General features: G+C 43.6%; 10 protein-coding genes across 20 annotated transcripts; 6 read left to right on the plus strand and 4 right to left on the minus strand.

Annotated features, from left to right (window-relative positions):
• The first annotated feature begins 504 nt into the window (after positions 1-504).
• On the plus strand, positions 505-16,598 carry KLHL21 (kelch like family member 21). Of its 2 annotated transcripts, XM_033921370.1 has the most exons (5): positions 512-1,365; positions 3,176-3,636; positions 8,921-9,326; positions 10,709-10,781; positions 11,472-12,925. In XM_033921370.1, the coding sequence occupies exons 1-5, from the start codon at positions 797-799 to the stop codon at positions 11,781-11,783; spliced, it is 1,821 nt and encodes a 606-aa protein (XP_033777261.1). In that variant the 5' UTR covers positions 512-796; the 3' UTR covers positions 11,784-12,925. The 2 variants fall into 2 exon arrangements, with proteins under 2 accessions (XP_033777262.1, XP_033777261.1); XM_033921371.1 differs by lacking the exons at positions 10,709-10,781; positions 11,472-12,925 and adding an exon at positions 14,848-16,598 and having other exon boundaries at positions 505-1,365.
• Positions 16,599-20,144: 3,546 nt separating this feature from the next.
• Positions 20,145-63,351, minus strand: ZBTB48 (zinc finger and BTB domain containing 48). 2 transcript variants are annotated; one of them, XM_033921368.1, is made up of 11 exons: positions 63,233-63,351; positions 56,862-57,527; positions 45,051-45,331; positions 43,431-43,542; positions 40,727-40,819; positions 32,073-32,159; positions 30,106-30,260; positions 26,847-26,983; positions 25,661-25,825; positions 23,765-23,853; positions 20,145-21,066 (listed from the first exon to the last, which is right to left on the minus strand). In XM_033921368.1, exons 2-11 carry the CDS (start codon positions 57,522-57,524, stop codon positions 20,782-20,784), a joined length of 2,067 nt encoding a protein of 688 aa, XP_033777259.1. In that variant the 5' UTR covers positions 57,525-57,527; positions 63,233-63,351; the 3' UTR covers positions 20,145-20,781. The 2 variants fall into 2 exon arrangements, with proteins under 2 accessions (XP_033777259.1, XP_033777260.1); XM_033921369.1 differs by lacking the exon at positions 63,233-63,351 and adding an exon at positions 62,899-63,168.
• A 7,496-nt stretch (positions 63,352-70,847) lies between these two features.
• On the minus strand, positions 70,848-77,210 carry LOC117348744 (transcription factor HES-5-like). The gene is made up of 3 exons (XM_033921175.1): positions 77,104-77,210; positions 76,356-76,536; positions 70,848-71,430 (listed from the first exon to the last, which is right to left on the minus strand). Exons 1-3 carry the CDS (start codon positions 77,167-77,169, stop codon positions 71,159-71,161), a joined length of 519 nt encoding a protein of 172 aa, XP_033777066.1. The 5' UTR covers positions 77,170-77,210; the 3' UTR covers positions 70,848-71,158.
• A 7,145-nt stretch (positions 77,211-84,355) lies between these two features.
• On the minus strand, positions 84,356-117,732 carry LOC117349156 (transcription factor HES-5-like). Its single transcript, XM_033922255.1, has 3 exons — positions 117,670-117,732; positions 117,365-117,545; positions 84,356-85,148 (listed from the first exon to the last, which is right to left on the minus strand). The coding sequence occupies exons 1-3, from the start codon at positions 117,730-117,732 to the stop codon at positions 84,916-84,918; spliced, it is 477 nt and encodes a 158-aa protein (XP_033778146.1). The 3' UTR covers positions 84,356-84,915.
• Positions 105,946-107,036, plus strand: LOC117349155 (transcription factor HES-5-like). Its single transcript, XM_033922253.1, has 3 exons — positions 105,946-106,008; positions 106,133-106,313; positions 106,691-107,036. The coding sequence occupies exons 1-3, from the start codon at positions 105,946-105,948 to the stop codon at positions 106,921-106,923; spliced, it is 477 nt and encodes a 158-aa protein (XP_033778144.1). The 3' UTR covers positions 106,924-107,036.
• A 6,826-nt stretch (positions 117,733-124,558) lies between the features above and the next one.
• Positions 124,559-134,119, plus strand: LOC117349226 (transcription factor HES-5-like). The gene is made up of 4 exons (XM_033922422.1): positions 124,559-124,594; positions 126,367-126,420; positions 131,028-131,208; positions 133,180-134,119. The coding sequence occupies exons 1-4, from the start codon at positions 124,559-124,561 to the stop codon at positions 133,428-133,430; spliced, it is 522 nt and encodes a 173-aa protein (XP_033778313.1). The 3' UTR covers positions 133,431-134,119.
• Positions 134,120-151,365: 17,246 nt separating this feature from the next.
• TAS1R1 (taste 1 receptor member 1) lies at positions 151,366-169,521 on the minus strand. 4 transcript variants are annotated; one of them, XM_033921681.1, is made up of 7 exons: positions 169,290-169,521; positions 165,654-165,850; positions 163,722-164,025; positions 160,283-161,026; positions 158,591-158,803; positions 156,907-157,027; positions 151,366-155,170 (listed from the first exon to the last, which is right to left on the minus strand). In XM_033921681.1, the coding sequence occupies exons 1-7, from the start codon at positions 169,332-169,334 to the stop codon at positions 154,239-154,241; spliced, it is 2,556 nt and encodes an 851-aa protein (XP_033777572.1). In that variant the 5' UTR covers positions 169,335-169,521; the 3' UTR covers positions 151,366-154,238. The 4 variants fall into 4 exon arrangements, with proteins under 4 accessions (XP_033777572.1, XP_033777574.1, XP_033777575.1 ...); XM_033921683.1 differs by having other exon boundaries at positions 151,367-155,170; positions 165,654-165,765; XM_033921682.1 differs by having other exon boundaries at positions 151,368-155,170; positions 165,654-165,746.
• Positions 169,522-169,876: 355 nt separating this feature from the next.
• NOL9 (nucleolar protein 9) lies at positions 169,877-204,627 on the plus strand. 3 transcript variants are annotated; one of them, XM_033921687.1, is made up of 12 exons: positions 169,877-170,276; positions 172,825-173,044; positions 173,667-173,797; positions 176,047-176,185; positions 178,201-178,297; positions 181,033-181,130; positions 186,921-187,082; positions 190,251-190,551; positions 195,600-195,711; positions 196,303-196,480; positions 199,953-200,086; positions 204,393-204,627. In XM_033921687.1, exons 1-12 carry the CDS (start codon positions 169,914-169,916, stop codon positions 204,510-204,512), a joined length of 2,055 nt encoding a protein of 684 aa, XP_033777578.1. In that variant the 5' UTR covers positions 169,877-169,913; the 3' UTR covers positions 204,513-204,627. The 3 variants fall into 3 exon arrangements, with proteins under 3 accessions (XP_033777578.1, XP_033777577.1, XP_033777579.1); XM_033921686.1 differs by lacking the exon at positions 204,393-204,627 and adding an exon at positions 200,518-201,122; XM_033921688.1 differs by lacking the exons at positions 169,877-170,276; positions 204,393-204,627 and adding an exon at positions 200,518-201,122 and having other exon boundaries at positions 172,906-173,044; positions 173,671-173,797.
• A 5,320-nt stretch (positions 204,628-209,947) lies between these two features.
• PLEKHG5 (pleckstrin homology and RhoGEF domain containing G5) lies at positions 209,948-462,149 on the plus strand. Of its 4 annotated transcripts, none has more exons than XM_033922899.1 (22): positions 209,948-210,574; positions 271,946-272,022; positions 335,036-335,165; positions 336,486-336,588; positions 346,568-346,628; positions 350,110-350,201; positions 357,593-357,729; positions 375,030-375,193; positions 427,307-427,489; positions 436,786-436,956; positions 439,162-439,257; positions 440,848-440,898; positions 442,686-442,835; positions 443,936-444,046; positions 448,457-448,606; positions 449,178-449,315; positions 450,918-451,037; positions 452,992-453,124; positions 453,235-453,350; positions 455,559-455,713; positions 457,769-458,830; positions 461,130-462,149. In XM_033922899.1, the coding sequence occupies exons 1-22, from the start codon at positions 210,514-210,516 to the stop codon at positions 461,137-461,139; spliced, it is 3,471 nt and encodes a 1,156-aa protein (XP_033778790.1). In that variant the 5' UTR covers positions 209,948-210,513; the 3' UTR covers positions 461,140-462,149. The 4 variants fall into 4 exon arrangements, with proteins under 4 accessions (XP_033778790.1, XP_033778793.1, XP_033778794.1 ...); XM_033922902.1 differs by lacking the exon at positions 209,948-210,574 and adding an exon at positions 264,035-264,166; XM_033922903.1 differs by lacking the exons at positions 209,948-210,574; positions 271,946-272,022 and adding an exon at positions 294,743-294,838.
• A 26,388-nt stretch (positions 462,150-488,537) lies between these two features.
• On the plus strand, positions 488,538-499,800 carry TNFRSF25 (TNF receptor superfamily member 25). The gene is made up of 6 exons (XM_033921514.1): positions 488,538-488,656; positions 490,379-490,446; positions 495,409-495,525; positions 496,943-496,971; positions 497,802-497,958; positions 499,398-499,800. The coding sequence occupies exons 3-6, from the start codon at positions 495,420-495,422 to the stop codon at positions 499,673-499,675; spliced, it is 570 nt and encodes a 189-aa protein (XP_033777405.1). The 5' UTR covers positions 488,538-488,656; positions 490,379-490,446; positions 495,409-495,419; the 3' UTR covers positions 499,676-499,800.
• The last annotated feature ends 11,721 nt before the right edge of the window (positions 499,801-511,521 follow it).

Below are 511,521 nucleotides of genomic sequence, written 5' to 3' on the forward strand. Positions count from 1 at the left end.
CTGCCATATTAACTGTCATATATATTTTTTCTTTTAAAAGGCACCAAATGGCAGAATGTGTCCACGTGCAGTTTCTTGGGCTACGGTCAAAAGAATATAATTATTTTTTTTGTTACGTAGCTCATAGCTCTGTCGCTTTAAGTCTGGGCTCCTTCACTCCCCCCCCCCTCCTCTGTGACTCTATCCGTGCTTTATTAGTGATTTGTGACGTAAACAGGCTTTTCACCACCAGCCTGTCTGCAGCTAGCGGCGACCACGTGGCTCACGGGTTATTTATAACAGGCATGTTGGCGCTGCTATCCATCGTCCTTCAGAGGCAGAGCAGGGAGCAGTTAGGGGAGGGGCCTTGTTCGCCTGAGCCAATCAGAGCCCTAGGCTTCCCTTCCGTGTGCATACAGGGAGGGGCCTAAGGCCCTGATTGGCTCAGGCGTTTAAGGCCTCCCTCCCAGTTGTCGCAGGGAAGGTGGGGGGGGGGTCTTCCTTTTCCGGATGCTTCCTGGGAGGGGCCTAAGGCCGTGATTGGCTCAGGCGTTTAAAACATCCCCTCCTTTTTGCCGAACTTCGACTAAAAGGTACGGAATGGGTGGTTGTCGGCCCAGTAGACCAGTAGGGGGCGGCCCACTCAACCACCAGGTAGGGACTCGGCGGTATACGTGTGTTTTACGTGCGTGACACAGCGCGAGGACACTTTTTTTTTTTTTTTTAAATTGTCAATTGTATCCCGCCTTGACAGATGTCGTAGGGCAGCCTTTCGCCTTTGCTCGCCCTCGAGTCTGTTTCTCTCATTTTCCGGACGATGGACGCGCCCTCGCCGCCGAGCCCCGGGCAGCTCGCGCAGCCCTTCTTCGACGCCTCGCACGCGCTGCACCTGCTGCGCGGCCTGAGCGAGCTGCGCGCCGAGCGCAAGTTCTTCGACATGACGGTGTCGGCGGGCGGCCGCGACTTCCCCTGCCACCGGGCCGTGCTGGCGGCCGCCAGCCGCTACTTCCGCGCCATGTTCGCGGGCGAGCTGCGCGAGAGCCAGGCCGAGCGCGTGGAGCTGCACGACGTGGCGGCGCCCACCCTCGCGCTCCTGCTCGACTTCTGCTACACGGGCCGCGTGACGGTGACGCAGGAGAACGTGGAGCTGCTGCTGCAGGCGGCCGACCTCTTGCAGTTCCCGTCGGTCAAGGAGGCCTGCTGCGCCTACCTGGAGCAGCAGCTCGACGTCGCCAACTGCCTGGAGATCCAGGACTTCGCCGAGGCCTACGCCTGCCGCGGGCTGGCCGAGAACACCAAGCGCTTCATCCTCGCGCACATCGTGGAGCTGGCCCGCTGCAAGGAGTTCGAGAAGCTGCCCAGGAAGCGCATCCTGGAATACGTCAGGTAAACAAATCCGGTGTGCGCTGCGGTTTTTCACCAGGTTTAATATAAAAAGCAATAAAAATGGTATAGAGCTGCATGATCGTAGGATCTAGTAAATATATACAGTATGTAGCAATTCACCCCAAGAAGGGCATCCTAGAATACGCGTCCGGATCTAATAGAGCTGCATGATCGTAGGATCTAGTAAATATATACAGTATGTAGCAATTCACCCCAAGAAGGGCATCCTGGAATACACGTCCGGATCTAATAGAGCTGCATGATCGTAGGATCTAGTAAATATATACAGTATGTAGCAATTCACCCCAAGAAGGGCATCCTGGAATACGCGTCCGGATCTAATAGAGCTGCATGATCGTAGGATCTAGTAAATATATACAGTATGTAGCAATTCACCCCAAGAAGGGCATCCTGGAATACGCGTCCGGATCTAATAGAGCTGCATGATCGTAGGATCTAGTAAATATATACAGTATGTAGCAATTCACCCCAAGAAGGGCATCCTGGAATACACGTCCGGATCTAATAGAGCTGCATGATCGTAGGATCTAGTAAATATATACAGTATGTAGCAATTCACCCCAAGAAGGGCATCCTGGAATACGCATCCGGATCTAATAGAGCTGCATGATCGTAGGATCTAGTAAATATATACAGTATGTAGCAATTCACCCCAAGAAGGGCATCCTGGAATACGCGTCCGGATCTAATAGAGCTGCATGATAGTAGGATCTAGTAAATATATACAGTATGTAGCAATTCATCCCAAGAAGGGCATCCTGGAATACGCGTCCGGATCTAATATAAAAAGCAATAAAAATGGTATAGAGCTGCATGATCGTAGGATCTAGTAAATATATACAGTATGTAGCAATTCACCCCAAGAAGGGCATCCTGGAATACACGTCCGGATCTAATAGAGCTGCATGATCGTAGGATCTAGTAAATATATACAGTATGTAGCAATTCATCCCAAGAAGGGCATCCTGGAATACGCGTCCGGATCTAATATAAAAAGCAATAAAAATGGTATAGAGCTGCATGATCGTAGGATCTAGTAAACATAAATGTAGCAATTCACCCCACATCCTGGAATACGTCAGGTAAACGCATCCGGATCCAATATAAAAATGGTATATAGTTGCATGATCTTTGGATCTAATAAACATATATGTCGCAATTCACCCCAAGAAGTGCATCTATCTGTCCTGCTGCCAGGGGTGGGTGTCCAGAGGTTGTCCTAGCATGGCGGGAGAGAGTGGGCATCTCTCCTGCTGTGATCTTTGATTTGTTTTTGTTTTTTAGTAAGCGGGTGTATTCTGCCCATGTGCGGATCACTACCACCAGCGACTCATATAAATTTAGTGAACATCCGTGAACTTCATTTGCATGTGGGAGTTTTCTGAGAGTGACTTGCCTTTTTGAAATCATTACAATAGCGACCTCAATAGCCAGTCAGATTTTATTGTGAAGTTTTGATAATCTTTCCCTTAGTGATGGATTAGTGATTCTATCAAATAATGAGAACAATGGTTCAAGAATGCTTTTTGAATTGCTATTTAACCTCTCAAGTTGGACCAGTCACTATGAGCGCGTGTCTCATTTTATTCAGCTTCAAAAAATGTTTTGCTTCTTTCCCATTCTTTATCTACTATGCAGGGTTGTTGGTGGAAAATACCACCTCCAGAATGCATGCTAGAGGATTACTTGCATGTTTCTTCAGTGATGCCTAATTTAGAAAGCATGTTAGGTGCCTCTGGGTGACGGGCATAATGTAAATTCAGGTGACTGTTGTTGTTATCATCATCAGTGATGATCGTCTGTGTGTGGATAAGGAGGAGACAGCCTACCAGATTGTACTGCGCTGGGTAAAAGCCGATTTGAAGAGAAGACAGCACTTCTGGCCAGAGCTCTTTGAACACGTCCGCCTGCCCTTCATTCGCCGTTTCTACCTGCTGGCTCATGTGGAGAGTGACCCAATAGTGTATTACTGCCCACCCTGCCTCAAACTCATCAGTGAGGCTCGTATCTTCCAGTCTTGTGAGTATGATCGCCATGACTATCCCTGTGAGCGTATGAGACCTCGCCCATCAACTGGACTGGCTGAAATTCTGGTTGTGATTGGTGGCTGTGACCAGGACTGTGATGAGCTGGTCACTGTGGATTGTTACAATACCCACACAGGACAGTGGAGATACTTGGCCGAGTTCCCAGATCATCTTGGTGGAGGCTACAGCATTGCTGCTTTGGGAAATGACATTTATGTCACTGGTACGTGTAGTCTAAGGTAACACATTTTGGGAAGTAAAACTTTCACGTTTGTTCAGAAATAAATCAGAATTAGTGAAAAAATGGTGACACTGGATATATTTAAGAGTTAGTGGTGTAGAAATGGAAAAGTCTAATGTATAAATATTACATCAAATTATTGAGTTACATATGTGGTATTGCACTGCCTCAAAAAAAAAAAAAACCAAACAAACCAAAAAGGAAAAAGTAGGCAATTGGTGAAACCGAAGTAGGAGTGGACAATGGAGTTCCAACCAAAACTTATGTAGATGGTCATTTATTCAAGAGACAGAAACAAAACACTGTTAATTGCTGTTTGTTTCCAACAATGGTCTGTTGCCAGAAAAGTGCATTTGGATTTTGTATGATAGCATTGTTTTTCTCTTTGCATTTGTCAATAACTTTGTGACACCCCCCCCCCCCCCAAGGCAGGTGGCCACTTAGCGAAACATGGTCCATGTCATGTCTTTTTACAAATGTTGGTGTCTGTCTGAATAAGAGCATCTACCTACACTTTGGCTGGAACTCTGGTCCACTGGTTTACACTTCATATATTGTATCATCTGAACGGTTTTCTACTTGCATTTTCAGAGTTGTTCAGTAGATCATTATGTAACATGAGGAGATCAAAGCAAAAATAGCCTTTTAATAGGTAATGGCCAATCTACACACCCCTTGTCCATATTTGGTGGTAAATGACCTGTTAAAAGTCAGAGTAATAGGAAAGGACCATGCAATTCAACAGTAGGCAACCAGGGTCATCGAGGGCCATAACCCAGTTGGGTTTTCCAGATTTCCACCATGAATAGTCATGAGCAGTACATGCAAATCAATTCTGTGCATGTTCACTATAGAAATCTTGAGAACCTGACCGGGTTGTGGCCCTCAGACTGGTTGCCCACTCTTGCATTCATAAATCCTTATCCTTTGATGATTTTTTTTTTTTTTTCCCCCCTGCTGATAGAATTGGGATGACTGGAATTTTAATTTATGAACATTGTATAAGTAACTAGAGTTGGCATGTAGTGCACTTATTAACGTGTTAACATTTTATAACTCCCATTTGTTGTTCAGCACGGCTTTAAGGCATCTCTTCTCCCACCTCCCCACATTTACATTAACAGGCCTGGCTCTTCATAGGGTTGCCAGCAGAGGCAGCAATTCTCACACCTTGTCTGTTCTGCCTCGCCTCTCCCCACCGCGGCTTCCTATTTTGCCTGTGCTTGCTGTGATCAGTTGTATAATTTTTTAAAAATCTGTTTGTTTTCTACTATTCATATGGATACAAACATAATGTATACAGTAGATACCAAATTAATGTAATTAGACCGAGGCCTATAGTTCTATGACCTTGGCTCTGAAATCACAAGATACAAAAATAACTGCCCAGTATATTTATCTCTTACAAGTACTCCCCTCATCTTTCATCTCACCCCTTCTTCCCTTGAGATCTTCAAGAACAAGGAACAACCATTCTAGATTTAGCTTGTTACTTATTCAGTATTAGGCTTCTTGCCATGGGGGATATTCAAAAAGTCCTTTTGTTTCTTATTAGAATAATATGCAAATCTCAACTCCCAGCACATCAGTCCATGAAGCTTATTTCTCCAGTACCAATAAGATGAAGGAATCGCACTCGGCCAACATTTTTTCCCCACAATATAACATTTTGCTGAAAAGCATCTCTGAATTCACTTTTATCAAAGAAAATTTGGAGAACATCATGTTTACTAGGGAGAAAGGAATAGAATGTCAGAGTGCATTCTGCAAAAAGGATGCTGTTTCTTCCAAAAAAAAGTTGTATTGTGTCTCAGATTCCCAAATCCAATGTATGAAAGAGTTCTCTGTGACTGTACACGTCATACAGAACTGTGTATGTATACAGCCGGCATAGAATGCTTGTTTTGAGGAGAAGTATGCCCATAATTGTTCTGCAATGGCATTAATATTTCCTTCCTTATTGGACTACCCCAGGGGTAGGCAATTCCGGTCCTCGAGAGCCGGAGCCAGGTCAGGTTTTCAGGATATCCACAGTGAATATGCACGAGATGGATTTGCATGCACTGCTTCCTTGAGATGCAAATCTATCTCATGCATATTTATTGTGGATATCCTGAAAACCTGACCTGGCTCCGGCTCTCGAGGACCGGAATTGCCTACCCAAATCTCCCTCTCCCAGGAGTCTTATTATTTCATAGTTTTTAAAATAATGTAGATTGCTCAGTTGCCTGTGAAATGTGAGACTGTTGCTTAATTTCCGGGTCCACCCCCTAAAAATGCTATGAATCCTATGACCAAATTCTTGTGATACGACATGTGGGAAGAGATGCTATATTGTACTTTTCCCTGTTTTAATTTAAGAACTAACTAAACTAAACTAAGCCTTAAGTTTATATACCGCATCATCTCCACGGAAGTGGAGCTCAACACGGTTTACAAAGCTTAAAAATACAAGAAGAGAGGGGAGAGAGAATTTACAAGAGCATACGAAAAGAGGGGAAGTAAACAGGAGAAGAGATGTTATATATTAGAGAAAAGCCAGGTTTTCAGTTGTTTTCGGAACAGTTGGAGGGAGCCCAGGTTCCGCAGCGGGATAGTGAGATCGTTCCAAAGGCCCGTGATTTTGGAGAGGAGGGATCAAATTTATATACTGCAAATCTACAATTCTTTGCGGGTTACGACTTGCATACATAAAACACATTGACAAATGACATGACATATTTCTTATAACATACAAATATAAAATCAGTAATTCCATATAAATGAACCAAGCAATTTAATATCACAGAAACTTGATTACTACTGTGCAGAGCTAGAATGGGCAACCCCAGAGGCAAATCTCACGTTCTCCATTATTGGCAGCAGTATACGAACATGAGGCCAATTTAAAAAAAATTTTAATCTCACAATTACCATTTTTTTTTTTTAAATCGTTGCCCACCCCTATAAATAGCACATTTTATAATATGCTCAAGGTGACGTACACTTCTCCCTCGTCATTCGCAGGGGATACGGGCAGAGCCGGACCGCGAATGCCGAAAAACCGCGATTATCCACCTCTGCCGCCTTCCCGGCCTTACCTGGTGGTCTAGAGGGCTTTCGGGGCAGGAGCAATCTTCCTACGCTGCTGCCCCGTGCAGATCGCCATGAGGAAATGGCTGTAGGGAGTTCCCGACGTAGTCTCGAGAAACTACGGGAACTCCCAGCAGCCATTTCCTCGTGGCGATCTGCACGGGGCAGGAGCGTAGGAAGATCGCTCCTGCCCCGAAAGCCCTCTAGACCACCAGGTAAGGCCGGGAAGGCGGCAGGGAAGGAAAAAATATGGGGTTTTAAAAAGTTTTAGACTTTTTAAAATTTATTTTCCCCCTCGCCAGAAAAAAATCGCGATTATCTGAAACCGCAAATGGAGAAACCGCGAATGGGGAGGGGGAAGTGTACAGCTAGCTCTTTATTAGCGTAACAGGGAAGAATGGTGAAGAGACTTATTGCTTTCCTTAGTGCAGCATGTTTGGTAATGGACATACACTCCCTTACCACTGTTTCTTGATGACGCCTACCCAACTTCTTTTCAGTTTTTGGCGGCATTCTCCTCTGCTGCTTTGGCTCAGAATTCAAAATTTGAACCTTGACTGTACAAATTTGATATTTCAATATTGGGACGCAGAAGAAGAGGCTGTGGCTTGACACATCCATTCGCCTTTCCTTCCACTTGTGATCAGTGGGGAGGGTGTAGATAAGTGCATAGGAGTTGCAGCAATGGGGGGGGGAAGAAGGAGTATGTAAGAGTAAAGAGTCTTCTGCAGATGTTGTCTACTTTTCTGCAGCCCCTTCAGGAGCTGCCCATATGGCCAGACTGGAAAACATAGGTGCCAAGTCTCCATGGCAACCCGGCACCTGGGGGTTTGCATTTGCATGGCTCGGCGTTGATCCGGGTTTGTTTATTTTTGGAAGTCGAGATGACTATTCCTGGTCCCTATTTTGCAAATCTTGTGGTGTAGCTGACTGATCTGGCATGCTCTTCTGCCTGTGGTTGGGTCATACTGTTCTGTGTTATTAATAGGTTTGGAAGCAAAAACCTGAAGAGCACAAAATAGTCAAATGTTTCATGTCTTAATTCTTAAATGCTGATCCTTAGGCTAGACCAGCATAAGCCGTCATGTTTTGCTGCTGATAGCAGATAGAAACAGAATCAAAAATGATATCGCTGATGGAACCAGAGTGCAAGCGTTTTCTTTATTCTTGTTACCTTCTCCCTTCACTTGGGGGGGGGGGTGTGAAATTATGAGGTGTTAGTCGTTACGTTATTTCTATTGAGACTGGCGGGTATCATTATGTAGATGTGGTCTGTTCCATTGTTACTTTGTATTTGGTGCTTTTAATTAAATGCCTCTTTGGAAGAGGAGAAAGCCCTCGCTGCAAAGTTGTTTCAAATGTAGACACATTTTTAGATTGATTCCTCGGCAAATTATAGAAAGTGTTTGGTTGTAACTTTTTGCTGCTAAATATTGTGCAACCAGTTGAGTTTAGGGAGTGATATAGGTATTGGGTAATTTTTGTTCTTTACATAAATGACATAACTTAAGAACTTTTTAATCAGGTTACCTTTGTCTAATTTTGTTTTAAAGATCAGAAACATTTGGTGACTTATGAGTATGCTATAAGGGAAATCGGGGTGGGGGGAGGGAGGGAGGGGGGCAACAACCTTTTTCACATCATTGTAAGTAGAGGCTTCTTGAATTTCTGTTTGCTCAGGGATTCATTGAAACATAGTTTTGACCAAGGGTACGTAAACATTTCCATACATCTGTACATTTGCTAATCTTAACTTTTTAACCCTTTCAGGACCAAGGGACATATTTGTCCCATAACTTTAAAATCCTATAAATTTTGATTGGGATAGTCTACAGTTCTAAATTTGATATGTACGGATTCCATAGGATACTGCCTTTATGTAAACAAACTGGTTCCGACATTCATTCATTAGCGTCGTTGCCAGATTGACGAGAAGATTCACTTGCCACACTGTCCATAAGCCAGAAGTGTGATTTTTTTTTTAAAAAAATGATATTTCACAAAAAAAATCAATTTTTTGGCATCTGCAAGCCCTTTTTACCATAAAAATGTCATCAAAACCACAAAAATTGGCCTACGATCCTTATGGTCTTGAAAGGGTTAAAGACATCTGTAGTTTCTGGTAATGGTGGGGGGGAAAAACTATTTTCCAGGAGTTTAAGGCTAACAGTGTTACTGAAATGCTCTCTCCTAGGTGGGTCTGATGGTTCCAGACTCTACGATTACGTATGGAGGTACAACTCCAGTGTGAATGAGTGGACAGAGGTGTCTCCGATGCTGAAACCCAGGGAGTATCACAGCTCAACAGTTTTAAAAGGCTTGCTTTACGTTATAGGCTCAGACAGCACAGAACGCTATGATCACACTATAGATGCCTGGGAGGCATTGCAGCCTATGTTATACCCAATGGACAACTGCTCGACTACGTCTTGTCGAGGGAAGCTGTATGCCATTGGCTCCCTTGAAGGCAAGGACACCATGGTTATACAGCGTTATGATCCAGGGACTGACTTATGGTCACTCTTGAACTGTGGACACTTGCCACCTTGGTCTTTTGCACCAAAAGCTGTAACACTCAATGGGCTCATATATTTTATAAGGTAAGAAATGGTTTATATGAATTTTTTTTTTTTAAATTACATGCCTTGGACAGTACAAAAAAGTCAGAGGTATGGTGTACCAACTAGACTCTTACTATGTAAAATACTTAACCCTCACCCCCCAAAAATAAATTTTAAAAATTGCTATTTCTTAATTTACAAAATTAGGATTGATCAACCTCAAAATAGCAATTTCTGGGGGTCAGGCTCTTTATTCAAGGTTCGAATATGTCAAATGAAAATACGTAATACTCTTATTGTGAGGGTGAGAGTTGTTACATTTTTACTGACTTTGACTCCACCTAAAATCTCTTCTTGATTTTCCAAAGTGGGAACAGTATTAATCTGTCGACAAATTAGACGTATGTGCAGAAGAATTCTAAGTGGTGTTCTAGACAGCATTCTTCCCCTTATCTGCCTGCCCATGTTAGTGAACATACTACATATGTCTGATTTTGCAAGAGTTTAGTCTTCTACTTAAAGCAGACAAAACCCCTCGAGTCTACCCAGCTTTTAAATCGAACTGCTATTTTGAAATGCACATCAACTCCTTCGTTTGTGACTAAGCAGCCATGTCAAGGTTCACAATATCAGCAATGGTAATTGGTGCACCCTGAGGTTGTGGGTTCAAACCCATGCTACTTCTTGTGACCTTGGGCAAGTCACTTAATCCCCTCATTGCCCCAGGTATATTAGATTGTGAGCCTGCTGGGACAGACAGGGAAAAAAAATGCTTGAGTACCTGAATAAATTAATATAAACCGTTCTGAACCTCTCCTTGGAGAAACAGTATAGAAAATCAAATGAATAAATACAATTTTGGTAAGTCACCTAAAATCAGCCCCCGTGGAGAAGATTTTGCAGGGCTGTGAATTTTATTTAGTATTTGAGCTACAGCATAGAAACTCATGGGGGTAAGGACAAGGCATAGTATTTTGAAGGCGTGGCTGATTTCTTTTGGTCTATACTTGTACATATGTTCTGCAATTACTGTACGTGGCATGCATATTTAAGGTTAAGGTGCTAATTTTCAAAGCACCTGGACTTACAAAGTTCCATGAGTTTCTCTACCAGTTGACATTGTGCTTTAGATTGCAGCAAATAAATAGTGTTATAGTAATTAGTATTTACTTCTAAAATATTTAACTCTTTTACAAACCAAATTTAATATTTTTAAAAATGTCAGTGGTACATGTGGTTTTTAGTAATATAATTTGGCTTAAAGAAAGTTGGAAATATCGTGGAGAGATTTAATTCAGTGATTTTAGTATATTTTTCTGTTAGCTGGACTTGGAATTGCTCAATATTAACAAACCTAATGTTGCAGCTCTTTTCCTATCGGTTTATCTGATTCATGTGTTAATTATTTACATTTTCATTAGGGATGATTCTGCTGAAGTGGATGTGTATAATCCAAGAAAGAACGAGTGGGACAAAATCCCTTCTATGACTCAGGTAGGTGGGTATTTGGGTTGTGTTCAGCCTTTTATTGAGTGATGGGTAACTTTTGATTTAAAGGGAGGAAGCGGAGCAGCTGAATAATACCATGGAATAATTTAAAAACAACTGCCTCGCATACAATTGGTTACCATAGAATAAACTTCTTTCTGTAAAGACAAAACGCCTTGATTTAGTCATAAGAACTTTTAATAGAGGATTCCCAGACATTTTCATGCCAAGTGGCATAAATGAAACTTCTGACCTTCACCCAGAGATTGGTAGAAAACTGGAACACTCTTCCGGAGTCTGTCATAGGGGAAAACACCCTCCAGGGACTCAAGACAAAATTAGACAAGTTCCCGGTGAACAAGAGGGTACGCTGGTAGGGCTAGCCTTAGTTAGGGCGCTGGTCTTTGAGCCAGACTGCTGGGCATGATGGACCACTGGTCTGACCCAGCAGCAGCAATTCTTATATTCTTATGACCTTTCATTTGCTTTTAAATGTACTATATAAGAGACTGTATCTAACTATTCATGTTACCGAAACTGTTTCTTCTTCCTTTCTATGTAAGATTATATAGTTTTCTTTATCCATGGTTCTTGCTCCTAGCCATCTATCTTATGCTCTATGATTCATTGCAGTACCAGAAAAACAGCAAGTGGGAAGTGCATATTGACAAGAAAGTGTGTTGTGTTTCATTTTAGGTTCACGTTGGTGGCAGTCTAGCAGCCCTTGGTGGGAAACTATATGTCTCTGGAGGCTACGATAATGCCTATGAACTTTCAGATGTGGTGGAAGTGTATGACCCAGAAACAAGGACTTGGAACATCGTGGGGCGTCTTCCGCAGCCCTCATTTTGGCACGGCAGCGTTAGCATATTTCGACAGTTCATGCCACATACGCAGTACGGATTTGATAGTACTGGCCTGGATAATGCAAATAACGAAAGAAATGCTATTCACCTTAACAGGCATGACCACAATTTTCATAATCGCAACCTCAACGAATTGTACTGACTGGGTAAAACCAACCCGAAGGCTCAAGCTAATTGTCACTGAACTGGTGAAATGTTACCAGGTTGGGAGAACATTTAGAAAATGACATTGGTGTTTGCCAAGAGATGGGAAAAACATCTCTTGGTAAATAGAGATGCTGTTCTCGTGATAGCTTGACATAACTGCTTCAAATTGGAGGATCTGTAATACTGCATGAGGAGATATTAAACCCCCCCACAAACCTTTAAATTAAGGGCAAGTATTACTGTTACAAATTTAATTGTATTCTAGCTAGAATTTTTAAATGGAGCACTGAGCTATGTATCATATACACGTTTGAAAATTGATACATTCACTTTTGCCCTATCATGCATGTAAGGTTTAGTTTAATAACAGCAAAACATAATTAATTTGCCCATCTTGAGGGTAAGAGAAGGCATTTTAACTTGGTAGGAGAGGTAGAACTGATAATGTCAGTTATCCTGTGAGTTGTATAGGTGGGAGTGCTTATGGATTTGCAGTGGCACTCATTTTTAAACTTATGGGGGGGGGAGGATCTCGAAAATGAACGTGTGCACGTTTTTGCTGTTTGAACACCATCGGAACTAGCTATGGGGAAGCACACACACATTTTGTCTACCATGTTTCACATGAGTTGTCTTTTTGCTTTTTCTTTGTTAGTGACCTGTGTGTTCGTGTGTTTGTTTTTGTTGTTTTTTTTTAAGCGTGCAATTACTCTTATTTTAGGACGTAGTGTAGCCGCTCTCTAATACGTACTAGTTTCAGCACCGTGCCACAAACACTCTTCGGGTATTGTTGTGACTAAATAGGATTAGAGCACATGGTTAATAGTGAAGTTAAATACCAGAAACCTATATGCCACTTTCTTATATATGGAGTTAAGAAGCTAAAAATGCTTTTGCACTCCTAAGCGGCCATTCATACCGTGTTTCCCTGAATATAAGCCCTAGCATGATTTTCAGGGTAAGTCTTAATCTAAGCCCTACCCCCTGAATTCGCCAGCAGCAGTGCCTCCGCCGCGCAGCCGAACCCCTGCTGACTCTCCCATCTTTCCATCTCTTCCTCCACTCCGAACCTCTCCAAGTTTAAGTTTATTAGGATTTTATATACCGCCTATCAAGGTTATCTAAGCGGTTTTTACAATCAGGTACTCAAGCATTTTTCCCTTTCTGTCCCGGTGGGCTCACAATCTATCTAACGTACCTGGGGCTATGGAGGATTAAGTGACTTGCCCAGGAACACAAGGAGCAGCGCGGGGTTTGAACCCACAACCCCAGGGCGCTGAGGCTGTAGCTCCAACCACTGCGCCACACACTCCTCAAGCGTGAGACCTACTACCTCTCTCCACAGGGAAGTGTCAGCAGAACTCTAAAGAGGCTGCTTTGCGGCCTTCTCCTACCGGGGCATTCTCTCTGCTGCATCACTGATAATGCCACCAGCAATGCGGCGCATGGAGGCCCTGGCGGGAGAGGGCCGCAAAGCAGCCTGTTTAGAGTGAAGAGAGGTAGTAGTTCTCGCAGTCATAGGGTCTGTGGGGTTCGGACTGAGAGAGAGAGGGAAAGATGGGAGAGTCAGCAGGGGTTCGGTTGCAGCTGCACGGGAGGGAGGGATAGAAAGATGCTGTGCACAGTGCAAGGGTTCTATTGCACATGGGAATAGGAGAGAGGGAGGGATAAAAATATGCTGCAGAGGGAAGGCACAAGGGGATGGGTGAGGGGAGGAAAAATGCTGCACAGATGGGGGAGAGAAAGGAAAGAGGGAGAATTGGGGTGGAGGAAAGGAAAGGAGATATGATCATTGTATATGAAAAAAATAAGACCTATTGCATTTCTGGGACCCAAAATTAATATAAGACATTTTTGGGGAAAGATAGTAGTTGGGCACTTAGGTAACTTTTCACCATGTGGCCTCTTCAAAAGATAATAGCCTTAATTTGTACCTTGCCTTAAAGGTAAGGTGGGATGAAATATGTTACAGATCTATCTTTTTTAGAGGGTGGGTGGGAAGAAGCATGCAGATCCTTTCCCCTTGGTTTTCATACTTGTAGGAAAGTGCTTCTAAACATACTGTACATTAGATAACAATTTTAAAGGTTTACTTTGTACAGACAAGAAGAGTAAAAATAAACTAAAATATTTTGGTACATATGAAATCTGCTTTTGTTTTTTTAAAAAAAGATTTCATCCTGTTTTGGAAAAGCCCTTTGCAGAAGGCTGGACTTGATATTTCTAAATGTGACGATCAATAAAATAGTTCATCATGCCGTAGAATGCAGTATATAACAGCCTTATTAGACCACTTGTATTCAACATTAAAATTGGTTTATGGATTGTCAAATATTGTTGGCTAAAATAGAGAACTATTTTAGGTGCTTTTTTGCATTGCTGGTGTAAAAAGGCTATTAAACACTCTTTTTCAGGCTATATCTTTGGGTAGTGTCTTTTTTTTTTTTTCCCCTCCCACTAAGACTACTATTTGACAGCTAAGTACCTAGCAAATGTTTCATCTCTGACAGTTCTGGATTGAATCCTGTTCATATTTATTTGCTGTGGTTTAGGCATTTTGAAACGGCATCTGCTATCAAAGCCTTTAATCTGAATTTGGTTCGGTCGAATGGTGTTTTGGTATATTTAGAAAATTCCCTAAAAACAAAAAAATGTTTCCAGTGCAATAGTTGAGACGTTCTATTTCTTTATTCAGTTTTCTATACCATTCTTCCAGGGGAGCTTGGAACGGTTCACATGCATTTATTCAGGTACTCGAGCATTTTTCCCTGTCTGTCCTGGTAGACTCACAATGGAGGGGGAATGGGACTTGCCCAGGGTCATAAGGAGCAGTGGGGGTTTGAACCCACAACCTCAGGGTGCTGAAGCTGTAACTTTAACCGCTGCACTACACTCTCTGCCCACAAGTAGGTTATCTCCCAAAGGTTGTGAACCATCTGTAGAAGGAATCCACAAATTTTTTTTTTCTCTGACCCTCCTTTACTTCACGGAGCGCTGTACTGCCAGCTGTAGTTTTTCCTTTCTGCACGAGAGTCTGAAGGAGTGTTTTTTCTGCTTAGAGGCAAGCCCGCATTGACCAGAACCGGCTCTGGGCCGAAGAAGCAGGGGCGATCAGAGGCAAGCAGCTGACCCAGGAGCACAGCCCTCAGCTGTGGACGCAGCTCCAGTGCCAACTTCATGCACAGACCTTACTTGGTGGCCTAGCGGTGACACAGGGCAGGAGCAAACTTCCTACACGCCTGCCCTGCTTTGTGAGTTCATGTGTGAATTTTCCTTATTCGCGGGCTGGCTGGCTCTACCCCTAATTCCCGTGAATATGGAGGGAGGAGTGTTACCTCTCTTCCTCCAGCCTCTGCAGTGGCAAAATACAAAGGAGGCAATCTTTACATGGGCGCCTCCTGTTAGATGCCACGTGGAGAAAAGCTTATTCTATAACAGCATCTGGGCACCAAAATGTAGGCACTTGCAGTTACATCAGCCATAGATTTGGTCTAATTGTAGATCCCTAAATATGGCAAGGGTGTGCATGTAACTTACATTATTCTGTAAATTGTGTGCATAAGTACAACAGCACTCATGCCCCTGACCCACCCCATCCCACCCCTGTGACTCTTCCCTTCCATTTATGCACTCTGCCTCTAACAAAATAGCACTTTATCACTTATGGGCCTAAGTATAGCTTCCCAATGAAAATACTAGTATTCTGTATATTTATGCTTGCAAGTGATAACTATGGATACTCAATTATAGAATTGGCCTTCAAGTCTCTTTGCAGCAATTCTGTAGCAAACTTACCTGAATGTGAAAGGTCCTTGTCTTACTGTATGACTCAATTCAGCACCTGAATGAATGACCTGATATTCTATTGTAGAATTTTCTCATATAAAATAGAATTTATGCTTCCACCAATGGGAGAAAGCAGTCCAGGTCCTGATGCAACAAAGCAACCTCCTATTATGATCTCAGTGCTATGATGCTTGAGAGTTGTGATGAGGTTATTTTTAATAAGGCAATGTATATAGTTTTCACAAAAATAAACATTTCTTATTGTGACTATAAGCTACACATTTTAACTCACTTGTTGAGAGAATATTACAGAAATCCTGTGTGTCATCCTGATGCTCTCTGTCAGACCTGTTAGACAAGCATGTCCTGTTTAGAGACAATAGTTCCTTCCTATCTTCCCATGAACACCGTTCCTGTTTATTTTTTCCTGATCATTAATGCATGAAGCCTCATATCAGTTGCATCACATGACATCTGCAGGTCTTTATTCTGGGTTTCTTAGATGATCTTCCATTGCTGTTGGGATGCTCTTGATATGATAGCTCTTGGGTAGAGTAAGTGTAGTCTTCATATCTTTCTATCTGCAGGCACTGCTTGATAGGTGCTAGATGGAGTAGCCTAATGGGGACAGCAGTGAAGCCAAGGTTCAAATCTCAGTGATACTCTAATGATCTTGTTTTGAAAAACACCTGGGACTGATTGTACACAGCAGATCCATTAATTTCTAGTCAAAGAGATTGAACAGGAGGTAGTTTTTAAAGTCATGATGGAAGCTATGTAAACATAATCATTTTATAGTTCATTTTCCAATGAGAAATATTTGTGACTATGAGCTGTAGCTTGTAAACTAGATTTGAGGCAGTCTCTTGGAATTGGAAGGCCCAGATCCATTGCCTAGCATGGTCACAAGGGCTCTTAGTCATAGTCCAATACGAAATCCTGAAGAAAAATGCGATGCCTAAGTGGCACTGATTGCTGAGCTTCAAGGCTAAGCGCCTCAACCATTCCACACGATTCTCAGCCAATGCAGTAGAAGGTACCGTGTGCAGAATGATACAATTGCCAAAAGGCAAATAAGTCCATTGTAGGCAAAGCGTACTCTGCACAAAGTGAAAGGGCTTCAATGTACTATCATCCACCACTACTACTATTACAACTTATATAGCGCTGAAAGGCATATGCAGTGCTGTACATTTTGACATTGATAGACTGTCCCTGCTCTGAAGAGCTTACAGTCTAACTTGGACAGACCGACATGACATATAGGGTTGGAGATGCAGAACCGAGTTAGGAGTTGAAAGCACTCTCAAAGAGGTGGGCTTTTAATTGGGCCTTGAACACTGTCACGAGATGGAGCCTACCGTAGGAATTCAGGTAGCTTGTTCCAAGCATACATTGCAGCAAGGCAGAAGGGGACGGAGTCTTGAGTTGGCAGCCGAAGAGAAGGGCATAGAAAGGAGGGACTTACCAGCTGAGCGGAGCTCACAGGGAGGGGGAGATGTGAGGAGCAGCTGAGTGAATGCACCAGCTGGCTACAAGGGACCTGAAAGGAACACAGGGAAGATGGAATCAGCCAGCAGCCTCAAACAGAGAAGGAGGGCACAGGAAGATTGTTCCTGCTTTGTGCACCGGAGGTTTGTATGTCCAATTTCAGGAGGCAGAAGGGATTTCTCCTATCCCACCCACTGTGATGGAGGGGGGACAGGGTATAGAGCCTGGCAGGGCACTTGAATATTAAGCCCCTATCTTATAGTCAACCATTTGAATATTAAGCCCCTATCTTATAGTCAACCATTTTTCCTCCTTTTTGGGGGGGAAAAATGAGGGTCTTGTCTTCTATTTGGATTGACTTATATTCAAGTATATACAGTAATTAAAATGCTCACACAAACATCCTCCATAGGTAACTGTTGCAGTACGAATAATCTGAGCTTATTTTCCCTTCCTGTCTCAGTGGCTTAAAAAAAAAAAAATTCAAATCATACAGTTCTGCCAGGAAAGATGCCAAAACCATACTCTGGTCTTATTAGAAGTTTGATTTCACAAAAAGCTCCATACTCTCTACACTATTAAGTATGTTTCAGTGGACTTAATAAATTCAGTAAGGCCCTGTAGTATAAATTACATTGAGTGATGGAAAAACCTTCATCTCCCAGTTCCTATTGAAACTGTAAGGCCAGGGAATTTTTATACTTATAAAATATTTACTTTAAAGGTATCTTAGTTGAAAGTCATGGAACTATAAAATGTTTATGTTGGAATGTTTGCTCTACAGCTTTCAAAAATGCACATCTCAATGTTCGCATCAGACTTCTGCTTTTAAAGGGTGAACAGGAAATAGAGAATTGCCCTTTAAAAGGCAAGAAATCCTAACTTAGGCATTTGTATTAGCATACATATGTATATGTATAAATGCAAAAATGCAGCCTAAGTGTGATTCTGCAAATACCCACTTAGCTTTAATTGTGGGCATTTGCTGGGGCACAGAATAGGCAGAACACTCACTTACACCCATAACTTACAGAATACTTTTTAGTTATGCAGGTATCTGGATCTAGGCCTGGTGCAATTGTAAGCATTTAAATGATAGGTATATTAATACCAGATTAGGTTAGTATTCGATAATGGTCCCTATTACACGCTCGCTTAGAAGCTATTCGATCTGCCTTTTATCTAGCACCTTCCCTCTGGAACTCATGACCCCAAGCACCTTCATCAGGAAATGTCCTATCCAAAATTTAAAAGCGGTCTAAAAACTCATCTTGTTTTCAAGTGCATATGATGCATAAGTAACCAATCGTTCAACATATCCTAGCTATTACTAACTGCAGCATCTTTCTGCTTTGGTTTTCCCCTCTCCTTTTTACTTGTATTTCTTCCATTTCCTACTTTTAATTATGTTTTTATTGTACACTGCCTTGCTGTACTTTGCAAAAGGCAGTATATTAAGATAAATAGACCCTACGTATGCACCTAACTTACAGAATACTGTAAGTTACATGTATCCAAGCTGCTTTAAGGAGCCCGCAGTTATATAAATGTTAGCTGTGCTGATTCCAGGTTACACTAGTATTGTATAATGGAACCTAGGTGCTCAAATAGAAAGGCTGCTATCCCATCCTCAGCATGCTTAAATGGAGGTGTCCAGATGTAGAACTGTCTCTCCCATAGTAGCCTGGCCCAAGGTCAGTGGAGAAGCAGGATTTGACCTGGCATAAGAGCTCCCGAGACTGATTTATTCAAGTAGTTAAGACATACTTCCTCTCAAGCTTAACTCTTATGTGTAAATTGAAAATAACAATTTCAGAGATGATGCCATCAACCTAGCACATTAAAAATGCAAGTGCAATCCAATTTTAAAAATATCTAAGATTTCATTGGTGTTGCTTTACAATTGCCAGAGCCAACACCATCCTTACATGCAATCTTTCCCTTATCCTGTTTCAACAGTTCCACAGACTGACAATATATTTAATTTAACCTCACTGACAAGACAATCATAAGGCTGAGTTTATTTAGAAAAGACAGTATAAATAACATTATAATCAGCTATCATGCTAAGCTTGGAAAATGACACGTTCTTTGTCACGCTCTTATTCAAAATCCATCTAAAATTTTACTGGTCAATATTTAAACCCAGAAGTCAGATTTAAAAAAAACCAACAAAAAACAACCAACATCCATGGTCAATTTCCAAGTGATTCAACTGGCCAGGAAAGCCTCCTGCCTGGTAAAATCATTTGTTTCTGCCTAACAGATGATATTCAGTAGTAAGTTAACTGGACAGAGTTGCTGAAAACGTATATTAAGTGCCCCTGAATTATCTGGTTAGTGCTGGGGCGGTCGCAGGGTCCAGTCAATCCTTAATTGGTTAGTGGCAATATTCAGATTGCTAACCAGATAAATAAGCAAATAAAGTTAGAACAGTAAAAAAAGAGTGTCTTAACTTTAGCTAATGGGCACCAGTCAGAATACTGGCTGGTGCCCGCTTAACTTCTAGATAGCAGCTTCAGGTTTACTGTATCCCCCGTCCTCATGAAGACCCCATCTGGCCTACTTCATAGATCTCTTGTTGTCAATTGGGGGGGGGGGGTCCTATGAGCTAGAGATCATGGCAGCCATTTTGTGCAGGGGTGTAGGATCCTACTAGACCAGGGATCTCAAAGTCCCTCCTTGAGGGCTGCAATCCAGTTGGGTTTTCAGGATTTCCCCAATGAATATGCATGAGATCTGTGTGCATGCACTGCTTTCAGTGCATATTCATTGGAGAAATCCTGAAAACCCAACTGGATTGCGGCCCTCAAGGAGGGACTTTGAGATCCCTGTACTAGACCATCAGGAATCTACTGGGGGTGCTCAATCAGGCCTTCATGGTCAAGGATGGGAGTGAGGATGAAATTGGACATGGTGAGGACATCTGCATCCCCTTAGAGTCCACATAAGCTCTGGCCATCCAATGTATAATTAGCTCTAGCTATCCAATGCTGGTCCCTGGATATTGAATAGCTAATTCTGCCTGCAGCGGTTAGCATTTAATATAGGCAGTGGAACGTTTTTTGTTGGGGGGGGGAGGCAAAAGCTCCGCCCTAGATCTCTTTCTCTGGTTTCCCCACCCACTCTCATTTTAAACCTTCAGGTAGTGGCACCAAGTGAGCCTGCCGCTGAAGCCTTCATTCTGCAGGCTCACTTGTCACTACCCACAGATTTAATATGAGAGTGGCTAGGGATTTGGGGGGGAGGCCATGGCCCCCTGTGGCTGCCCCCGTTCTGACTCCCATGGGGTTTAAACAACACTAATCGCTACAGGCTGAATATTGGCCAGTTCATGAATATTCCATGCCACCACTTCTATATATAATGGCGCTGAATATACATAAACAACCCCTATGGGTAAGGGGACTAGTCGGTAACATGCAGTCGCTATTATGATAGTTAAGTGGACTGATTTAAGATTGTCCTGTTGACTAATTTAGGACAGTGGCTGACTATAATATCGCAAACTATGCACAACAGCCATGCCCTCCTCCAGGACTGTCCAGACAGTGCCGGCGTCTTCTGTAAGAATTTTCAGCCGCACTATCATTATAGTGCTCTGAAAGTTCACTGATAGATGGTTTAAACGGTCACCACTAAATGAAGAAGTCCTTTTCACCAGTGATCTGACCAATATTATTCGGACGTGTACAGATGGGCTGCCTTGAAGCACATCAGTTAGTTGAAATGGTGGTTGCTGTGACGATTAGAGACGGTTCCATAACATCAGAAAAGGCTGCATTGGTACAGATTCTCTGGTCTGGGAGCTCTTCAGGCACAGAGGTGGCACTGAGAGATTCAACTATGACTTCGGCAGAGCCCACGTCCAGTTCGGGCTGAGTCTGTACTGACACAAACACAACCTTTTCGTCCTCGATAATCAGATTCCGTAACTTCCTTTGGCGAGGAGTGTAGTTTTCCACTCGGTCATGTATCTCTTTGTGACGCCTCAAATGTGCCTTGAGAATAAAATACACAGTTTATTTCACTGCGATAGAGAACAGTTCAGTCCATTCAGTAGTGAGCTTCAGTGCATATTATAACAGTTGAGGTCTAGGCCTTACTCTAACTGTTAAAGCTTTGTATTAAACACTCAAACCATTTATTAGTCATCATTTTAAGGATATTGCAGCTGAAATGTCCAGTTCCCCTATTAGATGGATCTACTTGCACTATAAAGGAGATGAGTGAAAGGAAATATGCATGACTGAGAGAAGATTGTAAGCTAAGTGATTGCATCACAGCATTTTTACAAAACCTTCACTGGCTACGAGTACAATGCTAGATTTGTCTCACTTGCAAAGCCCTTAAGTAAATGGGCTAGAGTAGTAGAAGAAAACAATCACCCTCAATGCACATCCATGGTCGCTGTAGGTCCTCGTAATGAAAATCCCTAATCATGCCCTCTCCAAAAGAAACCACACAATGTGACAGATACCAGCGGGCTTTTGTACAAAAACTGCCGCACACTGGAACACATTGCCAGAGATTCCCCTAAGGCAAAATTATCTCTACTTCAGGAAACAAAAGAAAACCTGGTTCTTCTCCCAAGCCTTTAATGGAAGACAATTAACTAGGTAGTAGAGCATGATACGGGAATAAATTTCCCCCCGTCCCCACGGGAACTCATTTTCCCGTCCTGTCCGGCGAGTTCTTTTCCTGTCCCTGGCCCATTCCTGCAAGCTATGTTCTCATCTGCACAAGCCTCAAACACTTTCAGATTATAAGTAGGAACATTCTAGAGCTCAGATTGTGATGTCATAATGCCTCAGTCCACCAATGCCTAAGCTCCGTCTTCATCTGCACAAGCCTCAAACACTTTAAAATCATAAGTAGCAACATTCTAGAGCTCAGATTGTGATGTCATAATGCCTCATTCCACCAATGCCTAAGCTCCGTCCTCATCTGCACAAGCCTCAAACACTTTAAAATCATAAGTGTTTGAGGTTTGTGCGGTTAAGGCAGAGCTTATAGGAATGGGGCAGGGACAAATTTGTCCCCGTGTCATTCTCTACACTGTCCTGGAGTACCCCCTTGCCAGTCAGGTTTTCAAGATTTGCGCAATGAATATGCATGAAAGACATTTGCATATAGTGGAAGCAGTGTATGCAAATCAAGTTTATGCAAATTCAATGTAGATATCCTGAAAACATGACTGGCAAGGAGGTACTCCAGGACCGAGTTGAAAAACACTGCTCTACACTGCACCACTCTAGAAATCAAAATGTAGTTAAAGTGAGCTAGGCATAGGACAATGAAGCCATTGTGACATCACTGATGAGGTTGGCTCTTAGGCATTGGTAGAATGAGGCATTATGATGTCACAACAGCAGCTCTGGTTATCAGAGGCTGAAACTTTTCACACTATTTATGTATTCAATTTTCTATACTGTTCTCCCAAGTAGAGCATGACACATGGACAAATTTATCCCCATTTTCTCATCCCGTTTAATGCTTTTCCTGTCCTCCTCTGCACAAGCCTCAAACACTTTAAAATCATAAGTGTTTGAGGCTTGTGCGGTTAAGGCACAGCTTACAGGAATGGGACGGGGACAAATTTGTCCTCGTGTCATTCTCTACTAGGTAGCCACACACACAAGGACTAGCATCAGTTGAACATACTACAACAGGACTTTCTTACCACACATACTCTAGTTGAGAGAGAGAGAGTGATATGTTGAACATGGGGATGTATGAGAGGGAGGGAGAGATACACAACAGGTGGAAAGCAAACTTTGTGCCCACCCACTTTGGGCTCAGGCCTACCCAAAATTGGCTGTCTGGCTATGCCACTGAAGGAGGAAGGGATGCCACACATGCTGGATGAAAGGGGAGGTGGGAGGACAAGCACTCTGGATGTAGGAGGAGAGAGGAGGCAGAGTCTGGATACAAGGGAGAGAGGAGGACAGACATTGGATGGAAGGGGAGGGGGGGACAGGTATGGATGAAGGAGAAGCATCTTTTCTGACTTCATGTGTACTCTCTCTTCTAATTAGTCATTCTTATTCCTATTTAAATACCTATTACTCAATCGTATCAGTCTGTTTGTTCCATTGTTGCTATCAGCTTTATTGTGTATTTGTTGACATTGTAAATAGCATACTAGGCTATAATGTGTAGTGTTATTTGCATATAGGTTACACTGCTTTTGGTGACTTTCTTCAAAAAGGTGGTACATACAGCCTAAAAGAAACAATTCAAAATAAATAACCTTAAAAAAATTGTCAAGGAAATGTAACAATTTCTGAAAATTCTAACACCAATAACGATAGTGTCTGTGTGTATGCTCATAGTACAGGCACATGGAACCTATGGCCCGGTCAGTATACTTCAAATATAATTGGAAGGATCCTATTATCTATAGGTCAAGTCGTTCTCCAAAACCCATTTTAATTTTGGGCATCTAGTTCCCTCAGTTATGAATTCTCTCCGTTTATGGCTGCATGCAAACTTATCACGAATATTCCATAAACATGATCCTTGAGAACTGGGAGAGAATCCCACTGATCTAGGACCATCAGAGAAGAGGATAAACGCTCTAAGACCCAGTTTATCTTTTGTTACATATGGCATATCTTTCCTAGAAAGATGGAACTTTTTATACTGCTTTCTGAAAATCTCAAGGTTGGATAATTATTTAGAAAATCACCTCCTTACCTGCCTTGTGAACTTGTACCCACATTCCGTGCACTCAAACTTCCTCACACCTTTGTGCCTCCTCACGTGGACACGCAGTTGCTCAACAGCTAAGGAGAGAGATTAAAATAAACACACACTATAGATTGTAATACACAGATTTCATGACAGTCAGAATGGGCATTCACTGATTATTTTTTGGGACATATTAGCATTTGATATCATTAACCATGTCAATTTATCATCCAGATTTCAGGCAATTTGAACTGGCCAATCAATTATAAAGTTTCTCTCCGGCTTTAGTTACTAGGTAAGGAAAAAGAACAAAGTTTTAAAGTGGAAAATAAGCTCTGGAGGTAGTCTTGTGAGACTGGAAGACTGGGCATCAAAACGGCAGATGATGTTTAATGTGAGCAAGTGCAAAGTGATGCACGTGTGAAAGAGGAACCCGAACTATAGCTATGTGATGCTGGGTTCCATGTTAGGAGTCACTGTCCAGGAAAAGGATCCAGGTGTCATTGTTGAGGATACTTTGAAACCCTCGGCTCAATGTGTGGCGGCTGCAAAGAAAGCAAATAGAATGTTAGGAATTATCGGGAAAGGAATGGAAAAGAAAGATGAAAATGTTATAATGCCCTTGTATAGCTCTATGGTACGGCCGCACCTCGAATACTGTGTGCAGTTCTGGTCGCCGTATCTGAAAAAAGATATAGAGGAATTAGAAAAGGTACAGAGGAGGGCAACAAAAATGATAAAAGGGATGGGACGACTTCCCTATGAGGAAAGGCTAAAGCAGCATTTTTACTGAGCCACTAACTAAGTCTGACCAGGTTTAACTCTCTCATAGCTACCACAGGTGCTTGCTGGCAGGCGAACAGAGGTACTGTGGGTGTGTCACATTAGAAGCTGATGGTTTAGGACAGGGGTGCACAATACGTCAATCATGATCGACCAGTAGATCACGAAGGCAAAGTGAGTCGATCGCGGAGCCCATCCCGGGCTCCGTGATAGACTTGCGTTGCCTTCACAATCTACCAGGCTGATAAGCCTTCCTCTCCCCGATGTCAATTCTGCCGTCGGAGAGGAAGTTCCAGGCCAGCCAATCGCTGCCTGGCTGGCCTGAACTTCCTCTCCGATGGCAGAATTGATGCTTCTGCAGGGAGCGGCGGTGCTGGCTTGGGGGCCTGTTCCCAGATGGCGGCGAGGGCAGGGAGAAAGAAAGAAAGGGGGCAGGCAGGGAGACAGAAGGAAAGAAGGGAAACAAAAGAAAGGGGACATGAAGAGAGAAAAAAAGAAAGGGAGGCAGGGAGAGAGGAAGAAAAAGTTTGGGGAGGGAATGAGGTTTGGAGGATTGGAAGCATACAGGCTGAAAGAAGGGAAGAAATATTGGATGCACAGTCAGAAGAAGAAAGTGCAACCAGAGACTCATGAAATCGCCAGACAAAGGTAGGAAAAATGATTTTATTTTCAATTTAGTGATCAAAATGTGTCCGTTTTGAGAATTTATATCTGCTGTCTATATTTTGCACTATGGCCCCCTTTTACTAAACTTCAATAGCGATTTTTAGTGCAGGGAGCCTATGAGCGTTGAGAGCAGCGTGGGGCATTCAGCGCAGCTCCCTGCACTAAAAACTGCTATCGTGGTTTAGTAAAAAGGGAGGGGGGATATATTTGTCTATTTTTGTATGGTTGTTACCGAGGTGACAATGCATAGAGTCATCTGCCTTGACCTCTTTGGAAAAAAAACCCAGAATATAAATAATTAACATTTTCTCTGCGTACAGTGTACTTTGTGGGGTTTTTAAAAAAATTTTATTGTTGGTAGATCATTTTGACTTGGTCATTTTAAAAGTAGCTGACAAGCTCAAAAAGTGTGGGCACCCCTGGTTTAGGGCATGCTATTTTGCATGGACATACCTTTGAAGGATTTTCCACAGATCTGGCAGAAGTGTGGTCTCCCTTCCTGATGTCTGCTGGCGACATGCCTTAGGAGAGGCCCTCTTTCAGTAAACCTCTGATTGCAGAACTCACAGCTGAAAGGACGCTCCCCTGTATGTGTCCTGTTGTGCTTATCCAAACTTGCTGCACAGAAAGAAGGAATTGTTATTCCCCCATTAGTAACCTCTCAGCTATTGCTCACCGGCTTGCTCTCATAAAAAAATACACATCAATGTTAATTTTCTAAATACTGACTCACATAAAACTTTTTTTTTATTTTCAGCAGTGAAGTATTTAAATTTTTGAAGTTCTTGGCCTTGTAGAAAATTGAAAGCCAGTGTAGAAAAAGTGCATTAGCCAGCTTGCATTAGTGCCCCATATTAATCACATTCAAATTAGTTTTTCATAAGTTTACGCATATTAAAGCAATGTGTTAACAGACATTACTGCAAAAACTTAAGTCTGTGTCCCTCAGATTAAGGGCTCCTTTTATCAAGGTGCGGTAGGCGGTTAACGAGCGGAATATCGAGCGTTCAACCGCCTGCCGCGCTAGTCGCTAACGCCTCCATTGACGAGGCGTTAGTTTTTAGGCTTACCGCGGGGGTTAGCACGTGATGAAATGTCAGACGCGTTAACCCCCGTAGCACGCCTTGACAAAAGGAGCCCTAAGTTTTTCCTTAATGGAATTGTGTTTAAAAAGACATTAAAATGCAGTTGCAATAATGATGTTGCATGAATTTATTTATAAAACTAAATTCTTGCAACATCATTACTGCAACTGCATTATTTTCCTCTCTTCTTGGCCAACAAATTGTCATTCAACATGGTGAACAATTAAATAATAAAAGTACATAAAACATAAGATCAAAATTTAAAATCTGGAAAACAAATATTTGGTGCCTTCCTAAAGGCCAAATATGATGGTCTTTTCCTAATCTTTCCATTCTTGAATAGCCCATCATCGGAAAGTTTTCATTCCCCTGCATTTACTCTATGCATTGGCTTTTCATGCCTCAGTGGGGCAGCTCAGGGGCCAGACAGAGAAGACCCTTGGAGTGTTGGACATTTATGTACATGCATACCCTGCTGGTTACTGACAAGACAGCCACCACTCTTATGTTTTGTACGTTTTATAAGTAGACGTTTAAGGACAATATTGCTGTACCTTGAGTTCTAAAAGTTTTGCCACACAGGTGACACTGAAAAGGCTTCTCTCCAGTGTGGGTCCTTAAGTGCATATTCAGGTTGGCTTTCTGAGTGAATGCATGATGGCAAAACTCACATACAAATGGGCGTTCGTTTCTGCAAGAATGAAAACAACATATGGATCAATCTTCACCGGTGGCAGTCACTGTATTTTTTTTTTTAATACAGTTTACAAAATATATGTATATTCAGCAACACTACACGAAGCGTCACAGCCTTCAGCAAAAGTGAAAAATGGTGATGGCTAACTATATATCTTAGGCATCAGGATGATGCGTGCTATTATCATTATAGAATACTAAGTTCACAGTTGCATGTCTAAGTGCAAGCACCTATGCTAGCTCAAAGGCTGGTGTAAATGCTTAAGCCTAACTATAGGTAGTAGCTACTGGTATTCTATAAGCCACGCACATAAATGCTAGGCATGCCCCTGACCAACCCATGCCTCCCCCAGCAGTGGATTTTGCTCATGTAATTTGCAGAATCCTGACTAAGCACAGCTGCGTGCATACAGGGAATTCTATAAATGGCACCTAAAAAGTTAGGCGTTAATTCCATGCCCAAATTTCAGTACAGCGATGCATTCCAATGGCTGCCAGGCACTGAAATGGCAGATCAGCATGGAAATACACTTAAGCGCCCAGTTATAGGATAGTGCCTAATTATTTGCATGCCACTGCAAGGGGGTAATTTCCCATGGGAGGGGCATGGGCAGGTCAAGGATGGTCAGAAAAACTGCACGCAGTATTTAGTAGACAGCAGATATATGCCCAATTTGCACCTGATTTCAATTGGTGTTAGTCCTTGTGCCCAAAGCCGGGCACAGAATTCAGCAACCAACAGAATTCTATAAAGAGCGCTCCGCCAAGTGCGTCCTTTATAAATAGTGCTGGGCACCATTTACTGAATCTGGTCATAACCTCTAATTAGCACCAATTGAAAGCCAATAATGGGCAGTTCATGCCAATTAACAGCTAATTATCATTAAGTTACATGCACAACTGACACTATGCTATAACTTGTGTGTGCAGCTTCGTGCACTAACCCCTCTTTTACAAAACCGTAGCTTGGTTTTTTAGTGCTGGCCATGTTGGAGCCTTTACCGCCGCTAAAAATCACGCTATGGTTTTGTAAAAGGGGGGTTAAGTGTAAAATCATGCTCACGAGTTTATAGAATGAGGGGGATAGTGATGATATTCAGCCGATATACATAAGGCTAAGCAGTTTAATTTAGGGTTGTTTTAGCATGCCTACAGCTAAATGCACAATGACTGGATATCACCCCTGTGCTATAAATTTAGTTGGTGTTACCGCGCTTGTTCCCTCGAGGCAAGTGGTTAGAGCAGGAGTGTCAAAGTCCCTCGTTGAGGGCCGCAATCCAGTCGGGTTTTCAGGATTTCCCCAATGAATATGCATGAGATCTATTTGCATGCACTGCTTTCAATGCATATTCATTGGGGAAATCCTGAAAACCCGACTGGATTGCGGCCCTCGAGGAGGGACTTTGAGACCCCTGGGTTAGAGCGATGTTCACAGGCACTGCCCGTGTAGCATAAACCTCAGCCAAACTGAAGGGAAACCAGTAGGTTTCACACTATGGCAACTATTAATGGGGGATAAATAACGAACTTCTGATGGTACTGCATGCTTGAACGGAAGGAGGAAACCCACCTAAGATAATAAGCCATTCAAATCTATAAAAGAACTTTAGCATTAGGAAGCCACTTGTAATTGAAAGGTGTAAAAAAAAAAAAAACCCTTTTAAAAAAGCTTTGGAGATCTTCCCAAAAATAAAATTCAAGAAATTGTTCTAATAATAGATTCAATGAACTAATCCACCCACATGAGAATTTTCATTGTGGCCTCATAATGGCTGTACAGGTCAGAGTCTGGATTAATGAGAAGTATTACAACAGTCTCATCCAAGGGACAATGCTACAATTTAAAAGACAGCAGAAAGTGGGAGAACAAAAATTATAAGAAGGAACAATGAAATTAGAAAATTTAATAGATAACTAAGCAGCAGATTGTAGAAAGAACGTCCAACTCGGAATAAGGACGTGCATTTCTTATGTATTTTAGAACAGGATCTGAGACATACAGCCTATTTCAAATTACATGAGAGAGAGATATCCAGCATGAATATTCATTTTACAGAGTGAACTGATCAAATTATGAATGGGGCAAAACAAGGGACATGGGCATCAGTGTACAGCATAGAACAGGGGTAGGCAATTCTGGTCTTCGAGAGCCACAGGCAGGTCAGGTATTCAGGATATCCACAATGAATATACTGTACACGAGATAGATCTGCATCTTGAGGAGGCGGTGCATGCAAATCCATCTCACATACAGTATATTCATTGTGGATATCCTGAAAACCTGGCCTGCCTGTGGTTCTCGAGGCCCAGAATTGCCTACTCCTGGCATAGAACAATCAAGTCGTAAAATGGCTACAGACATCCATGTGGAGGATTAGCTTAATGGTTAGAGCAGACTGCTAAGAACCAGGGTAGGGAACCAAAGGACCCCCTTTTTATAAATTCTGAGCCCTTCAGAAACAAATTCTGAGCCCTTCAGAAACAGCACATGTTGTAACTTCCTTTACTCCCTCTAGTGGAAAACTGCTTGATTGCAGCATCTTTCTGTAACCTTGATATGCCAGATCTAAATAAAGACATCTTTTTTTTTTGACATGGACGTCCCTTTCCTTTCTGAAATCAGACAGACATCCATATTTTGGTCCCTCCTTTGTCCTATACCGTGCCCCCTTGCTATATGGATGTACTGCAGTTTTTATTCCAATTACAAGATCCTGATTTCTTTTAATCTCTACTGGCCCAAGAATAGGGCAACTTAACTCCCTGTTTTGACTAGCTTAAATCCCAAGCTCAGCTTGGCAGAGCTTAAATTTATTACTTGAATGGGGCAGCATGATTCAGCTTTATGTCCTGAAAGCTCCACTATACATTAACTTGAGCCATCCTTATATTTAAGTGAATTAAGACGGAATCATTTTTCTTCTCTCTTGCACGGGTCCCTCTAAAGTCTTCTCATCTACTCAGAAATGACTAACTATGTTTACAGTGCTACATATTCCTGGCTGCACTACACAAATATCATCATTGTTATTAACAACATCACCACCACCAATTCATCTTGGACAAGTCGCTCTGTGAAGCTGCTGCTGGGAGGCCCAGGACAGTCATGACACAAACCTGTGTTTTGCTTTGATGTGCATCTGTACCCCATTCCGGCTCGATGCCCGGTGGCCACACTCTTCGCACACAAACAGCTTCTCGCCACGATGCTTGAATGCCTCATGCAGACGGAGCTCAGTCCGAGAAAGGAAACACTTTTCACACGTTGCGCACTGTGGAACAAGAGCAAGTCTTTAAAAGGCAAAGCATGCTCAGTCTCTTACCACCCTCCAATTCACAGTTCCCAGAATACCAGCCTAAGGAAATCTAGATGAAAAAGAGATTCGTCCCATCCTGCAATCCAGACTCTTGCAAACTTGATCCTGAAGACCAGGCTTACATTTGTATTCGAGAATGACACAGTGACAAAATCCATCACCGTTCCTGTCCCTGCAGATAACTGTGGGAAACCATCTCCATGTTATTCTTTAAGGAGAGAGGGAAGAATCAGTGTACGAATGGGCACAACCACAGACCCTCAGGCCTTGCATTGAAGAAAGCTGGTGTAGAAGGACTGAGGTTGAAATAGACACTAAAGAATGACAGTCTCTGGTATCCAGAGCAGATATTGTGATGTCATAATACCTCATTCCACCAATGCCTAAGAGCCAACCTCATCAGTGATGTCATAATGGCTTCATTATCCTATACTTGGCTCACATAAGAATCAAAGTATGAATGGTCACAGCCACTGACCCTTAAGCCTTGCATTGAAGAATGCTGGTGTAGAAGAACCGAGGTTGAGATAGACACTAAAGAATGACACAGGATTGTTTCCCTGCGGGGACAGGAATGGTGATGGATTATGTCACTGTGTCATTCTCTAATTTTAATTTCTTCCTATGTTTGTGGAGGTGGAGAGTTGTTAATCCTTTGTATCCATAAATGATTAACTTGTGGCAACAAGGGACATGAAAAGGTTAACATGAACCCCTCACAGGAGCATTAGATTCTCAGAGTCCCTAAGGGAATCAGTTTCAGTAGAAAGACTTTATGCCAGTTCTGGTTTCTACTGATAATCTCCTTCCTGGTGCATTTTGGTACCTGCACTGCTAATTTCCAGTGTTAAACATAGGACTAGAAATAATGGGGATGGGAGTTCAAAAACAAGCAATGCCATCATCTCCCTTTCAATAAACAAATCATTAAAGTCATTTCACTGGCTCCCTATCTGCCATCGAATACAGTTCAAGGAACGTTAAGAATAGCATTACCCTTCAGTGGAGCTATGGAACCTGGAGAGCAGGTTCATGCTCTATGATTCAAGTTCATTTCAGAGCAGAAGTAGTTGGAACAGCATCACATCTTTTCATAGTTACACAAAATTCAGCCTAAAAGAAAGACCTTTACCCTTTTGTAAGGATGGGCCTATGCTGTTTTCATGCATGCCTCTTATTCAGTAGCGAATGCTCCCGACGCTCTTCTACTTGGGGTCACTCTAGAACAGGGGTGGGCAACTCCATGGCATCTATTTGCATGCACTGTTTTCAATGCATATTCATTGGGGAAATCCTGAAAACCTGACTGGATTCCGGCCCTCGAGGACCGGAGTTGCCCACCCCTGCTCTAGAAAGAGATTGGCGAGAGCAGAGGCCAAACGAATTTTAGGTTTCATGAACCGGCCTAAAATTCAGATTCTGTCTGTTCCTTTTCAGCTGAAACTGATATTGTGCTGTGTAGCCTACAGCCCCAATTCCCTCCCTTGCCTCAGTCTACCATAGTGGCGAGTTAGTGCAATAATGATCCCCAGTCACTCCTGCCCATGCCAGCTCCGCTGTCAAAATGGCAGCCAGGACATCCCATAGCAGTCTTGCAAGACTGCTGCTGGAAGTCCTGGTAGCCATTTTGACATTGGCATCCGAGTGGGCAAGATCAACTGGGCATCATTCTTCTGTGACACATGCTAGTAAACAAGCAATTCTGCATGCCAAAAGATCCTAATTATGTTTTATACAACCCAAAAAAGACTTCTGTCTGATCCTTACTGCATGAGGCTTTGGAGCTCCGTGTAATTTTATCATGTGGTTCTGGAGGTCTTTTCTCTGCATGAACTGCTGCGAACAGGAGGAGCACTGGAATAAGAGTACACAGGCCTGTTACCATTGGATAACTTTTCCACCGTCTTATTAAATGCAAGATAAAATCATGATCTTGTGGTGCGTATTGTTGGACATCAAATAAATACAAGATTAGAAAGTACTCAGAATACCATATTTCCCTAACGATTCTATAAGCCACAGAAAATGCTGATTTATGTTTTAAAACTGTTAGATAAGCTGCCCCATGTTATTAGCCGTGGCGTTACTGGAGTAGCTGTACCTTTTAAATCATCCTCCTCTCGGTACCTTTTTAAATCACCCTTAAATACCTCCTTTGCTGGATGGCTGCTAACTGACTCCTCAAATCTCGCAGCTAGCGGTGCAGGGCAGGAACAATCTTTTCGACATCCAGCCTGGCCCCGCGACGCTTCCTGAATTGCTGCCGTCAGTTCTCGCGGGACTCACGAGAACTGATGGCAGCCATTCAGGAAGCGGTGCTGGGCCAGGCTGGATGCCGAAAAGATCGCTCCTGCCCTGCACCAGCTGCAAAAACGCCATTCAGGAAGTGGCGCGGGGCCAGGCTGGATGCCGAAAAGATCGTTCCTGCCCTGCACCGCTAGCTGCGAGATTTGAGGAGGCAGCCAGCAGCCCTCTTGAATTCAGACAGTCTCTGTCTCCACCGTAGCAACCTGTGGCCTACCACTGAATTTTTATGTGGCCCCTGAGACCATGGGAAATGTAAACAGAAAATATCATTAACCAGAGTTTTGATGATTTTAAATACTGTATTTCACAAATATTTTCAGACTAGCCACTTTAGCAGTTTGTTTCTGTCGTTGTCAGTTACATTTTTACTTATGTATTTATTTACCACTGGTGGTCTATGGAGCTCTGTGCATTTCCAGTTCTGACATTATGTAATATTCTGGCCTGTTAAGGGTAGAACCGACATTCCTGTGCTCTTCTGTGTACAAAGTTTCCCCTCTCCTCTCATGTAGTGGCTGAGCATATCAACTAATTGCTGCAGCAAAGAGAAAGCACGCTAAACTAAAACTTGAGGGTCCTTTTACTAAGGCACGCTAGTGCGTCCTAGCGTACGCTAAATGCTAACACGCACCGACGCTTCCATAGGATATAATGGACGCACTAGCGCGCCTTAGTAAGAGGACCCCTTAGCTTTGTATACCGGGTCATCAACCAAATAAGGAGCTTGACTCTGTTAACAATAATTTAAAAAGAAGATACAAAAAAAGAAGGAGAAAGGAAACGAAGTCAAAGGAAACAAAAAAAAACAAAACAACTAATGCGGATGGTTTCCAAAATAATTTGCAAACAAAATAGTTTTTAAGTTTTACGAAAGAACTGAAAAGAGCCAGGACCCCTTAAGATAAAAGGCACACATCCAGGAAGATGAACAACCAGCATGAAGAAGGAAAATATATATGTTTGTTTTTTGGGGGGAGAGGGGTTCAGAGAAAAGAATTCAAAATTAAAATGGGGTAAAATAAATCTTACAAAGGGCAGCACAAAATCTATTCAGTTAGAAGCAAAGACAGAGATTATGAGAAGCAAAGACAGATTATGAGAAGCAAAGACAGAATATGAGAAGCAAAGACAGAATATGAGAAGCAAAGACAGAATATGAGAAGCAAAGACAGAATATGAGAAGCAAAGACAGAATATGAGAAGCAAAGACAGATTATGAGAAGCAAAGACAGAATATGAGAAGCAAAGACAGAATATGAGAAGCAAAGACAGAATATGAGAAGCAAAGGCAGAATATGAGAAGCAAAGACAGAATATGAGAAGCAAAGACAGAATATGAGAAGCAAAGACAGAATATGAGAAGCAAAGACAGAATATGAGAAGCAAAGACAGAATATGAGAAGCAAAGACAGAATATGAGAAGCAAAGACAGAATATGAGAAGCAAAGACAGATTATGAGAAGCAAAGACAGAATATGAGAAGCAAAGACAGATTATGAGAAGCAAAGACAGAATATGAGAAGCAAAGACAGAATATGAGAAGCAAAGACAGAATATGAGAAGCAAAGACAGAATATGAGAAGCAAAGACAGAATATGAGAAGCAAAGACAGAATATGAGAAGCAAAGACAGATTATGAGAAGCAAAGACAGAATATGAGAAGCAAAGACAGAATATGAGAAGCAAAGACAGAATATGAGAAGCAAAGACAGAATATGAGAAGCAAAGACAGAATATGAGAAGCAAAGACAGAATATGAGAAGCAAAGACAGATTATGAGAAGCAAAGACAGAATATGAGAAGCAAAGACAGATTATGAGAAGCAAAGACAGATTATGAGAAGCAAAGGCAGAATATGAGAAGCAAAGACAGATTATGAGAAGCAAAGACAGATTATGAGAAGCAAAGACAGATTATGAGAAGCAAAGACAGAATATGAGAAGCAAAGACAGAATATGAGAAGCAAAGACAGATTATGAGAAGCAAAGACAGAATATGAGAAGCAAAGACAGATTATGAGAAGCAAAGACAGAATATGAGAAGCAAAGACAGAATATGAGAAGCAAAGACAGAATATGAGAAGCAAAGACAGAATATGAGAAGCAAAGACAGAATATGAGAAGCAAAGACAGAATATGAGAAGCAAAGACAGATTATGAGAAGCAAAGACAGAATATGAGAAGCAAAGACAGAATATGAGAAGCAAAGACAGAATATGAGAAGCAAAGACAGAATATGAGAAGCAAAGACAGATTATGAGAAGCAAAGGCAGAATATGAGAAGCAAAGGCAGAATATGAGAAGCAAAGACAGATTATGAGAAGCAAAGACAGAATATGAGAAGCAAAGACAGATTATGAGAAGCAAAGACAGAATATGAGAAGCAAAGACAGATTATGAGAAGCAAAGACAGAATATGAGAAGCAAAGACAGATTATGAGAAGCAAAGACAGATTATGAGAAGCAAAGGCAGAATATGAGAAGCAAAGACAGATTATGAGAAGCAAAGACAGATTATGAGAAGCAAAGACAGATTATGAGAAGCAAAGACAGAATATGAGAAGCAAAGACAGAATATGAGAAGCAAAGACAGATTATGAGAAGCAAAGACAGAATATGAGAAGCAAAGACAGATTATGAGAAGCAAAGACAGAATATGAGAAGCAAAGACAGAATATGAGAAGCAAAGACAGAATATGAGAAGCAAAGACAGAATATGAGAAGCAAAGACAGAATATGAGAAGCAAAGACAGAATATGAGAAGCAAAGACAGAATATGAGAAGCAAAGACAGAATATGAGAAGCAAAGACAGAATATGAGAAGCAAAGACAGAATATGAGAAGCAAAGACAGATTATGAGAAGCAAAGGCAGAATATGAGAAGCAAAGGCAGAATATGAGAAGCAAAGACAGAATATGAGAAGCAAAGACAGAATATGAGAAGCAAAGACAGAATATGAGAAGCAAAGACAGAATATGAGAAGCAAAGACAGATTATGAGAAGCAAAGACAGATTATGAGAAGCAAAGACAGAATATGAGAAGCAAAGGCAGAATATGAGAAGCAAAGACAGAATATGAGAAGCAAAGACAGAATATGAGAAGCAAAGACAGAATATGAGAAGCAAAGACAGAATATGAGAAGCAAAGACAGAATATGAGAAGCAAAGGCAGAATATGAGAAGCAAAGACAGATTATGAGAAGCAAAGACAGAATATGAGAAGCAAAGACAGATTATGAGAAGCAAAGACAGAATATGAGAAGCAAAGACAGAATATGAGAAGCAAAGACAGAATATGAGAAGCAAAGACAGATTATGAGAAGCAAAGACAGAATATGAGAAGCAAAGACAGATTATGAGAAGCAAAGACAGAATATGAGAAGCAAAGACAGAATATGAGAAGCAAAGACAGAATATGAGAAGCAAAGACAGAATATGAGAAGCAAAGACAGAATATGAGAAGCAAAGACAGAATATGAGAAGCAAAGACAGATTATGAGAAGCAAAGACAGAATATGAGAAGCAAAGACAGAATATGAGAAGCAAAGACAGAATATGAGAAGCAAAGACAGAATATGAGAAGCAAAGACAGATTATGAGAAGCAAAGACAGATTATGAGAAGCAAAGACAGAATATGAGAAGCAAAGGCAGAATATGAGAAGCAAAGACAGAATATGAGAAGCAAAGACAGAATATGAGAAGCAAAGACAGAATATGAGAAGCAAAGACAGAATATGAGAAGCAAAGACAGATTATGAGAAGCAAAGACAGAATATGAGAAGCAAAGACAGATTATGAGAAGCAAAGACAGATTATGAGAAGCAAAGGCAGAATATGAGAAGCAAAGACAGATTATGAGAAGCAAAGACAGATTATGAGAAGCAAAGACAGAATATGAGAAGCAAAGACAGAATATGAGAAGCAAAGACAGAATATGAGAAGCAAAGACAGATTATGAGAAGCAAAGACAGATTATGAGAAGCAAAGGCAGAATATGAGAAGCAAAGACAGAATATGAGAAGCAAAGACAGATTATGAGAAGCAAAGACAGAATATGAGAAGCAAAGACAGAATATGAGAAGCAAAGACAGAATATGAGAAGCAAAGACAGATTATGAGAAGCAAAGACAGATTATGAGAAGCAAAGGCAGAATATGAGAAGCAAAGGCAGAATATGAGAAGCAAAGACAGAATATGAGAAGCAAAGACAGAATATGAGAAGCAAAGACAGAATATGAGAAGCAAAGACAGATTATGAGAAGCAAAGACAGATTATGAGAAGCAAAGACAGAATATGAGAAGCAAAGGCAGAATATGAGAAGCAAAGACAGAATATGAGAAGCAAAGACAGAATATGAGAAGCAAAGACAGAATATGAGAAGCAAAGACAGAATATGAGAAGCAAAGACAGATTATGAGAAGCAAAGACAGAATATGAGAAGCAAAGACAGATTATGAGAAGCAAAGACAGAATATGAGAAGCAAAGACAGAATATGAGAAGCAAAGACAGAATATGAGAAGCAAAGGCAGAATATGAGAAGCAAAGACAGAATATGAGAAGCAAAGGCAGAATATGAGAAGCAAAGACAGAATATGAGAAGCAAAGACAGAATATGAGAAGCAAAGACAGAATATGAGAAGCAAAGACAGAATATGAGAAGCAAAGACAGAATATGAGAAGCAAAGACAGAATATGAGAAGCAAAGACAGATTATGAGAAGCAAAGACAGATTATGAGAAGCAAAGACAGAATATGAGAAGCAAAGACAGAATATGAGAAGCAAAGACAGAATATGAGAAGCAAAGACAGAATATGAGAAGCAAAGACAGAATATGAGAAGCAAAGACAGAATATGAGAAGCAAAGGCAGAATATGAGAAGCAAAGACAGAATATGAGAAGCAAAGACAGAATATGAGAAGCAAAGACAGAATATGAGAAGCAAAGACAGAATATGAGAAGCAAAGACAGAATATGAGAAGCAAAGACAGAATATGAGAAGCAAAGACAGAATATGAGAAGCAAAGACAGAATATGAGAAGCAAAGACAGAATATGAGAAGCAAAGACAGATTATGAGAAGCAAAGACAGAATATGAGAAGCAAAGACAGAATATGAGAAGCAAAGACAGAATATGAGAAGCAAAGACAGAATATGAGAAGCAAAGACAGAATATGAGAAGCAAAGACAGATTATGAGAAGCAAAGACAGAATATGAGAAGCAAAGGCAGAATATGAGAAGCAAAGACAGAATATGAGAAGCAAAGACAGATTATGAGAAGCAAAGACAGAATATGAGAAGCAAAGACAGATTATGAGAAGCAAAGACAGAATATGAGAAGCAAAGACAGAATATGAGAAGCAAAGACAGAATATGAGAAGCAAAGGCAGAATATGAGAAGCAAAGACAGAATATGAGAAGCAAAGACAGATTATGAGAAGCAAAGACAGAATATGAGAAGCAAAGACAGATTATGAGAAGCAAAGACAGAATATGAGAAGCAAAGGCAGAATATGAGAAGCAAAGACAGAATATGAGAAGCAAAGACAGATTATGAGAAGCAAAGACAGAATATGAGAAGCAAAGACAGATTATGAGAAGCAAAGACAGAATATGAGAAGCAAAGACAGAATATGAGAAGCAAAGACAGAATATGAGAAGCAAAGACAGAATATGAGAAGCAAAGACAGATTATGAGAAGCAAAGACAGATTATGAGAAGCAAAGACAGAATATGAGAAGCAAAGACAGAATATGAGAAGCAAAGACAGAATATGAGAAGCAAAGACAGAATATGAGAAGCAAAGGCAGAATATGAGAAGCAAAGACAGAATATGAGAAGCAAAGACAGAATATGAGAAGCAAAGACAGAATATGAGAAGCAAAGACAGAATATGAGAAGCAAAGACAGAATATGAGAAGCAAAGACAGAATATGAGAAGCAAAGACAGAATATGAGAAGCAAAGACAGAATATGAGAAGCAAAGACAGATTATGAGAAGCAAAGACAGATTATGAGAAGCAAAGACAGAATATGAGAAGCAAAGACAGAATATGAGAAGCAAAGACAGAATATGAGAAGCAAAGACAGAATATGAGAAGCAAAGGCAGAATATGAGAAGCAAAGACAGAATATGAGAAGCAAAGACAGAATATGAGAAGCAAAGACAGAATATGAGAAGCAAAGACAGAATATGAGAAGCAAAGGCAGAATATGAGAAGCAAAGACAGAATATGAGAAGCAAAGACAGAATATGAGAAGCAAAGACAGATTATGAGAAGCAAAGACAGATTATGAGAAGCAAAGACAGAATATGAGAAGCAAAGACAGAATATGAGAAGCAAAGACAGAATATGAGAAGCAAAGACAGAATATGAGAAGCAAAGGCAGAATATGAGAAGCAAAGACAGAATATGAGAAGCAAAGACAGAATATGAGAAGCAAAGACAGAATATGAGAAGCAAAGACAGAATATGAGAAGCAAAGACAGAATATGAGAAGCAAAGACAGAATATGAGAAGCAAAGACAGATTATGAGAAGCAAAGACAGATTATGAGAAGCAAAGACAGATTATGAGAAGCAAAGACAGAATATGAGAAGCAAAGACAGAATATGAGAAGCAAAGACAGAATATGAGAAGCAAAGACAGAATATGAGAAGCAAAGACAGAATATGAGAAGCAAAGACAGAATATGAGAAGCAAAGACAGATTATGAGAAGCAAAGACAGATTATGAGAAGCAAAGACAGATTATGAGAAGCAAAGACAGAATATGAGAAGCAAAGACAGAATATGAGAAGCAAAGACAGAATATGAGAAGCAAAGACAGAATATGAGAAGCAAAGACAGAATATGAGAAGCAAAGACAGAATATGAGAAGCAAAGACAGAATATGAGAAGCAAAGACAGAATATGAGAAGCAAAGACAGATTATGAGAAGCAAAGACAGATTATGAGAAGCAAAGACAGAATATGAGAAGCAAAGACAGATTATGAGAAGCAAAGACAGAATATGAGAAGCAAAGACAGAATATGAGAAGCAAAGACAGATTATGAGAAGCAAAGACAGAATATGAGAAGCAAAGACAGAATATGAGAAGCAAAGACAGAATATGAGAAGCAAAGACAGAATATGAGAAGCAAAGACAGAATATGAGAAGCAAAGACAGATTATGAGAAGGGTGCTTATTTTCTCTTGTGAAAAGGAAGTTCTGGCAGCTCTTATAGAAAAACTATGAGACCTGGATCCTAATTTCCTAAGTAGCAAATCACAGCATGTTGGCACTGTCATCTTAAAATAGGGACACTGGATCATCTAACATACTATTGTCCCTTAATTCTCAGCTTCTGGAAGACAATATGGGTTACAATTAATAAGATATTGGAATCTTCTATTCCGATGTCGTATGATATCGTTTTATTCGGAAGTATGTTAAAATCTAAGGGCTCCTTTTACTAAGGTGCACTAGCGTTTTTAGTACACGCACGAAATTACCGCGCGCTACGCTTCTAGAACTAACGCCAGCTCAACGCTGGTGTTAAGGTCTAGTGAGCGCTATTCCGCACGTTAAAGCCCTAACGCGGCTTCGTAAAAGGAGCCCTAAGTCTCCAATTTCGGCAGCTAAGAATAGATTACTTCTCGTGATGACTGGGATAGCTTTACAAATGAGCACAAAAACCTGGAAGATTTGGGATAAACTGAATCGTGTTTTTTGGTGGTAATCCTTGTGCTTATTTTATCGTTAAGAACTTACGAATTTGGGAATAATTGGTCATAATAAAAACTTTAATGTGATTTGGGGCCCATTAGCAAATTTTGTAACCAATCAATAGTACAAGTTACACATCCTTAACAGAGTTTCATGCACATCCAGGATGGGAGGGAGGGAGGGAAAAGCTATTTTTAATATTACTTGTCAGTAATTAGTGCTATTTAACTGTATCATTTGTTATATTTTCTGATGCACTCTATGTATGTGTAAAAATGAATAAAGAATTATTGAAAAAAATAAAAACCACAGCATGCCAGTGAGCAGGCCCTAGTACAGAGGGGAAGAATATTTCTTCCTCGCAAGACTCGTTTCTGTACGATTTCACTTTCTTGTACTCACTTTGTAAGGCATTTCTCCCGTATGCAACACCATATGCACCCGTAACTCCATCTTCTTCTTAAATTTCTCATGACACAGTGAACAAGTAAAGACCTGCAGTGCAGTAAAGTTAAACCATATGTAATCATATCTTTCAACCACAACCTCTTGTGTGAAATTAAAAACAGCTAATTTTGTTAGTGTTAGACATACTGGAGAACAGAAAGTAAATAGCTAAAAAAATGTTAAGTTCATTTGAGCCATATAGGGCTTATCATAACTGTTCTGGCGAATTCTCAAAAGCCAAGTAAGTTTCAGAATATTCACGGTGAATATGCATGTACTAAAGATTTGGTGAATGCAAATGTCTTTCATGCATACATGAGGATCCTGAATGGCTTGTCACCAGAACAAGTTTGGAAAGCATAGTAATATTTTATTCAATTTTCTATACCGTTCTCCCAGGGGAGCTCTGAACGGTTTACATGAAGTTTCAAGTTTCAAGTTTATTTTAGATTTGTTGAATCGCTTATTTAAATTTACTAAGCGATTTACAAAACAAAAAAAATAATACAAATAATAGGTTAGTTAAACTTTAATACAATGTTAAAAATAAAATTAAAATTATACAGACTAACGGACACATAGGGAAAGAAGGGTAAAATTACATTTGTATAAAAAAACAAAAGGATTTGAAGGTAAAAAAACATGAGGTAAGGGAAAGAAAAGAGGGAAAAGATAAGTTGAGGAAGGATTAGGAAAATTGGTTTCATACGTTATATGCGTCTTTAAAAAGGAAACTTTTTAAGCTACTTTTAAACTGCTTTAAATCTTTTTCTATTCTAAGATACTGGGGCAAGTTATTCCATAATTGTGGGGCTATGACAGAAAAAATATCAGTACGACGAGTTCCAATAATTTTTAGTGAAGGAACTGTTAGAAGATTTTGGTTGGTTGATCTTAATGTGCGAGGAGTACAATATGGGATAAGTAGTCTGTTGATAAATAGAGGTTCGTTTGAGATCAATGTTTTAAAAACTAAAAGTAGTATTTTAAAGGTAATACGATGAGAGATAGGGAGCCAATGAGATTCAATAAAAAGTGGTGTGACATGGTCAAATTTTTTACAATTATGTATTAATTTGATTGCTGTGTTTTGGACTATCTGGAGACGTTTTTTCTCTTTCTGAGAGATATTAAATAGTAAAGCATTACAATAATCCAGTTTTGAAATAATGAGTGAGTGAATAAGTATGTTTAATGATTTAGGCTCTAAAAATTTAGCAATTGATCTGATCATACGCAATCTAAAAAAAGATATTCTAATTGTATTTGTAATATGGTCATGAAAAGTTAATCCATCATCAATTGTGACTCCTAATATTTTTAGGGAGCTTACTAGGTTTATTTGTGCATTATCTAAAATAAACGAAGAATTTAGGTGTATATCTTTTTTCCAAGGGAAAAAGAGTGCTTTGGATTTTTGAACATTTAAGGCTAACATGTTTGAGTTTAGCCATGAATTTATTCAGGTACTTGAGCAGTTTTCCCTATCTGTCCCGGCAGGCTCACAATCTATCTAATGTACCGGGGGCAATGGGGAGATTAAGTGACTTGCCCAGGGTCGCTTGAACCACTGCTCCATACTCTCCCCCTAGTCTTGTGCTCTTTTCTTCTGTGGCCATACGCCCACAGGTACTCTAATATATGTGCTCTAGTCTTCTACTGAGACAATAGGATGAGAAATTCCAATGTGCAGTGGGCTGTAGTTCTCACACTGAAATACCGAGGTTCAACACCTGCAGTCCTGCATGCCGCAATGGCATTGCAGTAGTCAAGTTTGGAGAGGATGATGGATTGGACGAGGACGGTGAAATGTTTTTGGCGAAAGTAGGATCTTACTTTCCTCAGCATGTGGAGGCTGAAAAAGCATGATTTTGCCAAGGAGTTGAGGTGGTCGTTGAGGGAGAGAGGAGTCAATAATGATGCCAAGGACCTTTCTTGAGAACTCAAGGTGTAGAGCAGCGCCTGTGATAAGTGCGAAGAGGGTGGGCACTGGTGTTCTAACTTTGGGCCGAGCCAGAGTAATTTTGTTTTTGATTCATTCAGTTTCATCTGCACCGAGAGGGACCAGGAGTTGAATCTCATTATGCAAGATGTAATGTTCTCGTGGAGGTTAGTGAGGTTCTGGTCCGTTTCAAGGAGGACAAGGATGTCATCAGCGTATGTGTAGATTGTTTCAAGGGGGGAAAGTTGGAGGAGCTTCAGGGAGGACATGTAGATGTTAAAGAGAATAGGGGATAGGGATGATCCCTGAGGGACACCGCAAGATGGTGTCCAAGGAACGGAAATGGTGCCTTTTGTGTTGACAGTGTAGGAGCGAGAGCGAAGGAAGTTTGAGATATGTAGAACTGAACTTGGGGAATAAAAAATTTGTGTATGCAATTACATCTGCATCCAACGATTAGCACTACAGGCCCTTAGGAGCATAAACGCATTTATTTTACAAGAATTCCACTCCTTCCCCTTATTAGGTCAGTAGGAGAACCCAAAGCCCTGGAGGAAAAGGACTATTCAAAATGGTTCACCATACTACAACACTTTGTGCCAGGCAGAGGAGGATGTGGGTGGAGTGGTATAAAAGGGCATCTGAACACGGTCCTCGTGAAAGTTGGCTGCCACACAGCTTGTTCTCTTTTCCAGGAATGTGCTCCAAGACATGTACCTGTTCTGATCTACTCAAACAGTTTCGGGCTTCGTGCTCCAGCAGGTTGTCTTTTCTAAAATAACACTTCCCACATTTGGAACATCTGAAGGGTTTCTCTCCTGTGTGCTTCCTGAAATTGACATCAAAGTAACATTCAATTAAGCAAGACTTTCTTGGCCAGCAAAATCCACATGGGCAGAGTTATATAGCTCCCCATAATTATTCCAGCCCTATATATCAAAGTATGATTTCAGAAACACTGGTGACCAGCTAAAACACAAGCATTCAATACAGAAGCTACATCTCAAGTAGTTATCCCAGAAAAGGGAAATTTAAATATCTACACATAAAAATGTGTTAAACTAATAATTTCAGAATTGCCATTCTACATAAAAAATAAAAAAAACTACCATTCACCAGCAGGTTATAAGGCAGGGGTGTCAAAGTCCCTCCTCGAGGGCCGCAATCCAGTCAGGTTTTCAGGATTTCCTCAATGAATATGCATGAGATCTATTAGCATACAATGAAAGCAGTGCATGCAAATAGATCTCATGCATATTCATTGGGGAAATCCTGAAAGTCCGACTGGATTGCGGCCCTCGAGGAGAGACTTTGACACCCCTGCTATATGGGATATGTGATGATCAGACAAAAAACAAATTTATTTATAATTGCAAATCCATGTAATAAAAAAAGAGAAGAACATGGGTACTTAGAATATGTAATAGTGAACATTCACATGATCATTGCTTGATGCTTCTTATGATTTAAAGTTCAGGGTTTTAAGTTCTACTAGTCATATGTTCGTACTGGAGAGAAAAAATTAATCTTAGGTTGTGATACCTTTTAAAGGACTACTGTAACAGAAAACAAAGATATTGCAGTCCAAGAACTTCCAAGACCTCCCCGTCTAAAGAGCTGACATCCAAAAAGGCCTCCTGAGGTTTTGAAAGCTCACAGAATACAGCATCTTTAGATATCACAACCTGCCAAGACTCCTGTATTTGAGCAAACAAACCATTATTAAAATTACAAAGGGGAAAACTTCTTGCATCCAAACCTACTGAAATAGATTCAAGGCCGGAGCAGTATGAAAGATATCCAGACGTTTAAATGTGCCAATGTACCTGTGCAAAGCAATAAGTGCAACTGAACAGGGGCTCATTTTATATACTGAAATGCCTCTCGATAGCACTTTTGAAATAAAGGATTCAGCTGTGCTTTGCTGAACTTTGGCGCTTATCATTTTTTTGCATGTATGATTTTTGACTTTACTTACATTAATCAGGAACACAGTATAGCTTAGAACAGTGGTCTCAAACTCAAACCCTTTGCAGGGCCACATTTTGGATTTGGCGGTACTTGGAGGGCCGCAGAAAAAAATAGTTAATGTCTTATTAAAGAAATGATAATTTTGCATGAGGTAAAACTCTTTATAGTTTATAAATCTTTCCTTTTGCTAAGTCTTAATAATAATATTGTAATTTATAGCTAAAGAGACATATGATCAAGAAACTGTTTTATTTTACTTTTGTGATTATGATAAACATACCGAGGGCCTCAAAATAGTACCTGGCGGGCCGCATGTGGCCCCCGGGCCGCAAGTCTGAGACCACTGGCTTAGAATGAATGTTTTACCTGTTGTGCACTTTCAGATAATATTTGCTGAGGAATTTCTTGTGACACGTGGGACACTCCACTGGCATGTTCACACCTTTGCGATTCATAAGATTATTATCCTCCAGTGATCTAAGGCCAGAGGAAGGCTCCAGACGAGATGGCTTTTTCACGAGACACAGTCTCCTTTTGGTGCCAACCTTCTTTTTATGAGGAATGTAGTCTTCGTCTGTTTGTTGATTAATGTTTCCATAAGTTTCCACTGAAACAGCATCTTGCAGCTCGACAACTTGTATCTCCCACTGTAGCGGAACAGGGACCCAATTACCTAAAGTCACTGCACACTTTCACTGGGAGCTCTATTGATCATTAAATATTACACTGTTGCAGTTAAATTCTTCAGTCTAAGTTGCCCTTTCAGGCATAATTGGTTAAATTCTCTGAACAAAAAATAATGACCGCTAAGATAAATGTATGTAATATTGAGTACAGGCAATTTATATTAAGGGAACTAGAATACAATGAGATAACATTTCAAGATGTAATGGAATGCTCAACACAACCCCCTAATCAAGGGCTTAGCCAAAACTCCATTTCTGGGGCTCCCAAGGGTAGCCTGAGGGGGCCTGGTATTTTCTTCCCGTTCCCCTTCCCACTGATGCCACAATAGAATACAAAACCTTGGTTTGCGAGCATAATTAGTTCCATAAACGTGCTTGTAATCGAAAACACTCATATATCAAAGTGAATTATATATAATAAAACCCTAAGCGCACATGCGCACTTAGGATTTCGTGTTCCCTGCCACTGTGGTGTGTGATCCGTGGCAGCCAACCCAGCGGCAGGGAACATTCTGGCCACTCCCCTCTTCCCGCACTCACTCACCCTGGAAGCCAGGCAAGCTCTCTCCCTGCCCGCATCCTCGGCAGGGAACACACCTCGGCCCTCACTCGCCGCTGCTGCTGATCCTCCTGTAAAGAGCAGCCTGCGATGGTGGCCGGCTTTAGCGAACCTCGCAGGCCACTCTCCAGCCTCGGTAGCACGTTCCCTCTGACGCACGGGAACGCATGTGAGAGGATCGCGGGATTGCAGTGTGAGAGGAGCCGCCGCCGGCACTTTTAAAACTTGAAACAAAAACCTTCGGCCGCAGCAGGCCAGCCCATGGGAAGGGAAGGGGAAGGGGCCGAATGGAGCAGGCCAGATCGCATTAAGAGAAGGGAGGGGCCGAACGGAGCAGGACAGCTCACGGTAAGAGAAGGGAATTGCTTCACAGGGACCTGGAGGGGAAGGGAAATACCTCTGCTGCTTCTGCAAAAGAAAGTTGGGGGGGAGTGGGGGGGGGAAATGCTGCTACTACTTCACAGGGACCTGGCAGGGAAGGGAAATACCGCTGCTGCTTCTGCAAAGGAAAGTGAGGGGGGGGGGGAGACAGAAAGAAATACAGACAGACAAAGGAGGCCAGGGAGAGAGACAGACAGAAATAAAGACAGACAAGGGACCAGAGAGACAGACAGACAGGCAAAGGGTGCCAGGGAGGGAGAGACAGAAAGAAAGGAAGAAAGAGACAGGAGAAAGAGAGAGAGACATAAATAAAGAAAGACAGACAGGCATAATGTAACGGGCTTAAACACTAGTAAGAAATAATGGAAACTCGAGACGATTCGTTCCACAACCAAAAAACTTTAATACAAAATACTGTATGTACTTGTATTGCAAGACCTCGCTCATTTAGAACAGTCACTAAACTCCTGCAGCGTCAGAGAGAGAAGAACCACCGGCTCAGTTGTGATGATGTGACGTGTGTTTACTGTACGTACTTGTATTGCAAGACCTTGCTCGTTTATCAAGTTAAAATTTAATAAAATGTTTTTGCTTGTCTTGCAAAACACTTGCATACCAAGTTGCTTGCAATCCAAGGCTTTACTGTATTACCTTTGCAGGACAGGATGCCAAGTCCAAGAGTTCTGCCTGTGCTCAACAAGCAGCACTTAATTCAGCCTGTGCACTTCGGCCACTAATGCTCAGTTCAGTCTGAGCGTGTGCCGAAGAACCAGCATTGGCAGCCAAAGCATGCCTGCTCAATTGAGTGTTGCTCGTTCAGCACAGGTGGGATTTGTGCAGATGTAATCGGTTGGTGGGGCGTGGCATTCTTGCTAGTCATAAAAGCAGAGGGGGCTCAGGCCTTCAAGATCTTCCCTGGGGATACACCACTGCCCCTAATTACATAAACCTGTGCGTACAACTTGACACTTAATGCACAAAGTTGCGTCCACGAGATATAGAATAGTGTAACAATTAAGTTAGGCACATTAGTTTTATCAATAGTCGGCTATAATTGGCGCTAATTTTCAGTTCCATGTTAACCACTCTTAGTTAGTATTCTAAAAGGTGGGTGTGCAAAATCCATGGGTGGATCAAGGGTGTGCCTAACACTTATGCGTGGAGGTTATAAAATAGTCACTTACCACCTAACTAACAGCAGTTAAGTATGAGTAATTTACACTAGCTGCAGAATAACTACAGAATTTGCACTTAAAGTGTGCATCATCCCAATGCCTAACTTTCTCTGTCTTATACACACGAAACATAATCACAGCATGTCCTAAAGTTAATTAGTGCCTAATCAATAGTTCATATAGCTACCAGTGAATAAACCACTTTTCTTTATTTTTGTAAACTGTTATCGTACAGCAAAGAAACTGTGCCTTCACCCATTAATGGAAAACGTGTTAGTTCTCTGGGATAGAAGTGCAACCTCCAGAGGCATCCTGGGGTAAATAACAGGAATCACATGGCATTCAATTGAAGCATTGCTTCACATTCCAGGATTAAATAAATCAGACACACATAATAAATGCTGATTCCTCAGCAGAGCTACAGTTGAAAACATGGACTCTTTGGGGGTAGAAGGTGGGAAGGGAAATGACCAATAATTGTTAAATTTGCTATAAAAAATTGGTCCAGACTCAGTCATCAAACAGGTCAATTCTAGATTTATGCCCATCAGAAAGTCCCAGTGAAACCACCAGTTCCGAATTGGATCAACTTTTATGTATTTTTTTTTCTCTCCAACAGTTTTAGAACCAAGTTTTCAAATAGAAAAACAGACCCACCTAGTAAAACCTGTACTTTAGACCAAATTATTCATCTACCTAGTTGAGATTCTTCCACTTTGTATAGAATAAGATATAAATTTCCATATGCAATACAAAACTAGTTTCCCTCCTTCCACCCTCTCTCCCAACTTTCCTTCCACTATCACCCTCTTAAGTCAGTCCCAAGCATAGGGAATAGGATAGAGAATGACACAGTGACAAAATTCATCACCGTTCCCGTCCCCGCGGATAATAATCCCATGTCATTTTCTAGTGTCTATTTCAACCTCGGTCCTTCTACACCAGCATTCTTCAAAGCAAAGCTTGCGGGTCAGTGGTTGTGGCCATTCATACTCTGATTCTTATGTGAACCAAGGATAATGAAGCCATTGTGACATCACTGATGTGATTGGCTCTTAGGCACTGGTGGAATGAGGCATTATGACATCACAATATCTGTTCTGGATATCAGAGACTCATTCTGTAGTGTCTGTTTCAACCTCGGTCCTTCTACACCAGCATTCTTCAAAGCAAAGCTTGCGGGTCAGTGGTTGTGCCCAATTATACTCTGATTCTTTCCTCTCTCCTTAAAGAATGGCATGAAGATGGTTTCCCGTGGTTATCCGCGGGGATGGTAATGGTGATGAATTTTGTCACCGTGTCATTCTCTAGAATAGGATGAAGTTAAGAGGTGATAGGCTCCGGAGTAATCAGAGGAAATATTTTTTTATAGAAAGGGTGGTAGATGCGTGGAACAGTCTCCCAGAAGAGGTGGTGGAGACAGAGACTGTGTGCTGAATTAAAGAGGGCCGTGCAAAGGCACGAGGGATCTCTCAGAGAGAGAAAAAGATAATGGTTATTGCGGATGGGCAGACTAGACGGGCTATTTGGCCTTTTTTCTGCCATCTTGTGTGCAATTTCAGGTTTTGTCATCTTCAATCTTAATTCTTCCAGAACTGTTACAGGTCAGTCTGACTGACCTCTGTGGCAGATAAATGCATGGAAACACTGCTAAAAACACATGATAGTAAAGTGTCAGCTGAATCTGATTAACATCTTTGACTGGGTGCGAGAGAGTTGGATCAATGGATAGACTAGATATTGATGTCCTCAGCTTTCAGAAAAGCAACTGACACAGTTTCCTGTAGGCAATTTATAAATAAACTGAGCACCATTGGTGTGTATTAGAACGTAGTTAAGTGGGAAGTAACAAAGGGCAGTGCTAAGTGATGTTCACTCTGAGGATAAGGGCATTGGTCCTTGGTCTGTTCAAATTAATATTTTTGTAGTAATAGTGCAGAAGGATTATCTGGTAAGGTTTGCCTATTTGCAGATATCACCAAAATCTGAAATAGAGTAGACACCCTGGAAGGTATTGGTAACATGAGACCTAGTGAAACTTGAAGAATGGTCTAGTTATTTTCCAACTAAAATTTAATGCTAAAACATGCAGGGACATTTAATTGGGCTGCAAAAATCCAAGGGAAAGAGACTTGGGAGTACTTGCAGACAAGTCAATGAAGCTATTAGCGTAATGGGCTGCAGCAGCGAAAAGGGCGAACAGAATGCTAGGAATGATTAAGAAGGGGATCAAACACAGATTGGAGAAGATTATCGTGCCGCTGTACTGGGCCATGTGCGCCCCCACCTGGAATACTGCGTCCAACACTGGTCGCCGTATATGAAAAAGGACATACTACTACTCCAAAGGGTCCAGAGAAGAGCGACAAAAATGGTTAAGGGACTGGAGGAGCTGCCGTACAATGAGAGGCTAGAGAAACTGGGCCTCTTCTCCCTTGAAAAGAGGAGACTGAGAGGAGACATGATCAAGACATTCAAGATATTGAAGGGAATTGACTTAGTAGAGAAAGAAAGATTGTTCACCCTCTCTCTAAGGTGGAGAGAACAAGAGGGCACTCTCTAAAGTTAAAAGGGGATAGATTCCGTACCAACGTAAGGAAGTTCTTCTTCACCCAGAGAGTGGTAGAAATCTGGAACGCTCTTCCAGAGGCTGTTATAGGTGAAAGCACCCTCCAGAGATTCATGAAAAGGTTAGACAAGTTCTTGCTGAACCAGAATGTACGTAGGTAAGGCTAGACTCAAATAGGGCACTGGTCTTTGACCTAGGGGCTGCTGCGTGAGCAGACTGCTGGGCACGATGGACCACTGGTCTGACCCAGCAGCAGCAATTCTTATGTTGTGTGCATGAAAGAAGAGTGGAACTTGAGGGTGATCATATTTGGCAATCTTAAGGTAATCAACTAGGTAGAAAGAGTGATGGTAAAAACCAGAAGGATGCTTAGATGTATAAGGAGAGGACTGGCCGGCAGGAGAGCTATATCTTCAAAAATATATATATATATATAAAAACAGAATAGAGAAAGTCCAGGGCAATGGTTCTCAACCCAATCCTCAGGACATACCTAAACAGCAAATATTTAAGATAAATACAGTAAATATGCACGAGACAGATTTGGATTCAGTGGAATTAGCACTGGGTGTGTGTGTCTCAATGACTGGGTTGTGAACCCCTGGATCTAGTGCTTTTCCTCATAAAGCTTATGGGGGACAGACATAAAAGTCTCAATATGTGTATTCTGGAAGAGAGAGAGAAGATAAATGAATTAGAGGCAGGCCTATTTTACTTTAAAGGAATCTCTGGAAGGAGGGGACAGACTCAGGAGTAATCTAAGGAAAGATGTCTCTATGATAGGGTGATGAATGCATGGAATGGTTTCCTAATGGAGGTGGTAGAAATGAGGATTGTACCTGAATTCAAGAAAGCAGGGGACAAGCATAGAGGATCTCTAAGAGAGAAGAGATTGTAGAGCTCAGTAAGTAAGCAGCATTGATGGGGGCATGGTGATACTTAATTACACCATAGACTGGATGGACCATTTGGGTCTTTATCTGCCGTCATTTACTATGTTACATAGTTAGTCACAGACACTTAGGGATAGATTCACAAAGCAAACCGATCGTGTACCGATCGGTTTGCGACCCGATTTCCCTCCGATCTGATTCACTAACCTCTCTTGCAATCTGCTTCCGATCCATGTATGTAAATTAGGCAGGGATGCAATTCACTAAACAGAAGAAGGAAGACCGATTGAGCTTGCTGATCCAAAGTGACCAGTCGCTTCATTTCTTACCAACTCTCCTGCCTTAAAACCATGGGCTGGCAATTCTTCCTTTTTTATATATTCTGTAAATCGCATTGCCAGCCCGTGGTTTTAACCCACCCCCATGGCCCACAAAAGGCAGGAGGGATGCCGGCAGCTTCTCCTGTCACTACTGTCAGGGTCTGTGCGTGCTCCAGGATCGCTCTCTAGTGATCCATGCTGTGGGTGGGGGGGGGCGTGTCAATGATCGTCCCCATTTGCAAGCAGGCCTTTTGTGAATTTGTTGGCCTGCATGCAATTGGGAACGGATAGGAGACAGAATCGGGGGTTAGTGAATCTAGCCCTTAATCACTGTGACACAATGATACTGACATACAGAGCTTCATTTTAGACAGTTCATAGAAGCAGGAATTGAGACGTACAGTCAGTGTGTCTCAAGTTTCACCAGTATTTTAGAACAGAATCTGCTAACGTAGAGCCTCTTCTAAAATATAGGAGAAATGGATGTTTATGTGCAAGGACTGTGCGGCATAAACATCCATTTTAGAAAAATAAATGTGCTCAATATCAACAGATTCAAAGCCACCACATAATTGAGTTATCTTTGCAACCCTGGAAACATAACCTGATGCTGTCACAGTGACCAGTTTCTTTTGCCAGTTTAACATTTAGGGGCATTAAAGGGGCAATCCCTCTAATCCCTTCAGTAACAGCCATTTCTCAAATCTTAAATGTGCGTGCTAACTATGTGTAACTTCTGGCGTCAATCTTTAAGGACAAAAATTTTGTCCTCTTCTGAAACGGAGAATAAATGTCTATGAACTAGTCACGTCCTTGTACCATCCAAGACATGCCCAGCCCATGCCTCCCTTGCCATTTGCAAGCACTTGGGTTTGATACAGGCATATCCCAGCAATACATATTTAAGTGAATAGGGCTTATAAACTGAGGGCCTTTAATCACTGCAACACTTTATATCATAATAATAAAAGCTTTGAAAACAGCGTGATCCCTGCCGCTGTGGTGTGTGATCCGTGGCCGTGTTCCATTTTAGAACCCGGCGGCAGGGAACATTCTGGCCACTCCCCTCCTCCCGCCCTCACTCACCAACCGCTGGAGGAAGCCGGCCATATTCGGCGGCTTGAGGAGGCGGTGCGGAGTGGTGCTGGCGGCGACTGCCGGGAGGAGGGCTTCGTGCCACTGAGGGTAGGGCGCTGCTCCAGTGAGGATCGTGGCCGGCCCTACTAAACTTCGCAGGCCGCACAGCACCTCAGTAGAACGTTTCCTCTGACGTATGCGATCGCGTCAGAGGGAACGCACTTCTGAGGGGCAGAGCAGCCTACAAGGTTCGCAAAAGCCGGCCGCGATGCTCACAACGCTGCATACTGGACCGGGGAAACAGGTAAGGGGTGCTGCTGGAGCAGGGAAGAGGTGCTACTGGGCCGGGAGAGTAAGGAAGAGGGACGGGGAGCAGGGAAGAGGTGCTATTGGACCGGGGGAGCAAGGAAGAGGTGCTACTGGGCCGGGGGAGAAGGGTGCTGGGTGGGGGGTAAAATTGGTTTGGAGCTGGGGCTGAAAATAGGGGACATGTGAGGAAGGAGGCTTTACTAGCACTCGTTAATGTAACGGGCTTAAACACTAGTATCATAATAGTGAATCACAGAATCATATGAAAGTAATTAAAATCAATAAGTCACCCAAACTACAGTCCTAATTAGATACCATTGCTAACATACAACATAAAGGCCCTCTTTTATGAAGCTGTTAGGCTTATTTTTATTTTTAAATCGCCGGCCGCAATGGTATTAGCTTCGACACTCATAGGAATTCTATAAGCATCAGCGCTTTTACCGCTGTGGCCAGCGATAAAAAAGCCCAACGTGGTTTCTTAAAAAAAGGGGGGGGGGGGAATGAAGAATCAGCCATCAAAAGATTATTTTTGCCTGAAGCTGGGCTGGTAACTTGATTAAAATAATATAAGCACTGTCCAGAGGTTATAGGCAGTTTTTTGCTGTTTTATCTTGTTTTGTACTTGTTTTAAAATTTTTATCATGATTATGTATGTGATTTTGTTTCTCGCCTAGATTTGTGGATAGGCAGGTTAAAATTATTTTAAATAAAATAAATAGGCTCAGATCAAATTCTGGCACTTTTTTAACCAAGGCAAAAACCAAGCACCTAGAAAATGATTGTGATAAAGAGTGAGAACTTTGCTTTTTTCTAATTGCTGAAAATAATTAAATTCATGTTAAATCTTAGCACAATGCGACCCTCTGACACTTTATCATGGACATTTATTCACTGCAAAACTTTATCACGTGATAATGTAAAACCTAACAGTCACAGAATCGTATGACAAGTAATTATAATCATGCAGTGTCACACCTTAGCACGAAACAAGTTTGAATAGAATTAAGTGTATGACAGATATGCAATTGTACACAAATACAGTAAATCTTTCACAGCTGAGTAGAGCTGGACTGCATTTGTGATATGCTGCTTTACATCATAGCGGTTTTTTTTCAATCCAGCTATCTGTGAGACAGCATTCTGCGAGGTCTGTGCTTGCATGTCCTACTTGAGTCCAGGAAGCAAACTCCAAATTGTTGGGCAATGGCATTGAAACATGGATTGCAAACTGAAATGCAAGCCTTCTGCTACATTTGTTGTCCTGGCTAGGCCTTTAACAGCCAGTTTATAATGGTTTTATGTTTCAATCGGATGGATAGCAGGACAAAAGTTACACCCTTGACCAGCATGATGACATCCTCGTACATAGGTGTGTTCAAAATAGGATAAGTGTGCTGGCATTTTCTCATGCTCTGGCATGTTTTCAGACAGAGGGTTGAATGCCTCGGCCATGTTGTCAGGGGGCACCATTGCAAGGGCAAACAGGGAATGAACAACAACATGTAACTGGTTGAATGCTTTAATGCAGGTGAAAGAAATAGCCCAGAACGACATTTGGGTATACTTGACTAAATACAGATCTTGCTGCTGCTTCAAAATCAAGTAAAGTTAATTCAGGGACCAAGATTTTCACTTGCGTTGATAACTGGCATGTTGTTTGTTTTCAACTATGCAATCCAGAGCAGCTAGAATAATTCCTGGACTAGTTCAAAATGTTTTATAGCTGAAAGAACAACGATGAGACAGACTTTGAATGAACCACAAGCTATCCCCAATTTCACTCTAGCCAAACCATCAAGTAGTTCATTACATCCGAGAATTATCAAAACGGTCCTCACCTGAAGGGTCTGGGCCAGAATCAAACAGAATCACGTCTGCGAACTGCTGTGGGATGATAAACGACGTCTCACTAGGTATATGTGGTAAATCAAAACCGCAGATCCTCTGCGAGGTACGGCGACTTCTTTCCAAAGTTCTTTTCAAAGACAGAGGTTTTGGTAAAGCCATCATAACATCATTGCTCAAGCTAATGGTAACAGCATCAACGGCAACAGTAGATGTCATGGATAAGTCAGCTATTTTATCCTTCATGGTAAAAACAGCCTGACGAGCAGCGATACCAACAGGATTACACTCGTGATTATGTTTCGTGCCTGTCTGACCAACGACTCTGTCTCCGCAAGTCTTCAGCCGGGCTTGGCATTTGCAGCTCTGGTAAAGTCGACACCGCCATTGTGTGCCTCCATTTACATAATCGCGATGTTTTATATATTCAAAGCTTTTGTAGATAACAGTCTGTTTCCCTCTTGATGATTTGCCAAATAACACTTTATGATCCATCACCTATATCAAAATGAATATGGTTTAGAAGTGCAACGATGGACTAACGTTTCTTGAAGCATTCACCACTATTGGGTTATACTTGATGTGATACATAGTCGCGTGATTAAGTATGGTAGCGATTAAACGTCCTTATGATTGAGTGTCACAGTGATTAAATGCCTGAACACCCCAGTGGGCTCCTCCTGGCTGCTTAAATTGCTTGTGCAAGGCCATCTGCTGATATTCGGCGGCACTTAACTGGTTAGTGCCACCGAGTATCAGCATTGACCACTAAACCGAAAGCTGGCTATTTTGCGGGCAGTTTTCAGCGCTTAACCACCTAAGTTAAATGGTCAAATCAGACCACATAAAACACAGTTCTATCTTTATGCAGCATTTCTTAGGCCCAAATATCACACTAACCACATAAACCTGGATATTGAATGGCCTTACCCAAAAGTAGCCTGGCAGTGAATATCTGGGGATGCTGCTGCCAGCTGATTATCTACCCCTGTATGGCCTAACATTTTCTCTGTTTCTGTTATTTGCCCTTTTCCAAATTTTCAATAATCCTCATAGCCACAAACATTAGAGGCACTGCCATCCAAATATACAGTATATCCAGCCTCCCCTTGCTCAGTGAGGTTTGGGTTATAATTGTGACTTCTTGAGAAGTTACTTACTCTTTTCAGCAGCACTAAGACTAGGGAACACACCATGAAACTTAACTAGCATCGCATTTAGTCAATGCACAATTAAACTATGGAAATTTGCTGATACAAAATGCATAATAAAACTAATGTTAACAAGACGTATGGGGAGATTTCTAGAAGGCAGGTCTATTAATCATTATTTAGCAGAAAGTCTTAGGTATCTCTACCTTCCCACTCTCAGGTCATGACACTGGCCTCATCTGCACAAGTCTCGAATAATTTTACTTAAGCTTGTGCAGATGAGGACAGAGCTTGCAGGAATGGGGCAGGGACAGAACTTGTGAGGACAGGATGGGAATAGAGATAGATCCCGCAGGGACGGGAACAAATCTGCCCCCATGTCATTTTCTACTAGTGCCTCACGTTCTTCTCCAGTGATCCAGCATCTGCCCCTTTCTGAGCCCCCTTGTCTCTTCCTGATGTACCCCTGAGGTGTCACCAGTGATAACAGCAATTCAGATTTGCTGCCTGTGCCAGCCCTGCAGGCTTCCCTCTACTGCTTCCCAACCTCACGGCTGTTATTTCCCGTTTTCCTCAATGGCAAGGTGTGGCAGAGGGAAGCCTGCACAGATCAACACAGGCAGCGCATATGAATTCCTGCTGCTACTGGTAATTCCTTGGAGGTACACCAGAGAGGGAGTTGCCAGTCCGAGGGGGGGGGGATGCAAATATGTTGATTTAGAAGAGAAGAAGAAGGGAAGAGATATTGGATGTGGGTATGAAGGGGAAGGTACAAAAAACAACCTTTTTAAGGAATCTTCTTGAAAGCCCAACGCAGTCATACTACTGCTGTTTTGGGTTATAACCAGGGCTGTGGAGTCGGAATTGGTGAAAATGTACCAACTCCAGCTTCAAAATAAAAACTTACATTATAATATATGATAAATTTATAATTTTATACATATGCATCTTTGACATGGATCTAAAGTACTGGTAAATAAAAGTTATATTTACCGGTGCTTATGATTCAAAACAAAAAATTTAAAGCCTCTCATTACTAAGAGTCAGAGGTGGAGTCAAAGTTTGACAGCAGAAAGATAGAGAGAGGAGTTAGAATTGAAGGTTTGGTGTACTGATTACACAGCCCCGGTTGTAATGTGTCAAGCTTTTCAAGAAGAATTTGTTTAACAAAAACATTTTTTTCTTATACAACAAACATGGCAAGATCACCTCATTGCCGACCCCCTTGTCATCTGTTCCTTCTTTTTTTTGTTCATTTCTCGGTTCTTTTACTTCCTGGCTGTTCTGCACCTCCTCTGACATTTTGAACACTGGTGTTTTGACAGCTAACCTTCTGATATTTTTCAGTTGACCAGGGGCATCCATAGTCGTGCCCTGGTTTTGTTTCATCCTTCTGGCGCAATGATCATACGCAGCTTCCTGGGTAGAACTCAGTTCCCACCCTGCTTTCACACCTTCTTCATCATCTGACTCCACTGGCTCCTTCAAACAGTTTTCATTTTGTCTACCAGCATCCAAGTTTTTCAGAATAAACTTTTGGCAAAAGTCCACTGCTTCTGAGATACATAATTCCTTTGCTGCAAACAACACCTTCTTTACATTTTCATCTGTAACACTTAGGTTACCAGTGTAGAGAAAGTCTAAGAGGAGCTCTATAACCTCAGAAAAGTCTTCATGAAGAGTGACACTGATAGATGTCCCATCTCCGTACATACTTTGGAAGAACTGGCTAGAGCAAGCCAGAATGCTCCAGTGAGCTTTGAAAATAAGACCGCCTACTTCCAAGGTGGCATCACAGTATCTACCTTCCTCTCTCTGCTTGTTGAGTGCCTGGAGAACTTTGACACTGTGCTGGATGAATGTACTCTCCATGTTCTGTAAACAGAAAAACACTAAAATCAATTCTACTGGAAAACCTAAAAGACTCTATATTTAAAAAAAAAAAAAATCTACTGAAACCGTAATGCACTCTGGCAAGGCTTCAACATTTAAAAATATATATATATATACTTTGTTTGCCTTTAAAAAAAAAAAAAGGTGTGGGTCTGGGAATCATATGTATGCAGACAGTCCCTGAGTTACAGACACCTGATTTAAATATGACTTGTATTAAAAACACAATCGCAGCTTCATTTGATTTCACTGAGCAGTATTTTCAGTGGCATAGACTCCTACATTTCTCCTGTAGTAGATTCAGGAAAGATGCATGGCCACATTAAGAACAGTGTGTGGTTGTGCATGCTGGTAGGGACAGTTGGCCCTTTTGTCAGCTAGAAGCAGAGGTAAGCCAGCAAGAATCTTAAAATCTACAAGTTCTGAGTTACATACAAATCCAACTTAAGAACAGCTTTAAAAACGTAACTCGTTCTTAACCCGGAGACTGCCTGTACTTCCAGCCAGGGTTGCAAAATTGGGTAAGTTATATTCACTAATGCTTAGGATCCAGAACAAAAATTTTAGGGCTCCTTTTACAAAGCCATGGAAGCGATTCCCCCATGGTAAATGCACCGAAGTCCATTCAGTTCCCATGGGCTTCAGTTCATTTACCACGGAAGAATCACTACCACAGTTTTGTAAAAGAGGACCTCAAAGCCTAATGTCAGCAGAAGTTGGAGTCAGATAGTAGAAAAATAGAGGCATCGAAGATCTGATGTACTGACTCCACAGCCCTGCTTTTAGCCTTCATTCTATCATTCTCCTTGCTACGACATGTAGCTAAATGCCATAGATAAATAAACAAGGTTGGTGAAATACGGAATGTGCAGGTTACAGCATACCATGTAGTGGTTAGTTATTTCACTAGTTTCTTGTTATCTTGTTGTCATGTGTAGTAGTGGTCTCAAACTCGCGGCCCGCCAGGTACTATTTTGAGGCCCTCGGTATGTTTATCATAATCGCAAAAGTAAAATAAAACAGTTTCTTGATCATATGTCTCTTTAGCTATAAATTACAATATTATCATTAAGACTTAGCCAAAAGGAAAGATTTATAAAATATAAAGAGTTTTACCTCATGCAAAAATATCATTTCTTTAATAAGACATTATTTTTTCTGAGGGCCTCCATGTACCTACAAATCCAAAATGTGGCCCTGCAAAGGGTTTGAGTTGGAGACCACTGATGTGTAGGGTTTCATTCAGTCAGCCTCAAAATTGAAGGAACTTTATAGGAAACTCTAGTAAGATAGAACAGAGCCTTCAAAAATTGTAGTTTACTAGCACTCAATGTACATTCATATGGAAGCCAATGTGCTAAGCATATTTTCTCTTAAACATATGAAGAATAATTTTATAATGGGTTGCCTAGCTTGTGAGGTCAAGCCGGCTCGCATTTTATCAAGGCATATGAATGTCTAAGATGTAGTTTATGTTTATTTAAGATTTGATATACCGTTCCTGCATTTTACTGACCTAAGCAGTTTACAAAGTATCAAACAAGGTACTTGAGAAAAACTACCCTATCTGTCCCTAAGATGTAGTCCATAGTCAGTATCATATGCACAAAAAGTGGGAGAAAGGCCAAATGACAATGGGCATGGTTAAAAGGTGAGGTAAAAGAAGCTATTGAAACCAAAGTTAACACCTTTCAAAAAAAGGATCCAAATGAGGAAGATGGAAAAAGCATAAGAACAAGCAAGCTAGATGCAAACCGCTGATAAAGAGGCAAAAATTCAATACAAATTTTTTTTCAAGGTACTGTATATTAGAAGCAAATAAGGGAGTCAATTGGACCATTATATCATCAAGGAAATAAAAGGAGCATTCAGGAAGGATAAGGTGGGAAAACTAAAGAAATTATTTGCTTCAGTCTTTATTGAGGATGTAAGGGAGCTACTTGTGCCAGAAATAGCATTTAAGGCTGTTGATATGAGCAACTGAAAGAAATCTTGGTGAACCTGGAAGATATACGACTACAAATTTATAATTAAAGATCAGAAAATCACCTGGACTGGATGGTATACACCTCAGGATACTTAACTCAAAAATAAAACTGCAGATCTACCACTGGTGATCTGTAATCTGTCACAGTCTCTTGCATTACCATCTTTATCAACAATTAAATTGATGTCAATACAGAAGTGGGCCTTCCGTTAGGTGGGACCTGTACTGTGGAATTCATTAGCCATTAAGATATCTGAACTGCCCGGCTATTACAGCTTTTGTAAGGCAGTCAAGACTTGAGCCCTCTTTTACTAAGGTGCGCTATGCAATTAGCATGCGCTAAATGCTAACGCATGCATGTTAGTCTATGGACGCATTAGCGTTTAGCTTGCGCTAATTGGATAGCGCACCTTAGTAAAAGAGGGGGGGGGGTTGGTTGTTCCAGGCAGTGTTTGGCTAAGGAGACAGTCGTTTGGTTGGTCAGGATGTTTGGTAGGCAGCTGACTGATGTATTAGTTAGAGTATATTTATTTTTATTTGTTTTATTGAAAACCGTTATGATGCATTTGGTGAAGGGTGGTATATCAAACTAACTAAATCAAATCATTAAAATTGCCCAAGGCACATAAAAATTGGAAGGTGGCCAATGTAATGCCAGTTTTAAAAAGGGTTCCAGGTGTGATCCAGAAAAACTACAGATTGGTAAGCTCAACATCATAGCTATGAAAAATAATAAAAATTATTATAAGGAACACAATTACTAACACATAGACAAACTTGTTTTAATATGACAGAGTGAACATGGATTCAGCCAAGGAATGTCTTTGTCTCACAAATCTGCTACTTTTTTTTAAGGTGTGAATAAACCTATTGATAAAGGTAAACCAACTGATGAAGTGTATCTAAATTTTCCAAAAAACATTTGAGCAAGACCATCATGAGAGACTCTAAGAAAATTAAAAAGCCATGGGATAAGACTCAATGTTCTGCTGTGGATTGGGAGTTGGTTAAATGACCAGTTCTCTCGTTGAAGGAGTTGAATAGTAGAGTGCTACAAGGATCTGTACTAGGGCTAGTGCTATTAACATTTTAAAAGATATGGGAATGATGAGCGAGGTGATCAAATCTGCAGATATCACAAAAGTATTCAGAATTAAATCACATGTGGACTTTGAGAAATTGTGGAGGACTTTGGGAAGCTAGAAGACTGGGCATCCATGCTAAGTGATGCACATTGGGAAGAATAGTCAAATGGAATTTTGTACTCGATTAATCCTACTATAATTCTAGGAGTTATTTTAAATCAAAATCTCACAATGAATTCAAATACAGATGCTTTAGTAAGGAAAAGTTTCAATATGTATGGAAATTATGGACTATTAGACCATATTTTGATGTTTCTTTTTGGTACAGTCATTAATTCTAAGTATTTTGGATTACTGTAATTATAGTTTACTTAGCGGGTTATCAGAAAATCATAGACTCCGCATTATACAAAACATGGCAGTCTGATTAATTTTCAATCTGAAAAAATCAGATCATGTCACACCTTATTACCAAAGACTACATTGGTTACCAAGTGAGGGCAGAGTCAGATTTAACCGTGTAAACCGTGTCGAGCTCCATCTGCGGAGATGATGCGATATATAAACCCAAGATTTAGATTAGATTAGATTAAGTTTGGTTGTATATGCTATAAAGTCTTACATGGTTTAGCATCTGATTATCTTGTAGATCATATTTTATTCAATAATTTACAACACCCAAGATGTAATTTGTTTGCTTTTCCATTGGTAAAGGGTCATTTATACAAAAGCTATTTTCAATGACTCCTAACTTTTCAGGCAGCTTCTTGTGATAAAGAGTTTGTAAATCTTTTAGTTACTCTATCTCTTCTTATCAGCAGTTCAGGAAATTGTTGAAAACCTACTTATGAGAAATTTTTGTAATTTCTAGGTCATTTGTTTTTACTGTTTCAATTTTCTTTTGTAAACCGCAGTATATAAATAAAATTTTATGCTATGTTATAGCTACATGAAGATAAAGATCTACATTAGGAGTCAACACTAAGAAAAAGGATATAGGTGTTATTTTGAACAATACATTGAAATCTTCTGCTTAGCTGTGGCAGTGGCCAAAAAAAAGCTAATAGAATGCTGGTCTTTATTCTCTATTCCTTTCCTAATAAGTCCCATCATAGCACTTCTGCATCACGCCTTCAGTATTGTGTGCTATTCTGTTCACATTTCTAAAAGATGCAGTGGATGTGGAAAAGGTAGAAAAAAAGGCAACCAAAATGTTAAGGGGATGAACCAAGTTTATTTAAAACTTTCTATCCCATATTTCAGTGTAAAAAAAGCCCAAAGTGGCTTACAATTCTAAAAATCAAGGAAAAGGTAGAAGGAAGTGTCGATACCAAAACAATAACATTAACTCATATGAGGAAAAGCAAAAGAGGTTAGGGCTCTTCAGCTTGGAGAATAGGTGAGCATGAATCAATTTTCAAAAAAGTACAGAGGACACCATGCAGTTACTGTACATAGTAGTACATTTAAAACACATGGAAAAAAAACTATTGCTCTGGAGCCAAGCAATAAAAGCAGTTAATGTAGCAAGGCTTAAAAAAAAAAATACGGACTAATTCCTGGAGGAAAAGTCTATAAACATTATTAATATAAATCTGGGAAAGGCAAAAATGTATCCCAGGATTTAGCATAGCTTTTTACTACTTTTGGGGACTCTGTTAGGTACCTATGACCTGGACTGACTTTCATTGGAAACAGGATATTGGGTTAGACCAACCTTTGGTCTGAGCCAGTAAGGCAACTCTTACATTCTTATGAAATGCTGTGCACAATGAACAGGCACTTACTTGTGTATTTTATGGATGGTACATAAATTGTGACCATGCCCCCAAACATGCCTACTACAAAGTCACCTACTGGGATATGTGCTTAAAAATTGTTTTAGGATCATACTGTACATAGTAAAAAGTGCCCCCTTCAAATGAGGGGGGGAAAAAACCCTTTGCGCCTAAAACTCTTGATTTCTGAAGTTGCCTTGGCTTTTAGTCTTTTTTTAACCTTACTTTTACCTGATCACTGCCCTGTTGATCTTAACTATTTTTTTTCTGTTCTTAATTGCCATACTGGGAGAGGTCCATCAAGCCCAATATCCTGTTTCCAACAGTGGCCAACCCAGGTCCCACGGACCTAGCTAGATCCCAAGTAACAAAGCAGATCCTATGCTGCTTATCCTAGGAATAAGCAGTGGATTTCCCCCAAGTCCATCTTAATAATGGCCTATGGACTTCTCTTTTAGGAAATAATCCAAAACATTTTTTAAACCCTTTTAAGCTGATTTCACCAAAGCCTTTTTCTCCTGGTCCTGTATGTGCCTTCACTAGCTTGTAAGCCCACGGGAACAGGGACTCTTCTGTATTCGGAGCAGAAGCATTATCTCTGCCTCATGATACACTTAACCCCCCCCCCCTTCGCGCAGAATCCCTTTTTGCAGAAATACACGCATTCAACAGTTTCCCCCCCCCCCCCGAACATCCCATTTCACGCGCATTCGGGGATTGGGGGGGAAAAAAGGAGGGGGGACGACGACCCGTTACGCTCCCTTCCTCTGCCGTCTCTCGCGCTCTTTTCTCCCGTCCGCAGCCCGGCACCTCTACCTCAACCTTCCTCTCCCCTACCTTTAAATTGAAGCCTAAGGTCGGCCGCCACCGGCCGCGCCGACTTCCTTCTCCAGCGTCCCGCCCCCTCCTCTGACGCAACTTCCTGCTTCCGGCAGAGATGTTGCGTCGGAGGAAGGCGGGGGGAAGGAAAGCGGGTGAGCGCGAGAGCGTGGGGGGGGGGGGGGGGGGAGAGTTTGAGGCGAATATTCCAAACCGAGGTGGCGCGTGCGAGTTGTTGTTTTCCCGCCTTTCCTCGCCTCGAGCGTTGATATGCCTTGGGCTGGCCTCGACCTCCTTGAGTCCCATTGTTGGAGTTGTGCTTGGGAGGAAGGGCGCGCAGGTCCTGTCCTTTCATTTTCACAGAGGCCTTTTGTGCAGTCTTTTCCCTCATTTCACCTCCCCAGCCCCGAATGGGGCAGAAAATGTTCCTTCCCACTACCCCAGGGGTGTCCAATGTTGGTCCTCGAGGGCCGCAATTCAGTCGGGTTTTCAGGATTTCCCCAATGAATATGCATGAGATCTATTAGCATACAATGAAAGCAGTGCATGCAAATAGACCTCATGTATATTCATTGGGGAAATCCTGAAAATCCGACTGGACTGCGGCCCTCGAGGACCGACATTGGACACCCCTGCACTACCCTGTTTCCCTGAAAATAAGACCTATCCCTAGCATGATTTTTAATGATGCTCCTAATATAAGCCCTATCCCAAAAATAAGCCCTAGTTAAGATCGACCCCCCCCCAAAGCCCCTCCTCCCAAATGTCCCCGACTCCATCCCTGACACTAGTGCTGCCCGAGTCACCAAAAAAAAAATCAGACTTGTCAATTCAGTGACCGGGGGCCCCCCGAGACCTGACATACCTCCGCTCTGAGGCTTCCTAAAGCAGCAGCGGTGGCAGGGCTCTGAATGGGCTGCTTGGCAGCCTTTCCCACCGGGGCCTTCCTTCTGCCGCATCACTGATGACATTATCAGTGATGCGGCAGAGGGAAGGCCCCGGTGAGGAAGACCTCAAAGCTGCCTGCTCAGAGCGGAGTTATGTCAGTCTCACGGTGGGTGAGTGGGGCTCTGCTGCACAGGGGGGATGGGAGAGAGGGATAGAAAGATGCACATGGAGGACTCGGAGAAAGAAAAGAGGAAGAACTGGGGTGGAGGAGAGCAAAGGAGAGATGATTGTTGTACATGGAAAAAAAAAATAAGACATCCCCCCAAAATAAGCCCTAATGTGTTTTTTGGACCCAAAATTAGTGTAAGACACTATTATTTTTTGGGAAACACAGTAGGTGTACAGTGTTCCCTCTAAGGACCCAGTTTATGTTGGCAACAGTTTTTTTTTCCTGTGAGCAAAAATGTTCCTTTACACTACACCAGAGAGAAATCAATGCATGTCCACTTATGCAGTGCCAAATATAAAGATAGCAAGCGTAAATTGCTAAAAACGGACATATTCCAACCAGTACATTACAAATCAACAAATGGAAATAAAACAAAAAAGGAAAATGCTAACCATTTTATTGAACTAAATATATTTTTCAATTGGCTTTCAGAAGCTAAAACCTCCTTACTCAGGTTAGGACAGTATGGGGCTCATAAAACTAAAACCCGCTGAGTCAGCACTTTCACATAGACAGGATGTCCAAGTGCCGATAAACCGACTTTCTGGACATGTAGCGGGACTTCTTATGCCTCTGAATGCCACTGTGCACCCAGAGCTGAAAGGGGTGTGTCTGGAGTAGTGGTCAGGGCAGTCAGTATTTGGGCGGGATGTGGGCCGACTTAGACGTCCTGCAGGGATAATTGAATGTTTTCTAGACATCCTGGATGAACCTTAGACGTGAGTTAGACAATGTGAAAACAGGTATAACTGGGGAATGCACTAAAGTCAGCAATCGTCGCTAGAACTGTTTTCACAGCTTTAGAGACAATCACTGTTACTAACCCGATTCACAAAACTGCCCACCGTGTGTTTTTCCCCTCGATCGCCCATTTTCCGATCCAGCCATGCAAAATAGCCAAGCGATTGATGCACTAACATCGCATGGCTGTTTTGCATGGGGTCTTAGTGATCGTAAAAACGGATTGTTCTAGACCTGTCGGTAACTGTATTACCTACACCTCAGAAAACTTGGGTCTTCATAATTGAATCCACCCCAAACCACAATTAAACGGTATTGTGATTGTCCATTAACCCCTATTTTTGTGGTAACTGTTACCGACAGGTCTGCCTGTTGTTGTTTTTTCAAAGACACAGATATTTTGCATGTATTACACAAGCAAAATATCTGTCCAATAAAAAAAGAAAAAAGTCCCCCACCGCCACTGATGGCCCTCCCCAATGACCCCTGACAAAGAGGCCCCCCAGCCACTGTCCTCCCCCCTGAGCCCATAAGCTCTGGTGGTTTCCATATGCCAAATTAGTCCCAAATATTCAGTGCTGGTGCCTGGACTTTTGAAAAAAGTGCTGACTGCTGCATTCATCCACAAACTCCAAAGAATTTTTAGAGTTTTGTAAATCCAACATATTTTTATATCCCATCCTCCGAGGAGAACTCAGAACGGGTTACAGGTTTACATACATATTAATGGTTACTGCGTATGGGCAGACTGGACAGGCCATTTGGCCTTTATCTGCCATCATGTTTCTATGTATTTATACAAAGTGATGACAAACATGACATGGCAGAACATTGTCTGACAAAAATGGCAAAACATAGTTAACAAAGCACGGTAAAACATAACATGACAAAAGCATTGTATGGTGAGACATAGCATGGCAAACCTAGTACTACAAGCGAAGCTGACCTAGTATGCAAAGTGGAGACTATACATTACACTACCGGAGGTGACTTGGTAGGGTGGAGCATTATACAATGGGCAATATAAAGTGCGACAGTTCATGGTATGGTAGGCGAAGCACCTCAGCTTTTGCGACTTGAGACAGCAGAGGGACGGTGTCCTTTTTTTGTAAGGTTTGGGAAATTTGGGTCGGTGCACTCTCTTAGAGCAGTGGTCTCAAACTCGCGGCCCAGGGGCCACATGCGCCCACCAGGTACTATTTTGAGGCCCTCAGTATGTTTATCATAATCACAAAAGTCAAATAAAACAGTTTCTTGATCAAATGTCTCTTTAGCTATAAATGACAATATTATTAAGACTCAGCCAAAAAGGAAAGATTTATAAACTATAAAGAGTTTTACCTCATGCAAAAATATCATTTCTTTAATAAGACATTAACTATTTTTTCTGAGGCCCTCCAAATACCTACAAATCCAAAATGTGGCCCTGCAAAGGGTTTGAGTTTGAGACCACTGTCTTAGAGGGTCAGGGAAGAGGTGGGATGGTAGTGCTTTCCTGAAGTTCAGTAGACCTAACTATCTTATGTGGGTGGGTAGTTTATTCCAGAGGTGTGGTAGGTAGTGCGAGTAAGATTTTTTTCAGGTGATCACAAGGCAGAGGGCGTGCCTAAAAGTTACTTAAGTTACAAGATATGTTTGTATTAACCAATATTTTTAATTCTTTGTTATTTAATGAGCAGAGAACATAATGTTATATTTCTAGTCATGGATGGTTCCCTGCAGTGCAGTAATGTACCACATGATGGTGCTCAAAGCCTGTTCTGTGAGCAAGGTGATGCACCCTGCTCTGAAAGTGGAAATGGGGCACATGCTTTTATGTTACTGAGATTTTAAACAGAACGATTTCATTTTATGATGTTTGTGTTCATTTTTGGAGCAGAAATTTCTGGTTATGACAAGATTATAAGAATTTATATATACTGTATTGACTACATCGTTAAATATAGATAGAGTTTTTCATTTGGGGCAATTTCTCCAAATGGGTTCGTTTTGTGCAATCATGACAGGAATGAACCTCACTCCTACGCCAGGGTATGTGTTGTATGAACTCAGTCTCTCAAATGCTTGTTGTAAAACTTGCATCTTGACAAAGAGAGCTTCCCTCTGTAGTCTGTAAGATGCAATATGTATATAGACAAGCTTTCCAGGTGTGTTTGGAAATTCTCTTTGATCAAGCCTGTGACTCCCAAAACAATGGGAAATAATCCTGTATCTTTCTGCCACATCTTCTTGGCTTCCAGACTGCATTTCTTGATACCTGAGGATCTTCTCTCTCTCCATGTGCTTCACAGAAAAATTGCTTGTGATTGACATATCTGTGATTAATGCTGTTCTATTTATTTATTCAATTTTCTATACTGTTCTCCCAGGGGTGCTCAGAACAGTTGACATGAATTTTTCCCTATCTGTCCTAGTTCGCTCACAATCTATCTAATGTACCTGGGACAATGGGATTAAAGCAGGGATCTCAAAGTCCCTCCTTGAGGGCCGCAATCCAGTCGGGTTTTCAGGATTTCCCCAGTGAATATGCATGAGATCTATTTGCATGCATTGCTTTCATTGTATGCTAATAGATCTCATGCATATTCTTTGGGGAAATCCTGAAAACCCGACTGGATTGCGGCCCTCGAGGAGGGACTTTGAGACCCCTGGATTAAAGTGACTTGCCCAAGGTCACAAGGCGCAGTGTGGGTTTGAATCCACAACCTCAGGGGGCTGAATCTATAGGTTTAAACCTGCACCACACTCCCCCCCTAATGGTTTTCTCTTTTACCACTATGTCCAGTTTTTGTGCATCCTGCTTTTTACTGGTCAGGATGGGAATGTTCCACTTTTATTTTCACTTTTATTTTTATGATACAATTTCCACACGTTTTTCAGTATTAATTTAAATCCTGATTATCAGTAGTAATTCTTTTTACACACATTTGTGTTTACAATAAAGTTTATAGTAATGACGTTTGACGAACGATGTCCTGTTCCGCTGAAACTGCAGTTGTGTCTCTGCCTCTTTGACTTGCTAGCGGCACCATGGATTCTCTCTCGGGCTCACTCTCCTCTCTTGCCGCATTTGGACATTTCAAGTTAGAATTGGCTCTTGAAGAAGGGTATCATCCTGTAACTGGGCACAGTTGAGCCTTTGTGCCTGGCGGGACCACTTATAGAAACTACTCACCATAAGTAGAATTGTCAAGCAATTGAGGATCTCCTGAGATAAGAACTTGAAATCGCTAGTTTGAGCACTTTTTGAATTGGTGGATCGTAATTATTGCATTAGATAGTTTTACATTGATTATAGTGTAAACTTTTTGAGTGAATTGCACTATTATTTAAAAAGCGCATGATGTATACCCATGATGGTGCTAAAGAGGTGTGAGAAATAGCCCCTTACACAGTATAAGCCTGTAACTCGGGTTTCCGACATAATAGCTTTTACCAAAGCACTGAGGTTACATAAAAATATAAATTTAATGCTTAAAATAAATTAGCACATGGGGTATTTCCCCTAATAGTAAGCATTTTTGTGATCCACCAATTTCAAAAAGATTTAGAGGGGAACTTGTTATTTCTATCCATTTATTACCCCCTGGGACATTTTATATTTATGTGAAATTTTCTATAGGAAATGTGGCATGATGTGAGTTAGTTGACCATAGGCACTAACCAGTGGCAGGGTAGCATCACAATGCACTCTGATCTCTGTATGGCATAGTGTGCTACTCCAGTTCTCAACACAATACATAAGTTTCACCAAGACATCTGCACCAAATTTCAAATCTCAGTGCCTGTGAATGAAGGGCTTCTGCATTTTGTGGGCTAGTCCGTATGAGTTATTTTAGCTTGCTGAGTCCCAGCAAGAAGTAGGTTATGGGAATAAATGAGACCACTAAACTCATTTTGCTGAAAAGTTAAATTGTGCTTTGAACCCAGGTCTTACCTAGAGCCTGCTCTACAACTAGGCAGACTAGAGCTGCAGAATTCAGAGGGTGGTAGCGGTGCAGTTCGGGTGTGGCAAAGCAGCTGTACTTTAAAACAGCTCATGCAGTTTGGAGTGTTTCAGCATCTGATCGAGCTCCATGCCCTCTCCAACAGGAAGGTTGCATTGGAGGAGGCAGAACACAGCAGGCCTGGAGAATGGGCTGATGCTCAAGACCCAGCACTATGCATACTGCTTTTGGAACTGCAGGACTCCCTGGTGGATATGGAGCATGGCGGTGGCAGCAGTGAACATGGACACGGATGAAGGGAGGAAGCAGGCTGTGGAAGGTGAAGGAAGAGGGGGAGGGAGATCCTGGGGAGGGGAGATGCTAGGCACTTAGCAGAGTGGAAAAGGAAGGGAATGGGAGATGCTGTACACCTTTGGAGGGAGATTAGGGAAGGGCGGTGGTGAACACAGGAGGGGGAGGAAGGGAAGGGAAGATGGCATGCTGTACAGGTGAAGGGGGTAGAGAATGAGAGATGTTGGATATCTGTGGGGGTGGTAAGGAAAAGAGATGTTGGACTATAGGGGAGGTAACCAAGGGAAAGGGAGATGCCAAACTATGGATATGGGAGGTGAAAGATGCTGAGCAAGGGGAACTAGGGTCTTGATCTACCCTTGGGGTAGGGGGGGTGCATGACTGAAGATTCACCTAGGGCATCAGATACACTTGAATCACCCCTGGCCATCCAGAGCATTGATTGGAAGGCAAGGTAATGTCTCTTTCAGGTATCTGAATTCATGCCTTCAAAGATAATATGTAGAAATTAAAAGAAATTAAAACAAACTATGAAAAAGGTATCATCTGGATTATTTTGGTTTTGTTTTATTTCTTTTGATTTCTACATATTATCTTTAAGAGTTGGCTAACAGGGCTGCCACACCATGCCTTCAAATCAAACTGCTTTTGTGTCTAAGCTAAATGACAGTTCTTCAGTTGCTAAAGGCCTAATTATCCCTGCTATTTGTATAAAGGCTCAAAATGTTTGGGGAATTTTATCCCTAAGTACGGAATAAAACGCTATGTAGACAGTCACAGGATAAAGTCTTTGTTAGAGGTGGTATCAGTGGACCTGGGGATTTTTCAAATGTGCCAGTGCCCAATGTGGTATATTAATGTAGGCTTCTATGTCGAAGTATATGCTTACTGCCTTCTTTTGTGGCACAAAGCAATCAAATCTTGTTTTCAGCAAGAGCAACCGTAAACAAATCAAAGGTGAGTTTCATTTGTGTTGAAAGTAGAAGCTCTTCTAAAGGAGTGCTGCCCCTGATCCAATTGTTCCTGCTCGGATTTCCATTGTTCAGTGGAACTCAATCCCCAGATGCATGCGTGGGTCTCCTGCTTGCCAGACTTTCCCACACTTTACAGCCTTTCTTTAAACTCGAGAGGCAATAGACTTGTGCCTCACTACAAGATGGGCTTAATGGCCTGAGGACAATAGCATCCCCACGAGGCAGGTGGTTAAGGGCTCTTCAGCAGGGTGGGTGGGGCGTGAAATACAGCAGTAAAGTGTGGGAAAGAAAACCATAATGCCCTCCTCCCACCACTTGCTTCCACCCCCAGCCATGTGCGTGGCCACGTTCCAGAGGAACCTTGATCCTTTCCCAAGCTGAGAGATACCCAAACTAGCTCTGATGATATTAGAAAGCAGAAAAGAGCTGCCAATTAAGTTGTTTTTCTCTTCTTTCAGCATTTCCTAATATAATATCTGTATTCCTATTAAACAAAGTTCTTCATAACAATCCCCTCTAGAAACATCCCCCCACCCTTCACCCCACCACTCTAACTTGCCCTCACTCCTCCAGCAAACCAACAAAGCCAAATTCAAAAATGTTAATCCTCAGGCTTAGGCCCTTTCCTGCCCTATCTTCATAATTTTCAAGTGCAGTATATTTTTTGGACCTAGCTCCTCTCAAATAGGGTTGCCAGATTTTCCTTTCAATCAGATATGGGGAAAAACTAATTTAAGAGCTACTTGATATCTCTTTTCAAATATATAAGATCAATAAAAGCAACCTGATCTATTTTCATTAAAGCTGTTCCATCCCTTGTACTCATGGGTTCTTATATGCCAGTTTCAGCTCATAGTTCAGATATCATATAGCTCTACCAGGGTCTCCAAAGCTCCTTGCTGCTGCTATTGTTGTTGCTCTGGGTGCTTTGGCTTAGGGTACTCTGATGGGGTGAAGAAGGCAGTGGAGGAATAACATTCTTCAGGCCGTGAATCGCATGGCCAACTCTTCGGAAATGATTGTACATTTTCACTTGTGTTTCCTTCTCTAACTTATGTGCAGCCAGAAAGTTGACAGTCTCATAGAGACACATGGCATAGCCTTGATTATACCTATTTTGGAGGCTTTTCTGGAAGTACAATGTATCTGGGGGGAAAAAAAAATAAAGCAGATTATTTACAAATCATAATACAATCATGGAAATATTGGCTAAATAGGTAAAGTTTAAACTGAGTTTAAGCAGCAGTATCAGCTATAATCTTCAAAATATCAACTTTTGCTTTATTGCAACCTGTTATTTCTAGGTCATTCACCTTTGTATTATTAATAAGTTTCTATGTATTATATTTTCACTTTGACTTGAGTAAATGAAGTATATTTGTTATTACCACAGCTTTTGTGCTTGCAGATCTTCCCTGAATCCATAGCTTAAGCTGTTTATGGTGCAGGGATGAGAGATTTAGATTTGTTAGGAACTGGGCAACATTCTGGGATAGTAGAGCCTATTCCGAAAGGATGGACTCCACCTTAACTAGGATAGAGATAGAACAGCTTTTAAACTAAGTTGGTGGGGAGGGAAGCTGTCAGTCTCCCAGGAGCAGATGGTTCGATGTGGAGTATCCTTGAAGGATGCTAATGAAACAGAACATTTAGGGAATCCCAATAGAGACTCAAGAGCAATGTAAGGAAATTCTTCTTTATGGAGAGGGTGATGGATGCCTGGAATGCACTCCCGAGAGAGGTGGTGGAGATGAAAACGGTGATGGAGTTCAAAAAAGTGTGGGATGAACACAGAGTATCTAGAATCAGAAAATAATAGTAAATATTGAAGAACTAAGGCCAGTACTGGGCAGACTGCACGGTCTGTGTCTATATATGGCCGTTTGGTGGAGGATGGGCTGGGGAGGGCTTCAGTGGCTGGGAGGGTGTAGATGGACTGGAGTGAGCTTCAGTAGTTGGAACCTAAGAACAGTACCGGGCAGAGCTTTGGATTCTTGCCCAGAAATAGCTAAAAAGAAGAACCAAAAAAAACCAAACAAATTTTTAGATTGAATCAGGTTGGGCAGACTAGATGGACTCTTCGGGTCTTTATCTGCCGTCATCTACTATGTTACTAGAGAGGTTTCAAGAATGATGAAAGAAAACCAGGAGTGTTTAGGGGGAAAGCAGAATATAAGTCACAAATTATCTTTGTGAACTTCTAAACAGTCTGTAGATGCAAGGTAAAAACACAATTTGAAGTGTCTGTATACAATGCTAGAAGCCTAAAAAAATAAGATGGGAGTGGTAGAGTATATAGCACTGAATGATAAGGTAGATATAATAGGCATTTCAGAGACCTGGTGGAAGGTGGACAATCAATGGGACACTGCGTTATCTGGGTACAAATTATATCACAATGACAGAGGGAGTAGGTATCCCTCCTGCTGAGGGACTTTGCGGGGGGATTCCCTGCCACAGGTACTCAGCTGATCACAGCAGGGTGATTCCCTTACCACGATCAGCTCAGCGGCTGCATCTATTTGAAATGTAGACCAGCATTTTACTGGCCTATATTTCCGGCATCTGTCGCAGCCCTAGGGAAACCATTTCAAGGTGTCAAGGTTTATTAAAATGTCTTATACCGCTCAGTCCAAAATTCAAAGCGGTGTATAATAAAATACATAATTAGCATACATTAATACAAAACAAGTTTAAAAACAAAATAAGTGATGTTACAGGGGATTGATTAGTAAAAACTAAAAACATGTACATCAGACAAACAAAAAATAGAAACAAGAGGGAAACAAGGGAAGAACTGCAATTTGTATAGGAAAGAACAATAGGAAAAATAGGATCAAATTGGAGGGGAGTTGCGCTATATGTTAAAGAGGGAATTGAGTCACACAAAATAAACATTCTGCCTGCGGCATAGATAGCAGTGTAGAATCCATATGGATAGAAATTCCATGTGTGAAGGGAAGGAATATGCAAGTAGGGTTATACTACCATCCCCCGGGACAGAAAGAGCAGACAGATGAAGAAATGTTTTCAGATAATAGGAACGCTGGTAAATTGGGTAACTACAATAATGGGTGATTTCAACGACTCCAATATTTATTTATTCATTCAATTTTCTATACTGTTCTCCTAGGGGAGCTCAGAACGTTTACATTCATTTATTCAGGTACTCAAGATACAGAAAGGGTGGTAGATGCATGGAACAGTCTCCCGGAAGAGGTGGTGGAGACAGAGACTGTGTCTGAATTCAAAGGGCCTGGAATAGGCACGTGGGATCTCTCGGAGAGAGGAAGAGATAATGGTTTCTGCGGATGGGCAGACTGGATGGGCCATTTGTTTCTATAACCATAAAGTTCTATGACCTCACAATGCAGGTGTAAAGAACCTTAGCCAATAGGAAGAGGAGATGCAAATGTTAAGAGCCTTAGCCAATAGGGAGAGGAGGAGATAGTGGACGCTGCGGATGGACAGACTGCCATCATGTTTCTGTGTTTTCCCTGTCTGTCCATATTGACTGGATAAATGTTATATCAGGGAGTGCTAGGGACATGAAATTCCTAGACGTAATAAATGACTATTTTTTGGAGCAACTGGTCCAGGAATCTACAAGAGAGGGGAGATGTTTTAGATTTAGGGCTCCTTTTATTAAGCTGCGCTAGCGGGGTCAAAGCGCACGACTTTTCATCACGTGCTAACCCCCGTGCTGGCCTAAAAACTACAGCCTGCTCAAGAGGAGGCGGTAGCGGCTAGTGCTGCCAGCGGTTTAGCGCATGGCAAAAGGAGCCCTTAGCCCTTAGTGGAATGCAGGGCGTAGTACGAGAGATAACAGTGTTGGGTCCGCTGGGAAACAGTGGTCAGAACAGTGGTCAGAACAAGATCAAATCTGAGCTAATATCTGGAGTGTAGTCACTAAGGGATCCTTTTGCTAACGCGTCCATTATATCCTATGGAAGCGTTAGCGTTAGCGTTTAGCGTGCATTAAAATTGCTAGCGCGCTTTAGTAAAAGGACCCATAAAGAAATCTACTGCAGCAGCCTTTAATTTTCGAAAGGGCAACTATGATAAAATGTGGAAAATGGTTAAAACTCCCCACAGCCATTTCCTAATGGCTATCTGCACGGGGCAGGAGCGTAGGAAGATCGCTCCTGCCCCGAAAACCAGCTAGACCATCAGGTAAGGCCAGGATGCCGGGGGGAAGACAAAAATATGGGGTTTTTTTTCCCTCCTCCCCCCCCCCCCCAAAAAAAAATCATGATTAGGTGAAATCGCGAGTAGGGAAACCGCCAATGGGGAGGGGGAAGTGTAATCCAAATCATAGTTCCCTTATGCTAGGGTCCCACCTTAGGAGTCAACATCCAAGAAAAATATCTTGGTGCCCTTGTAGACACTACACTAAAATCTTTATCCCAGTGTAAGGCTGCAGCAAAAAAAAAAAAGAGCAAACAGGATGAACTGTCATGCCAGCAAACTTGCTAGGGACTTGCCCGGCACTTGCTCTCTCCCTCTATGTGTTATCTTCCTTCTATCATTGACAGTTTCAGTTTGGTTAACAGTTTAGAAAACAAATAGCATGGCAGCTCCCATGGGTTTATTGTTCTATTCAGCTTTAGTGAATTAATTAAAATTGTTGAAATAAATTCTGATGTTCTTTTAAGTTTTATTTGTTGTGCAGAAGGTGTGCAGAAGAAGGGGTAGTCTTATACGGTGAGTATATAACAAACTCTATATTTTAACTGTAAAAGTTTGGGGGTCGTCTTATACGCCCAGTCGTCTTATACGCCGGCAAATACGGTACCTCTGTATCACTCCATGGTGTGATCTCACCTTGAGTACTGTGCACAGTTCTGCTTGCCGTATGTCAAAATAGATACAGTTCAAAGAAGAGCGACCAAAACGATAAAGGGGATGGAAGTCCCTTCATATGAGGAAAGACTAAAGAGGTTAGGGCCCTTCAGCTTGGAAAAGAGATGATTGAGGTCTACATAATTCTGAGTGGTATAGAACGGGTAAAAGTGGATCGATTTTTCACTCTTTCAAAAAGCACAAAGACCAGGGGACACTCAATGAAATTACTTAGAAATACTTTAAAAAGAAATAGATGGAAATATTTTTCACTCAAAGAATAGTTAAGCCCTGGAAAGCATTTATTAAATTTATTATTTAAAAAATTTATTTACCGCATACAACTATGCTAGAGGATGTGGTAACTGCAGTTAGAGTAGCTGGTTTTAAGAAAGGTTTGGACAAGTTCCTGGAGGAAAAGTCCATAGCATGCTATTGAGGCAAACATGGGGGAAGCCACTTCTTGCCCTAAATCAGTAGCATGGAATCTTGCTACTGTTTGGGTTTCTTCCAGGTACTGTGACTTGGACTGGCCACTGTTGGAAACAGGAAACTGGGATAGATGGACATTAGTCTGATCCAGTATGGCTGTTCTTATGTTATGCTCTTATATTTTTAACATTCTCAGTGAGATTCTTGTGTAGAAGGTCAGTGGAAGCTTCCTGACGCCCATCCAGAGGCGAAGCTAGGTGGGGTGCAAGGGGAGCAGCTGCTCCCCCAAAAGGATTTTTGAATGAAATGGTGCCTGTACAAATTGGGCCTGTAGCTTCGCACCAGCACTTGTGAAATAAAAGGTGTGCTCCCCTGACATCAAAACCTGGCTACAGTTCTGCTTCCAGCCTCATATTGTGTGAGCGGATAGTGTGGCTGGTTTTAAGAAGGGTTTGGACAATTTCCTGGAGGAAAAGTCCATTGACTGTTATTGAGAAAGACATGGGGGAAGCCACCGCTTGCCCTGGATCAGTAGCATGGAATGTTTCTACTCTTTGGGGTTCTAGAATGTTGCTACTCTTTGAGATTCTGGAATGTTGCTGCTCCTTGGGGTTCCGGAATCTTTTGTTACTCTTTGGGATTCCGGAACCTTGCTATTCTTTAGTTTTCTGAATGGAATGTTGCTACTCTTTGGGTTTTGGCCAGGCACTAGTGACCTGGATTGGCCACCGTGAGGACCGGTAAGGCTGTTCTTATGTTCTTATGAGTGTTCAATCTTGCCCTTCGTGTTCACTCACTCTTTGTCAGATGCTGCCTCTGCTTTCTCAAGTACCTCACAGTCATCTCCAGGACGTCTGCTTTCTCCAGCTTGGAGTGAGGTTGATGAACGTTGAACTCTTTCTCCAATAACAGCCTCAGTTGCTCAATGCTGTGGTTGATGCGATCCCTCCTCATCTTCTCAACAACTGGCTTTCGCGTCTGCTGGAGAAATTTTCACCATTAAGACGTTTTTGAAAACTCGGCCTTTTTCAACCGTCTTTTTATTCGTTTCGTTGAATTTAGTTGAGCAGTTCTGGTGGAGCTAATTTCCTATTGTGTCATGTTATCTTTTATATTCATTTTTTTTTTTTGGGTGGGGGGGGGGGGTGAAGAATTTCCTGTCCTATTGTGTTTTGTCTTAGGTGCTGTTTTATGAATTTTTATTTCATGACTGGAATAATTTTAGACTGTAAACCACTTTGATATATTATGGTTGTAAGGTGGTATATTCAATTTTATGAAATAAATAAAGAAAATAAATATTGCACCAGGTAATGATAGATAAAAGATTGCTATACAGTTATGGAATAGTCTCACTATTTCATTTTAAATTCTGCTATTCTTGTTATAGATATGGCATGATGGTCCTGGAGACAGGACTGTGGAACAAGAGACCACTTACGGTCCCTTCCAGCTCTGTTATAGCACATTCTAGAAGTAAATACAGTATATGTTCTGATGCCGTATCATATTCACTTTGATGTTTATCATTGTAAAATAAAGTACCTTGCTTTTGTGCTGTGTTGATTGCAGGCCATTGTCAATATCCAGGAAACCACTGCCGTTTGACATGGTCGCCAGTTGGCGCTACGTGGCGCGATGTGGAATGTCTGTGGTGCAGACGGAAGAGCACTGCCAACACTCACCTGCATTTATTCACGCCCAAGGATTAGGACTCTCTCTTGACGCCGTTTCCCATACTTGTGAACCAATCAGGGGAGGAGGATAGACAATGGGAGCGCGTGCCTGTGTGAGTTGAGATTTGCCTTGGGGGGTTGCTGTCTGCTCTCCTGAGGAGCAGGTGGGCTGGGTGGAGTTAGGCACGGCGTCCGACCGTGGGAATGCTCAGATCTGAAGAAACCCTGCTGCTGCAGGCCTGGCTCCGTTCCAAGGGCACCTGCTTTCCTCTCCGTAGTTACAGCATATGAACCCGGATCTTCACCAGCTCACAATGTGATGTATACAAAGGAATTTGCCACAGGAGTTTTTTGCACCTCAGTGATCGACCGTCCTTTATTGCTATGACAACTATGAAGATAAGTACCTGGCTGTATGTGATTAATAAATGGACAAAAAAGTCACTACCCTGTGAACTGCCACTGTAAACAAAAAATTAATCAAATGAGCCTCAGACACACTAACTGAATATATAATTACAAGTCAGGTACTTTTAACCAATAATAATTTATTAATAATAATAATTTATTTTTGTATACCTCTATACCAAAGGTTCGAAGCGGTTCACAACAGAGAAAAAAAGTATATACAGTCAATGTAGATAAAATACATATTAAAACCATCAATTAAAACTGGAATACATCAGTTGAAAAGCAAGGATGAGTTAAACAGTAACACAACTAAGATGTAAACATGTCAAACAGGCGTGTCTAATGATTTTTCTAAAATCGGAATAAGAAGTAAGCCTCTAATATTGGTTTTCCAAGCCACGTATTCAATTTAGCGGCCTGGAATGAGAAATTCTGTCAAAAAAACTTCTTATATTGACAGGATTTTATAGAATTAAATAGATTTATTCTACGTGTTACTCTTATTAGAATAGTTGAAAGAAAGATGAGAAGCAAGATAATCTGGGAGCATCCCCAAAACTGCTTTATAACAAATACAGGAAAACTTGAACAGAACTCTGGACTCTACTGGCAACCAGTGAAGGTTTTTGATAAAAGGGGGTAATATGCACCCATTTTTTTAGTCCAAAAATGAAGTGAACCGCAGTGTTCTGGATCAGTCTCGGTTTTTTGAGTATTTTTTGTAAGCCCCAAAAAGTTCCACATGAAAGGCTTCTCGGGAAACTACAAAGCCTTGGAATAGAGGGAGATATACTAAGATGGATAGGCAAATGGCTAGAGAACAGAAAACAGAGAGTGGGCATAAATGGGAAGTTCTCAGACTGGGAGAAAGTGACTAGCGGTGTACCCCAGGGCTCGGTACTTGGGCCCATCTTATTTAATATTTTCATCAATGACCTCGATCCAGTGGGATCATAAAGTTTGCTGATGATACAAAGCTATGCCGGGCAATCAGATTGCAGAAGGATAGCGAGGTACTCCAGAGTGACTTGTGTCAGTTAGAGAAATGGGCGGAAAAATGGCAGATGAAGTTTAATGTGGAAAAGTGCAAAGTAATGCATTTAGGCAGAAAGAACAAGGAACACGAGTATAGAATGTCAGGTGGAACTCTGGGTAAGAGCGAACAAGAAAAGGACCTGGGTGTACTGATAGATAGGACCCTGAAACCGTCGGCACAATGCGCGGCAGTGGCAAAGAAAGCAAATAGAATGTTAGGCATGATAAAGAAAGGAATCATGAGTAGATCAGAGAAAGTTATAATGTCGCTTTATAGGGCAATGGTCAGACCCCACTTGGAATACTGTGTCCAACATTGGTCTCCCAACCTAAAGAAGGATATAAAACTGCTGGAGAGGGTGCAGAGACGAGCAACGAAGCTAATAAATGGTATGGAGAACTTGGAATACGAGGAACGACTTAAGAAACTGGGACTGTTCTCCCTTGAGAAGAGGAGACTGCGAGGGGACACGATTGAGACTTTCAAAATACTGAAAGGCATCGACAAAATAGAGCAGTGAAAAAAATTATTTACAATGTCCAACGTGACACGGACAAGAGGACATGGACTGAAGCTAAGGGGGGACAAGACCAGGACAAATGTCAGGAAGTTCTGCTTCACGCAGCGAGTGGTGGACACCTGGAATGCTCTCCCAGAAGAGGTTACAATGTCCAATGTGACACGGACAAGAGGACATGGACTGAAGCTAAGGGGGGACAAGTCCAGGACAAATGTCAGGAAGTTCTGCTTCACGCAGTGAGTGGTGGACACCTGGAATGCTCTCCCAGAGGAGGTTACAATGTCCAATGTGACATGGACAAGAGGACATGGACTGAAGCTAAGGGGGGACAAGTCCAGGACAAATGTCAGGAAGTTCTGCTTCACGCAGCGAGTGGTGGACACCTGGAATGCTCTCCCAGAAGAGGTTACAATGTCCAATGTGACACGGACAAGAGGACATGGACTGAAGCTAAGGGGGGACAAGTCCAGGACAAATGTCAGGAAGTTCTGCTTCACGCAGTGAGTGGTGGACACCTGGAATGCTCTCCCAGAGGAGGTTACAATGTCCAATGTGACACGGACAAGAGGACATGGACTGAAGCTAAGGGGGGACAAGTCCAGGACAAATGTCAGGAAGTTCTGCTTCACGCAGCGAGTGGTGGACACCTGGAATGCTCTCCCAGAGGAGGTTATTGCGGAATCCAACGTTCTAGGATTTAAGGGTAAACTAGATGCACATCTCCTTACGAGAGGCATAGAGGGATATGGGTGACTAAAATTACGCCAGGTGTACACCTGGCTGGGCTTCCGCGTGTGCGGATCACTGGACTCTATGGACTGTAGGTCTGATCTAGAGGTGGCAGTTCTTATGTTCTTATATAATATTACAATATTCTAAAATACACAATAAGGCAACATGTCCTTAATCATTGGCTCCTCTTACATGTTGGGTGGGGGATTCAGTAAAAAAAACAAACCTCAGACACAGTCTGCGAAAAACCTGACCCCCCACCCAACTGTAGAGTAAGATATAATAGCCAGGGTACAGTCACACAGCAGTGTGCCACAAAATTAAACACAAAAGTGCACAAAATACAATTTTTTTAGTCCAAAAATGAGGCGAACTGCAGTGTTCTGGATCAGTCTCAGTTTTTTGAGTATTTTTTTGTAAGCCCCTAAATATATAATATTACAGTAGGTTTTGGAGGGCTCACACTTTCCAACACAAGTGAACTAGTTAGTGGGATATGGGCCTTGGTTCCCTTCTCTGCATTCCACTGCATCAACCACTAGGTTACTCCAGAGACCTGTTTGCTATTCTAAGAGGTCTGTCATAGAGGCTGGTATGATGACATCTTTGGGGGGTTAGGAGGGGGGTCAGTAACCACTGGGGGAGTAAGGTGGAGGGGGCATGTCTTCATGGCTGCAGAATCCATCTGGTCAGTTTGACCACCTTTTTGGCACGTATTCATTATTGAAATAGGTCTAGTCTCAAACGCCCAAGTTTCGTCCTGTATTATTGAAGGACAATGTCCATAAGTCCACCCTAATCCCACCCAAAACATACCCCCTCGACTACATACCCCCTTGAGATTTAAGCACACTGCAGACAAACAGCATAGAAAACTGTCTAAAATATGTGTTTTGAAAATGGCAATATGGATGTTTTAGCAAACAAAACGTCCAAATGCAACTTTATGTGTGTGTGGGGGGGGGGGGTTCCAATATTTTGCTCTTTTTGAAAATGAGCCCCCACCATGTGTTCATTTTGCCGAAAGGCTATTTGGACTTCTATCAGCATGCCGGAATGTTCTATGCAGGGCCTGCAGGTACTCCTGGAACTCCATTCTCACGCTGGATAGCACACAATGCTGAGAGTGGCATCGGAAAGATGAATCCTTGTTTGCATTCTCAGATCCGGCTGAGGCACATGGGCCTTTGGCTTCATGCCATTTTCCCACATTCTCTATATTGGTCATTTCCATAAGAAGAACGGAAGCATGGCTCTCTGCAGTGCATGGTTACTCCCTCGCCAGTTATTGCTTAGAAGCCAGTGTGGATGCAATATAGGCTAAGTCTGTGACTATGGGAAATTCAGCCACAGCCCAGATGCCAAGTGACATTTTTGGCCAGTTCTGGTTTTGAACATACATCCCAAAGCAGTGTGGGGTTTGTAGTGCCCTGATTCTGCCCAAAGAAATCAGTGCTGCAAGTTCCTTAATACACCCATGGATTAGGAGGGCCACCTCCTAATCCCTATACTCTCTGTAAAGACTCTTTGACCATAACCCCAAAATTACCCTGTAAAATGCACGCACTAGATTCTAGTGTCTTTCCTGATAGAACTACTGCTATTAATTATTTCTATAGCTCTACCAGACACACGCAACGCTGCACAGAGTCACAAAGAAGACAGTCCCTGCTCAAAAGAGCATACAATCTAAACAGCCAAGACAGACAAACAGGATGTCATGGATACAGTTAAGGGGAACAGTTAATCAGCTGGCTGGGCTGGAGGGCAGAGGAGAGTACAGGACAATCAAGCCATTGTGACATCACTGATGAGATTAGCTCTTATTGGTGGAATGAGGCATTATGACATCACAATCTCGGCTCTGCTTCCCACAGCCAAACAGGATGTCATGGATACAGTTAAGGGGAACGATTAATCAGCTGCCTGGACTGGAGGATTGAAAGCTATATCAAAAAAGTGTTAAATACACACACTAGACTCTAGTGTCTTTCCTAGTAGAAGCCCCTGGCACTGTGGCAGAGATGACAAGTTAACTAGTTCCAGGCTAAATATGGGTGCCGGTCCTCTGTTACTCATGGTATGTCTACAGAAAAATATTTGAAGGTTAAGCTAGACAGGGAACTAATTCCCCTGAAACTAGTTAAGTTGTCATCTCTACCACAGTGCCAGGGGCTTCTACCAGGAAAGACACTAGAATCTAGTGCAGGGGTGTCAAAGTCCCTCCTCGAGGACCACAATCCAGTCGGGTTTTCAGGATTTCCCCAATGAATATGCGTGAGATCTATTAGCATACAATGAAAGCAGTGCATGCAAATAGATCTCATGCATATTCATTGGGGAAATCCTGAAAACCCGACTGGATTGCGGCCCTCGAGGAGGGACTTTGACATCCCTGATCTAGTGCGTGTATTTTACAGAGTGAATTTTGGGGCTATGGTCAAAGAGTTTTTAAAGAAAGTATAGGGATTAGGAGGTGGCCCTCTTAATCCATGACCCAAATTAAACTTTATGTAAAATGTTACTTCACAATATGACAATATTTTCTAATTCGACAGTGTGCCCCAGCAGAATCATCTTTAAGAATTTTGGGAGTGGTGCTGGATAATGCATTATCATTCAAAACACCAGTGAACTTATTAACAAAAAAACATTTTTTTCTTGATATTGAAACAACTCCATCGAAGATGCATGTGTATAATAGTAATGTAATGTCATGTGTGAGCATTTTAAATAAGTAATGCATCTTTTCAATCTGCCTCTAGAGCAGGGGTGTCAAAGTCCCTCCTCGAGGGCCGCAATCCAGTCGGGTTTTCAGGATTTCCCCAATGAATATGCGTAAGATCTATTAGCATACAATGAAAGCAGTGCATGCAAATAGATCTCATGCATATTCATTGGGGAAATCCTGAAAACCTGACTGGATTGCGGCCCTCGAGGAGGGACTTTGACACCCCTGCTCTAGAGCTTGAAAAAAGAAGGCATACAAGGGGGCTGCTGAAAAGTGCTCAGCCCAACCAAGAAGAGAACCATGTGGAGCCATGAAACTTACAAGTTATTCCACACTTTTCTTGACACTTTTCGTTTCAGTGAGGCAAATGCATATAGTAAATAGGCACAAATGAAGGGAAACCAAGCCATTGTGACATCACCGATGAGGTTGGCTCTTAGGCATTGGTGGAATGAGGCATTATGACATCACAATACGAGGGGCCGCTGAAAAGTTCTCAGCCCAACCAAGAAGAAAATGATGTGGAGCTTTGAAACTTACAAGTTATTCCACACTTTTCATGGAATAAGTTGTAAGTTTCATTTTGTTTTCAGCGGCCCCGTGTAGTAGATAGTATGAATAGACAGACTGGTTAGGCAAGATGGTTTTTATCTGCCATCATGTTTTATATTTCTCTGTTTCAGAAATATCATCCTCCACCATTAATGGGAAAATTTTAATAAAATACCTGCGATTTTCTATGTCAGAAATATCATCACCGTTTCAATGTTTACTTGCACATTGGTGAAACCCATAAAGACAAAATATGATGGAAGGAGTCATATGGGCTGATGTCTGCATCACAGCCCATAATATTGGCCGAATTAATCCAACAGAATCGCAACCATATTTGAACGTTTAACCTCTCAACAGAATAGAACTGGATCACATTATTCACTGTAATAATGATGCTTTATTACCTTCAGACAGCCAACATAATTCTTACAAATATTGCAGAACAAACAGTAAAACACCATTTTCTTAATAAGAAAAATGCCATAGCATACATAGTATGTACTTATTAAACCCCCAAACATACATGAGGGTTATTCTCATCTTAGGGCTGATTCACTAAAATGTTTCTCCCATTCAGTGTCTATGACAATAAAGTTTAGTGAAATGGTCCTGATGTAGGCAATGACAGTCAATCTAAATGTAACCAGAGAAGTCTCAATATAGTGGTCTCAATCTAACTATACATATTCTTTAAGACAATGTTACCAACGCGGTTCTGGAGTTTTGTAGAGACGTGCTGTCGTTTTAAAGCAACAGGGAAGTAACAGTTACGTACGCTGTTTCATTTTCCATCCCATATGACACCCCCCCAAAAAGGCAAGTTATCATTTTGCTTCTGTTGTTTCAGTTCAGTGTCTGCCCCCATAATAGTACTAATTGCACCTTGCACATCCCGTGCCTCATCTGGAAGCCTTCCCTCCGACGTTGCAACGTCAGAGAGACGGCTTCCGGTTCAGGTGCAGGATGCCCGTAGGAGCCACTGCCCGTGGCTTTGTGCACTGAATCAGTTAGGGAAAGAGAGCTGGCTCGAAGATAATGCCGCATCGATCGCACCTTGGACCGGCAGTTGAAGAACTCTGTTTTGGGCCTGATGCACGTGCTGGCCCTGTGGACCGGCAGGAAATTTCTGCGGACCGGCACTGGTCCATGGACCGGTGGTTGAAGAACACTGATCTACATAACCATGTCGCAGTACATTTTGAAAAACCAGCTTATTACAAATAAGCTACAATAAAAACAATTCAATTAAAATATACACGCAACAAACTGCATACTCTTATTTCCCTGAAATACAGGATGCATACTGTGCCATCCTATCTGGCTAGTATAGCAACATATTGACATTACGTTGTAATAATATGCATTTCACTAAACTCCCTTACATAAAGGAGACTTAGGGCCTCTTTTACAAAGGTACATTAGGGCCTTAATGTGCGGGATAGCGCGCGCTAAATTGCCACGTGCGCTAGACCTTAACGCCAGCATTGAGCTGGCGTTAGCTCTAGAAGCGTAGTGCGGGTTTCGCTCACGCTAAAATCCCACGTGTGCTAAAAACGCTAGCGCACCTTAGTAAACGGAGTCCTTAGTAAGCCACGTTATATCTGAGCTGTCCTGAGGACAGAAGCCAAAATTCATATTGCGCATTGGGAGGTGAGACGAGGTGCGCGCAGAAGTCCTTGCTCCGACTGTCTCTTCCTCACCAGGGTCTCCACAAGCTCTCGCTGCTGGGCTGAGCTGCCTGCTTTCGGACGGGGTGGCACGTTGCAAGCTCGGGGTGATCCTGGCCCTCTGCCGCAGCCGGAGACCTCTGGAGCGCGCTCAGTAGCCTCAGCTGAGTCTCTGTCTCTGCGCCCAGGGAGAGAAAGTGAAGGGAGTCCTGCAGGCACCTGCAATAGCCTTCTCTGTAGCCCATACTGCCAGATGTTACAGCTGTTAGGAAGGAGAAAAATGAGCAATTTAGACTCATGACCCTGTTTCTTGGTATACAGAATATTATAGAGACCCAAGGAGGCTATCCTGGACTCTCTTTTAAGACAATTTTAAAAACATATCTATTTCAAGACGCATTTGATATATGATACGATATACTCAAATTTGATTCACGATACGATATACTCAAATTTTTACATTTTACAATAATTCACAAAATTTTACCTTACCCCTTTATTTCCTACTGTTTTCTCCCTTCTATGTAAATTCTAACAAACAACAAAATTGTAACTTTCCCCTTTCTCCCTACTCACTCACGTTTGTCTAAAAATTGTCTGTCTAATGTCTGACTTATTTAAATTTTATGTAATACCAACATCTGATGGTTTTTAAATTGTACATCGCTTAGATATTGTAATAAGCGATTCATCAAATGTGATGAAACTTGAAACTTGACTCTGATTCAGTACTGCTGGGTACTCACACTTTGCTGCCTCCTGCTGGTGCGATCTTAGGAAGCCGACTGCCATTTCCAGGATGTCGGCTTTCTCTGGTTTGGAGGGGAGCTGATGCCTTTTAAATTGTTTTTCCACTAACCGCCTGAGCTCCTCTATGCTGCTGTTGATACGATCTCTCCTCAGTTTCTCCACTACGGGCTTCCTCCACTATAAAGAAATATCAATTCTTTAAAGATAGACCATAACACCTCTTTTTCAGTTTTAAATACTTGCTTTTTTTTTTTGTATCAGGCCTAAGGAAATTACAATCCGTCATGGTATGTGGTTTTCTGTCTTAGGCACTAATAGTTTGGTTTGCTTCAGAAGCGATAGAGCAGTGTCTCTCAAACTGTGTGCCAAGGCACAGTGGTGTGCCCTGAAGAGCTTCCAGGTGTGCCAGGAGAGATTCCAGAATTGTACTTTATTTAAAAAAAATTCCCTTCATCAGTATACACTAGAATAGATGGCATGTACTTCGCATATACAAGAGTCTGTCAATGTTATGAGCGTCTGTGTGCGTGAGGATACAATCGCCCAGACAAGCATCATTCTACCACGTGATTGGTCCTTGAAAACTAATGCCAAGTAATTTTATTTTTAATGCAGTAGTTATCCTAATGAGCAGCAAAGCAATTAAGGCTTTATTACCATTTGGATCTTCTTATCTTTGAAAACTTGGATTTTCAGCTCTGACAGAAATTAAATTAAAAAAAATGTCTAAGTCCCCTTTTGGCCTAAGGCCTTAAACATTGAAAGTGGAAGCAGGGAAAATGTCCATAATCAAAAAAAACGTCCAAAAGGAGGTTTTTTTTTATAATGGCCTGCCTCTACGTTCAGCTGTTTAATCGCCCAGAACACGGCGGAGAAGCCAGTCCTTCGCTTAAAAGCTGGATTCTGTAACCGGTGTCTGTCAAAAACAACACCGGTTACAGAATCCACACCCCCCCCCAACGACATCGGGGCAAGAGGGAGCCCAAGCCCTCTTGCCCCACGGCACCCCCGAACTCCCCGACGACATTGGGGTAAGAGGGAGTCCAAGCCCTCCTGTCCCGTGATCCCCAACCCCCCACCCCCGATTATGTTCGGAGCAGGAGGGAGTCCAAGCCCTCCTGCCCCACGGCCCTCCCCGATTACGTTTGGGGCAAGAGGGAGCCCAAGCCCTCTTGCCCCGGCGGCACCCTAACTCCCCGATTATGTTCGGGGCAAGAGAGAGCCCAAGCCCTCTTTCCCCAGCGGCACCCCTACTCCCCGATTACGTTCGGGGCAGGAGGGAGCCCAAGCCCTCCTACCCCGGGCACTCCCGAACTCCCCGACGACATCGGAGCAGGAGGGAGCCCAAGCCCTCCTGGCCTCTCGCCCCCCGCCCCCTACAAGATCGGATAGGAGGGAGCCCAACCCCTCCTTCCCAAGCGGACCCCCTACCCCCCACTACAATACGGGCAGGAGGGATCCTAGGCCCTCCTGCCCTCGACACAACCCCCCCAACAACCGCCCCCCAAACCCCCAATCGCCCCCCCGCCGACCTGCAATCCCCCCCGCCGACCCCCCCCCGACCCCCCACCCCCACCCTCCTTCCCTGTACCTCAAAACGTTGGTCAGATGGATGGGTGCCAAGCTCGCCCGTCCGGCAGGCCAGCTGGCTCCGGAATGGGGCCCGATTGGCCCAGGCGGCTGAAACCCCGCGGGAGTAGCGCAGTGCATTCAGCACACTGGCCTGCACTAAAAATCGCCTCCGTGGTTTTGTACAAGGGGGGTTTAGTTTCACCCTTGTTACAATTACCCATACATAGCTTTAAAATCTTTAAATAAATAACTCTCAGTTTTTAATCTTTTGTTGGTTTTTGCAATTTTGCAATTTCAATTATAATGTGCCGCAAAAAACATTTGCGCCATTTAGCATGCAGGGACCTTAAAAAAAAAAAAAGTTTGAGAGAGACTGCGACAAAGCATTATTTAAGGTCACAAGGAGAATGACTGGGAGAAGCAGGGACTGGAAGTCTGGCTTCAAAAGTTTTCAGTCTATGGCTCATTATAAATCACTAGTCCACGGTCACTGATTTCTATGCTTTAGGCAGCCAAAGTGGATATCGGTCAATTTTGCATTCTGTTTCCTGAAAATTTTTGCAGTTGACGTAGGCTAAGATAAATAATCCTTTTCAAGATTCGGATTATGAGGGCTGATTAGCCCAAGATTTCTCGGTCACTGATCCAACATGGCTCTTTTACTAATGCGCCCATTGGTGCCAGTGTTGGAATAGTATTCATTTTTTTTTTTTTAAGTAAGCATTTACAAATAGATTTTAAAGAAATTCTATGAATCAAAAGACTAGATAAAAACAATGCAGCCTACCTTTCTTATCCGCTTTCCCTTATCCTCAGTATATTGATATTTTGCGAGGATTTTGGTGGGAGTCATCCTTCCGATCAGTGAGAATCAAGCAGGGCTGATCGATGTCTGATGAAAGGACAAACCCCCCACCCCCCCTATTTATACTCCTCCAGCCTCATACTAAAGTGTGGGTCTCTTGCTCAAAGCTGTTTCCCACACTCGGCGACCAATCAGATCCGTTCCCAAAACAAGTGAAGTGTGGCCCATTAAGCTGTGACAGGGCAGCGGAGCATCTGGAGGCTGCCGCACAATAGAAAGACACTGGGAAGAGAGGAGGGGGGAGAAGGAGCAGAATGTGGGAAAGATTTGTCCCGGGGGGGGGGGGCAGAAAAAAGGGAGTTTCAATGGATTTTGTTCAGGGATAGCGGAGCGGGTATGAGGGGTGGAAAAGAGAGAGAGTGTGTGTGTGTGTGTGTGGGGGGGGGGGGTTCTGTGCCAACACTTAGCAGTAGTGATCGGATGCCCTGAAACTCGCACGGACATCTGTGAGCTCCAACACGTGTCTCAAACCGCACATAGAGGCTGCAGTACCTGAACTCATCACGTGCTGTTGATTAAGGCCAGGGCGTCCAGATCAGAGGTGCTCATTCATTTTTAAAGGAGTTGAAGGGGAGTGAAGTAAAAACCTCCCACATGAAAAACTACCACACTGACAACCAAGTGTGCCAATGACACTGTAACCCTACTTATTCCATGTCGCCCATCCAGATCCCTCCGTTCTGCAGCTCACAATCTCCTTAACATTCCATCCTTAAAATATATTAATACTTTAAGATCCAGTAATTTTGCCGTGCAGCACCTTCCCTTTGGAATTCCATTCCCAACTATATTAGGGAAGAAACTTCCGTAGGCCCTTTCAAGATTAAGGGCTCCTTTCGCAAAGGTGCGTTAGGGCTTTAACGCACGGAATAGCGTGCGCTAAAATGCCACGCGCACTAGCCGTTTCCGCCGCATCATGAGCAGGTGGTAGTTTTTCGGGTAGCACGCGCTAAAAACGCTAGCGCCCCTTTGTAAAAGGAGCCCTAAGTTGAAGACTTTCCTTTTCATAGACGCTTTTGAGACATAACTGCCCTCGTTAGGGCAACAATTTCTTCGTTATTTTTCAGGTCTACCCTTTCCTTATTGTTCAAGGTTCAAGGTTTATTAATATTTGATTTATCGCTAAATCTATTTACAAAGCGATGTACATAACTAAAAGAGTAAAATATAAAGATACAAATAAAAACTCAGTAACAACAGTTTTAAAACAAGACAAACTTGAATTGGGAGGAAAAATGGGGAAAAGATTACATCTGTTATATATAGAAAAACAAATACGGGAAAAAACATAAGGAAACAGGGCTAAGTAGAAGATTAAAAAATTAAAAAAAATTTTTTTTAATAATGAGTATTAAAAACATCTTTAAAAAGGTAGGTTTTCAAAATTTTTTTAAAAGAATGGAGATCTCTTTCGTTTGTGATATGGTGTGGTAAAGAGTTCCACAATTGTGGACCCATTACAGAAAACATGTCTGCTCTTCTTGTTCCTATTGCTTTTAGAGAGGGTATCACCAATAAGTTTTGGGAAGATGATCTAAGTGAGCGAACGGGGTTGTAAGGGATTAACATCCTTGATATAAACAGAGGTTCGTTATGAATTAGGGTTTTAAAAATGAGCAACATAACCTTATATAAAATTCGGTGGCTAATAGGAAGCCAGTGAGCGTCGATAAATAGAGGCGTGACGTGATCAAATTTCTTTGCATTATAAATTAATTTAATGGCAGTGTTTTGAATGATTTGAAGACGTTGCTTTTCTTTTTGAGAGATGTTGTTCTTCCCTTATTTGTTCTTTCCTTTAACGACTGTAGTTCTCCCCTTCTTCCTCGTGTTACTTTTGTTTGTCTGGTGTATGCACATTTGTTTTTACTGACAAATCCCCCGTAATGATATGTTCTGTTTTTAATCAATTGTTTTTATGTTGTTGTATGCTGACAATGAATTTTATTGTACACCGCTTTGAATTTCAGATTAATGTTCAATAATTTTTACTGAGTTTTAAAAATAAAATATACATAACAAAAATCTTACAAAGACTGCCTTGTTTTTATTATTAAAACCAGGAGTAATTTCAGTGGGGGGGAAAGTTTTTTCTTAGATTTCCCTGTAAATGTATTGTTCTTTATGGTTTAGATAAATATGTTTTCTTTGATCCAATGCATCTAACAAATTTTGTGGCTTTGAAACGTCTTGAGAAAGAAGGAACAACTGACTCATGATTAGAATACTCCATCCGACTTCAGCCACTTTCGTCTTATTTGTTAATGGTTATTTTTTCCTTTTCTTAATTGGTAATGTCACTCTTTGAAAGTCTTGGATCCAATAATTGGGGACTATAGATTGCTTAAGTGTAAGAGAATATGTTATATGTCTTATTATTATTATGTTCATGATTACAATCTTACTGTACAAGATATAATGCTTGATAATTTTTTTGTAAAATGATAAATAATAAATTAAAAATTAAAAAAAATCTTACAAAGAATATCATCTCAACTCAGTTAATATATTGTAGATATGTAAATTCAAAGAAATCAACAATCAATTATCATCACAATACAAACACGATAAAGCATCTCCCAACACTCCCTCCTCCCTTCCCATCCCCCCTTCCCCCTCCACCCATCCCATTTCCAAATATTACTAATAAATAGTGCTTCACTTTCTGATTACAAATGTAATGAGTTCACTACAAAACTGCGTGCTCTGACTGATAATTGCTGTATATAAGGTTCCCAGGTTGTCCCAAATTTACCCTGTTTTTTATAAGATGGGGAGGTCGCCCTAGCTTCCATAATCATAAGAGCATGAAATGCTGCCCTCCAATGCCAAAATGAGGGCGGACTTTCTTCCAACCAATGTGGTAAAATACATTTTTGACCTATACTAAAGGATTTACGAAATAATTCCCTAACCCCTTTCTTAAAAATCCTGTCCCATTGAAGAAATAATACCATCTGGGGGGAAGGAACCACATTTCTAAAAATAATTGATCCAAGAAAAACACAAACAGCATTCCAAAATTTCTGAATTTTAGGACACATCCAAAAAGCATGACCCAATTTCAGATTAAGCGGTATAACAAATTTTTAATAAACCTTGAATCGCTCAGCCCCTCCTTACCTTGTAATGTAATGTACTGTAATTTATTTCTTATATACCGCTACATCCGTTAGGTTCTAAGCGGTTTACAGAAAATATACATTAAGATTAGAAATAAGAAAGGTACTTGAAAAATTCCCTTACTGTCCCGAAGGCTCACAATCTAACTAAAGTACCTGGAGGGTAATAGAGAAGTGAAAAGTAGAGTTAGAGGAAAAATAAAAATAAAATAAACATTTTAACAAGACAGCATTGATCTAAATACCTGTACTTTGGAAGGTAGAAGAGAGGAGAGAAAGGAATAGAAGCAGAAGGGGGAGCCGTTGAACTTGTGTCAGCAGTCTCGCTCTTTTAATCCCCACCTTGTGCCACCAATCAATTTCTTCTTTCTTTCAATGCCCCCCAACTGTACTTTATATCACCAGTCTCTGTTTCTCAGCCCCATTTGTGCCATCGGTATCTGTGACTGCTGATCTCTTTCAACTCCCCCATCAGCCCATCTCTCTCTCTCCTAATCCTTGTGGCCAATCTCTCTCTCAACCCTACCCTGTCTCATCGCCTCCTCTAATTAAAACAAATCCTGAGGTGAAGACAAATCTTCCCCATGTGCGGCCTTTAATGCTCCCATCTCATACACAAGATTAATATCCCATAGAATCCCTCTCACTATACAGAATTATCCATCCCTCAGAGTCTCCCAGCATACACATTTTATAGTCCCAGAAGACTCCCTCAAGCTCATGGTCCATTCCTCCTCCCCCCCCATCCCCCTCCGTTCTCATTCATATGATGTTATCTAAAGCCTCATGGTTAGAGCAGTGGGCTGAGAACCAGGGAAGCCAGATTCAAATCCAACCACCACTTTATGTGATCTTGGGTAAGTCATTTAGTCCTCCGTCACCTCAGGTACAAAGTTAGGTTGTTAAGTCCTCCAGGGAAAATACCTAGTGTACCTAATATAACTCACTTTGAGCTAGTACAAAAAAAAAAAAAAAAAAAATCATGACCTCAATCCAAAAATATTCCCATTCCCTGGTGAGTCTCTCCTGCCATTCTGACCTTCCTACATTCTCAACCACACTCCCCACAACTCAGGGTTCATAACTCCACAGGCTGAAAGGCTAGCATATCTCCATTCTTCTCTGCCCTTTGGGCAGCCGGCAATTGACATATCCTCACGTCGTCTGCTCCCAGGTCTGCTCTGTCGTGTGTTGGCAACACCGAACTCTATGGGATAGGTCGCTCCACAATGGTTCCCAAATCAGCTGATATGTATTCCAACAAGCAGAGTTTTGCCATCTTGCCTTGCAACGTTCTAAAACCATGACTAAATATACCCCCCCCCCCATTTTATTAAGCCACGGTACTTTAATGCAGAAAGGGTGGTAGATGCATGGAACAGTCTCCCAGTAGAGGTGGTGGAGACAGCGACTGTCTGATTTCAAGGTTAGCAGGAGGAGTTGTTCCTGCAGTACTTAGGCCACTGAGCTACAAATTGTGAGAATTCTTGGGATGTGAGTTCAAATCCTGTTGTCCCCATCTCCCTAGGAGTGCCTCAGTTTAGTGTGGAGATGAATGGCAATGCTTTTCCAACTGTTATCTAATGAGAACCTGTGACATGCTGGCAGGGTTTCACCCGCATCTGTCTGCACGCATGTTATTCTTTAGTGTCTATATCAACCTCGGTCCTTCTACATCGGCATTCTTCAATGCAAGGCCTGAGGGTCAGTGGCTGGGCCCATTCATACTCTGATTTTTATGTGAGCCAAGTATAGGATAATGAAGCCATTGTGACATCACTGAGGAGGTTGGCTCTTAGGCATTGGTGGAATGAAGCTTTATGACATCACAATATCTACTCTGGATACCAGAGACTGTCATTCTTTAGTGTCTATTTCAACCTCAGTCCTTCTACATGAGCATTCTTCAATGCAAGGCTTGAGGGTCACTGGCTGTGCCCATTCTTACTCTGATTCTACCCTCTTTCCTTAAAGAATAACATAGAGATGGTTTCCTACAGTTATCCATGGAGACGGGGATGGTGATGAAAATGTTATTTTACATTATGGAAGCTCCGTACTATCAGGCCTTACTTCATTTCGATTATTAGTTCAGTCACTTATTCTGGGAATACTGGACTATTGCAATATCGTGCATTTGGGTGGCCTTCAAAAAAAATTTTTATCGACTCAGATTGATACAAAACACCGTAGTACGTTTAATCTTTAGACTAAAAAAAGGCAGATCATTTAACTTTTTATTATAGAGAGCTACACTGGCTTCCTTTCGAGGCCAGAGTGTTGTCTAAGTTTGGATGTTTAGGTTACAAGGTAGTGCATGGCATGGCTCCAGGGCACCTAGTTGATCATTTTAACTTCTCTAGCTTTCGACGTTCCTCACGTATATCAACAATATTTGATTTTCCATCAACCAGGGAATGTCGTTATAAAAGATTTCATTATAGATTATTAGTGCAATCACTTGTTTTAGGAATATTGGATTACTGTAATACAGTGGCGTACCTAGGGGGGGGCGGGGGGGGGGGGCGGGCCGCCCCGGGTACCAGCCCTGAGGGGGTGTTCCCGGCCTTGCCGCTCAGTCCCCCCCCACGCCCGAAGGACCGCTCGCCCCACTGACCTTCCAGCACACCTATGAAGCAGCCCGCAGCAGGATCGCGACGTCAGCAATCCCTCAGCTGCTTGGGCGCTGCTTCCTGCGCCGCGGTCCAGTCCCTCCTCTGACGTCAGAGGAGGGGGCGGGACCGCGACGCAGGAAGCAGCTCCTAAGTAGCGCAAATATAGCTGACGTCGCGATCCTGCTGCGGCTGCTTCATAGGTAGTGCGGGGAGGCCAGGGGGGCGAATGGTCCTTCGGGGTGGGTCGGGGATCTGACCCAGTTCTAATACCTCTCCGTCTCCGTGCCGACCGACCCCCTCAAGGACCGACCCTTGGAAACATGTTTTCAGGCTTGGAATCCAGTTAAAAGGCAATAGACGCTCTGTCTATACCTGGGACCAAACTGAAAGAAATTTGTCCAGCCCTGGCAAGTTCAAACCCAACTCAAACCAAATTCTGCACTCCTGGGGAAGGGGGAGGTTTTGCTTCTGAGAAAGTGCTCCTTAGTACATCAGAATCTCTGTCTGCTTCTTGGCACCAGCACTGGAGAAATAATGAGACGCCCTACTTTCTTTCTGCATGTGAAGCCATCTGGAGGGGGGGGGGTGTGTTTGTGAGTACCAGAAGGCACTGCGAGGAAGGAACGGGGTATATTAGTAGATCTGTGTGTGATGGAGGGCACTAGGGCCAGCAGGAGTGAGGTACATAGTTAGAGCTGTAGAGGGGGGGGGGGGGGAGAAGGAGGGTGTCCCTATTGCAAGGGAGGAGTGAGGTTTTCCCTCGCCTTTTCTTCAGTCCTAAAGTTCACATTTTCTGGCTTTGGCTGCCTTCAGCAGTCATGCGACCGGGTAACAAAGCCCCCCTGACCCTGCACGCTGTCTGATTCGGCTGCTGTTGAACAGTTTGCGTGCCGGAACCCTTCTCAGGCTGAGTGGAATTTGGGTTATGAGCTGCAGGGAGTGGTTGTGAATTTCTCCGTGAGAACCTTGTGCATCCTCCTCCAGCTTGAGTCCGCACTAGACGTCCCCACGTAGACGTCCGCAATAGACGTCCCCACGTAGACGTCCGCAATAGACGTCCCCACTAGACGTCCGCAATAGACGTCCCCACTAGACGCCCGCACTAGACGTCCGCAATAGACGTCCGCACTAGACGTCCGCACTAGACGTCCCCACTAGACGCCCGCACTAGACGTCCCCACTAGACGTCCGCAATAGACGTCCCCACTAGACGCCCGCAATAGACGTCCCCACTAGACGTCCGCAATAGACGTCCCCACTAGACGTCCGCAATAGACGTCCCCACTAGACGTCCGCAATAGACGTCCGCACTAGACGTCCCCACTAGACGCCCGCACTAGACGTCCCCACTAGACGTCCGCAATAGACGTCCCCACTAGACGCCCGCAATAGACGTCCCCACTAGACGTCCGCAATAGACGTCCGCAATAGACGTCCCCACTAGACGTCCGCAATAGACGTCCCCACTAGACGTCCGCAATAGACGTCCGCAATAGACGTCCGCACTAGACGTCCCCACGTAGACGTCCGCACTAGACGCCCGCACTAGACGTCTAGTGCGGACGTCTACGTGGGGACGTCTAGTGCGGACGTCTACGTGGGGACGTCTAGTGCGGACGTCTAGTGCGGACGTCTACGTGGGGACGTCTAGTGCGGACGTCTACGTGGGGACGTCTAGTGCGGGCGTCTACGTGCGGACGTCTACGCGTGCGCGTCCTCGTGCGCGCGTCTTACATTCAGCACCAAGTGGCAGAAACCTAAACCCCAAACTCAGATAAATGCATTCCCAGGCCTTGTTCTCCCCTCCTCCAGGTCAGATTGCTGTTGAAAGCTGAGGCAACAGGAAATACGTCAGCCTCGGGGAGGATCGGAACTCAAGCTGGAGGACGTCACGGTTCTCACACAAGCACAAGGTTCTCACGGAGAAATTCACAACCACTCCCTGCAGCTCATAACCCAAATTCCACTCAGCCTGAGAAGGGTTCCGGCACGCAAACTGTTCAACAGCAGCCGAATCAGACAGCGTGCAGGGTCAGGGGGCTTTGTTACCCGGTCGCATGACTGCTGAAGGCAGCCAAAGCCAGAAAATGTGAACTTTAGGACTGAAGAAAAGGCGAGGGAAAACCTCACTCCTCCCTTGCAATAGGGACACCCTCCTTCTCCCCCCCCCCCCCCTCTACAGCTCTAACTATGTACCTCACTCCTGCTGGCCCTAGTGCCCTCCATCACACACAGATCTACTAATATACCCCGTTCCTTCCTCGCAGTGCCTTCTGGTACTCACAAACACCCCCCCCCCCCTCCAGATGGCTTCACATGCAGAAAGAAAGTAGGGCGTCTCATTATTTCTCCAGTGCTGGTGCCAAGAAGCAGACAGAGATTCTGATGTACTAAGGAGCACTTTCTCAGAAGCAAAACCTCCCCCTTCCCCAGGAGTGCAGAATTTGGTTTGAGTTGGGTTTGAACTTGCCAGGGCTGGACAAATTTCTTTCAGTTTGGTCCCAGGTATAGACAGAGCGTCTATTGCCTTTTAACTGGATTCCAAGCCTGAAAACATGTTTCCAAGGGTCGGTCCTTGAGGGGGTCGGTCGGCACGGAGACGGAGAGGTATTAGAACTGGGTCAGATCCCTGAAGAAGCTCATTCTCCTTCTATCAGTTTGGTTCGGTGCAGTGGCGTACCTAGGGGGGTGCGGGGGGGGCGGGCCGCCCCGGGTACCAGCCCTGAGGGGGTGTTCCCGGCCTTGCCGCTCAGTCCCCCCCCACGCCCGAAGGACCGCTCGCCCCACTGACCTTCCAGCACACCTATGAAGCAGCCCGCAGCAGGATCGCGACGTCAGCAATCCCTCAGCTGCTTGGGCGCTGCTTCCTGCGCCGCGGTCCCGTCCCTCCTCTGACGTCAGAGGAGGGGGCGGGACCGCGACGCAGGAAGCAGCTCCTAAGTAGCGCAAATATAGCTGACGTCGCGATCCTGCTGCGGCTGCTTCATAGGTAGTGCGGGGAGGCCAGGGGGGCGAATGGTCCTTCGGGGTGGGTCGGGGCATCAGGCCTTCAGGGTGGGGCGGGCGGGCGGGCAGGCAGACTTTCAAGGGGGAGGGGGGTGACAGGCAGGCAGGCAGGCCTTCAAGGGGGGGTGCAGGTCTTCGGGGGGGGGGGTGCAGACCTTCAAGGGGGTGCAGGCCTTCAAGGGGGGGACAGGCAGGCAGGCCTTCAAGGGGGGGACAGGCCTACAAGGGGGGGGGACAGGCCTACAAGGGGGTGCAGGCCTACAAGGGGGGGGACAGGCCTTCAAGGGGGGACAGGCCTTCAGGGGGGGTGCATGCCTTCAGGGGGGGTGCCGACCTTCAAGGGGTGCAGGCCTTCAAGGGGGTGCAGGCCTTTGGGGGGGGTGCCAACCTTCAAGGGGGGGTGCAGGCCTTCAAGGGGGGGGGCAGGCCTTCAAGGGGGGACAAGCAGGCAGGCCTTCAAGGGGGGGACAGGCCTACAAGGGGGTGCAGGCCTTTGGGGGGGTGCCAACCTTCAAGGGGGGGACAGGCCTTCAAGGGGGGACAAGCAGGCAGGCCTTCAAGGGGGGGTCAGGCCTTCAAGGGGGGGACAGGCCTACAAGGGGGTGGGACAGGCAGACCTTTAAGGGGGGACAGGCCTACAAGGGGGTGGGACAGGCAGACCTTTAAGGGGGGATAGGCCTTCAAGGGGGGGACAGGCCTTCGGGGGTGCAGGCCTTCGGGGTGGGTGCAGGCCTTCGGGGTGGGTGCAGGCATTCGGGGTGGGTGCAGGCCTTCGGGATGGGTGCAGGCCTTCAGGGAGGGACAGACCGGGTGGGGGGTACAATCCTTCGGGGAGGGTGCAGGCCTTCAGGGGTGGGGTTTAGGCCTTCAGAGGGGGACAGACCTTCGGGTGGGAGGTAAAGTCCTTCGGGGGGTGCAGGTCTTCAGGGGTGGGGTGTAGTCCTTCGGAGGGGGGACAGACCTTCGGGGGAGGGGGGTCCTGGTGTAAAAGTACACAGAGGGAGAGAGGGAAGGGGGGGTTCAAAGATACGTGCATATGCCAGACTTTGGGGGTTAGAAATAATGGGTCTAAAAACAGAGGAGTGGGAGAGAGATGGTGCATAATGGGATTTAGGGAGGGAAGGAACAGAAAGGGAGAGAACTTGGAAACAGGGGATGGTGTGGAGGGGGGATAGAGATACTGGATAGGAGGATAGTTGGGAACAGAAAGGGAGAGATGGTGGATCCTGGGGTGGTGGGGAGTTGAGAAAAGGTGAATCTGTGGATGGAGACAAAAAAAAGGAAAGATGCCAGATCTCCGGGAGAGGGAAGGGAAACGGAAGGGGAGAACAGAGATGGCAGACGGATGGTTAGCACGGAGAAAGGAGACCCTGGCAAGCAAGACAACAAGAGCCTGGGACCAACAAGATTTGAATATTGATCAGAGAACAAAAGGTAGAAAAAATAATTTTATTTTCTGTTTTGTGATTACAATATGTTAGATTTGAAAAGTGTACATGAGACAGCTTGAAATGGGAACTTTTCTATTTTTGTGAATGGCAAGGCTGAGTTCAGTTAAAATATATGCTTTATAAGAAAATATAATAATGTGTTTTATAAAGTTTATAAGCATTGCTGGCATACTCGGTGAGGTGTTCCTAGTGTTGGTGGTGGTGGTAGCATGTCAGTGTGTTGAGAGGAAGAGGTAGTCTGGGAAATTCTGCTGAGCAAACTCTGGGCCCATTTCCACCCCCAGTTAGTCCACTCCACTCAACTGGTTCACACACTGAGTGGGTCTTTGGGTGTTATTTCTGGGTAGTTGTTTTAGAATCTCTTCCAGTGGTTTGTCAGTATCTCCTTCTGGTCCAAGGAAGGAAACTTTGTCAACCTTAGCATTGACCTTCAGAATATGTTTGTAACAGCGCTGCTTGTGTGGCATTAGGCTATGTAGTGATCGAAAGAAAAAAACAGACCTTTGCACATTTTTGCACTATATGGTGGGTGTATGAGGAGATTCATTTCCTGCACAGTTAAGTCCATGTGAAGTTACCTTGTGCTGTATTTGACATCTAGCAAGGTCTCTGTTTGGAAGGAAAGATCTAAGCTTAAAAATGAAGTGGCCAGAAGTTATGTTAAAAGTAGATAGCGTAGCTGGTTTTAAGAAAGGTTTGGACAAATTCCTGGAGGAAAAGTCCATTGTCTGTTATTAAGACATGGGGGAAGCGTCTGCTTGCCCTGGATTGGTGCACTCAGTTGTTCCCACTTGGAGAACCTATTGACTTTTACTGCTTTTCTGTGTGGCTTTAACATTTTTGCTATTCAGTATACCTAAACTATTATTCAGTAGAAAAAATTTGTTTGTTCAATCAAATCCTGTGTGGACATTGGACTTCTATGAGTGAATGTTCTGCTTGATTGAACAAACTAAATTTTTTCTACTGAATAATAGTCTAGGTACAATGAAAGTAAATAGCAAAAATGTTTGAGTAGATAATTAAGGAAATCTTTTTCATATTGCTTGCTTATGGACTGGGAAAAAAGACTGTTCAAGCAAATGTCTCCAGAACTGCTTTAATGGAAAAATGTGATTTTTTTTTTTTAAAGTACTTTGTGAAATTTATTGTTGTTGTGAAATTTATTGTTATACTTTGTTTAAACTTAAAAAGCGGTGTCATTAACAGTGAATCTAATCGAAAAATCGATTCAACAGGGTGAATCGGATCGAATGAAATATTTTTCTCTGAATCGGGCAGCACTATTGGCTACCATGAGAATGGGCTACTGGGCATGATGGACCATTGGTGTGACCCAGTTAGGCTATTCTTATGTTATGTTCTCATCTGTAGGGGCCTTTGTTTTCACTTCTTATTTTAATGTATTTTTTTCCTGGGAACTTATCAGTGTTTTTTTATAATGGGAACAAAAATGGAAGAGAATTAATGTGTGTGGAATGGGGGGGGGTAACTAATTTCTTCAGCTAAATAATTCAATCCACTTCAAACAGACATAGGAGAACTCACGCACCATTCACACACCCTCCAACCAAAAACGTCAAAAGAAAAAAAACTGTTCGACAACCTCCTAGCCATTCGAGCTGCAACACTTGACCCCCAACTCTACAACCTATTGACCTCGACCACAAACTACAAAACCTTAAAAAAAGAAATAAAAACCCTTCTATTAAAAAAACACATAAAACCAAACTAACATAATCAGAACTGTCCCAAGCATCACCTGCAACTACTCCATATGTACTTCTGATGTCATGACAATTCAGACATAATTTATGTTATGTTATGTTTGGAATAATGGTTACATAAATGAGGTTCAATAAAAGAAAATTTTCTGTGGGAGCATTTGTTGGAACTTCTGTTATCCTGATTTCTTCTATCTGTGGGCTTTCTTTAGCTAACCTACTTATCTGGGGCTTTCCACTTCTGCAGCTGCCCTTTTCACGGTCCACTTTGCGCTTGCACTCTCTGGGGAGGGGGGGTTGGGTCTGGGCTTGGTGGGGTAGGTGTGTCTGGTAGTTTTGTCTGGGTGGTGGCTGGGTGTTTCTTGGGTGCTTGTTGTGCGGATTGGTGTGTCTGGTGAGCGGTCTGGGTGTTGTTGCTTGTGGGGGTTTTTTTCATTATAAAATATGGCTGAGGGTCTAGTCCGGCTTATTATTCTTGTGGGTTCTGGGGTGGGATTTGTTTGCTTGCCCCAAGTTTTGGCCTTTTGTTGTGTATTGCTATGCCTCTCATTGGCAATTTTCTCTTGGGAGAGGCTTGTTCATGCTTGTTGTTGCTGTTACTCTCATTCTGTGTTCTTTTTGATAATGTATAAGTTTCTGTACAGACCATGGTTGCTTGTCTGGACCTTTTGCCATTCTCAATAAAAATACTTTGAAAAAAAAAAGAGAAAATTTTCACTGCCTGTTTCTATTCTGACCATTTATTCCATTTCATGGTTATTGCAAAAAAAAAAAAAAAAAAATTTTACATGAGGGGGGGGGGGGGGTGTCAAAAAATGATGGGCCCCGGGTGCCACATACCCTAGGTACGCCACTGCTGTAATATTGTACATTTGGGCAGTTTTTGAAAAAAATTACCATCGATTGTGAGTGATACAAAATACTGCTGTGCACCTTATTTTTAGATTGAAAAAGGCAGATCACATAATTCCATATTAAGATTTTACAACAGATTGCTTTCAAATCAAGCAGCTATCCTGGACTCTGTTCTCCGTGGACTATTTTTTACTTCTACATCATATATGAATTTGAGAAAATAATTAAAATCTTATTTGGATGATAGATTTTTATAATTGATCATTTCTTTTTATAATTCACCGACAGATGTCCAGATGTGACAGATGTTAATTGACTGTTAACCGCAAGGATCCATATGGTTTTGCGGTATACAAATGTTTTGCTATGATATGTTATGTTCGTATCAAGCAGCCACTTGGGACTCTGCCTTTTGCCGATAATTTTCCACTTCCACGTCTTATGTGAACTTCGGAAAACTGTTAAAAACTTATTTATATGATAAATTCTTATAACTGTTAACTTACGTGATATTCAATTTATAATTCACTATTTGATGTTCAGCTTCCTTTGTGCAAATTGGAAACCGCAAGGATTCACATGGTTTCGCGGTATAGAAATGTAATGTAACGTTCTGTTTTGCCACCCTGCCATTCTCTACTATATACTTCTCTGGTCACATGCTAATGCGTGAGTTTTCATTTCAAAGCTGTTTCCCACACTCGGTGACCAATCAGACCCATTCCCAAAACAAGAGAAGTGTGGCAGGGTGGCAGAGCATCTGGAGGCTGCAGCACAATAGAAAGATACTCTGGGGAAGATGCTCAATGGATCTTGTCAATAAATTGCTTTCCTCTGGCAGCTGCTACAACAAACTCCATATTGATTTGTATTGTTTGATGGTACGGGAAAACTAGCTCAAATCAGGGGCATACTTCCAGTGTGATCCTTGCTATCATGGACTTTTTTTTTTTTTTTTTTCGTGTATTACAGTATACAGCATTTATTGTTCAACTGTACAAAAATATTATTTAAAAAAAGCTGAAATAGGTTTAACAATCATATTCCCACTTGACAGCTTTAAATTTTTAGTGAGGCATTTATTTACATAGACTCAAATTCTCAAACCGGCACCAATTTTTTAGGTACCGGTAGGCAACCAAACTCAGTTAAACAGCGTTTTTTTAAACTGAGTTTTAAGGCATCTACTGGCGCCCAAAAAAAATCAGTGCCGGAATCATACCTACAGCAGTACATAAGTACATTTCTAGTACCTACCTTTGCTGGAGACGCAATTCTGTACCCGGTGCTGACACGTGATTGACACAGGATCGGCGGCCGCTAAACACAGCGCCGGTTACAGAATCTGGGCCATAGTCTCAAAGCAAGCAAAGAAAGGAAAACTTTGTACATAAAATAATTCCCACCTCATGTGATTTTCTTTAATCTGTGGTTCTTGATTCTCCATTGATTCTCAGACTTTTCAATTAGCAATGTGAATTCATTAGAAACAACAGGAATATCAATGATATTTTCCTTCTAGTTCTCTTCTCATTTTTGTTTTTGTTTCCGAAACAACCAGTAAGAGATGCCGCTCGCACGGACGAAGAGCCAAAGGGGTATGGGGGGCAGAGAGGAGGAGAGGTGCCGGTGCTCCCATCGAGACAGTGCCAGGGCGGTCTGCCCCCCCTCCCCCATCTCTCCATCACACCAGTGGCTGGACTCAGGGTCAGCACAGTTGTCAGAGTGAAACTAAGAGCTCCTTTTGCAATGCTGCGGTAGTGGTTATAGCGCGCACGTGGCGCGTGCTACATTGCTGCGTGCGCTAGACGCTAATGCCAGCATTGAGCTGGCGTTAGTTCTAGCCACATAGCGCGGGTTTAGCGCGCACTAAAATTCTACGTGCGCTAAAAACGCTATTGCAGCTTTGTAAAAGGAGCCCTAAATGTTTTTCGAGCAGGTAAATTACAATCTTGGTCAGGTGAAATTATGTCTCAAGCCTCAACTTAGGACATTAGTTAAGACCTACTTGTCTGACAGATTCATCGCCTAACTTTTGAGCATAATGTTGAATCTCTGTATTTTAATGAAATTTTTGTACTTTTATGCAATCATTGCGCTTTTACACTTTTTTATGAAATTGTACCATTCACCGATTGTCGGGTCTTTTTTTTTTTTTTTTTTTTTCAATCTTTATTCATTTTCAAATCTTGCACCAAGTGTACAATATTCAAACCGAAAATTCATACAAATCACTTGACATTCTTAACAAATATAGTATATATAAATATATATATATATATATAGTAATGAAAAAAATAAAAAACCCACTAATCACAAAAGTAGTAAGTATAAACCCTGAAATCACGCGTGAAGAGGGAATTTATCTCAAAACGGTATAACCCATGAACCAGCGTGGGTTGAGAATGTACAGTTCTGTAGTTGTAAAGGACATTTTTAACTGAGTTTCAAGGCTTCTCATAAAATCAGCCGCCAAAATCGCACCTCAGTGAGCGCGTTAGGACGCCTAACGCCACTATAGGGGTGGCTAATGCCGGAAGTGGCATTAGGTGGCCTAAAGCCCCTACGGAGACACAGTTCACATCAAAGATAGATGCCGGAAATTTAGACCTTGAAAACTGTGGCCTACATTTATGGCGCCTATCTTTTCTGGAGGCGCCATTCTAGGGTACTTTCCCCCTCTTTTACTAAGGTGCGCTATGCTTTTTAGTGCGCGCAAAACACACGCTAAACACTAATGCGTGCAAGTTATCCTATGGACGCATTAGCGGTTAGCGCACACGTTGATTTAGCACATGCTAAAACACGCGCTAAAAAGCTTAGCGCACCTTAGTAAAAGAGTGCCTTTGTGTGTCTAAGCAGTGATGTAGTAAGAGGAGGAGGGGGGGTGCGGTCTGTCCCGGGCACTATCTTGGTGGGAGTGCCAACACCCATCCTCTTCTACACCCCCCCACTCCTCCCGACCCCCCACCCTGCCGCACGCACGTGCCTCTTCTCTTCCCTCGCACCTCTTTAATTTCCCCGGTGCGAGCAGCAGCGTCAACTTGCTGCCCCCCCCCGTCGGTGTCGGCTCTTTCTGATGTCATTTCTGGGTCCCGCGCCAGGGAAGCGACGTCAGAGGGAGAGCGGACGCCACGCGGGCAGCGAGTTCGTGATGCTGCTCGTGCCAGGATAGATAAGGTTCAGGGGAAGGGAGGAGGGGCACAGGCGTGCCAGTTGGGATTGGGATGGAGCGGGGGTGCTGGAGAAAAAGGTGGAGGAGGGGCGCCACTCTCACCCTCGCTAAGCCACTGTAAGTCTAAGTGCTTTCAAAATGAGCCCCGGAGGGTCCAAATTCTTTTCTTAGCCTTAACTTAGAAACCAACTGGTTTGGCAGCCACTGTTTCTAGAAGTTGGAGTGACAGGGCAATCACTTAACTGTCCCTTAATGAAGTCCAAGCCATTGGGAATCAAGTCTAGAAAAATGATGTTTATTGAGTGAAGGTGTGAATGACTAGAAAGTCCAATTAATATTAGCCCAATATTTAAAATGGCTACATACCCACGCTGCTCCTTGTGACCCTGGGCAAGTCACTCAATCCCCCCATTGCCCCCAGGCACATTAGATAGAATTGTGAACCCACCAGAACAGACAGGGAAAAACGCTTGAGTACCTGAATATATTTATGTAAACCATTCTGAGCTTCCTTTGGAGAATAGTAAAGAAAATTGAATAAATAAATAGTGTGAAAAGTTTTAGCCTTCTGATAACCAGAGCTGGTATTGTGACATCATAATGCTTCATTCCACCAATGAGCCAACCTCATCAGTGATGTCACAATGGCTTGATTGCCCTTTACTTGGCTCACTTTTGCTACATTTTGATTTCTAGTGACACAGTGGTTAAAGCTACAGCCACAGCACCCTGAGGTTGTGGGTTCAAACCCACACTGCTCCTTGTGACCTTGAACAAGTCACTTAATCCCCCCCATTGCCCTAGGTACATTAGATAGACTGTGAACCCACAGGAACAGACAGGGAAAAATGCTTGAGTACCTGAATACATTTTGTAAACTGTTCTGTACTCCTCTGGGAGAACAGTATAGAATATTGAATAAATAAATAGTGTGAAAGGTTTCAGCCTCTGGTAACCAGAGCTGGTATTGTGACATCATAATGCCTCATTCCACCAGTGCCTAAGAGCCAACCTCATCAGTGATGTCACAATGGCTTCACTGTCCTATACTCAGCTCACTTTTACCACATTTTGAAAACCGTTCTGAATTCCCGGGGGGGGGGGGGAGGGGGAGGAATGGTTTAGAAAAATACATAAATAAGTCATTTTATAAAAATGGTCATATGCATAATTGCATTTGTATAACTTACAGGTGTACAAATTAAGCGACAGCTGGAAAGCAGGGTTGGGGCAGGTCAGTTGAAAATGTATATAGAGTACAGCGAAATGCAGCCACGTTCCATACATTTTACCTATAAGTTAGGCCAGCACAGAAGTAGTGGTGCAGAACGTTTAAATATCCTATAAATTCCACCAGCTCATTTTACAGCCACTCACTTTCAACCCTGCATAATTTATTTGGCATTGCAGCTCGGGAGTAAATCCCAGGCCTGGCTTCCAGAAACTTCCTCCTAATGACAGTAGGAAGGGTGGGGGTCGAGGCGTCACTTCTCTTTGATGTCCACATGCGACATCTCACGAGCTTGTGTTTAGCACACTTTCACACCGGAGGGCCTCCCTTATGCCTGCTGCTGGCGGTGGCCACTGGCTCGGATCAGAAGGCTCCAGGCAGGTAAAACCTTTACAAAACCAGTGGAGCATCATTTTCCCACATTCCGCTGTCTCTTCTCCCACACTGTCCTTCTATTGTGCGGCAGACTCCAGATGCTCCACTGCCCTGTCACAGCTTAAAGGGCCACACGTCTCTTGTTTGGGGAACGGAGCTGATTGGTCGCCGAGTGTGGGAAATAGCTTTGAGCTAGAGACCCACACTTTAGGATGAGGCTGGAGGAGTATAAATAGGAGACAGGTGGGTCCCTTCATCAGACACTGATCACTTGGGTTTTACTTGCTCCAGTTCTTACATACTGCAACTCTTCGAGAGATGGCGGGTCGCAAGAGCTCAGCTCGGGATTCCGAGAGCAGCACAGAGAGAGCAATTAAAAAGGTAAGATCTGCCCTTTGGCTCCTTCCCTTGGTGCATCGTGTCAGAGAGATGCCCGACTGTCACTCGCAGCTCCTGGTTTTCAACTTTGGGGGGGTCTCATGGCTTCTTTTGTGTCTCTTTGCAGCTGAGGAAGCCGGCCGTGGAGAAGCTGAGGAGGGATCGCATCAACCACAGCATCGAACAGCTCAGGCTGTTGCTGGAGACGGAGCTCCGGAGACATCAGCTCCCTTCCAAGCCAGAGAAAGCCGACATCCTAGAAATGGCAGTGAGCTACCTGAGGCGGCGCCAGCAGGGGGCAGCAAAGAGTAAGTGCTCGGCGGTACTGAGTTAAAGTCCCAAATAAGCTCCAAATAATCTTTCCCTGGTATATTTAGGAGTCAGATGTACTAAAAATCTTACTTAATTTGGTCCTTTAGTAACTCTAGCCCCTGGTTATTTAATGTACAGCGCTGCTTACATCTGATACCGCTATAGAAATAATAAATAGTAATAATAGTCGTTATTTAAGGCATTATTTAAGAGCCAGCAGCACTAAGATGAAGCCCGGGATATTCTCTGTCCCCGTTTTTTTTCAGTAGCATAGATACGGGGCAATTAACATTTCTAGTCTTTCCCATCTACCCTTCTCTATGCTCTAACATGTGCAGGGCACTAAGTATCCTTTTCTTTTCCTTCCTAACAGCTGTAACATCTGGCAGTATGGGCTACAGAGAAGGCTATTGCAGGTGCCTGCAGGACTCCCTTCACTTTCTCTCCCTGGGCGCAGAGACAGAGACTCAGCTGAGGCTACTGAGCGAGCTCCAGAGGTCTCAGGCTGCGGCAGAGGGCCAGGATCACCCCGAGCTTGCAACGTGCCACCCCGTCCGAAAGCAGGCAGCTCAGCACAGCAGCAAGAGCTTGTGGAGACCCTGGTGAGGGGAGGGCATGTGGAGGTAGAGAGAACGGGGGCTTCTGTTCAAACCTTGGCCTCCCTCTCCCCACCCCTCAGTGCCGAACATGAATTCATAACTTCTGAATTCTGTGCTTTTTCCATGACACTTTTGTGGTCAAATGTATTTCATTTAAAGGAATTATTGATATATATATATATACTAATATCCTTATAGGATGAGCATTTTGTATTACAATATTTGATGTAAACTGCAAATCAGTGGGTGCAGTTCAAATATTTATGTATGCTGTTTGAAATCCATATAACATTGGATTTCACTGTGTTATGCTCCTGGGCAGACATGTTTTACAATATTTGTAACCTATTAGATGATAAATGCATTGAAAAGAGATGTACACCTAGTGTGAGATGGCAGTGCCAGTTTTTTTTTTAATGGAAATATAACTTCTGGGAAGCAGAACCTTATGTCTTTTATAACTCATTCAAGGGTTAAGAAAGCTTCGGCATTTTGTGTTTCATTTGCCTTGTACTTTGCAAAGAGAATGACACGGGGACAATTTTGTCGCTGTCCCTGCCCCATTCCTATAAGCTCTGCCCTAACCACAGAAGCCTCGAACACTTATGATTTTAAATTGTATGAGGCTTGTATAGATGAGGGCAGAGCTGGCAGGAATGGGGCAGGGATGGCACGGGAAAATGAGTTCCTGCGGGGACGGGGAAAATTTTGTCCCCGTGTCATTCTCTACTTTGCATTACCTATCGCTGGATAAGACACAAAATAAAATACCTGAAATGAGTGACTTTTTGATGCTGTGTTTTCCCTTTAAAGATAAGTTTTCAGAGTACAGTATAATTTCTTCATTGGTTATGTGTCTCTTTGCAGTGCTGGGTATGTCTGGCATGTCCTATATAAATTAAGATCATGTAGATATTTTTTTTTCATGTGCCGACTGTTCTACAGTATTTGTAGGATAAAAGAATCTATTTGCTATATTACCACTATATGAACACTGCAATGATTGGGTGGTGAGGCGGAGCAATCAGCCTTCATGTCTCTGAGCAGAGTTCTAAGTAAAGAATAAGTCTCTTGAATGCACAAATTACATTGCTTAATGATTCAGCAGTGACTTTATTTTGTTTCACTGACCACTTCAGTCACTCTACAATACCAACAGTTTGAACTGGTCACCCCTGTATATATTTTGTATATTACCATACAAGGCATCGTGATTTTGTTTTTAATAAAAGAAAGAAAGAAAATCTTTGGGTCTGATTGCCTAAAGAGACATTTATTCTTAATTATTGATAGCACTTGCTATAATCTGCCCTGTTAGCTATGACATCAAAGCAGGGTACTTAAAAAAAAAAAAAGTCCTATGTCTGAGGTGGGGGGGAAGCTCGGTGAATCCATCTTTGCCTTGTCTAAGATCCTCATTGTACTGTATCTGCTTTTAACGCATTTTCCTTATAAAAAACCAGGGAAGAGAAGTCTAATGGTTTAGAAGAGCCCAACTGAAATCCCACCGCAGCTTCTTCTGATCTCTTAACTTAAGATTGTGAGCCCTCCAGGGACATAAAAGTGCTTACTGCTTTGCTAACGTTTGGGCTTGCAGGTGTTATATAAAATAAAGAAATAAAAAAAAAAACCAGTATAAAACAATCATTAAGATTCTGAGTTTGTAAAAGGGCAAGCAAGCTTTGTTTTGTTACCTGGTCACTTGCTGGTTTCAAACATTTGTTATTTTTCTACCCTTCTTCGCTTGTGAATGACAATAAATATAAACAGATTTGAAATTCATTATTTTATTTATTTATTTCGTTTCATCTCCAGTCCTCCCAGAAGAACTCAGAACGGGTTACAAGTTGACATTCATCGGTCCTCTTTTGCTAAGGTGCACTAATCATTTTAGCGCACGCTAAACGCTAACGCGTGCATGTTAGTCTAGGGACGCGTTAGCGTTTGGCGCACCTTAGCAAAAGAGAGGGGGGGATAATAAAGTGTATTTCTATAAAGTGATGGCAGGACCTTGACACGGATGGCGAAAATATAGTCAACAAAGCATGGTAAAACACAGGGGGTCCTTTTATTAAGGCGCACTAACCGATGTAGCATGCACTAAAGATTAGCGCGCGCTAAATGCTATAAGAACATAAGAACCGCCATCTCCGGATCAGACCTTCGGTCCATCGAATCCGGCGATCCGCACACGCGGAGGCCCAACCAGGTGTACACCTGGCGTAATTTTAGTCACCCATATCCCTCTATGCCTCTCGAGATTATGTATAGAATGTTGCTACTCCTTGGGATTCTAGAATCTTGTTACTCTCTGGGATTCCGGAATCTTGCTATTCATCCTATATAATAAAAAGCTAGCCGCGCATGCGCACTCATACTGCTTGCTTCCAAGATCTCTGATCTGTGAGATGTAGTTCCGTGGCCGCAGGAGTGCGCATGCGCGAGTCCCCAGCACTTACCTAGAAAAGAATGGCTGCCAGCGTTGGACTCCCTCATGAGCCGCACCAGCGGTGTCGGCTCCTCTCATGAGCCGCACCAGCGTCGGAGAAGGCTTCCGATGCTGATGGGGATCGTGAGGAGCCGCAGCGATACTTGCCCGGATTAGGCCAGACCAGGGGCCGGGCAGGGACGCGCCAAAGAGACTCCAGCCACGAGCCATTTGAGGGAGGGAAACAGACTGAAAAAAAAAAAGGTAAGAAGCTTGGCTTGCCTGCGGGAAACTCGATAAGGGAAGGGGGGGCCCTTTGAGCAGGCTAGACCGCGGGAGGGAAGGGGGAGGGACCAAAAGGAGCCACATCTGGTAAGAGTAGGGAAGGGAGGTGGGTGAAAATGCTGCTACTGCTGCACAGGGACCTGGAGGGGAAGGGAGAGGGTCAGAAAGACAGAGAAAGGGGGCCAGGGAGAGAGACACAAAGACAGGCAGACATATATTCTAGCACCCGTTAATGTAACGGGCTTAATGACTAGTAAGAACATAAGAATCGCCATCTCCGGATCAGACCTTTGGTCCATCAAGTCCGGCGATCCGCACACGCGGAGGCCCTGCCAGGTGTACACCTGGTGTAATTTTTAGTCAATCAAAAAGATAATTAAAAAAAAGAAAAATTAACCACAGATAAACAGATCCACGAAAGGTTAATCAAAGTAGAGAGAAAAAAAACCATGTAAATAAATGATTTAATTACTACCAAAATGAAGGAAAGAATCTCAGAATTGCCACCCCAAGGATCATAATGCTATCATCCATATAAGGAATTGTGGCTAGGGTTTCTTTCATAGATCCAAAACCTTCATGTATTAACTTGACTTATTCCGTCATTCATTTCCGTCATTTATAAATGAATGACGGAATAAGTCAAGTTAATACATGAAGGTTTTGGATCTATGAAAGAAACCCTAGCCACAATTCCTTATATGGATGATAGCATTATGATCCTTGGGGTGGCAATTCTGAGATTCTTTCCTTCATTTTGGTAGTAATTAAATCATTTATTTACATGGTAATTTTTAGTCACCCATATCCTTCTATGCCTCTCGTAAGGAGATGTGCATCTAGTTTGCTTTTGAATCCTAGGACGGTGGATTCCGCAATAACCTCCTCTGGGACAGCATTCCAGGTGTCCACCACTCGTTGCGTGAAGCAGAACTTCCTGATATTTCTCCTGGACTTGTCCCCCCTTAGCTTCAGTCCATGTCCTCTTGTCCGTGTCACATTGGACATTGTAACCTCCTCTGGAAGAGCATTCCAGGTGTCCACCACTCGTTACGTGAAGCAGAACTTCCTGATATTTGTCCTGGACTTGTCCCCCCTTAGCTTCAGTCCATGTCCTCTTGTCCGTGTCACATTGGACACTGTAAATAATTTTTTTTTCCTGCTCTATTTTGTCGATTCCTTTCAGTATTTTGAAAATCTCGATCATATCCCCTCACAGTCTCCTTTTCTCAAGGAAGAACAATCCCAGTCTCTTAAGTCGTTCCTCGTATTCCAAGTTCTCCATAGGTTGGGAGACCAATGTTGGACGCAGTATTCCAAGTGGGGTCTGACCATTGCCCTATAAAGCGGCATTATAACTTTCTCCGATCTACTCTTTATCATGCCTAACATTCTATTTGCTTTCTTTGCCGCTGCCGCACATTGTGCCGACGGTTTCTGATGGCATCCATTATACTCTATGGGCGCCTTAGAATTTACCGTGTGCTAATCTTTAGCACACGCTAAATCGGTTAGCGCACCTTAATAAAAGGATGCCATAGTTTGACAAACATACCCCCCTCCTTTTTAAGAAAACCACGCAAGAGGTGTTTAGCACTGTCTGGCGTGCTGAATGCTCTGCACTGTTCCAACACTCCGTAAGAACTCTATGACCATCGGAGCAGCGCAGAGCATTTGGCGTGCCAGCCGGCGCTATTAACCACATGTGCGGTTTTGCAAAAGGGAGATAGTATTACAGGTTTGATGCTTATTGGCTCTTCTAATTCGGTATTATGGGGGTATTGAAAAAGGGGATAATTTTGTTTGAGGAGGTCAGAGAGGGGGGGGGTCAGGAACGGGGTAGAGCCTGTTGAAGAGGGATTAGAAAAGGGAGTATTTGTGTTTGGGGTGATCAGAAGGGGGTGCTTCGAAAGAGAGGTACTTGTGTTCAGGAGAATCTGAAGGGAAGGGGGCTGATAAGAAGGGAGTGAACCACCACTGTTCTGGTTTTTAAAGTCTTCTAAAAAGCTGGCTTTTTAAGGACGCTTTTAACTGAATCATTTCAAAGGATACTTTACAGAGGACTAGTAGTGCTGGTAAGCAGAAATTAAGTGGGTAACCTCCCCCAACCTCTTCTTTCGTTACTTAACCATTTTTATTTGTTTTTATGAATTGTATTTAATCCTTTAATTTTTTTCCCTCCCTTTTTCACATGTAAACTGTTTAGTTTAAGTATTATGACTTATGGGGGTTTTTTTTAAACCCAATTTTATAACTAAGTGTAAATCGCATTGGATTTGGATTTTGCGATCAAATCAAATATCTGTAATAATAATATGCTAAGCGCGCATGCGCACTCTAATCCCGTGTTCCCTGAGTCCTGATCTGTCGGGATGTGGCCGGCAGAGTGCGCATGCGCGCTAAGGCGCATGAGGGAGGAGGCCACGGCGGCTTGAGGAGAAAGGCAGTGCGGAGCGGCGGCTGCCGGGAGGAGGCCGCGGCAGCTTGAGGCAAAAGGCTCTAAATGCTCTACCGGGTTGCAGAGACTCCGCCCCCGCGCAATGCCCCTTCCCCCTTCTGCCGAGGCTTCGCAGAGCCTCACCAGGGCAGAGCGGCCCTGGTGAGGGCAGATGCTAAAGGAGGTAAGGAATGCTGATGGACAGGGGAAAAGGTGCTGATTGATGGGGGGCAGAAAAAGGAAGGGAGACGTACTGCTGGATAGGGGGAGCAGGGATGCACAGGGGAAGAGGTGCTGATGGACGGGGGGCAGAAAAAGAAAGGAAGACGTACTGCTGGATAGGGGGAGCAGGGATGCACAGGGGAAGAGGTGCTGATAGACATGGGGGCAGAAAAAGGAAGGGAGGCGTACTGCTGGACAGGGGGAGCAGCAAAGAGGTGATGATAGGGGGAGGTAAAACAAAGGGAGAAGGGCTGCTGCTGGATAAGGGGAGCATTGAAGGAGTAGTGGTGACACAGGGGAGGTAAAAGGAAGGGAGAATGGACAGGGGGAGCAGACAAGGGGTGGTGGTGGACAGCCAAGGAAAAAAAAAAAAAGAAAGACAGAAATACAGAAAGCGGCTAAGGAGAGAGAAAAAGAAATAAAGACAGACACACACACATATATTCTAGCACCCGTTAATGTAACGGACTATAAGACTAGTTTTAAATAAACTTGAAACGATCTTTTTTTGACTGCTGGTAATGCAGGTGCAGGTAATGCCACTTCTTGAGGTGGGATTAGCAATCATGATCATCCTGTCCCCACCCATCAGAAAGCCTCCCCTCCACAATCAGCACCCACTTTCCAATGACCCCTCTTCCAGTCAGATCCCCTCCCAGGTATCCCACCCCCCCATATTGGCCCCAACACATACTGTAAAGATGGCAGATAACTCCGTTTTCTCTGCATTAACCGAATAACTAGTTGAAGGAAACGCCTTCAAAAGTTAATGCGCAGGCTTTGCTGTATTATCACATACTAGCTGATGCCTCGGCGTTGCACGGGTATTTAATTATAGCAATAACACTGTAAATGGATTCAAATAAAGATACTTTATAGTGGTGAATGAAATTATTTTTTTACAGCTTAATAAAAAGTACAATATTCAAATTATAATGTGAAATATTTGACAAAATGAATACAATACAACTAACGCAAAACGTGATTATAAACAACATTTTTAGTTTCACCTCCTGGAGCAAGAACATATAAATTCTTGGGTGAAGCCACCCTTGAGCAAGCAACATAGAGTTGTGGGCCACGAGACCCCCAGAACATATCACCCCAGGTAGTGAGGGATCTGCATACCAAGTTTCGTTCAAATCAGTCAAGCCGTTTTTGAATTACTGTGAGAATGGCAGCTTTTTACATTTTTTCCATTGACATGAATGGGTGAAATCTGATTTTATGTTTGTAGCTCCACCCATGTGTGCAGGTGGGCCGCGAGACCCCCAGAACATATCACCCCAGGTAGTGAGGGATCTGCATACCAAGTTTCGTTCAAATCGGTCAAGCCGTTTTTGAATTACAGTGAGAAAGGCAGCTTTTTACATTTTTTCCATTGACATGAATGGGTGAAATCTGATTTTCTGTTTGTAGCTCCGCCCACGTGTGCAGGTGGGCCGCGAGACCCCCAGAACATATCACCCCAGGTAGTGAGGGATCTGCATACCAAGTTTCGTTCAAATCGGTCAAGCCGTTTTTGCGTGATCGCGGCACATACACACACACATACATACCTCCGATTTTATATATATAGATTAAATATGGCCCTTATTAACTCAGGGTAACTACAAAACCTTACTGCAAGTTAGAAAGTGGGTTCTATAATTCACCGATATCCCATGCCCTGAGTATTCCCTTTGAACATACACATCCAAGATGGGGGGGGGGGATAATTTTTGTTTTCTTATAATTGAAGATAATTGTTGGATATTTGGGGGTGGGGGGTGGGATATTTGATTTGAATTAGTTTCTGATAGAATATTAAGTGATCTTAAAGTGTAAAATGTTTTTATCTTGTATTGCACTTACTGAAAGTTTTCAAAATGAATAAAGAATTTACAAAAAAATAAAAAAGAGTTCTAATAAAATGATTTAATAGTAATGCACTCTTTTTGAGGGGTTGCTGAAAAGTTCTCAGCCCACCCAAGAAGAGAAACACGTGGAGCCACGAAACTTACAAGTTACCGCACACTTTTCCTGACGCTTTTCGTTTCATTTCATATCATATCATTGAAGCGACAAGTGTCAAGAAAAGTGTGGAATAACTTGTAACTTTCAAGGCTCCGCCCGTTTCTCTTCTTGGCTGGGCTGTGAGGTCTCTTCAAAGGGCCCCTCGTACACTCGATGAACACAACTGCCCTGACACGTGAAGAAGGAACCCATGTGATCGGCAATGTTCACGCAAAACTAATTTCTGAATCAATATTGCGCTTGGCTTTTGAAAGGTCTCACAGCCTGCAAATAAGTTAAATTTCTCCTCAATACAGTCCATTTAACTGGCTTTGAACAGTAAGATGGCACAGAGCAGCAAACTTCCCTGCTGTCTGCATTATTGCAGAGAAATATTTTCATTAAAGTCTGTGTTGAATATTTTTGGAAATCTGAAGTATATGTGAACATATTGTCAACTATATTAAATATTTAATGCCTCATCAGATTAATTTTACAGGACAGATAGGCATACTGCTACCGGAAGTGCTGAAGGGGCTGAGTTAATGTGGCTCATTTCTTTTGGACAGCTTCCAGGGATGGGGGGGGGGGAAGGGGTGAGAAAAAGAGACTAAACAGTGTTTTCAGATATTATTCAGTCTTTTGTGCTGAGAGAATTGACTTCTCTGGACACCTGGCATATCCCTTCCTTAGCGGAGCAAGGATGTGGTAAGAGCGGAGAGCATAGCTGGTTTTAAGAAAGGTTTGGACAAGTTCCTGGAGGAAAAGTCCATAGTTTGTTATTGAGAAAGACACAGGGGAAGCCACTGCTTGCCCTGGATCGGTAGCATGGAATGTTGCTACTCTTTGGGGTTCCGGAATCTTTTGTTACTCTTTGGGATTCCAGAATCTTTCTATTCTTTAGGATTCTGAATGGAATATTGCTACTCCTTGGGTTTTGGCCAGGTACTAGTGACCAGGATTGGCCACCGTGAGAACGGGCTACTTAGCTTGATGGACCATTGGTCTGACCCAGTAAGGCTAGTCTTATGTTCCCTCCCCCCAACATACATAAGAACAAGACAGAGAAACAGTTTATTTAAAATATACTTTAATTTGCTTTTGTGGCTGACAAAGCATTTGTTTTATAAATTTACACTCTTTTTTATGACACAGCTTGAAACTAAAACAAAGGAATCCCCTCACAGAGGGCAGACATTACAACAATAAAGCACATTAATATAATTGATACCAAACAATTGTCTTTATTTAATAAAGATTGTGTTTCATAGAACAGAATAAGGAAAAGGACCTTTGAAAATAAAGCCCTCCATCTGACAGAAAACCATCTCAACTCAATAGCAGAACATCTGGAGATAATATCTCCCACTAATATTCGAATCAACATGATTCCCTACTGGAACAACATTTCTACAAATATTGTAGAATAATCAGATATCTTTGCTCAAAGAGGAACAATCGCTCGATTCCAGTGCCTTCAGAAAAGGATTTAGGCACAAGATATGGGAAGTCCCTTATCGAGTTCTTTTTAATGGTATTTTATATACTTTTCATTTAAGATAAACGCATGCCATATGAGGGGCCGCTGAAAAATTCTCAGCCCAATCGAGAAGAGAATGATGTGGAGCCACGAAACTTGCAAATTAGTCCACACTTTTCGTTTCAATGAGGCAAATGCATCTAGTACATGGGCACAAGTATAAGGAAACCAAGCCATTGTGACATCACCAATGAGGTCGGCTCTTAGGCATTGGTGGAATGAGGCATTATGACATCACAATACGAGGGGCCGCTGAAAAGTTCTCAGCCCAACCAAGTAGAGCCATGAAACTTACAAGTTATTTCACGCTTTTCTTGACACTTTCCGTTTCAGTGATAAGAAATGAAACGAAAAGTGTTGTTCTCTTCTCGGGCTGAGAACTTTTCAGCAACCCCTGGCATGAACAGGTGAAAGAGTAAATCATTTTTGATGTCTCTAGAGCAAAGGTGAATATTAGACCTTCTCAGAAGGCAGCAAAAACACAGGACAATTGTTGTCTGACATTGGTGACCATTCACTTGCATGTGAACAGTATTACACCTAACACATCCACTCCGGCTTTTAACCAGGTGAACTCTTGCAAATGTTGCAAAACTGCCATGTTATAAACATGCTAACCTTTAAATAAATAAAAAATTATGTTCCAATTGAAATTACTTATTCCATTCACAGAAACCGATCTGTGAATTGTACACATAAACTGCCTCCCTTCTGTAAGGACTTAACAGATATGAAAACCTTTAAATAATCTCCTTTAAAGCAGAACATGAAGGTGCTTTGATTAGTGAACCTTCTTGAACTGAATTGGTTTATAAAAAAATATATATAAGTATATTGAAAGATGTCCAGAATACAGAAGTAAGAATTCATATCCAGCACCAGGAGGTGAGCCGAGGTGTGCGCAGAAGTCCTTGCTCCGACTGTCTCTTCCTCACCAGGGTCTCCACAAGCTCTCGCTGCTGGGCTGAGCTGCCTGCTTTCGGACGGGGTGGCACGTTGCAAGCTCAGGGTGATCCTGGCCCTCTGCCGCAGCCTGAGACCTCTGGAGCTCGCTCAGTAGCCTCAGCTGAGTCTCTGTCTCTGCGCCCAGGGAGAGAAAGTGAAGGGAGTCCTGCAGGCACCTGCAATAGCCTTCTCTGGAGCCCATACTGCCAGATGTTACAGCTGTTAGGAAGGAAAAGAAAAGGATACTTAGTGCCCTGCACATGTTAGAGCATAGAGAAGGGTAGATGGGGAAGACTAGAAATGTTAATTGCCCCGTATCTATGCTACTGAAAAAAAAACGGGGACAGAGAATATCCCGGGCTTCATCTTAGTGCTGCTGGCTCTTAAATAATGCCTTAAATAACTCTGTTACTACTATTTATTATTTCTATAGCGGTATCAGATGTAAGCAGCGCTGTACATTAAATAACCAGGGGCTAGAGTTACTAAAGGACCAAATTAAGTAAGATTTTTAGTACATCTGACTCCTAAATATACCAGGGAAAGATTATTTGGAGCTTATTCGGGACTTTAACTCAGTACAGCCGAGCACTTACTCTTTGCTGCCCCCTGCTGGCGCCGCCTCAGGTAGCTCACTGCCATTTCTAGGATGTCGGCTTTCTCTGGCTTGGAAGGGAGCTGATGTCTCCGGAGCTCCGTCTCCAGCAAGAGCCTGAGCTGTTCGATGCTGTGGTTGATGCGATCCCTCCTCAGCTTCTCCACGGCCGGCTTCCTCAGCTGCAAAGAGACACAAAAGAAGCCATGAGACCCCCCCAAAGTTGAAAACCAGGAGCTGCGAGCGACAGTCGGGCATCTCTCTGACACGATGCACCAAGGGAAGGAGCCAAAGGGCAGCTCTTACCTTTTTAATTGCTCTCTCTGTGCTGCTCTCGGAATCCCGAGCTGAGCTCTTGCGACCCGCCATCTCTCGAAGAGTTGCAGTATGTAAGAACTGGAGCAAGTAAAACCCAAGTGATCAGTGTCTGATGGAGGGACCCCCGTCCCCTATTTATACTCCTCCAGCCGCATACTAAAGTGTGGGTCTCTTGCTCAAAGCTGTTTCCCACACTCGGCGACCAATCAGATCAGTTCCCCAAACAAGAGAAGTGTGTCCCATTAAGCTGTGACAGGGCAGCGGAGCATCTGGAGGCTGCCGCACAATAGAAGGCCACTGTGGGAAAGCTTCTTCCTTAATGGCCTAGTCCAATAAAAATGGGGATTAATTGCTTTCCACCGGCCTCTGGTATAATAATGGAATCAATAAGCCCATCTTCAAAAGTTACAGATTCTCCCATGAAATAATACCACTAAAATAGAACAGAATTTTTTAAAAAATATTTATTTATTTGGATTTAGCTCAATGCACCGATTTGTTGCATTAACGAAGAATTTGTACATTTGAGCATCCGATGAAACCGTTTATGAGCAAACCAAAACGTTCTAAGACAAATGCCGTAACACAGTATTTCAGGAAAGTATCTCTATACATTTTATAAACTTCATAGCACATCTGGAGAAATCTGAGGTGCCACTCAGTTCTCTCACGCTTACTAACGTTAATAGTGAGTTGACAGTGCTTGGACTAGACAATCTAGGCTTCAAACATGGACTAACCATGCCCTAAGATGTAATATACAGTCAAAGTTCGGTTTGTGAGTGTTTTGCAAGACGAGTAAAACACTCCGGCAAAATTTAACTCGCAAAATGAGCAGTCAGATACCTCTGGGAGCGTGTCCTTGTTGCGAGGTTACGGGATCTGAAGAAGGTACTGGTGAGCGAGCGTGCCTTCCTCCGGAGATGGGACGGTGAACATGTTCGCTCGAGGCGGGGCTATTTCTGTGCAGCTCGCACGCCTGTATGTTAATTTGTGTGTGTGTGCGTATGGCGCTCCAGGAGGCAGGGTCGTCAGGCGTGGCGATCCCTGGGGAAGCGGGGTCTACGTGTGCGTACTGGTGCGGCTGGAACTGGTGGTGTTTACATTTCTGCAGGTAATGGGGTGTGCACTGGGACGCTGCGGAGCTGCGAGGCCCTCCTCCACCACCACCATTATAGGCTTGGGAAAGCATGGCGAACACCGCCTGCCGGTTCGCTGCTTTTGCTCCACAGAGCAATGCCACGCCGGCTTCTTGCGTCTCGAAGGCGACGGCAGTGAGCTGCAGCGGTACCGAGCCCTGCTCCGGCAGCTGCTAAGACAGGAGCAGCAGTACCAGGGAACCACCCAGGCTGCGGTTCTTCTCCTCTTCTTCCTCCTCCTCCTCCTCCTCTGACGGCTCGGCATCTTTCTCCTTTTTATTTTATGCATTTGTTCGCAGGAGGAGGATTTTACTAAACAAGCTAACATCGTGTATCATAAATTCTGTGATAGGGGGTATCCGAAAAAAATAGTTAAAAAGGCATGGAAAAGAGCCAGGAGTTGTCATCGACCCTGGCTCCTCCTTCCCGGAACCCAAGACCAGGAATCCCAAATAGCTTGCATCTTACCTTATAACTCAATGAGTAGTTCGATAAAACAAATAATATTAAAACATTGGTCAGTATTACAAGTTCACCCTGGATTGAAAGATTAATCCCAAATTTGCGTTTAAAAGATCTAGCAATTTGGGGGAACAACTTAAATACCGTCAACCTGATATAAACCATAGGTATTTATTACCGCATCGCAAATGTGGTCACTGAACACTTGAGCAACATACGTTATGCCCGAGTCACCGCCCCTTTGGTACTCCATTGGTTACAGGAGTCCCATACAATTGATTCATTACGGTATACAGTTTTGATACACATAACAAATTTCCAGGGTGATTTAAGCAAGCTTTTACACTACAAGGAGCAACGTTTCATATTTAATTGGAAAACTTTTACTGATTACATTACATTCCATTACATTAGGGATTTCTATTCCGCCTGTGCCTTACGGTTCTAGGCGGATTACAATAAAGATGATATCTGGGCATTTCCAGTAGAATTACATTACAGGAGAAGAGTTAATTACAGGTAATAGTGAAGAATTACAGTACATTCAATATACAGGGTTAAATGTGGAAGTTGAATGGACATTGTTGTGAAAGTCTTAGTTCTGGGTCAGAGGGAGTCCTTCCGGTTAGGGGGGTATATAGACTATTTAAGAGGTTTTTAGTAGAGAGAGTATCCGGCATTGTTCATTCTCCCCAGGCATTGCAAACCGAGAAACAGGTATGAATGTAAGTTTTCAATGTATGTTAGAGGTTCTAGATTATTTGTAATGCACCTTAGTAATTTGAGAAGTATGTCAAAATTATTGGAATGATAACATGGTTTTAAAAACTTTGTTAGTAATTTAAGTTTTGTAATTTGTTTATGCTCCTAGTACCCCTCCTGACGAAGACAAGTCCGAAACTCGAGTCGGGGGGGTAGAAGAATGCTAAAGGAGATATGTTTGTAGCACTATAGCACTTTTTGCACAACTTCACTTTCTATTTATGTCCAGTGGTTATGTTCAATATCCAACCCGAGAAGAGATTCCAGATAAGCAAAATATCTCTGTGTTTCAGGATCTGGTAGGAGGTTGATAGCAGGGTAGCAAAGTTTACGAAAGCCCCATTTTAACCACTGCAGCATGTTATTATTATAGCACCAATGGTTATATGGACTGAGCACTTTATTAATTTATAAGGACATTCAATACAACATTGTTTTTAAGAAAGAGTATTTAATAAAGCTGAGATTTTTAGAAATATACATTTACATTATCCAGCAGTATAAGTGATAATTGCCATTTTGTGATATATGTAAGTGGTATATAGAAATAAATAAACTTCTTGATAGCCGGGGCAGTTGTTAAACACCTTTTTAGCAGTGCTGGATCAATGAGTCACAAGAGTGATAGTGATTTTCAAAATTTTAGTTTTATTAAAAGCAAAGTGGATTGAATTGTAGAGCAATAATGTTGTTAGGATAAAAACTTTAATGGACGTTGTATTCATTATGGTTGTGGTACTTTTCATTTTGACTCAAAAATTCTTACAAGAATAGTGGAAAGTCGCACGCTTTGTTCATTTTTCCGTCAGTCGAAGGATGCAAAAGCAAGAAATACCTTGACCACACGCTGGCCTATCAAGCAGCACCTTACGACAAAGATTTTCGACATTTAATACGCCAAAAGAACCAGAAGTCCAACTTCGTCTGCAGTGAAAAAACAGACCAGAGCAAACAAACCAAAACTGCAGACTTGTACACGGTGCAGGCAAATTTTATTTTGACAAATAAATCTTAACTAAAAACCTTTTACCAGACGGGGGACCCAACACGGTCCGTGTTTCGGACAACCTTCATCAGGGGTCCATGGTAATAAAGGTAAAAAGAAAAATATCACAAAAAGAAGCCTGGAAAAATAGCGTTTGGTAGCACACCAGTGAATCTCCGAAATGCACTACAAGTTCGTCACAGTAACTGTGATATTTTTCTTTTTACCTTTATTACCATGGACCCCTGATGAAGGTTGTCCGAAACACGGACCGTGTTGGGTCCCCTGTCTGGTAAAAGGTTTTTAGTTAAGATTTATTTGTCAAAATAAAATTTGCCTGCACCGTGTACAAGTCTGCAGTTTTGGTTTGTTTGCTCTCGACATTTAATACGTACACCTTTTTCGTATGAACGATTTAGAAAACAACCGAAAACTTTTCTCTTTTTCAAAATTTCTTACGAATAATTTAGAACATAATTGAAAACGTTCTTCTTTCCAAAATCTCTGATCCTATATTTTCTATTGTATGCTTTTGATAAAAGTTTGTAAACCGCAGAGAACTTTTCTTGGTGATGCGGTCTAGAAGTCCGGTGTTATGTTATGATTATGATTTTTGGGTGGGGAGGGGAGCTTGGGATACCGAATTAATTTGAGGGGACAGATGGGCGTGGCTTAATGTTCACTGGTACCTTTGCACCAGTCCTCTACAAGCAGCTGTTCTACAACCATGTAGGGAAAAAGAACCCAATGTTCAGCTACAAAATGGGGGGATCACTGCTAGGGGTAAGTAACCTTGAAAGAGACCTGGGAGTGATGGTAGACAGTCACATCTTTGAAGGCGTCGGCACAGTGCGCCACAGCCTCAAGAAAAGCAAACAAAATGTTGGGTATCATTAAGAAGGGTATCACGACCAGGACAAAGGAGATCATCCTGCCACTGTATCGTGCAATGGTGCGACCGCATCTGGAGTACTGTGTCCAGTACTGGTCGCCGTACCTCAAGAAGGACATGGCGGTACTTGAGGGAGTCCAGAGAAGAGCAACTAAACTGATAAGGGGTATGGAAAACCTCTCATATACTGACAGACTGAAAAAGCTGGGGCTGTTCTCCCTGGAAAAGCGGAGACTTAGAGGAGACATGATAGAAACCTTCAAGATCCTGAAGGGTATAGAAAAGGTAGACAGGGACAGATTTTTCAGATTATGGGGAACCACAAGTACAAGGGGGCACTCGGAGAAATTGAAAGGGGACAGGTTTAGAACAAACGCTAGGAAGTTCTTTTTCATCCAGAGGGTGGTGGATACATGGAACGCGCTTCCGGAAGCTGTGATAGGCCGGAGCACTTACAGGGCTTCAAAGAAGGTTTGGATAGGTTCCTAGAGGACAAAGGGATTGAGGGGTACAGATAGGAGTAGAGGTAGGTTATAGAAATAGTCAGGGACCACTGCTCAGGCAATGGGCCTGATGGGCCGCCGCGGGAGTGGACCGCTGAGCGAGATGGACCTCTGGTCTGCCTCAGCGAAGGCAACTTCTTATGTTCTTAATTTCCAACTCACAGTACTAGAGATGCTTTTTTGGTTCTTCACTGACTGGTTCATATACTGTACATTATCTATTTGTCTTTCTGACTGTCTGCCTCTAGGGCTAAAACAAGCCTGATTTTCACTGCAATCCAAATATGCAAATCAGCCAGTTCATGCAATAACCGTGTGCACCTAGATGGAGAAAATAAACATGGCATCTGTTTGAGACCCTTGAGGAACAGAGTTGAAGTTCCCCGGGTGAATTCCCATTCACCTTTTCCGTCAACCCCAGCTCGGTATTCTCTCATTCTCTGCCCCCACTCTGTTCATCTGTCCCTTCCAGTAGTCTGCAGATTGCTGATAACTGATTGATCTGTCTCTGATAAAGTCTAATCTCCTTCTCTGCAGTTCATACTTCTGCCTGCTGGATGTGGGTCTCTGACTGGCGGGTGTTTCCCAGGCTCCAGAGCCAGTCAGGGTTAGTCACGGACAATAGACAATCAATGACCTGACACGGGAACAGCTGCAGAGAACCTGGTACAATGGGGGACTAACATACCCAGATGTTAGAAAGCTCTAGACATGCAAGATTTTTGAATCCATGCTGTAAATTTCGTACAGTCCTACTCTGACCCCTTAGCATGATCTGCCTCTGCGACTGCTGTTTGGGTTTTTATTTTCTATGGGTGAAGAACTCATGTGCCCTTCAGCTTCTGCTGATTTCAACTCTTTTTCCTTATACAGTAAAGCCTTGGTTTGCAAGCAAAATTAGTTCCAAAAACTTGCTTGCAATCCAAAACACTTGCATATCAAAGCAAATTTCCCCATAAGAAATAATGGAAACTCCACAACCCAAAAACTTGAATACAAAATACTGTATGTACTCGTATTGCAAGACCTCGCTCGTTTAGAACAGTCACTGCACTCCCGCAGCGTCAGAGAGAGAACCATCGGCTCAGTTGTGATGATGTGACGCGTGTATACTGTATGTACTCGTATTGCAAGACCTCGCTCGTTTAGAACAGTCACTGCACTCCCGCAGCGTCAGAGTGAGAAGAACCATCGGCTCAGTTGTGATGATGTGACGCGTGTATACTGTATGCACTCGTATTGCAAGACCTCGCTTGTTTAGAACAGTCACTACACTGCAGCGTCAGAGAGAGAAGAACCGTCAGCTCAGTTGTGATGATGTGACGCGTGTATACTGTATGCACTCGTATTGCAAGACCTCGCTTGTTTAGAACAGTCACTACACTGCAGCGTCAGAGAGAGAAGAACCGTCAGCTCAGTTGTGATGATGTGACGCGTGTATACTGTATGTACTCGTATTGCAAGACCTTGCTTGTTTATCAAGTTAAAATTTAATAAAATATTTTGCTTGTCTTGCAAAACACTTGCATACCAAGTTACTTGCAGTTCAAGGTTTTATTGTACTTGTAATTTGGTACTACTAAAGGGGATGGGACTTGATCTACCGCTTTTTCTGTGTGGTTGCAATCAAAACGGTTTACATATTTTGGACAGGTACTTATTTTGTGCCTGGGACAATGACGTGTTAAGTGACTTGCCCAGAGTCACAAGGAGCTGCAGTGGGAATTGAACTCACAACCTCAGGGTGCGGAGGCAGATGCATTAGTTTACAAACCACAACGTTGTTATCCTCTAAAAATGCCTAACCTAGGCACCCGTGACTCTGTCCCTCACCCTCGCATTAATAGTACTTTACTGGCATAAAATTAAGAACTAGTAATTAAAACTATGATGATGATGATGATGATAATAATAATAATCATAATATGAAGGAGCACTGAAAATTTCTCATCCCAACCAACAAAGTTGGGGCTGTCTCCCTCGAGGGCTATAAATGTAGTCCAGCAGTGGGGGATGGGGGTCTCTTCAAAATTTTTTGACAACGTTAGTCCTCAGTGTATATGCCCAGAAATAAGAAGGTGTGGACAAGATTTGCCTCTTTGCGGATGATACCAAAATCTGCAATAGAGTAGACATGCTGGATGGTGTGAATAACTTGAAGAAGGACCTGGTAATGCTTGAAGAATGGTCTGAAATTTGGCAGCTAAAAGTTAATGCTATGACATGCAAGGTCATGCATTTGGGCTTCAAAAACCCAAGGGAAAGGTATAGGGCTGTTCTCCCTGGAGAAGAGGAGACTTAGAGGGGACATGATAGAAACCTTCAAAATCCTAAAGGGCATAGAGAAAGTGAATAAGGACAGATTCTTCAAACTGTGGGGAGTCACAAGCACTAGAGGTCACTCGGAGAAATTGAAAGGGGACAGGTTTAGAACAAATGCTAGGAAGTTCTTTTTTACCCAGAGGGTGGTGGACACATGGAACGCGCTTCCGGAGGATGTGATAGGCCAGAACTCTGTACAGGGGTTCAAGGAGGGTTTGGATAGGTTCCTGGAGGATAAGGGGATAGAGGGGTACAGATAGAACTTGAGGTAGGTTATAGAAGTGGTCAGAAACCACTTCACAGGTCGCGGACCTGATGGGCCGCCGCGGGAGCGGACCGCTGGGCGAGATGGACCTCTGGTCTGACCCGGTGGAGGCAACTTCTTATGTTTGTTCTTATATTTAGGGGGTGAAGAACTTATGTGTACGACAGAAGAGCGGGTCTTGGGTGTGATTGTATGTGATAATCTTAAAGTGGCCAAACAGGTTGAAAAAGTGACAGCGAAAGCTAGAAGGATGCTAGGTTGCATAGGGAGAGGTATGCCCAGTAGGAAAAAGGAGGTATTGATGCCCCTGTATAAGACTCTGGAGAGACCTCATTTAGAATATTGTGTACAATTCCGGAGGCCACACCTTCAAAAAGATATAAAAAGGATGGAGTCGGTCCAGAGGAAGGCTACTAAAATGGTATGTGGTCTTCATCATAAGGTGTATGGGGACAAACTTAAAGATCTCAATCTGTATACTTTGGAGGAAAGGCGAGAGAGGGGAGATATGATAGAGACATTTAAATACCTACGTAATGTAAATGTGCATGAGTCGAGTCTCTTTCATTTGAAAGGAAACTCTGCAATGAGAGGGCATAGGTTGAAGTTAAGAGGTGATAGGCTCCGGAGTAATCAAAGGAAATACTTTTTTACAGGAAGGGTGGTAGATGTATGGAACAGTCTCCTGGAAGAGTTGGTGGAGACAGAGACTATGTTTGAATTCAAGAGGGCCTGGGATATGCACGTGGGATCTCTCAGCGAGAGAAAAAGGTAACGGTTACTGCGGATGGGCAGACTGGATGGGCCATTTGGCTTTTATCTGCCATCATGTATCTATGTTGAGTTTGGACTTGAATGAAGTTAAGGATGATTCTTGTCTGAGTATGGCTGGCATTGCGTTCCACAGTATAGGAGCCATAACGGAGAATATAGATTTACATTCCGACGCCTATGTTTGAATGAAGTAGTTGAGCTGACTGAGGTGTGGGCAAGGCTGTTTGACTTTTTCACCTTAGTCAATAGTGATGCCACGCTCCCTGCACTTCTGCTTTCCCTAAGAATATTAGGACCAGGATTGGAACGGACTCTTTGGGATGGCCTGGGGTAAGATAGCAATCCTAAGATGTGAGAGGGTAACGCTGAGTCTGTCCTTTATGGCTACGAGTTTCCTAGTAGTTCTAAGCAATGCAGAGTCGGCCTGCTCCTCAGCCTCCAGCCTCCATAGTTTTTCATTCATCGTACCAGTCTATCTGCCATCCATACCCCCTGTTTAAACTGTCCGCTTTTGGGAACAGGAAATGCCCTTCCACCCACCAGCTACACCTTGTATTGATCTTTGCATTTTTCTCATATAGGAACCGCTCTCATATATAGCCACATACAATGATGATGATGACATGAAGAAATCCGTGAGTGTGTGATTGCCATTCAGCAGAGCACAAGGACTTCAAAGAGCCTTCAGACTTCTTTTCTTTCTTTGTAAACCTAATAGCTGCTTGAAGAGATACTGGGTCACACGGGCACTGGTCTTCAGGGAGCAATGAGGGAAGTGTGCTGTTGGCACCAGTCTGGGAGCTGAAGTTTCTCCGAGTTTCCCACACTGTCAGCCTGGCCCAGTTCATTCAAGCAATCGACAAAGGAAGTGTGCCATACTATAGGCTTCATTAGCCATGGGGCTTTGACTGCCTTCTATGTTAAGCTGAAAGCCGATTCCCTTTGTAGACCATCTGGACAGCAGTTTCTCCCCGCCCGGAGTGAAAGGTGCTCTGGGGTGATCTCAGAAGCTGAGAATTTGTGAGGAGAGAGGAAAAAAGGGGGGGGGGGGGGGGAAATCATAGGTGAAGAAATCTGCTAAAATGGAGCCATCAGTACTGCCGTTTGTTTCAAATTTCAGTTTAAACTATCATATCCAGGATGGAAAATCATTCAATATCCATAAACAAAATTTATAATTTGCATTTTTTTAAAAATCGAATGATCTAGAGCAGTGTTCTTCAACCTCCGGTCCATGGACCAGTGCCGGTCCACAGAAATTTCCTGCCGGTCCACAAGGCCAACACGTGTATCAGGCCCAAAACAGTGTTCTTCAACCGCCGGTCCACGGTGCGATCGATGCGGCGTTATCTTCGAGCCAGCTCCCTCTTCCTAACTGATTCAGTGCACAAAGCCACGGGCAGCGGCTCCTACGGGCATCCTGCGCCTGAACCGGAAGCCTTCTCTCTGATGTTGCAACGTCAGAGGGAAGGCTTCCAGATGAGGCAAAGGACGTGCAAGGTGCAATTAGTACTATTATGGGGGCGGGGTCTGGAGTGGAGATTGGGTAGAGATGGGCGGGGTCCGGCCCATGACTTAGCCCAGTGTTCTTCAACCGCCGGTCCATGGACCGATGCCGGTCCACAGAATCATTTTTTTATTTCTGCCGGTTCATAGGTGTAAAAAGGTTGAAAAACACTGATCTAGAGAGGTCGGAAACTGAGACTCAGGTACCAGGCACATTATTAGTATAGTTCGCTATTGATTTAGATAGGGAATAAGAACATAAGAACATAAGCGTTGCCTCTGCCGGGTCAGACCAGGGGTCCATCGTGCCCGGCAGTCCGCTCCCGCGGCGGCACCCCAGGTCCATGACCTGAAAGTGTTCCCTACCTAACTTAAAATACCCATACCCTGTTCACTCAATGTCCTGTAAGGTAAATCTCTATTTGTACCCTGTTATCCCTTTCGCTTCCAGGAAGTCATCCAGTCCCTTTTTGAACCCCAGAATTGTACTCTGTCCTATCACCTCTCCGGGAAGCGCGTTCCAGGTGTCCACCACCCTCTGAGTGAAGAAGAACTTCCTTGCATTCGTTATGAATCTGTCTCCTCTCAGTTTTTCTGAATGACCTCTTGTTTTAGTTGTCCCTGCTAGTCTAAAGAATCTGTCCCTCTCCACCTTCTCTATGCCTTTCATGATTTTATAAGAATGGATGTTATAAGAATGGATGTTAAAAATGTTCTTCAAATATAAAGATGTTCCCTTTTTGTCTAATATTATAAGAATGTACCCAGATGTTTCACGTCCGACACAGAAGAGAAGGAAACAGTTTCTTATATTGAGACCTAAGGTGGTTCAATTGGGGGCGACCTTTTTCTGAGGTACCCTTGTACATGTGTGATGATTTACAAAGAGAACAGATATGTTTTTTATGAACCGCAGCAGTTATCTAAATTTATTGCTTCTCAAGACAATAAGTAATAATTAATTCTGATTCTCACTCCGTTTAGATAAGGGGTTGTTCTATGGCAGTTGAGCCGCCTTTTGGTTTTCCTAGTTATATAATTTGTTAGTTAAATTTCAGCAATTTCAGCTGTGTCGCCAATTGATTGTGGACTAACTATATTGTGTATTTAAAAATTTTTTTTCCTGAATTATGTGGATTCAGTGATAATTTCTAATTTCATGATATTTTTTTCTTGTGTTTTGATTTTGATTGTCAAAATTATAAAACCAATAAAAAAATATAAATATAAAATCGAATGATGACCAAAATGATTTATAGCATTATTACAATGCAAGTCCCTTTCCCAAAAGAGCTTACACCTGTAAATTACCACATAATTATTTTAATTATTTTTCAATCTAATATGGGGGCCCTTTTACTAAGGGCTAACTGATAAGTGCGTGCTAAATGCTAACACGTCCATAGAATATAATAAAAGAACCCCATATTTAATAAACCATTTTCCCGGATTCGCCAGGAAACGCTCAAACCAATTGACAGCACAATATCAAAAATGAAATTGCCAAAAATATAATATGTCAGATAAACCCAAGACAAACTATAATACTGTATGAAGCCAGATCATAATGGAATATCCCCCCTTTTATCAAGCTGCGCTAGAGGTGTTTAGCGCAGGCCAACGAGGTAAGTGCTCCGACGCTCATAGGAATTCTACGAGAATCAGAGCATTTACCGCTCCGGCTGCTTTTAAAAGGAGCCCTATGTTAGGTATTGTAGCTGATATGGTAGCATTTTATAGGATAGCATGTATAGAATATTATTACATAATCTAGAGTGTTGTGAATATATACTCCACAGACCAGCGTACTAAGGGGTATGTCTACTAAAGTGTGCTAGCAAATGGGCTTAGCATGGATAGCGTGGGACTTTCCTGTGTGCTAAGCCCATTTCAAGCATGCCCAAGATACTGTGTGCACCTGGTAGCACTATAGAAATAATAAATCTTTGCTGTATCTAACATGCGCTAACAAATTAGTGCCCCATTTTATCCCTAGGGGCGTCAGAGCATTTACTATTGGGCTTCGTAAAAGAGGCCTGGTGTGCTTTATTTATTTATTTTTTTAAATCTTTATTGATTTTCAAACTTCGACAGTACAATACAATTAATTGAACATATAATACTGCATAAAACGCACTATTAACTACACAAGCAATACATAAAACAATCATTTTCTCCCATCCTCCTCCCAATTATTCATACAATATTATAATTAGGTAATTTTAATCCTCAAAATACATTTCCCTCCCCCCACCCACCCTGGATGTGTAAGGAAATCTAAGACAAGGAGAGATACATGACCCTTATTGAGAGGTAACAAATGTAGTCAATGGGCTCCACACTTTATTAAATGAATTACTAAACCCCCCAACATTCCGCATTCATTCTCTCATATTTATATGTGGTACACACATTTGCCCACCAAAATGTATAATTTATTCTTGTCGTGGCTCTTCCAGTTATGTGTGACTATTCCCGTCATGATCAAGAAAAGACGGCTGCTTTAAATTTCATGCAACTCATAGGTATACATTTGACTGTGCAGCGCTGAGGGCATGCTAATTGTTTTCATGCACTAAATCCATTAACACCCCTTAGTGAATAATACAGATATAACATGATATAAACCTTACCATTTTGTTAACAGTATAACAATAGTACCATGAGCAAATGTAAGCATCAATGAGGTAAATTGAAGATGACAAATTGAATCCTAGTAATAGGATTAGTATGAAACATGATTTATTTTTGTTATATGTCCCATTAAACATCAACAAAACCATAACATGCAATTATTAAAAATGTTAAAAAAATCTCCCAATTTTTTATTTTATTTTATTTTTAATAATTGCATGTTATGGTTTTGTTGATGTTTAATGGGACATATAACAAAATGGGAGAAAATGATTGTTTTATGTATACTTGTATAGTTAATAGTGCGTTTTCTGCAGTATTTTATGTTCAATGAATTGTATTACACTGTCAAAGTTTGAAAATCAATAAATATTTTTTAAAAAATCAACAAAAGTAACAACAGATTTCTCCAAATGTATTTTGTCTAGGAAGTATCCTGGTTTTTTAAATAAAATCTGTCTATAGCTCCCCAGGTTGCAACTGTGAACTATTTCACACAGCTGTTCCCCAGCTGTGCAATAAATCCCTACATCTAAGCATCTACACGCACCCGCGGTTTGTTCCCAGCGTCTTATGTGTCATTCCCAACGGCTTGCATATTGTAACTCCACACTCCACCTGTTCTTTAACACAGAGAGGGCGTCTTCTCTAACCTCCCTCCCCCCACCTCCCCGCCCTTCACCCAAAGGCAGGCAACAGCCAGTGTAGCTACTTGTAATTGAATCTCCCGGTATTGTTTCTGGAATCTCAGCCATTGGATGCTGAGTGTGGGAAAGTGTTGTAACCTGGGACTCACAGATACAGCCGCTGATAAGGAAGAAATAAATAGAAGGGGGAGGGGGGAGTCTTCTCAGTCACTGCATGAAGAGCTGAAAGAGGTTCAGATGGACAGCACATCCCCGCTAACTAAAATGGGCCCCGCAAGCATCGTTGAGGGTTCCAGGAACAAGTCATTGGCAACCACAGAGAGAAAAAGAGTAGGTGCTTCTTGGAGAGATTCTTTTATAGAAAGCTCGTTAACAGAGACAGCTTTTTATTACCTCTGCTTAAAATGTGCATGGCAACGCATAATTTGCTTTTCCCCTTTCTTTTGTGGTGACAGCTTAGAAAGCCAGCGGTGGAAAAGCTGAGGAGGGATCGGATCAATGACAGTATTAAAACACTGAGGACGCTGCTGGAGAAGGAGGTGCAAACACACCAGCCCAGCTCCAAGCTGGAGAAAGCTGACGTCTTGGAAATGACAGTCAGCTACCTGAGGGAACAGCGTGGGATCCAGCATCACGGTAAGCTTTTTGAGTGGACAAATTTTAAGGTTCCATTCACAAAGCCGGCATAGCGGCTGCTGCTGGAGCAATCGTACAATGCCCAAAGAAATTGAATGGGCGTTGGAGCGTTGGCCACTACCATAGTTTTGTAAAAAGGGTGGGGGAGTAGTTTGGTTTCATTTTTCTAGTGAATCAAATGATTTCCCCCCCCCATTTTTAGTAAGCTGCGGTAGAGGTTTCTACCAAGACCCAGGGCGCTAAATTGTCCAACGTTGCTCTGATGATCATAGAAATTCTTAGAGCATCGGAACATGTGGAGGGGCATAATCAAAAGAAATATCTAAGTCCCCTTTTGGCCAGGCCCCTCCCCGGTGCACCCACAATGCACCAGGAAGGGGTCAGTACATGGTTTGACAGGGGTTCGGGGGTGAAGGGGGTTCGAGGGGGGATGTTGTGTCTGGCAGGAGGGATTGGGCACCCTCCTGCCTTTGATTGTGCGGGTGTTCCGGGGTGGGGGGTGTTATGTCCAGCAAGAGGGATTGGGCACCCTCCTGCCTGTGATTGTGCGGGTGTTCCGGGGTGGGGGGTGTTATGTCCAGCAAGAGGGATTGGGCACCCTCCTGCCTGTGATTGTGCGGGTGTTCCGGGGTGGGGGGTGTTAAGTCCAGCAAGAGGGATTGGGCACTCTCTTGCTGGGGAAGATTTGGGGGACCACAGCAGGAAGGATTGGGCATCTCTCCTGTCAAAGAAGATTTGGGGGGGGGGTCTCGGGGATCGCGGCAGGAGTTCAATTCCTTCTGACTTTGGACAAGTCACTTAACCCTCCATTATCCCCCTTAATGGAGTTCAGTTCCTACCACAACTCCTTCTGACTTTGGACAAGTCACTTAACCCTCCATTATCCCAGGTACAACTTAGATTATAGGCCCACTAGTCTTGCTTGCCTGCTTGATTAGATTGTAAGCTCTACTGAGCAGGGACTGTTTCTTGAATGTTTTAATCTACAGTGCTGTGTATATCTAGCAGTCCTGTATAAATGATCAGTAGTAGTAAATTAGCATGTGACGACTTTTACTAAGATCCCAGGCAAGCCCAAGGCAAACATAAACAGTGGCTGGGTAAAACCTCTCTGAAGCCAGAAAGGGCATCTGAGGATACGTTTTCACTTTTGTCTAAAAGCAAAGAGCCATTGAGGTAATGGAAACTTATACAATGGAATGGATTCTATGAGAGCTTCTGTGGACCTTAGTAAGGAAATCATTCTGATCATTGGTTCTCAACCCCGTCCTCAGGACACACCTAGCTAGTCGGGAGTTCAGGAGATCCCTGATAAATACAGTATGCCTGAGATAGGCTTGTATAGAATTGGAATACACTTCTCCCTCCATATTCGCGGGGGTTAGGTGCAGAGCCAACCCGCGAATAACTTTTAGGGCCGGCTCTGATTCACCCTAGCCATCCTCCTGCCTCCTGGACCTCTTCACACTGTACCTAGTGGCCTAGTGGTGAAGCGGGGCAGGAGCAATCTTCCTACGCTCCTGCCCCGTGCAGAGCTGTCAAGAAAAGTGACTGCCGTGAGTTCCCATGGTCTCACGAGACTACAGTGGAAACTCACGGCAGCCATTTTTTTGTTGACAGCTTTGCACGGGGCAGAAGCGTAGGAAGATCGCTCCTGCCCCGCTTCACCACTAGGCTGCCAGGTACGGTGTGGAGAGGTCCAGGAGGCAGGGGTGGGTCTGGGTTTAGAAACTCGGAATAACCAAAGTTGCGAGTCCTAAACCCGCGAACTTGGAGGGAGACGTGCATATTTTTATTTTGCAGATTTATCTCCTGCTTGTGGATATCCTGAAACCCCGATTGGAGAGGTGTGTACCAAGGATTGGGTTGACAGCCCCCTGGTCAAAACTACGGAAGTGTTTTTTTTTTAACAGTGTATGAATCTCATGTAAAAGCAATGACCCTAACTTTCTTCTGTTTGTTTCTTCTTAGCATCTGCTTTTGATCCAAAGAGCCCCCCACAGGACTATAGCAAGGGCTACGATTGGTGCCTCCAGCAGACCCTCCGATTCCTGGCTGTCTCCAAGCAGGGGAAGGTCACCAGCACCAAACTACTGAAGCATCTTAGCAGGTCCCAGGGCCCACGTCAGATTCTGCATGACTTTGCTGGCCACCCACCTCACCAGATCACCACTGAGCATCCGGGCGAAAATAGCTCCAGGTCATTCTGGAGGCCTTGGTGAAAGGAAGAACAGGTATCAAATGGACATCATCTCAATGGAAAGAGAGGGCTGGGAAGGTGGGGGAGGGCACACATTTGCCCTTCCGTCCTCTTTTCTTCTGGTTTTACTTCATGTTGAAGTGTTTTCCGGTGCTCACCATTCAACCTATGTGTACAGGCTAAATCCTTATGCCACATGCCTTAATGTCTCAGTAATAGGGATATGCTGTTGCTTTTAAATGAAAGGTGATTCACTATTAAATAATAATCACAAGAGTTACTAGCCATACAAAAGAATTTATACTCGTATATGTCAGGGTAAACTTAACAAATATTGGCAGGAAAACGCCTCAGAATGATATGGAGTAATTAATTATCTGTTTAATGCAACCGTATTTCAATCATGGGCAAAAACAACCTTCCAAAAAAAAGTATCCGAAACCGGACAAAATTGCACAGTTCTTCTTCGCAAAACAAAAGGCTCCTTTTACAAAGGTGCGCTAGCGTTTTTAGTGCACGCACCGGATTAGCACACGCTAGCTGAAAAATTACCGCCTGCTTAAAAGGAGGCGGTGGCGGCTAGCGCGCGGGGCAGTTTAGCGCACGCATTAAGGCCCTAACGCACCTGTGTAAAAGGAGCCCAAAGATAACGTACCTGAATATCAATGTGTGTATTCCACCCGCTCCCAATGGTGGCTAGCGTTTTGGCAATCTGCGTCAGGGAAAGAGGGGTTGCAGTTTCAGCGTCAGTCCTCAAGGGTGTGCAATTTAGTAAAGTTTTCAGGATTTCCCCAATGGTCTTATGCATATTTATTGGGGAAATCCTGAAAAATCTGATTGGTTTGCAAACCTTGAGGACTGAGGTTGTTCACCCCTGAACAAGACGCTTTTACACTGGTTGGTTCTCAGATTGTTTCTGAGCCAGTATAAATTCTTTTGTAAGGTAAATCACTATGACATTTTATTGTTTCATTTCCTGTCATTTCCTACCCAAAAGAGTATAATCAAAATGTGGCTCCATATCTATGTTTTAACAAAAGCTGAAATAATACAGTTTGCATTAAAATGCAGAAAGAAAAGGGGGCAAAAATTGTAAATAAAAAAAGTTTTTCATGCATGTCCTGATCCTACCGCCTGCCAAATGCTGTTCTTATAGATATTGATATCATTGTTTGTTCCCTGACACACAGAACCAGTCCTGGTTTTGCTCCTTTGCATGCAGGAAAATGTAGTTCAACCTTTCTAAAGCAAGGGGTCCTCACTCAGCCAAGTCCTTGGGACACACCAGGTCAGTTAGGTTTTCAGGACACTTACAATGCATACATAGTGCATGCACAGATTGCATGCACTACTTTCATTCTATGCAGATCTACCCCATACATATTCATTAGGGATATCCTAAAAACTGGGATGAAAACCACTGTTCTAGAGGGAGAGTGGAAAAGTGTGGATAAATGAGACCCAAATATTTCTGCCTGCAAAGGGATAAACCAGGACCAGATCAGTCTGCTGAGTGAAGGGTGGGTGGATCCAGCTGGTACCCTAAGGGAAATTAATGACTTCCCACTGCACATTGCGAAGTCTCTTCTGTGATGTAATCACATTATTTATTAATTTCTTGCAAAGTGTGTTTCACAGCAGGCTGTATAAATATTAATTTAATAAATAAACATCATTTACGGCCTCAAAGTTTTTCTCTGTTTACTGTGGGAAGGCACAATGGGGTCCTTTTACTAAGGCGCGTTAGCCGTTTTAGCGTGCCTTAGTGAAAGGTCCCCCAAATGTGTTGCAGGTTTTTACTGCCTTTTGCATATTGCAAATAAATCTCTAGGAGGTTGGCAGAGAGTGGCTAAGTAACTTTTTTTTTTTTTTTTTGTATTTAAGTATTTTTATTGATTTCAATATTATATCAAGTAAACTTGTACAGAAAGCAAATTTAACCAAAGCAAATTACAATCATATAAATCCATACTTAACAATGTTAAGCAATGCAAGAAAAACTATTATGGTAAAATTAGCTCAAGTCCTCATTAGATCCAAGAATTAATTGTGAGAACATACAGAAACAATCCAAAAAGTAATGCTATTCCTATAGATCAGGAAGGAAGTTACTATTTTCTTTTAGAGCTCAAACTTGAGTTTTCTCCTTGTCCAGGCGGGACATCGCCAGAAAATGAGTCAAATGTTGAAGCTCAAAGAATACATATTTAGTTGAGTGATAATGGACAGTGCACTTACAAGGGTATCTCAAATAAAATGTAGCCCCCAATGAGATGGCACCCGGTTTCAAAGAAGGAAATCATGTCTACGGTTTTGCGTTTCCCTTATAACATCAGGGAACATTTGAATTTTACAGCCAAAAAATTCCTTTTGTTTATTCTTTAGAAATAGTCTCAATAACCAAGATTTATCAATAGAAAGAGCCAAAGTGGCTACTAATGTTGCAGGTGTTATCACTTCCTTATCTGACTTCTCCAGAATCTCTGTAATATTCAATACTTGTCCTTCAGTAGACTCAGGTTGCTGTTGATGTGGAGTTTTGCTGGGGAGATAATAAACTTGGACGAATGGTGGAAGATTACCTTCCGGAACTTCCAAAATTTCTAATAAATATCTCCTGAGCATATCTCTAGGTGTTACCATAGTTATTCTTGGAAAGTTTATCAATCTCAAATTATTACTACGTGCCTGATTTTCTAATGACTCCACTTTTCTTCTAAGATTCAAGTTGTCTTTAATTATAGCTTCCTGGAGTTGTTTTATTGAAACCATATCCTGCTGGGTTTTTTCAAGTAAACTATTAGAAGAAGTCATATCCAATTTTAATTTTTCTAATTCTTCTGAATGGTGGATAAGTTTATGTTCAATCTGTTGGAAATTGGGACTACGGTAATTACCTTCCTAAAATTTGCTACTAGGTCCCAAAGGGCTTCTGCGGTCACCTCAGCAGGTCTATCCCAAAAAGTAACTTGTATTGTAGTTTGGTTTGTTCTGGTTTCTGTTCCTTCTGGTTCAATCCTCCTCCTGGTGTTGTAGATCCCACAGAGTCTTCCCTGGAGGTTGCCCGAACCGGGATCTCCATTTCCAAGCTTCCCCAGTGTTAATTTGTCTGCCTCTGGGGAAAGTAATACCCCTTCTTCTGGGGTTTCCTGACCCCTGGGTGAGCTGGCCAACTGTGGTGGAGGAGGCGGTGCTCTAATATCTGGTGTCTGGTCCAAGAGGAGTCCCGTCGGTTTCACTCACACCCGGGATCCTCAGCGGGCTAGTATTTGGATTTGCAGCAGCAGCTCCCTGCATCCTCTGAAGAAGTTCTTCAATGTTGCCGAGGGACGGCAACTCGGAGCGCCGCGAGGCGCCAGCAGTGCTCCTGCCTCTTCTCTTCAGCATCGCATCACGGAAACAGGTACGAGCAGGCCGGGAACTGCAGTCGGACAGCCAAAAATCATGTAACTAGAAGAGCTTCGATCGGCGGCGTGTACCCGATCACTTAGGCAGCGGCCATCTTGGATCCATTTCTCTGGCTAAGTAACTTTAGTTTTTTATATTTGTTTACTTTAAAATCACAAAGAAAACAAATTCCAAAACAACCACTGACCAATCAAAGGAACAACAGTGAACTTCCAAATGGTCAATCCAAACAGTAGGATTCCTTCCTCTCCTTTTCTGATATGTGACTCTTCACCAAATAGGATCATCAATCCTGAGCACAAAATAAATTGAAAATCTTCTTGGTTCCAAATATCACCTTTAAATCAGTCTCAGTAATTCAGAATCCCAATCCTTGCACCATGTGGTATTACATTCCAAATGGGCTCCTACACTTTCCGATAACATCTTCATCTGTCTGGACATTGTCTACCAACTCTCGTTTCTCCATGATAATGAGTTTGTACAATAAATTCTAGCATTGAATTAGGTTTGGAGTGTTTTGTTGTCTTCACTGAATCAAAATGCATTTTAATAATAATAATAACTTTATTCTTTTATACTGCCATAACCAAAAGTTCTAGGCGGTTTACACTAAAAAGAGCTGGACAATAATACAGTAAAAAATGCAAATATTTGTAAAATAGAATTTCAATATTAAAACTCACTAAGTAATAAACTTGTCGAACAAAGTGGTCTTAATTAATTTCCAAAAACTGCAATAGGATAACATAGCTTGCTGAATACATTTACCTAACCAAGATTGTTGCCTACCAGCTTGAAATGCCAGGGTCCTATCTAAGAAGGTCTTATATCTACACCCATTAATTTCTGGATAAGCAAATAAGTAGAAGTTTCTAGTTTCTCTTGATGGTCTATGCAACACAAAATGAGGAAAAAGGTAAGCTGGAGACAATCCCGATATCAGCTTAAAGCAGATACAGGAAAATTTGAATAATACTCTTGCCTCCAAAGGCAGCCAATGAAGTAAACAATAATATGGACTAATACGGTCGTTCTTTTTTTAAACCAAAATAATCATAAAGTTTTCTGTCACTTGTTCGTAGCTTGATCTAATGTCTCAAAACCTCCAAACAAATACATTTTTTGGAGACAATGATGCTTGTAAGTGTAGCATCCAACTAATGTAAACAGTTATATCCTCCCCAAGAGACTGCCTTCACAACATGACCAAAAGAACTGCAGTCTATACGAGGAGCCACTGAAAAGTTCTCAGCTCAACTAAGAAGAGAATGATGTGGAGCCCTGAAACTTACAAATTATTCCACACTTTTCATTTCAATGAGGCAAATGCATCTAGTAAATGGGTACAAGTAGAGGGAAACCAAGCCATTGTGACATCACCGATGAGGTTGGCTCTTAGGCATTGGGGGAATGAGGCATTATGACATCACAATACAAGGGGCCGTTGCTAAGTTCTCAGCCCAACCAAGAAGAGAATGATGTGGAGCCATTACACGTACACGTTATTCCACACTTTTCTTGACGCTTTTCATTTCATATCATTGAAAGGAAAAGTGTGGAATAACGTGTACGTTTCAAGGCTACACATCATGCTCTTCTTAGTTGGGCTGAGAACTTTTCTGCGGCCCCTTGTAATACCCATCTTTTCTACCTGACGCAGGGATATAAGTGCCTGAAAGAAAAATGTGTAGTTCTATCTTGAAGAGCAGCACTAAACACTTTTGCTGGTGGCTTTGAACTAAGGACATACAAGTTATCTGGTTCTATAGGGCCACCCAGTTCCCTAGACCAAGCCTCTGCCCAGTAATTAACCATTCAACTTGAGTAAACCCATGGTCAAATTTTATACCAAAATGAAATCTTGGGGGTTCCTCTACTCCCTGTAAATTTTCTTCCATTACCCCAATAGCCTCTTCCTTAAGAGGCACCAGCAGAAGACAAAAGATTTAATGGACTACCTGAATGCAAGCAAATCTATTAATTTCCTGGTAATATAAAGGGCCACTGAAAAGTTCTCAGCCCAACCAAGAAGAGAATGATGTGGAGCCATGAAACTTACAAATTATTCCACACTTTTCATTTCAATGAGGCAAATGCATCTAGTAAATGGGTACAAGTAGAGGGACACCAAGAACATTGTGACATCACCGATGAGGTTGGCTCTTAGGCATTGGGGGAATGAGACATTATGACATCACAATACGAGGGGCCGCAGAAAAGTTCTCAGTCCACCCAAGAAGAGAATGATGTGGAGCCATGAAACATACAAGTTATTCCACACTTTTCCTGACACTTTTCGTGCACAGATATGATGTGATGAAGTTGCACGCTTGCGCGTTATGTCATCATGTCGCATCCATGCATGCTCGGAGGCCCTCCGAACGCAGTCCCAAGCTCTAGCAGAGATGGGGGCCTTTCAAAATGCGGACAAACTGACAGGTTTTCCAAAATCCATCCGGACAGCCCTCTAAAAAGACAACATGTCCAGGTAAATCCGTGCATCTGGTAACCCTACCCCCGTTGGTACATTTTCCTTCCTAAGCAAAAGGTGCGTGTGTGTGTTTCAATAGGGGTGATGGGAGAGAAAGCACAGCAAAACTGGACTGGCAACATGAACGTATTTTGATTTCCTGTCCTTTGATCTCTGCCTGCCTGGAAGCACGCCTCTGTTAAATGTTTTGTGCATGTGTGTTCGTGTGTGTGGCAAATGTTTCATTTGCCAGTGGCATGCAAATGGTCTCTAGCATCAGGCTGTGCCTGGTTTTTTTTTTTTTTTTTCTAAAGCAGGAGCACTTTCCCAGCCCTTGTGCCATTCATGGTCTAGGATGGCTTCCCCGCTCTTTCATCCCATCCACCCTCCACCTGCTCATCCGGAGGGAGCCTTATTGTCCTGGACTCACTCAGAGGCAATTTACTGCACAGTAATTGAAGTCTCTCATTGTTGTCCTGAACCATGAATTACTCGTGCCGCGTGGGAAACACCAAAAAGCCAGAGCCTCACCGGGGCTTGGACTCAGGAAATAAACCAGCATCAGAGGAAGAGCCTGTATAGTACTGCTTTCAGAAAAGGACACTTCAGAGCAGCTGTTCTGAGATGATCGTAGCAGGAAAATAGTCTCTTCGGGACAAGAGGATGAGAACAACCAAAGGGCTATTCTGTATTTCCTGGGCAAAGGGGCACAGCTGGGAGGGAGAAGAAGGCGGAATCCTTACTGAAGTACTACAGAACAGAAATAATTCTGCTATTCCAAGGCTAGAAGGATGCCTCGTAAGATATTTATCTTTTCAAAAGGACCAGTATAAAAGAGTATACTTATGGAGATGTCCATCCGTGCAGGACATTAGCTACAGAGAATTAAGAATATGCATTTGTTTTGAAATAAAAGAGAAAAAAATTGCTCAGAAAAGGCCTATTTCATTTCAAGAGGAAAAGGGAAAAATGACAACATCCATTTATTTTCTGTCATTTTGCAACAAGACATAAAACTTCCACCCTTCCCCCTGAAATTATATGAAACATGGCTCGGGTGCACACTGCTACAGATAATTTGGCTCTTGGGTTGGCTTCTCAATGTTCACAGAATTTCTTTAACTAGACTGCTACTTCCAGCTGACATTTATTTATATATGTCTAAACAATCAAGAGACAGTCCCTGCTCAGTAGAGCTTACAATTTTATCAAGCAGACAAACAGGATATCTGTGGTGACTCACTGCAAATTGTCACTTCAGGAAAAAGCTAAAGACATAGGGCTCCTTTTACGAAGGCGTGTTAGTGGCGTGCGTAACAGCGCACGCTAAACTGCTGGCCGCGCTAGCTGCTACCGCCTCCTCTTGAGCAGGCGGTAGTTTTGGGGCTAGCGCGGGGGTTAGCGCGTGATGAAAAGTCACGCGCTTCGTAAAAGGAGCCCATAGAGTACCTTTTCCCTTGTAATTACTAAACACTTTTCGAACTCTTCATCCCTAACCCCTCAATGCTATTTCTAACCTGAGCGCGTTAGATTCGCTTATCTCTAACCTAGAGTCGCTAATGTAAAGCCCTCTTTGCTGGGAGCTGCATTGATTCCATGGAGAAACCCGTGGGATACAAGAAATTGTATTGTATTGTAGTTTACTGTATAAGTAGGGGGATAGGGAGTTTCTCCGAGAGGGAATGATGAAACAGGCATTGGGTGTTTTACAAGTGAGTAGGAGTCATGAGTTAAAAGCAATCTCAAAAAAAAAAAAAAAAAAAAGTAGGCTTTTAGCCTAGATTTCAGCGCTATGAAAAACAGAGCTTGAAGTCATCATTTGATTTAAACGACAGCTGCTATGGTTATTTTAAACTTATACAAGGGGGCTGCTGAAACAACACAGTCTCAATCAAGAGCTGTACACTTAGTCCAGCCAGTGGCGTAGTAAGGAGGGTGCTGGAGGGGGCGGGGCAGTCCGCCCCGGGCGCCATCTTGATAGGGTTACAGCACCGGTCCTTCTCTCCGTTCCCCACCCCCCACTGTCACTTCCTTTCCACGTACCTCTGTAACGTTCCTAGCAGCGAGCTGCAACCCCTAACCTGCTGTCATGCCCGCGTCGGCTCTTCTTCTGACATCACTTCCTGGACCCGCGCTAAGCATGATTCTCCATAGTGCGCCTAACTTAGCACTATAGAGTAAGGGGGGGGGGGAGGTAATCCGCCCTGGATGCTGTCTTGGTGGGGGCTTAAACACCCATCCTCCTTTCTGCTCTCTTGCTCCTTCCTGACCCCCCCTCCCCCCCGCCATGCGTGTGTGTCCCTTCCCTCTTTAATTTTCCCGGCACGAGAAGCATCACAAACTTGCTGCCCGCATCAGTGTCAGCCCTCTCTGATGCCACTTCCGAGTCCCGAGCCTAGAAAGTGATGTCAGAAGGAGAGATGACGCAATGGGAAGGGAAGGAGTGGGGGTGGAGAAGAGGGCGGGGGGGGGGGGGCCACCACCCCCTCGTTACGCCACTGCTAGTTAATGATGATTTTTTTTTGGGTGGACTATATAGAATTTGGGTACACCATCAATAGCACCCTGACAATTGCGCTCCTTCAAATGCACGCACCGACAAGTGTGCGCATGAAGGGAGCGGAATTGTCGAGATGGAACTGTATGTGTAGTGGGGGGAGGGATTGCGGCAATGTTGTAATTCAGAGCGCATCGGCATTGAACACTCCCCCTGAGCGTGTCGTTGTAAAGGTTCCCCCCCCCCCACACACACCCCAAAACGGGAAGGCGTAGGGGCGGCGCGCATTTGTTCCTGCGCGCAAATGTCGGGGCGGAATTGTCAGTGCGCCGATGTCCTGCACGCATTTTACGGGTCACCTAGAATTTACCCCTAAGTACAAAATTATGGCACGTTTATAAAATTGGGGGGTTAACGACCAGACTCGGGTTCACGTGTACTGGATTCTGAAGGAATCCCCCATTCCTAGGCTGTTACTTCTGGGATCCGGAAGGTTCGCCCCCAACATTTCGCCCCCAGCAATTCGCCCCTCACATTTCGCCCCCCACATTTCGCCCCCAGGTATGTTTTGCCCCCGGAACTTTTGCCCCCACACATTTCGCCCCCCGGATGTTTTGCCCCCACACATTTCGCCCCCGCACATTTCGCCCCCGCACATTTCGCCCCTGAGCGTTTTTCCCCTAGTATGTATGTATGTGTGACTGCTACATCAATACCTGACCTAGATTTTAATGTTTGTGATGTATTCTGATTATAGTCGCCAGTGCTAAATTCGGCCATTTCGCCCCCGCACATTTCGCCCCTGAGCATTGGCCAATCTGGCGCCAAAATTGGCCAATGACTTTGCAAAATTCTACAGAGGTTGATCCCAGAAGCTCTACACTTCTATAAATATAACGGGTTCTTGCCTCTTGGTCATTTAGTCCTTACGATTTTCGAATTGGCGCTTGATTAATTGATCTGTGTAGTGATTTTTTTATTTATGGATTCAGTTCTTTCAAAGCGTGGCAAGAAGAAGCTAGTTTACGAAAGAAGCTAGTTGGATTATGTGTACTACATCAATAATATGTCTCAAAATGATGAATGATTAAGATTAAAATGATGAAAAAATAAAATAAAAAAAGGTAAAATGATTAAGTAGGTATTTTTTACCTGATTTTTGTCAGAGAAGTCACTGGTCCACCGGGACCAAACCGGATTTTTCAGAATTTGAGAGGACCAAAATACATAATTTACTTTTTTTGCTTTATTTTATCATGTTAAAATGGTGATTTGTTTCAAAAATCGAAAATTTGGGGGAGATGTCTCCTTTATCCCCAGAGCGAAGTCATTGATTTCTGTGATGTTTATCATTTATCAATGTGTGGGGGCGAAATGTGTGGGGGCAAAACATCTGGGGGGCGAAATGTGTGGGGGTGAAAGTTCCGGGGGCAAAACATACCTGGGGGCGAAATGTGGGGGGCGAAATGTGAGGGGCGAATTGCTGGGGGCGAAATGTTGGGGGCGAAACTTCCATGAACCGTTACTTCTCCCCTAGCCAAGGGTTAAAAATGGGACACATTGCTCCAGATAGTTTTACATGAAGCCCCCATCTGAAGCCAGTTCTTATTGAACTGGAAGCACAAGGGGTCAGGAAGAAACGAACAAATACTGTGAAACAATGGAGACAGTAAAGGTAAGAGGCGGTGACCGAGAATGACACCTTCAAGAATACAATGCCGTACTTCCAATGGATGTCTGTCTATCTGTTTATGTCGAAATGTTTTTCTTATTAAACACAGGGAACAACGTCCTCTGTTGATTCACACAACATATTAAACATTTCCTGTTTTGTTTGAACAATTAACAGATGCTACATTTCAGTCCAAGTCACACAGACATTTTGTATCAATGAGTCTAACTTCATAGGAATAAATGTATCCACATCACCACATCTCCCTACCCCGTCCCTTGCATCCCACTTTTCCACCCATAAGCCTGATATTCTCAAGCAGAGAATGACACGGTGACAGAAACAAAAGCACAATCCAAATGGGTCTGCAGTGAAGCACAATCAAAACAAAAGTATAAGATGCACGCTAGGTTTATTAAATTAAATATATATTGCGGCTAATGTCACCACCTTGAAACAAACCAGGGGGATCTGACACGGTCCGTGGTACGGTTAACACTCTTTCATCAGGGGTCCTAACGAATGAAAATTAAAATAACCAAAATCATAAAGTAAATTAGTGCATAAGGTCACAAAACAGAACAGATAAACAACAACCATGAGTGGTCAAATATGCATACGCATATCAAAAAGACATTCAAATGAGTGTGGTGCATAATTCGTTCCAGAAGTATGCTCGTAAACCAAATTACTCGTATATCAAAGCGAGTTTCCCCCACAGGAAGTAAGGGAAACTCGCTTGATTCGTTCCAACCCCTCCCCACCCCACCCCCAAGGCCAGCGGTGCTGCTCCCCCCCCACCCCTGAGAACCAGCATCACTCCCCCCCCCTGCCAGCCCGAACAAAAGCCTTACCCCATCTGGCACCGGCACGCAGCCATAGGACGAGCCGGTGCTGGTGAACAAAGATCCTTCCTGTTACCTGGGCCTTGAGCACCTGCGCATGCTCAAGGCCTTCTGGCTCTCGCTCTACATGTGTTAGAGCAGAGGTAGGGAACTCCGGTCCTCGAGAGCCGTATGCCAGTCGGGTTTTCAGGATTTCCCCAATGAATATGCATTGAAAGAAGAGCATGCAAATAGATCTCATGCAGATTCATTGGGGAAATCCTGAAAACCCGACTGGAATACGGCTCTCGAGGACCGGAGTTCCCTACCCTTGTGTTAGAGGGTTCCAAAAGGGCTTCCAGATGTGGAAATTTCTGCTCCATAACAGTGTTCAGGTCTTCCACTCACAAACATTCCTACTTATTTATCACTGCCAGCCTATTTATTTTCTATGCTGTCTCTCCTGATGTGGTCCCAAAAATGTTTACAATAAAACTCAGCTCAGTCCAGCTGCCGCCCATTTAACAACCAGGCTCAAGACGTCCACCAGCCCCCGCTGAGATGATTTTTTTCAACAGCTATCAGAGGCCTCCTTTAAGATCTAGAATGTTATATGGGTGCTGATAGATTGTCCATGAAAATCTGCATCTTTTATTTATTTAATCCCATATGTTTCATATACCGTCAATTACACATAAGTGTCGCTGAGTGTTTCGCAGTCAAAATGCAGAAGAAAGGAAAAAGAACATACACTAACAAGAAATAGGAGGAATAGAGGAAAAAATACCCAAAATGCTAAATAGAACTCTCCATTAATAAATATTGAAGATGCCAAAGTGCTTGTTCAAAACGAAAGAAAAAGCCTCAGGTACCGGTGAGTATAATACAATAGGCACACAAAACTTTTGTAAATTGAACATAACCTATGATGTGGAGATGGTGGAGTCCTTTTGCATTAGACTCACCGGTACCTGAGGCTTTTTACTAAGCAGCGGTAGAGGTTTCTACCACAGCCCAGAGCGCTAAATGCTCTGACACTCGTAGAATTCCTATAAGCGTCAGTGCTTTGCCTTAACCGAACACTTATGATTTTAAAGTGCTCGAGGCTTGTGCAGATGAGGACGGAGCTTAGGCATTGGTGGAATGAGGCATTATGACATCACAATCTGAGCTCTAGAATGTTGCTACTTATGATTTTAAAGTGTTGGAGGCTTGTGCAGATGAGGACGGAGCTTAGGCATTGGTGGAATGAGGCATTATGACATCACAATCTGAGCTCTAGAATGTTGCTACTTATGATTTTAAAGTGCTCGAGGCTTGTGCAGATGAGGACGGAGCTTAGGCATTGGTGGAATGAGGCATTATGACATCACAATCTCAGCTCTAGAATATTGCTACTTATGATTTTAAAGTGTTGGAGGCTTGTGCAGATGAGGATGGAGCTTAGGCATTGGTGGAATGAGGCATTATGACATCACAATCTGAGCTCTAGAATGTTGCTACTTATGGTTTTAAAGTGTTTGAGGCTTATGCAGATGAGGGCGGAGCTTAGGCATTGGTGGAATGAGGCATTATGACATCACACTCTGAGAATGTTGCTACTTATGATTTTAAAGTGTTTGAGGCTTGTGCAGATGGGAACAGAGCTTTCAGGAATGGGGCAGGGACAGGAAAAGAACTCGCGGGGATGGGACGGGGATGGGAAAAAATTTGTCCTCGTGTCATTCTCTAGTAGGTATATAGTGGAGGAAGAAGTGAGAGAGAGGCGCTGCTGCTGAAAAGCATTAAACTGGTAGGAGCTGGGAACTCTTTAGTCTTCCCACACTGCCTCTCCAGTCCTGAGAGAAAAGAAGTGTGCCCAGCCACATGCTGGATTTGTGAGGCTGCTTAGTTTGGCTGGTTTTGAATCCAGCTGTCGGCAGGTCATCTGGGCAGCAGCTGCTCCGAAAGACCGTCTGGGATCTGAGAAAGTCTTTCTTGCACCATTGGCTGGACGAAGAGGCTGCACTTTTCCTGTGACCTTGGTTCCCACACTCCTTACGAAAAGTATTCCGGCTATACACAGCTGGCAAGCCTGCAGCTGTTTCACAGTGCAGCACCTCTGGAACCACAGCTGCTGCCAGATTCATTGCTTTAAACTGCCAAACCTTCATAGCAGTGACAATCAGTATAATTACTATTTTAGCCTCCTCAGCTAAAATTGCACAAATTTGGTGACACGGTTCTTTTCAATTCAATTCAATTTGTGCTTTGCATCCGTGCTAAGGGCCGTTGTCATCGTTTGTATGTTTACCAAAAGGATTGGGAAACATGCGTGGCATTTTATAAGGCAAATAATTGATTATTAATCCCCTCTTCTACTAAACCGCGCTAGTGGTTTTAGCATGGGGAGCCGCGCTGCTCTCGGCGCTCATAGAGTTCTTATGAGTGTCGGGAGCAGCGCGGGTCATTCAGTGTGGCTAGCGCGGTTTAGTAGAAGAGGCCCTAAGTCTTATGAGGCTTCCCATGTCTGCTTCTGACCTTCCTTTTATCTAAAATCCGAGTCTCCTGTCAGCCATAAGAATATTCGTATTGGGTCAGATCAATGGTCCATAGCCTATAGGCAGCAAAATGCTTTGCTGTTGGGGGGGGGGGGAGTTCTGCCCCAGACCTGCCCCCATAATAACAGAACTAAATATAGGACCATAAACTAAAAGTACTAATATGCACAAATGAAACCCTTAGATGTCAGATTCATGCAGTACAATGCCAGAGAAATAGAAAGAAATTCATGTCCTCCTATACAGAGCAAAATAAAGCCAACAGATGTAAATTTTCAATACCAACATAATTCAAACACTAAAATGAAAATAAAATCATTGTCCAAAATCTTTGTTGTCTGGTGATTTTATTACTCTAATCATCTTGTTCTGCTTTCCTCTATCTGTGTCTCTGTTTTCAGGCCTCGTTTCCATTTGCTATTTCTTTTCTTTTCTCTTCTCCTTCCTTCTTCAGTGCCAAACCAACACAAGGCAGGAAGTGATCTTTCACATTCCATTTTCTTCCATTTTTCTGCCTCCTTCTCACATCTATCTAGCTTTCCCTCCCTTCATGTGCAGTCTGTCTCCCCTTTTCCTTTCCTTACCCTTCCCTCCATGTGAAGTACATCTCCCCTCTCTCCCTTATATGTAGCCTTTCACCCTCTCTCTTCCCTTCCATTCCATTCATGTGCTTTTCCCTCCCCCCCCTCTCTCTCTCTCTCTCTACCCTCCCATCCAAATACAGCATTTCCCCCTCTCCCTTCCATCCTATCCAAGAGCAGTGTTTTTTTTATCGCTCTCCCTTCCTTGCCCTCCTATCCAAGTACAGCATATTCCCTCTCCCTTCTCTTCATATTCAACCTTTCCCACTATCCCTTACAAACAAATTCCAGGCCTACACAGAAAATCTGGGCATAGTCTCAGCTCTGAAATGTTGCTACTGTTTGGATTTCTGCCAGGTACTTGGGACCTGGGTTGGCCACTGTTTGAAACAGGATACTGGGCTTGATGGACCTTTGGTCTGTGTCGGTACATCTATTCTTATGTTCTTACGTGAGTCAAGTATAAGACAATCAAGCCTTTGTGACATCACTGATGAGGTTGGCTCTTAGGCATTGGTGGAATGAGGCATTATGACATCACAGCTCTGGAATGTTGCTACTCTTTGGGTTTCTGCCAGGTAATTGGGACCTGGATTGGCCACTGTTGGAAACAGGATTCTGGGCTTGATGGACCTTTAGTCTGTCCCAATATGACAACTCTTAAATTCTTATGGGTTAAGCAGAGAGAGAAGATCGGTACAGATTGAAAAGACTACTAGTACTACCACTTATCATTTCTCTAGCACTACCAGATATGCAGCGCTGTACATGTAAGCACTCAAGAGACAGTCCTTGCTTAGTAGAGCTTACAATCTATCTAATTAAGAAGACAAACAGGACTAGTAGGGGACTAGGGAGTTTCTCGGAGAGGGAATGCTAAAACAGGAGTTAAAAGCAATCTCAGAAAAGTGGGCTTTTAGCCTAGATTTGAATTCTACCAGAGAGGGAGCTTGATGTATGGACTCAGGCAGTCTGTTCCAGGCTTAAGGTGCAGCAAGAGAGAAGGGATGGAGCCTGGCATTGGCAATAGAGAAAAAGGGTACAGATAGAAGAGACTTACCCGATGAGTGGAATTCCTGAGGAAGAGTATAGGGAGAGATAGGAGAGAGATTGCAGAGCTGCAGAGTGAATGCACTTGTAAGTCAATAAGAGACACCAGTGGAGGTAGGAAGAGAGACAGATGCTGTTCCAGTGACAACTAGTCTTTAATCATACAGAATGGTGGATGCTGCTCTGGCCACCTTATTGGGTAGACTGGATGGACCATGTGGATCTTTATCTGTCATCATTTACTGTGGTTCTGCGTTATCATGGGGGCAGGGGTGGGGTGAAGAAGGAAGGGAGCAGAGAGGGGAGAATCTGGACATGGGGAGGGATAAAACAGAGAACAAATGCTGACTGTAGGGGACAGGAACACAGAGGGACAGTGCTGGACACATTGGGGGGGGGATTATTAATATGAGGAGAGAATAGAGACACTAGAGGGTAGATGCTAAATATGCGGAAAGTTTAGAGACAGGGACACAGAGAGGAACACGCTAGACAGGACAGATAAGAGATGCAGAGGAAAGGTGGCAGGTGGACATCGAGAGAGAAAAAAATATCAAAAGGACAGGAGACCTTGGAAGGAGAGTTAAGAAATAGGAAGAAGAAAAAAAAAAAAGCAGAAAAGAGACACTGGGAGTAGAGCAATGTCCAGATTTTCTGTATAGGCCTGGAATTTGTTCGGAAGGGATAGTGGGAAAGGCTGTACATGAATATACTTTTGCTAATTCATCTGTTGAAATCAAAACATTCCCTCTGACCTTAATGATCTAGGAGGCTAGTAAAGTTTCAACAATTGTGTCAAGTACTACGGGAAGTTATAGTGAATAACTTTAAAAGTCAGAACCAAGACCTTGAAGACAATGCGAAATTTAATAGGCAACCAGTGATGTAACATGTTCGAACCTGCTTCTGGTGTATGTATGGTGCCAACTCAGTAGCTTGAAAGCCTCTACCGACACCTAGTGGCGCATACCTCAATTACAGGTGTGTATGCATGCAGATTTTAAAAAAAAACAACCAAGCATATAAGACACCTAATGGCAGTAATGGGCATGTTCAATCCTCAAAAGACTACCAACCTCTCTGGTTTTCTAGACATTCACAGGAGCATATATATCATACATATTCCTTGTAGTGATGTACATTAATTTAAAATGGCATTTCCCATATTATTTCATGGTGGGGTTTTGCCCAAGATGACAGGAAAAAAGATGAATGCTCATTTTCCCCCTATGTTGTACATACAGAGAAAAAAAATGAGGCCTCTTACTTAGTTTCAAAGTGGGCCACGTAGCACTGATTTCATGCGCAGAACCACACTGCTTTGGCAGAACCAGGACTAGCCAAAAAGTCTCTCTCCTGAAATGGGGTAACTTAGAAGTTCTGCTAAAAAGCACAGCATGAGAAGCTGAGACCTGCTGGGAGTCTCTGGCAAGTGACCTAGGCTAGCAGAGTGCCACAGACACCACACAGAGGTATGCTCAGAGCTGAATGTCCTTCCTGGGCTGATTAGATCACCATGCTTAAGGTTAACAGATGCCTGGCACTTTGCACGCATGCGCAGATGCCCTCCAGATGTGGTTTTGGGGGGCTGGGGTTGGGGGGGCAGAACGGGGAAGGGCTGTGGGCAGCATGGGATGGGGCCAGGGCAGAAAAGGGCAGGGGCACACAGCCTCTTTTTTTGGAGAAAAAAAATATGGTAACCCTACGCTGGGTTATCCACTGACCTGGATATTCAGTGGAACATAGCTGGTCAAAAGCTGTTCCTAGTAGGTCAAATAGCGTTGAATGTTATATAAATAACTCAGTCTTCTTCTTTCAAATTTCATCAGCTGACATGAGAAGTAGAGAATGACACGGTGACAAAATTAATCACTGTTCCCGTCCCCGCGGATAACCATGGAAAATAAACCCATGTCATTTTCTAGTGTCTATTTCAGCCTCGGTCCTTCTACACCAGCATTCTTCAAAGCAAAGCTTGCGGGTCATTGGCTGAGCCCATTCATACTCTGATTCTTATGGAAGCCATTGTGACATCACTGATGTGATTGGCTCTTAGGCACTGGTGGAATGAGACATTATGACATCACAATCTCTGCTCTGGAATGTTGCTATTCAACCTCAGTCCTTCTACACCAGCATTCTTCAAAGCAAAGCTTTTGGGTCAGTGGTTGTGGCCATTCATACTCTGATTCTTATGGGAGCCAAGGATAATGAAGCCATTGTGACATCACTGATGTGATTGGTTCTTAGGCACTGGTGGAATGAGGCATTATGACATCACAATATTTGCTCTGGATACCAGAGAGTGTCATTCTGTAGTGTCTGTTTCAACCTCAGTCTTTCTACAAAAGCATTCTTCAAAGCAAAGCTTGTGGGTCAGTGGTTGTGGCCATTCATACTTTGATTCTTCCCTCTCTCCTTAAAGAATGACATGAAGATGGTTTCCCGCGGTTATCTGCGGGGACGGGAACGGTGATGAATTTTGTCACCGTGTCATTCTCTAATGAGAAGCACACAAGTTAGTTGGAGAGGTGATGTGATTGATCTGATGTTTAGGGCAACAGGCGGAGACTTGAGGCCAAGTCTTGTTTCTGTCATTCTGGCCTTTTCACTTTATCTCTCTGTGTTTTAGACACCCTCTTCCCAAATAAACTCTTATGGATTGCGACTTGACCCACCACATTAGATTTATTGTTGGGTGCCAGGCACATATGCAAAATATAGAAAAGAAACAAGCTTTCAAAGAGCACATTTTTGGAAAAATGTAGAGGACCATTTTGCTCCAAAGAACGAGAACACCAAAAGAAGAGACAGAATAAAAAGGTAGAAAGAGTTAAAGAAGGGAATGGCACATACAGGTGACACAGGACATATTAAACATTCATGCACTATGTAAACATGTTTACACTGCAGACATTTTTTGCATGTTCTTTTAATATTTACCTTGGGTGACACAAGGTGAGTCGGCACATGCGTCATGCTTAAATCTTTTTATTAGCATATAATGACAAATAAAGATCTTACATCATTGGTGCTTTACTAACTGAGAAGCAGCATATGAACCCTTCCCTATAATCATCGGTCTTATAAAAACAAAACAAAACCCTCTTTGTATTATATAAATATCATTTCAAACTGAAAAAGGCATAACTTCTTAAAATAAGTCCTTTTTTTCATTTTTGAAGCATATTTATTCCTTTTAAGTCTGAAATGATATTTATATAATATGAAGAGGGTTTTGTTTTTTTTTAGACTAATGATTATATGGCTGTCCCATTCAATTGATCTGCTTTGGCTGTTTGAAATGATTCAAAGGGAGTCTGAGGTCTTTTTTTTTCCTCTTAAGGTATACCATTTTACAACCAATATATAAAGTCAGTGATATTCCAAATATCAAATATATGATTGTTCAAGATTGGGATTTCTATTAATCTACTTTGGGTGTTTATCTACTAAATTGTAGTTATACATGCAACTGCGCTTGGTCATAATTCTATAAGCTTAGCACGGAAATCCTTTAGTGCATAACTGCTAGGGGGCTGTGGATAGGGGAGAGGCATGGGCAGGATAGGGACATACCCAGCACTTATATGCTAAGTTATAAAATATGACTCTTTCAACCTAATTTCAAGATTTACAATGTTTATGGTATTAATCTTCTTTCACCATCTTCCAACTTTCATATTTCTTATAGTGCCAAACATCTCAGAAACACCCCTCCTCCGTCATCAGGGATCCACACACAGCCGCTATCAACCATCCCCCAGTTGATAGCGGCTATGTGTGGATCCCTGACGAAGCGGAAGCGAAACATGTCGGGTCCAACCGCTTAGTCACCAATTAAGATAAGTACAACATAAAACGTTTTAATAAAAAGTTTAATTAAAATGTGCAAATTTAGTTGTAAAATAGAAAATAGAACATAGAAAATTAAGCCTGGACCAGTGAGGAGGTAACTCCCCGAAAAAATTCTACCTATAATGGGATGGAGGAGGGGTGTTTCTGAGGTCTTTGGCACTATAAGAAATATGAAAGATGGTGAAAGAAGATTAATACCATAAACACTGTAAATCTTGGAATGAGGTTGAAAGAGTCTGATTAGAGTTCCAAGATATTAATATTGGCCTTATATGCTAACTTATAAAACATGAGCACAACTGGAACATTTAGGGCTCCTTTTATCAAGGTACGCTAAGGGGGTTAGCGCGCCGGACATTTCATCACTAATGCCAAAATACTAATGCCTCGTCAATGGAGACATTAGCGACTAGCGCAGCAGGCGGTTTAACGCGTGGTATTCCGCGCGTTAAACCCCTACCGCACCTTGTTAAAAAGAGCCCTAAGTCATGGCCATTTAGACCAGCCATTGACGTGCTCCCTCTTTTACTAAGGTGCGCTAAACACGTGCCAAATGCTAACATGCGCATGTTATCCTATGGACACATTAGCGTTTAGCGCGTGCGTTGATTTAGCACGCACTAAAATGCTTAGTGTGGCGCCGAGATCCAAGATGGCTGCTGTAACTCTGCTGCAGCGAGGACGCCGCTGAGTTTCAATCTTACCTTTAACAATATGCCGAAGAGACGGGGCAAGAACGCTGGTGGTGCCTCCCGGCGATCGACTTTTCGGTGGCAATCGATGACCTTCTTCGGCGTCTTCAAAAGGAGCAAGAAATGCCGAGAGCCAGCCTGCTTGGGACACCGCCGGGGAATAGTGCGGCGGTGAAAACCTCAGGGCTCGATGTCACTCTAAGCCCCAACGTCAGGACGCCACCCCTCCAACCGTTGCCATAGGTAGCTAGCTCTCCATGGGACCAGAATGCACCCAAAGAGGTAGCTCTCTTGTTCCGGGAGGCCAGTGCATTGGAGGGCTTGCCGTCTGAAACATCCCAGAGTGACATGCTCGCTCCGGTAGGACCTGCGACCGGGACAACTGAGGTTGGGGGAGCACAAGACTTCATTGAGGTAAATCAAATTCCAGAACAGTCTCCTACAGCACAAGTACTTTTTTTTCTCCTACTAAATCCTCTGAGGTCACCCTTGCAGCATTATGGGATTTGGTAGGGAAGTTAGGAGACTCTTTAAATCCTCAAATTAAAATTCTGAATAAAGAACTTAAAGAACAGAAAGGAGAAACAAAATTGATAAAACAAGATATATATCTCAGTTAAAAATAGAGTCACAAAATACTTTTAATAAACGCCTTATCACATGCTTTTTGCATTTTTGGACTTTTTAATATGTTTTTTATACATGTTTCTGTATTCGCTCAGGTACTGTGTGCTTTTATTCCACTGTTTTCTGCTTGTAAATACCAACTTACATTAGTATTCTATAATGGCAATTACCCCTTAAACTCCCCCGTCCTTCTCCCATCCCCCCTCCATCCTGAACCTTTACTTAAATTGCTGTATAGTCCATTCTTAACCTGTACCTAAATTGCTGTATAATCCCCGTACTTGAACTACTGTATAATCTTTGTACTGTCCAAATATACACCACTGTGAATGTTTGCTTTTAGGCCGTTCTGAGCTATTGGGAGAACGGGATATAAATCGAAATAAATAAATAATTACCGATACACAATATGCACTTAGCATGCAACATCCCAGTACCTAATTTAGGTGGGTTGTACTGGATTATCCCATAATGCTCCTGAATACCCAGCCCCTATTTCTAAACCCTTAGCAGTTGCCCAATAAAATACAAACCAGAGCCTCATAGCCACATAAAAGGGTTCCGAGGACTGAGCTAACCTGACTGCTAATGTTGCTATGGTCCTGCTCTTAATTACAGCTCTTCTTTTTGGTATAGTTTTGGATCGATGTCTGGAAATGCTCTGTGGTGTTCAGGTCTCTTCTGAGAAGAATGACATAGCATTTTGGTACAAAGTAGCCTATGAGGATCCCAAATATACTGGCCAAGATGGCCAGGATGTTGACTGCTGTGATGTATTTACCCTTGTAGACTATATAGGTTGTGAAGAATGCAATCCAGGAGAAGAAATAGATCAGCAGGCTGAAGGTGATGCACTTTGCCTCGTTGTAATTTTCTGGCAAATCCTTCCCCACGTAGCAAAACACAAAGCAACATGTGCTGAGCAAACCCATGTAGACAATCTCGAGCACTGCCGCCGCGGAGAGGCTCTCTGAGCATGCCAAAATAATCTGACTGTCGAAATTATCCGAGACCTCAGTGGGAACAGATGGCTGGCTGCTGATCCAAATGACAGAAATGATAATCTGAATGGCTGAACTCGTGAATATAAAAATGATCGGCCCGTTCTTTTTCACCCAGAAATCATTGAACATGGGGAATTTGGCTGCCAGCTTGAAAATGGAGACCACCTGGAATGACCTCACAAGCAAGCAGGAGAGGCAAACTGTGTAGCTAATGGCAAAAACAGGCTGTCTTAGCATGCACCTCATCTTAGTGGGCACCCCGAAGTAGAAGAATAAGGTACAACATGCACAGACCAAGGATCCCAACACGGTGAAACACATCTTTCCACCTGCAGATTTAACTACTGGTGTATTGAGGTTCAACACAAAGATTAACACAATGGCCATGGCCAACAGGAAGAGGACAATGATGGCAGACAGAAGTGCCAGGGCTACTGGCTCAGTCCAGTAAAGGTATTCAATGGTTTTGTTAAAGCAGGTTTCACTCTTTGGTGGGGACCACTCATGTGTCATGCAGGGCTGGCACTCATACACGTCTGCAAAGGAAATAAACAGAAAAATATATTTGCTTATAACATAGAAGAATCTGATGCTAACACAACCACATCCCTAAATACTAACATGAAACAGAGAACCATGGAGGACAGTTGAAAAATATGTGTCTGAGGTCAGCAATGGCAACAGGCCTGTCTACGGTAGTATGTCACTGTTGCATTTATAGTTCAACTGGAAAATGTTTGCTCCGAAACTATTTTGGTAATGAATTGTTTTGTAATGTATTTTTAAGAAATAAAATTATAATGCACTGTTGAATCTGCTGCCGTGCAAAATCCAAGCGGCTGTGTCAGTCCTGAAGAAAAACAGGCACTTGGCAGGTTCTGAGACTTTTTAAGATACGTATCAGCATAGAGGTTATGTAATGATACTAGCTGAGGCCACAGTTGTTGCAGGAAGGCTGAAGAAAGGAATCACAGACCATGCATCCACTTAGTGATGCTATTCAAATCACCACTTAACCCCTCCTGCAATGTTACATTATTGCTGTAGCACAGAATTTCCAAGTTTCCACTTTGTTGTTGCATCTGAAGAATGGATCTGTGTGGTCTCCAAAGCTCTTTCAGAACACACTGCCTTTGGCTAATCCTTAGGTAAGTCCCATGATAGGCATCAAACTCTGCACAGAATTTGGATGCATTTTAGTGCCTTCCTGCAGAGGGTGTATGCTGAACTTCACAGAAATTCTAGTCGCCCTATATAATCATGTAAGCAGTAAACCATCAAAGATTGAAATCAGTGTCCTGGGGGTTGCAATTTTAACATATGCCAAGAAAAGTAGTTAATACGGCACAGATTCGGAGATAAAGTTTTGCATCGTGATAAAGGAGGAAATATTTTTTCACTCAAAGAATAGTTAAGCTGTGGAATTCATTGCCAAAGGACGTGGCAGCTGAGTTTAGAAAAGATTTGGACAAGTTCCTGAAGGAAAAGTCCATAGTCTGTTATGGAAGCAGATATGGAGGAACCCACTGCTTGACCAGGGTTTGATCTTGGAAGCCAACCAGGATAGTGCCTGATTAGTACCTGGATGGGTGACCACCTGGAAAGAATATCGTCCGTTCAGGATGTGGACTTGAAATAAGAGGTTTTAAGAGGTCCTATGGTTATAAGAGGTCCTATGAACTGAATTTTCATGTTTTATGATATATGAACCTCCTACCGTAGTTGAAAAATTGTTCTGGGTGAGGTTGATGTGTGTTGTTTTATGAAAGTTGGAAAGAAAGTTTCAGGTGTTAGTTCTCTGAACATATGAGGTTTAGTGAGTTATCAGCATTGATTTGCTATTGAATTATAAGAGTGGTATAATGATAGTCCATTAACTCCTATTTTGTCAACACTATTTGCCAGGTATTTGTGACCTGGATTGGCTACTGTTGGGAAGAGGATACTGGGCTTGATGGACCATTGGTCTGACACAGTTGACTATTCTTATGCTCTTATGATTTTTGATGATATGGTCAAATCTTTTCTGTGCATGACCAGGGGGTGGGGCTTATATACCAGGCCCAGTAGGTACAAGACAACAATGTTTTTTTTTGGGGGGGGTTGCCCCTGTAATGCATGAATGCTCAACTTTCTAATCTTAGGGCCTTCCCACCCATGATCACCGATGTTGGGCTTACATGAATTCATTCCACAAAATTACAAGTGAAATGTGATGTTGGAAGGAGGCAACATTGTGGGAAGGTTCTATGGAACCAGTGCTCATACTTACTAGTTTTATTTAGGAAAGTCATCTTTGGACATGGTTTACACGCAAAACAGCATTGGTGGACACTAGTTTTCAGCCTCTTCTCTCCTGCTTCACACTCCTTAGAACAAACTGACACAGGAACCTAAAAAAACAGATGACAACACATGTCTCCCCAGTTAAAGACAACTTTGTCACTGGGACCTGGTGTCTACAAACAGAGGCAGAATGGACCTGCATGTGAACAATGCATGTAGGATGTATGTTATTCTCTGCTCTGCAGTTATATGCATAGACGGGGCACTGGAAAATCATTTATTTGAGAAAGTGGGATCAAACCAACCAACCCTTGCTCCTAGTTCCTAAACTCCCTAGTTTCTGATGTCATGTGGGGAAAAGGTTGGGTGGGCTATGGCCCTGGTGGCTTAGCTCATTCCACTGCAGTTCCTTATTATGTAGACACGCATCTTTTGGCAATTACACGCATAATTACCGATATAGAATATGCACTTAGCATGCAACATCCCAGTACCTAATTTAGGTGGGTTATCCCTATAATGCTCTTGAATACCCAGCCCCTATTTCTAAACCCTTAGCAGTTGCCCAATAAGGGCTATATAGATGGCGACAGTAGAAGGCATCATCTTTCCCTTTCCGGTCGTTCTCTCTCTAATTGTACTCTTTTCTTAAAATATTGCAGTTCCTACCTTTCTTTCCATTTGTTCCCGTTTATCTTTGAGTATGTTACGTATATTTTAATTGCCAACTGCAAACCCTATTTTTATTGTACACCGCTCAGAAGTCTGATTGAGTGGTATAAATTTTTTTTTTAATAAACCTAAACCTAGACAAAGGAAGAATCGAATATAATTTTAAAAGACATTTGAAAGCACATTTCTTTCAATTGGCCTTCTTAAATTGAAGGAATAAGTCTGGGTCTGCAGTTTGTCTGTATTTTGCTTATTTTTTATTAAAATTTTAATTTGTGTTAATTAACTATTTTTATTATTGCTAAATTGATTGCTTTAAAGATTATGGATTTAGAAAAAAACAAAATAAAACCTTTTCCTTTTCTATTTTGAATGGAGTTCTTTTCGAAGTTGTTTTGAATTATATACATTGTAAACCACTTGGATCCTTTTTTGGCTTTATTTAGCGGTATATAAAGTTTTTAATAAACATAAACAAACTAATCTGGCCCTGTAGAAATAATCTGAGCCAGCGGGAAAATTCAAATCAAACAATTTGTAAAAACAATAATAATTGTTGGTGAAGGTGTATCCTCAGTGTGACCGTGCAAGCTATCGGATCCACAGACCAAACCGTGCTCCAGGCTTAAACTGATGTGGCAGGCTATATCGCAAGCCATGCCTCACACCATCATATGCTTACATCAAGTGTAAATTAATAAGTGCACAAAACAAAAGTGCCCTGTATATAATAATAATAATAATTATTATTTTTTTTATATTGTCTTTGTTAGCAATTGCAAAGGGAACATATCTCATTTACTTGTTTCCAATTTGCTCAGATTAAGTATAAGAACTGGCAGAAAGTATAGAACTTATCCCCATTGGGTCTTTGAATAAGGTTCCTTATTATGTGACACAGAAGGGTCCAGTGCAAAGGAAGAGATTGCTTCCTCTCTGTTTGCTGATGCCTGGAACTAACTTCAGGATAAAGGTATATTCAGTAACAATTTCTTTACCTTGTTGTCCTCTGTGTGCCATTTCAGATCATCTCTAATGATGTCCAATCGTCTTTGATTTTGACGAAATGATCCAATCACAACACTAGACCAGCTCTCCCTTATCCTCTCCCACATAGCTATGTCATATCCAGTACCAGGATTCCCTTCTTTATCAAAGTATATGGTCTGATTGTGAAGAGTAAAACTGATGTTCCTTATTCTTTCCAGAAGCTGGAAAATGCAAACATAGAATTTGTTTTACTGGAGACTAAATAGCTTATGCAGTGACACAATAGGTAGGGTAACTGGGGAGATTGTGCAGGATAAGAAATCCGTAGTTGTCCGCTATGTCTGCCTTGATAGGAAAAACCAACACATATGACACAAAATTGTCCTTCCTCACCTCTGTTCTCTATATGCACTCGTAAATCTTTCTGGTTCTCATGGAACTGGCAGTGGCTTATATAGGGTAGGAGAAACTGAACGTGTCATAAGAACATAAGAGTTGTCCTACTGGGTCAAACCAGTGGCCCATCCAGCCCAATATCCCGTTTCCAACAGCGGCCACAAGTACCTGGGAGAGACCCACAAAGAAGTTATTTAACCTCTGGGATAAGCAGTGGCTTTTTCCAGGTCTACCTTAATAACAATTTATAGACATTTCCTCCAGGAATCTGTCCAAACCTTTCTTAAACCCAGCTGTGGTAACTGTTTTTATCACTTGCTCTGGCAATGAGTTCCAGAGTGTAACTCTATAATGAATGAAAAAAATATTTTCTCCTATTTGTTTGAAACGTGCTACTATGAAACTTCACGGATTGTCCTCTAGTCTCTGTCTTATTTGTCTATGAGTGAAAACCTTCAATGTGGCCTACTTGTTTGCTGGCACCTAGAGAATGGCATGGGGAAGGGGACCTGAGATAAACTGTGGTAAACTGCAGTAAATCCACGGGAATGGAAGAAAAACCAGCAAGTTTACCGTGAGTGTGGGAGCAAAGCTTTTTATTGCCCCATGGAAACGGTAAAAAGCCTTGCAACCACGGTACAAAATGTGATTGCCACAAGTTGAATCCTCTTTGCCTTCCTCCTCACTTCCCCTCACTCACATGCTTATCAGTACCTTAGGTGCTTCAGTGACTACAGAAAAAAATTCATGAAAAACCGGACATTATATCACATAAGGAAGGCCCTGGAGCAGGCCTGTAAAGTTTTTTCTTTGGTCATTGAAGCTCCTAAGGTACAAATAGGCAGAAGTAGGGAGAGAGGCATAAAGGGGCCAACCTATGGGTACAGGAGTCACAGGTTTTTTTGTTGCTTTTTTTAACCAAGGGGGGAGGGTTTGCTGGGGGTGTTGAACCTGTGAGGGGGGCGGTTCTTGGGTTGCTGAACCCGTGGTGGGGGAGGATTCTGACTGGCTCCAGAGCTTGACACAGGAGGGTATATGGACACAGAAGAAAGATGGCTAGACATGGGGAAGATTAAGAACACAGAAGAGAGATGATGAACATGGGAAAAAATACATACACAGCTGGATGGAAGAAGGATGGTGAACATGGAGAAAGAAGAAATGTGAAACAGTCAGGAGACCCTGGTGAGTGAGTTATGAGAAGACAGAAGAAAACAGAAATTAGAGCCTGAGACCAACATGATTTGAAGAATAAAATGACAAGACAATAAAAGGTAGAAAAAATACTTGTAAATTTCACCTACCTGCCATGGATAAAATGTATCCCGGCTGCATGCTCCTGACTTGCAGCCAAGTAGTTCATGCAGGGCATATGCCACGGCGTAGACCGCAGTGTACACATTGAATGAGACCTGGCGGTCAAAGTCACTCGGTGTGGGCAAGCTCTGAGGGCTGAATGACCGACACTTATGGCAGATCTGACAACAGTTCTCCACTTGGCTGCTGCTGTTCTTTCCTGAATAGATGCTCTCAAACTCCCTCAGACCTGGCAGTTCAACTTGTTTCATTGAAATGCCCATCACTGTGCCTATTTTTTCAATATTCGGTATGTTGGAAATCCATGGTGACAATAACCAGTCCTCTGTGCCAAGCCATACCATCTGAGTGACATTGTGTTGTATAACAGCTTCAAAAAATACTTTAGCCACACGCTTGGTGGAAAAAACCACCACAACTCGAACTCCTGTCTGCGTCAGGCTGTGAACAATCTTTTTCACTTCTTCTGCTCCTTTCTCATTGGTACCGTCAGGAATGATGGCTTGGTAAGGTACGCAGATCGCATTTTCTGTTGCCAGGTCATAGAGGCCCTGCAGCCCCTGTCTGCCATAGTCGTCATCACTCCCCACAATCGCTATCCAAGTCCAATTAAAGGATTGCAGCAGAAGAACCAGCACTTCCACCTGCAGCCTGTCATTTGGAATAGTTCGGAGGAAGGACGGATAAAGCCTTTTTAAACTCAGTGCTTCATTTGTGGCTTCATAACTTATCTGTTAGGGTTAATAACATTGTATGGATTATGCAATATAGACCATGCTACAGTCCACAGAATAGGCAGCAAGAAGAGAGAAGATAGGAAAAAAACTTAGTAAATTAATAAACTCAATAAATTGGCACAATTTAGGTGCTCCAATGCAACCTGCTTTGTGCCAACTCTATAATAGCATCTTGGTGTGAATCTCTTATTTATTCTTTAGTTACTTCTAAAATCGACTATCGTAACATCATTTAAACTGGGTTGCCATCGGTATCTATTAAAAATGACAAATCATACAAAATACTGCTATTAGAATTTTCATCAATGCTTGTAGATATGATCATATTTCTCCATTTTTTAAAGAGTATCATTGGCTTACAATTAAATATCATTTGAAGCATAAGGCTTTAACTTTAGCTTTTAAAGTGTTACAATCAGGTCAGCCTGATTATTTGGCGAAATTATTAGTCCCATATAAGCCAACCCGTAATCTGCGTTCAGTATCTGCTCATCACTTGTCCTTACCTTCGGTTCATCTAGTTAGGTTAGCATCAACTCATAAGTCTGTTTTCTTTGTCTCTGTTCCTACTTTATGGAATTCTCTTCCAAATGAGATACGCTGTGAACTTTCTTCAAAATTTAAGTCTCTTTTGAAGACCCATCTTTTTGTTTTAGCTTTTCCTTCGCCTACATAGTCTGGAGTCTGATTTGAGGCAACTAATTGACTATTTTACTGCTTTTTTACATTTTATAGCATTTTAAAGCATTTTATAAGTCAGGTGCTTATCTCAGAGACACGCCCATGACTGGCCCATACTCTGCCCAGGGCAGGATTAACCAATAGGCCAATTAGGCATGTGCCTAGGGCCCGAAATGGTCAGGAGGGCCCGATGAAGGAGGGCATCAACATTGTTTTTTTCCAAACGGCGATGGACCCCTCCAGCATCGATAGTAAAATAGTAATAGTAAAATAACCCCCCCCCTCACTATTGAACTTGTAAATTTAAGGGAAACAATTTCATCTAAACAGTACAATATTTTGTTAATGGCTCCCACACATCTTGAAATTTCCTGAAACATCCCCGCTGTATTACAAAAAAATCTCTCCATTTTATAAACATGACATAAAGAATTCCACCAGAAATTATAATTTAATCTACTCCAATCTTTCCAATTATCTGTAATTTGTTGAATGGCAACACCAGTCATTATGAGTAATAATTTATTATTGTTTGTAGAAATCTGACTTTTTGCTCTCATTGCCATACCAAATAGCACAGTATCATAGGATAATGCCACTGGGTTATCTAATAAACAATTAATTTGGTCCCAAATTGATTACTGGCAAATTCTATATAGGTGGCGCTTTGTGTGATTCTATAAAGTGTGCCTGTTTATAGAATCGCGCTTAGCACTGTATTAGATGTTACAGATTTTTTAGGCACACTTTATAGAATCAGACCCTAAGCAATTTTGGCATTTATGTTATAGAACAGCACATAGAACTTATGTGCATAATTGCCAATTATTGTAAAAACTTTAATTCTATAACTTACACACATTATTGGCACCTATAGACTCCAATTTATAGAATTGCTCTTCACTCGATCAGCATTTGGACTAAAATGTTAAGCAGATGACTCCACTTGTGCGTTAGTGATGCGATAGTTAACCAATATGAATTCTTGACCATCAGCCCAAACAAGCCAACCTTTCCTTGAAAATTCACTAGATGCTATAGCATGCGGGTGCCCCTTAATTAAAGAAAAAAGAAACGTCTTTAGAAATTGAAATCACTGCTATATGTCATAAAAGTGAGCCAGGTACGGGACAATCAAGTCACTGTGACATCACTGATGAGGCTGGCTCTTAAGACATTGGCGGAATGGGGCATTATGACATCACAATATCAGCTCTGGTTATCTGAGACCTGGGTTACCATTAAGTCGTGTTATTTTACTACTAATCTGTGCTATTTTAGCACAGGTCCCATTTTATGCAATGAGACCTAGTTACTAATAACTGAGGTTAACAGTAATATATCAGTCTTAATGGTAACCCAGGTTGATAACATCCCCAAGATCCATTTAAAAATTGCCACTTCTGTGTGTTACATTGGACATTTTCCCCGGCCTCAACTGTTTGTGATCTACTTGTGGAAATGCTTCTAAAATAACTACCATTATCTGGTTTCAGTTTTATTTTTAGGTGCTGAGAAAAATCAGAGCCAGCAGCTTCTGGGGTAAATGTTGTGGGGGGGAGGGAGGTGGGGAGGGGGAGGCAAACAGCAGCTATAGTCAGAGCAAAATATAAGATAGTCACACAAACTTAGAGCTATCAGTGCCTAATTATAATGTATAATACCCAATCCTTTGTATTTATAGATCTTATAGATCTGGCAGGGATAACATTAGGGTGATCATGTTTGTTGAGTTTATCAAATTTAGGGTGATATTTTCACTCTTTTACTTTTACACGAGTGTTTGAGCTCTGTGGACTTTTTTGTTCTCTTCAAGATGTAGGAAATTAAATTCATGCAGGAAATGGGGGTAAAAAATGCCACTATTAAAAAAAAAAAAAAAAAAAAGAACCAGAATGAGCCAATGGCCTTGCAGAGTTTCTGTATATAGCGGGATCCTGATTTCGTCTGCTGTTCCTTATGCCTGGCCCATGCCCTTTATGAACTTTACCCAAACTGAACATCTTACCTGTGGTACGAGAAAAAGACCAAGTATGCTTGCTGTGGTGAAAGCAAGGTCACTGCTCTCAGGTCCTATCACAGCTATAGCTTTGGGCCGATAGCTGGTGAAATTGTTTTGCATCTTTACATAGGGGAATGCCTGCTGGGAGACAAAATCCAGTGTTGCATGCAAATTAGCAGATTCTGAACAGGTGTCATAGATCTCGTATCCCAAGGTCACATTTGGGAGAAGGTGGCTGGAGTTGTTTATTTCTTCAATGCTAAATCTCATAGCCTGGATTAAGTGATAGCCTGGATCGCTGAAGTCAAATCTACCAGAACAAAAGGCAAAAAAAGCTGATAAATGTAATTCATGGTAGAGCACAACTGTCAAATAGAAAAGCTACTCACAGCCATAACACTGTGGAACAGAAACAGAGCAGGACTGGACAAAAATTATATCACAGCGCTGTCCGCCTCATATTTGACCTGAAAAAATGGGACCATATCACCCCTTTCTACCACAAACTCCACTGGCTCCCTCTAGAATCCAGAATCATGTTCAAATTCGCCTGTTTCTGCTACAAAACAATATTTGGTTTATCCCCAAGCTACATCACCCCCCACTTCACCCTCAACCATAACTATAAGAACTCCTGCAAAATTCAACTCTTCGCCTACCCCTCCCTAAAACTATGCCACTCAAAAAAATTCCTTGACAAAACCTATGCCTTTCAAGCCGCCAAACTAAACCCCTGGCTAGCCCAAATGGTCCTCAAGGCCTACAACTACCTCGACTTTAGAAAACTACTCAAAACTCACCTTTTTCGAGACCAAGACCCTTAATGCCCCTTTTCTACCCTCCTCCTCCCCCCTTCTGATCTTCCCCCCCCGTCCCCCTCCTCTTCCCCCTACTTCTCTCCCTGCGGTTCGAAACTCTACATTCAATTTGATATGTAACCTTTTGTAACTACTCTCTCCTTGCTGTTTGCAACTCTATGATCAACTGGATATGTAACCATTTGTAATCTCTGTTTAACTAATGTGAACCGCCTAGAACTTTTCGGGGTATGGCGGTATACAAAAATAAAGTTGTTATTATTATTATTATAGTATACAGAAAACAGGTTGGGGCCATCAGATGGCTACAGGTCAACATAAACCAGACTGTACCAACCCTACTGTGATCCTAGTGCGTCCAAGAAAAGCAGGGCAACAACTGACGACTAGCTGATAGGGAGTTTTAAACTTACATCCCAAAACAGTGTGAGATTTGTGGTCCCTGATTTAACACATTCAAATCAGTGCTGCAGGTCCCATAATGAATCAGGATGAGGTTGGCAGAAATCAAGGACTGACCTAAAATTTTCCTTCCGGAACTGGGTAACCTGGAAGTTCTGTGATTAGCAGCCTATGCTAGTTGAATACATTCTTCCTTCTTCATGAAGACTAAGAATGATGAACAGACAGTAATCTGGTCATACTACACAGACCCCCCTCCCATGGTCATTATCACCTTTCACATTCTATATTTAAATGAGCAGCTTGTAGTAATTTGATTGCATCTAGGGGTTAGTTGCAATGATGTGCTGCCAATCTCTTATTGAGATGTTGTCTCAGCTATCCTTCAACAGATGAGACACTTTGTTTTCATAGAAATAATTGAGTGTGGATCCCTTAGAAACCCCTGGATATCCTCAGTTAGATAAAATGTTCTTTTAGTTCAGCTTTGATCTCTTTAATTTGGAAGGAGGTTGCAAGTTTAAAAAAATGCAGTGGTCGGTCAAGCATGGAACCTTCACCCTAACCAACCCAAGTGCAATTTCTGTTGATGAAAATGGTCAAATTGTCACACTTCTATTTAAAATCAGATGTTTCATGCCTGGCTTGATGTGTTTTTTGGTCAATAAAAAACTATTTCTCCTCATCTAACTCAGCTCACATGCAGTTTCTCGCTTACCGCTCAAATGCATCTACTTCAGGAGAGGATATGAAGTGCATGGTTTCACTGTGAACTGAGAAGGCTCCAGCGATGATGTAGTCTCCAGGAACACTAAATACAGAAGAATGATCTGAAGTTTGACCAAGAGAAGCCACATCCAGGACAGCAAAAGTGTACCAAAAGAAAATCAGTTCTTTAGAAAACAGCATGTCTTTCTGTAAAATGAAATCAAATCTTTACAATAAGCCTGGTGGCAAAGCAATCCTGGTCTTTTGTTTGTTATGTATATAGTTCCAAGTTAAATTTTTTGTACAAGCAATTTGCATGGACCTTAAATGCCCTGCTGATGTACAGAGGCTCCCACAGACAAGCAGTGATGTATCTGTACTCATGAAATGCTTCAAACCTTTGGGAAGCGTGACATGCTTTCAAACCTCAACCTGCTGAAGCCAAATAAGGTGCCGAGATATTTAAAATAGGGAAAACAGATCTCCAAAAAGCTTCCTGCAAGCAAATATGTAAGAGGAAACCTGACATGACTTTAATTTTTTGGGGTCACATATTCTTCTTATTTTTTTATGGTGGTGGATTATGTGCTGTGCTTTTTAATTTTATATAGCAAAACCAAGTTCTCAACGCGAATATCTTAAATAAACCATAATATATGGATATGCAGGCAAAATAATGGCACCTTTCCAAATTTGGGGGGTGGAATAGTCTTAACTCCAGTTCCTAAAAATTTAAAACTCGCCCCCCCCTCCTTTACTAACGCATAGCGTGGGTTTTAGCGCCAGCAGCGGCGTTAACTGCTCCGACATAGGAATTCCATGAGCGTCGGAGCAGTTACTGCCACTGCCGGCGCTAAAACCTGCGCTACACGCTAGTAAAGGTGGGAGTTGGTTTACCTGAGGTTAGTAATTATCACCTGGTTGCATCAGTTCCACTATTTGTTAAACTTATGGAGGGCTATATTATGAAACAACTTAATAGCTAACTTCAACATTTTAACATTCTTCACACTTCCCAATCAGGGTTTTGAAAAAAAAACAACCCAAAAACCCAACCATTGTACGGAAACAGTGGTCTCAAAATTAATTGCATATTGTAAAGAAGTGTTGTGTATGGGCCATTGTACTATAGTGATCAAAGCAGTGCTCTTGACTTAGTGGATTTTGATCGGCTGAGAGAGATTATAAATCATTTTGGAATCGATGGTTAGTTTTCTATAAGGTTTCAGGGTTTTCTGACTGAACAGCATTATACTGTTAAAAAGGATAAATTTTCAGATAGTTAGAGTCCGTTGAGTGAGGAACCACAGGGTTCCATACTTTCTCCTTCATTATTCAATATACTTATGCAATCTTTAGAAACATGACAGGGATTGGACGGTCCAGGGATTCAAACAGGGATTGGACGGATTCCTGAGGGATAAAGGGATCATGGGATACTGAAGGAGGAGCTGGGATGTAACACAAGTATAGAAAGTTAACCAGGAAATGAGTATAAACCAACCAGGTCGTGCATGTGCAAGACCGGAGGGCTAGGGCTTCGATAGGAAGGCAGGACTTAAATGGGAAGCCAAGGTGGCAAGGGAGCCCCTTCTGATGATTCTGACAGGTCGTGACCTGTTTGGGCCGCCGCGGGAGCGGACTGCTGGGCAGGATGGACCTGTGGTCTGACCCGGCGGAGGCACTGCTTATGTTCTTATGACGGCAGATAAAGGCCAAATGGCCCATCTAGTCTGCCCATCCGCAGTAACCATTATCTCTTTCTCTCTCTGAGAGATCACAAGTGCCTGTCCCAGGCCCTCTTGAATTCAGACACAGACTCTGTTTCCACCACCTCTTCCAGGAGACTGTTCCAAGCATCTACCACCCTTTCTGTAAAAAAAAAGTATATTTCCTCCGGATTACTCCGGAGCCTATCACCTCTGCCCTCTCATAGGAGTTTACCTATGGTATTGCTCTCTGATGCTCGGTTTTCCACAGGCTACGGTACTATTTTTTTTTTGTTTGCGGTTTTATTTGATCCCTTACCAACCTAGGATCCCCTGATGAAGGCGTTTAAATTCTAAATACAGGGACTTAAGCTGTCATGCCTCTAGAACGCCTCCCATTTCACCAGCTTTTTTCCGCGCTAACCAGGCATTTTCAATGGCGCTAACAGGTTAAATGCTGCTAGAAAATGACCAGTTAGCCACCAATGTGAGTTACTACTACTTTTATTTCTGTAGCACTACCAGACATACACAGCACTGTAGAGTCACAAAAACTAAAAGTCCCTGCTCGAAAGAGCTTACAATCTAAACAGCCAAGACAGACAAACAGGATGTCATGGATACAGTTAAGGGGAACAGTTAATCAGTTATGACTGATGACCTGAAAAAGCATCTGGTAATCCCATGGCAATATTTTTATTTATTTTTAATTATCACCTATCAATGGAGGTTGTCTAAGTGATTTACATGCATTTTTCCCCTATCTATCCTGGCGGGCTCACAATCTGTTTAATATACCTGGGGCAATGGAGGATTGGGTGAATTGCCCAGGGTCACAAAGAGCAGTGTTGGAATTGAACCCACAACCTCAGGGTGATAAGGCTGTAGCTCTCACCACTAGGCCACTTTCCTTTGCTCCTTTGAATAATAATAATAATAACTTTATTCTTCTATACCGCCACAATCTTGCGACTTCTAGGCGGTTTACAGTCAAGAGAGCTGGACATTCAGCGAATTACAATATGCAGATAGTCAGAGGAAATACAGAGAGCAGATACTTTAAAAAAGCACGGATATAGAAATACAATTTGTTGAGCAAGAGTATAAGATATACAGTTTGGTAGGCAATGTCCGAGAGGACCTGTTTGGAATAAGCCGCACATTTCAGAAAATACAGCGAAAAATTACGATACGATAAAGATAACAGTTTATATGTATCACAGTACCGTGAAATTCAAGTGGGCTAAGGGGGTAGAGGGGATAAGGGTAGGAGGTCAGGGAGGAGAGAGAGGGGAGAGCGGGTCAATTGTTTAGGTATTTCAGGAACAGGTATGTTTTTAGGCGCTTCCTAAATTCCCCGTAGGTAGTGGGCGAAAGCAGTTGATCTAGGTCTTTACCCCATAAGGCTGCTTGATGAGAGAAAAGGTGTTCGTGGTGTTTTTTCAATTTGCAACCTCTAACTGGAGGGGAAATTAATTTTGAATGTGTGTTTCTCTTGCGTTTGAATAATGCCCTGTTTCAGCACCAGCCCAACCATAGGTAGTTACCTAACCCCTTCCCCCGTTTTTACAAAACCGTAGAGAAGCTTTTAGCACCAGCCGCAGCGATAACAGCACAGACGCTCAAAGAATTCCTATGAGCATCAGAGCTGTTACCACCGCGGCTGGCACTAAACAGCGCGCTATGGATTTGTAAAAAGGGGGGGGGGGGGGATAAGTCAGCAGCTTCTGTGGGGCACAGCAAAATAGAGACCCTGAAAGCCATAGGCTCAAAAAAACATCAATGTAGTATAATTTTGTTGATCCATCTCAGTTGAAAATTTTCTTATAAGATAAACCTAAAGTAGATAAATTACCTGAGATTATTAGAGATTGATAAGAAGTGATAAAGTAAAGAAAGGAATATAGTTGTGTCTGTCAGATTATAATTTAAATTACCTTGTAATTATGTGATTTATCAGATGATGTCAGTCCCAATAACATGGACTTGGATTTGAATTTATTTTCTTTGATGTAATAATTATTTTGTTTACATTGCTGTGTATTCCTATTTTTATTTGTTGAAGCAAAAGAATAAATTTATAAATAAAAACAAAAAAAACCCCATCAATGCATATTTTTACTTGCACAAAGGGTAACGCAGTTTCAAATAGCCTCTTTACCTCAGCAAATTACTTTTATTTGTGTGTGTCATATACACATACGTTTACCGCCCTTTTACAAAAGTCTAGCGCGGTTTTTAGGGGGGGGGGGGGGAGAGACAGATTAAGAATCTAAGGGCTCCTTTTACGAAGGTGCGCTAGTGTTTTTAGCACGCGCTAACCCCGCGCTACACAGAAAACGCCAGCTCTATGGAGGCGATAGCGTCTAGCCTAGCGCACCTTCGTAACAGAAGCCCTTAAAGTTAACTGGAAGAAATTTGGGGCAGAGGATTAAGCCAGGGCGTCTAATGCCCTCGCTCTGATCCTGCCTCTTTCCACACAGAAAAGCCGCCAAAGCCTCTCGGCGGACCGTTTTCAAGTTCTCGCGAGAGTTCGTCATCTTCTACGTAGTGTAGAGGGGATGGCTCTCGCGAGATTCGTGACGGCCTCGCGCGGGGCCGCGGGAGCGTGGGGCTCGATGAAGTGGCGCTCGTTTCATCTGGGGCCGCGGTCTCGGCTCGGGATCGGGCCGCGTCGGCTAGCGCGGCTCCGGGAGCTGACGGCCGAGGGCCTTCGCCGGCGGCGCGCTGCGGCCTGCCGGTCGTCACAGGACGTGGATTGGGAGTCGTGGCGCGGCTACGCCGAGGCCCTCGCCACAGCGAACGAGGCGAGCGCGGCCGAGAAGCCGAAGAGCGAAGGAGAAGGCGTCGGCGACGAGGCCCATCACCTGACCGCCCTACAGGCCCCCAATGGCAGCGCGGTGGTACTTCTGACGCCTACGCAGGTCAGCGCGGCCGGCTCCATTTGCTAGGAAAGGGCAGAAGAACGCAGAGCGCGGGATAGGGTTGCCCCAGGGAATGCTGGGTGTTGTAGTCCCTGCCTTGCAAGTTGTTTTCATACTGGATCAGGTTAATTATGGAGAATAGCCTGTTAGAGCAGAGAGCTGAGACCCAAAGGAGCCCAGTTCAAATAGCACTGCAGCACTTTGACCTTGGGCAAGTGGCTTTGGGGCCCCTTTTAAAAAAAAAACCCCCACTGGTTTAGGTGCTAATCCAGGGGTCTCAAAGTCCCTCCTTGAGGGCCGCAATCCAGTCGGGTTTTCAGGATTTCCCCAATGAATATGCATGAGATCTATGTGCATGCACTGCTATCAATGCATATTCATTGGAGAAATCCTGAAAACCTGACTGGATTGTGGCCCTCAAGAAGGGACTTTGAGATCTCTGTGCTAATGCAAGACAATTGTGCCAAAATGTGCAGTGTCAGCTTTGACACCTGCATGCTTTTTAGTGCATGGTAATTCTTAATTTATTATTATTATTATTATTTTTTTTTGAGTGAGTGTCCTGCACTAACTAGTTAACTCTGCCAACTGGTGCTGGTGAGTGTTCTTGCAATAATGCTAACAGTAGTGCATAATTATATATTGAAAAAAAGAAAAATAGCCCCTTTTAACTGTTGTGGGGAAAAATGGCCTAAGCATGCAGGAAAGAACTGTGGAAGGCCATTTCTAATGCGATTTGCTTGCCATTCTGGACAGTAGCGTGTTCTCTCCATGCCCACGAGAGCTGTGCAGAAGTCATTCACTCCAGGTTTTCAACTCCACCTCCTTCTCCAAAGAGCTCTGCTGCCCCCTTCAGTTTTTCCTTTTGCATGTGAGCTGGAAGGTATCTTTCTGACATAACATAACATACTATAAAATAACTCTTTATTTATATATCGCGAAAGCCTTTCAGTTCAATGCGGTTTACAGGAAAAGTGGCTGAAGAGAGTCAGTGAACTACAACGATCAAAAGAGTACAGAAAATGTGTATAGAACATAAATAAGGAGGCTAAACAGGGTTTTATAAGGATAAATAGGGAGATAAGGATAAATAGTAAAGATCATAATCTTAGAGCAACAACTAGAATAGAGAGTTAATTTAAGCTGGGTTGTGTTGTTTGGGGAAGAGGTGCGTTTTTAGAAGCTTTCTGAAATGCATGTAAGAGGTTGATGTTCTGACCAGTTGACTCCAGGATCTTTGGAGACTGCTTGGTAGGGTAGGAGTCTGTTGATGAATCTCTTGTGGGTGCAGCCTTTACCATATATATTCAAATATAAACTGAGATTTTTGGGGCTCCCGGTTTATATTTGGACCAACGTCCAGTGCACACCGGCCCCCCCCTCCCAGACTTATTGCAGGCTCCGCCTGGCCGCCAGACTCTGCATCCTGTCCATCTTACCTCCTGTGCCACCGAAATCCCTAGTGGTTCAGAGGTGTAGCGGGCAGAAATGAGCTTTCCGTGCTCCTGCCCTCTGCTAACCTGGTCGATCGCTACCGCGAGTTCCAGTTTCAGCCGCTGAGCATTACCAAGTGGTAGTGTGCTTTGGCACTGCTTCTCGGCGCTGAGCAGCTTCCTGAATGGCTCCTGTGAATTTTTGCAAGAATTTGCGGGAGCCATTCAGGAAGCCGCTTAGCGATTTTGTAAAAAGGGGGGGGGGGGATGAAATTAGTACTGATAGACCACAAAATATATTTATTTGAAGTTTGAACAAAGATAAAATTAAGTAAAAAATGATAAATTTATAATATGTTAGTTTTTATTTTGCATCTGGATTTGGTACATTTTTACTGACTCCAGTTCCACCCAGAATTGCTTGTGACTCTGCCCCTGCCTCCACCTTCATAGTCCTGGTTATGGGGACAATTTTATAACAGTGAGCTTGCTTGATAAAAGAATGTAAGAGCCCACTTTTCATTTACTGAATGCTAGCATAACCAGGCACATATGTGCTTAGAAATTAGGCCCTAGTGCTTATGCCAGCCCTAGGGTTGGTATAAAATGCAAGAGATTATATTTACTATCTTCACTGCATGCAAATCTAATTTTTCTTGAGAACATTCACTGTAAATGTCCTGAAACCCTGACTGGCTAGGTGTGTCCTGAGGTCCAAGTTGCGAACCACTGCTATGAACTGCATAACAACGTAAAACACACCCCTCTCCAGTACTTCCAAAACATGAATAGTGGCATGCCTGGTGGCTCAGCAACAGTGCTATGGAAGCAGCTTTTACAGCCTCTGGTGACACAGACAGAGAACTTCTATAAAACAGGCACCAATATTTTGCATACAATGAAGAGAGAAGCTTGGATGGAGTATAAGAAGCCCCGCTTATACAATACTAAGTGATGTGCACATGACCAGCATTTAAACACAAGCATTATATATCTTGGGTGTCCTGAAAACCTGACTAACTAGGTTGAGAACCCCTGGTTTACAGCATTTCATAATCATTTAATTTCTTGTTGGTTGTTAATTTAATGCAGTGTTTCTTTAAACTTTGTTTCAGAAATTGACCTTCACTGGGAAATGCCAGTTGATCTGTCTATATGGGTGTGTGCAAGTGTCTGGTTTCATTATAAGCCAGGGTCGGCAAGAATGTAATTTATTTTCTCCCCACACTCACTCTGCATTGACAATTGAAGCAGTGAGTCACAAGCAGTCTGATAAAACAAAAAAGGACTCGCGGACAGAGGCCAGAGCTGTTTTGAAACAGTGTCTTCCACTGGGTAAGAAATGTAATAAAAGGCAACACCTACATTAACAGCCATCCTAGTTAAGTCAGAGATTACACTTTCAATCATTTCTCTCTCTTTTTTTTTTTTAAATACATTTTCCATCTCTCGGACTAAGTTCTATTCTGTTCAGAATTTACTGGGACAAAGAGTAGAGTGACTGTTTCTGTAAAATTGACATGTACTGACTAATACAAGGAGTGAAACTTTGATCACTCAGACACCTGTTTAATTTTTCATCCCTATTGCTAGTAAAACAACCCCCCATCCCCCCCCCACACACACAGAGAAGGCATTGAGGTCTGGATATCTCTTTATCCCATTCGATCAAATTTATTCTTACCACAAGAAGAGCAATCAATGGCAGTTTTTGTAGTATATAATATGTTTCTTTGCTGTTTACTTATATGGCATATTTTTGGTTTTATATGAAAATGGATACATTTACAAGAAAAAAAAATATTTTATGGACTGATTGGTAAGCGTTGCTAAAAATGGTCAGCCCTAATGTTCAGATTCTGAATGTTTTGAAGTTTTAAAAAAATGCCTGTTACTTTTCAGAAAATTATGCACAAAGTGTTGATTTAGATTGGATTCATTTGGTAATATGTTGCAGCTAGCAGGCGCACCCTGATGAAGAAGTTCTCACCTGCATGTTCCATCATTCTCTTGACCGGTCTGAATGAAACAGTCAGCAATTTCATTCTTAGTCATCAAGACTATGCAGGTCTTTTCACTACCAAACAGGTACTGTTTCCTAAAATACTTTGCCTTTTAAAATGTAATTTTCAAAGAACTCCCCCCCCCCCTTTTACAAAACCGCAATAACGTTTTTTAGCGCAGGCCGGTGCGCTGAATGCTCTTCACTTCTCCTGACACTCATAGGAACTCTGAGTGTCGGGAACAGCGCAGAGCATTCAGCGTGCCGACCTGTGCTAAAAAACGCTATCACGGTTTTGTAAAAGAGAGGTTTGTCATGTGTTCAGAAAGTGTGCCAAAAAAATCTTTAATGACACAAAAGAAATAATTGCTTAAATCCAGAGTTACAATAATTTGAATCCTCTGAACTGGTTATGCTACTCCATTCAATATTAAATATATCTCAAACAAACATCACTATTATAATCATATAAAAAAATCAAGGAACAGAAGATTCAAAACAAGTTCTTAAAATATTGAAACATGATAACAAAATGTCATTTTCTTTTATTTTTCCTCCAAAGATATTGTCTTTTTCATAAAAGCCCTACAAAAAAGTGACCAACAAAAGTTGTAACAATAGGACTAAAACTATTCTGAAAAACGAATCTGAATATTTTGCTGCAATAGTTTATTGCTCACAGCTCCACCTAGTCTATAGCATTTTCTATTCCGCTTCAGCCTAGCTGGTGGCTTAATCCAAAATAATTTCTTCAGAAAGGATCCACAAAGAAACATTGCTTTTCTTTATTAAAACAAACAAAACAACCTTGCCCTTCAATTTCCAATATACAGTCAAACCTTGGATAGCAAGTAACGTGGTTTGTGAGTGTTTTGCAAGATGAGCAAAACATTTGATTAAATTTTAACTCGAGCACGTATATGCATGTCAAGTCATCAGAACCTACAGTAGAAGCATGCACATCTTACGTTGAGCGCAGCTAAACATAATAGAAGCGTCACGCCCAATTTACCCATAGCTAAAGCGCTCACAGCATGCAGTATTTTGAATTAGTTTTTGGGTTGTGGAACGAATCGTCCGAGTTTCCATTATTTCCTGTGGGGAAATTTGCTTTGCTATACGAGTGTTTTGGATTACGAGCATGCTCGCAAACCAAGGTTTTACTGTACCTTGTGCAGATAACATTTGCTACTTATATATGTATTGTTTACAATGCAGCAGAAATAACAGGAAACAGTTACTCAAGTACAAAAATTTCGGAACTCGGAGCATGAGTTTTTAACCGCCAATGATACATTAATGGCGTTTTTTTGTTTTTATTTCCTCGTAATGCTGAACAACACTTAGGGCTTCTTTTACGAAGCCGCGATAGCGGCTTGTAATCACGCGCTACCCCCGCTCTAGCCGGAAAACTGCCGCCTGCTCAAGATAAGGCGGTAGCGGCTAGTGCAGCCGTCGGTTTAGCACACGCTATTACGCGCGTTTAACCGCTACCACGCTTTCGTAAAAGGAACCCTTAATTTATGTAGGAAAAACCACTCAGGACAGGGACATAAAATGGCATAAATGACCCCTGCTGAATTACACTTCCCCCTCCATATTTGCGGTTTCGATGTTCGTGGTTTTAATTATCTGCTTTATTTTTCCAAGCCCCCCCACCCGAGAATTGCTCATTGGCATTGAAAAAAAAACTGGCCCTAGGACTTGAAGGGAGGCGATCAGAGGCGGCTGGGGGGGGGGATCGGAGGCAGAGGGAGGCAATCAGAGGGGGGGGGGGGCGCGATTGGAGCATGGACCTTATCTGGTGGTCTAGCGGTATCGCGGGGCAGGAGCTATCTTCCTACACTCCTGTTGTAGTCTCGTGAGACCACGGGAATTCAGCAGCACGGCTCTGCACGGGGCAGGAGTGTAGGAAGATTGCTCCTGCTCCGCGTCACTGCTAGACCACCAGGAAAGGTCCGGGATGGGGGGGTCAGAGCAGGCCAAAAGTTATTCGCGATTTTTCCCTATTCACGGGCAGGCTGTGCCCTTCACCCCCACGAATAGGGAGGGAGAAGTGTAGTCTGTACATTTTTGAGACTTGTGGACACATGAAAAAGTTGGCTGTTTGAAACAGTCAATTACGTAGCATAGTCATCCTGCACAAATCCCACATTTTGTAATGTAATTTTAAGTGATATCACAATCTGGTGTTCCATAATGGTAAAGGATGAAGTGAAAAGTTTCAATATTTTCCAGCATAGCTTACCAAATAAAAGGTGTCACCATTTAATGGATAAAGGTGTTGTGTTGTAGCTGAGTCATTTCCACTACAAATATATTTTCTTTTGTACAGAAAGAAAAGCGTTTTTGTATAAAACCAAGCGAGCCTGCTCTAACTGCTATTGGCATAGCGCAGCTTAAGACACAGTGTGGCCATGTCATGTCAGAAAGCAGCCAGTTAGCCACAAAAGAATTGGTTCAAGCCTGTGTGGGTGAGTTGCTTATTCTGCTTTTATGCAAAAAAACAGTGGAATAAAAACACACAGGGACTAGTATAAAAGTCCAAAAATAACAAAAAGCAGATGATAAAATGTTTGTTAGAAATCCAAGAATAAATAGGCTGCACTCAGTTGTAGGCAATGAAATATTAGGGAAATGGATCGGGACTTGTATACTGCCTTTTTGTAGTTTTACAACCACACTCAAAGCGGTTTACTTACAGGTACTTCAAGCATTTTCCTTATGGGGGGGGGCTCACTATCTAATGTACCTGGGGCATTTTCCATGCTATCTGTTAGGAATTCTTGGTTAAATGACACTTATTAATTTGTTTGTTCTTATTGATAAGGCACAGGAAAAATATATCACACTTACTGAATTGTCACATGTTTTTGATTTGTGAATTTTTTTGTAAAAGTTAATAAACTTCTTGTAGTAAAAAAAAAATATGAGCACACCTAGAGCAACCTTCGTTTTAAGCATGTTGTTTTTTGACTTCAGTGTGCATGATGTTTGGTGATCTTGTTCTGTAGTGAGCTACTTAAATGTGTGCTTTCTGCCCCAGGACTACCTTTCCATTATAAATTGGAGGAACATAAGAATATAAGAATTGCTGCTGCTGGGTCAGACCAGTGGTCCATCGTGCTCAGCAGTCCGCTCACACTGTGGCCCCTAGGTCAAAGACCAGTGCTCTAAATGAGTCCAGCCTCACCTGCGTACGTTCCAGTTTAGCAGGAACTTGTCCAACTTTGTCTTGAATTCCTGGAGGGTGTTTTCCCCTATAACAGACTCCGGAAGAGCATTCCAGTTTTCCACCACTCTCTGGGTGGTGAAGAATTTCCTTACATTTCTATGGACTCTATCCCTTTTCAACTTTAGAGAGTGCCCTCTCATTCTTCCTACCTTGGAGAGGGTGAACAATCAGTCTTTATCTGCTATTCCCTTCAGTATTTTGAATTTTCGATCATGTCCCTTCTCGGTCTTCTCTTTTCGAGGGAGAAGAGGCCCAGTTTCTCTAATCTCTCGCTGTACGGCAACTCCTCCAACCTCTTCACCATTTTAGTCGCTCTTCTCTGGACCCTTTCGAGTAGTACCGTGTCCTTCATGTATGGCGATCAGTGCTGGACGCAGTACTCCAGGTGAGGGTGCACCATGGCTCGGTACAGCGGCAAGATAACCTTCTCCGATCTGTTCGTGATCCCCTTCTTTATCATTCCTAGCACTCTGTTTGCCCTTTTTGCCGCCGCCGCACATTGCACGACAGCTTCATCGATTTATCGATCAAAACTCCCAAGTCTGTTTCCTGAGAGGTCTCTCCAAGTTCCGCCCCGGACATCCTGTATTCGTGCATGAGATTTGTTGCATAATGGTTAGAGCTAGGGCCTCATCACCCTGAGGGTGTGGATTCAAACCCTGCGCTGCTCCTTGTGTCCCTGGGTAAGCCATTCAATCATCCATTGCCCCAGGTACATTATTAGATAGACTGGGACAGACAGGGAAAATGCTTGAGTACCTGATTGTAAAGTGCTAAATATATCTTGTCCAAGCAGTATAGCAAATCCCAATCCCCAAACGTACACATTTTTTTAAAGGTTTTCCCTACGAGTCTTCATTCGTAGCTAACTAGCATTTGTCCTTGGGATTTTTTTTTAAATTCCATTTCCCCAAGACATTGGATTGGCATTGGCATTAACCTGACCTAGAATTCTACAGCATTTCATAGATATTGTTAAGCAGTGACAGTGTTGCAGTGAATTCTGTCTTCCTAGCTCCTGCTGGCCCAAAAAGATTGGAGCCATATCTGGGACATGAGAACCAACTTAGGGAATTTAGAAGTGATTTTTTTTTTTTTTCAAGACCCTGCTAAAAAATTTCAGCAGAATGTGTAATTTCTTTTAAATAAAATGGGAGCCTCTGTGTAGAAGAGGGCAGATAAAATCATCATGGACTTAATAACATTGGTTTGAAAATTTGCAAAAGCCACATTAAACTTTTTTTTTTTTTCTAGAGGAGAATGATGGTTACCCAGTGATCTTAGTATGTGGACCAAAGAACGTTGGAAAGTCAACATTTAATAGACATCTTATTAATGGACTTCTAAATCAGTGAGTACAATTCCAAATTTGTCATCTTTAAAAAAAAAATAAAATTGTCAATCATATGTTTTTAGTCAATGAGATTTGTATTCTACTAAATGAGGCAGTAGTTCTTGCTTTAAACATTTAAATATGTAGATATTAGGATGTTTTGTGGATTTTTAGTATTCTTGTAGTTATTCTTGAACAACTGATAGTTTTAAGTCTAGGGAAGACAATTTTTTTAAAGGGTTTTACCTGGGTAAAATTGGAGATTGAATTACCCTCACCCTGCATTGGTAAAAGGAGCATGACAGCGTGTAATGGATAGAGGTTTCCATTTGTAGTCTTTGCGTATGACTTGTGGCATAAACTGCTTCTCTGCAAAGCCTATTGTAGTTGAATTACTCATGGTCCCAACTGTCCTTGACTTTTCAGATGGATGTTGTAGGGAAATTTACCTTTGAAAATTTACTCATAGGCTTATGAATTCAAAGTAAGCCCCACATATATTCTGAAAATTGTCTCTAAGTGCCCTATTTCCGGCTGATGAAATACTTACAAGCTTCTTACTAGCAATACAAGCCTAAAATTTCTTCCTTTCAGCACTGAGGCTTGGATTCCCTAACTTGCACCGATATTTTTAGGTGCATAATAAAAGTACCATTGAAATGACGTTTTTAACCGAGTTTCAAAGTGCCTATTGACGCTGTAATTGCACCTCCCTAGGTGCAAAGGCCGCCCAACGCCACAGTGGGTTAAGCAAACACTTGAAGTTGGCGTTAGGCAGCCCAAAATGCCTACGGAGGTGCAAATCACATCATAGGTAGGCGCTGGAAATGTAGGCCAGGAAAACTGTGGCCTCCATTTCTGACGCCTACCTTTGCTGGAGGTGCGATTCTGTACCCAACACCGTTGTGTGATTAACACGCGATGAGCTTCGGTTACAGAATCCAGGCCTGAGTGACCAGATGAATGAGGAGCTAAATTAAGGAGAGGTGATCAGATCACCGTATCTTATTTGTTTGATTACCAGGTTTTATGGAGCTCTTTATTCTGTTCCCTTTGTCATAAACACAATGGCCCTGATTCTCCAAAAGTGCGTCCCGATTTTAGGCAGCTGTAGACGTCCTACAGCTGTCTAATCAGCCAATCGGGATGCATGTTTTTAAAAAAAAAAATGCTCCCCAGGCAGGCCGCCCGGGAGAGGCGTCCTATACTAAAAGCCGATTCTGTAACCGGCGTCTTTAGAGAATCGGGTTAACTTAGACGCGGCCGCTATACTTATGGCAGCAAGGGATCTCCCTGCTGCAATATGTATAGCGGCCGCGGTTGTTGCGGCCGCCTGTCCCATCACCGACAGGAGAATGCCTAACTCCTCCTGTCGGAACCCCGAGCCCCTCCCCCCCAAACTCGTAATCGCCGACAGGAGGATGCCCAACTCCTCCTGTCGGAACCCCGGAACCCCCTCCCCCCCAAACTCGTAATCGCCGACAGGAGGATGCCCAACTCCTCCTGTCGGAACCCCGGAACCCCCTCCCCCCCCCAAACTCGTAATCGCCGACAGGAGGATGCCCAACTCTTCCTGCTGGAAAGCCCAACGACCCCCCGCCCCAACTAATCTCCCTCCCCCAACTAACCTTTCAATGTTGGTCAGCTGGACGGGTCTTGCTGCCGTCCAGCCGACGGGTCTGCCTCGTGGAAATGAGACGGCACGCCCCTTCCCGACCCATCCCCGCTAAATCTAAGGCCTGATTGGCCCAGGCTAGGCACCTTGGCCAATCAGGCCTTAGGATTAGTGGGGATGGGCGGACCCGCTATGCCTAAGGCCTGAATGGTCCAGGCTTCTACAGCCTGGGCCAATCAGGCCTTAGATTTAGCGGGGATGGGCCAGGAAGGGGCGTGCCATATCATTTCCACGAGGCAGACCCGTCGGCTGGACGGCAGCAAGACCCGTCCAGCTGACCAACATTGAAAAGCACTACTGTGTATAATTTGACCACGTGACACCCTACTACCGGCAGCTACATTGGCTGCCGATGAAGGCACGCGTAAAGTTCAAATTTGCCTGTTTCTGCTTTAAAGCATTACACGGACTTGCCCCCAAATACATTACTGACCTTTTCTCCTTCTCAACCAACAGACACAAGAGAAGTTCACATTCCAACTTAGATTCCCCCCCAGTGAGAGGTTGCAAACTGAAAAAACACCATGAATGCCTTCTCTCACACCAAGCAGCATCATGGGGTAAAGACCTAGAACAATTACTTTCACCCTCTACTTAAGAGGAATTTAGGAAACGTCTAAAAACACACCTGTTCCTAAAACATCTTGACAACTGATCCACTTATCTCTTTCCTCTCAATAGCGACCTACTGTCCTTTTGATCACTTTTCTCCTCAACAATTAATTTCCTGTCTAATTACTTCTCTTTCCTCTTCCCCTCTTGAAGTCAGTCAATTTGTACTTTTGCTTAATCTTTTGTAAACCGCATAGAACTTCACGGTATTGCGGTATATAAGCTGTTATTATTATTATTATTATAGCACTATAGAAACTTGATGGTATGTTCTTTTTTAATTTTCTTGATTTTCACATTCCTGCTTGGACAGGGACCCTGTCATTCTCGCATCCAGTGTTGTGCATAGTGACAAAAGGGTAAAGAACAAAATAAAATTTTCAGATGAGGTGATGTCTATTCATGAAACTTTGAGTCAGCAAGTTTAAATTTAGGTTTAATTGCTATCTCTTGTTTTGTGTTTTAGAATTCCATGTGTTGAGTATTTGGAACTTGATCTGGGGCAAACTGAATTTACACCACCTGGCTGTATTTCATTCTTGAACATTACAGAGCCACTTCTTGGTATGTAATTTATCTGTTTTGGCTCCTGATCACCTGTTTGGTCATTTTTTGCCATAATTTACTTACCTCAAAATGTTCAAACATTGATCTCAACTGACCATTTCATATTAAAATAAAGTGGAAGGCTAACTAGGCCTTCAAGCATGTTCCTCTATCCCATACCTAAGATTAAAACCCTTAACAGATGACACATTCGGTTTAAAAATAATTTTTCTTTCACCTGTATTCATGATCTAAATGTGTCGCATGTTACCATCTCTTGTGTTGTTGAGGAACCAGAAAGAGAGAGAGAGACACAAAAGCAAAATAGTTTAATCACTTTGTGTAATGATGTGAACATATACAGCTATTGGTGAGTTTTTGATTACTTTCCAAAAGGCATTTTCCTTGTAAATTAAAACTTAATTTTATAGACCGGGTCATCAACCAAAAGGAGCTCGACTCGGTTTACAGTAATGTAATGCATAATACATAAACTTGGCAAAGGAAAGTAGACTAGAGTAGTTAGTTTACCGCGCATGCTGCTATAATCTCCTCCCGCCACTCCCGCTTACTCCCTCTTCTGGCCTGCGAACCGGCATCTCCTCCCCGCTCGCGTCACCCCCCCTCCCCCGCGATCCTACATCCCCCCAGCACCGCAAAGACATTGATCGCTTACCCGATTGGGCACCAGCACCAGCACCAATGCACAGGACGTGCCAGTGCCAGTGCCCGAAGATCCTCCCTCGTTGGGCTGGGCGGTGCGAAGGAGATCCTCCCTCTTCCCTGTGCCAGGCTGGACTGGGCTTTGAGCATTTGCGCATGCTCAAAGCCTTCTGGTCTCGCTCTCTCTGAGATTCTCAGAATCTCGGAGAGAGCGAGACCAGAAGGCTTTGAGCATGCGCAAATGCTCAAAGCCCAGTCCAGCCCGGCACAGGGAAGAGGGAGGATCTCCCTTGCACAGCCCAGCCCAACGAGGGAGGATCTTCGGGCACTGGCACTGGCACGTCCTGTGCATTGGTGCTGGTGCTGGTGCCCAATCGGGTAAGTGACCGATGTTTTTGCGATGCTGGGGGGGATGTAGGATCACGGGGGAGGGGGGGTGACGCGAGCGGGGGGGGAGGATGCCAGTTCGCAGGGGGGATGCCGGATCGCACTGAAAAAAAAAAATTTGTACACACATATAACGCGCATGGTTATACTCTGTTTGTAAAATCGTGTATAACGCGCGCGTTATATGCGTGAAAATACGGTACTTATTTCTATAGTGCTGCCAGATGTACGCAGCACTACTCAGGACAGATAGGGGTTAGGGAATTTTGCAGAGGGAATGATAAAACAGACGTTGGTACGTTACAAGTGAATAAGAGTTAGGAATTAAAAGCTGCCTCGAAAAAGTGGGCTTTTAGCCTAGATTTAACCACCGCCAGAGATGCAGCTTGACGTACTGACTCAGGCAGTCTGTTCAGACATATGGTGTAGCAAGACAGAAGGGATGGAAAAAGTGATTTGATTATCAGGAGGAAAAGCATTATAAGAATAGCCTTACTGGGTCAGACCAATGGTCCATCAAAGCTCATCCTCATGGTGGCCAATCCATCCCCCAGTACATAAATTAAGAGGTTGAAGTATCATAAAAATTGCATTGGTTTCAGTAAAGAGACTACTGCAATATTATATACCTAGGATCCTTTAAAAAAAAAAAAACAACATCAAACGCCTAAGAATCATTCAGAATGCTGCAGTGTGCCTCATCTACAACCTCAAAAAATCAGATCATGTAAGCCCTTATTACAAAAAAACTACACTGGCTGCTGATGGAAGCAAGGAACATCTTCAAATTTGCTTGCCTCTGCTTCAAAACTTTAACAGGCTCGTCTTCAATCTACCTATCGGATCACTTTGAATGTTCAGGCCTCACCCACACTCGTAATACCCACCAGTTTACCTTCCCGTCCCTAAAGGGCTGTGTCTACAAGAGGTTCCTCGATAGATCCCTGCCATTCCAAGCAGGCAAATGGAATAAATGTCTTACCACTTTCATCTCTAGCTCACCCTCCTACCAAACTTTCAGGAAATCAATCAAATCCTATCTCTTTGACAAATTCCTCCGACTCCCTCCCCCCTCCCCCTCCCACGCCTTGTAACCCTGCCTTGTATCTCCGACATACCTCCGGATTCCCTGACCACTTCCTACTCGCTAAGCTATGCTGACTGACTTATTTGTAACATCACTGTATATGTACAGTCTCTTACTCTGTTACCGCTCTGAACTGTTATGGTACTGCGGTATACAAAAATAAAGTTATTATTATTATTATTATAACATGGATGTTATTTCAAGTCCATGTGATATAATCATTTACTTCAAAACCTCCTTCCTAACCATCCCTTTAATGTTTATTTAATACCAAAACTCAAACTAAAAACTAACTAAGGGTTCAAATATGTCTCTTATTCGACCTGATTTGGAGCATTTCCGCTATCAGCCTTCATCGGGGGACAATATTGTTGCTGTGCCATAAGTCTGACGACATTGCTGGCGTTGCATTTGAATTGAAGTGGTTTATTAATCAGTACTAAAGAGAAGTCAGTTATTGACGTGTAAAAATTTCTTAAACAAGGTACTATACAAATTATCCTTTATACCCCCTTTTTTTAATCAAAAACCCAAAGAGTAGCAACATTCTATTCAGAATCCTAAAGAATAGCAAGATTCTGGAATTCCAAAGAGTAGCAGCATTCCATTCTAATGTAATGTAATGTAATTTATTTATTATATACCGCTAAACTCCGTTAGGATTCTAAGCGGTTTACAGAAAAATAGACAATAGGGTGCATTAAAATTATAAGTAAAATAGGTACTTAGAAATTCCCTTACTGTCCCAAAGGCTCACAATCTAACTAAAGTACCTGGAAAAAATGACAATTAGTAGAGTAATGAACAAATAAAATAGAGAATAGATGAGAAAAATAAGAAAATAAACATTCTAATAAGATTACAATGATCTAAAGGACTTTGAAAGGTTGAAAAAAGAGGGGAGATAAGAATAGATGCAGAGGGAGAACCGTTGAAGCAATAGAATTCTGGAGAAATTTAAATGAAATTTGAATGATAAAATAAAACAAAATAAGTGGTAAAACAATAAGTGAAATTAAAAAATATATCATAAACTAAAAAGAAGTGAAAATAAAATCAAAACAGTCAAAACTGAAGTCCAGCTTGAAAGGGTCCCCCGAGCCAACCGTTGGTCCGATGGCCGGACTGCAGCCCTCCTCCGTCTGCTCTCCCCTGCTGGAATGGGGGAGGAGCGAAGACAGTGTCGGGTGCCCCGCTGGAAATGGCCCCCAAGCCGACCGTTGGTCCGATGGCCGGACTGCAGCCCTCCTCCGTTGGCTCTCCCCTGCTGGCATGGGGGAGGAGCGAAGACAGTGTCGGGTGCCCCGCTGGAACGGGCCCCCGAGCCGACCGTTGGTCCGATGGCCGGACTGCAGCCCTCCTCCGTCAGCTCTCCCCTGCTGGAATGGGCAAGCAGTAGCTTCCCCCACGTCTTTCTCAATAACAGACAATGGACTTTTCCTCCAGGAACTTGTCCAAATTTTTCATAAGTTCAAGAATTGCACTTCATTCAGCGCTATCAATGGCTCATTTATAATCATAGACCTCATAAGCCTCGCCAACCCACTATTATTAGTTTCAATTTTTTTCTAGGACCTCAGCGATGCCACCCAGTAGTGACTCAAGAGTTTCAGGGTCGCCAGTGAATTTACACATCAAATCTCCACCGATCCCCTACAGTATTTCCCATATAATTTTACACTTGGTTTTCTTTTAAAAATTCTATCACAGGTTCAAATAAATATCTTAGATAATCTGAAATTAATAAATAGAAACTTCTTTATTGTCCCTCCAGACCAGCACAGAAACTGATGGGTTATAATGCTCCTTGACCAGCAGGTGGAGACTGAGACACAAACATTTGGCTGTAGTATAAGTGGGCTGTGCAGTCCCAAGTACAATCAGTCTGTTCTTAGTCTCCAGCAGGTGGAGGTGGTAAACTTGTCCAGTATTTCTCTTGTTTAGTGTAGGGCTGTTGGATGTTGTTTAATTTGGCCTTTTTGTCCCTGGTTGTGTCGAATTGAGCTTGGTGAACCCTTCGGAGGTCTGTCCGACCTTAGGGAGTGTCACACTCGACTGGTTGAGTCTCTCCCTCTATTTACCCCACCTACCCAAATTTTTAATTTAGAGGTGCCTCAGCTATAAGCCTTGCCACCAAATACAGGCAAGACATATAGCTTAGAGCAGGGTATACGCGGGTCGCTCGTTGGGGGTACGTGGGCTGTCCGCCGACCGCCTGTCTGCCCGCTTGCTACCCGCTACATTTAATTACAGCCTCACTAGTGCCGCAACTACAGGAAGGGAAGGGCCAGGCACGTGCACCGATTGCATGCTGCCGGCCCACAAGCCTTCCCCCTGACATCATTCTGACATCAGAGAGAAGGTCTGGGCCAGCGGGAAGAGCTACAGGAGCTTATCCTTCAGGTTTCGTTGGCTTTGAGGATGACGCAAAGGACCCCCCCTGCTTGTGGTGGACCCCCTGCTTTGGGGGATCCAGTCGGCATCATGTTCTTTTCCTATGCATTAGGATATTCAGGATGTGATGACTTGTGCAATGGAAGCTGTATCTTTTCGTTTGGCGTGGTCTATGGCTTGGCTTTATCCCATTCTAGATGGGGATAGGGACACCTTTTAAGTCTCCTGTGGTTGATGCGGTGGTCTCGGCTATAGCATGTAGACATACGGTGCTGTTGAAGGTGGTTCGGGCTTGCGGGATAGCGAGTTAGTCTCTTCCTAAGCAGAGTTTTGACATAGCTGCCTTGGTTCTTGTTCTAATCAATATCCAACTTCTCTGTTAGTTGCTGTTCTTCTGGGAGTGATGTTGCTGTCTATAGTTCAGTTACTAGTTTCTTAGTTCTGCTTGGCTATTCGTCAGACTGATTGTACTTGGGACTGCACAGCTTACTCGTACTACAGCCAAAAGTTTGTGTCTCAGTCTCCACCCATCAGTTTCTGTGCCGGTCTGGAGGGACTAAAAGAAAGAAAATTAGCAGGTAAGAACTGAATTTCTCCTTAGCTTTTTAAAGTCCAGTATAGGACAGTTTGGACATGATTCATGTTTCAGAACTCTGCTGTATCAAGGTTTGTCTCCTGTATGCTTCTCTGCCGTCTTTCAGAATTCATCATTTGTGGTGTAAAGAAGATATTTATTTAAACCTGTGATACAATGTTATTTAAAAGAAAACCCAGTGAAAAATTTTATGAGAAGTACTATAGGGAATCCGTGAAGATTCGATGTGTAAATCCCTGGTGACAGTGAAACTATGAGTCACCATTGGGTGGCATTGCTGAGGTCCCAGAAAAAAAATCTGAAACTAATAATAGTAGTTTGTGTGTCTTATGATATCTTTTGCTGTTTTTGAACTAACTCCTGAAAGCTATTATTTATTAGCCAGCATAAGTTGATTTCACTTATAATCATAGGCATAAAAACCTTCTGAAGCAAATGAAACTTATAATACCAGCTCAAAACTTTAATGAAACATTTTTGTAATAAGAAGAAATTTAGATAATTTACTTACCCCTACTTTTACAAAACCATAGTGGTAATAGCTCCTATGCTTTTAGAATTCATATGAGCGTTGGAGCTGTTACTGCGACAGCCGGCACTAAAAACCGTGTTCCGGTTGACAGCATGCATGCCCTTTTAACAATTGGTGAAGTCCATTCTGTGGGTTTTGTTTCATTTTCAGGTCCACCTTTTATGCACCAAAGAGAGCCTCATAAAATGATTTACTATGGGGAAGCCTCATGCGAACATGACTTGGAGAGATACATTGAAACTGTGAAATACATCTTGTGTTTCTGTAAGAGAGATGCTCCTCTTGTGGTTAATACCATGGGATGGGTGAAAGGTAATTGTAATTATTTTATTTTTCAAAGTTAGAAAAAAAGCAGCATCGTCGTAAGTCTGTGGTTATCAAGTGCGGCAATAGAAATTTTTAGTTTTGAAGTATAGATTTAATTAACAAATTACTACTATTTAACCATTTATTTTTTTGATTTAACTTTGTTTTCCTCAGTGATCTATCTAGCTGTTTAAACTTGTCACATCGCTTGCCTCTGTTTTCATTGACAGTATCATTGAGTTGGGGTTAAGTTACCATACAAAGTAGCTGTGCACAGAAAGGTTGGCTGTTAACACAACATAATTTAAAATCCAAACATGGTTGGAAAGGACTGCAACACTGGGATTGGGGTAGTTATTTAAGTCTAATATACAAATACCAAATAGCAGTGAGCAGTGGCTCACTCTGGTGTGACTTGAAATGACCTCACATCACTTTGTCCAACTAGCCATTATCTGCCGGATACTATAAACAAATGTTACAACAAATAACCATTTGGGGCCATTGACAAATTACTGTAATGAATAGATAACCATTTTCTATTGAAAGTATATTTGCAAATGGGGGGAGGAGGGTGGATTATAGTTTACTGTGGGTTTAATCAAAAGAAAAGAATACAGTCAAACCTCGGTTTGCGAGTAACCCGGTTTGCGAATGTTTTGCAAGACAAGCAAAACATTGTCGCAAAACATGGCTCACAAACCGAGTGTTGACTCAATTTGCGAGCAACCCCCCCCCCCCCCAATAACCGGCATCGCTCCCCCCCGCTTACAAAGGCCCCCCCGCTCGAACCGGCACCCCCCGCCCGAACATCTTAAACTTACCCTCCCGTCTGGCACCGGCACGCAGCCCACAGGACGTGCCGGTGCCGCTAGAAGATCTTCCTGCTTCTGCCGGCCTTGAGCATGCATCTGTGCATGCTCAAGGACTTCTAATTCTCCCTCCTCCTCTTCAAAACCCTCATGACAGAAGAGGTAGAAATCGCAAAAGCCTCAAATACCTCAGACTTCTGCTCCTCAGAAACCAATTCAGTCTTTTTGACATGTTTCTAGAGAGCATAGCCACAATACCCCCATCTCAGCCACCTCCCCAACCCATCGGAGGCCAACTTCTCTTATATCATCAATGCTGGACTCTCATTACCACAAACAGCTGGGTCCTGAAAGTCATTCAGGAGGGTTGCTCTCTTCATTTTATCACCATTCCTCCAAACAACCCTCCAAGAGAGTCCTCTTTCACATCTCAACAACCATTCTTCCTTCTTCAGGAAATTGAAGCTCTGCGTCAACTAAATGCCATAGAAGTAGTACCCAATTTCCAGAAAACTCAGGGATTCTACTCAAGGTATTTTCTAATTCCAAAGAAGACGGAAGGTCTTCGTCCCATTCTTGACCTCCAGGCCCTCAACAAATATTTAGCCAAAGAAATGTTTTGCATGTTATCCCTGGGAACCCTTTACCTACATCTAGTATGAAATGATTGGCCCAAATACACATATACATACACCCAGAACACAGTAAGTTTTTTTTTCGTTTTTGTGTGGATCATCAGCATTTCTAGTACAAAGTTCTGCCATTTGGCCTTGCTTCATCTCCAAGAGTATTCACAAAGTGCCTGGTGGTGATAGCAGCAACCCTCTATACCCACGGGTTTCAAGTATTTCTGTATCTGGACAATTGGTTGATTAAAGCTGCATCACCTCACATAGTGCATTCAGCAACTCAAGTGACCATCACTTTCTTCCAGCTTCTTTCCACATGGTTAGTGGCCTGTATTTCCTTCTGCTATGCTCAGGCTGGACTGTAGTTCAAGGGACGAATTACATCAAACAAAGTCCAAGCTATGGCAGCATCAGTGGCTTTTTTTTTTTTTTTTTTTAAGATATTTGCAAAGTAGCTACTTGGTCCTCAATTCACACATTACACATTTACATCTCACTGCTGTCTAGAATCCTATTCCAGACAAGATGGTTGTTTTGGCCAAGCAGTTGTACAGAATTTATTTTCTTCCTAATGGCCAGCTCTCCCCCCATCCCATTCCGTAAGCTAGGGAGTCCCACATGTGTTAATATGCTGCCTGCTTGTCCTAGGATAAAGCACAGTTACTTACCCTAACAGGTGTTATCTGGGGACAGCAGGCAGATATTCTCACAACTCTCCCACCTCCCCTAGTTGGCTTCTTAGCTTGTTTTCGAAACTGAGGAACCGTGAGCTGATGTCAGGTGGGAAGGCACTCACGCATACACAGTGTGGGCAGTCTCGAAGCTTCTTGAGAAATTTAAAGTGACAGCATACTTTTGGCACAGTCTGTACTAGGCTCCATGGATGACATCACCCACATTTGAAAATATCTGCCTGCTGTCCTCTTATAACATCTGTTACAGTAAGTAACGGTGCTTTACGGCCAACAGTTACATGTGAGCAATTCACCAGCCTTTGACATGGCATGAAACGACACTTACACTAGTATTCTATAATGGCAATTCCATGTGGAACTACTATTAGATTTCACACTTAGGCCCTGATTCTTAAACGGCACCTAAAACATAGGTGCCTGTCGACCTTCAGTTAGGCACCGTTTATAGAATCACACCTAAAGTGGACTTAGGCACTTCCGATTTATGTCGGTGTTTTCTTGGCCTAAATACTGGACTAGACACCTACCTAAAAGTCATAAGTGCCTACCACCCAATTAATTTTAATTCCTAAGTATGAACTGCTAATTGTTCATTATTGGTGCCGATTAAGCTTATTAAATAACCCCCCTCCCCCTTTTATTAAGCTGCAGTAGAAGTTTCAACCGCGGCCTGGAGCACTAAATGCTCTAATGCTCATAGAATACTTATGAGAGTCAGAGCATTTAGCATTCCGGGCCATGGTAGAAACCTATTGCGGCTTAGTAAAAGAGGGCCTAAGTTAGGTGCCTAGGTCAGCTGGACATGCTGATCTGGGTGCCTGACTTTAGGCATCTTTTATCAGGGTCTTAAATTTTGGGGCTCCTAAATTTTGGGGCTCTTACTTGAATCTACACTAAACGCGTTTTTTATTCTTGACTAGTGGGTTGTTATTTTTTGTCATCTGAATTATAAGAACCTTACGCTTATAGCTTAGAAAGCAGTCACTAGTTGCACTGATGAATATGTAGCTTTAAGTATCTTTATTTTTATTTTTTAAGGTTTTGGACTGATGCTGTTGATCGATATAATCCGGCTGCTTTCACCCAGTCACATTGTTCAGCTTTCTGTTAAAGACACTGAAGACTTGGTACCGCTCACCCCAGAATATGTTCAGACTGCCACTGGTTTGCATACCAAAGGCAAACTGCAGGTTAAACACAAGAACCTGGGGATGTTGGGAGCAGAGGATCCAGAGCAACAGGAGGAAGAAAAAGAGGATCTTTGTTTTCAGAAGTTTACAGGCCATAAGCTGCTTTGTGTTCAGTGCGACTTTCATGGTGTAGGAGATCCTGGTAGTGTGTAAGTGTTTAAGGCTCCAGCAAAAACTTATCTTTTAATTTAATTTAATTTAATACAGAATTTATATACCGCTAAATCACCACACTGGCTTTGAAGCAGTTCTGTTAGTGCTTTTCTTTTATATTAATGTACTTCTTACAGGTGCATTTCTACTTACATATTTGTGCCTACATTGACTGGTGGGATTAAAGTTGACAAAAACCTGCTGAAAATAGAGTAATATATTGCATTATGGCAGAAAAGACCATCCAGCTCTTCGTCTATGCAGTTATATAGGAACAAGAATAGCTTGGCTGTTTCGAGAATCTCTCCTCTTATCAGGACACTTTGTCATTGTTTTAATTTGCACTGTACCCTCGTGGGCAGATGGACATACAAGAGTCTCCTCCCCTTCAACTTTAGTTTGAAACGGTTTTTATTGATTTTCAAAACCATCACATCAACAATATCAACCCAAAGAGAACAGTACAGAAATATCAAGCCCTAGATCTTATATAACAGCCAAAGTCCACGTCTCATCAATAACCCAACCCCATCCCACCCCCCAGCAATCTTCTCAAGATCGGCAGAACTCTCCACCCACCCACTCATTCATAAGTCATTCAACAAGCAGCTATGACTTCGGGGATGCAAACTATTCAAATATGGCTCCCTCACCCACAAAAACAGTGCTTTCTGCTTGAGAGCCTCGAGCATCTGTAGCTTTCCAACTAGCCAGGGTGTGCACAGCTGCCCTCCACTCCTCTCCTTTAACTTTAATCTGTACTCAGCTTCCCCTCTTCTCATGTGGTCACATGGGTTTCTAATAATTTGAATAGCTCTCAGAACTAATATGTCTATTGCCGGAACATTCAGTCTCCAAAGTCCCCTACGTAGCTTGCTAGACAGATCCAGTAACACTAATGCCTGTTTTCTACTAGGACTTCTAGTTATTGAAAGTCTAGCAGACAGACCCATCTACTTAATTGCCTGTATTTTCACTAGTTCTTCTACCTTATATCATACCCACTTTGCCATTCATTCTGGGAGCTCTGATACTTGTCTTTGAATCATTACCATAGGGCATTTTTAACATTTAACGTGTATGGCTAGGATTTTTCTTCTGCTGTCTATGCAGTGGAGTAAGAGCTTGTGCCTGAGGTCTTGTAATTGGAGCCAAGTGGGTCTTGTGTGCAAGATGAGGCACTGAAGGACTGTGGTCTTAACTGAGAGGTATAATATAAATAGTTGCACTTAAGTCCTTATCAGTCTGAGAGTCTAGGAAGTGAACAATTATGTATGAATCTCTTTGAAAATATTTTTCTCTCTCAATTATTGTTGATTCATCCATCATGCTGACTGAGCTGGGCAGGATGAGATAATTTTTCTCCTTTGATTCTTGTCTGTTGTGCACCTGGATTTCATTTACATTTTGTTTTCTTTAAAGCAGCATTTCAACATTGCTTCTTCCTACCCCTCTGTTACAGTGGAAAAATGAACCAATTTACTGGCATCCAGAAAGGGAAATAGTATAAAGCTCAGCCCAGTCCTCGGGACTCATCTAGTCCCATTGTGTTCTCAAAATATCTACAATGATTATGCATGGATAGATTTGCATACACTGCCTCAAGTACATTCAAATCTAACTTGGGCATATTCATTTTGGTTATCATGAAAACCTGATAGGACTTGGTGAGCCCCAAGGATTGAGTTGGGAATGGCTGGTATAACTGCTTTAAAGTCAGTCAAATGGCTTTAGCATGGGCTTACCACCTCCCTGCATTTCCTGCTGGTGATTTGTGTACAGCTCTAGAAGCAACATTCCATTCCAGACCAACACAGAACGGATGGGATTATGTTCCTCTGCCAGCAGGTGGAGACTGAGAAATAATGACTTTCAGCAGTACTACAAGTGGGTTGTGCAGTCCCATCTACAATCAGTTTGTTCTCAGGTGGAGGTGGTAAACCGTTGTTGCCTTTCCTTTCGTCTTTTCATGTCAACCAGTCTGCTGTTCTTCTGGTCTTGGGTAGTTGGGAAGGCTCTTTGGAGTAGAGACAGTTTGCAAATTGGATGTCCGTACGGTCCTTTGCTCTTATGTTCAGTGGACCCAGGAGTTCCATCAGATGGATTGTCTTTTTGTCCTCTTAGTGGGCCCTTGTAAAGGGGGCGGTGCTTCCAAGGGTATGATTGCACGCTGGATCAAGGATGCGCGCTGAATCAAGGAGGCTGTCGCTTGGCATACCTTCTTCAAAAGAAACCTGTTCTGCATTTTTTCAAAGCTCATTCCACTCAGGGTCAGGCAGCCTCTTGGGCTGAGAGTTCTCTTGTGCCTCTGGTGGATATTTGTAAAGTTGCGGTTTGGTCTTCTAGCCATTCTTTTGTTCGCCACTACCGTGTGGATGTTCAGGCACATTGGGATGTGGTATTTGGTGATTGTGTGCTGGTGATGGCTCTTCAGGGGTCCCACCCATGATGGGTACTGCTTTGGTATGTTCCATCTGTTCTGTGCCGGTCTGGAGGGACGCTAAAGAAGGAGAAATTAGGTTCTTACCTGCTAATTTTCTTTCTTCTAGTCCCTCCAGACCAGCACAGACCCCATCCTTTTGTTTTATTCGGTCTTTTTCACAGAGCAAGGTTTTTTCTGTGGTATTGTTTTGTCTTGGTTGTTGGGGAGTATAATAAGAGCAGTGACATTTGGTTTGTCTGGTTTAGGTGGCAAACTGGGGATGTTTTGGGAAGGTTTTTGTTCTAATCAGTATCCAACAGTCTTTCCTGGTCCGATCCAGACATTTCCTTTGTTTTCTTCATGTGAGCATGAAGTCGGTATGTTTCTTGTTCAGCCTAGTTAGTTTTCTGCTTGGCTATTCGTCAGACTTTAGATGGTACTACACAGTCCACTTGTACTACTGCCAGAAGTCATGTCTGTCTCCACCTGATGGCAGAGGAACGTAAACCCATCCGTTCTATGATGGAGGGACTAAAAGAAAGAAAATTAGCAGGTAAGAACCTAATTTCTTCTTGGCTGGCTTGGGCACCAAACTACTTCCCTGTATATTAGTGACTTTTTAAAGAATCTTTTTAGAAATACAGTATTCATTAGGTTAAACAAGTGGCTACTGTATCTAGTATCAAAAAGAAAAATAGAAAAGATGTTTGCTGACATCTTAAGTACAAATTTGAATTGAAAGTGTTACTCTTGTTTATAAAAACACTTGGCTGTGTATGTTGGAAACACAGCTTGTGTAATTTATTTATTTAATTCATTTTCTATCCTCCCCAAAGAGCTCAGAACCAGTTACAGGTTAACATACATAATATACAGCTGGGTTACAATTTGCTGTAGTTATAGTACAAGTTTTTTGGGGAAGGTTTTGGTACAAGTTTTTATCCTAACTTGACATACCAAGGATCTTCAATTGTGGAGACCGAATGGATCATTTTGGGTTTTATCCCAGGACAAGCAGGCAGCATATTCTCAACATGTGGGTGACGTCACCGATGGAGCCCCCTAGTGGACATTTTCGCAAGCAGACTTGCTCGAAGACCTTCAGGCTTGCAATTGGCCCGCGCATGCGCGCGTGCCCCTCCCGCCCTGCCTAGAGCATGCGTCTCCTCAGTTCAGTGTTTTCCGTGGAGCCAGAAGCACTGCTCCCTTACTTCACGCGTTCTCTTTGTCCCTCTTGCACCGCGGCTTATTTGGTTTGTTTCCTTTGAGTCGCTGTGCTCGCGTCTTTTATTTTCTTTATTTTCATGAAAGGACTTTTCCACGTTCATCCGCCCCTCAGACCTCCTCCGGTGGTTTGGGATCTTAACGTGGTCCTTGCCCAATTGATGAAACCACCGTTCGAGCCGCTAGCGCGGGCTCATTTAAAGTATCTTACTTGGAAGGTTGTGTTTCTTATTGCTCTCACTTCTGCCTGTCGGGTCAGTGAGCTTCAAGCCTTGGTAGCGGACCCACCTTTCACTGTCTTCCATCACGATAAGGTGGTCTTCTGTACCCATCCTAAGTTCTTGCCTAAGATTGTTTCTGATTTTCACATCAACCAATCCATCATTCTTCCTGTGTTTTTTCCGAAGCCCCATTCTCACCCTGGTGAAGTGGCTCTGCATTCTTTTGATTGTAAGCGTGCGCTGGCCTTCTATTTGAAGCGCACCGCTCCTCATCGTTCTGTTCCCCAGCTGTTCCTCTCTTTTGATCCTAATCGCTTGGGTCGCTCGGTTTCTAAGCGGACCATTTCTAACTGGTTGGCCGCTTGTATCTCTTTCTGTTACGCTCAGGCTGGTCTCTCCCTGATGGGTTGAGTCACAGGCCACAAGGTCCGAGCGATGGCGTCTGTTGCTTTCCTCCGCTCCACTCCCATTGAGGAAATTTGTAAGGCTGCCACTTGGTCCTCGGTTCATATGTTCACCTCACATTACTGTCTGGATGCTTTCTCCAGGCGTGATGGCCATTTCGGCCAATCTGTTTTGCAAAATCTTTTCTCTTGAATTTGCCAACTCTCCCTCCATCCCCTTTTTAGTAAGCTTGGAGGTCTCCCACATGTTGAGAATATGCTGCCTGCTTGTCCTGGGATAAAGCACAGTTACTTACCATAACATGTGTTATCCAGGGACAGCAGGCAGATATTCTCGCAACCCACCCACCTCCCCATGGTTGGCTTCTTTGCTTGCTATCTGAACTGAGGACATGCTGAGGAGACGCATGCCCTAGGCAGGGCGGGAGGGGCATGCGCGGGCCAATCGCAAGCCTGAAGGTCTTCGAGCAAGTCTGCTTGCGAAAACGTCCGCTAAGGGGCTCCGTCGGTGACGTCACCAACATGTTGAGAATATCTGCCTGCTGTCCCTGGATAACACCTGTTACGGTAAGTAACCGTGCTTTATCTGCTATCATTCACTTTGGTATTTTATTAGAGAATAGTCATAGAATGAACATTGCTACAAAATATCTGGACTCCCACTGGTCAGGGTTCAGAGAGTCTTCTCTAAACATGCCCTTGCTGTTTCTTTGTGATTATCTGGAGCCGTTTGAACCTTTTTTTTTTTGCCTGTTACTGTTCTTTCTTTCCAGGCGCTGTCATAGCAACATTCTGAGAGATTTGGCAATTTTGGGTTATCTTAGTAAGATGCAGCCTGTGGAACTGGATCAGTTAGTGCCTGTAAACAGTTTGATACCCTACCAGGTGAGGGGGAGAGGGGAAATAGCCTATTTGTTTGACCTGGACATAGGTAGCACTTGATAGTTCAGACAATTAGAGGCAAAAGAGCTCTTTGCCATTGCATGCACAAGACATTTACAGTTTTATTACCTTCTGATTTTCTTGTTGTGGTAGATTTTTTTTTTTTTGAGTCATTGTTTTTGAGTGGCTGCCAGGTAACAATATAGTTAGGAGCCTTTTCAGTCTAGTATCCAGCTTAATCTTCTTTTCTATAGTGATGAATTTACATTCCATGCTTCCTGCTGTGTCTTCCCAGACCCTATTATACCTGCTGAATTATGAAAACCCCTCATGCTGTTCACACTTAATAAGGGTTGGTTCCCCAGAATTATTGTTAAAAATACCGTATTCTTCTATATATTTCCTTGATCATCTTTAATTCAGGATAAGTAGCTGTACAAGTCAACTTTCAGATTAATTTTGTAAGTTACTGTTCTAGTTAAAACAAAACAAGCCAAAATCTTTTTGTTTGATAAATCAAGTGACTAATGGTTTCTGCTTTTGAAGAAAGCAGTGAAAACAGCAGACTGATGGTTTGTGGTTTATTTTTCATAGGTACCTTTTCATGCAGTTGCACTATGGACCATTCACTCAGATGTTGCTCCCGCTCACATCATGTACACAATGAATGCCAGCTGGGTGGGTCTCTGCAGGGTACTAGAGGACTTCAAGCATCATTCGGAGGGACCAATTTTACTTACACAGACACCAATCTGTGATTGTTTGGGATTTGGTGAGTCTGAACCACTTCTAGTTTAAAGCCAGTTCCACTGTTGTAATATAAGAAATGAGCAGCCATATAATTCCTTATAGTCTCAAGAAATACATGGTACGCAGAAAAGGTTTGTGCAGGGTTTATTCAATATTGCCAAGGAAAACAGGTGATTTGGTGTAGGTATACTCTACACCTCTGCTATATGAAGAATTCTTATAGAGCTTTAGGGCCAGATTTAAGAAATGGATAAAAGTACCAAAACCATCAAAGTCTGTTTCTTTGTACAGTTTTGAAATACAGTATTATCTAGAACAGTGGTTCCCAACCCTATCCTGGAGGACTACCAGCCAGTCAGGTTTTCAGGATAGCCCTAATGAATATGTATGTGGCAGATTTGCTTACTTGTCACCTCCATTATATGCAAGAACATAAGAATTGCCGCTGCTGGGTCAGACCAGTGGTCCATCGTGCCCTGCAGTTCACTCACGCGGCGGCCCTTAGGTCAAAGACCAGTGCCCTAACTGAGACTAGCCTTACCTGCGTACATTCCGGTTCAGCAGGAACTTGTCTAACTTTGTCTTGAATCCCTGAAGGGTGTTTTCCCCTGTAACAGCCTCCGGAAGAGCGTTCCAGTTTTCTACCACTCTGGGTGAAGAAGAACTTCCTTACGTTTGTACAGAATCTATCCCCTTTTAACTTTAGAGAGTTCCCTCTTGTTCTCACTTCCTTGGAGAGGGTGAACAACCTGTCTTTATCTACTAAGTCTATTCTCTTCAGTATCTTGAATGTGTCTATCATGTCCTCTCTCAGTCTCCTCTTTTCGAGGGAGAAGAGTCCCAGTTTCTCTAATCTCTCGCTGTACGGCAACTCCTCCAACCTCTTCACCATTTTAGTTGCTCTTCTCTGGACCCTTTCTAGTAGAACCATGTCCTTCTTCATGTACGGTGACTAGTGCTGGATGCAGTATTCCAGGTGAGGGCGTACCATGCACATTAGGGCTATTTCAAAAACCCAACTGGCTGGTGGTCCTCCAGGACAGGGTTGGGAACCAGTGATCTAGAATTCTTGCAGATTGATTAAAAAGAAGTCACTTTATTCTGAAAAATCTTTAAACATTTTATGAAAACAGAGCCTAGCTGTAAAATAATGAATAGAAACCATAAAATCTTATTTTTCTGTGAAGATGATTAACAGTACAGTTAATCTGAATTCACGGTGGATGTGTTCCAGGTATAGGCGCAAATATGGAAAAACCGTGAATAACTTTTCAATATGTTATTCGCGGTTTTGGGGGAAATTACATCATTATCTCATCGCTTTGAAAATATGACAAAGCGATCAATCAAAAATTTAATAAACTTGATTATTGCTATTGAAACAGTTAAGCAATTCTGCTTTTTCTTTATCAGCTTCTAAATATTCCTCCCCTTCACCTTTGAGTCTCAAAATGCCACTTTTGCACTTTTTCCTATCTCTAATATATCTTTAAAAAAAAGTCTTGTTTTCCCGTGTCAGATATTTTTTCTTCCATTTGCATCTTTGCTTTCCTGACTACATGACCAGCCTCTCTTAACTTTTCCAGCTATTTCTGCCTGTCCTCCTCTTTCTGCGATGTTTTGTAGTTTACCTGGGGCAATGGTGGGTTAAGTGACTTGCCCAGAGTCTCGCAAGGAGCTGCAATGGAAATTGAACCCAGGTTTTCAGGCCACTGTACTAACCATTAGCTGCATCTCCATTCACCATGTAAAGCCATAAACGTTCTTTTGCAAACAGTCCATGTGTACAGCTGGACCATAACCCACATAAAAAAGAGATTTTTCAAGTTTGATTGTGCAGAAGGCTTCCCCTTCTATAAAAGCAAAAGATACATTTTTGACATTCAAGACGCAATTAAAGGCATATTATTTTTCTCTGGCATTCTGCTCATAGTTCTTTAGATTTCTCTACTTCATTATCTCTGCACAGACAGCTCACTCTTGAGACTTTAAGACACAGCCTCAGGCATACTACTTCTTTTCTCTGGCATTCTGCTTATACGCAGTAGGCGCAGGCAGCAATCGTAAATGATTATATTTTTGGTCTTTCCTTATACAGTGGTACCTTGGTTTACGAGCATAATTCGTTCCAGAAGCATGCTCGTAAACCAAAATACTCGTATATCAAAGCGAGTTTCCCTATAGGAACTAAGGGAAACTCGCTTGATTCGTTCCCACCCACCCCCATCCCCCGAGGCCAGTGGCGTTGCTCTACCCCCCCCCAAGAACCGGCATTGCTCCCCCCGCTCATGAAGGCCCCCCCTGCGTGATCCGCCATCCCCTCCCCACTCGTTCCCCCCCCCCCCGGTGATCCGGCACCCTCCCCTCCCCCCCCCCCCCGTGATCCGGCACCTTCTGCTCACGTCGCAATCCCTCCCCGCCGCGATCCGGCATCAAAAAGGCTGCCACCCACCCGATCACATTTCTTACCCCACATTTGGCATCGGCACCAACGCACAGGACATGCCAGTGCCTGAAGATCTGCCTCCTTCTGCACTGTGGAGAGATCGGGAACACGAAGGCCTTGAGCATGCGCAGATGCTCAAGGCCCAGCGCAGAAGGAGGCAGATCTTCGGGCACCGGCATGTCCTGTGCGTTGGTGCCAGTGCTGGTGCCAAATGTGGGGTAAGAAATGTGATCGTGTAGGTGGGTGGCTGCCTTTTTGATGCCGGATTGCGGTGGGAAGGGGGTGCAACGCGAGCGGAGGGTGCCGGATCGCAGGGGGGAGGGTGCTGGATCACGGGGGGGGGGGCCGCTCATAAATCAAGGCACGCTTGGTTTCCGAGGTGCCGATTTTGCAAATGTTTTGCTCGTCTTGCAAAACACTCGGAAACCGGTGCACTCGCAAACCGAGGTACCTATGTATGTTCTCACCCTGTCCCTATTCCACTACTCAAATGTAACTCACCCTACTTTCCTTTCCTAATGTTTCAAGACATATCTGTCCAGTTGGTATATCGTTTATTTGTTTGTGTTAGTTCCCCTCCACCTTCCTTTTTTTATTGTAAACCCCTTAGATTTTAACCTTTGTTTTATATTTGTGGTATATCAAATAAATTGAACTTGAACTATTTAAAATCTTGAATACATTTTAAAAAAGTTATTTTGAGGAAAGTTTTTGATGGGTATAAAACATGGAAAAGACATTCAAAAATTGTTCTGGCCACTCTGGAGAAGTGGAAGAATAACCTTGATAAAATCACCAATGCTTTTCAGTATTTTGATATGTGTGCAGGCTGAATATTCTGAAGGAATGAGCTTGCTTTTGCATTCTCCAAAGAGAAACGGAGAACATGACAGAAGACAAAGACCATGTGGCCCATTCAGCCTGCCCATCTGTACTTCTGCAGGAAGTTTCCTTTTGAAAAAAAGATTTGCAGTTGTCCTTAAGCTTTTTTCACCTTTCTGTGGTTTCTTTATTAGGATGTTTCCTGAACTTTGACTATGTTTTCCAGGAATTGTTAGAGGGATTGATATGGAAAAAAAGATGTACCACATACTGACTCCAGTACCACCAGAAAAGCTGAGACTGGTTAATTGCTTACTGATAGGGAGTATTGGCATTCCACACAGTATCTTAAAAAACCAGGTAAGAAAAACATTTTTTTCCCTTATTGTCGATGCTGGACCCAAGTAGAGATATTCATTACCTTTTTTCCACCATCTTTCCTTTTGAGGCTTTTTTTTTTTTTCTATAACTAAAGGCTCCTTTTACGAAGCTGCGTTAGCGGTTTAACGCGCGTACTAGCGCGTGCTAATTTGCCGGCTGCGCTAGCCACTACCGCCTCCTCTTGAGCAGGCGGTAGTTTTTCAGCTAGCGCTGGGGTTAGCGCGTGATAAAACGTCACCGTGCGATAAAGCCGCTAACGCGGCTTCGTAAAAGAAGCCCTAAATCTGTTATGTACCAATTTTTTGCATGTTTGTTTGCCTTTTTTTTTGTATTGCTCATGTTAAAATAGTCAAGGCCAATCTTTAATTCACTTTTTAAATACTTTTCCCCCCTTCCTTGGTGCATTCAAGCATGGGATTAAAGGAGAAATACCGTATGTCACCTCTACCTACAACTTTGATATTTCGGGAGCTGGAAAGATTAAAATGAACAAGCAGCTGAAGAGGAGAGAGCACCATAAGCTGTACTGATTCATTTCAACGTTTCTTTCTGAGGAAGTGGGAAAATTCTATTCCATTTTCCCAGAATGTGTTCTGTTTTCTCTTCTCTCTCTCCAGAAGAATGGAATATTGAAAAGGACTAATGGTTTTTCTTTATTGACTTTAACATACACATATATACCACATACAATATCAAATTTGTGAAGCTAGGTGCCATAGTACACAGACTGATCGAAATGACTTGTCTTGGCAGCCATTTATAAAATGTTTGACCAGTGTCCACATTGTCAGGGTTCCTGTTTCTCTGTTGCATTTTTCTGCGGCCACTGCTTCAAACTTTATACATGGTGCAGACAGTTTTCCGCTGTATAACAAAAGCCAACACAGTATTGTCTTTCCAGTGTTGGAAAATAAACTTTTGTTTTCTTAAAAAAAAAAGTCATACAAAAGATTGAATTAGCATAAACATAAATTGTTTCGCCTATTAGTGCTGCTGCTGACAAGTTTTCATTTTTCATGCTAATTTAACCTTTTTGTAAGTTTAACATTTGTTTGAAATATGTAAGTATAATTCTTTGTCCAGAGCATGAAGAACTGAAATCTTCTGAATGCTGGAACATTTTTTTTATCTGATTTTTTTTTTAATATTGTTGATGAATAAATTTTCTGTTTTTAATCCAAGACTATTCTCGTGTGTGTTCAGTATCCTCATGAGAGGTTATTATGATGAACAGCAAGAGGGCATATTAGGTTTATCCTCTGAGTCATGTGTCCATGCTGACTAGGAATTTTTGTTAGCTAAATGGGCCACAATTAGCCTTCAGACTGATGGCCTCTGCCACATGGTATATTTCTAATGACAGATCTTTAGTCCGCTCTTAAAAATCAATGCTTGACATATCCAATAACATTCCATAACCTTTTTATAGGGCCATCAGAGGTGAGATTCTCAAGGAAAGAGCGATGAGAATACTGTTTCACCAGACATTCATCAGTCCAGTTTTCAATGTATATCATTTAAGTCTTCTCTGTGAAACTTCAGTCTGTCCATTCTGCTCTGTGGCAGTACCACAGACCCTACTTAGGGGCCTGTTTACTAAAGTGCAGTAAAGTTGTGCACTTACTGTGCTCTAATAGCAAAAATTAACAGGTAGAGTCATCTTCCACAAAACTGTGCTCCTAAGTCTTGACCATCACTTTATTTTATGTGCTGAACAAATGATATTCTGCTTTACTTGGTGTCCATTTCCTACCAGGTAACCGAATCCCTTTTTAGACTGTCCTCCAAATCCTGAGTGGAGTAGAATTGGGTACAAGTGGATTGATTTTTCACTCCGTCAAAAATTACAAAAGACTAGGGGGACACTTGATGAAGTTACAGGGGAATACTTTTAAAACCAATAGGAGGAAATTTTTTTTTTTTCACTCAGAATAGTTAAGCTCTGGAACGCATTGCCAGAGGATATGGTAAGAGCGGATAGCGTAGCTGGTTTTAAGAAAGGTTTGGACAAATTCCTGGAGGAAAAGTCCATAGTTTGTTATTGAGAAAGACATGGGGGAAGCCACTGCTTGCCCTGGATCGGTAGCATGGAATATTGCTACTCCTTGGGATTTGACCAGGTACTAGTGACCTTGATTGGCCATCATGAGAACGGGCTACTGGGCTTGATGGACCATTGATGGACCGTCTCGTCTTCTGTTCCACTTTTACATGCCGAATGAGTGATATGTTATTTTCCTGCCTATAGATTGACATTCTTTTCCTTCTCTGTCAAATCTGTTTCTTAGTTTGTAAACCGCTTAGACCTGTCCAGTACAGAATTTGCGGTATAACAAAAATAAATGTAAATGGTAAGTGTAGTGGGGGTTGCTCAGTATGTTTCCTGTAGTAACCCCGCATTGTTTTGCAGTTAGCTTGGATGCATTTAACCGCCTCCTTATAAGAACAAAAGTGCTGCCATACTGGGACAGATGAAGCTCAGTACCCTATTTCCAACAGTAGCAAATCAAGGTCAAGATCCCAAAGAATAAAACAGTACCTGCCCTAAATATTTATATAGTTAATATGCAAATTTTAAGAATTCCCCTGACCCACCTAAGAACATAAGTTGCCATACTGGGACAGACCAAAGATCCATCAAACCCAGTATCCTATTTCCAGCCGTGGCCAAGCTAGGTCACAAGTGCTTGGCAAGATGTCAAAGGAGTACACTCCTCCCTCCTCATTTGCGGTTTCGGCACCCGAGGTTTTGACTATTCGTGTTTTTTTGTGTTGGGATCCCCCACACACACACCTAATGAATCGACCTTACCTGGTGCTATGGTGGTGGTGCGGGGCGGGAGCGATCTTCCTACACTCCTGCCCTGTGCATAGCTGACATAATAAAATGGCTGCTGTGGGTTCCCATGGTCTCACAAGAAATCTGCCTCTGTATTCTTTCACGAAAACTTGATGATATCAAGTGGCTAGGACTTGAGCAGGAATTGATGGCACCTAACAATTTCCAAGTCCATCTTAATTTGATAATGGCTCCTATGACCACGCCCCTTTTTGGATTACATGCTATGAGATTTTCTTTATCGAATACTGTATAGCAAGATGTGTGCACATATTCAAATTGGTTCCAATTAGCGCCCGGTTATTGGCACTATGGCTCGGCCAATTTAGTTGAGTAAACATCTTGAATCGGTGTCCAATTTCTATGAGGCGCCTAAATCATCTGGTAAGTGCCTAAGTCAACAGGCATGATTCTCTAAATAGTAGGCGCCTATTCCTAGGTACCTACCACCAAGTAGGTGAACTTATGGGCAAATCGGGGGTGTTTCTGAAAGGTGTTGGCTAGGTGTCCTTTGGTGCCAGTAGGTGCCTACATTAGACATCTATTTAGTCCAAGAAAACCTTGACTTAAATAATGGCGCCTAAGCACAGTTTAGGCATCACTAGGCAATATTCTGTTTTATGCTTATATCTGTAGGGATGCTGGTCTGATAGTTCTGAACCAGGGCAAGGTCAACACACTGATCTATGGCCCTGGGTAAGGATCTGAGGCCCTGTGAAGGAATTATGAATCATTCCTCATTCCCTCTCTTCCCCTTATATGCCACGTAGCCATTCTTAAGCAAAGGAACATATTAGCACCTTGTGTGTTTACTGTGTTCCATTCCTACATATATCTATGTTTGTTGATTAAAGACTTGGCATCTTGTACACCATTCCTGCAGTTCTCCCTTTTGTTCATTGTTCGACACATCACTGCAGTTCCGTTAGATTTTTTGCTCGTTTGCCTTGCACTGTATTGTGCATATGGATTGAGGGGGTTGGGCAACCGTGATCCTCTGCGGTCACAGCCCAATTTTTTTTGAAGATTTCCACAATGAATATGCATGAGATTGATTTGCATGTAGCACTTCCATTGCAGACAAATAGATCTCATGCATATTTATTGTGGAAATCTTGAAAACCTGGGTGGGTTGTGGTCCTCGAGGACGGTGGTTGCCCATTATATGCTGTAGATCCCCCCCCCCTCCCCCAAAACAATTCTGTGGTTAAATTTTTTCTTTAATGTCTTTGGAAAGGTTGATTATAGCTAAACTACAGGGTTTGTTACTTATAAAAATATTACTTCATCTGCCTCAGACTGGTTTCATTGGAAACTCTGATGAAGGCATTACTTAGTAAGCATTACAGTGTGGTCTTTTCAAGACAACAAGCTAACAAGAAGGGGAAAGAAGAATTTTGCCTCAAAAATAGTTTTTTACTATTTGGCGTGCTTTTGCCTCCACAGATGCTGTCCCGCACTAAGACGGTTTCTATATTGCCTACCGACTTATGCTCTCATCATCCATGTGTCCATTCATCCCCTGACGAAGGCATCTACGGATGCCGAAACTGGGATCCTAGTTAGGACAATTTATTCTAGACCAAGTTTTAACCCTTATCAAGATGGACATTATGCTTTAGCCTTTATCATCTTTAAGTGACTTTTTATTATTGACACAATAAAGTAACTGTTTGGTTGATTTTCTGACATCTCATTTGCCTCTCTTTGCTGTGTTGTAGTGTGCTTTTTCATCAGAGTTCCCCTAGTAGCATGTACCCATTTCCAAAAATGTCTGAAAAAAACTGATAGCACAGGCTGAGTTTTGAACAGGAAGCGGGAGCGGACTGCTGGGCACGATGGACCTGTGGTCTGACTCGGCAGAGGCGATTTCTTATGTTCTTAATACAGGTGATGGATGATGATTGCTGGTTTCCAGAACTACCCTAGGTAAAAATAATAAACGTACTTAGCAGAAAACTTGTCAGTCTCCTGTACATTTTCAGTATTTCCTGTCTGTTGTTTAAGAATTTTTTTTTTCAGTAATGGACTTGTTCCTTTATAATGAATTCTTTGTGGTTCCTGGACTGATGCCATGGGCTAGTGGATATGACAAACTATCAAATAATCATGGTGAAAGCCATCCCTGGGCTGTGATATCAAGGGAGGCAAAAGTGTGCATTGTTGGTGTTCAGGGCTATAGACAATTTTGATTTAAAAGGGTAGTGAACATGTGCAAATTGATTTGTTTCTTAGACTAAATGCACAAAAAGTGTTGGATTTCTGCAACTCCTGCTTTGCTGGTTGGGATTGAATACATGGAGTGGCATAATTATAATTTTTTAAAAAGTCTAAGTCTGTTTTGGGCCCAAGTCGGTAGTTGTCCAAAGTCCATTCTCATAAAATACGTCCAAAATGTGTTTTTTTTTCGAGAATCGTCTACTTGTACATCTAGCCGTTTGATCGTCCAGTCTGCTAAGTCATCTATCTTTATACCCCATTCTCGTCCAAAAAAATCATTCAAGCCTAAAATGCCTTAAAAAAGACCTTTTAGACATGGGAGGGACCAGCAAAGTGATGGACTGGACACCCAGACATGGCAACAGAGTAGTAGGGCACCTTACAGGGCACTGCTGTGAACTTCACAAAAGGGTGCCACATAAACATCTCACTACAACTCCCTTATAGGTTATGGTGAAAACACCAAAACACCCCTAGAATCTACTAGACCCACCTGTCTACCAACCCAATAGCCCTTATGGCTGCAGGTGACACCTATATAGCAGTACAGTGGGGTTTTGGGGGTGCACATTTTTCACCATGAACGCAGTGGTTAAAGTGGCTTATGGGCCTATGTCCTCCTCTCTATGGTTCACTAGCCCCCCCCCCCCCCCCCCCCCAAGACTACTTAAGCCACCTCTGCAGCTCTACTAGGCTTTCCTTTGTCAGGTGTTGATGTTCTGGAGGCAGGTATGTACATTTTCTGATTTTTATGGCCGGGGAGGGGGGGTCTGATCACTGGGGAAGTGTGTGTGGGTCTGTACTTTGTCCCTGCAGTGATCTGCACAAGCAACAGTGTGGAGGTTGCGACCCATTTTCTGAGACAGTATGAAGAAGATCTGAGTATTCTGGAGAGAATTGTCACCAGCGAGCAAAAGACAAAGCATGGTGAAGTAAAGGAAGAGGTGCTAACCTGGCTTTGGAAGCAGTTGAAAAACTTCTCTGAAGGAATGCTGATGGAAGCGCTGGCACCCCTCCTCCTCTCTTCCCACTCCTCCCCTCACCACGTGTGCCCCCTTTCCCGTATTTCTAGTTCACTGCTGTGAGCAACACCTTCAACGTGTTCCTCGCAACTGCGTCAGCTCTCCCGCCGATGTCACTTCTGGGTACTGCGCATAGGAAGTGGAATCAAAGGGAGAGCCGCCTAGGTCATGAGCACATTGAAGTTGTTACTCGTGGTGGTGAACAACTCGAGGGAAGGGGGAGAGTCCGCACGGTAGGAGGGGATTGGGGAAGAAGTTGGGGGGGGGGGTGGAGATGAGGGCAAGGGAGGGGTGCCTCTGGCCCTCACTATGCTACTGATGATTGATTAGCAGTCTATAAAGGTGTCCTTTGCAGAATACAGTATTAGTTTAGCATCTGTGAGTGCCATTTAGGCCATGCACCCCTTGGTTTTCAGAACTGGGGTGTGCTTTTGGAAGGGGTCCAGATTTCAAGATTTTGCAGTGGAACTGCTTTGGACTCTTAACTGAGGCTAGACCAGTGGTTTCAAACTCACGGCCTGGGGGTCACATGTGGCCCGCCAGGTACTATTTTGAGGCCCTATGGCCTAAAGAAATGGGAACATATCACCCCGTTCTACCACCAACTCCACTGGCTGCCTTTCGAATCCAGAGTGCTCTTCAAGTTCGCATGCTGTTACAAATCGGTAAATGGCTATTCACCAAGATACATCAATCCCCACTTTAACCTCTACTGCTCCTACAAGAAATCCCGCAGAATTCAGCTGTTCGCCTTCCCTTCGCTAAAGCTGTGTCACCTCAAAAGATTCCTAGACAAAACCTTCGCCTTCCAAGCAGCCAAGCTGAACCCATGGCTAGCCCAAATGATACTGGAGGCCCCCACTTACCTCGGCTTTAGAAAACTACTCAAAACTCACCTATTCAGCAAACAAGACCCCTAACTGCCCCCTTCCGGTAATCGCCTTGCATTTGCCCGGCTCAGCTCCTCCTCCTTGATCACTTCTACTACCCTCCTCCTTCTTCATCTGCCAAGCTTGGCTAATTATGTTGTAAACCTGATAAATTGTTGTAAATCTGCATGTCAGTGCGGATCCTAACCTAATTGATGTGAACCGCCTAGAACTCGTTGGGTATGGCGGTATATAAGAATAAAATTATTATTATTATTGTTATTATTATTTATCCTAATCACAAAAGTAAAATAAAACAGTTTCTTGATCAAATGTCTCTTTAGCTATAAATGACAATATTTATTATTAAGACTTAGCCAAAAGGAAAGATTTATAAACTATAAAGTTTTACCTCATGGAAAATTGTCATTTCTTTAATAAGACATTAACTACTTTTTTCTGAGGCCCTCCAAGTACCTACAAATCCAAAATGTGGCCCTGCAAAGGGTTTGAGTGTGAGACCACTGGGCTAGACTGAATGTTGCTCTTTTGATTATTTTTTCATTCTTTTGTCTAAGATGTAATACAGCAATTCTCCTAAATTTTCCTACTATGGTAATGCTCAGAGAACTATAGTTTGAGTTTTCATAAAAGATTGGGGACGTTACACCTCGTATTTAAAAAGAGCATGCTGCGGTTGGTCTGATGGACCAGCAGGGGCATTCATTTATTTATAATTTCAATTTAAATTAGTTGCCAGTCAGAATGCTGTTTTGGCAGCGTGCAATGGATGAAGCAACATCGCTCCAGTCCAGAATAAATAACAAAAATAGGAGAGAAAGACAAAACACAATACAATGTGAGTTCTGGTCCAGAGGCTAGTAGTGACTCAACATTTCATAGAGATAGCTGTTGTGAATAGTGACACATAATACTGCTACTAATCCATTTTTATAGTGCTACTGAATGTATGCAGCACTATAATAATGATATGTATTAAAGGATTAGGGATTGATATACACTTCCCCCTCTGTATTCGTGGGGGTTAGGGGCAGAGCCGGCCTGCGAATATGGAAAAACCGCAAATAATATTTGGGCCGGTTCTGCCCTTATTCCCCGCTTCCCCTGGCTATTTTTAGCCCTGTAAGCCTCCCTCCCTTAAGCCTTACCTGGTGGTCTAGCGGGTTTTCAGGCAGGAGCGATCTTCCCACGCTCCCCCGTGCAGATCACTCACAGGAAATGGCTGCCTTGAGCTCGCGTAGCCTCGAGCCATTTCCTGTGAGCGATCTACACGAGGCAGGAACGTGGGAAGATCACTCCTGCCTGAAAAATTGCTAGACCACCGGGTAAGGCTTAATGGGGTGGGGGTGGGGGTGGGGTTACAGGGCTAAAAATAGCCCGAAAAATGAAAAAATTTTCTGGTGAATAACCGAATCCTGGATACGGAATTCGTGAATTCGGAGGGGGAAGTGTATCACCTTTCTATGGTACAATCAATATTTATTATTTGCAGGTATTCTCTGTCCTTAGGCTTCAAAATCTAAGTTTTTGTATCTGCCGAGTTAGGTGACTTGCCCAGGGTCACAAGGAAGCACAGTGGCAATTGAACCCCTTTATTAGGGTCCAATGTAGGATTATCATTTGACTAGACCAGGGGTGTCCAATGTCGGTCCTCGAGGGCCGCAATCCAGTCGGGTTTTCAGGATTTCCCCAATGAATATGCATTGAAAGCAGTGCCTGCACACAGATCTCATGCATATTCATTGGGGAAATCCTGAAAACCCGACTGGATTGCGGCCCTCGAGGACCGACATTGGACACCCCTGGACTAGACAAAGGAGGACGGATTGAGACATCCAGAAAAAAGGAGGGCGGATTGAGACATCCAGATTTTACTTCCATCAAACGCATAGGAAGTAAAACCCAGATGTCTCAATCTGTCCTCTTCACTGCCATTGCTTTCAATAGACATAAAACCCGGATGTCTCAATTCGCCCTCATAGCTAGAGCTCCTTGAGCTGACCTTCCATGTGACATCGAGCAAGTCTCTCTTTAGGGTAGAGAAGGTCTCATCAGGCTAGGGTTACCATATGGCTCCAGAAAAAGGAGGACCATGTCACAAGGAAGGTCAGTGGGAGAACTAATGTTTTTGAAGGCTGACGTCCTGGCTCTCAGCTCACTATGCTCTAGCTATGAGGCTATATTTTGTTTCTGGTTAAAGGTACCCTTGGATTGGTTTGCTGAAGGAGCTGAGTTCTGTACCCCCCACCCCAGTCAAAGAAAGATTCTAAAAAGTGGGACCGATGATGGTGTAGCCTCAGTTGGGCCAGGTTCATGATCTTGTGATTTTACTTTTCTTAAGGGTTAAGTTTTAAGTTAATTCAGTCTTAATTCTCTCCATATGGTTAGGTTTGGCAGGAGAGAAAAGCTTTGGCTAACAATCAAGCCCTGAACAGTGGCTAAAATAAATATGGGAGCCATCTGTGCAGACTGGAAAAAAAAAAAAAAATTGCAATGTGCAACACAAGGCCCTCTTCACACAGACCTCACTAAGGTAAACATATTTTCAGAGTTGGCCAGAAAGTAAAAAAAAAAAAAATAAATTACAGAGAAGGCATTGTGTATAGATGCAGAAAATAAAATCCAAAGTGTAGCAAAGATTCACTTAGGACAAAGGTAAGCAATTCTGAGTGTTAGCAGACTGTGACCAAGCTGGAATATGAAAATCTCCACACATCAAAACCCGGAGAAAAAGTGATGCTGCTTTCACAGGCTTCAAAGCACATGGTTGCTGTGGCAACCCCCCTGCTTTTCCTCCTGCGGCTGCTCCGAGGACTGTGCTGGGAATTTTCAGAAAAGCTCGGAGGATTGAGACGTACACTTAAGCTGACAGGGAGCAGAAAAGTAGTTTAAGTGCTTAACTTTGACCTCTCATCCTTCTCCTTCCCACTGGGGTAGGTGGAAAGGATCGTTTGTAAGGAACAGACAAAAAAAATCCCGGAAAGTGAGAGAAAACTGGGGGAAAGGAAAAAAAAAATTTTTTTTTAAACTGGAAATTTATGTTCAGAAGGAGCAAAATGAACGAGTAAAACTCATCCAGACTAATAAATTAAACAGCGTTGGAGGAGAAAAGCACGAGACTGCAAGACTCATACAGGATTCCTTGGAGAGCTGAATATTAAAGGCAATAAACTTAGTTATTGCCTCTGTTGCAACACCTGAAAAGCACAAGGAAATAATAATTTAAAAAAATAGACCTGATTTCATGAAGATGAGCGAAGCAAGTACTGGCTACTTAAATAATCTGAGCAGAAGCCCAAAGAAGGCTGTCTGAGTCAGAGTTCAGTAGTGGACATGAGACCAGTGGCTGGGGTTTAGTGCTGCGGACAGACTTCTTTGGTAGCTCCCACCGAGCCTTGGTCATTCTACTGTTAGCAGAGGAAGAGGAGGCGTAGGATGAATTCAGCCAAATATGGCTCACCTTCCCACAACTGGCTTAATCTGCGCATGAAAACAAGTAAGTACTCTAATCAATTTCTTTTTTTTCTTATCAGTAAATAGCATTTAGCAATGGAGAAGTCAGACCTGTATACTGCTATCATACACAGTATATTATTATCTAAAACAAGAGGATAAACGTGCATATATTTGGAATATGGAATACTTTTCAGACCTCGGCCTCATTAGGTTTTGGTTATTTTCAATCAGTTGGGCAATACAGTTGATGGTAGTAGATAAAGAGATGCTAGAAGCTAGCTCAAGGCTGCAATCCAGTCGGGTTTTCAGGATTTCCCCAACAAATATGCACGAGATCTGTTTGCATGTACTGCCTCCATTGTATGCAAATAAGTCTCATCATAGTCATTGGGGAAATCCTGAAAACCTGACTGGATTGCAGCCCTCGCCCACCCCTGACCTAGGGAGAGGAAGTGGCCTACTAGTTAGGGCACTGGAATCAGTGGGGTAGAAAAGGGGGTGTGGTCCACCCCAGGTGCCATCTTGATGGGGTGCTGGCACTTGTCCTACTCACCGCCCCCCCCCCCCCTCCACCATGCGCATGCACCCACCCATCCCCTTCCAACATTCCCAGCGTGAGCAGCAACCCTATCCTGCTCGTGCCAACGTCGGCTCTTCCCCTGACATTACTTCCTGGACCCGTGCCCAGGAAGTGACATCACAGGAAGAGCCAAAGCTGGCACGAACAGCAGGATGGGGTTACTGCTCGTGCCAGGAACATTAAAGAGGTAGAGGAGAAGGGAAGGAGTGTGTGCATGACAGGAGAGAGCGGGGAAGGAGCGGGTGAAGAGGGTGGGAAAGCTGGGCTTCCAAATCTTATGGTTCTGCCACTGACATTTCTTGTGACTTTGGGCAGATCTCAGGCACTCAGGGGCAACAATGTATTGTTACTGGTGCTTAAAAACGGCGTTAGCAAGCTGTGCTCAGGAGCCGCATTCTAACTGCAGGCTCATTGTGCATTACCCATATGCTAAAAAAATACATTATATTATAGTATGGGGCCATATTTGGGTGCAGAGAGTAGATTTGTCCTGCACTAATTGGTTAGTGTATGGATATTGGTGTACACAGATCAATTAGTGCAAGAGGAGTCTTTACCACCTACAAAATAGGTTATGGTAGGGCCGCATGAGCTAATGGTCACATGCTAATTTCAACACATGGCCATTAATAGAGAAACACTACTTCAACAAACAATGGTAAAGAACCTCTTGTATGTGATACACAACTCCCAATAATAGGTTCTTTGTGCAATTGGTTTTACATGTGTCTCGAGGGAAAGACCTCAGAAACCTGCATCCAACACAGAACAGTCAATTCTTGTGGTGGTATAACTTAGCAGGACAGATTTTCTATCATTGGTCGCAAAACCCTCCACACACCAATCCCAAGTGCTTTCTGCTATAACAGTCAATATTAATTTCTATAGCACTAGGTGTGTGAAAATATGATGCACTTATCTGGTTGCAGAATAAGGCCCGACGGGACCCGTTTCGCCAGCTTATGGCGCCAACCTTTATATGGCGGCGTTCGAAAAAACGTGGGTGGATTGTTCCCCTTTTCATTCAAAAATTTTCCAATGGTTCCGTTACATAGATGACGTGTTCATGCTATGGAGTGGCACGGAAAAAGAATTACAACAGTTTCATACTTGGTTAAATACATGCGATGAATGCATTCAATTTACCATGAAGTTTTCTACATCCTCCGTGGTTTTTTTAGATGTCATAGTCATTCAGTCTGAAGGTTTTTTTGCCACTGATTTACACATCAAGCCGACCGACCGAAATACTATTTTGGAGTACACAAGCTGCCACCCCATGGCTTTAAGAAACAATTTGCCGTTTTCCCAATTCCTCCGGATCAAGAGGAATTGTTCCACAGGAAACCGCTACAGGACCCAAGCCACGGGGTTCGGGGAGAAGCTGCGCTTACGCGGATACCCGCACCAGGTAGTTAAAAGAGCACAGAAACGTGCCAAGTATTATAACAGAGATTGGCTGTTGGCACCGAAGGATAGTAGTGAGGAGACTTTGCCAGAGAAGAAAAGTGACCATGTTCAAACGTGTGTGATGAGATTCACAGCACATGGATATGCTCCTGCTACTATCATGAAGAAGAACTGGAGGATAATTCAAACCCTTCCTTTGTTTCATGATGTCCCTTTAAGGATTGCGTATACAAGGGACAAGAACCTTAAAGATCTATTAAGTCCTTCTATGTATCGCACTACACCAAGGGAACTCACAGCTCAACCATGGGGCTTTGTGAAGTGTGGCACTTGTAGTATATGCCAGATGACGATACAGGGATCCAGCTTCATAAACCCTGTCGATAAAAGAATGTACTATTTGAAACATCATATGACCTGTAACTCTACTTTCGTAGTGTACGCTATTTTTTGCCCTTGCAAGAAAGTGTACATAGGGAAAACAATACGTCCGTTCAAAACCAGGATGTATGAGCATCGTTCTAACCTCAAGCTCAAAAGAATCAGTGCCCCCATCGTAGAACACTGTCTGGAATTCAAGCATGATTTTCATCACTTATCCTGTATGTGTATTGACCATGAACCTTACAACGATCGGGGGGGTGATCGACACACTAGATTATTACAAAGAGAGGCCAGATGGACTTTCCAACTCAGTGCTGTAAAACCTACTGGTTTGAATGGGAACATCGGCTGGCACTCTTTCTTCTAATGTTTCTTTTCTCTGATGTTGTACTATTCTTTTGATGACGTCATGATCGCATGCTTTTAAATACGCATGCGCGGCGTGTGTTCGCCTCCGGCGCCATTTTTCAAAGTGTTTTCAGGACTGAACACAGTGAGTACGATTTCGTATAAACTTGCAGAGACAATTGGATGTTTTGCTATCGTAGTGATGGCTAAGCACTTGTCTTATTGTTGTCTTGCAGCTGTCACAAAAATAGGATCCCTGACGAAGCCATAAGCTGGCGAAACGGGTCCCGTCGGGCCTTATTCTGCAACCAGATAAGTGCATCATATTTTCACACACCTAGTGCTATAGAAATTAATATTGACTGTTATAGCAGAAAGCACTTGGGATTGGTGTGTGGAGGGTTTTGCGACCAATGATAGAAAATCTGTCCTGCTAAGTTATACCACCACAAGAATTGACTGTTCTGTGTTGGATGCAGGTTTCTGAGGTCTTTCCCTCGAGACACATGTAAAACCAATTGCACAAAGAACCTATTATTGGGAGTTGTGTATCACATTAATAGAGAAAGCCAAAGTGCAGCCATTTTAGAGCCATGGTAAAATAATGGACTCAACACGTGAGTACACCACACACTATAAATAGTGCCATCTTTTAGCAGTGGCGTAGTAAGGGGTGTGTGGACTGCCCCAGACGCCAAGTCAGTGGGGGCCCTGGCACCTCTCTGCCCCACCCTGCCACCCTCGTGCCATCTCTCCCCCCACCCCATACCTCTATATTATCTTTATTAGTGCGAGAGACTTTTGTATGTTGCTCGCACCAGCCTGGTTCCCCTCTGAATCACTTCCGGGTCAAAGGGCCAGGAAGTGACATCAGGGAATCAAATGCTGGCATGAGGAGCATGCTTGCAGAAGCCACTTGCGCTGGTGAAGATTAAAAGGTACAGGGGGGGAGGGAGATTACAAGTGTGGAATGGGGGGCGGGAAGAAGCAGGGGATGACGACGCAGGGGAGGGTGTAACCGCCCCCTACCCTTACTACACCACTGCCTTGTAGTATAGCTTTGTAAACAGGCCTTTAGTATGATCTTTGGGGTAAGGACATGCACTTATCACCACAGTACAGGGTTGATCAAGAAGAACTCAAAACCTATTCACCTTCCCATCTAATAATGGAACCCGTCTTAAGAAACTATACGACAGCCTTCTAGCGACACAGGCAGCAAAAATTGACCCCACAATCACCAAACTAATAATCAATACAACAGACATCAAAGTATTTCGAAAAGAAATCAAAACATTTCTATTCAGAAAACACGTCATTACCAACTAATATCCTCTCTTTATGCACAAGCTCTCCCTCTATAGAATAACACATTAATCAATTCTTAGAACCTTTCCTATCATACATACTCTGATTCCTATATAAACATTTTCCACACTATCCAATAAACTTCTTATGTCATTATTAGGTAACTTCCAATCTGTAAACCGTATATACTGATATTCTCCACTATATTCTCTTATCACTTGATTCCCTGATATGTAATTTTCATAATTGAATCCTCTACCACACCATGTAATGTACATGAATCACTGTTATGTAATTTATCTAGATAATCTTTATTACGCAATTCTTTTGGTAATGTCCAAATCTCCTATAATTTGTATTCCGCCTTGAACAATACATAATGTATAATGTATTCAAAATTAATTTTCCTATGAACTGTTTTCCTACCTTCTTCAACTCTATGTTTATAACCTAACTAATTTATTTTTCTCAAGTACTTTAGCAAGAATGTGAGCCTTTGGGACAGTCAGGGAACTCTAAGTACTCTCTCTTCATCTTAATTAATCTTACTTATTGCATTTCTTCTGTTTCAACTGTAAACCGCTTAGAACTTCACGGTACAGCGGTATATAAGAAATAAAATTATTATTATTATTATTATTGTATACCTTGAGCAGTGTTCTATAAAAATAAATATTATCAAGAATAAATGGCTCGTCCGGTCTTCCCAGTAATAGGGTTAGAATTTTAATTGCCACTCTGTCACTCCAAGGCTGAAGCCAATCTGTGGAATTTATGGACAGGTTGAATGCTGCATGTTGCAAAGTGCTGCTATAATATTAATATAATAAATAGACTGTGCAAACTATATGGCTGTTTAGACCTATTCTGCGTGCTCTTTTAGATTCTTCTAAATACTGTATGCAGTTTTTCAATTCTTTATTTCTTATCCTTTCATTACTTATTGGTATTTATTGTTTTAGGGCAGGGGCCTCAAAGTCCCTCCTTGAGGGCCGCAATCCAGTCAGGTTTTCAGGATTTCCCCAATGAATATACATGAGATCTATGTGCATGCACTGCTTTCAATGCATACTCATTGGGGAAATCCTGAAAACCCGACTGAATTGCGGCCCTCGAGGAGGGACTTTGAGACCCCTGTTTTAGGGGTGTACAAGGGGGTGCTGAAAACCAACCGGCTTCCTAAATTCTGAGTGTTATTTTGTCCCTGTAGCCGAAAAGAGTGTTAGCTTATTTCATTAAGTGCCAATTTGCAGAAACAAAATTCTATGTTTTTTGGCATTGTTTCAGACCATTTATTGAACCATCCACGTCATTCTCTTCTTGGCTGGGCTGAGAACTTTTCAGCACCCCCTTGTATTTTGATTAAAACTCACGATTAATCATGCAATTAAAGGTATGTTTACTTTCCCCCACTGCAGCTCCTTGAGACTCTGGGAAGCTAGGTGACTTGCCCAGACATTTAAGGAGCTGCAGTGGGGAAAAATACATATTGTATTTTTCGGACCATAAGAGGTACCTGTAGAGGAGGAAAAACTAAGGAGAAAAAAATTTGGTTCAGAATTTTTTTTTTCTTCTTGGTTTTTCCTCCTCTACATATAGGTGCGTCTGGTGCTGGGAAGCTTGCAGCCCGAGCAGCCTGCAGCCCAAAGCCTTCATAATGGAAGTACAAGCTGCCTGGGAGAAGTTTGATGCTGTAGTAGTAGGTGCAGCTCTTTACAAAGATTATCAATGAATGGACACCCTGGAGGATCCACTGATTAATCTGCAAGGATTAACAAAACATGGGAGCTAGAGATGTTTTAGCTCTATGTATCATGGTTTGTGTCATCGAGGCAGGAAATTAAATAAAAATGTTGTCTTCTTTCCACGTTGGTTCATTTCTTCCATCAGTCATGGTCAATAAAGTACCATTTAAAGCAGGGGTAGGGAACTCCGGTCCTCGAGAGCCGTATTCCAGTCGGGTTTTCAGGATTTCCCAATGAATATGCATGAGATCTATTTGCATGCACTGCTTTCAATGCATATTCATTGGGGAAATCCTGAAAACCCGACTGGAGTCCCCTACCCCTGATTTAAAGGAATACCAAAACAGTGCATGGTCTCCACTAAAACCCCCATACCGATTACACCGTGCCCTCCCCCCGGTACCTTTTTAAGTGGCGGTGGTCCAGCGCGGTCTTCTGCTGGACGGTTGTCTTTCGCTGCAGACCAGAGTCTCAGCCTGCCTGTTCGACAATGCCACCTGCATGTTTCACCGCCATCTAAAATTGAATATGGCTAAAACAGAGCTGCTCATCTTCCTGCCGAAACCCACCTCTCTGCTTCCCTCATTCTCAGTCTCTGTGGACAACACTCTCATCCTTCCTGTTTTGTCTGCTCGTAATCTTGGGGGTCATCTTTAACTCCTCTCTCTCCTTCACCGCCCAGATACAACATATCGCTAAAACCTGCTGCTTCTTCCTCTATAACATTACAAAATTTGACCCTTCCTCTCTGAGCACACTATTAAAACACTTATCCACGCCCTCATCACCTCACGTTTAGATTACTGCAACTCACTACTCTCAAGCCTTCCACTTAAGCATCTTGCTTCCCTCCAATCCAACTAGAATTTGGCTGCATGACTCATATTCTGGGCGAGCCGCTTTACTCATGTTACCCCTCTCCTAAAGTCACTTAATTGGCTTTCCATCCGTTTCCAAATACAATTCAAACTCCTCTTGCTTACCTACAAATGCACTCACTCACTGCCCTTCACTATCTCTCCTCACGTATCTTCCCCCTATGATCCCTCCTCCCCCATGAGCTCCACTCCGCTGGTAAGTCCCTCCTTTCTGTGTCCTTCTCTTTGGCTGCCAACTCCAGCCTCCATCCCGTCTGCCTTGCTGCACCGTATGCTTGGAACAAGCTACCGGAATCCCTTACGGTGGGCTCTGTCTCTGGCAGTGTTCAAGGCCCAGTTAAAAGCCCACCTCTTTGAGAGTGCTTTCGACTCCTAACTCCTCTCACCTTGGGTTCTGCATCCCCAACCCTATATGCCATGCTGTCTCTCCAAGTTAGATTGTAAGCTCTTCCATGCAGGAACTGTCTATACATGCCAAAATGTATATATAGACTTTCAGTGCTATATAAGTGATTAGTAGTAGCAGGAATAAATACCAGGATTATAAGGGGTCAAAATGTCGACTTAGCTGATGTTGCGATATTTCGTGCAGTAGTTTCTTTGATTTAGTTCTATGATTCCTGGCACTACTTTATGAATCCTTCTGTTGATCTGAAATTTTGTGGAGGCCACAAGGCCTATAAGAATATCCTAATGGTGATCATGAAGAGAGATCCCAGATTCCCATGGAGGTCCATAATGTAAGCCCAGAATGCAGGAGCTCAGAAGGAAGTGGGATTTCCCTTGCTTTATGAAAAGGACATAGGAGACGCAGCCAGACACGTCTGATGGAAAGCCTGGATAAATTCAGCACACCAGAGACATCGTTGAAAGAGCTGAGAAAATATTGCATCTGTCATACGGCCAAAGTTATGCTTGGTTAATTTGTCCCGCTCTCCTGGCATTACTGACTCCTTAGACATATCTAGGGACGGCCTAGTTTGGGCTAAAATGAGGCAGTGATAGATTTAGCTGTCTACTGCTTCTAGACACTGCTATCTGCCATGTTCTCTCTCCCAGAATCTCCAATTTCTCACCCATTCCCAGGCTTCCAATTTATTCCTCTAGTCTTCACTTTCTTACTCTGTCCAGACAAGAGGTCTGCATGGGAATGGGGATTGCGGGAATCCCGCGGGTCCCACGGGAATCCCCCCCTAACCCACGGGACTCCCACGGGGTCACCCCTCTGGCCCACGGGACTCCCACGGGGATGGAAGGCTTTGGAAGCAGGGTTCGTCCATATAATATAATGGACATGGAAGCCTTAGTAAAAGAGGGGGTTTATAAGTTAATTACCTGAACAGAAAACGAAAAAAGGGTTCCACCAAAGAGATTCCACAAGGAAAACAGCAGCGCAAACACAGAAGAAACTGTGGAATTGATGATCCTGTCAGAAGTAATTGCTGCTTTTTATGGGGACGGGCGGGGATGGAGATAATTCCTTGCGGAGACGGGTGGGGATGGAGAGGATCCTGGCGGGGACGGGTGGGGACAGAGAGGATTCTGGCGGAGACGGGTGGGGATGGAGAGGATCCTGGCGGGGACGAGCAGGGATGGGTGGGATTTCTGTCGCCACGCAACTTTCTAATTCTGACTTCTCTAGCAAAGCTGAGGGGTCAGTTTCCGTTGTTTATCCTAAGGAGAATACGATGAAGTGCTGAGTATTAAGGATGTGTGAGCCTCTCCCCCCCCCCCCTTCCTGATTTCTATGCCAAGCTTTGGGTGTGAGACATTGCATCAACTGAAACCTTGTGTAAATCCTGGCACGTAAGCCAGGCACAGATCCCCGGTATTCAGTATTACTGCATGCATCTTTCGTGAATGCCCCTGACTGACCCAACCCCTCAAATGGCCATGCTCCATTTTGAGGGTAAGAATGACACCGCCCCCATGGATAACTGCGGGAAACCATCCCATGTCATTGTTTAGTGTCTATCTCAACTGCAGTCCTTCTACACCAGCATTGCAAGGCTTGAGGGTCAGTGGCTGGGCCCATTCCTACTCTGATTCTTCCCTCTCTCCCTGTAGAATGACACGGGGATGGTTTCCAGCAGTTAACTGCAGGGACAGGAATGGGGACAAATTCTGTCCTGGTGTCATTCTGATACTTTTCAATGAGGCAAAAAATGTATCTAGTAAATGGGCACAAGTATAGGGAAGCCAAGCTATTGTGACATCACTGATTATGTTGGCTCTTAGGCATTGGTGGAATGAGGCTTTGTGACATCACAATACGAGGAGCCACTGGAAGGTTCTCAGCTCAACCAAGAAGAGAATGATGTGAAGCCTAGTGAATGACACAGGGCTGTCTAGCAGCCAATCAGGATGCACCGGGAAGGGGCAGGCCCACCTTTAAAACAAAATCAATCATGTCCCAGACTCTTCATCAAATATATTGTGTCTTTCAAAATACGAAAGTTTTAAGAAATTAGAAAAACTTGCCTCCCCTCAGGGCTACTTCCCTTGCTAAAAATGAATTGTAGAATCCGGGGGTTTCTCCATTCTGTGTTTGTGGGGAAAGCTTAGTTTTTCTTAAGTCAAATCTTTACTCCTCAGCATTAGATTGTTGCTAAGTTTATTAACGTTTCTTTCATGTAAATTCTAGGTGGATTTTTCCTTGATGTGTTTCAGTGCTGTAGACACGACGTTTTAGGGATTTTAATGCAATTCAGACTGTGTTAGTGTTTTCCTTCCTTTCCCCAATGAATGGAATTTTTCACATTTTATGCCTGTGGAAAACAAAATCTTTATTGAATAAAGCCCAGATTTTCTCAACATTCTTGTTTGCCAGTGGAATAAACAAAGACATTTTTGGTGACACTGGAGGCACATATTTTTCTCAGAAAGCCCTCTTTGTTTGTGATATAATATTTCACGGTTAGGTTTTGATACTGTAATATTTAATTTCTTTTCAGAAAAAGGGAAAAGGGTTGATCTTTTATTCCAGCTTTGGAGACTTTTGTTCGTTTTGGTTAATGAGAAAAAGATTGAAGACTTGCAGATGAGAAAAATACTTTATAAATTTCCCCTTCTCATGCGAGGTGGTTGGCACAGCCATGTTGGGGAAGTGGCTTGCTCTTGCCAACTTTGAGCTGTAGCCCTTAGGATAGTTCCCCACTCACCCCTCTTCCCCCCATCCTTCCTTCCTTGTCTCACAGCTGTTTTCTCTTAGCAGCTCCAGCTGTTTAGAAACAGCTGACACCATCTGGTTTGAACTAGATGGATGCAATCAAAATGTGCCAGGTATCTACTCTGAGAAGATTCACTTGCCATAGACTTTTTCAACCAGGACCAGGTTTGAACTACACTTCTCCCTCCGTATTCGCCGTGATAGGGGATTAACAGAACCGCAAATACAGAAAAACCGCAAATAACTTTTTCATATGTTATTTCCTGTTTTCTATTAAAAACCATCGTGAATGTGGTGAAACCGCGAATAACATGGTGGGAGACCTGGCCTGTTCCTCAAGGAGAGGCAAAACACGGTGAAGAAAGTGCTGGAAATCCGCGATTTTCTCTGTAAACGCTTGGAATCGGCGATTTCTCTATGCAAGCTGATGTAATTTTGGGGGAGGAGCCAGCAAGCTAAAAACCGTGGTCACTCTAGTATTTCGATTTTAACCATTTTTCCATATGCTGTTTACAAGTTTGAGTCTCAATCAGACCTCTCCATTTAGTTTAGACTAAAAAAAAAAAAAATAATATTCCACTGAATGATCCAGTCTAATTTGGAACAAATTTACCACAGTCAGAGAAAATCTGGTCAAGATTCAGCTTTGAAGTTGAGACTGAAAAACACATGCTTTGCTTAGAGATGACTGATGCTTTCGGTTGAATTCCCTGGCTCAGGAGCTGGCTACAGAATTAATATGTGAGATGTCTAGCCAATACTCATGTATCTGGCAGGATGAAGTTTCTAGAAGCAACAGAATTTGGAAGCTTGGGTTGTTCTAAAATGGGGCAGAGGAGATCGGAGTTTTCTATAACAAGCATAAAGTTTATGTGTGTGCCTTCCCTGTTTCTTTCTGAAAGGCAAAAAAAAAACCATACAGAAATTAGCCTGACATGAGACGATTAAACCATGACATTCTAGGCTTGAATCTCTTGCCAGTTTCCTTCCTGCTTGAAACTCATAGATTAAGGGTCGGAAGAACAGACGTTGCCCTGTCTCTTTTAAAAGAATCCTAGATTAGGTGCATCTCCATCTACAGAGAGGGAATTCGTAGTCTGGATGATGTTCCTGGATGTTTGCTATTGACAGCTTCTTTCTTATCTTTTAAAGCTGTTATATCTGCATACAGTTCAAACTAGAGGTCTGCACGGGAACGGGGATCGCGGGAATCCCACGGTTCCCGCGGGGGTCCTGTGGGAATCCACCCCTAACCCACGGGACTCCCATGGGACTCCCACGGGGACCCCCCTCTAGCCAACGGGACTCCCACGGGGATGGAAGGCTTTGGAAGCAGGGTTCATCCATATAATATAATGGACACGACAGCTTTAGTAAAAGAGGGGGTTTATAAGTTAATTACCTGAACAGAAAACAAAAAAAGGGTTCCACCAAAGAGATTCAACAAGGAAAACAACAGCGCAAACACAAAAGAAACTGGAATTGATGATCCTGTCAGAAGTAATTGCTGCTTTTTATGGGGATGGGCGGGGATTGAGATAATTCCTGACGGGGACGGGTGGGGACGGGCGGGGATGGGTGGGATTTCTGTCCCTGCGCAACTCTCTAGTTCAAACTCCTCTTGTTGGCTTACAAGTGCATTCACTCTGCAGCTCCTTAATATCTCTCCTCTCTTATCTCTTCCTATACTCCTCCCCAGGGACGGAGCTTAATATCTCGCCTCTCTTATCTCTTCCTATACTGTTCCAGGTATATGGTGCAGCAAGACAGAAGGACAGTAGTCTGCAGTTGGCAGTAGAGGAGAAGGGTACGGATAAGAGAGACTGTCTTCTTTGTGACTCTGCACTGTGTACGTCTGGTAGCGCTATAGAAATAATTCATAGTAGTAGTGTGAAGAGTTTCAGTCTTTGGGAAGCAGAGCCGAGATTATGATGTCATAATGCCTCATTCCACCAATGAGAGCCAACCTCATCAGTGATGTCACAATGGCTTGATTGTCTCCCCACTGCCCACCAACCCAGCCAGCTGATTAACCCTTCCCCTTAACTGTATCCATGACATCCTGTTTGTCTGTCTTGCCTGTTTAGATTGTAAGCTCTTTTGAGCATGGACTGTTTTCTTACTCTTTGTGACTCTATGCAGTGCTGCGTGCGTCTTGTAGCGCTTTAGAAATAATTATTAGTTGGAGGAGGAGGAGTGGGTCTAGTGGTTAGAGCTGCAGCCATAGTCCTTGAGGTTGTGTATTCAAGCCTAACACTCTTCCTTGTGGCCCTGGTAAGTCACGTAACCCTAGAGTTACCAGGACATGTCCTCCTTTTCAAGGACATATCTGGAGGTCTGGACAGCTTATCAAAACCCGGCATTTTGTCTGAGTTTTGAAAAGCTTTCCTCAAAATCGCATTGGGAAAGGGCATCCGCGCATGGGTGGCCCTAACACGGTGACATCATTTTTTTGCGTCCGCGCATGCACAGATGCTATCTGGGGATGGGGCTGGAGGGCGGAACAGGGCATGACACAGACAGAACAGGGCAGAACTGGGTGGGGCTGGGGGGCGGGGCCATGGGTCTAGATTTTCCTTTGGGAAAATCTGGTAACCCTAAGTAACTCTCCTTTGTCCCAGGTATATTAGGTACACTTCTCCCTCTGTATTCGCTGTGATAGGGGATTAATAGTACCGCAAATATAGAAAAACCGTGAATAACTTTTTCATGTTTTATTCGCTGTTTTCTATTAAAAACCATCGTGAATATGGTGAAACCGCGAATAACATGGTGGGAGACCTGGCCTGTTCCTGAAGGAGAGGCAAAACACGGTGAAGAAAGGGCTGGGAATTGGCGATTTTCTCTGTAAACACTTGGAATCGGCGATTGCTCTATGCAAGCTGATGTAATTTGGGGGGAGGAGCCAGCAAGCTAAAAACCGTGAATAATCGAAACCGCAAATACGGAGGGAGAAGTGTAGATTGTGAACCTGCTGAGACAGACAGGGAAAATGCTTGAGTACCTGAATGTAAAAACTCCTTAGACAATCTCCAGTATATAAGTAACAAGGAAACTTGGAAGAGATGGTTCAGACGACCTGATATTGTTCTTCCCTAAATGTTTTTTTCTTTTGGTTATTTTATTTTAAACAAATGTAGTTTATCCTTGTATTCCTTATGTATCTTCAAATAACTATAGATAAGATTGTATGTTTATTGTTCTAATGGTTGTTATTTGTCCCCCCCAAATTACTATTGTTAAATGCATTGAAATATTTGATATTGCGTTCAAATCAAAATTTTAATAAACTTGAAACTTGATAACTAAAATGGTCTCCATCATAAAGCATATGGGGGACACACTTAAATATTTAAACATGGATATCTACTAGCCGACTAAAAATCATACAAAATACAGCTATTCGTTTGATTTTTAATCTGAAAAAACACGATCATATCAGTGTCTATTATCAAAAGCTTCACTGGCTACCGTTTGAGGCTAAGGAGTTATTTAAATTTGGATGCATTTGTTTTAAAGTTTTGTTTGGCTTAGCGCCGGCTTACCTTGTTTCTCATTTTAGTTTTTTTTATTTCTAAGAAAAATATTCGTAGATCTGGTTGGTTTTCTTTTCCTTCAGCAAATGCATGCCGTTACAAAAAATTTTGGGATAGGACCTTAGCATTCCAAGCAGGATTAATGAATTCATGTTTGAATCTTCTTGTTTCTCCATTTCTTACTTACTATCAATTTCGAAAAGATCTTAAAACCCACTTATTTAAACAATATAATATACATTATTGATTTTTATATTATCATGTAGTTATAATGTACTTTTAATCTTTTTATCTATACTTATTTTAGTTTATATTGTGTTTTCCTTATTCATTAGTTTTAATGCTTGTATTAGTTACTTAGAATTTTATTATGTATGACGTTATTATTATATTGTATACTGAGTACCTATTGTGTAAACCGCTATGAACTGCTGGTTAGGCGGTACAGAAAAATAAATTATTATTATTATTATCCTAAAGGGAAGGAGGATAGAGGGATGTGATGGAGATTATTTAAATATCTCCAAGGTATAGATACACAGGAGGGGTGATTGCTTTTAAAACAGAAAGGAGATTGGAGTAAGAAGTAATACAATTAGTGTTAAAGGGGGTTTACAAATAAGGAAATGTCTTTACAGAAAGGATGATGGATGAGTGGAATAGCTTCCCAGTAGAGGTGGTAGAGATAAGGACAGTATCTGAATTCAAGAAAGCATGGGACAAGCACAGATGAACTCAGAGAGATGAGCAGTAGGGAGAACGAGAGGACACTCTCGAAAGTTGAAAGGGGATAGATTCTGTACAAACATAAGGAGGTTCTTCTTCACCCAGAGAGTGGTAGAAAACTGGAACGCTCTTCCGGAGTCTGTTGTAGGGGAAAACACCCTCCAGGGATTCAAGACAAAGTTGGACAAGTTCCTGCTAAGCTGGACTCATTTAGAGCACTGGTCTTTGACCTGGGGGCTGCCGCGTGAGCAGACTGCTGGGCACGATGGACCACTGGTCTGACCCAGCAGCAGCAATTCTTATCTTCTTATGTTCAGTGAGTGGGAAGATTAGATAGGCCATGTGCTCTCTTTCTACCATCGTGTTCTCTGCTTCTATGTACGAAAGACCTGCTGGAGTGCCGCATTTTAACTGGCTTAGGAACCGCCAAAGTATTTGGAGAAACCAAAGGCGGAATTGAAAGCATTTTAAAGATGATCCTCAAACTCAGGGGCGGGAAATTTCATGGCGACACCAGGAAATATTTCTTCACCGAGAGAGTGGTTGATCCTTGGAACGAGCTCCCGGTGCAGGTGATCGAGGCAAATAGCATGCAAGAATTTAAGAGTAAATGGGATGCCCATGTGGGATCCCTTAGAGGGTTAAGCCAAGGGAACCTGTCACCAGGAGTGGGATCCCTAGGATAGTAGACTTGGGGGTGGGTCAGTAGAGTGGGCAGACCTGATGGGCTCTGGCCCTTATCTGCCGTCATCTTCTATGTTTCTATATCTCTGCCAGACTCATTCACCACTGGTTCCAGAATCTGAATTTTATTCCTTGACATGTGGTAGCTACAGAGTCTGTCCTTTATTAGCCAAAATGGTACACAGTGCCAAGTGATTAAAATAATCAGAAAAAATATCCTTTCTCCTTTTTTTTTTTTTTCATTGTCTATGAAAAGTGAAATTTTTGAAAGCGTCTGTGGGAAGTTGAAGAAAGGCTCTTTGTCCAGGCCAATGTTTAGGCCATTGGTCAGTATACAGTGGTACCCTTTGCTGTCCCAGCATTCTCCTTTTCCTTGAGATGAATGAAGCACTTGTCCAGCAACCAGCATCTACTCCTTGAGGCCAAATGTTGCCTTCTCGCTAGTCCCACACACAGGATTGCTGGAAACACGCTACAGGCATAGCTGAATCGGAATGACAAGAAAACCAACGTACCTGATTTTCTAGCAAGAAAGAAAGTGAAGAAACATGGAAGAATCTGTTTCCTTTAACAACTGAAGTGGAACGGTTGTATTTTCTTTTCTTTTTAAATAAACAAACCTGCAATATGTTTCTCTACTGGAAAAAACGTGGAGCTTATGAACTTGAAACTCTCCCCACATCTTTGACCGAGCTAGGATACAGCAATTTGGAACGCTTCTCGTGGACTTCCACTCTTGAAATCATTGAGGATCTTGGCGGTAAGTCGTAAGCGATATGGCTGTGGGTGTCTGTTGGGATGACAGGGAGAATGAGATGAATCAATGTGTCGAAACTATGTTCAATGCAATCGTGCCCATCATGGTATTTATTCCGCAAATTCTCTATTTCTAGGATCTTGAGGGCTAGAGTATATTTTTCTTTGTGCTGAATACTTGAATAATATAAGCCATGCAATGTTCTTTTAAATAAGGGCAACTAGGAATTATTGTGCAATAATTAAATTCCTTTTTTTATACTCTCTACAGTTTGCCTATAAATTGAGTAATGAGGCAATGAATCTTAGCATTGTCTATTGGTACTGTTTTCATTTAATTTTTTTAACTGGATAGAATTAAACTTGAAAACAAATGGGTTCATTTTGGACTTTTTCTGTGTGTGGTCATATATTCAAGGATATTTGGGGCAAAAAGCCAAAGGGTTCTTTTAACTAAGCTGTTGTAAGCACTAATATGTGATTACCACAGGTTAAAATGCAGTACCGCAGGGCTGTGGCATTCCATAGTGTTTGCTACCTATGTGCTAAAAAATAGATTTTATTTTTTGGCACTGGGGGTAGGTCTGGGGCTACAGAATAAGGCACCGGTATTGGTGGACGCTTAAAAATGGCCATTGATTGCATGTCAATTGCACATCGGTGCCATTTATAGAATCACAGCTGTTTTTTAAACATGCACCTTAAATCTAAGCCAGCATTTTTATTTTTATTTTTTTTATAATATCTTTATTGGAAGAAGCAGTACAACCATAACACAGCCAAAAAATCACAACAAGAAGACAGAGAATACCAACATTTAAGTCCCCTGTCTTGTGCCTATGGAAACACCTAGGGCAGGGGTAGGCAATTCCGGTCCTCGAGAGCCGGAGCCAGGTCAGGTTTTCAGGATATCCACAATAAATATGCATGAAATAGATTTGCATCTCAAGGAGGCAGTGCATGCAAATCCATCAAGGACCGGAATTGCCTACCCCTGATCTAGGGTCACCTAAGGTCACTACTAGTGTAAGCCAAGCCCACACTGACCTCAGACTAGAGAGTTGCACGGGGACAGAAATCCCACCCGTCCCCACCAGGATCCTCTCCGTCCCCACCCGTCCCCGTCAGGATCCTCTCCGTCCCCACCTGTCCCCGCAAGGAATTACCTCCATCCCCGCCCGTCCCCATAAAAAGCAGCAAGTACTTCTGACAGGATCATCAATTCCACAGTTTCTTTTGCTGTTTTCCTTGTGGAATCTCTTTGGTGGAACCCTTTTTTTGTTTTCTGTTCAGGTAATTAACTTATAAACCCCTCTTTTACTAAGGCTGACGTGTCCATTATATTATATGGATGAACCCTGCTTCCAAAGCCTTCCATCCCCGTGTGAGTCCCGTTGGCTAGAGGGGGGTCCCCGTGGGAGTCCCGTGGGCCAGAGGGGGGTCCCCGTGGGAGTCCCTTGGGTTAGGGGGGATTCCCGCAATCCCCGTTCCCGTGCAGACCTCTACCTCAGACATCCTTAGGTGTGCCTAGACACTTCCGTAGGTGCGCGAACAGCACCTTCAACGTAGGCGCCATTCACCGCATCAATTTTTTTTTTTTAAATGTGTGCCCCGATTGGTTAGATGGCAGTAGGATGCCTGTCGCCACATAACTTTGGGACACCATTGCTAGAATCCAGGCCTAAGTATGTTCTGCACTAATTGATTAGCATAGTGACATTGGCACTGGTGCCACGTAAAAGGGCATTACAGTCGTTGAGTTGTGAGATTACTAAGGAGTGGATAAGAACTTGGATGGCAGGTTTTGTTAGAAGGTGACGTCTAGAGGAAATCAGTTTTAGGTTGAAGAAACCGTCGACATTTATAAAAATGCTGACTGCTGCTGGCTCACTATTGATCCACATATGTTTACCGGCTGCCACTAAACAAATATCTCTGAATATTGACCTGAGTAGTTTTAAGACTGAGCCACTATAATTGAGCAGGTAGGTCCCGATGTAATCTCTTCAGAATTATAGAATCACTAGTCTTTAAGCCCGTTACATTAACGGGTGTTAGAATAGATGTGTGTGTGTCTTTCTTTCTTTCTTTTTCTTTCTCTCCTTGGCCGCTGTCTGTCTGTCTTTCTTTCTTTCTTTCTGTCTCTCTCTTTCCTCGGCTGTCCACCACCACCCCTTGCCTGCTCCCCTTGTCCAGAAGTATCCCTTCTCCCTTCCTTTTACCTCCCCCCTGTCCAGCAGCACCCCATCACTGCTCCCCCTGTCCAACAGCAGCCCTTCTCCCTTCGTTTTATCTTTCCCCCTGTCCAGCCGCAGGCCTTCTCCCTTCCTTTTACCTCCCCCCTGTCCAGCAGCACCCCATCACTGCTCCCCCTGTCCAACAGCAGCCCTTCTCCCTTCGTTTTATCTTTCCCCCTGTCCAGCCGCAGGCCTTCTCCCTTCCTTTTACCTCCCCCCCCTGTCCAGTAATGTACTTTTAATCTTTCCCTGTTCCCCCTGTCCAGCATCCGCTAGCCCGGGCAGCCTCAGGGCTTTTGCTAGGCCGGCCCACCTCGCATTATCGAAGTGGGCCAGCCTATCAAATGCCCTGCGGCTGCAAAATGAAACCGCGGCTGCTGCGTTTGCCGGTCCGGGGGTTGAGAAGAAGCTTCCCGGCAGCGGTAGCACAAGAAGTCAGCCAGCATCGGAGATCGGGGCAGAAAGCAGGCAGGGAAGCACACATCACGGCGGCAGGGATCACGGCATCGTAAGTGTGCATGCGCGCTTAGGGTTTTATTATAGAGGATAGTCAAAGGCTGGAGATGCCTAATGTCTTAGTTTGATAGCATTATTTTTTCTTGTTCGTTATAATTTTTATGGCAGTGTTTTGTATTGATTGTAAGCGGCGGATGTCTTTTTGACAGACACCTTTGAATAAGGTCACTGAAATTTAGGCATTGGAATGATGGGCGCTAAGTGTGAATTCTGTAACGGTAGTTTTGTGCTGAACTGCTGGTAATTTCACCATTCCACACCTAACTTTAGGCAGGAGCGCTTATACCAGCTAGATGGCTGGTTGAAATGCTCGCGCCTAACCGTACGCAGTTAAAAGCATAACTGCTATGTGTTCTATTAACGGTGTGCGTAACTCATACGCATGCCCCCGATACACTCATGCCCCTTCTAAGGCCACTCCCCCTCTTGCAGTTGAATGCTATAGAAATTGCACGCCTAGTTTGTAGAATCCCGACTAAGGACAGTTAATGCCAATTAACACTAATAATTAGCAATCATTAGTTCTCAAAGCCAAATCTAATATAATAAAAGCCTAAGTCGCGCATGTGCACTCTTACCTGCGTGCTCCCGTTTTCTGTGCACTGTAGGTCCCCGCAGGTAGGAGTGCGCATGCTCGCTTCCACGCATCTCTCTCTCCCAAGGCGGATGTTGGCTTCGGGCGGCGTGGAGGCTGTCTGCCGCCATGGCTGTCGGTGGCTGCAGGCCGTGGCGGCTGTCGGTGTCTGCAGTCCGCAGCGGCTGTCGGCGGCTGCAGGCCGCGGTGGCTTGAGGCGGCTGTCCGCAGAGGGCAGACGCGAGGTAAGGGGTGCTGCTGGACAGGGGAAGAGACGGGGGGGGAGGGTAGAAAAAGGAAGGGAGGCCTACTGCTGGACGGGAGAGCAGGAAAGAGGTGCTGATGGACAGGGGAAGAGCCGGGGAAGGTAGAAAAAGGAAGGGAGGCCTACTGCTGGACAGGGGGACAGGAAAGAGGTGCTGCTGGACAGGGGAGAGATTAAAAAAAGGGAGAAGGGCTACTGCTGGATAAGGGGAGCAGTGAAGGTAAAAGGAAGGGAGAATGGGTGGACAGCTGAGGAAAAAGAAAGACAGAAATACAGAAGAAGAGGAGAAGAAGGAGAGAGAGAGAGAAAGAAATAAAGACAGACATATACACATGTATTCTAGCACCCGTTAATGTAACGGGCTATAAAACTAGTAGTATATAATTAAATAATTATGGGCTCCTTTTATGAGCTGCATTAGGCTTTAGTATCGCCGGCCGTAGCGGTATTAGGAATTCTATGAGCATCGGAGCTAATACTGCCATGGCCGGTGATAAAAAAGCCTATTGGCTTCGTAAAACGGGGTAGGCACACAATTGACATTATTCTATAAATTGTGCATGCAATTTTGCATGCTAAGCTTAAATTTGGGTGCTTGACTTTATAATTTTATTTATTCATTTCTTTAATTTTCTATACTGCTCTCCCATGGGAACTCAGAACGGTTTACATGAATTTATTCAGGCACTCAAGCATTTTTCCCTATCTGTCCTGATGGGCTCACAATCTGCCTAATGTACCTGGGGCAGGGTCACTGGAGCAGCGTGAGTTTGAACCCACAACCTCAGGGTGCTGAGCCTCTAGCTTTAACTACTGCGCTGCATGTTAATCACCATTAAAACTGTGATTAATGTGTTAATTATTAATTGCAATTAAAAATTGTAAGCACGGTTAATAATTACTTCTGTTCTGTTCCTTCTGCCTCATTCCTGCCCCTCCCCACACTGCGCACGGTCTGGCATCTCTCCCTCCACTCCTGGACCTGACCATGGCTCCTGATTGGTGAGGCCCAACTTTAGTGCAGGAAGAGGCGGTCAGAGCATACAGCGAGTGATTTCCTTCACTCGCCGGCGCTCCGGCTGCTCTCTCCTGCCTCTCCCGCTGCCCTCTCCAGTCTCCCCCATGAAAAATCATATGCGCGGTTTTTCAAGATTCGCGGGGGTTCCTAGAACGGAACCCCTGCAAATTTTGGGGGAGTACTATATAGTGATTTTTGAGCCGTTGGAACAGTTTCCCAGTTTGTTCGGGCAGTACTCGGATGTACAGGTTGCTTGCTGTTGGTGCCGCCCTTGACAAAGCAGTATGTGAAACGGGGCCACTGTCGAGCGATTTATGAAGTGGCGATGTGTGGATTGCAGCTGGACTTTTGACGTTAAGCTGTGAATTGAAAGATTTCCTGCATTCATTGTTGCTTTTTTTTTTTTTTGGGGGGGGGGATTTTTTTGTGCTCTTGAGAACATGCCGGTGGCTCATATTGCATTTTTGGATGAAGAGTCGTGCACGGACTTCCTAAGTGGGAGTTTTTATGACCTCTGGCTGTAGCAGCTCCTTTATTGGCATTTGTTGATATATGATATAGTTTTAATATACTGTAAAAAGAGGAACGTGGTCTCTGAGGTTCTTTATTTGATCTCTTGAGATGTTGCAGATGCTCCTGAGCATTTTTATTATGTATGTGAAATTGTGATCTGCCTTGAGTAAATGCAGAATATAAATAATAAACTATATATATTATGTATTTTTTTTAATTTCATCTGTTTTATGATACATAAAGGCAGTACATTAAGAATCGAATAAACATAAAAAATCATTTTACACAATAAGTTTTTTGCAATAATACATATTTTCTAGTTATTAAATTTTCTGTCTAGGAGACAGTAATTCAGTGTGCATTTTTTTTTTTAAATTCTTTATTGATTTTTAAATAATAACAGTACATCACAATGAATTATCAAGAGCAAATCAGTAAAAAGCACTTTACACATACAAACATTTTAAAACAAATCATTTTCTCCCCCCTTCCCTTAACTTGCAATAATTAGAAATATATACTTATAACTACAGTTTCCATAAACTATATTCCATACATAATATTACTATCCTCCCTCCTTCCCACCCTGGATGTGCAAGGAAGTAATCTAATAAGAAAAAGTACATGTCAGCTAATGCGACCCTATATAAGTAGTCAGTGGACACTTTTGGCAAAATGTCCCAGGCTATGTGTTCAATTCCATTCTTAGCCATCCCCATAAGATGACTGAAAATTGGACAATCCCATATTGCAGCATAAGGGTCAGGAGGACAGCTTAAGTTTTTAACTGCAAGAGATTGAAGGTTCTTTATAAGTCATTAATGAGCTATGGCCAGTAATAATCAATATTATCAACTAAATTGACACTGGGATTTTGCAGGCGGCTAAAATATGTGTGGTGCTCAGACTAGTCCTTTCTCTTTACCCATGGCATTGTCCTAACAGTTCCAAAGAAAAGTCTAGGTGATTTGAAAAGATGAGACTTGCAGGGGTTGATTGATAGTTGTCTGGTCCCTGTGGATCATGTAGTTGCCATGCAATGCCCCTCTTATAAACATAGAAACATGATGGCAGATAAAGGCCAAATGGCCCATCCGCAGCATCCACTTATCTCCTCCTCTCCCTAGGCTCTTTACACCAGCATTGTGAGGTCATAGAACTTTATGGTTATAGAAGCATTGTAACATGATGGCAGATAAAGGCCAAATGGCCCATCCACAGCATCCACTATCTCCTCCTCTCCCTATTGGCTAAGGCTCTTAACATTTGCATCTCCTCTTCCTATAGGCTAAGGCTCTTTACACCTGCATTGTGAGGTCATAGAACTCTATAGTTATAGAAACAAAGTGACATGATGGCAGATAAAGGCCAAATGGCCCATCCAGTCTGCCCATTCTCAGCATCTACTATCTCCTTTTCTCTCTAGGAGATCCCAAGTGCCTGTCACACCTTAGTAAAAGAGGGGGATAGTCTTACCCCCTCTTTTACTAAGGTGCGCTATGCTTTTTTAGCGCACGGTAAATATGAGTGCATGCTAAACACACGCTAAACGCTAATGCGTACATGTTATCCTATGGACGCATTAGCAGTTAGCGCATGCGTTGATTTAGCATGTGATATACGCGCGCTAAAACGCTTAGCGCACCTTAGTAAAAGATGGCCTTTGTCTCTACCACCTCTACTAGGAGACCGTTCCACACATCTACCACCCTTCCTGTACAAAAAGCCTTTCCTTAGATTACTCCTGAGCCTATCACCTCGTAACTTCATCCTATGCCCTCTCATTCCAATGCATGAGTCAATAGGAAAAACAGAGCTTTTAAAATAAAATTTTTTAAAAATCATTATCGGATGGTCTCGGGACTCAAGGATCTCCCGTATGAGGAACGGCTGAAAAAATTGCAGCTGTACTCACTCGAGGAACGCAGAGAGAGGGGAGACATGATCGAGACGTTCAAATATCTCACAGGCCGTATCGAGGTGGAAGAGGATATCTTCTTTTTCAAAGGCCCCACGGCAACAAGAGGGCATCCGTGGAAAATCAGGGGCGGGAAACTACACGGTGACACCAGGAAATACTTCTTTCACCGAAAGGGTGGTTGATTGCTGGAATAATCTTCTGCTACAGGTAATTGTGGCAGCAGCGTGCCTGATTTTAAGACAAAATGGGATCGTCACGTGGGATCTCTTCACAGAGAAAGGTAGGGGAGGGTTATTGGGGTGGGCAGACTAGATGGGCCGTGGCTCTTATCTGCCGTCTGTTTCTATGTTTCTAAAATGTACAAGAAAAGTATCACATGTTTAAGTTTATAAATGTCATGGTAAAAGCATTCAGCAGTAACATATGGCAGCAAAAATAAAAAAATATTTTGCTCTTCTAGGTTATAATCAAAAAATCTACATAAATATTGAAAATGATATTAACCCTAGAAATTCACCCTTCCTTTTTTTCTTCTGCATAACCACTTTTGTGTTCAGCATTATAATGCCTTTGTACCACTCTGTGGTATGGCCACACCTTGAATACTGTGTGCAATTTTGGTCGCCGTATCTCGAAAAAGATATAGCTGAATTAGAAAAGGTACAGAGAAAGGCAATGAAAATTCTGAAAGGGCTAGGATGACTTCCCAACGAGGAAAGGCTAAAGTGGCTAGGGCTCTTCAGCTTGGAGAAGAGACGGCTCAGGGGAGATCTGAAAGAGGTCTATAAAATACAGAGTGGAGTGGAAAGGGTAGATGTGAAATGCTTTTTACTCTTTCCAAAAATACTAGGACTAGGGGGCGTGTGATGAAGCTACTACGTAGTAGATTTAAAACAAACCAGAGAAAATATTTCTTCACACAATGTATAATTAAACTCTGGAATCCATTGCCAGAGAATGTGGTGAAAGCAGTTAGTTTAGCAGGGTTTCAGAAAGGTTTGGATAATTTCCTGAAACAAAAGAAGTTCTCTGCCTCCTTGACTTCTTCTTCAATGTTCCTCTCTTTCATGAAGTTTTCAGCCTCTCTGGTCTCCTCCTCAACTGTTCAAAGTGCTTCTAGTTCTAGTACTCTGCCCTCCAGTAGCCTGACTTGCTTCTTCAGGCCCTCCAATTCCTCGCATCAAGTGCATACATAAGACTGCCAACCAGAGGGGAGGTAGTCATACATATGACAAATGGTGCAGAAGACTGGATAATTTATCATCCTGCTTCTATCTGCTGTTTCCATTGCTGGCTGCTTGCCGGTCTGAAGTGGTTTCTCCTTGTTTCCCCGGTCTTTTGTGCTTCTTGTTCTTCCTTGTATGTCTTCTCCCGCTGTGTGTAGTGTCCTTGGTGCTGTTACTGTGCAGTCCCTCTCCTAATTATATACCTGCTACCCCTGCTTCTGTTGTGTATGTCCTCTGCGACTCCTGTGTTTCTAGAATAAGCAGCATAAAATCTGTTTTTCTCTTTGGGATCTTACTAGGTACTTGTGACCCTTGTTGGCCACTGTTGGAAATAGGATTCTGGGCTTGATGGTCCTTCGATCTGTTCCAGTACGTGAACTCTTATGTTCTTATTGGATCAACATCAGGTGCAGACCACAAAACTACTTTCAAAATTAAATTGCCAATATGTAGAATGGATGAATTTTGCCTGGATAAGTCATTATGGAGTCCTTTTACTAATCTACACTAAAAAAAGGACTTAGCATGCCCTAACACAGGTTTTCCCCATGCAATAAGGCCAATTTGAGCACACTCAGAAAATATTCCATTTTCTGAATTAATGACTACGGTAATCATTAATTTTGTATATAGCCACTAGGAGGCTTTTTTTTTTTTTTTTTTAAACTAAAGGGCATACCTTTTTTTTACTTAATACGCCTTAAGTTCAAAGACTGCGCAGTAAATTTTTGGGGTGTGCCCAATATGTCTTCTGCAATTACTGCACTGTAACATCATAGAAACATGATGGCAGATAAAGGACAAATGGTCCATCCAATCTGCCCATCTGCGGCATCCACTATCTCCTCTCCCTATTGGCTAAGGCTCTTTCTACCTGCATTGCGATGTCATAGAACTTTGTGGTTATAGAAACATAGTAACATGATGGCAGATAAAAGCCAAATGGCCCATCTAGTCTGCCCATCCGCAGTAACCATTATCTCTTCCTCTCTCCGAGAGATCCCACGTGCCTATTCCAGGCCCTTTTGAATTCAGACCCAGTTTTTGTCTCCACCACCTCTTCTGGGAGACTGTTCCACGCATCTACCACCTTTTCTGTAAAAAAGTATTTCCTTAGATTACTCCAGAGCCCATCGCCTCTTAACTTCATCCTATGCCCTCTCATTGCAGAGTTTCCTTTCAAATTAAAGAGACTCGACTTATGTGCATTTGCATTACGTCTCTATCAATATCTCCCCTCTCCCGCCTTTCCTCCAAAGTATACAGCATGGATACTTAGCGCAGGCACTTACCCATGCCTATTCTCTGTACACGCCCTGCCTAGTTCCCACTCCATCACAACAAGTGCTTAATGCATAAATTTGCATACCTTAATGACTAAACCACCAAGCTGACTGTTATGCAAGCAGTTAATGCTTGCTAATTCACACATTAAAGGCCAGATTCTATATATGGCACTGGAAGTAGTTGCATAGTGAAGGGGTGTATGGGGGGGGGGTGCGGTCCGCCCCGGGCTGATGCCTTGATTAGAGAAGACCGACGGATAATGGGTCTCAATTGGCTGCAAATTTGGATATCTGCTTTTGCCATATTGCCTGATGACTTGAGATATAGGAAAGTCTGTTCACGATGGGTTCCCACTTACTGATCTGCTCAAGCAACAGCGTGTGGAGGTTGTTTCCCAGTTCCTGAGATGGTATGAAGAAGATCCGAGTATTCTGGAGAGAATTGTCACTGGCACCACTGCATCATAGGCCCCTGCATCACTGGCACCACTGCATCATAGGCCCCTCCTAGTGCATCCCAGGATGCACTGGGAGGGAGGCCTAAGACTTTTTAGTAAAAGGGCCCCTCATTTCTTTCCAAATTGTTTCTATCTGAAGTTGGGTTACGCTCCAACATAGGACTCCAACCATAGAACAAATGGACATACAGCCATAAACCAGCCCAAAAGTAGCAGCATGTTGATATTTCAGCAAAGCTTAACTCATTTTCGATTCAAGATCTTCCTCGGCTTTGGGGAGAGGGGCAGGGAGGGGGGTGCAGGATTTATCAGAAAGAGTTCCAGAATCATCACGGAAGGTAGCATGGTATTTTCAGTGGGGATAAAATTTGCAAAATGGAAGGAAAACTATTTCATCTCTTCCCTTTACTTGTTTGAACAGACCAGTATATACCACTGTTTCCTTACCACCGGGAATTATTTAACTGTCTTCAAGCGTTTCATTGTGTCTGTCAAGCTTTCTTTTAAGTCGCAAAAAAAAAAAAAATTCTTGTTTGTTTTCACTATTAGTCAGAATAGGTCAACTGAAATGATAATTTGGGTCGATCAGCCAATCAGAAAATCTGTTGCTAAGACGCAAGGCCCTTTTGTGGTTTAGCACGGTACAGTAAGTTATTGTACTCTCTGGCTACTGGCTTCGAACTGTGGGCAGAAGTGCCTCTTCATTTGCATATTTCTGAGCAAGAGAACAATGCTGTTTGATTTAGTTCACATGAAATCACTTTGCTATGGTCTTCTGATACCATATGTCCATGGGTTTTTCGTTGTTCCGCAGGAAATCGTCTTAATTTTTTTCTTTAGGAATGCAAAAGGGCCTTTTTAGCTTTCAATACATCTTACAAGCAAGTAGAAGTGGAAGAGGGAAAGGGACTCTTTTTTGTAATTTTCCAAGCACACTCAAATCAGTTTACATACAAGTACTTCAAGCATTTTCCCTGTCTGTCCCAGTGAGGTTACAGTCTAACTCAGGGATCTCAAAGTCCCTCCTTGAGGGCCGCAATCCAGTCGGGTTTTCAGGATTTCCCCAATGAATATGCCTTGAAAGCAGTGCATGCACATAGATCTCATGCATATTCACTGGGGAAATCCTGAAAACCCGATTGGATTGCGGCCCTCAAGGAGGGACTTTGAGACCCCTGTTAAATTTAATGCAGTGTTTCTCAACTCGTTCCTGGAGTACTCCCTGGCCAGTCAGGTTTTCAGGATATCCACAATGAATATGCATAAACTTGATTTGCATACACTGCCTCCGATATATGCAAATTTCCTGAAAACCTCACTGGATTGGCCACCGTGAGAACGGGCTACTGGGCTTGATGGACCATTGGTCTGTCCCAGTATGGCTGTTCTTATGCTGTTATGTGTGCCAAGTGTAGGACAATCAAGCCATTGTAACATCACTGCCGAGGTTGACTCTGAGGCATTATGACATCACAATCTCAGCTCTGGAATGTTGCTCTCATTGGGGTTCCAGAATCTTGTTATTCTTTGAGATTCTATATAGAATGTTGCTACTCCTTGGGTTTTGGCCAGGTATTAGTGACCTGGATTGTCCACCGGGAGAACGGGCTACTGGGCTTGATGGACCATTGGTCTGACCCAGTATGGCTGTTCTTATGCTCTTACCTGTGCCAAGTATAGGACAATCAAGCCATTGTAACATCACTGCCGAGGTTGGCACTGAGGAATGAGGCATTATGACATCACAATCTCAGCTCTGGAATGTTACTCTCTTTGGGGTTCCGGAATCTTTTGTTATTCTTTGGGATTCCAGAATCTTTCTATTCTTTAGGATTCTGAATGGAATGTTGCTACTCCTTGGGTTTTGGCCAGGTACTAGGGACCTGGGTTGGCCACCGTGAGAACGGGCTACTGGGCTTGATGGACCATTGGTCTGACCCAGTAAGGCTAGTCTTATATAAGGAGTGGGGGGGGGGGGGTGGCAGAGAAGACGGGTGCCGGCGCCCCTACCAACCAATAAATCTCCAGGATATCTCAGGGGCTCCAAGAGGATCTGACAGTGGAATTTATTTATTTTTTTTTGGTATCCACATCTACGAAGGATTTGCAAAACGTTTCCGCACTTTTTTTTAAAAAACTATTTATTACACATCTGAAAAGCAAACTACATCCCGTTTCCACATACTCGCCCTTTTTTGCCTGACTGAGTAGTCACAAGACCTTCTGCGACACGCCCTCTTACCACTTCTCCCCGCCCCCCAACCATTTCCTGCGAACATACGAACGTGCGGAAACTTTTTGAAGAGCCCCCGATGCATATGTTCCTTTAGGCCCAGGCGGTACTGCTATTACCATACCCCAGAAATGCTTAGTTTCTTCGGTTAACTGAGTTCTTTGCTAAAATATCCAAATTAGGAGAGCCATCGGTTAGCTCTGCGCTGCTGATTAATCAACATACTGACTCATATTAAGCTTGTAAACTGTGAGTAGTATATATTTATAGTCATATCACCCAAGTGTGACCTTAGCATTACAAAGAGCCAGAAACAACATTAAAAAAAAAAAAAAAATTCCGCATTAAAACACTAAAGAGATTTTTAAACAAGAGAAACATATGAGATAAACTTTATTTGTATAAGTAGTAAATCTCTTTTTTTTATGGCAGGGTTGAGAAAAGCAATTCATTATTGTCTAGGGTAGGAATGGCTTTTTGAGCGTGTGGAGCAAACAGGCTTGACTTCAGGGCATCCAAACTAGAGAGCCAGCTAGTAATGTGGTTTGGTAAAAGACAATCCCCCTCTTTTCCTAAGGCATGCTAACGTGTCCATAGAATATAATGCAATCTAAATTAACCAACCCGAGTGGTGTAGATCAGTGTTCTTCAACCACCGGTCCACAGAAATTTCCTGCCGGTCCACAGGGCCAGCACGTGCATCAGGCCCAAAACAGAGTTCTTCAACCGCCGGTCTGCGGTGCGATTGATGCGGCATTATCTTCGAGCCAGCTCCCTCTTCCTAACTGATTCAGTGCACAAAACCACGGGCAGCGGCTCCTACGGGCGTCCTGCGCCTGAACCGGAAGCCTTCTCTCTGACGTTGCAACGTCAGAGGGAAGGCTTCCAGATGAGGCACGGGACGTGCAAGGTGCAATTAGTACTATTATGGGGGCGGGGTCTGGGGTAGAGATGGGCGGGGTCTGGCCCACGACTTAGCCCCGTGTTCTTCAACCGCCGGTCCACGGACCGATGCCGGTCCACAGAATAATTCTTTTATTTCTGCCGGTCCATAGGTGTAAAAAGGTTGAAAAACACTGGTGTAGATAATCAAAATCACAGTCTCTATATTTAAACTCCACTCACCTAGAAAAGTACCCGAGAAAAATAATTATTAAATAAAGCAGATAGAATAGATAGAGACATAGATACAATATATAAGAGATTATTTTTGGATATCTTACATAGAAAATTATTTCTGATTACATTTCATAGAAATACCGCTACATAGGAATTACATAACATAATAAATTTCATTTCATGGGAAATTAATTCTGTTTACATAGCATAAAGGCTTATCTGATTTTCATAAAATGTTAAGTAGAAGGTTATAGTGGAAGATAATAGGAGTTAAGTTGATTATTTGGAAAACTTGTTGCTTATTAGGACATTGAGATGATGATATCAGGGAGTTGACTACACATGGGAAAGTTATAAAGAGAGTAGGTGAAGGAGGAGTTTAAGTAGGTTGAATATACTTTAAGAATAGGAAAGTTTTGATTTCTTTACGGAATACTTTAATGTCAGATGTTGTAGATAACAATTTGGAGATAGAGGATTCTAGTTTTGCTGCATATTGCTTTTTGCGCTGAGTGCCTTTTATTGATGAATAGGTAAATATGTTCTGTGATCTTCTTGTTCTGGTTGGTAGAAGCCTACTGTACATTGATGGTTCTTTTGAGTTTGTGTAGCTGTTAGGATCTGTTTTCCTTTCACTCCAGCTTTCTGGGCATCTCTCCTGCCAAAGACCTCCCCCCTGCACCCTCTAGGATCCCCTGGACCCCCAAGGACACCCCCCAAACGCCTTCTTCAAACCACCAATGATCACAAGGTAGCCCCTGTGGGGGAATGGGGGAGTCTGGTGCTGGGGAAGGCGGAGGGGGGGGGGACATCACAAAATGCTGCACACGTTTCTCTACACTTGTTCTAGTTTGCTTCAGAAATTTATAGAGAACAGACCTGAAGTAGTTTGAAAAAGTAGCTTTTCAGCTTCTGTTATTAAGTGACTTTCTTGTACCAGCAGCTAATTCCTGCTGTTTAAAATGCGTGCGAGACTTTGCAGAAACGCTATGCAACGAGAGAAGACAAATGTGTTTTATTTATAGAACTCCAGGAGTAATTGCTTGAAAAAGTGTACAAATGGTTTCAAAATGCAGCCCACGATTACAAATGATCGCAGCCTGCTTCTCCAATCAACACTTAACAACGACAATGCTATTAATAGCTCAAAATAAGTGCAAGAAAAGCCAGTCGACATTAGATGGATTTACAATAGCGCGCTACCTTTATAACTCCTACCACTCATTAAATAACATGCAGTTAACGTGCTATTAGTAAATAAATCCCATTGCTTTAAGCATGTTACTATGCATTAAATTGTGGTAACCTGGTGGTGTCTTTTAAGAAAAATTATAAATCCATTTTTTCGAGTGCAACACACTAATAACTCCTAAAAATAGGCTAATGCTAGATCAAGTATGTCTCTATGGACGGGTAGAAAACTACACCCGAGCTAAGTACTATAGATAATGTCTCAAACAAGGGCGCAAGTATATATATATATATATAGTTGCATAGTGAAGGGGTGTACGGCATCAGCCCGGGGCGGACCGCACCCCCCCCCCCCGTACACCCCTTCACTATGCAACTATATATATACTTGCGCCCTTGTTTGGGACATTATCTATAGTACTTAGCTCGGGTGTAGTTTTCTACCCGGCCGCATATATATATATATATATACGTATATGTCCCAAACAAGGGCGCAAGTATATATATAGTTGCATAGTGAAGGGGTGTACGGCATCAGCCCGGGGCGGACCGCACCCCGCCCGTACACCCCTTCACTATGCAACTATATATATACTTGCGCCCTTGTTTGGGACATTATATATATGCATAGTTTACACAATGCCACTTTTTTAGGTGCCCATAGAGACAACTGAATTTAAAGAATAATAGTAAAAGTTTCTATATAAAATAAAATTTTAAAATTAAAAAGAGATATTTGGACTAATGATAGCCCGCACACCGCACACAGGTTAACGGTGAATAGCTGCAGGCACTTGAGATCCATATCCTCTACCCAAAAAAATCATCCGTAGAGACATACTTGATCTAGCATTAGCCTATTTTTAGGAGTTATTAGTCTTTTAAGAAAAGCCATGTTCAGTTTAAACAAGGTGGCTAATAATATTTTTTTTTTACAGACTTTTCCTCCAGGAACTGGTCCAAACCTTTTTTGAACCACACTCTGGGACCCTTTTACTAAGCTGCGTTAAGCAGCTAACATGGGTTTGGGATCTGGATTTATTATTTATAACCCGCCCTTATCCAGGGTGGGGGAACAAGCAAAACATACGTAATCATAAAGACAAACAATACAAACATTAAAATAGAAACCCAATTATGGAAAGAAAAAAAACCAGAGTAGCAAGTATATTAGGACAGGACAATTAAAGTCAATTCAATCTGGACTGGCCATATGCCAAATGTAACAGATGAAGCTTCAGTAAACGCTTGAAAGCAGTCAGGGTTTTCTCTTGCCGAATCGCCACTTGTATTATATTATTCACTCCACAGGGCCAGCAATCGTGAAACACTTGTTCTTGTACAGTGATACCTCGGAATCCGAACGCCCCAGAACTTGGAATCCGAACTATTTTTTTAAATTAAATTTTGCCCCGGAATCCGAACGCTGCTTTGGAATCCGAACGTACGGGAACTGCAAGCGTTGCTCAGCCCAAAGCATCCCCTCTGACGCAGCTTCCTGTTTCCGCCTGGGCGGGAAGCTTTGGGCTGAGCAACGCTTGCAGTTGCCGATTTTGCTCCCTATGCTGGCGTGGACCCGGTCTTGCTGTCTATGCCAGTGGGGGCCCGATGTTGCTGTTTATGCCGGTTGGGGGGCCTGATCTTGCTGTCTATGCTGATGGGGCCCCAATGTTGCTGTCTCTGCCAGGGGGGGGCCCAATCTGAGTTTGTGGGACCAAGGAACGGATTAATCCAGTTTCTATTATTTTCAATGGGAAGAATTGTCTTGGAACTCGAACATTTTGGAACTCGAACAGGGTTCTGGAACGAATTAAGTTCGGATTCCGAGGTACCATTGTATGTTCTTTACTGGATGGCAGAGAGTTGCATGAGACTGTGTATTATATAGTGCTTGCATGCCTGAAGGTTTTTGAAATGGTGTGTATTCAGACAGATTATTTTATTACTATTTCAGTATTTATATACACTTATAACGTAAGTAGCTGACATTCAGGTATTCAAGCATTTGTCCTTATCTGTTCTAGTGGACTCACAATCTGTTTAATGTACCTGGGGCAATTGGGAATTAAGTAACTTGCCCAGGATCACAAGGAGCATCGTGGGATTTGAACCCACAACCTTCATCAGATTCCATCAGTATCTTCTCGAATTTGAACTTGAATTTTGGTTTGTCATTTACCAGGGTGGGTTATCCATTGATTTAGGACCCCGATGAAGGCACTTCATTTGACGAAACACAGACCGTGATGGGTCCGGAATCCGGATCTCACTTCTGTGAGGTTGTACTATCATTTTGTACCCATATAAATCCTGAGGCTGCTTTGACTTGTTCTTTACATGACTATTTGAACTGAGAAATAAATAATATTTCCTGGCCATCCCGAAACTTGCGCCCCACTTTGTGCTTTCGCTCCTCGATTTTTGTTGGTAGTATCCTAGTTCTTCTGTTGCTTTGCCTGGATTTGCTCTAACCACTGCATCACCCACTCCCCTGTCCCTGGAGCATTCGCAACCTATGAGGCAAAACATCAGAGAGGAAAAATCCTGTGTTAGCTGCCTCATGCAAGAGGAGATGTGAGATTGTCATGACATGGGCAGGCAAAGGAGTGGCTGGCTGTGACATCTAAAACACGGGCTTGGCGCTGTGTGCTGGCTGTTAGGACTACAAACAGAGCAGCTAAACCTACTGCCACCTCAAGAGGAGGCAGTAATATTGCAGTGTGCTGTTAATGGCTGTGATCCCTTGACACTCCCTGACTCTCTCCCACATGTGGTAATATTCCCAATTCCCCTCCCGCACATACTATGGGTCTTCTGACCCTCTCTGAAAGGCTGATACTCCCAACACAATAAGCCCGCACCCTGCATAAAAAAAACCCTGCCTGCAACATTAAAACCTTGCTCCACACAGCCTACCATCCTCCCATTCTCCTGACCGACCTCCCCCCCGATCTTACCTGGAGCTTCGTCAATAGTTCAGAAGTCCGAGGTGCAGTGGTATATTTTTTTCCTGCCATCCGGGTTAGTGCCACCATCCAAAATGGCGCCAATAGCTCTTAGTGGTAGTTTCCTGATATGAAGACGAAAACCAACAAATCTGCAGTAAAAATGCGGTGAGCCAAGGACAAAGGAAAAGAAGAACCGCAGACAGGTGTACAAGATGCAGGCAAAGTTTATTTTAAACCAACAAAACAGATTGTTGCGTACAAATAGACTACTTTATACAAAATACGGGACCCAACACGGTCTGTGTTTCGAGCGGCACGTCTTCTTCAGGGGTCCCATAAAATGGCGGCTTCAAAGGACACGCAACAAACGTGCTTGATCTGTACGTTGAGTATTTAAGCGATGAAATTGCGCTGCTAAAAGGGCAAAAGCAGTGGAGATATGACGACAGCTGTCACTCCAAATGTGGCACAAAGTCAGATATTGTGAAAGCACCGTGGCTTTTAGTTTCAGTTTTCATTAGCTGAAGGCCATCTGTGTGTGCGGAGGCTATTTTGCTTGGAGGTAAAAAATGTGGTCTTTTGTTATTTAAATTATTGTATATAGTTGGGCTTGGGTACTGTTTGGGTGATTTTAGAGACTTTCCAAACTTTGTTGAGTATGATGAAGTCAGACATGGTGGTGTTCAGAAGCTAGATTCTATGAGAAAGAAACCTAATTGTTTTCAAGCACAAGTACTGATCAATTTATAGTGTTAGTAGGGAAATATTACAATAAAATGACATTTATATAGTAGAAAATAATTTGAGAAATGTATCGCTCGTGATTGTAATTTTTTTAGAGCATATTGTCCTCACTTTCGGTAATATCAATGTGTTGGGTTTTTTTATTCTGGATTGTGCATCAGGTTGGTATAACATTTGAAGTGTAAACCTGTGTCTGGACTCCTTTACCCTATTTTAGTAAGAATCAGAATTAGTTTTTAGGATGATTCGTCTGACGCCACTGAGATAAGTGGTTTTTCTGATTCTCATGAGCTCATTTCGCAATATCAAGTTTTATTAAGGATTGTTGTATATGCAATATCATATACTTCAATGCGTATAATATTTTTTTTTAAAATAGGGGACAAAACAAAACATTTTTTCTACAATTGAATACAAATTATATACGTTCTAATACATAACTGATACAGAAAGCGAGGGGGAAAAACTACCATCTTTAAAGAAAGAGAAGAAACACTTAGGGAAGAACACAGATGGTGGGAACACAAAAGAGAAACAAAAAAAAGGGAAATAAAGGCAGAAATGATCGTAGAAAAAAAGAAGACAAATTTACGACCTACTCGTATCTTCTTCAGAGAATCAGAACAGCCATCAAAATACAATAAAAACTGTGTCTCAAAGGCTCACTCAGCCCATATCAGCCTGTTGAAATTTCTGTGTAATGATACTTTCATAAAAGAGGGGGTGAGTGGTGTAGAATTGTCCCGCGCGCTAGCATTGAGCTGGCCTTAATTCTAGCCGCCTAGCGTGGGTTTAGTGCATGCTAAAATGCTGAGTGCGCTAAAAACGCTATCGCAGCTTAGTAAAAGGAGCCCTCAATGAAGTTACTTGGAAATACCTTTAAAACAAATACGAGGAAATATTTTTCCACTCAAAGCTTTGGAACTGGTTGCCAGAGGCAGTGGTAAAAGTGTCGTAGCGAGGGTGAGCAGTGCCCAGGGCAGCGGCAACCCTCTTCCGCCCTCTTCCCTGCCCTCCCTGCTGCACATGCGCGCCCCCCCCCCCCCCCCACCTTCCCTATACCTTTTTATCTTTGGTGCAAGCAGCCACAAGCAGCATTGGCTTCAGTACTCTCTCTGATATACCTTCCCAGGCGCAGGTCCTAGAAGTGATGTCAGAAAGAGCACCGAAGCCGATGCGAGCAGCAAGTTCATGGCTGCTCGCACCAAAGATTAAAAAGGTATGTGGTGGGGGGGGGAAGGGAAGGGGCACGTATGTGCAGCGGGAGTGGGAAAGAGGGGAGCAGAGAGTAGGAGGTGTGCCAGTGCCCTGAGGAAGACCGCACCTGGGGTGGACTGCCCCTCCAGCACCCCACTTGCTATGCCACTGCCCAAGGGTTCTGTCCTTGTCCCTGCCCCATTCCTCCAAGCTCCGTCTTCATCTGCACAAGCCTCCAACACTTTAAAATTCTAAGTAGCAACATTGTAGAGCTCAGATTGTGATGTCATAATGCCTCATTCCACCAGTGCCTAAGCTCCGTCCTCATCTGCACAAGCTTCAAACCCTTTAAAATCCTAAGTAGCAACATTCTAGAACTCAGATTGTGATGTCATAATGCCTCATTCCACCAATGCCTAAGCTCTGTCCTCATCTGCACAAGCCTCCAACACTTTAAAATTCTAAGTAGCAACATTGTAGAGCTCAGATTGTGATGTCATAATGCCTCATTCCACCAGTGCCTAAGCTCCGTCCTCATCTGCACAAGCTTCAAACCCTTTAAAATCCTAAGTAGCAACATTCTAGAACTCAGATTGTGATGTCATAATGCCTCATTCCACCAATGCCTAAGCTCCGTCCTCATCTGCACAAGCCTCAAACACTTTAAAATCATTGAGCTGGATACAGAAAGAAGCATCAAGAAACTGCCAGATCAATAAAATAAAAACAACCAACCCCCCCAAGCCCACCCTCCCAAAAAAAAAAAATTGATAAACTAATAATAAGCCACCTCTCCTCCCCAAGGTCCAGCTATCTTCACTGTCTGTCTTCCAGTCACAAAGAAGGCAGTATGTTAGAAAAAAATATCAAGAATTAGACAAACATATTTCAAGATATCCTAATGTAACTTATTGTGCTCAGTGGGTTTTCATAGGTCACCTACAAAAACATCCCGTGATTAATGCCAGACTTGTAAATAGCTTTGAAAAGTTACTATACAGATTAAGGCAATTCATTGGCTGCATCCAGAAGTCATTCCTAAGACATTGTGAAGAGGTTTTTTTTTTTTTAAAAACTCCAGACACAACATCTTGCCAAACTCTTGCTTTTCTTTTTTTCCTAGTGACATAGGTCATCCAAGATAACTGTCCTGTTAAATGCAACCCACAGAGTCCTTGTTTAAATACAAAAATCCAGGCAACATTTTCAAGAAAGAATGAAGACAATGTGATCACCTGCTCTAACAGGATGCACCAGTTAATTCGTCCTTTGATTGTGGTAAACTGTAAAATCTCTTTTACTGACATGAGCCAAGTTAATTTTCTTGTAGGTATCTGAGGAATCTGTCAGGGTGCTGTGCTCAGCTGGCGGATGACTGGCAGAAGCAATAGCCCTCCATCCCACAAGTGCCAACTTGAGAAGCTTCAGTGCTGAAATGCTCTCGTCCTTTGCCAGGGAGACATGGAAAAGAAGCTTAAGCTCTTGGGAGGCTGGTGTTTTTGTGCGCCCGAGCGCCTCCGTTCCTAGTGGAATGGATTGTTTTAATCTAAAGTTAAAGAAAAGAAGATGAAAGCATTTGGCTTTGTCTAGAGCAGTGTCTCTCAAACTTTCTCGAGCTGGGACACCCTAAAGGTAGTAGCCACGGCTTGAAGCACCCAGAAGTGCGCAGACGTTGCTGGGATGACATCATGCGTAGGCGTGGCATCATCACATGTGCAGAGGCCCTCCAGATGGGCCCCGAGACACCAGTATGGGAAGAGGGCCGGAGAGAAGGAGAGGAACTGGTGCCAGCAGTGTTTCTAAACTAAACTATACTGTATCATTTCCATAAAGATAGAGCTCGGCACGGTTTACAGGTAATTCAGTAAATGAGGGAAGGATATAATAAAAAAGTAGAGGTTAAGAAGAGGATAGCTAGCTTTACATTTTAAATAGATAGCTTTACGTTTTGAAGAAAAGCCAGGTTTTCAGATGCTTTCGGAATAATTGGAATGAGCTTAGGTTCCGCAGCAGGGCAGGGAGGTTATTCCAAATCTTGGTGAATTTGAAGAAAAGGGATTTCCCTAATTTACCTAATGACGCCTTTTAATGAGAAAGAGAAAGAGAGAAAAAAAGAAGAGAGAGAGGGAAGAGAGAGAAAAAAAAAAGAAGAGAGAGAGAAAAGAGAGAGGAAGAGAGAGGGAGAAGAAAGAGAGAGAGAGAAAAAAAGGAGAGAGGAAGAGAAACTAAACTAAACTAAACCTTAAGTTTGCATAATGCATCATCTCCATAATGGTAGAGCTCAGTACGGTTTACAGGTAATTCAATAAATGAGGAAAGGACATCATAAGAAATTAGAGGTTATGAAGAGGATAGCTAGCTTTACATTTTAAATAGATAGCTTTACGTTTTGGAGAAAAGCCAGTTTTTCAGATGCTTTTGGAATAATTGGAATGAGCCTAGGTTCAGCAGCGGAGCAGGGAAGTTATTCCAAATCTCAGTGAATTTGAAGAAAAGGGATTTCCCTAATTTACCTGCATACATGACGCCTTTTAACGAGGGGAAAGATAGTTTGAGTTTGTGGGCGGATCTGGTAGTGTCAGGTCTCGAAGAATTCCAGGATAGTGAGATTAGGGGAGGAAGAATGCCATGTAAGATCTTGAATATTAGGCAGGTACATTTAAAGTGAATCCTAGAAATCACCGGAAGCCAGTGAAGTTTTGATAGAAGCGGGGAAACATGATCGAATTTACTTTTTGCGAAGATCAACCTAGCCGCAGTCTTTGAAGTCCGCTGAAGTCTTTGAAGATTTTTCTTGGTTAGACTTAGATAGATGGAATTACAATAGTCCAGTCTGGAAAGAATGATTGATTCTACAAGGACAACAAAATGTTGTTGGCGGAAGCAGGATCTCACTTCTCTCAACATGTGAAGACTAAAAAAAACATTTTTTTTTACCAGAGAGTTGAGATGATCATTAAAGGAAAGTGTAGAGTCAATAATGAGCCCCAAACTTTCTCAACTACTTCAAGCTAAGTTCCCCCTAAGTCTGACAAATATCAATCGAGCACCCCAACCACAGACCTCCCTAGGCCTACCTGAGCTCTGCCCCAGATCCCATCCCCTGTACTAAATGTAGTGCAATTTTTTCCATTCATTTTTTGTATACACACAATATACATAGCAGAAATAAATTCTCAAAAATGACACATTTCAAGCACTATATTGAAAATAAAATCATTTTACCTACCGGCGATCCTCTGCAGGCTGCTGTAATTAGCTTTAAGGGTGAGACCGGGAGGCCAGGGGGGAAGCTGGAGGACACTAGAGAGAAAGGGGGAAACCTGCAAGCCTTTGGCAAATAGGGCAGCAGGAATTCAGCTGGCAGGAGACTCTCTTCCCCTCTGCGTGCCACGACACATTTGGAATCTCAGGAGACACACAGTTTGAGATACACTGCTCTAGAGGCTCTTTTAGACATCCCTCAGACGGCAGCTTAAGAGACAGCCATTCAGACACATCATAACTTTTGTCAGCTGTCCTTTACTCTTGTCTATCGAGCTGAAGGTTTGTTCTCAGCCCAAATCAAACATTAGTAAAACACATGGTGGTGGTTTTATTCATGCGCCCAGGGGAGGCATGGGGTGTGGGGGAGGGGGAACGATCCGCCCTGGAGGCCATCTTGGTGGGGGCAGTATCATCCATCCTCCTCTCTATCTCCTCCATCCATCGCGCGCGTGCCTTCACTCCCCCCCTCCACGTACCTCTAGCTCTTCCCCGACGCAAGCAGAAACTCCCCAACCTGCTGCTCATACCGGCGTTGGCTCTCCCTCTGATGTCACTTCCGGGTCCCGGGCCTAGGAAGTCATGTCGGAGGGAGAGACGATGCTAGCGCGGGCAGCAATTTGGTGATGCTGCTCAACGCTGGGGAAGTTAAGGAGGCTGAGGGGAAGGGAAGGGGGAAGGCGGGGCGGAAAAGAGGACAGGGGAGGGGCGCCTCTCACCCTCGCTATGCATAGTAACATAGTAACATAGTAACATAGTAGATGACGGCAGATAAAGACCCGAATGGTCCATCCAGTCTGCCCAACCTGATTCAATTTAAAAATTTTTTTTTTTTTTTTTTCTTCTTAGCTATTTCTGGGCGAGAATCCAAAGCTTTACCCGGTACTGTGCTTGGGTTCCAACTGCCGAAATCTCTGTTAAGACTTACTCCAGCCCATCTACACCCTCCCAGCCATTGAAGCCCTCCCCTGCCCATCCTCCTCCAAACGGCCATACACAGACACAGACCGTACAAGTCTGCCCAGTAACTGGCCTAGTTCAATCTTTAATATTATTTTCTGATTCTAAACCTTCTGTGTTCATCCCACGCTTCTTTGAACTCAGTCACAGTTTTACTCTCCACCACCTCTCCCGGGAGCGCATTCCAGGCATCCACCACCCTCTCCGTAAAGTAGAATTTCCTAACATTGCCCCTGAATCTACCACCCCTCAACCTCAAATTATGTCCTCTGGTTTTACCATTTTCCTTTCTCTGGAAAAGATTTTGTTCTACGTTAATACCCTTTAAGTATTTGAACGTCTGAATCATATCTCCCCTGTCTCTCCTTTCCTCTAGGGTATACATATTCAGGGCTTCCAGTCTCTCCTCATATGTCTTCTGGTGCAAGCCTCCTATCATTTTCGTCGCCCTCCTCTGGACCGCCTCAAGTCTTCTTACGTCTTTCGCCAGATACGGTCTCCAAAACTGAACACAATACTCCAAGTGGGGCCTCACCAATGACCTGTACAGGGGCATCAACACCTTCTTTCTTCTACTGACTACGCCTCTCTTTATACAGCCCAGAATCCTTCTGGCAGCAGCCACTGCCTTGTCACACTGTTTTTTCGCCTTTAGATCTTCGGACACTATCACCCCGAGGTCCCTCTCCCCGTCCGTGCATATCAGCTTCTCTCCTCCCAGCATATACGGTTCCTTCCTATTATTAATCCCCAAATGCATTACTCTGCATTTCTTTGCATTGAATTTTAGTTGCCAGGCATTAGACCATTCCTCTAACTTTTGCAGATCCTTTTTCATATTTTCCACTCCCTCTTCGGTGTCTACTCTGTTACAAATCTTGGTATCATCTGCAAAAAGGCACACTTTTCCTTCTAACCCTTCAGCAATGTCACTTACATACATATTGAACAGGATTGGCCCCAGCACCGAACCCTGAGGGACTCCACTAGTCACCTTTCCTTCCTTCGAGCGACTTCCATTAACCACCACCCTCTGGCGTCTGTCCGACAGCCAGTTTCTGACCCAGTTCACCACTTTGGGTCCTAACTTTAGCCCTTCAAGTTTGTTCAACAGCCTCCTATGAGGAACTGTATCAAAGGCTTTGCTGAAATCCAAATAAATTACATCTAGCATATGTCCTCGATCCAGCTCTCTGGTCACCCAATCAAAAAATTCAATCAGGTTCGTTTGGCACGATTTACCTTTTGTAAAGCCATGTTGCCTCGGATCCTGTAACCCATTAGATTCAAGGAAATACACTATCCTTTCTTTCAGCAACACTTCCATTATTTTTCCAACAACTGAAGTGAGGCTCACCGGCCTGTAGTTTCCTGCTTCATCCCTGTGACCACTTTTATGAATAGGGACCACATCCGCTCTCCTCCAATCCCCAGGAATCACTCCCGTCTCCAGAGATTTGTTGAACAAGTCTTTAATAGGACTCGCCAGAACCTCTCTGAGTTCCCTTAGTATCCTGGGATGGATCCCGTCTGGTCCCATCGCTTTGTCCACCTTCAGTTTTTCAAGTTGCTCATAAACACCCTCCTCCGTGAACGGCGCAGAATCTACTCCATTTTCTCGTGTAACTTTGCCAGACAATCTCGGTCCTTCTCCAGGATTTTCTTCTGTGAACACAGAACAGAAGTATTTGTTTAGCACATTTGCTTTCTCCTCATCACTCTCCACATATTTGTTCCCAGCATCTTTTAGCCTAGCAATTCCATTTTTTATCTTCCTCCTTTCACTAATATATCTGAAAAAATTTTTATCTCCCTTTTTTACATTTTTAGCCATTTGTTCTTCCGCCTGTGCCTTCGCCAAACGTATCTCTCTCTTGGCTTCTTTCAGTTTCACCGTATAACTTCATTTTTGAGATCATTCAGGGGTAAATATTCAGCTGGAGGTTGTCAAATCCAGTGCACCGGCATTGACTATCGAAGGTGGTTAATTGCAGCTGGCTTTCTCCTACGCGGTTAAGTGCAAAATACAGCCTGTAACTACCTAAGTGAAATTATTATTAAAGGGCCAGATTCTCTAAAGGACACTTAAGGTTAGGCATTTTTAGGCACCTAAACTTACCCCCCTTCCCCCTTTTACAAAACCATAGCGTCACGCCTATCCTGAAAACTAGACTGGCCAGGTGTGTCTTATGGACTGAAGTCAGAATCCCTGATTTATAGGGTTACCAGATTTTACATATGTAAAATCCGGGCCCATAGACCCGTACCCCCAGTTCCACCCATCTCCGCCCTGTTCCACCCACACCACGCCCCCTCAGCCTGCTCTCGTTGGTCGGGAGGGCATCCGTGGATGCCCCCCTTCCTGCACGATCTGCTTTTGAAAACCCAAAGTGCCAGGTTTCGAAAAGCCGTTCGGACGCACGGACATGCCCTCTAAAAAGAGAACATCCGGACGTCTAGCAACCCTACTGATTTAGCCCATTAACCTGTTTCTAACCGTGGCCAGTCCACATCGCAAGTACCCGCCAGAATCCATAAACGTGTCAAGATTCTACGCCACCAACCACGAGGATAAGTAGCGGCTTTCCCCAGCTCTACCATGATAAGATTTTATGCACTTAACCTCCTGGAATTTGTCCACATTTTGCAAAACCCAGCTACTCTAACTGCTTTTATTCTCTGGCACTGAGGTCCGGAGCTATTGAATTTCCACTGTTAATCCCATTTAAAGACAGACATATTAGTAGTCCATTGCTGTGGCAGAACGTCTGGCAACAGGTGCCTGTTCTGTGTTCTGCAGAGTTGCCAAGTGAAATCAGCCCCAGGAGGTGGATTTTAAGTAAGTCTTGGACACCTGACAACTTCATCCTGATGCATTCTGGTACCTGTAGCATTGATTTCGACAGACAGAATGAGGGGAAAAAAAAATCATCAACATCTTTTGTCGTATCAGGCAGCTTTATGGGGGCAAATATTTGGAATTTAGGAGGCATCTAAATATATTTTCTAAATATTTGGGTAACTAATTTTCAACCTAATTCCACATCCTAGTTTTTGTAAACCGAATAGAACTGCAGTATGTAAGTTGATTGTTATGTTATGTTATGTTATGTATCGGGTGATACACATATAAAATGACATCCTTTCATTAAACCCAGTGGTTCCTTGAACACTCCCAAGATTTCAAGGCATCCATAACCAAATATTGCAAATGCCACAAATTTCTCACGCATATTTTTTATGGATGTATTGTAAATGTGGGGTTTAAGGCTTCTCCCAAAAAGGGCTTTTGGAAACACTTATCCCATTATTAGCAAAAAGGTCGAGCCAAACATCTAAGGAACAGAATGTTTTTAATCAGTGACAAAATCTTGTATTTACTGAGTCCACTTGGTAGGTAGTTCAGTTTTTAGCCACAGGAGAGGAAGGCTGGAGTTGGAAGGTAGAGATTTACTTAACAAAAGGTGCAGCTTGAACTATACGTGGGACTAATTTGTTTAGTCTAATTGAATCTTTTTTTTTTTTTAGCTAAAGTGTTTGTCGTAAGCATTCTAACTTGGAGGAGCACCTGCTTGTACTAAACTCCTATTTTAACTTGCTTTTGATGTTTTTGCTTTCACACGATATTCTAATTTCTTTTTGCTAATATTCTGCTTTGAAAGAGATGAATGGGGTGACACATGTGACACAGTGAAGCAGCTGGGCTCTAGACATGAGGGAATTTGGTAGAACAGTGCTTCTCAAACTTCTTCTGGAGGCACACCTAGCCAGCTGGGATTTGAGGGTTATCACATTGAACATATAGTGCATGAGAGAGGTAAGCCTGTAATCGACCTCTCTAATGGAGGGTTACCATATGGCTCCAGAAAAAGGTGGACGGATTGAGACATCCGGGTTTGACTTCCAATTGGAAGTACAACCCAGATGTTTCAATCTGTCTTCCTTACGTCCATTGCTTTCAGTGGAAGTCAAATCCGGATGTCTCAATCTGTCCCCCTTACGTCCGTTGCTTTCAATGCAAGTCAAACCCGGATGTCTCAATCCGTCCCCCTTACGTCCCTTGCTTTCAATGGAAGTCAAACCCGGATGTCTCAATCCGTCCCCCTTACGTCCGTTGCTTTCAATGCAAGTCAAACCCGGATGTCTCAAACCGTCCCCCTTACGTCCATTGCTTTCAATGCAAGTCAAACCCGGATGTCTCAATCCGTCTCCCTTACGTCCCTTGCTTTCAATGGAAGTCAAACCCGGATGTCTCAATCCGTCCCCCTTACGTCCGTTGCTTTCAATGCAAGTCAAACCCGGATGTCTCAATCCATCCTCCTTACTTCCCTTGCTTTCAATGGAAGTCAAACCCGGATGTCTCAATCCGTCCCCCTTACGTCCCTTGCTTCAATGGAAGTCAAACCCGGATGTCTCAATCCATCCTCCTTACTTCCGTTGCTTTCCATGGAAGTCAAACCCGCTTATCTCAATCCATCCTCCTTTTTCTGGAGCTATATGGTAACCCTACTCTCATGTATATTCATTGTGATAATCCTCAAACTCTGGCTGGCTATGTGTGGCTCCAGGAAAAGTTTGAGAAGCACCGTGGCAGAGGGGTTAGGAGTGTTATTGAGGTGTAAGCTTTCAAGAGCCAGAGCCCAAGTTTGAACTCTGCTGCATCTGAAGTGGACTCTCGTCCTCAAAGGTTCATGCTCTAAAGTTCTCTACCACCTGCCTCTCTCATCTTTTTACACCAGACGAATACAGCCACTCCTTTAAAAACTTCTATCCTAAGGAGGAGTGTGTGGCGCAGTGGTTGAAGCTAAAGCCGCAGCACCCTGGGCTTGTGGGTTCAAACCCTGGGCAAGTCACTTAAACCTCCATAGCCCCAGGTACGTTAGATAGATTGTGAACCCACTGGGACAGATAGGGAAAATGCTTGAGTACCTCATTGTAAAACTGGGTGTCAGGTCAAAAGCGCGCCGGGACAAAGGCGCGCCCAGACAATTGAGCGCAGCGCGCGCCGCCGCGCCACTCTAAATTACTGTTTTTAGTGCTCCGACGGGGGGGCGTGGGGGGGAACCCCCCCACTTTACTTAATAGACATCGCGCCACATTGTGGGGGCGTTGTGGGGGGGGTGGGGGGGTTGTAACCCCCCACATTTTACTAAAAACTTAACTTTTTCCCTGTTTTTAGGGAAAAAGTTCAGTTTACAGTAAAATGTGGAGGGTTACAACCCCCCAAGCCCCCCACAACGCCGGCGCGATGTCTATTAAGTAAACTGGGGGGGTTCCCCAACAAAACCCCCTGTCGGAGCCCCTAAAAACTGTAATTTAGAGCGGCGCGCGCTTTTGTCTTTCGCGCTGTTGTCTATGAACCGTAAAACTGCTTAGATAACCTCGATAGGCGGTATATGAAATCCTAATTTAAACCCCCCCCCAAACTTTTGTATCCATTTTGCCATACTTTTCAATAAGGAAACTTTCTTAATATCATTTCCCTTTTCAAGTTTTCTTTCTGGCATTTTCCCTTCTTCTGGCAGACAGCTACCAGGAGTCATTCAGAGAAAAATTCCTTGCTCTCATCTCAGTCTTTCTACAGCACATTCCTTTACATATTAGGCTATAAAACCTTTCAGTAGCTGTTTTTCTGATTAAATAGACACTATTATGTCTTTAATGTGCTGTTTTTCTTTTCATCTAACACCACAGATGCAGTATTTCTCTTTCTATAAGTGTAAGAGATAAATGGAAATTAAAGATGACAATGCTGGGAGAACCAAAAAGTGAAGTGGGGGGGGAGGGGGGTTCCTTAGTTGTAACCACTGTTCCCCCTGAGCTGAGCCGGAGTCATCCAATTGCATTGCTGCCAGCGGGGGCTGGTGATTCACGATTGTGTTTTCAATCGCAAGAGACAGGTAGATTCTTTGGCATCGTGTGGAGCTTGGCTGTCCTTCACTATTGAAAATGTGATAGTGAAACAGCACCTCCCACTGGCGGGACTGTTGGTGGAGGACTCCCGCTCAGCTTGTTGGGCTGGTGGTCTTTTGACATCCTGGATGAGCTGTTGAAAATGCTCATAAATTTCTCCAGGTTTGGGTTTGTTTTATTTTTCCAGTGGTCCATTCCAAAAAGTCTATTTCACAATCAACTCTCTTAAAATAAAGTAAAATTATTTATACAAGCAGAACCACAGATTAATCTGGCCCAAAAATTGGCTTGTCTTCTCCTTGTATTTTATGTAAAATTTATTTATTTATTTAATTAATTCGTTTTCTATCCCCAAAGAGCTCAGAACGGCTTACAGGTTAAACATAGAGAATGACACGGTGGATGTTACCCGTGGGTAACCAGCCAAAATGGTGGAGAGGGGATAGGTGCTCACCGCAGGTATGGGGACAAGGTCATCCACCGCCCCGTGGAGTGGTGAATGGCCTTGTCCCCGCAGCTAAGGGAGGAAACGCACGCTGTCACTGATCGCGCTGCCCCCTCCTTCCTTCCCACCTACCCACCCGAATCTATCTATCTCCCTCCCTTCCCCCTTACCTTCATGGCGTGTTTTAAGGTTCCAGACTTGTTGAAAGCCTCCTGGCTCTCGAGGACCGGAATTGCCTACCCCTGACCTAGTGTAACTATCATTATCTTTAGGCCAGGTTTTAGTAATCTGTGAGGTCACATAGTATGATGCCTTTATTTACTGATTTGGCATTTATATGGGTGATAAATAGGCTTTTAGTTGCGGGGGTGTATGAGGAAATGGGGATTTCTCTTAGGTTGTGGGGTCAAGTCAAGTTTCAAGTTTATTAATTTTTACTATACCGACCATCAATTGGTATCTAGACGGTTTACAATAAAATGTTAAAATAGGGATAAAAGATTATACTTATAAAAGAAAAGTTTAATGAAAGTGTACATTAAGGACATGGACGGGACAAACTTGAAAGTGATGATAAAGGGGAAAGGGGAGGGATAAAGTTACATAATTAGAAGAGGAAGAGAAAAAAAGAGAGAGAGAAAAAAAAAAAGGAGTTTGAAAGGAAGTGGAGGGAGAGGATAAAACATTAGGGATAGGATCGCTTCATGGAAGCAGTTGGTTGAGTAAGAGAGAAATAATTCAAGAGCAGTTGAAAGCATCTTGAAATAGGAAGGTCTTTAAGCTAGTCTTAAATTTATAAATTTGATTTTCATGACGGAGTTGAGAAGGGAAGGCATTCCATAGTGTTGGGGCCACTACTGAAAAATTAGATTTCCTGGTATAGAAAAAATCCTTTATAGAAGGATTAGAAAGTAAGTTCTGGTCTGCTGATCTTAGCGTCCATGTAGGGCACAATGGAATGAGGAGCTTATCGAGGAAGGAAGGTTGGTGGGAGAGTTTAATTTGAAAGGTCAACATGATGGTTTTGTAAGTAACACGATGTGTGATGGGAAGCCAGTGCGCTTCTTTCAGGAGAGGGGTGACGTGGTCATATTTCCCTAATTTGTAAATGAGTTTTATTGCCGTGTTTTGGATTAACTGTACGCGTCGGATTTCTTTTTGGGTCTGTGTTGGGAGGAGGTTTTTTTTTTGAGGGGAGTTTTTGGGGCCAGCATATCTGCCCTGATTGATGACAGGGATAGGAAAGCACATGATTCAAGGCAAATGGTGGCTGACACGACACATCATTAAAGACAGCTGTTGGGTGTTTTTTTTTTAATATTCCTAAATAAAAGCTGTTGGTTTTTAATATTTCTAAATTTTATAACCGTTAACATAATAAAATATTAAGACCGTTGTTTGAGTTTTATATATGAAACCTGATTTACAATAAAAATAAACATTTTCTGTCACATATTCATCTCCCTAAATTGCTTGTGTCCAGCTTCCCTATCTCTCCTTCCCAACCTTACTGTTCAAAGCTGGAGAAAATCTCTTTGAAACTATAAATTACACGAAGGTGGGTAGATATGGCTCCCTTTTACAAAACCATGGAGCGGTTTTTAGCGCTGGCTGCGGCGGTAATAGTTCCACCGCTCATAGGAGTTCTAGGAGCCTCAGAGCTACTGCTGCTACTACTACTTATCATTTCTATAGCTCCGAAAGGCGTACGCAGCACTGTACATTTTAACATTCAATAGATGGTCCATGCTCAGAAGAGCTTACAATTTAATTTGGTCAGACAAACAGGACATCTCAGGGTTGGCAGAAGGAAAGATACAATGGGTCTAGGTATCTGATGAGGAGTGGGAATTAAGTGGGCTTTAATATACTTTATATTTTAACATTGCCCCTAAAACATGTGGCCGCGCTAAAAACCACACTACAGTTTTATAAAAAGGGGAGGGGGATAATTTTGCAGTCTTATGTTGAGTGAGTGGTATTATCACAGAGGTCTGAAGGGAAATCCATGTGAGCTCCCTTGGTCGTCACATTTTGATTTGCATATTTCTAAGAACTATATAAGTCAATTAGTTTAGAAAAGAGGATACAAATAAAAAAAATTTTTCATCCAACAGAAAATCATAATATTTGGTTGTGTCCTCAGCCAAAATCACAATATAGGCAAGAAAGAACCTCTTTCACCTATTTATGCTGGGTAGATGGACAGTTGTGCGGATTTGTGGAAATCATAATGCAAATTGTCAACCAGAAGCAAATTTCTACAAGGAAACGTAATGCATCTTTTGCACTGGGAGGGTGATCCCCCAGACACACATCTAGAATTTTTTTCTCCTGATCCTGAGTGGACTTTGCATCACTTCACCAATATTTCCTTCAGTGATGCCTGTTGTATCAAAACTGTCCCCAGAAAGATCGTCTACTTTTTTCCCCATTGTTCACCTCTTCTCTAAAGGTAGAAATAAGGCTTTACATATTGGGGTTACTACCTTTTAGCAGATTTTGTCTAAATGAATCAAGCAAGGCCAGATTTGGGACCCATAGGCAAAACCGGAGGGCGAGGCCATGGATCCTTCCTTTGAGGTTGGACAGCCAAAGTGGTCTACTGGAGATCGGAAAGCAGAGATGGGAGCATTGGGTCAGAGTGGCATGGTAGTACCTCTATAAAGTGGGAGAAGGCTTCTCTTTGTCTTGAGTACGTGGTGCTTTCAAAACATGTCACCTTAGGCAGTTGCCTGTGTTTACATTTGGGCCTGGAATCTAATCTAATCTAATCTTCTATTTGTGTGTCGCTCATACCTATACAGGCTCAAGGCGACTGTAAAGAGAGGTATGAGGGGAGAGAAAGAGGAGGGAGAGAGGAGGTGGATAGGTAAGAGGGAGAGGAAGGGGAGAGAAAGACGGGAGAGAGGAGGAAGGGAAAGGGAGAGTGAATCAAGGAGTGAAGTCAAGAGAATCACTGGAAAATTCAGGAGAGACAAATTCAGGGATTCTTCTACTAAAGTGGATAAGGTTTTCTACCTACCATGTAGTAATTGCAAAACTAGCACATTGTAAGTGCTAAGTCTGTGCAGTGAATGCAGAGGGTGTGCCCAGCATCTGTCCTACATATATGTCTGTCTCAATAGCAGACTATGGACTATTCCTCCAGGAACACGTCCTACATATATTACACAGGACTGAGATCTACCATATAGTCCCACATTTTCTGTAATGCCAGGTATAACCACTGCTCCCACACTCTCAGGACTGCAGGTAACATGGGGTGGCCCCAGTCACAAATAAATGTGTACAGAGCTGGTGCAGCAGTGCATCCCCCCCCCCCCATATTCCTCTCATGTAGTGCATTCCCACCCCCCATCTGATTTTCTCTCCTGCCTCCCAATCCTAGCTTCCCAACATCCAATTTTCCCCTAATCTCCCAAACACTTCCAAATCCCCTGATCATTTTCCCCAAACCCTCCTAGCTCATCTCAACCAAAAGCCCCTCACCTGACTCAAAGTCCCACCCACAACCTAGCAAGGAAACCCTCCGCCACCCAATTCCAGCCTCCCTATCATCTCAGGGACTTACCTAGAAGTAGCCTCAGGTGGTCTAATGGGATGGGAGTGGTCCTTCTTTGCACCTACCTCCTCTGGCTTTGGGAAAACGAAATGATTGCCATGACCCCTTGCCGCAATCTCACAGTGCTAGGGTGCATCCTTCCATATAAAGAAACAACTGGCAGAGTGAACATTGCTAGCTCTTCTGGGCTTGGAGAAACCTAGGTATTCTGCAGAAAGTCTGCTCTTTGACCTTTCTGACACTGAACTCATTGGTGAAGTCGGTTTTGAGCACTGCAGCAAATTCATCATAGCATAACATAACTTTATTTTTCCAGAAAAAAGAAAAGCTGGACAATCAGTGAAATACAATATAATAAGAAAAGAAATACAGCCTGTTATATTAAAAATACATTAAAAATTTAAAATTAATGGAGTAAAATTAATTATGTTAAAGATAAAAGCACAGATAATTTGTCAAATAATTTCTTTTCTAAAAGCGCCATCATGGTGGGTTGAGGTTGGGAAGTCCCAAGGTTGTCGAGGAAATCTCCTTCAGCTTTCCCTTGCATCTCTCCTTGGAGCAAGTTAAGAAAGGGGCAAAATCAGAGGACTCGCCAACAGTGTCCTTTGTCGAGACCGCTATGTTGGATCCATTACAAACCTTTTTTCATGCTCACGCAGTCCGTTTCTTGTAACAAATGTCCATGGCTGCTTTGTACGGTCACATCATTCCTGGAATAGGACAGCTCCACTTGCATCACTTTTTCCCTTTAATGAACTATTGACAGTGGAGAGCTCATGCGGAAAAGGCTGCAATCTAAACCACCCTATGTTTATACGGAAAACGCTGCGATGCCCACTAAGTCTGCATTTTCCAAGTCTGTATGTTATGTCTATACTGCAAATGCTGAAATTTAAACCCCCCTCTATGTCCGCCAAGTCTGTATTTCCCATCAAAGTTTGTCCTGCTTATACTGTGAATGTACTTTTGTGACCCGTTCTGGGCTACATAAATAAAATACTATTTATCAGGTTTGAAAAGCAATGGGCCCTCTACAAGGTACCATAATATTCCTTGGTGAATCTTATGAGTGACAGAACTAAAGAAAGGCTAGAAAAAGTGCCGAGGAACCTTTAATGGCAAAGAATTAAAAACCACAGCTGGTTAGCAGCAGGTGCCTCTGGCATGGCCACAGGGAAAAAATGGGCACAGACTGGATGAGCTTTTCAATCCCGATATGCCCTTATATTCTGTGTTTCTATAAGGATGCGAAGTACTGCGAAGCCTCTTGTCTTGATTTAAGTGGTTCAAAGTGCAGCATTAAAAGATGTCAGCTAATCAAGGGATTTAATTTGTTGAAAACCCTCTGGTACTTTATAATGGTAAAGTACCAATACAAATTTATTTATTCATTCATTTTTCAATACCGTTCTCCCAAGGGACCCAGAACGGTTTACATGAGTTTATTCAGGTACTTGAGCATTTTTCCCTGTCTGTCCTGGTGGGCTCACAATCTACCTAATGTACCTGGGGCAATGGGGGTGGGGGGATTAAGTGACTTGCCCAGGCCCACAAGGAGAAGCTTGGGTTTGAACCCACAACCTCAGGGTGCTGAGGCTGTAGCTTTAACCACTCCATCACAAATCAAAATGTAGCAAAAGTGAGCTGAAGTCAAGCCATTGTGACATCACTGATGAGGTTGGCTCTTATTGGTGGAATGAGGCATTATGATGTCACAATAGCAGCTCTGGTTATCAGAGGCTGAAACTGAAAAGTTTAATCAATTTTCTCCCAAGAGAGCTCAGAATGGTTTACATGAATTTATTCAGGTACCCAAGCATTTTCCGCTGTCTGTCCCAGCAGGCTCACACTCTATCTACTGTACCTTGGGCAATGGGGGGGATTAAGTAACTTGCCCAGGGTCACAAGTAGCAGCATGAGATTTGAAACCACAGCCTCTGGGTGCTGAGGCTGTAGCTTTAACCACTGTGCCACACACTCCATTGGAATCACAATGGAAGCCTAAAGAGGATATGAAATTCTGCCTCTCCCTTCCCCCCGCATTAGCTTTTGAAAAGTGGGCCTGAGAAATTTAAAACTAGTACTGTATTCCCCCCCGTGATAGGCCGCGGTTTATACATTGATTTTGCAAACCTGCGTATTGGGTGCGGCTTGCTTAAATGGGGCAGCCTATCTATGAACATCGACTCTTAAGTCCCTCCCCCTGTACCTTTATAAAATCCTGGCTCGCTCTTGTCTCTCCCTCGCTGGACGGCTGCCGGCTGCCTCCTCCAATCTCGCGGCCAGTGGCGCAGGGCAGGCGTGAGCTTTTCGCGCTCCAGCCTGGCCCCGCGCCGCTTCCTGAATGGCTGCCATCAGTCCATGCGAGTCCCGCATGCAGCGTTATAGAATAGGGCAGATCCGCGCTTAATTTAGGTGCAAGGATGGTTTTTTTTTTTTTTTTTTTACACTTCCGTAGGTTTCGGTTGGTGTAAAGCCTCAACCCCAAATTTTGGCACGGATCCCGGCACTATGGCGCCATCATCATCGTCCGCCTACATAACGTCCACTGATCACGTGCCAATCACGAAACGGCGCCGTTTATAGAGTCGCAGCTTCGTGAAAGGCAGACGCTGGAAATGGAGGCCGGGGGCTCTCAAGGCCTAAATTTCCTCTACGTTTCGCGTGAATTGTGGCTACGGAGGCGCTTTATGATGCCTAATGTCACGTTTGGCGTTATAAGATCTTAACACTCAAATATTCACAGAGTAGCTGAACTGTACCACATACAATCTTAGTGTGCACTATGAGGGGTCCTTAGGGGTATCAGACTACCCAACAAACAACATAGTTTGAAGGGAATAATTTCTTCATTTGCCCCGTGGTACCTCCTCCTCCTTATTTTTTTCTTTTTACTTTTTTCTATTGTCTTTTATCTTTTTTCTTATTTCTTATAATCAATCGTTACATATTTATCTTATTAATTGAAAGTACTTAGCTTTAAGCCTTGCAATCATTCCCCTGAACGCCAACGCTTTTCGAAATCTTTGTCAAGGCGACATGGGGAAACTGAAAACCAAGAAACAATACAATTAAAAACTGAAAACATGTTCAAGGGGACTAAAACATTACCCCCCCCCCCACTATTTAAATCGCGATTGCTTACCTACTACTTTAATGTACACAGCGTACAGCCAACGGAGTTTTCACAGATCAAACCGCAGCTTACTAACTCTGGAACGTTTGGCGTTAGCCATGCCTACAGAGGCATTAGGCGTCGTAAAGTGCCTCTACATTTTAAAAAATGCTATTAATCAGTGTATCGCAAACTGTGTGCCACAGTGATATTCCAGGTGTGCCGTGAGACGCCAGCATTGGCTGACTCCTTATAGGACATGCCTCTTGCGGTGAGAGGCACATCGTGTAGGCACTCGCCTAGCGCCTCTCCTCTTTTCTGTACCTCTCTTCCTCTCGCATCCACCCCCCCCCCAGCATAATAATAGCAGGCTCAGGGCCCCATCTGGAGGATCTACGTACATGCGCGAGCATCTACCTGATGATGTCACCCATGCGCGTGTTCAATTCTGGTCTCCTTATCTCAGACGAGATATAGCGAACTAGAAAAGGTTCAAATAAAAGCGACGAAGATGATGAAGAGGATGGAACCCCTCTCGTATGAGGAAAGTCTAAAGAGGTTAGGGCTCTTCAGCTTAGAAAAGATTCGGCTGAGGGGAGATAGGATTGAAGTCTACAAAATCCTGGGTGGAGTAGAACGGGTTCAAGTGGATCGATTTTTCACTCCGTCAAAAATTACAAAGCCTAAGGGACCCTCGATGAAGTTACAAAGAAATGCTTTTAAAATCAATAGGAGGAAATATTTCATCACTCATAGAATAGTTAAGCTCAGGAACGTGTTGCCAGATAATGTGGTAAGAGCAGTTCATGTAGATAGGATTAAAAAAAAATGTTTGGACGTGTTCCTGGAGGAAAAGTCCATAGTCTGCTATAGAGACAGACAACGAGGAAGCCTTTGCTTGCCCCTGGGATTGGTAGCATGGAATTTAGCTACTACTTGGGTTTCTGCCAGGTCCTTCCCCCCCCCCCCCATCTCTTTGTAGGTCCTTTAAATCACACCAATTCTCATCAAAATACAAAGTGAGAAACAGGAGGAAGTTGGGACTTGAGGTTTGGGGGCTGGGGGAATGGAAGACTTATGCGTGCTCTGTCACTTCAAAATCAGGTTTTATTTTCTTCCTGAAGATCACAACCTCCAACGCTGTTTCCCTCCCCTGGAACCGAGTCCCTCCCCCCCCCCCCCCCCGACTCCTTTCTCCCAGGCACACTCTGAAATGAGCACATCGTCTCAGATCACAGCTTGCGTCGGTGGTTTCCCTTTGCTCACCTTCTTCTCTCCAGTGGCGCAGTCGGAGTCGTCGTCTTTCCAAAAATCTTCCCCCTTGTTTTTCTCGTGACAGAAAAGAGACCTGAAAGGGCTACATGCGGGCAACATCCACGATCTCCCTTCTCTAATGGGTGAGTCTCAGGCTTGGAAAACAGCAGATCTTGAATGGAATGCCACAACCTGATTTAAGATTAGAATCACTTATTTTTCTGGCGTCTTTCAAATAGTATGTTTACAAGGATAGATTGCTGAAGGATCCTAACCTGATTTCTAATAGCAGATTGCTTTTCTGTCCTATAATCTAATGTCATGGCATCACTGTAAAAATTATGAATCAATATTCTCTACTAACAGAATTGTATTGCGGAGAATTAAGATGCAAGAAATTATAAGTGAAGCCTTTTTTTTTTTATTTTTTTAAATTGAGCTAACTCGATACATCTGTGAACGTCAGGAGCTACGTTTCTCTGATTTAATGGAGAGACAGGGGTTGCAGCAGTGAGTTAATTCAGTGGCCCCCCCAACCCTATCCTGGAGGACCACTAGGCCAATCGGGTTTTCAGGCTAGCCCTAATGAATATGCATGAGAGAGATTTGCATATAATGGAAGCGACAGGCATGCAAATCTACTCCATTAGGGCTATCCTGAAAACCCGATTGGCCTGATGGTCCTCCAGGATAGGGTTGGGGGCCACTGAGTTAAGTAACTGGGCTAACTACCGCTGGGCTATTTCAGACCCACTGGCCTTTGATGAAGGGATAGCTTATTTGTAGCTATGTAGAATAGTGATCCAATGTTTGGTTTTTTGTTTTTTGTTTTTTAAATCAAGCTATGCATTTATTATTGCTCAAAATGCAATGGTTTTTTGCAAACCCCAAAAAATGTGTATTTTTCCAGAACTGTTTCTTACTTATTTTTTCAGTTTTCTATACCAGTGATTCCCAACCCTGTCCTGGAGGAACACCAGGCCAATCGGGTTTTCAGGCTAGCCCTAATGAATATGCATGAGAGAGATTTGCATATGATGGAAGTGATAGGCATGCAAATTTGCTTCATGCATATTCATTAGGGCTAGCCTGAAAACCCAATTGGCCTGGTGTTCCTCCAGGACAGGGTTGGGAACCACTGATCTAATGTACCTTGGGGCAATGGGGGATTAAGTGACTTGCCCAGGGTCACAGGGAAGAGCGTGGGTTTGAACCCACAACCTCAGGGTGCTGAGGCTGTAGCTTTAACCACTGCGCCACTCTAGAAATCAAAATGTAGCAAGAGTGAGCCAAGTAAAGAGCAATCAAGCCATTGTGACATCACTTTTGAGGTTGGCTCTTAGGCATTGGTGGAATGAGGCATTATGACATCACAATAGCAGCTCTGGTCTGGTTATCAGAGGCTGAAACTTTTCACACTATTTATTTATTTAGTTTTCTATATCGTTCTCCCAGGGGAGCTCAGAATGGTTTACATGAATTTATTCAGGTACTCAAGCATTTTCCCCTGTTTGTCCTGAAGGGCTCACAATCTATCTAATGTATCTGGGGCAATGGGGGGATTAAGTGACTTGCCCAGGGTCACAAGGAGCATCGTGGGTTTGAACCCACAACCCCAGGGTGCTGAGGCTGTAGCTTTAACCACTGCGCCACTCTAGAAATCAAAATGTAGCAACAGTGAGCCAAGTGAAGGGCAATCAAGCCATTGTGACATCACTGATGGGGTTGGCTCTTAGGCATTGGTGGAATGAAGCATTATGATGTCACAATATCAGCTCTGGTTATCAGAGGCTGAAATTTTTCCCACTATTTATTCAATTTTCTATACCTTTGTCCTAGGGGAGCTCGGAACGGTTTACATGAATTTTATTCAGGTGCTGAAGCACTTTTCTCTGTCTGTCCCAGGGGGCTCACAATCTATCTAATGTACCTGGGGGCAATGGGGGGGGGGGATTAAGTGACTTGTCCAGGGTCACGAGCAGCATGGGTTGAACCACTACATCACACTCCCCCCCTCCCCCCACTGCATACTGCATGTAAAACTTCTTCGGTGAACCATAATATCAGCAGATGCAATTTACAACATTTATTATTTGATTCTATCTGACTATTGGAGATTGTGGTTTTAGGAATGAACATATGTGCCAGTAAAGACTACTTCTTCCCTTTTACAGATGGTTTTAAGAGAGTCCTCATTCTGGTAGTCTACCCTGCACATCCTAATGTGGACTTCCTGCTCTCTCAGTAAGGTTTTCATGGGTTGAGCCTGAAATTTACCAAATAATCTCTCAACCTTCTTACCTTTCGTTAAACTAAAAGCCTGAGCTGTTTTAATTTTAGTCAAAATGGTCATGAGTAGACTGAAGTGGTTCTCCTTGGTATATGTGGTATGTAGATAAGTTTATGGATGTACATCCGTTTATTTCAAATGTCAACCCCCCTCCCAAATTAAAAAGCAAAAACAACCACCCCAAAATACACAACACAGGGCTCCTTTTACTAAGGTGTGCTAGCGTTTTTAGCGCGCACACACGAAATTACCACACGGTACGCTTCTAGAATAACACTAACTCAATTCTGGCATTAAGGTCTAGCATGCGCGGCAATTTAGCACGTGCTATTCCACGCATTAAGGCCCTAACGCACTTTAGTAAGGGCGGACCACCCTAGACGCCGTCTTGGTCGGGTCACTGACACCTCTCTGCCCCCCCCTATATCACGCTCATGCCCTCCCTTCCCCACCCCCATACCTCATTAAAATCTTTGCCAGCACGAGCAACTGTAGCCTGTTGCTCGCGCTGGCCTGGCTCCGTCTGAAATCACTTCCAGATTACATTACATTACTGGCTTATATTCCGCCTGTACCTTTGAGTTCTAAGCGGATTACATCAGAACGATAACTGGACATTTCCAGGAAGAGAAATACAAATTACAATTAAGGCATAAGGTCTAAAGCAATTTTGATGAGTGGGTTCTAAGAGGGGGAGAGAGGGGGAAAGGAAGGGATTAGGACATTTGGGTGAATTTCTTGAATAGTAGGGTCTTGATTTCTTTGCGGAAAGCCTTGAGGTCAGTTGATGCTGTCAGTAGGTTGGTGATGGAGGGGTCCAATTTAGCTGCATGTGTTGCAAGTAAGTTGTCATACATCTTTTTGCGTTTAGTTCCTTTAAAAGGGGGGAAGGAGAAAGGGGATTGGGTTCTCCTCTGTCTGGTTGAGAGGTTCCTGTTTAGACGGTTGTTTAGGTGGGTGGGTGCCGTTCCGTTTAAGGTTTTGAATAGCATACAGTATAGTTTGAATTGGATGCGGGCTTGTATTGGAAGCCAGTGTGAGTCTAGGAAGGCGTTGGTGATGTGGTCAAATTTTCCAAGGGAATAGATCATTCTGAGGGCAGTGTTCTGCACAGTCTGTAGGGGGGCCAGGAAGTGACATCTAATCTAATCTAGTCTTCAGTTTATATACCGGGTCATCTCTCGTCGGAGCTCGACTCGGTTTACAAGAAGACAAGAAACTAGAATATACATAAAATAAGGAGAAATAAGAGATAATAAATATTAGTTTAGTCTATTTTAGAAGGAAATCTTGCAATGTTAACAATTAGTAGGTTCTGCAGGTAAGCTAATTAGATATTGTGAGAATAGCAGGGTTTTTAAGGTTTTCCAAAATAATTGCAATTGGTCTATCATTCTAATAACACCAGGAAGTCCATTCCACATCTCTACCAACTTGAAAACACAGGACTGACAATAATAATAATAATTTATTCTTGTATAGCACTAAAGCCATACTAGTTCGAGGCGGTTTACAATGAGAAGTACTGGACAATCGGTAAAAAAAAAAATACAATACAATACAAATCATCAGAAATACATACAAGATAAAAGGATAAAAGATTGAAAACAGTGAATCAGGTTACAAACTGATCAAACAACTGTGTTTTTACTAATTTTCTAAAAGGTAAAATAAGATGGAGCACGCATAATAATATTACCCAACCGGTCATTCAATTTGCCTGCCCGAAATGCAAGAGTTCTATCCAGAAATATTTTAAAGCGACAAGCATTTCCTGTTGGGTAAGCAAACCTATGGATTCTGCGTGTAGGCCTGTTAAAACGTTCTAGGACAAAGTGAGAGACCAGGAACTCAGGAGCCATACCAAATATTGATTTAAAACAGATATAGGAAAATTTAAACAGAACTCTTGCCTCCATCGGTAACCAATGTAGTTTTTTGATAATAGGGAGTCATATGTTCCCATTTTTTCAAACCAAAAATCAGCCGAACTGCAGAATTTTGAGTAACTCGAAGCCTTTTCAGTGTTTTCTTCTATGGTCTGTTGGTCTTTAGGTCAAACCCCCCTTTTTTTATTTATTTATTATTATTATTATTACCTTGTATCTTAACGTATGTTCAAATTTGGATTTTAATGTACATTGCTTAGTATTTTATGTATAAGCGATTCATCAAATTTCGAATAAACTTGAAACTATGTACCCAAATAGATAATATTGCAGTAGTCGAGCATACTTAAGACAAAGCTAACACCAGCGCAAGCAGCAGGCCAGAGGTTTCTCACGCTGGCAAAGATTTAAAAGCGGTACGGGGGTGGGGTGGGGGGTGGGAAGGGAGGGTGTGAGTGTGGCGTGGAGGCACGGAAGGAGGGGGGAGGGGGTTTGGCACGGAAGGAACAGGGGGGGTCAGAGGGGGGGTGCCACTGCCCCCTAAACCACTGATTCTGAGTATTGCGGAACTCGCTACTCATTCATCACTCCAACATTTGCGTGAAAGGCTTTGTTAGAAAATGTTTTCTCCGGGACATGAAAACGACGTGCGATAGTGGAAGTGACAAAGCTCCAGACCTGTGAATCGGGAGTGCGTTCACAGGTTCTGCAGGCTTCTATCCACGATACGAATTCCTTTTCCACACGGGAAGCCCAGGCCTGAGGTGAAACAAGGGCCACTGGGCTCTGTGGTTGCCACTGCTTTTTTTTCTGGAGGGCAGACACAATAACACGGTAAATAAGAACATAAGAAACGCCTTCTCCGGATCAGACCTAGGTCCATCTAGTCCGGCGATCCGCACACGCGGAGGCCCTTTAGGTACTCCTTTATGGAGACCCGGATTTCCCGTATCCCTCAATATGATTAGCATGAAGGCATGCATCCAACTTACGTTTGAAACCCAGAACAGTAGTCTCCATCACAACCTCCTCCGGGAGAGCATTCCAAGCGCCCACCACTCGCTGTACAAAACAGAACTTCCCGACATTAGTCCTGAACCTGCCTCCACTCAGTTTCAGGCCATGTCCTCTTGTCCGTGTCACATCTGAAAATGTTAGTAATGATATTTCCTGATCTATTTTGTCAAAACCTTTTAATAATTTAAAAGTCTCTATCATATCCCCTCGCAGTCTTCTCTTTTCCAGGGTGAACTGTCCCAGTTTCCTGGGTCGTTCATGGTAGCTCAAATTCTCCATTCCACTAACTAATTTCGTTGCTCGCCTCTGCACCCTTTCCAGCAGAGTTATATCCTTCTTAAACCCTTTCAGGACCATAAGGATCGTAGGCCAATTTTTGTGGTTTTGACGACATTTTTATGGTAAAAAGGGCTTGCAGATGCCAAAAAATTGATTTTTTTTGTGAAATATCATTATTTTTTTTTAAAAAAAATCACACTTCTGGCTTATGGACAGTGTGGCAAGTGAATCTTCTCGTCAATCTGGCAACGACGCTAATGAATGAATGTCGGAACCAGTTTGTTTACATAAAGGCAGTATCATATGGAATCCGTACATATCAAATTTAGAAGTGTAGACTATCCCAATCAAAATTTATAGGATTTTAAAGCTATGGGACAAATATGTCCCTTGGTCCTGAAAGGGCTACGGTATGGAGACCAATGTTGGACACAGTATTCCAGGTGTGGTCTGACCATTGCTCTATAAAGTGGCATTATAACGTCTTCCGATCTACTCGTGATCCCCTTTTTAATCATGCCCAGCATCCTGTTTGCTTTTTTCGCCGCCGCTGCGCATTGAGCCGATGGCTTTAGGGTTCTGTCTATCAGTACCCCCAAATCCTTTTCTTGTTCGCATTTGGCTAAAGTCACCCCCGACATCCTATATTCGTGTTCTTTGTTTTTCTTTCCCAGATGCATCACCTTGCATTTGTCCAAGTTAAAATTCATCTGCCACTTTATTGCCCACGATTCCAGCTGGTTCAGATCCTTCTGAAGATCCTCGCAGTCTTTTAAAGTGCCAACCGCCCGACAGATAAAGACCCGCACGATCCATCCGGTCTGCCCAGCAAGGTGGCTAGGCGCCTGACGTTTAGCTGTGCCTAGAGCCGGCCTATTTCTTGGGCGCCTCCAAAATAGGTCCCGCTCAGCGTGATTCACTACACAGCAGCCGATTTTACTTGAATCGCGCTGAATAGTGCCGAATTTTGGGGCACTTCTAGAATTTGCCCTTAAGTTTTAAGCTAGGCGCCGCTCAGCGTGATACTGTAATGGGCGCCTAAGTATGATTGATGGGCAACGGGCACCCAACTTTCGGTTCCGATCTTTTTAGGTGCCCAATTACAGAATCTGACCCTTAAGAGAGAATTCTATAAGGTCGGAAAGACAGACTAAATCAACAATTGCTCCCGTAATTTCCGTGGTAGACTATTAACATGGGTCTATCCTCCCCCCCTTTTACAAAACCGCAATAGCGCTTTTTAGTGCAGGCCGGCGTGCTGAATGCTCTGAGCATCGGAAGCAGCGCGGAGCATTCAGCGCACCGGCCTGCGCTAAAAACCGCTATCGCAGTTTTGTAAAAGGGGGGGGGAGAAGGTATATTTTAGTACCTAACTTTAGTCACGAGTGGGAATGGTAAGTGCTGGGCACTTCGCTGACTTGTCTATGCCCCCCCCACGTCGACGCCCCTCCCATTTGTGTGCCTAAGGAATTGCATGCTAAGGTTACGAAATTACAACTAAGGGCAGTCACATACATAATTAAACATTAGTACCAATTAGCATTGATTAACGCTAATAATTGCCAATTACCAGTTTAGGCCAATTAGATAAGTTACGTATGGAATTGACACTACTTTATAACCTGTACAAGCAATTTTGCACAGTAAAAGGCACATTGTTTCAAGTTTATTAGGTTTTTTTATATACCGCCTATCAAGATTATCTAAGCGGTTTTACAATCAGGTACTCAAGTATTTTTCCCAGTCTGTCCAAGTGGGCTCACAATCTATCTAACGTACCTGGGGCTACGGAGGACTGAGTGACTTGCCAAGGAGCAGCGTGGGGTTTGAACCCACAACCCCAGGGTGCTGAGGCTGTAGCTCCAACCACTGCGCCACAGAGACGGTTCCCCATTAACAATAAATTTGGAAGAGAAGGAAATTTGCTATTGTGATCTCCCTATGCTGTTCTACTCATTGAGATTCAGGAGCAATGTTAGGAAATTCTACTTTACGGAGAGGGTAGTGGATGCCTGGAATGCGCTCCCGAGAGAGGTGGTGGAGAGTAAAACTGTGACTGAATTCAAAGAAGCGTGGGATGAACACAGAAGATTTAGAATCAGAAAATAATATTAAATATTGAACTAGGCTAGTACTGGGCAGACTTGCACGGTCTGTGTCTGTGTATGGCCGTTTGGTGGAGGATGGGCTAGGGAGGGCTTCAGTGGCTGGGAGGGTGTAGATGGGTTGGAGTAAGTCTTAACAGAGATTTCGGCAGTTGGAACCCAAGCACAGTACCAGGTAGAGCTTTGGATTCTTGCCCAGAAATAGCTAAGAAAAAAAAATTTAAAAATTTAAATTGAATCAGGTTGGGCAGACTGGATGGACCATTCGGGACTTTATCTGCCGTCATCTACTATGTTAAGAATGTTACTATATAACATTCCCCCCCCCCCCTTGTTTTTTAGATGAAAGAACATTAACGGAGGAAAAGGTGCTCTGGTGTGAGAATCCTGACTGCATGGACCAAAGGAGAGCCGTCAAGGTAAAAGCCGTCTTCTTTTGGACGGATTTTCTTTTATTGGTTTTCTTTAAAATTGTCTGCTATTAAAATACTGTATTGGGATTTGCGCATTTCAGAATTTTGGTTTTGATTTATTGTGAGGTGGAATGCACCCCCCCTTACCGCAGTAATAAGAAAAATCTTTCCAAACTGAGAATCGTTCAACATATGGCTGTCGGACTTATTTTTGGTTTTGAAAAGGCTTGATCATGTCACTCGCGTCTATCAAGAACTGCACTGGCTGCCGGCTGAGGCGTGAGTCATTTTCAAGCTGGGTTGCATCTATTCTCGAGTAGTAGTGGGTGAAGCCCCGTCTTAAATGATTGATTTATTCTGTTTTTCCATTCAAAAACACTCTCGAAGCTCTAAAGCCTTGTTGACTTTCCCTACGGTGAAGGGTTGTAAACTTTAAAAGATATCATGATCGCATGCTTTCCGATCAGGCTGCAATATTTGATAAGGATTTCAACTCTTTGTTACTTTCTTCACCTTCTTATTTTCAATTTAGAAAACTACTGAAAACTTACTTGTTCTCAAAATGTTTGGGCTCTGAATTTTGGGGCTCTGAATTTTTGGGTTCTTTATTTGTAGTATTTTTAGTTAATCTTTTGTAAACTGCAAAGAACTCAAAATTAATGCGGTTAAGAAATAGATTTATGTTTATAAATGGTGTTAAGGCTCCGATTTGAGAAGAGTCTGCGTTGATGACATAAGTATTGAGCAGGCTGGTGGGTCAAAATGTCTCCATCTGCTGGTCAGGGACGAACTTGACTCTTCCACTGAATAAAAATATCTGCTTTAATTGAATTTAAGTTGTAACAGAAACATGACCTATTGTGGACTCGGTCTCCCGCTTTCTCTGCTTCTTTTAGTTGACGTGTTGCCGACTGCAGAGCTACCAAGGGCTCCTTTCACTAAGCTGCCTTAGGGCATTAACGCGCGGAATAGCGCACGCCGAATTACCGCACGCGCTAGACCTTAACGCCAACATTGAGCTGGCGTTAGTTCTAGCCGCATAGCGCGTGGTAATATCCTGCGTGCACTAAAAACGCTAGCGCACCTTAGTAAAAGGAGCCCCAAGTTTCCCAGTTCTGGGATGGAGACTTTTTGGCAGTTCTGGTTTACAACTTGCATCCCAAAGCAGTGTGGGATTTGTAGTCCTTGATTCTACCCAATGACATCAGTGCTGTAGGTCCCAAAATAAGACGGGACTGTCCTAAGTCCGGAATTGGCAGCTCTGCCCACTGCTCTTACTGCCAGCGTGCTTGGATCAGATTTCGGGTCTCTCATGTCTGCCATCTCTTAATGGCTTTCTTAAGGAAGGAATCACTGTGTGTCTTTTTCTAGTGTTAATATATTATAGTGACCGCTGCTGCTAGCTAGCTAGTTCCGTTGTGTATTCTACAGCAGTGTTTCCCAAACTGTTCCTGGAGTACCGCCCCAGAGCTGCCAAAGTGGCCGACCCACTCAGCAGGAGATTCAGGGTCTGCTCCAGCCTGTACCGTCCCATCCCGCCCATTTCTCCGCCCAGCCTGGCCCATTACTCTGCCCTTCCTGGCCCATTGCTCTGATTGGTGGCCAGAGACAAAAGGAGTGGTCTCAACATCCTGTACCAGCAGGAAATGACATTTTACGAAGGCACGTCCTTCTGCCATGTCCTTCTACCTCCCCCTCTCCCGGCCAGTCAGATTTTCAGGATATTCACAATAAATAGGCACGTGAAGCAGATTTGCATGCACTTCAGGCACGGCATGCAAATCTTTCTCTCGTACACATTCGTGTGGATATCTTGAAAACCTGATTGACTAGGGAATACGCGAGGAACTACCTACCCCGAGTACTGAATGATATTTCTACAGCATGAGGTTAATGGATGAAGGCATAAGGAGAAGGAGGTTAACTGCAGTCTTGAGATTCCTAATTAATTTCCCTTCAATTAGAAAGAATTATTGTGTGTCTATCTCTATATAGCAATTTAAAAAATAATAATGCCACAAGCTCTTCCTTCAGTAAGGATTTGATTTCCTTCGTACTGCAGATTTTAATTTTGTGGTGTGTGGGAGGTGCTATTGCTGACAAGTGTTTCTCTAATAGGAACGATTAAAGCTTGTTTCTGGGTAGATGGGAATGGTCCAGAGCAGGGGTGTCCAACCTTATGGCTTCCCTGGGCCGCATTGGCCGAAAAAAATGTTTCTGGGGCCGCGCAAACGCTGCAGCAAGACAGAGGAGGGAACTGGCAAGACGGTAAACACCCGGGGGCAGCAGAGGAAAACACTGCATCGCCCTCAACCGGGGCCGCACAAAATACTTCACGGGGCCACATGCAGCCCTTGGGTCGCAGGTTGGACACCCCTGGTCTAGAGCAAGTTTTCAGAACATCCCTAATGAATAGAAGAGTAGTCTCGAACTCGTGGCCCGGGGGCCACATGCATCCCGCCAGGTACTATTTTGAGGCCCTTGAATTATAAATAATTCTGTAACCTCACGCAAGCGCTTTCCTGTGTCTGTATGCGATTGTGAGGTGGAGTGGAGAGGACAATCACGTACAGAAGCAGGAAAGTGCTTGCATGAGGTTACAGCAGTGAGGCGGGCAACGTTCCAGAATGCGACCGCCGGACACTTAAGGCACAAGTTTTCCATAAGGAATCATTCTTTATAATACCGAGGGCCCCAAAATAGTTGGTCCAAAATCTTGTCTCTTGCAGTTGATACTTTGATAGTTTTCCACTTTCTGCATGTATAGCTGAAATTATCAGAAGCAGTTAAGGAAAGATTTATAAACTATAATGAGTTTTACCTCCTGCAAAGTTGTCATTTCTTTAATAAGACTAATTATTTTTTCTGCGGCCCTCCAAGTACCTACATATCCAAAATGTGGCCCTGCAAAGGGTTTGAGTTTGAGACCTCTGGAATAGACTCAGGGCAGGATTAATTTGTCAAGGGCCTCCAGGCACCCAAGTACACTGGGCCCCCTGCCCCGCCCCACCCCACCATGCGCCCAGGCGGAAACAGGACGCTGCGTCAGAGGGAAGCTTTGGGCCAGCAGCACCGCTTGCACAATTACAGTTCCCGTTGCCTTTCTTACCCGCGTTGCTTGCTTGTCTTACTTTCTGTCGATGGGGAGGGGGGGGGGTGCGTTGCCGATCGGGGAGGGGCCCACATTGGCGATCGATGCTGGAGGGGCCCATTGCTGTTTGGAAAAAACAATGTTGATGCCTTCCTTCATCGGGCCCCCCCTGATCATTTTGGGCCCTAGGCACGTGCCTACTCGGCCTATTGGTTAATCCTGCCCTGAATAGACTATGCATAAAATAAAACTGTGACAAGCAAGCATGCCACCAAATTTAAATATTTTTTGTAGACCTCAGTTTGCAGTTCATATGGCCCACATTATCACAGAGGAGGTTTTAACACCTCAATCGTCATAAGTCATTGTTTTGGGGTTTTTTTTTTAACTTTCGGTCTTTATATCTTCACATCTTAAAGGTGTCTTATTTAGCTTATCAGCTTGACTGATAACTCGTCTGGTTTTATAAAAGTGGCCAGCTAGGGGACAGTAATCCAACGTGATTCATCTTTGTGGATGCCGTCTCAAGAAACGCCCCTTAGTCAGCCTTTCTCGACTATCCTCCGCTCAATCTACGGTGAAGAACCTGCATGCATATGAGCTCCATTGTATGCAAATCCGTCTCCCGCATATTAATTTGGAATAACCTGAAAACGTGACCTGTTCAGCCCTTGAGGATTGACCTTGAGGATTGACCTTGTTCAGCCCCTGGTCTAGACGTTAGAACATGGGACTGTGTGATTTAGGACAAGCTCTGTCTGTAGCAGGGGTTAAAGACCGTCCTCTGCCATTGACTCTGTGACAAGTGAGACTTCTGGGCCTCTGAACTAAGTACTTTTCCCCAAAACAAAACAGGAGGAAGCCTTTTTTGTATTTCTCTATGCCTTTAAGCCCTAAGTGAATCAAACATCTGAAAATCTTGGTATTGACTCATCATCCAAAGTATGAGCAATGTAGAAACAGAACAAATGTTTGGCAACCATTAGTCAAACATATGCAAGTCACAGAATTCTAGTGAAAGGTTTTGCTGCCTATCTTTATGCACACATGCATCTGTTTACTGGATATATCAGTGGGAGGGAAATTACCTTACAGAGCTGTAAGTTTATATTTCTAAAGGGGCCATTTCATCCAGTGAGAGCATATCAAAAGCAGTGAGTGTAGTTGGGCCTAATATTCCCTCTGAGTAGGGCGGGAGTCTGGAACATGTACATTCCTGTCAGCGGAGAATGTTGTTTCAATATCACATTTTCAGTAGTGAGGGATGAGCAAGCTCTGCAGTAGAGAATGACACGGGGACAAATTTTTCCCCGTCCCCGCAGGAACTCAGTTTCCCCGTCCCCGCGAGTCAGTAGTGAGGGACGAGCAAGCTCTGCAGTAGAGAATGACACGGGGACAAATTTTTCCCCGTCCCGGCAGGAACTCAGTTTCCCCGTCCCCGCGAGTCAATAGTGAGGGACGGGGAAGCTCTGCAGTAGAGAATGACACGGGGACAAATTTTTCCCCGTCCCCGCAGGAACTCAGTTTCCCCGTCCCCGCGAGTCAGTAGTGAGGGACGAGCAAGCTCTGCAGTAGAAAATGACACGGGGACAAATTTTTCCCCGTCCCGGCAGGAACTCAATTTCCCCGTCCCCGCGAGTCAATTTCCCCGTCCCCACAAGTCAGTAGTGAGGGACGAGCAAGCTCTGCAGTACAGAATGACACGGGGACAAATTTTTCCCCGTCCCCGCAGGAACTCAATTTCCCCGTCCCCGTGAGTCAGTAGTGAGGGACGAGCAAGCTCTGTAGTAGAGAATGACACGGGGACAAATTTTTCCCCGTCCCCGCAGGAACTCAGTTTCCCCGTCCCCGCGAGTCAGTAGTGAGGGACGAGCAAGCTCTGCAGTAGAAAATGACACGGGGACAAATTTTTCCCCGTCCCCGCAGGAACTCAATTTCCCCGTCCCCGCGAGTCAGTAGTGAGGGACGAGCAAGCTCTGCAGTACAGAATGACACGGGGACAAATTTTTCCCCGTCCCCGCAGGAACTCAATTTCCCCGTCCCCGCGAGTCAGTAGTGAGGGACGAGCAAGCTCTGTAGTAGAGAATGACACGGGGACAAATTTTTCCCCGTCCCCGCAGGAACTCAGTTTCCCCGTCCCCGCGAGTCAGTAGTGAGGGACGAGCAAGCTCTGCAGTAGAAAATGACACGGGGACAAATTTTTCCCCGTCCCCGCAGGAACTCAATTTCCCCGTCCCCGCGAGTCAGTAGTGAGGGACGAACAAGCTCTGCAGTAGAAAATGACACGGGGACAAATTTTTCCCCGTCCCCACAGGAACTCAATTTCCCCGTCCCTGCGAGTCAATAGTGAGGGACGGGGAAGCACTGTAGTAGAGAATGACACGGGGACAAATTTTTCCCCGTCCCCGCAGGAACTCAGTTTCCCCGTCCCCGCGAGTCAGTAGTGAGGGACGAGCAAGCTCTGCAGTAGAGAATGACACGGGGACAAATTTTTCCCCGTCCCCGCAGGAACTCAGTTTCCCCGTCCCCGCGAGTCAGTAGTGAGGGACGAGCAAGCTCTGCAGTAGAGAATGACACGGGGACAAATTTTTCCCCGTCCCGGCAGGAACTCAGTTTCCCCGTCCCCGCGAGTCAATAGTGAGGGACGGGGAAGCTCTGCAGTAGAGAATGACACGGGGACAAATTTTTCCCCGTCCCCGCAGGAACTCAGTTTCCCCGTCCCCGCGAGTCAGTAGTGAGGGACGAGCAAGCTCTGCAGTAGAAAATGACACGGGGACAAATTTTTCCCCGTCCCGGCAGGAACTCAATTTCCCCGTCCCCGCGAGTCAATTTCCCCGTCCCCACAAGTCAGTAGTGAGGGACGAGCAAGCTCTGCAGTACAGAATGACACGGGGACAAATTTTTCCCCGTCCCCGCAGGAACTCAATTTCCCCGTCCCCGTGAGTCAGTAGTGAGGGACGAGCAAGCTCTGTAGTAGAGAATGACACGGGGACAAATTTTTCCCCGTCCCCGCAGGAACTCAGTTTCCCCGTCCCCGCGAGTCAGTAGTGAGGGACGAGCAAGCTCTGCAGTAGAAAATGACACGGGGACAAATTTTTCCCCGTCCCCGCAGGAACTCAATTTCCCCGTCCCCGCGAGTCAGTAGTGAGGGACGAGCAAGCTCTGCAGTACAGAATGACACGGGGACAAATTTTTCCCCGTCCCCGCAGGAACTCAATTTCCCCGTCCCCGCGAGTCAGTAGTGAGGGACGAGCAAGCTCTGTAGTAGAGAATGACACGGGGACAAATTTTTCCCCGTCCCCGCAGGAACTCAGTTTCCCCGTCCCCGCGAGTCAGTAGTGAGGGACGAGCAAGCTCTGCAGTAGAAAATGACACGGGGACAAATTTTTCCCCGTCCCCGCAGGAACTCAATTTCCCCGTCCCCGCGAGTCAGTAGTGAGGGACGAACAAGCTCTGCAGTAGAAAATGACACGGGGACAAATTTTTCCCCGTCCCCACAGGAACTCAATTTCCCCGTCCCTGCGAGTCAATAGTGAGGGACGGGGAAGCACTGTAGTAGAAAATGACACGGGGACAAATTTTTCCCCGTCCCCGCAGGAACTCAGTTTCCCCGTCCCCGCGAGTCAGTAGTGAGGGACGAGCAAGCTCTGCAGTAGAGAATGACACGGGGACAAATTTTTCCCCGTCCCCGCAGGAACTCAGTTTCCCCGTCCCCGCGAGTCAGTAGTGAGGGACGAGCAAGCTCTGCAGTAGAGAATGACACGGGGACAAATTTTTCCCCGTCCCGGCAGGAACTCAGTTTCCCCGTCCCCGCGAGTCAATAGTGAGGGACGGGGAAGCTCTGCAGTAGAGAATGACACGGGGACAAATTTTTCCCCGTCCCCGCAGGAACTCAGTTTCCCCGTCCCCGCGAGTCAGTAGTGAGGGACGAGCAAGCTCTGCAGTAGAAAATGACACGGGGACAAATTTTTCCCCGTCCCGGCAGGAACTCAATTTCCCCGTCCCCGCGAGTCAATTTCCCCGTCCCCACAAGTCAGTAGTGAGGGACGAGCAAGCTCTGCAGTACAGAATGACACGGGGACAAATTTTTCCCCGTCCCCGCAGGAACTCAATTTCCCCGTCCCCGTGAGTCAGTAGTGAGGGACGAGCAAGCTCTGTAGTAGAGAATGACACGGGGACAAATTTTTCCCCGTCCCCGCAGGAACTCAGTTTCCCCGTCCCCGCGAGTCAGTAGTGAGGGACGAGCAAGCTCTGCAGTAGAAAATGACACGGGGACAAATTTTTCCCCGTCCCCGCAGGAACTCAATTTCCCCGTCCCCGCGAGTCAGTAGTGAGGGACGAGCAAGCTCTGCAGTAGAGAATGACACGGGGACAAATTTTTCCCCGTCCCCGCAGGAACTCAATTTCCCCGTCCCCGCGAGTCAGTAGTGAGGGACGAGCAAGCTCTGTAGTAGAGAATGACACGGGGACAAATTTTTCCCCGTCCCCGCAGGAACTCAGTTTCCCCGTCCCCGCGAGTCAGTAGTGAGGGACGAGCAAGCTCTGCAGTAGAAAATGACACGGGGACAAATTTTTCCCCGTCCCCGCAGGAACTCAATTTCCCCGTCCCCGCGAGTCAGTAGTGAGGGACGAACAAGCTCTGCAGTAGAAAATGACACGGGGACAAATTTTTCCCCGTCCCCACAGGAACTCAATTTCCCCGTCCCTGCGAGTCAATAGTGAGGGACGGGGAAGCACTGTAGTAGAGAATGACACGGGGACAAATTTTTCCCCGTCCCCTCAGGAACTCAATTTCCCTGTCCCCGCGAGTCTGTAGTGAGGGACGAGCAAGCTCTGCAGTAGAGAATGACATGGGGACAAATTTTTCCCCGTTCCATCCCCGCGAGTTTTGTTGCTGTCCCTGTTCTTGCCCTATTCCTGTAAGCTTTGCCTTAACTGCAGAAGCCTTGAACACTTTGGGCTCCTTTTACGAAGCCGCGTTAGCAGTTTAACGCACGCTAATTTGCCGGCCGCACTAGCCACTACTGCCTCCTCTTGAGCAGGCGATAGTTTTTAGGCTAGCGCAGGGGTTAGCGCGCACCAAAAAGGTGCGTACGATAAAGCCACTAGCGCGGCTTCGCAAAAGGAGCCCTTTGTTTGAGGCTTGTGGAGAAGAGGACGGAGCTTGAAGGAATGGGTCAGGGATAGGAAAAGAACTCGCAGGGATGGTGAAAAATTTGTCTCCGTGTCATTCTCTACTCTGTAGTTCTGCAGGGAACCCTACCTGTCTCAGGTGATTGAAAAGACGATCTTGAAGCACCGCCTCCCACTAGCAAGAATGCGGTTGGAGGACTCCAACACAGCATAGAGGGGACATGGGTGCAACGGACTCTTTTTGCTATAGTACGTGTCTTCAAGAATGACCATAGTAATACAATCCAGGGACTGATCATTGTTTTTATGAGGAGATTCTGGGGAATATTTGTGAGAGAAGATCGGGAGGGGGAGGAGGAGGTGAGTAATGATAAGTGATGAACTTTTTTTTATCGGTACTGTACATTAAAAGGAAAAAACTTTAGTGATGACTTTTTTTGGGGGGGGGACGGAATCAGTGGCCGAAAAATTGCGAATAATCAAAGCCGTAGATACGGAAACTTGCGAATACAGAGGGAGAAGTGTACCATGTCTGAATTTTGAAAACCATTGAGCTCGGGGCAGATGTCCTAAAGACGCGGCTCCGAAGAGACTGTGTTTGTGTGAGGCTGGGGTTGGGGGGGGGGCAGAACAGGGCGGGGCCACACAACCTCTTTTTTAAGGACAAAATCTGGTAACTGTACATGCAAATTGGGCATAGGTCCAAATTAGTGTGCACAATTTTTAGCACTTTTTAAAATAGAATTTAGGGATTAGTGCATATTATGTAATGTAATGTAATGTAATGTAATTTATTTCTTATATACCGCTCCATCCGTTAGGTTCTAAGCGGTTTACAGAAAATATACATTAAGATTAGAAATAAGAAAGGTACTTGAAAAATTCCCTTACTGTGCCGAAGGCTCACAATCTAACTAAAGTACCTGGAGGGTAATAGAGAAGTGAAAAGTAGAGTTAGAGGAAAAATAAAAATAAAATAAACATTTTAACAAGACAGCATTGATCTAAATACTTTGGAAGGTAGAAGAGAGGAGAGAAAGGAATAGAAGCAGAAGGGGGAGCCGTTGAACAGTAGAATTCTGGAGAAATTTAAATGATAGAAATAGAACAAAACAAAGACAAAAGGCAAAACAATAGATAAGATTAAAGATAAATCATAAGCTGGAAAGAAAAATAAAATAAAACTTTGTCTTCAATCCACGGTTTCAGCGTCAGTGATGAAGTGGAGCAAGTAAGTTTAGGAGGAGCGATTGACGTTTCCAGAAATATTATTTGTCACAGCCCTGAATTTCCCATTAAATGTGGAGTGGCCTCAGCACCCTGAGCTTGTGAGTTAAATCCCCACATTACTCCTTGTGACCTAACACTCCATTGCCCCCGGTACCATAGTTAAATTGTGAGCCCATCAGAGTACCTGAATATGAACCACTTCAAACAGAAGTGATATATAAATAAAATAAATGTGATTTATTCATAGCTATGAGAATTATGCATTTACCTTGTGATGATATTGGTCTGGCCCTAGAGACAGTGGCTTAGTAAGAGTAGGAGGTGCCTAGGGCAGTGGCGTCCACCCACTCTTCCCCTCTCACTCTCCCTTCCCCCCCTCCCGATTACCTTTAAATCTTCGCCAGTGTGAGTGGCTTTTCTCCAGCATGCACCTCGCACCAGCTTTGGATTTCCCTCTGATGTCACTTCCTTCTCCTTGACTAGGAAGTGATTCAGAGGTGAACCAGGCTGACACGAGCAACAGGTAGGAGAAGTTGCTTGTGCTAGTGAAGGTCTACAAAGGGGTGTGTGTGGGGGGAGAGGGATGGCATGGCAAGGTGGTGGTGGTGGGGCAGAGAGATTCCGGCGCCCTCACCGACACGACACCTGGGGCAGTTCAGACTAGAGAATGACACGGTGACAAAATTCATTACCGTTCCCGTCCCCGCGGATAACCGCAGGAAATAATCCCATGTCATTTTCTAGTGTCTATTTCAACCTCAGTCCTTCTACACCAGCATTCTTCAAAGCAAAGCTTGCGGGTCAGTGGTTGTGGCCATTCATGCTCTGATTCTTATGGGAGCCAAGGATAATGAAGCCATTGTGACATCACTGATGTGATTGGCTCTTAGGCACTGGTGGAATGAGGCATTATGACATCACAATCTCTGCTCTGGATACCAGAGACTGTCATTCTGTAGTGTCTGTTTCAACCTCAGTCCTTCTACACCAGCATTCTTCAAAGCAAAGCTTGTGGGTCAGTGGTTGTGGCCATTCATACTTTGATTCTTCCCTCTTTCCTTAAAGAATGACATGAAGATGGTTTCCCGCGGTAATCCGCGGGGACGGGAACGGTGATGAATTTTGTCACCGTGTCGTTCTCTAGTTCACAACTCCCACCTCCCCCACCAATGCCTAGAGATACTCTTTCAGGTAAAATGCAACTCACCATATGCACATAAAATCATTGCTCGTCTAATTTGGCATCTCTTAAGAAACTTTATGAGCCATCTCTTCTTGTGCAGTCTCTCTAGCAGATCAGTATCTTCCTGGACTATTTACCTGAAATATTATTTCCTTTCGAGATTAATAGCCTTCCAGTCATTCAACCAGGCTTCTACAGAGCTTAAGTGTTCCTGACAGCACTATGAAGAGAAGTTTGTTTCCAAAGATGAGTGTCAACAGAAAGCCGCAAATTGTCAGTGAGGTCAAAGAACTTGAACTGAATCGTTGTCATGAATCATATTTCTAGGGAATTTATGAGCGTCTATTTTTATTCTAAGGAAAACAACAACAAAAAAAAGAGCCCTTTGGAGAACAGGATCCACATTCACTATTCATTACTCAACTGCTGCATTCCGTAGAGACTGCAGAGTCAACAGGTTCGTAGCGTCAATGGCTCAAACGATGTGCTGTCCTGGAAATGGTTCATCTCTTTATATTTCCAGAAGGATGCGTCGGGGATTAAATAGTAGGACAGTCACAGAATTGGGCTTCATTTTTTGGAACCCCCCCCCCCCCCAACTCTTGCAATGTAAGCACACCCACGTAACGTTAAATCTGAGTAAACATCCACAGCCTGATTTTCAACCGGTGGTGCGCTTTAACTACGTTGCCCGCCACTGACGCTGAACCCAGAGAGCCAATATCGGGCTGATTCCAGCAACCGGCATTACATATCTGGTTTCATGTTTGGCCATCAACTGATATCCAGTTAAGCCGATAGTCAGGGCTAATCGGCCATTGGCTAGCCCATGAAGCTAGGACATTGGGTCCTAAGTGTGGCCCACCACAATATACCCTCGAATTAACTGGCTCCTGGTTATGTGCTAGCTGCGAATATTCAGCAGGGCAAACTGGTTATCTCCCGCTGAATATGTGTAGATAGCAGAGGTATGTGCGATTTAACCAGTCAACAGCCATTGCTGACTGGTTGAATTGTTTTAGAACATAAGAATAGCCTTACGGGGTCAGACCAGTAGCCCGTTCTCATGGTGGCCAATCCAGGTCCCTAGTACCTGGCCAAAACCCAAGCAGTAGCAACAATCTACACAGAATCCCAAAGGATAGCAAGATTCCGGAATCCCAAAGAGTAACAAAAGATTCCGGAACCCCAAAGAGTAGCAACATTCCATTCAGAATCCTAAAGAGTAGCAAGATTCCGGAACCCCAAAGAGTAGCAACATTCCATGCTACTGATCCAGGGCAAGCAGAGGCTTCCCCCATGTCTTAATAACAGACTATGGGTCCTTAGATATCATTTTACTCTGTTTTGATTGTTGAATGCAGAAGAGGTGGCTGAGGAAACTGCTTCCAGGAAGGAAAGGTTCTAATAAATCATAGAAACATCCCAAGTGGGATTACATTAGGATTTCTCAGGAAAGAATTTCTCAAAATAGCATTTCTTGGCTAGCATCAGCTGATTGGAGGATCAGACCTACCCAGATCCCCCCTGCAGGGCAGTGCATAGAGCTGCATCTGATGCAGTGGGGTCTTGAAGCAAGCATATGACTCTCTCAGAAGAGCAAATCACCTGTAGTAATGAAGGTTAAATTATTTTATGGGAAAGGAGTGATAGAATTATGCATTTTTCATCCCCTTTGATATTATGGCATTTATTGAGTAAAATACCTCCTCATGAAGGTTACATCAAATCTTGTAAAAAACAAAAGGAATTGACCCCAAAATATCCACAAAGAAGAAAATCCAGAGAAAACAAAAAAAAAAGCTCTGTGGAGTGTCGATGTTCCCAAATGGACTTTATTTGAAAGTATCAAAGTTCCAAAGGTACACTAAAATCATCCACATAAAATAATTCCATCCACATAAAAGTAAATCATCCACATAAGAGCCTTAAAGGACCTAGTCCGCTGGGGATACAGGACCCAACACGGTCTGCGTTTCGACAAAAAGTCTTCTTCAGGGGTCCCTGGGGATCCTATAAAGGTGATTACGTGGGAAACAATTTAGGTGGTGAGCCGGAAGTGAGACACTGCTTGTGTTTGCAACATTCTAGAGCTCAGACTGTGATGTCATAATGCCTCATTCCACCAATGCCTAAGCTCCGTCCTCATCTGCACAAGCCTCAAACACTTTAAAATCCTAAGTAGCAAAAAACAAAAGGAATTGACCCCAAAATATCCACAAAGAAGAAAATCCAGAGAAAACCCAAAAAACTCTGTGGAGTGACGATGTTCCCAAATGGACTTTATTTGAAAGTATCAAAGTTCCAAAGGTACACTAAAATCATCCACATAAAATAATTCCATCCACATAAGAGCCTTAAAGGACCTAGTCCGCTATACAGGATCGTCACTCCACAGAGTTTTTTTTGGGGTTCTCTTTACATCAAATCTTGTAAAATCTGTAATAGCAACTGGTTGACTAAAAGACAGGTAGTCCCTTTGTACCTGGCCAGCTGACTTAAGGAGTACAGTGTTCCTCCACGAATTCGCGGATCGCGAATCGCGGACTCGCGGTCTGCTCCAACCGCCTCTTCCTGTAGTAAAGTCGAGCTACACTAATCAGGGGCCAATACAGGGGGGGGGGCAGGGGGAAAGGGAAAGAGGGCTGCTTTGGGGGGAGGGGTGTGCTTGGGTGATCATACGCAACGTGCAGGTGGGACAGCACTCAGCTGCGTGGGCTCAGACAGAGGGTCTCCAACATGCGGAAGGCACCCGGCGTGGAAGGCTGGCCGGCGGACGGAAGAGGAATCCCCCTGAAGCGGCGCTTCCTGCAGCTGTAAGTGCTCGTTTATCGGGGCGGGGCTCGGTTTGCGAGACAAAAGTTTGCTGAGTGTTTTGCTCGTCTTGCAAAACATTCGCAAACCGCGTTACTCGCAAACCGAGGTTCCACTGTATTTTTTTCCCATTCTGGTGTTATATTCTGGCATGCTGTGGTTGGCTGTTTTTGTTTTAAAGACGAGCCATTCCCTTCTGCTCCTTTGGGCGTCCAGCTCAGTCCTGGTGCCATGAGCCGTCGCTTGCAGATGTCCAGGGATTTTTCCTTCTCGTATTTATTGTTTTCTTGTCAGTTTTATAAACTGCTCTCTCAAAAGGGCTGCAGAGAGATAAAAACCGTGAATTAAACATGATAAATCATTGAAAATAAAACAAACATACTTACAAACATATCAATTACACAAAACATAACAATTTAGAAGCGTCAACTAAACAATTATCACTAAAAAGCTGCCTCAGACAACCAAGCCTTGCCAAGTGTTCTTAAAAAAAAAAAGTAGACTCAGAAATCATGTTCAAATCTCTCCCAAAATTGTGCTCTTCTCTACTTTGCTCCGAACACTGGCTCCCTGTCTCTGTCTGTGTTAAGTTCAAACGCTTCCTATATGTCTTAAAGGGCTGCTTCCGCCTATATCAGTAACCTCCTCATCCCGCATGGTCCTTCCCACGCATCTGCTCTGCCCAGAACAATCTCTCTCTCCCTCCCTTCCCCCCCTCCCTCATCTCTCCTTTTGAACTTTATCATATGAAATTGCCTTCAGCTACTTTGGGCCCAAACTCTTGAATTCCTTTCCCCCTCATCTCAGGCTTGAAGCCCTCTCTCTCCAAATTCAAAGTTGTTGCTCAAAACTCACTTGTTCCAGGAAGCTTTTGGCTCTCTGCCTCTGTACCCTGTATTTAAGTCCTGGCTCCCCTCCTATTTTCCACTACTGCTTTTCTTATTCCTTCTTTCAGTTATTGTATTTTAGTTGTTCACTACCTAAATATCATATTTTCTCCACTTGTGCTTTCAAGTGCTTTCAAATAAATAATATGAAAAGGTTCAAAGAAGAGAGACCAGGATGATAAAAGGGATGGAACTCCTCTCTTATGAGGAAAGACTAAAAAAGTTAGGGGATCTTTAGCTTGGAAAAGAGACGGCTGAGGGGGAAGATAGGATTGAAGTCTACAAAATGTCGCCTTTTATAAAATCTGGGCTTTTAAGCTGTGCTAGCATTTAATGCAGCTTAGTAAGCGGACACGTGCAAATGGAAGCTTTACTGTGACGAGCACCCCTTTGCTAGTATCTGTTTCTACAGATATTTGAAATACGCAATACAGTTCTGTTGAACTCGAACAGTGTCTCGCAAACATTTTTCTGCCCCCGGCACGCTTAACTCAGTCCCTCGTCTGAAGGGCCTCCATGCGCACGTGGACATTGACACGATGATATCACGCGCATATGACATCATCGCTTCGATGTCTGCGCATGCGCACGGGATCTGACATCCCTCCCTTCCTTGACTCATCTCTCCTCTCCCCAGTGTAATATTTCTCCCTCTCTTCCTCCATTCTGCCCCCTGCAGTCCAACAACTCCCCTTCCTTCCTCTTATGTGCACCCCCCCAGTCCAACATTTTTCCCTCCTTTCCCTCCACCAGTCCAACATTTCTTTCTCTCTGCCTCCTGCATGGTTCCTATTCTCCGGACAGACATGTCTGAGCTTGGGGAGTTTCTCCGAGACGTCTGAGCTCGGGAACTTCCAAAACCCAGATAAACTGCCAGGTTTTGGAAATCCATCTGCTAACCCTGAAATGACTACAGCGGGGGTGGGGGAGGGGGGAAGGGAAGAGACGAGGAAAGGCACCGGCGCTGGCTGACTCGCATCTAGGATATCTCTCGCGGCACAGTTGCGATTCAGTGAACTAGAAGATAAGATATCTTTAAACCTGTCCTACTGTATATTTATGTTCTATTCAAATACCTAAAAATGTTGCAAAACCCGTATTTGTTAGTGTGTCTGCCACCTGTTCTTTTCCCTGAGCTGCTGCCCCCAATGTTCTCTGAGCTAATCATAAAAAAAATAACAAGTTTGTCACTTCATTCATCAGAGAGACTGTCTGAGTCACCTGCTCTGTGTGATGCACGCAGAAATCTTACAGAGAAACAGAAGATATTTTAAAAGAATTATGTATATATAGCGTAGGATAAATATTCCATCTGAAGAATACAAATGCTTTAAAAATGCCTCTTTAGTGCGTCAAGAGATGAAAAAGTAATTAGATTACTGACCCAACAGAAGAAGGAATATATTAAGGTGTAGGAGATGGGTTCATTACATTATAAGAACATAAGCAATGCCTCTGCTGGGTCAGACCTGAGGTCCATCGTGCCCAGCAGTCCGCTCACGCGGCGGCCCAACAGGTCCCGGACCTGTGCAGAAATCCTCTATTTATACCCTTCTATCCTCTTTTCCAGCAGGAAATTGTCCAATCCTTTTTAAATCCCAGTACCGTACTCTGCCCTATTACATTCTCTGGAAGCGCATTCCAGGTGTCAACCACACGTTGGGTAAAGAAGAACTTCCTAGCATTTGTTCTGAATCTGTCCCCTTTCAACTTTTCCAGATGCCCTCTTGTTCTTTTATTATTTGACAGTTTGAAGAACCTTTCCTTCTCTACTCTCTCTATGCCCTTCATGATCTTATAAGTCTCTATCATATCCCCTCTAAGTCTCCTCTTCTCACCAGTACATGGGTGCCGATGGGGGGATTGGGTAGGACATGGAGTAGTGGCATGCACAGATTTAAAGAAGGCATGTACCCCTCCATCCCACATTCCTAACTCAATTAACTTCTTGTTTGGTCTTGGGATTTGAAGGAGAGCTTGGGAGGAGAATTGGGCTTACCTCTCAGGAGTTGAAAACGGCTGTGAATTGTCTAAAAAAATAAAAAAAAGGTAAGTTTTTGAAAGCTTGGGTCCTTAATCGGTTCACTTTGGATGTGCAGTCTTGCAAAACACACCATTTACATGTGTAAGTCAGGGCCAGTGCAAGGGTAGTTGGAGCTCCAGGCAAACCTTTATTTGCTAAAGTGTTCTGTGCTAAGCGTGTCGATCTAGGGACCTTACTATAGTCACCTTTTATAAAATCGGGGCTTTTAAGCTGCAGTAAGCATGCACTAGCAGATTAGTAAATGGACACGTGCAAATGGAAGCTTTACTGTGCCGAGCACCCCATTGCTAGTATCTATTTCTCCAGATATTTGAAATATACGGTACAGTTCATGTATACATTGTTGAACTTGAACAAAAAAACGAATGCAGACAACCAATATGTGTTCATAATTGGATCTTCCCCTTATTTGATCCTATTTAAAGGAGAGTTGCCCATTCGATCGCCAAATGGACAACTCGCCTTTAAATAGGATCAAATAAGGGGAAGATCCAATTGACGATCGAATGGGCAACTCTCCTTTAAATAGGATCAAATAAGGGGAAGATCCAATTGGCGATCGAATGGGCAACTCTCCTTTAAATAGGATCAAATAAGGGGAAGATCCAATTGGCGATCGAATGGGCAACTCTCCTTTAAATAGCATCAAATATGGGGAAGATCCAATTGGCGATCGAATGGGCAACTCTCCTTTAAATAGCATCAAATAAGGGGAAGATCCAATTATGAACACATATTGGTTGTTTTCATTTGTTTATTTGTTCGAGTTCAACAATGTACACATGAACTGTGCCGTATATTGTATGCTATAAGTGTGGGTGCTGGATATCTCAAGTAGACCTTAGTGTTTGTAATACTATTGGATTGTTGGGTCCAATCATTTATTTATTTTTAGTATTTATATACCACTTAAAATCTAAGTGGTGTGCATTCAGGTACTCAAGCATTTTCCCTATCTGTCCTGGAGGGCTCACACTCTTATCTAATATACCTGGGGCAATAGTGGATTAGGGTCACAAGGAGCACCAAGGGATTTGAACCCACAACCTCTATGTGCTGAGGCTGTAGCTCTAACCACTGTGCCACGCACTCCCCATGAATGTGACTGTAAGTTTGATGTCGAGCTGTACCTGTTGGGTGAATTTCTTCATAATAGCAGTTACACTAAATGGTTCATAGACATAATCGCAGAAGACAAAGGTGCGCGCCGACAACTGAGCGCAAGACGGAGATGCGCGCTGAAGAAAATTACTGTTTTTAGGGTCTCCGACGGGGGGTTTTGTTGGGGAGCCCCCCCACTTTACTTAATACAGATCGCGGTGGCGTTGTGGCGGGGTTTGGGTGGTTGTAACCCCCCACATTTTACTGGAAACTTAACTTTTTCCCTAAAAACAGGGAAAAAGTGAAGTTTTCAGTAAAATGTGGGGGGTTACAACCCCCCAAACCCCCCACAATGCCCTCACAACGCGGCGCAATCTGTATTAAGTAAAGTGGGGGGGTTCCTCCCCACGACCCCCCGTCGGAGCCCCTAAAAACAGTAGTTTTCAACGCAGCGCGATCTGTTTTAAGTCACGCCCCCCCGTCGGAGCCCCTAAAAACAGTCATTTTCTTCGGTGCGCACATCCGCGCTGCGCTCAATTGTCTGCGGGCGCCTTTGTCCCGGCGCGCTTTTGACTTGACACCACACTAAATAAAGGTTTCTGTTTGGGTAGAGACGTCTGAAATCTGGCAGCAGGTGGCAGCATTAGATTATCTGCCAAAGTAATCCCTGCACAAATTTGTTTTTGAGACATTTTGGTGACTATGAAAAAACTGCTTTGATGTATGCCCGAGACAGGAATAGACTGGCTTATGCATCGTTGCTCACTATGGCTCCCTTTTACAAAGCCAAGTTAGGGTTTAAAAAAAAAAAATAAATAAATATTGCCGGCCACGATGATATTAGATCTGACACTTGTAGAATTCCTATGAATGTCAGGGCTAATACCGCTGCGGCCGACGATAAAAAAAAAAAGCCTAACATGGTTTCACAAAAGGGGTGTGTGATTTTTAAGTAGAAACAACCTATTATTTCAGCTAATACAACTGACAGTGCTTTAGCCTCCATAAAGCCTCTTCTAGCCTCTCCCCCTTCCCCTGTTTGATTTCTATTAGAAAACCCTTATGTGGTGGTCAGAGATTTTTAGCCCCAGTCGCGGCGGTAACAGTTCTTTCGCTCACAGGAATTCTAGGAGCATCGGAGCTGTTACCGCTGCGCTTAAAAGGGGTATTTGCAGTTTAATAATTTCAGTTATAAGGTGCCACAAAAAACATTTGCTCCGTTTAGTGTGCCAGAACTAAAAAAAGTTTGAGAGACGCTGGTCTATGGCCCAGAAATACCAACAACAAGAAAAGACATTGTAATTGAATAATGAAATTGTGATTACAGGGCACTGGATGGAGCATTCAGGTCTACATCTGCCATCATTTACTGTTATTGTCCATATAAATATTTTGTTCTTGTTGACGTTGAGGGCTAATATTTTATAACGGGATCAACTGACACAGAACCTAATCTAAAATACATGAAGAACTGGAGGATTTCTGGCAGTAACATGACATGAACGTTCATTTTAAACAAATAAACATTTAAAATATCAGTGAGTCAAAATGTTCACATATCTTGGCCATTTTTGAAACGTAAATGTTTATTTTAACTAAAACTGTAACACAGCCCAGAATCCCTTGCTGATTTTGCAGGAAATATAATTCTAGGGTCCAGGGCACAATGGAAGAGTTGGTTGAGAGGAGTGGGCACCTTTTCTATCCCCCCCACACTTGCCCTGGATACCTGCGTTGGCCCCTCCACCCTGCTGTTCTAGTGTAGGGTTACTATATGACTCAAAAAAAAGGAGGACGGATTCAGACATCCGGGTTTTACTGAACTGAACCAAACCCTCATCCCTCCCCTCCCCCATTGTACACGGACATTCCTCTAACGGTAATCCGGCCCAATTCACACATGAAGTCACATCTACATTGGCGGAGGAGTCCATCTCTAACGATTTTTAATGAAATCGAGGGGTTGTAAGGTAGAAAAAAAGAAGTTTAAAAATAGATCGCTAAAAATCCAAGATGGCCACCACCAGGAAATTCACACCTAAAACACCTCATGGAGACTGAATATTCAGATCTAAATTAGCCATCAGCAGTCAGCATTTATAGAAAATATCATGAAAACCTGGCTGGTAACCTTTCCTCTGCCCTCGAGGACTGGTGTCAGTACTACATCAATAGCTTCATGGTAGGTACGTCTACCAAAGAGAAACTGGATATGCAATGCCTCGATGAAGTCACAGGGAAATACTTTTAACACCAATAGGAGGAATTTCTTTTTCACTCAGAGAATAGTTAAGTTCTGGAACGCGTTGCAAGATGATGTGGTAAGAGCTGATTTTAACAAAGGTTTGAACAAGTTCCTGGAGGAAAAGTCCATAGTCTGTTATTTAGAAAGACATGGGGGAAGCCACTGCTTGCCCTGTATCGGTAGCATAGAATATTGCTACTCCTTGGGTTTTGGCTAGGTACTAGTGGCCTGGATTGGCCTCCGTGAAAACGGGCTACTGGGTGGACCATTGGTCTGACCCAATAAGGCTATTCTTATGTTCTAATGGCAGAAATCTTCAGACTTTTAAAATATTGTCTCTCTTTCTGAGGGTTAAGGTTCCATTTTAGATCTGTATCCATGCAGGGTGCCAAGAAGCATCCAGTATTTTGAAGGTCATCATCATTTCTTTGACCTCAAATATTGATTCTGCACAACCCTGCCGAGCCCTAGCATCTAACAGAAGTGTAGTTTAGGGTCAAAAAAGTACAGACAATTCATGATCGGATGTTTAAACCAGGTAGATTTCCACTTGTTTGTAGTTGGATGGAAGGTTTGGATTTCACCCAAATTTGCTGGCTGAACTAGTAGGCAAGACTAGGCGGTTGCCTAGGGAGGCAGCAAAAGAGCCTCAGCAGTCAAAGGAAAACAATATGTTATGGAAAGCCCTATTAACTCATAGACTCATGATTGTTAAGATTAATTTTAAAATCTTGGGCGGGGGACGGGGGGGGGACATAAGGTTTGCCTGGGTCACCAAGTATCCTTGCACTGCTGATCTGGATAAAAATGGAAAAATATTAAAAGTAATTAATATCTGATTATAAAAAACTGTTAAAGTGACTGCAGCAATATCCACATCACATTTTTCAGTAAAAAGTTTTGCATTTTCCAGTTTTCCTTTATAAAAAAAATAGTTTGATAATCTAAACTTTTTCCACATTCTTCAGTTTGAGGCCATTTTGTTTAAGTTCCTACATCTCTTGTCTGACGTGACATAATTGTAGAAAATCATGATTTAGGATGGAATTAATTTTGTTCTGAGCGAATTAAAAGAATTGGGGAAAATCGCACAATCTACAATGAGCTTTTTAACTCACTTTAGAGAAACTTGTGTCCAGTTCAGTTGAGATAACATTCCAAAATGGCCGAGCAAGATTTAGGGCTCCTAGTGTTTTTAGCACATGCTACAATGCTGCGTGCTAGCCCTGCACTGCACGGAAAATACTAACGCAAGCTCTATGGAGGTTTAGTAAAAGAAGTCCTTAGTTTTTCTTCAATATACAGTCAAACCTCGGTTTACGAGTGCCATGGATTGCTAGTGTTTTGCAAGATGAGCAAAACATTTGCAAATTCTGCTCCTCGGAAACTGAGCTTGCCTCGATTTGCGAGCCCCCACCCTGCGATCCGGCATTCCCCCCCCCCCCCCCACGATCCGGCATCCCCCCGCAATCCGGCATCCCCCCCACACACTTGCGAACCATCCCTTTTAGCCACCGCATCACCTTTAAGGTATTATATTTAGTATATAAAACGTTAATTTTTAACGAACCTCAATTTGTAACTAGAACGCTCATCCCTCATAACACCCCTCCGGTCTCTTCGGTCGACTTCTCAAAACCTCTTAACCATCCCTTCTCTGAAAATTGTAGGCACTAGAAGCCACGATATGTTTTCGGTAATGGCCCCTCAACTGTGGAATTCACTACCACAGTACATTAGAGAAGAAAAAGATCTTACCTCCTTTAAAAAATCTTTAGAAACCTATCTTTTTAAAGACGCATTCAACATTTGATCTCTAGACCTACGACCATATGCTTTAGGTCTTTAACTTTTTACCCTCCCTCTTGTCTTTTTCCTTTTTGTTTATTCTCTCTAACAAAGAATTGTAACTTCCCCCCCTGCCCTCCATGACTCATGTTTGTTTTAAATTTGTAAGTCTGATGTTATTTTGTCTGTTTTTACAACTATGTTTTTAGGAAGTTGTACATCGCTTAGTAAATTGAATAAGCGGTTCATCAAATATTAATGAAAACTTGAAAATTCCTAGCACATCTGCCTGTTCAGATGCAACGGTGATGGTTGGCGGGCCAGAGATGCTCCACAAATTTGCTTATGTTCTTATGCACAGAGTTTACTGTCATTTTATATTTGATACTGAGATGCCCTTAATAGGAAACTCTGGGTCCGAAGATAGTCATTATTTGTCGGGAATATTACACTTCCATGCATCTTTGTTTTTTTTTCAGACTTAAGGGAAAAATTTGTTCCCAAGCATCTGCAGCAAATCATATAATTAATAGTCATAACTCCCTTTTCGCTTTAAGATATTCTAAGAACTTCAGGCTGGGTTAAAATTGCAGTCTCTGGTACAAGTGCTTTCTTCCTTGTGGGCCCTTACCAGATGTAACGTCTGCGGGCTGCCATGGTTGTAAGTACCCTGCAGATTAATCGCTGTTTTTCCCTTACTGTTAATGGCAGCTTTACTTAGTGGATTTTAATTATGAGTTATGAAAAGAGCCCCTGCATCTGTCTAACACTCTTATTGTGGAGGAGACATACGCGTGTGGATGAATGGTTTATTCCATCTGTCTGCCTCTCCTTGGGAGGTAGGGTGGTAGATTCTAACGGGGCTAATTACCCTGCTCCTATTGGAGGGGGGGGGGAGGGTAGTTTTATGTCCACTAATTCTCAGAGAATACGTGTGTGCGCGCACGCTTCTAAAAAGACGTAATGTGCCGGAGGGAGGGAAAGCCAGGGATGGCTGGATGTTGCATCGGGAGCCTGGTTTCAGACGAGGGAGCTTTCGACTCCGGTCCTGCTTCGGTCAAATAATAAAAGATGTTTGCTTTGCATTTGTGTATAAGAAGCTTAAAAGACGTTATCTTTTTAAGGACTGGAATTGACAGCCCTGAGATGGGTTTCACTTGCCCTCTGTGGCTATAACCCCCCCCCCCAAATCAAATGCTTATTTAATTTCAATGAAATTATGATGCAGTAAGCATCCAGCGACTTGATACTAAATGTTATCAAAAGCTTTCCAGAAAGACTTCCTCACAGAGCCCAGAGCAAATTGGTAAGTTTGCCTTCCATTTTTTTCATGTCCGTGTCCACAATGCTGTTTGTTAACTGTTTGGAGCGCTGGTTTCTGCCAAATTGAACTCCGGAGGCCAGGCTGTCATCTGGTACTGCATTATGTCAAAATTGTGACGTGGTTAAGTCCTTTTAAAAATAAAGTTAGCAAAGAAAAACACGCTTGCAAATCTTTTTACCAGTGAGTATTGGAAATGGAATGTACATGTAGGAATATATTCTAGTCTGGATGTAGGCGATGTGTCATATTGCAGTCCAGGAGAACCGAAGGTCAACTTTGACAGATATTAACTTGCTGATTACATGACATCTGTAAACTGTAACTCCATATTGGCCGTTTGATTGATCGCACAACAAGACATGATATTACATAGACCTCGAAAATGTTGTGGGCTTAGAAGGTGTATTTAATATTCTGTCTGGGGAGGTTAAACCTTGTGACATCCGCGAGCCACTGAGCAGGAGGGCCATGGAGATAACAGACGCAGCAGGAAGACTGAAATTGTAGCCAGATGAGAAGCGTGTTTTCCCCCCACTGCTTTCTACCTTCTAAACAATGTAGGCAATGACCCGCGTCCAGACTGGGCTTCGGATCACTAAGATGTCTACAGCTGCATGTACCGAGTTGCCGTAGGCAGGATTTCTGTAAATTTAGTTGCGTCATGCCAGACTTTACTTGGCTCTAAAGAAAACAAAAACAACCCCCCTCCCGCCATTCACAGATAAAGGCAAATGAGCTACTGTCCCATGCATTGATTTGGCAGCAGTGGCTTATTAAGGGTAGGAGGCACCTGAGGCGGTGGGGCCTTCCTCTCTACGCCCCTACTCCTCCCCCCCACTCCTCACTCCAAACTCCCTTCCCCACCCCGTACCTCTAAATCTTTGCCAGTGCGAGTGACTTTTCTCCAGCATACTCCTCGCACCAGTTTTGGATTTCCCTCTGACTTCACTTCCTGGCCCCTTGACCCGGAAGTGATTCGGAGGGGGAGCCAGGCTGGCGCGAGCAACAGGCAGGAGAAAGTTTCTTGCGCTAGCAAAGATCTACAGAGGTATGGGGGGGGGGGGGAAGAATGGCATGAGCGTGGAATGGGGCGGAGAGGTTCCGGCGCCCCCCCGACATGGCACCTGGGGCGGTCCACACTCCCTGCCCCCCTTACTACACCACAGTCTGGCAGTGATCTAAATGGAGAAAAGCATGGCTTCTATATGTCCTGGCAAGTCAAGGATTCTTACTGTAATTCTCTGAAGAGCACATCAAAGTACCGTATTTTTCGGACCATAAGACGCACCCATCTGTAGAGGAGGAAAAACCAAGGAAAAAAAAAAATTTGGTTCAGATTTTTTTTGTCTTGGTTTTTCCTCCTCTATACGTAGCTGCGTCTGGTGCTGGGAAGCCCAAAGCCCATAGCTCAAAGCCCGAAGCTGCCAGCAGCTTTCCCCCCCACCATACCTTTTTTAGTGGCAGTGGCCCAGGGCGGTCTCCAGGACGGCTGCCTTTGTCTTAGAAGAGCGATGGGGGTGGAAAAAGTGCATGTTATGGTCTGAAAAATACGGTAATTGGATTGACCGATTCTCATTTTATTAAAAAAAAAAATCTAAACAACGTTAGAACCTATTGTACTGGAATGTGACTCACCTTGAATTACTGGGAAAGGCATGGGCTAAACTTAAACTCTTCAGTGGCAAAAATGTATATTACTCACCAAACTGAGCCAAGATATAAGAAACAGGTCGTCTAGTTATCCTTCAACCAAGTGAGTGATGAACCTCTAACATCCAAACCCCCGCGTTCTACTGGTGTCTTTACTGGGGCAATGAACATCATCACTTAATTCAAGTACCTTTTTGAAAAGTCTCTTTATGATTAAAATCTAAATGATAAAAAGCAGCTTTAGTGAGTGACTATGAACCGATGATGATGTCCATCTCCGCTCGGACCAAAAATCTTTGGAGGCTGAACTGGGAGGGACTGGCAAAACACCAGTTCTACAAAGCTACCTATAGGTCAGTTTTTAGGATGACCCCCTTTCATTAATAGTCATGGTTTTTTTTTAAAGAAACAGGCCGATTTGCATTGACTATCTGTGTTGTTGGGTTTTTTTTTTTAAATTTATTCAGTTTTCTATACTGTTCTCCCAGGAGAGCTCAGAACGGTTTACTCAAGCAGTTTTCCCTCTCTGTCCCGGCGAGCTCACAATTTATCTAATGTACCTGGGGCAGTGGGGGGATTAAGTGACTTGCCCAGGGTCACAAGGAGCAGCGTGGGATTGAACCCACGACCTCAGGGTGCTGAGGCTGTAGCTTTAACCACTGCGCCACTCTAGAAATCAAAATGTAGTTACAGTGAGCTGAGTATAGGACAATCAAGCCATTGTGACATCACTGATGAGGTTGGCTCTTATTGGTGGAATGAGGCATTATGACGTCACAATACCAGCTCTGGTTAACAGAGGCTGAAGCTTTTCACACCATTCATTCAATTTTCTATACCGTTCTCCTAAGAAAAGTCTGAATAGTTTACATAAATTTATTCAGGTACTCAAGCATATTCCCTCTCTGTCTCGGTGGGCTCACAATCTATTTAATGTACCTGGGGCAATGGGGGATTAAGCGACTTGCCCAGGGTCACAAGGAGCAGCGTGGATTTGAACCCACAACCCCAGGGTGCTGAGGCTGTAGCTTTAACCACTGCGCCACACTCTCCCACACACTCTGTTTGTGTGGTCAACTATCACTTAAGTGCAGTTAAATTGGACAACGATAGAACTGAATGAAACCAAAGAAACTTTGCCCGGCACTGGCTTTGCTTTACAATTACTCGAGTTGCTATCTAATCACTGCCGACTTCTACGGTCTGTGCCCTGATCGAGGCTGGACAGATTTGGATGAACTAGAATCAGTGGCGTAGCGAGGGTGAGAACCGCCTGGGCTGCTGGTGCCCCTCTCCCACCCTCTTCTCCACCCCCCCCCCCACTTCCACACGCTCCTTCCCTGCCCCCCTCCTGCCTCATGCACACCACTTCCCTTCCCCTCCTTACTATGCCACTGACTGGAATGGGGCTTTAATGACAGCTTCAGTAGTTGGAGAACAAGGCCAGTGCTGGGCAGACATCTGTGGTCTATGTCCTGAAAATGGCTCCTGCCCCCGTGCAGATCACTCATCCAAAATGGCTGCCGTGAGTTCCATTCGTAATCTCTCGAGACTACGGGAACTCAGGGCAGCCATTTTTGGATGAGTGATCTGCATGGGGCAGGAGCGTAGGAAGATCGCTCCTGCCTCGAAAGACTGCTAGACCACCAGGTAAGGTCCGGGATGCCGGGGGGAAGGCAGGGGTGGGTCAGAGCCAGTCCAAAAGTTATTCGCGAATTTTCAATATTCGTGGGCTGGCCCTGCCCCTAACTCTCACGAATATTGAGGGAGGAGTGTACTACGAGTTTTCTTTTGTTGGGCAAACAAGTCTATCTGCTGTCATCTAATATGTTACTGTGTTACTATACCAAAGATGGTGTAAGGTTAAAAAAAAAGGAAAAGAAATGACAATTTTAATAGAAAAACAAAGAACAGGAAAAGAAGAAAGGAGTAAAAAAAAAAAAAAGGATCAACTAAAAATAATTAAAACAAAAAAACCAACCCAACCCAATAGACTAGTAATACATTCTCAAATATACGTATAGATACTTAAAATTCCAAACACTGAATATCAGTACTTAACCACTTAAGTATAGCTCCACCTCCAGACTTCCCACATAATCAACAGCTATAAGGTTAGTAGATACTTTCGGTGGTCATCCCATTAAGTGCTTCCAAATATCAACGGATGGCCCCGCACAAGGGATTTAACCACACAAGAGCCTCTCCTTGCTTAAATTGCTTTGAATATTGACCTCTTAGATTTTACACAGTTACAGCGGAATTGTTGACGCTAAAAAAAAAAATTTGAAGTATTCCTCCTGAGTCTACAGTGCATTAATTGGTAAGAGCGTCTCTTAATTTGCAGTAGGCCAGATTTTCTTAATTAGTACTCTGGGCCTATAAGCCTCTTCTCTAATAGAATAATTGTTTACTGCCATTCTGCTGACGTTTCCTCCGCTTCTTGGTTCGCTCCTTAATTATATATCCTCACTCACTTAACATGCTGAAATCTTTTTCTGCCAGAACACAGGCTGTAGACGTCAGGGGAATAGTTACGGTTACAACTGAAGTTTAGTTAACTTTGATATACCGCCCATCATGGATCGTTTGAGTGGTTTACAAAATATATAAAAAGAAAGAAGAGTGAAATTAACATTTACAAATTTACATCATATGAAAAGAAATAGAGAGTTACATTGCTTACTTTCTTCTTGCACAGCGAAGTGGCTGAAAGCATTGGTGTGGTCCTAAGGATCTAATTTAGGATCCCTTTTACTAAACTATGAGCGTTGGAAGCCACGCGCAGCATTCAGCGCGGCTCCCAGCGCTAACAAACGCTAACGCGGTTTAGTAAAAGGGGATTTTAGTGCAGTATATTAATTTGAATTAAATGCATAGTAAGTAAATAGACCCCACTGCAGATCGCTCACAGGAAATGGCTGGAGAGACTACGGGAGCTCAAGGCAGCCATTTCCTGTGAGCGATCTGCACGGAGCGGGAGCGTGGGAAGATCGCTTCTGCCTGAAAACCCGCTAGACCACCAGGTAATGCTTAAAGGGGGGGGCTTTCAGGGCTAAAAATAGCCGGGGGAAGCGGGGGATAAGGGCAGAACCGGCCCGAATATTAATCGCGGTTTTTCCATATTCACGGGCCGGCTCTGCCCCTAACCCCCGCGAATACGGAGGGGGAAGTGTAAAACATGATATTAATTTCATAGTAAACTTCCCTAAAGAGGGAACACTCTTGCCATTTTTTCGACTGAAGAATATGCTTCTGAAAGAAAATTCACAAGCTATTTCTAGCTCTTCAGGCCAAAGCGATGAAGGAGACCGAATTCTCCTCATCTAAGCAGCCATTAAATCGGAATTACTGTGTGCAGTGAGAATAGGTTCTGGCTTGTCAGAAGCTTTTGATATCCCTGCAGAGCACACAACCCACAACAAACATGTTTCCCTAACCCATCATTTGTCTTGTCATGTTCACGTACTTGTTATGAAACCAGAGGGGGCGAAATATCAAAAAACTTTAAAAAAAACCCCAAAAACCCCAAAAAACCCTTATGGGGGAAAATGGCCGACTGCTGCTTAAACACTCAGGATACATTTTTAAAAAGTTTTTATAGAATTATTTTATACAGTACATTAAACAATTTTTTTTAGGAAATAGTCTGCCAGTGCATATAAAACAATGTCCTCCTTATCTGTCTTTTCGAAAAGGCTTAAAAACCCATTTGCTTAGTACATACCTGACTAATGTTTAATCACTAAAGTATAAGCCCTTCCGTATTCATTGTTACTGCCTAGTATGTACATAACATTGCTTTGGACTCTTTTGGAGATCAGGAGGGCTACAAATGCCAACATTAGAATAGTTCCTTGCTTAGAAATCTATTTTATCCTTAAACAAGCTAGTTTGGACCACTAAACTTTACTTTTTCGAGGATAATCTCGGGGTTACCATATGCCTCCAGAAAAAGGAGGACGGATTGGGACATCTGGGCTTTACTTGCATTGCTTTCAAAGGAAGTAAGATTACAAAGAATCTGCCACACAAATCTGCTCCAAAGGTCATCCATTCTAATAAAATACCTTATTATTCCGATTAGAGAATGACACGGTGACATAATTCATCACCGTTCCTGTCCCCGCGGGAAACAATCCTGTGTCATTCTTACGTGTCTATCTCAACCTCAGTCCTTCTACACCAACATTCTTCAATGCAAGGCTTAAGGGTCTGTGGTTGAGCCAATTCATACTCTTGATTCTTCCCTCTTTCCTTGAATAATGACATCGAGATGGTTTCCCGCGGTTATCCACGGGGACGGTGATGAATTTTGTCACCGTATCATTCTCTAATTCCGATCTCATATTGTTGAATCTCAGCCGCCTTTCAAAGGGAACTTAAATGGCTTGCTATCCATCAGTCCATCCTCAACCCTGTCAAATGCCAAGCTATGTAGGCCCATAAAGAACCATGAGGAACCCTATAAGGTGGAGAATATTCAAAGGAATAGTTATCATCCCATAGCATAAGTTCTGGAATCCAAATAAGATTTCAACTAGGCCAAAGCCTTACTTACAACCCATCTGGCTCAATCTTTCCAAAAGAAAGTCATGATGATCAATAAGATCAAAGGTTTCAGAAAGGGCCAATAAAAGAAGACATGCTGATTTACCAACACACCATGCTTCTCAAACTGATGTTAAAACCCCCAACACTGCCACTTAAGTATTATAAACACTGTAGAACAATCATATAACAGAAATACAATACATCAATACAATACAAACAATGACATGATATAGTATGGAGAACATTCAAATAACAAAGGCCTAGATTCACTAAACTTGCAGACTGGATTGTTGTTGGGCAATTCTTGCCCGAGTTTTGCCGAGTGACCGATTCCCAACAGATTCTACATGCAAATGATCTGATCGGACGCACGCCCTATAGCGATCCCACGGATCGCTGTAAGATTGATCGAAATTCATGCGCAGAGTATCCTCGTTGGTTATTGATGTAGTTGACGCATGCGCTTGCTGTTCGCCCTTTATTACGTAGTTAGTGGGCGCAATTTATTCCCGCACATCATTGGCTGGTATCAAGTGCGCTGCCCGCCAAGCACAAGCGAGCTCAAAAGAAAGGGGGAGGGGTGGCTGCAGTGTACTTTTGCTGGCCCTACGAGTTGGACATTTTTAAAAAGAAATGATTTGTGACCAACGCAGTGAATTAGATTTTTGTGTAGCCAGACTAAAGGACATTTATCAAACAGAACATGCTTTAACCCCGCGGGTTCAAACCACGGGTTCACAATGCACTTTTTACAGAATATATAAAAAAAGGAATGAATTCTTACGCATATGTAAAGTTATTTTACAGTTTTATTTTTAATTTAAATGGTTGTTTTATATGGGGTTGTAACCTCGATACTGATATTTCAGGGCAGAAGAGTCAGCAAGGATAGTAAGCGACTGGTCTTCAGCAGTCGCTTCGTTTCGGATTGGCAAACCCAATTGGGGTTAATTCTTCTGCTTTTTTTTTTTTTTTTATTTATAAATTTAATAATTTAAAATATCAAATGATACCAAGGAAAAAAAAGGTTTCTTACACAAAGTTTTAACAATACTTATACAACACAAAAAATTCCTTTTCATGGGTGGATCGGATCGGGTAGGAGATTAATCGGACAGCAGTTTAGTGAATCAAAACAAAACAAAACAATGGATACTGTCCTTCAAACCTCCCTTGCACCCTGTATGGCTACACTACCCACACATAGCTTGCTATGACCCTGCCTGGTTAAACTCTAATAAGGTCCAGTGGGCCTCCCATTCCAGTCCCACCTCCTGAAGAAAATCTAAGATTTCCGGAGCTCCCACCAGCCTCCCTGTGAGCCCTGTAGAAGTCTCTGGTGGTCTAGCGAGAATATGGGCAGCAGCCATTTTGGATAGGAGGTCAGAGTCAGACCATGAGGGGCTTCTATAAATATAGCTCTGGGGGTGGGGGCCATGGAAATCTTTAGATTTTCTTTTGGGGGGACGGGAGGGGCGTCAAGCTGGAGAGGAAGTTCTGATGTTTGGGGGGAGATTAGGCTGGGGGTGCCAGTCTGACCTTTGTTTGTATGCGGGCTCTGGCCAATATTTGACTGGGACCCGCATAAAAGCACCGGTAGCCAATGTATCACAAATTAGCTACAGATGTCCAGTACTGGTACCCAGACATGGCCGGTACTGAATATCCAGGGCAAATTCTGCCCACGGTGGTCACCACTGTTTATAAAAACACTGACTACTGGATATAGACTAGCATTCAATTTGTTTAAAATCTGTTTCCTGTTAGTTTCTTGGGGTGTCCTCCAGTTATGATGAAGAACTAAAACGCAAACCTGCTCCCCCCAAACTTCAGTTATGATGAAGAATTAAAATGCAAACCTGCAGTTTCTCTTAATTTGCTTAGTTCTTCTACAGTGCAGTCATGCTTCCTGGAGTGAAAAGTGTCTGATAAATAACAGGGTGGGGACAACTTTGCCCCCAGGTAATTGGCTGTCTGGATATTTGTAAAAGCTAACCCTTCCCACGTGGCACATCTTAAGTGCAAAGGCTGCCCTCCCCACCCCCGCCACCCCCAATATAATGTCTGCGCAGAGACGTAGTCTTGTTTTGTAGTGAGATCTGAGGAAAGCTTCACTTTGTGCTTCTCCACGGTGCCCCTGCACACATGGATGCCGCAGGATTGTTACAACATCTTAACCAGACTTTGCCTTCAGGTCCCGGCTTGAATCGGAATGTGCAGGCTGGCAAACCCCGCCTCCCCCCCTTCCACCACACCCTGTTCACTTCTAGTCCTCACCTGCTGGTATAAAACCAAGGGAAGCAATCGTCTATGGCAAAACTGAAGCACTTGGGACGAATGCTCTTAATTCAGGACTGAATCATAAGCGAAGAATTCAGATTGTGGCTGTCCTGTAGGTTTGCACTGCAGTCTGCTTCTGTGTCTGACTCTGGGCTGGGCCTGGCGTGAGGAGAGGCTCTATGTGCACTGGAGCCCCATTGCTTGAGATCTGGAAGAGAATGGAAGCCTGAATAGTTTAGTTTATTAACTTCAATTCATATGTGGTCAATAAAATAACCAACAATACAAACCAAACATTAAAATACAACATAGAGAGATAATATCATCCGCAGTTATCATAAATAGAAAACAATGCTGACATCCTAACACCTTACTGGGTGATTTTCAGCCAGCAGCGGGCAGCCTGCTGATCACCCGCGGGACTCGGACCTCACAGATCTTAACCGCACGCCCTTAAAAATCTGCTCACCTCGGGGATGAGCGGGATCTGTGAGGTCCGAGGGAGTTAAAGCGAGGATCTTTGTGGTCCCAGGCACGCAGTTAAGATCCGCAAGGTCTGCAGCCAGTAAAGGTAGACGTTAAAAAGAGGATCTCGCGGACCCCCATAGAACTAAAAGTGCAGGGCCTTAAAAAGAAAGCGGCCTTGGCGTGGGGTCCGCATGGATCCTACTGCAGAGGGGGGTGTGGGGGGTAATATTACAGTCCGCCCTCTTTTGCCTCCCCCACAAGCCCCCCTTCCCAAACACCCAGCGATGCACAAAAGAGACCTCCGTTTCCACTCGCTAATTTCCGTAATTGTTGTGTGTGTGTGGTAATTGTTGTGCGTGTATTGTCCACACACAACACAGGCACAACAGCTTTTTAAAAAAAAAAAAAAAAAACCTGCAGCCCTGATGGCAGGGGGGCCCAAAATAAGGACCCTCTGACACCAAGCCCCCTGACACCAAGCTCCCCCTTCCGACCCCCTGACCACTCTCACTACCCCAAAACAAAATCCTGGTGGTCTAGTGGGCTGGAAGGGGTCAGGTTGGACCCCCCCTCATCTCAAGGACTCTCTGACATCGCCCCGCCCAGCCCCAATTACCTTTTGTGGAAAATCAGGCAGGAAGGATGTTCACTCCTTCCTGTCTGAAGGGCTGTCTCTTTAAAATGGCAGCCCTTCCCCCTCCCGGTTCATCCTGGCGGTGTTGGGGGTGGAGGGTCTTTAAGCTGGGGGGGGGTGTCTGACTTGACCTGATGCCCCCCCCTAGTCCACTAGACCCCCAGGATGTTGTTTTGAGGTGATGAGAGTGGTTAGGGGGATTGGAAGGAGGGAACTTGGTGTTGGGGGAGAGAGGGGGTAACATTTTCTTTGGCTCAAATTCTTCTAATGTGAGGATTAGAAGAATTAGAGCCAAAGAAAATGTTACCCATTTTGGATGACTGTTTATGAAATACAAAAGATGTGGTGTTAGGTATAATAATTACCACCCTGAGGGGTTCCTAGTTGGGTCTCGGCTCCTGAAGATGCTCTCGGGCGAAACATAGGCTGGTATTGAGGGGGGACACTGATGTGTTGATAAGTTTAGTCGATTTCATTGAAAGTGGATTTTATGATAATTAAAAAAAAAAAAAGGAACTGACAACATATTTCTACTTGAGAACATTGGAAACAGTCCGTTCGTCAACTGGATTGGACTGATGATGGACAAACATGCAATAAGTGGACTATGAGATGAGGAATTTTAAACACTTTAGAGGTTATTCTCATGGTGTGGGTAATGTAAAGTGCATTAGGTGATGTTTATATATAAATGTATTTAAAAATGTACAATAAATAAGGTTTGGATTTTACTATTAAGTATTTAAAGAGATCTATAAAAAGATAAGTAGCTTCATTTTTTTATTTATGTTTGGGATATTTGAAGCAAAAATATATTGCAGTGCCTGGGAGCCAACCTCAGCAGTGATGTCACAATGGCTTGATTAGATGGCAACTTCAGCAGTTGGAACCTAGGACAATACCAGGTGGACTTTACAGTCTACGACCCAGAAATAAGAGACAAGTTATTGAGACAAGTTGAGACCCAGACTCAAAGAAGAGACAAGTTAATTTAATCAGGTATTTTTAATTAGTATAGCTAATGGGCAGACTAGATGAACCGTTCAGGTCTTTTTCTGCCGTCATTTACTATGTTACCTGGCAGAAACCCAAAGAGTAGCAGCATTCCAGAGCTGAGATTGTGATGTCATAATGCCTCCTTCCACCAATGCCTAAGAGCCAACCTCAGTAGTGATGTCACAATGGCTTGATTAGATGGAACTTCAGCAGTTGGAACCTAGGACAATACCAGGTGGACTTTAGAGTCTATGACCCAGAAATATCAAAGAAGACACAAGTTAATTTAATCATGTATTTTTTTAATGGGTATAACTTATGGGCAGGCTGGATGGACCGTTCAGGTCTTTTATCTGCTGCCATTTACTATATGAACTCCAATTAACATTCAGTTATTAAATTAAGTTATGCATGCAGCTGACTTTTATTCTGTAAGCTGGCCTAGTAAGGAGGAGCAGGAGGTGCGGACTGTCCCGGGGGGCACCGGTGCCCCTACGCGTATCTCTTTAAAAGTTTGCTGGTGTGACCAGCATCTTTCACTTGATGCTCACGCTGGCCTCTGCTCCCTTCTGACATCATGTGCTGGACGCGGGACCAGGTCGTGACGTCAGAAGGGTGCCAAGGCTGGCGCGAGCAGCAGGTGGAAGGTGCTGCTGGTGCTGGCGAACATTTCAAGAGGTACACAGGGGCAGGGACGCTTGGCATTGCATGGAGGTCCCACAGCATGACAGTGTAGAGTGGGGGAGGGGCGTGGCGAGGAAGAGTGGGGGGCAGGCGCGGTGGGGAAGAATGGGGGGCAAACGACATGGCAATGCTGGGTGCCGCTGTCCTGGGCGTCACCCTTCCTCGCTTCACCACCGAATGATTGGATCCTTTTTGGGGGTGGGATATTGTGGTGCGTGAATTTGCATCGTGTGCTATCGTGGGCTTTCCAGTAAAAGTGCCTGAGGAAGACAGAGTGCATTTTGGGGCTACCACTTTTTCCGATTTCATGATCGTGGTCCTAATATCGCCGCTATCCATAGCAGCGCTGGTCACCCCTGAATCCAGATACTCAGCGCTGGGCGCTTTCTTGATAGCAGCAGAGAATATATCCAGGTTTATTTCAGCCACAGCAGTGGGCGTTAAAAAAACAAGCGAGGCTGAATAATGAGGAAGAATCAGGAGTAAGACCTTCATGAAAATGTAGGTGAAGAGTTCTATGAGAGCCCCAAAAAGTTTGAAGAGAGACATTGCGCTATTGAATTCTAGTTTCTGGACAATTATATCTTTCCCTGGGTTGTTGCGAGGTCGGTTTTATGGGAAGGTCTGCAGCCCCCTTCTCATTCTTGGGGTGAATTAGTCGCCCCTATTTCTGCACCCTCTGGGAATAAAAATTAGCTGGATTATTTGGACACCGTAGAAGGGACCAGATTTCCCTCTGTGGTCCTGCTCTGGATGCCAGTTCTCGGAAACCCGATGCTCAGACAGGTGTTTACCGATCCCTCTGCTCACCTGGGAGATGATGTATCTAGAAGAGCCCTGAAGGCTTAAGTTCCAGCCTTGACAGGCTAGAGGGAGGGAGGGAGGGAGGATGAGAGGAAAAATAGCAGAGAAGGCAGACTGCAAAGCCCAGAGCTGGAAGGCAACACTATACTTTTCAGTGTTGCTCATCTCCACCGCAGGCCTATAAATTATTACTCCTGTGAGCAAACGAAATGAGCCACTGCAAAGCAAATTAAAGGGGTGGGGTGTGTTGGGGGGGGGGGGGATCCTTACTCATCTGGAAGCCAGTGAAATGCCCTACCTGCTTCGTCAATATTTTGTCAGAGCAACAAATCCACACGGGCTCCTTTTGGAGAAATGAGTCAGCAAGCCTAGCTTGGCTTAGTCGCCTGCTTGGAGAGGGAAGCCGGCTTTTTCTTTAAGGATCTAGGGAAAGGGTTGGTGGTTTTTGGGGTTTTTTTTTTGTTGTTGTTGCCACGTCTTGCGGGGAGAAAAGCACATCTTTGCACTCGGAGGATTTGGTCGCCGTTTGACTGCACCGCTGTGCGGCCGATCTGACAGGGGCTTTGGGGGGGGAGGGGCTGCCCTTTGAGAGGTGAGTGCAAGCTCTTTGGGGGAAGGGATGGGACTAGAGATGGGTTTGTCACCCTGATCCTGGGCTATTGAAACGATAGAAATTCAGCCGGATCCTTTCCTGCTTTGATTTCTCCTTGTGATCTGTTCTCAGCTGGGAATGATTTTACTGGGTCTTGGATGCCTAGACTGGTTAGAGAAAAGTACACGAGCCAGCTGAATTATTTTGCACTTACAGAGAAGGTGAAATTGCATGCCGGATTTGTGTTTCGGGGGGGGGGTGGGGGGTGGAAAGGGACGTGGTGGTGCACAAATTTGCAGCTTGTGTTAACTTGGGGCTCCCCCCCCCCCAGGAAGATGGGGTGCATTTTATTTGCTCTTAAATATGTCCTCGCTGGCTCTTCGGTCGCTGATCGCCTGGTCAGTCTCATTTCCGGGCCGATTTCCGCACCGGGGCTTTGCATTGCACGCTGCTGCTTCCGACATGTGGGGCTTTTAACATCTGCTAGACAGATTCTTTTTCTTGCTTTGTCGCACAGAAGCCGTGTAGGTGGAAGTGCTGAAACCCCCCCCCCCCCAACAGTCTCTGTGATGCTCTTGTCCTAGGTGCGAGTTATGTGCGTTGACAGCAAAAGAACGATTGAATGAAAAATCGTCCTTTTGAGAATTTCCCGTAGTTTGTGATAAGGTTCTGGTTGATCGAGGGCCCCGAGAAGCTCATTGCACTGCTCTGTTGTCTCGAGGTGGGCACCTGAGCTCCAGTGGAAGAAAGTTGTTCTGGTTTTCTCTGAACTGTTTATGGCTGTGAGTGTTAGGAATTAAAGACTGTCTCCAGGGATTCCCAGTAGTGGAAGAAAACACTTTGCTTTGTTGCAATACTCAGGTGTGGCTTTCTAGTGCACTCACTGCCACTGAGTGAAGCCCTGACCAGTGTGTGAACTCTCGAATGCCCCGCTGCACTATAAAGCAGTGGTCTCAAACTCACGGCCCTCCAGGTACTATTTTGAGGCCCTCGGTATTTTTATCATAATCACAAAAGTAAAATAAAACAGTTTCTTGATCATATGTCTCTTTAGCTATAAATGGCAATATTGTTACTGTATTAAGACTTAGCCAAAAGGAAAGATTAATAAATTATAAAGTTTTACCTCATGCAAAATTGTCATTTCTTTAATAAGACATTAACTATTTTTTTTCTGAGGCCCTCCAACTACCTACATTACAAATCAAGAATGTGGCCCTGCAAAGGGTTTGAGTTGGAGATCACTGGCTAAACTATAACCATGGCATCCTGTTTGTCTTTGGGAAGCAGAGCTAAGATTGTGATGTCATAATGCCTCATTCCACCAATAAAAGCCAGCCTCATCAGTGATGTCACAATGGCTTGATTGTCCTGTTCTCCCCTCTGCCCTCCAACCCAGCCAACAGATTAGCTGTTCCCCTTAACTCAGTGGTCTCAAACTCACAGCCCGCCAGGTACTATTTTGAGGCCCTCGCTATGTTTATCATAATCACAAAAGTAAAATAAAACAGTTTCTTGATCATGTCTCTTTAGCTATAAATGACAATATTATTATTAAGACTTAGCCAAAAGGAAAGATTAATAAATTATAAGAGTTTTACCTCATGCAAAATTGTCATTTCTTTAATAAGACATTAACTATTTTTTTTCTGAGGCCCTCCAACTACCTACAAATCCAGAATGTGGCCCTGCAAAGGGTTTGAGTTGGAGACCACTGCTATAGAGGGATTTACCCCCACCTTTTTTTTCCTCCCTTTTTGTGCCCATATGGGGAGGATAGTTGCACCATTAAGGCAGCTGTTCAGTGAGTGGAGGATTACCAGTCTAATGGTTAATACAGTGAGATAAGAGCTTGGACCCCACTTCAGCTCCTTGTGACCCTGGGCAAGTCACCAAAACCCTCCGTTGCCTCCCTAAGGAGCAGGGGGAGGGGGGTGGCGGACCACCCAGGGCTCCGGCACCCCTACTACTCTTCGCCCCACTTCCCACTCCTCCCCCTGCCGTGCGCACACCTCTTCCCGTCCCTTTTTAATTTCGGCGCGAGAAACCACCAACTTGCTCCCTGTGTCGGCTTCGGCGCTCTATCTGACATCACTTCCGGGCTCTGCGCCTGGGATGTGACGTCGGAGAGAGCGCCGAAGCCGACGCAGGCAGAAAGTTGGTGGCTTCTCATGCCAATGTTAAAAAGGTACAGAGAAAGAAGGCGTGCGGTGGGGAGGGACGACACCCACCCTCACAATGCCACTGCTACACCTTAGATCAGTGTATCGCAAACTGTGCGCCGCGGCACGTCCTGTATGAGATCTCCCCATGCCGGCACCTCTTCTCTCTGCCGGCCCTTCTCTCTAGCGCAGGTCCTTCTCTCAGCACAAGGCCCGTTTGAAGGGCCTTTGTGCATGCGCTGACGTTGGTGCGTGACATCATCAATCTGACGCCAGCGCACTTCCGGGTGTCTCGAGCCAGGGACACTAGGTTTAGTGTGCCCCAGCTCGAAAAAGTTTGCGAGACCTTGCCATAGATTGGAAGCCCACTAGGGACCAAGAGCGTACCTGCATGTGCTGTGTACATCGAGTAGACCTATAGAAATGATTAGTAATAGTAGGTTTTCCGATATAGCTTTCTCACGGAGTGATGTGACACAGGGACAAATTTTTTTCCCGGCCCCGCAAGTTTTGGCCCTGCCCATACCCCTGCCCCATTCCTGTAAGCTCTGCCTTAACCGCACAAATCTCGAACGCTTATGATTTTAAAGTGTTTGAGGCTTGTGCAGATGAGGACGGAGCTTAGGCATTGGTGGAATGAGGCATTATGACATCACAATCCGAGCTCTAGAATGTTGCTACTTATGATTTTAAAGTGTTTGAGGCTTGTGCAGGTGAGGACGGAGCTTAGGCATTGGTGGAATGAGGCATTATGACATCACAATCCGAGCTCTAGAATGTTGCTACTTCTGATTTTAAAGTGTTTGAGGCTCATGCAAGTGAGGGTGGAGCTTAGGCATTGGTGGAATGAGGCATTATGACATCACAATCTGAGCTGTATTTTAAAGTGTTTGAGGCTTGTGCAGATGAGGATGGAGCTTAGGAGTTGGTGGAATGAGGCATTATGACATCACAATGTGAGCCCTAGAATGTTGCTACTTATGATTTGAAAATGTTTGAGGCTTATGCAGATGAGGACAGACCTTGCAGGAACGGGGCAGGGCCAGGAAAAGAACTCATGGGGACAGGAAAATGAGTTCCCTTGGGGACGGGGAAAAATTTGTCCCCATGTCATTCTCTAGTTAAGACTACTCTGATGACAGGAAAATACTGTCAGTTACAACAGTCCTAAATATTATTATAGTTAAGCCATGTGCATTACACAAGAGCATGCTGTCCTCCACATATCCATCATTAAATAAAAAGCAAATGACGTTGCTAGCTGGGTCCCTCTAATGTTTTGTGGGACTATATAAAGGTGAGATGCTGACCGCTCATTGGCATGCAGCCTACTGGGTTTAGAGCTCTGGGTTGAGGCACTTTTTAGAGGGAAGGAGTGAGTGACCCAGTAATGGGTGGAGGGCAAGAAACTGCACAGGTGAGGATGGCATGAGAAGGCTCTGTCACGACAGCGCCGGACTGGGACATTTTTGCTGCCCGTTCAACTCAGTGAACTGATAGCCCACAAGTATTTAGGTCAAGAATTAAATGATTCAAAGTCAAATATAGGACATCGGAGCAAATCTGGTGCAGCAGGTTTAGGTTTGGTTTCATTAATTTACTGGGCAAATAAGGTCATAATTCTGAATCTCAGCACAGGTTTGTAGGGCACAGAACGTTTGCTCACCTAATTTACTGGAACAGATTAGAGCAGTGTTCTTCAACCTTTTGACACCTATGGACCGGCGGAAATAAAATAATTATTTTGTGGACCGGCACCGGTCCGCAGACCGGCAGTTGAAGAACACCGGGTTAAGTCGTGCCCATCTCCACCCAATCTCCGCCCCAGACCCCGCCCCCATAATTGTACTAATTGTAACACCATTTTTTTTCATCCATTTTTCATATATACACACATACAATATAATCGTATTAACAACACATAATGGTTAACCACAAAATTAAAATACACAAAGCACACTGTATGCTTTTCAGCATTCATTCCTACCAGAAAAGAGATAACCCCAAACAAATGCAGAACCAAAAACCAAAGTACTAATATTCACAAACAAACCCTAAGATGCAAGACTCTGCAAGCAGAACAACCCCAGAGGAAAGGAAACAAATGAATTTCTTCCTGAACAGACAAATCAACCACTAAATAAAAAAAAAAATAAAAGCATTCTCCCTACCGTTATTGTCTCTCTCCCTCCATGCTGTGCCTTGCCTTCTGGCCTGCCCCCCGGTGTTATCTTTGGGCTGATCCACTGTGCGATCAACGCAGCGTCTTCGGGCCGGCTCCCTGAGTGCTGCATTGCACAAAGCTGTGGGCAGCGGCTCCTCACGCGCATCCCGCACCTCATCTGGAAGCCTTCCCTCTGCAGCACTCAGGGAGCCAGCCCAAAGACGCCGCATTGATCGCACCGTGGACTGGTGGCTGAAGAACACTGTCTTCTGCCAGATGGAGGTGCTGGCCCTGTGGACCGGCAGAAAATTTCTGCGGACCAGCGGTTGAAGGACACTGCTCTAAGTGTTTAGACACCCAGGGTAGGGTTACCATAAGTCTGGAAAAACCCGGACATATCCTCTTTTTAGAGGACTGTCCTGGTGCCGGTAGGGATTTCCAAAACCCAGCAGTTTGTCCGGGTTTTGGAAATCCTGAGCTCAGAGACCGCTACTGGAAGCCTCTTCCGTGAACAGTGATCTCAATCCCATTTGTCACCGGCTTCTCCCCTTTCCCACTCTCCCCCCCTCCACACTAGATCTCACACTCGCTAGCGCGTACCAACCCTTCCTTCTGTCTTACCACTACCCCTGCTAAATCTCAGTTATAGTTTTTCCCCTCGCCCCCCCCCTCTTCATCGCTTGTAATTTTTTTTGTTACAATTCTATAATTTTGTAGTTTTGACAGTTCTGTAACTTCGTTACAATTCTGTAAATTTGTAATTTTGTCAATATATTGTAAATCCGTGTATCACCGCGGACCGTAATTAATGAATGTGAACCGCCTAGAACTTTTTGGGTATGGCGGTATACAAGAATAAAATTATTATTATTATTATTATTATTATGTGCATGCACGGCCATTATATGTCATACGCATGTGCATGTCTGTGATGTCATTGTGCCGACGTCCGCACATGTATGAAGGCTTCCAAATGTGACCTTTGAACTCGGGGAGGGTTCAATAGTCCTCAGCAGTGCGTTTGACCTAGTAGACCACGAAATCATGCTTCTTTGCCTTGATGCAATGGGAATCTCAGGAAAGGTAAAGAAATGGTTCCAAGAATTCCTAACAAACGGATCCTACCGAGTAGCCAGCAATGGAAATCACTCCAACCCATGGAATAACCAGTTAGGGGTACCCCAAGGCTCCCCTCTATCGCCTACATTATTCAACGTTTACATAGCATCCTTAGATCACCGACTACAAAAATTAAACTTAAAACACTACATATACGCAGACGATATATCTATCCTAATCCCCTTAAATGACATCTCAACTGAAATTATTGACATCCTTTCACACACAATGAGAGAAATTGAAAAATGGCCCACCAACTTCAAACTGAAACTAAACACAGAGAAAACAAAAGTCTTCTCGGCAAGCCCCAACGACAAAATAACGAGAACATCATTCAAAATAAACAACCACGAATATCTGATTTCCAAAACCTGGCTTTGTCTTTCGGCAGCTCTGACCCTAATTAACCTCTCTCTATCTACATCGACCTTCCTAAGGATCTTTGGTGTTTGTCGCATCCTTTCTTGAACTCAAATACTGTTTTTGGGAAGATACTTGCTTGGGGAAGGTACTTTATCCCATTAGTGACCTTCCACTGAAGAAATGCTTTCCTTATGTTACTCCTGCCGACCCTTCTAGGCTTGCAATAAGGACCTTCACAGCTATACTAAATTATTCACAGCTAAAGCTAGTTGGGCCCTGCTGTAATATCAATTCACTTTTACCCAATCACCCTCCCCTCAACATTTCCTCAAGTGACGTGACCTCACAGATGAGTGTCGGGAGCAGAATGTCTGCAAACAGAGCTTCCACGCTGTCTCCGGCCCGGTGTGTTTGTACTAGTTTCATTCATACGGTGAACTGTGCCGACTGCATGACCTTGGTTGAGAATTTTGTGCCGCTGCTTAGAGAGGCCTCTCGGTGGAAGTCAAGTTTGGATAGGCTGTTTACACAGCTGCAGCGGGGGCTGACATGGCAGAGACAGCTGCTTCCAGCCAACTCCTGTGCAGATGTGGAAACCGTACACCCCATGTCTGCGCTCGTTGCACGGAATTTTAACTCAGTGAAAAATAGGGTCTTTGATAAAATGCACTCTGTGATGGATTATATTGCATCCACTGGGATAATATTTGCAAAAAGAAAATGAGCAGTTAGAAGAAAAACATGTTTGCAGTGGGGTTTCCGTAATATAAGCACTAGACCTGTGATGTCCCATTTTGCACAGGGGCTCTGTGTGGCAAATGGAACATCCAGGTTCTCATTTCCCTAGTATTTTACAAAAGGCTGATGGGCTCAAGGTGTAGCCCTTTGTAAAATACTGATAAGGACAGCAGCAAATGAACGAATAGTGGGAACAGCGATTTTGCAAAAATACTCGTAGAAAAAAGAGTGATATCACTCGGCAGCTTCCATCTGAAAGAGCTGATGATTACACTATATGACATCATTTATGTTCCTATATGACATCATTTATGCAATAAGTGCAATTTCCTAATTGCTCATGCCTAAAAAGTATAGAAAATGTCTGTTATTTCCTTAAAACTTTGCTTTTGTGACCAGGATAGTCAAATTTTGCAATTTACCTATTTAAAATGTGAAAATGCCAAATTTTCAATTTTTCATTACATGACATTAGGGATTTCTATTCCGCCATTACCTTGTGGTTCAAGGCGGATTACAAAAGAGTTAAAGAGGGTGTTTTACAAAAAGATTTCTGGTCCTTTTTAGGGGGGAAAAAGAGTAGAGCAGGTTGATTTGGGGGTTCAGGGGGTTAGAGGGATGAAAGAAGGAAGCTTGAAAGGTTAGGACTTTCACAGGGATTTTTTTGAAAAGTATAGTCTTTATTTCTTTTCTGAAAGTTTTGTAATCTGGGGTCGTTATCAGAAGGTTGGCGATTTGGTTGTCTATTTTTGCTGCTTGAGTGGCTAGGAGGCCATCATATAGGTTTTTTTCCATTTAACTTCTTTGATTGGCGGGTGTATGAATGGGGTGTGAGTTTTCCTATGTCTGGTTGAGGTGGTTTGGATGAGGCGATTGTTCAAGTAGGTTGGGCTATCTCAGTTTAAAGTTTTAAATAGTAGACAGTAGAATTTGAATAGTATTCTTGCTGGAATTGGAAGCCAGTGAAAGTTGAGGTGTGCCTCTGTGATGTGGTCATGTTTCCTCAATAAGTAGATGAGTCTTAGAGCTGTGTTTTGAATTGTAGTTGTTTCGTTATTGTAGCAGAGCACGGGAGATAGGGGATGTTGCAATAGTCTACTCTAGTAGTCCTAGTAATTGGCTGTAGTCTAGTAATTGGCAATAGTCTAGTAGTCCTGTGATTGGCTGCAGTCAGCCGATGTGAGAACTGACTGCAGCCAATCACAGAGCGGCACAGGACCAGGCAGGAAGCGCAAAGGTCGCGCTCCTGCATTGTTCACCGCTCTGCAACTGAAAGGCAGCCGTCCAGCAGGAGACTGCGCTGGACCACCACCTGTTAAAAGGTACCGGGAGGGGGGGGCTGCTTCTTTCGGCTGCAGGCTTCTTTGGGCTACTGGCTTCCCAGCACCAGACCACCAGATGCACCTATGTGTAGAGGAGGAAAAACCATAAGAACATAAGCAGTGCCTCTGCTGGGTCAGACCAGGGGTCCATCGTGCCCAGCAGTCCGCTCATGCGGCGGCCCAACAGATCCAGGACCTGTGTAACAATCCTTTATCTATACCCCTCTATCCCCTTTTCCTTCAGAAAAATGTCCAATCCCTTCTTGAACCCCAGTACCGTACTCTGTCCTTTCATGCCCTCTGGAAGCGCATTCCAGGTGTCCACCTCCCATTGAGTGAAGAAGAACTTCCTAGCATTGGTTTTGAATTTGTCCCCTTTCAACTTTTCCGAATGCCCTCTCCTTTTTGTAGTATTCGAGAGTTTGAAGAATCTATCCCTCTCCACTTTCTCTATGCTCTTCGTGATCTTATAGGTCTCAATCATATCCCCTCTAAGTCTCCGCTTCTCCAGGGAAAAGAGCCCCAGTTTCTCCAATCTTTCAGTGTATGAAAGGTTTTCCATACCTTTTATCAAATGTGTTGCTCTCTTCTGAACCCTCTCGAGTATCACCATATCCTTTTTAAGGTACGGCGACCAATATTGGACGCAGTACTCCAGATGCGGACGTACCATCGCCCGATACAACAGCGAACCAAATTCTGAACCAAATTTTTTTTCTTGGTTTTTCCTCCTCTACAGGTGGGTGCATCTTATGGTCAGGTGCGTCTTAAAGAGCGAAAAATACGGTATATTTTAAGTCATGTTCACAAATTGGCCCCCAGACGTAGTCTCCCATCAAGTTCTCATTATATTGTCCTTAGTAGTGGTGTTCAAAGTCCAGTATATCCTGGTGGAAGCACTCACATTGCTCCTCCTAATGTCTCCTTGAATATTTCAAGATGAGCATCAAGGACATGGACTTTGAGAGACATCCTGTAATTCTTTACCGGATTCTCGACCAACTCCACATAGCGCTGAGTAAGCCAGTGGAAGAGACAGGTACTTGTTCTCGTTATGGAACAGTATGGCTTTGATGCTCCTTACTGTCCCAAAGGCTCACAATCTAGCTAAAGTACCTGAGAAAACAATTTATGAATAGTAAAGATATAAAATATAAAGACAGAGGTAGAGATAGAGACAGATATGAATATTCCAACAAGTATTCAATAAATAAAACTTTGAACAGTTTAGGTATGGCCAGTAGGAAAAAGGAGGTATCGGTGCCCCTATGTAAGACTCTGGTGAGACCTAATTTAGAATATTGTGTACAATTCTGGAGGCCGCACCTTCAAAAAGATATAAAAAGGATGGATTTGGTCCAGAGGAAGGCTACTAAAATGGTGCATGGGGATAGACCTCCGTGGGGTAGCAATTTGTTGATCTTTCTGAGGTCCGTTAGTATTATGAGTAGATACCATAAATGCTTTTAAGTCTAAATGGTCATATATGTTAAAATCCTGTATCTGTAAAACATTGAGAGACCCCTTGGGTAAGTCCTGGGGGAGAGGTGGGGAAGGGGCAGGGTATGGGAGGTTGTTGCTCTGAGGAGTGTATTTTGAGAGGTAACCTCTTGGGAATTTGATGCAGGGGTGAAAGGGATGATCAGATGAGTGGGTAACTTTGGTAAGGGGGGAGATTTGATGCAGGGGATAACCTTTTAGGGCAGGGGTGGGCAACTGCGGTCCTCGAGGGCAGAATCCAGTCGGGTTTTCCCCAATGCATATTCTTTGGGGAAATCCTGAAAACCCGACTGGATTCCGGCCCTCGAGGACCGGAGTTGCCCACCCCTGTTTTAGGGGGATTGGGTGGGGTTGAGCTGTTTGAGGGATTGGATCAGAGGGAATGATTGGAGGAGATAAGCTGCCACAAACATTCTCTTTGGATTTTTTTTTTTTTCTTTGCTCTGGAATTGCGTTGCATGCTTTAGCGCGCTGCGCAGGGGCACCCATGCTATATCTCAGACCATGTTCTGTGGGTAAGTGTAAGGCAGATGCTTGGCGTGCCCTCTGTATTTTTCGCTTGGGCTGCGCTCTTATTGAACTGTAGCTATTGCGGTTAAAGTGCGGTAAATGCAAAATTTCCTGCACTTTTAATACAAAGGTTCCCCCTCAAAATATTTTTCTGTAAAGCGTGTTTAATGAAACATGATAATGTTACTTAGGCCTCATCTGAACAGCCTTCGGATTAGGAATATTCCGGGACAATTGAACAAGAGCAACCCCTCCCCCTCTGCGGAAAACGCAGCAGCATCTGTTCCTGGTGCAAAAAAAAAAAAAAAAAAAGCGCACAGCTTATGCTTCCCTTCTTGACTTGAACTTTTGTGATTGCTCGAATCCCTGGGTCTGCACAAAGCGGCAAGGGGGGGGGGTGGGGGGGTGAGGAAGGACAGAGATAACCATTCCGCCAAGAAAACGAAAGCAATTTATGAGGTAACTGCCTCAGTCCTCGCATCTCTCAGCACTTTGCAGAGGCTGCCATGGGAACAGAGAGCAAGAGGAGGTTTGAAATCATTTATCCGAGAATCTGTTTTTATTTTTTTTTCCCCTTTCCTTTCTTTAAAGTTTATATTGATGTGCTTGTAGGCACCTTGGTTGTAGGGACTCGGGGCAAGATTCTCAGAAAACCGCGTTAAAAAGCGACGGTCTGGCTAGCGCAGCCGTTTTTTGACAGCAAATTTTAAAAAAGCGAGACATTCTCCCAAAATCGCGCACGCAAATGATGTCGGCGGACAGCAGCGAAGATTCGCTCAATTTACACGCATCGAGTCGCTGCTGCTAGTGACCGGCACATGCGCGGAATATACAAGGCAAGAGGCGTGAAGGTGCGCATGTCCCGGGAAAGCAGCGCAACCACCATCCACATTTTAACACAGATCACGAGCGGCTGAGAAACGCTTCTAAACCACGGGTGTTCGAATTCTGGAATCGCGGGACAAATCCCAGCATGCTTTGTGAAGTTTTCCTGCCGTAAAGCATCAGTGGCGCCATATAAGCCATAAGCGGTGTGTCAATCATACAAGAGCTGCTGGTCGAATGGAAGGGAAAGGAGGGGAGAAGCAATGTCGACTTTTATCAATCGCGCATAAAACACGCTTTTCTCTCAAAAAAAACCTACTATAATTCAGGTAAATGTTGTAATTCGTTTTTAATGTAAAATTTAATCGTGACCCACAGCCAGAAACACAGCAATGTTGGCTTTTAACAAGCGCGCATAAAACATGCCTGTCTTTTCCAAAAACTCAAAAGAAGCGTGATTTTAATACCCTGCACTAAATATATAGATACTATAGATCAGTGGTTCTTAACCTTGTTGGAGGTACTGAACCCCACCAGTTTCATATGCGTGTTCACCGAACCCTTCTTTATTCCCTTAGTTTTGCCGGAGCTAGACTAGAATTACTCAACTTGGCGTTGCAAATCATGCAATTAGGACGCTGACTCTCATCACGTTCCGTTATACATGTGAATCCATATTGTACATATTCGTCCGACCACTTTCGTATTTTGCTCGACATAGTTAGTGAGGGATTAAAATATTAAGATAGGTATCGCACGACGTACCATCATGACAGTTACAATTCGACTACTGTGCGCATCAAATCCCCTGCAGCACAGATAGGCCAAGCGATGTTGCGTGATCACCTGCAGCCAATTATAGACAAGCGGGGCGTATCATCACGAATCATAAGCGCTTCGGTCACGTTCAATCATCTATCAGTTAAATCACAAATTTTGATCAGGAATTGATTGATGTATATAAGGCGTTAGTTACAGATTGATAGATCAAGAACCCGAGTACACGATCAGTCTTGATCAAAATCAATGAATAACTGATAGATGATTGAACGTGACCGAAGCGCTATATGAGTCGGAGGTGTGTTTTGACCTCCGCCGAACCCGCGAGACTGACTCACCGAACCCCTGGGGTTCGGTCGAACCCAGGTTAAGAACCACTGCTATAGATACACATTTTTTTCATTAGCCACAGTCAAAACGCAAGTGCGGGCACTGTAACGGCACCCAGTTGCTGCTTTTTGTCTCCAAAAGCTGCCGCCGCTCTTTGAAAATGCCTTGGCGATTTTTAAGAATCCACCAGAGGGCTCATTTCAATGTTGAAGAGCACATTTGCACGCCATTGTTGGAGACTGCTAGAAACCTCGCTAAAGACGGAGATAATCCGTTCTTTAAATATCTTTATTCATTTTAAAACCAAAAATAAGTGCAACATATTTTACAGACATTTTACACTTTAACAGCACTTAAAATCAGTCAAAATTATATTCTATGACAAATACATATATCATCCCCCCCCCGTCTACATATCCAAAAATTGCTTTCTAGATTTAAAAATATCTTCCCACCCCCCTCCGTTTTGATAATCGGCCGCTAAAATGCGTGCAGGTTAAACCGCCGGAAAACAGTTTAGTGACGGCGTTAAAAGTTTTCAGAATCTTGCCGTCAGGGAAAATAAAAGCACCTGAGTTTTGCTGTGGGGAGGAGAGGGGATGGTTAGGAAGAACCTTATGGACAGCTGTCCAAATGAAGACTTACGGCCTCTTTTACAAAGCCTCGCGGCAACGGCCCCGAAGCCCTTTAAATCTCTATGGGCTCCGGGGCCATTAGCGCAGAGCAGCCGCTAGCGCAGCTTTGTAAAAGAGGCCGTTACTCTTTAGGGCGAGAGTGTGTGTGGGGTGGGGGGGGGGGGAGGGTTAGTTACCACCTTTGGGTCTGACCACTGCCTTTGCCCTGTAAGGAAGTTTGCTAAGTGGGGTTCATAGACAAAATCGCGCGAGACAACGGCGCGCAGACAACTGAGCACAAGGTTGACGGCGCGCTGAAGAAAAGCACTATTTTAAAGGGTTCCGATGGGGGGTGTTGGTGGGGAACCCCCCTATTTTACTTAACAGACATCGCGCTGGCGTTGTGGGGGGTTTGGGGGGTTGTAACCCCCCTCATTATACTTGAAACCAAACTTTTTGCCTGTTTTTTAGGGAAAAAGTTCAGTTTTAAGTATAATGTGGGGGGTACAACCCCCCAAACCCCCCACAACGGCAGTGCAATATCTGTTAAGTAAAGTGGGGGGGTTCCCCCCACACCCCCCGTCGGAGCCCTTTAAAATAGTGCTTTTCTTCGGCGCGCCGTCAACCTTGCGCTCAGTTGTCGGCGCGCCGTTGTCTCGCGCGATTTAGTCCCGTCACCCTAAGTGGTTACTATCCAGCAGTGACATTTGATATACAGGCAGTCACTGAGTTATAGACACCCGACTTAAGTACGGCTCATACTTAAGAACTCGGTTGCGGCTTAATTTGATTTCACTAAGCAGTATTTCCAGTGGCATAAATTCCTCCATTTTTACTGCAATAGATTCAGGAGTGATGCATGACAACATTAAGAAGAGTGTGTGGGTGTGCATACTGTACCTTAGAGGGAACGCTGGTAGGGGCAGCAAGAATCTTAAAATTTGTATGTTCCGAGTTACATACAAATCTGATTTAAGAACAGCTTGAAAAGCGTAACTCGTTCTTAACCCGGGGACTGCCTTTATAGAATTTTGGGGTGGGAGGTGTAGCCTGAACCTTGTGCGTGACAGAAATCCCTTTGATCTTCTGTATGATTGCATTTATATCCTAAAGAAAACCAACTTAATCATGGAGCAGAAATACCCTGTGGTATATTTTAAAGGCAGACTAAAAGGTAGGGGAATGAAGTGAAGAGGACTTAATTGTGTAAGAGAAACCACAAAACAATAGCCAGGGCACTAGGTAGGAATGCTGGTGTCTGGTATAATCAATCTGGAATGCAGTAAAGAATGCACCCTAATCTCCTAATAAAGGATTAATGGCTTGAAATCAAAGCACAATACTTGGTTTATTTCAAATATTTTTTTTTTCATGCCTAACCACAAATTTTTAATTGTGATTGTAGACCAAAGAGCTGGAATTTGCTTTTCCCAAGCAGAATCCCTATGCAGTTGTTTTGTTTTTTAAAATTATGTTGCTTCGACATATGTCCTGTTTTTCCTATACAGCAGAGACTTTAGAGCAGGGGTAGGGAACTCTGGTCCTCGAGAGCCATATTCCAGTCGGGTTTTCAGGATTTCCCCAATGAATATGCATTGAAAGCAGTGCATGCAAATAGATCTCATGCATATTCATTGGGGAAATCCTGAAAACCCGACTGGAATACGGCTCTCGAGGACCGGAGTTCCTTACCCCTAGTCTATGGACACGTTAGAGCAGGGGTAGGGAACTCCGGTCTCGAGAGACATATTCCAGTCGGGTTTTCAGGATTTCCCCAATAAATATGCATTGAAAGCAGTGCATGCAAATAGATCTCATGCAAATTCATTGGGGAAATCCTGAAAACCCGACTGGAATATGGCTCTCGAGGACCGGAGTTCCCTACCCCTGGTCTATGAACACGTTAGAGTAGGGGTAGGGAACTCCGGTCATCGAGAGCCGTATTCCAGTCAGGTTTTCAGGATTTCCCCAATAAATATGCATTGAAAGCAGTGCATGCAAATAGATCTCATGCATATTCATTGGAGAAATCCTGAAAACCCGACTGGAATACGGCTCTCGAGGACTGGAGTTCCTTACCCCTAGTCTATGGACACGTTAGTATTTAGATCAATGCTGTCTTTTTAAAATGTTTATTTTATTTTTATTTTTCCTCTAACTCTACTTTTCACTTCTCTATTACCCTCCAGATACTTTAGTTAGATTGTGAGCCTTCGGGACAGTAAGGGAATTTTCCAAGTACCTTTCTTATTTCTAATCTTAATGTATATTTTCTGTAAACCGCTTAGAACCTAACGGATGTAGCGGTATATAAGAAACAAATTACATTACATTACATTACATTACATTTTCAGGATTTCCCCAATAAATATGCATTGAAAGCAGTGCATGCAAATAGATCTCATGCATATTCATTGGGGAAATCCTGAAAACCCGACTGGAATATGGCTCTCAAGGACCGGAGTTCCCTACCCCTGCTTTAGAGCCTTGAGGTCTGAGGGAAGAAGACGAAGTCTTAATAACAGAGGGGTCTTTTGACTGAGGAGCGCTAGCCACTGTGCCGCACGCTAAATGCTAACGCATCCATTGTAGTCTATGGACGCGTTAGCGTTTAACGTACGCTAAAACGGTAAGCGCGCCTTAGTGAAAGGACCCCATATTTATTTGTTTGGGGCGAGTCTCATGACTGCATTTGTCAAGGTTATTTCTGACTTCCGTGGAAAGACAGGCCTGAATGAAACATTGAATTACCTCACCGCTTTGATCGCTAAATTATTGCTCCTACTTGCAGTGGCGTGCCTGGCGGGGTGGCAGACTGAGGCGGTGGGAAGGTGCGTGGATCGGTTGCGGGCTGCCGGCACGCAGCCATCAGCTCTGCTGGTCCACTGCCCCGGAACAGGAAGTTGAATCAGAGGGGGTGGGGGGCCAGCTGATTGGACCACAGGCCCGTGACGTTTCAGCACCCCCCGAGCGCCCTGCACCTGGGGTGGACTGCCCCCTCCACCCTGCCTTTGGTTCACCATTGCCTACCAGGAGTGTCAGGTATTAGCATCCAGCTGTGAATTCTACTGGGGAGGTGGGAGGTGCAGCCAACTAGGAGGTAAATTCAGTACAAAAAAACTGGATGCTAAGCTAATATAAAATATTGAACTAGGCCAGTTACTGGGCAGACTTGCACGGTCTGTGTCTGTGTATGGCCGTTTGGTGGGGGATGGGCAGGGGAGGGCTTCAATGGCTGGGAGGGTGTAGATGGGCTGGAGTAAGTCTTAACAGAGATTTCGGCAGTTGGAACCCAAGCATAGTACCGGGTAAAGCTTTGGATTCTTGCCCAGAAATAGATAAGAAGAAAAAAAAAAAAAATTTAAATTGAATCAGGTTGGGCAGACTGGATGGACCATTCGGGTCTTTATCTGCCGTCATCTACTATGTTACTATGTTACTAATATTCAATAAGAACAAAGTTGTGTACCAAATCTGTTATAGAATATGTAGTTATGTGATGAGCTTTAGGCATAATTGAACTATGGAGTCTGATGATTAATTTGGGAGATGTTTGTGGGGCGCCTAATTAATTTCATTGTTTGTATTTTGTATATATATTGTGATGTTTGTTGTGATGATGAATATGGATGTATTTATTTATTTCTTCCATTTGTGCGTCGCACATACCTATACAGAGGAAGGGGTTAAAAGAGGGTAGGGAGGCCAATGGAGGGCAGGAAGATACAGGAGGAGAAGAGGATACAAGTGATTTATATGTCAAATAGATGAGTTTTCAGTTTCTTCCGGAATCTGATGTGGTTAGGTTCCGTCCAGGTATTTACTTGGGAAAGGCGGGATAAAAATGAATAAACTATAATTGCATTTAAGAACAAAAATAAAATAAAATCCTCATACAGTACTTGCAGTTAATAATAAATAAAAATATAACAATAAATATTACATAAGCTTTATTATAATCATAAAACCAATTGTACTATCACTTAACCCTTCTTCATGTCCTAAGTGGGAATATCTATCTATCTCTATTTCTCTCTCTCTCTCTCTATTTATTTATCTGTCTGTCTATCTCTCTGTCTATCTATCACTTAACCCTTCCCCCACATCCTAAGTGGGAATATCTATCTATCTCTATCCTCTATTTATCTCTCTCTCTATTTATTTATCTATCTGTCTGTCTATCTATCACTTGACCCTTCCTCACATCCTAGGTAGGAATATCTATCTATCTCTAACCATTTATCTATCCATCTCTCTATCTATCTGTCTGTCTATCTATCTATCTATCTATCTATCTATCTATCTATCTATCTATCTATCTATCTATCTATCTATCTATCTATCTATCTATCTATCTATCACTTAACCCTTCCCCCACATCCTAAGTGGGAATATCTATCTATCTCTATCCTCTATTTATCTCTATCCTCTATTTATCTCTCTCTCTATTTATCTATCTGTCTGTCTAACTCTCTATCTATCTATCACTTAACCCTTCCTTACCTCCTAGGTAGTATTATCTATCTATCTCTATCCATCTCTCTATCACTTAACCCTTTCTTACCTCCTAGGTAGGAATATCTATCTATAGCAGCTCCTAACTAAGGCACCATTTATTGAATAAGAACATAAGAATTGGCATATTGGGACAGACCAAAGGTCCATCAAGCCCGGTATCCTGTTTATAACAGTGGCCAACTCAGGTCCCAAGTACTGTACCTAGCTAGATCCCAAGTAGCAAAACAGAGTTTACGTTGCTTAGCCTAGGAATAAGCAGTGGATTTCCCCAGGCCATCTCAATAATGGCCTATGGACTTCTCTTTTAGGAAATTATCCAAGCCTTTTTTTAAAAACCCGCTAAGCTATCTGATTTCACCACATTCTCCAGCAACGAATTCCAGAGTTTAATTACACATTGCGTGGAGAAATATTTTCTCCGGTTTGTTTTAAATCTATGACTTAGTAGCTTCATCACATGTCCTCTAGTCCTAATATGTTTGGAAAGAGTGAACAAGCGATTCACATCCATCCTTTCTACTCCACTCATTATTTTATAGACCTCTATCATATCACCCCTGAGCCGTCTCATCTCCAAGTTGACGAGCCCTACCCCCTTTAGCTTCTCCTCATAGGGAAGTTGTCCCAAAACTTTTATTATTTTCGTTTGCCCTTCTCTGGCCTTTAGTGCCCAACTTGCTTGATGCACAATTGCAAGGATCATTCACATGGGCATGGGCGGGGCATAGGCATGTCCCACAATCACGCACGTGTTACCTAAATATTGGTGCATAAAGACCGACTCATGCTAGTATTGTATAATGGAATGTGCGCGCCCAGATTCTGTGATCAAATTTGCGCTTACTGCCTCGCAGTTTCACTCCTAACCTTTGATGCATTTTATAGATTTGTCCCCGTTCCCCCTCCCCCCCTCCAGTGTTCAGTACACAGGACTTAAGCCTAGAGAATGACACGGTGACAAAATTCATCACCGTTCCCGTCCCCGCGGGAAACCATCTTCATGTCATTCTTTAAGGAGAGAGGGAAGAATCAGAGCATGAATGGGCCCAGCCACTGAACAAAGAGTAGCAACATTCCAGAGCTGAGATTGTGATGTCATAATGCCTCATTCCACCAGTGCCTAAGAGCCAGCCTCATCAGTGATGTCACAATGGCTTCATTATCCTTGGCTCCCATAAGAATCAGAGTATAAATGGCCACAACCACTGACCCACAAGCTTTGCTTTGAAGAATGCTGGTGTAGAAGGACTGAGGTTGAAACAGACACTACAGAATGAGTCTCTGGTATCCAGAGCAGATATTGTGATGTCATAATGCCTCATTCCAAAAGTGCCTAAGAGCCAATCACATCAGTGATGTCACAATGGCTTCATTATCCTTGGCTCACATAAGAATCAGAGTATGAATGGGCTCAGCCAATGACCCGCAAGCTTTGCTTTGAAGAATGCTGGTGTAGAAGGACTGAGGTTGAAACAGACACTAGAAAATTACATGGGATTATTTCCCGTAGTTATCCGCGGGGATGGGAACGGTGATGAATTTTGTCACCGTGTCATCTCTACTTAAGCCTCCATCTTTGTCTTGTCTTTAACTCTATTTTATTCTTCCTTACTGGTGCAATAAGCAAAAAATGCAGCATAGCCACTGGAAGTCAGCCAGCTTCAGTAGGTTGCTAATGCTCTTGGACTCTTTTGAAGACAAAGAAATCAAGATTTCTCTTGAAAAAGGTTCTCCAAGCTGTTTTTCTTCTGGTTTTACTGAGCCTCAGGTGGCCTCTGACCCCTTGCTGTCTCCTGTTAGAAAGCATGAGTGTTTTGACAGGTCCCAGCAGGGACTTTGAGAGCCTACGCTGAGGAGGAAGAAATTGTACGTGGAGGACACAAGCTTAAGAATTTCAGAAGGGAACACAGGGAAATCAATGTAGCTTCCAGCAAGTGCAAATAACAGGGAAGTAGGGATTAGGTTCTATAAAGATTTTCCCAAGGGTAAACCCAGCTTTACTCGCAGAAAATGGCTTTTTATAAAATGATCCAGGGGCATAAAGTGCTGATTTATTTATAGCATTCTCTCAAGGGAGCTCAGAATGGTTTACATGAATTTATTCAGGAACTCAGGCATTTTCCCTGTCAGCTCACAATCTATCTAATGTACGTGGGTCAATGGGGGGATTAAGTGACTTACACCAAGGTCACAAGGAACAGTGTGGGTTTGAATCCACAACCTCAGGGTGCCACACTCTCCCCACACTTATGTGGATACTTTTTCTATCATTTGGTTGACGTTCTTTTCTTTTGGTTTTTGATTGTACATTGCTCTGACCTATGCATCAGATCGAACAGTATATCAAACAATAAACTACTAAGGGAGGAATTCATCAATGGGCACTAAAAGCTAAAGATGCCTGTTATATCCCTATGGATGTCATTAGCATTCAGCACATGTTAATCGTTAGGTCAAGCTAATGTGGAAGCACCTAGTACTGAATTTCCCCCTAAGTAATAAATTTAAAACAAACCAGAGAAAATATTTCTTTGCTCAATGTGTTATTAATTTCTGGAATTCGTTGCCAGAGAATGCAGTAAAGGCAGTTAGCTTAGCAGGGTTTAAAAAAAGGTTTGACTAAATTCTGAAAAGAAAAGGTCCATAAGTCATTATTAAAATGGAATTGAGAAAAATCCACTGCTTATTTCTAGGATAAGCAGCATAAAATCTGTTCTAATCTTTTGGGATCTTGACAGGTACTTGTGACCTGGATTATTTATTTATTTATTCAATTTTCTGTACCGTTCTCCCAGGAGAACTCAGAACGGTTTACAGGAGTTTATTCAGGTACTCAAGCATTTTTCCCTGCCTGTCCTGGCAAGCTCACAATTTATCTAATGTACCTGGGGCAATGGAGGGATTAAGTGACTTCCTCAGGGTCACAAGGATCAGCATGGGTTTGAACCCACAACCTCAGGGTGCTGAGGCTGTCGCTTTAACCACTGCACCACTCTAGAAATCAAGATGTAGTAAAGGTGAGCCAAGTATAGAACAATCAAGCCATTGTGACATCACTGCTGAGATTGGCTCTTAGGCATTGGTGGAATGAGGCTTTATGACGTCACAATACCAGCTCTGTTTATCAGAGGATGAAACGTTTCCCCACACCACACTCGCACCCTCCCTTCCCCGTGTACCTCTTGAAATCTGTGCAAGCGTGAGCAGCTTCTCTGACCTACTTCTCGCGCCGACAACGGCATTCCCTGTGATGTCACTTCCTGGCCCTGCAACCAAGAAGTAATTTCAGAGCCCGGCAGCAAGCTGGAGAAGTTGCTTGTGAAGATTTTAAAGAGGTATGGGGAGGGGTGAAGGGAGGGCTGCTGTGAGCGGCTTACAAGCTGCGTTCCACTGTTTGCCGAATTTTGGTCCGAGTGCATATAACCGTGCACTCTGCCCACATTCCATCCAAACTCCACCTATTTGAATGCCCTTCTGTAAAATGCTTGCAATGGCACATGCATGTATGTGTATAGAATATGTGTAGGTGGCTTTGTATTGCCTTACTCTAAGATTAGGGTTAACAGATTTTCCAAATGGAAAATTTGGTCCCCTAGACCTTCCCCCAGGTCCACCCATTCCCGCCCCATTATGCCTCCCCCCCAAAAAAAAATTCTGCCCAGCTCCGCTCCTTGCTGCCTGCTGTATTCAGGCAGAAGGGCATCCCGGACAAAGTGCCGGCTTTCGAAAAGCCGTCCGGGGCAATCCGGAAGTCTGGTAACCCTATCTAAGATGGTCAACTCTGTGGCCATCTTCATGGAGTGGGTAAGGCCTCTATGCTACAGGTCCTAGCAGTCCTAGTGCAACCTAATTGTTTGCGTAGTAGAAAAAAACCCTCCTTTCATGTTTGTGCTTCAGACACATCACCACAGGGTGGAGCTAGGGTTTATTCACAATGAAAGGAAATAGATGGGCTTGGAGGGGGAGGGGGGGTATTGTTTGACTTAGCAGACTCTTGCGTCCTAATTCCGGCTCTGTGGACGCTGCTATTTTAAACAAACAAAAAAAAAAAATAAGAAATGCCAAATGAAAACGGTGGGCTTTGTCATCAGGCAGCTCTAGAAACCAAAGGAAGTATTGCGCGTGCTCGCCCTCTCTTTCTGTATATGTATGTTCATATTTGTCCGTATAGAGTTGCATATTTTGTAAGTTAATGGTTCTAATTGTGCTAGAAGCCTAAGGGGCTCTTTTACTGAGTTGCGTTTGGCGCTAATGTGCATTAGTGTAGCTTAAAATAGCATACTGTGGGACATGCTCAAGTGTGCGGCAGTGCGGGCCCGATTTCTATATATGGCATCTAAAAATGAGGTGCCGATTAGTGCGTGCTAAGTTCAGTTTTACAAAAGTTAGGGGCCCTATATAGAATCTCGCTTAGAACTGCCTAAGTGACCTTAGATGTTGCTGGGTGGCCTAACTTTAAGCTCACCCTACTTATACCAGGGTTTTCTTGGCCTAAATGTGTGCGCCTGTGTGAGGCACCTACCAGCACCAAAGTCCAAATCAGGCACCTACATGCAAAACATGCCCAGAACCATGCCTACTTTCTGGTAGGCGCCTTGGTCTAGGCCTCTCCCTCAAAGTGGTAGGCGCCTAACATCCACTTAAGTGCAATTAATGCCAATTACCGGCACTAATTAAGTCTATTAAACAATTAAGTTAGGCGGTTACCAGCAACTAAGTCCAAATCAGGCACCTACATGCAAAATATGCCCAGAACCATGCCTACTTTCTGGTAGGCGCCTTGGTCTAGGCCTCTCCCTCAAAGTGGTAGGCGCCTAACATCCACTTAAGTGCAATTAATGCCAATTACCGGCACTAATTAAGTCTATTAAACAATTAAGTTAGGCGGTTACCAGCAACTAAGTCCAAATCAGGCACCTACATGCAAAATATGCCCAGAACCATGCCTACTTTCTGGTAGGCGCCTTGGTCTAGGCCTCTCCCTCAAAGTGGTAGGCGCCTAACATCCACTTAAGTGCAATTAATGCCAATTACCGGCACTAATTAAGTCTATTAAACAATTAAGTTAGGCGGTTACCAGCAACTAAGTCCAAATCAGGCACCTACATGCAAAATATGCCCAGAACCATGCCTACTTTCTGGTAGGCGCCTTGGTCTAGGCCTCTCCCTCAAAGTGGTAGGCGCCTAACATCCACTTAAGTGCAATTAATGCCAATTACCGGCACTAATTAAGTCTATTAAACAATTAAGTTAGGCGGTTACCAGCAACTAAGTCCAAATCAGGCACCTACATGCAAAATATGCCCAGAACCATGCCTACTTTCTGGTAGGCGCCTTGGTCTAGGCCTCTCCCTCAAAGTGGTAGGCGCCTAACATCCACTTAAGTGCAATTAATGCCAATTACCGGCACTAATTAAGTCTATTAAACAATTAAGTTAGGCGGTTACCAGCAACTAAGTCCAAATCAGGCACCTACATGCAAAATATGCCCAGAACCATGCCTACTTTCTGGTAGGCGCCTTGGTCTAGGCCTCTCCCTCAAAGTGGTAGGCGCCTAACATCCACTTAAGTGCAATTAATGCCAATTACCGGCACTAATTAAGTCTATTAAACAATTAAGTTAGGCGGTTACCAGCAACTAAGTCCAAATCAGGCACCTACATGCAAAATATGCCCAGAACCATGCCTACTTTCTGGTAGGCGCCTTGGTCTAGGCCTCTCCCTCAAAGTGGTAGGCGCCTAACATCCACTTAAGTGCAATTAATGCCAATTACCGGCACTAATTAAGTCTATTAAACAATTAAGTTAGGCGGTTACCAGCAACTAAGTCCAAATCAGGCACCTACATGCAAAATATGCCCAGAACCATGCCTACTTTCTGGTAGGCGCCTTGGTCTAGGCCTCTCCCTCAAAGTGGTAGGCGCCTAACATCCACTTAAGTGCAATTAATGCCAATTACCGGCACTAATTAAGTCTATTAAACAATTAAGTTAGGCGGTTACCAGCAACTAAGTCCAAATCAGGCACCTACATGCAAAATATGCCCAGAACCATGCCTACTTTCTGGTAGGCGCCTTGGTCTAGGCCTCTCCCTCAAAGTGGTAGGCGCCTAACATCCACTTAAGTGCAATTAATGCCAATTACCGGCACTAATTAAGTCTATTAAACAATTAAGTTAGGCGGTTACCAGCAACTAAGTCCAAATCAGGCACCTACATGCAAAATATGCCCAGAACCATGCCTACTTTCTGGTAGGCGCCTTGGTCTAGGCCTCTCCCTCAAAGTGGTAGGCGCCTAACATCCACTTAAGTGCAATTAATGCCAATTACCGGCACTAATTAAGTCTATTAAACAATTAAGTTAGGCGGTTACCAGCAACTAAGTCCAAATCAGGCACCTACATTCAAAACATGCCCAGAACCATGCCTACTTTCTGGTAGGCGCCTTGGTCTAGGCCTCTCCCTCAAAGTGGTAGGCGCCTAACATCCACTTAAGTGCAATTAATGCCAATTACCGGCACTAATTAAGTCTATTAAACAATTAAGTTAGGCAGCTACCAGCAGTTAAGTCCAAATCAGGCACCTACATGCAAATCATGCCCAGAACCATGCCTACTTTCTGGTAGGCGCCTTGGTCTAGGCCTCTCCCTCAAAGTGGTAGGCTCCTATCAGTTAAGGCGCCTAACATCCACTTAAGTGCAATTTATGTCAATTACCGGCACTAATTAAGTCAGGCGCCTACATCAACTAGGGCATGCTGATGTAGGAGCTAACTTTAGGCAAACTATGCAGAATTTGCCTGTTTGTGCCAAATGTATGTGCTAATTGCATGCTAAAAAATTTTAAAGAGGGTAGGTCCAGGGCAATGTCTCTCAAACTGTGTGCCATGGCACAATGGTGTGCCAGAAGAGATTCCAGAATTTTACATTATTTATAAAAACTCCCTTCATAAGTATACACCAGAATAGATGGCATGTACGTTGCGTACGCAAATCTGTCAGTTATGAGCATCTGTGTGCGTAAGGATGCAACCGCCCAGACAAGCATCATTCTTTGATATGATTGGTCCTTGAAAACTAATGGCAAGTCATTTTATTTTTATTTCTTATGCAGTCGTTCTCCTAACTTGAGCAACAAAGCAATCAAGGCTTTGTTACTGTTTGGATCGTCTTATCTCTGCGAACTTGGATTTTCAGCTCTGACAGAAATTAAATTAAAAAAAAAAAAAAAGAGAATGACTGCAGATGGTGGATGATGAAATGCGTGTTTGCTTGTCGACTATCGAGCCGTGTTTTGAGTTAATTGGCACTCAAAAACGAGCACATCCATCGCATTGATTGGCAGTTCTATTCTATTGACTTTAGTTTCACTGTTGTTCCAATTACCCATACATAGCTTAAAGAACTTTCAATAAATAACTCTCAAATTTCGTTTTTTGTTGGTTTTGCAGTTTTATAATTTCAATTATAATGTGCCGTGAAAAACATTTGCTCCGTTTGGTGTGCCGGAGCTAAAAAAGGTTTAAGAGATGTTGCTCTATTCCTAGCGAAGACAGCTGAGCCTTGGTCCTGCTCTTATCTGGTTTGAAGTGTCTCACGCAGCAGTGAGACCTCAGCTTGCACTCACAAGGCCCAGGTACAATCATTTTCACAGGTTATAACTTCTACATTCTAAGCATGTTCCAGTGACAGCTGGGAGAGGAATCCAAACTTGTACTTGAGAGGCTGATGTCTGTGTCTAGGAGCCAAGAGTCAGCCTTGGGGGTTCTTTTCCCCCTTTATGGTTAGCACCCTTGAACTACAGACCAGACTTGAAAACAACAAATGTGGGTGCTTCTGTGTATGAGAGAGGCCTGACTTTGAGCAGCTGAATGGGCGGATTCATGGTTTCTGTGTGCCTAAAGCCTCTCTACATTACATTACATTACATTACATTAGTGATTTTTATTCCGCTTGTACCTTGCGGTTCAAAGCGGATTACATAAGAAGAGAACTGGACATTTCCAGGAGGGTACATGACATTGGAGAATACAGATTGAGGATATAGACTTAATAACAGAATGATGGTAAAGACTTAATAACATCGGAAGATGTTTTGAACAGCAGTGTTATGATTTTGGGGGGGATGAGGTGAGGGAGATTAGGTAGATTGTATATACCTTTTGAACAGCAGTGTTTTGATTTCTTTACGGAATGTCTGGAGGTCGGATGTTGTGGTTAACAATCTGGTGATATGACTCACAGGGTTTCCGTCTATCTCGCCGAAGGACTCAGTACTTATATACATGGAAAGATACCTACAACCTCCTTTATGGGAAACGTTCTGAATACTTCAAGCCTGATGAAGTCTGGGAGTGTGTGGTGCAGGGGTTAGAGCTACAACTGTGGGTTCAAATCCCTTGCTGCTCCTTATGACCCTGGGCAAGTCACTTAATCCCCTCATTGTCTCAAGTACACTAGATAGAGTTTGAGCCCACTGGGACAGATAGGGAAATATGATAAAGTACCTGGATGTAAACCACTTAGGACAAGGGTGTCAAAGTCCTTCATGCATATTCATTGGGGAAATCCTGAAAACCCGACTGGAGTGTGGCCCTCCATCTTTTGGGAAATGTTTCTCTGATGTAGAAGTCTGCCCTCACGTGAGGAATCCAGCCTAACATTCTACAGTGGTACCTTGGATTACGCGCATAATCCGTTCCAGGAGCATGCTCATAATCCAAAATGCTCGTTTATCAAATCAAAGTTCCCCATAGAAAATAGTGGCAACAGCAACGATTCGTTCTAGAACCCGGGGTCTATACCTGTTGGGTGCTGGGTGCTGCAGCGCCATCTCCTCCATCTGCCTCCTCCGTGGGTCATCTGAAGAAGAACCCCACAGTACCGCTTTAGGGGGGGGGGATGCCAGCTGCCGGAGAACCGCACAGTGCCACTTCGGGGGGGGGTGGGAATGCCAGCCGCCGGAGAACCCCACAGTGCCACTTTGGGGGGATGCCAGCTGCCGTAGAACCCCACAGTGCCGCTTCAGGGGGGGGGAGATGCCAGCCGCCGGAGAACTTCGCAGTGCCTTCAGAGGGATGCCTCCTCCATCCGCCGGCCAGCCCTCCAGGTCGGATGCACCTCGCATGCTGGAGAGCCCCCACCCGAGCCCACGCAGCCGAGCGCCGCCCCACCCACACGCTGCGCACGACACGCACAACGCCGATGATTGACGCTGTGCGCGTCACAAGCAACGCGCAGGCGGGACAGAGGTCCTCCAACCTGCGGAAGGCACCCGATGTAGAAGGCTGGCCAGAAGACGGAAGAGGAATCCCCTGTAAGTGCTCGTTGACTGGGGCAGTGCTCGGTTTGCGAGTCAAAAGTTTGCTGAGTGTTTTGCTCGTCTTGCAAAAACACTCGCAAACCGAGGTACCACTGTATTTGCTTTCTTAGCAGCTGCCACACATTGAGCTGAGGCCAGGTTTCAACGTATCCTCAACAACGACACCTAGATCCTTTTCCTGGGCAGTGACTCCTAAACACAAAACCCAGCATCACATAGCTATAGTTCGGATTCCTCTTTCGCACTTGTATCACTTTGCACTTGCTCACAATAAACGTCATCTGCCATTTTGACGCCAAGCCTTCCAGTCTCTTGCGATTTAACAACTTTGTGTCATCAGCAAATTTAATTACCTCATTAGTTATTCCCAGCTCTAGATCACTGATAAATATGTTTAGAAAGCTGTGGTCCCAGCTCAGACCCTTGGGGAACCCCACTGTTTACCCTTCTCCATTCAGAATATTGACCATTGAAACCTTCTCCCTGTTTTCTGTCTTTCAATTTTATTTCTTTTCTATACCGTTCTCCCAAGGGAGTTCAGAACGGTTTACAGGAATTTATTCAGGTACTCAAGCATTTTCCCTGTGCTTCCAGTTCTCAATCCATTAACGGGTGTTATCTCATTTCGTTAACCCTTTCAGGACCAAGGGACATATTTGTCCCATAACTTTAAAATCCTATAAATTTTGATTGGGATAGTCTACAGTTCTAAATTTGATATGTACGGATTCCATAGGATACTGCCTTTATGTAAACAAACTGGTTCCGACATTCATTCATTAGCGTCGTTGCTAGATTGACGAGAAGATTCACTTGCCACACTGTCCATAAGCCAGAAGTGTGATTTTTTAAAATAAAAATAATGATATTTCACAAAAAAAAATCAAATTTTTGGCATCTGCAAGCCCTTTTTACCATAAAAATGTCGTCAAAACCACAAAAATTGGCCTACGATCCTTATGGTCCTGAAAGGGTTAAGTGACAGTTTTCAGAAACAAAATTCTGTTTTGACATCATTTGAGATCATTGATTGAACCATATCCACGTCATTCTCTTCTTGCTTGGGCTGAGGACTTTTCAGCAACCCCTCATTTAATTATTTTTAACCCAGTCGTATATTTAGCGGCACTGAGTATAGGACTAATTTGAAATGCCTAAATGAGATGTTTCACATGTTTACGCAGATGTTTTGCAAGAAAATTGACCTGAATGTATTTCTACTGTATGTGATGGCAAACATTTTCTTTTGCAGGTATGTCACCATACAGACTGCCAGCAGATAAACCACAAGAACCCGCTGAACCTGTGCGAGTCGTGTGACAGCACGTTTCATAGCGCCATGCACTTTGACAGACACATTCGCTTTGACTTGCCGCCACAAGGTGAGAGCTTGGCCGATCAGGACTGTAGGAACAGTAAAATGATTTGTGCTGCATTTAACTGAGTTGTGGGCTTGCAGTTTGAAACTTAACACAAATGAAGTGCTCCCAAATTTACACACACACAGAGATAATTGCTTGTTAAGAAACCAATTATCTGCACAGTGGCATAGTGAGGGTAGGAGGTGATGCCCCCCGCCCCCTTCCTTCCACACCACACTCACGTCCTCCCTTCTTACTCCCGTATCTCTTTAAATCTTTGCCAGCGCAAGCAGCTTCACCGGCCTGCTTCTCGTGCCGGCGTTGGCTTTTCCTCTGATGTCACTTCCTGGTCCCGCGACCCGGAAGTGATTTCAGAAGGAGCCAGGCCGGCACGAGCAGTAGGCCAGAGAAGTTGCTTATGCCGGTGAAGATTTAAAGAGGTACTGGGAGGGGGCTGGGCAGGGAAAGAGAGTGCAAGTGTGTGTGTGTGTGGTAGAGAGATGCCGTCACCCCCACAAAGACAGCACCCAGGATGGTCCACCCCCCCCCCTTACTACACCACTGTATCTGTGGTAATTGGCAAATTATTCAATAGAGTTATGCAGGAAAAGGACCCCTAAGCAAATGCTGTAAGAGATTTGTGTTGCGTCAACATTATGTAAAATAGGGGAAGGCCCTTTAATAGCATAAGCCAGATAGGTCACATGGTCTAATTTGGCCATCAGTGTCCGTATTTTTCATGTTTAAAAACCTGGAAGCATACATTGTGATGTCATAATGCCTCATTCCACCAATGCCTAAGAGCCAAACTCATCAGTGATGTCACAATGGCTTGATTGTCCTATACTTGGGACAGACCGATACACTCTTATTTCTCGAGAGAAGTTTCAGAGTCTCTCTCTTGATCTAAATCTTTAAAAGGGGGAAAAGGGAGGGATTTGGGACCCTGGATTTTACAGATTAGAGATGGAAAGTCTAATTTTTTGTGATCAATAATTGGGATCTGGCGTATGAACAGATGGCTAATTTGCTCCAGTTCAAAATCCCAAGCATAGAATCATAACTTTAAATTGTCAGACATTGGGCTACATGAAATAAATGCCTAGATTCCATAATACCTAGGGAACCCCTCACAAGCTAAATGGTGGCTCAGTCTAAGAGAAAGATATGGTAATATTGAAACAGGCTTATGTTTCCATCTCTCTATCCCTTGTCCTCCAATCCCTACCTGCCCCCACCTAAAAATGGCCTAGTCCTACAGAGTGGCTCTGCTTGATCAGTGTTTTCCAACCTGGGTCATATGATCCTTTTAAAAAAATCTCTCTTTTATTTTCATGAAAGGTTCTGTTTTGGCCCGCAATGTCTCCACGCGATCATGCCCTCCTCGCACCAGCCCGGCCTCCGACGTAGAGGAAGATGACGAAGGATTGATGGATGGGAAAGGGTAGGCACTTTCTTCAAAGTCCCAGGAGGGAAGTTTACTCCCTCAGCATAGGCCAGTAGTCTCCCATCACGTGGCCCCAGGAACACATGTGGCCCTCAAACAGTTGTCCGAAATGCTCTTTAAATCCTGTAAATGCGTTAATTTCAACCTTGTCCATGATATAGTAACTGCAAACAACCTCTTAAGTGTCTTACTTGGGTATCTCATTTATGGAATTTCTATTCTATTAATAATCCAAAATACAGTGGAGTTTTAAATATATATCCTTGAAGTATTAATTATATTACTTTTTAATGTTTAATACCTAGTCTGAACAAGCAGGTCAAGGTGTTTTATAAAATTAGTAGTATGTATAAGCTTGAAATCTTTTGGTGGCCCTCAGAACATATCCTGGATAATTCAATTGCTTGTTCTGGGCTAGGCACTGATATACAATGGCTATCACCACATACCACATAAAGCAGTGGTTCTTAACCTGGGTTCGACCGAACCCCAGGGGTTCGGTGAGTCAGTCTCGCGGGTTCGGCGGAGGTCAAAACACACCTCCGACTCATATAGCGCTTCGGTCACATTCAATCATCTATCAGTTATTCAGTGATTTTGATCAAGACTGATCGTGTACTCGGTTTCTTGATCTGTCAATCTGTAACTAACGCCTTATATACATCAATCAATTCCTGATCAAAATTTGTGATTTAACTGATAGGTGATTGAACGTGACCGAAGCGCTTGTGATTCGTGATGATACGCCCCGCTTGTCCATAATTGGCTGCAGGTGATCACGCAACATCGCTTGGCCTATCTGTGCTGCAGGGGATTTGATGCGCACAGTAGTCGAATTGTAACTGTCGTGATGGTACGTCGTGCGATACCTATCTTAATATTTTAATCCCTTACTAACTATGTCGAGCAAAATACGAAAGTGGTCGGACGAATATGTACAATATGGATTCACACGTATAATGGAACGTGATGGGAGTCAGCGTCCTAATTGCATGATTTGCAACGCCAAGTTGAGTAATTCTAGTCTAGCTCCGGCAAAACTAAGGGAATAAAGAAGGGTTCGGTGAACACGCATATGAAACTGGTGGGGTTCAGTACCTCCAACAAGGTTAAGAGCCACTGACATAAAGTGAAAGTCACTTCTTTTATGGAAGGTCTGGAGGTGGAGTTGGCACGTATTTGGTTAATGGCCTAAGTTTAGCAGTTAAATCAGTTCTATCTTTATGTGGTGTCACTTGTGCGGTTAAAAGGTGAATATCGCACTTAACCGCATAAAAGATAGCTGGCAGCATAAACCGTATATTCAATGCTGGTGCCTAGGCATGGCTCAGCATTGAATATATGTGAATAACTCCAGTAGCAGCAAAAAGGTCTCACCACTGACTCCTTAGTGCCTAATATTCAGCAGGATTCATCTGCTCCTACCTGGAATAATTCCACTCACTGAGTGATGCCCAGGTTTTCACTGGCAGTTAAGACGATAGTGCCTCTGAAAATCTGGTTAGAGTGCCAAGGCGACCCAGGGATGGAATCGAGGCTGGGCTGGGAGTTACCCTGTTTTCAGTCCAGCAACAGTAGTTATTCAAGGACTGTTCTGAATCTCGCTGGATATGTAATAGAGAATGACACGGTGACAAAATTCATCACCGTTCCTGTCCCCGCGGATAACCGCGGGAAATAATCCCATGTCATTTTCTAGTGTCTGTTTCAACCTCGGTCCTTCTACACCAGCGTTCTTCAAAGCAAAGCTTGCGGGTCAGTGGTTGTGGCCATTCATACTCTGATTCTTCCCTCTCTCCTTAAAGAATGACATGAAGATGGTTTCCCCGCGGTTATCCGCGGGGACGGGGACGGTGATGAATTTTGTCATCGTCTCATTCTCTAATATGTAACTCCGATAAGTTTAAAAAAATATATAAAACTATAAGAAAATATATAAAACTATTAGAAAATTAGAATAGAGGTTCACTTACTAATTGGGAGTTTTTCTGACCAAGGATGTGTCTGCTAGGATTAAATTCTGTTTAAAACTAGCCTGTCTATATGGGAAGCTTAAAGAGCCCCTATTAGACACTGAGGTCTTTTCTCCCTTTTTGTAAAGAAAGGTGACTTTTTTGTCCTGTATTTTGGAGGGTGCAATTTTTTGTGATTTATTTTGGCCATCCTTTTCTTGATTTTTTGGATACTCCGATAAGTGTGCCAGATATTATATTATAGTCCGAATACATAGCGCCAATATCTGGATATAGCCTGGTGTTTTTAGAGAACCACTGACCGCCGCCATCATTGAATATTCTTCTATGTGAAACGCCTGCTCGGGTTAGAAGACTCTAAAGAGGTTCCAGAGAGGGGAGGAGTTCTTTCCGTTCGATATTCAACCAGCAGTGAACAGCATTTCTTTTGTCTGCTGCCTGCACTAAAATTGGAAATTTACTACCGAACTCTGTGTGGGCTTTGGCATTGAATTTCTGTTTTTGGGGTTGTTTTTTTTTTTAACACAGCGCATGCCTGGTTAAATCTATATTTAGGCTTAATCAACCATGGGCTAGTCGCTAGTGCACTGAGGCCCCTTTTTATCAAGCCATGTTAAGGGTTTTTTTTTTTTTTTTTAAATCATCGGCCTGGGCGATAAAATACCCTAATGGCTTGATAAAAGGGGGACTGAGTTAGGACCGCGATTTATGCAGTTCTGTTTAAGCACTAAACATGGCTGGTTAGATCCGAATATTGGAGTGTGCCCCTGAGACACCCCTGATGTGGCTGGCATTTTTAGCAACACTAGCTGGGTAATTGCCGCTGAAAATGACCATTTAATAATAATAATAACTTTATTCTTTTATACTGCCATAACCAAAAGTTCTAGGCGGTTTACACTAAAAAGAGCTGAACAATCAGTGAAATACAATAATACAGTAAAAAATACAAATATTTGTCAAATAGAATTTCAATAATAAAACTCACTAAGTAATAAACTTGTCGAACAAAGTGGTCTTAATTAATTTCCGAAAACACCAATAGGATAACATAGCTTGCTGAATACATTTACCTAAGCAAGATTGTTGCCTACTAGGAGAGACTGGAAGCTCTGAATATGTCTACCCTAGAGGAAAGGAGAGACAGGGGAGATATGATTCAGACGTTCAAATACTTAAAGGGTATTAACGTAGAACAAAATCTTTTCCAGAGAAAGGAAAATGGTAAAACCAGAGGACATAATTTGAGGTTGAGGGGTGGTAGATTCAGGGGCAATGTTAGGAAATTCTACTTTACGGAGAGGGTGGTGGATGCCTGGAATGCGCTCCCGAGAGAGGTGGTGGAGAGGAAAACGGTGACTGAGTTCAAAGAAGCGTGGGATGAACATAGAAGATTTAGAATCAGAAAATAATATTAAAGATTGAACTAGGCCAGTTACTGGGCAGACTTGTACGGTCTGTGTATGGCCGTTTGGTGGAGGATGGGCAGGGGAGGGCTTCAATGGCTGGGAGGGTGTAGATGGGCTGGAGTAAGTCTTAACAGAGATTTCGGCAGTTGGAACCCAAGCACAGTACCGGGTAAAGCTTTGGATTCTCGCCCAGAAATAGCTAAGAAGAAAAAAAAAAAAAAAAATTTAAATTGAATCAGGTTGGGCAGACTGGATGGACCATTGGGGTCTTTATCTGCCGTCATCTACTATGTTACTATGTTAGCTTGAAATGCCAGGGTCCTATCTAAGAAGGTCTTATATCTACACCCATTAATTTTTGGATAAGCAAATAAGTAGAAGTTTCTAGTTTCTCTTGATGGTCTATGCAACACAAAATGAGGAAAAAGGTAAGCTGGAGACAATCCCGATATCAGCTTCAAGCCACATACAAGCTGGTTAACTGGTCCGCGCTGTTCCCAGCTGATTAAATCGCTTTGGATATCAACTGGTTTGTTTCTGGAGGTGTAAATTGTAGCTGAGAGAGAGAGAAGAGCACGGGGGACAAACAGTGCGCTTAGATTGCAGACAGTTGTATAAGCTCTAGCAGAGATATCCATCTCGTTTCCATTATGAGATGATGGTTTTGAAATATCGGAAGCTTAAAGAAAGTCTAACCCCGCTGCAGCAAACGGCTCAGACAGGAGCCGTGCGCGGTGCATAGTTAAGTACGCTAAATTCATCGCCAGTAGAATTTGTTCAGTGAAAACCAAGCAGCTTTGAGGAGCCGAGTGGTCAAAACCCCTCCCCCCAGAAAATAATTCTATTATTCTCTCTCTGGCACTAGCGAACGCTTTGGTGTCCGGTTTAACCTTTGCCGTTTGTAACTTGCCATTTCTTAATGAGTCCTGTATGCTCTCTGTTGGACGGCCTGGCGCTCTGATTGAATTGTGACACTGGGCAACAGGATAATCAGAAGTTTTCTTGCCAAAAATGTGCTCTCCCATGCCAACTGCGCCTGCTTGTTGCCAGCAATGAGACTGGCCTTGGCTCATAAAAGCGTTGGCAAATCTGAGTGCTTTGTGGAGTCTGAAGCCGGGAATGGCCACACTTGGGTGTCGTGTACCGAAGTTAGAACTTGTGAGCCTTATGAAGACATCGGTGTGAAGGATGCAGTGTTCGGACGGTTTAACAAGCCGACGATAGAGCTCCTTGGCGTGGAGGAGAGCCTAATGGTTAGAGCAGTGGGCAGACTAGATGGACCGTTCAGGTCTTTATCTGCCGTCATTTACTATGTTACCTGGCAGAAACCCAAAGAGTAGCAACATTCCAGAGCTGAGATTGTGATGTCATAATGCCTCATTCCACCAATACCTAAGAGCCAACCTCAGCAGTGATGTCACAATGGCTTGATTAGATGGAACTTCAGTAGTTGGAACCTAGGACAATACCAGGTGGACTTTACAGTCTACGACCCAGAAAGATCAAAGAAGAGACAAGTTAATCTAATCGTGTATTTTTTAATGAGTATCAGTTATGGGCAGACTGGATGGACCGTTCAGGTCTTTATCTGCCGTTATTTACTATGTTACTGTGTTTAACCTGCTGCCATCAAAATTCTTCTCCTTTTGTCATTTTAATTTCCTTAGATTGCATTTTCCTCCTTGGTTCCCAAAATATGGTGGATGTTTACTGATGGTATTTCCTTGTATATATTGATATTTCATAAGAACATAAGAACATAAGAACATAAGAACATAAGAACATAAGAACTGCCATCTCCGGATCAGACCTTCGGTCCATCAAGTCCGGCGATCCGCACACGCGGAGGCCCTGCCAGGTGTACACCTGGCGTAATTTATAGTCCACCATATCTTTATATGCCTCTCTTAAGGAGATATGCATCTAGTTTGCTCTTGAAGCCTAGGACGGTCGATTCCTCAATAATCTCCTCTGGGAGGGCATTCCAGGCGTCAACCACCCTCTGAGTGAAGCAGAACATCCTGATATTAGTCCTGAACTTGCCCCCCCTTAGCTTCATTACATGTCCTCTAGTCCGTGTCAAATTGGACAGTGTAAATAATCTTCTCTGCTCTATTTTGTCGATTCCTTTCAGTATTTTGAAGGTCTCGATCATATCCCCACGCATTCTCCTTTTCTCAAGGGAGAACAATCCTAGTGTTATAAGTCTATCCTCATATTCCAGTCTCTCCATACCCTTCACCAGTTTTGTCGCTCGTCTCTGCACCCTCTCCAGCAGTTTTATATCCTTCTTTAGGTAGGGAGACCAATGTTGGACGCAGTATTCCAAGTGTGGTCTGACCATTGCCCTATAAAGCGGCATTATAACTTTCTCCGATCTACTCGAGATTCCTTTCTTTATCATGCCCAACATTCTATTTGCCTTCTTTGCCGCTGCCGCGCATTGTGCCGACGGCTTCAGGGTCCTATCTATCAGTACACCCAGGTCCTTTTCTTGTTCACTCTTCCCCAGAGTTGCACCTGACATTGTATACTCGTATTCCTTATTCTTATTTCCTAAATGCATTACCTTGCATTTCTCCACATTGAACTTCATCTGCCATTTCTCCGCCCATGTTTCTAACCGACACAAGTCGCTCTGGAGTTTCTCTCTATCCTCCTGCGATCTGATCGCCCGGCATAGTTTTGTATCGTCTGCAAACTTGATGATCTCACTGGATGTTCCTTCCTCCAGGTCATTGATATAAATATTAAAAAGGATCGGCCCAAGTACCGAGCCCTGGGGTACTCCACTAGTCACTTTCTCCCAGTCGGAGAACTTCCCATTTATGCCCACTCTCTGCTTTCGGTTTTCCAGCCATTTGCCTATCCATCTTTGTATATCTCCCTCTATGCCATGGCTTTGTAGTTTCCTGAGAAGTCTTTCGTGTGGAACTTTGTCGAACGCTTTCTGGAAGTCCAAGTATATTATGTCCACAGGCTTCCCACTATCAATTTGCTCGTTCACGGTCTCAAAAAATTGGAGTAAATTCGTCAAACACGATTTCCCTTTCCTGAATCCATGTTGACTGGGTTTCATCAAGTCGTGTGCGTCCAAGTGCCGGACTATGCTATCCTTGATCAGTGCTTCAACCATCTTGCCGGGGACCGACGTAAGACTCACAGGCCTATAGTTGCCCGGTTCCCCTCTCGATCCTTTTTTGAAAATTGGCGTGACGTTCGCTATCCTCCAGTCGTCCGGTATCTGTCCAGTTCTGATTGTCAGGTTTGCAAGTTTTTGCAATAACTCTCCGATTTCAACCTTCAATTCCTTTAAGACTCTCGGGTGAATTCCATCCGGTCCAGGGGATTTGTCACTTTTAAGTTTGTCGATCTGATAGTATATCTGGTCTAAGTCCACTTCAACTGTGGTGAGGCTGTCTTCTATTTCTCCTGGAAACACTTTCTCTGCTTCAGGTATTGTTGAGGTGTCTTCCTTCGTAAAGACAGACGCAAAGAAGGAATTTAATTTGTCTGCGATTTGTTTATCTTCCTTGATGTACCCTTTTCTTCCCTGGTCGTCCAGGGGTCCCACTGCCTCTTTTGCAGGTTTTTTCCCTTTCACGTATCTAAAGAAGGGCTTGAAGTTTTTGGCCTCCTGGGCTATTTTTTCCTCATAATCCTGTTTGGCATCCCTCACCGCCTTGTGACATTTCTTCTGATCATCTTTATGTTTGTTCCAGGCTTCGGTTGTCTTTATGCATTTCCATTTTTTGAAAGAGTCCTTCTTTTCTTTTATGGCTTCCTTCACCTGTATGGTAAGCCATGCCGGTTCTCTTTTGCTCTTTGTTCTCTGATCTTTGGAAATCCTCGGAATGGTTTCTGTTTCATTCAAAGTTGTTTCTTTGGATGTTAATTTAAAATTGTTATAAATAAAATTGAAGAAGAAAAAAGAGAAGCCACATCTGACTTGTGGGCTGCACATCGGATGCCTCTGGTTAAGTGGAATGAAAGCAGTAGTTTGCACATTTAAATGGCATAACATACAAATCGCATTTGTAGACCGCAAAACCTTGCCGTTCTCTGCGGTTTAACAAACTAAGAAGACTGAACAATCTCGGTGATTAACGAGTCGGTTCTCCAGGACTTTTGCAAATCAACTTGATTTTAACAATTTTCTAAAATGCATATAAGACAAAGAAAGAGATAAGAACATAAGAGTTGCCGCTGCTGGGTCAGACCAACTTGCCCGGCAGTCCACTCACGCAGCGGCCCTTAGGTGAAAGACCAGTGCTCTAAATGAGTCCAGCCTCACCTACGTACGTCCCAGTTTAGCAGGGACTTGTCCAACTTTGTCTTGAATCCCTGGAGAGTGTTTTCCCCTATAATAGCCTCCGGAAGAGCGTTCCAGTTTGTCAAAATCTCTTATATGAATAACTACGGGCAGAAGGGAAAACAGACAATGCAGTGGTTCACAATGAGCGATTGGGATTGATGAACGTAAATTGATCAACCATGCAAGACCTTATAACACATGGTCCCAAACTTGAAAAACATCCCAGCCCAGTGGTCTCAAACTTGCGACCCGGGGACCACATGCGGCCCGCCAGGTACTATTTTGAGGCCCTCGGTATGTTTATCCTAATCACAAAAGTAAAATAAAACAGTTTCTTGATCATATGTCTCTTTAGCTATAAATGACAATATTATTATTAAGACTTAACCAAAAGGAAAGATTTATAAACTATAAAGAGTTTTACCTCATGGAAAACAGTCATTTCTTTAATAAGACATTAACTGTTTTTTTCTGAGGCCCTCCAAGTACCTACAAATCCAAAATGCGGCCCTGCAAAGGGTTGGAGTTGGAGACCACTAGCTAAACTGTAACCATGACATCCTGTTTGCTTTTAGGAAGCAGAGCTGAGATTGTGATGTCATAATGCCTCATTCCACCAATAAGAGCCAGCCTCATCAGTGATGTCACAATGGCTTGATTGTCCTGTTCTCCCCTCTGCCCTCCAACCCAGCCAGCAGATTAACTGTTCCCCTTAACTCAGTGGTGTCAAACTCGCAGCCTGAGGGGCCACATGTGGCCCACCAGGTACTATTTTGAGGCCCTCGGTATGTTTATCATAATCACAAAAGTAAAATGATCATATGTCTCTTTAGCTATAAATGACAATATTATTATTAAGACTTAGCCAAAAAGAAAGATTTATAAACTATAAAGAGTGTTTACTTCATGCAAAATTGTCATTTCTTTAATGACATTAACTACTTTTTCTGCGGCCCTCCAAGTACCTACAAATCCAAAGGGTTTGAGTTTGAGACCACTGCCCTAGCCTCTACTGGCTGCTTTTTACCCACTGAACGTAACAGCCACATTCATGTGCAGTAGACTCTCAGTTAACCGGCCCTCTCAACCAACCAGAAAAAAAGAAATGTCAGCAAAAAAAACCAAATCAAAAAATTGTCTCCTGCATGCCTCAGACAACATCCAAAGTCTTGCTCCCGACCCAATACCCTCCCTTCCTCCAGCCCCAGAGGCATCGGCAGCAGAGGAAAGGCCCTGCTGGGGGCTGGCCAGAAGCTGCCTGTGTGTCGGCACTTCCTGTGTTAGTATCTGAACAGTAGCTTCTGTTTATAACTTCCTCCTTTAACGTGAAGAGTTTCAGTCTCTGGTAACCAGTGCTGAGATTGTGATGTCATAATGCCTCATTCCACCAATGCCTAAGAGCCAGCCTCATCAGTGATATCACAATGACTTCATTGTCCTATACTTGGCTTACTCTTATTAGTGATTTCTAGAGACATTTCTTTTTTTTTTTTTTTTTTTTTTCTTTTGTTAAGGAGGGAAGTTATCGACATGGGCTACTGTTAACCCCAGTTATTACATAGTAACATAGTAAATGACGGCAGATAAAGACCTGAACGGTCCATCCAGTATGCCCATAAGTTATACCCAATAAAAAAAATACATGGTTAGATTAACTTGTCTCTTCTTTGATATTTTAACTAAGGGCTCCTTTTACTAAGCTGCGATAGCGTTTCTAGTGCACGCAGGATTTTAGCGCACGCTAAACCCACGCTACGCGGCTAGAACTAATGCCAGCTCAATGCTGGCATTAAGGTCTAGCGTGTGTGGCAATTCAGCGCACGCTAAAACCCTATCGCACCTTAGTAAAAGGAGCCCTAAGTCTCATGGCATAAAATAGCATGCGTTGTTAAAGTAACTGCCCCAAATCCTGTAAGAATTTAAAGGGCTTTGGGGATTTTGCTGCACGGCTTTGAAAAAGGAAAGGGGGGGGGGGATGTTGTATGCCTTGTGTATTTATTTATATTTGCTGTTTTTCTCGGTCTAAAACTAAGATTTCTGGTCTGTCTTCTCTTGAAATAACTCTGCTCCCTGCTCGGACTCGGATGCAAATCCTGGCTTCGGTTGCTGGGCGGTAGTGAGAAGGGGAATGTGTTCCTGCTATTGTTTTCAGGCCCGATATTTATACAGACCTCCTGAAGCACGCGTCACTGTTCCTCTAGTGAGCAGAGGCAGTTTTTTTTCATTCACGCAATGCTTTGGGATATGTAAAATCATTTTGTGTTTCCTTTATTCTGTAGAGATAAAAAGAGCACCGCCTTGAAACTAAACAAGAAGAAAACCCGGAGAAGACACACAGATGTAAGAATTACTTATATATTCCATCTTACTTTTTTTTCGAGTTTCATTATTGACTAATTAATATATTGTATTCCCTAGAAAGAGCAAATGCCTATCAAGGTTATATGTACTGAATTTAACAAGAGAAGTGGGGGAAAGGGAGGGGGGATTGAAAACGCCACATTCAGACATCTTTAAAAGCAAATGTTCAGTAAGCTGTCTGTTTAATTTTATTTATTTATTGGGTTTTATTACTGGTCTTTATGAAGAGATTTATGAAGGTGGTGTACAAGGTTTTATTACATGTTTATCGCATATTGTGACCATTTGGTTTCATGCAACCTTTTGTAAGTCTGTTCTTCTTTTGCACAGAAGTTTCTAGGATTTTCCACAAAATTCTGTTTAAAAAAAAAAAATTAAAAAAATTTAAGCAGTCCAAAATTCTCGATTTAAAAAATTGCTGTTTTTGGTCACACCCACTGCACATTTTCATAGGTTTGTAGATTTGCTGAAATCTATGCAAAATCCTTAAAATGTAGATATTTGCAACTCTTTTTATCTGTAACCACAGAGCCAATAGGACTAAACTAATGTCCAGATCGACATTTTTAAAGTATTGTAGGGTTTTGGGGGTGTTTTTTTTTTTTTTTTTGCCTTATGGCTAAAGAAAAGCCAGCTAAAAATATATACACTTTATTGCCCTGGTTGCTTTTGTATTTTATTTTATTTTCTATTACAATTATAGCAGTTGTAAGCCCTAATGGAGGACGTCATGAAAAATTAATCTTGTGTTACTTGTAAGATTTCATAAGAACTTGGCGTTTATATTCCTTTCTTTATTTTAAGGAATTAACCCCCTCCTTTACAAAACCGCACTAGCATTTTTAGTGCCGGCCGCTGTGGTAACAGCTCCGACAACTCGTAGAATTCCTATGAGCATCCGAGCTGTTACCGCGGAGGCTGGCGCTAAAAACGCTAGCGTGGCTTTGTAAAGGAGGGGGTAAAATTGCCAAATTTAGCAAAAAAAAACCTGTGAAATCTGGTGAAAAGTTCCAGAAAAGATGAAAGCGGGAATTAAGAATTTTTGTAAAACTTAGAGGTCCTTTTACTAAGGCGCGCTAGCTGATATAGCAGGCGCTAAACGCTAATGCGCGCATGCTAAAAAAGCTAGCGTGCCTTAGTAAAAGGACCCCTTAATGTTTATTAAAGTGTCATCATATACAACGATATGGAAAACTCCTCATTAATAAGAAAGTGAACAATTTTAACTATAGCAAAACAAAGATACGTACCAAACATATTCCGTTACTGTCCCATTTGATTTTACCCCCAAAAGGGACCCCTCCCTCTTTTTCCCTGTCTTCCCTATGCAACTTGTTGAGATAGAATACATAGAGTATGACGGCAGGAAAGGGCCTTCGGCCCAACAAGTCTGCCCACTCAAAGAACCCTCCCCCTAAAAGAACCCTCCCCCTAAGCATTTCCCCAGAGTGATCCCATCGTCTCTTGAAGTCGAGCACATTGCTGGCTTCCACTATCTGATGTGGAAGACCATTCCATCGATCAACCACCCTTTCGGTGAAGAAGTACTTCCTGATGTCGCCATGAAGTCTCCCCCCCCCCCTTGAGTTTGAGCGGATGCCCTCTTGTTGCCGTGGGACCTGTAAGGAAAAAGATATCTTCCCCCACCTCAGCACGGCCTGTAAGATATTTGAACGTCTCTATCATGGTCTCCCCTCTCTCTGCGTTCCTCGAGAGAATATAACTGCAGCCTGCTTAGACGTTCTTCATATGGGAGATTCTTGAGTCCTGAGACCATCTTAGTGGCCATTCGCTGAACTAATTCAATTCTCTTCACATCCTTTTGATAATGTGGCCTCCAATGCTGAACACGGCAGAGGATTCTACCGCGGCCCAGAGCATTAAATACTCCGATGCTCATAGGAATTCTAAGAGCGTCGGAGCATTCAGTGCTCCAGGCCGTGGTAGAAACCTCTACCTTGGCTTAATTGATCACTCTCTCCTCAAAAATGGGTTTCCTGTCCTATTAACCCTCTTTCTTCCTCCCCTCTTAAAGTCAATCAATTTGTACCTTTGCATAATCTTTGTAAACCGCATAGAACTTCACGGTATTGTGGTATATGAGCTGTTATTATTATTATTATTATTAATATATAATCATAAGTCCTGATATTTCCAAAGCATACTCTATTGCTGATTAAGATTCTGTAGTTTCTTAAGTCGTAGAGCCGTCAACTTTTCCATTAAGAACACATGGGAAAGTCTCTTTTTCCATGAAAAAACCTGAAGGAATTGAGTACTTCCAATGAAATGTGATTTCAATGGGTTTTAATGTACAGCACTGCGAGCATTTGATAGCATTATAGAAATATCAAATGGTAATAGTAGCAAGTAATGTTTCTTAAACCAAATCAAAGCCCAAGAGAGCCAGATTAGGTGAAAGTACACTTCTTCCTCTAAATTTGCGAGGGTTAGGGGCAAAGCTGGACCGCGAATATGGAAAATTTGCGAATAACTTTTTGGGCTGTCTCTGACCCACCCCCGCCTCCCTCCTGCCTCCCTCCTGCTTCCCGGACCTCCCCAGACCTTACCTGGTGGTCTAGCGTTGATGCTGGCAGGAGCGATCTTCCTACGCTCCTGTCCTGTGCAAAGCTGTCATAAAAAAATGGCTGCCATGAGTTCCCGTTGTAGTCCCATGAGACCACGGGAACTCACGGCAGCCATTTTTGATGATGGCTCTGCACGGGGCAGGAGCGTAGGAAAATCGCTCCTGCCCCGCGTCACCGCTGGACCATCAGGTAAGATCTGGGAAGGTCCGGGCAGCCTTTAAAAAGTAGATGGGGGAAAAAATTGTGAATAACCAAATTCGCGAGTATTACACCCACGAATTTGAAGGGAGAAGTGTACTACAATATCAGGGTGGAAAATCATTTGTAGTTTGCCGTCAATTGTAACCCAAAACTGGCAATTTATTTTTACATTCCCACCACATATGATAATGGTTTTCATACACACACATAGAGCACAGGATCATTTTCTTTAAAAGTAGCATTTTTTCACCAGTAATTCACAAGGAAGAGCACTAACATTTCCCCCTGCCCCTTTGTTTTATTTTTTTGAGCTGACAAATCCCCTCCTGCTTTGTGCCCCCAGCTCACCAGGATTCAGGGACGGAATCTCTGGTTCCAGGGGCCTTCATTTTTGTCACGGTGTCATGGCCCAGTGGAACCCAGTTTTAACTGTGCTGGAAGTGCTGCATGCCTATGATTTTGTTACAAAGCAAAAGGTATGAGGGATGAAGCATAAAGCACTTACAATCATTGGTCACAAATTCCAGCAAGTATGTCAAGAGCTGTCATTTATGCTCTGATTTCCTGAGTTTGGGCTTTTTCTGATTTGATAATATGCGTTCGATAGAGAATGCCCAGCCAGAGGGTATGATTTGCTTTCATTCAATTTTTTCTGTTTCTTTTTTTTGTAGGACCCAAGTAAGGAATGTTTCACCCTGAAGTTCGATTTGAATGTAGATATAGAAACAGAAATTGTGCCGGCTATGAAGAAAAAATCACTGGGGTAATTGTCTACCTTGTGTTCACGTGTGCTTTTTGCCTACATAGAAATTTTTGTGCAAGGGAAAAATGAAAATTTGCAAACCTTTACAGGGTTTTCAAAGAATTTAGGCCCAGGATCACTAAAGATAGCGACTCAATCCCTGTTGGCCGATTCTCTGGCCGATTTTCAAACAGCGATTGATTCACTAGCAAGTTTGCATGCAAATGATTTGCACAGAGATGCAAATAATTTGCATGCAAACTCACTGACTCAATCGCTCAGTGAGTGATTTGAGTCGGTGCAGAGCCCTGACAGTAGTGACAGGAGAAGCAACCTCCTGTCATTGCTGTCAGGGCTTCTGCTTTTTTTAAAAAAATGGGACAGATGTTCTGCACGACTTAAACGTGCACCATCTGTCCCATTAAAAAAGCCAACAATGCCCCCCCCCTTCCCGAGCGACTGTCACCCTGCCCGCCTGCCTGCTCCCCCCCAAAAAAAATGGCAGGAGGGATTCCCACTCCCTCCTGCCACAACTCCTGCCGGCCCACCCGCTTCCCTGAAAAAACCAGCAGGAGGGATGCCCACTCCCTCCTGCCACCTGACGCTCCTCCTCTCCCCCTGCACGCTGAACTTAAATTTGGCAGGAGGGATGCCTACTCCTTCCTGCCATTGGCCGCATTGGCATCCCCGCATTGCCCTCCCCACAGAAATGGCCTCCTGCCACCGCAATGCCCCCACCCCTTCCCTTCCCTGTGTCCATACCTTTGTCGTTGGGAGCAGGAGGAACCACAAACATCTCCTGCTCCTCCACCCGGCCTGCTATGCCACTGGGCCTTAGACCCCTTGCCGGTGCATCATTTGATGTTCAGGGAGGTGCCTAAGGCCCTGATTGGCTCAGACGCCTCATGCTCCTGACTTTAGTGAATCAGGGCCTTAGGGCCCTTTTTCTAAAGGGTGTTAGAATCTGGGCTTACCATGTCAAGGCCTAGATTGCATCTCAATTAGATTATTATAATATTGTGTATTTAGGTCTCCTGCGTTACCTACAGTACAGAATACTGCTGTAATGATGCTTTCTCTTGTCAAACAAAATGATCACATTACTCCTCTTTTGATGAAATATCCTTGGTTACCAATACCATTTCGTATACAATTACCTTTTTAATTTGTGCTTGATCCCTTTATATGTGTAGTTGCATTCTGCAAGGTTTCATTCATTATGTACAGGGTAGTACAGAAAAAAATGTCAGTTGATTTAGGATTGATTTGCCTGTTTACATTTAAAATTAAGTATGGAAGAAACTGGGTTTAGTCATTCTGTTCCCCTAGATCAGGGGTCTCAAAGTCCTTCCTTGTGGGCCGCAATCCAGTCGGATTTTCAGGATTTCCCCAATGAATATGCATGAGATCTGTGTGCATGCACTGCTTTCAATGCATATTCATTGGGGAAATCCTGAAAACCCGACTAGATTGCGGCCCTCAAGGAGGGACTTTGAGATCCCTGCCCTAGATCCAGCGGTTTGGGGATGTTGGTTTTGAAGAATGAGTTGAGACAAGACGGAGGGATGTGATTTGGAGGGCTGACTGCATTCTCATGGCCTGAGGTTCTTTTCTTGTCTTATAAATGACCTGCTGGTTATGTCTGTAACTAGCCCAGGATGATTTAGTCACGGTCCCACGGGCTGTAGCTCTGTTGTGGTTGGACTACTGTAACTCCGTAATGTTAGGGTTACCACAAGGAGGGATCCAATGGTTATAGCTATTATCTTCAATACCATATTCACTATAAAGTTCGAAAGTTGACTTTTTAGGACTAGGATTGGAGGGCTCCATCATATTTTCAGGATATGCTAACTACTACAGTTCGATGTCTCAGCAGCATTTGACACGGTCAACAACACTCTGCTGCTAAGTAGACTACCTGAAATAGGAATCTCACGAATTGTATTACAATGATTCCAAGATTTCCTAACGAAAAGACACTACAGAGCGTTAAAGGATGGAGCCTTATCTGACTACAGTTCTCCATCATGCGGAATACCATAACGATCATAGCACTATTATGTAGAACATCTTCATGACCCCATTTAACTCAATAAGCCTCAGACCAAGGGAATGGCACTTCTCACACGCAGATGTCTTTCTATTAATCCCTGCAAGTCTGAACCGAGCAAGCATGACTAACTAAAGTGTAAAAGTGGGTGGGGAGGCACCATCTCAAACGAAATGCTGTACGAGGAAGATGAATTTTGGCGGTCTATTGGATATACGAAGAGAAGGAAAGAGATGAGTCAAAGATGACTCTGAGGTTGCAAACCGACGAAACAAGGAGGATGAAACCATTATCCACCGGAATAAAGAATGGAGGTAAAAGCGCTCAGATAAAGTGTTCGGTCTTGCACATATTTCGTTTTAGATGACCGTGAGACATCCAGGTAGCGATGTCAAGACAGGCAGGCTGATACTTGGGCCTCGATTTCCCTAGAAATTTCAGGTGTAGAGAGAGAGATTTGCAAGTTGTCAGCAAAGGAGAGGGAAGCCATGGGAAGAGATTAGGGAACCAAGGAAAGAAGTATAAATGGAGAAAAGAAGAGGTCCCAGGACAGAGCCCTGAGATACACCAACCGACAGTGGCATGTAACTGAGATGGTGCTTATTTCTGTGATACATAGAAACATAGAAACATAGAAAGATGACGGCAGAAAAGGGCTGCAGCCCATCAAGTCTGCCCACTCTTCTGACCCACCCCATCAAGTCTGAGTGCTAATGACCTAGTTCCCTAGCTCGACCCCCGTAAGGACCCCACGTGGATGTCCCATTTGTTTTTAAAGTCGAGTACACTGGTGGCCTTGACCACTTGCACCGGAAGTTTGTTCCACTGATCCACCACCCTTTCTGTAAAGAAATACTTCCTGGTGTCACCATTAAATTTCCCTCCTCTGAGTTTGAACAGGTGCCCTCTTGTGACCGAGGGACCCTTAGGGAAGAATATATCGCTTTCCGCCTCGACACGACCTGTGATGTACTTAAACGTCTCAATCATGTCTCCCCTTTCTCTACGCTCCTCAAGAGTGTAGAGCTGCAGTTTATCCAGTCTTTCCTCGTATGGGAGACTCTTGAGTCCGGAGACCATTCTAGTGGCCATTCGCTGGACCGATTCAGCTCGAAGCACATCTTTTCGGTAGTGTGGTCTCCAAAATTGCACACAGTATTCCAGGTGAGGTCTTACCATGGTTCTGTAGAGTGGCATTATGACTAGCTCAGTGTCGGAAGGGGTTGCACGCTCGTTTATTTATATGTGCTTTCTGGGCTTTGAATTTTAGGAAGATGAAGCTGTTTATCTGCTAGGTATAATTAATAAATGTGTGACTGCTTGCCTGCTATGCACTCATCAAAATGTTTCAACAAGTGAATTGTCAGTCAGCACTGATCTGTTCTGCACCGATGAACCGAAAACATCTTTTGCAAGAAAGCTGACGTCTTGAAGCATTTGTCCCCGTACGCCTCATGACGAAGACCGCACACCATTTTAGTGGCCTTCCGCTGGACCGACTCCATCATTTTTATATCTTTTTGAAGGAGAATTGTACACAATATTCTAAATGAGTCTTTTATACAGGGGCATCAGTACCTCCTTTTCCCTACTGGCCACACCTCTCCTTATGCACCCTAGCATCCTTCTAAGAGATCTAATTTAAAATTCCAAAACTCTAAGTTAAATTACAAAGAAAACTTTTTTTTTAGAAAAGTATCTGACTATCCTGCCAACCCCCCCAGAAGCTTTACCCCCATCTCACTTTTACAAAACCGCGAAAGTGGTTTTTAGCGTAGGCTGGCGTGCTGAATGCTCTGCCCTGCCAGCCAACGCTATAAAACGCTTTTGCAAAAGGCAAACTCTATATGTACTCTATATGTACTCTATATAAACTCTATATGTAACATATGCAGAAGCATATGTTACATATAGAGTTTACTTTATTCAGTAAACTCTATATGTAACATATGCTTCTGGTGAACACAAATCTGGTTTCATTTATTCTCTATTAAGACGAGTAAAGTATTCAAATTAAACTTTGGACAGTTAGCACTGAAAATTCCAAGCATTCTGGTGTAAACTCATTACCTTGGCTATGAGAGCTTAGCATACTGTAGTTGACTTGTAGATTATTAACAGATTGTCCCCCAGACCATTTGAAGTTGTTAAACTTTGGGATAAACATATTCGCTTCCGTGCCATGGTGCTGACCTTTCAGCCTGGAATGTTGTCAGAAGGCTGGAGAGACATTCTGGGGGCTTCTTGGAAAGGTGAATCGATAAGGAGCACGGAAGTAAGGTCTGCACGGGAACAGGGATAGCGGGAATCCCGCGGGATTTCCCCCTAACCCACAGGACTCCCACGGGGACCCCCCTCTGGTCCACGGGACTCCCACGGGGATGGAAGGCTTTGGAAGCAGGGTTCATCCATATAATATAATGGACACGTCAGCCTTAGTAAAAGAGGGGGTTTATAAGTTAATTACCTGAACAGAAAACAAAAAAAGGGTTCCACCAAAGAGATTCCACAAGGAAAACAGCAGCAGAAACACAAAAGAAACTGTGGAATTGATGATCCTGTCAGAAGTAATTGCTGCTTTTTATGGGGACGGGCGGGAATGGAGAAAATTCCTTGCGGGGATGGGTGGGGACGGAGAGGATCCTGACGGGGACGGGTGGGGACGGAGAGGATCCTGGCGGGCAGGGATGGGTGGGATTTCTGTCCCCGCGCAACTCTCTCCACGGAAGTCCAAATAATGGAAGGCTTGCACGATGCAATGGAAGGGGGGGAGGGACAGAAGATGGAGGGAAGAAGTGTTAAGTATAGAAGGCCAATCGAGATTAGGGAGTTCAGTTTCTGAGCCAGTGCACTTTGCACGAGCTGTTGGGAAAATTTTTCCGTGTCCGCTAGCAGTGGGAAAATCCCCTCATTAAAACTGTGTCTCATTATTAACATTGTTTTGCACATTCCTTTATTAAAGACAGTCGAATGATGTTACCTTATGAGATATAAAACAGCAAAACCATTAAAAATCAAGCTGAATTGTAGAAAATATCTTTCTTGGACCTTAGTCTCACCTAAATTAAACTGACAGGGACAAGCCTCAGATAACGGAGTGGTTTACCTTATGGCAGGCATTTTGATCCTGTTGTTTTTAATCAGTATACTGTACCTGCATGAGATTATGGCTGTCCTCTGCTCTTGCTCTGGATTGAAAGAATTGTGAAATCCTAGAGGCCAATATTCAAAGTGGCTTAAACAGCCAGAAACGGATCGTGGCTAGCTAAAGCGCTTGAGTGGGACTATCTACTGATATTTCGTGGCAATCAGTTAATGCTGCTCAGTATCACCACGGCGACCTGTCAAATGCACGCATGACGATTGCGCGCACGACAAATGCACGCACTGAATGGGATACTATTTTGTATTTTTGAGGGTTACCCCCCCACTACACTTAAAACACTCACTTCCCATCTAGTGTGACATGTGTAAGGGTTGCATGATGATTTTCAGAACCCTTTACATAACTGAATATCTGGAAGGCTCTGATTTGCTCAGACTCCTCAGGCCCCTCCCAAGGGACGGGGCTTGAGGAGTCTGAGCAAATCAGGGCCTTCAATGTATGTATGCCTTTCGCATTTCACGAGGCGCAAGAGCAAATCAGGGCCTTCAATGTATGTATACCTCTCGCATTTCACGAGGCGCAATTGTCCTGCGCGGATTTGTCGGTGTGCCATTTCACCACGGACCTAGAGTTGCCAGATTTTTACCTTAAAAAAGAGGACACGTGTCCCCGCCCCATTCTGCCCCTCAGCCCCGCCCCACTCTGCCCTGGCCCTGCCCTATTCCGCTCCAGTCATGCCCCCCCCCCATTACAAGCCTCGACTTTTTCCCTGAGCTCGGGACCACGTCTGGGGGGGGGCCTCCGAGCACGTGTGGCTGCGATGCAACGTCACGCGCATGCATGTGATGTCATCACGCCGGATCCACGCATGCTCGGAGGCCCCCTCGGACGTGGTCCCGAGCTCAGATCTTTCCAAAACCCAGACAAATCGCTTGGGCTTTGGAAATCCATCCGGACACCCGGGCAGTCCTTTAAAAAGATGACATGTCCGGGTTTTCCCCAGACATCTGGTAACCCTACACAGACCACGTGAAAGCCAGCTAGTTTGTGAGCAGTCCAGGGGCGGAGTCAGTACTTGCGCGGTTAAGTGCCGATCTTCATCTCTTTAACTGCCTAAGTTAAGTGGCCATTTCGGACTGCATAAAAGTCAATCCTATTTTTCTACAGTGATCCATAGGCAGATAAGTGCTGAATATTGCACTACAAATCTGTTCCTGAAGTATTTAGGTACCTGACCTACACAATCTTAGTCCTCAACAAATGATCTTTAGAACTGTTATTCACTAACTCTGAACTTTGTTTATTCCACTTAATCTGTAATACCTTTTAATCATTGTAAACCGCATAGAACTTCACGGTCCTGCGGTATATAAACTGTTATTATTATTATTAACCATTTAAGAGATAGCCGGCCGCATAAACATGGCCCAGGACTGACTATCCAGGAATAATGCTGGCGGCGGCTAAAAGAATGCTAGCTGCCGCCGACTCAATATCTGTCCCTTAGAATCAGTGGCGCAGCGAGGGTAAGTGGTGCCCCGCCCTCTTCTCTGCCCCCCCGCTCCTTCCCGCCCCTGCCGCACGTGCGCCCCTCTTTCCTTTCCCCCGTACCTTTTTAATTTTCCAGGTGAGAGCAACAGCACGAACTTGCTGCCCGCGTTCTGCGGGCTATTCCTTCCGATGTCGCCTCCCGGGCGCGGGGCTCGGAAAGCGAAGTGCGAGAGAGGCGACACCGACGCGGGCAGCGGGTTCGTAATCCTGCTCACGCAGGAAAAATGAAAGAAGTACGCGGGAAGGGGCGCATGCACCAGGCAAGGGGGGGTTTGGGAGGGCGGAGAGGAGGGTTGAATATCCCGGAATAACACTGGCGGCAGTCGGCACAACACCGAGCGCCACCTGCTAAATATCGATCTCTGTGTTTACGGAGTCATTCTCTTAGAGGTCCTTTTATCAAGCCCCGCTATCGGGGTTAGCGTGTCGGACATTTCATCACGCGCTAACCCCCGCGGCTTGCTAAAAATACCAACGCCCGCTCAATGCAGGCGTTAGTGGCTAGCACAGCAGGCGGTTTAACATGCGGTATTACATGCATTAAACCCCTACCGCAGCTTGATAAAAGGGCCCCTTAGTTTGCCCTAATGCTGTTATTATATACTATATATTACAGGCTCTGCTAGCATGCGCTAACCGTTACTAAATGAATTTAGCCATGCATCAACTGATTTCCACAATGTGTGGCGTTTTGTCTTTCAGTGAGGTGTTATTACCAGCTTTTGAGAGAAAAGGGATTGAGTTAAATAAAGTGGATATTTTCCTTGACCAATCCAACACGCCGCTTTTTCTCAACTTTGAAGCATATAGATTTGGAGGCCATTACCTTAAAGTTAAAGGTAAGAGAGGCTTTATTGAAAAATCGAAACTCTATGTAACCCTGAGAGTTGTTTGAATATATATTTTTTTTTGCATAGAGCCAAATTTCTAGCAGACATTTTGGTCTTTGAGAGGACCCAACATTTTTTGGCCTATGTAATTCCAACATAAGAACTATCAGTCTACGAACACAAATCCACTCAGGTACTTAAGATATTCCTAATGAATATGCATGATATAGATTAGCTTACAGTTGACGCAATATACATGTAAGTCTATCTCGTATGTATTCATTAGGAATATCCTTAAATCACGAGCGGCTCGCTGTCTACAGGGACTGGAAGTTTCCTGTCCTTAAAGAATTATCCAAAGATGATGCTACATAGATGATCCTCGAAAAGATCACAAGCTTCTGAATGGTCTCATCATCCTATATAATAAAACCCTAAGGGTTTCATGTTCCCTGCCGCCTTGGTGTGTGATCGGTGGCCATGTTCCATTTTAGAACCCGGCGGCAGGGAACACTCTGGCCACTCCCCTCCTCCCGCCCTCACTCACCAACCGCTGCTGCTGGAGGAAGCTGCAGGCAAGCTCTCTCCCAGCGGTGCCAGAGCTGCCCAGTACCGCTGCCGACGCCGCTCTTCAAAGGAGCCTGGTGGGAAGAGCGGCTGCCTGTAACAAACTTCGCAGGCCGCTCAGCACCTCAGTAGCACGTTTCCTCTGACGTACGTGATCGCGTCAGAAGGAAATTGCTACTTAGGTGCATAGCGGCCTGCGAGGTTCGCTACAGCTGGCCGCTATCCTCACCAGGCTGCAAACTAACATGCTGGACAGGGGGAGCAGGTAAGTGGCACTGATGGACCGGGGAGCAGGGAAGAGGGACAGGGGGAGCATGGAAGAGGTGCTGATGGACCGGGGGGAAGGGAAGAGGGACAGGGGGAGCACAAAAGAGGTGCTGATGGACTGGGGAGCAGGGAAGAGGGACAGGGGGAGCACGGAAGAGGTGCTGATGGACTGGGGAGCAGGGAAGAGGGACAGGGGGAGCACAGAAGAGGTGCTGATGGACACGGGGGACATAAAAGGAAGGGAGAAGGGCTACTGCTGGACAGGGGGAGCTGGCAAGGGGTGGTGGTGGACAGCGGAGGAAAAAGAGACAGAAAGAAAGAAAGACAGACAGAAAGCAGCCAAGGAGAGAGAGAGAAAGACACATCTATTCTAGCACCCGTTAATGTAACAGGCTTAAAGACTAGTCTCTAGATAAATCTTATATTGCTCCAATGAAATGTATCTATGGGGAATCCAGGTTTTCAGATGACTTAATTCAAAAGCAAATGTGGATTATTTTGAATGTAGAGCTGTAGGTCTCATGCGTCTGATTACACTCGAGATACTCGCTGCCTCCTATGTAAACTGCTTTGGTTGTACCACAGAAAGGCGGTATATCCAATCCCTTATTCTTTAACCCTTTACCATTTTACCTAACTTGCATCACGGAAACAGTAAGTAGGTTTTTGCATTTATCTCAGTCGAGGTGTTGCATATTTAACTAAGTAGGCCCTATCTTATGGAACAGATTTCCACTGGAATTGAGAGATGAATCCAGTTTTCTCCATTTTAGGAAGGAATGGAATTTTAGAATTTTTTTTTTTAAATCCAGTTAAGGATGATACCAATTCCACATGATCAAACAAACACAATTTTGTTATAACTTTCCCCCTCCCCCGTCCCCATATCGCTGTATGAGCGATCAAAACGCACGCGCAGAGTCCTTGTTGGTTATTGATGTAATTTACGCATGCGCTTGCTCTTCGCCCTTCACTCCATAGTTAGTGGGCGGGGTTTAATACCGGACGTCATTGGCGGGCGTCGAATGCACGCCCGCAAAGCACAAGCGAGCTCAAAAGGAAGGGGGGGGGAGAGGTGGCCGCAGTTTATTTTTGCTGGCCCTACGAGTTGGACATTTTTTAAAAGGAATGATTTGTGGCCGACGCAGTGAAACCAGATTATCGAACAAAACACGCTTTAAACCCTCGGGTTAAAACCACGGACTCGCAATGCGCTTTTTACAGAATATATAAAAAAATGAATTCTTACGCATATGTAAAGTTAATTTACAGTTTTATTTTAATTTTAATTTTCGGTTCGGCGAATGCAATCGGTGTTTCTTCTTCTGCTTAGTGAATAGATGGCTTCCTACTTTTGCGTTCCATTTCCCCTCATTTGCATGTCTGGATCGGATCGGAGATCGATCGGGAAGCTGTTTAGTGAATCGGGTCGGGGAATGATCGCAAAACCAGTAAAACTGGTTCTGCGATCATCGGGGCACGATTGAAAGGTTTAGTGAATCTAGCCCAATGTACACAGAAGAGTTCACTCCTGCCAGGGGGTAGCATGGGACAGAGTTCTAGGAGGAATCTTCACACCAGTGGTGTAGCGATGGTGAATGGCGCCTCCTCCCCCCCCCCCCGCTTTCTTCTCCACCACCCCTGTTCCTTTCCGCCCCCCTACACTGCCTTGAACGCTTCCCTTCCCCCCCTACCTAAGAACATAAGAACATAAGCAATGCCTCTGCCGGGTCAGACCCGAGGTCCATCGCGCCCAGCAGTCCGCTCACGCGGCGGCCCAACAGGTCCAGGACCTGTGCAGTAATCCTCTATCTATACCCCTCTATCCCCTTTTCCAACAGGAAATTGTCCAATCCTTTCTTAAACCCCAGTACCGTACTCTGCCCTATTACGTCCTCTGGAAGCGCATTCCAGGTATCCACCACCCGCTGAGTAAAGAAAAACTTCCTAGCATTTGTTTTGAATCTATCCCCTTCCAATTTTTCCGAATGCCCTCTTGTTCTTTTATGTTTTGAAAGTTTGAAGAATCTATCTCTCTCTACTTTCTCTATGCCCTTCATGATCTTGTAGGTTTCTATCATGTCTCCTCTGAGTCTCCGCTTTTCCAGGGAGAAGAGCTCCAGCCTCTCCAATCTTTCAGTGTATGAAAGGTTTTCCATGCCCTTAATCATTCGTGTCGCTCTCCTCTGGACCCTCTCAAGTATTGCCATATCCTTCTTAAGATGCGGTGACCAATACTGAACACAGTACTCCAGGTGCGGGCGCACCATTGCCCGATACAACGGCAGGATGACTTCTTTTGTTCTGGTCGTAATACCATTTTTAATAATACCCAACATTCTGTTTGCCTTCTTCGCGGCTGCTGCGCATTGCGCCGTTGACTTCATTGTTGTATCCACCAGTACACCCAAATCTCTTTCAAGGTTACTTTCCTCTAATACTAATCCCCCCATTTGGTAGCTGAACATCGGGTTTTTTCTCCCTATATGCATGACTTTGCATTTCCCTACATTGAATTTCATCTGCCATTTATTTGCCCACTCCTCCAGTTTGTTTAGGTCCCTTTGTAGGTCCTCACACTCTTCCGTAGTTCTAACCCTTCTACAGAGTTTAGTGTCGTAGTACCTCTTTAATTTTCCCAGCTGAGCAGCATCACAAACTTTCTGCCTGCGTTGAGAGCCGACGTCAACACGGGCAGCAAGGTCGTGATGCAGCTCAAGCGGGGAAAATGAAAGAGGTATGGCGGGAGGGAAGGCGTGCCCACGCGCGGCAGGAGGGGGTCAGGAAGGAGTAGGAGGCGGAGAGGAGGGCGGGTGCCAGCGCCCCCACCAAGACGGCGCCCAGGGCAGACCGCCACCCCCTTTACACACTGATTATCCAGAAACCAGGGGTGAGAGAAAGTTGAAGGTTTTATTCCCATTAACCTCTGCCATCTGCAATAAAATCTCGTGTTGTACATTGAACTTAGTGAATTAGCCAAAGTTATTTGTAACCTTTGATCATGGCTTGTTTCCTTTCACTTTAAAGTATCAGGATCAGTTTAAAGTATCTCTCTCCTCATATTGAGTGATCCTGTGTTTGTTTGGGGGTTTATTTTTTACAGAGTAAAGGGAAGTTGGAAAGGGATGATTAAAAAATAATTCAGTAATCCCTGTATGCTGGAGCCTGTTATTATCAATGGAATAACCTTCATATATATTGATAATAACAGGCTCCAGCATACAGGGATTACTGAATTGTTTTTAATATAGGGTTTCTATTCTTTAGTTCGCATACATTATCTGTTCGATATTTAAAAGCATTATCCAGGTAGCAGGACCTGACCAGGCCAGTCACAGATTTTCAATGGCATTAACTGGATAATGGAGCTGAAAATCATTGTAGGCCACCCAGGTGCCTTCCGGATAACATCAGAGCAGTCTGGGAGCAGATCTAGAAAATATCCAGAGAGTTCAGTCTTCAGAGCTGGTATCTGTATATAATTACCTGGAATTAAAGAATGACATGGGGAGAAATTTTTCCCTGTCCCCGCAGGAACTCATCGTCCCGTTCCTGTGAGTTCTTTCCCTGGCCCATTCCTGCAAGCTCTGTCCTCATCTGCACAAGCCTCAAACGCTTTAAAATCCTAAGTAGCAACAGTCTAGAGCTCAGATTGTGATGTCATAATGCCTCATTCCACCAATGCCTAAGCTCCGTCCTCATCTGCACAAGCCTCAAACGCTTTAAAATCCTAAGTAGCAACATTCTAGAGTTCAGACTGTGATGTCATAATGCCTCATTCCACCAATGCTTAAGCTCCGTCCTCATCTGCACAAGCCTCAAACGCTTTAAAATCCTAAATAGCAACATTCTAGAGCTCAGATTGTGATGTCATAATGCCTCATTCCACCAGTGCCTAAGCTCCGTCCTCATCTGCACAAGCCTCAAACACTTTAAAATCACAAGAAGCAACATTTTACCTTCTGTTGATGTGGCATAAGGGGGCAGGCCTAACTGTAAGACCTGGATTCTTGTACCAGCCCCAATTTGCACCATTGCTGGGTGGGCCTGAACCCAAAGAATGTGGGGCCCCTGCTCACCCAGACCCAGCTATGGCTACATTACTGGTCCCAAGGGCGATGCCACCATAGAGGGCACAAGGGAAGCAGGGGTGCAGAAATCGCTCTTCACCCATTGTCTCCCCTGTGGTGGCCTGGGTGAAGTGGGGTAGTAGGAGATGTGTTGCACAATGCATGATTCTGGCTTGCGACACTTTTGCCAAAACTATGTAAAATAAAACTGTTTCAGGGCGAATCTATGCAAATACATCTGACAGCTTGTTCACTGAGGCTTTTACCCCTCCATCCTTTCTTGACGGATAAAAGACTGATGAACTGGCCCTGCGATCTCTGTTTCGACAAATATATCACCTAAACAGAATCTTCACCGTACACTTCTTTCTTTTCTCGTTCCCAAATATACGCCCTCTGAAATCCTAATCAAACTGTATTTTGCAATTCGGGACATTTCTTCTAATATGTCCCCCCCCATGAAAATTCTTAAACTGTATATTGTAATTTTCGATGTATTTTTTTTGTAATTCGCGACCTTTTCCTAACAGGTCCTCTCGGAAATTTCTTAGCGAACTGTACATTTTATATTTTCGCATTCTTAAAGTTGATGTACTCTGTATTTCCTCTGACTATCTGCATATTGTAACTCGCTGAATGTCCAGCTCTCTTGAATGTAAACCGCCTAGAAGTCGCAAGATTGTGGCGGTATAGAAGAATAAAGTTATTATTATTATTAATCTGAGTAGGAGTCCTCCATTACAGTCCTGCCAGCAGGGGGCGAAGGGGAGGTGCTGTATTACTATTACATTTTCAAAAATGAGCAACAAGCAATCTCTGCGGGACTCCAGGAAATCTGCCTGTCTCTAGTATTGAAAATAAAGTACTGAAACGCCTCCTCCCGCCAGCAGCAGTGCAGCTGGAGGATTCCTGTTCAGCTTAAAGCAGTGTACAGATGTCTATGCGGTGACATCACGCGCAAGTCGTGCATGTGTGATGTCATCATGTTGACGTCCGTGCATGCACGGAGGCCTTCCGGCCGCGACCCTGAACCTGCCACTTTGCCGGTGGGTGAGAGGAGGAAAGCCGTCAGTGCCGCAAGAGGCACGTCCTGTAAACAGGCAGCCGATGCGTCTCCTCCTTGCCATATCTCGTGGCACACTAGTGTGCCACTGTCTTAAAGGAAACGCTGCCTGTCTTAAAGGAAACGAACCCAATCTGACATACAGTGCATTCCGAAAATCGATCAAAACCGCCCTTTTCGCCAAATTGACTAAAACTGTCCCCTCCCTCACTAGGACTTCCCCCCTGTAAACGCCTTTTTCTTTCTCTCAAGAAGCTCCTTTCATGTATTCAGGTATTCTCTATCCATAGAACTCCAATTAATACGTAAGTTTCCCTTTTAGATTATTGTTTAATATTTAGACTCATTGTATGGTATTGTACTTAGACTTATTGTATTGTATTTAGACTCATTGTAATGTATTGTATTGTATTGTATTGAGACTCATTGTACGGTATTGTAAGTAGACTTATTGTATTGTATTAAGACCTTTTGTTATTCGCTGAATGTCCAGCCTTCTTACAATGTAAACCGCCTAGAAGTCGCCTGACTATGGCGGTATAGAAAAATAAAGTTATTATTATTATTATTTTGCATATGCTGAAAACTGACCTGTCTGCAGCTCTTAGTGCCTGGCACCGAGTAATCTCTGCCCTGTGTATCGATTAGGAAGATGGCTGCAATTAAGTATATGAGAATGTGAGGGTCCAAAGTGCCAAAATGTGCCAGAATCACAGAATCACCTTTCTGCAACCTGGAAACAAAAGGAGGCAGCATTGAAAGTGCTATTAAATCGCTTCATTTTTCCTTTCACATTCGTTTACGTTGATTGAGCTGCCGTCCTTATCTGTGCCAAACCCAGGGGAAGCATGCCTTTGAAAGGCCAGGCTTGCCATAACATGTGCCTTTCGCTGACACAGCATGGCAGCGGAGCAGGGCTCTTATTGGCTAAGATTGCTCATTAGCATACAGGTGCTGGGTTTGATTTCAAGACATTAATTCGAGGTAAAGGTTGGCTTTCCGTAAACTCTGGTGCTTTGCATCAAAATTCAATGGCTTGAAGACAGGGTTTTGTTTTTTTGTTTTTTTTTTTGGGGGGGGGGGGGGGGAAATGCACCAGTTCGCTTCTCTGCATAGGTAAGTATATAATTTTTCTCCCTTTTTTGCTAGCTGGACTTAACACATTTCTGATCAGGAGCTACATGTTACTTTGTTACACTGGCATGCAGAAATGACCAAGTATCATTGACCCGATCCTACTTTCAAAAACATTTTCCCCCTTTTCAATGCCTATGGCCGGTCTTTGGAAAAAGGATAGGGTGCATTGAGCAAATTCTTTTTATCTTGACTCGGACTTCCTTATTACTGTGCTTGACATGCCTTTTCTTTCTTGAGAGTGTGTTAGGAACCCAGAGACTTGGCAGTTATCCTCTGAATGACTCGTCCACGTTTTCTGTGACATTCTTCCATTCACACTCTACACAGGGACTAGGTAAAATACAGACCTCGCGGATCTTCACTGCATGCCCTTAAAAATCTGCTCACCTTGGGGGTGAACGGGATCTATGAAGTCCAGGGCAGTTAAAACGAGGATCTCTGCAGAATCCACGAGGTCCACGTTTTACCCCCTCCTAATCCCAACTACAAAGAGAAAAGAAATCTGCAAGTGTAGAAGTTAAAACATGGACCCCCATGCAACTAAAAGCGTATGGTTATAATAAGAAAGTGGCTGTGGTGTGGGGTGCCCAAGGATCCTCGCTTTTTAACTCCTGCAGACCTCACGGATCTTGCTCACTCTACGGATCCTCGTTTAACTCCGGCAGACCTCACAGATCCCGCTGCAGTGGGTAAGATGGGGATACATGGGGTGAGTGGGATGCGTGAGATCCACAGGAGTTAAAATAAGGATCCCTGCAGACCCCAAGCCATGGCCGCTTTCTTTTTAAGGTCATGTGGTAGACAACCGCGAGGTTCGTGGAATCCTCGTTTACAGGCCTGTCAGAGATTAGAGAATGACACGGTGACAAAATTCATCACCGTTCCCGTCCCTGCGGATAACCGCAGGAAACCATCTTCATGTCATTCTTTAAAGAAAGAGGGAAGAATCAGAGTATGAATGGCCACAACCACTGACCCGCAAGCTTTGCTTTAAAGAATGCTGGTGTAGAAGGACCGAGGTTGAAACAGACACTACAGAATGACAGTCTCTGGTATCCAGAGCAGATATTGTGATGTCATAATGCCTCATTCCACCTGTGCCTAAGAACCAATCACATCAGTGATATCACAATGGCTTCATTATCCTTGGCTCCCATAAGAATCAGAGTATGAATGGCCACAACCACTGACCCGCAAGCTTTGCTTTGAAGAATGCTGGTGTAGAAGGACCGAGGTTGAAATAGACACTAGAAAATTGCATGGGATTATTTCCCGCGGTTATCCGTGGGGACGGGAACGGTGATGAATTTTGTCACCGTGTCATTCTCTATCAGAGATAAACTGAAATCTACAACCTGGAGCTGCCCAAACCAAGTTGAATGGATTTTTAAGGCCTGCGGTTAAGATCCGCGAGGGCCATGGAGTCCGCGAGGTCCATGTTTTACCCACTCCCCTCTGCAGGCCGAATGGACATTACAGTGACCAGAACAAGGTCCAGCACCTAACAGAATCTGTGTTAGTTGGGGGAAGAGAAGAGTATAGGCGATAATTTACTGAGCATTTCTAGATATAAAGAAGTACAACACAAAGAAAGGGATCGAAATCCAGAAAAAGTCAATAACACCCACAAAGAAGCATAGGCATAAAGAAGGGCTCTTAACAGGATTCCACAATTATTTACGCTCCAAAATTAAGTGAGCTCATTCTGTAACAGCGCTTAAGTGTTCGGAGAAGGGAGCAAGGGATCTCAAACTGATGTTGTAACGCACTTGGGGGCAAATGACCTGACCAGAGAGCTTTCCAGAAGCCGGGGGAGGAGGTGGAAGTTTCCGGTACAGAATGTAGCCTAATGGGTAGTGCAGGTGGATAACGGCAGGACAATTAGAACGTTTACAGACTTGACAGAATACGGCTATTCGGCCACCAGGTAATTTGCATATTAGGGATCATGTGACTCCTTTATATTTAAAATTTCATTGGTTGCCGACAGAGTATAGGATTAAGTTTAAGAAGTTTAAGATTCCGATGCTAACTCATAAAGCTTTATTTGAACTGCAACCTCCATATCTTTCGACCTGGCTGGTATTTTATGCTCCCCGTCGAATATTACGATCATCGGATGACAACAGAGTAGCTTTACCCCTATATTTCTAACCCCCTCTTTTACAAAGGTGCGCTAAGCTTTTTAGCGCAGGCGCTAAATACTAATGCGTGCATGCTATCCTATGGACGAATTAGCGGTTAGCGCACGCGTTGATTTTGCGCGTGCTAAATCCACGCTAAAACGTTTAGCGCGCCTTTGTGAAAGAGGGCCTAAGGCTCGTTTGGCATCAACTCAGAAAGGAGCATTTTTAAAAAATTTGGTTCCAGTTTTATGGAACAGTTTACGATTAAGTGACTTGCCCAGGGTCACAAGGAGCAGCGTGGGTTTGAACCCACAGCCCTAGGGTGCTGAGGCTGTAGCTTTAACCACTGCGCCATACTCTCCCTGTTCAATCATTTTTATTGAATTTAACAAGAAAACAGCTGATACAAACACAAGCATCACAATCCCCCCTATCAATCTCCCCCCCTTCCCCGGAAACAGCATCAATAATCAAAAGTGCAATTTCTAGCTAAGTCATCTACCACGTGGAGTTGGGATCAGTGTGTTACAAAACAGCAACCAACAGCGTAGAAACAATGTGCCTTGTTTGGAGCCCAACTGTGTAAGCGCTTGACGCTCAAAACCAGTCAGTTTGAATCATCAATGTCCTCCAATGAGCTAGGGGGGGGGGCCTGTGCAGAAAGCCAGCACTGAAAAATATCAATTTGCGAAGAAAGTCTGCACATCCCGGACGAGCCGGAATCAGGGGGAGCTTTACTGTAAATAGGAAGAGAGTATTAGATCTCCAAGAACAGTTCCAAAAATTAGCAACGCGGGTAAATGCTTGATTCCAATAGGTGGGCATATCAATTCAGGAACGAAACATATGTCCAAGGGTTGCATGGGACTGAGAAGGTTTCGGGCAAGGATCAGTGGCACAGCTTTTTCTTTATAAAGGCTGCGATGGTTTGATGCCCTGAGCAGTACATCAAATTTTTCAATACAAAACTTGAATATTTGATAGATAAGTTGCATCCTTCCTGCAACACTCATCAGCCCTTAATGGGTCCCAGGTGCCAGGGCTTCTTAGTAGACTTCCCAGCTAGGAAATTTATATCAGCAGAACTTTGTTTTATTAATTCCTTAGAACTTGGGGGTAAAGAATTAATGTGGAAAGTTGGAGTAAGGGAAATATGTACCACGAGTCACCAGGATGGTTTGGAAGGTATTGCTGGATCACTGATAGACGTCTGCTCTTCCAAATATGCTCCAGATTATATTTAATGCCAGGTCAGAGAATTTTATGTTAGGGTAGGGGTACCTTATGTAATTAAGGCTGTCTCTGCCAGGAGAAAGGCAAACAAGCATGATGACCTCAATGAATACCCATCTGGATATATTTGCCCGTTTGTTGTAGGCACCTAAGTTAGGGTTACCATATGGCTCCAGAAAAAGGAGGACGGATTGAGACATCTGGGTTTTACTTGAATTGTACAGGAAGCAATATGAATTGAGACCATTAAATGACCCCTGATACAGGCAACTTGCCAAAACATAGGCCATGCTGGCCCTTTAATAAATTCTGCTTTCTCCGACCTGAGACTCCACCTTTTTTCTCCTTCTGTGGTCTACTGCACTCTGCTTTTGCTGATCCCAAAAGCCAAACCTCTTTGCCATCCTAGAGGTCTGAGTTTAGCCCCTGGAATAGTGTGTGGCTAAAATGTCCTTAGCTAATGTCCCCAGAAAGCCCTGTAAATCATGATTTTTTTTTTCGTTTGAATCTACATCTGCTCATAGAGGCGACGATGCATGCTACTTTCCGGTGGATTAAACCAGGGTTATATGTTGGGTTAAAAAAAAAATGTATTTACACATAACACGACTATTTATACATACCACAACTCTCATTGGTTCCCTCTTTATCTTCCTAGCTCCTTTCCTATAACCCTTCATTGTAGCTCCTTTTCAACCTAACCCTGTAAACCGTGCCGAGCTCTACGCTTGTGGAGATGGCGCGGAATACAAACCTAAGGTTTAGTTTAGTTTAGTTTAAATGGTGAGATCCTAGCAAGGACTGTAGCAGAACGTGACTTGGGGGTGATCATTAGCGAAGACATGAAGACTGCCAAACAAGTGGAGAAAGCTTCATCCAAGGCCAGACAAATCATGGGTTGTATCCGTAGAAGCTTCATCAGCCGTAAGCCCGAGGACATAATGCCGTTGTACAGATCCATGGTGAGACCCCATCTGGAATATTGTGTACAATTCTGGAGGCCACATTATCAAAAAGACGTGCTGAGAGTTGAGTCGGTTCAGCGAATGGCCACCAGGATGGTCTCAGGACTCAAGGATCTCCCGTATGAGGAACGGCTGGGTAAGTTGCAGCTATATTCACTCGAGGAACGCAGAGAGAGGGGAGACATGATCGAGACGTTCAAATATGTCACGGGCCGTATTGAGGTGGAAGAAGATCTCTTTTTTCATAAAGGACCCTCGGCAACAAGAGGGCATCCGTTGAAAATCAGGGGAGGGAAATTTCATGGCGACACCAGAAAATATTTCTTCACCGAAAGGGTGGTTGATCGTTGGAATAATCTTCCACTACAGGTAATTGAGAGCAGCAGCGTGCCAGATTTTAAGAAAAGATGGGATTGGTATGTGGGATCTCTTCATGGAGGAAGTTAGGGGGTGGGTCATTAGTGTGGGCAGACTAGATGGACCGTGGCCCTTTTCTGCCGTCATTTTCTATGTTTCTATGTTTATAATACAAGCGAGAATACACTTTAAATTTTCCTGTCTACTATTTAAAGCAATAAACGGAGACAGCCCTGCCTATTGGAACAATCGACTAGTTCAATCCACCTCAACCAGACATAGGAGAATCCAAGCACCATTCACACACCCTCCAACCAAAAACGTCAAAAGGAAAAAACTGTACGACAACCTCCTAGCCACTCGAGCTGCAACACTTGACCCAAAACTCTACAACCTACTGACCATTACCACAAAACCTTCAAGAAAGAAATAAAAACCCTTCTATTTATAAAACACATAAAACCGAACTAACTCAATCAGAAATATCCCAAGCATCACCTGCAACTACTTCATATGAACTTCCAATATCATGACAACTCAGATGTAATCCTTAGCAACTCAAAGAAATGTACAAACTATTCCCTAAATACTTCTAATCTCCGGACAATCCATTTGTAATCCACCTTGAACCGCAAGGTAATGGCAGAATAGAAATCCCTAATGTAATGTAATGCATTTCAAAATTTACATGCTTACATTTGTTCAAGAAAATAGATTCTTGCAATGAAAAAAAATTTATAGAAATGAATAATCAACTAAAGACTCAGCAAGCTTCTATTTCAGCCTCAAAGTAAATAAGAAATACACTTTTCCCTCCAAATTTTCAGGTTTACAACTCGCGACTTCGGTTATTCATGAGTTTCTAAACCCTGACTCACCCTGGCCTCCTGAACCTCTCCACACTGTACCTGGTGGCCTAGCAGTGAAGCGGGGCAGGAGCAATCTTCCTATGCTCCTGCCCCGTGCAGAGCCGCCAAGAAAAATGGCTGCTGTGAGTTCCCGCTGTATTCTCGTGAGGGTGGCGGGGTGGGCCAGAGTCGGCCCTAAAAGTTATCGTGAATTTTCCATATTCACGGGCCAGCTGTGCCCCAAACCGCCCTCCATATTCGCGGGGAAGTGTAACCAAAAATTAGGGAGACAAGACTTACAAGCAGTCATTTGGGGGTTAAGGAAATTATGGTATATGGATTTATAAAAATTTTGCTGATAGTTTATGACAGTACAACGCCATATCATATCACAACTTTATCAGTTGGTTTGTCCCCTGAAGAAGGCAGAGTCTCCCCTCTTTCCTTGTTTGAATTTAGAGTGCGGAATTTCACCGAAATGAGTAAGAGATCATGAGCCTTAGACGTTCATGCATGACATCACCCGCCCCTGTCTGGCTGGGAGTAAATCCTCTAACAGGCTGTAAACAGTTTTCCATGGTAGGAAAGATTCATGCTGTAGCTTGTGGTAAACCTGAGTCACAGGCAGACGGGTGCTGTGAAATTTGTTTACAGTTGCTTATGGGGGGGGGGGATTATGCTCACTTCCGTGCACCAGTGGCTTGTCACTATCACCTGTACAATCTTGTGGGTTGCAGTTGCTGAGACGGTGCTGATAACCTCTTCTCATACTCAGAAGAGAAGAAAAGCACACACAGGCCACCCACTTTACACAGAATGGAGAAATCGACATATTTATTTCAGAAATTTACTAATGATCCTTCTTTTTCAAATAATAAGTCATAAAAGATAAAATTCTAGCCTAAAAGATATAGTTTCTGCTCTAATCTCCTGTATAATCCTATATAATAAAACCCTAGCCGCGCATGCGCACTCAACTGCGTGCTTCCGTGATCTCTGATCTGTGAGATGTAGGTCCGTGGCCGCAGGAGTGCGCTTGCGTGAGTCCCCAGCCATCAGCATTGGACTCCCTGCTCTCCAGATCGCGGTATCAGCTCCTCTCATGAGCCGCACCAGCGTCGGAGAAGGCTTCCGACGCTGGCGGAATCGAGAGGAGCCGCTGCGACACTCGCCCGGAGCAGGCCGGACCGAGGGCCGGGCAGGGAAGCACCGAAAGAGACTCCAGCTGCGAGCCGCTCAATGGGACCAGGCAGGCAGCCACACGAGGGAGGGAAACAGAAACAAAAAAAGGTACCTGCAGGGAGAAGCTGGGCCTGCCTGCGGGAAACACGATAAGGGAAGGGGGGGGGGGGCCTTGGAGCAGGCTACACCGTGGGAGGGAAGGGGGAGGGGCCAAAATGAGCAGGCCACATCATGCTAAGAGTAGGGAAGGGGGGTGGGGGGAAATGCTGATACTGCTGCACAGGGACCTGGAGGGGAAGAGAAATACCTGCTGCTGCTGCACAGGGAAATGCAGGGAATGAATGACAGACAGACAGTAGGAGGGAGGGAAACAGAAAGAAAGGAGGAAAGACACAGGGGCAGGGAGAGGGACAGAAAGACAGAGAAAGGGGCCAGGGAGAGAGAGAGACAGTGGGAGGGAGAGAGACAGAAAGACAGACATATATATATTCTAGCACCCGTTAATGTAACGGGCTTAATGACTAGTTTTATTAATATTTTGTTAATCGAGTCAAGCCCTAATGTTGGGATGAATCGATATTAAAAAAAAATCAAAGACTAGATTAGATCAGTGTTCTTCAACCGCCAGTCCGCAGAAATTTCCTGCCGATCCACAGGGCCGGCACGTGCATCGGGCCCGAGACAGTGTTTCTTCAGCAACTGGTCTGCGGTGTGATCGATGTGGCGTTATCTTCGGGCCGGCTCCCTCTTCCAAAGTGCTGCAGTGCACAAAGCTGCGGGCAGCGGCTCCTACACGTGTCCTGCAGCTGAACCGGAAGCCTTCTCTCAGATGTCGGAACATCAGAAGGAAGGCTTCCGGATGAGGTGCGGGACGCGCGAGGAGCCACTGCCCACAGCTTTGTGCACTGCGGCAGTGAGGAAGACGGAGCTGGCCCAAAGATAACACTGGGGGGAATTAATGTTGAGAAGCATATCTACAGTGCGCTTTGTGTAGTTTAATTTTGTGGTTAACCATTGTGTTGTTAATAAGATTATATTGTGTGTGTATATATGAAAAATGAATGGGAAAAATGGTGTTACGATTAGTACTATTATGGGCAGAGTCTGGGGTGGAGTCTGGGGCAGAGATGGGCAGGGTCTGGCCCACGACTTAGCCCAGTGTTCTTCAACTGCCCGTCCACAAAATAATTATTTTATTTCCACCGGTCCAAAGGTGTCAAAAGGTTGAAGAACACTGGATTAGATCAGTGTTCTTCAACCACCGGTCCACAGACCAGTGCCGGTCCACAGAAATTTCCTGCCGGTCCACAGGGCCAGCACGTGCATCAGGCCCAAAAGAGTGTTCTTCAACCGCCGGTCCACGGTGCGATCGATGCGGCGTTGTCTTCGAGCCAGCTCCCTCTTCCTAACTGATTCAGTGCACAAAGCCACGGATAGCGGCTCCTACAGGCATCCTGCGCCTGAACCGGAAGCCTTCTCTCTGACGTCGCAACGTCGCAACGTCAGAGGGAAGGCTTCCAGATGAGGCACGGGACGTGCAAGGTGCAATTAGTACTATTATGGGGGCGGGGTCTGGGGTGGAGATTGGGTAGAGATGGGCGGGGCCTGTGTCACGACTTAGCCCAGTGTTCTTCAACCGCCGGTCCACAGAATAATTATTTTATTTCTGCCAGTCCATAGGTGTAAAAAGGTTGAAAAATACTGGATAGATCATCTCGGGTAGACTGGATGGATCATTTACTAGGGATGTCATTTACTAGGGTTACCAGACATGTCCTCTTTTTCGAGGACATGTCCGGGGATCCGGACGGCTTTTCAAAACCTGGCGCTTTGTCCAGGTTTTGAAAAGCTTTCCAGCTAGCGGCAACCTCGGGACTGCATCTACGCATGCGCAGATGGCAGCACGGTGATGTCACGCGCATGCATGCAAAGTCATAGTGTCACGCCAGCGCATGCGCAGATGCCCTCTCGACAAATGACCAGGTTGAGGGGGGGGCCGATTGGGGGCATGACTCGGATGGAATGGGGCGGGGCCATGGGTCCGTATTTATGTTCCCGAAAATCTGGTAACCCTATCATTTACTATGTTACAAGCGTGGTGCACGTGCCCTCTGAACCTGGCCAGAAGGAGTCACCGTTGAGCAACGTCTTTGATTCCCTTCTTTCCTAAACCTCGCCTCAGCTGGGATCAGAAAGATTGTCTTAATTTTCTAGGGTATAAAATACAAACGTATCCAGATCGGTCACGAGACACACAAAAACGTCAACGTGAAAATCAGGGGCGGGAAACTACGAGGTGACCCCAGGAAATTCTTTTTCACTGAAAGAGTGGTTGATCGCTGGAATAGTCTTCCACTACAGGTGATTGAGGCCAGCAGCGTGCCTGATTTTAAGGCCAAATGGGATCGGCACATGGGATCTATTCACAGGGCAAAGGTAGGGGAGGGACATTAGGGTGGGCAGACTAGATGGGCCGTGGGCCCTTATCTGCCGTCTATTTCTATGTTTCTATGAATTTCTCTTGTTAAAGCCAGGTGTTATAGCTCTGGGGGCGACTTATTTTCTTCGTCACCCACGTAAATGTGTGATAGTGTATCAAAAGCAAAAATATGTTTTCTTTGATCCTTCTTGTCAGCGGTTCGACTGAAATAGGAGGTGGAATATGAAGCACTCTTAAAATTGATTGTTTGACTTCCTGTCTCAGCCAATATAATTCTTAATTTTTATTTTTACTTCTTTGTTATTTTCGCTGAGTCTACATTTTGTGCCCATTTTGAGGACTTGAGTTAAAGTTATGATAATTAGGGTTGTTAGATTATAATCTGATTTGTAAATTTATTTCTTGCCTAACTTTATCTTTCTGTCCAAGTGGATACTTGATATATTATTGAAAAACGATAAATTAATAATAATTTTTTTAAAAAAAGAAAGATTGTCTTTTTTTAAAGTGGGTCTCGGAATCTGAATCTAGGACAATGAGTCAAAGCTTTCAAATGTTGCTAGACTGTGTTTAATGGTATTATGTGATTAATGTTTAGAACATGCATGAAATATCTTGCACTATAATTGAAGAAACAGCACATATCCAAAAAATCCAAACACTTGAATGTTTCAGACGGTAAGAAAGTCTGGGCCTTACAATTTACCTCCTTGTGAAGGAGGGACTGTTATGAGTGCTGTGATTTACAGGAAGTACACCTTCTGTCCTCGTTACCTGCTTCTTCCAATTCCAGTAAATTCTTTTTTGCCAGTGTTGGGAGGTATAAGAGTTCCAGTTAGGTAGCAATCAATTACATTTCGAGAACCAGTGACTCTTGCGAAAAAGCCAGCAAACTTGTTTATGGAAGATGTCATAATGGGCAGGATTATAATTGGAGTTCAGTTAGAAATCCTAAAAATAGCTTATTGAAAGCTCTTGTGTCTCTCACTGTATTACTTTTTAGTAAACGCTTTGTACATTGGTTTTGTGTTGTTGTTTTTTTTAAATTTCTTAGCCAAACCTGGTGATGAACTGAAAGTCGAACAGGCGGTGAAGGAGTTCAGGTCTCTCAGTTTGCCCATAATGAGGTCTACAGGTCCCACGACCGCCATCATCTTTAACACTGTGCCAGAGAGGCCCGATCAGGCTGCCCTTCGCCGAGACAGTGTGGACATTTTGGTAAGCTGGGATGCCAACTTACATTCCCTTTGCATTGTGTTAAAAGGTCATTGGCAGTGCAAAAAGAAATTTAGGGGTTGATATTTGGTCAAGCGGTGTTCAGCGTTTTCCTGACTGCCACCAGTGCTATGGCTGGAAATTCAATTCTAGGCCATATCCAGGCTTTGACATTGAATTTCCGGGTTTGGTTGCCTGGCCAGAGCATAACCCCTCTTCTACAAAACTGTGCTAGCAGTTTTTAGCGCGGGGAGCCACGCTGAATGGCCTGTGCTGCTCCCGACACTTAGAGTTCCTATGAGCGTCGGGAGCAGCGCCGGTCATTCAGCGGAACTCTCTGCACTAGAAACTGCTAGCACAGTTTCGTAAGAGAGGGGGATAGTGTGTAATTCAGCCCCTAACCATCTGTGGGGCACTGCATAAAGATAGAACTGATTTTTTTTTTTTTGCATCCTATTTATGCAGTGACTGACCACTTATGTGACTATCTGTATTTAACCAGCCAAGTGTTGACTCCGCCATCTGGAGCCCCCCCCCCCCCAAAATAGCCAGTTTTGAGTTTGTTGCTAAGCGGACATTTTCAGCAGCACCGAGGGGGAAATTCTAGAAATGGCACCTAAGTTAAGTAACAAATGCTGTTTAAAATGGCAAAAAGACGGCACCGTTAAAATGCCTACTGGCGCCTCGCCGCTATGGGTATGGCTAACACCGTAAGTGGTGTTAGGCGACCTAAATCGCCCAAGTAGGCGCGGTTCACGACAAAGATAGGCGTATGAATATTTAAGTGCACATGTTAACATTACAGGGAACATAGCTATTAATGCCTCAATGGGGGCTGGGCCCTCAAGAGTGAGTTTAGAAAAAGTGTGGGGGCAAGTTTCCGAAGCACTGGGACATGAATTGGGATCCACAAACAGGCTAATAAGGTTGCAGAGCGAACTACTTATTAAATAATAATATTAAATGAAGGGAAAAGATCTCAGAATTGCCACTCCAAGGATCATAATGATATCATCCATTGATGGAATTGTGGCGTGGATATCTTTCATAGATCTAAAAAAACCTTCATATTATTATTTAAGAAGATGTACTTCATCTTATTTCCAAAATTATTTTATATAATGTTGGTGACTTATTTCATCAGAATTCAACTACTCAATAATTTAAGTTTCTAAAATTCAAAATTCTATTTCTCTATTTTTTCTCTTTTTCTTTTTTTTACAAGCAGTGCAAAGAGCATGTGCAAATAGCAAAGGTCTTAGTGCAAATTGCAGTTGAAAAATGTGCAAATAGGCAAAATAACTTATAGTATGGCAAATAATAAGCCTTAGATAAGTAAAGCCTTAAAGAAGAAAAAGAGAAAAAATAGAGAAATAGAATTTTGAATTTTAGAAACTTAAATTATTGAGTAGTTGAATTCTGACGAAATAAGTCACCTACATTATATAAAATAATTTTGGAAATAAGATGAAGTACATCTTCTTAAATAATAATATGAAGGTTTTTTTAGATCTATGAAAGATATCCACGCCACAATTCCATCAATGGATGATATCATTATGATCCTTGGAGTGGCAATTCTGAGATCTTTTTCCTTCATTTAATATTATTATTTATTAAGTAGTTCTCTCTGCAACCTTATTAGCCTGTTTGTGGATCTGGTCAACTTGTGGCTAATTTTTTTCATTTGATATAATTTTTTGACATGAACTGGGATACCAGACGTCTGGATTTATGTGGACACGCCCTTTTTTTTTAAGAGGACCTATCCTGGCGTCCGGACGGCTTTCCAAAACCCGGCACTTTGTCCGAGTTTTGAAAAGCTTCCAGCTCAGGACCGTGTGGAGAGGGCTTCTGCACATGCCTGGATGCAACACGGTGACGTCAAGTGGGTGCACGTGACATCATCGCATTACACCTGAGCATTCGCAGATGCCCTCCCGACGTGGCTCTGAGCATGAGAACAGGTTGAGGGGGACGAAGCTAGGGCAGAAGGAGGTAGGGCTAGGTGGAACTGGGCGGGCCTGGAGGTGTGGCCATGGGTCCAGATTTTACATGAGCAAAATCTGGTAACCCTAGACGTGGACAACTCTTAGGCAGGTAGACTTAGAGCATGCGGCCTCTTACTGCCAAGAAAACAGAGGCTGACCTCCTCCTAAGGTTTGTTGGTTACCATATGGCTCTAGAAAAAGGAGGATGGATTGGGCCTTCGGGGAAGTAAGGAGGACTGACAGAGACATCTGGGTTTTATTTCCATTGAAAGCAATGGAAGTAAAACCCAGATGTCTCAATCTGTCCTTTTTCTGGAGCCATACGGTAACCCTACTCCTTTCCAGCCATCTGACTTAGCCTCTGTTTGAGATAGGATGATGGGAAGGGCTCGGTAAACCATTGGTCTGACCCAATATGTTATTCTTTTGTGCTCTTAAAAACCCCTTGTTGATCAGCTGCCACCTATCCCCTTCTTTTCCCTTCCCTTCCCCTTACTTTCATTGCAAAAACACACAGTCCTAAATGCCACCTTAATCCATCAGCAAAGTCTCAGGTGGTTGCACTATTGTGTGAGTTGGGTGACTCCCTCTTTCTGTTTGTGGAAACTTCAGGTAGGGATTTGCAGAGGCACGAAGAAGGTGAACGGACCTCTCAAATCTTTTGTTCAGAAAGTCCTAGATTTTTCAGATGCTAGGAGTGACAGTTTTTATGGTGAGGAATCTGATCTTACACTTTGAGTATTTTTGTACTGATCGGAATGGTCGTGGTAGGGGGAGCTCAGTACCATATGGAAATACTGATTCACGGTATGCGTGGTAGATACACAGCTTCACAGAGATGGCAATCGAGGAAAAGAGGGCAAAAGAGAAACAGAATTTTAAAAAAGTATGGGATAAGCCCAGATCCTCATTGGCAGAAAATGAAGGAAATGTGTTCTGTGATATTGGACCAGGAACATAAGAACATAAGAGTTGCCGCTGCTGGGTCAGACCAGTGGTCCATCATGCCCAGCAGTCCGCTCATGCGGCGGCCCTCTGGTCAAAGACCAGCACCCTAACTGAGACTAGCCACATTCTTGTTCAGCAGAAACTTGTCTGACTTTGTCTTGAAACCCTGGAGGGTGTTTTCCCCTATGGCAGACTCCGGAAGAGTGTTTCAGTTTTCTGCCACTCTGGGTGAAGAAGAACTTCCTTACGTTTGTACGGAATCTGTCCCCTTTTGACTTTAGAGAGTGCCCTCTCGTTCTCCCTACCTTGGAGAGGGTGAACAACCTGTCTTTATCTACTAAGTCTATCCCCTTCAGTACTTGAATGTTTCGATCATGTCCCCTCTCAATCTCCTCTGTTCGAAGGAGAAGAGGCCCAGTTTCTCTAATCTTTCGCTCTACGGCAGCTCCTCCAACCCCTTAACCATCTTAGTCGCTCTTCTCTGGACCCTTTCGAGTAGTACCGTGTCTTTCTTCATGTACAGCAACCAGGAAATGATATTGACTTGGTTTGGCCTTGTGGAGATAAAGATAGACAGGAATTTTTTGCTTGGGAAGTCCTTCTTATTCTGCACAAAAGAACTTTTACAATACTGTATTATCCCAAGAGTTAGTTGTGGAAAATCTAATTGTATGACCGGCTGATTTTTCTTGCCCAAGACCACAAGGAGCATAATTGGGATTTGAACCAGGCTCCTCTAGTCTTCAACCTGATGTTCTAACCATTGGGCTACTCCTCCACTCTCTGATGGGGGAGTCTAGCTTGAAACCCTTTGGACTGGCACTTTTCATTTTGCAAGCTGTAGCATGCATTTTTGAAGAAGAGACAGCTACGCTTACCACTGGTAACCTGATGCGACCGTAAATCCTTCTGCTTCTGCAACTCTGGGAAAAAGTGAACTAGAAAGGGATCTGGGTGTACTGATAGATAGGACCCTGAAGCCGTCGGCACAATGCGCGGCAGCGGCAAATAAGGCGAATAGAATGTTAGGCATGAAAAGGAATCTCGAGTAGATCGGAGAAAGTTATAATGCCGCTTTATAGAGCAATGGTCAGACCCCACTTGGAATACTGCGTCCAACATTGGTCTCCCTACCTAAAGAAAGATATAAAACTGCTGGAGAGGATGCAGAGACGAGCAACTAAACTAGTGAAGGGTATGGAGAAACTGGAATATGAGCATCGACTTAAAACACTGGGATTGTTCTCCCTTGAGAAAAGGAGACTGCGTGGGGATATGATCGAGACCTTCAAAATACTGAAAGGAATCGACAAAATAGAGCAGAGAAGATTATTTACATTGTCCAATTTGACATGGACAAGGGGACATGAAATGAAGCTAAGGGGGGACAAGTTCAGGACTAATGTCAGGAAGTTCTGCTTCACACAGAGAGTGGTGGACATCTGGAATACTCTCCCAGGGGAGATTATTGCAGAATCGACAGTCCTAGGCTTCAAAAGCAAACTAGATGCATATCTCCTTGAGAGAGGCATATAAAGATATGATTGGCTATAAAATAAGCCAGGTGTATACCTAGCAGGGCCTCCGCGTGTGCGGATCGCCGGACTTGATGGACCGAAGGTCTGATCCGGAGATGGCGCTTCTTATGTTCTTATGTTCAGTAGAAAGGCACAGTGATAATAACCATCCTGGCCTATGTAGATAAGAGTCTCCCCCATGTAATACAACTTGATTCCTGAAAGCGAGAGTTGCCGGGAATTTTTGTCCTAAAAAGACCAGGTGAGCTCCGGACCTGCCTCGCAGCTTTCTGCGTTGAAATCTGCCCGCTTGCAACACCACTACGGAGCGGACAAATGCGCTGTTTGAGTCGCAGTGAATTCTAGTACATCTGGATACATAAAAATTCAAAGCCGGCTAAAAAAAAATTTATAGGCGATACCTCTGTATTGGATCAAGTTAATACCTTGTGAATAATTTACTCCCTTCTTTTACAAAGCCACGTTAGACTTTTTTTTTTTTTTTTTTTTAAATCGCCGGCTGCGGTGGGATTAGCTCTGACACTCATAAGAATTCTATGAGCGTTGGAGCTAATACCACCGCGGCCTTCGATTTAAAAAAAAAATTAAAAAAAAAAAAGCCTAACACAGATTTGTAAAAGAGGGGGGAGGGGATTCGTTTGTGATTTGTAATAAGATCTTGTCGGTGTTTATGGCATTTTAATATTTTGTGAACTTGTACTTGTTTATTGGCTGTAATTTTATCATTTATTTGTAATTTATGTGAATGTTTTCATTGACGTCCACCTTGTTAAAGGTGGAATAGAAATAAATTTTAACCTTAATATAGTTGTTACAAACAATAGATATTTCTAAACAGTGCTAATGTGTGCATGCCCTGCTGTATGTTCTTTGAGAAATACAAATACTTAAAAATATTGGATGCTGGGTGTGTGGTAGAGGGCTTTTTTGACTTATGAGTGGTAGGTGCATCATTCAACGGGTTTCAGTCAGTCATTTGTTTTTCAAAATGCCCGAGGCACTTCTTGCTTTGCAACTATTGCTTCCCATGCATTAAACAGCAGAGTATAAGCATTTGATAATTCTACATAGGAAAACTTCATGGATGTCTTTAACCAGTTGAAATACAGAATATAAGTGAGGGAGTACGTGTACTGCCATTTGTCCATTTGCATCTGCTTCTCTGACTGGCCATCTGCCTCCACTATTAGCAAGTCTCTAGCTGTCTAGCGGTTCGGTGTCTGAATTTTTACATCTACAGCGTTTTGGCTGGCGTTTCCTTCTTTCTGCGATGAATGGCAGTCCTCTGCCCCGGTCCTTCTTCTCACATGCTGGAACAAGGACTGACAATGCGACGATCATTTTTGATCTTATAACGAGAATGTTTACACGTACCGTGACCTGCTGTCAGACCTTCAAAAAAGAGATCGCACTTCAAGATCACACAGGCATCCTCACATCTTACCTGATCATAAATCCTTTTTCTGCGGTCTGATTCCACGGGCAGGCGGTAGAATAAACAATGTTATTGAAAAATTCCCCCAAAAATCCTCCGCCAGCATCTGTACTTCCTCAAAGTTTAAATCCCTTGAATGTGAATAATCGTGACGTTCCTGTTGCCTAGTTCTGCTTGATTAAGTTATTCCCCCTGATGAATCGATTTGGGAAACAAGATTTCGTGCTGAGGAAGGGGATTATTTGCTTCATTGGATTTTATGCTAGGAATGATAAAGCAGGGGATCACGAACAGATCGGAGAAGGTTATCATGCCGCTGTACCAGGCCATGGTGCGCCCTCACCTGGAGTACTGCGTCCAGCAATGGTCACCGTACATGAAGAAGGACACGGTAGGGAGAACAAAAGGCACTCCTTAAAGCTGATAGGGGATAGATTTCGTACAAACGTAAAGAATTTCTTTTTCACCCAGAGAGTGGTGGAAAACTGGAATGCTCTTCCGGAGTCTGTTATAGGGGAAAACACCCTCCAGGGATTCAAGACAAAGTTGGACAAGTTCCTGCTAAACTGGAACGTATGCAGGTGAGGCTGGACTCATTTAAAGCACTGGTCTTTGACCTAAGGGCCACCGCATGATTAAGAGAAGAAATAAGGGTGTATTGATAAGATGAGTCACGGTCCCAGCACCCACCCTATTGAAGTTGCTCTCTATCTAATAAGAGTGGAGACCTTTTTAAATAGAGTCTAGGGTGAAAGAACTCCAAGCTTGTTCATAAATGTCCTTTGCTCTTAGTTGCTTCATAGGTCTAGTAGCTGGAAGCTTTGTAGAGTTTGCTATTGGTGGGATGCTGCAGAATGAAGGGTTCCGGGGCAGGCCTGCTCGTTGACGCTGCGTAGCGTTTGCCCGAAGGTTTAAAATTACAGTGGCTGGGAGGAGGTAGGTGGGGCAGTAGAGCCATGACTGACTCTAACTTTTGGGGAGGCCGTGGCCGACGTTCTGACGCTTATGAGCCTTTTGACTCCACATCTGCAGTAGAGTATTTCTAAATTAAACAGCTTTGGAAGTTACGTTCTCAGACATGCTTGAAATCTACTTTTCAAAATCTTAATCAATGATGGCGTTTGAGGCAGACATTCCATAATATGGTGCTGAATATCTGTGCTTTGTAATATTTGCATCATTGCTCAAGTCATACAGACAAGTCACTGTGTCTGGCCATTTTCTGATTCATGTAACCTGGAGGCCCCATGCCAAATAGTCTCTGTGCAATACCCAACTTGTCTTCGCAATAAGTGCTTAGGAGTTTGATATACTAAATTGCACTGCTAATTTTTTTTTTGGTTTGGGGAGGGAGGGGGGTGCTTTACCTAGGGGGGAGCCTTTTTTCTTTTTTTTTTTTAATTGGGCAGATATTTTGCGTGTGTAATGCATGCAAAATATCTGTGCCATTAAAAAAAATGAAGAACCCCCCCCCCCATCCGGCAGAAGCCCTGACAGCAGTGACACGAGGCTGCTTCTCCTGTCACTACTGTCAGGGCTCTGCACCGACTCAATCGCTCACTGAGCGACTGGGTCGGTGAGTTTGCGTGCAAATGATTTGCACCTCCGTGCAAATGATTTGCGTGCAAACTTGATAGTGAATCAATCGCTGTTTGAAAATTGGCCAACAGCGATTGAGTCTGAGCCAAACTCCCTTCGAGGTATTCTCTTTTGCTTTCAAATTGATTCAGTTGTATTCTGCAGCTGCCATTCTCACTTCACACCAGCTCATAAATGCATTAGTGGCTGATTGCGCCGAACAGAAGTACTAACAAGGAAGTTGTTTGCTGTATCTAGGAATCAAAATGTTATTTCTGAAAAGCCAATGCAATTACAGTGCGCTGCTGAAGCTGACGGTTCAGAGCTACTGGGAAAAGGATCCAAATGGGAAATTTCCTGAATACCGGGTTCTTCAGTTTTTCTAGGTTTTACTCGTTTCAGAAACTTGGCCTGCAAACAAGGATATAATAAGGAATAAGCGTTTGCAAGTAAATAAATGAACAAGTATAAATAAAAAATTATCTTTAAAAAAAAAGCAACTCAAACAACAGTAACGAGATTTAAGAAAATAAAGAGGGGAGAATTCAGTAAATGACACACAAAGGGCTAGATTCACAAAGCAAACTGATTTGATCATAAATTAACCTTCCTTGATCATATTAGCAGTATTATTATATCAACCTTTTTCAGACTCCGTCAAATTCGTTCACTCTCACAATTCCTTTGTCCTAAATCTCTTATTCACTCTTTGGTGATTTCCAAAATTGACTATTGCAATGCCCTATTCAAGGGTATAGCTCAAAATGAAATCAAACGTCTACAGATTATCCAGAACGCCGCTATTAAGCTCATATCAAAAGCCAAGAAGTATGGCCATGTAACACCTCTTCTTGAAAAAGCACACTGGCTTCCAGTAGCTTACCGGATAACATATAAATTATGCCTACTAACATTCAAATTTCTACTTTATAAAACTCCTGCTTTCATTTATAAATTGTTAATCCCATATACTTCTAAAAGAATACTGAGATCCAATGAACAGCACCTACTAACGGTTCCCTCTCTCAAAATTATCAATACAAGGCGACAATTCATTTTTTACGTTACAGCACCTCAAACCTGGAATACTCTTCCTATTTATTTGAGAGAAGAACATAATTTGGAAAAATTTAAAAGTAAATTGAAGAGTTTTCTTTTCAAAGACGCATTCGAAAATTAGTTATTTTAGCCAATTTTAATTCTACTCTATCACTTTATTGAAGCTTTTTAACTTTACCTTCCCTATGTTTTTTTTCCTTAAATGTCTTGCTTTCTATCAAATAATTTGTAGTTCTACTCCTTTTTCCTTCTGTGTTTAGTATTGTCGAGTTTGTTAATTACCCTGCAAGACTCAGTTTTTATAATGCACTGTTTTCTCTCCCCAACACTGTATTTTAATATGTACATCGCTTAGAATTAAAATTAAGCGATTTTTTTCAAATTTATTATTAAACTTGAAACTTGATTGTGTACCGATTAGTTTGCGACCAGATTTCCTGCGGGCCCTATTCACTAACCTCTCCTGCGATCTGCTTCGAATCCGTGCATGCAAATGAGGAGAAACGCATGCAGAGTAGACAGGGACGCGATTCACCAACCAAATTTTCCAAACCGACTGGGCTGGCCGATCATCCCAAGAAGCGACTCTCTGAAGCCCTACTCTCTTCTTTCCCAAATCTCTCCTTCCTGCCGCCCCGATGCGCTTCTCCTGCCTGCTCTGCCCCGATGCTCTTAAAAAAACAAAGTTAAAAAATAAAAAAAAAAGTCACGGCCCCGAACGCCTCCTGTAGCCCCGACTCTCCCACTGGCCCATATGGCCTGCCTGCCCCAAACGCCACCCTTCCCCGCAGTGCAAGCCCATGGTTTTAACCCTTTAATCCGATGAAAAGGTCTCTTGAAGATTGAAAACCTGCATTAAACTTGCAATTTTCAGCAACTGAAATGCGTTCAGTAGATAGAACTCTTCAGTGATCTTGCAGTACAGTACATTGCGTTTGTAGATACTAGAACAATTAACGAGGCAGAGTGAAAATAGTATTTTTTTATTTTTTTTTTTACAAGGGGGCAAACTGATATGGTGCTGCAGACGGCAATCGCCTTTCCAGCTGGCTTTTTATCATTTAATTGCCGGCCATTAGACAGCAGGTGGGCGCCACTATTCACTGCCGGGCTTCTGCCCTTACCAGCACCGGCCGAGTGGTGTAACTTGGGATCCCACCCTCTCTACCCCATGCCTCCCCTCCCCCGACACCTGTGGCCCTGCACTGTGCCACCTGCTGGCTCAGGTGGCAGATGAAAAGTCAGAGCTCAGCGGGTGAGTGCGTGACTGGCTATGGAGCAAACTGTTCCTGATCATTGTACACTTTGAGCTCTCTGGGCCCTGCCAGGTCATTGCTTGCAAAAGCAATTTTACCTACCGTACTGTTTAATCGCTCTTCTAATAAAAAAAGGTTACTCTAGTCTAGTTGTCTGTCTCTAGCTGAAAAGCATTAAAAGCTTGCTTGAATTGATAAGAGTTTATGGTGCACGATAGGACCTTGTGTGTGCTGTCCGTGCAAACATAATTTACTAAAGATCCTTTCAGAAGAGATAAGCACCATTTATATTAGTTAGCAAACTGAGCTGAAACGTTTACAGTCCCTTTGGAATATGATTTTCTGCTTTATATGTCGAGCAAAAAGACAAGGTCGTGTCGCGCCCCCTTTTTAAACAGTTCCATTGGCTTCCTATATGTCGACAGATCCAGTTCAAAATGATGGTTTTTCACCTTCAAAACGCTTTGGGCTCCTTTTACAAAAGGTACGCTAGCCGAAAAATTACCGCCTGCTCAAGAGGAGGCGGTAGCGGCTAGCGTGCGTGGCATTTTAGCGTGCGCTATTCTGCGCGTTAAGGCCCTAACGCACCTTAGTAAAAGGAGCCCTTTATTCCAGGACCCCAGATTAGCTTTCAGCCCTTGTAAGGAGGGGGGGTGCGGTCCGCCCCAGGTGGCGTCATGGTGGGGGCACTGGTACCCGTCCTCTCCACCCCCCCCCCGCTCCTCCCCTACAGTATACGCACCTTTACTTCCTCCCCCCTCACCATATCTCTAGCTTTTCTCCGACGCGAGCAGTAACTCCAATCTGCTGCTTGCGCCAGCGTCGGCTCTCTCTGGTGTCACTTCCGAGGTCCACGTCATCGGCAAGCAGATATGCCGGTGACGGGACTAAATCGCGCGAGACAACGGCGCGCCGACAACTGAGCGCAAGGTTGACAGCGCGCCGAAGAAAAGCACTATTTTAAAGGGCTCCGACGGGGGTGGGTGGGGGGGAACCCCCCACTTTACTTAACAGACATTGCGCTGGCGTTGTGGGGGGTTTGGAGGGTTGTAACCCCCCACTTTATACTTAAAACTGAACTTTTTCCCTAAAAAACAGGCAAAAAGTTCGGTTTCAAGTATAATGAGGGGGGTTACAACCCCCCAAACCCCCCAAAATGCCAGCGCGATGTATGTTAAGTAAAATAGGGGGGGTTCCCCACCAACACCCCCCGTCGGAACCCTTTAAAATAGTGCTTTTCTTCGGCGCGCCGTCAACCTTGCGCTCAGTTGTCTGCGCGCCGTTGTCTCGCGCGATTTTGTCTATGAACCGATATGCCAGCTTAGCTGTTCATTTGGACCTGAGAGCTGGAGGAGCGGTTGAGAGGTCAGTTGTTGCTTATCTCTCTGGGGTTTAAAAACGCCTCCGAAAGGGGGGAAGGGGACGGGGATTTCTGGGTCGTGCTATTGTATTATGAAAATGGTGTATCTTGCCATTGGTTTTCTTCTTGCACTTTGTGCTAATAAACACATGTAGGTCTCCAATCTTAAACTAGATAAATCTTAAACTAAACTCTTAAACTTAAACTAAATCTTAAACTAAACTCAGTTTTAGTGGATCCTTATAATTTCTTTTTTTACTGTTAACTTTGTTCAGGAACCTCAGCGCCACCACTCAGAGCTCAAACTCGTTCATTGCTCTAAGCTTTACCTGTTAGCTCCTCATCGGATCCTTTTTACAGCTATAAACTAATTTTCTTTTGTGATATGTATTATATTATTTCTTAGCGTTTAAGCGATTTAACATTGAAGCTTAAAACATTAAGCAGTACTTAGCTTTATATCTTGTGGTCTCTGGCTAGGGGAAACATCTTGCCGACATGTTTCGCATTACAGCTTTATCAAGGCTTAACCCCTTGCTAATTTACCGCCAAGACTTGTGACCACTCTATCCACAAATATCCACAGATATTTAGATAGAGCACCCTTAAACTACACTGAATATTGTGCATGGTGTGATTAAATAAACACATGTAAGCATAAAACCACCGCAGAAATCAAAAAGAAAAAAAATGCAAGTTTGGAAGCCTGGCTTTTTAATTGGGGTCCCTTTGGACATGCAGTTTTGCAAAATCGGATACTTAAGCGTTGAGGTTGCAAAAAAAGATAGTGTATATGCTCCTATTGAAATACCCTGTGTACAAAGCTCTGAGCGGTGCATGCTCTTTTTTCTAAAATGGCTGTTCCCACTGAACGTACCACCATAATACTTGTGTTTTTATTATGGCCTTATATAGGGTTACTAGACGTCCGGATTTCCCTGGACATGTCCCGCCCCCCCCCCCCCTGCCTTTTTATAAAACCGCAATAGAGTTTTTTAGCGCAGGCTGATATGCTGAATGCTCGGCGCTGCTCCCAATACTCATAGAGTTCCTATGATCGTCGGGAGCAGCGCAGAGCATTCAATGCGCCAGCCTGGGCTTTAAAAACACCCGCTATCGTGGTTTTGTGAAAAGGGGGAGGGGTAATTTGTCATACTGAAGTGTTACTCTAGAACAGTGGTCTCAAACTCGCAGCCCCAGAGCCACATGCGGCCCGCCAGGTACTATTTTGAGGATCCTCGATATGTTTATCATAATCACAAAAGTAAAATAAAACAATTTCCTGATCATATGTCTCTTTACAATAGTATTATTAAGACTTAGACAAAAGGAAAGATTTATAAGCTATAAAGTTTTACCTCATGCAAAAATTGTCATGTCTTTAATAAGACATTCACAATTTTTTCTGAGGCCCTCCAAGTACCTACAAATCCAAAATGCGGCCGTGCAAAGGGTTTGAGTTGGAGACCACTGCACTAAAAGATGCTTGTGAAATTGATTTTGCAACGTATTCTTTGTAAAAATGTGAATCATGGGCTGGATATTAAGTGACCTTTGGAAAACCAGAGCAGGCCTGACTCACTGCATCTTCACAATTTGAAGTCTGATGTTGCTTGTAAGCATTTCTGGGAGGAGCAGCACTTAAAAACATGTCTATTTGCCAAAGGTGTCTAATACCATGTGTGGCCTTCGTATGAAATGAGATGTGGAAGAGGAACGGAGGGGTAGGCAGATAGGAGGGACATGGAAGGGTCCTGAAAAACAGCTCTCTATATCTCATAGAACGGGATAAGTAGAAAGTTCTTGTGAAGGCCGATAAACATTAAAGTGTCTATACACTCTTTAATCATCAGTAATAAATCCTGCACGGACTAGGAGGGTGTGTACAGAGAAGAGGAAGCTGTATCAACGCTGAAACTGCTTCTTCTAGATAGGCGGGTCTCTCTTAAGCTGTAGAAATGAAGATTGCGTGCAAGTAGGCAAATATATTATTTGCTTGGTTTCTATAGCAAAAGCAAACAGGAAAGAGGCATCTGAGGTTTATTCTTTGCATCCGTGTGGGGGATCTTGCCACCGAGGAATATCTCTGGGCTGTGGTATCAAAGGTGAAAGGCACGGTCCAAGTCCTCTGTTCTCTATCCAGTGAGAGCTGCACAAGTGGTGAAAATTAACCAAGGCGTGAAGAAGCCCAGCCTGATCCCTGGAGGATGAGCTGAAGAGCGGAGCTTGAAGGACTCACACTGTTTTTCTCTCTCGAACGGCAGAGGTTTAAATAGACTATTTCTTCTTTTAAGGAACGCTATACTCGCTAGGGGGGTAGTTCAAGAGATAATGTGGGTGTTTTGTAAACTTGAAATTCTCAGGGGTTTTCCTGGTTTAATACAATTGTTGTTTCCTCTGATTGATTTTTTGCATTCTTTGCTATGGTTTTGTTTGTTCTCGAAGTGTCGGTATGTCATTAATGGACTTTTGCGGGCCTAACTGTGCAAGCTGCAAGTTAGGTTTCTAATCTTATACGCCAAAAGATGCCAGGGATGAGAACCAAAACCTGGAATGTTCCAAAGGGCAGGAGCTACGGCGCTTCGGATAGTAACTGTCTCACATCCTTTACCAGTTTGGATCCTCCCAAAATCTTACATCCAGAGCCTGGGAATGAGTTCATTCTGTTGGTGTCACCGGGGCTTGTGGCATCCAGGATCCTGCTTTACGATGGCCAAGGGCAGTTGGACTCTGAGCTTGATGAAGCTCTGGAACCGGTGGAGAAGACAGCTGCGCTTGATTCGGGAGAGGCTTATATGATCCCATGGCAGACGAAGAGGAAGATAAGCAAGGAGATACAGATACAAGTAATGAAAGTAGCATTTTCAAGAACTATGTCCCTCTTTTACAAAGGCGCGCTAAGCGTTTTAGCGTGGATTTACTGCGCACTACGTCAACGCGCGCGCTAACTGCTAACGCGACCATAGGATAACACGCACGCATTAGCGTTTAGCACGCGCTAAAAAGCTTAGCGCACCTTTGTACAAGAGGGGGGGGGTATATTTTGAATTGATGATCTTTTATGTGTGTGCGTACCATCGCCTGGGGCAGGGGTAGGCAATTCCAGTCCTCGAGAGCCGGAGCCAGGTCAGGTTTTCAGGATATCCACAAAGAATATGTGTGAGATGGATTTGCATGCACTGCCTCCTTGAGATGCAAATCTATCTCTTGCATATTTATTGTGGATATCCTGAAAACCTGATCTAGCTCCGGCTTTCGAGGACTGGCCTAGGGGGTCACGTTGCAGGTATTGCATACGATTGAATATCCCTGTGAAAATGCTTGCTTTTTGAACAATATTTTAGGGGCTGGCTTGGCGGTAACTGCTGTGTACTACCATATAGATGACGTGGGTTCAGCCGCTTTTGCCTGGGCTAGAAGTGTCCTGTAGACGTGGTTTACACCAGTGTTCTTCAACCACCGGTCCATTGGGGGGGGGGGGGAAGTGTGCTATTGTTCAGTGGCAGAAATTAGGGTCTGCATTCACAGGGTTCTGGAAGAAGTTGCGGACTGTGTCCCTGGCTCAGAAGTGCCATTGGGATATTGAGCAAAGCCAGGAAGGGATTTAAAAATAAAGCCTGAGAAGTAGCAGAGTGAAAGCTTATGATATTATAGCCTAATAAATACTGATGGTAGGGAGAACGAGAGGGCACTCTCTAAAATTGAAAGGGGACAGATTCCGTACGAACGTAAGGAAGTTCTTCTTCACCCAGAGAGTGGTAGAAAACTGGAACGCTCTTCCGGAGTCTGTTATAGGTGAAAACACCCTCCAGGGATTCAAGACAAAGTTAGACAAGTTCCTGCTGAACCAGAACATACGCAGGTAAGGCTAGACTCAGGGCACTGGTTGTTGACCTAAGGGCCGCCGCGTGAGCGGACTGCTGGGCACGATGGACCTCTGGTCTGACCCCGCAGTGGTAATTCTTATGTTCTTGAGCTAATAGCCCATTTCTGCACTTCCAGTGGCATGGGAACCCACAGCATTATCACAGCAGTTATGGATGTACAGCTATATGGAAGCCATGTTCCCTCTAAGCTAGGGATGTCAAAGTGCCTCCTCGAGGGCCGCAATCCAGTCGGGTTTTCAGAATTTCCCCCATGAATATGCATGAAATCTATTAGCATTACAATGAAAGCAGTGCATGCAAATAGATCTCATGCATATTCATTGGGGAAATCCTGAAAACCCGACTGGATTGCGGCCCTCGAGGAGGGACTTTGACACCCCTGCTCTAAGCTGAGCACATGAGCAATCGCTCACACATTCAGGGAGCGTTGCTCACAGATTTTGCACGGTCGCTCACAAAAATACTTGCAAATCTGGAAAACTGTTAGCTTTTAGAACTTGTCGCTCACGTGAAAAAAAAAATAAAAAAAAAAATTCATGCACCCGGCCAGTCCTTAGATGGAGCATTGGTCGGCATGTCAGACTCGAAAATTTAGCAAAGCTGCTGTAATGGACAATGGAGAAGAATGAGTTGGTGAGGGCAAAGCTTCAGTCCACAGTTTAATACAAAAATGTGTGTGACCAGGTACAGGCCTCTGTGTGTGGAGTGTATTGGGGCAGCAAGAATCAAAGCTGTTTTCTCATAGGTAAGACAATGTTTTATCTATGCAAATGACTTATTTGAATACAGCCCGTCTTCCACGTCAATAAAATTACATTACTTTTTCAACAACATGTCAAATTTCCAACGCACAGTTCAGGAGTCGTGGAGGGTCATTTTCGGTATGATGTCCAAATCTGAATTTAGATGGTTTTGCGGAAGAGACACAAACATCTAGTACCAAACATGTCCATTTTCAAAACTACAAAATGTCTATCTTGGGGTTTTTTTTTTTTTGAAAATGGCCATTTTCAGATGTGCAATCTATCTTTTTGAACCATTTAAAAAAAACAAAAACAACAACCACGTCCAAAAGAAAAACGCACAAAACAAGCCATTCGGATGTAGGAGGGGCAGCATTTTTAGTAGACTGGTCACATAGACATCCCAGGACAGCAGTGAATATATAAAAAGGACCAAATCCACATTAGAGAATGACACGGGGAAAAAATCTGTCCTCGTCACTGGACCACCGTCCCCTTCTCCGCCCCGTCCCCGCTGTCCCCTCCCTGCCCTATCCCCATCCCTCCATCCCCTTCACTGCCCCGTCCCTGTCCCCGTAGCATCCACCCTTCCCTCTCACTACCTCACCGCCCTTTAGCGACCCGAGAATCTCCCTCCCTCCCCCTTACCTTCGCAGCGCATTAATAAAGAAACTTACTGAAGCTGGCGGAGACCGCCTGCCTGTGCCTGCAGTCGCGTGTGTGGGTGGAAGCTTCTCCTCTGATGCAACCAGAAGTTGCGTCAGAGGAGAAGCTTCCGCCCACACACACGCAACTGCTGGCAGGCAGTCTCCACCAGCTTCAGTAAGTTTCTTTACTAAACCGCCGCGAAGGTAAGGGGGAGGGAGGGAGGGAGATAGATTTGGCCAGAGGGAGGGAGGGGGCTGCGTGCGTGATCAGTGACCACGCGCCTTCCTTCCCTTAACTGCGGGGACAAGGCCATTCACCACTCCACGGGGCGGTGAAGGCCTTGTCCCCGTGCCCGCAGTGAGCACTCTTTCCCCCCCCACCGTTTCGGCGGGTTACCCTCGGGTAACTGCCACCGTGTCATTCTCTAGTCCACATCTCACCATAACCCCTTTAAAGTGTATGGTGATCCCTCCCAAACACACCCAACTGTACACAACACCAATAGCCCTTATGCCTGCAGGTATCGCCTATAGGTACAGTAGAATTTGGGTGGAATTTATAAGGCTCACATATTCCACCATAAGTGTAGTAGTTAGATTGGGGTATGGACCCGAGTCTCCATCTCTATGGTTGACTACACCACCCACTAGGCTCCTCCAGGAACCGTCCATAACATTTGAAGTTGTCATACGGACAGATATGTACTGTTTCATGACGAATTGCAAAAAGACCTGCTCCCGTATCTCACTAATTTGCACACAAGACCCTGGGCTCACTTTTTATATAAAAATCATGGAAATAGTTTATAAACGTTATTAACACACGGGTGGCTAATCAGTCTGCGGTGACCTCCGTTAATACGTAGGAGATTCTCCAGGGGTCATCCGCAATGCATGTGCGCCGTACAGTGCACTGCCGGGTCTCCCCACAAACATTATTTAGTGCCAACGCGGGTGCGGTTTATTTTTATTTTTTTCCAAATTAGTTATGCATATATATCTAAGTTTTAGCTCCAGGAGTGTTGTGTGCAAAATATAAAAAAGAATGAGTTATCAAAAGGATAGTATCAACCATATTAATCACTAGACCCATGTCGTGTAGTGAAAAAGAGAAATTCCCAACTGTGAGCAAATCAATCAATCATTTTTTTAAAAAAAGGGAACTTATCTTAAGTGTGATGGGCCAGAGCTGCTTTCAGTGGCGATTCCTATCCTATGGAATTGTCTTTCAGTGGAAATTAGGTTAGAATAAAAGTTTGTTTATTAAAGAAGAAAGTTAAAACAAGTTTCTTCCTATTGCATAATTTCCATGTTAGAAGGAGCTGGGGAAGAAGTTGAGGGAGAACAGGTTTAAAGATTAGGTCTGAAGAAAGGTACATAGTTTTTTTCTGTGTGGTTTATAGGAGAGGGTGGGTCAGTAGAGTGGTAGTAGTCTTAAAGGGGGTCTGTAGACTTAAAGGGGTGGGTCAGTGGAGTGGGCAGACTTGATGGGCTATAGTCCTTTTCTGCCGTCATCTTTCTATGTTTCTATGGTTTTAGGATGGGGGGGGGGGCCTTATATTGCAGTATATTGCAAACTGTGGGCCAGCCGAGATTCCAGGTGTGGCGCCAGACGCCAGGAAGGAGGAGCGGCACTGGCTGAGGCGAGAGGCATGTCCCGTAGGCAGCACCTCTCCTTCTCTCTGTGCCTCTTCCCTTCCAGCCCCCACTACCCCCCTCCCACTGGCAGCCGAGGACCTTGTCTGGAGGGCCTTCGCGCGTGGGTGGGTGTCGATGTGATGACATCACTCGTGTGCGTGATGTCATCGCCCCGACGTCTGCACTCTTCCCGATGCCGCGAGCCATGGCTTCGTAAAGTTTGCGAGATACTGATCTAAAGTTTTAACGCCAAAAAATGCAAGGTCATGCACCTTGGCGGCAAAAATCCATGCAGGACTTACATCCTAAATGGTGAGATCCTAGCAAGGACTGTAGCAGAACGTGACTTGGGGGTGATCATTAGCGAAGACATGAAGACTGACAATCAAGTGGAGAAAGCTTCATCCAGGGCTAGACAAATTATGGGCTGTATCCATAGAAGTTTCATCAGCCGTAAGCCTGAGGTCATAATGCCGTTGTACAGATCCATGGTGAGACCCCATCTGGAATACTGTGTACAATTCTGGAGGCCGCATTATCAAAAAGATGTGCAGAGAGTTGAGTCGATTCAGCGAATGGCCACCAGGATGGTCTCAGATCTCAAGGATCTCCCGTATGAGGAACGACTGGGTAAGTTGCAGCTGTACTCACTCGAGGAATGCAGAGAGAGGGGAGACATGATTGAGACGTTCAAATATATCACGGGCCTTATCGAGGTGGAAGAAGATATCTTTTCTTAAAGGACCCACGGCCACAAGAGGGCATCCGCTGAAAATCAGGGGTGGGAAATTTCATGGCGACACCAGAAAATATTTCTTCACCGAAAGGGTGGTTGACCGCTGGAATAATCGTCCACAACAGGTAATTGAGGCCAGCAGCGTGCCAGATTTTAAGAAAAGATGGGATTGGCATGTGGGATCTCTTCATGGAGGTAGTTAGGGGGTGGGCCATTAGTGTGGGCAGACTAGATGGGCCGTGGCCCTTTTCTGCCGTCATGTTCTATGTTACACGCATTTGACTCTACCAGTGACTTTATGGATGCTTATTGTGTTCTACGGAGTACTTCATGGATAGGCAATTAGATAGTTTTGTTAAGAAATCAGCAAGAGACCCTTCTCTTTCCCAGTGGGCGTGCCCTGCAGCTGCCTGCCACATTTTAAATAGCCATCATGGCTGAATGAAACCCATCATAAGACCATCTGTTCGTAAAGACTCTTAAATGTATATCCTACCAGTAATCTTAATTGATGGGTTTGAACAATATTCCTGGAAAATAACATGACTGCCTGTCAGAAAGAGCTTTGCTCAGAAAGTTTGAAGCGATGCTGAGCAGAGCGTTGCATAAATCCTGCTCCTTAAATACTCATCTCCTGTTCCCAACAACTTCGAGAGTCAGTAATCATAAAGAAGGTTGCCATGACCGTAGTGGGCAATAATATGCTTCCAGTTAAAAGAAAATTACAGAGAGAAGCCAGCCCAAATGGCTTATTCCAGAGCGAAGGACGGGATGTTTGGGGCTATTATTATGGGATCAGGAGGAAGGTTTACACAACAAGATTAAAAAGCTTGCTTGTTGGGATTCATTATGAGATACATTTGATGACGGGTCTATAATATGGTCATGGCGCTGTAATAGTGGGGTAGCCCTATTACATAAAGTAGGATGGTGGATAAGGAGTGCCCGGGCCACGGTTGATATCTAATTTGCAAGTGAGGGGTTCTCTGTGTGTATCCCAGGCTTTTCGGAATTTTGTTACCACTTTTCATTTAATTTTAATATTTACAGTGGTCTCAAACTCGCGGCCCACCAGGTACTAGTTTGAGGCCCTCGGTATGTTTATCATAATCACAAAAGTAAATCAAAACAGTTTCGTGATCATATGTCTCTTTAGCTATAAATTACAATATTATTAAGACTTGGCCAAAAGAAAAGATTTATAAACTATAAAGAGTTTTACTTCATGTAAAATTGTCATTTTTTTAATAAGACATAAACTATTTATTTCTGAGGCCCTCCAAGTACCTACAAATCCACAATGTGGCCCTGCAAAGGGTTTGAGTTTTGACACCACTGGCTAAACTATAACCATGACATCCTGTTGGCCTTTGGGAAGCAGAGCTGAGATTGTGATGTCATAATGCCTCATTCCACCAATAAGAGCCAGCCTCATCAGTGATGTCACAATGGCTTGATTGTCCTGTTCTCCCTTCTGCCCTCCAACCCAGCCAACCGATTAGCTGTTCCCCTTAACTCAGTGGTCTCAAACTCACGGCCCGCCGGGTACTATTTTGAGGCCCTCGGTATGTTTATCATAATTACAAAAGTAAAATGAAACAGTTTCTTGATCATGTCTCTTTAGCTATAAATGACAATATTATTATTAAGACTTAGCCAAAAGGAAAGATTTATCAACTATAAAGAGTTTTACCTCATGCAAATTGTCATTTCTTTAATAAGACATGAACTATTTTTTCTGAGGCCCTCCAAATACCTACAAATCCCAAAATGTGGCCCTGCAAAGGGTTTGACTTTGAGACCACTGTTGTAACCTAAGCAGTTTACATTCAGGTTCTCAAGTATTTCTCCCTACCTGTCTTGGTGGGCTCACAACCTGACTAATGCACCTGGGGCAATAGGAGTGTTAGGTGGCTTGCCCAGGGTCACAAGGAGCATAAGATAACCTGACATAATAATCAACTTATATACTGCAGGACCATAAAGCTCTATGCGGTTCACCAAAGAATGAAATATACAGTTGAATGAAGAGAATTAGTTACCCAAGCACTTGGCAAATAGATATGTTTTTAAATGCCCCCCGAACTCTACTTAAGTACTGGAAGTCGCAATTAATTGATCCAAATCTTTACCCCATAAAGCTGCCTGATAGGACAGTAGACATTGGTGATTTTGTTTAAATTTGCAGCCATTTACAGATGGGGAAATAAAACTCAAAAGTGAGCATCTCTTGTGTTTGTTGGTGTCAGGTCAAAAGCGCGCCGGGACAAAGGCGCGTGCCGACAACTGAGCGCAAGACGGAGGTGCGCGCCGAAGAAAATTACAGTTTTTAGGGTCTCCGACGGGGGTTTTTGTTGGGGAGCCCCCCCACTTTACTTAATAGAGATCGCGCCGCGTTGTGGGGGGGGGTGGGGGGTTGTAACCCCCCACATTTTACTCAAAACTTAACTTTTTCTCTGTTTTTAGGGAAAAAGTTAAGTTTACAGTAAAATGTGGAGGGTTACAACCCCCCAAACCCCCCACAACGCCGGCGCGATCTCTATTAAGTAAACTGGGGGGGCTCCCCAACAAAAACCCCCCTCGGAGACCCTAAAAACTGCAATTTTCTTCGGCGCGCGCCTCCATCTTGCGCTCAGTTGTCGGCGCGCGCCTTTAGTTGTCTATGAACCGTGTTTGTTAGTAGTAAGTGAAAAGAGATCTGTTAGATATTTAGGAGGAAGTCCGAACAGAACCACGTGACAAACGCAATCAGGCGGTGCTGGACTTGAACCTGCAGCTGTAGGGCACAGAGGCTGCCGCTGCAGCCCTAACCACCAGGCCACTCACTACCACCTTCACCCAAGTTGAAAAGCTTTCTTTTTCAAGACGCTTTTAACTGCTAATTTTTTTTAGAACTTCGTTGCCATTTTAACCTTTGCAAGATTTTTACTTGTCGTCATTTCCTTCCATATTGTTTTTTTCCCCCCATTCGTCTCCTTTACTGTCACATATTGTATTTCTCTCCCTCCCCCCTCTCCCCCCTCCCCCCCCGTTTCCCTTAAGGGTTTGTTCATGTCCATTATTTTGTCTATGTTGATGAGATCATCTCCCCGTAACGAGAAATGTATTATATGGGTTTTTTTAGACTTGTTCATTGCTTTGTATTAAGATTAAGTGATTCATAAAATTTTAATGAAACTTGAAACTTGAGTGTTTCTACCAGGTCAATGGCAGGCATAAATAAACACAAATTAATGCATTGTGCAACTTATAGTAATCTACCAGTTGCATGTATGAGTTGGAGACACACCCATACCCCATACCAATACTTGTAAGTAACATCTGAGTTATTACTCGAGAGAGGTGGTGGAGAAGAAAATGGTGACAGAGTTCAAAAAAGCGTGTGGTGAACACAGAGCATCTAGAATCAGAAAATAATAGTATATATTGAAGAACTAAGGCCAGTCCTGGGCAGACTTGCACGGTCTGTGTCTGTATATAGCCGTTTGGGGGGAGGATGGGCTGGGGAGGGCGTCAATGGCTGGGAGGGTGTAGATGGACTGGAGTGAGCTTTGACGGAACCTAAGAACAGTACCAGGCAGAGCTTTAGATTCTTGCCGAGAAATAGCTAAGAAGAAGAAGGAAAAAAATAACAAATTTTTAAAATTGAATCAGGTGGGCACACTAGATGGACCATTCGGGTCATTATCTGCCGTCATCTACTATGTTACAAATTAATTTGCCAGTTCAACTGGCTTTGTATGAAAGGGGAAAAGAGGAGATAGGCTATCCAGGGGCGTAGTAAGTGGCGGGGGAGGGGGGGGCGGTCCGCGCACCCCTTGCCTTCCTCCATATCTTTTATACTCCCCTGGTGTGAGGTTGCAGCCCGCTTTGGCATCGGCGAGCTCTCTGACGTCACTTCCATGACCCGAAACTAGGAAGTGACGTCAAAGGGCGAGCCGACACATACGTGGGCGTGCTGCTCATGCCGGAGAAGTTAAAAAGGGACGGGGAAAGGGACAAGGGCGCACGCGCAGCAGGGGGTGCAGGGAAGAGGGCGGGGGAGGGACGCCACTCACCTTTTACGATGCCACTGAGGCTAACACTTTTTACCATCTGTTTGAGGACACAAAACTCGGCAGCCAAAGAAACAGAGCTTCAGCCTAGCTTAGTCCCAGATGGATTGCTGGTTAACAAAGGTTTATAAAAAGATGGAGAAAACGGAGTTTCAATAATAATTTTCCAACCTCCCCCCCCCCCCTAAAACCCTGGCTGTTGCTGTCTGCAACATTGGTTTACCCCCAGGGGTAGGCAGTTCCGGTCCTGGAGAGCCAGGTCAGGTTTTCAGGATATCCACACTAAATATGCATGAGATAGATTTGCATCTCAAGGAGGCAGTGCATCCAAATTCATCTCGTACACATTCATTGTGGAGATCCTGAAAACCTGACCTGGCTCTGGCTCTCGAGGACCGGAATTGCCTACCCCTGGTTTACCCTAATTCAGCACTCTTGTCTCCATTAAATTAAAAGCTAGATACAAATCGCCATCGGGAAGGATTAATTGAATTCCTGAGGGATATGAAAAGAAATTCTGACCTTTTGCGAATAAGTTTCAAAGCTTTTTAAGAAATGTGGTGAGGTATAGAGAGGGGATGAGTATCTGTCGCTTTACAATAAGACCTTTTTATGTAGGTGAGGTTGCAGTTTTTTAGTGATTGTGTAACAGTCTGGACTTTGAACTCTGGTAATAAGACATTTGGCAGGCTCTTGGGGCTTTTTTTTTTTTTTTCCCCTTCTTGAAACTGTAAGATGTTTCTTCAGTGTTTCTACATGCCGGATTTTCCCAGTGTGGATGAATCTTGACAGTGTACGTAGGCAAGGAGAAATAATAAAAATAATAAATGTATTCTTTCATACCGCCATTACCCAAGAGTTCTAGGCGGTATACAGTGTAAGAAACTGAACAATCAGCGAAGTACATACTTATCATAAGATTTAAAAAAAGCAAGATTAAAAGTGGTAAATTAATTCCAATGTTAAGAAGGCCTAATTATGTGATAAATTTGTCAAACAAAGCAGACTTTACTCATTTTCGAAAAGAACAGTAAGACACGGCTTGATGAAGACATTCACCGAGCCAACGTTGAAGTTTGCCTGCCTAAAATGCTAAGGTCCTTTCAAAAAAGGACACCATTTGGCTTGGCATAGGTAAATAAGTTAGAGCTTCTCGTAATCCTCGATGGTCTATAAAATTCAAAGTGAGGGAACAAATAAAATGGAGACTCTCCTGAAATCAGCTTAAAACAAATACACGAAAACTTAAATCGTATTCTTGCTCCCAACGCTAGCCAATGCAATGATCGATCATATGGACTAATGGGGTCATTTTTCTTCAGGCCCAATATCAATCGAACCGCAACATTTTGAACTATTCTCAGTCTTCTTAAAATCTTTTGGGAAGATCCTAAATAAATGACGTTACAATAATCCAGAAAGGGTAGGATCAATGATTGTACCAGTAATCTAAAAGACACTGGATCGAGGTATTTTTTAATGGTCCGTAATTTCCACAATGTATAGAATCATTTTTGTACTACCAAGTCTGTATGATTGATCCAAGTCAGTTGGCGGTCAAGCGTGATACCCAAGATTTTTATGGAATTGGTTATTGGATAGACATGTCCATTAAGACAAAGCGATGTTTCTGTTATTTTATCAATGGGACTGGCTAAAAATTTTTTTTGTTTTTTCCGTATTTAGTTTTAGCCTAAAACTGATAGTCCATTGCTCTATCTGAAATAATATGGATGATATCTGATTTATGACTTCCACAGGTTGATTTATGACTTCCAGAAAGGTTGTTCCATAAAGTAGAACCTGTAACATTAAACATTAAAGGGGGAGAGTGTGGCGCAGTGGCTCAAGCTACCGCCTCAGCACCCTGAGGTTGTGGGTTCAAACCCACGCTGCTCCTTGTGACCCTGGGCAAGTCACTTAATCCCCCCATTGCCCCAAGTCCATTAGATAGATTGTGAGACCGCCGGGACAGAGTTGGAAAAATGCTTGAGCACCTGAATAAATTAATGTAAACTATTCTGACCTCCCCTGGGAGAACAGTATAGAAAATTGAATGCATAAATAGTGTGAAAAGCTTCAGCCTCTGATAACCACCAGAGCTGGTATTGTGACATCATAATGCTTCGTTCCACCAATGCCTAAGGGCCAACCTCATCAGTGATGTCACAATGGCTTGATTGTCCTATACTTGGCTCGCTTTAACTACATTTTGATTTCTAGAGTGTAACAGTGGTTAAAGCTATAGCCTCAGTATCCTGAAGTTGTGGGTTCAAGCCACTGTGCAAGTCACTTAATCCCCCCATTGCCCCCAGGTACATTAGATAGATTGTGAGCCCACTAGGACAGATAGGGGAAAATGCTTGAGTAGCTGTGTTCTGAGATCCCTTGGGAGAACAGTTTAGAAGATAAAATAAACATATATTCCTAAAAATCATTCAGAAATAATCTTGTGAAGGGACAGTTTTGCTGTCAAGAATGAAGAGCTGAGGTTGACTTCTTGAATCCTTCACATTCTTAATTTAATTATTAGGCCAAATGTCTTCGTTCCCCCTTCCTAATGTTTTTCCCTTGAATTTAATGTTTTTAATAGCGATTGTAACCATTAAATAATTTTCCTTCTGTTTCATTATAGTTTGTAGTAATTACCTCTAAAATGTATTGTAATTTGTATACATAAGTTTTATTATTTTTTAATTTAATTATTGTATGTACGTTACCAAAAACTCTTATTTACTTGTACATCGCCTTGAATTTTGAATAGGCGATAAATCAAAATATTTAATAAACTTGGAAAACTTGGAAACTTGGTTGCTTGAAAGAATGGGAAGTTGACCTGCATCTACTGGATCAAGGTTAGGATTTTTGTAAACAATAGGCATCTTAATAGGGAGCCAGTGCTCTGACCTGAGGAAAGGGATGACATGGTCATAGTTTGAGTTAACTGGGCACCAGTTTGATAATTGGCAGGACCCCAGTTATTATTATTATTATTAAGTTCTTATATACCGCCATACCCAAAGAGTTCTAGGCAGTTCACATCAATTAAATTAGGATCCGGTCTGAACACGGATTTACAACATTTTGTCGGAATTACAAGCAACGAGGAAGGAAGTATTGGGGTTTTAGCAGACGTTTATCATAGTTGGATGGGAAGAGATGAGGGAGGGAGAAGGGAACCAAGGGAGGGGAGGGGGAGAGAAAGGAGGGGGTGGGGCGGGAGTTGGATTGTTGCGGGGAATAAGGGTTAAGGGTCCTGTTCGCGGAAAAGGTATGTTTTGAGAAGTTTTCTGAAGTCGAGGTAGGTCGGGGCCTCGAGCATCATTTGGGCTAGCCAAGGGTTAAATCCGGGTGGCTGCACTAACCCAGATATTCAGTGCTGGAGCCTGGACATGATTTGACATTGACTGTCTGTGGTTAATTCAGCCTGCGGCAGCGAGCAGCTTCTACCTGCTTACCACCGCTGGCTGAATATCAGACTCGTTAACTTCTTTGGTAGTGATTAGTCTGTGAGGTGCCACCAGCCACTGTGGCATTTTTATTTTTATTTTTTGCTAGGCCAGTGGGTAGTTTGAATGCAGAATGATCCATGGAGTTGGAAAATCCGTATTCTAGGGGAGTAATTGTCAGCATTGTGTTCCATCATATACAATTGGACTATACCAGAAAGTGGATTTTATCTGTACATGGCCCTGATAAATGGAATAAATCGTTTGTTCACTCTTTCCCAAAATACTAGGACTAAGGGCCTTCGATGGAGATACTAAGTAGTAGATTTAAAACAAACCAGAGAAAATATTTCTTCCCATAACGTGTAATTAAACTCTGGAATTCGTTACCAGAGAATGTGGTGAAATCAGTTAGCTTAGCGGGGTTTAAAAAAGGTCTGGATAATTTCCTAAAAGAGAAATCCATAGGCCGTTAATCATAGGGCTTGGGAAAATCTACTGCTTATTCCTAAGATAAGCAGCCTGAAATCTATTTTACTGCTTGGTATCTAGCTAGGTATTTGTGTCCCGGGTTGGCCACTGTTGGAATCAGGATACCGGGCTTGATGGCCCTTTGGTCTGTCCCAGTATGGCAATTCTTATGTTCTTATTAGATAATTGGACAATTTAAAATTGTTTAAATTGGCTTTGCTCACCTAACATTTGGACAGTCCTGAAGTGCTTTTTCTTATCATGTATTTTAATGTCCTGTGCTGGGTTTTTTTTTTGTAAATATCTAGATGTTTTTTCTTTGTTTTTAATTAATTATTTGTATTTGGTTGTAACCCACCTTGGATAAAGATAGACTGTAAATTGAATAAATACTAATATTAGAACGGGCGACCTTTTTGATTTTGTGAACAGGAGAGGTACTTTTGATTTCACTCTTAACAACTCTTTTTCACTTTGCATGCCAGAGAGCAATTAAACTTCCCCGGCTCCTAACGTTATCTGTGGTCTAATATGAGTAAAGGCATCTGTGACACTCTGTCGCCTGTTTATAGAGGTAATGATTAAGTTAAAAGAAACCTACTTTGTTTTGCTGACCTTGCAATAAAAATTCCATTATGTGAGAAACTTTTTTGCCATGCTTGCAAAAAAATAAAAAAACAACAAACCAACAAACCTCCCCCCCCCCCCCCGAAAGGGAAAGATGTGTCTTGAGAAGTGCATACATGTAGATCTGAATGGGAGTTGTGTTTACACTTCTCCCTCTGTGTCCGCGGGTTTCCATATCTGCGGATTCGCTTATTTGTGATTTTTCGGCGGCTGACTCCGCCTCCCCAAATTTTCATCACTGAACCTGGCGTTTCACATTGGAAATCGCTGCTCCCGGCGGTTCATGGAGGATATCGCTGCTCCTGGCATTGTACAGAGCAAATCGCAGGTCGGGTTATTCACGGTTTACTATCTTTTTCAGGTCTATTTTACAAAAAAAACCCACCAATAACATGCAAAAAGTTATTCGCGGTTTTTCGGTATTCATGGCTATGTTCTGCCCGCATCCCCTGTGAATACGGAGGGAGAAGTGTACATCAAAGCAGTTTACAGTGCTATATACTGTACAGGTACTTATTTTGTACCTGGTGCAATGAAGGGTTAAGTGACTTGCCCAGAGTCATAAGGAGTTGTGGTGGGAATTGAGCCCAATTCAGTATGAAATAAATGAAGATGGTAGAAACCCAATAGGAGCTGATAGCGCAATACGAATGATTTCTATGTTAGAAAATAATCTCCTTTTCATGCCCGATCCGTGGCTGATCTGTGCAGGCCCGACCAATTCACAAAATAAAAAAATTAAAATGAGGGCGCGAAGGCATGCCCCCCTCGGATCGCATGGATCGCTAGTGTGTGATCCCGACGCATGCACGAGCCTGTGGTTTTAACCCGCTGCCCTGTTTATAATGCCAATGTTTGCTCGTGAAGGAGTGTGGACTGCATGGGTCTTTAACTACCATCATTTATTATGATACTATGTTGCTGAAATGATGAAAACAAAATGGCCGACTCCCGCTCCTGTGTCGTTCGCTCACTCTTTCCACGATGATAGCAGCAGCTGTAGTGATATAGAAAGAGAATTCAGTACAGAACTATCAATAATTAAGTCTGTACTTTGTTTATTCCATTTAATCTGTAACATTTCTAATAATTGTAAACCGCATAGAACTTCACGGTCCTGCGGTATATAAACTGTTATTATTATTATTATTACAGGGCCCTGGGTATCATTGTGCACTCTCACAAACCCCTGTACAGCAGGAAGCCCACGCTGGAGGAGGGGGCAGGAATTGTGAACATTTGCTAAATCGCAGACCACATACTGACTGCCATGACTGGCCACAGATCACACTGAAGGTCTAGAGCAGTGGTTCCCAATCCTGTCCTGGGGGAACCCCCAGCCTGGCGGATTTTCAAGATATCCCTAATGAATATGCACGAGAGAGATTTGCATACCTGTCACTTCCACAGATTTGCTGGGAGGAAGGGCTTGAAGGCAGCTCCGGTTCCCCGCTCCACTGGACCCCCAGAGCAGTACTGGAGGCCGGCGGAAGGTCCGGGAAGGGAGGCAGACTGACTGTCTTGTCTGCCTGCACCCACTGGACCACCATGGCAGTACTGCAGGCCCGCGATGGGTCTGGGAAGGGGGGGATGGATTGGCCGGCAGACAGGACACCAGGGAAGGGAGGAGGGGTTGCTTCTGCCTTTGAATGTAAACCACCGGTTTATATTCGAATCAACCTTTTTCCCCGGGGGGGGGGGGGTTAACCTCGGTTTATATTTGAGTATATACAGTAAATACACTTATAATGCTAAATGTAACAGTATATCAGGTATAAGGAACAAGACACTTCATAGTAGGTCTGTGGAAAGGAGAGAATTTGCGCCCAGTCCAACAAAGCCGATGAGGGATGTGTTTTCATGTTATTGAATACAACCAGAGTTTTTGTGTACAGGATCCTCTCCAAATCCTTCCATCACCCCCATTAGGACTGATTTTGTAAGGTAATGCCAGCCTCTCTTGGGTTCTGTCCGTCTGTGCTCTGCTAAACTTGAGTTCTCAGCTGCTGTTTCTTTTGGCTTCTGTGGCAGACATCTGGAGTCTGATCTACTCAGACATGAGCAGAGCAAAGAAATGCAAAAGATTAAAGGATGATGGCATGTTATTTCAGGAAACTTTTGTGCTCTGATTGTAGGCACAGATTATGCAACTTTGCTCCCTAGTGGTGTTACTTGGCAGGGGCCAAAGGGTATATGGGGAGAGGGCAGGGGAAGGGGAGCTCATTATCCAATCTCTAAAACGTGATTGGAGCATAACCAAGAGATTTGTCTTTAAGCTGGTGTGAATGATACAACTGCGCCCAGTCCTTCTTGGGAGGGGAGTGGGGGGGCCAGGAGGAACCAAGTTCAGGTTGCAAGGAAGACCACAATCACATCAGTAGCCCCAAAAGGCCCAAATGAAACAATGGGCGTTAAAATAATCATTATTAGGGACTGCTGTGTCTGTCACCTCAGTGTAGTTCTTATGAACTTTGCTAAAACATATATTCCAGGGTGTTTTTTGGACCTGGTAGCTCTTTTTCTTATAGCTGGAATTTGGGGTTACCATATGGTTTCAGAAAAAGGAGCGGACGCAGTCAAAAAGCAAAAATGGGGTAAATTGATTCAAATAATGATAAACAAAACAATAGTCATAGCATGCGTCCAAAATATTTTTGTGAATATAAGAACATAAGCAATGCCTCCGCTGGGTCAGATCTGAGGTCCATCGTGCCCAGCAGTCCGCTCACGCGGCGGCTCAACAGGTCCAGGACCTGTGCATTAATCCTCTATCTATACCCCTCTATCCCCTTTTCCAGCAGGAAATTGTCCAATCCTTTCTTAAACCCCAGTACCGTACTCTGCCCTAAAACGTCCTCTGGAAGCGCATTCCAGGTGTCCACCACACATTGGGTAAAGAAGAACTTCCTGGCATTTGTTTTGAATCTGTCCCCTTTCAACTCTTCCGAATGCCCTCTTGTTCTTTTATTATTCGAAAGTTTGAAGAATCTGTCTCTCTCTACTCTCTCTATGCCCTTCATGATCTTGTAAGTCTCTATTATATCCCCTCTAAGTCTCTTCTTCTCCAGGGAAAAGAGACCCAGTTTCTCCAATCTTTCTCTATCTCTCTCTCTTTCTCTCTCTATTTCTGTCTCTCTCCCTTTCTCTCTCTATTTCTTTCTCTCTCTCTCTATTTCTCTCTCTCTCCCTTTCTCTCTCTATTTCTGTCTCTCTCCCTTTCTCTCTTTCTTTCTTTCTCTCTCTCTCTATTTCTCTCTCTCTCCCTTTCTCTCTCTATTTCTGTCTCTCTCCCTTTCTCTCTCTCTTTCTTTCTGTCTCTCTCCCTTTCTCTCTCTATTTCTTTCTCTCTCTCTCTATTTCTCTCTCTCTCCCTTTCTCTCTCTATTTCTGTCTCTCTCCCTTTCTCTCTTTCTTTCTTTCTCTCTCTCTCTATTTCTCTCTCTCTCCCTTTCTCTCTCTATTTCTGTCTCTCTCCCTTTCTCTCTCTCTCTATTTCTCTCTGTCTCCCTTTCTCTCTCTCTTTCTGTCCCTCTCCACTCTCTCTATGCCCTTCATGATCTTGTAAGTCTCTATCATATCCCCTCTAAGTCTCCTCTTCTCCAGGGAAAAGAGACCCAGTTTCTCCAATCTTTCTCTATCTCTCTCTCTTTCTCTCTCTATTTCTGTCTCTCTCCCTTTCTCTCTCTCTTTCTTTCTGTCTCTCTCCCTTTCTCTCTCTATTTCTTTCTCTCTCTATATATTTCTCTCTCTCTCCCTTTCTCTCTCTATTTCTGTCTCTCTCCCTTTCTCTCTTTCTTTCTTTCTCTCTCTCTCTATTTCTCTCTGTCTCCCTTTCTCTCTCTCTTTCTGTCCCTCTCCACTCTCTCTATGCCCTTCATGATCTTTAAGTCTCTATCATATCCCCTCTAAGTCTCCTCTTCTCCAGGGAAAAGAGTCCCAGTTTCTCCAATCTTTCTCTCTCTCTCTCTCTCTCTCTCTCTCTCTCTCTCCCTCCCTTTCTCTCTCTCTCTTTCTGTCCCTCTCTACTCTCTCTATGCCCTTTATGATCTTTTAAGTCTCTAACATAACCCCTCTAAGTCTCCTCTTCTCCAGGGAAAAGAGACCCAGTTTCTCCAATCTCTCAGCGTATGAAAGGTTTTCCATCCCCTTAATATATATATAACTCGAGTGCTTCAAAAGATAATTTCATTCTCACAAATGCTCAGAAAAATGTAATCCTCCCAGAGACAAGCCCTACAGGAGAACCCATCACTCAGTCACTGCATATGGGTTACCGAATGAAAATAAATTCCGATATCAATTCAACTATTTGTAATTAATAAGTTCAAAACTTATTATCTGACTTACGCTACATGAAAACTTATCTCAAAAAGATCTTAAAGGTATCCCGGGCCTCAACGCGGACCCCGTTTCGCTATCTTCATCAGGGAAAAGGTTCAAATTAAACTTAAAGCAGTCAGAAATTTCATTGAAAAACTGTCACATTAATGCTGAACCGTCTGAGTTTTTTATTTGGCGTAGCCGTGAAATTCTTAATAGCACTATTAAGAATTTCACTGCTATGCTGAAGCCATGAGGGCTACTGGGGTGGTATATAAGTGGGTGTAGCAGGTTTTGGGGGAGTTTCGGCAGGCTCCCCATACACTAAAAGGGGGGTCATGGTGAAATGTGTACCTGGCACCCTTTATGTCAAGTTCACAGCAGAGCCCTCTCAGGTGCCCCCCTGCTCTGCATGTCTGTGTGGCCAGTTCATTAAAATGCTGGCCCCTCCCATGACCAAAAGGACTTGTTTTGATCATTTTGCATTTGGCCAATCTGCTTTTCAAAAATGGCCAAAAAAATAGATGTCCTTAGGGCCAGAATGTGTAAATAGGTCATTTGGGGGGGGGGGGGGGGGGAAAGATAGGTGTTTTGCGGTTTCGAAAATGGTCATTTTCTGGACCTGACTTTTGGACGTCCTTGCAGAGTCATCCAAAGTCGGACCTAAAATGTCTTGTCAAAAATTCTCCCCTGTGTGTTCCACCTCCGCTTACTTCCATGTTGTCTCTTAAGATGTTTTTTTGCGTATTGTATTGACATTGTAAGTAGCATACGATGCTAAAGGGACAGGATTTGATACCGGGCTCGCAGTGCAGGGAAGGGTGGCAGAGAGCAGGTGAGTCAAAAAAAACAAACCAGTCAGCAAACACATGGGCAGACCATCTACAGGCATGCCTCCGATCGCCCCCATTAGAATATTCTTGTTTGCAGAATCGACCGGCCCTGCCCGGGTCGTACACGGATTGGTCCCAATCGGTCAGGTTCATTGATACCTGGTCCATGCATGGGCATTGCACACAAGCTCGGTGTTTTCTAGCATAAGGGAGAATCTGTCTAATCAGTTTCTTGCTGAGAGACCCTTTCTCAGACCTGCTTTTTCAAAATTGAGGGCAGTTGAGTGTCAGTTTGGTCTCTTCAGAAGGGGGTGGTGGGGGGGGGGATCTCTTTGCTAATGTTCCACAGTAGTTAGATGAAACTAAAGGGATTAGAGTCTTCTCTCCAGAGATTTATCAACTATTCTTCTCCTAATTGGTTACAGAGACAAGAGAGCACTTATGGAAATACCTTATAAACGTACTTAAAAGTCCAAGTGCTGGGCAATCTGCAAAGGGTGTTAAAATAATTATCGTTATCAGGGACTGCTGTGTCTGTCACCTCAGTGCAGTTCTTATGAACTCTACTGAAAATATGTGTCCAGGGTATTTTTTTGGATCTGGTAGCTCTTTCTTTTTCTTATAGCTGGAATTTGTATGGCTCCAGAAAAAGGAAGACGAACTGAGACATCCGGGTTTTACTTCCACTAAAAGCAATAGAATTAAGCATGACAGATTGAGGCATCCAGGTTTTACAGTACTTCTTTTTTCTGGAGCCATATGGTAACCCTAAGCTGGATCAGAGCCAGTGCTCAGTTATAAATACATCCTCCCACTGTTCCCAGTCTGGTTGGTGTAGCTCAGAGCCGGGCACTAGAGATCCTTTTTGGAACCCTTTATCATGAGCTACAAATCTGGCCAGCAGGTGTTGCCCTTGTTGATGACTTCCAAGCCTTTGCCCTCCCCAGTTCCTGCCCCAACCAACCTAGGGCTCCTTTTACTAGAGAATGACACGGTGACAAAATTCATCACCGTTCCCGTCCCCGCGGGAAACCATCTTCATGTCATTCTTTAAGGAGAGAGGGAAGAATCAGAGTATGAATGGCCACAACCACTGACCCGCAAGCTTTGCTTTGAAGAATGCTGAGATTGAGCAGCAATATTCCAAAGCAGAGATTGTGATGTCATAATGCCTCATTCCACCAATGCCTAAGAGCCAACCTCATCAGTGATGTCACAATGGCTTCATTATCCTTGGCTCACATAAGAATCAGAGTATGAATGGCCACAACCACTGACCCGCAAGCTTTGCTTTGAAGAATGCTGGTGTAGAAGGACCGAGGTTGAAATAGACACTAGAAAATGACATGGGATTATTTCCCGCGGTTATCCGCGGGGACGGGAACGGTGATGAATTTTGTCACCGTGTCATTCTCTATGTTAGGGCCTTAACGCGTGGACTAACGCATGCTAAATTACCTTGCGTGCTAGATCTTAACGCCAGCATTGAGCTGGCATTATTCTAGAAGCGTACCGTGCAGTTTAGCATGTGGTAATTTCGTGTGTGTGCTAAAAACGCTAGCGCACCTTAATAAAAGGAGCCCCTAGGCTATGTAAGACTCAATTCTGAAGTGAAACCCAGGTACATTAATCATGGACATGTCCAATCTCACTATTGCAGCATTAAATTTACCAAATGGCATGTTAATCAGGTTGATGATAACTTATTTATGGGGAAATTTTGTGCACATTCTTCTAAAAATTGGAAATCTTTATATTTTGCCAAAATCTAAATCACTGTTTTTGAATAATTAATTTTTTAAAAAAGCAGTACAGAAATAAGGTCTTTCCTGAAGAGGCAGAAATGTTCTAGTGCAAAATTTCTCCAGGAACACTCGATGAAGTTACAGGGAAATACTTTTAAAACCAATAGGAGGAAATTTTTTTTCACTCAGAGAATAGTTAGACTCTGGAACGCATTGCCAGAGGTTGTGGTAAGAGCGTATAGCATAGCTGGTTTTAAGAAAAGGTTTGGTCAAGTTCCTGGAGGAAAAGTCCATAGTCTGTTATTGAGAAAGACATGGGGGAAGCCACTGCTTGCCCTGGGTCGGTAGCTTGGAATGTTGCTACTCCTTGGGGTTCCGGAATCTTGCTATTCTTTAGGATTCTGAATGGAATGTTGCTACTCCTTGGGGTTCCGGAATCTTGCTATTCTTTAGGATTCTGAATGGAATGTTGCTACTCCTTGGGGTTCCGGAATCTTGCTATTCTTTAGGATTCTGAATGGAATGTTGCTACTCCTTGGGTTTTGGCCAGGAACTAATGACCTGGATTGGCTACTGGGCTTGATGGACCATTGGTCTGACCCAGTAAGGCTATTTATATGTTCTTATGTACAAGAGAGCATCATGGGAACACCTCTTCCGTGCATTCTCCCTTCCCAGGTCCAATACTTCTATTCGCTTCCCTGCTATCCTACAGCTTGTCCTTAGCCTAACCCCATCAGCCTCCTTCCCACCTTGTGTGGACTGAAACATTCATGAGCTACTTCTCATTTTTGCATGGGCCATTGCTGACTTCATCTCCTTCTAGCCACAGGGCCAATGCAACACTGTGGATGTTTCCTTTGGACCCTTGTGGGCTACTGATGGGATTGCAGTCTTCCTTGCAGTGCCAAATTCTACATGGAAGCCAAATTCTACAGTTGCAAAGCTTTTCCTTAGAGTAGGAAAAACATGTAAAGGGAGAAAAAAAAATTAGAAATTAAACATTGGGTTTGTTATTTCTGCTGGCCGGTATTAATAAATGGACTCAAAACAGCAATCATGTGGACAATAGTTATTATCATAAAGGAGATTATGCTTTTCTATTTCACCCTGTCCAGATAATTGACTTGGGGCAGGATTTTCAAAAACCCGCGTTAAAAAGCAGCGGTCTGCTACCGCAGCCGTTTTGATACCGAATCTAAAAACCCAAGACATTCTTTAAAAATCACGTATGCAAATAAGATCGGAATACAGCAGCAAAGATTTTCTACATTTGCATGTGACCATCGCTGATGGGCACGTGCGCAGAAAAACGCCGTTAATCCCCCCCCTCAATTTCCTGCTGCACTATTGGACGAATAGAAGGGAAAGGAGGGGAGAATCGCGCATAAAACATGCCTTTCTCTCCAAAAAACTACTATAATTCAGGTAAATCTTGTAATTTGTTTTTAATGTAAAATTTAATGAAGACCCACAGCCAGAAACACACAAGACAAGGGTATCATACACGTGCTCAAAAAGAAACGTTGGCTTTTAACAAGCGCGCGTGAAACATGCCTGTCTCTCCCAAATACTCAAAAGAAGCATGATTTTATTACTTTCCACTAAAAATATGTAGATACACATTTTTTTTCATTAGCCACAGTCAATGCTGGCACTGTAATGGCAGCCCCGGACCTGTCGCTGCTTTTTGTCGCCAAAAGCCGACGCCGTTCTTTAAAAATGCCTCGGCGATTTTTAAGAATCCACCGGAGGGCTCATTTCAATGTTAAAGAGTACGTTTGAATGCCATTGTCATAGACTGCTAGAAACCTCGCTAAAGACAGAGATAATCCGCTTTGATAATCCGCCGCTAAAATGCGTGCAGGCTAAACCACCAGAAAACAGTTTAGCGACGGCTTTAAAGTTTTGAGAATCTTGCCCTTGGTGTGGCATTGGGTGCTCTCACTGTCTCCTGCCAGTAGGGGTCACCATCATAACAAAACCGCATGGCCGCATCACCTCCTCAGTGTGTCTGAGTCTTGCAAACCCATCTGCCAGGCCATCATTCCTTTTGCAAGTTTTCTTCTACTAAGAGATTGTCAACTGGTAAAAAATCAAAAATGCCTCTTTTATAATGGTTTCCTGCAATTTCTTTTCTTTTTTTTAATTTCTTTATTCATTTTAATATATATATATATAAATATAATACAATCATATAACTCTATAAAAGCACTTAAATACAATTACAATTATAATCTATGACAAAAAGATATGTCTCCTCCCCCCCCATAATTATATTCAAAAAGTACACTCAAATTGAGAAATTGAAAAATACATTCCAACCCACCCACCCTGGACGTTATGACCAATTGGGCATAATCACCATTCACTCTGCAAAATTTTGTCAATGGCTCCCAAATCTTCAGAAACTTCTTATAATATCCCCGATGTATAGCCATATTTCAATTTCTTGTGAATAAAATTGATGGTTCAGTTTTGAAATGGAAAAATGCAGGCATGGACATTTAGATGCTAATAAACCTAGAAGATATGGATTTTTTTTTTTTTTAATTCACTATGGATGAAAAGCATCCTTACACTTTTTGTTTAAATTCATTAACCTCTGTGTCTGTCTGCTTATTGTGGTACCGAAACAAGGTTCCGATGGGATTATTACATAGCCCTTTAATTCTGAAATATAGCTTTTGCTTCTGTTGAGAAAAGGTTGATTCCTTAATCTTTTGTCTCCAAATGGATCCCTTCATTCCCAGCAGGTTCATTAGCATAATTATCTGTTAGTGGAATAATTTGCTTTCATTGAATTGTTGTTAATGTCTGGAGCAAGCCAGATGGGGTCCTATCATGGAAGCAAATGGATAGTTTCAAAGCCAGATGCTAACACCCTTTAGTCACCGCATAGGAGTCTGGTGAGGTTTCTGCAGGCTCTGGGGCCTGGTGGATCTGATTAGAGCCTTTTGATGTCCCCCTAGGAGACTGCTGCCTAGCTGAAATGTGTTTACCGTGGTGTGGCAGGAGGGAAGGGAGGTTTACTTAGCTGCTGTTCCTGCTTCTGCAGTGAACCCCTCCTACCCCCCTGCTTTGCACACCTTTTAATGTCTGGACTTCATGGTTTATATAAAGCAAGCATCCAGACCTGTGAAGACTGCTTGGATTGCCTCAGATCTGAGATGTTCAGCCAGGACTAGTATGGACAGAAATGGTTCATTGGAATATTTTGTTAGAAGCCCAGACAAGAAGGACATCGGATTTTTGGATGTTCTTATGAAACCAGTGTTCACTGTACTTTCTGGGAAAGTTTAGAGCCCTGGGTAGTTTGTTGTTTATTTTTGGCGTTGGGTTTTTTTTTTTTGTATTTTGGCTGTCTGAACTTCAGATTCAGCATGAAGGAGAAGGCTGTGAAAGTGGACCTAGCATTTGGCAGGCTTGTGGCTTGGAAAAGCTGGGATGGACTATGCACAGCAGATTTCAAGGTCAGTAGAATGGGTTTAGTGTCTTTTTTTTTTTTTTAGTCATCTCTACTTGTTTAGTTTTTGTGCGTGGGTGGGGGATTTGATTAAAGCTGTGATATTTTGGAAACTGAAGAGGTTTGAGCCAGTACATTAACAGCAGAGGAAAGATCAAAAAATGACCTGAGCTTTGCATTCTGAAACACCCACTCAGATCCTGAGTATTTTCTGTCAGTGACGTTAAGTGACCCAAAATCTCGTGTTAGCTAAATGCAATTTGGTAGAAGTGGTTTAGGGCTAAGTCCTTGGCATGGGGGAGTAGTGCGGGTTGCAAACCAAGTGAAGCTAGAGCTGAAATCCTTTTGACTCTAATTGTGACGTTTAGCAATAGAGAATGACATGGGGACAAATTTGTCCCCATCTCCGCAGGAACTCAATTTCTCCATTCCTGTGAGTTTTCTCACTATCCCTGTCCCATTCCTCTAGCTCTGCCTTAACTGCACAAGCCTCGAACACTTATGATTTTAAAGTGTTTGAGGCTTGTGCAGATGAGGACGGAGCTTAGGCATTGGTGGAATGAGGCATTATGACATCACAATCTGAGCTCTAGAATGTTGCTACTTATGATTTTAAAGTGTTTGAGGCTTGTGCAGATGAGGACGGAGCTTAGGCATTGGTGGAATGAGGCATTATGACATCACAATCTGAGCTCTAGAATGTTGCTACTTAGGATTTTAAAGGGTTTGAGGCTTGTGCAGACGAGGACGGAGCTTAGGCATTGGTGGAATGAGGCATTATGACATCACAATCTGAGCTCTAGAATGTTGCTGCTTATGATTTGAAAGTGTTTGAGGCTTGTGCAGACGAGGACGGAGCTTAGGCATTGGTGGAATGAGGCATTATGACATCACAATCTGAGCTCTAGAATGTTGCTACTTATGATTTTAAAGGGTTTGAGGCTTGTGCAGATGAGGACGGAGCTTAGGCATTGGTGGAATGAGGCATTATGACATCACAATCTGAGCTCTAGAATGTTGCTGCTTATGATTTGAAAGTGTTTGAGGCTTGTGCAGACGAGGACGGAGCTTAGGCATTGGTGGAATGAGGCATTATGACATCACAATCTGAGCTCTAGAATGTTGCTACTTATGATTTTAAAGGGTTTGAGGCTTGTGCAGATGAGGACGGAGCTTAGGCATTGGTGGAATGAGGCATTATGACATCACAATCTGAGCTCTAGAATGTTGCTACTTATGATTTTAAAGGGTTTGAGGCTTGTGCAGATGAGGACGGAGCTTAGGCATTGGTGGAATGAGGCATTATGACATCACAATCTGAGCTCTAGAATGTTGCTACTTAGGATTTTAAAGGGTTTGAGGCTTAGGCATTGGTGGAATGAGGCATTATGACATCACAATCTGAGCTCTAGAATGTTGCTACTTATGATTTTAAAGGGTCTGAGGCTTGTGCAAATGAGGACGGAGCTTGCAGGAATGGGGCAGGGACAGGAAAAGAACTCACTGGGACGGGAAAATGAGTTCCTGCAGGGACGGGGATAAATTTGTCCCCGTGTCATTCTCTATTAAGCAAGTCACTTAGGGGCTCATTTTCAAAAGAGAAAAATATCCAGAAATTATATAAAGGGTTTTCCTCATCAAAACCTTCCAATTCTGTGTTTTCAAAACCTATTTTCTAGCTGATCATCTAAATCTCAAGGGGGCATGTTAGAGACATAGTTTGGGTGGGACTAGGGCAGGCTTATTTCTAGGACATTTTTCTGCCATAATCAAACATTTTTTAATGTGTCCAAAGCACAAATGAGATGTTTGTGACTAGACCTGTGTTAATAATGAATAACTTAAACTGATCAGATGACCGCTGGAGAGATGTAAGCATGCCCCCTTCTTCCCCAGTGGTCATTGGCCCCCTCCCACCCCTCAAAGATGTGGCAGTACATACTAGCCTGTATGAAAACGGTGAGCAGGTCTCTGGAGTAGCCTGGTGGTCAGTGCAGTGGACCCTAAATGTACTGTACCAAGATAAATTGACACCTGCAGGCATATGGGCTATTAGGGTGGTATACAGGTGGATACAGTAAGTTTTTGGGGCATTTTGGAGGCTCTCCATACAATATAAGGAGGTTCTGGGACTCCTCCCATGAAGGTCACTGCAGTACCCCCTAAGATTCTCCACAGGTCTTCTTGGATGTCTGTGTGGTCAGTCTGCTATGAACGCTGGCCCTTCCCACATCCCAATAGTGGTGTAATATGTGTTTTTCACTTGGACAATTTTTATTTATTTATTTTTTTTTAATGGCTTCAAAAGAAAAACACACATTGGAAAAACACACAGAGAAAAATGCTAAAGGATGTGGTAACAGTGGTTAGCACAGCTGGGTTTAAAAAAGGTTTGGACAAGTTCCTGGAGGAAAATTCCATTGACAGACATGGGGGGATAGCCAATGATTGGTAGCATGAAATGTTCCTATTACCTGTATTTGGCTTTCTGACAGGTACTTGTAACCAGTGGCGTACCTAGGGTATGTGGCACCCGGGGCCCATCATTTTTTGACACCCCCCCCCCCCCTCATGTAAAATTTTTTTTTTTTTTTTGCAATAACCATGAAATGGAATAAATGGTCAGAATAGAAACAGGCAGTGAAAATTTTCTTTTTTTTTTTTTTTTTTTTTTCCAAAGTATTTTTATTGAGAATGGCAAAAGGTCCAGACAAGCAACCATGGTCTGTACAGAAACTTATACATTATCAAAAAGAACACAGAATGAGAGTAACAGCAACAACAAGCATGAACAAGCCTCTCCCAAGAGAAAATTGCCAATGAGAGGCATAGCAATACACAACAAAAGGCCAAAACTTGGGGCAAGCAAACAAATCCCACCCCAGAACCCACAAGAATAATAAGCCGGACTAGACCCTCAGCCATATTTTATAATGAAAAAACCCCCCACAAGCAACAACACCCAGACCGCTCACCAGACACACCAATCCGCACAACAAGCACCCAAGAAACACCCAGCCACCACCCAGACAAAACTACCAGACACACCTACCCCACCAAGCCCAGACCCAACCCCCCCTCCCCAGAGAGTGCAAGCGCAAAGTGGACCGTGAAAAGGGCAGCTGCAGAAGTGGAAAGCCCCAGATAAGTAGGTTAGCTAAAGAAAGCCCACAGATAGAAGAAATCAGGATAACAGAAGTTCCAACAAATGCTCCCACAGAAAATTTTCTTTTATTGAACCTCATTTATGTAACCATTATTCCAAACATAACATAACATAAATTATGTCTGAATTGTCATGACATCAGAAGTACATATGGAGTAGTTGCAGGTGATGCTTGGGACAGTTCTGATTATGTTAGTTTGGTTTTATGTGTTTTTTTAATAGAAGGGTTTTTATTTCTTTTTTTAAGGTTTTGTAGTTTGTGGTCGAGGTCAATAGGTTGTAGAGTTGGGGGTCAAGTGTTGCAGCTCGAATGGCTAGGAGGTTGTCGAACAGTTTTTTTCTTTTGACGTTTTTGGTTGGAGGGTGTGTGAATGGTGCGTGAGTTCTCCTATGTCTGTTTGAAGTGGATTGAATTATTTAGCTGAAGAAATTAGTTACCCCCCCCCATTCCACACACATTAATTCTCTTCCATTTTTGTTCCCATTATAAAAAAACACTGATAAGTTCCCAGGAAAAAAATACATTAAAATAAGAAGTGAAAACAAAGGCCCCTACAGATGAGAACATAACATAAGAATAGCCTAACTGGGTCACACCAATGGTCCATCATGCCCAGTAGCCCATTCTCATGGTAGCCAATAGTGCTGCCCGATTCAGAGAAAAATATTTCATTCGATCCGATTCACCCTGTTGAATCGATTTTTCGATTAGATTCACTGTTAATGACACCGCTTTTTAAGTTTAAACAAAGTATAACAATAAATTTCACAACAACAATAAATTTCACAAAGTACTTAAAAAAAAAAAAAATCACATTTTTCCATTAAAGCAGTTCTGGAGACATTTGCTTGAACAGTCTTTTTTCCCAGTCCATAAGCAAGCAATATGAAAAAGATTTCCTTAATTATCTACTCAAACATTTTTGCTATTTACTTTCATTGTACCTATACTATTATTCAGTAGAAAAAATGGACTTAACTGTGCAGGAAATGAATCTCCTCATACACCCACCATATAGTGCAAAAATGTGCAAAGGTCTGTTTTTTTCTTTCGATCACTACATAGCCTAATGCCACACAAGCAGCGCTGTTACAAACATATTCTGAAGGTCAATGCTAAGGTTGACAAAGTTTCCTTCCTTGGACCAGAAGGAGATACTGACAAACCACTGGAAGAGATTCTAAAACAACTACCCAGAAATAACACCCAAAGACCCACTCAGTGTGTGAACCAGTTGAGTGGAGTGGACTAACTGGGGGTGGAAATGGGCCCAGAGTTTGCTCAGCAGAATTTCCCAGACTACCTCTTCCTCTCAACACACTGACATGCTACCACCACCACCAACACTAGGAACACCTCACCGAGTATGCCAGCAATGCTTATAAACTTTATAAAACACATTATTATATTTTCTTATAAAGCATATATTTTAACTGAACTCAGCCTTGCCATTCACAAAAATAGAAAAGTTCCCATTTCAAGCTGTCTCATGTACACTTTTCAAATCTAACATATTGTAATCACAAAACAGAAAATAAAATTATTTTTTCTACCTTTTGTTCTCTGATCAATATTCAAATCTTGTTGGTCCCAGGCTCTTGTTGTCTTGCTTGCCAGGGTCTCCTTTCTCCGTGCTAACCATCCGTCTGCCATCTCTGTTCTCCCCTTCCGTTTCCCTTCCCTCTCCCGGAGATCTGGCATCTTTCCTTTTTTTTGTCTCCATCCACAGATTCACCTTTTCTCAACTCCCCACCACCCCAGGATCCACCATCTCTCCCTTTCTGTTCCCAACTATCCTCCTATCCAGTATCTCTATCCCCCCTCCACACCATCCCCTGTTTCCAAGTTCTCTCCCTTTCTGTTCCTTCCCTCCCTAAATCCCATTATGCACCATCTCTCTCCCACTCCTCTGTTTTTAGACCCATTATTTCTAACCCCCAAAGTCTGGCATATGCATGTATCTTTGAACCCCCCCTTCCCTCTCTCCCTCTGTGTACTTTTACACCAGGACCCCCCTCCCCCGAAGGTCTGTCCCCCCTCCGAAGGGCTACACCCCACCCCTGAAGACCTGCACCCCCCGAAGGACTTTACCTCCCACCTGAAGGTCTGTCCCCCTCTGAAGGCCTAAACCCCACCCCTGAAGGACTGCACCCCCCCCCCGAAGGCCTGCACTCCCTTGAAGGTCTGCACCCCCCCGAAGGCCTGTCCCCCCCCTTGAAGGCCTGTCCCACCCCCTTGTAGGCCTGTCCCCCCTTTAAGGCCTGCCTGCCTGCCTTTCCCCCCCTTGAAGGCCTGTCTCCCCCTTGAAGGCCTGCACCCCCCTTGAAGGCCTGTCCCCCCCCTTGTAGGCCTGTCCCCCCCCTTGTAGGCCTGTCCCCCCCCTTGTAGGCCTGTCCCCCCCTTGAAGGCCTGCCTGCCTTTCCCCCCTTGAAGGTCTGCACCCCCCCGAAGGCCTGTCCCCCCCTTGAAGGCCTGTCCCACCCCCTTGTAGGCCTGTCCCCCCTTTAAGGCCTGCCTGCCTGCCTTTCCCCCCCTTGAAGGCCTGTCTCCCCCTTGAAGGCCTGCACCCCCCTTGAAGGCCTGCACCCCCCCTTGAAGGCCTGTCCCCCCCCTTGAAGGCCTGTCCCCCCCCCTTGTAGGCCTGTCCCCCCCCTTGAAGGCCTGCCTGCCTTTCCCCCCTTGAAGGCCTGCACCCCCTTGAAGGTCTGCACCCCCCCAAAGGCCTACACCCCCCACCCCCGAAGGTCTGCACCCCCCTGAAGGCCTGCCTGCCCCCCTTGAAGGCCTGCACCCCTTGCATGTCTGCACCCCCCCCCGAAGGCCTGTCCCCCCTTGAAGGCCTGCCTGCCTGCCTGTCACCCCCTCCCCCTTGAAAGCCTGCTTGCCTGCCCGCCCGCCCCACCCTGAAGGCCTGATGCCCCGACCCACCCCGAAGGACCGCTCGCCCCCCTGGCCTCCCCGCACCACCTATGAACAGCCGCAGCAGGATCGCGAAGTCAGCGTCGGGTACCAGCCCTAAGGGGGTGTTCCCGGCCTTGCCGTTCAGTCCCCCGCCACCCCCGAAGGACCGCTCGCCCCCCTGGCCTCCCCGCACCACCTATGAACAGCCGCAACAGAATCGCGAAGTCAGCGTCAGCGATCCCTGCTGCTTCCTGCGCCACGGTCCCGCCCCTCCTCTGACGTCAGAGGAGGGGCGGGATCGCGTCGTAGGAAGCAGCGCAGGGAGGCTGACGCTGACTTCGCGATCCTGCTGCGGCTGTTCATAGGTGGTGCGGGGAGGCCAGGGGGGCGAGCGGTCCTTCGGGGGTGGCGGGGGACTGAACGGCAAGGCCGGGAACACCCCCTTAGGGCTGGTACCCGGGGCGGCCCGCCCCCCCCGCCCCCCCCCTAGGTACGCCACTGCTTGTAACCTGGATTGGCTATTGGAAACAGGATACTGGGTAGATAGATCTTTAGTCTGACCCAGTATGGCTTTTCTTATGTTTATAGGTTCTTATGAAGTGGTCAAGATGTAAAACCAGCTTCAAAAAGAGGTTGGCTCTGAATGAGTCTTCCATTCGGGTTTTCAAAATATCCCTAATGAATGTGCACGAGGCAGACTTGCATGCCTATGACCTCTATTATATGCAAATCTACCTCATGCATTTTCATTAGAGAAAACCAACTGGCTGGGGGGTTCCCCGGGACAAGTTTAAGAAACACTGAGCTAGAAGATTAAAAAATGAGATGCAGAAAACTGCTGGACCATAATGTCGGTTTCTTATCCTGAAGGCTGTAGTTAGTTAAGGCTGATTTTATTATTCTTTGCTGGACTTCATGCTTATGGCATCCCCCACAAATTGGTGACAGGAAGGTGTTTGTTTTTCCAAAACTGTGATTGAATGGTTCTGTTTTTATGTCTAGTAACAAAGTAATTGGGTGAAGTTAGACGCAGAAAAGTATTTCCTTATTTTTTGGAGAAGATAAGGTTGGAGTCAGAGTATTCTGGTTCTCAACACTGTCCTGGGGGCCCCCAGCCAGTTGGTTTTCAGGATATTCCTAATGGAATATGCATGAGACATAGTTGCATGCCTGTCTCCTCCATTATATGCAAATCTCTCTCATCTGGGATATCCTGAAAACCCGACTGGCTGAGGGGTCCCCCAGGACTGGGTTGAGAACCACTGGGCTAGTTCATATTCCAGAGAACATACTACTTGAGAGATATGGTTGGAGTCGAGGAGTATTCTGGTTCTCAACACTGTCCTGGGGACCCCCAGCCAGTTGGGTTTTCAGGATATCCCTAATAGAATATGCATGAGACATATTTGCATGCCTGTCTCCTACATTAAATGCTAATCTCTCTCATGCATATTCATCTGGGATATCCTGAAAACCCGACTGGCTGAGGGGTCCCCCAGGACTGGGTTGAGAACCACTGGGCTAGTTCATATTCCAGAGAACATACTACTTGAGAGATATGGTTGGAGTCGAGGAGTATTCTGGTTCTCAACACTGTCCTGGGGACCCCCAGCCAGTTGGGTTTTCAGGATATCCCTAATAGAATATGCATGAGACATATTTGCATGCCTGTCTCCTCCATTATATGCAAATCTCTCTCATGCATATTCATCTGGGATATCCTGAAAACCCGACTGGCTGAGGGGTCCCCCAGGACTGGGTTGAGAACCACTGGGCTAGTTCATATTCCAGAGAACATACTACTTGAGAGATATGGTTGGAGTCGAGGAGTATTCTGGTTCTCAACACTGTCCTGGGGACCCCCAGCCAGTTGGGTTTTCAGGATATCCCTAATAGAATATGCATGAGACATATTTGCATGCCTGTCTCCTCCATTATATGCAAATCTCTCTCATGCATATTCATCTGGGATATCCTGAAAACCCGACTGGCTGAGGGGTCCCCCAGGACTGGGTTGAGAACCACTGGGCTAGTTCATATTCCAGAGAACATACTACTTGAGAGATATGGTTGGAGTCGAGGAGTATTCTGGTTCTCAACACTGTCCTGGGGACCCCCAGCCAGTTGGGTTTTCAGGATATCCCTAATAGAATATGCATGAGACATATTTGCATGCCTGTCTCCTCCATTATATGCAAATCTCTCTCATGCATATTCATCTGGGATATCCTGAAAACCCGACTGGCTGAGGGGTCCCCCAGGACTGGGTTGAGAACCACTGGGCTAGTTCATATTCCAGAGAACATACTACTTGAGAGATATGGTTGGAGTCGAGGAGTATTCTGGTTCTCAACACTGTCCTGGGGACCCCCAGCCAGTTGGGTTTTCAGGATATCCCTAATAGAATATGCATGAGACATATTTGCATGCCTGTCTCCTCCATTATATGCAAATCTCTCTCATGCATATTCATCTGGGATATCCTGAAAACCCGACTGGCTGAGGGGTCCCCCAGGACTGGGTTGAGAACCACTGGGCTAGTTCATATTCCAGAGAACATACTACTTGAGAGATATGGTTGGAGTCGAGGAGTATTCTGGTTCTCAACACTGTCCTGGGGACCCCCAGCCAGTTGGGTTTTCAGGTTATCCCTAATAGAATATGCATGAGACATATTTGCATGCCTGTCTCCTCCATTATATGCAAATCTCTCTCATGCATATTCATCTGGGATATCCTGAAAACCCGACTGGCTGAGGGGTCCCCCAGGACTGGGTTGAGAACCACTGGGCTAGTTCATATTCCAGAGAACATACTACTTGAGAGATATGGTTGGAGTCGAGGAGTATTCTGGTTCTCAACACTGTCCTGGGGACCCCCAGCCAGTTGGGTTTTCAGGATATCCCTAATAGAATATGCATGAGACATATTTGCATGCCTGTCTCCTCCATTATATGCAAATCTCTCTCATGCATATTCATTTGGGATAGCCTGAAAACCCGACTGATTGGGGGTCCCCCAGAACTGGGTTGAGATCCGCTGGGCTAGTTCATATTCCAGGGACGACAGTTTAATTTTTATGATACCGGAACTGCTCAGATGGTTCAATTATTTGAAAGTTTCAGAACTGTGAGGTTAGGAGGTGTATTTTTTTTAGGACAGACTATTCTTGTTGAAACTACAAAGCTTTATTGACATAGGCTGTGTGTCTTTTGTGAACATAGCAGACAACGGTGTTTGTAACTCAAAGTACCGGGTCTTGCAAACTCCTCCTTTTGTGTTTTGTTTTGGGTTTTTTTCATGGGACTACTGTTTCTTCGGCCAGCGTGTTTCTTCTGTATTCTCCCACTTTCTGGGAATGACAGTAGGGACTCAAGGCAGAAGGTGGAATCAAAGTGAGGAATTTGTCATTACCATGACATCACCACCACTGCACTCAGCGATGCAATCAGCTTTAATGACAGTAGACTTCTACTGAGTGTTGACACAACCCCCCTTCCAGCTTTCATACCATCCCCGCCCCCTTCTCCCACCCTCCTTCAGTACCCTCAACAGAAATGCGTGCCCTGGTTTTGGAAGGCTGCCAAACGCAGGAAGAGAACTAGCTGTCTTTTGGGTCCAAGCTGCCTTGCTGATAAGTAAAGGGATGCAGTTTTACTAGTCATCAATCTGAACACAGGCAAGAAGCAATCGTCATGATTTCCAAGCTGCTAATTGTGATCCTGCATCAAAGGTAAGGATTTATTTCGACTTCTGTGATGGCCTGTGTGCAGAATGCAGCTGAGGGATGACACATTTCATTGTGAGCAATAAAAAGTCTTCTTCTGCATGGTATTGCGGGATGGTCTAAGCATGTTCCCACCCCTCTCCGCGTTTTCGAGGGGTTGTGGAGTTTTCCAGAGAGGAAAATGGGGAGTGTTTGGATAGAGAGTTTGATTCACTGGAGATCGCACTCCAATAAAAGGATTCTCGGGCACTGACTCTGAATGCAGAACAGATAGGACAAAAGAACCGCTGGAGCTTGCAATCCCCTGCGGAAGACTTGAAACGAATGTTTAGGGGTGATATCCAATCCGGTTACAATTTTAAGACCAGAAAGTGGACCGTACAGGAATTATGACAAGGCACAGATGATAGCTAAGAATCATTCCGGGTCCCTAGGGTTGCCACCTGACTCCATGTCATGAGGACCAGACTAATCCGGTCCTGGTTTTACCCTGTGGCGCTGATTTGTAGCTTTGATTTTCTGGAGAATTTCAACGGGGCAACCAGAACTACAAGACCGTACAGGCAACAAGGTAAAAGCTGGGCTGTATGTGCCTGCTTTTTAGCTAAGTACCTGGAGGGACAAGTGACTGAAATTTACATATTCTGTCTTTGGGTCAGCAGGCTCAGGCATTTGGTTGATTCCCTGCCTTCTTATTGGTATGTCACATATTTATTTATTTATTGGGCCCATGTTTGCACTGAATTTGCACCTAAATGATGGCATGCGGATGGCGGGAGTTACATTGCCTGCTCTGTGTTTGCCGATTCTGCTTTTTTTTAAACATCAGAACGGCGCTGCTGAGCTGCTGTTAAGAACTTTCAAACTCACGCTGAGGGTGCTCCTTAATTCATAAATGTAAGCTTATTTTGCTCTTAAATGTGGAGGCCAGGGAACCATATTGCCTGAAATGGCCTAGGGCAGGGGTAGCCAATTCCGGTCCTCGAAAGCCGGAGCCAGGTCAGGTTTTCAGGATATCCACAATGAACATGTATGAGATGGATCTGCATGCACTGCCTCCTTGAGATGCAAATCTATCTCATGCATATTCATTGTGGATATCCTGAAAACCTGACCTGGCTCCGGCTCTCGAGAACCGGAATGGCCTACCCCTGCCCTAGGGCCTACCCTGCTTATATCATTGCAACTCTAATTACAAAACAGACAATGGTGTATGGAATAGTCAGTGAGCCCAGCAAGTAAGGGATTCCCCTGCATCATTCAGCGAAGGCCGGCTTCCTTATGAAATATTTGCTTCAATCTGGGTTGTTCAGTTCACCACTACAGTACTGGGGGAGGGAGGGAGGGTTAAATCATTTTTTTTTTAGATATGAATTTGCAGATGAACATGAGAGGGTAATTTGATAACAGGGAAAACAGGTGCATGTTCTCTTAGGTTTTCATGGCTGGCCTCTCGATTGTTGCGGCAAGAAAGCCACTGCGTGATGGCGGAAACGTCGGTTATACCTAACCAGACGCGATGAGACCTGGGCAACTGCAACAATCAAATAAGCAGTGGCTTAGTAAGGAGGGGGGGGTCTGCCCCGGGTACCATGTTGGTGGGGGTTCCAGCACCCCTCTTCGCCCCCCCCTGCCTCTTCCCATCCCTCCCTTCCAAGTGTGCACCCCCCATCCCTTCCCTCATCCCTCTAGTTGAAGTTGCTGTTTGTGGAGGTCAACAACGTGTATCTTGCGTTGACATCAGAGGGGGAGCCGGCGGGGGAGTACGTTGTTGACCGCCGCGAGCAACAAGTTCAACTGGAGGGAAGGGGGAGGGCATGTGCAGCAGGCGGGATCCGGGGGCGGAGATGAGAGTGGGGGAAGGGCACAAAATAAAACAGGGGAAACAAAACCACAAACTCAAAAGCACAAAACCAAAGTCCCCGTCAGAATGGTGCGCACCCAACCAAAGTGTCCTTCAACTCATCTGATAAATCCAAATGCCTTTATTCATCCAAAGCCTCATAAATTCATCCAATGACCCGACATGTACATGTTTCGGCCCAACTGGCCTGCCTCAGGAGTCTATAAGTACATACATGGATATAAATAAATTAAAAACATACAATATTTATATAAAAGATATATATATATATATATACATGTGATAATGTACATATAATAACAATTAATGTATAATAACAGCAAAGAATACACATAGATATATACAAATAAAAACATAAGGGTTCATCATGAATTCCAATGACCCACGTGTGGATTATTAAAATCAAGATTAACAAATTCATTATTATCTTATGTATCACTCATCAGCTCATTCAATATATAAATAAATTATTAATGAGATATCCAACTCATATTTAATAAGAATTCTGAAGCTCTAAATTCATACAGCATTACAATCTACATTTGATATTTAATGAACTATCCTCATCCTTCTAAAAACTTTAAATTCATACAATAATAAAAAACTTTAGCAAAGTGTAAGATATGAAAACTCATATAGTAATGTGCAAACTATGCAAGAATAGGTATAAAAATAGGATATCCTTATCATAGGCAATAAGTTATATATTAAATAGAGGGGAAAAAACAAATTTGTATTGTAGTATATACTTATAAAGGGAATTTTAAAAAAAATAAAGTGAAATTCTGGAATCTCTCATGGCACACCCAGAATCTTTTCGGGGCACACCTCTGTGCCGTGGCACAGAGTTTGAGAGACCCTGGACTAGCGGAAAAGTACAGTGCTCCTCTTTGAATTTGCGGTCCCGGTCATTCGCGGTATTTTCTGACTGCGAATGACCGGGCAGGAGAGGGCAGCCGGAGCACCGGCGAGTGAAGGAAATCACTCGCGGTATGCTCCGACCGCCTCTTCCTATACTAAAGATGGGCCTTACCAATCGGGAGCTGCGTGGCAAAGCAATCTTTTAAAGGGCTACGTCAATAGTACAGTTTGTGAATGAACGCTGCGAGTATGGAAGATTTGGACATTTTTGTTTACCACTTAATTTTCACGCATAATGGAGCGATCATAGTGATGTCACCGCAGCACTTGTGTATTGGGGTTGTCTGAGCAGTGGGGTGCTGTCAAAGTTACTGAAATTCTCCACTTTAAAACATGTTATTATCTTTCTCAGGGTTCATTCATGGATTATTTTGTGCAACTATTTGGGAGTTTGGTGGCAGCTTATATGTTCTTACTCCTATAAGGGGATTTTTTTGAGATTGAAGTAACATACTGCTGCTACTACTTTTCACTTTTATAGCGCTGAGAGGCGTACGCAGCGCTGTGTGGGTTTTAAAAAAAAATCTTTATTGATTTTATTAAGCATATAAAAAGTGTAACACATACACATTCAAAAATTCAATAAACAGCACTTACATACTTGCAAATTACTGAAAATTACTTAAAAATTGTAGTTCACCCCCTTTGCCTTTTGTACCAGTTTGTAATAGAATGCCAAAATTTGTCTATATTATCTTGTTTTGTCCTCCCCAATTTGTTAATTGTTATTTTAAAAACAATTGTTATACGCATTGAAATATATGATATTGCGTAGATAACAAATCCCAATAAACTTGAAACTTACCCATCCCTCCCACCTCCCTTCCTGGATGCCCGTGGAGCTAAGATCAATTCTGGTACATTAAGGTATTTAACGAATGACTCCGATGGACTCCAAATTTCTTTAAAATTCCTAATTTTCCCAAATTGCTCCGCTAACATTCTTTCATAACGGTAATATAAACAAATTGTTTCCCACCAAAAAGTAAAATTCAGTCTATCCCAATTTTTCCAATTTCTGGTGATTAGTTGTGTGGCCAGACTGTCCCTGCCTTACAATCTAACTCGGACAGACAGACAAGTAGGTCAGTAAGGGGAGTTTGAATGGTATTTGGAAACGGATGGGAAGCCAACGAAGTGACTTTAGGAGAGGAGCTGGTGGAACCAATGATTGCACCTTAAATGCATTCGGTAAGTTGCATGTGTAAACTTGAGTCTTGCCCATGCTCCGCTCAGACTTGGTGTCTCTAAGCATAGTTACAGAATAGCTCTTAGGTTCGTGTGAGGGCGGAGCTGGAGGTGGAACAGGGCAGGGCCAGGTGGCCTCTTTTTTTTTCATAGAGGAAATCTGGCAACCTTAATCTATCTAGCGTGCAGCTCGTCAGCTCAGTGGAGGAGTGGCCTAGTGGTTAGAGTTGCCGCCCTCAGCGCCCTGAGGTTGCAGGTTCAATCCCAGCACTGCTCCCTGTGACCCTGGGCAAGGCACTTAACCCTCCATCGTCTCAGGTACTATAGTTAGATTATGAGCCTGCTGGGATAGTTAGGGGAAAATACTTAGTGTACGTGATAGGAAAAAAAAAAACACCAACTGTACACTGCCCTAAAATTCTCCAGGATAGGGCAGTATATCAGATGCCAGTAAGCATAACTGGCATGCAGCTCGTGAACTCAGATCAGAGTATTTAGATTTGTCTCCTGTTGCATTTTATACTATTTTAGTGGCATCTTCCCACTGTCTGATTTTTATATTTCAGGCCCCTGGGAGGAGGAGGAAGAACATGAACGAATTCCTTGGTGACTCGAGCATCCCTGTTCAAGATTCGCTGCAAGGTTTTAGCTGCTCCCTACCCAATAACGGCATTGACACTTGGAAGAACAGAGCCGCCAGCCGCTTCAGTGGGTTTTTTGGTTCTGGCACTACTGGACCATTTGGAAGGGTAAGTTATCTATATAATAGAGTTGGGTGAATCTTCTAGCTCAGTTTGGATCTCTGAATGAAGGAATTCAGTGTACTTGGATTCTAAGATTGGTAGCTTGGACCTGGTCTGAAATATTTTTAATCTAAATGTTGGCTCAATTGTATGTGAATGTTTTTTCAGATTTCAATTAGTTGATGTATTGAGAGTTAGAGATTGACCAAAATCAGTGGTTTTGGTTCCAGCCAAAACCAAATCCATAATCGAAATTCATCAGTCGGTTTCAACCAGAACGGGAGCCAAAACCGAAAATAACTTGCTCTCCCTGCTCGCCCCCTGCCCCGGGAGAAAAAGCCCTCACCCTGCAGAAAATGGGTCACAAAGTTGTCCCCCTCCCCTCCCCAACAGAGACCTGACCCTCCTGGGCTGCCCATCCACCCTGTAGGACCTCCCTGAGTCTACCTTAACAAACTCTGGTAGCCTCTTTAAGGGCAGGTATGGATCCCTTTCATTCCTGCCCATTGCTGCCACTGAATCAAAATGGCTGCCAAGACTTCCTGAGGCATCCTCAAAAGAGTGTTGTGGGAGGTCCCAGCAGCCATTTTGACATTGGCATCCAGCCGAGTTGAGTGCTGTTTATAGAATAGTGTAGTGGTTCTTAAACCTGTCCTGGGGGACCGCCAGCCAGTCGGGTTGTCAAGATATCCCTAATGAATATGCAGGAGACAGAGTTGCATAAAATAGAGGTGACATGCATGCAAATCTGCCTCCTGCATATTCATTAGAGATGTCAATAATCCATCAAATGGTATATGATGTGGCCCCTACATGTTTCCATGTTTTATTGAAAGTATACCATCCTAAGAGGGTATTGAGATCTGAAAGTAATATGAGATTGTCAGTGGATAAAGCAGCCAGGGTAATAATAATAATAACAGTTTATATACCGCAATACCGTTAAGTTCTATGCGGTTTACAAAAGATTAAGTGAGGTACAAAATGATTGAACTTAAGAGGGGAGAAGAAGGAGAGTTAATAGGACCGGAAATGCGTTGTTGAGGAGAAAGTGATAATAGGACAGAGGAGACACTATGGAGGAGAGAGAAGATGAGTGGGTCAGTTGTCTAGATACTTTAGGAACAGTTGAGTTTTTAGACGTTTTCTGAATTCCTCATAAGTAGTGGGCGAAAGCAGTTGATCTAGGTCTTTACCCTACAATGCCACGTAAAGATAAGAAAAGCAATGTTTTCATCAGCTGGGATAAAACTTTGGAATGCCTTGCCACGCAAATGCGGTAGTGTAAAGGGAGAGCAATATTTTAAAAAATTACTACTCATTTATTTGTGTTTTTATGTGAAGGAGTGAGAGGGCTGAGAAATAGGGCAGATATTAAGATGTACTATCATATATGTATGTAATTTTTGGTTTTAAAAGGTCCGTGAATGTTAATTGGAAACCGCTTAGATGTTTTTAGGCAGGGTACAAATTTTTAAATAAATAAATAATCTTGAAAACCCCGACCATCCGGGGTTCATTCACAAACCACTATCTCCATAGGGGGTCATTTACATATGTGTGTTCTTGACACCTAAATGTTTGGTGTCCGTCTTGTAGAATTACCCCATTTCTACATTTTGGGCCTGATTCTGCATAGGGCGCCTAAGAAGCAGCCGCCAATCACGTGTCAGTTGGAATCAGGACACCTTAAATGTAGGCTGGCATTTTTCAGGCCTACATTTAAGGCATCTTGTCTCCCATCTACAGAGAGGAGTACCGATGCTTAAACCTACCCAAGGCCACTTCTGGGCGAAACCATGTCCCGCCTTGGACGTGCTTAAGCATACCTGTGCGTCTCCGTAGGCACACCACAGACGCCTTCCTTGCGTGCGTCCTGCCTCAGCAGCATTTATTATAAAAACATGCATCCCAATTGACTGCCGAACGACGGTAGGATGCCTGCCACCGCCTAAAATTGAGGCGCACAGTTTGAGAATGAGCCCCTTTGGGCTAGAGGTCTGCATGGGAATGGGGTTCGTGGGAATCCCGCGGGTCCCGCAGGGGTCCCACGGGAATCCCCCTAACCCACGGGACTCCCACGGAGACCCCCCTCTGGCCCACGGGACTCCCATGGGAATGGAAGACTTTGGAAGCAGGGTTCGTCCATATAATATAATGGACACGTCAGCCTTAGTAAAAGAGGGGGTTTATAAGTTAATTACCTGAACAGAAAACAAAAAAAGGGTTCCACCAAAGAGATTCCACAAGGAAAACAGCAGCGCAAACACAAAAGAAACTGTGGAACTGATGATCCTGTCAGAAGTAATTGCTGCTTTTTATGGGAACAGGCGGGGATGGAGGTAATTCCTTGCGGGGACAGGTGGGGATGGAGAGGATCCTGGTGGGGACGGAGAGGATCCTGATGGGGACGGGTGGGGACGGAGAGGATCCTGGCGGAGACGGGTGGAGACAGAGAGGATCCTGGTGGGGACGGGTGGGGATGGAGAGGATCCTGGCGGGGACAGGTGGGGACGGAGAGGATCCTGGTGGGGATGGGTGGGATTTCTATCCCCGCGCAACTCTCTAGTTTGGGCCAGATCCTGGCGGAGACGGGTGGGGACAGAGAGGATCCTGTGGGGACGGATGGGGATGGAGAGGATCCTGGCGGGGACAGGTGGGGACGGAGAGGATCCTGGTGGGGATGGGTGGGATTTCTATCCCCGCGCAACTCTCTAGTTTGGGCCTGATTCTGTAGAGGATGCCGGTATCGTCTATCGAGTAGGAAGCGGCAGTCGCCGCTAGCGTTTCAATCACCCAGCGCAGGTCTGCACTCCCAGACAGACGCTTTAAATGTAGCCCCACCATCTCCGTAGACGCACCACAGAGGCCTTCCTCGGCAGCATTTTTTCCAAAACAAACATGCGTCCCTATTAGCTGCCGGACCTAAAATCGAGACGCATGGTTCGAGAATCGGCCCTTATGTGTACTAAGATCAGATTTTCACACATCAAAACCTCAGGGGGTGCATTTATTGAGTAAAGTTTCCGATGTGTTTGCTTGGATTATCAAACAGCCTTTTCCCCTCGTCTATAACTGAGCTAATCTGGGTTGTTAATGGGTCAGAATGAGAAAAAAAAGGTCTCCGTGAGTCATGAGCTGCCTTTTGTTGTATTTAGACAGGGAGGTGAAAACATAATTGCAAGCGATAACAAGCAGCCGGTAACATGTTGTCAGTTCTCGATTTGATCCCGCCTGGAGGATTGCCTGCAAAGGCAAAATCAATGTCTTATCAAGCATCTAGCTTCAAAGCCGATAACCCAAATAGTGGTGCTATTAAGAAGAAAGATCATTCATTTCACTTCTATATTTGGCTTGTTTCTTTTTGTCTGCTTTTCAAATGCCGTCCTTTTAATGAGTAACAGATGCCAACCCAGCTATTTAACTCTGCAAGAGGAAGGGCTTCGTCAATAGAATCTGAGTTTGAAGAAGAACGTCTTGCAAGTGGGAGAGATTTGGAACAAGCGAGTTCTGCCATTCCAGCTTTCAGGGGGACACGGCGCCATTTGAACTTGAACCTCCAAAATAGTCCAAAGGGTAGTGGTGGTTTAAAATTCCTGGGCGCCAGGTTACCCAGCCACCTAGAAACTGGCTCATAGTCCTGGCCAGAAATCAACAAGAAGAGTTGTCCAGGCTGCTTCAGCCAGTTGCTCCCATAGAAGAGACAACCCCCCCCCCCAAAAAAAAAAAAAAAAAACAACCAAAAACAAACTCGGTTAAATGCAACAAAACAAAACCACCTAAAACTGACAAAATGCACAACATTCCCAAAATCAAAACAGCAAATACAAGTCCGACAAAACAAATCCTACTGTGTCTCTCAATATGTTAACTTTGGTATTAAGCTGCTGCTTTTTTTTTTTTGGTTTATTTACTTGCTTTGCATTTCTTTGAATATACTTCAGGGTCAACTGAGATGAAGTGCATCACTTCACCTCAGAGGACTTTGTTGCCCAAGTCGGCTCAATTGCCAGGCAAAGGGCATAGGAGACCCTGGACCAGAGAACCTCCAATGCAGCTAGTCCCTACCTCCCCGCAGACCAGTCTGCCTGGTCTGGGAAGGCGTCCAGCTGCATCTCTTTCGCACCTTCATCATCTTCTAAAATGGAGCATCTTGATTGGGAGACATTACATTAATATTTATGAATCGCTAATGTACCCCAATAGGAGTTCACTGTGATTTCCAGGTTAATAAGTATTATCCCAGGACAAGCAGGCAGGTATTCTCACTAATGAGTGACTTGATTCAATAGAGCCCCGATGCGGACGCTTCTTTGAAGAAAACTCAAAGTTTTGAGTTGCCCGCACCGCGCATGCGCGAGTGCCTTCCCGCCCGATGCACCGGGCATGTCTCCTCAGTTCTTATTTTTCCGCGGAGCTGAGAAGTCAGTCTTCGACTCTCTGCATGAAGTTTTCTTCACTTGTGCCTTCTAAGTCCGCGGTTTTGGTTTTATTTGATCTTAATCGCTGACTTTCGTCGTGTTTTATTGTTTTAAAAAAAAAAAATTTCTTCGTTCCGTTCGACCGGGCAGGCCACGTGGCCGCAGCCCCGTGGCTTTGATCTCGCAGCGGAGCTTTTTCGGCCTATGTCCCGGCCTATCACCGGTTTTAAAAAGTGTGCGAAGTGCCAGCGCACGATTTCGCTAACGGACCCTCATCGACGCTGTATTCGGTGTCTCGGGCCTGAACATCTCCCGAAATCGTGCCGGCCTTGTTCCACACTCACCGCACGTGCTTTCAAGCGCCGTTGCATCTTGTGGGAATCGCTGTTCATGGAGTCCTCGACGGAGCCATCGACCACGAAGGGGCCTTCGCCTTCTACATAGGCGCTGCCCTTGTGGGGGTGTTGGAGGGGGGAACCCCCCATTATAGAGGAAACAGACTTTTTCCCTACTTTTTTAGAGAAAAAGTTCAGTTTCCTCTGTAATGAGGGGGTTCCCCCCCACCCCCCATCGCCAACGGTAGCGCCAACACTACTAAGTTAAGTGCGGTGATTCCCCCCCTACACACACCCCCTTGGAGCGCTTTAAAATTCCATTTAAATCCGGCGCACTGATGTCCTGCACGCGATTGTCGGCCCGGCTTTGTCTGCGCGCGATTGTCTTGCGCGATTTTGACGCCATCACCAGAATGGTCAATAGAATGGACAGTTGACGGGATCTGGCAGTGTTCTATATTGCCCTTTGGTTGAGAGATGCACAAACCTGTGATGGGAAATTAATCCTCCTCCCCCCCATGCCCTCAAGCAATGCTTAAGAAATGGTTTTATCTCCTCTGCAAAGTGCTTTTTTTGTTCTGCTGGTAGTCTGCAGCGTGCTCCATCTCCCTGGTGTCAAGCTTTTCTCTCCTCGTCTCCCCGTTGCCGCTCGTCTGTTGCTCGCCCATTCAGCCCCTCACCCACTCAGGCCAGCTGTTCTTTTGAAGGACAGTCCCTTAGGCTGTCCTCCGAACCTCCTAGGATGAGCATTGCCCCTAACAAAGAGGGGGATCCCTGGCATCTTTGAAATTGTTCCTGGTCACTCGGTTAATCACATTGGCTTTGCTGCCTCTGATTTACATTCATTGTTGGCTCCGCAGTTAACAGCCTGCACCCTTCTGCGTTTCTATTGTCTGCCTCAGAAAAACACCTAGCATCTTCTATCAGCAGCAGAGTAGCAAGGAAAAAGGGGTATCTTTTGAGGGCAACTCAGTGAGCAAAATGGTCAAAACTGTATAAAGCCCTGTATTCTGTTATGAAATCCACCTCGCTTCCCTCCATGAACTCTGGTTATCACATAACATAGAAGGTTGTTATCTTGACAGCAAGGCCTTTTTTTAAGCTGGGTTTCTGATCTATGAGACCCTTATATGTAGTTAAATTTGAAGCCGGCTCCCACAGTCGAGCTCAGGCGGGAGAAGGATTCACATTTGGTGCTCTAAAGCAGTGTTCTTCAACCACCGGTCCACGGACCAGTGCCGGTCCACAGGAATTTCCTGCCGGTCCACAGGGCCAGCACGTGCATCAGGCCCAAAACAGTGTTCTTCAACCGCTGTTCCATGGTGCGATCGATGCGGCGTTATCTTCGAGCCAGCTCCCTCTTCCTAACTGATTCAGTGCACAAAGCCACGGGCAGTGGCTCCTATAGGCATTGTGCGCCTGAACCAGAAGCCTTCTCTCTGACGTTGTAACGCCAGAGGGAAGGCTTCCAGATGAGGCACGGGACGTGCAAGGTGCAATTAGTACTTTTATGGGGGCGGTGTCTGGGGTGGAGATTGGGTAGAGATGGGCGGGGTCTGACCCACGACTTAGCCCCGTGTTCTTCAACTGTTGGTCCACGGACCGATGCCGGTCCACAGAATCATTCTTTTATTTCTGCCGGAACATAGGTGTAAAAAGGTTGAAAAACACTGCTCTAAAGCCTTCATTCACAACTTCCTGAGGATTCTTCGCCTGGCTTCTATCTCTTTCCAACCTCAGCAAGGGGGTCTTGCACCAGAGGCTGCTTCCTGCAGTCACAGCCCTTAAATTACAGCGGTGCAGGACAAAGATTTTCAGTTTGTTTAGTTTCATATGGGGCCCTTTTACCAAGCTGTGGTAAGTATGAACGCATTCTTACTGTGGCTCAAAATGGTGTACTACGGGGTACGCTAGAGCATCCCATGGCCCTTTTGACATGTGTACAGTACTTGCTACCAGCATGCTAAACAGTAAAATTCATTTTATCACTGAAGGGGAGAGGGGGGTGTTTCATGGGGGTGGAGAGTGGGCGTGTCTATGCTAATCAGCACTGCCAGATTGCCACGTGCTCACTGATTAACGCGTGAGCCTGTACTGCCTACAAAATAGGTGATGGTAAGGGCTCATGCACTGGGGTTTTGTGGGTTTTTAAAAAAAATCTTTATTAAATTTTCAAGGCTAATACAGAGTGCAGAAAATTATACATACATTAATAATCAGAATCAGCACTACAATCGATCAAAAACAATACAAAATGAATTACCCTCCCCCCTCCCTTCCAGTACATTCAATCAAGGAATAAAACAAGAGATAACCCCCCCTCCCACCCATCCCTGGATGTGTATATAGATCTAAAGGAAATTAAAGGTAAAAGACAACTACACTTCCCCCTCCATATTCACGGTTTCCATATCTACGGATTCACTTATTCGCAATTTTAAACCAAAAATTCCTTTTTCTTTTTTCAGGCTATTTTAAACCCTGTAAGCCCCCGCTTAAGCCTTACCTGGTGGTCTAGCGGGTTTTTGGGGCAGGAGCGATCTTCCCACGCTCCTGCCCCGTGCAGATCGCGCACAGGAAATGGCTGCCCTGAGCTCCCGTCGTAGTCTTAGTTGGGTATTTTTAAGATTGTAATCATGTTTTTAACTTTTATTGTGCGATTTTATTTTTATGGTATGAATGTATTTCGCCGACTGTCCAGTTTCTTATGGTGTAAACCGCCTAGAACTTTTGGTAATGGCGGTATAAAAGAACAAATTAATTATTAATTATTATTATTATCAAGCCCAGTATCCTGCTTCCAACAGTGGCCAACCCAGGTCCCAAGTACCTAGCAAGAGGCTTATCGTAGGAATAAACAGTGGATTATCGGGTCCTTACAATTAGGACGTCCAAGGGCGGATTTAGGATGTTTTTTGGACATCTATGTTTTTTGATTATGAGCCTATAGTGTTTTTTCCCACATATCCCTTTATCCCTCTTTCTTGGAATTCCTCAAACCCTAATACCACCAGATCCTCCCACAAATTAAAACTATCCTTCCCCTCGCTAAAAGGCATTTCCCACACAGGAAAGCTAGGGACCTCCCTCCACTTCAAAATCACTGAGCTCTGGAACAACCTTACCTCCCCTCTTCGGAACTTGAGCTCTCTCCAAGTTTTCCGCAAACATCTGAAAACCTGGCTTTTCTCAAAAAATGTAAGTCTCCCTCCAACTTAGGAATCAAGGAAACTCTTATATCTTGGCATCCCAAGTCCTGTAAATTTTCTTCACACTTCTACCTCTAACCCTCTGTTGTAGTTCCTTCCTATTTCTCCTACTGTAAACCGCGTCGAGCTCTACGAACGTGGAGATGATGCGGTATACAAACCTAAGGATTAGATTAGATATATATGTTTGTTTATCGAAAGCTTCTATACCGCTACTGATGACTGGATAGTCAATTCAGAGTGGTCCACATAAGCTTTTATAATGGCAATGCAATACCTGAGGTGCAATATTTAAGAATAACCCCCTCGAATGCCTAACAACTTCCCCTCCCCCAAGATCTCCACAGCACATTTACACAAGCAAGAAAGAAATACATAATGCTTGACCATTAATTAAAACAGTTTATATACCGCAGGACCGTGAAGTTCTATGCGGTTTACAATGTTTAAAAGATGGAACAAATTGAGTGGACTTAACAGAGTTAAAAGTTAGTGATTAAGAGCTCTAGGGATCAGTTATTGTGGAGTAAGAATTGTACGGGTCAGCTACCTAGATATGTTTTTGGGCGTTTCCTAAATTCCCCATTAAGAAGTAGGCGTAAGTAATTGTTCTAGATCTTTACCCATAATGACTCCTCCAGAACTGCCCAAAGGTATAAACTAGAGAATGACACGGTGACAAAATTCATCACCGTTCCCGTCCCCGCGGATAACCGCGGGAAATAATCCCATGTCATTTTCTAGTGTCTATTTCAACCTCAGTCCTTCTACACCAGCATTCTTCAAAGCAAAGCTTGCGGGTCAGTGGTTGTGCCCAATTATACTCTGATTCTTCCCTCTCTCCTTAAAGAATGACATGAAGATGGTTTCCCGCGGTTATCCGCGGGGACGGGAACGGTGATGAATTTTGTCACCGTGTTATTCTCTAGTATAAACTAGCCTTCCCCTCTCTACGTGGCATCCACTATGCAGGCAAACTGGGAAAATCCCTTCTCTCCAAAATCACAGGTCTTTGGAACGACCTCACCATCCCGTTGCGGAACCTGGACTCCCTTCAATTATTCCGCAAACAACTGAAAACCTGGCTTTTCATCAAATTGTAACTCTATCCTCCCCCCCTTTTTCTCCTCCCTTCTTCACAAAAGTTCATGTAATCCTTTTTCTTCTTCTCCATCTACTATTTTAAGTTCTTGTAAACCGTGTCGAGCTCCATACTCATGGAGATGATGCGGTATATAAACTTAAGGTTTAGATTAGATAATGCTGCCTGATGTGAGAAAAGTTTCAGGTTTGAGCAACTGTGTATCCCTGACCTTTTCTGTGGTTCTCTGAACTAGGAGCTGGACAAGATGGAGCAGCTAGAGAGCAGATTGCACGTCTACAGCATGTTCGGACTTCCCAAACTGCCACAGCAGCTCTGCTTTGATCAAGATTCATGGGAAGAGGAGGGAGACGACTCAAATCTGTGTCTTGAAAGCAGTTGGCAGGAAATCATCGAGGTTCCTGAGGTAAATATGCACACGGGGGGGGCAAAGTGTAGCTCTGCCTACTTTGGATCGGTTCATAGTCATTCGCGCGCGAGACTTCAGCGCGCCGCCTAAAAAGTGACTTTTAAAGCGTTCCAACGCGGGGTGTGAATGGGGAGCCCCCCCCAGTTTACTTCATACTCTTCACGCTGCTGTTGGGGGGGTTTGGGGGGTGAAATCCTCCATTATAGAGTAAGCTTAACTTTTTCCCGATTTTTTAGGAAAAAGTTAAGTTTTCTCTATAAGGGGGGGGTTGCACCCTACCCCCACCCCCACAACGGCAGCGCGAATAGTCTGAAGTAAAGTGGGGGGATTCATCCCCCCACACGTCCTGTCGGAGCTCTTTAAAAGTCACTTTTTAGGCGGTGCGCTGGTGTCTTGCGCCGAATTTTCGGCGCTGCAATGTTGGCATGCTGAAGTCTCGCGCGCTTTTGTCCCGTCACCCTTTGGACCTGCAGGCTTGCCGTCAGAGTTTCAAAGGAAACTCCCTTTGGCATTCCCCTTTGAAAATGTGGGGCCAGCCTGTACCATATGTACTTCAGTACCCTCAAAACTTGATATCTGTTTTGCTTGTCGTCATGAAATCCTCCCGTGTCATCTGCCGTTGACCACATCTCTTTACGGCATGGGTGAAAGTACCCACACTGGGTTACAATATGGGGACTTTTACCTGCAGAGGGGGGAGGGCAGTTTTCAATCTTCACACCCCTCCCTGATATTAATTACCTAGGTGAAAATAAAATTGAAAGTTGCAAAACCGTTCCAAAAACTACGAGGGGCTGCAGAAAAGTTCTCGGCCTCGCCGGCAAGGTTGGGGCGGTTTCCCTCAAGGGCTATGTACTTAGGGGGCCATCGACTTGTGCTCGAGTCCTAGCGCCTTAAGGAATTACAGATGGTTGCAGTCGTCCAGGTCTTGCCACGTCTGGGTCGGTAGAATCGACGTTTCAGCCTTCAAGAAAGCCCACAGCGTGATGGCCGAAACGTCAGTTCTACCTGCTCAGACACGGTGAGATGTGGACAACTGCAACAATAATAATTAGGAGCCTTCTCTCCTCTCCCTAACCCACCCAGAGGTCAAACCCAGGTTCCTTTGCACAGCCCTGCCATTGATCCACCAGACTGGGCTACATGAGCAGACTTCTGTATCTCCTTTTTGTTCCTTGTATTCTAAAGTGTCCATAAAGTAGGTTATATTGCACCAAACACCTGGAAGAAATGAGTAATCCTTGTGTAGGCGTTTATAGGCCTAGGTTTGCACCTGTGATAAGCAAAATATACCTTTTTTTTTTGGAGGGGGGGGGTGAATATGAAACAACGCAGTGTAATATTCTGTAATGGTGGAGGTCTCGTGTAAATTTCTCTTATTTTACTGGAATGAAAGGTCACATATCTCAATCATCTCTTTGAACAGCTATATATCCTGTTGATTGACAAATATATACAGTGGTGCCTCGCATAACGAACGCCTCGCACAACGAACGCTGCACACAACGAACTTCATGTCTTGATTCACACAACGAACTTCGTTTCACACAACGAACTTTGTTTCACACAACGAACTTCGTTTCACACAACGAACTTCGTTTCACACAACGAACTTCGTTTCACACAACGAAGTCGCCCGAGCTGCCGATGTATTGCATCCTTCCGCGCAGGCACTGCAGGCAGTCGTTAGTCACTGCGCTTAACTGCCCTCTCTCACTGTATACAGTCGTCCTTTTAAGATAAACTCAATATTTTTTATATATCATGGCTTTTAAAAAAAGCAGGAAGGTGATTTCTGTTGAAATGAAACGGGAAATAATTAGAAGGAGTGAATGTGGGGTAAAACAGTGTGACCTCGTCAAAGAGTTTGGCCTCAGCAAGACCACCATTTTCACCATTTTGACAAATTTATCTTTTTTTATGTCATCTTAGCATATTTTATGCTGCAGAACGAATTATTTTTTTTAACATATATTGTTATGGGAAAACGCGTTTCACATAACGAACTTTTCGCATAACAAACTTGCTCCTGGAACGAATTAAGTTCGTTGTGTGAGGCACCACTGTATATATATATATATATATATTTTCAAACCAGTTCAAGTGAAATCTTATCAGCAGGCAATTGGCTTTGATGGGCTGCAGGGCAGGTCCTTGTTATGATCCCTAATGCCTGGTTGGGTTTTGACTTTCTTTCCGCAGGCTTTGACCCGTCGGCAGTGCCATCAGCAAGAGGCCGTCTGGGAGCTGCTGCACACGGAGGCCACATACATCAAGAAACTGAAAGTCATCACGGATGTGAGTTTTTCATTTGCTGGTTGTAACAATATGCGAGGTGCTCCTCTAGTCACTTGTCAGCGGTGGCGTGGTAAGGGGGGATAGTCCGCACTGGGCGCCCCACTCCTCCCCCCACCATGCATCTTCACTCCCCACCCAACGTACCTTTGTCTCGTCGCTGGCACGAGCAGCAACTCCAAGCAGCTGCTTGCGCCAGCATTGCCTCTCCCTCTGACATCACTTCCGGGTCCCGGGCCTAGGAAATGACATCAGAGGGAACGCCAGGGCTGGCAGCAAGTTGGTGATGCTGCTCGCATTGGAGAAGTTAAAAGAGATACGGGGTAAGAATGTAGTGCGCACACGGCAGGGGGAGTGGGGGGGGGGAAGCCTAGGGAAGGAAGGGCACCTCTCACCCTCGCTAAGCCAGTGCTTGTCAGGGCCCGCTTATGGCATGAGCCAGGGAAGTACTGTGAAAGTGCCAAAACCCTGCCTCACAGCTGCAAGAGCACACACGTGTATATGCTGGAGCTCATCTGATGACAGTTAGGCATGCAGATACAGGTATTCTATAGCAGTGATTCCCAGGTCGGTCCTGGAGCACTCCCTTTCCAGCCAGGTTTTCAGGCTACCCACAGTGATTGATTTGCATGCCCAGCCTCCATTGTATGTAAATCTCTTTCATGCATATTTCATTTTGGATATCCTGAAAACCTGACTGGCAAGCGAGTGCTCTAGGACCGACTTCGGAAACACTTGTTTATAAATTGTGGGGGGGAACACCCCCCTCCCCCGTCCTGCCCATGCCCCTCTCATGACTTAGTCACAATAAAGTAAAAGAAGTAGGGGGGCTGATAGGGATAGAGATAGGACTAAGAAGGTTAATAGATAGAAGGGAAAAGGGGAATGAAGGGTTTCAGACAAAAATCACTTTACAGGTCATGGATCTGATGGGCCGCCACGGGAGCGGGCTGCTGGGCGCGATGGACCTCTGGTCTGACCCAGCGGAAGCAGCTTCTTATGTTCTTATGATGTTATTAAATATTCATACAGACTAGGAGGTCAAAAGTCCTATAAAGTATCGATGCGATAGAGAACTCCCAAGAAGGGTGGTGTTGGATAGATTATCTACAAAGAGATTCTATATTTTTTGTCACATACACTCGGAAACATGTAATATAGCCGAACCCACCGCCCCATCACTGTGTATGGTTCTTTTGAACAAGGTGCTAGTGTGTGTCATTCAAATAAGTGAAATAATTTTCAATGGCAAAAAATAAAAAAAGGGGGAATAAATCCCTGTTCAGCTGCTTTGAGAGATAAGTGGGATTTATTCCAAATTATTTCACTTATTTGAATGACACACACTAGCACCTTGTTCAAAAGAACTATACACTTCTCCCTCGTCATTCGCGGGGGATACGGGCAGAGCCGGACCGCGAATGCCGAAAAACCGCAATTATCCAGCTCTGAACCCACCCCCCAATATTGTAGGGCCGAAGTTGAATTCAGCAGCTCTCTTAATTCCAGTGTGCTCCACTGCCTTACTATTTGTTCAGAAGTCTATCAGTAATCTCAAACGAATAAAATCTGTTCTGTGATTTCTCCTTTCAGCTTTTCCTTTGCTGTCTAATAAACCTACAGGATTCGGGGATCTTGTGTGAGGTAAGAAAACATTAAAATCTCAGCAGTTTAAAGGGCATGATGATGTGCTTAAGGGGGGGGGGGCTACTGGAAACCCTTCTGTGAGGGGAAATTTTCAGATGTTCTGCCTAGATGGAAAGTCCCACAGACCCGTAGTGTCCTTTTACTAAGCTGATTTAGCACATGCAAAACGCTAACGCGTCCATTATATCCTATGGACGCGTTAGCGCGTGCTAAATCGGCTACCGCACCTTAGTAAAAGGACTAATGTGTATTTTCCTTTAAAAACTGCTCTTAGGTGTTTTGGATTTTGTGACTTGCATTTTGCGGGCAGCTTTTTGCTAAAAAGTAGTATCTACTGTAAACCGCTTTGAACCTCACGGTATAGCGGTATACAAGAAATAAGTGATTTCGGCAGTTGGAACCCAAGCACAGTACCGGGTAAAGCTTTGGATTCTCGCCCAGAAATAGCTAAGAAGAAAAAAAAAAAAATTTAAATTGAATCAGGTTGGGCAGACTGGATGGACCATTCGGGTCTTTATCTGCCGTCATCTACTATGTTACTATGTATACTGTAGATATGGCAGTCTTTTCTGTGTTTTCAAATCATGCCCTCTAGGAATGCCTCTCTTAAGTCTGGCTAATAGTATAGACCAGGGCCAGGCAGTTTCGGTCCTCGAGAGCCGAAGCCAGGCCAGGTTTTCAGGATCTCCACCACGAATATGTACGAGATGGATTTGCATGCACTGCCTCCTTGAGATGTAAATCTATCCCGTGCATATTTATCGTGGATATCCTGAAAACCTGAGCTGGCTCCGGCTCTCGAGGACCGGAATTGCCTACCCCTGGTATAGACGCTCTGAAAGTCATTATATTCCTTTGACAGAACTGAGTGAGGGCAGTTTTCGGAGAGTCAGTTGACCCGAGTAAATCGATTTTCCAAATTGCCCTCCTCAGATTTATCAAGCCTGTCGTTTATATGGATTAAAACTAGCTCCATAATTTTTTGTTTGCATGTTATCTGATGTCTATCTATCTATTTTGCAAACTGCTTAGGTTCAAGTGGGTTAGAAATTTTATATAAATAAGTAGAAATTGGTAGCACCTCAATTGAACAACCTGAATTCCTCCACCTCTTTTATTTTTCACAAAATTTATTTATTTTTGAACCAGAGATGTTTTATTTTTATATCTGATGTGTAAACATGTTAAAGGATTTACGAGAATCGGAACATACAGCATAGCCAGCAGAAGCTCCATGTCAAGTTTCAAGTTTATTAAAAATTTGATAAAATGCTAATCATAAATTCTAAGCGTTTTACGGTAAAAATTTAAAAAGGGGTCCAGTTAAAAAACTATTAATGACATAACTTTACTTACATGAAACAATAGGATAGTGGGGAGAAATACAATTTGAAAGAAAGAAAGAACAATTAAGGACTAATTAAGGGAAAATTCAATTTTAGTATAGACAATAAGCTTGGAAAGTCCCTTAGATCAATAAACAGTCGTATGCGTCTTTAAATAAGAAGCTTTTGAGGCCACCCTTGAATTTTCCTAAATTCTGTTCGGACCTTAAATATTATGGTAACGAATTCCATATTGTTGGAGCAATCATTGCGAAAGAAGAAGCCCTACGGGTACTAATGATTTTTTTAGGGATGGGACATGAAGAAGATGATGTCAATATTCTCTTACTCCGATATCCGGAGGATTGGCTCGGCATACCTTGTTGCTAAGCTATACAATCAGTGTAATCGTGACAAAACGTTGTGATGGTAACTGAGGTTGGCTTTCTTCCTGCCCAGGTTGAACCCGACAGGTTGTTTAGCAATGTCCGGGAGATCATTCAGCTGCACAAGACCCTGTGGAGCAACGTCATGATACCAGTCCTGGAGAAAGCACGGAAATCCAAGTCTCTGTTGAACCCCGTCGACTTCCAGAAAGGCTTTAAAACGGTAACAGTTCTGATTTTTGTTGGCCAGTACACTCCCATCAGTGCTTCTCAACCCTGTCCGCAGGGTACACCCAGGCAATCAGGTTTTCAGGATATCCACAATGAGTAATCGTGAGAGAGATTAGCATACGAGATTTGACAGTCCCTTCTGTGTTTTCAAACCGTATCTCTTCGTACACTGCCTCCTTGGTGGATATCCAGAAAACCTGACTTACTGGGTGTGCCCTGGGGACTGGGTTGAGAAGCATTGGTCTACTTGAATTTGTGTAAATAAAAATCAGGAAAGGCCCCCCCCCCACCCCCCACACAATGGAAGATACCAGTATCTGTGGGTTTCACTGAGAAATATTAATATGGGTAAATTCTCTTTATTGCCCAGTTGAGTGTAGAGCAGAGGTTCTCGCACACCTAGCCAGTCAAAGATTTTCAGAATACCAGCAATGATTATGCACGAGATAGATTTGCAAACGATGGAGGTAATACGTACAAATTTATTTCATCCGCATTTATTGCGAGTATCCTGAAAACCTGACTGGCAGGGTGTGTCTCAAGGACAAACAGAGAAAAATGAAGGCAGACAAAGACCGTATGGCCTATTTAGTCTGCCCATCCATGCCATCTATTAACTCTTCCTCTCACTTAGAGATTCAAAGTGCTTGCCCCGCGCTTTCTTTAATTCAAATATACTTTTTGTCTCCACCACCTTCACTGGGAGGACATTCCTTGCGTTCATCACCCTTTCCATGCAAAAGTATTTTCTGAGGTTGAGAACCTCTGGTGCAGAGTAAGGTGGAGCATGTGAAGCACTCGTGTATTTAGCCATTGTTTCAACCAAGTCAAAGAAACAAACCCAAGCAACTATTAGAAAAAAAATTGGGTCGATATTCAAAACAATTTAACCACAAGCTGGTTGTTTGTAATGGATCATCTCCAATTTGAGAAAGTAGGATGTCGCAGACTGCACGTCTTGGGCTCCTGTCGTGCCTGAAACTGTAATATTTCTTTGTACATGTTATCAGATGTGGGTATACTTGGTTGACGCCTTGGTTTATTTTTGGAGAGATACTGACGTTGAGATTCCTTGTTTGTTGCTTTTTCAAGTTTGGAACCCTTTTCAAGCCGTACATCCAGTATTGCATGGAGGAAGAAGGGTGCATGGAATACATGAGGAATCTGTTGCGTGATAACGATCTCTTTCGAGTTTATATAACTGTAAGTATGGCGCATTGCCAAAAGTGAAGAACACAGAAACTTCCTGACCCAAAGGTTCCATCTCGCCCTGCATCCTGTCTTGGCAAAGAGCAGGGGTTTATAAGAAATGTGTGAAAAATAGGACATATGTAGAGTTTTCCATTATAGAACATAGAAACATGATGGCAGATAAAAGCCAAATGGTCCATACAGTCTACTTGTCCACAGCATCCACTATCTCCTCCTCTCCCTATTGGCTAAGGCTCTTTACACCTGTATTGTGATGTCATAGAACTCTATGGTTATAGAAACATTGTATAATTTATACGTATTGTGAAATATAGTTAAAGGCAGAGGCTCATTCAAACTGCATCCGACAGAGGCATTGACATCACTGAAAACATGTAGAAAATCATAACGATAATAAGAATACGGAGAAAAATAAACCTCAATTGTGGGAGGTTGGGACTACACAAGTACCCAGCCCTCAACACATCATCACAGGTTTATAAAAAAACTCCGTTTACGATTATATAGACAAAATTTTCATTCATTCAGGATCACTTTTTTTCAAATTATTTTTAAAAATTTCAATATAGATAAGGCAACTGTCCGAATGTCGAAATTTACTGATAAGAACCCCAAACTTAACTAGATTAGTAATGAAGGCTACAGCTCAATTTCATTTGTGCAAGAATTTTCAGAGGCACAAGATGTAACAAAACCGCACTTAAGGGAACAAAACACTCATCTGAAGAGGTGAAAAATTCCAGGGAGACTATCCGCTCCAAATCCCGACAGAAAAGACTTTCTGTTTCGCCTCAACTGGCTACTTCAGGGGATATCTGCCATCTTCAGGCGTCTCCTTCTTTCTTGCAATCTCTGCAAACGCTGGCTCTTCTCAAAATGGAGTTGGGACTGTGAGACGCGCCCAGTTCGAATATCAAACGAACTGGGCGTCGTGACGTCATCACAAAACGTGATGCGTGATAGGCCAAACATCGGCAATTATGTAGACCACCTTGTCAGCTGTCATTAAAGAAAATTTTTCCCCGATTCAAAGAAACGGTTGCCACTCATAAGTTGTATTCAGCCCCAATGGTTCAATCGTTTGTAACCTGTTGATCCAACGTTGTTCTTTCTGCCATAATATTCTTCTGATATCTCCTCTCCTTTGAGACAGGGGTAGTTTTTCAATCACCCAACATTTCAGGTTTTCAAATCTATGGTTGCACTGAATACAGTGAGCTACTATGGGCGCTGTTAACTTCCGGGTATTCATACAACTTTTATGTTCAGTCATTCTGACCGTTAAAGTCCGTGATGTTTGACCTATATATAATAGGTCACATGGACATTGAATTACGTAGATAATATTAGTAGATTGACATGAAGATGTATGATATAGAGTATAATTTTTACCATCAGAAGGGTTAACAAAAGTAGAAACCTCAGCCATTATATTGCAATTTGAGCAGTGGCCACATGGCTTATGCCCCAGTGTGCTACTAAGATCTTCTTCCATAAATTTCTCTTTAGCAGTATGACATAGCCAGTCACTCAAATTTTTATTTCTTGATTGAGAAAAAATAAATCGTTTGTTCTCAAAACAAGGTAAAGTTTGAAGAAGAGGAAGATGTTTTTTATATCTTCTAATGATCTGAGGTGACATACGAGTTTGTTTAATCACACAAGGTATGATTTTTTCTTCAACTTGAGACTTCTTATAATCCAGCAATGTTTCTCTAGGATTATGTAATGCTCGTTTTTTAGCTTTTTTAACTAATCTTGCAGGATAATCTCTCGATATCAATCTATGTTCTAATATTTTTGCTTCTTGTATAAATCTTTCTTTGGTATTGCAAATCCTTCTGTATCTAAGAAATTGTGCAAAAGGGATGCTAGTTTTTAGATGAGCTGGATGCATGCTATCAAATTTTAGTAGTGTGTTTCTATCAGTTCTTTTATGGAAAACAGAAGTCTCCAAACTGTTATTATTCTTCTGAATGAGAACATCTAGAAAACTAATGCTCTCATTACTATGTGACATAGTAAATTTGATAGAATGATGACAATGATTTATTTTTTCAGCAAATTCAAAAAGTTGTTGTAAAGTACCAGACCAAATGACAAAAATATCGTCTATAAAGCGCCACCATTTGGCAACATATCGAAATTCAGGCAGTGAATTACTAATCTAGTTAAGTTTGGGGTTCTTATCAGTAAATTTCGACATTCGGACAGTTGCCTTATCTATATTGAAATTTTTAAAAATAATTTGAAAAAAAGTGATCCTGAATGAATGAAAATTTTGTCTATATAATCGTAAACGGAGTTTTTTTTATAAACCTGTGATGATGTGTTGAGGGCTGGGTACTTGTGTAGTCCCAACCTCCCACAATTGAGGTTTATTTTTCTCCGTATTCTTATTATCGTTATGATTTTCTACATGTTTTCAGTGATGTCAATGCCTCTGTCGGATGCAGTTTGAATGAGCCTCTGCCTTTAACTATATTTCACAATACGTATAAATTATACATATATTGATTATTACGATTGTATTCCAGAAAAATTGCTAGTTATAGAAACATTGTAACATGATGGCAGATAAAGGCCAAATGGTCCATCCACAGCATCCACTATCTCCTCCTCTCTCTATTGGCTAAGGCTCTTTACACCTGTATTGTGATGTCATAGAACTCTATGGTTATAGAAACATTGTAACATGATGGCAGATAAAGGCCAAATGGCCCATCTAGTCTGCCCATCCGCAGTAACCATTATCTCTTCCTCTCTAAGAGATCCCACGTGACTATCCCTGGTTTTCTTGAAATCATATGTAAAGTTTTCCATTTGCTCTTATCGCCCTTCCACTTTCAAGCATTCAGAGTTTAGATATACAGATTAATAGACACAGATGTTCCATGCCAGGCCTTATCCAGGTTAGTGCATCAACCTGAAAGTGAACCGGGCACTGGCTAATATTTGGTTAACTTGGCAGATAAGGTTAGGACAGCGTCTTTGTCACTACCTAAGTGGCAGCACCAGCCAGACTCTACTCTGGACCACCCCCAAGCTTACCAGCTTGCACAAGACTGGCTAGATCTGATATCAAGCCGCCAAATGATACTCTCACTTCATACCCAGTCACCGCAATCAACTGCCCCACCCCAGATCAGATCCCTTGGAGGACTCATCAACTGTAGGAAAACAATAAAAACAGACCTCTTCACCTAACTCCCATGACCGATGGATTACAAAGAAATGTATATCGATACTACCAGGGGTATCAAATGTCGATCCTCGAGGGCTGCGATCCAGTCGGGTTTTCAGGATTTCCCCCAAGGAATATGCATGAGATCTATTAGCATACAATGAAAGCAGTGCATGCAAATCGATCTCATGCATTTCATTGGGAAAATCCTGAAAACCCGTCTGGATTGCGGCCCTCGAGGACCGACATTTGACACCCCCGTAAGACCATCGGTATGTATCGCGTTCGGATAAAAACTTGCACTGAAAAATCTTGCACAGTAGCTATGGCACTCTCTAAAGTTGAAAGGGGACAGATTCCGTACAAACGTAAGGAAGTTCTTCTTCACCCAGAGAGTGGTAGAAAGCTGGAACGCTCTTCCGGAGTCTGTCGTAGGGGAAAACACTCTCCAGGGATTCAAGACAAAGTTAGACAAGTTCCTGCTGAACAAGAACGTGCGCTGGTAGGGCTAGTCTCAGTTAGGGTGCTGGTCTTAGACCAGAGGGCCGCCGCGTGAGCGGACTGCTGTGCACGATGGACCGACCACTGGTCTGACCCAGCAGTGGCAATTCTTATGTTCTTATGTAAATTGTAACCTGTAAACTCTCTCCTCAATAACGGTCCTCCCGACCTCCTACCCTTTTCCTCTCTCCCCTCTTAAGCCCGCATAGAATTTCACGGTACTGTGATACATATAAACTGTTATCTTTATCTTTATCATATCGTAATTTCTCGCTGTATTTTTTTTTTGAAATGTGCGGCCTATTCCAAACAGGTCCTCTCAGACATTACTTACCAAACTGTATATCTTATACTCTTGCACAGCAAATTGCATTTCTATAATTTTGCTTTCTTGAAGTTTCTGTACTCTGTATTTCCTCTGCATATTGTAATTCGCTGAATGTCCAGCTCTCTTGATTGTAAACCGCCTAGAAGTCGCAAGATTGTGGCGGTATAGAAGAATAAAGTTATTATTATTATTATTATGAGGTTGTGGGTTCAAACCCATGCTGCTCCTTGTGACCTTGGGCAAGTCAATAAATCCCCCATTGCCCCAGGTACATTAGATAAATTGTGAGCCCACCAGGGCAGACATTGAAAAATGCTTTAGTACCTGAATGTAAGCCAGACTATGAGTGGTCTATAAATAAAAGTATTGCTTTCCTTTCTGTTTTCAGTGGGCTGAGAAACATAAACAGTGCAACCGCTTGAAACTGAGTGACATGCTTGTGAAACCTCACCAGCGCCTCACCAAATATCCTCTCCTGCTCAAATCTATACTTAAGAAAACGGATGATTCACCAGCAAGGGAAGCTATTATAAGCATGGTAGGTTATTTATTTATTTAAAACTTTTTTATACCATGTACAAAAAAAAAAACAACTAAACTAAACATAATTAAGCAATTTCTTCTCTGCAAATGTCAACCGATAAATTGTAAGAATACAATAGCAAACATGGTTAATCAGATTCTTTTCTTCAAATGCCAAATCAATAAATCACAAAAATGCAGTAACAAACAACTGAGTTTTCAACTGTTTCTTAAATTGAAACCAGTTGCAACGTCAGAGGGAAGGCTTCCAGACACTCCAATCCCCTGCACAACCGTCTGAAAATCAGAAGGCAAAATCAGCGACTTCAAGCGATAGAGCGTATGAAGTTGGTTGAAACAGGCCTTAACTATTTGCAGCTTCATGGTCAGGCCTGAATCCAAAACAACCCCCAGAGAACAGTCATTTTTGCTTCCTCATAGGTAGTGTTAGGGTCACTCCCAAAACACTTAAGGAATCGGGTTCATTCTTTAATCAGTAGCTGTGTAAAGTCACAGACCCAGTTTTGGAAAGAAAGAGATTACATTACTTCGAGCAGGTCGAACTGTGGATTTTCTGTTTCATACAGATAAGCTCGGTGGAACGCTTTATCAATCAAGTGAACTCTCGAATGCGCCAACGTCAGGAGCGGCAGAGACTAGCAGCCATAATTGGTCGGATCGACTCGTATGAAGTGGTGGACAGTAGCACGGATGAAGTAGATAAGGTGAGGTTCTGGACAGTCTCCATTATTGTAAGCATTTTTCTTTTTCTTTTTTTTTTTTGAAATGTCTATTAAGTAAAGTGGGGGGGTTCCCCCCCACGCCCCCCTGTCAGAGCCCTAAAAACAGTAATTTTGAGGGGCGCGCGCCTCCACGCTGCGCTCAATTGTCTGGGCACGCCTTTGTCCCGGCGCGCTTTTGACCTGATACCGAATATTTTCAGTTACCCCTACACTTGGAACACACGTCTACTATACTTACGGGAAGAGACCAACCTTGAAAAATTTTAAGGAAACCTAAAAACCTTCCTATTTAAGGATACTTACGACCTCTGACCTCCTTATTCCCACCCAAACCATCAAAGGAAGAGCATAGCTACCCCTCCCTAATGTTCTATCCCTTCCTGTTCTTCAATCTACCCTATTCTCAATTGTAATTCAGCCCTCCCTTCCATTTGTTCCTGCGCCTTGTTTTGGATTTTATATTGTAATCTTGTACACCGCTTAGACAGCTATTATAAGCGGTATATCCAATTTGAATAAACTTTGAAACTTGGTAATGTATCATTCAGTAGACAAAGCCTTGGTTTGTTTGTCTTTCCGACTTTGTCTGTTATTTTCATTCTTGAGGCACTATGGAGGCCTCAGGATGGAAGCGACATTCTCAGTTTCAATAATGGTCTCATTGGAGACATGATCCCAGAGGAGTCTACATTTGAACATTCCAAACAAAGGGACTCAAATGTCGAAGAATGGGAACATGTCATACAAGGGTTTGGTTGCCGATTGAATACATTTTCTGGTGTCATGCTGGTGTTTTTTTGCCATTTGTCTTTCTGGTTTCTTCAAACTCGGGCTTGCTTTGTCTGCAGTTTGGATTTTGGTCTCTTATTTATTTATTTATTTTTTTAACCAAATATACCCTTTAGGCCTGTTGTAGTTCTGTTGGTAACCAGCCAATGAGGATATTCAGCTTATTTTGGATAGTAGCACTGACAATTGTTGCAAACTTCACGGGCAAAACATAGCTGTGAGTTTTCCTGCAATGTGAGGGGTATGAAAATTGCTTCCTCAACTGTGATTTAATCTGAAGGTCAAGTGCCACTAGAAAGAAACAAATCAGTGGTTTTAGTTTTTTTCTTTGACTGGATGTATAAAATCTCTAGAAACGTTTCAGCAGGTCTATGAACTTTAGGTATGTTCAGTGGTATTGCAAACGGGGGGGGGGGGAAAGCCCCCAGCTGGCACCTCTCCTCCTCTCCACTCCTATACCTCTTTGGTTCTTTGCCGGCACATCTCCAACCTGTATCTCCTGCAAATCACTTCCTGGTCACAGGACCAGGAAGTGACATCAGAGGGAGAGGCAAGGGCAGCAGATTGGAGATACTGCTTGCGTCGTCGAAGAGCTAAAGAGGAAGGGAAGGTGCACGGTGTGTGTGGGGGGGAGGAGAGGTGCAGGGAAGGAGGGAAAGCATTACCATCCTGGGCACCTCCTACCTTTGCTACGCCACTGGGTACATTCTGTGCATGTTTTGGAGGTCTGCTAGCTAGCAGGCAGCTTTGGGATGCTTCATGTCCCTGCCTTATTACTTTTCTTTCTTCTCCCAGATTCTGAAGGAGTTTTGCAAGTTTGATTTGACGGCCCCTATGATGGGCACATCGCCCGATGACACACGACAGCTGCTGCTGGAAGGAAGCTTAAAAATGAAGGAAGGTAAAGATAGCAAGGTGAGAAATGATTGCACCTGAGATCTTTTTTTTCACAGTAAACGAGACCGTCAGGCTCGAATGTGTCACCTAATGAGATAAGAACATAAGATCATAAGCATAAGAACATAAACAGTGCCTCTGTCGGGTCAGACCACAGGTCCATCCTGCCCAGCAGTCCGCTCCCGCGGCGGCCCAAAAACAGGTCAAGACCTGTCTGAATCATCAGAAGGGGCTCCCCTGCCACCTTGGTTTCCCATTTAAGTCCTGCCTTCCTATCGAAGTCCTAGCCCTCCGGTCTACACATGCACGACCAGGTTGGTTTACTCATTTCCTGGTTAACTTCCTACACCCGTGTTACATCCCAGCTCCTCCCTCAGTATCCCACGATCCCCTTATCCCTCAGGAATCCGTCCAATCCCTGTACCGTACTCTGCCTGATCACTTCCTCCGGTAGCGCATTCCAAGTGTCCACGACCCTTTGGGTGAAAAAAAACTTCCTTGCATTTGTTTTGAACCTATCTCCCTTCAGTTTCTCAGAATGCCCCCTCGTACTTGTTGTCCCCTTCAGTCTGAAGAATCTGTCCCTATCCACCCTCTCTATGCCCCTCATGATCTTGAAGGTCTCTATCATATCTCCCCTGAGATCTTTCGTTAGAGGCCTTGGAAGCAAACATTTGTTTATTTAGCAAACTTAGGGATTGATGCAGAAAGCCACGTGGGAGAGGCGCACACCGATAGCCAAGCGCGTGGCCTCTACTGGAAAATTACCAAGAAAATATATGGCGATGCAATAAGCTAATGAGATGTAAATTCAGTGCTTGCTGGCTAATCAGGGAAAGCTTGCTGGACAGGTGTGCACAAAAGTTTTACACAGAGGACAGCTTCACTGTGTGCAGCAACATAGCGGCATCACTGCACTGTGTGCCCCCTGCCACCCCCTCCCCCGCATTCCTCCCCCCCACCCCCACCCCCAGCCTCCCTCTTCAAATGCTCACTGGCAGCGAGCAGCATCTCAAATCTGCTCTAACAACGACCAGGAAGTGATGTCAGAGGGAGAGCTGAAGCCAGCACAAGCGGCAGGTTAGAGATTCTCTCGCTGCCGGTGGTCATTTAAAGAAGTAGGTGGGTAGGCAGAGGGGGGAGGAGAGGTGCCGGCACCCCCGCAAAGACAGTGCCCGTGGTGGTCCGCCCCTCCTGTCCCCCTCACTACACTACTAACTGTGCGCAAGTCCAAACAAAATGAAAGTGCCAGCACACATCTGTGCATGAACCGGAATATTCTTTGCATAAAGATTAGCCTCACATTTTTTTTTTTGCATGGCTGATTTCTATGCACAGAATGACATCCCTTTTTAAAAAAAAAAATTTAAAAAAATTTATATTCCGCCTATCCTACACTTCTCTGCGGATTACAAATGATTCAGGTACTCCATATCTGTCCCAGTGGGCTCCCACTCTGTCTAATGTACCTGAGGCGATAGGGATTAAGTGACTTGGCCAGGGTCACAAGGAGCAGTGCGGGATTCAAACCCACAACCTCAGGGCGCCGAGGCTGTAGCTCTAATCACTGCACCGCACACTCCCACGCGGATGCACGCTCACATTTTTGTCTTGTTCGGACATGTGCGCAAAGCTGTTACCTCCCACGGCGACTCTTGTGACCCTTTTTTTCAGTGTTTCCTCATGCGGCGCTTCTTAAGCGAATGCATTTTCTTTGTGCCTCAGGAGAAAATAAGAATTACCCCTTTATAGCACTGAGTTGATAACAAGATTTACTTCAGTAGGATTTTTTTTAAATTATTATTATTATCAAGGATGTGCAATGCTTGAACAGAATAGCGTAGGCTTTTCCAAATAAAAACACAGCTATCCCTTTGGTTTATCCCAAGCATGGATAATACCTTAACATTATTGTACACTGGCTGCTACAGTCCCGTGAAGTAACTTTTTGTCGTTGGTCCTTCCCCTCCAGATGGATGTCTACTGTTTCCTCTTCACCGACCTCTTTTTAATCACAAAGCCAGTGAAGAAGGCCGAGAGGACCAAGGTCATTCGACAGCCTTTGTTGGTGGACAAAATTGTGTGCCGAGAACTCAAAGACCCCGGTAAGAGGCCTGGTGCAGCCTTTTTGGCAGTCTGCAAGCCAAACCAGTTACTCTATACCTTATAGTGCAAATTTGCAATCTCTCTTAAAGCAGTAATTTACCCGTTGCAGGTTCATTTTTGCTGATCTATCTGAATGAGTTCCGAAGCGCTGTGTGTGCCTATACCTTTCAGGCCAGTGGGCATTCTTTGTGCAGAGGATGGATTGAAGCACTTTACAATGCACAGGTAAAGGATCACCTGTCGAGGATACCTACTGTAGACAAGAGGTCTTTGTCCTCACAGCACATCATATAGAACTGAACAATGTGTAAAATGTGCAAGGATTAGAAAGCATGTGTACTGCCCAAAATAGAGTGGAAGTACTGTCAAATTAAATTTGAAGCATTAATAAGGCAAACCAAAAATACATTTCAAAAGAAGCTCGTCATACTGGTAGATACTCATAATAAAAGCTTTTCTCAAGTATTGCCAAAGCAAGAAATATATGAGGACATGGGTTAGACCCATGTTCTTAACCTGGGTTTGACCGAACCCCAGGGGTTCGGTGAGTCAGTCTCACGGGTTCGGCGGAGGTCAAAACACACCTCCGACTCATATAGCGCTTCGGTCACGTTCAATCATCTATCAGTTATTCATTGATTTTGATCAAGACTGATCGTGTACTCGGTTTCTTGATCTATCAATCTATAACTAACGCCTTATATACATCAATCAATTCCTGATCAAAATTTGTGATTTAACTGATAGATGATTGAACGTGACCGAAGCGCTTATGATTCGTGATGATACGCCCCGCTTGTCCATAATTGGCTGCAGGTGATCACGCAACATCGCTTGGCCTATCTGTGCTGCAGGGGATTTGATGCGCACAGTAGTCGAATTGTAACTGTTGTGATGGTACGCCGTGCGATACCTATCTTAATATTTTAATCCCTTACTAACTATGTCGAGCAAAATACGAAAGTGGTCGGACGAATATGTACAATATGGATTCACATGTATAACGGAACGTGATGGGAGTCAGCGTCCTAATTGCATGATTTGCAATGCCAAGTTGAGTAATTCTAGTCTAGCTCCGGCAAAACTAAGGGAATAAAGAAGGGTTTGGTGAACACGCATATGAAACTGGTGGGGTTCAGTACCTCCAACAAGGTTAAGAACCACTGGGTTAGACTATTAGATGGCCATTGAAGGAAAAGATAAGAACTTAAGTTCTTTGCTTTGGTCCTTACTGAAGAGGATATCGGAGAGATGCCCACATTGTTAACATTATTGATGGTGGTGATTCAGAGTAGCGAATGACACGGGGACAAATTTTGCCCCCCCGTCCCTGCGGGAACTCATTTTCCCGTCCCCGCAAGTTCTTTTCCTGTCCCTGACCCAATCTTGCAAGCTCCGTCCTCGTCTGCACAAGCCTCAAACACTTTCAAATCCTAAGTGTTCGAAGCTTGTGTGGTTAAGGCAGAGCTTACAGGAATTTGGCAGGGATAGCGAGAAAACTTGCGGGGAAGGGGAAATTGAGTTCCTGTGGGAACGTGGACAAATTTGTCCCCGTGTCAATTCTCTAATTCAGAGGAACTGAAGCAATCGCTATGAAACTGGATAATGTAATACAGCAAATTGACAAACTAAAGAGTAGCAAGCCACTAGGCCCGGACGGTATATGCATGGGGCAGATTTGCATGCTTGTCACCTCCATTATATGCAAATCTCTCTCATGCATATTCATTAGGGCTATCCAGAAAACCTGACTGGCTGGTGGTCCTCCAGGACAGGGTTGGGAACCATTGATCTAGCTCACAGGTGTCAAAGTCGGTCCTCGAGGGCCGGAATCCAGTCGGGTTTTCAGGATTTCCCCAATGAATATGCATGAGATCTATTTGCATGCACTGCTTTCAATGCATATTCATTGGGGAAATCCTGAAAACCCGACTGGATTACGGCCCTCGAGGAGGGACTTTGACACCCCTGACCTAGCTGATTATAATTTAGCTAGCTAATGTGAAGCTATCTCTGAATGTATCCAAGACCAGCCATGTTTTTCATCCAACCACACCTTGCCCCACCCCCCTGAACACACATTTTGTGACCAGCTAGAGAGATTTGTACCTAGGTAACGAATCTGGAGAATCGCTCCCATCACAATCTCTCCCATAAATCTGATCCCTTAATCTGTTAGCCACTAATCTCTAACTATATATGTCCCACTCAATTTGTAGCATCTTTCTAACCATTGTAAACCGCATAGAACTTCATGGTCCTGCGGTATATAAACTGTTATTATTATTTGTCTTGAAGGACCTAGCTACTGTATCTAACTGCACGACTAGATTCCTTTGCATATCAACCATATTCTACAAAAGATATAATTGGTCGTATGAGCTTGCAGTGGCATTACTGTTAATTAATATGTGCTCATGTTTTGGCCTGTAGAATCTCTTACAGAGACTTCGTCTTCAGGAGTGTCAACGCAACCAGCAACAAATGGATCATCTTCAGGAAGAAGAAGACATGGAGAGTGGGACATCAACCAGCAGCTCCCCCACCATTCTACGCAAAAGCAGCAATAGTCCAGATTCACAACAATGGTAAACTTCAAATGGGGTGGTAAAGAATGACCCTTTCTATGAGCACTATAGGACAGGTGTTCTTACAAAAATGTTTTTGGTGGCTACTTTGGCATGTTCCCCTGAAACACTCTTTTGTCTCTCACAACTTCCTACTCTCTGCTTTCAACACACACTTACCGTAACCCTTTTCTGTTGCACTTACATGTTCCCAAACTCTCCTGTTCCCTCCTTCTATCTCTTGAATCCCTTTTTGATGCTCTCATTCATCCCAAATCTTCCAACTATTCACCCCTATTTCCTGATCCCCATCTAAGGGATTCATAATCCCTTAGATTCTCCTTCACTTGATCCAACTATCCCCTCCTCACATTTCCCTCTCTATGTAAGGGGGATTGGGACTTGTATACCGCTTTTTTTGTAGTTTTATAGCCACACTCAAAGCGGTTTTCATTCGGGTACTTCAAGCATTTTCGCTGTCTGTCCTGGTGGGCTCATAATCTATCTAATGTACCAGGGGCAGTGGAGGATTAAGTGACTTGACCAGGGTTACAAGGAGCAGCGCGGGGTTTAAACCCACAACCACTGTGCCACACTCTCCTCCTATCGTTCCCCAGATTTGCAGCTAATAGGAAATAACTAAATTCTACCCTTGTGGTCGTGGGGGAAGGAGGGAAATGGCATTGCACTGAGCCACTTGGCTGTCATATATTCTCCTTCTACCATCAGGGAAGTGGGGCCCGGGCACTGCACGTGCTCAGAGAAAAAAAAAAAAATCTCTCAGCTATTGGAGAGCTTATCCGCAAATTGGGAGCTGTTGGGACAACACCCATATGTGGCTGACTCATCCTGCTTGTCCTAGGAGAACTAAATTCTACCCTTGTGGTCATGGGGGAAGGAGGGAAATGGCATTGCATTGAGCCACTTGGCTGTCACATATTCTTCTACCATCAGGTTCTCGCCAACTATTTCCAACATAAGGAGGGCATATGTAATGTAATGTAATTTATTTCTTATATACCGCTCCATCCGTTAGGTTCTAAGCGGTTTACAGAAAATATACATTAAGATTATAAATAAGAAAGGTACTTGAAAAATTCCCTTACTGTCCCGAAGGCTCACAATCTAACTAAAGTACCTGGAGGGTAATAGAGAAGTGAAAAGTAGAGTTAGAGGAAAAATAAAAATAAAATAAACATTTTAACAAGACATCATTGATCTAAATACTTTGGAAGGTAGAAGAGAGGAGAGAAAGGAATAGAAGCAGAAGGGGGAGCCGTTGAACAGTAGAATTCTGGAGAAATGTAAATGATAGAAATAGAACAAAACAAAGACAAAAGGCAAAACAATAGATAAGATTAAAGATAAATCATAACCTGGAAAGAAAAATAAAATAAAACTTTGTCTTCAATCCACGGTTTCAGCGTCAGTGATGAAGTGGAGCAAGTAAGTTTAGGAGGAGCGATTGACTTTTCCAGAAAGGGCTTCTTCAGGGAAGAGACTTGGCAGACTTGGTCAATGTATGTCTGAAACCCAGGGTCATACTGGAAACAGCAGCAGCAAGCTGGGAGGGAATATGTGGAGGGCTGGAGAGTAGGTCAGCAGAAGTCAGCAATGCCCCGCTGGTCAGAGCCATTGTGATCACATCCGAGAAATCTGTGCTAGGAATTTCAATGCTAAACATGACAGAATGACCACTTAAGATGCCAAAATCTTTTTATCTTCGTTTCAATTTGAAAATGCTTCTAATGAAAGCATTTTTAAGTTCACTTCCTGTGATCTCCTTTCTTTTATCACTACTGTTGGACTGTGGATCCCATTTGCCTCTTCCACACTGATTCCATTTCATTTCTATGTTTTTAAAAAAAAAAAAAACCCATAAATTTGGAAAGTAACTTTCAAAAGATTTTAAGACGGCAGAAAACGCTGCTGAATATTCTCCCACCTCCAACCCAGGTACTTTGCAGTGTGGGTACTTTGGTAATTTCAGCCATATAAAAATAGTGCAATGGATTGATCAGCTTCATACTTTTATTCATTATTTAGAGTAAATTATCTGTATCATTTCTCTTCTAGTCCTTCGGACGGTTCCACAGAGACCATCTCAGTTGTTGTCATTGATGCTACTGAAGAACTGTCCTCTCCAGATACTGAGCAAGGACCTTACAGCTCTCAGTCTGACGAAACGTCAGTCAGCACCACGGTTTCCTCCTGCACGCCAACTGGAGAGACCTGTGGAAGTTTGGAAACACCCGAAGCAATGCAAACCATGGACTCTAACTGTTTGAAACTGGAACCCAATGACTGTAGGTCTTCGTCCATTGATAGTGCTTATGGAACGCTGTCGCCTACTTCCATCCAGGAATTTTCAGACCAGCATCAACGAGAATCAAATGAAGACGACAGGGAATCTCCACACTCACAGCGTTCTTCTTCCCCCAAGATCCGTAGGAGGACTCCCGTACAACTCTTGCCTTGCAAATCTAAAGTCTTGAAGTCTAAATCTGAGGCCAATCTTCTGCAGCTGGTCTCTACATCTTCCGTGTCTTCAAGTGCCGATGATGCCCATCTCAGCCAGAGTAAAAGTTTGTGTGAACTTTTTGCATCTCCTGTAGATGGACTTTTTTTGGAATCAGAGAACGTGGAGGAGGACCAGCCGTGTCTCCTCACAAATGACTTGCAAAGGACTACTAATACCGTAGACATTCAGAACCAGATTGAGGTCCCACAAACTTCAAAGCTTCACTCCCAGTCAAATTGTACAAGTGGAAAAGTAGGTAGCTTAAGACGTTGTAGTAGTAGCTCTTCTGAACTTTCTGAAGTCGAAGACTTGGGGTGTGCAAAGGATCTTGTTTACGTGGCACATGATGTACGTTTACGGCCTGTACCGGCAGAAGATGGACAACTGTATCAGAAATTACTGTCAAACGAAGGGGGTATTGGTTTGACAGAACACGACAGATCTGTAAGTGAATATTTTGTCGGGGAAAATGAAGGGGAAATGGACAGCGAGGGTGCACCTGAAAATGCCAGTCAAGCCATGGTGGACTCACAAGCTGGACAACATAGGAAGCTTACTTTGGCCCAGCTCTACAGAATCAGAACCACTTTGCTCCTCAATTCTACTCTGACAGCCTCGTAAGTATCAAGCATGTTTTTAGAACCCATGAGCTAAGAGTAGAGTTTCTTAAACTTTATTCAGAGAAATAGTATCTGGGGATATCGTTTTCATGATGGCACATTTTCATTTGGTTGAAATATATGCTGATTTATACAGGTTAGAATGAGCAGGATCTATTTGGTTAAAGAGGATGTGCTCTGTTATTAGGCTAGAAAATATTTTGAGGGACCTTAGTAGTTTTGAATGCTGCCATCTAAAAATATATTTAGCCTAATAAGGATATCACCTCTGTCCAGGTCTGGTTAAAACATTAGGCAGAATCAGACAGTTGCCTTGGGCAAACAGCATAAAGAGAGAAGCAAAGAGCAATTGCTGTCTAAACAAACTCAAAAGAACCTTCAGCCTGTACTTTTACACACAGGGTTTGTGGGATTTTCCAAATATAAACTGAGATTTTTGGGACCCCAAAATGGAAGAATTTTGGGACCCCCAAAAATGGGGTCTCGATTTATATTTGGCCCACCCACCCCCTTCCCAGACTTGTTTCAGGCCTCCGCCAGGCTCTGTCCCCCCTCCCTGCCTTGTTCATTGTACCTCTTCTCTGTCGATATCTTGCATGCCGCCACACCTTTCATATGACCTGCGTGCCTGTAATCCCTAGTGGTCCAGAGGTGTAGTGGGCAGGACCGTGCTTTCCGCGCTTCTGCCCCGCTGCTGCAAGTTCTGGCGGTTCAGCTGTATTGAGCAGGAGCGCGGTTCCTGCTCTGCGCCGAGTGGCTTCCATTCAGGAAGCTGCTTAGTGCCGAGCAGCGGCACAGGGAATGCGCTCCTGCTCGGTACAACTGAATCACCAGAACTCGCAGTAGCAACAAGAATAGCAGCAGGGCAGGAGCGCGGAAAGCTCGCTCCTGCCCGTTACACCTCTGGACCACCAGGGATTCCATATACGCGGGTCATACAGAAGGCGCAGCAGCATGCAGAATATTGGCAGAGAGGAGGTACGATGGACAGGACAGGAAGGGGGGACAGGGTGCAGAGCCTGGGAGGGAAGGGGAACAGGGTACAGAGCCTGGGAGGGAAGGGGAACAGGATGCAGAGCCTGGCAGGACAGGGAGGGAAAGGGGCTGGGTGCAGAGACTGATAGGGGAGGGAGGGGGCGCTAGCTGTAGATCCTGGCAGGACAGGACACTTGAATATTAAGCTGTCCATCTTATATTCAAGTCAACTATTTTCCCTCACAGATGTTACTATAAGTGTTTGTCTCTTTGGCAAGTTCTTCATATTCTTGTTTAGTTTTCTTTATCAATACTTTGCATCTTAAATTGCCAGTGCTTATGTTTCTTCTTATTTTCTTCATTGGGATCCTTGTTCCATTCCCTAAAGGATGTTTTCTTAGCTGTAATAGCCTCTTTCACTTCACCTTTTAACCAAGCTGGCTCTCATTTTCTCTTCTTTCCACCTTTTTTAATTTGTGGAATATATCTGGTCTGGGCTTCCACGATGGTATTTTTAAACAACATCCACGCCTGGTTTACACTTCTGACTTTTGCCACAGACCATTTTAGCTTCTTTTTAACCATTTTTTTTTCCCTCATTTTCTCATAGTCACCCTTGCAAAAATTGAATGCCGCTACAGTAGATTTCCTTAGCGATAATGCTGAAGAAAAACCTCCCTAAACCACATTCTGAACAGAGTAACTTTGCTTATTCCATTTTACAAGCCAAAGAATAGCCAAATTAAACCTCCCCTTTTACAAAAACCGTGCAAGAAGTTTTTTGCGCCAGTCGGCGTGCTAAATGCTCTTTGCTGCTCCGATGCTCATAGGAACTCTATGACTGTCGGAGCAATGCAGAGCATTCAGTGCGCCAGCCGACGCTAAAAACCTCTTGCGCGGTTTTATAAAACAGGGAGGGGGGGGTAAGGCTTTTTGATTGCATTCTATTATTAACCTATATCCAATTTTAGTTGTGGATGAATAATCTTGCATTCTTAATTTGACTTTTTATAGTAGATTGCTACTTTTATTGTAAATATAGCTGTTTTTGCTATTACAGCGAATTGTATGAAATGATTATTTGCAGTACAACATTTTGAATTAGCTTTGGTTATAGAAAGTGGTATATAAATGATGCAAGTGAATTCAGCAGGTACCATTTGGTATTAGCTGTAATGAAGCTTTGTCATCTGGAATCCTTTCACTTGCTAAACGAAGTTCATTTTGCTTACAATAAGCCTCTTAACGTCCATTTCTTTCTTTCACTTGTGAGTAAAATACACCACAATGAATCCAGTATTTAATCTCTTTTGTCTTTCAGTGAGGTGTAGCCGCTTGAAAAGAAACGAGAGACACTGAAGAAGGATTTCACAGTTGCCCATGAGGATTACATAGAACTGAAGTGCCGAAGGCCTTCCCAGACTTTCATCTGCATGTACTAAAGAGGGACTACCTTTCAGTAACACAGTATGAATGTGTTTGGTGCTTGCCTGTATGGGAGAATGTAAAACTATATGTCATATTATCTATAAATATGGACTGATTATGTACTTGTTGATAAAAGGAACGTCGGCAGGGAAGTTAGAATTTCCCAGGTCTCTGTGAAGCACAGGGATTGCTTATTTGCACTTTTACTAAGGAGTCGGCAGTCAGAAAACTAATCTATTAGGCATTAAGGATACCTAAAGAAGAGAAGTCCTAGCAAAGCGCCTGCTCTCTCCTTTCACATACGAATTCCCGAACAGCCACCCAACTCGAGGAGGACGTCGACGCTTCCGGGAATCAAGACTGTCGAAGCTTCCAAGACTTTGGAAGAGTGAATGTGGGCTGACTTGGGAGCAAATGCAATATGTAGAAACATGGCGGAGGATTCTGTAGAAGAAGCCCCGGCGTTTGGACCGTCTTTTTATTTAATCTTTTTTGGAACTAACCGTTGCAATTTTGCATGATCACGTTCTCTGCTGAGTCAAAATAAAAAGTACTGTTTATACTTGACTATAAGTTGAGAAATTTGAGCCAAAAAATGCCTAAAAAAATAACCCCTGGGCCCTGGGGTCATCTTATCTACGGCAAACATCCACAGAGCTTTAAAAAAATATCATTCCCCAAATCCCTGCCCCCGTCTTTGTAGCAGTGCAGTGATCTTCCTAGGCTGCCTATGGCCTGCTTCAGAGCACTCTCTTTGATTTGTCCCATGCCTATAGAAACAGGAAGTTGAGTCAGAGGGGATAGGATGAATTGGAGAGAGTGTTCCGGAGCAGGCCACTGGCAGCCTAGGAGAATTGCTGCAGTGCTGCAAATCTATAGAAGATCGGTTTGAAGGGGGTGGGGATTGACATGCTGAGCGGGCTGGGAGAGGGAGGGAGCAATTTTGGACTCTGGAAGTGGAAAGGAGGGAGAGAGAGGTGCTGGCCTAGGTGAGGGAGAGAAGGCTGGAGGTGAGCCTCCACTGACTCATGGGTCACAGCATTTGTGCCTGCTTTTAGGTCTAAAACTGTCCTTGACTTATGCTTGAAATTGACTTATGGTCGAGTATAGAATGGGGGCAGGGAGGGAAATATGAAAAGCATGTCAAAAGTACTGCTTCATTTCTACCTGTAAGGGGGGAAATGATTGTGGAACTGTACATTGTACAGACTGGGTCAGGTATTCCAAAACAGTGTCCTGAATGGATTCATCTGCAGTATGTTGGCCATTTGCTCTGCTCTAGATTTTGCTTCATGAAGAACAGAAATGCCAAATGAAATTTGACAGGGTTAGTCAGGAAAAGTTGGCTTTGCTGGACAAAGTATTCTTCATTTAGATCATCAGGAAGAGAAATGTACATTATTTTCTGTAATTCTACCTTTAGTAAAACTGATGCTGAAAAGTCACCCAAGTCTTTTAAGAAAAGAAAAGAAAAGAAAAAAATAATAAATTGATAATTATTGGGAAAAGGGAGGGTGATAACTAGGGGCTCCTTTTACGAAGCCACGGTAGCGGCTTTAATGCATGCAACTTTTAATCATGCGCTAATCCCCGCGCTAGCCGGAAAACTAACGCCTGCTCAAGAGGAGGCGGTAGCGGCCAGCGCGTCCGGCGGTTTAGCGCGCGCTATTACGCGCGATAAATCGCTATCGCGGCTTCGTAAAAGGAGCCCTAGGTGTGTGTAGGGGGGAAAAAGCTGTTTGGTTTAATTTCCCATTTTGTTTGCACTTTTGTTTTTCAATTTGTTTGGGGTTTTTTTTCTTTTAAGTTTCATTTTGTGGTCAGTTTCGTTAATAGTTCTCACTATTGCACGACAGCGTGCACTGTTTATTAATGGGCACGCTCTCGCCAGCATTCGGCGCTGTTTGGCCGGCCAGTAACGGCTCCTAGTCGGCCAAATAGCACATATCCGGCTCTCCATTGACATTCGGCAGGTGATAGCTGGTTGTCTTCCACTGAATATCTGGGTTAGTGGATAGCCCGGTGACTGGCTATGTCGTGTGACAATAGACCTGCCTAAAACCAGGTCTATCTGTAGCCTCTAGGCCTTAGCCAGCCAGCCGCTGAATATCGGCTTGTCTGACTAGGTCCGTGGTGGTGAACTTTACCCCAGAAATTCAATGCTGGTGGCCTAGATCGCCGCTGACCACAAGAAGTAGCCAGGCTGCCTCCCACGGTCTGAATATCAGAGCCATAATTCTTGAGTACTGCATTATCAGCATCCATTGGCGTAGTAAAAGTAGGGGGTTTCCACCCTGGGCACCATCTTCCTCGGGGCGCCGGAAACCCTCCTCCTCTCTGCCCCCCTGCCACACGTGCGCCCCTTCCCTTCCCCCGTACCTTTTAAACTTCGGTACGAGTAGCCACCAACTTACTGCCCGGCGGCTTCGAGCTCTCTCCGACGTCGCTTCCGGGGCCTGCGCCTAGGAAGGTGACGTCAAAGAGGGCGCCAAAGCTGCTGGCGCCGAAGTTAAAAAGGTGCGGGAGAGGGGCACCATGGCCCCGGTCGCCACGCGCCCTCGCTACGCCACTGCCAGTGTCGCGCATCATTTCAATCGGAAATGCACATTCCTAGTGATAAGTGCTTTGCCGTCAGATGTTGGAATCATATGATGGATTGACCTTTGTGTAGCAAAGATATTTTCCCCCATTATCCCACTAATTCTACACTTAGGATGCAAACTTCCATGCACAGTTTATAGACTAAGTTCATTTGTGCACCTAACTTATCCTCCCCCCCTTTTTTTTTTTTTTTTTTACAAAACCGCGCAAGAGTTTTTTTAGCGCCAGCCAGCGCGCTGAATGCTCTGCGCTGCTCCGACACTCATAGGAATTCTATGACCGTTGGAGCAGTGCCGAGCATTCAGCGTGCCGGCCATTGCTAAAAACCTCTTGCGCAGTTTTGTAAAAAAGGGGAGGTGTTAATTATTTAATTAGATGCTAATTGGCTTTAACAGTCTGTATTTGCCAGTTCTTGGTGCTAATTGATAATTAGACGCATAACAGACTTGAGTTGGTATTCTATAAACTGGGTGCCCAGTTTCTATAGCGCACAGTTGCAAGAGGGGCGTAGACCCTGGAAGAGGCACGGGCAGCTCAGGAGTGTGCCTAGGAGTCATTCAGCTGGCTTAAGTACTTATAGAATTTGTACTTAGCGTGCATCCCCTAAATTTCAACGACCTTTTTAGAATTTACCTCCGTGAGGGCAATTTCCAAAGCCAGCTGGTGAAGTGTAAGCACCTAAGAGCATCAGACACTCCTGTCCAAGCTTCACCCATCCATACGCTCCCCTTGTAGATACGCATTAGGTAAGTCAAGCAGATACTTACAGAATCGCATATAAATGGGATGTTGGCCTTTTATCCGCATTTGTGTATCCAGGCACACTTAATTACCATTCTTCTAAATATTTACATGCATAATAGTATGAATACACGTTAGCTCCTATATTATATAATTGTCCTCTTACCGTGTACCTATATATTCCATCTATAAAATTGCCTCCTAAAAGGTGACATAGATTTCTGGAGGAGCTTATATGGTGAGAAGCAAGGAGGAACTTTACTCCTGGCTACAGTTGTACTGTGCCTCAGTCGTCTTTTGTGGACCTCAAAATGTGCTATTGAATTCTAAGGGATGTACATTTTCAGTGCCCAGTAAGTAACTTTTACTGGTTGCAAGTGGAAGGGTGCAACGAACACTCCAAACGCCCTGTTAATCAGAGCAAGTCTTGCAGCCGTTCTTTTCCTGTGGTTTCTTTAGCCAATGTCCATAGAAGTATGTATCTAAAGTTGGGAAAATGTTGCAGAGCTGGAGTTTTAGCACAATAGAATTCACCTGTTTTACTAGCCCTTTGGAGGGCAGAGAAGGACTCTAGAAGGCTCTGGGCCTTTTGACTGCCTGTGTTCAAATGCCAAAGAATGCATCGTGCACAAGAAGAGTAGAGCAAATTGGAAAATGTAGCTTTAGAAACCGTTCGTCCTGACTGATTAATCAGACCACAAAACACTAATGCTCTACTTACTGCTTCGATACCAGTCATCTACATCACTGAGGTTCTAGCCTATGGTGTAAAATCGGTTTTTGGATAAAGTACATTACAGTGGTCTAACCCGATTTTATTTGTGTGTGTGTGTGCAGAACATAAGCAGTGCCTCTGCTGGGTAAGACCAGAGGTCCATCATGCCTAGCAGTCCGCTCACGCGGCAGCCCATCAGGTCCAGGACCTGAATAGTGATCCTCTATCTAAACCCTTCTATCCCTTTTTCCTTCAGGAAATCATCTAATCCCTTCTTGAACCCCCCAATACCGTACTCTGTCCTATCCCACCCTCTGGAAGCACATTCCAGGTGTCCACCACCCTCTGGGTGAAGAAGAACTTCCTAGCATTGGTTCTGAATCTGTCCCCTCTTAATTTTTCTGAATGCCCTCTCGTTCTTGTAGTTTTCAAACGTTTGAAGAATTTGTCCCTCTCCACTTTCTCCATGCCCTTCGTGATCTTGTAAGTCTCTATCATGTCCTCTCTAAGTCTCTGCTTTTCCATGGAAAAGAGCCCCAGTTTCTCTAATCTTTCAGCATATGAAAGGTTTTCCATACCTTTTAGCAATCGTGTCGCTCTTTTCTGAACCCTTTCTAGTATTGCCATATCCTTCTTAAGGTACAGCGACTAATATTGGACGCAGTACTCCAGATGCAGACGCACCAGATGGGAACTTATTCTCACAGGACATTTTGCCACTGAACCTCCTTTTGGAAACAACAGACGGTGGCATTTTGATGAAAACCTGTGTCATAGTAAGATTCTATATTGCATTATTTCATAATGCTGTAACCATGGATGTTGAGACCGTGCACCACTCCTTGCCTATGTCCTGTCAGCGTGGCATTATAATTCTAATGGAAACTCTTCTGTCTTAATTCTTCCCTTCTATAAGATATGCTATTGTCAAAATGGCCTGGTGCCATTGGTATTCTTGAGCTTCCAAAAATGAATGATTTTTACTTGCAGCATCTTAAAGCCCACTATGAACCATCCAACCACAGTCCTGTGTGAGCCGCTGGCAGTGGTGTAGAGAGGGTAAGAGGCACCCCCCCCCCCCCAACGTACTCCTCACCATCTCCCCGCCCCCCTCCCAAGCCACATTTGTGCCCTCCCTTCCCCCTGCCGTACCTCTTTAAATCTTCGTCAGTGGTAAGCAACTTCTCTGGCCTGCTGATCGCACTGGGCTTGGCCTTCCCTCTGATGTTACTTCCTGGCCCCGTGACCCGGAAGTGATTTGGGAAGGGAACCAGGCTAGCGCAAGCAGCAGGCCAGAGAAGTTGCTCGCCGCCGACCAAGATTTCAAGAGGATACGGCGGGGTAAGGGGGAGGGCGCGAGCGTGGTGTGGAGGGGCAGAGAGGTGCCCCCACCAAGACGCCGCCCGGAGCCCTCTACCTCCCCCAGTCCCTCCCCCCTTACCACGCCTTTACCCATTGGAGTTTGTGATCACCAGAACCAGGAAGAGATTCTAACTGAGCGTCCTCCCTGCGGGTGTACCCTCTTTCCATCCTCTGTGCATTATGGGCTCCTTTTACGAAGGCGAGCTAGCGGTTTTAGCTCACGCACCTGATTAGTGCACGCTAGCCGAAAAACTACCGCCTGCTCAAGAGGAGGCAATAGCGGCTAGTTTGCGCGGCATTTAAGCGCTCGCTATTGCACACGCCTTCGTAAAAGGAGCCCTATAACTTTACTGGCTTCTCAAAAGTCCAATTTGGCATGCCATTGTAAGTTAATTTTTATGATGCCTAAACTGAACCTCTGTTGTTTAATGTTAAAAATTTGCAAATCATGTTGGGTTTTATTTTTTTTTTTTGTATATAAAGGTGCATATTTATTGAGTTTTCTTTTATAAATGACATGCACATTGTTTTGAAAGCATAAACTATAAATTTCATTATGCCATTTGTTTATTGGATTTTTTTTTTTTAATACCCTGCTGGAGAAATTACTACAGTATTTCATTTTGTTGACTCATTTATATAATACAATCTGTTCATCAGATACTAATATATCTGTACTGTACTTAACATTGTACAAGTTCCACTTTGCTGCGTCATAACAAGACGATAATTAAAAACAAAACCAGATGAACAACAAATTTCCTGTTTTGGCTTTGCTCTTATTCGAAAGGGATCGAGTGCAAAACACACAGCGGGAACTCAAGAATAGCAGAATGCTTTTGCTTACGTCAATGGCTTGATTTTTAGGGACCAGTATTTACAAGGCTTTTCCCGGGTGGCAGCACCTGCCACATAGATAAGTGCCACTGGCTGGGGCCAGTCAATGATTAAATCATTGACTGACTGCCTCAGATAGTGCAGTATTTCTCGCCTGCATTCAGAGAGCTAGGACAATTAACAAAACTGTCCTATATTATCTGGCTATTTGTGTGAATATTAGAGAATGGCACGGGGACAAATCTTTCCCTATTCCCGCATGAACCTATCCTTGAAAACTGGAGAGATACCGGAGGACTGGAAGATAGCAAATGTTACACCTATCTTTAAAAAGGGGTCAAGAGGAGACCCGGGAAACTATAGGCCGGTAAGTTTGACATCGGTTCCAGGCAAGATGGTAGAAGCACTGATAAAGGACAGCATCTGTGAGCACATCGAAAAAAAATGGGCTGATGAAAGCGAGCCAACATGGCTTCTGCAAGGGAAGATCGTGCCAAACAAACTTACTGCACTTCTTCGAGGGGGTAAACAGCCATTTGGACAAAGGGGAACCTGTAGACATCATCTACCTTGACTTCCAAAAGGCCTTTGACAAGGTACCCCATGAGCGGTTACTTAGGAAGCTGTGGAACCACGGGGTGGAAGGGGACGTACACAGATGGGTCAAACACTGGTGGGCAGGCAGGAGACAGAGGGTTGGAGTGAAGGGTCACTACTCGGGCTGGAGAAAAGTCACGAGTGGAGTTCCGCAGGGGTCTGTACTTGGACCGCTGCTGTTCAATGTATTTATTAATGACCTGGAAACGGGGACGAAATGTGAAGTTATAAAATTTGCGGATGACACTAAACTCTGTAGAAGGGTCAGAACTACGGAAGAGTGTGAGGCCCTACAAAGAGACCTAAGCAAACTGGAGGAGTGGGCGAATAAATGGCAGATGAAATTCAATGTAGGGAAATGCAAGGTCATGCATATAGGGAGAAAGAACCCGATGTTCAGCTACCAAATGGGGGGATTAGTATTAGAGGGAAGTAACCTTGAAAGAGATTTGGGTGTACTGGTGGATACAACAATGAAGTCAATGGCGCAATGCGCAGCAGCCGCGAAGAAGGCGAACAGAATGTTGGGTATTATTAAAAATGGTATTACGACCAGAACGAAAGAAGTTATCCTGCCGTTGTATCGGGCAATGGTGCGCCCGCACCTGGAGTACTGTGTTCAGTATTGGTCACCGCATCTTAAGAAGGATATGGCAATACTTGAGAGGGTCCAGAGGAGAGCGACACGAATGATTAAGGGCATGGAAAACCTCTCATACACTGAAAGACTGGAGAAGCTGGAGCTCTTCTCCCTGGAAAAGCGGAGACTCAGAGGAGACATGATAGAGACCTACAAGATCATGAAGGGCATAGAGAAAGTGGAGAGAGACAGATTCTTCAAACTTTCAAAACATAAAAGAACAAGAGGGCATTCGGAAAAATTAGAAGGGGATAGATTCAAAACAAATGCTAGGAAGTTTTTCTTTACTCAGCGGGTGGTGGACACCTGGAATGCGCTTCCAGAGGATGTAATAGGGCAGAGTACGGTACTGGGGTTTAAGAAAGGATTGGACAATTTCCTGTTGGAAAAGGGGATAGAGGGGTATAGATAGAGGATTATTACGCAGGTTCTGGACCTGTTGGGCCGCCGCGTGAGCGGACTGCTGGGCACGATGGACCTCAGGTCTGACCCGGCAGAGGCATTGCTTATGTGCTTATGAACTCATTTTCCCATCCCCGCGAGTTCTTTTCTTGTCTCTGCCCTGTTCCTGCAAGCTCCATCTTTATTTGCACAAGCCTCCAACACTTTAAAATAATACGTAGCAACATTCTAGAATTCAGACTGTGATGTCATAATGCCTCATTCCACCAATGCCTAAGCTCCGCCCTCATCTGTACAAGCCTCAAACACTTTAAAATCCTAAGTAGCAACATTCTAGAGCTCAGATTGTGATGTCATAATGCCTCATTCCACCAATGCCTAAGCTCCGTCTTCATCTGCACAAGCCTCAAACACTTGAAAATCATAAGTAGCAACATTCTAGAGCTCAGATTATGATGTCATTATGCCTCATTCCACCAATGCCTAAGCTCCGTCCTCATCTGCACAAGCCTCAAACACTTTAAAATCATAAGTGTTCGAGGCTTGTGAGGTAAAGGCAGAGTTTACAGGAATGGGACAAGAACAGGGACAGGACGAGAAAATGGAGTTCCTGTGGTGACGGGGAAAAATCTGTTCCCATGTCATTCTCTAGTGAATATTATACAGAGTCTGGCGTCTATCACTGGCACATCTTTCATTTTCAGCTGATCGTCATAATAAGATGTTGGTAGATAAGGGCCCTCTGGCCTTTCAATTTCTCCTAGTTACATCTTTCTTGGCCTTTACCACCACTGCCTGTATCTATCCCATGCATGCTTGGGGGGGGGAGGGGTCAATATTCAAAAAAAATTTAACTGGCCAGAAATAGTTCCTGTCCAATTAAATCACTTGTTTGAGGCTAACCAGTTCTTTTCAGCAGCACTTAACTGGCTAATGCAGTTGAAAAAGTATGGTTAATACCAAACTCAGAATTGCCCAGAAGAAACCACTAGAGCACCAGGTCACTGAAGCATAAGAAGAAGAAGAAGCTGGAGTAGGGGGCAGTGTGGCAGTGGCAGCTGACCTGGAAGCACTTGTGCTTTTTTCGGTTTCAGTGGCAAATTTTGTTTGCAGATTCAGCATGTCATAGTAACATAGTAAATGATGGCGGATAAAGACCTGAACGGTCCATCCAGTCTGCCCATTAGTTATACCCATTAAAAATACATGATTAATTGAACTTCTCTTCTTTGATATTTCTGGGTCATAGACTGTAAAGTCCACCTGGTATTGTCCCAGGTTCCAAATGCTAATCAAGCCATTGTGACATCACTGCTGAGGTTGGCTCTTAGGCATTGGTGGAATGAGGCATTATGACATCACAATCTCAGCTCTGGAATGTTGCTACTCTTTGGGTTTCTGCCAGGTAACATAGTAAATGATGGCAGATAAAGACCTGAATGGTCCATCCAGTCTGCCCATTAGTTATACCCATTAAAAATACATGATTAATTGAACTTCTCTTCTTTGATATTTCTGGGTCATAGACTGTAAAGTCCACCTGGTATTGTCCCAGGTTCCAAATGCTAATCAAGCCATTGTGACATCACTGCTGAGGTTGGCTCTTAGGCATTGGTGGAATGAGGCATTATGACATCACAATCTCAGCTCTGGAATGTTGCTACTCTTTGGGTTTCTGCCAGGTAACATAGTAAATGATGGCAGATAAAGACCTGAATGGTCCATCCAGTCTGCCCATTAGTTATACCCATTAAAAATACATGATTAATTTAACTTGTCTCTTCTTTGATATTTCTGGGTCATAGACTGTAAAGTCCACCTGGTATTGTCCTAGGTTCCAAATGCTGAAGTTGCCATCTAATCAAACCATTGTGACATCACTGCTGAGGTTGGCTCTTAGGCATTGGTGAAATGAGGCATTATGGGGGTGAGGCTTGGGGCGGAACAAGGGTGGAGGTGGGGCTGGAGGCTGAATGGGGCGGGGTTATGTGTCCTGGATTTCCCGGAGAAATATATGGTAACCCTACTTTAGAATGCCTTGGTCAGGGAACAGATATGCCAAGTACACATTAGGCTTCTGTGTTTAGCCCTGCATGTGTCATTGCAAACAACAGCCCCATCCCCAGTGTCAGCATTTTGCAGGTTAAAGAACCCTGGCTTCTGAATGCATATAATAAATACAATCGTTTACACTTCTCCCTCCGTATTCGCTGTGATGGGGGATTAACAGAACCGCAAATACAGAAAAACCGCAAATAACTTTTTCATATCTTATTTGCTGTTTTCTATTAAAAAACCATCGTGAATATGGTGAAACCGCGAATAACACGGTGGGAGGACCTGGCCTGTTCCCGAAGGAGAGGCAAAACACGGTGAAGAAAGTGCCAGGAATCGGCAATTTTCTCTGTAAATGCTTGGAATCAGCAATTTCTCTATGCAAGCTGATGTAATTTGGGGGGAGGAGCCAGCAAGCTAAAAACTGTGAATAATCGAAACCGCAAATACGGAGGGAGAAGTGCACTGTTAAATGCTTAATTGACATAAATCAAAATGAGTTCTTCTCTGGAACCAGTCAGGAAACGCTGAACTCAGCAGGCTCTCATTTATTGAGGTGCTGGAACGCGTCACATGCATTCACCAGAGGCAGCTCCAGGAAGTGAACTAAAAGCAGCTCGTAATGAACTTCCTGCTTCGTGACGGGAGATGAGGCAGCTGATAGGGGACACGTGACATTAAGTGAACCACAAGGAGTTAATGGGATGTCGGTAATGGAACTCCCGGCGCTGAAAATCAGGGGTGGGAAATTTCATGGCGACACCAGAAAATATTTCTTCACCGAAAGGGTGGTCGATCGCTGGAATAATCTTCCACAGCAGGTAATTGAGGCCAGCAGCTTGCAATATAGTACTTATCTTCATGTTTTGCTGCCGCTTCGTCAGGGATCCACTCGTGCCGCTAAACATCCATCCCGCATAACATCTTAATTTACGAGAGGATCCCTGACGAAGCGACAGTGAAACATGTCGGGTCCACCCGCTTAAGCATTTAAGCACTTATGAAGATAAGTACTATATTGCATTAGTCTTTTAAGAGATTTATAGAACATATGAATGAAAGGAACAAATCAATAGAAAATGGAGCCCTGACCAGTGAGGAGTTTACACTTGTTTCTCCCCGTTAAAAGATATAGCCCATACGGGACAGAGGAGGGGTGTTTCTGAGGTCTGTGGCAGTAATGCTAACTATATGAGATAAGAATATTTGAATGATGTAGGTTGAAGGAAGACCAGAAATACACATCTTGGAACCAGCTTTATTTGTGTGAGTTTGATTACAGTTTCAAGAAAAAAGAAGTAGGTGCCCTCATTGATTTTAAGCATATGTATTGTAAAAAGTCAATTTTCCGAAGCCTCTTGTTTCTCATGTTTGTGTATCTTAACTAGAGTGTAAGATCCATGTGTGTCTGTATCTGTGTTTGTGTATCTGTATTTCTGCCCTTCCTTCTGTTGTTTAATAAAGACAACCAATTTTTTTTTTCTTTTCAAAACGCTCTTCTGATGTGGTTTCAAAGGTACCACTGACCTCATTTCCCAAAACGTTATTTCCTCTTCTTGAGAGCTTTGACGTCTACCTTGAGATCAGTTATCTCACTGACTTGGATCGTGTAGGACGCTTCTAGAAAGCCACTTCTTCACGAATCTTTCTTCAGCTTTTACTTCGGTGAACCCTTGCATTTTCTAACACCTTCCGATGACCCAGAAGGAAAGAGTGAATAGAACCCATTTTGCTTCAGTCTGTAAAGGATGAAGTGCCCTGAGCATTGCTGTCTGCCAACAGGGGTAAGTACTTATTCAGAAGAGACTAGGACTGGATAGTCTGCTTTTTTACAAGTCTTGCAATACGAGTACATACAGTATACACGCGTCACATCATCACAACTGAGCCAATGGTTCTTCTCTCTCTGACGCTGCGGGAGTGTAGCGACTGCTCTAAACGAGCAAGGTCTTGCAATACGAGTACATATAGTATACACGCGTCACATCATCACAACTGAGCCGATGGTCCTTCTCTCTCTGACGCTGCAAGAGTGTAGCGACTGTTCTAAACGAGCAAGGTCTTGCAATACGAGTACATATAGTATACACGCGTCACATCATCACAACTGAGCCGATGGTTCTTCTCTCTCTGACGCTGCAAGAGTGTAGTGACTGTTCTAAATGAGTGAGGTCTTGCAATACAAGTATGTATAGTATTTTGTATTAAAGTTTTTGGGTTGTGGAACGAATTGTCCGAGTTTCCATTATTTCCTAGGGGGAATTTCGCTTTGATATATGAGTGCTTTGGATTACAAGCATGCATCTGGAACGAATTATGCTCGCAAACCAAGGTTTGACTGTACTTAGCTTTGACCCGATGGGAGCTCTAGTCGTTGCAATTGGAATATTACGAACCAGTTATGATGTTCATTACCCCAGTAAAAACCACCAGCGTATTACTGGTGTTTGGATGCCGGCACTTTCATTTTCTTCGGACATGTGCACAGTGAAGCTTCCCTTACTGCAGAAAATGTATGCACATGTGTCTGGAAGGTTTTCTCTGGTTAGCATGCAACTTCCAGAATATTTTTATTTTTAAAACTTTTTATTAAGATTTTTAACAAATACAAAGAAAAAGTGCATTGTACTGCAAAAATGTTACAATCAGGAACAAAGGTGCAACCAGGAAGCAACAACCACTCAGGTATGATGGGTGAGAAAGAACACCATAAGAATAAATTAGGAAGTTCAGAAGAAGACCCATGAGAGTTGTACATAAGAACATAAGAACATAAGCAGTGCCTCTGCCGGGTCAGACCACAGGTCCATCCCGCCCAGCAGTCCGCTCACGCGGCGGCCCAAACAGGTCACGACCTGTCTGTATCACCAGAGGGGGCTCCCTTGCCACCTTGGTTTCTCATTTAAGTCCTGTCTTCCTATCGAAGTCCTAACCCTCCGGTCTTGCACATGCACGACCTGGTTTGGTTTCTATACTCATTACCTGGTTAGCTTTCTATACTTGTGTTACATCCCAGCTCCTCCCTCAGTATCCCATGATCCCTTTATCCTTCAGGAATCCGTCCAATCCCTGTTTGAATCCCTGTACCGTACTCTGCCTGATCACTTCCTCCGGTAGCGCATTCCAAGTGTCCACGACCCTTTGGGTGAAAAAAAACTTCCTTGCGTTTGTTTTGAACCTATCTCCCTTCAGTTTCTCCGAATGCCCCCTCGTACCTGTTGTCCCCTTCAGTCTGAAGAATCTGTTTCATGATAACATGAGATGGTAAACAAATTTAAAAAAAAATTAACAGTAATAATTGGTAATTGTGAAAAAGTTGGAATACATTATATACCTTATGGAGTAGAAGATAAGTTTAGTATAGGGGAACACATTTTTATAGATTTAAAACCCTTATTTGTAACAGAATTAGCTTTATTAAACTGAAACTTAACCTTATATACCGGGTCTTCAACCAAAGGAAGCTCGATGTGGTTAACAATAAATTTTTTTTTTTAAAAAGTAAACTGAAATACAAGAATTAGTTTTCAAAATGTTTCGCAAATAAAAAAGTTTTTAGAAGTTTACGGAAGAGTTGGAAGGAACTGGGACACCTCAAAATTAGGGGAAGTTCATTCCATAATTGGGGAAATTTAAACGCCAGAGAGCTGCTAAAATTCTTAACACTTTGAATTCCTTTCCTAGATGGAAGAGAAAGTTTAAATCGATGAATGCCTCTCGCATATGAAAATCTATAAACATTCCATAGCAGAGGAACAAGAGAGCAAAAATACCATGTAAAATCTTAAAAACAATACATAATACACTTACACTGAATTCTAAAATAAACTGGGAGCCAATGGAGAAAGAAATTTGCTCTTTCCATAGATCAACTTCGCGGCGGTATTCTGAATCAATTGTAGTCTTTGAAGGCAATTCTTAGTGATGCCAAGATAAATGGCGTTACAATAATCTAACCAGGATAATATAATACTATAGATTGGACCAAAACAGAAAAATGACGTTGATGGAAAAGAGATCTGACCTTCCTCGACATTCGCAAGCTGAAAAAAGCATTTCTTAACTAGAGAGTTTATTTGATCCTTAAAAGTAAGAGAAGAATCAAAAAGTATTCCCAAAATCTTTGAGGAGAACTCAATTATGTATCATCATTACGGTGGCCCACCAAAATAATAATAAATAATAATAATTTTATTTTTTATATACCGCTATACCCTAAGTTCAAAGCGGTTTACAGTGAAGTCGTGTCTAGAGAGAGTACAGTGTTAACAGTAGGATACAGGATAATACAAAGTGAGTAGGAACTGGGGTGATTACAATAGGTACGGGATATTAACACAAAAAACAGTTACAGTATGTTTACAATGAGGTACAGGGTACTGGGGTGTTTACAATAAGGTACAAGATATTAACAAGAGAACAGTAATGTTTAACAAGTGGACAGATTTCCAATGAGATAAAAACATCTGTAGGGTGCTGGCTGTGAAAGCATTTAGTAATTTGGATTGCCAAATATCCAGGGTACCAGGCAGGGCAAGCGATCTAAAAAGGATCACATCAAAAGATAATGAGGTAGAGATGGGCAAAATATTACATTACATTACATTACATTAGGGATTTCTATTCCGCCTGTGCCTTGCGGTTCTAGGCGGATTACAATATAGAAAATATCTGGGATATTCCAGTAGAGTTACATTTCAGGGTAAGAGTAAGTTACAGGAACAGTGATGAGTTATGATACTACAATTTCACAGAAGATAATACTTATTACAGAAGATAATACATATAACAGAAGACAATGCATTTTACAGAGGTAATACATGTCAACTCGATCGGTTAAATCGGGTGTAGTGTAGAAGAATTACAGTACATTCTAGATCACAGATAAAAGATAATATAGGTGGGTATTTCCGAAGTTGTTGAATTGGGAGCTCATTAGGTGGTGGTTAGATTGATGGGAGATATTTTTTGAACAGTAATGTTTTTATTGCAGATGATTTTCCAAATTGAGATCCAAAACAATTGAATAATCAGACATTTATAGATCATGTCTTTAAAATCACCTAGCTGGCTATTACAATGCCAGCAGGGTCAGATAAATGGGCTCTATGTAATTTACTAGGGCCACAGAATATTTTCTTGCTCATCTTGCTGTAGAAATCACATGCTTGACCATTCGCGTGCGACTCTACCATGTGGCTTATTCCATGGGCCTATAAATGAGGAGGGGAGAGGACACAGAGAAATAAATGTGCGGTGGGGGCCCTGGGGTGTGAATTCGTCAATGATTAATACCATGAACCAGGAAACCCCCTTACAGACTCTCATGCAAACCTCATACTTTGCCTTCTACCAGACAAACCTAGCACCTCCCACACCCACTTCCTACCACCGACCGAAATGCACTTTATCATAAGCCTCCTCAAGGATTCACTCATTCAGAGAAGCCTGTCTGACTCTGCCATGAGAGAAAGGAGATATTGCCATTGTGTCATACTGTAATGATAGGCACTAAATAATAACTGGGGTCAGGGATTTCACTGTGCCTAATACCTATTTTTTATCTCTCTAGGCTCTTTTTTTTTAACTGGAATAATTGAAATTAATCTTGATTACTTCAAAATTAATATAATATCAGAGTATCGTTGAGCAGCTTTCTTATTTATTTCTTCAGGTAATCAAGCATTTTTCCCCGTCTGTCCTGGTGGGCTCACAATTTATCTAATGCAGTGATTCCCAACCCTGTCCTGGAGGAACACCAGGCCAATCGGGTTTTCAGGCTAGCCCTAATGAATATGCATGAGAGAGATTTGCATATGATGGAAGTGATAGGCATGCAAATTTGCTTCATGCATATTCATTAGGGCTAGCCTGAAAACCCAATTGGCCTGGTGTTCCTACAGGACAGGGTTGAGAACCACTGATCTAATGTACCTTGGGGCAATGGGGGATTAAGTGACTTGCCCAGGGTCACAGGGAGGAGCGTGGGTTTGAACCCACAACCTCAGGGTGCTGAGGCTGTAGCTTTAACCACTGCGCCACTCTAGAAATCAAAATGTAGCAAGAGTGAGCCAAGTAAAGAGCAATCAAGCCATTGTGACATCACTGATGAGGTTGGCTCTTAGGCATTGGTGGAATGAGGCATTATGATGTCACAATAGCAGCTCTGGTCTGGTTATCAGAGGCTGAAACTTTTCACACTATTTATTTATTTAGTTTTCTATATCGTTCTCCCATGGGAGCTCAGAACGGTTTACATGAATTTATTTGGGTACTCAAGCATTTTTCCATGTCTCTCCCAGTGGGCTCATAATTTCTCTAATGTACCTGGGGCAAAGGGGGGATCTGGAAATTGGAACAAGTGATGTGATTAAACTTGCAGATGACACCAAACTATTCAAAATTGTTAAAACATATGCGGACTGTGAAAAATTGCAGGAAATTGGAAGACTGGGCATCCAAATGGCAGATGAACTTTAATGTCGAGAAATACAAATGCAATGTGGACATTGGGAAGAATAATCCAAATTAGTTACCAGAAGCTACTGTAGGGTCCATCTTAATGGTCAGCACCCAAGCGAAAGATCTAAGAACATAAGAATTTCCATCAGTGGCGTAGTAAGGGGGATGCAGAACGCTCCGGGTGTGGTCGTGCTAAGGGCGTGGTGGTACCCCTCCTCCTCTCCACCTGCCCGCTCGCTCGCCCACCTGCATGCTCCTCTCCTTGCTGCGTGCACCCTTTGCCTTCCACTACACCTTTATGGCGCTCTCTCTGATGTCACTTACGGGACCCATGCCTAAGAAGTGGCATCAGAGAGCGCGCCAAAAAGGAAGGCAAGGGGTGCACGTGCGGTGGGGAGGGACGCCACTGCCCCAGGTGCCCCTCACTCTTACTACGCCACTGGTCACCATACTGGAGCAAACAGAAGGTCCATCAAGCCCAGGGTCTTGTTTCCAAATGTGGCCGATCCAGGTCACATGTTAGGCGCCTAGATTGCCCACCTAGCCGATCTAGGTGTCTAGCTTAATTTTTTAATTGGTTTAATTGGCGCTGTTAATGAGCGATAATGAGCTCATATTGGCAAAAATTTAAATTAATAGGTGGTAGGCGCCTATCACTTTCAGAAAGTATGAGTGGTTGTGGGTGGATCTTGGGTAGATTTTGGGCATGTTTTGTGGTTAGACGCTTAACTTAGGCCAAGAAAACTCTGGTATAAACAGGGGGTGCCCATGATTTTGATACCGATTGGCACCTAGGTCCAATTTAGACACTTTTGGGTGCGATTCTATAAATAACACCTAACTGAAGATTGACAGCTGTGTTCCCTGGGGCCTATTTTTTAGGCACCATTTGTAGACTTGAGGTCTCCTTTATTTGACAGCAACATATCCCAAACAAATATATAGAAAATATATATAGAAAAAAAGTGTTGCTAATTGTCTCCCTGAAGAATGAATAATATTTTTCCAAAGATAAGTACTACAAGATAATGAATCACTTTGGAAGACATTTTGAATATTTTTGAAGTACTTTTTTGGTCTGCTTTTGAAAATGTGGACTTGATTATTGGTGAACATAAGAACTTCCAGTTCCGGATCAGACCTTCGGTCCATCAAGTCCGGAGATCCGCACACGCGGAGGCCCAGCCAGGCGTAATTTTAGTCACCCATATCCCTCTATGCCTCTCGAGATTATGTATAGAATGTTGCTACTCCTTGGGATTCTAGAATCTTGTTACTCTCTGGGATTTCGGAATCTTGCTATTCATAAGAACCGCCATCTCCGGATCAGACCTTTGGTCCATCAATCCGGCGATCCACACACGCGGAGGCCCTGCCAGGCGTACACCTGATGTAATTTTTAGTCACCCATATCCTTCTATGCCTCTCGTAAGGAGATGTGCATCTAGTTTGCTTTTAAATCCTAGAACGGTGGATTCCGCAATAACCTCCTCTGGGAGAGCATTCCAGGTTTCCACCACTCGTTGCATGAAGCAGAACTTCCTGATATGTGTCCTGGACTTGTCCCCCCTTAGCTTCAGTCCATTCCCTTAATTTTTTTGTGGGGAATGATTTATTCAGTTGAGAAGGTTTCTTAATTCTTAGATGTCTTTTCTACAGTAATCTGAGGCCTGGTTTTTTTTCTTTCCTTTTTTTCCTTTCGTTTTTTCTTTCCTTCGTTTTTTTCTTTCCTCTTTTTTCTTTCTGTTTTTTCTTCCTTAATTCATAGCCAGTTGCTCTGGCCTCTACTCTCTTTTTTCACAGAAATTGATTTATTAATGTAATTTCCAACTTCATAAACCAGGAATTGTTCTTCTGTCAATATTTTTGGTTTCCATTGTGAGTTTTTGAGTGTGTTCTACAGTGATTGCTGTCGTACAGCACTCACCCACTCATTCCCTGCCAGAAATAGGAAACAACTGGGTCTCTCAGTTCTTCTAAAATGTGGTGGGAGGAAGCCACATAGAGGTGGAAAATGCTGAACGTTGATTTTGTCTACTTACAAGGTTGCCTTTTTCGATTTCAGTATCTTCGTTTGGTTGCATAACATAAACCCATCACATTTCATGCATGCCTCACACTATGATCTTCTATTAAGAAATTGAACCCTATGTTAAACGCATAAATTGCTCTAAGATTGTGAGGAAAGTTATGAAGGGGGTTTGCTTAGGGGGGAGGGGGCAGTGGCGTAGTAAAGAGGGTGGGGATGCGATGGGCACATGCGCAGAATAAATGCAAAAAGCCAAACCAAATTGAGCTACCAAAGTCAAGCAACCCCCACCCAAAATCCCCCCCCCCCGGCAACAGGAGAGATTCCCATTCTCTCCCGACACCAAGCAACACCTCCTGACACCCCCACTGGCAGTGGGAGAGATGCCCACTCCCTCCCGCTGCCAAGCAATGCACTCCCCTGACACACCCTCTGGCAGCAGGAGAGATGCACACTCCCTCCATGCAACCCTCCGACACTCCCGTTCCTCCGATAGACCCTGCTCCCCCTTACCTTACTTACAATGGCTGGCCGGAGGGATGCCTACTCCCTCCGGCCAACAGGCCTGCCTCTTCAGAATAGCAGGCCTTCCCCTCCACGGTGCATCCTGGGAAGGGGCCTAAAAAAACCTAGACCAATCAGAGCCTCAGGCCTTGGTGCATCCCAGGGGTGGGGGGTTGTCGGAGGCACGGGTGGGGGGGGAGTGTTGGGGGGTTGTGTGGCAAGGGGAGGGCTCAGGGAGTTTGTTGCTTGGCAGCAGGAAGGAGTGATCATCTCTTCCACTGCAGAGGGAAGGGGGAACATAAGAACATAAGCAGTGCCTCCGCCGGGTCAGACCATAGGTCCATCCCGCCCAGCAGTCCGCTCCCGCGGCGGCCCGAACAGGTCACGGCCTGTCTGAGTCACCAGAAGGGGCCCCCTTGCCACCTTGGTTTCCCATTGAGTCCTATCTTCCCATCGAAGTCCTAACCCTCCGGTCTTGCACATCCACGACCTGGTTGGATTTCTATACTTATTTCCTGGTTAGCTTTCTATACCTGTGTTACATCCCAGAACCTCTCTCAGTATCCCACGATCCCCCTATCCCTCAGGAATCCGTCCAATCCCTGTTTGAACCCTTGTACCGTACTCTGCCTTATCACTTCCTCTGGTAGCAGTGTTGGGTGATTGTGTGATGCGGCAAGCGAGAGTGGGCATATCTCCTGCCGATTTTCAATTTGAGCTTTTTGTTAAAAAAAATTGTTTTAATTTGTGTGTGTAGGGGGGGGGAGGTGGTCTGAGCTGTCAAACCTTACTTTGCTGTCAGTGCCTGAGCCAATCAGCGCTCAGGCACTGATCAGAAAGTAAGGCAACGACGGCTCAGACCTGTCGGTAAATTTTGGCCACAAATGTGGCACAAGAAGGTTAGAGAATTACTTGGTGATTATAGAGAATCACTTGGAGTGATCATGTGACCTCATTTTCATGGCAATATCGGAGACTGCTTGAAAACTCGGAAAAGACCTCAGTAAGCCGTTTTGATGTTCCGCCGCTGAAATACATGCACGCTTAACTGGCTGGAACCAGTTTAGCGAGCACGCTAAGGGCAGATTTTTAGTTCTGAGAATCTGCCCCTCGGACTCTTCTTAGAGATCCAGGGATGGTTCGATCACTAAGCATGACTTGGCAATTGACCACAGCAGCAGCTTCTGGGAGTGCCAGAGAGCAACTGTGTGGTGCAGTGGTCAGAGCTACAGCCTTGGTACCCTGAGGTTGTGGGTTCAAATCCCGGACTGCTCCTTGTGACCTTGGGCAAGCCACTTAATCCCCATTGCCCTAGGTACATTAGATAGAGTGGGAGCCCACCGGGACAGTTAGGGAATAGTGCTTGAGTACTTGAATAATTTGTAAGATATGTGGAATATAAATTATTATTTTTTTTAAACTGTAGTCAAAGGAAAACATTACGTCCCGACTGCCCTACAAACTCAATGAACTATTAAGAGGTATTTTTACGAGGATGGGTAGATTTCAAATTGCCCACTTATTTCCGGATTATTCTGGGAAGGGAGATGTTGATATTGCTATTTCAGCAGTGTTATTTTTTTTTTTTCTTTTCTTTTCTAGGTCTTACTTCTTATGATCCTAATTTCAGAAAGTAGATCCCAAATCTCAAGCAGTGAGAATCAAGAAGGACTGAGGAGTCAAACGGAAAACATAAGGCAGTGGAGTTCCAGGGTTTCCAAAAGTGGTAACCGCAGCCATCAATCGGAGGACCACAGACGCTTTAGGAGGCAGTCTGACATCCGCTGTCCAGATGAGACGTACCTTGATCGGGCGCAGAACCACTGCTGTAAAAAATGCCCTGCAGGTTAGCTTTCTCCTTAGTACCCTAGGATTGAATGTAAGGGTGGGCAGTAGGGGCTGAAGACGACCTGCTTCATTATCAAATTGCTCTGTAAAATAACTCACAAAAACGAGCAGAGATGGCCGAGGAATCCAAGCTGGCAATGCTTTAATGGGTCACAAAAGTCTAGCTACATTCAAATGAACCCGACATGGGCTGTGTTTCAGCAAACTGCCTGCAATCTGCTGATCTGCTGTATATGGTCTATTAGAAATGAGCATTAACCAGTAGGATTTCTGAACCAGCAAAAAGTGAATGTACTGTAACTCCAAAAGTGTGGTCAAATAAATGACTGTAGTTTTGGAGTTATATTTGTGTTTGGAGCGGATTTATGCTTGCTATGAAATTCACAAATGTTTTCTAATCTTTGAATTCTTTTGTACTTGACTTTAAACAAGATCTGATCTGTGGATGCACGTGGAATAGGAATGAATGCATTAAAATAATTAAGAAAATTAAATATTATTATATTATTTTGGCTCTCATTATCTCAGGGCATCAGAACCTCCATGGCCGCTTTGCGAAATATGACCGTCACCTATATTACCGTACTATTAGGTGAACTAGTCTTTAAGCCCATTATATTAACGGGTGCTAGAATAGATGTGTCTGTCTGTCTTTCTTCCTTTCTCTCTCCTTGGCCGTTGTCTGTCTGTCTTTCTTTCTGTCTCTCTCTCTCTCCTTGGCTGCTTTCTGTCTGTCTCTCTGGCATTCTTTCTGTCTATGTCTCTCCCTGGCCCCCTGTCTGTCTGTCTGTCTTTCTTTCTTTCTCTCTCTCTCTCTCTCTCTCTCCTTGGCCTCTGTTTGTCTGTCTATCTTTTTTGCTTTGTCTCTCTCTCTTTGGCCGCTGTCTGTCTGTCTGTATCTCTGGCCCCCCTGTCTGTTTGTCATTCTTTCTGTCTGTGTCTCTCCCTGGCCCCTTGTCTATCTGTCTTTCTGTCTGTCTCTCTCCCTGGCCTCCTGCCTGCCTATCTCTCTCTGTTGCGTCATGCCTGCCTGTCTCTCCGTGGCCTCCTTCTGTCTCCCCCTCCCCCCCGAGCAAACCAAGATTTCTGCCTGACCCCCAGCATACCCCTCCCCCCAAAGAGGCCCCCTTTCCCTCTCCCCCTCCACTTCCCTGTGCAGCAGTAGCAGCCAGATGCCTCGCAGCACCCGCACCCTGTCCGCTTCGTCCAGGACACCCTCCTGTCATTGCTCTTGCCACTGCTCAAACTGCCGCACACCATACACGCCGCAAATCGAATATGGCCATGGAAGCACACAGCACAGTGGCAGGGATCTCAGCCTCCTAAGTGTGCATGCGCGCTTAATGTTTTATAATAGAGGATGAAAAGTTAGCTCCTGGGCCGACCTCCGTGGCTCAAGCTGTAGTTTTTTTCCGCTGCAGTACAGGAACTCTGGGTGCTGGTCCGGCCTGGACACACTGCAGAAATGGTGCGCTCAGGCCAAGGAGGGAAGGTAGGAGCATGCTGCTGCCACGATGGCCCCTCCAGTTCTCAAACCCTGCATAGGTAGAGGGGCAGATTCAAGGCCGTCAGGTGAAAGAGAGGAAAACCCATCTTGAAAGCTACCACCTGCAACAAATTGACCTGCTTATTGCGTTCTTTTTCCAGGACATTACAGGGTATCATCATGCAGAACCTCTGGGAGCAATTCCAGCTGTGCCCAGTGTAATCCGGGGACATTCCTAGCTTTCGCCAACTCGGACACTGCATGTAGGCGTTGCAGTTCCTGTGATGAACAAGGTAATTAAGCCAAGCTTAATGTCAATGGAAAGCAACTAAAGAACAGGAGGATTGGATGAGAAAAAACTGTGATCAAAATGGCAACCTCACAGTCGGTTCCTTGGCAACCACAATAGAACAAGCGTGACTAAATTTAGCGAGGCAGTTTCATTGGCTTTCCTTCTTGAGAAATAGCTTGTGTGGGTCAACCTGCAGTAAGTTATATGATGTTATAAAACGTGGATTCATTCACAGAAACAGAGAATATTCAAGCAAGAAGGCCCCGATTCTCGTAGGGAGGCAGAAAGTTAGGGGGGCTGCCGCTGCCTAACTTAATTGGTTTAATTGGCAATAAATGAGGCGGTAATTGATGATGTCATTTAAAACCAATTAAAAACTCATTTAAAATAATAAAGGTAGGCGGCTGCGGGCCACCAATGTCTTATTCACAGAGGCGCCTATCTGCACCGACAGTCAAAGTGGACATGGCTTGCGCCGGATGTGACTTTAGGCGTCGGTTGAAGCCCCTGTGGATGCGATTCTCGTGTTAAGCAGGCATCGGAAATCTAAGCCGGTAAAACCATGACCTACATTTCCAGTGTTTGCTTTACATACACGTGGCTGCGATTTGGCAGCCAGCACTAGTACATGATTGGCACACATACTGGCGTCATTTGTGGACTCCGACGCGAAAAACCTATCTGGCCTGGCCAATTTCCTTTATACAGTCCCATAAAGGTTGGAGACCCTGAAATAAGTTCTCACTACGCAGTATCAGGGCACCTAAATGGCGGTGTCCACTTACCAAACTGCCTTCTTAATGCATTGCTCCATATACTGAAATCTCTCTTTTATATGTGATGCTTTAACAGTCAGCGTGGACGGGGTTACTAACGTATAGCATTTCTGTTTCCTAGCTAATCAGATTGTTAAGAAAAATTGTACCGCTACCAGTAACACAGAGTGCGTTTGTGAATCCGGAATGTACAACAGCCAGGCGCATAATAACATTGGAGGATTAATCATCTGTAAGCCATGTGAGAAATGTGATAACAGGGAACTTGATAAAGCATGTAAGTGTCTTTTGGGTATCTCATTCATTTTCTGAGGTGGGAAAAGACCATGTTAGAAGATCCTGTGCTGTTCCCTGTTCAATTTCAATCTTTAAGGTGCGTTACCGTTCCTGTTGTGCATGAATACGCTGACACCCAGTGGCCATTAGCTGTTACTGCACCACCACCACCTTTACAAAACCGTAGCATGGTTTTTAGTGCCGGCTGCAGCAGTAACAGCTCCGACGTTCATAGAATTCCTATGAGCGTCGGAACTGTTACTACCACGGCCGCTACGAAAAGCACGCTACAGTTTTCTAGAAGGGAAGGGGGTTGGAAATTGGGTTAACTGTTCATGGGTTTCAAGCTAGCTTTTCAGAGGTAATAGAAAAGACTATCCCTGGGGGCCCTTTTAATAAGCTGCGCTAAAAAGTGGCATGCACCATTATTAGTGCGTGGGTTTCCTGCATGCTGAGGCCACACTTTTAGCGTGGCTGTAAAAATGGCTGCATTTTCCACTTTCTGAATTAATATCCGTGCGCTAATTTCAAATTTGCACGAGGCCATTACCACGTGCACCCTTACCGCCGTGTATTTTCTAGGCAAACTGTGTGCCGCGAGGAGGAGAGGTGCCGGTGCGGACGTGCCAATCACGGTGAGAGGCACGTCCTGTAGCCTGTCAGCTGACGCCACGCCGGCGTCTCTCCTGATCTCCCCTCACCCCTCCTCCGTCGGTAACCTCTACCGGCATAGATATAGGCTCAGGCTGCAGCTGGAGGGTCTCCTCGCATGTGCGGAGTTTGGCGTGGTGGCATCACACATGCACGTGACATCATCGTGTCGACGTCTGCACACTTCCGGGTGCCCAGCCACAGCACTGAGTTTAATTTGCTGCGGCGCCATAAAGTTTGCGGGACACTGTTCTAGGCAGTGAGGGTTCCTGGGATAAGCAAGCACTAACCAATTAGCTGGCAGCGATGTAGCTTTGCTAACTGATTAGCAAACGGTTAAGCGGTCTTATTTGAATTAGTATTTAAAAATTGAACTTTCAACTGAAGGCGAGAAAACTTGCAGTAATAGCCGGGGTGGGTTTTTAAAAAAAATTCCTCAGCTCCATATACGAGGGTCATTTCATAAATAATGCACAATATTTTTTTATTTTTTTAAATTTACATGTTTTGTTGTTTTTTTTCTGAAGTATTTCTTTACAATCCTTCAATATAATCTCCCTGCTTTGCAATGACTGAGTCCTAACATCTGGGAAGCTTCATTATTCCACCCAAGACCCCATTTTTGTTCAGTTGCCGAATGGCTTGGGTACCAGCGGAAAAAAAGCTTTTCCAGAGTTGTTTCAACTTTGGGAAAAAGGTCGAAATCTGGTGGACTCGTGTCTGGACCGTAGGGAACATGAGGTAACACCTCCCAGCCGTATTCGCGTAGTTTTTCAGTGACGATATTCCCTATGTGCGGCCGAGCGTTGTCGTGAAGAATGAGTGGCCCGGCCAAGAGCAATTGAGGTCGGGTTTTGTGCATTTTTCTGCGCATTTTTTCCAAAAATCACGATAATACACTGCTGTGACACTTCTTCCACATGGAACTTTGTCTGTAATGACGATGCCTCCATGATCATAAGCAAAAATCATCATTTGTTTGATTTTTGATTCAGCTTCTTGAAATTTTTTGGCCATAGGGAAGATGGAGCTCTCCACTCGTCATTGAATAGTGTGCATTATTTATGAAATGACCCTCATATTTGGAATAAACTCCTTACACCTCTGCAAGAAATCACTTCATACTTCTGTTTCCAGAAGACACTTGACCTTATATCCTCTTTTCCTTATAACAGGGGTGTCCAATGTCGGTCCTCGAGGGCCGCAGTCCAGTCGGATTTTCAGGATTTCCCCAATGAATATACATGAGGTCTATTTGCATGCACTGCTTTCATTGTATGCTAATAGATCTCATGCATATTCATTGGGGAAATCCTGAAAACCCGACTGGATTGCGGCCCTCGAGGACCGACATTGGACACCCCTGCCTTATAAGATAACTCTAGCCATCACATCTGTCACCACTGATCTTTCTCGCCTCATCCAACGTTTCTATTGTAATGCTATACAAAATTGTGGGATATAAGACCTGTATAGTATAGTATTAAATTTTCCAATACTGATTATGTACTTTATAATCCAGCTCAGCTTGTATGTTTACTGAGAGATAAGCTAGCAAAGTACAGTAATGTCGATTTCTTTAATTAAGGTAAGGATTTAATCAACATTGATTTAGGTGTTACCAGGTTTATGTGGATTGATGTTCTTAATGCCTGTTATTGTTTGCTTCTTTTTTAAATGTTTATTTGTGTAATAACCTCTATCCCTATTGATCTGGGCTTGTTTCGTTTCCTTAATTAGAATATTTTGGACGCAATTAAAACCCAATCACATCACAACATACCTTTAGCCAGGCTCAGGGGGGAAGGAGTGGAGGCATGGCCTAGTGGTTAAAGCAGCTGCCTCCGCACCCTGAGGTTGTAAGTTCAATTCCCCCAGTGCAGCTCCTTGTGACTCTGAGCGGAGCAAGGCACTTAATGCTTCGTTGCCCCTGGCACAAAATACATGTGACCTCACTGGAAAACACCTCAAAGTCAGTGGGGGGTGGATTTTTCAGAGAATCACCGAGATTTTAGGTGAGTGGATGGAAAGGAGTAGCAGGTCAAGTTGGAAGCCTTTTGTCCCGGGTCATATACTTCTTGAGCAGCACTTCTAGATCTGTTGTGCCCAGAGTACCAACCAAGGTGGGGTTACCATATTTGTGGAGTCAAAAAAGAGGACACGTGACCTCACCCCAGCCTCAGCCCTTGCCTGCCTCACATTCTCTGGGCAGTGGGAGGGGTTCGATGACCACTGGAGGAGTAAGTGGGGGATCATGCCTTAATACCTCCAGTGGTCATCATAGTTTAAGTTTATTAGGATTTTTTATATACCGCCTATCAAAGTTATCTAAGCGGTTTTACAATCAGGTACTCAAGTGTTTTCCCTATCTGTCCCGGTGGGCTCACAATCTAACGTACTTGGGCTCTGGAAGAGTTTTTATGCGGTATATAAATTTTTAAATAAATAAATAAACTTATAAAATGTCTTGAAGTATTTTGATGATTGATTCAAGTACAATTTTGACGTTATTTAATATGTATATTTAATGCACTATTTTTTAATTAAAAAAGTCAATGAAGATTAAAAAAAAAAAAAACACCAACAACTTAGGCTGGTTTTTGGACATTCCAAAGTTTTGATTATGAGCCTCTTAGTCTAGTGATTTTCCACTTTTATTCATTCCGTATTTTTCCGACAGAACAAAAAAAAGTGGAAAATCATTGGACTAAGCCCTCGAAGGAGATTGCCCCAGCTTTGTTGGTTGGGCTGAGAACTTTTCAGCGGCCCCCATGTATATAGTCTTCATAAAAGAAATGGCATCAGGCATCCTAAAGCTATGATGGAGGTGTCCAGATTCTTCTAAAAGTATTTTTCTGGCTCCGTTTAATGCCATTTAAACAGATGCAAATTCCTCAGACAATTCTATAAACAGTAGACATGAACTCGGCCATTTTTGTTTGGTTTTGATGTTCTTCGTTTTTCTTGTTTGTTTCACTTTGTTGAGATTTTCTCTTTCATTTCCAACAAAAGCACATCCCTAATATATGGTTACCCACGTCAAGCAGACTTCTGTGTTCTTTAGGTTCCGAGACGGAGAATGCAAAATGTGGCAAATGCCTCCTAGGATTCTATGAAGAGGAGGAGGAATGCAAGCAATGTTTCCGGTAAGCCTAATATCTCAGGACGCCTGCCGAAAGGAAGAAATCTGATTATGTGCAAAGAACACACAGACACATGTAGCTTTTTCTCCCTCTGTGCAGTCTTGGGGAAATTTCAGTGGGGCACTGTTTATTAATCTGTTGACTAGAGAGAATTGGATAGAGGGAGTGCTTGATGTGGTATACTTAGATTTTATATAAACTGAGTGTCCTCGGGATGGGCCCCAAAGTTTCAGGCTGGGTCAGGAACTGATTGAGTGGAAGACGCCAGAGAGTAGTGGTCAATGGAGATCGCTCTGAGGAAAGGGATACCAGTGGTGTGCCTCAAGGTTCTGTTCTTGGGTCTCTTCTTATTAACATTTTTATAAGTGATACTGCTGAATGGCTGTCGGGTAAGATTTGCCTCTTTGCGGATGATACCAAAATCTTCAAGAGAGTAGACCCCTCTGATGGTGCGGAAAACATGAGGCAGTTCCTAGTGAAGCTTGAAGAATGGCAGCTAAGATTTAATGCTAAAAAATGCCAGGTCATTCATTTGGGATAAAACCCGAGGGAACGGTACAGTTTAGGAGGTGAAGAACCTTTTGTGCACGACAGAGGAACGGGACTTGGGTGTGATAGTATTTGATGATCTTAATGTGGCCAAACAGGTTGAAAAGGCGACAGCGAAAGCTAGAAGGGTGTTAGGATGCATAGGGAGAGGTATGGCCAGCAGGAAAAAGGAGGTATTGATGTCCCTGTATAAGATTCTGGTGAAACCTCATTTAGAATATGATATACAGTTATGGAGACTACATATTCAAAGATATAAACAAGAGGTAGTTGGTTGGCGGTCTACAGCAGGGGTCTCCAAAGTCCCTCTTCGAGGGCCAAATCCAGTCAGGTTTTTGGGGTTTCCCCAATGAATATGCATTGAAAGCAGTACATTCACATAGATCTCATGCATATTCATTGGGGAAATCCCAAAAACCTGACTGGATTCGGCCCTCAAGGAGGGACTTTGGAGACCCCTGGTCTACATCATAAGGAGTACAGGGACAGGCATAAGGATTGCAATATGTATACTTTGGAGGAAAGGCGGGAGAGGGGATGCATTTAAATACTTACGTAGCATAAATGCGCATGCGGCGAGTCCATTTCATTTGAGGTTAACCCTGGTTCCAAGCACCTAGCTAGATTCCAAGTAGCATGTTGGAACTTACTAGTGCAGGAGTGTCCAATGTCGGTCCTCGAGGGCCGCAGTCCAGTCGGGTTTTCAGGATTTCCTCAATGAATATGCATGAGATCTATTTGCATGCACTGCTTTCAATGCATATTCATTGGGGAAATCCTGAAAACCCGACTGGACTGCGGCCCTCGAGGACCGACATTGGACACCCCTGTACTAGTGTATAGCTCCGAATAAGGTCACTCTTTTTTAGCATCTGTTCTTCATGTACTACACATTTTTTTCTCATGGCCTTATATGTATTTTACAAAAGGCTCCACATTCAGTGAGCCTTTTGAAAAATACACAACAAACGGTGAATGGTCCCACTTGGATATCCTTTTTCCCACTGTGACAACTTATTCAAAATTATGCTTTATGTGTTTTTATAATGAATGTCGCCTTGTGATACATTTAGGAGACTTCATTGCTGAACCTGGTGCAGTGCATACGTCTGCTTAATAATGAAAGAAATAATGATTGATAACAGGTATGTTATTTCCTTCAACCTTTATTTTTAGATCATCTCAAAACAAATGTATTGAAACACACAAGGAATGCAGGGGATTATGCAAACCACAAAAATCAGGTATGGTTTATTTTCAGCTGTGACGAGCAGTTTTGGGTCCCACAATATTTTAAGTAGGACGCTATGGGGGCAAATTCTGGAAGTGGGCATCTCCTTTTAGGAGTCGTGATCAGTTGGCACTGTCCTGGTGGGGGCGCCAGCCTCTCTCCTCCTCTCTGCCACCTTCTCCTCTCCCACAGCGCACACGCCTTCACTCCCCCCTCCCCCCCTCCCCCGTAACTCTAGATCTTCGCAGTATGAGCTGCAGCTCCAACCTGTTCCTCGCTCAGGCCTCGGCGCTCCCCTCTGACGTTGTTCTGGGTCCCGCAATTAGTGATGTCAGGAGGAGGGCTGATGCTGGTGCGGGCAGCAAGTTGAAGATGATGCTCATGCCAGGGAAGAGCATAGATACGGGGGAAGGGAAGAGACACATGCGCAGCTGGGGGGAAAGGAGTGGGGGGGGCAAAGAAGAGGGTGAGGGGGCGCCACAACCACAGGTCCCTCCTACCCTTGCTATGCCAATGGTTGTGATGCCAAATGATGAGAGTCTATTCAGTAACATCTAGGCACCCCAGGGTTGGTGTTGGACATGCTGGGGCCCAGGGCAGAAATTAAGGAGGGGGCCCTTAATTTCTTTCCTCCCTGTCCCCTCCCCGATTTCCCCACCCATCAAATGCTCTCCCATTCAGCATTTCTTTTTCTTTCTTTCCACCCCACCCCTGCCCCCCAGGTCCACCACATGCCCTCCCTTCCAGAATCCATCCCTTCATTTAAAAATCATCTGCTCTAGGGGGGCCCCTGTGGACCGGGCTATCTTTCCCTCCTCCCTATCTCATTCCAAGGCCTCCCTCACCTTTATCCTTCAAAGTAGCCTCCCGGGTTGTCCACAATTCATTGCCATGGATGGGGAAGGCAGTGAATACTATCAGCTGCATTCGATTTGCCGAAATGCAGTTAATATGTCCTGTTTGTTAGCAAAGCGTTTCCCACGCAATGGCTTCTTCACTTTAGGAATCAGATCAAAGTCATATGAACTTGATATGTGTTTCGGCTGCTAGGCTTGCATCATGAGTCTGAACATACAGATGGCCATGAACCGTGGACAACCTGGGAGATTAATTTGAAGGATGTTAACAGTTAAACAGTTTGTATTTTGTTGCTCATGCTGTACACCAGGGGTGTCAAAGTCCCTCCTCGAGGGCCGCAATCCAGTCGGGTTTTCAGGATTTCCCCAATGAATATGCATGAGATCTATTAGCATACAATGAAAGCAGTGCATGCAAATAGATCTCATGCATATTCATTGGAGAAATCCTGAAAACCTGACTGGATTGCGGCCCTCAAGGAGGGACTTTGTCATCCCTGCCATATTGGGTCAGGCCAATGGTCCATCTAGCCCAGGGGTGGGCAACTCCAATCCTCGAGGGCCGGAATCCAGTCAGGATTTCCCCAATGAATATGCATTGAAAGCAGTGCATGCAAATAGATCTCATGCAAATTCATTGGGGAAATCCTGAAAACCCGACTGGATTGCGGCCCTCAAGGAGGGACTTTGACATCCCTGCTGTACACTATATGCCATTTAAAAAAACCCCAATGATTTCAAATGTAATGTTTTTTTGCTTCTCCCCTACCAGAGATGCCTGCACTCATCTCTTATGTGGAGGCAACATTAAGAAGTACATATCACACACTTTCAAATGCATATGTTAGATTTCCAGTGTCAGTGCATTTTTTGAGAGAAAATAAATAGAAAAATTTAAGTGCACATCTTTATACCAGGGTTGATTCATAAGTCATGGCAACTGTGTGTGCAGTCGAAAAGGGGATGTGGTCTTGAGAGGGGCCTGGGCAGGCAAGGAGTGTTCGCTTGAAACGCACACTTCCCTAGACAAACTACGAAGCAATGAGGGAAATGGTAACTTAGGAACACTTCCAAAAATGGCAAACGGTAGAACATGCCTGGTCTTTTTTCAAGGACACAGTGAGCGAGGCGCAAAATCTGTATATCCCCAGATTCAGAAAGGGGTGCAAAAGGAGTCGAACAAAAGACCCGGCATGGATAACTAAAATAGTGAAGGAAGCGATAGGCAAAAAGAAAAATTCATTCAGGAAATGGAAAAAGGACAAAACTGAGGGGAACTGGAAAGAGCACAGGAAGTATCAAAAAGAATGTCACCGTGTGGTTCAAAAAGCCAAAAGAGAGTATGAAGAGAGGCTAGCCAGGGAAGCACGAAATTTCAAACCGTTCTTTAGATATGTTAAAGGGAAGCAGCCAGCTAGGGAGGAAGTGGGACCGCTGGACGACGGAGACAGGAAGGGAGTGGTGAATGAGGAGAAAGAAGTGGCAGAAAGACTTAACATGTTCTTTTCGTCTGTATTCACAAATGAAGACACATCCAACATACCGGAACTTGAGCAATTCTTCAATGGAAATCAAGCAGAAAAATTAACATCCATGGAAGTGAGCCTTGAAGATGTACTCAGGCAGATAGAAAAACTAAAAACTGACAAATCCCTGGGTCCGGACGGAATCCATCCAAGGGTTCTGAAGGAATTAAAGGAGGAGATAGCGGAACTACTGCAGCAAATTTGCAATCTATCCCTGAAAACAGGCGTGATCCCGGAGGACTGGAAGTTAGCCAACGTTACGCCCATCTTTAAAAAGGGATCAAGAGGTGACCCGGGAAACTACAGACCGGTGAGTCTGACCTCGGTTCTGGGGAAAATGACAGAAACACTGATTAAAGAAAACATCAATGAATATTTTGAAAGAAATGAACTTCTGATAACCAGCCAACATGGTTTCTGCAGGGGGAGATCGTGCCTAAAGAACTTATTGCACTTCTTCGAAGGAATTAACAAACGGATGGACAGAGGAGACCCCATAGACATCATATATCTAGATTTCCAAAAAGCTTTTGACAAGGTGCCTCATGAACATCTACTCCAGAAACTGAAGAACCATGGAGTGGACAGAGACCTACATAGATGGATCAGAAACTGGTTGGCAGGTAGGAAACAGAGGGTAGGGGTGAAGGGCCACTACTCAGACTGGAGGAGGGTCACGAGTGGTGTTCCGCAGGGCTCAGTCCTCGGGTTGCTGCCATTTAATATATTCATAAATGATCTAGAAACAGGGATGAAGTGTGAGATAATAAAATTTGCGGATGACACCAAACTATTTAGTGGAGCTTGGACTAAAGAGGACTGCAAAGAATTGCAAAGGGACTTGAACAAACTATGGGAATGGGCGGCGAGATGGTAGATGAAGTTCAACGTTGAGAAATTAAAGTATTGCATGTGGGAAGCAGAAACCCAAGGTACAACTATACGATGGGAGGGATGTTATTGAATGAGAGTACCAAAGAAAGGGACTTGGGGGTAATGGTGGACATGACAATAAAGCCGACGGCACAGTGCGCAGCGGCCACTAAGAGAGCGAATAGAATGCTAGGTATAATCAAGAAGGGTATTACAACCAGAACGAAAGAAGTTATCCTGTTGTTGTATCAGGCGATGGTGCGCCCGCATCTAGAATACTGCGTCCAATATTGGTCGCTGTACCTTAAGAAGGATATGGTGTTACCCGAGAGGGTTCAGAGGAGAGCGACACGTTTGATAAAAGGGATGGAAAACCTTTCATACGCTGAGAGATTGGAGAAACTGGGACTCTTTTCCCTGGAGAAGAGGAGACTTAGAGGGGATATGATAGAGACTTACAAGATCATGAAGGGCATAGAGAAAGTGGAGAGGGACAGATTCTTCAAACTTTCAAAAAATAAAAGAACAAGAGGGCATTCGGAAAAGTTGAAAGGGGACAGATTCAAAACGAATGCTAGGAAGTTCTTCTTTACCCAACGTGTGGTGGACACCTAGAATGCGCTTCCAGAGGGCGTAATAGGGCAGAGTACGGTACTGGGGTTCAAGAAAGGATTGGACAATTTCCTGCTGGAAAAGGGGATAGAGGAGTATAGATAGAGAATTACTGCACAGGTCCTGAACCTGTTGGGCCGCCGTGTGAGTGGACTGCTGGGCGCGATGGACCTCAGGTCTGACCCAGCGGAGGCATTGCTTATGTTCTTATATGTAAACTAACTTCGGAAGTGATCAGAACCTGCAGGTAGAGAAACTGCAAAATTTTGGGGCGTGTCCCCATTTACGGCTTCTCTACCTGCAGATTCTGAGCACTTCCGAAGTTAGTTTACATATAATGTATTAAGGTTAAAATCACATAGGGAGGGGATCGGTTATTTATATAATTGAAATAATAATAATAATTTATTCTTATATACCGCCAGACCACGAATGGTTCTAGACGGTTCACAGCAGATAAGGCTGAACATCCAGCGAATATACAGTTCAAAAAGATAAATCAATTTCTAGAATGTAAACATAGAAACATAGAAAGATGACGGCAGATAAGGGCTACAGCCCATCAAGTCTGCCCACACTATTGACCCTCCCTATTAAGTCTAATGACCCCCTTAAGTATAATTGTAATTATACTGCCACTCTACTGACCCGCTCTTTCAAGTCTATACCCTAGTGACCCTATCCCTTGGCATGACCCTCGTAGGGATCCCACATAGGTATCCCATTTATTCTTGAAGTCTGAGATGCTGCGTGCCTCAATCACCTGCACTGGAAGCTTGTTCCAATGCTCAATCACTCTCTCCGTGAATAAGTACTTCCTAGCATCTCCACGAAACTTCCCTCCCCTGAGTTTGAGCGGATGACCTCTTGTGATCGAGGGTCCCTTCAGAAGAAAGATATCACAATACATGTTATATTTAAAAAGCAATTAGGAAGCTTGGATTACAAATTTGTCAAATATTTGTGTCTTTAATAGTTTTCTAAAAAAATAATAGGATAAGATTCCTGGCATGATTTTGCCAAACCTTTTGGCTGCCTGGAAAGAGAGAGTTTCATGTTATTCAACTGGAAAATGTCAACTCCTGAAGTGTCTACTCTTCTTTTCAGATCATTCACCGATGTTTCCGCTAATTAGTGTCATTCCACTGCTACTGGTGCTGGTTATCGGAGGACGCTGTTTATATTCCTACTGCAGAAAGAGGGAAGATCGTTTTTCTACTGCTGGTGAGTATTAAAGTGTAAACTTTTACAATACCAGCGTGGCGGAGTGGGATGATAACCTGGGTTCAATTTCTACTGCAGTTCCTTGTGACTTTGGCCAAGTCACTTAACCCTCCATTGATCAAGGTACAAACCCCTCCCCCCCCAACTTATGATCCCACTAGGGGCTATAATAAAACATATGATATGATAAAGTCGTTTAAATACCTACATAATATAAATGTGCATGAGTTGAGTCTCTTTCATTTGAAAGGAAACTCTGCAATGAGAGGGCATTGGATGAAGTTAGGAGGTGATAGGCTCTGGAGTAATCTGAGGAAATACTTTTTTACGGAAAGGGTGGTAGATGCGTGGAACCGTCTCCCGGAAGAGGTGGTGGAAACAGAGACTGTGTCTGAATTCAAGAGGGCCTGGGATTGGCACATGGGATCTCTCGGACAGAGAAAAAGATAATGGTTATAGCAGATGGGCAGACTAGATGTGCCATTTGGCCTTTATCTGCCATCATGTTTCTATGCTTTGATTGTACCTCAGAAAGTCAGTATATTAAATCCCGTAACCCTTTACAGGTACTTTTTATTCTATAAATTATGCAACATATGGGATCTGTGTCCTTCCTTCTTCCTATAGAGTTTGAATACATGAGTCCTTACACTGGATGTTTAGTTTTATCTTTCTTACACTCTCTAACATACATATACGGTAGATTCACTGGCGATTTGTATGGCTTAAAGTTGAGAACGTAGCTCTTCTTAGAGTTCTTCAAGAGTCATCCATGGATGCAGTAAGGTTAAACCATGATTGGCCCAGCCTGCTCCATCAACCTGCAGAGAATCGAGAACTCTAGGTCATAGACTGTTTGTGTACTCTTTGATACAATGAGCCCTAAAGAATGACACGGTGACAGAATTTGTCACCGTCCCCGCAGATAACCACGGGAAACCATCCCCATGTCATTCTTTAAGGAGAGAGAGGGAAGAATCAGAGTATGAATGGGCACAACCGCTGACCCTCAAGCCTTGTGAAGAATGCTCGCATAGAAGGACTCAGGTTGAAATAGACACTAAAGAATGATATTGTGATGTCATAATGCATCATTTCACCAATGCCTAAGAGCCAACCTCATCAGTGATGTTGCAGTGGCTTCATTATTCTATACTTGGCTCACATAAGAATCAGAGTATGAATGGGCACAACCGCTGACCCTCAAGTCTTGCATTGAAGAATGCTGGTGTAGGACTGAGGTTGAGATAGACACTAAAGAATGACATGAAATGGTTTCCTGCGGTTCTCCACGGGAACGGTGACAAACTCTATCACCATGCCATGGTCTCCTTTACAAATGGGGTGTTTAAGAATCTTAGGTTGACAGTATGTTCAGATATACATTACTGACCTGCATTTCCTTTTGCATTGACAGAGAAAATTAAATGCTTCACTCAATCAATGGTAAGTGTCCCATTCTCATTCCTTACAGCTATTGTTCACAGATGGCAGATCAGTCCTTCTCTGTTTCCTCTGCACCAGTGTCTTGCAAACTTTGCGAGCCACGGCACACCAAACCGGTGGCTTGGCTCGACAGCACCCGGAAGTGTGCGGGCTTTGATGTGATGACATCACAAGGCCATCCAGATGGGGCCCTGAGCCACCAGTGGGGGGGGGGGGGGAGGGTTCTGAAAAAGAAGATGCACGGAGAGGAGGAGAGATGCCAGGGAGGAGGAGCGGCGCGGGTGGGGCCACGGGGCCAGATTTTTGTTTATGAAAACTCTACCCTAACTAGAATGATAGTGAGGAAAACAAAATTTTAAAATATAGAAATACAAAATATATAAGCTAATGCAGCTTGGTGAAATAATGGATAGAGTGGACAAATGGCAGAGGGACCCAGGACAAGGAACTGAGGCTTGGCCTAGGTCACTATTTTCCAAATCAGTCCTGGAGTACCCTCTTGCCAGTTAGGTTTTCAGGATATCCACAATGAGTATGTATGAAAGAAATTTGCATATAATGGAGGCGGTGCATACAAGTCAAATTCACACAAATGGATATTCTGTTAACCTGACTGGCAAGGGGGTACTTCAAGACCGACTTGGGAAACCCTGGCCTAGGAGACAAAACCAGCCTTCGGCATGGCAAACGTTCAGCACTTGTCACATGAGCCCCTGGAGTCGTCCCACTTTTTTATGACAGAATGGGGCTTGGCATATATATGGATTTATGAGTTGCCAGTGATTATGGTTTCTAGTACAAAAACTGCTTTGTGTTTATATGTCTGACAGAGCCCCAGGCCACGTCCCTGTCTAATGGAGAAATTCCGAGGATCTCGAGATTTTCTGAAGAAGCAAGAGACGTTAACTGACCGCAACGGCCTCAAAAGTTCTGAAAATATTTATTCTTTCAGCTCCATCTTGCCACTAAAATCTAATGACACGCAAGGTGAGCGACAAAGTTGTTTTTCACACCTGCTCCTATACCCTGGACCAGGGATAGGCAAATCTGGTCCTCGAGAGCCGGAGCCAGGTCAGGTTTTCAGGATATCCACAATAAATATGCATGAGATAGATTTGCATCTCAAGGAGGCAGTGCGTGCAAATCCATCTCATACATATTCATTTTGGATATCCTGAAAATCTGACCTGGCTCCGGCTCTCGAGGACCGGAATTGCCTACCCCTGCCCTGGACCATTCACTACCATTAATTGCAGAGAACTACTTAATAAGATTCAGCTCAAGGCTTGCTCAAACTACAAATTTGAGTAAACATAGAAACGATCACCTGTAGATTAAAGCCGTGTGTCCAAAAGAATCAGATTATAAATCCCAAATCCACTAGAATTTGTATGTGGAAATTTCAGCTGGCTAACTCATAAGCTCTTGAAAAAGCACCCCAACCAAGTTCATAATTCAGATACCATGCAATCAAACTGAATAGGCCATCGAGCTGTTCTCTCTTGGAGTGGGGGGGGGGAGTTAAGTTTGTTTTTCTGAGTTTTCTGGAGGCAGTTCAATAATGGGGCACCTCCTTTTAGGTGCCTCCAGTGGCTTAGTAAGAGGGGGGCGGTCTGCCCCGGGCGCCTTCTTGGTGAGGGCGCAAGCACCCATCCTCTTCTCTGCCCCCCCCCCCGCCCACACCCACGCCTTCCCCCATTGGCGCAACAGCAGGTTGGGGGTTGCTTCTCACGCCAGGAACGGGGGATGGGAAATGGCAGGGGAAGGGAAGCGGCGTTCGCACGGCGGGAAGGAGCGTGTGGAGGTGGGGAGCAGAGAAGAGGGTGGGAGAAGGGCACCACTAGCGCCTCTGACCCTCACTGTGCCACTGGTGAAAGCCTATTTGATAATGGCATCTGGGCACTTGGGTTCCATTATAGAATTGTGGCATAAAACCTGCCTTACATTTCAATGCTTGCAGTTACACCAAAGACCTGGTGTAACCGCAGTCGTGCAAACGCTGCAAGTGACTTGCAGTACAGGCAGTCTCTGGGTTAAGGAAGAGTTCTGTTTTTAAAACCATTCTGGCGTCAGAGGGAAAGCTTCTGGGTCAGACGCGGGCCATGTGCAGGAGCCACTGCTCACGACTTTGTGAAGGGAAGTGCAGCTGGGAGGAGGTAAACACCCAAAGGAGGGAGGCATGAATTTGGGATCCAGAACAGAAGGAGGGAAGGATAGCGAGGGGCGCTCTCTGCATGAATAGCTTTGATTGTGCTTCTCAATGTTTTGATTTTATTCAATTTCTTTGCCTGTGCCTATTTAATAAATGGTTCTGTAGCAAGCTTTTAAAAATATGTTTTCTAAATCAGAAGATATGAAATCATCAAATCAAAAGGTCTATTTTGTTTCTCCATCGTTGCTTGATAATACTTTTGACTTTCCCATAGGTACACTTCCTTCTGCTCTCCAGCGGGGGAGCACTCTCTATTACATCATCGATGTTGTTCCGATCAGGCGATGGAAGGAGTTTATGAGGACCCTGGAACTGAAAGACACGGAAATTGAAATGGTAGAGATGGAATTTCCGAATGTCCGAGACCAGCAATATGAGATGCTGAAAAGATGGCGGCAGCAGAAGAAGGGGGCTTTGCTTTCCATTTACCAGGCACTAGAGAAGATGCATCTCTCCGGCTGTGTGGAACAGTTAAAGGGGAAGCTGGAGTGAATGTGCAATGGGTCAGCGTTCCACAGTCTCAAGATACGGGAACCACACAGCTCACTTTTATCACAAAAGAATGTGGTGTCAACCCAAGTCCTTCAAGTGGGGGCACAAGACGACATATTGGTTCACTCTCAGAATTAGTCAAAAATGGTGGCCATTGCAAGACCTATTGTATTCTTGGTGAAATAAATCCACGCGTGGTAAGTGAAGCATCATAGGACAGTGAGGTCATAGCTTTAACCTTTTAATCACGAGTAGATCGGAGGACATCATAATGCCGCTTTACAGAGCAATGGTCAGACCACACTTGGAATACTGTGTCCAACACTGGTCTCCCTACCTAAAGAAGGATATAACCCTGCTAGAGAGGGTGCAAAGACGAGCCACGAAGCTAGTTAAAGGTATCAAGAACTTGGGCTACAAAGAACGCCTCGGTAAACTGGGATTGTTCACCCTCGAGAAGAGAAGACTGCGAGGGGACATGATAGAGACTTTTAAAATATTAAAAGGATTCGACAAAATAGAGCGAGAAACATCGTTATTCACATTGTCCAATGTGACTCGGACAAGAGGTCATGGATTGAAGCTGAGGGGCACCAGGCCCAGGACAAATATCAGGAAATTCTGCTTCGCACAACGAGTGGTGGACGCTTGGAACGCACTCCCGGATTCAAGGGCAAGTTGGATGCACACCTTCTCGCAAATCACATTGAGGGATACGAGTAAACAAGGTTTCTCAACAGGGAACACCTGGCTTGGCCTCCGCAGGTGCGGGTCGCTGGACTGGATGGACCTAGGGTCTGATCCGGCGAAGCCATTTCTTATGTTCTATTCCACTACCGTACAGGTGCTACAAACCAACAAATTATGCTAACTTGACAACTGGTAGAGACGAGAACGCAGATGGATGCTTTCTCTGACAGCTGTAGATTGAGGGGGGGGGGTGTGTGAGAAAAAAACCACATTCTTAATGGCAACAAACAGGGAAGAATTTGATTTTGAAGATCCACATACCTTTTGGCTATGGAAGCTGACGGACTGAACAGCGCTGATGACGGTGTTACAGTTGCGTGTTATACAAACATTAGCCCAAAATCTATGCAAAATAGATAACAAGCAGCATTGTTATCCAAATTAGCTCATTAGCTATGAATGTATAACAAAATAATGACCTTGAAAATGTACAAAGGAGAAACTACTCTACCTCACGGGAGGTGTAGACAAAGATTGGTTTATTTTAACATTAACACTTGCCTTCATGTTAATGACCCGTTATTGCACCTTATGAGCACTCTGACCTCTAGGCTTGGTGTTAATAATTTGGAAACGAGTTAATTCATCTCCCGACCATAAAAAATGCTTGAAATCTCTTCCTCCATTCAGTAATAATAATAATAATAATAACTTTATTCTTGTATACCGCATTATTATTGCAACTCCCTCTATCTTCCTTGTCCAGCCACTATGATAAAACAACTCCAGACCATACAAAACACCGCCCTCAGATTGATCTACTCACTCAAAAAATATGATCACATAACAACTGCCTTCTTAGACTCTCACTGGCTACCCATACAAGCACGAATCCAATTCAAATTCCACTGCCTGATATTCAAAGCATTACACGGCTCTTCCCCCTCCTATCTAAACAACCGCTTAAACCAAATCTCCACCTCAAGACACAGAAGAACCTCGAACCCTTTCGCCTTCCCCCCACTCAAAGGCACAAAACGCAAGAAAATGTTTGACAACCTTCTGGCAACACAAGCAGCAAAAATCAACCATTCCATCTCCAATCTTATGACAATATCAGACAACCTCAAAACATTCAGAAAAGAAATCAAAACCCTGCTTTTCAAAAAATTCATCCTCTTTTACCTCCAGAAGATTCACCTACCTTCAGATAACCTTCCCCCAAATTACCCACCTTAACACCTTCCAATTAAACAAATACCATAAATAGATTGTAACCTACCCTCTCTAACTGCATTCCATATGTATTTTTCATACAGTTCTTCACTGTCAGTTTAATTTCCATCCTATAAGTTCACATAGAATTTTTCTTTTTTCAACCATCTTTATTTTCTCTTCTTTATTAATTTCCAGGTACTTTAGTTAGATTGTGAGCCTTCGGGACAGTAAGGGAATTTTTTAAGTACCTTCTTACTTCTCATTTATAATCTTAATGTATATTTTCTTCAAACCGCTTAGAACCTAACGGATGTAGCGGTATATAAGAAATAAATTACATTACTGTAACATGATGTCAGATAAAGGCCAAATGACCCATCCGCAGCATCCACTATCTCCTCCTCTCCCTATTGGCTAAGGCTCTTTACCCCTGCATTGTGATGTCATAGAACTTTATCGCTATAGAAACATGATGGCAGATAAAGGCCAAATGGTCCTTCCACAGCATCCACTATCTCCTCCTCTCCCTATTGGCTAAGGCTCTTCACACCTACATTGTGATGTCATAGAACTTTATGGTTATAGAAACACTGTAATTTAATTTCCATCCTATAAGTTCACATAGAATTTTTCTTTTTTCAACCATCTTTATTTTCTCTTCTTTATTAATTTCCAGGTACTTTAGTTAGATTGTGAGCCTTCGGGACAGTAAGGGAATTTTTTAAGTACCTTTTTACTTCTCATTTATAATCTTAATGTATATTTTCTTCAAACCGCTTAGAACCTAACGGATGTAGCGGTATATAAGAAATAAATTACATTACATTACATTACATTACCGTGGAAGTTCTATGCGGTTAACAGAAGAAGAGACTGTACAATTACAGCGAAGATACAATTTCGTTAATGTTACATTAACATTTTAGACGGTACATTGACAGAGAAGTTAATTTTTGCAGGTAGGTAATATACTCGGAGTAGTTATGTTTGCTATGAGTTCCATACAGCGGTTTTACAAATAGAAGTGTAACCTACGGCAGTAAAGGGTCTGGGGGAGAGTCGAGGTCAGAGGAGGAGGAGGGAGGGGATCGGAACATTCAGAGGAATTTGTCAAAAAGGTAGGTTTTAGCTAGTTTCCTGAAAGTTTGATTGGGGGGGGGGGGGAGTTGGAGATGAGAGTGGAGAGGCATTTGTTCCATTTACCCGCTTGGAATGCTAGGGATCGGTTGAGGAATTTTTTGTCGAGGCAGCCCTTCGGGGAGAGAAAAGAGAACAGGTAGGTATTTCGAGTGCGGGAGGGGCCTGCAATTTCAAGGTACTCAGATAGGTAAATTGGTGAGGAGCCTGCTAAGGCTTTGAAGCAGAGGCAGGCGAATTTAAAGATGATTCTTGCCTCCACCGGCAGCCAGTGGAGTATCCAGTATCCAGAACAGGGTCAAGTCTTCCCATGCGGGACGCTTACGCTCTCAGGAATCCACGACAGGGTATGCTTGGGGCACAGTCAATGTGCTCATCCTTATGGGAGGTTAATAACGGTGCTTCAAATTGTCAGACGGTGTTTTAGTTGGGGATTAGCCTAATGGTTAGAGCACGAAGTGGTGAACCAGGCAGCCCATTTCAAATCCCACTGCGACACCTCTGACAATCTTGCCTGAAGTACAGACAAATTGTGAGCTCTCCAGGGACAGAAAAAAATACCTACTTGACATGAATGTAAGTCACTGAGCTACAACTGAAAAAAGGGGTCCTTTTAGTAAAACTTAACTTAGACTAGCCACCAGGGTGATAGGCTTTAAAACAAGCCGTAGCGCATAAATTCCTCAGAATGCCACACGATTTTAACGTATGGTAGCTATCCTCATCGGAATCTTTATAATATGCGATTTTTTCATAATATATTATTTTCTTTTTATACATAAATTGTAAAGTGCTTATGCTTAATGTTATAGTAGCAAATATATCTTTTACTTAGCTTTTTTCTAAACAAACTGGGTCTGGCTCAATCCCCACCGACGCGTTTCATTATTTCATCAGGGTCGGGGACGGAGATCACAGAGCAGTATGTTATCTTAGCAAGATACCCTGATGAAATAATGAAACGCGTCGGTGGGGATTGAGCCAGACCCAGTTTGTTTAGAAAAAAGCTAAGTAAAAGATATATTTGCTACTATAACATTAAGCATAAGCACTTTACAATTTATATATAAAAAGAAAATAATATATTATGAAAAAATCGCATATTATAAAGATTCCGATGAGGATAGCTACCATACGTTAAAATCGTGTGGCATTCTGAGGAATTTATGCGCTATGGCTTGTTTTAAAGCCTATCACCCTGGTGGCTAGTCTAAGTTAAGTTTTGTTAATTGACACGATATTTTGTGCACTAGTTTGTGTTTGAGTCCTTTTAGTAAGGCACGCTAAAGATTAGCACGTGCCAAATGCTAAGGCACCCATAGAATATAATAGATGTATTAGCATTTTTTAAATATACAGTGGTACCTCGGTTTACGAGTGCACCGGTTTGCGAGTGTTTTGCAAGATGAGCAAAAAATTTGCAAAATCGGTGCCTTGGATGCTCCTGGAACGGATTATGCTCGTAATCCAAGTTACCACTGTATTTTTATTCATTTTGAAGCCATAAATAAGTGTAACATATTATACAATCATATTACACTATAAAAGCACCTAAATTCAATCAAAATTGTAATCCATGACAAATAGATATATCACCCCCCCCTCCATACTCATATTCAAAAATTGCATTCAAATTAAAGAATTAAAAATATTTTCCAACCCACCCTGGACGAGCATGATCAAAGGGCAAAATCAACAATCACTCTTTGCAAAATATTGTCAACGGTTCTTCTTATAATGTCCCTGTTGCACAGCCATAATGTGTTCCAAAAGGTATAGTTCACTCTATCCCAATTTTTCCAATTCCTTAAAATAAGCTGTATGGCAACCCCTGTCTTAGCATTTAGCACGCACTAAATCGGTGAGTGAACCTTAATAAAGGACCCCTATATTTTTGTAAATTTTAATAGCACCCGCTAACCATAGTGAAAACTCAATATCCATTAAAAAAATTTAGTTTGATGAGAGTCTCACAGCAAGTTGCTCCAACTGCCTTCTTACGGTTTGGGGAAAAATTCCTCAGACTCCACCTAATGAATTATCCAAATAGGGGTAGCTGTTCAAATGTTCATCAGGAATGCCATAATGACAGCTGATTTCAGTATGAATAATGAGGCCATGCAAATAGATCTCATGCATATTCATTGGGGGGCAACTCCGGTCCTTGAGGGCCGGAAATCCAATCGGGTCTTCAGGATTTCCCCAATGAATATGCATTGAAAGCAGTGCATGCAAATAGATCTCATGCATATTCATTGGGGAAATCCTGAAACCCCAATTGGATTCCGGCCCTCGAGGACTGGAGTTGCCCATGTCTGTCCTAGATCCAGGCCTTGGTTCACTACTATGGAATTACTATGCAAGAAGAAAACAGCAAAGTCTGTTTCCTTTCACATTATGCCAAGTACCATTTATGGACATCCCAGTATTTTCATTGTAAAATCCCAGCATTTGTCACGCAATTCAAAATTGTGATCAGTTTTCTTTAGTGGAAATGCTTTGCATGTTTGCTCGGCTTACCCAACTCATTAGTGAACAATGAAATTTCTCAGGCATACGTTCATCTTTCAACGAATGGAGTGAAACAGTGGGATAGCATGACAGCTCCTATTAGAGCAGTGGTCTCCAACTCAAACCCTTTGTAGGGCCACATTTTGGATTTGTAGGTACTTGGAGGGCCTCAGAAAAAAATAGTTAATGTCTTATTAAAGAAATGACAATTTTGCATGAGGTAAAACTCTTTATAGTTTATAAATCTTTCCTTTTGGCTAAGTCTTAATAATAATATTGTCATTTATAGCTAAAGAGACAGATGATGAAGAAACTGTTTTATTTTACTTTTGTGATTAGGATAAACATACCGAGGGCCTCAAAATAGTACCTGGCGGGGCTGTATGTGGCCCCCGGGCCGCGAGTTTGAGACCACTGCCTTAGTTGGTTATTGGAGGGAGTAAAGAATATTGACCTCTGTGTCAGGAAAACAATTGGGAATCACATTTGAATTTCATCTGCTTGAGGCCCTGTACCATCATGGTTGCCTTATCTTACCTCAGGGGAAGCGGATAATAAAAGAAGCTCGTTCTGTCTTCTCTCCCAAACCCTTTGGCAGTCAGGAAGATGGTGCTCGCTCTTCTGCATCAGAACCGGCTGCATGCGTGCTTCTGAAGTGCTGTACAGTAGAGCACATTGGAAATGGTATTTTGGATAAAGACGCCACGCAAAACTAATAGTCTCTGACCGGGGTTTAGAACCCACAGAAACAAAACCCTGGATGCAGGCACTTTATAATACTTTGAAAGGGAATGGGGACTTGTATACTGCCTTTTTGTTGCTTTGGCATTTCAAAGCTGACATTCAAAGCGGTGGATTAAGCGACTTGCCCAGGGTCACAAGGAGCAGCACCAGGATTTGATCTAACAACCTCTGGGCGCAGAGGCAGCAGCTCTACTAGTGAGCCACACCTTCAGTCTGTCCCAGTATGGCAGCTCTTATGTTCGTATGTGAGCCAGGAATAGAACAGTCAAGCCATTGTGATATCACTGATGAGGTTGGTTCATAGGCATTGGTGGAATGAAGCATTATGACATCACAATCTCAGCTCTAGAATGTTGCTACTCTTTGAGTTGACTACTGTTGGAAACAGAATCCTGGGCTTGATGAAAAGTAAGAGGAATGGAGACTTGTATACTGCCTTTCTGTCACTTTGACATTTCAAAGTTGACATTCAAAGCAGTGGGCACTGGAGGATTAAGTGGCTTGCCCAAGGTCATAAGAATTGCCGCTGCTGGGTCAGACCAGTGGTCCATCATGCCCAGCAGTCCACTCCCGCGGCAGCCCTCTGGTCAAAGACCAGCGCCCTAACTGAGACTAGCCCTACCTGCGTCACAAGGAGTAGCACCAGGATTTTATCTCACAACCTCTGGGCGCAGAGGCAGAAGCTCTACCAGTGAGCCACACCTTCAATCTGTCCCCGTAGGGCAATTCTTATTCACCAAGTATAGGACAATCAAGTCATTGTGACATCACTGATGAGGTTGGCTCTTAGGCATTGGTGGAACGAGGCATTATGACATCACACTCTGAGCTCTGGAATGTTGCTACTCTTTGGGTTGGCCACTGTTGGAAACAGAATACTGGGCTCGATGAAAGGGAAGAGGAATGAGGACTTGTATACTGCCTTTCTGTCACTTTAGCATTTCAAAGCCTATGGCACTGGAGGATTAAGTGACTTGCCCAGGGTCACAAGCAGCAGCACCAGGATTTGATCTCACCACCTCTGGGCGCAGAGGGAGCAATCAACCAGTGAGCCACAGGTAGGTACATAAGAATTGTCACTGCTGGGTCAGACCAGTGGTCCGTGTCCAGCAGTCCACTCACACGGCAGCCTTCCAGGTCAAAGACCAGTGCTCTAAATGAGTCCAGCCTCACCTGCATACGTTCCAGTTTAGCAGGAACTTGTCCAACTTTGTCTTGAATCCCTGGAAGAGCGTTCCAGTTTTCTACCACTCTCTAGGTGAAGAAGAACTTCCTTACGTTTGTACGGAATCTATCCCCTTTCAACTTTAAGAGTGCTCTCTCGTTCGCCCTACCTTGGAGAGGGTGAACAATCTGTCTTTATCTGCTAAGTCTATTCCCTTCAGTATTTTTAATTTTCGATCATGTCCCCTCTCAGTCTCCTCTTTTCAAGGGAGAAGAAGCCCAGTTTCTCCAATCTCTCACTGTACGGCAACTCCTCCAGCCCCTTAACCATCTTAGTCGCTCTTCTTTGGACCCTTTCGAGTAGTACCGAGTCCTTCATTTATGGTGACCAGTGCTGGACGCAATACTTCAGGTGAGGGCTGAGGAATGATATATATTGGGAATGCAAATTAATGTAAAGGAAAATAACCAGAAGACACGGCCTTGTATTTGTTTTAGTGCCCATCACAGAGAATGTAAGAATTTTCATAAATCTACTTTTGCTGAAGGTGGCAGGAAAGAAACATGACAAAAATATTAGAAAAAAAATGACTATAATATCAGTGTCGAAGAATGACCCTTCTCAAACATCAATATGGCATCTGAAGAAATAGTTAACTTTTCACAAACCAAGTATGTTAATATATTTTGACCATCAATATTCTGTTTAAAATATGCATTTGCAAAAAAAAAAAAAAATATATATATATATATATTAATTATACATCGAGCACATCTTACATACTCTATTAGCTACAGCACATTAATTATACATATATTAGTCATTTCCATATGTACAACATTCATCAATCTGCATTCAGCTTAAATGTGTGATGGGTGAAGATCTGACCTTGTGGTTGACATTTTATTTTATGGTACAGAAATGACAAAAGAGATAAAGTGAAAGGAGGTGAAGAGAGACACTTGGAGACTGTTCAGTCCTTACTTGCTTGGGGGTGGGGTGGATTATTCAACACAGGGTCCTATTTAAAGAAAGCTTATGCAAAACAATCAAAAATATTAAAACGCCATTTTTGTAGGACATTAGAAAAAACACTTGTTGGACTAAAATAGCTGTATGCTATACCACAGTCCAGTTTGGTTTTTGTTTTTTTTTTATTTTGGTAGTCAAACTGTGCTTTGAAACTGCATTAAATCTTCAATAAATATACTTAAATATATCATTTAGTAATTGGCATATTTATTGAAGATTTAATGCAATTTCAAAGCACAGTTTGCACTTTCTCTACTAAAATTTTTTTTTTTTTTAAACGGGACTGTGGTATATAATACAGCTATTTTAGTCCAACAAGTGTTTGTTCTAATGTCCTACAAAAATGGCGTTTTAATATTTTTGATTATTTTGCATAAGCTAGATATACAAGTTTTTTCATATTCTATGCTTATTTAAAAATCTTTTCAATTTGAGTGCCTTTGATCCTATTTAAAGAAATACAGTCAATATAGCCATTTGAACAGAAGTGGTTTTTTTTTGGGAGGGGGCTATGTTTATTGGTAGAACCAATACTGTTATTCCAAATTTATCCTCCTCCTGGCACCAATGTTCATGAGCTCCCATTATCCACTGGGTCTGGGAAACAATCTAATTCAGGGGCCTCAAAGTCCCACCTTGAGGGCCGCAATCCAGTCGGGTTTTCAGGATTTCCCCAATGAATATGCAATGAAAGCAGTGCATGCAAATAGATCTCATGCATATTCATTGGGGAAATCCTGAAAACCCGACTGGATCCCGGCCCTCGAGGACCGGAGTTGCCCACCCCTGATTTAAATCATTCTTCCCAACGTGCTCCCCTGCCCCCTGCTCCTTCCCCAATCCCGCCTGCAGGCACCCCCCCTTCCCTCCCCCACAGCTCTAGTTGAAGTTGTTGCTCACGGCAGTCAACATGCTCCTCGCGACTATATTGGCTTTCCCTGTGATATCACTTCCGGGTGCCTCACATAGGAAGTGACATCACAGGGAAAGCCAATATAGTCAACCCCCCTTGCTACACAGCTGCTTGTCATTCCAATTTCTAGATCATTTATAACTATGTTAAATGCCAACAGTCCCAGTACAGATCCCTGTGGTTCTCCACTATTCACCGCTAGTATTCTGTAATGGAATCTAGTGCTTAGGTTGCTTTATATGTTGTAATTAAGCTTGTTTGTTGCATAACTGTGTCAAAATTTGATTTAGTTCAAGAAATATCATCCTGAATAAATCTGCAATAAGCGAAATGTGGTAGCTCCAATGCTCATGTTTTATCTCTGCCCGGTTGTCCAGTGTTTCTGGAAAAAGATATTGCAACATCTCTCTATCCTGTGGCAGGCGCGCTGTATCTTAACCCCTCTGATCATTTTTCCCCAATGTCCAATAGTCGCGCCTGTACCCAAGGGGCATGCGAGCCTTACTCAAAGTAGCTTTTCTCTTGGGCGTTAAGGCTATACAGTGGTGCCTCGCATAACGGACGCCTCGCACAGCGAACGCTGCGCACAACGAACTTCAGGTCTTGATTCGTACAACGGACTTCGTTTCACACAACGAAGTCGCCCGAGCTGCATCCTTCCGCGCAGTGTGCGTGACGCTACCGGCTACCCTCCTCCTCCTCCTCCATCAACCAAATGGGAAGTTACATCATGAGGGGAGAGGAAGGAGGAAGGAAGCAGTTGGCAGCATACGCACTGTTAGAGCCCTTTACAGACTTCAACAGCAGCGGGAGAAAGCAGTCGCCGGCCCTGTTTCGCCGATCGAGGGGGGGCCCTGTTTCGCCGATCGAGGGGGGGCCCTGTTTCGCCGATCGAGGGGGGGTGCCTGGTGTTGCCGATCGAGGGGGGGGTGCCTGGTGTTGCCGATCACTGCGGGGGGGGGGGGGGGGGCGGGCTTTGGCAGAGGTGGGAGAAAGCAGTAAATGAGTGCAAGTTGGCAGGCCTGGAGATGAAAGGGCAGTCGAAATACGGTATGTTGGAGCAGGGGATGAGAGGGAGGGAGAGAAGGGGAAATATTGGACAAGGGCAGAAGGGATGCTAAATCATAGGGTGACAGGCAGAGAGAACAACAGGAAAAAGAGTGGAAGCAATCTTGAACCCTGAGGGTGAGGGAAGAGAGAGGTGGTGAGATGATTGATCATGGGGAGAGGGACAAAAGGGAATAGAGATGGGATAGGAAGATAGTGGAAGTAAAAGGACAGGGAGATGTATGTTTTTAGATGTATCTAAATAAAAATAATAACAAAAAATTTATCTTTTTTTATGTCATCTTAGCATATTTTATGCTACAGAACGAATTATTTTTTTTAACATGTATTGTTATGGGAAAACGCGTTTCACATAACGAACTTTTCGCATAACAAACTTGCTCCTGGAACCAATTAAGTTCGTTGTGTGAGGCACCACTGTACTACTGCGATGGCTAATCCCAGAGACTCCTACTTTGGCGCAACATTTACAGATGGAACGGCAGAGATTTCCCTACTTAGACACTTCTGGTGGCAGAAGGTTACAGTCTACCTGAGAGCGAGAGCCCTTTTGGAAATTGCCAACTGTAGTAATTGTAATCTACACTTGTAATCGTAATCTACAGTTTAGTATTTCTATCAAAGCATGCCAGAATACTCTTGGCCATTAAGGAAGGAAGGGCAGGCGAGCGGGGGGGGGGGGGATGGGGGAGAAAATATAAAAATGTTTGCCTCGATATATTTTCTGTATCTTCCAATTACTGCACCTTGACATTGTTGACCCATGTATGCTTTTTTGCATTGCCTCAATAAAATATATTTAAAAAAATAAAATAAAATTGCAATACGCTTACACTCACACCAGACACCTCACCCACTACACCTACCACACCAGTCGCTTCACGACCTGGTTTCATCAACTGTCATGATGTTTTCTTCACTGCAACAAACTGATCAGGCCCTACCACTTCCTGACCGGCGATCAGCTGAGCCCGTTTCTCACAATTTCTTCAAAACGTATTCCATGCTTACCCTCTTCCACCTCTTTTCTGGAAACTCTTGCACTAGTCTATTGTTTAAAATAAGGATCAGATTCTCCTGAAAGAAACCATGGTAACGGCTGTTTAAAGCTAAAAGGGCATCTACGCTTATCATAGTAGATGACGGCAGATAAAGACCTGAATGGTCCATCCAGTCTGTCCAACCTGATTCAATTTAAATTTTTAAAATTTTTTACTTCGATAACCGCTAGGTGGTGGCAACATCATTTAGTTGAAAGGGCTGACATAAGTGTAGGCATATTGCAAATGTATTCAGGATTATATATCCCAAATTTTAATTAAATTGGTTAGAAAACAAGCATTGTATAGTTTTTTTTTAAAAAACATA

This window comes from Geotrypetes seraphini, chromosome 15 (assembly GCF_902459505.1).
Source record: "Geotrypetes seraphini chromosome 15, aGeoSer1.1, whole genome shotgun sequence".
Lineage (NCBI taxonomy): Eukaryota > Metazoa > Chordata > Amphibia > Gymnophiona > Dermophiidae > Geotrypetes > Geotrypetes seraphini.

Coding starts and splice junctions, on each gene's coding strand:
- KLHL21 (XM_033921370.1), top strand. CDS start 797: ATGGACGCGCCCTCGCCGCCGAGCCCCGGGCAGCTCGCGCAGCCCTTC. Junction 3,637..8,920: donor AAATGACATTTATGTCACTG/GTACGTGTAGTC, acceptor GCTCTCTCCTAG/GTGGGTCTGATGGTTCCAGA. Junction 9,327..10,708: donor GGGCTCATATATTTTATAAG/GTAAGAAATGGT, acceptor CATTTTCATTAG/GGATGATTCTGCTGAAGTGG.
- ZBTB48 (XM_033921368.1), bottom strand. CDS start 57,524: ATGGAGAGTACATTCATCCAGCACAGTGTCAAAGTTCTCCAGGCACTC. Junction 40,820..43,430: donor GTTTGAGTAGATCAGAACAG/GTACATGTCTTG, acceptor ACTGCACTGCAG/GTCTTTACTTGTTCACTGTG. Junction 25,826..26,846: donor CAAAACTTTTAGAACTCAAG/GTACAGCAATAT, acceptor CTTTCTGTGCAG/CAAGTTTGGATAAGCACAAC.
- LOC117348744 (XM_033921175.1), bottom strand. CDS start 77,169: ATGTCAAACGGCAGTGGTTTCCTGGATATTGACAATGGCCTGCAATCA. Junction 76,537..77,103: donor CAACACAGCACAAAAGCAAG/GTACTTTATTTT, acceptor TTTCTCCAGCAG/ACGCGAAAGCCAGTTGTTGA. Junction 71,431..76,355: donor GAGGCAGCATCTGACAAAGA/GTGAGTGAACAC, acceptor TTTTCCCCCCAG/ATACATTGTACTTCCAGAAA.
- LOC117349155 (XM_033922253.1), top strand. CDS start 105,946: ATGGCGGGTCGCAAGAGCTCAGCTCGGGATTCCGAGAGCAGCACAGAG. Junction 106,009..106,132: donor CAGAGAGAGCAATTAAAAAG/GTAAGATCTGCC, acceptor GTCTCTTTGCAG/CTGAGGAAGCCGGCCGTGGA. Junction 106,314..106,690: donor CCAGCAGGGGGCAGCAAAGA/GTAAGTGCTCGG, acceptor CCTTCCTAACAG/CTGTAACATCTGGCAGTATG.
- LOC117349156 (XM_033922255.1), bottom strand. CDS start 117,732: ATGGCGGGTCGCAAGAGCTCAGCTCGGGATTCCGAGAGCAGCACAGAG. Junction 117,546..117,669: donor CAGAGAGAGCAATTAAAAAG/GTAAGAGCTGCC, acceptor GTCTCTTTGCAG/CTGAGGAAGCCGGCCGTGGA. Junction 85,149..117,364: donor CCAGCAGGGGGCAGCAAAGA/GTAAGTGCTCGG, acceptor CCTTCCTAACAG/CTGTAACATCTGGCAGTATG.
- LOC117349226 (XM_033922422.1), top strand. CDS start 124,559: ATGCTGGATGGTGTGAATAACTTGAAGAAGGACCTG. Junction 124,595..126,366: donor ATAACTTGAAGAAGGACCTG/GTAATGCTTGAA, acceptor TTTCTCATATAG/GAACCGCTCTCATATATAGC. Junction 126,421..131,027: donor ATGATGACATGAAGAAATCC/GTGAGTGTGTGA, acceptor TTGTGGTGACAG/CTTAGAAAGCCAGCGGTGGA.
- TAS1R1 (XM_033921681.1), bottom strand. CDS start 169,334: ATGTTATTGGGACTGACATCATCTGATAAATCACATAATTACAAG. Junction 165,851..169,289: donor ATAAATCACATAATTACAAG/GTAATTTAAATT, acceptor TTCATTTTACAG/AAAGACATGCTGTTTTCTAA. Junction 164,026..165,653: donor GAAGTAGATGCATTTGAGCG/GTAAGCGAGAAA, acceptor TTGTTCTGGTAG/ATTTGACTTCAGCGATCCAG.
- NOL9 (XM_033921687.1), top strand. CDS start 169,914: ATGGCTCTCGCGAGATTCGTGACGGCCTCGCGCGGGGCCGCGGGAGCG. Junction 173,045..173,666: donor GAAACAGTGTCTTCCACTGG/GTAAGAAATGTA, acceptor AATATGTTGCAG/CTAGCAGGCGCACCCTGATG. Junction 200,087..204,392: donor ACAGTATCTTAAAAAACCAG/GTAAGAAAAACA, acceptor TTGCCTCCACAG/ATGCTGTCCCGCACTAAGAC.
- PLEKHG5 (XM_033922899.1), top strand. CDS start 210,514: ATGAATTCAGCCAAATATGGCTCACCTTCCCACAACTGGCTTAATCTG. Junction 375,194..427,306: donor GAGACAGTGTGGACATTTTG/GTAAGCTGGGAT, acceptor TTTATATTTCAG/GCCCCTGGGAGGAGGAGGAA. Junction 442,836..443,935: donor TCCAGAAAGGCTTTAAAACG/GTAACAGTTCTG, acceptor TGCTTTTTCAAG/TTTGGAACCCTTTTCAAGCC.
- TNFRSF25 (XM_033921514.1), top strand. CDS start 495,420: ATGTTTCCGCTAATTAGTGTCATTCCACTGCTACTGGTGCTGGTTATC. Junction 495,526..496,942: donor AGATCGTTTTTCTACTGCTG/GTGAGTATTAAA, acceptor TTGCATTGACAG/AGAAAATTAAATGCTTCACT. Junction 496,972..497,801: donor AATGCTTCACTCAATCAATG/GTAAGTGTCCCA, acceptor TATGTCTGACAG/AGCCCCAGGCCACGTCCCTG.